The following is a 576,716-nucleotide window of genomic DNA, read 5'->3' on the forward strand; positions in this document are numbered from 1 at the left end:
AAGAGATGATAGTCACATGGAGCCAGGTCAGGACTGTAAGGCGGGTGTTTCAGTGTTGTCCATCCGAGTTTTGTGATCATTTCCATGGTTTTTTGACTGACATGTGGCCATGCATTGTCATGCAACAGTAAAACATCCTGCTTTTGCCGATGCGGTCAAACACGACTCAAGTCAAGCTTGAAGTTTCTTCAGTGTCATCACATATGCATCAGAATTTATGGTGGATCCACTTGGCATGATGTCCACAAGCAAGAGTCTTTCAGAATCGAAAAACACCGTAGCCATAACTTTTCCAGGAGGAGGTGTGGTTTTGAATTTTTTTTTTTTTTTCTTGGGTGAATCTGCTTGATGCCACTCCATTCATTGCCTCTTCATCTCTGGTGAAAAATGATGGAGCCATGTTTCATCGCCTGTCACAATTCTTCCAAGAAAATCATCTCCACCATTCTCGTACTGTTCCAAAAGTTCGCTGCATACTGTTTTTCTTGTTTCATTGTGAGCCACTTTCAACATCCTGGGAACCCACCTGGCACAAACCTTTTTTAACGCCAACACTTTCAGTATTCTGCAAACACTTCCTTCCCCTATCCCAGCATAGTGTGACATTCCATTCAATGTAATGCATCTGTCAGCAGTCACCAATTCATTAACTCTCTGCACATTGTCTGGAGTGTGTGCAGTACGAGGCCTGCTGCTGCAAGCACAATCTTCAATATTGCCATGCCCACTTTCATCATTTAACCTGCTTGCCCACCAACTAACTGTACTGCAAATGACAGCATCATCTCCATACACCTTTTTCAACCTCTTGTGGATGTTTCCCACTGTCTCGTTTTCACAGCACAGGAATTCTATGACAACACTTTGCCTCTGACAAACGTCAAGTGTAGCAGCCATCTTGAAGACATGCTGTGATGGCGCCACTCACGGGAACAGGTTGAACTAAGTTTGAAAACAAGCAGGAAGGATGTATCTACGCACTGTAAAACTTTCACACATGCAGAATGAAAACTGTATTTTTACAAAAATAGTGTGCATTTCTTTTGGAGTGACCCTTGTACAAGAAAGGTCTGTGCCCAAAATTACTGCACAATGTACACAGACAACTTTGCACAAAGTACAATTCATAAGAGGTGCCAATTTTTATCTAAATTCCATGTCCAAGACTATTTTTCATTGATTGACTGTGCACTCTCAATGAATATCATGAAATGTGTTAATAACGTACTCTGCATACTGCAACAGTAATATTGTGAACAATGTTATTTCAAAATGACATTTACTGTGCACATAGTTTCCGTATTGATATTATTTATCTTCTTGGAAGAACAGTGTAATCAAGGAATGTGTCAATCACTTACTTGTCACATCTAAACCTTTGGGTCATATCACTGTTAAATTGCTGTACTCAAACAGTTTTCTCACAAAATGGAAAAAACTTTCATGGGAACTAGTTTTTTGAACTGGAAGAAAGGGGTAGAAAAGTTGAAAGTGCGTGAAGCATCGGGCTGCCACAGAGAAGCTGTACTGAAATTCAAATCCTTAAAATCGAATGTCAATGTATTTAGCCAGATTTCCAAAGAAAAACTGACACAAATTAAAGAAAACTAAGCTTGTTTACTAAAAATTATATCTTTCCTTCGTTATTTAGCAGTGCAGGGGCTTGCAATACGTGGGCATACTGATGAAACAAGTAACTTTGACAATTTATTACACCTTCAATGTGAAGATAACCAGCTACTTTTAATATGGCTACAGCGCAAAACTTACAAATGGACATCCCATGATGTGCAAAACGAAATTTTGGCCATTTTAAGTCATATACTTCTTAGAAAATTATTGGAGGATATCAAGAGAGCAGAGTATTTTGCAATAATAGCAGACAAAACAACATATTCGTTGCTGCTTCGCTAAAGATAGAAGAATATTTTTTAGGGCTATACTCAATACAAAGTACTACAGCTAAGGCTCTGTTTGATATTATTTTTGACATTTTAAGACAATTTGATTTGCCTACATGTAATTGTAGGGGCCAGTGCTTTGACGGTTCAGCTAACATGGCCAGATTATATAATGGTGTGCAGGCAAAGTTTATGGAAATGGAGAAGAGAGCTATATTTATGCACTGCCTTGCACACTGTTTAAATCTAACACTACAAGACACTGTGAAAGCAGTTCCAGAATGTCGAAATGCATTGAATGTTATGAAGGACTTAATACATTTTGTGGCAGATTCACCTAAAAGATTAGATCTTTTTACTCACCTGTAGGCAGATGCCTCTACAAATTTGAAACCACACTGTCCTACAAGGTGGGCCATAAGATACTTGGCAATGTCTTCAGTTTTGTCCAACTACACAAAACCTCAGGAGATTTTTCTAAATGTTTCAAGAAATGACAATTCAGACACTGTGGCCAAAGCAAACAGATTTTTGATTAATATGCAGACATATGATTTCTTTTTCATGTTATCACTTTTGGTAAAACTGTTTGGTCACATTGATACAGTAAACATAGCACTACAGAGGAAATACTTACACTTAGAGGAGGCCAATAAGATGATTTCCACTCTTGTAACCTCTATTAAATTTATGAGAAACAATTTTGAATCATTCTGGGGTGAAGTAACTTCAAAATGTCAAGATATGGAAGTTAATTCCCCAAAATTCCCCCGTAGAAGAAAATTCCCTAAGAAATACGATGACTCCATCAATTCATCTGTAGAAACATTCACTGAAGTATGTGACAAATATAGAAGATTGTATTATGAAACAATGGATACATCCATTAGCTTCTAGGAATCATGGTTCAGAACTCAATCATTCATGTTTGTAAATCAAATTGAACAATTTCTTCTTGGTGATAACAAACATGCATTCGATATTTTATCTTTCTACAAATCAGATATAGACAAAGAATGCTTGCTTCTCCACCAAAGCATGTTTCATGAGATTATACAAAGTAGGGATTCTGTGAATATTAGTTCGTTGGATGACATAGTGAAATACCTAAAACAGGAAAATCATCTGTTTGACCTACTGCCTGAACTAGTGAAATTCATACGTGTAGTGCTGATGATTCCGGTAACGTCCTGCACCACTGAGCGATCATTTTCTTGTCTGCGGAGGGTGAAAAAGTATCTTTGTTCTATAATGAGGTAGGATCGTCTTAATGCCATCGCCCTTCTCAGTGCCCATAGAGATGAATTGGTGAAACTCGACCTTGATGCCATATGTGATGAGTTCATATGCAGGAATGATCTGAGGAGAAGTACATTTGCCATCAAAAATTAAGGTATGTTTCTTCAACTTTATTTATGCATTTGTTTTGTACCACTACTGACCTATACTCCGACTGAAATGACATTGTGATTGACGTGAGTCAAGGGGTAGGGCTAGTTGCCAGCCAATCATAGTTTGTGTGATTTTCAGCTGTTTGCATTTTTCATTATCCTCACAATTTTTTTTTTGTTTCTTGAAAGTTGTTATGCTGTGAAGGGAATTTCCCAAGAATATGATGTCATAACTCAAAAGGGAAAGTATGTGTGCATAATACATCTCTCTCCTTCAGCACTTGTGTTGTTCCATATAATTCTCATTGCACAGGCCATTTTAGATAGCTTAGAATTTCAGAATGAGATACAGGAATTCCATTTCAGATTGTCTTGTAAGTAAACAAATCAATTTTGTTTCAGTGACACTTAATTTTTTGGTTTTCCAAAGAAATATTTGGTTTTAATGGATTTTTAATTTTGCTGTGTGTGGAATTGTATAGTGGTGTTTTTTTTAAAGGGTTAATCAGTAGCTTATTCCTCACAAACCACTCTGAAATCTTTTCATTTGTGACTTCAGCATACAGCCTAAGAGCCTTCCTATTTCCACATTAAATTAATAAACTGGTGTTATATGCAAATAGGACTGGTTTGGAGTGTCGAACATGTATATGGAAACGCAAAGTTATCTGTCAAATGTAGTACCTAATAAAATGATACTTGCCCCCCCCCCCCCAAAAAAAAAATAAATATATATATATATATAGTAGAGGGAAACATTCCATGTAGGAAAAATATATCTAAAAACAAAGATGATGTGACTTACCAAATGAAAGTCCTGGCAGGTCGACAGACACACAAACAAACACAAACATACACACAAAATTCAAGCTTTTGCAACAAACTGTTGCCTCATCAGGAAAGAGGGAAGGAGAGGGAAAGACGAAAGGATGTGGGTTTTAAGGGAGAGGGTAAGGAGTCATTCCAATCCCGGGAGCGGAAAGACTTACCTTAGGGGGAAAAAAGGACGGGTATACACTCGCACACACACACATATCCATCCACATATATATATGTCACTTTTCTTGGTTTTTGGGTCTCCGCCGACGGCATTTCACCGCCCCCTGAGAAAGTACAAACAATACTAAACCTACCCAGACCTTCGTCATTCAAAGAGCTCCGGTGCTTTCCGGGGATGGTTAATTATTATCGTCGACATCTACCTCAGTTTGCAGAGATTCAGACAGATGCCTTGGCAGGCACCAACACTTCTGGATCTCGGCCCGTTCCATGGACCCCTGCTATGACTGACTCTTTCATTACCCTCAAAAATCTTCTTGCTGAGGCCTGCACCATCGCGCATCCTCATCCCAATGCGCAGCTTTTCATCACCACAGACGCGAGCGATACTGCCATCAGCGCTGTCCTTAGCCGGACAATTAACGGCCAAACTTTGCCTCTGCAGTTCTTATCGCGCAAGCTCACCCATGCACAACGGAAATATTCCGCGTTTGACAGGGAGTTGCTCGCGGTCTACGAAGCGATCAAGCATTTTAAGACTGACGTTGAGGGACACCCTTTCTATGTTTTAACGGACCACAAACTCCTGGCTGTGGCCATTACAAACCCGTCAGCTGACCCACCTCCTCACCGCTTCAGATACATGGACTTCATATCTCAGTTCACCACCGAAGTCAGACACATAAAGGGTGCTGACAATATAGTTGCTGATTTCCTTTCACGAGTTGACGCCGTCCATTCGCTGTGAGACCTCTCTGAACTGCCTAACCTCCAACCCGCCGCCGAGGAAACGCAAAACCTGATTTCAGACTCTACCTCTTCACTACACTTCGTCCGCACCACCTTCCCTGGCATTTCTGGTGAGATCTTGTGCAACAACAGTACGAGCACGTTACACCCCATCATCCCAACCACGCTCCATCAGGCTGTCTTCAATGCATTGCATAGTTTAGCCCACCCCGGTGTTCGTGCATCTGCCCGCCTCGTAGTGGAGCACTTTGTGTGGAGAAATGTCAACAAGGACTGCCAGCAATGGGCACGCTCCTGCGTCGCGTGCCAACGCTGCAAAGTACACAAGCACACTTCACCCCCCCTCAACACCTTTTCAATCCCTCCTGGGCGTTTCCAGCATATTCATATTGACATTGTCGGCCCTCTCTCTCCCTCTAACGGCTTTCGTTATGTTCTCTCGTCTATCGACCGAAGAACTCGCTGGGTCAAGGCTGTCCCCCTCCCCAATATTACGGCAGAAACTGTTGCTCGAGCTTTCGTCAAGTCATGGGTATTGCTTTCCGGATGACCAGCTATTATCACGATCGACCAGGGCAGACAATTTGAGTCGGCTCTGTTCAATAAGATTTGTAACATTTGCGGCATCCGGCGCATCCATACCATAGCATATCACCCGCAAAGTAACGGGCTAGTCGAGTGCTGGCACCACACTTTCAAGGCTGCTCTTTGATGCCACAACTCTCTATGGACAGAGGCCCATCCCCTTGTGCTACTCGGCATTCGTGCGATCTATAAGGAAGACCTCAAAGGCACAATAGCCGAGTTCGTATACGGCCAGAACATTGTTGTACCTGGCGAAATTGTGAGCCCTTCCACTTCTCTCCCTCAGTCTGACTTACCTTCCTTCGTGTACCGTGTCAGACGCCACTTCATCAACCTTCATATCCCTCCACCCGCCAGCCATTCCGCCCCTAAGGCTCATGTCCCGAAATCTCTGGACAATTGTATGTCATGCTCTGAGATGACACTGTCCATGCTCGCCTCCAACCTCCATATACTGGCCCGTACTGAGTTCTCCAGCGCTCAGCCAACACCTATGACATCCAGATGAAAGATTCAGCTGTTACAGTCTCTCTCAACAGACTTAAGCCTGCTCATGTCAAGCCTTCTTCTACCCCCCTTCAGGCCACGACCACGCCACTCACTGTCGTGGCTCACAACGCTCTGACCACTTCCTCCAAGTGTTGGACTTACACACTCGATCGAGTGACTTCCAGCTCCAATCACCAAGCTCTCCTCCAACCTTGCCCTCTACTCAAGTCTCACGCACTCCGTCGAGTGACCAAATGCTCCCCACGTCAAGCTTACCTACGATCATGCCCTCACCGCCAGGTCTTCGCTAGTCCCTTCGACCTCTCCACTGTCGCCTGCCTCGCCCTGTCGAGGTTTCTCACGCCCCCCCCCCCCATCTTGAACGTGCCCTCGATGGAGGTGTTTGTGCCTGTCCCCCCGGACATAATCCATGACATCTCAATAATACTGTGCGATTATACCCTGTTCGTTGTGTGTTTCTCTTCATCCAGTGCTCATGAAACAACCTACACCATTCCCTGCCACCTGGTGGATTGTGTTTTCCTTCCGCTCGACGTCGACCTGGACATGCTTCGTGTGTTTGCCACGCCTACCGGAGACATTGTCATCATCGCTCCGTTCCACCCATAATCTGCCAGCCTACCTGTCATCGCACAACCAGCAAGCCCAGTACGACGCACGTCTCGCTTCAACGACTTCCAGGTTCGGTGGCCAAACCTTCCTTCATGACATCTACCCACACAGCTCCCCGACGACGCAATTGACCTGAGTGTGGTCCGGCTCCCGCGGGGACCACTCCTGCTGACGCCATGGTCAGCCCCCCCCCTCCCCGACCTCTCAAGAGTACTCCGATGAAATCGACACCAACATCGATATGCATCCATCTTTGAACTAAGCTAAGCATTATCTTTGACCTTTCGCCATGTTCAGTTCTTTGTGAGCCTTGCATGTGTTTAGGTGAATAAATGAACTACTGCTAAATGGGTGTTGTTTGGTGTAACCAACCAAAACTTCCCCCTCAACAGTATATGTGACACTATTTCTCAGATAAATTTAACAGACACTGTCATTGTTTTAACACAGGGCTTATTTCTATTACAATGACTCCACTGTTCAGTTGACGCATTATTCTAACTGATACAGACTTCCTGTCTGAATATCAGTCATGGATTGACTGTCTCTGGACCAAAAATTGGGCCTTTATATGTCTGCACAATAACAGATACTGAAACTATACATTGTTTGATGTTTAATTTACAGAAATTACAATTAAAACATAAATCATTCAATTAATTGAATACATCAAAAAATTTCTCATTTTTAATAGTTTCTCCTACCACCAAGGCTAGGCTGAATTATTTGTTTAAATAATGAAATTAACAGATATAGTTATACAAACAATACTTTTGACAAACCTGGTAATTATTTTGGAATTAATTAAGGGCTGGTTTTGCTAATATGTTTTTGAATAGAGTCAAATAAGTACTTTAAGAATCCTGGTAGTTCTTCTTTCAGATGTTTATAATTACTACAGAATATATATTTGTTTGTAAGTCAACAATAGAATTTATGTCATGAAACAATTATTGATTTCAACCTATAACAAAACATATTAACGAGGAATAGTCAAAATAGATTAGGTAATTTATTACATACACAAAACTAAGCACAAAATTAGATCTGGTGCTACATTTCTTAAGACTGAGGGCCAACCTTTCTGTTTTATGGAAATGCAGTTTATACTCAGGCATGTTAATGGTGATTAGGCAAAAATGAAAATAAAATTAATTTTAAGGAGGCAGATAGCAAAACAAGAGAGGAAGTAAAGAGATCCCAGCTTGATTCATCACACTATAATGGACATGAAATGAAAAAAAATGATGAATTATCATTAGTACATAACAGTTTCCTGCTAGCGTTTAAGGAAACAGTCTGAGTATATTTATGCAAATCATCTGAAAAGGTTTATCTGCCTATGGAAACTTCTGCAATGTAATTTTTTGATGACTGAGTTCTGCCCTTTGACCATATGGAACACAGTTTTTTCATAATGGTTGACATCCTGTGTTCTCTGTTCTGTTGATCTGTAGTCACTGGTTAGAACTGAATTATGAGCCTATCTCAACACCTTGTTTTATAATTTCTCTGGTATCACTGTGTATAACCAACACCATATTTTCCTGGTCAGTAGTCTATCTTCCATGCTGAATTGTGGTTGTTTAGTGAACCCCTAACAGTCTGGGTCAGTGCTTTGTACCTCTTTCCATTCTTCTGTTTCTATACTGGTGTATTCTATGGAGCAGATTTTGTGACTGGACCATTACCATTTCTGTGTAATTCACTTGGTTGATGTATTGCTTTAGAATAAAATTCACTCAATCATAATGTCTGTAAAGTGAAGCAACTAGTTTGATCTTTAAATTCTAATAATCATTACAATGGTGCACGATCAGTTACTACTTTGAAGTGTCATCCCTACAAACAGCAGCAGAAATAAGTTATTCCATGTATTCGCACTAGCATTTCTTTCCCAGTGCTCAAACAATTTTCCTCTGCCTTACTAAGCAGTCTTGATGCATATGCTATTGGATGTTCTTATCCGTTCACCTTCTAGCATAAAAAAGTACCCAAGGCAAAACTGCTAGCATCGCACAACAGATAAACTGTTTTTGGTAAACTGGAAAACCAAGAACTGAAATCTTTTTGTTTTATAAATGCTGTTTCACAATCTGGAGACCAGTGAGTTACTCCCTTTTTCAATAACTGGGTGAGAGGTCTTGCAATTTCAGTGAATTATGGAATGCATTTTCTATCAAACCTGGATATGACTGGAATTGCTTTACTGCAGTGGATGTCAACAAATTTTTTATGGCATCAACAGGTTGTGGATCAGCCATGACATTATTCTGACAAGTAATATAGCCCAAGTAATGGACTTCTTGTATAACAAAATACATTTTCCCAGGCTAAATGTTAGTGGTCCTGCATGTAAATGTCAAAGACTTTGTGTAAATGTTTTATATGCTCCTGGATATCCTTGGAGAAAACAGTGATATGATCAATGCAGACTATGCATTGCTTTGATTTTAATCCTCACGATATACTATCTAAGATAACCAGACAAAGTTGATTTTATTTATTTATTTATTTTTTTCCAATCTTCAGGCACTACCTCTAATTCATGATACCCACTTCACACTTCATGTGTCCCTACATGTAAAATAAAGACACTGGCTAGAATAGCTAAGATTTTGACTATATTAGGCATAGGGTAGCCATCTGTATTTGTTTTCTGATTTAGATAATGGCAGTCACAACAAAACCCATGTGCTTTACTGCCATTTGATGATTTCTTTGGGATGATAACATGTTGAAGTTGTTGATCTACAAACTCTTTCATGACAGTTTGCAAATGCTGTGGAATTCTGTACAATTTCTTACAGAAAGGTGACTCATTTGTAGAGGGAATGCATTGTTAGGTTAGTGGCATGGCAGGAAATGGTCCAGGAGGATCGAATGACTCAGCATATTCTTCTAATAGTGTCTCCATGTCCTCCTTATCCATGAAATCCCTATTTAACTCATCTTCAAGCAGTATTTGTAACTGCTGATAAACTTGAAACTGAGAACTCATAGGCTCCTTCTGGGACTTCTAAGATGGCTATCAGAGTACCTCTTTAAAACTAAAGTTATCAATTCTGGGAGGCTCAACTCTGCTTCCACCAATTTCCCATTTGTAGAACAAACTACATCATGTAAAACATTTTGTTTTATCTAAGTCTTCATTACCAGGCAAAGGCTCAACTATATACAAAGAGTTAACCAGCAGACCAGCTCTTACATCAATGCAGACTAATTTTCCAGTGCTTTTCAATATAACATCCCATGAAGTGATTTTAAGGAACTTTGTATGCAGTTCATGTAGCTGCCCCTGATCTAGGGTTATCCTTGTGACAGTAATTATTGTTTTCCAGCCATAAAACCAAGATGAAGTGGTGTTCCATCCAGTTCTACAATAAGTTGTTCGAAGAGGTGACCTGTGCTAACCATTACTAAGACAACTGTACAGTGAACATCCACATCCTCTCTGCCCCACTTAATGGTGGCGTACAAGGTTCACTTTATGATAACATTTCCTGTATCTGCGAAGTTTTGTTCCTACAACTCCATTCTGAATATCCTACACATTTACATGCTTGACACTGTTGTCCCTGCAATTACACTTTGTATGACCTGTATAGGCTGCATCTAAAATGTTTGATATTTGTATTAAATATTAGCCTATTTTCCTGTGGTACTGCCATGGCTTCTACTGCTTCATTCAGAGTCTTTGGGAACTACAAAAAAACTCTGTGTGATATTTCTGGCTGAAAATCCAGTAAAAATTCACCTAGCGTTCTCTGCTCAGCTTCTTTTACTGTGGATTTATTCTCATTTTCACCCTCCATGTGCTCATATGTATTAATATTAATTTTGTTAATATAGTCTACAAAATTCTGCAATGATTCTCTGTGTTTCTGGAATATTCCATTAAGCTACTCACAGTAGTATTGCAATTTATTTTTCCTCCTAAATCTTTCTACCACCTCTTCCCTGATGTCATCAAAAACTGTAATTTTCTTGATGTTTCATGGGACATGACACATGCCCTAAGAGGTCCTATGAACTTTAGTTTAGCAATGCTCAATAATTGTTCATTCCTGTAGTTTCTTAATCTAGCAGCCATATCCAAATTATCAAAAACACAAGAACATCTTTCTCTGATTTCCCAGAAAATGGAGTGCCCAACAAAATGATGTCTGTATCAAGGAAACATGCACTAGGATGTGAGCATTCCAAGCTTTCAACCCTTAGTTTCACTAATTCTGTCTGCTAATGAACTACTTGGTCTATCAGATGCTGAATCTGATTGAGCCAAAACTTATTACCCATACTGCCTACATAGTACCAACAAAAGTATACCGTACAATCAAAATAAAATGAAAAGGAAGCAAAAAGGATGGGGAAACCAACACACAGGCTCAGAAACCTCTAAACTTGGCGCTTAAACAAATTGCTACATAGGATGTGTAATCTTACCTTCCCACACATTACCAGTAAATTTCCAGTCGCTTCATTCATTTCAAACACTCTGAGGGGCATAAGATGTACAAAATATTTTTTTACTTATCTTCATTTTCTCGTTGTTCGCTGCAGTACATCTAAGGCTTGTTTCTTGAGGCTGAAATTTTGACTTTGTGGGTTCTAGACAACTAGATAAATATTGAGAATGCCTGACATTTCCAGGGGCAGATGTAGATTCTGACCACAATCTATTGGTTATGACCTGTAGATTAAAACTGAAAAAACTGGAAAAAGGTGGGAATTTAAGGAGATGGGACCTGGATAAACTGACTAAACCAGAGGTTGTACAGAGTTTCAGGGAGAGCATAAGGGAACAATTGACAGGAATGGGGGAAAGAAATACAGTAGAAGAAGAATGGGTAGCTTTTAGGGATGAAGTAGTGAAGGCAGCAGACGATCAAGTAGGTAAAAAGACAAGGGCTAGTAGAAATCCTTGGGTAACAGAGGTGATACTGAATTTACTTGATGAAAGGAGAAAATACAAAAATGCAGTAAGTGAAGCAGGCAAAAACGAATACAAACGTCTCAAAAATGAGATCGACAGGAAGTGCAAAATGGCTAAGCAGGCATGGCTAGAGGACAAATGTAAGGATGTAGAGGCTTATCTCACTAGGGGTAAGATAGATACAGCCTACAGGAAAAGTAAAGAGACCTTCAGAGAAAAGAGAACCACTTGCATGAATATCAAAAGCTCAGATGGAAATGGAAGAGGAGGTAGATGAAGATAAAATGGGAGGTATAATACTGTGTGAAGAGTTTGACAGAGCACTGAAAGACCTGAGTCGAAACAAGGCCCCAGGAGTAGACAACATTCCATTAGAACTACTGACAGCTTTGGGAGAGCCAGTCCTGACGAAACTCTAGCATCTGGTGAGCAAGATGTATGAAACAGGCGAAATACCCTCAGACTTCAAGAAGAATATAATAATTCCAATCCCAAAGAAAGCAGGTTTTGACATGTGAAAATTACCGAACAATCTGTTTAATAAGTCACGGCTGCAAAATACTAACACGGATTCTTTACAGGCGAATGGAAAAACTAGTAGAAGCTGACCTCGGGGAAGATCAGTTTTGATTCCATAGAAATGTTGGGACACGTGAGGCAATACTAACCCTACGACTTATCTTAGAAGCTAGATTAAGGAAAGCTAAACCTACGTTTATAGCATTTGCAGACTTAGAGAAAGCTTTTGACAATGTTGACTGGTATACGCTCTTTCAAATTCTGAAGGTGGCAGGGGTAAATTACATGGAGCGAAAGGCTATTTACATTTTGTACAGAAACCAGATGGCAGTTATAAGAGTGGAGGGGCATGAAAGGGAAGCAGTGGTTGGGAAGGGAGTGAGACAGGGTTGTAATCTCTCCCCGATGTTATTCAATCTGTATATTGAGCAAGCAGTGAAGGAAACAAAAGAAAAATTCGAAGTAGGTAATAAAATCCATGGAGAAGAAATAAAAACTTTGAGGTTCGCCGATGACTTTGTAATTCTGTCAGAGACAGCAAAGGACTTGGAAGAGCAGTTGAATGGAATGGATAGTGTCTTGAAAGGAGGGTATAAGATGAACATCAACAAAAGCAAAATGAGGATAATGAATGTAGTTGAATTAAGTCGGGTGATACTGAGGGAATTAGATTAGGAAATGAGACACTTAAAGTAGTAAAGGAATTTTGCTATTTGGGGAGCAAAATAACTGATGATGGTGAAAATAGAGAGGATATAAAATGTAGTCTGGCAATGGCAAGGAAAGCGTTTCTGAAGAAGAGAAATTTGTTAGCATCGAGTATAGATTTAAGTGTCAGAAAGTCATTTCTGAAAGTATTTGTATGGAGTGAAACTTGGACAATAAATGGTTTAGACAAGAAGAGAATAGAAGCTTTCAAAATGTGGTGCTACAGAAGAATGCTGAAAATTGGATGGGTAGATCACATAACTAATGAGGAGGTATTGAATAAAATTAGAGAGAAGAGAAATTTGTGGCTCAAGTTGACTAGAAGAAGGGATCAGTTGGTAGGACATGTTCTGAGGCATAAAAGGGATCACCAATTTAATATTGGAGGGCAGCATGGAGGGTAAAAATCATAGAGGGAGACCAAGAGATGAATACACTAAACAGATTCAGAAGGATGTAGGTTGCAGTAGGTAGTGGGAGATGAAGAAGCTTGCACAGGATAGAGTAGCTTGGAGAACTGCATCAAACCAGTCTCAGGACTGAAGACCACAACAACACCATCGTCTATTTATATAAAGAAAGGTAAAGTTAGAGGAGGGTGTCCCATTACAACATCATCCTCACAAAAGTCTATATGCATTAGGATGTGGATTTTCAAGAATTTTGAATGGTCCTACATAAATATTGAAAAATTTATTTATCTCAGATGTCAACGCATTAGATTTCTCCCTGGCTTTCACAAACACAAGATCTACTACCTCAAACTTGGAAAATCTACCTTTACTGTCATGTCTCTGCTTTGTCCTATCCCCTTGTTTTTCCATCATCTCCCTAACACAGTTTACATGGTGGAAATTTAACATTTTCAGAAACAAGGTTACCTGGTATGTGAATAAACATGATTTCAAATGGTGAAAAACCTGTTGAAGAACGTTGCAAGCTGTTCATAAGCTCCTAAAAATCACTGACATAATCTATCCAACTGGTATGAGTCTTACTACAGTTAGCTCTAAACAGTCTTCCAATCTCTCTCATATATCTTCCTGCAGGGTTACTCGATGGATGGTACACTGAAGTTAGAATATTCCTTATTTTTGTGTGATCAACAAAATATTTCCAAGCTTGTGATGTAAACTGAGAACCATTCTTTTAGGAATAGCCACATGATGAAAATATGTGTTTTCAGACTTAGATATGATTTGCTTACTGGTACTCATCTGAAGAGGAAACAGCTTTATGATCTTCAAAAATACATCTGTCACCACAAAAACGTAACAAAATCCATTCTTAGACATAAGCAAGCATCCATAAACATCCACAGACATGAGCTCTAGGTTAGTATTAGGCAGTATTTTTTTGCATTTGGTCTCTACTTGTTTAGTTACTTACCTTCACTCTTTGACATATGTCAAAGCTGTCAATCTTCTTCTTGACTCTCTTACCTATGTTATAAAAATAGATGTTTTCCTGAATCTTTTGTGTGAATTTGGTTGATCCACAGTGACCAAAACTCTCATGTGTGCAAGTAATTAAAGTATCAATACATTGTTCTGGCAAACATAGTTGCCAATCCTCTGAGTCAGTCTTATGTCTCCTGTATAAAATACCATTGTGTACCTTATACACTGTCTTTCTTTCCTCCTCCTTTCTTACCCAACATGCTCTCAACCAATTTCCAACTTTGATCATGATTTTGATAGCTACCAATATCTTTGCAAACTTCCAACATCTCTTTTTCCTCTTTCACACACCTCAATTACATAATTTTAAACTCTTTCTCCCCTTCTCCAAAATTGTTAGATGATTCATTCCCTAATGGTAGCCTAGACAAAGCATCAGCAACAACAATGTCTGTGCCCTTAATGTATCTGATTTCATAATCAAACTGCTGTAAAAACAAGGTCTAATGAGTAATTCTGTTATGGTACATCTTACACATGTGAAGATAACATAATGCTTTGTGATCAGTATAGATGATGACTTTGTGACCTGGTAAATAATTTTTAAATTTGTTGAACATCCAACGTAGAGTCAAGAGTTCTTTCTCAGTTAAGTGTATGTCTTTTCATGTTTCTGGAATACTCTACTAGCAAATGCAAGAGATCTATGTTCAACAACACCATCAACTTTAACCTGTTGGCAACTCTTCGAGTATTTGCTGCACTAAATAATTATAAAAAGCGTTGTTATTAAGCTATTTTTAAACGTGTACAGGTGTTATAAATATAAGTGTTGTTACATTAGTGGAAGTGTTAGTGAAGTGTTAAAGAAGATTAAACGGGGTAAGAAGTTTATTTTCCTTCTCGTGCCTATAGCACGTATTTTAGGCTTAATTTCACGCGCGCGTATCGTAAGTAAACAGTGAGTTATATGTAATCACCAGTTTTTTATTCAGTACTCTTTCAATTTATATCTGCCTGAATAGTTTCTAGGGTCCTTTGTTTACGTTTTAGTCACTGCTTAAGTCAGCTTATACGATTTCTGTTTTTACCATGAGTGAGAAGTGTGTGACGTGCCCTAGGATCGTTAGTTCCGGGGTGTGGTGTGATGGGTCTGTAGTTTCTTTCATTGGGGCGAATGTAGTGGCGTGGGAAATGGGGACATAAATGAGTCTCACCAGTGGTATTGTAGGATCTGTAGTAGAGATAGGAAAATACTGGAACAGGAAGGGAAAATTGCAGCTCTTCAAGCTGACCTGGACAAGGCAAGGGAGGATCTGGACAGGTTAAAGAGGGAGAAGGGTGAACATAGGTGGGAAGTGGCAACAGGTAATAGGGGGAACAGGCAAAGGAGAGCATCAGACAGCTTTGTCATATATCTTGAAAATAGATTTGACTTGTTGCCTCAGTCAGAATCGGATGAGCCTCATGTAGCTGAAGCTGTAGAAAGGGCACAACAAGCTTTCAAGGACTTGAAAAAGGTAGGGAAATTCGTAAAGAGAAAGAAAGTTCTGTTGTTAGGTAGTTCCCATGGTAGAGGTGTTGGCCAACTACTGCAGGAAAATCTAGGTCCAGAGTACCAGGTCACAAACTTTTTCAAGCCTAGTGCAGATCTGGGTCAGGTAACAGAGGATGTAGGTGCTTTATGCAAGGATTTCACAAAGTAGGATGCCGTGGTTATAGTGGGTGGTCCGGGAAATAGCATTGACAGAGACTCTGAATATTCCATAGAGAGTGACCTGGTGAAGATAGCGTCAGCAACGAAGCATACGAGTGTGGGATTTGTGTCTGTGTTGAGACGCCATGATCGGCCTCATTTGAACTCTTCCGTAGGCAGGGTGAACTTGGAGTTGGAGTGGCTGCTTAGGACGGATATAGGGTCCCATATTGGTTTGATTCCTGTGGATGCTATCGATACGTGGGACTACACTAGGCATGGCCTTCACCTCAATAGGAAAGGGAAGGGAAAACTGTCTGGGTTGATTGCAGAAAACTTAAGGGGGGACACTGGCACAAGTGGTAAAATACCAGTGGTCACAGGTGTCAGAAGGATGCCTTTTTTAGGATAGGGAAGGGGGAAAGAAAACGAGTTTTAAGAGAGATTGGCAGACACACTCAGTTTGAGAAAACAGATGAACAGGAGTCAGATTGTATCGTACAGCCTCCATTTAAACAGTGTTTAACAGAAAGTAATCAGAAACTGCCAGTTCATCTTCGTCAAAGCAGTTACAATCCCATTAGTATGCAGTATCAGTTATCTTTATTACACCAGAACATTCCGGGACTTAGAAATAAAGTTGATGAACTACTCATTTGTATAGATGAAATGAATTCATCTAACCAAATTGACATAATCTGCCTCTCTGAACATCAAGTGACCACTGATATACACTCCTGGAAATTGAAATAAGAACACCGTGAATTCATTGTCCCAGGAAGGGGAAACTTTATTGACACATTCCTGGGGTCAGATACATCACATGATCACACTGACAGAACCACAGGCACATAGACACAGGCAACAGAGCATGCACAATGTCGGCACTAGTACAGTGTATATCCACCTTTCGCAGCAATGCAGGCTGCTATTCTCCCATGGAGACGATCGTAGAGATACTGGATGTAGTCCTGTGGAACGGCTTGCCATGCCATTTTCACCTGGCGCCCCAGTTGGACCAGCGTTCGTGCTGGACGTGCAGACCGCGTGAGACGACGCTTCATCCAGTCCCAAACATGCTCAATGGGGGACAGATCCGGAGATCTTGCTGGCCAGGGTAGTTGACTTACACCTTCTAGAGCACGTTGGGTGGCACGGGATACATGCGGACGTGCATTGTCCTGTTGGAACAGCAAGTTCCCTTGCCGGTCTAGGAATGGTAGAATGATGGGTTCGATGACGGTTTGGATGTACCGTGCACTATTCAGTGTCCCCTCGACGATCACCAGTGGTGTACGGCCAGTGTAGGAGATCGCTCCCCACACCATGATGCCGGGTGTTGGCCCTGTGTGCCTTGGTCGTATGCAGTCCTGTTTGTGGCACTCACCTGCACGGCGCCAAACACGCATACGACCATCATTGGCACCAAGGCAGAAGCGACTCTCATCGCTGAAGACGACACGTCTCCATTCGTCCCTCCATTCACGCCTGTCGCGACACCACTGGAGGCGGGCTGCACGATGTTGGGGCGTGGGCGGAAGACGGCCTAACGGTGTGCGGGACCGTAGCCCAGCTTCATGGAGACGGTTGCGAATGGTCCTCGCCGATACCCCAGGAGCAACAGTGTCCCTAATTTGCTGGGAAGTGGCGGTGCGGTCCCCTACGGCACTGCGTAGGATCCTACGGTCTTGGCGTGCATCCGTGCATCGCTGCGGTCCGGTCCCAGGTCGACGGGCACGTGCACCTTCCGCCGACCACTGGCGACAACATCGATGTACTGTGGAGACCTCACGCCCCACGTGTTGAGCAATTCGGCGGTACGTCCACCCGGCCTCCCGCATGCCCACTATACGCCCTCGCTCAAAGTCCGTCAACTGCACTTACGGTTCACGTCCACGCTGTCGCGGCATGCTACCAGTGTTAAAGACTGCGATGGAGCTCCGTATGCCACGGCAAACTGGCTGACACTGACGGTGGCGGTGCACAAATGCTGCGCAGCTAGCGCCATTCGACGGCCAACACCGCGGTTCCTGGTGTGTCCGCTGTGCCGTGCTTGTGATCATTGCTTGTACAGCCCTCTCGCAGTATCCGGAGCAAGTATGGTGGGTCTGACACACCGGTGTCAATGTGTTCTTTTTTCCATTTCCAGGAGTGTAGATATGTTAGACATTTCAGGATTTAAGCTAGCTTCCTACTTCTGCAGAGTAGATATGGATGGAGGAGGAGTTGCCACATTTATCAAAAACTGCCATAAATTCAAGAACATTGACATTAATAAATTCTGCTTAGAGCAGCATCTAGAAGCATGTGCAACAGAAGTAGAGTTCCATAATAGATCCTATATAATAATAACTATTTACCGAGCACGTGCAGGAAATTATAATCTATTCTTAGATCATCTAGAAGCTCTTTTGGGTTATTTAACAGGAAGAAACAAAGAAATTTTGATTGCTGGTGACTTTCATACAGATTTTCTAATGCAATCTTCCAGTAAACATTCACTGCAGTTGGTAATGTTGTCTTTCAATCTAACTCACACTGTAAACTTTCCAACTAGGATCACTAAATCCTCAAGGAAAGCCATTGATAACATTTTTATAGACAAATCAAAGGAATAAAATCATATCATAAAACCTGTTATAAATGAACTATCAGATCATGACATGCAGCTCCTTGTTTTAGATGTAAATTCTAAGCAGATTATCAAGACTGCTAAATCTGAGTACAGGAGAGTAGTCAATCAACCAAAAATTGAGTGTATTAGAAAACTGCTCAAAGATATGAACTGGAAAGATGTTTATAGTGCTCATGACATGAATGAAAAATATAACACATTCATGAACAATGTCAGTACCATGTTTGAAAACTGTTTTCCTCTAAAAGTTACTCACATTAAACAGAAGTCTATAATAAAACCATGGATTACACAAGGAATAAAGATTTCCTGTAAGACAAAAAGGAAAATGTATCTGTCAACCAAGAATAGCTCCAATGCTGATGATTTAGCTAAATACAAGGAATACTGTAAAACATTAAAAAAAGTAATTCAGACGTCTAAACAAATGCACTACGAGAAGAAGATAGCAATGTCAGGGAACAAAATAAAAACAATATGGGATATAGTGAAAGAGCAGACTGGTAGAACCAGAAAGGAACAGGAGCAAATAGCACTAAGTGTAGATGACACATCAGTAACTAATGGGCATAGTGTGGCAAATCTATTTAACAAGTACTTTATATCCGTTACTGATAGAATGGGACTTTCAGGATCAGTAAATAATGCCCTTGAATATCTGAAACTAGCATTCACAAATAGCTTCAAGTACATGAATATATCACTCACTTCACCAAAAGAAATAACGTCCATAATAAAATCTTTAAAAACAAAGCATTCAAGTGGGTACAATGAAATATCAACAAAGTTAATTAAGGCATGTTCTTGTGAGTTTAGTACAATTCTAAGTTACTTGTGTAACCAGTCAATTATAACTGGGACATTTCCTGACTGGCTAAAATGTGCAGATGTTAAGCCTCTATTCAAGAAAGGGGATAAAGAGATACCATCAAACTACAGACCGATTTCACTTTTGCCAGCATTCTCAAAAATTTTAGAAAAAGTAATGTACAGGCAGCTGCTCAACCATCTGACCACAAATAACATATTATCGAGAACACAGTTTGGATTTCTGAAGGGTTCTGATATCGAGAAGGCTATTTACACCTACAATGAAAATGTACTTAATTCCTTAAATAACAAATGACAAGCAGCAGGTATTTTCTGTTATTTGTCAAAGGCATTTGATTGTGTGAACCACAACGTCCTTTTAAGTAAATTAGAATTCTATGGTGTCACGGGCAGTGCTGCAAAATGGTTCAAGCCATACCTCTCTAACAGGAAACAAAGGGTGTCAGTGCAAGGGACTTGTGAATTAAGTCATCAGTCATCATCAGAATGGGAAGAAATTACATGTGGTGTCCCACAAGGATCCATCTTAGGGCCATTGCTTTTTCTTGTGTACATTAATGATCTCTCATCAGTTACACTGCCAGAAGCAGAGTTCGTTTTGGTTGCAGATGACACAAGTACTGCAATAAATAGTATGTCAAGTGTAGTTCTAGAAAGATCTGCTAATGATATTTTCATGGATATTAATAAATGGTTTAAAGCCAACTCACTGACATTAAACTTCGAAAAGACTCACTATATGCAATTCAGAACCTGTAAGAGGTTTCCACCCAGCATATGCATAAAATACGAAGAAGAGCAGATAGAAGAGGTTGACAGTCTTAAATTCCTGGGATTACAACTTGATAATAAATTCAGTTGGGAAGAGCACACTACAGAACTGCAGAAACGCCTTAACAAATCTGTATTTGCAATTCAAGTGTTAGCAGACATAGGCGACATAAAAATGAAAAAGCTTGCACACTTTGCCTACTTTCATTCCATAATGTCATATGGTATAATATTTTGGGGTAACTCTTCAAGTCAAACACAAGTTTTCAGAGTCCAAAAGCGTGTAATACGTATTATTTGTGGAGTAAATTCACGGACGTCCTGTAGAAACCTCTTCAAAGAACTTGGTATCCTAACTACAGCCTCAAAGTATATTTACTCATTAATGAAATTTGTCCTAAATAATATATCTCTTTTTCCAACAAACAGCTCAGATCTGCACAAGGACTTCAAAGCACTTACTTTAGTTCAAAAAGGGGTCCAGTACTCAGGAACACTCATCTTCAATAATTTGCCAGTAAACATAAAAATTTAGTTACAAATAAAGATCAGTTTAAAAGGAGCCTGAAAGACTTACTAGTGGCCAACTCCTTCTACTCCATTGACGAATTTTTTAATAGAAACAAATGATGTATTGTATATATTCATACTATTAGTATTGTTATTTCAGCTCAAAAAAAAAAAATAAAAATAAAAAAGTGAGTAAAAAAAAATTGACATGTTCCACATCCACGAGGATCTCCTCAGCACGGATCTATGGAACGAAAACTAAACTAATCTAATCTAATCTAATCTCCTTAAATAAATGAGCACCCAAACCAACTTCACTATTGACTGTCATCATACAAGAAAAAAAGAGACAAATCTGCTCTGAAAAATATCTGACTTTGACACAACTGTCCTTTGATCTCACTGAAAGCATCCTGACACTCCTGATTCCAATCTCAAAAGGTATTCTTCTACAAAAGTTCACATAAGCATGGAGCATTCAAAGCTTGGCTGCTACAAAGTTTTCTATAACATCCATTTATCCCAAAAAATAATTTAAGCTTTTTTTGTGAGGAGTAGGAAAATTAGCAATAGCATCAAGTTTCTCTTTATCATGTGCAATTCCTTTTTCAGATATAACGTGTCCTAAAAATTTATTTATTTATTTAGTCCTTCAAATCCTACATGTATGGAATATATACAAGGATATTGGACATGGATAGGTCTTTACAAGATAAAATACAGTTTGTATTGCGTTCCTAAGGACTAGATATTGAAGTAATTTAGCAAAGAATCATTTATACAACAAACATTAGAGGCAACATACAAAGTAGAATATTCATAATGCATCTTTATTTATGTTGTTTGGGTTGTAGGTACTCTGTCAGACTGTAAAATCAATGATCAGTTAAATATGCCTTTAGTTCAACCTTAAAACTACTGAGGCTATCCGTGACCTGAAGGCTGACCGATCCATCGTCATTCTTCCGGCGGACAAGGGTCCCACGACCGTGGTACTTGATCGTCGGGAGTATGTGGCTGAGGGACTGCGTCAGCTTTCAGACAACACCACATACAAAGTTTGCCAAGGTAACCCCATTCCCGATGTCCAGGCGGAGCTTCAAGGAATCCTCAGAACCTTAGGCCCCCTGCAAAACCTTTCACCTGACTCCATCAACCTCCTGACCCCACCGACACCCCACACCCCTACTTTCTACCTTCTTCCTAAAATCCACAAACCCAATCATCCCGGCTGCCCCACTGTAGCTGGTTACCAAGCCCCCACAGAACGTATCTCTGCCTACGTAGATCAACACCTTCAACCCATTACATGCAGTCTCCCATCCTTCATCAAAGACACCAACCACTTTCTCGAACGCCTGGAATCCTTACCCAATCTGTTACCCCCGGAAACCATCCTTGTAACCATTGATGCCACTTCCTTATACACAAATATTCCGCACGTCCAGGGCCTTGCTGCGATGGAGCAGTTCCTTTCATGCCGATCACCTGCCACCCTACCTAAAACCTCTTTCCTCATCACCTTAGCCAGCTTCATCCTGACCCACAACTTCTTCACTTTTGAAGGCCAGACATACCAACAATTAAAGGGAACAGCCATGGGTACCAGGATGGCCCCCTCATACGCCAACCTATTCATGGGTCGCTTAGAGGAAGCCTTCTTGGTTACCCAGGCCTGCCAACCCAAAGTTTGGTACAGATTTATTGATGACATCTTCATGATCTGGACTCACAGTGAAGAAGAACTTCAGAATTTCCTCTCCAACCTCAACTCCTTTGGTTCCATCAGATTCACCTGGTCCTACTCCAAATCCCATTCCACATTCCTTGACGTTGACCTCCACCTGTCCAATGGCCAGCTTCACACGTCCATCCACATCAAACCCACCAACAAGCAACAGTACCTCCATTATGACAGCTGCCACCCATTCCACATCAAACGGTCCCTTCCCTACAGCCTAGGTCTTCGTGGCAAACGAATCTGCTCCAGTCCGGAATCCCTGAACCATTACACCCACAGCCTGACAACAGCTTTCGCATCTCGCAACTACCCTCCCGACCTGGTACAGAAGCAAATAACCAGAGCCACCTCTTCATCCCCTCGAACCCAGAATCCCCCACAGAAGAACCACAAAAGCGCCCCACTTGTGACAGGATACTTTCCGGGACTGGACCAGACTCTGAATGTGGCTCTCCAGCAGGGATACGACTTCCTCAAATCCTGCCCTGAAATGAGATCCATCCTTCATGAAATCCTCCCCACTCCACCAAGAGTGTCTTTCCGCCGTCCACCTAACCTTCGTAACCTGTTAGTTCATCCCTATGAAATCCCCAAACCACCTTCCCTACCCTCTGGCTCCTATCCTTGTAACTGCCCCCGGTGTAAAACCTGTCCCATGCACCCTCCCACCACCACCTACTCCAGTCCTGTAACCCGGAAGGTGTACACGATCAAAGGCAGAGCCACAGGTGAAAGCACCCACATGATTTACCAACTGACCTGCCTACACTGTGATGCATTCTATGTGGGAATGACCAGCAACAAACTGTCCATTCGCATGAATGGACACAGGCAGACAGTGTTTGTTGGTAATGAGGATCACCCTATGGCTAAACATGCCTTGGTGCACGGCCAGCACATCTTGGCACAGTGTTACACCGTCCGGGTTATCTGGATACTTCCCACCAACACCAACCTATCCGAACTCCGGAGATGGGAACTTGCTCTTCAATATATGCTCTCTTCCCGTTACCCACCGGGCCTCAATCTCCACTAATTTCAAGTTGCCGCCACTCATACCTCACCTGTCGTTCAACATCATCTTTGCCTCTTCACTTCTGCCTCGACTGACATCTCTGCCCAAACTCTTTGTCTTTAAATATGTCTGCTTATGAGATGTCTGCTTGTGTCTGTATATGTGTGGATGGATATGTGTGTGTGTGCGGGTGTATACCCGTCCTTTTTTCCCCCTAAGGTAAGTCTTTCCGCTCCCGGGATTGGAATGACTCCTTACCCTCTCCCTTAAAACCCACATCCTTTCGTCTTTCCCTCTCCTTCCCTCTTTCCTGATGAGGCAACAGTTTGTTGCGAAAGCTTGAATTTTGTGTGTGTGTTTGTGTTTGTTTGTGTGTCTATCGACCTGCCAGCGCTTTCGTTCGGTAAGTCACATCATCTTTGTGTTTAGATATATTTTTCCCACGTGGAATGTTTCCCTCTATTATATTAAAACTACCAAGTTTACTTACTGATTTAAAATGGATAGGCAGCTTATTGTAAATCTTTATCCCAGTATGTAGAGTGCCTTTTTGGCACAGTGATGTTCTCACCTGTTTCATATGAAGGTCAGATTTTTGCCTTGTATTGTATGCATGTCTATTTTCATTTTTTAATAAGATATCTGGGTGTCTATCAATATATTGTTTGATGAAAACTGATGTTTTGTAGATAAAAATGCAAGGAAGAGGAAGAACTGACAGTTTTTTGAATATGAGTCTGCATGATTTTGTATTGTTTACTCCTTCAATAATTCTCAATATTCTCTTTTCCATCCTGAAAAGTTTAATATTTGTTGTTGCATTGCCCCAGAAGGTGATGCCATATTTAATTAGAGAATGCACATAGGAGTAGTATACATCAAACAGGCTGGCTTTGCTGCAACAAGTTTTTAAGATCCTTATCATGTAGCATGTTTTGTTTAGTTTTCTTTGCAAATATTCAATGTATACCTCCAATTTTGTGTTGTTTTGGAGCCAGAGCCCCAACTTCCACCCCAAATTTACACTTACCTTTTTTCAAAGTCATACCTCCTAATTCTAATTTTGAAAACACATCTCTCAACAGATTCAAATGTTGTTCCCAAGTCTTTTCAGTGACCAGAAGTCATCAACATACACTATTAATTTTGAACTCACTTCACTTCCTGAGACAGAATCCAGAGCTCTTATGAATTCAGCTACAGATACATTTAGTCCAAATGGCACCACACAGTATTGAAAACACTTACCTCTGTACAAAAATGCTGTATACTTTCTAGAATTAATTTCAAGTGGAATCTGGTGAATTCCAAAGGTCAAGTCCAAACTACTCATGTATTTTACATAATTAAATTTGTGTAACAGTTCGTCCATGGTCTCAGGATGGTCATTCTCTCTGATAAGAAATTTATTAAGATGTCTAGAGTCCAAAACGATTCTCGCTACACCATTTCTCTTACTTACCACAATTAAGGAATTATTGTGAGCACTCCTATTCACAATTACAGCCCATGTTTCCATTTTCTGCATTTCTTTATCTGCATCTTTCCTTTTTGAAAATGGTATGTTATATGGCTTGAGAAAGGAAGGTTGACAATATTTAAGGTAAACTACGCACTGATAGCCTTTCACTTTCCCTGGTTTTTCACTAAACACATTTCTACATTCCAATAACAAATTCCTAAGTTGTTCCTCTTGTACGTCATTAAGGGTCATAGCTTCCCTTACTTTAGAATCTACTGTTGTTGTTGTTGTTGTTGTGGTCTTCAGTCCTGAGACTGGTTTGGTGCAGCTCTCCGTGCTACTCTATCCTGTGCAAGCTTCTTCATCTCCCAGTACCTACTGCAGCCTACATCCTTCTGAATCTGCTTGGTGTATTCATCTCTTGTTCTCCCTCTACGATTTTTACCCTCCACGCTGCCCTCCAATACTAAATTGGTGATCCCTCGATGTCTCAGAACATGTCCTATCAACTGATCCCTTCTTCTAGTCAAGTTTTGCCACAAGCTCCTCTTCTCCCCAATTCTATTCAATACCTCCTCATTAGTTATGCGATCTACCCATCTAATCTTCAGCATTCTTCTGTAGCACCACATTTCGAAAGCTTCTATTCTCTTCTTGTCTAAACTATTTATCATCCACGTTTCACTTCCATACATGGCTACACTCCATACAAATACTTTCAGAAATGACTTCCTGACACTTAAATCTATACTCGATGTTAACAAATTTCTCTTCTTCAGAAACGCTTTCCTTGCCATTGCCAGTCTATATTTTATATCCTCTCTACTTCGACCATCATCAGTTATTTTGCTCCCCAAATAGCAAAATTCCTTTACTACTTTAAGTGCCCCATTTCCTAATCTAATTCCCTCAGGATCACCCGACTTAATTCGACTACATTCCATTATCCTTAGAGTCTACTACACTTTCAAAATCCTGATCCTCAGTCCCATCAAAATCTAAATCATCATCAAAGAAAATGTTTTGCAAATGGTTACAAATTTCCCCACAGTTTAATATACGGAAATTAGTTTTCACATAAGTATTACTCTTAGTTTCCAAAATAAACAATTCCTTAGCATTCCATCCAAAACAAGCCTCGGCTTTCACTATCCAATTCATACTGAGAATTATATTTTTTTCCAAACTAGGGATCACTAATCATCCATGTTAAAAGGTTTTGCCTTCTATACCAAACGTTTAGATACCTGAGATTTTACTAGTTTGCTTTGCTTACTTATAGCTCCTCTTATCTTTACACCTACAACAGGCATTTTCACAAAATTCTCACTATACTTGATCTTGTCCCTAAATTGTTCAGATATACCACAAATTGGGCTACCTGTAACCTCAAACAGTTCCCTCTCCTGCAGATCAATCTTAATCTTAATGTAAGGACACCCAAAATATGAATTATCATCTTTAGGTAAAAGATCACTTTCAATTTCATCACACTACATCCACACTGTCTTCACAGGGTTTTATCAACTTTACTAGTATTATAGCATTACTTTGGTTACTTTTGTTGTCAAGTAAAGATTGAACACAATGAATAGATTCCATAGCACAATGAACATCACTTATTACAGAAGGCACACAAAATATATTACTCTCAAAATTACATTTCCTACTTAGGTCTTCTTTCACTTCATTCCACAATTTGGATACAAATTTTGACTAACTTATCCCATAATGCACATTTAACTATGTTATCATCAATCTGGTCCCAGCAAACTTCAAAACGTTTTCACCTTTTTATCTAGGCTTGCGGATTACTCACCTTTACTGTTTGGATCATTACTCTGCATGATTCTCACTTACATTATCACGTACACCACTTTCCTTATCTGTATTCACAAATAGCTCTGAAACTTCATTATTCTTAAAATCCACAAATACCTGATACTCATCATCATCAACATCATCATTAAAATCATCATCATCATACTCTTCCTAAATTACTTCATCAACAACATAATTAACAACACAAGTCTCATCTCATCTCCATTAAAGTCACACCTCACCTACATTCATTTGCAATAAGCTACCAATGTCAGACTTAACAGCCTCAGTCATTTCACAGCACTTATTCACATCTACATAAAAAATACCACTTAATTCAAATCCAATACAGTCATCATCTGTTTTACACACATCAATAACATTGTTTTCTGACAAAGAGATGAAATCATTTGCACACACTACATCAAAATTCTCATTACTCTCACATTCTGGTTTTTGATTAGTATCGACACCACTGTAATTAAACATTGCATCCCAAAACTTTTGATCAAAACATAAAAGTGAAATCTGATGTTCCTTCTGTTCAACTCCAGATACCTGTGCCACATTATGAACACTGTTATTATTGTCTAATTGCAAGTGCAAATTGGGGGTCCTGTGCTTGTTCTGTTTCCTCAATCCAAAACTGTGGACCTCCATTGAAGCTGACTGCCATTTCCTGAGTAGTTACCTCTATGATTGTTTCTCCTATTAAACTGCCCACGGTTAACCCCATTATTCCTATTCTGCTGATGTTCAGAATTTCTGTCTCTATTAATATTTTGACCCTGATAGAAGTTACTATTATCTCTGTTTCTATAGTTATTACCATTGTGATCTCTAACATTTTGATTGTTGTGGTACATGTGTCTTTCTACTGCCCTATCCAGCCTGTCAACATATCATAAAAATTGTTCAAGACAGTTGCCAGGTAAATTCCACTGCAACCTTTCTGGTAATCTCTTTTGAGTGCATCAATCAAAATCATTTCATCAAATGGTTTGTCAAGGTGTGTTAATGTCTTAACTTTGTTCTCACAAAACTCTTTCAGAATATTTTCCCTATTCCTATAATTAGCACCATTCAAAAATTCACTTTTAATTCTCCCCTGTTCAGCTTCCATCCAAAATCTATTTAAAAACTTTTTTCAAAACTTTGATATGTTTCCCAATGACTTAAATTTAGGATTACCCAAGACAGCTTCACCTTCAAGACATCTTTTAACAAATTTAATTTTTTGACTGTCACTCATACCCGACACAAAACTATCTCTACAGTGGTGTAGAAAATCCACTGATGTAAATTTTCTGATTAAAAACTTTTGCTAGGGATGTTGGACCATGCAGTACCATTGTTTGAATACAAATTTTTGTGAGTACAATTTTCCTGAACTGCTGAAATTTTTCAATCTAAAACATTTACATTAGTTTGCATTCTGTTACCAACATTTAAAATTTTTTCTCTAAACTACTAAAGTGCTGTTCCATTTTTTCCACTACAGCCTTCTGTTCAACTCTGACATCATTAACATTCTTCATCTGTGATGCAGATTCAATTACTAGCACATTTTCCAAAACAATAAATTTACTTTCAAAGACATCAACTTTTTCATTCACACTTTTTTCTCTCTGACAACCCATTTTTTAGCTCCAAAACCTGATTACTAAGTTGGTCTATTTGGTACTGTACCCTGTCCATTTTGCTATTGTTTTCAGACTGTCCTGTTTTCATTTCCTCTAATTTTGCCAAAATCAACTACAAAATATCAGTTTTTACTGTCTCTTTGTTGACTAAAAAAAAAAAAAAAAAAAAAAAAAAAAAAAAAAAAAAAAAAAAAAAAATTCACAAATTGTTTGTACTTATCCTTTCTTTTTTTGATGTTCCTCATTGTAGTTTTAAAGTCCTCTTCCAATTGATCCCATCCATCATTGGTGGTAGTATCTCATCACAGTTGATATGACTTTGTTGGGCAGCCCTCGTGTCCTCTTTCTTTGCTTGATTGGAACTTCATTTATATATAAACTGCAAAAGACACAAATCACTGTCCCTTCTTCTTCAGCAACAGACAAAACTTCACTATCAGTCAGCTTATCCTGGGTGATGCCCACAATTGTAATCTTACCTTCCCACACATCACCAATGATTTTATGGGGAACTCGAGTTCTGTGCACCACATCCTAATACTACAAAAGAAAACCATTAGGGTATTTACTGGTTCTCCATATAAAGCACACTCCAAACCATTGTTCTATGAACAAAAAATCATGACTGTAATAAACCTATATATTTACTGTGTTTTACTCCACACAAAAAAGAAGTTACTGGAAGCAAAACATAGAGAAAATATACATTTCTACAACACAAGAAGGAGCAGATGCATATATACTCCTTACCACAGACTGTCAAAGTCACTTAACAGCTATGAACTGAAGGGGCACAAATTATTTAATAAGCTTCCATAATATGTACAAGAACTACCTGAACAAGCATTCAAACAAAAACTGTATGAATGGTTAGTTGCTCACCCATTCTATGACCTAAATGATTATTTCAAATGTAATATAATTTTATAGTGTTAATAACATGCCTCTTGTTTTCTTTGAACTAACAGTTGTATTGTATTATATACCTGACATTGTCTATTGCTGTAATGGCCGAATGACAATAAAATTACTATTATTATCATCTGCTGAAAGAAAAATTAATGCTTTCAGGCACATCAATGTAAGTACTAGTTTTATTTAGACAGAACAGTGGTGGAGTAAGAAACGATCCTGGCTGTTGCTCTGCTTATTTTGCTGCTTAATGAGCATGCTTAAATCAATTAGTAAAATGGGCTGATGCAAAATGATAATGCACAAACAACTGAAATTTAAGAATACTGTTCACCTGATAAACCTCAAATGAAATGTAGCTACCAGAAATTACATTGCCTGAAAATTTCTTTAAAAGTACTTTCTACAGTTGAAAAACTTCTTTATCGAGAGTCACATTGATTGTTCCAGGTGGAATCTAAATTATACCAATAGTCTTTTCATTGTCTTTCCAAAAGACAAAGGCATCATTACATCCAGGGCAAGAGTTCAATAAAAGCAATTAATTAATTTCTGCAGCTGGCTATAAACTGTTTCAAATTAAATGTTAAATATTATTCCATTCTATTTCTCCAGATTTTGATAGGTCAATTATCAGTTGTTTGGCCACTGAATACTGCTTTTCTTAATTTTTGGTACTTACATGCCTTGAGGTCCCTGAAGACAAAATGTCAGCTATGTATTAATGGCATCTGCCCTACACTTCTCCTTGAATTAAACTTCATTGCTGGCAGCTTCCTATACTGTATGATTTCTTGAATCTGCTTAACTAGGTCAAAAGAGACTTGAAATTAGCAATGCCCATCTCAATTGCAATTTGGGGGGCTCAGTCTCATAGATCTCCATCAGTAACATCTCAAGAAAAGTCTTCTAAAGAACTGTTGTTCATGTTATTTATTCAAGTTTAGAGGTTTATGTTGGTTATTAGTGGAGGGTAATGGGACTTTGTAGATGCCCTGTACAGTACTGGTAAAGCTTCTGCATAGTTTTTGTTTGTTTTTCAAGTTTCATTATGGTATATATTTATTACTTCATATAAGTCTTTCTTCAATTTTTACTGTTTACATAGCAAAACTGTGTTTTTACACTGCTTAACATAAAGTGTTAAAGATAGCGGATATTAACTCAGTTTTATCTACACTGTTAACACTCATGATACTGCAAAAGTAACTGGTAATTATTACGACTTTTGAATGAGTTGTAAAAATTGAGTTAACAATAATTGCAGATAGTGTTTCAGAAAGACTGTCAGTGGAAACTGAAATTTGCTTAACAAATCATGATCACGCTGAGTAGTGTTATCTGCTTACTGATGCATAACCAATCAAGGATATGCTCCTGCCATGTCGTGCATGTGCAGTCTGCTACAGCTCCAATAGGGGTGTATGTTTCACCAGAAACATGGAAAGCTACAAATTTGGCATGTTTCAACATTTCTAAAAAAATACTTGCAGTGTATCTTAGCAGCTAAAATTTTGACAGGGTCTTCCCTTTGGTGCATTCTTCCTGCGTAAAAAAATTATAAGGCATGTTTTGACATGTTGGACTGAACAATTCCCTTGTGAACTCTTGATGTTTATACAGCTGGTTGCATTTTCTTCAACTTATATTCATGCATGTTTCTAAAGCTATGCAATTTTAAAGTTTCTATTACTCTAATTTTTTCTCATCTGTATTTCCTTTCACCTCCTTCATTTGCTTCATTTTTATATCTTCTCCTTTCATCAGTTAAGTTATTTATCTTGTATCAATAAAAATAATCAATTATTAAAAGTATAATGTAATTAGATAGATAAAAAAATTTCTCACCAATCAATGACAGGAGCACATGTATATAAAAGGTATCACATACACAAGCTTTTGGAGCCAGTGGCTCCTTATTCTGGCGGAAGGGTTGAAGGGGAAGGAAGAGGGTTGAAAGAAATGTACTGATGAGGTTTTTTAGGAAAAGTTACTCAGAACCCAGTCCAGGATAGACTAACTGGATGGGAGAGACTAATTGTTGGGGTATACACCAGACAAGATTTAAGAGCTTAAAGGTGAAAGATAGGGCAATATACAAGACAGAGATTACTGTTAAAACATTTTGCATGGGGTAATTAGAGATAAAAGCACTTTTATCCATGTCACTAAATTGAATCTGATTTTGGTCCAAACACTGAATCACAATATGGATGTTACAATTTGTTTGCAACCTTTAGTGAGACTCTTACTTCCCCCTGGTACCTTTTGGTTCCTCCTTGTAAACTGTTGTGGTCAAAGATATTGAACTGTAAAGTCCATCTTGTTTCACAAGCCAGAAGCAGAAGTCAAGAACTGTGCCAGAGATGCACAAGATTAACAGTCATTTGAAGAATGCCTTGAGAATACTGAACTCTCATTTTGACAGATTGCTACAGTTACACAAGGAAGTGGCTTCTACCTGAAGTCTGAGCATACAGATTTTAGGTATCTGTATTTCATCATACCATGCCACATGTTGCTACATGTCAAGCAGAAGAATGAGCAGTTGTTGACCCCTTGACTCTCCAAAAATACTTGCTACAAAAGAAGTATGTGACGCAATGTGTGCGTCTCCAATTTCTGCACACATAGCTGCAGTTATCTTGTGAAATGTAGTACTTTATACATCAGCAGCCATATGTCTACTTTTTGAAAAAAATCATCAACCACTTGTACCGAAGAAATTTTATTTCTTTACCAGTTTCAGGCTGTAAAGGACACCATCCTCTAGCATTACCTTTCTTTAACAGAAGTAGTCGATGCCAGGAATATTTTCGAATCCTGTATAGGTGAACATTATCTCAGCTGTTTAACTAAGTGAATTTCACATGATTTTGTATTCATTGTATTATATTTCAAGCTAAAATGTATAAAAAGAAATTACTTTATTACAATCAATATGTATGAACTCTGGTATGTACAGTTAAAATTACTCTTCTTTTAGAAATATTTGCAGTTACAAAATATCAGGCATACTTAAAGTTCCTGTTATTAATTGCACAATCTGACAATATTTATGAAATTTATTTCTGGATTCATTTACAAAATAATGATATAACTTGGTGAAGATTCTTCTTTTGTCAAGAAAGTTTGTAAACTCTTTCTGTTTTGTAAACTCTTTGGAATATTGTCAGTACTACAGAAGAAGTAATAGTGGTCATGCCTCTGATGGAATTGGACATGTTTTTCTGTTTGGAAATAACAATGTAATTTTTGGTTTTATGGAAGTGTAAATTGTAAAGACAGTGTGATATATAGAAAAATGTGACATAATAAAAAAGGAAACAAAACAAAAATTATGCAGCAGACTTACTTAACAGTTATCAAGTCATCTGGAACCCACAAAGTCAAAATTTTCAGACTCAAGAATCTACCACTAGATGTGACAAACTGTAGCCAGCAATGAGGAAATGAATATAAGTAAAAAAGTCTATTTGTAAGTCTTACTCCTCTCAAAGCTTATTAAAAGAAGTTAATTATTATGAAGAGTCTGAAAATCTACTGGTGGTGTGTGGGAGTGTAAGATTACATGGCACCTAGCAAAATTTTCACATTATTAGCGAGCATTAAAAATAAGCAGATGTATGCAGCCTCTATCTTGTGATGTAGCATATATTTTGTGAAATATATCCCCTCCTGCAATGCAATAGGCTGAAAATGAAGCTTCAGATAGTCTATATAATGGAAAAAAGTTTAGAACTTCCACTTCTGCTATTCTCACTCAAAAATAAAATAATTTACATCTGCCTAAAAGTGGCTGTTACAATAACTATTGTCAATGACTCAAGATGTGATAGCAACACTAGAAGAGTTTTTCATAGTGAAACAGTTTATACAGAGCATTGCAATGAATACACTATAGACATGGACATACACCATATAAATAGGATACACATAGCACTTAACAAATGATCTAAACTCTTATCAAAATTACTTAACAACAACTAGAATCAATAAACACTAAGAAATTACAAAACATGATGGCAAAGGTAAAAAACAGTCCACCAAAGAAACACCTCTCATACTCAGACAACATGTTTTGCAAGTGCATGCAGAAATATCATTGCTACACAGTGCTCAGCCCCCCCCCCCCCCCCCCCCAACCCCTAAAAGTGTGAAAATTTGGAGTGCCTGAGAACTCTTGGTATTTGAATTTAATCTGACAGCCAGTTCTTGTGTGTGTCGAGTGTCTTGGGATTGGTGACACTGTTGTTTGTAGTGGTGATGGATATGTCAGTTGTGGTGCTGTCTCAAACAACATGCTAGGTGTCCTTTCAGTTCGTTCTGCATTTGCAGTGTCTTGATGCACAGGTAGCATGGGTAAGGCCCCTGCTGACTTGACACATTCAATTGATACCTTCATCAAAATTCCATTGTACAACACTTCCACAGTGTTCTTGTCTCTATCCAGCCCCTGAAAAGGGTCAGTTTACAGTGGCTGTAAGGACTTGGCCAATTCTGTTCATAACATTAAATGAGAGCAATTGTGTAAGTCTCTAGGTACAAACACATTATGGGTGCCAGGGCAAAAAGGCAGTGGGCAACATATATTTGTACAGTTACGTTTTAGTTTCTGCACACATTGTGTGAGGTCTTCTGAGTTTGGAAGTGAGGTTGATACTAAATAGTCTGCTGGAATCCACAGCAGTTTGTTGTAAACCATCTTAGCCACTGACACACCAGTCTTGGGTTTGTGAGCTGTTTGCAGGCCTAACATCACTAATGGTAATGCTTCCGTCTCTCTCTTATGATGATACATCAATGCTGCTTTGAGATTTCTGTCGCCATTGTTAAACCATATCAGTATTGGTGGAGTGATAGCTAGTTGTGTGGTGGCATTGGAAACCATACATGTTGGCCAGCTCTAAGAACAGTGTGGACTCAAACTGATAACCTTGATCGGTCATAATGTGGTGGGGGCGTCGAAAAAGGGGCAACCCGCGTACACAGAAATATCTTTTCTGTAGTTTTGGCTGATATGTAGGTTGTTCCACCATGAGTTTATCATAGCCTATAATCTCTGAAATCGCACAAATATCTGAAAAATAGTCACCCACTAAATTCTCCATGCCTCTTACATGGTGTACATCTGTCATAAATTGGTTTATGAACTTAGTATAATGGAACCGTCTTGGTGAGCATTTATCACTAGTATTTTTAAAGACAGATATTATGGGTTTGTGGTCTGTAAACATGGTCACTGATCTAGCTTCCATTTGCAGGTGGAAATATCTAATTTCTTTGTAGGCCGCCAACAATGCCCTATCATACACGCTCCACATCTGTTATGTGTAGCTTCTTGGAGAAAAACTGCAGTGGCTGCCATTGCCCTTCTACACACTGGTGAAGTGCTGCCATGAATGCTAACTGACTCACATTTACAACAATAGCTAACTGTGCGTGGTGAAATGAGTGAACAATGCTGCCTGGCTGAGGCTTACATGTAGGTCACTAGATGCTTTGTCCATTTCTGATGTCCACCTATTCAGTTGCAGACCCTTAGCATCATGTCTCTTGAGTGTATTGGTGAGTGGTGCTTGCACCATAGCTGTTACTAGCTGATGATGTTGATAAAAATTTGTTACTCTTATATATCATCTTAGCTCTTTGTAGTTTTCCAGCTTTGCCGGAGACTAAATTGCCATGGTGTTCTCTGTGAGAGGCAATATACCTTCTCGCAACACAGTATGTCCAAGAAAAGTGAATTGGTTATTGTGTATGATGCATTTATTTTCATTTTACACCACTTTATGGTCAAAAAGTCACCTGTGAACTTGACGAAGATGCTGTTCATGCATTTGAATATCCAGTGAGAACACCAAAATATCATCAAGAAAGCAAAACAAAATGTCAATCCCTTTATCTCTTGATCGATAAAATGCTGCCAAGTCTGTGCTGCATTCTTCAGGTAAAAAGCCGTAAACAAAAATTTGAATAACCTGAATGGCAAAATCACTGTTGTCTTCAGAATGTCTCTTGGAGTTACTGGTACCAGCCTGTACACTTTCTTGCAGTTGAGAACACTAAAAGATTTTGCTCTGGCCAGAACATGTATGAAGTCCTGTATGTTAGATACTGGGTCCTCAAGTTTTAATGCCTGATAATCTCTATACTGCCTCTGTGAGCCATCCTTCTTATGTACTAAGGCTAGGGGTGAGGACCATGGGCTATCTAACCAGTAAGTTGCTTCCAACTGTAACATTTCTTTGAATATCACCTTTGTTTCTGTCAATCCCTCTGGTGCAATTATCTGTGCTCATCATGAAACTGGTTGTCCCAGTTTGGTACGGATATAGTGTACTGTACTATGCTTAATTTCTTTGCAGTGGGTCTGTTTAGTCAACTCGTCCATTGTTCTTATTGCCTGGTTGTCCCGAAGTTTGTGGTTCTCTTCTTCATTATGTATATCCTCAGATACAGAGTTACCAATTGCGTGATGCTGCTCTCACAAGTGGTTGATATTGTTCTGTTATCTGTCAGATTTAACAGTTGTTCTCCGTGTAAGTCAATGGCCAAAGTGAAATGTGCTGGAAAATCAGCATCCAGTATAGGTTCTGATATATCAGCCATCACAAAAGTCCATGTAGATTGTTTGAGGAAACTCAGATCAGTCTTGCACACTTATACCCAAACATGTTAGTCACAGAGTTATTCACTGCTTTCAAACATGCTATACATCTAGTTTGTTCTGTGATGTGTGGCTGACAGGAAGCATGCTGATATATGACCCAGTATCCACCAAAAACCCTGTTCCTGTATGTCTGTCTAATAAGTACAACCTCTTCAAAGCAGAAAAAGATGTATGTAGTAATGGTTGCTGTTGCTGACTCATAAACACTGCGCTGTTACTGTACGTAATTTGGCTCTTTGAGCGGAAGCACAGCTATGTGCACCTTACAGTATTTCTGCCCAGTAAGCAAGAAGACCTGGCTTCAAGTCCTGGCTGCAGCACAACTTTTAATTCATATCTTCAGCTTCCAACATTATCATAGATAAAGATCAGACTTAAATGTCTCAGGGAAAACTCAATTTTAAGATCTATACGATCACATGTACTACTGGTGCTCCCCATTATGTCCATCACTGCGGTGCTATTATAATGCCAGAGAGCTCTGGTAATAGTGACAATGTAAGGGGAAAATAAGCTGAAGATAGAAACTGAAGTTTGTGTTGGGCATGCAATTACACTTGGATAGTTCGTGCAGCAATGTTAACTATAGTGCCATGCTGATGTAATGATCAGCATTTCTGCCTAGTAAGCAAAAAGACTGGGGTTTGAGACCCAGCTGTTGCACAAATTTTAATTCAGATCTTATGCTTCCAACATTATTGTCGATACTAACACACTTCATGTACATCCTCTTCCTGGCTTCAGGTTTCACATCTGGCCCAATTTCTTGTCTGATTAATATTGACTTGTCATTGCTGTTGCATGCACAGTTCCATTCCCAGGAACTCTACTGTAGCGTTTAAAACTCTAATCTCATTTGAAGTGTTTGTTGCATGTCATGGTGTGACTGCAGTGCAATTTATAGTTGTGGCTCTGGTGTCGTTTTGCTGACCATTGTGGTTATTGTATACAGAATCTGTAAATGTCATTGTGACTGTTGCATTGTTTCATGCATCTTGCAGATTCTTTCCCCAATAGGTAGTAGTTTGTCAGCTAATCTCTCCTTGTAAGTGACCGGTACAGTCCTTACTTATGCTGGAAGCTGTTGTTGCCATACATACAACAGAAACCTGTCAGAGAGTGTTGAACTATCTACCTTGCTGCATAAATATCACCAGTATTTCAACAGGGCCCTAACCCCCCCACTTTTCTTGATATAGTACCTGCCTGACTCTGATGTTGACTGACTTCATGCACTGAGAAATTAGTACTTCTTTCAGTCTGTCATACACTCCTTCTGTAGGTGAGTTCACTACAATGTCTGATATTAAAGTTGAGGTCTGCTGGTCCATGTTACTTGTCACCAAAGTGAACTACTCTTGACTGTTGGCCAGTCTCTGTTCTCGAAGTATATTGTCCATATATGTATATTTTTCATATATGTATGTGATTGAAGACATGAATAAAGGTGCTACTAATTGCAGCCATTGAGTGGGTGAATTGTTGAACTCACTGTGGTCATGCTGTAGCATTCATCACCATTTCTGATGATATTGCCTTACTGGGCTGTGTCAGCATTGTTGAACCAAAGAAATTACATTACACAATGGAGAACATAAAGACAGCTTCCACCAAAGAAATACCTTGCACACTCTGACGTCAAATCATACAAGTGCACAAAACAATATCACTGCCACATTATGAATACAATGAGGTGACTAAAGTAATTGGATAATGATATGCACATATACATATGGTGGTAGTGTTGTGCACACAAGGTATAAAAGAGCAGTCCATTAGTGCAACTGACTTTTGTACTCAGGTGATTCATGTGAGAAGGTTTCAGAAGTGATTATGGCTGCCCGATGGCAATTAACTGACTTTTAATGCAGAAAGATAGTTGGAGAATTTCATTTCAGAAATCATTAGGGAATTCAATATTCTGAGATTCACAGTGTCAAGAATGTACGAGGGTCATTCCATATCAAATCACCCAATAAAAAATAAATTTTACACCCACCTCCTTAGATTTTCATGAAATTTGGCTCAAATGGTTCTAATACCATCCTGACAACACCTGCAATTTTTTTTTGCTGTATCTCTTACAGTTTTTTTTTATAAATTTTTAAAGTTTTTATGTTTTGCGTTTTCTGAACCTTCGGATATGGTCAATTTAATTTGTATTCAAAACTTTAAATTTGCTTATCTTAAAAACTCTTTTAGATAACATCATGAATTTTTGCAGCAAGTTTATTTATTATACGTATTTAAAGATAAAAATGATGCTATTAAAATATATTCATATTTTCTATGAAAAAAAATATATATGTATTTTTTTTTCTTTTTTTTTTAACGGATGTTTTGTTTTATAAGAATTGCAATATCTAGAGTCTCAGACCTGATAGAATGCTCAAATTTGTTTTAATTTACTCTTAAACATATAGGCTACTTGATAAAATAAAAATAATGATGGCTTTTTAACATGTTTATTAATTATAGTAGATTACATTAGAATTATGTACGAAGATAGTTTACTTACGACACTTATGTATAACCCAACTGATTGCTTGAAACATTGAATTTTTTGAGTAATTTTGTCTTTTTAATAAACATTAATGCTGATTCAAACTGTTTTTCCACTTCATCCAAGAGCTTTCAGTTCTTTTGATACAGTCTTTTTTGAAGTAATACATTCTCCCAGTGCCGCTTGATTGAGGTGCGTCTACTACACAGGCTATGTGCTCCAAAGGCACTATGCAGGAATCTTCTCTTTCAGGCCAATAAAATGATGCAGCGGGTCCTGAAGGATGTAGAAATAGAATTTCTGCATCTTCTTCATCATTGAATATTGTTTTTACCAGTCCAAAGTACCAGTTACCATCATAATTTGCAGCCACATAGCAATTTATGGATGGTTCAACACGAACCCAATCAGAAGAAGAATGGAAAGAAAAGACTAAGGATGGTTTTACACTATCTGTAGTCCTTCTAATTTCAAGGTTGTTTGTTGGAAGTGGTTTGAAGTTATGAAAACTTCTAGTTCCAGGAATGGTTCGGGTTGCTGAAAAACGTTTTTCTAGTTTTAACTGTAGCAAATCAGCTTCTTTTTTGTCAATAAAGTGAAAATGAATGTTCTCAATATTTTTTTCACAAAACTTGTACACATCAATTGCTGTCATTATTTGTTCTATGTCTGAAAGCTGTAGACTGGCTTTCCATAAAATTCTTTTAATAGTTCCTCCTAGGCCCATCACAAATTGACTTCCAATGACTTGTTGCAAAAAAAGAGTGTTGGGCCTTCAAATTAAAGTCTCTCAAGTGTTCAGTCAAATTTTTAAAACTGTTTCTATTTTTGTACTGCCCAGCACAACCATCTGTAAAGTAGTGAGCTGAGTCAATGTCAGTATGATGTAATGACAGCCACTTTGTAATTTCTTTTTGTACAAAGTTAACAAAACCAGTGTCATCTTCTTGGTCATCACTAATAAAACAGTGGTTGGAAACAAAAACATTGTTTTCCTCATTTCTTAGAAAAACTCCAACTGGGTGTAGAGTACAACCACCTCTATTCCAGTGGTAACTTTTGATCTCATTTTTTATAACAAAGGAATAATTTTCACTGAAATCCATCACAATAATTGCTGTTTTGGGTGGTGGGTCTTCTTTCAATCTTTTAAAGGCTGCTGATTGGGATTTTGCTATAAAAGAGTGCGGGGTGAGCTTTTCCAATGACCTAACCAATAAAGAAATGTAGTCTTCAACACTGATAGACTGTTTGATCATTTCTGCCCTGTCTGTGTTAACCCACTGACTGATTACAATTTCTTCTTCTAAATCATAATCATCACTTAGTTTTTCAGTTAAGTACTCAGTTAGTGCAGTATTTGCAGGACAGCTGTCGCAATGATGTAGCATGCAGTTTTGGTTTTCCGTGTTGCGCACAAGCATCTTAATTAGGTATTTATAAGATTTTTCAATTTTCACAGCATCCAGTAATAGTTTAACATTCTGGTGGATACTGCATACACATACAGTGTGTGTGCCTGCAGCACCAGCAAGGCTACACCATTTAGGTCTCAAGAAACAAAATTTTGAAAATCCTACTTCTACCTCGGAATTCTCCCATTTGAAAGAATAATAGAGTTCTCTCAAGTTACACAAAATGAGTCTTTTTTGCATGTACACATTTTTTTGAACACTTACTTTGTCTTTTGTTCCAGGTTGCACTCTGGAACTTTCATCCTTTTCATAAAAATCTGTTACAACTCTTACTCTATTTTCAGAAAGAGTTTTACCTTTTTTTGGACCAGGAGTTTCCAAAATACCCTTTTCAAATTTTAGCTTTCTAGCTTGTCGCACCATGTACTCACTTACATTAAATTCTTTCATCACTTTATTTCGAGTCCAAGAATCTGGAGCCAAGGTCAGAATCTGGATTTTTCTAGACCTCCCAACAGATGAAATCTTCTCTTTCATAAGAGAAATCATTACATCAAAATCCTTTGCTTTCTCAACCACACTTTTATCTTCTTCGTCATCATCAGAACTTGGTGCATCATATTTTAATGCTTTTGAAACCGCCTTTTTTGCAGTCTTTTCAATACTGCTAACCTTCCTTTTAAAATAAGACCCTTTACTTTGTTCTGACAAGCCATGAAGCTTTATCGGTGTTAAACCTAAATAATCAAGAGCAATGTTTGTTTGTACGAGGGATTCATTTCTGGATTCCAATGATTCTAATTCAACCATGACTTCATCATCTGTTTCACTTTCATTGACTTCAACTCTTAATTTTTCCTCACAAAAGTTACGGCATGTTGAGCAAAGCTTTTGTCCAGGTTTTATGCTAATATTTTTTGTCAGTAATTGCTTAGAAAGATCCAAGCCTACACTTCTCAACGATTTTTTGATGGGCTTTTTGTGTTTTTTTTAGTGGGTCTACACATGTTGTTTGATACTTTTCAAAAACATTTAAAAAGTAGTAGCTGTGGTGTGAACATATATTCTTAAATTCACACAGGTTAAATCCAGATCGCAAGTGGATCAAATCTTTTTCTTCCTCACTCAATTCTGATACCGGTTGTAACTTTTTTGAAGGTGTGTAGGTTGTTTGGAAACAGTCAGATTTTTTAAATAACCCTACACTACAGGTTTGAATATCTGACATACTGATTTCACTTTTGGTCTGATTACTGTTCTGGTTACTTTTATAGGATACTGGAAAAAAATCTCTGTAAACTAAGTAACAGTACTTAATGAGAGTTCGAATAAACTTAATAAAATACTATCCAAGCACTATTTAACACTGTAATAATTTTTTACTTCAAAACACAGGAGTAACAATACAAAATCCAAGTGTACATTGTTACTCCAAGAAGACAAAAACTTATTTTCGGTGTCTAAGTCACTTGGTATTTTTTATTTTTAAAATATAATTAATATTATTTTAAAATTTAGATAACTATTAAAGAGGTTAAAAAGCCAACATAATTTTTCTTTTATCTAATAGCCTATACAATTAAGAGTATTTTAAAACAAATTTGAGCTTCCTATCAGGTCTGAGACACTAGATATTGCAGTTTTTGTAAAACTAAACATCCGTTAGCTAAAATAAAAATAAAAAACTTGAAAATTTTTTTTTTCATTTGGAAGAATTTAATATATCTTTATGGTAATTTTTTTTAACATTTAGATATAATACACAAACTTATTCCAAAATTTCGTACTGATATCTTGAGTATTCTTTAATATACAAATTTTTTTAGTTGTGAGGACACGTTTAAGTTACAGTTTCCGACTGCTGAAACAACGCCAAATCTAAAAACTTTAAAAATTTATAAAAAAAACCTATAAGAGATAGAGCAAAAAAATTTTACAAGGGCTTTCAGGATGATAAAAGAAGTAATTGTACCAAGTTTCATCAAAATCTGACATGGTTGGTGTCAAGGCCTGGGTGACTTGACATGGAATGACCCACCAAGAATTTCAAATTTCAGGTGTTACCTCTAACCAAGGACAAAGCAATGGGTGATGGCATTGACTTAACTACTGAGAGAATCAGCATTTGTGTAGAGTTGTCAATGCTAACAGACAAGTAACACTGCATGAAATAACTACAGAAATCAATGTGAGATGCATTACAAATGTATCCATTAAGAAAGTGCAATTAAATGTGGCATTAATGGGCTGTGGGAGAAGATGACCAACATGAGTGCCTTTACTAACAGCATGACATCACTTGCTGCAATTCTGGACTCATGACCATAACAGTTGGACCCTGGATGACTGGTGACTGGAAAACCATGGCCTGGTCAGATGTCTCCCAATTTGAGTTGGTAATAGATGATGGTAGGGTATGAGTGTGGCACAGACACCATGAAGCCATAGAATCAAGTTGTCAACAAGGCACTGTGCAAGCTGGTGATGGCTCCATAATGGTGTGGGCTGTGGTAGCACAGAATGGACTGGGTCCTCTGGTCCAACTAAACTGATCATTGACTAGTAGTGGTTATGTTTGGCTACTTGGAGACAATTCACAGCCATCCACAGACTCCCTGTTCCCAAACATGTCACCACAATTGGTTCGAAGAACATCTCGGACAATTCGAGTGAGTGGTCTGGCCATCCAGATCACTCAACATGAATCCCAAATAATCTTTATTGGACATAATTCAGAGGTCAGTTCATGCACAAAATCCTGAATTGGCAACACTTCCACAATTATGAATAGCTGTTTATCCACATGGATCATTATTTCTGCAGGGGACTTACAACATCAAGTTGCTGCACTATGCCAGGCAAATGGAGGTCTGACAAAATATTGGGAGGGATCCCATGACTTTTGTCACCTCAGTGTAATTCTGTGTTTTACCAATGAAAGATTGTTTTTGTAAAAGCTTTCAGTGTGGGGTAAATGTATTTTCATACAAACATTTGTATGTTCATGATTTTTAGTTGGTTTACATTCATTATTTCTAATTTAAAAATTGCTCTATCTCTAAATTCACCAAAACAAATTCTAATAACCAACACTACTACAACAAATGATTACAAGGACAAGTAAATATCCATGAAGCTCTAGGGACTGGAAATTTATCTTGATTTTTGTATGTATAGCAACTTTTCCTTTGTGTTACTATGATTTTAGAAATCGTGAATTAAAACAGAATATGTGGAATAGATGTGGAGGTACCAGAAGGATTTATGTAGGTTATATAATGCTAAGACTGATTTTGAGACTATATTTTAAATAACAAAAATTTACAGCATTAGATGTGAACAATGACCATAAATTATTAGCTATGAAATGCAGACTGAAGCAGAAGAAATTGCAGGTAGGTAGGGAACTAAGGAGATGGGATTTACATGGCTTGAAACGAAGGTGGCTGAGAGTTTTGAAGTGAGATTTAAGGAATGACTGCCAGAAATCAGTAACATAAATGTAACACAATATAAATGGGTAGTTTTGAGATATAAATTAGTAATAGTAGCAAACACACATCTAAATAAAAACACAACACCCAGTAGAAATCATTCCATAAGACATACTATGTCGAAATTAATTGACGAAAGGAGAAAAGATAAAAATGCATAAGCGGTAAATTCTATCACTTTGTTGTATGAAGAAATTACTAACATGAGATACACTGTAGGACAGCTTTAATTACAAACAGCAGAACACTCACATGGGGTATAAACATAAAAAAAACTGTGTAAAGGCAAAGATGTCAAAGAACATAGATCGAAGAGTCTGCAAGAAAAAATTCAGAGGTTCTGTTTTTGTGGTCAATAGTTGCCACACAGACAATGAACCAGGGAAAAGAAAATATGGATGTAAAATAAAATTAGATTAACAGGAGCTAAAATGGCCAGAAGAGAAATACAACATTTTAGAAACATGCATGAATATAGGATGTATAGATACTTAAGCCCATTTTTCATGCGGAATTTTTCGTTTAATGGCTTTCCTGTTTATTTCCCGACTTTTCTTGTGTATATAGGATAACTATGAACACTTGTAAGAACATCAAGAGTTTAGATGGAAAGCCAGTATTATGCAGAGAAGGGAAAGCTGAAAGGTGTAAGGCATATCTAGAAGGGCTATGCAAGGGAAACAAATTTGAAGGCAATGTTATAGAAACTCAAGAGGAAGTAAATGAAGATGACATGGGAGATACAATACTGCAAGAAGAACTTCACAGAGCATTGAAAGATTAAGTTATAACAAGGTCCTGGAGTAGACAAAATTCCCTCAGAATTATTGAGATCCTAGGGAGAGCCAATTATGAAAAAACTATTCAGCCAGGTCAGACTTCAAGAATAATGTGATAATCAGAATATCAAAGAACTTCAGATGTTTTGCACTAGGCTATATCAGGTGTATGAATACAAAATTGTTTCAGCCAAATGAACAATCAGCTCTTCTGAAGTGTCTATTGATGTCTCATATACCAAAGGCTTCACCTCCCCTTTCAAAAAGAAATCCACAGGAGCAACGTTGGGAGAATGTGGTAGCCACAAAAGTTGGGGAAAACTTGGCTAAATATTATCCACCATCAACAGCAAAGTGTGGCAGGACCTCATCTTGCTGGAACCATAATTTTTCCCCAACTGCTAGAGGGACATTCTCCAACATTTCTAATAGTACTTAATGGAGAAAGAAACAGTAATTTCCTCCAGCAGTCATAGCAGGCAGAAGATGCAGCCTAGTCAGATAGTCATGAATGATACTAGCCCACACATTTATGGTATACCTCTGTTGATGGAATAACACATGAGATGCTTAGAAATAGCTATTGTGGCTGTTGACTATTCCTTCCACTTTGAAGGCAGCCTTGTCAGTACACAAAACCCATATTTGAAAATCATCAATGTTTGCAGTCTGGTTTAGATATCATTGCCAGACTACCACATGCTGGGGAAAGTCATCACCTAATAAATTTTGTATCTGGTAATATTTGAATTGATGCATGTCCATCTCTTCAGAATGTTCTGCACATTGATGTTGAAAATATTTAGCTCCTTGGCTATTGAATTGAATTTTATTTGATCCTGTAGGATTACATGGTGTACAGTGAACATACATGTAATATAGGACATGTCAAAAATACAAAAACCTTCATTATCACCTACTTCCTAACTATTCTAACATCACTTGTTATAACTAACAATATTTACAAATTTAATGTGATCAGTACTCATAAACACTGTAAAATTCCTTTTCCACCAGATGGTCTTTTAGGTTCTTTGAAAACATAGTGTCATGTACATTGTTACACAGTGTTTTAGGCAGACTTCTTAGTAATTTGATACCTGAGTACAGGGGTCCTTTTTCAAGCACTGTCAGTTGGTGGGGTATGCCTCATATGTCATTCTTCCCCTTTGTGTTGTAGGTGTGTACATTAGCATTTGTAGTCCACTCTGTACTATCTTTTGTGACATATAGTATAGTTTTATGTATGTACAAGGAGGAAAAAGTTAAGATGGTTAGTCTTTTGAAGCAGTTGCTGCATGTTTCAGAAGCCTTTCTTCATAATATGATTCTGACTGCTTTTATTTTTGTAATGTAGGCATCCTTTTTATTTCTTCAATGTTTGAGTTTTCCCACATTACCACTCCACACTGCAGTTATGGTTCAAAGAGTCCATGGTATGCTGTGCACAGAAGTTGTTTGTCTGCTTACTATGCTAGCAGCCTCATTATAAATATGATGGAGCTGAGTTTCTTACAGACAGAATTAATATGTTGTTTCCATTTCAATTTTTTATTCACAGTAATATCTAAGAATCTAGTGGATTCTGCTTCTTATAGTCTCATTTCATCCACCTCTAAACCCATGTGCACAGCCTTCTCTTTATTTCTGACACAGCATACTTAGTCTTTTTTAGGTTTATAACAAGTCCATTTTCCAGGAGCCATTGAGCTGTCATGTTTGCTGATAGGTATGCTCCTCTCTCAAGTTGTGCCACAGTTTGTTCATTTTTCAGTATTGTCATGTCACCAGCATACAATATTTTCTTCTCTTTCTCTTCAATTCCTATGTCGTTAACAAACAGATCAAACAGCAATGGTCCCATTACCAATCCATGTGGCACTCCATATTTGATGGTTTGTGTGCTAATCTGGAGGTTGTTCTCAATTCTTTGTTACACAGCTTCCTGAATATGGACAGTTTGCACACTGTCAGCTCCACCAGATGCCTATCAGTCTCGTGTATGTGTTTGTGCACTTTTTTTCCAATTGTTAGGGACACTTTGCTACTCTGAATACCTTTGGTATGTGGCTGCTAGAAGCTGAGCAAAGACTTTCACATGCCCTATGTAGAATAGTGTAGATGTGCCATCACATCCAGTAGCCTTTCCTCTGTTGAGTAATTTCACATTATTTTCTGCCTCATGGTCAGTGATTTCAGTATCTATCATTTTACATTGGTACAAAAATTTAAAGCAAGAGTCATATTATATTTTGCTTACTGATAGAATTTTGGAAAAAAATGAGTTTAGTATTCCAGCCTTTTTTATTGTTATCCTCCATTTTGGTGCCATTATGATTACAAAGTCCCTGGAGACATGTTTTCGATCTAGTTACTGATTTAACATAAGACCAAAACTTCTGAGGACTTTATGTCAGATTGGAGATAAAACTTCACTTTCAAATTAATTGAAAACTTCATAATAGTTCTCAGTATGCTAATTTTAGTTTCATGAGGTTTTATTCATCTATGAGGTTTTTGCTACATTTAACTGTGCAGTGAAACTCTTTTCGGAGCAGCTTTCTAACATGGCTCTCAAACCATGGCATGTCTTTCCCATCCCTTACAGCTTTGCTGTTTAAGGCATACACTGAGGTGAAAAAGTCATGGGATACCTCCTAATATCCTCTCAGACCTCCTTTTGCTGGTGTAATGCAGCAACTCTGTGGTATAGACTCAAGTTATGGAACCACTGCATAAATATTGAGCCATGCAGCCTCTATAGCCAATCATAATTGCAGAGGTGTTTCCAGTGCTGCATTTTGTGCATGAACTGAGCTCTTGATTATGTTTCATAAATATTTGATGGGATTCACATCTGATGATCTTGGTGGCCAAATCATTTGCTCAAACTGACCAGGATGTTCTTCAAACCAAGCTGTGGCCCAGTGACATGATATCATTGTTTGGGAACATGAAGTTGATAACTGAACACAAATGGTCTCCAGGTAGGTGAAAATACACATTTCCAATCAGTGACTGGTTCAATTGGACCAGAGGACCCTGTAAATTCTGTGTAAAAATAGCCCACATCATTACTGAGCCACAACCAGCTTTCACAACCTGAGTCCATGGCCTTGTGGAGTCTGTGCCACAATCAAACCACACCATCAGCTCTTACCGATTTAAACTGGGATAGGTCTGATGAGGCCATGCTTTTCCAGTCATCTAGGATCCTACAGATGTGGTCACAAGCCCAGGAGAGGTGCTGCAGGGGATGTTGTGCTGTTAGCAAAGGCACTCGCATCAGTCATCCACTGCCATAGCTCTTTAATGCCAGACATTCCTGCACTGTTCTGCTGCCATAGCTTATTAATGCCAGATATTGCTGCACTGTTCTAATAGGTACAGTCATCATACATCCTACACTGATTTCTGTAGTTATGTTACACAGTGTTGCTTGTTGTTAGCACTGACAATGCCATGCAAACGTCACTGTCATTTTTAAGTTAAGGCCATTGGCCGACATGTTGCCTGAGGTGAGAGGTAATGCCTGAAATTTGGTATTCTTGGCACACTCTTGATACTGTGGATTTTGGAATGTTGAATTCCCTAACAATTTCCAAACTGGAATGTCCCTTGTGTCTAGCTCCAATCACCATTATGTCTTCAGAGTCTGTTAATTCCTGTCACATGGTCATAATCACATCAGAAATCAATCTACGTGAATTACCCGAGAACAAATGACAGATCTGCCAATGCACTGCCCTTTTTATACCTTGTGCACATGATACTATAACCACGAGTATTTGCATATTGGTATGCTATGATTTTTGTCTCCCTTGGTGTATTGTGCAATATTTTTGAAATTTGGCCAATTATACACAATATTTTCAGCCTCCAGAATAAATGTTTAATGCTGACTGCTGAGGTAATTTGAAATCTGTTCCTTGTTGCACTTGATAAGCAGAAATATCTCCCCACCTTTCTTTATGTTCATGGTATAGACGTGTTAAATGTTACAGACTTAAAATTAGCTTCCAACTTCTGTAGAGAAAATATGGAGAAAGGAAGAGTTGCCACAATTGTCAGAAACTGTTTTGATTTCAAGAACATTGACATTAATAAATTTTGCTCAGAGCAGTACTTGGAAGCATGTACAACAGAATTTTCATGATAAGTTGTTTATAATAGTTGGTAAATACAGAGCATCTTCAGAAAACTTTAACCTCTTCATAAAAAACAACCAAGGAAACAATGGTTGCTGGTGATTTTAATGTGGATTTATTGAAAAGCTCTGTCAATGAACAATTATTGCAACCAGTAACACTGTCATTCAATTTAATTCCTACTGTGAACCTTGCAACATGGGTATGTAAATGCTCTGAAACTGCTATTGATAATATCTGTGTAGACAAATCTAGGGAAAAAACTCGTATCACAAAACCAATGGGCTATGTGATCATGACATGCAGTATCTTCTGTTAAATGTTGAAACTTGTCAAGATAAAAAATCTATTAAATCTGAGTACAGATTGAGAATTTTAGGAGACTGTTCAAAGACATGGACCAAATAGATGTTTACAATACTTCTAGCTTGAATGGAAAACAAAGCATCCAGTAATAAGGCTACTTCCTTTTTTGAAAATTGTTTTCCCCTAAAGGCAAGTCAAATAAAACAGAATTCTAAAAATAAACCATGGATCACACAAGCAATAATGATTTCATGTGAGACAAAAAGGAGAATGTATCTAGGAACAGCTCTCATGTTAGCATTGTAATGCATTACAAAGACTACTGCAAAATATTGAAGCAAGTAATCTAGACATCAAAACAGCTTTACTGTGAGAAAAAGATAGTTACATCCGGCAACAAAATAAAAACTGTATGGGATATAGTGAAGACATAGACAGGTGGGGCCAAAAAGGAAGAGGAACAGATAGCTCTAAAAATATGTGAGATATTGGTAACAATTGCATGTAGTGTTGCAAACCTCTTAAACAAGTACTTTGTTAGAGAACCACTTGTATGAATATCAAGAACTCAGATGGAAACCCAATTCTAAGCAAATAAGGGAAAGCATAAAGGTGGAAGGAGTATATAGAGGGTCTATACAAGGGCAATATACTTGAGGACAATATTATGGAAATGGAAGAGGATGTAGATGAAGATGAAATGGGAGATATGATACTACGTGAAGAGTTTGACAGAGCACTGAAAGACCTAAGTCAAAACAAGGCCCTGGGAGTAGACAACATTCCACTAGAGCTACTGACAGTCTTGGGAGAGCCAGTCCTGACAAAACTCTACCATCTGGTGAGCAAAATGTATGAGACAGGCGAAATACCCTCAGACTTCAAGAAGAATATAATAATTCCAATCCCAAAGAAAGCAGGTGTTGAAAAATGTGAAAATTACCGAACTATCAGTTTAATAAGTCACGGCTGCAAAATATTAACATGAATTCTTTACAGGTGAATGGAAAGACTGGTAGAAGCCGACCTTGGGGAAGATCAGTTTGGATTCCATAGAAATGTTGGAACACATGAGGCAATACTGACCCTACGGCTTATCTTAGAAGCTAGATTAAGAAAAGGCAAACCTACGTTTCTAGCATTTGTAGACTTAGAGAAAGATTTTGACAATGATGACTGGAATACACTCTTTCAAATTCTGAAGGTGGCAGGGGTAAAATACAGGGAGCGAAAGGCTATTTACAATTTGTACAGAAACCAGATAGCAGCTATAAGAGTCAAGGGATATGAAAGGGAAGCAGTGATCGGGAAGGGAGTGAGACAGGGTTGTAGCCTCTCCCCGATGTTATTCAAACTGTATATTGAGCAAGCAGTAAAGGACACAAAAGAAATATTTGGAGTAGGTATTAAAATCAATGGAGAAGAAATAAAAACTTTAAGGTTCACCGATGTCATTGTAATTCTGTCAGAGACAGCAAAGGACTTGGAAGAGCAGTTGAACGGAATGGACAGTGTCTTGAAAGGAGGGCATAAGGTGAACATCAACAAAAGCAAAAAGAGGATAATGGAATGTAGTTTAATTAAGTCGGGTGATGCTGAGGGAATTAGATTTGGAAATGAGATACTTAAAGTAGTAAAGGAGTTTTGCTATTTGGGGAGCAAAATAACTGATGTTGGTCAAAGTAGAGAGGATATAAAATGTAGACTGGCAATGGGAAGGAAAGCATTTCTGAAGAAGAGAAATTTGTTAACCTCGAGTATAGATTTAATTGTCAGTAAGTCGTTTCTGAAAGTATTTGTATGGAGTGTAGCCATGTATGGAAGTGAAACATGGACGATAAATAGTTTAGACAAGAAGAGAATAGAAGCTTTCGAAATGTGGTGTTTCAGAAGAATGCTGAAGATTAGATGGGCATATCACATAACTAATGAGGAGGTATTGAATAGAATTGGGGAGAAGATTAGTTTGTGGCACAACTTGACTAGAAGAAGGGATCAGTTGGTAGGACATATTCTGAGGCATCAAGGGATCACCAGTTTAGTATTGGAGGGCTGTGTGGAGGGTAAAAATCATAGAGGGAGACTAAGAGATGAATACACTAAGCAGATTCAGAAGGATATAGGCTGCAGTACGTACTGGGAGATGAAGCAGCTTGCACTGGATAGAGTAGCATGGAGAGCTGCATCAAACCACTCTCAGGACTGAAGACCACAACAACAACAACTGACAGCTTGGGGTTACCAGGTTTGGTAAACAGTGAAATGGAGTATCTGAGAACAGTCTTTACAAATAACTTCAATAAAATGGAAATTACACTCATGTTTCCAAAAGAAGTAACATCCACACTAAAATCTTTAAAATCTACGTATTCTAGAGGTTATGATAACATGTTAATGAAAGAGTGCTCGTGCAAGTTGAGTTCTATCATAAATTATTTGAGTAATCAGTCTTTTATCAGTGGAAGGTTTCTAGACTGGCTAAAATATAATGAAGTTAAGCCTCTTTACAAGAAGGGGGAGAATTTCTATTTTTCCTGCCTTTTCCAAAACATTTGGAAAGTTTGTGTTCAAGCATCTCCTTAAGCATCTAACTGCAAATAATAAATTGTCCAAGTCATAGTTTGGGTTTCTTAAGGGTTCTGGTATAGAGAAAGCTATTTATTCATGTAGTGAGAATGTACTTAATTCATTATATAACAAATTTCAGGCTTCTGGAATTTTCTTTGACCAGTGAAAACTCTCTGTGTGAAACAGAGATTCTCTTAAGTAAATTACATTATTATCTTGTTACCCGCAGTGCTGCAAAATTGTTTTAATCTTAACTAACTAACAGGAAACAAAGGGTGTCATTATGAAATACCTGTGCAGTAAGCAGTCAGTCTTCATCTGATTGGGAATTAATTAAATACGGTGTTCCTCAATGCTCCATCTTGAGCCTGTAGCTTTTCTTTTGTACATTATTTATGTCTTGTCTGTTACACTGCCAGATACCAAGTTGTTTTTTTTTTTGTTTTTGTTTTTTTGTTTTTTTTTTTTTTTTCCAGATGATACAGACATTGCAATAAGTAGCAAGTTGAGTACAGATTTAGAAATGGCTGCTAATCAAATTTTCACTGACATTAATAAATTGTTTAAAGCTAATTCGCTGTCATTAAACTTTCAAAAGACCCACTACACACAGTTTAGAACCTGCAAGAGATTTCCTTCTAGCATGTGTATAATATATGAAGACATGCAGATTGAAGAGGCTGATAGTGTTAAATTTCTGGGATTACAACTTGATAATAAAATCAGTTGGAAGGGCATATCATAGAACTGCTGAACTGCCTAAAAAAGACTGTTTTTGCACTTAGAACAATGTCAGATGTAGGAGATATAAGTACAAAAAACTTGCATACTTTGCTTACTTTCATTCTATTAGTCATATAGGATTATATTCTGGGGTAACTCGTCAAACTGAGAAAACGTTCTTAGTGAGCAAGAGCATGTTATAAGAATTGTTTGTGGTGTAAATTCAAGAACATCATGTAGAAACCTGTTCAAAGAACATTGATACTAACCAGTGCTTCTTGGTACATTTATTTCTCAGTGAAATTCACTGCAAGTAATATATCTCTATTTCCAACCAATAGCTCAATACATAATATCAATACTAGGAATGAGAACAATCTACATAAAGACCTAAAGTCACTTACCTTGATCCAAAAAGGGGTCCAAAATTCAGGAACACACATTTCAATAAACTGCCAGAAACCATTAATAACTTGGTTTCAGATCAATCATGGTTTAAGCAGAGTTTGAAGACTTCTTGATGGGCAACTCTTTCTACTTTATAGATGAGTATCTTAACAGGGACTGTTAGAGCAACTTAAGTAAAAATGCCTGTTATACTTCAGTTTTGACAGCACATGGTCACAAAAGTCAAGATTAAGTATTCTGTGTATGAAAATTTGTTAAAATGCATAATTATGTTTCATTCTGACAGTGTATTAATTCTGTAAATATTAGCAGTTCCAGTTTGCTGTAATGTATTCACCTATTTTGATAATCTCCTGACAAATGATCAGGGTAGTGAGTATTGAATGTTTTGTGTTATACTTTCTGACATGTTCCACACCCACGAGAATCATCTCATTTTTGGGTTTAAGGAACAAACTGAAGCTAATCTAATCTAGTCCTGTTTACAGCAGTATTCATTGATGCTGTGACAGCCTTATGATCAATGATTCTCTGTTGTACATTAACTGAGTTAAAAAGTTGGTGAGAAGACTGGTACAAGGCCACTCAGCCTCTTGTTACCAATTGAGGAGCTACTTAAATGAGAAGTATTGGCTGCAAGGTCTGTAAGTTGCATGGGAGAGCAGTGTGCTGACCACATTACTCTCCATACTGCAATTGTATGATGCTGAATAGCAGAGGATGACACAGTGGCCATTGATATCCTTAGGGCTTTCAGGGACTGACCAGAAGGCTCAGGTGTTTTTTTTTTTTTTTGTTTTTTTTTTGTTTTTGTTTTTTTTTTACTGCTCACCCTAACCACTTGAGTCCATGCCTGCCAAATTGAAATCTTCCCCTAATACTATAGCAAGACCAGGAAATTTATGCTCTAGCTTCTCCCAGTTTTCCTCGAAATTTTCTATCAGTACCACTCCTGAGGCAGATGGGTTATAAAAGCATCTGATTACCATATTTGATCTCCTTGTAACATCTTCAACCAAATTATTTTGCATTCGGGGTATGTACTAACTTCACTAGATACTGTTTTATTATTTATGTCTAGAAACAAACCTGCCACTGGTATTCAACCTATCTTCCCAACATACATACCAATCAGAACTCAAAATTTCAGTGTTGCTAATATCTCATTCCAGCAGGCTTTGTGTCCCTAGTACTTTGTGGGTATTATTTCTGCATGTAAGCAAGACTAGTTCTGGGACCTTTCAGTGGACTCTCCTGCAGTTAATTAATACTATTTTCTTAATACTGTATTATTCTCTGATTTACTTTGAAGACAGCTGCTCTCTTTAATTCATGGAGCTGATATTCTTCCCTGTCTGAAATCACAATGTATATTATTGGACATGTGGAGGAATTTCTCTGTCCTAAAAAGCCCACATGTTCATACACACATATTCTGGTGAACTAACATTACAGAGGATTTAGCTACCTTCTGTAATAAAAAACTGAGTGAACAGATCAACAAGCAACCTGAACGGGTGTCATCGGACATCTGCCACAAACAAATTCAATGAACAGTAAAAAAAGAAAAAGAAAGTTGCAATTTCTGTTTGTAGTGCAGTCCTGATCTATTAATGGGAGTCTTAAAATTCTCCATCTGATAGTGGGGTCACAAAATCTATATCCATGATTGTCACAAAATTGTCTGAGACATTGTTTTAAGCCTTCCAGTTGGTTCCTAACCAGAGGACAGTGATTGGCTCTGGAAACTCAGCTGCAAAATGTTAATGCTCTATTTCCACCCTGATCATGAAGCTGGCTATTTTCACTGAAGAAGCCAGTCCCCTGTAGGAATTGAGGAATGTCTGTAAATGCAGGTGCTAGGCACCATTCATGCCAACATGAGCCATAAGTTGTACCCAGTATGCTCAACTGCCACCAGCAGACAAGCAAACAGAGTGGACATTGGTCTTCCTTCCCAATATGTCTGCTATTTTCCAGAGGGGTTCCTTCATTTGCCTAATGTTGGAGCTCTCAATAAACATCAAACCAACCCTCTGAATTTGTCTGGATAAATTCCAGGAAGATTGGCCATGGTCCCAAAAGACGTGGCACACCATGCCACTAAGATGAACTGTCAGCAGTGGACAATACCTCAGACCTATTTGTAAGGTGTAAGGGGACAGCCATGTGGCAAATATTCACATTCACCATAAATTCTCAACCTTGCTACTGTTTATCATTCACCAAAAGTGAGTGTCAGCCCCAGCCATCCAGGATGAACAAATAGGAAGGCACTGTGACATTACAGACCCGAGGTAATGTTAAAACTTTTGTCTCAACTAACCCAGTGTCACTACTGTGTCACAGCAGCATAAAGACTCTCTGCTGTGGTCAACATAGATTCCAGCTTTTTATGGACAGTAGCCAATTCTCCTTGTATCTGTAAACAACAGATGATCCATACTTATTTTAATCTTTGTTCATCTGTATAACATGGAATATAATACTAACTCAAGCAGTCACTACATGCAATGTAAGCATTGCTGCTATGATGCTTCTGGATATCACTTCATTATGTCATCAGCTCATATGACATGAATGTTTGAAAAATCCACAATCCCTTTTGTAAGTTGACCAGCACTGCTCATATTGTTAGATACACGTATAATATTCACTTCTTCACAGCAGCACATGAGAATGAAGAATAAAATAAATGCTATGCAGAAACAGAAACTGCTGCTACTGCTTGAACATACGCTTGACTTCACAGCTGCCAGTACAAGAAAGTGGATGGAGAAACATGCAGAAATCAGGGATATTTAATTAATGCACTTTGGCACTTACAAGCTAATATTGCAATATTTTGTGAGTTCTTTATGAACAAATTAATTAGTAATGTTCCTTGCTTCATTTGATTAACATTGCCCCTCAAATTATGATACTTATATGTGTGAAAAAATGTGATGTTTAAGATAGAAAAATAGTAGCCAGTCAGTGTGCTTCTTCTGTACAAGTGAATTGTCCACAATTTTGTGTTTTATTTGCTGTATAATGCAATCTTTGTCACCTTTATAAAGGAGGTGACTGTTTTAAGGTTGGATTATGTGAGTTTTCCACCTACTGAAATAAAGTGGTGGGTTGCATTGCACTTGCACTATTACTGCTTTGGTGACTATGATTGATTTCATTGCAAATGCAGCTATACAGATGCATTTGCAAATACATATAGTGATGCCAGATCCATCACTTTTTATCCTTTAGAGACTTTGTCTTGAGTAGCAAGTATTTTAACAGTAGTAGCAAATAAGTTGCTGGAAATGAATGGCTGTAGGCCTAAGTATTATTGGATTTCTTTCAATTATTGTGTGGTTTCTGTCATTTTTTCTGTTTCTTTTGTATGTTCTTTTCTTTGAGGACAATGGGCAGTCTTAGCATACAAGGAGTGGCTACCAAAAAGGTACAAGAGAATGGGGGTGAAGAACATTGTATCTCAAGTTTATTAAAAAATCTGTTAGCACATTCCAACACATAGAAATGCAAGTCATCTTGAGGCTGACATTTTCATGTTATGAAAGTTTTTAAAATCTTACAAGATGGGTTGCTAAGAATGAATTTGCACAAGTGTGACACTATATTCCACAATTGTGCTGTACAGTATTCACTGAAATACACCCAGAATAGTGAGCTTGCTACTCTCACCATCACATCAGATTGGATGTATTGGGTTTTCCAAACCCACAACCAGATGTCATGTATAGCTTGTTGAATATTGCAGATGTATTGAGTATTATCCTTCTGTCCCCTTCCTTTCAGCAAGAAACTGCTGGAAAGATCCATATCTCAGCAATACATACAATAGTAATAATGGAAATCAGTTGCCAAGGAAATGTATTATAATAATAAAATGGGATTTTTGACCTGGGATTGTTACAATTATTAAAAAAATTTCTGAAGTGTCAACGAATGACTGGATTGTCCATGTAAAACCAACATTCCTTGCCATCTAGAGGAGACATATTCCCAGTGAAGTTGATCATGGCTTTGAGTCGAGGCACAAATATGCTGACTGAGCTTAAATTTCATACATACCCACTAGGGCATGATGTCACATAATTTTGTAATTTGAGTTCAGTTGGCCAATAGCTGACATACGTTATCATCACCATACTACAGTGGGAAACTAGAAAATTTCCTCTTCAGTACTGTAAACCAGATATCATTAAACTTGTTGTTTTTTCTGTTCCCAGCTGAAATTACTGTTGTTCTTGGAGATCTCTATTTACTCTTTGTATAACCTATTACACTGTCCACTCATGGCTGTCAGAACCTGATTCTTATTAAACTGAATGCTGTGGTTTTATTGCTGATATTACAAAGTCCTCTTAATATCACATACTTCAGCAGCTTAGGACACAGAGTGCATCAAAAACCTACTCACAGGAACCATTGCTTAGACTGAGTTTCATATCATTCACAGAACCAGAATTGTGCATTATAAAAAATGTCGTGGGCAAAGTAAGAAAAATATCTGAATTGAAATTGCATGGAGAACAAATGGAATATCTTGAGAGCACGGTCTTTGGGCACATCAAGGACATTACAGCCATCATGGGGAGGTCAGAGTAGGATGCAGCTGTCTGTAAAATTAAAGGTTTACTGCTGTTTGCTAAAGATGTTGCAGATCTTATAGAAAATATCTTGGCATATCACAGAAATTTTTATGATCAGCCAAAGATGCACGCCAATTGCTGAAAATCAGGAATAGGTGAAGGTGAACCACGACAGAAGAGTTATTTTCTTACATTTCAGGAGTGGTATTTGAGAAGACATTGGTCTTTTATGTATTTTTCTTAAAGGATCCATTAACAATCATTCAAAGCTCACAGACCCAGTATGGCTTTGGAAATGGTGTATAGAATACTAAGTATGAATATAAACTGTTACAGTCTGCCCCAGTGCAGGGCAGAATGGAACAATACTGATGTGCAGTGTAAAGAGCAGGAAAAACTGCATTTAAGTTGACGCAACTTGTATGATTCAGCTGCTTCAGAATATTAATTATAGTTCAATGCTAGACAAAATCAACATTTAGAATAATAGCATTTCTTTACAATATTCATTGAACATGAAAACTATTTAGATTAATATCAAACTTAATGCAACTATACTGCCTTTTAGTTTTCCCAAGCAAACAGATACTGATAAAACCATTACCACCCTTTTGTATGACACATGTGTAGTATCATGTAACTGGATAGATAAGGAAGTGTGCTCACCAAGGAGTGGCAATGTAAAGGTTAAGGAACTTTTCAACCTTTCAGAGCCAGTGGCTCTTTCTTCTGGCAGAAGGATCAGGGGGGAAAGTCACCCAGAACCCCTGGTCAGACGAGTCATACTGGATGGGTGAGAAGGAAAGACTGATTGTTGGGGACTGCACCCAACAACATTTGAAAACTTGAGAGTTTAGAGGTGGAAGATAGACAGAGGTTACTGACAAAACCCTTCATGCAAGAATTAATCAGAGTGGAAAGCTAAGTGCATTGTATGTGGTAGATGTGAGGGCAGAGAAAAATAGACAGGTCAGGAAATGAAAGATATAGAAAACTAAAAGAGAGCTAAGACAATAATACTTTATGAGAGCAAATGCTGAAACCAAAGGCATTAACAAAAATTAAGACCAGGCGGATGGCGAGAACCAAGGACATATTGTAACACCACTTCCCACCTGCAGAGTTCTGAGAATCTATTGTCTGAGGGAAGAGCCCAGATGGCATGTGTGGTGAAACAGGCACTGAGTACACAACCGTCGTGTTGTAAACCATGTTCTGCAACAGGATACATGTAGTCCGTTTAAACCTTCTGTCTATTTCCTTTCATTCTGATCAATAACTTGGTGGTAATCATACCAATGTAAAAGGCCGAACAATATTTACATGACAGATGGTACATGAATTGTTGTTTCACAGGTGCCCCTCCCTTTGGCAGTGTATGTTTTGCCAGTCTAATATAGTTTGTGATAGCAAGGTGCACAGGGTAGGTCTCACAGCAGGGACAGTCATTGAGATAGGAGCCATAGTGCAGGGAAATGGGTACAGAAGAAGCACAGGGTCTGAGCAGGATATTACAGTGCTCAATGAGAATAGGATGGACACGGGTTTCAGATAATAATTAAAATTCACATAGTCCTTTTCTGAAACCCATGCCGCTTTCCTTGATATTGACCTCATTCTCACCAACAGTTAGCAACACACTTCTGTTCACATTAAACCTACTAACAGGCAACAGTATTCACATGTTTGCAGCTGCCTTCCTTCCCATGTCAAACATTCCCTCCTATACAGCTTTGGCATTTGAGACAAACATTGGAAAACCGATGCAGGCTCTTTACAGCAATACAGCACCAGCCTCACCCCAGACTTCACTGAATGTAATTACCCCACCAGCATAGTTCAAAAGCAGATTTCCCAGGCCAGCACATCCAGTCCTGGTAATGATGATCTCTTCAAAAAATAACTTAGGAGTACACCTCCTGTCACTCAGTATTACTTTAGTCTTGGATTCATTAATCAGCTAGTTTGACAAGACTATGATTTCCTAAAATCATGTCTTGAAATGAGGTCCATTCCACCTGAAATTTTGCCCAAAACACCCCTTCCCCCCATATTCACAATATCCTGGCCAGACCCTATGCTCCTTCTGCACCCTTTTGTCCACCCTACACCTCCTACCACTGTGATGGTCCCCGCTGTAAGACTTGCCCTCTGCACCCTCCTACCACCACCTATAACAGCTCTGTAACTGGCAAAACATATGCTATCAAAAAGAGTGCCACCTGTGGAACAATACATGCCATGTACCAGCTGTTATGTAAATACTGTTTGGTTGTTTACATTGGTGTGATTACCATGAAGTTATCAATCAGGATTAGTTGACACAGACAGAGGGTGTACAATGCCAGCACAAAATATCCTGTTCAGAGCATGGTTTACAACAAACAGTTTTGACCACAGTGCATCTTTTATTGCAGTTGCCATCTGGGTTCCTCCCCTAGACACTAGCTTCTCAAAACTCTGCAGGTGGAAACTGGCATTACAACATGTCCTTCGTTCTTGGCACCCACCTGGCCTTAATTTATATTCATGTCTTTGGTGTCAGCATTTCTTCTCAAAAATTATTCCTTTCTTCACTCTCTTTTAGTTTTCTGTATCTTTTATTTTCTGACCTGACTGTTTTCCCCTGCCTCCCCATCTCTAACAGATACAGTGCACTCACCTTTCTGCTCTTATTAAGTCTTGCATGTTGTTTTGTCAGTAATCTCTCTCTTACTTATTACCCTATCTTCCAACTCTAACTCCTAGGCTTTCGAATCTCCTGTGGTGCAGTTCCCAACAATCACTCTTTCCTTTTCATCATGCCCAGCAAGTATCCCCTGACCCGGGGTCCTGAAGTTCTGGGTGGCTACCAATTTCTCCCCATTTCTGAAACCTTGACAGTTCTTGTTCTTCATCCTTCTTCCTTCCCTTTTGGACCCTTTTGCTAGAAGAAGGTTGCACTGGCTCTGAAAGCTTGCAAAGTTTCTTAACCTTTGTATGTGTGTGTTCTCCTGCCATCACTTCATGAGCATATTTTTTTATTTTTTATTTGTCTAGTTGCAGTAAATTTTCAAAAACTGATTATTTTCATTGACATGAGCTGTATCTGATATATGAGGATGTACAAATGCTTTTGGAGTTTTCTCTCCTCTACATAGTAATGACACTTCATACCCATCATCATTACCGAGCGAGGTGGCGCAGTGGTTAGACACTGGACTCGTATTCAGGAGGACGACGGTTCAATCCCGCGTCCGGCCATCCTGATTTAGGTTTTCCGTGATTTCCCTAACTCGCTCCAGGCAAATGCCGGGATGGTTCCTTTCAAAAAGGGCACGGCCGACTTCCTTCCCCGTCCTTCCCTAATCCGATGAGACCGATGACCTCACTGTCTGGTCTCCTTCCCCAAACCAACCAACCAACCAACCCCATCATCATTTAGAATTACTCTTGATCACTTTACCAATATAGTGAACTAGGTTATTGCCAGGGAACTGTACTAAAACATATCTGTCTTGAACAGAGCACCAAATGTTCTCTTCCTTGCCCTCATTTTGATCTTTAGTTGTTTCATTGTCTGAGTAATCTAAAGGATCATACACTTTGTCTTAGACTGTTCCAGCCAAACCAGTAACAAGATTTCCTTGTTGGTTTTAGTTGTTTCCTGTTGCAGCTTCTACTATTTTGAATTATCTTAATTTTTTTTAACTGACTTATCCATTCCAATGTAACCCATTAGTCTCTATCTGTTTTTACAGTTTCTCATTCTTTCCTCAGTTTTAGGAAAACCTTGAAAAATATCAGAAACAACTAAATTCTGGCATGGAGCACTGAAGTGTTTTGGGTTGACTTGGGCTGCATGGTGGTTTGTTATACTTCACCTCATGCACCAAGCACTTAAGTAAGTTGCCATCTGAATACTCCTTTTATATACACTGAATGTTGCTTACTGAATGTTTGGTCAGTATTAAGTATTATTGATCAGGGCCCCAGTAGTCTGTGCTCTGAATTTTTGTACCTTCTTCCTCCATCTTGGCTCAGACTTCACCTCCTTCAAGACTGCAGATAAAACTGCTGAAAATTAATTTCTCACTCTCATTCACTCTACCACATAAATAAGAAGTGAGATTCAATAATCTACAAAATTACAACTCAATAGATGTTAAATGAGAATAGCTACCAATTTGTATATTGGCTCTCTGTACTACATGCATAACAGATCTGATATTCAACTTGATAATTAACAATTACAATACATTTATTATGTTTATCATATCACATTCTTAGATATCATGGAGCTCTTTCTTCTGCACCACCTGTTCCATGGAAATCCACCTCAGCAGACAGGATTGTTTGACTGCTACCCACATTCTTACAGTCACTGGAGTGTTAGCTCTGGTATCAACACCTACAATTCAAAACACCTCCTAACAGCAGGGTGCTCACCACTTATCAACTACTTTCAGTCACAAACATCTTTCCTCTGACGTATGTATCTAAGGACATGATAGAATAGAATAGAATCTTTATTTGCCTTTCAGTATGTTTTCCATACAATTGGCATCGTCAGTGTGTTCAATACATTTTCTTTTTTTTAAATGACAATAATTATTATTGTACATAATTGTGCCTGTGCAGGGCAAGCAGATATGCATGCTAAAGTAATATTTATAATACAACAATTATTCATTCATAATAGTAATAATAACAATAATAATAATAATAAATCATAACAGTTAATTATACAATAGTATCAAAATATATTTGTGGTACATCTTACATATCCATGTAAAAAGTCTTTGTTGGTACATTACTGTCACAAACATATAGGTATAATTCATATGGCAGTTTTTTGTTTCATGTAGCATATCTCTTTTGTGTCACTGTTTTGAAACTCATCAAGTGAGTAATATGGCATACATTTGAGCCACACTTCTATTATTTGCTTAAACTTATTCATCAGTAGTTTGCTCACAGCCTTTGGGAGTTTGTTATAAAATTTCAAGCTAAGGTGTTTACGGCTCTTTTGTGTTAATGTCAGCCTTGTGTATGGTAGGTCTATGTTACTATTATTTTGAGTATTGTGAACAGGCACTTCAGATTTTAAATTAAAGTTATTTATGTTCTCTTTAGCATATATTAAACAATTATAAATGTATATACCAGGTAGTGTCATTATCTTTAGTTCTTTAAAATGATTTTTGCAACTTTGTCTTGGTGCTAGTCCTAAAATGCACCTGACTGCTTTCTTCTGCCACTTGAAGATGGTACTTGAACCCACTGAGTTGCCCCAAAGAAGTACCCCGTATTGCAGTTGTGAATGGAAAAAAGCAAAGTACATGGAGATTAGCAGACTTTTACTGATAACATATCTCAGCTTGTGTAATAGAAAGAGAGTTTTTTTTTTATTTATTGAGTCCTTTGATCATATGTAGTACAGTGTACAGGATGATATTGGACTTATTGCTAAGTTCAAAATGATACATATTTAAATAATCATTTTTCAACATACTACCAATTTCAATAGTTGTAGTTCTTACAATGGTACAATGTTACAAATTACAGGAGCTTTAGTTCTTAACAGTTATTCTGGTCCAAGTATTCCTTTACTGAGTAGAAACAGTGGTACTGTAGATAGTCTTTGACATATCTTTCAAAAGCACTAATATTTTGTAAGCATTTTATACTATTTGATAGTCTATTATAGAGTTTAATACCCAGATAACATGTACCTTTCTGATAGAAACTGGTACTGGCTGGGGGTACATGCAAGTTATATTTTATTTGAGTATTATAATCATGTATATCTTTGTTTTTTAAAGTATTATCATCATTTCCAATCATATGCTTTTTTACATACATTAGTGTGTCAAAAATAAACATACATGATAGAGGTAGTAAATTCAGTGCTTTAAATATTGGTTTGCAGGACTGTCGAGAACCACTCCCTGTCATAATCCTAATGGCTCTTTTTTGTATTCTGAAAAGTCCCTTGAGCTGCTGGGGAATTTCCCTAGAATATGAGTCCATACTTGAGATGGGCACTGAAGTAAGCATAATAGGCACACAATAGTGCCGGTTCATTTATGCATCATTTGAGAACCCTAAGAAGATAACAGCCCGTGCTCAGCTTGGCATTAATTTGTTCTATGTGTTTGTCCCATTTTAAGTCTCTTTGTATCCAGATGCCGAGAAATTTTGTAGCCTCATCATTTGCAATAGGGTGTTGATTGATGTTTATTTCTGGATAAATCAATGTGGCATTTTGGTGGTTATGGAAATTTAAGGCTACTGTTTTGTTGTAGTTTATTATCAACTGGTTTTCTGCTGTCCAATTACTTAGATGTTTTGTAACTGTGTTTACTTCTTCTTGTATATCTTCATCTTTTGCTGCTTTTACCAGTATTGTTGTTTCATCAGCAAACAGTATTACTTTGTGGGAATCAATATGTGTATCCAAATCATTGATATATAACAAGAAAAGTAGGGGTCCCATTACTGACCCTTGCGGTACCCCGTAAGTGATTGGGCTTTCTGATGATACATATTCTGTGATTATTCGTGCTTTATCATCTATATGTCTGATGGATACTTTTTGTTTATGGTCGCTAAGAAATGAATGAATCCAATCATTTGCCAACCCCCTAATTCCTTAGTGCTCTAGCTTCTTCAATAGGGTTTTGTGGTTTACCATACCAAAGGCTTTGGTTAGGTCCAGAAATATACCTGTTGTTTGTTGTTTTTCATCTATTGTTTTTAATACAGTAGATATGCATTCATACATTGCTGTCTCCGTTGATTTCTTGCTTCTAAAGCCATGTTGAGTATTAGATAGCACACTATTTTTGTTTATAAACTTTATCAAATTACTACACATATTTTTTTCTATTACTTTTGAGAAACAGGATGTTAATGTAATGGGACGATAGTTTATTACTTCATCTTTGTCACCAGCTTTGAAAATAGGGATGACTTTTGATGTTTTTAGTTGATCTGGAAAGATGCTTGACTCTAGGGAACAGTTGCATAAGTGAGTAAGGGGGTCAATTAAATTTTGGATACAGAGTTTTAGGATTCTGTTCAGTATACCATCAATTCCTGCTGAGTATGTTGTCTTTAGTTCTCTGACAGCCTTCAATGTCTCCTCCCTGCTTACTTGGTCCACAAACATTGAAAATTTATTACTGTTGCACTTGTTTACCACTTGATGCTGAGTTGAACTAAAATTAGTTTTTATTAAATTTTCAGCTATCCCAGTGAAGTATTTGTTGAATATGTTTGCTGTTACTCTAGGCTGTAAAATCTTTTTATTGTTGTGTATCAAAATAATGTTCTGCTCATTTCTCTTATTGTTGCCAGTTTCTTTTTTAATGATGTCCCACATAGCTTTCACTTTATTTGTAGAATTATTTATGTAGTAATCATTGTACATTCTTTTTGCCTGTTTAATAACCTTTTTGTAAGATTTTAGTGTATGTTTTGTAGTGAGTATGCATTTCCTCAGTGGCATTATTTTCTTTTCAGATTCTGTGGAGCTCCCTTTTTTTCTGGCAAGAAGTTCTGATTCCCTTAGTAATCCAACCCTTTCCTCTTGTATTCTCTCTTATATTTACCATTTTTTGAGGGAAGGCTGTATCAAACTGCTTTACCATTTTTTCTAGAAAAATATTGAATTTCGAATTCAGATTTTGCTTTTCATAGACATCAGACCAGTCTTCAGTATGCAATAGTGAGTTAAAGTGGTCAATGCTTTTCTGCCTGTAGATCCTACTCTTGACCTTTAGTAAGTTATTCTTAACCGGTCTTCCTTCCTTTGTGGTGGTAAGTATTTGAGCTTTGTGGTCACCATATCCTGTGTTAAACACTTTTACTGACCACTCCAATTTCTCTTTATCAATCAGGATTTGATCTAAACCTGTATGACTGGTTGGTGTTATTCTTGTTGCAACTTTAACTGTGGCTGTCAGGTTATGTGTTCTAGTGAGATTGCCACGGGCGGTTTTCTGTTTACATTTACTAAGAAAATCTATGTTAAAGTCACCACATACTACAACATCACACCTTGTTTTATGCAGCTTATTTAAGAAAATTTTCATTTTTTCTAAAAATACCTCAAACTTTCCCGTTGGAGAGTGGTACACTGTAGCTATTATCAAACCTAATTTTGGAATTTTTATCACTGTCATCTCAAAGTCTTTTTCACAACTTAGGGAGGTGATATTATCTATTTTAGTAACCTCTATATTATCTTTTACATATATGGCTACACCTCCATAGTGACCACTAGGTCTACAGTAGTACTCAGCCAGAGTGAAATTGTGTAGGCAGACAGATTTAATTAAGTTCTCGTCAAGCCAGTATTCTGAAAGGCACATTACGGAAATATCCTCTAGTTCACGCATTAATAAAATATTTAGTTCTTCTACTTTATTGCTTAGGAACTGAACATTTTGGTGAAAGATCTTTATTACAGAATTTGTGGGAAAATCTACAGTACCACCTACCTTCAGTTTAAATGTTTCTTGTTTGTGCAATTTGTAGCTACTGTTTTTGGCAGTAAAAAATCATTCAGATGAGGAGGCTGCCTGATGTTTCTTCTAATTGGGCGAGATGAGTCTTCCCTAGTGATCCATTTCTCCAAGGTACTCTGATCTGCAATCTTTTTGTGCTTCTTGTCACTCTTGTTTACAAGATGGCAGATTTATTCAGCCAAGAACTGTTTACCATAGTAATTCAAATGTAGGCCGTGACTGCTATGCGTGTCTCTGTTTAATGTACTGACCTCTATTAGATTCACATAAGGATATTTTTTGCACAGTTCATTTATCTCAATGTTCGCTCTTTCTATCAGTTTGTTTACACATGACCAGGGCAGTATGTCATACCTATGGGGTTGATTTACCACAGTTAAATTTGTTTTGTTTAATTTGGACAGCACACTGTCGAGAACTGTGATGAGTATTTTACCTTTATCTCTGCCAACGTCATTTGCACGTGCACAAATTATGACACAGTCATTAAAGTCAAGGTTTTCACATGATTTTGCAAGAGACTTCATAACTTCTTCCATTCCTACCCCTGGCTTTATAAAGGCTTGTACACTTAGATTTGACTGTGTGTCTGTCACTTTTTCCGCAAGTTTGGCACATAGATAATTTGTGTATCTGTCCCATGTAAGTTTTTGATCTATATGTAAACCTAGTAACTTGACATTTTTTGTATTCTGTTCAATTGGTTTCAGGGTGAAGTAAATTTCTTCAGTTTTCAATTTGTTTATTGATAAAAGGTTAGCTCTGCACCAGTCACTGCTCATTTCAGTTACTACTTTGTTGTATTCTATGACATCTTGCATATATTGTCCATCTGTTATTAGTGTCATATCATCAGCACACAGTACATTGTTGCATGGCATATAATTTGAGAAGTCATTGAGGTAAACAATGAACAGGAAAGGGCCAAGCACTGAGCCTTGTGGAATTCCTCTCTTTACTTTCATGGGTGTTGACTTTTGATAGTTTGTTTTTACTAATTGTGCCCTATTGCTTAAGTATGATTAAAAAAAATGTAATGGTTTATCTACAATACCATAATGTTCTAGCTTTTTTAATCATTATTTCATGTGTGACTGAGTCGAAGGCCTTTGTTAAATCTAACAGTGTAGCACAAGTGAGTTTCTTGTTTTCATATCCTTCATATATATTACGAAGGAGGCATTCAACTGCTTTGGTTGTCGATAGTTCAGATCGAAAGCCAAACTGGTTCGTACTCAAGAATTTATTACTTTCAAAATAAGTGTAAACTTGGATATGTTTGCAGTTTTCTATTACTTTTGATATAATGGGAACTATTGATATAGATCTATAATTTGCCATTTTTCTGTCACCTTTATTATAGATTGGGAGTGTAACTGTCATTTTCAGACATTCAGGGAATATTCCTTCTTCAAATATGCGATTTGTCACATATGTTAGTGGCATTAAGATTGCAGTGGCTATGTGTTTAACAATACTGTTACTAAGCCCATAATAGTCCTCTGTTTTTGAGTTTTTAAGTTTCTTTATAGATCTGGTAATGTGGCCGGAGGTGATTTTTTACCAAGAGAATTTCTTGGTTGCTGGTGCTTGTTGTTTAGGAAGGGTCACAGTAGTTGAAATATTATCAGAATTATTTTTACCAAAAGAACAAGAAGAAGAAGAATGAGAGCTCGCACAATTTATAAAATATTCGTTAAGGATGTTGCAATCTATAGGCATTGTGGCTTCCTGTTTGCTTATATTAATTTCACTTTTTATTATATACCAAGCTGCTTGACAGGCAGTTTTTGAGCCTACAATATATTCATCATTTACTTTACATTTAGCTGATTTTATTTCATATTTGTACAACTTCTTAAGGGTCACATAGTGTTTCCTGTCTTCCTCATTTTTATCACTATTATTTTTTTTGTATAAGTGGCAGTGTCCTCATTTGCTTGAGCTCTAGAGTGTACCACTTGTTAGAGTGCTGAAGTTTTTTTTCTGTTGTTAGGGGTGCATCTTCTCTCATTCAAGGAATGGGATACATCACTACACATCCCTCCACTAAAAGAGAAGATGTTATGGCCACACATTCAACTTTAATTATTATATAAGTGTTACATAAATAGACATGATAACTTCACTGTCACTTTCATTGCAGTAAGTATTTCTTTGTGTTTGCTTTCACTATTAACACATATTTCTTATATCTTATCATGAAAATCTCTTTTTTTCTTGGTGAAGGTAAATATTATCTATAATGTCTGCCTACTTAGCTGAGTCATAACATGTTTGCCTATCATACCGTGGGTCTGGGTTCTTTTTCCAGCCAGGTTGGAGCTTTCCTCTGTCGATGGACTGGGTGTTGTGTCGTCCTCCTCATCAACTTTAATAATTTTATTTAATTAGTTTGGAGAAAATGCTCCCTTATCCAGGGCCTCTACCCTTGTGAAAATAATAACACTTGTAAATATTTTTCAACACTTCCGTTCAAAGGATTAAGTACTCTTTACTCTAATTTCATAGCCTAACTCTCTTGTCATAAAGTGGTTGGTATCCTTCCTTCCTTGGGTCCACCAGAACCTAGTAAAAGTTCCCTTCTCTAGGGCAACTTATTCATAAATCCCTACAAGGTGGTTGGGGTTCTGCCTTTCTTGGGTCCACCAGAACCTGGTATAAGTTCACTTCTCTGGGGTAACTTACCCATAAACTTCCATAAAATGCATCACATAGCTTCTTTACTATCATTTTGAGTACTCCAGTACTCTTTTCTATTTTTCCTTTTTCCATCTGTACATCCCCCATCAGACTCCTGATTTTCTCTGGCCACTTCTCCTGCCTGACTGTTATTCCTATCACTACTTTCTACCAAAACCCTTTTCCTTCTATATGTTACCTTGTCATTCTCATCTTTGGGTTATTCTGATACTTGGCCCTTTATTCCTCCCCTCAAAAAAGTGACAAGACTAACTCCTTAAAAATATATTTGTTGCTATAATGTTCCCCACATCTTCTTGATATCATGTTCATCATTGCACCACTGTATGTGTGTGTGTGTGTGTGTGTGTGTGTGTGTGTGTGTGTGTGTGTGTGTGTGTGTGTGTGTGTGTGTGTCTACATCTACATCTACATCTATGTGATTACTCTGCTATTCACAATATAGTGCCTGGCAGATGGTTCAATGAACCACCTTCAAGCTGTCTCTCTATCGTTCCACTCTCTAAAGGCGCGTGGGAAAAACGAGCACTTAAATTTTTCTGTGATAGCCCTAGTTTCTCTTATTTTATTATGATGATCATTTCTCCCTATGTAGGTGGGTGCCAACAGAATGTTTTCACAATAAGAGGAGAAAACTGGTGATTGAAATTTCATGAGAAGATCCCATCACAATGAAAAATTTGTCTTATATGATTGCCAATCCAATTCACGTATCATATCTGTGGCACTATCTCCCCTACTTTGTGATAATACAAAACAAGCTTCACTTCTTTGTACTTTTTTGATGTCATCGGTCTGTCCCATCTGATGCGAATCCCACACCACATACCAATACTTCAGAATAAGTTGGACAAGCATGTGTAAGCAGTCTCTTTGGTAGACCTGTTGCACCTTCCACGTATTCTGCCAATGAATCACAGTCTTTGGTTGGCTCTATCCACAACATTATCTATGTGATCATTCCAATTTAGGGTATTTGTAATTGTAATCCCTATGTATTTAGTTGAATTTACAGCCTTCAGATTTGTGTGACGTATTGCATAATCTAAATTTAGCGGATTTCTTTTAGTACTCATGTGAATAACTTCACACTTTTCTTTATTCAGGGTCAATTGCCACTTTTGCACCATAGAGATATCTTATCTAAACCATGTTGCAATTCGTTTTAGTCATCTGATGACTTTACAAGACGGTACATGACAGCATCATCTGCAAACAATCTAAATGGCTACTGAGATTGTCTCCTATGTCATTAATACAGATCAGGAACAGTAGAGGGCCTATAACACTTCCTTGGGGAATGCCGGATATTATTTGTTTGTGAGTGTGAGTTGTAATGTCTGTAAATCCCACACCTCCCCTATAAAACGAACACAAACCCACCCACAATACACTCATGAACTATAAAAGCTTAAGAAAAAAATTACCTAAATCACATTGTTCATAGTAAAATAAAACAATGGTTGATTGGGTTTCCATTCAGATACTCTGTTGCTTAAATCTCTTTACCGTCTCTACATAGTATAGCCCTTTCTCTTTTCCTGTTGCTGGCTCTATTAGAAGTAATGCTTTTGGATGGGGAACTCCTTTAACTCTGTAGGGTCCAATATACTTATGAAAAAATTTACTGGTCTCTTTCTTAATATTTGAGCCTAATGGTTTGACTGGTAAACTGTGGTCCATTGTCTGTCAATATCCTATGATACTTTCCTATATCATTGAAATATTCCTTTAAACACCTAATTACTGCTTCAGTGTTAATATGTTTCATTCAAAAGAGCTTAATGTACTTTGACCAGCACTCTACTCATACAAATATGGAAGTCACTCCTTCCCTGCTGTTGGGTAGTTGACCAAAAAAATCTGCTGCTGTGAGGTTGTGCAGTCCCTTGGGTATTATTGGGTACAGCTCATACAGCACTGATTGATTATTGTCTTTCATCCTTTGACATACTTCACAAGAACTTATTATTGATAATACTTTTTGACCTATGTTCATAAAATAGTAAAATTTAATCATGTGTTTTATACATCTGCATAATCCAAATAGTCCATATCCCCTATAAACAAAATTAATTAAACCAAACTCTACTTTTATGAGATACACAATCTCCATTTTAGTGTAACTTTCTTGACTCTCCACAATAACACGTTCTTTTGGGTAGTCCAGTCTGATTTGATTTGATTTGATTTATTATTGGTCCTGTAGATCATACAATTTGTACAGCAAAGAACATCATGATATAGGACAAGTCAATTTGAAAAATTATGTTAAGATGGTATATGATGAGAGATGACAGTAGTGGTACATAACTCACACAGCAGAATACATACAGGATATATAGACAAAATATAAAAAGGTGGTGTGTGATGAGAGATGACAGTGGGGCATACTGCACATAGCAGAATACATATAAGAGATACAGACAGAGTAGGAGTAACAAACAATAATTAAATTATCTTACTAAGTAGAAATATCTACCAGTGAATATACAGCTTATTACAAGTAATTAAAATATTGTGGCACATAGTTCACATAGCAGAATACATATATGAGATACAGACAGAACATGAGTAACAAACAATAGTTAAATTGTCTTACTAAGTAGAAATATCTACAACTGAATAAACAGCTTATTGCAAGTAATTAAAATTTTGTTTCAAGAAATTCATGGACGGAATAGACACAGCGATTTAGTAGCAATTCCTTTAATTTAGTTCTCATTATTTTTGGGTTTTTGCTTGTTTTTATGTCTGTTGGGAGGTGGTTGTATATTTTAATGCTGATACATTTAACCCCATTCGCATATAATTTTGTGTTGTGGGCTATAATTTGTAACTGTGTTTTGTTTCTGGTGTCATTTGTGTGGTGGTCTGCATTTCTGTTGAGGGCGTCCAAGTGCTGTACTGTAAAACAAGCTAGTTCCAATATATAGAGGCATGGCAGTGGCTGTTGAAATAGTAGTTTACAGTGTTCAGTTCTTTTTTTTTTTTTACATTTCATTATTCTTACTGCTTGTTTTTGCAGCTTGGAAAACTGTGAGAGAATCAGAGCTCTTTCCCCAGAAGATTAGGCCATAGCTCAAGACAGACTCAAACAGGGCATGGTACACCAGCTTCAAGGTATCTACACTGGCTGTGTCTTTTAATTATCGTAATAGATAGCAGGTTTTACTAAGCTTTTGTGACAATGCCTCAATATCTGGTTTCCAATTTAGTGTGTTACTGATGGTAAGTCCAAGAAATTTGGTGTCCTGCTTGTACGAAATGTCATCTTTGCCAATAACTATAACCTCATTGTAGGTGGTTAGATTTTGTCTAGTACAGAAGTTCATACTTACAGTTTTTTGAGTATTTATGAGTAATCTATTTGCTTCAAACCACGATTGTAAATGACAAGTAGTTTCATTAACTGCATCTTGCAATGTGTCACCTCTACTGGTTATCAGGATATTTGTGTCGTCCGCATACAGAAAGGAGCTGGCATTTGTTATGTGTTCTGGGAGATCATTTATGAACAATATGAAAAGAACAAGGCCAAGGACAGATCCCTGAGGGACACCATTTGTTGTATGTAGTACATCTGACCTGCAGTGCCTGAATGTCTCTGATTTTCTTATTTCTACGTATTGCTTTCTTTGACTAAGGTAGCTATGGAACCAATTGTGGGCTACACCTCTATCTAATCCCATACTTATGGAGTTTCGTAAGCAGCAGCTTGTGGTCAACCATGTCAAAGGCTTTGGACTGATCAAGAAATATACCGACAGCAGGTTGTTTATGGTCAACAAAACTTGAGCATTTTTCTAGAAATGCATACAGAGCATGTGTGGTGGACCTATTTTTCCGAAATCCATATTGGGAAGATGTGATTATGTTGTTAGAATTTAGACACATTTCTAATCTAGTTAACATACAGTATTCAAATATTTTTGAGAAGGCAGATAGTATAGCAATGGGCCTATAGTTTGTCATGTCCGTTTTCTCTCCCTTCTTGTAGAGAGGTATAAGTTAACAAGTTTTAGCTGGTTTGGAAATGTTCCCCCTAGAAATGAGGTATTTATGATATTTGACAGGGGTCCACTGATGTAATTTGAACACTTATGAAGTAAGAAGCAATGTATCAGATCATGCCCTGCAGAATAAATCTTTTTGACTCTTTTTTTAATAATATCTTCAATTTCATACGGTGGTGTAGGAGATAGGAAAAAAGAGTTCAGTGGAGTATTATTTTTGAGACAAGAGTGTGCCGTGTTTGGAGAGTTAGTCAGGAGGTTTGTGGGAGGAGAGTGAACAGTATTTGAAGAGTTGGCTAGGAGATTTGTGGAAATTTCTGAAAAATAGCTGTTGAATTTATTGGCAATTTTATGTGCATTTTCAGTCTTTTGTTCTTCTATATTTAGTGTGATTTTATCCTCTATCCTTAACTTTCTACCAGTCTGTTCATTTACTATACCCCAGATGGTCTTCCATTTGTTGGAAGAGCACCTAATTGTTTTATCATTATGAGCTTTTTTAGCCCATTTGATAACTCTCCTGTATGTGTTTTTGTAATTTTTATAGTATTCTTTGAACTCTCTGGATTTGCCACTGTCCATTTTGCTAAGTCTGTGCAGCAGCCTCATCTTTTCTGAAGTGATACATCATCTGTTGTTCTTTCCTAGTTCAGTATTATCCATGTATCACCAAATTTGGATCATTAATTATGTTTTGTTTAATGTTGAAGTTCCATACTGCATTATTCATGTTGCTTAATGCTAGAAAGCTTATGTTAAAGGTAGCACCAGGACCTTCTGTCCTTACCAGGACATTTTTTCTCCTAACGTGATCGTCTTTCTTTTGATGATAGGAATATACAAATATTTTATTTTTCTTTCTTGGGATGAGAGGAATATACAAATATTTTATTTTTCTTCGCAACATGCTTATCATCTATATTGATATTTTTAATTTTAAAATTAGTTGTGTTCTACATTTGCCTTATTATGTCACTCACAACCCATACAACTTTTTAAATTGGTCGAGGCATAGCTCACCATTAACTTAATATTGCGTGCTGCCAACAGTATGTACAGAGATGCCAGTTGCTCATGGCTGTGTGCTGCCGATGTGCTGTATGTGGTCTGCAATCTGCAGACGACTGTGTGCTGTTGATGAACTGCATCTAGGCCTCAATGTGCAGACAACTGCGTGTGAACTGAAATCTTTTGACACCTTCTTGTAGATTGCGTACTGTTGTTGGATGAATACTGGTTCGTTTCTCCCCAACAGATTTCTTCCTTTTTCACTCGATTTTATAAGTCGTTTCTGATTTTGTTTGATGTCTGTACTGCATAGAACATCTTGTTGTTTTATTCCCGTTGTCCTTGGCAACACATTTTCTCCTTGGTGCTTTCTTACAAAATTTTCTTGATATTTGGCTTTTTTATTACACTTTATCTGTCTTTTAGCTGCAAAGGTCGCCATGTAAAGCATTTAAGGTTGGCTTGTGCTGCGAGGTGGTTATACTTCACCTCATGCACTAAACACTTAAATAAGTTGCCACCTCAACACTCCTTTTATATACAATGAATGTTGCTTTCTGAATATTCAGTCATCATTAAGTATTATTAATCAGGTTACAGCTAGTCTGTGCTCTGAATCTGTGTGCCATCTTCCTCCAACTTTGCTCAGACTTCACTTCCTTAAGACTGAATATAAAGCTGATGAAAATTAACTTCTTTTTCTCATTCACTCCACTACATAAATAAGAAGTGAGATTCAATTCACCTTTTTATGTTGTCTTCAGAATTACAACTCAATATATGATGAATGAGGACAGCTACCAACTCATATACTGCCTCTTCGTACTATGTACATAACAGATCTGATATTCTAGTTGATAATTAACCATTAGGATCATTTATTATCTCTGACATTTCGCATTCTTAGATTTCATGGAACTGTTTTGTCCATACTATCCACTCCATGGAACTCCTATCTCCACCTCAGCAGGTAGGGTATCTGACTGCTACCCACTTCTGTAGTCACTGGCTCGTTAGCTCTGGTACCAGCACCTACGATTTAAAACAGCTCCCAACAGTGGGGTGTTCGCCACTTATTGACTACTCTCAGTCATGAACATCTTTTTTCTGACATGTATTTAAGGATGTGATTCCTCTAATTCAAGGAATGGGACGTATCACTACAGCACCTTCCACAGTTTATATTAGAATGGTCTTCCCATGACTCACTTTGACCCTCATCATAGTCAATGGCTCCTAGAACTTGGATTGCACATTCACATCACTTGAACAATGTTACACTGTGCCCTGTAGATCAGGTTTACACAATGTTGTAAGTTTTGAAAAAAGGTGAAAAATATTAGAAATTTTTCACAATGTAATATGGAATACTAGTATATAACCATGGCCATAATACTCATAATTATAGCAATTGTTCATAACTACAAACAACAGAGAGAATACTATATATTACGATAAAAATTTACTTTACACACCTCAAAACATACTTTTTCTCTATATATCAAAGATGAATTTTAATTGCTTTCAAAGTACACTGACCAAAAACGGCAACAAATGACAGTCTTAAAAAGGTTAAACACTGGAGTACCAATATAACATCTTTCACATGAAGATTCAAAGGCATACCCCTCCCTCCCCCACAGGCAACAGTACTAAAATCCTAGTGGTTAACTGACAAAACATTTGTAACAAAATGCCAGAGTTTAAAGCCCCACTGAGAAGCAGAGAAGCTCACATAATACTAGGTACAGAAAGCTGGTTAAAACCTGAAGTTTACAGTAGCGATGTTTTTGGATAAAATTAAAGTGTGTAGCGTTAGTGTAGTTTAATGAGAAATAGTGATGGTGTATTTGTTGCAGAAGACAAACTCAAGTCCACCAAGATGGAAACTGATGCTTTATGTAAAACTGTTTGGGGAAGTCTCATTATCAGTCATGGGCATAAAACTGCACCATACTCATCACCTGATGTAGGCCTAAACAAAAACTTTAGAGAAAACCTCAGTTCAGTTGTACATAAGTCCCCCAACCACACTGTAATCATCAGTGGAGACTTTAAATCGTCCAACAATCAATTGTGAAAATTACAGTTTGGTTGGTGGTGGGCATGATAAGACATCCAGTGAAACACTACTAAATGTCTTCTATGAAGACTGCTGAGACAGATAGTTTGGGACCCCACTCATGATGGAAATATACTAGATCTAATGACAAAAAATAGACATGACCATTTTAAGGATATCTACATCGAAAACGGTAGCCATGAAATCAAGACAGTTGTGGCAGCAATAAATATCAAAATACAAAAGGGCAACAAAATCAAGTAGAAGGAGACATGTCTTCAATAAACTAGATAAAATAAAACAGTAGTGTCATTTCTCAAGGAACTTGAAAGTTTCAGTACAGGATAGGAGCATATACAGGGTGTTTCAAAAATGACCAGTATATTTGAAACGGCAATAAAAACTAAACGAGCAGCGATAGAAATACACCGTTTGTTGCAATATGCTTGGGACAACAGTACATTTTCAGGCAGACAAACTTTCGAAATTACAGTAGTTACAATTTTCAACAACAGATGGCGCTGCGGTCTGGGAAACTCTATAGTACGATATTTTCCACATATCCGCCATGCGTAGCAATAATATGGCGTAGTCTCTGAATGAAATTACCTGAAACCTTTGACAACGTGTCTGGCGGAATGGCTTCACATGCAGATGAGATGTACTGCTTCAGCTGTTCAATTGTTTCTGGATTCTGGCGGTACACCTGGTCTTCCAAGTGTCCCCACAGAAAGAAGTCACAGGGGTTCATGTCTGGCGAATAGGGAGGCCAATCCACGCCGCCTCCTGTATGTTTCGGATAGCCCAAAGCAATCACACGATCATCGAAATATTCATTCAGGAAATTAAAGACGTCGGCCGTGCGATGTGGCCAGGCACCATCTTGCATAAACCACGAGGTGTTCACAGTGTCGTCTAAGGCAGTTTGTGCCGCCACAAATTCACGAAGAATGTCCAGATAGCGTGATGCAGTAATCGTTTCGGATCTGAAAAATGGGCCAATGATTCCTTTGGAAGAAATGGCGGCCCAGACCAGTACTTTTTGAGGATGCAGGGACGATGGGACTGCAACATGGGGCTTTTCGGTTCCCCATATGCGCCAGTTCTGTTTATTGACAAAGCCGTCCAGGTAAAAATAAGCTTCGTCAGTAAACCAAATGCTGCCCACATGCATATCGCCGTCATCAATCCTGTGCACTATATCGTTAGCGAATGTCTCTCATGCAGCAATGGTAGCGGTGCTGAGGGGTTGCCGCGTTTGAATTTTGTATGGATAGAGGTGTAAACTCTGGCGCATGAGACGATACGTGGACGTTGGCGTCATTTGGACCGCAGCTGCAACACGGCGAACGGAAACCCGAGGTCGCTGTTGGATCACCTGCTGCACTAGCTGCGCGTTGCCCTCTGTGGTTGCCGTACGCGGTCGCCCTACCTTTCCAGCACGTTCATCCGTCACGTTCCCAGTCCGTTGAAATTTTTCAAACAGATCCTTTATTGTATCGCTTTGGTTACATTAAACCTCCGTTGAAAACTTCGTCTTGTTGCAACAACACTGTGTTCGAGGCGGTGGAATTCCAACACCAGAAAAATCCTCTGTTCTAAGGAATAAACCATGTTGTCTACAGCACACTTGCACGTTGTGAACAGCACACGCTTACAGCAGAAAGACGACGTACAGAATGGCGCACCCACAGACTGCTTTGTCTTCTACATCGTTCACATCACTTGCAGCGCCATCTGTTGTGGAAAATTGTAACTACTGTAATTTCGAAAGTTTGTCCGCCTGAAAATGTACTGTTGTCCCAAGCATATTGCAACAAACGGTGTATTTCTATCGCTGCTCGTTTAGTTTTTATTGCCGTTTCAAATATACCGGTCATTTTTGAAACCCCCTGTAGATGAACTATGACTCAAATTTAAAAGAATTGTTGACCATGTACTGGCCAAATATGTACCCAGTAGAACAGTTCATAATGGAGGGGATGGGGGCTACATGGTATACAGTCACTGTAAAGCAACTTATCAAGAAACAGAGACTGTTGTATAATAATTGTAAAACACAGTTTAGGGCCACAGATAGAGAGATGATAAATGAAGCACATTTGGCTGTTAAGAGAGCAATGCATGAACCCTTCAAGGACTACTGTAGCATAATATTGTCGAATAATCTGTCACAGAACCCAAAGAAATTCAGGTTGTGTGTAAAGGCTGTTAGTTGCAATAAAAGTAGTGTCCAGTCTGTCGTGGATGAGACAGGAATTGAAACTGAGGGTAGCAAAACAAAAGCAGAAATGCTCAACTCCATCTTCAAATGTCCCTTTTCAAAGGTAAGCCCAGGAGAATCGTCCCATTTTAATCCTCATACCACTGAAAAGTTGAGTGAAATAAGTTTTAGTGTCAGTGGTGTTGAGTAACAGCTGAAAACGTTAAAACTGAACAAAGCTCCAGGGCCCCTGGTTTGAGGAATGTTTGGTAGGAAGGATGCAACACGTTATCATGGATGTAGAGTCGTTAACAGGTACAGCAGTAATTTTGAGTGTGCCCCAGGGAAGCCTGTTGGGACGCATGCTGTTCAAGTTGTATATTAAAGACTACAGACCGGATTATATGCATCATAAAAACTTTAAAATATACTTGCAAATATGCATGAAAAATGCTTAAAAATGCATGAAAAGGGTCGAAATATGCTAGATCAAATAATGAAAAAACACGGTAGTTACTGTGTGCATAATATCTTAAGAGTCGAACCTGTTCATATCAATAACGAGGAAGAACGCCGGCCACGCGAAAAATCGGTACATTTAGAACGCTGGTATCATTTTCTGAATACTTTCTGGTAGAGGTTAGGAAGGGGAGCTTTCTGGGATTATTTTCTAAAAATTTGCAAAATGGGGACACATACCTTGTATCAAGTATTGTTCCTTCTTTGCTATTGTTGTCACTTGTCAGTAACATGCCGATGCGATGCGAGTGAGTCGCAGCAAAACAATCGATATGTACAGGACCAACTTCGAGATATATCGCACGCGGAAAGGCACGCTCAAAAACTCTTAATATTTTATTTAAAAAACAACATACAATCATGAATTTTTTGAACAGCAGTAACTTTTAATTAATACTATTGATCCTAAGAATCATTTACAATTTATTTTATATTTTTCTACTATTGTAAACATGAACGACCAAGTACTGTTTCAAATGTTCGGAAGTGTCTTCGATCACTGAAAACATTTTTATAAGCAGAAAAGGGCCGTTCTACATCAACTGAGGTAACTGGGTAGTATTTGAATTTGGGTGCTATGTTGGCACTTATTGTTTCAGGTAAAAATTCACCCGTCCCATTAATAAAACTATGAATTGGCACAAGGATTCAAAGTCTGGGTTATTGTTCATATGTTTTCAAACGTTTCTTTAAGTTTTCTTGGGAATACCTCTGGCAATCAGGAGTTTACTACAATAATTTTATTCATTAACTGAATAGATTCAGACAATGCCAAATCTCGAGTTTCCAGCTTTTTAATACTTGCAAGTATATGGGAAAAATGAGTGCTAATCACAGCAATATCTTTTTTAATACTGGAATCATTAAAAGTTTACTAGCACTGGCAAACTGCCAAAGCTTCTGCGCTATCGAAGTCGTTTATTACCCCTCTAACGTTCGCGAAATGTTCATTGTAAAACAACACAGCTTCGACCCGCGTACCCCAACGAATTACCACTGGTTCGGAAGCTAAAGACACATTTGCAGTTTTTCTTTGTATGTCTTGATGCGAGCAGGAGCGTTTAGAAACACTTTCTTTGTGGCTGAAATCAGTTTATTCACATTCACAAACTTGGAACGTACTTCTTCTGCGAGGCGATGTACTCGATGAGTAAAGCACGTCACATGAATCAAATTGCCGGCCGTGGTGACCGAGCGGTTCTAGGCGCTTCAGTCCAGAACCGCGCTGCTGCTACGGTCGCAGGTTTGAATCCTGCCTCGGGCATGGATGTGTGTGATGTCCTTAGGTTAGTCAGGTGTAAGTAGTTTAAAGTCTAGGGAATTGATGACCTCAGATGTTAAGTCCCATTGTGCTTAGAGCCATTTGAAGCATTTTTTGAATCAAACTGGGATAAAATACTCAGAGGGCTATTCCTGCTTTGAACATATAGGGAGCAGCATCTAAAATAATCACAAACATCCTTTCTTCTGAAGAAGATTCTGGAAATTATTTTCTAATACACTCATTTACAAATCTGGCGATCGTATAATGATTTACTTTTTCAAGTTTTTTGCAGGCCACTAAATAGAAATAAGAAGGCTCTTCTTTTAAAGCACGAACAATAAAATTTGCCATGTAACGGCCGAAAGTGTCTGTAGTTTCGTCAACTGAAATCCAGATAATGCTGTCCTTGAGTTCACTGAGTATTTCTTCCAGAACATTTACGTAAATTGTCGGTATGTAATTTTTACGCAATGTTGGTTCATCTGGTATATTTTGATTTAAGCAATATTTGCGCAGGAAGCCTTTGAGTATAGGGTTTGTAAGTTTGCTTCATCATAGACCCATGTTAAACCGATTTCTTTGGTTACCTTTGGACAAATCCCTGCTACTGCAACTTACTGTTGTCAGAATTTGTTGTCATGGTCTTTTCTTCTGCATTACTGTGATATGAAGACTTGTCTTGGCAAGCTGGTCTATTTGAAACTTTTTTTTTTTTTTTTGCATGAAACTTTTTCTCACACACATTCTTCCCCTCCAGCTACGATTTTATTTCTAGAGTCAGTTGATGTATTTCATGTCAACAATACTAACACGCCGGCTGCCACGAGGCCGACAGTGAGCGCAGCAGAGCCTCCCAGGTGACTCCATGGCCTGGCCTGGCGGAAACATCCATCACTATGCGTGCGGCAGTCACGAATTATGCATTCCTGTTTATGTAACGTTTACATCCTTAAGTATCGCATCATTATGCATACAGGGTGTCCCAGAAATGTTGCGAGAAACTTCGAGGAGTTTTTGAACATGTCTTGAGGAACTCCTCGAGGATAGGAATCCGAGTCTGGAAACGTCATCCTACGACGCTACAGAGCGTCTAAGTTAAGTGCGGCTGCGCCTGCCACTAGTCCACTTGTACGCTACGGACAGTAGGCACAATGTCACGCAAAGTTCTTTGCTATGCCGTGATCGCGACTGGTTGCCGCTATCGCCAGTGGAGAAGATGGAACTAGCTGCTGTGTAGGAAAGCCTGGTCTCCTATGAATGCAGTGCTCTGTTGCCTCTGTGAAATATGGTTTCGGACACAGGTTTCCATCCGCAGTTTATTTTTCTCCTGGAATTCTCTAAAATCTCTGTTGTTTTTCGGTATACAGGATCAAAACGAAGTGCAGATGGAAAATCATGTCCGAAACCATTCATAGGAGACAAGGTCTTTCTACGCTAGCTAGTTCCATCTTCTCCACTGGTGATCGTGACAACATTGCGAGACGTTCCACCTAAGGTCTGTCAGCGTACAAGGTCACGTTTGCTGCCGAAGGGGTGGCCTAGTGGCTCTGTAACGTCTTTGGAGACGGATTCCTATCCTCGATTAGTTTCTCAAGCCACCTTCTACAACCTCACGAAGTTTGTCGCAACATTTCTGCGACACTGTATATGGAACGAAAGGTAAGCCCACTGGACAAAGAGTTAGTCAACGTCAAGACCCATTATCTTAATACTATGTAACACTTTGATACTCGTAATATTTGGAGAGGAAGAGACCCCATGGCTCTTTAGGTACGCCATATCTAGCTGAAGCTTGCAATGGATGCTGATTGCTACGTTCCACAAGCTCTTCCAAACAGTCTCAGATGTGTGTATGGGATTAAGGTCGGTTGATTTATTCGGTCAGTCGAGATGCAATAGACAGCTTGAGTGTTCGTCAGACCAGGAAATTATCCATGTAACCCAGTTATCAAGGAAGATGGGAGTTTCCAATGCATACTCATCACGAAAATGAAGAAGAAAGGCCAACACTTAGTCATCGAGAATGTCAAAATTAACATTCTGCTTCATATTCAAGGTAACACGAATAGTCTGGCTGAATTCATTGTACGAGGAACATATGTAAAAACTCTTCACAATTGCATTATTCACCCGACTATGGCGCTACCGTGGCCAAACTTTGAAATATCACTCAGTATACTGAGGCAAACTGCGAACTGTGGCTTGTGAAGAGTTCCATAACGAGATTTTAATACCATTCCTCCTCCCTCCTTCAAAAACTGTTGCAGGTAGGATACATTTTGTAAAAAAATAGCTTAATTTGGCGTAATGAAAGAATTGGCGCACTTTGATGCGTCCTTCTCGGATCATTCTAAATAAATCGTAGTTCTTTCCCAATTTTAACTTTTCTCGATTTCAGTGCCATCTGCCAATGGTTTAAAAAAATGTTTCAGACAAAACTTGATTACTTTTTTCTTTTTATGGAAAATCCGAATCTGCAATAAAAAATGGGGGCTTCCATTTAAGATTTAAAAGTTATCTCCCCGCCCCACCCAAGGGGGCGGGGGCTGGGAGTCACGTGTAGTATCATTTAATGTTCCCCTTTGAGGTTACGAAATTGTCTTACCCACTATTTTTATCCGACATATAATTTTAGAGATAATCTCACCCGAAATTTCAGGTGGACCAAACTGTATATACAGGGTGTTGCAAAAAGGTACGGCCAAGCTTTCAGGAAACATTCCTCACACACAAATAAAGAAAAGATGTTATGTGGACATGTGTCCGGAAACGCTTAATTTCCATGTTAGAGTTCATTTTAGTTTCGTCAGTATGTACTGTACTTCCTCGATTCACCGCCAGTTGGCCCAATTAAAGAAAGGTAATGTTGACTTCGGCGCTTGTGTTGACATGCGACTCATTGCTCCACAGTACTAGCATCAGGCACAGCAGTACGTAGCATCAACAGGTTAGTGTTCATCACGAACGTGGTTTTGCAGTCAGTGCAATGTTTAGAAATTCGGAGTTGGCAGATGCCCATTTGATGTATGGATTAGCACGGGGCAATAGCCGTGGCGCGGTACGTTTGTATCGAGACAGGTTTCCAGAACGAAGGTGTCCCTACAGGAAGACGTTCGAAGCAATTGATCGGCGTCTTAGGGAGCACGGAACATTCCAGCCTATGACTCGCGACTGGGGAAGACCTAGAACGACGAGGACACCTGCAATGGACGAGGTAATTCTTCGTGCAGTTGACGATAACCCTAATGTCAGCGTCAGAGAAGTTGCTGCTGTACAAGGTAACGTTGACCACGTCACTGTATGGAGAGTGCTACGGGAGAATCAGTTGTTTCCGTACCATGCACAGCGTGTGCAGGCACTATCAGCAGCTGATTGGCCTCCACGGGTACACTTCTGCGAATGGTTCATCCAAAAATGTGTCAATCCTCATTTCAGTGCAAATGTTCTATTTACGGATGAGACTTCATTCCAACGTGATCAAATTGTAAATTTTCAAAATCAGCATGAGTGGGCTGACGAGAATCCGCACGCAATTGTGCAATCACGTCATCAACACAGATTTTCTGTGAACGTTGTTGGTGACGTCTTGATTGGGCCCCATGTTCTTCCACCTACGCTCATTGGAGCACGTTATCATGATTTCATACGGGATACTCTACCTGTGCTGCTAGAATATGTGCCTTTACAAGTACGACACAACATTTGCTTTATGCACGATGGAGCTCCTGCACATTTCAGTCGAAGTATTCGTACGCTTCAGAACAACAGATTCGGTGACCGATGGATTGGTAGAGGCGGACCAATTGCACGGCCTCCACGCTCTCCTGACCTCAACCCTCTTGACTTTCATTTATGGGGGCATTTGAAAGCTCTTGTCTACGCAAACCCGGTACTCTTCGTGCTCGTATTGTGGACGGCTGTGATACAATACGCCATTCTCCAGGGCTGCATCAGCGCATCAGGGATTCCATGCGACGGAGGGCGGATGCATGTATCCTCGCTAACGGAGGCCATTTTGAAGATTTCCTGTAACAAAGTGTTTGAAGTCACGCTGATACGTTCTGTTGCTGTGTGTTTCCATTCCATGATTAATGTGATTTGAAGAGAAGTAATAAAATGAGCTCTAACATGGAAAGTAAGCGTTTCCGGACACATGTCCACATAACATATTTTCTTTCTTTGTGTGTGAGGAATGTTTCCTGAAAGTTTGGCCGTACCTTTTTGTAACACCCTGTATATGCATTATGAAAACGTTACGACCTCGGGCAGCTGACTCTTGCGGGGAACGCAGTGCAGTACAGCAGACGGGGATAAAACGGGCCCGGCCGCTGGTAACAGCGGGGTCGCGCTCCCAGTTAGTAACAATGAGGCGGCCGCCCCGTCATCGCCAGCTGATCGAGGCGCGTCACCATCCGCTGCTCAGCCGCTGCAGCTGCAGCTGCCGAGACAGCGCTGCAGCCGAGGCAAGCGGTACGGATAGCAGTTAAAGGGCTACAACTCTTCGCATTGACACTTAACGACTGACACTTTAGTTCCACTGGCGTTTGAGCACTTTTGTGGGATAAACCTGGCATTTGAACGAATGCAATAGGTGTTTCAATAAGAAAGTATTCCATATTCCTACTTGCGACAGGACTGGTTAAAACTAGAAAGAATTCCTGTACACAAACTCCAGGAACAAATACTTGTTGAGGTACTTGCCACTTTGCTTATAACGTGAAGGTCGGAAGATTGTTTTCATGCTGACATTTGTTCAAATGGTTCAAATAGCTCTGAGCACTATGGGACATAACTTCTAAGGTCATCAGTCCCCGAGAACTTAGAACTAGTTAAACCTAACTAACCTAAGGACATCACACACATCTATGCCCGTGGCAGGATTCGAACCTGCGACAGTAGCAGTCGCGCGGTTCCGGACTGAAGCGCCTAGAACCGCTCGGCCACCGCGGCCGACCTTGACATTTGTTACTTATCTTTCACCCGCCTCCGAAGCTGAGATCGCTAATGCTTGTCTGTGCGGTCACACACGGCTCGGGGGTAAGCCAGTCAGAATCCTGGGGGTGGATGAAATTTTTACAGCCAGTATTTGGCCGGAAAGGGAAGGAGAACTGGTGGTGTAAGGTTCCCGATTATCAGATTATGCGCTGATGCCCTGGATTAAATTCCAAACACTCCAGGAGTGTCTCATCAGGTAAGGGCATGTGGCGCTGTTGTTGGTGGTCTGTCCGTCAGAGGGGCAAGTTAAACTCGGCGGCCGCCTTCGTGTCATTCGACAGGAGTAGGTCAGAATATCGGCACCAGGTTTCGCTTTCTCCATTAGCTCATCACTTTTTTTCTTTTTTTGTTTCTTTTCGTAGTTTTCCTGTACGGCCTGCTGCTCTAGTGGCAAAGCGCATGCCTGGAATCGGAGCATCTCAAGATCGAATCCCGCTTGGACCGCCGATTTTTCAGTCTGCGGTTTGTCCTAGCCATACATATCAACGATGTGAGCAATCGCCAGAAACGATCCGTAGTTCGGACTCCACGTAAAACTGTAGGTCCCCTCCCCCCAGTTCATTTTGTTATTATTATCATATATAACACAAAGTGCGTGCAAGCTTTCAAGCCACAAGTCCACCACAAGTTTGCCAGTGGATTCTAAGATGGACTTCTGAAGATTTGTTGTTCACAGCTTGCATTTTATTTGCAAATGAGGCAATATACATACATAATGGGATAAGTTACCACGACAACATCGTGTGGTCATATGAAAATACTGTAGCGAATATGGAAGCGAGGTATCGAGGTTGCTTTAGTATCAAATTCTGATAACGAGTGGTAAATACATTAAGCACCTCCTGTAGACATGTGGATATCATAGGACAGAATGGCACATATCTCAAAAAGTACTTGATTCTGACTTCACACCAAGGGGAACACCGCTGCACTACCGTGGTCATGACACACACTGTTGGACCGAGTGCGCTGATGCAGTGGTAGCCTAAGTCACTGGACGCGTATTCGGGAGAACGGCGGTTCCAATCCTCGTACGATGATTATCCTGGCTTGGGTATTCCGTGGTTTCCTTGGATCGCTTCAGGCAAATTCTGAGATGATTCCTCTAGTAATAGCGTCGTCGACGGAACATTAATAATGCAAATATTAAAAATCCTAGCTCAAGATTGCAAAAATAATTTTATTGGGTCATATTTCTAAGGTTTGAAGCTCCTCTTGACGTTTTCTGTCTGTGTGGTTTGAAATTTGGGTTGTTTTAAAATCTATCTTATGCAGACACTATTTATTTCTTTTTATTCATCCAGACATGCTTCGACACCTAGGTATCATCTTCTGCGGGTCAAATTTTATTTCTGAAAATAACACTGCTAATGAAACTGCGTTATTGTAGATGGGTTTTGTGCCCTTTTTTATTTTTAACTGCATGTAATATGCAAAGTAGTCATGAAGAAAATTATTTACGCATTTCTGAAGTACTTTCTTGTAGGTAGTGTTTATGTATGTTGCTGAACTTACATTTGCCGTCCTGTTGCGTAACTCTGGTGGATATCACTTTCTACTGTTATTGAGTACACAGTTATTTTTTTAAAGAGTGTTTTCATAAAGAGGAGTTTCAAAACAGCCCAAATCTCTTTACTGATAACTAGTTTCAGCTCACTGACGAGCCACCTTCATATCAACATAAAATTATTATTTTGTTCATTGCGTTTCAGCCACAAAGCTTAACACATCGTCATAATCTGTTGAACCGAAACGTTATTGTTAAATTGAAGGACTGTACGGGCAAGTAGATACCAAAGTAAAAGTTTGTCATTTATACGACATTGGCCATTTATCATACGTAGATATAGCCGCGCAGTCCGAGGCGCCTTGCCACGGTTCTCGCGGCTCCCCCCGTTGGAGGTTCGAGTCCTCTTTCGGGCATGGGTGTGTTTGTTGTCCTTAGTTTAAGTTAGATTAAGTAATGTGTAAGCCTAGGGACCAATGACCTCAGCAGTTTGGTCCCATAGGAATTTACCACGCCGGCCGAAGTGGCCGTGCGGTTAAAGGCGCTGCAGTCTGGAACCGCAAGACCGCTACGGTCGCAGGTTCGAATCCTGCTCCGGGCATGGATGTTTGTGATGTCCTTAGGTTAGTTAGGTTTAATTAGTTCTAAGTTCTAGGGGACTAATGACCTCAGCAGTTGAGTCCCATAGTGCTCAGAGCCATTTGAACCATTTTTTTTTAATTTACCACAAATTTCCAAAATTTTTCCATACGTAGATATAATGCTCGTACTGCCACACTTTTGTGTTAATACAAAGTGAGTGACAGCGGTAACTGTTATAGTCCATATGTAGATGTAAATAAGACGTACCACTGGCAACGCTAGCTATTGGAACAAGGAAGCACCTGTTCTACGGTTTGTCACAGAAGGACCGCTGTCTTCTATCCCGACGCCGGGACTTCCAGAAATAAGGTGGTGATATGCAGACAAGTCACGATGAGCAGATTGAATCGTTTCATCATATGGACAGCCACGTTAACTAGTAACTCGGCAGATCACTTTTGTTGCAGAACCCTTCTGTGTACACTAAGGTCTCGTTTATCCACAAAATTCACGCGTTCTGTGTATTGTTTAATTTTGTTTACTTAATAAATCTGGCATTGCATTAATCAATTATTTAGTGAAAGTATCCAGATAGCCTATTCATGCTGAAAAATTTCAGATTCGAAACTGGTTATTGCATTTGTGCATATGACATCTCACGACACTAAATAAAAATGGAAATGCAGGGCCGGCCGAAGTGGCCGAGCGGTTCTAGGCGCTACAGTCTGGAACCGCGCGACCACTATGGTCGCAGGTTCGAATCCTGCCTCGGCCATGGATGTGAGTGATGTCCTTAGGTTAGTTAGGTTTAAGTAGTTCTAAGTTCTAGGGGACTGATGACCTCAGAAGTTAAGTCCTATAGTGCTCAGAGCCATTTGAACCAATTTTTGGAAATGCAGGTTATCCACATGAATTCCCAATGTTTTCCAAATGCAGTTAAAAAATTATGAGACGTAGATACTTGCTATTTGCGGCATCATGTATAGCAACTTATAAAGTGTTGTTTAGATTTTTTCCTCAACGATTCCTTTATATATATACACTCATAATTACCAGAAATGATTACACCTTGAGAGAGAGCCCAATGCGTGGTGTGGTGTGATCCAAAGAGATTTTCCGACGCGAATTTCAAAGGGAGCTACCGACAGTTAAAATGATTAGTCACATTCTGGCAGAAAACGCACATCAGAGGAAATAGCAGAGGAGATCAGAGGGACCTTTGAAAGAAGCCCATCAATGTCAGTTCGTCGAACAATACAACAGTTACACATCCCACACTCAACAGTTCAGAAGGTTGTGGATGAACGATTTCGCCTGCACTCTTAGAGTTCGAATTGTGCAAGCACCGAAGCGCAATAACTTGCAGCTTCGCCACGAAATTACTACTGAGATGTTGAACTGGATTGAGCAAAACCTCAACTATATATAAAAAAAATGTCGCTTTCTCTGATGAAACAGCCCTCCACGCGTGTGAGAAGGTTAATCGGCACGACATTCGACTCTGGGGTTCGGAAAACGTCCCATTTCTGGAGAATATATCATGGACAGCGAAAAGGTGAATGTGCGTTCTGCAGTGATGTAAGACAGCATAGTTGGACCACTTTTCTTCATAGAGAAAATGGTAACAGGAATCGCGTGCTCTTCAACTTCTTCCCCTTCCGTCCCATGTGATCTTCCAGCGGGATGTTGCGCCACCGCATTGGAGTTTATATTTTCATGATTTATTGTGCAGAACATTTCCACAGCGATGGATAGGACGTAATAGACCAACCAAGTGATCACCATGATCTCCGGACATAGGCTCTCTGGATTTCTTCCGTGGCGTCACGTGAAAGACAATGTATGCCCCGCATGTATAGTACGTGATCTTGGCGATGTGCACCGAAGAATAGTGGATGCAAATGGCTTCATCATCTCACAAGTGCCTGCGCAAACATGGGTTGAGATAGAGTATAGTCTAGACAATTTACAGATTATGAAATGAGTCCGTGTAAAAGTGTATTAATTTTTTTGTAAAAAAGTCTTTGAGTTATTTTACATTATGCGCAAACTGCAAGTATCCACCACTCACAGTATTTTTAATTGCATTTGGAAATCAAGGAGGTTTCATGTGGACACCGCACACCTTTTACGGTATTACATTTGGCGCCCAATGTGGCTCAATAGAAACATATACTTTTTACTGCATTAGAACAGTGATAGTTTTAAGCAGTTAGGTAAGCTATGCTGCTGAGGTTTCTTTTCTGACAATGTCTTGAAGATTCCTCTACAGAATGAATTCGTAGTCGGTGGTCTAGAGAGAAACACGCTGAACAGATATGACATATTCGTGGTTAAGCTACTCATCCGCTCTGAATGCCTGTGAGAACTCAAAGCCACCCAGTGCAGGCGGCCATCAGAGAAAGCAGTTCGCACCAACCAACACTCCCTCTCCTTCCTAGTAAAGCAGAAGGCAGAGGAACTATTCTGTGCATGCAAGACTTAAGGGCAGCTAAACTGCGGATGCACCAGTCCAGTAAGTAAACATCCGCAGGCAGTGATGCTGCTGTTGGAGCTCTGTCTACGAAATGAGGTGAGAGACTCTCTTGGCAACTCGCCTCGGAGTCGAACACTGCTCTCAGCCGCATGGAACCCGCCGTGCTTCTAGAGTAGCGACATCAGTACGCTAAATATCAGAAGATTGTTGAGGCGGTCCAGCGATCCAGTTGGCGCAGTAATAAGTCGCTGCATTCATATTCGGGAAGACGACAGTTAAAATCCTAGTCCAGTCATCCTGATGTAGTTTTACCGTCATGATACCCTAAATCCTTTGAAAGGGCACTGCCGTATTCCTTCCCCATCGTACCCTAACTTGAGTTTGTGCTCTCACTCTAATGATACCGTCGTTGGCTGGACGCTACACCACCAGTCTCTCTTCTTCTACTTTGGCCGAGGGGGTAAATGAGTCAGACCACTTAGAAATGGTTACACTAACTCCTAATTAATACGAACACTACTTACGACACACTAGCGCTGAGTCGCATGACGTCGCTGCAAAATTTTGCAGTATTTCATAGAAGGAGACCCAGAAGCTTCAGAAACACTTATTAGGTCGGAAACGCCTTAATTAGCTCATCTAAACTAAAACTCTTTGAAATGATTAGCATTTGCTTCAACACGATGCTTTTAAGCGATCAGAATGAAATATTCCCAGTTTTGTCCTCCCCGATAGCTGAGTGGTCAGCGTGACGGATTGCCGTCCTACGGGTCCGGGTTTGGTTCCCGCCTGGGTCGGGGATTTTCTGCGCTCAGGGATTGGGTATTATGCTGTCTTCATCATCATTTCATCCCCATCTGGCACGCAGGTCGCCCAATGTGACGTCGAATGTAATAAAACCGGCACCAAGGCGGCCGGACCTTCCCCGCAAGGGGCCTCCTGGCCAATGACGCCAAGCTTCCATTTCCATTCCCAGTTTTATAGTTTTATTTTTTATATTCTCCTTTAATATATAATTTGCTTTCAAGTTTCAATTTACCGTTTTCTGTGAAATTATTATTTAATTAGTGTAATTGTTTGTTCTTATTTTATTTCATACAGATTACTAAAACCAACTGCCCTTAGCCCAACGAAAAGAACGAATACGAAGGAACTTCGTATGACAGGCCACTTCGAAGGATGGTACGATTCTTCTGGGAAAAACATCTAAATTGCACAAAGATCCACAGCGAATTTCTGGCAGTAAATGGGCCAAAGGCAGTGTCGCACCCAGCCGTAGCGAAGTGCCATACTCATCAGCCATAACTTTATGATCACAGACCTACTATGGACATAAACCCATCCAGGCGAAAGTAGCATCACCTGGCGAGAAATGACTCTAGCCAGACACACGCACGGTGCGTGTAGTATCAGTGAGCGTGCTATCCGTGTGTAGAATGGGGAAGGCACGTAGTATCACTTATTAGGTAGATGGTCATAACGTTCTGGTTGATCAGTGTAGATAAACGACACTGTTTTTAACAGAATCACGAAGTCTCTGTAAATAACGACTGGAATGTTCTACCAATCGTTCAGTTCCTCGACGATAGAAATCCGCTCCTTGGTTCAATGGTTCAAATGACTCTGAGTACTATGGGACTTAATATCTGGGGTCATCAGTCCCCTAGAACTTAGAACTACTTAAACCTAACTAACCTAAGGATATCACACACATCCATGCCCGAGGCAGGATTCGAACCTGCGACCGTAGCAGTCACGCGGTTCCGGACTGAACCGCTCGGCCACCGCATCCGGCCGCTCCTTGGTCACGAAGCCATTCGAGAACTACTATGTGAATGTCCTCACCGTTGGAAAATCTCTTTCTTCCCAGAAGTTCTTCTTCGGATTGCCTGGACGTTGTCCTCTGTGGTTGGTGCAGATGGCCTCCCGTCCCGACCAGCATCACCCAAGTCTGTGCGGCCTTGGTCAAATTGCCCGCATCTCGTGGTCGTGCGGTAGCGTTCTCGCTTCCCACGCCCGGGTTCGATTCCCGGCGGGGTCAGGGATTTTCTCTGCCTCGTGATGGCTGGGTGTTGTGTGATGTCCTTAGGTTAGTTAGGTTTAAGTAGTTCTAAGTTCTAGGGGACTGATGACCATAGATGTTAAGTCCCATAGTGCTCAGAGCCATTTGAACCATTTGGTCAAATTGATAGCACCATTTCACTACGGCTGGGTGCGACACTGCCTTTGGCCCATTTACTGCCAGAAATTCGCGGTGGATCTTTGTGCAATTTAGATGTTTTTCCCAGAAGAATCGTACCATGCTTCGTACTTCAACTTCGGAGTACGTTTCCAGTTGCAGCGCCATTTCACTCGCACACAGTGATGCACCTGTTATCTATATCACAGTAGAAAAGCTTCTTCTGACATTGAGCCAGTCTTGTTGCGCAACGGTCTTAGCGTGGGAAGACAGGCGCAATTTACTTTCTGAAATCGCTACGTAATTTAATAAGAGAATTGTTGACTTCGCTGCGTAGCACCCTAGCCACACAGCTAGCGGCAATACCTTTTTAAAAAATCACTTGGTGCAATGGATGGCAGCTCACTTCACTTAGACTACAATGCGCTGACTCACGGCCCATATCCGAAGTCACTAACGCAGGATTGTACGCGAATACTCGTTTTGGAAATAACCGATTGCAATCCTGGCGCCGGACCAAAATTTAACCATCTACACTTGGCCTACAAGAAGAGGGAAGTGGTGGCTCTCAAGTTTTGGCCGCCCGACTGTAAGTTATTACTGTGGGTTAAATCCAAAATCTGCGCAGTTTCCCGTAGGATGAAGGCGTGTTATTCCGTGCAAAGTGATCTACCCACCGGATAGTGACGTTATGTTTAGCAGGTGGTTCAAAATGGTTCAAATGGCTCTGAGCACTATGGGACTCAACTGCTGTGGTCATAAGTCCCCTAGAACTTAGAACTACTTAAACCTAACTAACCTAAGGACATCACACACATCCATGCCCGAGGCAGGATTCGAACCTGCGACCGTAGCAGTCACACGGTTCCGGACTGCGCGCCTAGAACCGCGAGACCACCGCGGCCGGCAAGTTTAGCAGGTGCCTTAGGATTATTTCAGATGTATCAACACTAGGTTTCTCCCCTTATCCTTCCCTCAGTTCGTATTCACCAAAACTGACAAAAACACTACTTTACACTGTGAAAGCGCTTGTCACATTGACACGCATGATACAAATACTTGTCTATCAGTTTAGACACTTTAAATCTTACCAACAGTGACACATCTTGGACGGACTTTTTTTTTTTTTACTGAATGAACGTAAGCATGAGAAGAAGCGAATAGTTCAAATGGCTCTGAACACTGTGGGACTTAACAGCTGAGGTCATCAGTCCCCTAGAACTTAGAACTACTTAAACCCAACTAACCTAAGGACATCACACACATCCATGCCCGAGGCAGGATTCGAACCTGCGACGGTAGCGGTCGCGCGGTTCCAGACAGAAGCTCCTAGAACCGCTCGGCCACACCGGCCGGCCTGACGAAGTGAATCTCATTACATTATTGCAATAGTAATATGAATCCACAGTGATCAAATATCCAGGAGCAACCCTGCGAAATTATGTCAAGATACCCGAAAAATTAGACTGAAGAAACGCTTTGACTTATTGAACGGTTTTTCTCGGTAATCCGGCCACAAGACGTTTCCCGCGAGACTCCTAATCAGTCACGTATCACTCACGTGGCGGAACAACAGAAACACTATGAGTATTAAAATTGTTCAACTCCTTTATCTAGTGGTGTTCAAAATGGTTCAAATGGCTCTGAGCACTATGCTACTTAACTTCTGAGGTCATCAGTCGCCTAGAACTTAAAACTAATTAAACCTAACTAACCTAAGGACATCACACACATCCATGCCCGAGGCAGGATTCGAACCTGCGACCGTAGCGGTCGCCGGCTCCAGACTGAAGCGCCTAGAACCGCACGGCCACTCCGGCCGGCTATCTAGTGATGTGTTTTGTTTTAATCGTCTAGTCGCGGAATCTTCCGTGTGTATACAATTCTTATTAATTATACACAGGACTTAAAATTACGAATAATAAATAACAGTTCAAATAAAATCAGTCATAGAGAGTCCAGCTTGGTATATGTTTATTGAAAATTGAAGTCTAATTTACCAGAGATAACAATGTAACTGAGAAATGTGAAAGTGTGTTCAATTGCAGTTGATATGAATTAGTAACTGAAAACTCCAGTCAACTGAGTACTGCCCGGTCTCAACTGCATTTGTTATAAAATCAAAGTCTGAGTTACCAGAGTAATTATAAGTTTTAACAGCACGGGCTACTATCAAGGTGTTATATCAATTCAATAAATCAAAGCTGACCTCGACTGACACAGTTCTTGTCTTTAGAACTTTCAGAAGCGCTCTGGAACGCGTGAGAATTTTATTAATTCATTTTTCATCCATCATTCTCTCCCTGTGGAGGAAGGGCAGACCAAACGAGAACATTCTGGCTCTTTACGGACAGTGGACTATTTGACTATGCTGACTCAATTCATCAGTAACTTGGATACAGGGAAATGTAGGGGAAGGGAATTACTTCACTCAGTTCTAAATGTGTTGGAGGGATCGTCTTGGGGAACAGCTCCAACATTCGTGTTACAGGCAAGAAGAATCTACAAAAACCATCACTTCGAGCTAACTTCACTTTCCCTTACATAGCAACTTGACTGTCCTTGTTGCCGATATTACGTACGTTACACAACGGCAGAGAAGACAAAGGTTTGAACATTCATGTATCTCAGTATTGTGTTGTAATCTTATTCGTGTAGTGTCGATGAAGTGTTGAGTGCTACTGACAAGGGATTTCAGGTTGATTCCGTATTTCTGGATTTCCGGAAGGCTTTGACACTGTACCAAACAAGAGGCTTGTTGTGAAATTGCGTGCTTGTGGAATATCGTTTCAGTTATGTGACTGGATTAGTGATTTCCTGTCATAGAGGTCACAGTTCGTAGTAACTGAAGGAAAGTCTTCGAGTGAAACAGAAGTGATTTCTGGTGTCGCTCAAGGTATAGGCCCTTTGCTGCTCCTTATTTATGTAAACGATTTGGGAGACAATCTGAACAGCCGTCTTAGGTTCTTTGCAAATGATGCTGTCGTTTATCGTCTAATAAAGTCATCAGAAGATCGAAACAAACTGCAAAACTATCTGTATGGTGTGAAAATTGACAATTGACCCTAAATAACGAAAAGTGTGAGGTTATCCGCATGAGTGCTAAAGGGAATCCGTTAAACTTCGGCTACACGAAAAATCAGTCAAACCTTAAGGCCGTCAATTCAACTTGATACCCAAGAATTACAATTACGAGCAACTTAAATTGGAAGGAACACATAGTAAATGTGATGGGGAAAGCTAACCAGAGACTGCGTTTTATTGGCAGGACACTCAGAAAATGTAACATCTACTAAGGAGGCTGCCTACACTACGCTTGTCCGTCCTCTTTTATAGCATACTGCTGCGCGGTGTGGGATCCTTACCAGATAGGACTGACGGAGTACACCGAAAAAGTTCAAAGAAGGGCAACACGTTATGTATTATCGCGAAACATGGGAGAGAGTGTCACTGAAATGATACAGGATCTGGGGTGGACATCATTAAAACAAAGGCGTTTTTCGTTGCGACGCAATCTTCTCACGAATTACCAATCACCAAGTTTCTCCTCCGAATAGTGTCTGCCTCATTAGCATTCCATAATCCGCCTCGCAGCTGGATTATCGATGACATGAGAAGATAACCATCGCACCTCTTTCCAATTTCTTTTTTTATGAGATTGAACAAACGACGGAAACAACACAGCAACGAGACGACAGTCATCGAAAAATTCGCAGCGGGCTATAGTATGGAGCATCCTTATGTCGTAACGGGACGACTTTCTATTATTCTAGTTATGCAGCCGAGAAGGAACGGCTTTCCTTTATCAATTTGTATAAAAAAGAAAATAAAAAAAGAAAAAACAAACCTTCCAAAATCTTTTTTTTCCTTTTTTCATTTTTGTTTTCTAGAAGTTTCTGTGTCTTCTTTATTCTAAAAAAGAAGGGCCTGGATTCGATTCCCGGCTGGGGTGGGAGATTTTGTCTCCTCGGGGACTGGATGTTGTGCTGTCGTCATCATCATTTCATCCCCACTGTCGACGCGCAAGTCGCTCTATGTGGCGTCGCACTCAATAAGACTTCCAGTTGCCAGCCGAACTTCCCGGCTGGGAACTCCCGGCCACTGTCGCCATACTATCATTTCCATTTCCTCCGAATACGAAAATATTTTGTTGACACCGACCTACATAAGGAGAAACGATCACAATGATAAAATAAGGGAAATCAGAGATCGTACGGAAAGATATAGGTGTCCGTTCTTTCAGCTCGCTATACGAGATTGGTATAATAGTGAGTTGTGAAGGTGCTTCGATGAGCCCTCTGCCAGGCACTTAAATGTGATTTGCAGAGTATCCATGAGGATGTCGATGTGGTGTGAGAATTATTTTGCCTCTAGTTACAAGAAAAACATTAAATGAATAATTCAAAATCTTTTTTAACTATATTAATGTCAATCTGAATATTGAGGACAAGATCTACAATTTTTTTCTAAATTTTAATTCCAATTGGAGTGAATGATGTGTTTCACTAGTGAACTATCGCTTAACGACATACTGTCAGAAACCGCTAAACTGCATTTGAATCATGATAAAATATTATGGTATTCTAAAAAGTGACTATCTTCAGCAAATTTCCGAATTTTGGAGTATGGCAAAGACAGCATTATTCACTCATGTTCAGAGATAATAGAACACCTTGAACGACTGGAGATAGGACGCTCGTATTCACAGGACAAGTAAAATTAGTATGTTCGGCAGGAATGATTGGCATATGAACCATGTCGGTCCGCGTGTTCAAAATCAAAACCGATATCACGGCACAACGCCATTTAGCGGTGAAATGTGCTTGCGGCTCTCGTTGTCACTGCAAACCGGAGTGACGTGAGCAGACGTGCAGGATGCCTTGCAGACGTGTGCACGAGCCGTACCCTCAAATCAGTGAATTTGAAAGAGGCCGCATTATCGGCGCGCGAGAATTTAGTGCATCCATGCGGGAAACTGTGCAATGGATGTGTGCAGAATGATTGACGAAAGGCCGTAGAACACGACGAGATGGGTCATGTCGCACCACCCTGTCCATCCCCCGATAACATCGACATCTTATTCGAATGGTATTGCACCACAGATCTGCGTCCTCCTCGGCCCTGGCGCAACAGTGGAACAGCGTAACACATCGTACACCAAGGTACACTATCACGTCGCCCTTTGTTACGGCATGTGTTACGTGCACGTCATCCACTTCTCCGCCTACCTTTGACGAATGTGCAGAAACATTCTAGATGGCAATGGTGTATGGAACGACGTCACTGGGGACAGGAACGGCATCAGATAGTGTTTTCGGACGAATCCAGATTCTGTTTGTTTGAAAATGATGGCCACACTTTGGTTCGCCGCAGCCAGCGGGAGCGGCATCGCAGTGTCTGCATTCGCACAAGGCATACAGCGCCAACTCAAGGCCCTATGGCGTGGAGTCATATTAGGTGCAACCACAGGACACAGATGGCACTGTGATCAGTGTGACGTAGGTGAATGATATTGTGCGACCCGTAACCATACCCTTTCTGCACAACACCCAAGACGCCATTTTCCAGCAAGACAATGGACGACCACATGTTGCCTTCTTGGTGTTACTGGATGCCAGGCTTTTGCCCTGCCCCGCCAGATCACCAGACTTGTCTCCAATCGAAAATATGTAGCATATGATGAAACGACGCGTGCAGCGCTGTGACCCAATGCCAGGCACCATAGATGAAATTTGGAACCATGTGAAAGCAACATGGATGGCTATCCCGCGGGACGCCATTCGCGGCGTATTGTGCGCATCAGTACCATCTCGCATAGAACAAGTTATTAGGGCCCATGGCGGACCGAATGCCGACGAGGCAACAGGACACATACTGAACCGAGGTGACTGAAATGCTAATCGTTTTTGCAGTACATACTAATGTACATGTCCTATGAATATGAAAGTCCTATTCCTAACCGTTCAACGTGTTCTGATTTTTTTGAACACGAGTGTAATAAAACTAGAAATATTATAATTCTTCAGGCTTTCCCGGCAGAGCGTTGTCTTTTGATTAATCGTGTTTCTGCGGGTTACTTGCGTCTTTCCTGCACGAGTGCCTAGCACAACATAGGCATAAATACCGGACTCGTTCCACACTGGAATCAGTATCAGAGAGCACCTGAACAAGACTGCAAGCCACGCAGTTGAAATATCGTGCAGGAAAGACGCAAATAACTGGCAGAAACCCGATTAACCAACATGAAATATTATACAAAATTGTTCAGGCTTTCGTGGCCACTTGTTGACAAACTGCCTATTGGCTTCTGTCTCGGGTTCTTCGGCCGACGTTCATCTAATGATTTTTCTGACGTTTCGCCAGCACGAGTGGCTGGCATTGTCAAAGCAATGGAGGGTGAAGCTTTGACAATGCCAGCCACTCGTGCTGGCGAAACGTCAGAAAAATCATTAGATGAACGTCGGCCGAAGAACCCGAGACAGAAGCCAATAGGCAGTTTGTCATGAAATATTATGTTTACAAAAACTGGTAGTTCATCTAAGGGTGACAACAATGTCTATTTTGTTTACGGAAATCAAAACTTCTACTAAGGTAGCAATTGGCCGAACCGCACAATAACCCTGGGTTCGGTGTGGGGCGGCGGTGGGGTGGGTGGACGGCTGTGGCCTGTTGTGAGGTTGTGGACCACTGAGGACTACGGCTACCCCAGTTTAATACACAAGACTGGCTTGGGAAATGTTCTTGTAAAGGTAGCCCCCTTAGCAGTTTTAGAAATTCTGGCAGAAATGTTTAATACAAGTTTAAATGACGAGGAACCACGAAATGAATGAAAAAAAGCAATTATTTCATCTATATTTAAAAAAATATATATTGTGCAAAATTTTGAGGAATTAGCATTACCTGTACAACAGTACGACTGCTCTGTAAAGTAATTAAACAAATTAAGCATAAAATAGAAGCACAACGGAGTCGGAGTCGGAGAAGCAAAATGGGTTTAAAGCGGGATGCTCATGTAATAATGGCTTATTCGCTATTACTTTATTGAATACAGGCCAGAATGGGAAATGGTGGTTCACTTAACGTTCATTAATCTGCAGAAGTCATACGCACAGTCCCACTAAGTAAGTTGTGAATAGCAATTCAAAATTTGGGTTCAGACAATCGGAAGGTTGCAGCAATATGCTTAAAGTAGGTAACAAAATTTCCCGAGAATTCTCCGTAAATAAGAATCGAAGACAAGGGTGATCATTATCACCCCCTTTATTTAAAGTATACTTAGAAGAAGTTTTGTTAAACTGGAAGAAGAAATGTGGTGCAATGAGAATCCTTGTAGGACAATAAATTCTCGATGCAACAGTTTATTGTATGGGCATCCACAGGCAAACTTTTGCGTACTGAATAAAAATCGCTGCAGCTGTTGTAAATCCTTTATTCAAGGAACGACAAGTTTCGTAATTTAAATTACACAATCACGCGCAGATCTGAATACGTAGAAGAAACAGACTAAACAGTATTATGCAAAGATCATATCACGGTGACAAAAAGTGTCCCCAAGCCTGAATACTTACATTATAGTGTCCAACACACTTTTACAGTCCGATCCCAACACTTTCTTTAAAATTTGGGGAATTTTGCAAAAAGCGATATGCATGGATTAAAACACTGTAATGAAATTCGAACCTATGAGCAAATAAGATGAGAAAAAAGATTTTAAAGAGAACCAAAAAGAGAGGGGGAGTTAAGAAACAATGGAAGAATGCTTAAGATTTAGCCGCGCGGGTAGCCGCCTGGTCTCAGGCGCCTTGTCACGGTTCGCGCGGCTCCCCCTGTCGGAGGTTCGAGTCCTCCCTCCTGCATGGGTGTTCAAATGGTTCAAATGGCTCTGAGCACTATGGGACTTAACATCTATGGTCATCAGTACCCTAGAACTTAGAACTACTTAAACCTAACTAACCTAAGGACAGCACACAACACCCAGTCATCACGAGGCAGAGAAAACTGCATGGGTGTGTGTGGGTGTGTTGTCCCTAGCGTAAGTTAGTTTAAGTTACACTAAGTAGTGTGTAAGCCTAGGGACCGATTAGCTCAGCAGTTTGGTCCCGTAGGAACTTACCACTACCACCTTTTTTTAAGATTTTTTATTTCTTAATATTATTTTTATGAATGGCGCGCAGCACGTTTTAGGCTGTTATTCCCATGTCTATGCGTGATTTAATCAACATTTTCTATCTTAATTAGTATGTTTATTTTTGTACTGGTGTCCTACTGTTTCCTTAAAGATTATCTGATGTCACGAACGCTTCCGCGCATGCGCCGCTCCCCTCGGGACCTATGTTTTGATATCCTGTCAGTTCGGGTATGGCAGTCGCAGCATTCCGTCCCAGTGCGGCTTCAAATAAGGTTCAAAAATGGCTCTGAGCAGTATGGGACTTAACTTCTGAGGTCATCAGTCCCCTAGAACTTAGAACTACTTAAACCTAATTAACCTAAGGACATCACACACATCCATGCCCGAGGCAGGATTCCAACCTGCGACCGTAGCGGTCGCGCGGTTCCAGACTTTAGCGCCTAGAACCGCGCGGCCACCCCGGCCGGCTTCAGATGTATTGTCTTATCTCTCCACCTTCCCCCCCCCCCCATTTTCGGTGCTTTTTATAATCTTTTTTCTCGCCCTCTTTGTTCATAGGTTCCAGATTCAATGTCGCGTTTTAATCTACGACTACTGGTTTTTTTTTTTTTTTACATAGATTGTAAATAAAGGGTTGGGATCGGACTTTAAAAGTGGGTTGACAACTATAATGTAAGTATTTAGTCTTGGAGACACTTTCTATCACAGTGATACGGTCTTGGTGTAATATTGTTTATTTTCCCTCTTTTTATTCAGATTTGCATCTGATGATGTAATTTAAAGTATAAAACCGGTGGCGCTGTTAGTAAAAGATTTACAACAGGTGCAGCGGTTTTTATACAACACGAAAATACTCTATAGTTTACTCTTCATTGATGACCAGATCCTGACAGTGGAAGGACGAGTCCAGCCAGTTACATGTACAGAAAAACCACGAAGTATTCTGCAAGTGGGGCCTGACGATTACTACAAAAAAGGCGGAGTACATGGTAGTGGGAGAAGATGGGTGAGTAGGGTTCTGCAAAATTAAAAATGTGAGTATATTTAAACAGATGAGTGTCACTTCTACAAGACATGGGAGTAGCACATCAGACGTTAGAAATGAAAATGGGCAAGAAAAAAAAATTGGCAACTTAACTCGTTGCTACGAAGAGACAAAATTACGAAGGAAACAAAGTTCTTGCTGTACAAGTCCTTCCTAGGAAGCATAGCCACTTATGACGCTGAAATACGGGACCCAATAAAAAAGGAGAAAAACGAACTGTCACTTGAGATGGGTTTTTGATAAGCAAGCTGTCGCAACATCAGAATAGAAAAAGTCAGAATCGAAAGATTACGGGAAATTATAGCTAAAGAGACACTATTCTCGACACCATGGATAGCAAAATATTATCTTGGTATGTCCACATTCAACGAGAGGATGGTAATAGACGGCCAAAAAGAATTTATGAATGGTCACGGGGGAGCGAAGAAAACGTGAAAGACCACCTAGAAGATAAATGCTTGATGTTTCACTATGAAAGCAGAAAAAGACGACGTTTTGTCTTCCTCGACGTCCTCGCCCTCCGCAAACTAAGTGAATGCCTTGGCCACAGCTTCTACAGAAACCCTACTTGTATACCGAGCGAGGTGGCGCAGTGGTTAGCACACTGGACTCGCATTCGGGAGGACGACGGTTCAATCCCGTCTCCGGCCATCCTGATTTAGGTTTTCCGTGATTTCCCTAAATCGTTTCAGGCAAATGCCGGGATGGTTCCTTTGAAAGGGCACGGCCGCTTTCCTTTCCAATCCTTCCCCAACCCGAGCTTGCGCTCCGTCTCTAATGGCCTCGTTGTCGACGGGACGTTAAACACTAACCACCACCACCACCCTACTTGTACGTCATGAGCCAGTCACGTGACCAGAAGCGCACTGTGACACAACTATGGTACGTCGTGCAATAGCCATATCAGACTCTATAACCTGTCTCAGGAATTGAGCCATGTACGATAGGTCTTCAGGAACAACGGCTACAACGATCAATACATAAATTAAGTGATCTGAAGTAAGAACCACAATAAAACCGTCAGGAAAAACACTTTGCTCTTTTGCCGTTCTGTGGGTCCGCGTCGGGCAAGATAAACCGTCTGTTGAAGAGACACAAAACCAAATAGATCTTTGGGTCACCATCTAAAATGCGGCAATTACTGAGACAAGCGAAGGAGGGGTACGTCGCAGAACACTTGAGATGCTCTGAAATGTCTGCTTTAGCTGAGCATACTCTAAAAAACGGTCGCCGGATCAAATTTTACGACACCTCCGTCGTGGCTAGCACTAATGGCTTCTGGGACTGTGTATTAAAGAAGTCATTGAAACTAAAATCGCTAGCAGCACCACGTAACAGAGACGGCGGCCTACAACTCGGCGTGGTGCGGTGTCCAGCGATCGCCCGGTTGAAGAGTGTGCATCGAGAATGGAGTGAACGATACCCGCATATGCCGAGACCGTGCGTACTAGTGATGTTACAGCCAGCAGTTAGTGTGTATGTACCAGCAGCACATCAACAGTAATTCCACTTGACAATGACCAAGGAATACCTTGCCGAAAGCTCATGGCATTTTAACCACTTGACGCTGCTGGAAACTTGAGAAAATTTTACTCTCAGTTTTAAGCACATTCCATTAAAAAGTTTTATGGATAAAAGAGTGTTAGGGAGGAATACGATGAAAGAAAGGAAGGAAGGGGAGAGGGAAGGAATGTACCATCGACGACAAGCTCATCAGAGACTGAACATAAACTCTGATTGGAGATCGAAATCGGACGTGTCCTTTCAAATGAAGGGATTTAGAGAAATCGTGGAAGACCTACATGTAGATCGCTGGGACGGGAATTGAACCGCCGTCCTCCAGCAAACGAGTCAGGTACCTTACCATCATGCGATATCGTTCAGTGGAATACCATAAGTGGGCCGATTTTTAACTATGAATGACCTTTACAAGAAAAGGAACTTGGCGTTTACATACCTTCAAAAATTTTGTTAAAAGACTTGTTCATTGTGTGTTGCAACCTTATGCCAAATTGTCATATTAATGGATAAAATGTAGCACATTATGCAAAAGTTTCTCATAAATCAATCGTTCATAATTTTAAAGCACGTTGTACACATGGCGACGTCTGTATCTGTATCGCTCACAGATGACAGTTGAGTCTTGGTCAGAAATAAAAAATTTACAATCAAATAGTACCTTATGCACATGCCCATATCCATACATGCAGTGCTTACAGATGACTGTTGACGCTGCTGGAAACTTGAGAAAATTTTACTCTCAGTTTTAAGCACATTCCATTAAAAAGTTTTATCGATAAAAGGGTGTTAGGGAGGAATACGATGAAAGAAAGGAAGGAAGGGGAGAGGGAAGCAATGTACCATCGACGACAAGGTCATCAGAGACTGAACATAAACTCTGATTGGAGATCGAAATCGGACGTGTCCTTTCAAATGAAGGGATTTAGAGAAATCGTGGAAGACCTACATGTAGATCGCTGGGACGGGAATTGAACCGCCGTCCTCCAGGAAACGAGTCCGGTACCTTACCATCATGCGATATCGTTCAGTGGAATACCATAGCCGGCCGAAGTGGCCGTGCGGTTAAAGGCGCTGCAGTCTGGAACCGCAAGACCGCTACGGTCGCAGGTTCGAATCCTGCCTCGGGCATGGATGTTTGTGATGTCCTTAGGTTAGTTAGGTTTAACTAGTTCTAAGTTCTAGGGGACTAATGACCTCAGCAGTTGAGTCCCATAGTGCTCAGAGCCATCTGAACCATTTTTGGAATACCATAAATGGGCCGATTTTTAACTATGAATGACCACGTAATGTCACGATGAAATGTTAGTTTGCACGTGTAAATGATGTGCATGTTTTCCGACTAAAAGAAAAATTAATCAAAAAGAAGGTTGCTTCTATCCTGAATGAGGCTTCTATCTGTTAGTGACACGGCCGGCCGGGGTGGCCGAGCGGTTCTAGGCGCTACAGTCTGGAACCGCGCGACCGCTACGGTCGCAGGTTGGAATCCTGCCTCGGGCATGGATGTGTGTGATGTCCTTAGGTTAATTAGGTTTAAGTAGTTGTAAGGTCTAGGGGACTGATGACCTCAGAAGTTAAGTCCCATAGTGGTCAGAGCCATTTGAACCATTTGTTAGTGACACGGTCCTGATCATCGTCTGGTAATCAATATTGCTGGACGTTCGAATCGCACAAAAGTTACGTGGAATGCAGTTACTTGGGAATGTACGAGGGCAGTTCAATAAGTAATGCAACACATTTTTTTTCTCGGCCGATTTTGGTTGAAAAAACCGGAAATTTCTTGTGGAATATTTTCAAACATTCCCGCTTCGTCTCGTATAGTTTCATTGACTTCCGACAGGTGGCAGCGCTGTACGGAGCTGTTAAAATGACGTCTGTAACGGATGTGCGTTGCAAACAACGGGCAGTGATCGAGTTTCTTTTGGCGGAAAACCAGGGCATCTCAGATATTCATAGGCGCTTGCAGAATGTCTACGGTGATCTGGCAGTGGACAAAAGCACGGTGAGTCGTTGGGCAAAGCGTGTGTCATCATCGCCGCAAGGTCAAGCAAGACTGTCTGATCTCCCGCGTGCGGGCCGGCCGTGCACAGCTGTGACTCCTGCAATGGCGGAGCGTGCGAACACACTCGTTCGAGATGATCGACGGATCACCATCAAACAACTCAGTGCTCAACTTGACATCTCTGTTGGTAGTGCTGTCACAATTGTTCACCAGTTGGGATATTCAAAGGTTTGTTCCCACTGGGTCCCTCGTTGTCTAACCGAACACCATAAAGAGCAAAGGAGAACCATCTGTGCGGAATTGCTTGCTCGTCATGTGACTGAGGGTGACAATTTCTTGTCAAAGATTGTTACAGGCGATGAAACATGGGTTCATCACTTCGAACCTGAAACAAAACGGCAATCAATGGAGTGGCGCCACACCCACTCCCCTACCAAGAAAAAGCTTAAAGCCATACCCTCAGCCGGTAAAGTCATGGTTACAGTCTTCTGGGACGCTGAAGGGGTTATTCTGTTCGATGTCCTTCCCCATGGTCAAACGATCAACTCTGAAGTGTATTGTGCTACTCTTCAGAAATTGAAGAAACGACTTCAGCGTGTTCGTAGGCACAAAAATCTGAACGAACTTCTCCTTCTTCATGACAACGCAAGACCTCACACAAGTCTTCGCACCCGAGAGGAGCTCACAAAACTTCAGTGGACTGTTCTTCCTCATGCACCCTACAGCCCCGATCTCGCACCGTCGGATTTCCATATGTTTGGCCCAATGAAGGACGCAATCCGTGGGAGGCACTACGCGGATGATGAAGAAGTTATTGATGCAGTACGACGTTGGCTCCGACATCGACCAGTGGAATGGTACCGTGCAGGCATACAGGCCCTCATTTCAAGGTGGCGTAAGGCCGTAGCATTGAATGGAGATTACGTTGAAAAATAGTGTTGTGTAGCTAAAAGATTGGGGAATAACCTGGTGTATTTCAATGCTGAATAAAACAACCCCTGTTTCAGAAAAAAAATGTGTTGCATTACTTATTGAACTGTCCTCGTATTCTATGACTGATTCGCCCCCACACGTTATACATGGTAGTCAGAAACAGCCAGGAAAGCTTGTAAGGGTGTTGCAAGGTAGGTTGAGCTGAGGAACAACTGTTGAGAAAAATGTCGATATGTTGTGGCGTTTCCGAGATAATTAGCATTGAAGTTAGCCAGCCAGGCAGATGGACGCCCAAATACAAGCGGCCCGCCAGATACGATTAGTGTCAGTTGTTCTCATAGCGTAAATGATAGTGGAGGCACTGCTCAGCCCATGGTTCGGGTTCGAACCTTACTACCGTCCCATGTCTAATTTCTGTATCACATTCTTGTTCGGTTAGAGGAATCCAAACGAAGAAAACGTTTGGCGACACAGTCTCTGGCAGACCTCATGAGTCTAAGTGCACAACGGCCTGATTGGTTAACTTCAATGCTAATTATATAGGAAACGACGTAAAAGTATCGAATTCTGTTCTTAACCATTATTGCTCAGCAAAACCTACCCTGCAACGTTCTTAAAAAATTTTCAGACTTTCTGACCACTTGTACAGAATGTTTCACAGTGGTTGGTTGGTTGCTTGGGGAAGGAGACCAGACAGCGTGGTCATCGGTCTCATCGGATTAGGGAAGGATGGGGAAGGAAGTCGGCCGTGCCCTTTCAGAGGAACCATCCCGGCATTTGACTGGAGTGATTTAGGGAAATCACGGAAAACCTAAATCAGGATGGCCGGACGCGGGATTGAACCGCCGTCCTCCCGAATGCGAGTCCAGTGTCTAACCACTGCGCCACCTCGCTCGGTGTGTTTCACAGTGCGTAGCGGCTACATCAAGTATTAGTTCTTCTTATGTGATACTGGTTTGTTGGTCTGAGCATTTAGGCGTTATCTGTACTACTATAGGTTTCACAGTATGTTAGGAATGAAGCACGTGAAAAGCAATATAAACGTCTAAAAAATGTGATCGACAGGAAGTGCAAAATGGCTAAGCAGCGTGGCTAGAGAACAGATGTAGGGATGTAGAAACATATATCACGAGGGGTAAGATAGATACTGCCTACAGTAAAATTAAAGAGACCTTTGGAGAAAAGGGAACCACCTGTATGAATATCAAGAGACCAGATGAAAAACCAATCCTAAGCAAAGAATGGAAAGTAGAAATGTGGAAGGAGTATATAGGAAGTCCATACAAGGGCGATGTACTTGAGAGCATTATTATGGAATGGAAGAGGACATAGATGAACATGAAATTGCAGATATGATACTGCGTCAAGAATTTGACAGAGCACTCAAAGATCTAAGTCGAAATAAGGCTCCGGGAGTAGACAACATTCCATTAGAACTACTGATAGCCTTGGGAGAGCCACCATGACAAAACTCTTTCATCTGGTGAGCAAGATGTATGAGACAGACGAAATACCTTCAGACTTCTTGAAGAATATATATTCTTCTTGAAGAATATAATAATTCCAATCCCAAAGAAAGCAGGTGTTGACAGGTGTGAAAATTACCGAACTATCAGTTTAATAAGTCATGGTTGCAAAATACTAACACGAATTCTTTTAAAGACTGGTAGGAGCCGACCTTAGGGAAGATCGGTTTGGATTCCGTAGAAATGTTGGAACACGCGGGGAAAAACTGACCCTACGACTTATCTTAGAAGATAGGTTGTGGAAAGGGAAATTACGATTATACACTCCTGGAAATGGAAAAAAGAACACATTGATACCGGTGCGTCAAACCCACCATACTTGCTCCGGACACTGCGAGAGGGCTGTACAAGCAATGATCACACGCACGGCACAGCGGACACACCAGGAACCGCGGTGTTGGCCGTCGAATGGCGCTAGCTGCGCAGCATTTGTGCACCGCCGCCGTCAGTGTCAGCCAGTTTGCCGTGGCATACGGAGCTCCATCGCAGTCTTTAACACTGGTAGCATGCCGCGACAGCGTGGACGTGAACCGTATGTGCAGTTGACGGACTTTGAGCGAGGGCGTATAGTGGGCATGCGGGAGGGCGGGTGGACGTACCGCCGAATTGCTCAACACGTGGGGCGTGAGGTCTCCACAGTACATCGATGTTGTCGCCAGTGGTCGGCGGAAGGTGCACGTGCCCGTCGACCTGGGACCGGACCGCAGCGACGCACGGATGCACGCCAAGACCGTAGGATCCTACGCAGTGCCGTAGGGGACCGCACCGCCACTTCCCAGCAAATTAGGGACACTGTTGCTCCTGGGGTATCGGCGAGGACCATTCGCAACCGTCTCCATGAAGCTGGGCTACGGTCCCGCACACCGTTAGGCCGTCTTCCGCTCACGCCCCAACATCGTGCAGCCCGCCTCCAGTGGTGTCGCGACAGGCGTGAATGGAGGGACGAATGGAGACGTGTCGTCTTCAGCGATGAGAGTCGCTTCTGCCTTGGTGCCAATGATGGTCGTATGCGTGTTTGGCGCCGTGCAGGTGAGCGCCACAATCAGGACTGCATACGACCGAGGCACACAGGGCCAACACCCGGCATCATGGTGTGGGGAGCGATCTCCTACACTGGCCGTACACCACTGGTGATCGTCGAGGGGACACTGAATAGTGCACGGTACATCCAAACCGTCATCGAACCCATCGTTCTACCATTCCTAGACCGGCAAGGGAACTTGCTGTCCCAACAGGACAATGCACGTCCGCATGTATCCCGTGCCACCCAACGTGCTCTAGAAGGTGTAAGTCAACTACCCTGGCCAGCAAGATCTCCGGATCTGTCCCCCATTGAGCATGTTTGGGACTGGATGAAGCGTCGTCTCACGCGGTCTGCACGTCCAGCACGAACGCTGGTCCAACTGAGGCGCCAGGTGGAAATGGCATGGTAAGCCGTTCCACAGGACTACATCCAGCATCTCTACGATCGTCTCCATGGGAGAATAGCAGCCTGCATTGCTGCGAAAGGTGGATATACACTGTACTAGTGCCGACATTGTGCATGCTCTGTTGCCTGTGTCTATGTTCCTGTGGTTCTGTCAGTGTGATCATGTGATGTATCTGACCCCAGGAATGTGTCAATAAAGTTTCCCCTTCCTGGGACAATGAATTCACGGTGTTCTTATTTCAATTTCCAGGAGTGTAGAATTTGTAGACTTAGAGAAAGCTTTTGACAATGTTGACTGGAACACTCACTTTCAAATTCTGAAGGTGGCAGGGGTAAAATACAGGGAGCAAAAGGCTATTTACAATTTGTACAGAAACCAGATGGCATTTATAAGAGTCTAGGGGCATGAAAGGAAAGTAGTGGTTGAGAAGGGAGTGAGACAGGGTTGTAACCTATCCATGATGTTATTCAGTCTGTATATTGAGCAAGCAGTAAATGAAACAAAAGAAAAATTTGGAGTACGAATTAAAATCCTTGGAGGACAAATTAAAACTTTGACGTTTTCCGACGACAATGTATTTCTGTCAGAGACAGCAAAGGATCTGGAAGAGCAGCTGAACGGAATGGACAGTGTCTTGAATGAAGGATATAAGATGAACATCGACAAAAGCAAAACGAGAGTAATGGTATGTAGTCGAATTAGGCCTAAGTCAGGTGATGCTGAGAGAATTAGATCTGGAAATGAGACACTTGAAGTAGTAGATGAGTTTTGCTATTTGGGGAGCAAAACAACTGATGATGATCGAAGTAGAGAGGATATAAAATGTAGACATACTATAGCAAGGAACGTTTCTGAAGAAGAGAAATTTACCTCGAGTATGTGATTAAGGGTTAGGAAGTATTTTCTGAAAGTATTTGTATGGAGTGTAGACATGTTTGTAGGTGAAACATGGACGATAAACAGTCTAGACAAGAAGAGAATAGAAGCTTTCGAAATGTGGTGCTACAGAAAATGTTGAAGATCACATGGGTAGATCGAGTAACTAATGAGGAGGTACTAAGTAGAATTGTTGAGCAGAGGAATTTGCGGCACTACTTAACCAGAAGAAGGGATCTGTTAGTAGGACACGTTCTGACAAGAAGAGAAAGAAGCTTTCGAAATGTGGTGCTACAGAAAATATTGAAGATCACATGGGTAGATCGCGTACCTAATGACGAGGTACTGAGTAGAATCGTTGAGCAGAGGAACTTGTGGCACAACTTAATTAGAAGAAGGGATCTGTTAGTAGGACACGTTCTGAAGCATCAAGGGATCACCAATTTAGTATTGGTGGGAAGAATGGAGGGTAAAATCGCAGAGGGAGACCAAGAGATGAATATACAAAGCAGATTCAGAAGGATATAGGTTGCAGTAGTTATTCGGAGATGAAGAGGCTTGCACAGGATAGAGTATCACGGAGACCTGCATCAAACCAGTCTCTGGACTGAAGACCACAACAACAACAGCAACAGGAATGTTGCTGTGCAGTTACAACACGTATTGAAAATGACATCCGTGGGCAACTCTAGCAGTCTGAACCCGCTAAATTTTCTTGGAAAACTCTTTCTGCAGGTCTGATCGTGGTGTGCTTCTCATGTACGCTGCAGTTTCAGTTTTTAAGTCACAAACGTTCGTGGATGATTTCGACACCCTACAGATCTTCCTGCTCCCCGAACAACAAGTCTTGTGGAGTGAGGTCCGGCGAACGAACGTAACATAGATTTCTTGAGATGACACGTTCACCAAAATACTTTTCGATAACTCGCACACTGCTATTAGTTGTGTTTAAACCAAGAGGGTTCGATTTCATCTTCCTTCAGGGGACCAATGAAATTGTTAGTTATTGAACAACATTCACAGTTCTCGTTTTTTCAAAAAACGAAGGTCCAGTAACGCTTGGTGTGGATGTTGCTACCCAACTTCAGCTTTATGATCATGCAATGGCCTTTCAAGCACAACACGGGGATTCTCCTTTCCGCAAAATCGTGTGTTGTGTGTGTTAACATACCAAAAAGGTGCAACCAGCTCTTTTTTGTACAGAAGATGACATCAAGGCTATCAACGATGATTCTTTCAGTAAAAAGATGTAAAACTTTTCAGTATCGGATTCGCTTTTCATGATCTTTGAATTCATGCTCTGTTATCACTTTACCCAGGATCAATTTCAGTGTTTGCCTAACTGCTTCACGCGTGGTTCCAAGCCTGTCTTGCGGGGACTTGCGCCATGATTTTGCTGGGCCCTGCTACATAGTCGGAATTATCCTAACAGCTCTTGCCTGTCTAGTTTAGATGGTCTTTCAGTCCGCTCGGCATCTAACACTAAGCCGGTCCATTGAAATTTCACATCAGGTCGACGAACCACGTCACGATGAGGTATAGCTGTTTTCATGCATTTCTCAGAAAATACATCCTGCACTAAAGCTACCTGTACGTATTTATCGCATTGTCAAAAGACGTGTTCAACAAGAAAAATACTTTCCTCAGTTGAAATCACCACAATTTAAAAAGCAAATTGAACATCTAAACACTACACATCGCATTCAGTAGCTTTCATCATCTCAACAAAACAGTAACTTGAGTATTACGCAACAGTAGAACGAATTAAAAACAGTCACATATCTATGAAAAAAACAGTTCTGGCAGTTTTTATTCTGTCACCTTTGTCTCGAACTTGCAACGTTATTTACGTCCGTGGTCCAATGCCCAGCGACTTTCCGAACGCGCTATATTTCGACCAGTATACCTGATGATCCTTTCAATGTAACCTAATTTTTACAAAATGTTTGGAAGTTATCTTCGACACATCAATTAGGTGACAGTCTGGTAAATATGCATGTCATCGTTCTGCGTGTCAAATGGAAAAGTTGTCATTTCGTTTAGGCCCTGAACTTCAGGTCATGTGAGTCCTTTTTTTTAATGGAGACATTTCGTATTTACCATCATGTGCTACATGTGATTAAATATCGGCTAAAATCTAGAATGACTGAACTTTGTATGAAAGAAATACCAGACCAAGCTGTTTGCTGCTGTCTTATGGTGGACAGAAATTTCACAGGATTCGACGATTTGGGTCAACGGTGAAAGCAGGACTCTCATTTAAACGGAATGTGGTCTGACCAGACTTCTTTGTGTTACTGAATGACTGCAGCAATGTGTTTGAATGCCTCTCTCAGCGAGATCACGGCGGATTTGTGCCTCTGTCGTTGTCAAAACGAGATACCGTCCCGCCTCTAATGACCTCACTGACGACGCGCGTTAAGGCAAAGAAGGGAGACAAGCTACTTAAAAAAGAATCTTAAGGGCCTTCTCCAAGCGGATACAGATAAACAGAATAACATAAGTAGGTAGAACCATTACCATCGGTGGCAGTCACAAATGTTGCATTAAGGCCACTTTGCAATGTTCACACAGCCGGTAGTTCAGTACTAGTACGCTGCCAGAAATATAGCAACAGTCCTAAAACACTGCGTTGCATCAATATTTTGCATCCTTTTTTACACATGAAAGCAAGCAAACATGAATCCTAATTGCGGCAATGAAGAGTGGAGCTATGTATTAAAAGTTACCTGAAACAAACTGTTGTGTAAATGAAGAAACTTTATACGGAATTTACCGAATGAGGCAGCGCAGCTGTTAAGACACTGACCTCATACTCGGGGCGATGGAGTTGCTCCGACCAAACATCCTGATATGGGTTTTCCGTGGTTCTCCTTGATCACAAAGGCAAATGTTGGGATGATTCCTTAATCAAGGCTATGACTGATTATCTATCCTATCCTCAGAAAGCAGGTTACACTACTGGCCATTAAAATTGCTACACTACGAAGATGACGTGCTACAAACGCGAAATTTAACCGACAGGAAGAAGATGCTGTGATATGCAAATGATTAGCTTTTCAGAGCATTCACACAAGGCTGGCGCCGGTGGCGATAACTGCAACGCGCTGACATGAGGAAAGTTTCCAACCGATTTATTATACACAAACAGCAGCTGACCGGCGTTGTCTGGTGAAACATTGTTGTGACGCCTCATGTAAGGAGGAGAAATGCGTACCATCACGTTTCCGACTTTGATAAAGGTCGGATTGTAGCCTATCGCGATTGCGGTTTATCGTACCGCGACATTGCTTCTCGCGTTGGTCGAGATCCAATGACTGTTAGCGGAATATGGAATCGGTGGGTTCAGGAGGGTAATACGGAACGCCGTGCTGGATCCCAACTGCCTCGTATCACTAGCAGTCGAGGTGACAGGCATCTTATCCGCATGGCTGTAACGGATCGTGCAGCCACGTCTCGATCCCTGAGTCAACAGATGGGAACGTTTGCAAGACAACAACCATCTGCACGAACAGTTCGACGACGTTTGCAGCAGCATGGACTATCAGCTCGGAGACGATGGCTGCGGTTACCCTCGACGCTACATCACAGACAGGAGCACCTGCGATGGTGTACTCAACGACGAACCTGGGTGTACGAATGGCAACATCACGGTGAACGCATATTGGAAGTGTGTATTCGTCATCGCCATACTGGCGTATCACCTAGCGTGATGGTATGGGGTGCCATTGGTTACACGTCTCGGTCACCTCTTGTTCGCATTGACGGCACTTTGAACAGTGGACGTTACATTTCAGATATGTTACGACCCGTGGCTCTACTCTTCATTCGATCGCTGCGAAACCCTACAATTAAACAGGATAATGCACGACCGCATGTTGCAGGTCCTGTACGGGCCTTTCTGGTTACAGAAAATGTTCAACTGCTGCCCTGGCCAGCACATTCTCCAGATCTCTCACCAATTGAAAACGTCTGGTCAATGGTGGCCGAGCAACTGGGTCGTCACAATACACCAGTCCCTACTCTTGATGAACTGTGGTATAGTGTTGAAGCTGTATGGGCCGCTGTACCTGTACACGCCATCCAAGCTCTGTTTGGCTCAATGCCCAGGCGTATCAAGGCCGTTATTACGGCCAGAGGTGGTTGTTCTGGGTACTGATTTCTCAGGATCTATGCACCCAAATTGCGTGAAAATGTAATCACATGTCAGTTGTAGTATAATATATTTGTCCAATGAATATCCGTTTATCATCTGCATTTCTTCTTGGTGTAGCAATTTTAATGGCCAGTAGTGTATGTATGTTCTACGACGCATGATCAAAAAGTAATGGTAATTTTCGTTTTTCTTAAAGAATCTTTATTTAGTCAGGAACATAAATTTCTCCTCTTCAAAGTAATCCTCATCAGATATAATAGTCTTGTACCAACGCTTTTCCAAACTTGGAAGCACTTCTGGAACTCACGTTTCGTTATGGTGTTCAGCTCCTACAGCAATTCTGTTTGTATCTCATCAATGGTGGCAAAACGACGGCCTTTCATGGTTTTCTTCAGCCTCGGGAACAGGAAGAACTTGCAGGAGGCTATGTCCAGCGAATACGGTGGCTTAGGCAACATAACCGTTAGTTTTTAGTGTCAAGAAATCACGAAAGAGCATTGACGTGTGAATAGGAGAATTGTCGTTATGCACTTTGCACGAGTGGTTTTGCCACAGTTCTGGCCGCTTTCTTCGGACTGCTTCACGCAAACGGCGCAAGACTTCCAGGTAGTATTCCTCATCGACCGTGCGACCATAACGCAGGAACTCATGAGGCACTATCCCATTTTAATCGAAAAAGACAGTGAGAAGACCCTTCACATGTGATCGAACTTGTCGAATAATTTTCGGTCTTGCCTCTTTAGGTAGTTTCCATCGGGATGACTGGGTCTTGATTTTAACATCATACCCGTATATCCCTGTTTCGGCGTCTGTTATAACGTTCTTTAGAAGTTCTGGATCGTGATAGGCTTCATTTAACAATTCCTGACCGATGTCTGTGCGGCGTTGTTTTTGGTCGAAATTCAACAGTTTCTGAACAAACTTTATGCTACTACATGTTTCATGTCCAAAACATCCGAAACAATTGCTTGCCATGAGCCAAAGAATATGTCGACATCATCAGCAGCCTCTCCGATGGTGATTCGGCGATTTTACAGAACTATTTTCATTCCTTCTTCCACATTGTCGTCAGTAATTGATGTACAAGAGGTACAGGGCTATCGTCGTCTTCAATGTCTTCTCGGACCCTATTTGAAACTTTTATACCTTCCGTGAACTCTTGTTTTACTCATTGTAGATCCGCCAAAAGCCACCGTCGACATTTCGAATGCGGTGCTGCACTTTATTCCATTTGTCATGCGAAATTTGATGCACATTCTTTGATCCACCTTCTTCGAAAGTAAAAATTCGCCGAAGAATCGAAAACACACAAAACTTTTTCGACTGTCAACAGTAAACTAAATATCCAAAACAGCTGAAAATTTAAACATGTGTCAGAAACTTTTGTATCAGCGAGATAAAAATAATTGGCAATTGAAAATATAAAGCCCGTGAAATTAAAAAATTCCCATTACTTTTTGATCACGTTTCGTATATTTTGACCTACTGATTTGTGTCGTATTACTTGACAAATCCTATATCACACTGAAAAGATCTTTGGATGAATAAAAATAAATAAAAATTAGAAATAAATGAATATAACCTCACACAGTCGACCATTTCATGTCACCCATTCATCACCCTGTTAACCAAGCTCTAACAGAAGGGGATGAGAACGGTATACTGGGCGAACCGAAACTCCACAGACAAAATCTTGGAGGTTGTTCATGGATATTTTGCGAGTAGTCTGGTATAAGGAACCCATGGTCTCCTGGTACTCATTATTGGGTAATTGCATTTCGTTTGATTTCTCATCCCCTTTTATCTTTAGTTCTGTAATACACTGAAAATATGTGCATAACAGAGCAAGCGTCGACGGCATGGGCTGTTTGTCTTATTTGGAGGCAAACTTATTCAGTTCATCCACGGTACTTGGGCTGTTGACAAAATAATGCCCATTTTACTCTTCACCCTTGCATTCAGTGCTACTCCGTTCTTTCACAGGTTCATTTCTCCGGTACTGTCCGTTGTACATCAACAGTGATACACAGCAGCACCGATAGGAATAATGATGAAGAAAGCGCCGATATTGAACTCGTGTGCAGATTCGCTGAGTGCAACCACATCACGGTAATTCTGCTGGTGTACTTAGGCGCCTAGGAGGAAACTGATCCGTCTCTGATGCTGACCGTGCGAGGTATGTCAGAATGCCCGATTTGGAAGGAAATGTGTCATGCTGACTGGTGACAATCATGCCAACAGTTAGTCTGCTCGGCGAATGGGCTGTGAACACAAGCCCGACAACTGAATGGAGAATCTTACATGAACAACAACAACAGCACCTGTATAATCCACAGAATGTGCAGTCTTTGCAACAAGTGGACTTCCAAAGTCGAGTGAAATTTGTAACACGAAAGCAATGTGTAGAAAACCACAATTTTCCTGTAGGAAAAAAACAGTCTAGGTTGCAAAAATAGCATACGCTTCATTGAAGCGTTTTACCTCTTTGAAACATCTTCAGAAATAGTGTATGATCTGTGGGTAACGTATTGGTCCTAATTAGTCGACATTTGCGTGTGCATCTTTGGCGAAAGCATGCAGCTATGCTTACAGAGGGCCACACTTCCAGGCTTGACGCAAGTATTGTTACGAAAATGTGTTCACAGCCGGTACAATTTACATACTAATATTTGTATAAAGCTTGGAAGTGTCAAGCTTGCATGCCTTCGCCGAAGGTGTATACCGAAATTTCGACTGCTTATGGGTAGTCCGTTACCCGCAGTTCCTATACGATTTCTGAAGATGCATCAAAAAGGCGAAATGTGCCAGTGAAAGCTATGCTGTTTTTTAACCTAGATTGTTTTTTTCCTAATGGAAATATATCACGGTTGTTGCACCATGGCCATAGAGTAGGAAAATTTATAAACATAATTTCCCAGTTTTCGCCGGCTTGTGTGGCCGAGTGGTTCTAGGCGCTTCAGTCTGGAACCGCCCGACCGCTACGATCGCAGGTTCGAATCCTGCCTCGGGCATGAATGTGAGTGATGTCCTTGGGTTAGTTAGGTTAACGTACTTCTAAGTACTAGGGGACTGATGACCTTAGATGTTAAGTCCCATGGTGCTCAGAGCCATTTGAACCATTTTTTTCCAGTTTTATTGTTGTTTATAGACGAGGTGTTGTTTACAAGAAGGGACATGTTCAAGAGTATATTGTGACGAAAACCCACACACACTGGTGTGGCGAGCCTTTCAACGCGTTATTTTATTGGACCTTACCTTCTTCCCGATAAACTGAACGTAGTTATGTATAAAGTGGTTTTTCCAAAAAATGGTTCAAATGGCTCTGAGCACTATGGGACTTAACATCTATGGTCATCAGTCCCCTAGAACTTAGAACTACTTAAACCTAACTAACCTAAGGACATCACACAACACCGAGTCATCACGAGGCAGAGAAAATCCCTGACCCCGCCGGGAATCGAACCCTGGAACCCGGGCGTGGGAAGCGAGAACGCTACCGCACGACCACGAGCTGCGGACTGTTTTTTCCAACATATGCTCCTACAGTACCGCTAAGAATCCGTCAACTTATGTGGTTTCAAGAAGACGGAGCGCCTACACACTTTGCACTCGATGTTAGGAACCACACTGATGTCCAGTTTGGACAACAATGGCTTGGTCTTCGTAGTTCTAGCTCTGTCACCAGACAGTATACGAGCACCAGCAGACTTTCTCTTCAGGGATCATCGACAGAACGTAGATTACGAGACTACGGTCGATACTCATATGCACTTGGATGCTAGAACGTCGCAACAGCGATGGTAGTGCAACAAACTCCTGGGATGCTCTTCTCTGGGCACACTTCCGTGATCACGTTGGTCAACATTTTGAGCAGTTCTGCATTTGTTCTGTACACACTGTGGTAAAAGTGCACTCATTTCATCAGGGGATTGTTTCATTACTCTGTGCTTTGCATTATACGTTTTGGTGATCGCACGCTGCACTGTTTCACTGTCGTGAACAAACTGTAACAAAAGCAAAGGTAGTTGGGATAGAAAACCAAAGGAACCACCGGAGACGACGGTTTCCCTATATCAAAATCATCAGAAAATTTGTGGCAGGTAACTGCAAAATGTCGTGAGTTCTGTGTTCCTGCCTTCACTTGTTCCCTTCCTTACAAAAAGGACTCTGATTGTGTCTTTGGGACAAGTTTTCACTTGTTCTCAATGAGTTTGGGGCTCCAAAACGTCTAGTATCATTACTAAAAGTTCTCTTTAACAGTCATACTGCAACCATAAAGGTGGATGGTGAATACTCTGAATTTTTCGATGTGACAAAGACAGTCACACACGACTGTATACTGTCACCTCAGATCTACAACATATATGCAGAGTATGTCATCACAGGAGTACTGGTTGGCAGGATGATGGAATTACAACTAGCGGCGGGAAAATCGACACACTTCATTTGAAAAATGTCATATTTTTGCCTTTAGCTGTTGGTAAAATACTTTTAAGCAGTTTCAGTCGTCTGACCTTCACCAGGCTCATAAAAGTATTCACAGCATCATGTTAGGTGATATATAAAATCGTTATCGTCAGGTGATAAAAGCATGAATAACTCACTGTCATCGTATCGTAATATAAATCACGTCGTCAGTCTATAAAAACTGTGCTGGGGAGTGTACACATTCATGTTAAATCTCTAATCAGCGTTAAACTCTCCAGCACTGTTTTTAGAGACTGGCGACGAAATATGTTTTACGGTACGATAACAGTGTATTATTCACGGTTTTATCAGCTGACGATGAGGATTTTATATTTCATCTAACATGATGCTGTAAATACTTTTATGAACTTGATGATGCTCATAGAAATGAAACTGATTGTATAAATAAAGTATTTTACCAGCAGAACAAAGCGGTAATGCGACATTTTTCAGGTATATAAGAAGTGTGGGGCACCACTCCCGAAAACACAACGATATACGCTTTGCAAATGATGCTAACCTCATTTTAGGAAGTGAGGAAGAACTCAGTGGTCTGATCTCCAGACTGAAAATTATTAGTTTTAAGTTTCGACCTAGAAATAAACATGAAAAGAAACTAATGGTTATTAATCGGCAAGATTCAGATCAAATTCAAATTACAGGCAGCTTAAGCATCTGGAGGTAGCGAATGACTGCGAGAACTGGATCGTGAAAGCCAGTGATAAGAGCCGAACTGATGCCTTCGAGATGTCGGCGGACGATGTTACGTTTAGTATGGACAGAGAGAAGCACAAATGCTTCCATCATTCCATTATAGAAGAACTTAGCATTAAAAGAAGTTTATCTTCTAGTCTCAGCCAAAGATACTTCCAGTTCCTTCGGCACATTTTCAGAAGGAAGGTGATAATTTAGAAAAGGCAGTCTTGCAAGGCAATATCGAAGGCAGAAGACCGCGAGGAAGGACAGCGCGTAGTAGATGGCTGGATCAAGCGGAGAAGGTTACCAGCCTACCTCTTCACATTGCACAGGATGAACATTAAAGAAACCAGCAAACTGCAGGGACGGATTACTGACTGTAAATGGAGGAAAAAAGGTCCTATGAACATGTGTCCGGAAATGCATGACGAATGACAGTTCCTTCACTTCAAGCCTTTTTTGGGTGTTTGTGATTTTTTTTTTTTTCCAGACAGACAAATGTGCAAGGAGGCTGCAGTCTGTGTGTACACTAGACTTAGAGGAACAGGCTCTACAGGCTATTGAAACGAACCCCAGAACAAGCTCCAGGCAAGCGGCCCGCCAACATGGTGTAAGACAATAGTACGGTTATGCGTATCCTGCACGACTATCGCTACTATCCCTATCACCTGCAACCCCATGGAGGCCACTTTTAACATCTGATGTTACGTGGATACGATGCAGCTCGGTATTGTGTTCTGGGAATATTTGTTGTCATTGCACGCACGCTGTAGATTTCCATACACATGTTCACAGAACCTTTTCTCCTCCATATCCAGTCAGGAATCTGTCCCTGCAGTTTGTCGGTTTTATTAATGTTCATGCCGCATTAAGAAGAACTGGAGGTCATTGTGGACGGAGACGTCTAATCGAACATTCTGTTACCTAAGAAATGAATGAAGAAATGAGTTGATGACACTCAGCACTGAGTTAACTGACTAAGTATGATGGTCTGTTTGCATATCATATAGTATTAATAAAGTCTTCCATGGTAATTGTTATCTAGACTTAGGAAAAACAGAAGCAAACGAATTGTTTCTTGTGATCGTAGCCGATGGTACTGTTAGCATCCCACTTCACAATGGGACGATACTGACCACAACAATGGACGAAGATGCTGTCTAAACATTCTGTGATGAAGTGGAGGCCGAATGTTGTCTCGAGAAAGTGCCTGTGGTAAGCGCCGAAATCGCAATATGATCAAATAGTAACACAGCTGAAAGAATTATGCAGTGTGTATCATAGTTAATAGCGGTTACCGAAACCAGTGAAAGTGTACAATAACAGAAGCAAAAATCTTCCAATGATCACGGAACCACGGAAATAATTGCGAATGTGTTATCAAGGGACCGCCGTCACTGCCTTGCGTATGAAATGTTGGCCTAGTTTGTACGAAGGCGTGCTGAAAAGTAATGCCTTCGAATTTTGTGTTCTGTTCTCAACATCGGTTGAGGTATTACATGTCATGCATAGTACTCGTTTGACTTTCCCGCTTCGCTGGCGCAGGTTGCAACCATCTACGGGTAGAGAGCTCTGAGTTGTGGCGTGTAACATTTCGTTGCGCAACGTAACTATATCGGTGCGCGAGAAACCGCGTGCTGTAACAGAGTTTCGAATTCGAAGAGTTCGCCCACACGTGGAGCACGACATGCCAGACAACACACGAGCGCTGCGACATCTCCAACAGTCCAACGTCTTGGGTTCACTGACATCGATCATCATCCATGCAGTCTTGACCTGGCTCAAAATGGTTCAAATGGCTCTGAGCACTATGGGACTTAACATCTGAGGTCATCAGTCCCCTACACTTAGAACTACTTAAACCTAACTAACCTAAGGACATCACACACATCCATGCCCGAAGCAGGATTCGAACCTATGACCGTAGCAGCAGCGCGGTTCCGGACTGATGCACCTAGAACCGCTCGGCCATAGAGGCCGGCTCGACTTGGCCCTATCTTGTCGTCAACTGTTTCCAAAATGTAAAGGATACCTTCGTGGACTTTACTTTGATAGTGATGAAGCATTGCCAACAGGAGTGAGGTTGTGGCTGTGTCAACAAAGTCAAACATTCTACAGTGACAGTATCAACACACTGGTCTTTCGTTGGGAGAAATGAGCTCATCAGCCGGATGACTGTGTTGAGAAATTAATATATAGAAATGAAGAATAGAGATGTAGACTGTTAATGAAGTTTGTTTCATTTAAAAAGATTTAAGAGTTTTCACGTAAAAAATTCGGAGGCATTACTTTTCGGCACGGCCTTGTACAATCGTATTGGTCTCAACTTCTCGCAGTAGTTCCTGGTTGGAGAGTGTGGTAGATGTGCGATGGACCACTGGTAGATTTTCCTGCCGAAGTACGGCGAATTGTAACGCGCCCCTGTAGTCCCAGAGCTTGCCCGACCTGCAAGATCGCCTCAGCTTAATCCTGTGGATATTTCTGTCTCGGGTCATCTCATATGTGAAGTACAGAGCACTCCCGTTGATACGGTTTAAAGTAGGGAAGTGTGCAGAGTTGTCGAGCTTTAGGAGACGACTCGTGATTGGAAGGCACCGTAGAGAAGAGTGCAGTCTTGTATCCTATTGCGAGGTCGGCACGTGGAATACCTGCTCTAACAGGAACGAGTGTACAGTAAATTGTAGCAAGTGAACTGCTGCAACAACAGTCACACGCAAAATTTGAGCCCAGTTAGTTGGAGAATAAATCGAATCATTTATATTTTGAAATGTATTTGTACTGACAGGGACAATCTTTCTACTGAAGGTAGTGGCGATTGTTAACCGAAGATTAGCAATAAATTGTCTTGTAAACGGCTCGTTTGTAAGCCCATGTTCAGTGTAACATCTCTGCTTCTATTGCATACTTCCACCCGTGTCGATTTTTGCTATAATTGTGATGCACTCTGCATAAATCTTTCAACCATTTTACTGTTCGATCTACCGAATAATTGTTGGCGTTATTCTTCTTTCTTACTTTTTATGCCCAGTTAAAGAGCGCGTTTGCACTTGTTAGCTTGATCTGACAACTTAATTTCCTGCATCTCTTCCCAAAATTTCTTCACGAATTCGCAGTGTTGCTTCTTACTTCCCTCCCTCCATTGTTTTCCAGACTTTTTTTTTTTTCCTCTCTTTTAGCTTTCTCCGCGAATGTGTGATTTGTGACAAGGATACCAAAGACTTTGAGTCCTCTGCTAATATCTCCGGTGGCACTTATTTCTCGAAGTCCTGCTTAACTTTTTTTAACCAAATAGTTTTTCTCCTTTTTTGAATTTATAATAGTATTCATCACATGCATCAAAAATTCTCATAAAAATAGTTCTGACGACAATTGAAGAGAAGGTGTAGGATATGCTGAGTGAAGATCAGTTTGGTTTCAGAAGGAGATTGGGAACAAGAGAGGCGATTCTGGCACTGAGACTCGTAATCGAAAAGCAATTACAGAAAAATAAACCAACTTATATTGCCTTTGTAGACATGGAAAAGGTATTTGATAACGTTATCTGGCAAGAGAAGTTCAGAGTGCTGAGGAAAAGTGGAATAAAGTACAAAGACAACACTGTGATACTCAGCCTCTATAAGAATGAGGTGGCAGTGATTAGGAACTGTCACCAGGAACAAGAAGCAAATATCAGAAAAGTGGTAAGGCATGGATGTGCTCTCTCTCCTCTTATATTCAATGCTTACATCCAGGAAGCTATAGACCAAGTTCGAGAAACTACTGAGGTGAGGATCAAAATTAATGGGCAGAAGATAGTCATGCTACGTTATGCAGATGATATTGCTATGGTTACGGAGACAAAAGGTGATCTAGAGGAAGTCCTCAGCAGAATGGAAAAAATTCTATGCAATCACTATGGAATGAGAATAAACAAGAAAAAGACTAAAGTGATGGTATGCAGTACAGGAGCAGAATATGAACCTCTGAGAATGAAAAGTGGAAGAGAGGAGCTGGAAGTAATAGAGGAATTTACTTCAGTGTGCGATTTTCAGGGGGGGATGGGGGGGATTTCCCCCCCTCTGCATCAGACCATCCCCTCCTCTGGTTTTAGTTTATGCGTCCCAACCTGGAATTTTTATTTCCCAAGCACTGGAGTAAAACTTTACATAGAATTTAAATTTGTGGAGCCGAACACAGAAAGTTTTTAATAAGTCTTACTATTAACACTATTAATATGCTTCAGTTTTCTATCATCAGAATAAGTACAGCTTTTCACAAATGTGCCTCTACTTTTTGAATTCCCCTCGCATACCTGTATGTAGAGGATTTTGTAAATAAGCTTAATGTACTTTTAAAGATATAACAAGGGATGGCTTTTCTGATAGTGCATACGCGTGAATAGTGAGTTTCGGCATTAACATCTATTTATAAATAGCTGTTTAACCGTGCGTAACGCACCGGTCCAAGCTAGTAACATATATAATTCTAATAACTCCGAAGAAATCCCCCCCACTGGTAAAAGCACAAATTGCACCCTGATTTACTTACCTGGGAAGCAAAATCGCAAGGGATGGTAGAAGCCGGAAAGAAATTGCGATCAGAACACAAAAGGCCAAAAGTGCATTTAATTGGAGAAGGAACTTACTCACCAGCAACAACATCAGTCTGAAAATAAGGAAACGTATCATGAAAGGTTTCGTTTGGAGTGTGGCGCTATACGGATGTGAAACTTGGACAATTGGAAGAGAAGAGATAAGACGGCTAGGGCCCTGGAGATGTGGTGCCATAGAAGGATGATGAAGATCAGCTGGAGAGACAAAGTAACAAATGAAGAGGTGCTCAGAAGAGTACAGGAAATCAGATCTCTGTGGAGGCACATCCAAACAAGAAGAGACAAACTTGTAGGGCACATCCTACGACACAACAACATCATTGGAACAATAGCAGGAGGAGCTACTGAGGGAAGGAATCGGCGGAGGCGACCAAGGATATCATACATGCAACAGATCACGAATGACGTTGGATGTAACACATTCGTGGAAATGAAGAGGAAGGCAGACAGAAGAGAGGAATGGCGCTCTGCTGCAAACCAACCTCATGGTTGAACACTAAAAGAAGAAGAATAGCATGTAGTTTTTTTGTTGCCTACTGGTGTCCATTTTGTAGATGTGACCGTAAAATTGCAGGCGCCTTCTACGTATTGCATCGGTAAACTTGTCTAGTGCTGTGTATAGGTTCGTGATTTTTATTTTAATATCTGCCATTTATATTAGAGAGGCCAAATCTTTTTCTTACAATTTTCCGCTCTTCCTTTGCAATTTCATCAGTTTTCGAATGGTCTCCGAGAGATGTAGTTTCTGATGCATATATGATTTTAGGGAAGACAACTGTCTTGTACGGCCTAAGTTTCGTATTACAGAGTATCACTCATTAATTGTAGTCATTCCATATTTTTATGTATGTTTTCTGAGTTTGGTGGATCTTTCTAACTTGGCTTTGCTGTCTAGTCCAGAAGGCACCTTCTCATACGACACTGGAAGGCCTGTCTTTCATGCTGTCTCGTGTAACTTCTCTATCTTGTTTTCCTAACTAGTCTCAGTGAAAGTAGCTACAGGGTGATTATAATTACAGTTAAACCGCTTCGAAATAACACCACGGGTCAGAATGATGTCAAATTGCAACGGAATATTATCGAAGAAGGGGGAAAACGTATGGCAGAAGAAAAAAAATTGTGTGAAAATTGATCAATAGGTGGCGCTGTATGTTTTCAGCATACGTAAATGAAAACACCTGTCATGCGCACGACCCTTATTAGTGCTCAGTACAGTATAATTGACTTTCGCGTAGGCGCGCCATCAACGCCCAGTAAATGAGTGGATAGTATTGATTACTTTTTGACTTTTTTGCATTTTTTTAAATGTGCAGGCTATGTAAGTTTCGTGTCAATGCGTAGTCAAACATATCGAACGACACTTTCTACAGAGATGCGAAACCGACCCACCAATTTTATGCTGGGTCAATTACGTAACAGTCGCGTATATATTCACTCAAACAAATGAGTCAGTCACTGAACGTATCTTAATTGTGGCAATGAGTGGCTCGTCCTAATTACTTTCTATTATAGTTTTTGTTGGCTGCGTTTCACAGCTTTGATAAATCGTAGAATAGACATATTATAACGAGCGAAGCTGCTGCATAACTTATTTTTAACTGTATGACCAGTTTTGCTCATAGACGATTTTCCAACGTTATGGATACAGAACAAGTTTTATGCAGAAATGACGTTTGGAAATTGTAGTAAGATATACAAAATACTTTCAGTTTTTGTTAATAACAGATGTCACCTACGTATATCTGCAATTGTCAAATTATAACATTTTTAAATAATATCTTGTTATCCAAAGTAAATGCTTAGAAAGTTAAAAAATATTCAACATTTTCGTAGTATTGTATTACAAAGATATTATTGGTCTTTATAGCGATTCTTTGTCATTTTATTTTATACATTGTTTGGAGAATTGTGTAATTGACACTCCATGCATCTACCTTTGAATCACATGTTATATTTTGACAATTATTTTATGTGATATATGTGACACCTGTTCTTAACAAAAACTAGGTATTGTGTATATATTACTATAGTTTTCAAATATACTTTTTGCATAACACTTGTCCTACAGGCTATCCATAGCATTGTACAATAGGTCTCTGACCGAAACCGGTCAGTACGTCATTCCTACTTTCTGTTAGTCGGTAACGTGACTAAGAAATCAATAATTGGGAGTTTGACAAGTTTAAAAGCTTCTTATTAACCATTTTACTTATTTATTTTTGGGTCATCACTCTTCTTACTGATCTGATCCGGTCAACCATTACTTCCTCTTCTGCACCAAACTCTTCGTTTCACACTACTGTTGTTGGATGCGTTGCAGTCTCTCTCTACTCCTACAGCTTTACACTGTACAGTTCCCACCAGTTCCACGGAAGTTATTCGCTAATGTCTTAACAAATGTCCTATCATCTTGTCCCTTCTTGTCAGTGTTGTCCATATACTTCTTTCCTTTCCGATTCTGCGGAGAACCAACTCATTCTTTACCTTACCAGTCCACCTAATTTTGAACATCCTTCTACTGCCTCACACTCAAAGGTTCGATTCTCCTTTTTCCATTTTTCTACAATCTGTGATCCACTTTCATACAATAATTTGCTCCAAATGTACATTCCCAAACATTTCCTCAAATGAGGGTCTACGTTTGACATTATTAGAATTCTTTTCGATAGAAATGCCTTTTTTAATTCTGCTAGTCCTCTTGTAATATTCTCCTTATTTCATCCGTCATACGTAATTTGGCTTCCAAGGTAGAGAAATTCTGACGTTTCGTCTACTTCGTGGTTCCAAATTTTAATGTTTAATTTATCGCTAATTCCATTTCTACTACTTCTTATCACGTTGATCTCTCTTCTTTCTTTTACTCCCTAGCCTTAATCTGTCCGTATTAGACTGTTCATTCCATTTAATAGGTTCTGTGATTTTTCTTCTCTTTCATTATTCTAATTATCTAGCTTCGACGATTAAATACAATTGTAAAGGCGCTGTAAGTATCAGTACTCGTAGTAAAGGAGACATCCTTCCTCATCGCATGTAGGTATCTTACTTTATTCGTAGAAATACACTCCTGGAAATGGAAAAAAGAACACATTGACACCGGTGTGTCAGACCCACCATACTTGCTCCGGACACTGCGAGAGGGCTGCACAAGCAATGATCACACGCACGGCACAGCGGACACACCAGGAACCGCGGTGTTGGCCGTCGAATGGCGCTAGCTGCGCAGCATTTGTGCACCGCCGCCGTCAGTGTCAGCCAGTTTGCCGTGGCATACGGAGCTCCATCGCAGTCTTTAACACTGGTAGCATGCCGCGACAGCGTGGACGTGAACCGTATGTGCAGTTGACGGACTTTGAGCGAGGGCGTATAGTGGGCATGCGGGAGGCCGGGTGGACGTACCGCCGAATTGCTCAACACGTGGGGCGTGAGGTCTCCACAGTACATCGATGTTGTCGCCAGTGGTCGGCGGAAGGTGCACGTGCCCGTCGACCTGGGACCGGACCGCAGCGACGCACGGATGCATGCCAAGACCGTAGGATCCTACGCAGTGCCGTAGGGGACCGCACCGCCACTTCCCAGCAAATTAGGGACACTGTTGCTCCTGGGGTATCGGCGAGGACCATTCGCAACCGTCTCTATGAAGCTGGGCTACGGTCCCGCACACCGTTAGGCCGTCTTCCGCTCACGCCCCAACATCGTGCAGCCCGCCTCCAGTGGTGTCGCGACAGGCGTGAATGGAGGGACGAATGGAGACGTGTCGTCTTCAGCGATGAGAGTCGCTTCTGCCTTGGTGCCAATGATGGTCGTATGCGTGTTTGGCGCCGTGCAGGTGAGCGCCACAATCAGGACTGCATACGACCGAGGCACACAGGGCCAACACCCGGCATCATGGTGTGGGGAGCGATCTCCTACACTGGCCGTACACCACTGGTGATCGTCGAGGGGACACTGAATAGTGCACGGTACATCCAAACCGTCATCGAACCCATCGTTCTACCATTCCTAGACCGGCAAGGGAACTTGCTGTTCCAACAGGACAATGCACGTCCGCATGTATCCCGTGCCACCCAACGTGCTCTACAAGGTGTAAGTCAACTACCCTGGCCAGCAAGATCTCCGGATCTGTCCCCCATTGAGCATGTTTGGGACTGGATGAAGCGTCGTCTCACGCGGTCTGCACGTCCAGCACGAACGCTGGTCCAACTGAGGCGCCAGGTGGAAATGGCATGGCAAGCTGTTCCACAGGACTACATCCAGCATCTCTACGATCGTCTCCATGGGAGAATAGCAGCCTGCATTGCTGCGAAAGGTGGATATACACTGTACTAGTGCCGACATTGTGCATGCTCTGTTGCCTGTGTCTATGTGCCTGTGGTTCTGTCAGTGTGATCATGTGATGTATCTGACCCCAGGAATGTGTCAATAAAGTTTCCCCTTCCTGGGACAATGAATTCACGGTGTTCTTATTTCAATTTCCAGGAGTGTAATAAGATTATTGTTTCAAGTAGGAGTGCAGTATAGGGTAGCAGCTGCTTGGGGACCAATTCAAACAGCAGCCATTTTATTCAAAGAAAGTGGCGCTTTACGTCCTTTTACCCCCTCTTTAATCACAAACTGAAAAAGCAAGTAAGTGCAATTACAGTATAGAAAGACGACTGCCAGGTTTCTAGGTAAGTATTGGGCCTCCAATTTTTACTACGTTAAATCTTCGAGGAAGACTCTGCCCCAAGGAATTTCTATATATTCTTCCTTGTGTAGTGTCTAGTTTTTTTTTTCGCATTTGAGTGAACTAATCTGATCCACACCCGACGTTTCATTCCCACATAGATAGAAGATCCATAACCGAGGTCGTTAGCACCCACTTGTGTGACGCTTTACTCCTACGCAACCAGTTCGAATCGTGATGTTAGGACAAATATTCGCTGCCAGTGTTTGAACGACAAGGAGAAGACCTCTCTGCAATCTCTCATGACTGCCCCTTCTCTTCTTGCATAACACAGCACTAGCACTCATGGCATTCGACCACACGACACACTTGACACTTCATAACGGGTCGGACTCAGTACCGTAGGTAACCGCTGTAAATATATTAACCGAGAAGCCGTCGTTCCCCGGGCATATATTTATTCCACTCTTCTCTTAGTCCATCTCTTCCTCCCCCTCTCTCTGCCTAGCCCCCATCCCAATGGGAGGTTGCTGGTTCTTACCCCCCACAGTACTTCTTTCCAGATAGGAAGTAATATGTATAGGCTATCAAGTTTGGCTGAAATCGATCCAGTTGTTTAAGAGGAATGTGAAATATACATACATCTACATCCACACGGTTACTCTGCAATTAAGTGCCTGAATTCTCTACCATTCCACTCTCGAATGTCTCGTGGGAAAAAGGAACACCTAAATCTTTCCGTTCGAGCTCTGATTTCTCTTATTTTATTATGATGATCATTTCTCCCTACGTAGATGGGTGTCAACAAAATATTTTCGCATTCGGAAGAGAAAGTTGGTGATTGAAATTTCGTAAATAGATCTCGCTGCAAAGAAAACTTTCAGTGACTGCCACCCCAACACGCGTACCGTATCAGTGACACACTCACTCCTATTGCGCGACAACACGAAACGAGCTGCCCTTCTGTGCACTTTCTCGATGTCCACCGTCAATCCTACCTGGTAAGGATCCCACATCGTGCAGCAATATTCCAGCAGAGGACGGACAAGTGTAATGCAGGCTATCTCTTTAGTGGGTTTGTCGCATCTTCTAAGTGTTCCGCCAACAAAGCGCAGTCTTTGTTTCGCCTTCCCCACAATATTGTCTATGTGGTCTTTCCAATTTAAGTTGCTCGTGATTGTATTTCCTAGGCATTTAGTCGAATTGACAGCCCTAAGATTTGTGCGGTTTATCGTATACCCAAAATTTATCGGATTTCCTTTAGTACCCATGTGGATGACCTCTCACTTTTCTTTGTTTAGTGCCAGTTGCCACTTTTCGCACAATACAGAAATTCTCTCTAAATCATTTTGTAATTGGAATTAATCGTCTGATGATCTTACTAGACGGCAAATTACAGCGTCATCTGCAAACAATCTAAGGAGGCTGCTCAGATACAGCACACACTTTTGTAGTATGTATAGAAGTTAACCATCTTGGTGCCTTTTAGTATCTAGCAATACGCTGGGAATTAACTTTGCTTGTTTCAGCATGAAGGACGACTCTTTCCTTCCGTATGGTTTGCAGGGGAAGACTAACACAACGAAAGTCATTCCGACTCTGGACTGTCCTCCTACGAATGTTAATTTGAAGCGCGCTGAATATTCATCAAATACTTCGAAACAACAGCTTCGTGTCAGGAAACAAATACTCAATTCGACGACTGCCCTCATTACCATTGTCCGCGAAGAATAGATCACATTTCTAAAGAAACGTTTGGTCATATAATCGATAACGTTCTAATAAGAGGGGAGGCTGTCAAAGTCAAATAAGGGTGAAACAGTTGCTAGACGCCTGTATAGGAGATGCAGCCGTGACAAAATGTAGATGCAATTTCAAGTGTGTATACTGAAGTGTTTCGTCAAACAGTATTATGGAACAAATGCTCTCGTACTTACCTCGCCTACTACTGATTGATTCTGGAATCTGAATACACACGGGCTATAATTCACTCCTCTGCACCACCTAAGATGCTTGCCATACCGCAGCACTAAGGGTAATAAGCAGCCTTGTTTTTCGGTAAGTTACTTAAGTGAGAAAAACAAGATCATAGTTAATGACTTTTCAACGAAGAAATATTAGAGACGAAGCTCAAATGTTTGCAAAAACAGGCGGAAGAAACTCTTTCCAAAGAACCATCCCGGGACTCGTCATAAGTGATAAAGGAACCATTGAAAACCTAAATCAGGATGCCCAGACGGGGATATGATTCACTGTCCTCCGGAATAGGATTGCAGTGTCTTCCCATCTTAACCCCTCCCTCAGTACCTTCGAGGCACGCCAACTAATAGAACACAGTGGAGCGTAAGTAAAGCATAAAACTTCAAAGTATTTGAAGTGACGGTTTTTAAAAAAAGTCGAAACCAGGGGAATTCCTTGGTATTGCCAAAGCTCACTGTTTCGAAGTAATATCCCCTTTACTAAGCAATTGGTGGGGGAACCTGGTGAACTGTAAAAGGAAAGAAGTTTGGGATTACTCACCCCATGGACAAGATTAACAGCTGGTTTAAAACCAAGACTATTGAGTTCACATTAAAACAGTGCTTACTTCTAGTAGCACCTCCTGTGACTGACTGACCCTCTGACTGTGGCAGCTTGATTAGTTAAAACAGTCCTACCATAGTTAGCTAATCGTGTAAATCAGTGATGTTACCTACGATACCTCCGATTGTACCATGACTGTTACTGGGTTTGTTAAAACTATTTCTCAAAATTCACTGACAGACACTACACTATCTCCGACAGTGACTGACAAAGATGAGCCACTTTAATACTCTCCCATCGATGACTATACTGCTCTGTTAACAAGGGCTCCACATACTCTCACATATACTTAGGATATTAATGCACAGCGTGATCACACCACCACCTTACCGTCCAAAATCAACTCTTAAGTACCGAGCGACGTGGCGCAGTGGTTAGCACACTGGACTCGCATTCGGGAAGACGACGGTTCAATCCCGCGTCCGGCCATCCTGATTTAGGTTTTCCGTTATTTCCCTAAATAGCTCCAGGCACATGCCGGGATGGTTCCTTTGAAAGGGCACGGCCGACTTGCTACCCCGTCCTTTCCTAATCCGATGAAACCGATGACCTAGCTGTCTGATCTCCTCTCCCACAGCAACCCAATCCCAACCCCAACTCTAAGTTCAACGCCTCTTTGACATATTCAGCTTAACACAAGATGCTTCAGATCCAGCTATTGTCTAATGGATTGCTTTCCCCTTACGCCCAGATGAGATGAGCAAGGCGACAACGACACACTCACGTACTCGCTTTCACTCTTACAAAAAACAATGAATACGAATGTATGCATACATAGATATGAGGGTCAATCAAATGAAAACCAGACACCGGCCACAAGGGGCCCATGGAGTGGTTCCATTCAAAAGTAATGACCACAGGCGTTAAGACACTTATTCCACTGGTAGACTATACTATCAATTCCTGTTTCGTAGAACGCAGTCGGCCGCTGACGGATCCACAATTGCACCCTATCTCGTACTTCGTTTTGACAAAATGGTTAATATATGCGTCATTTTTAACTATAATTTCTTGTACAGCCGACGGATGATACAAGGAAAGGAATATGTCACAATGCAAGAACAACTAGAAACATCTTACGTATTTTTGCTTTTGTGGTGTATGTAATCCTAAATAATTACATTACAGTTTGTCTTACCTGAAATACCAGCAGTAATTAAATAGTTCATGTACATTTTAGGTGGTTTCGTAAATATAGTATTAGCTTAACGATGTGTTTTCAATTAGTATTGATCACTGTATTATCATGGAATAAATACAGGCTTATTTATGATGTCGTTTACATTAGAAATTAGTTGAAATCAATGTCAGAGTCAATGTTAAGATCCCAAAACTAAAGCTCATAATATCTGTGTATTCTGTTTTGTTTTATAAATAAATTTGTTTGCCATAGCTTCCAGTTAAAAAAATTATTTAAAAAGAAGTGCTTGATCATTTAAGGAAACAAACATTTTAATGAAATGAAAGTTGATTTAACGAAATTTCGGATGGAATTGAACTTGAGATGCCTCGATATGCTGAAGGAATTCCGACTTTGTTTCAGATGCATCGTAAAATGAAATACAAGTTTGTAGTAGGAGGAAGATACTTGTTGTCAAAAAAGGTTTGAGCCTGTTTATAAGTTACTCGACACAACATTAAGGTTCTTATGCTCTGCGATAGTGAACCTTAGATTAGAAGACTGAGTTTTGTTGGCAAGTGGCAACACTTTACATTTGGCAATAAGGTGAAGTTTTCATATTGCCAAATAAAGAAATAATTAATTTTACTATTAGGTGTTTCTTACACACACACACATATATATATATATATATATATATATATATATATATAGTCGTTTTTTTTAGTGTTCACCGTATACTTTAACAAAAATCGACAAACAGCTGGGACAGTTTCCTGACTGAAAACTGAGGGGAAAAAGGTTCTACCAGGGCTTTTCCGGTAACAGACGGTGTGCGTGCAACTAAACAACAAATCTTACTGAAATACAGTAGAGAGCTACATCGCGTCCACATCGTAACAGATGTTCGAAGAGTTAATACCACGCATCATGGGTGCCGCACTCTTTTGCGCATTCCGTCCTCTCTCCGAATCGCGTCACAGGGGTCGTGAACGGGTTATTGAAAGGTCTGAACATCTTGAACTGGTCCAATACACACAATGCTTTTCACATTCCCCCAGAGGTAAAAATCCGGGGGCTGAAGTCCAGTGATCTAGCAGGCCATGCTGCAGGGCTCCGCATCCTATCCAACTTCCGGGGAAGACGATGAAGTGTCGGCGAACTCTACTGCGGAAGTTGGGTTGTGCTCCATCGTACAGAAACCACATAACTTGTACTGACAAAAGCGCATTCTCAAGCAGTTCACACAGAGTATTTCGCAGTCCAGGTACATATCTCCGTCAAGGCGTTGTGGAATAATAACCATCCAAGTATGTGGTCGCCAAGAATCCCTGCCGACACATTGGTGCTGAAATGATGATGATAAGCCTCAACCTTTCCCGAAGACTGTCTGTAGACCACAGATGACAATTATACAGCTTGATGATGGCAATTATGGTAAAGGCTGCTTTGTCAGAGAAGAGGACCGAAGACAAATCCCATAATTGTGATGATCTGATACAAAAACCATCGACAAAATCCTTCCTGTATAGTGAAATCCACGGCTGATAATATTTTCTCTCGTTGCGGGTTATAGGGATAGTAGCAGTTGTCATGCAGGATACACAAAATCCAACTTTGGCTTACACCATGTAGGCGAGCCACTCGCCTGGAGCTTGTGCAAGGGTTCGTCTCTGTATCCTGTAGAACCTGGTCCTCCAGATCTCGTGTACGCACAGTCCGCTGCCTACCTGTACGTTCGTCTGTCTGAAAGTACCCATGATGAAACAAATGCCCATAAAGGGCTTGGAATGTTGTGTGATTTGGTTGGTGTCTGTGAGGGTACTTGCTTTGGTGTAGCCGTGGTGCCTGTCGACCGCGTCCATCTGCTTGGCCGTCTACAAACACCATACCAGACCATTCTACAGCTTACAGTGCGCTGGGTCAATCACACAGCCAACAACACACAAGGAACACACAGACATGGTCAGTGGAAATTCATTCGTCAAGGCCACCTAACATGGAGCCCATTTTCGGACACATGTTCATGGGATCCTTCATCCTCCATTTGCACTCAGGAATCGGTCCCTGCAGTTTGTCTGTTTCATCAACGTTCACCGCATGTATAAAATACCTTTTTAGTAAAAGCCGTTCGTGATTAACTTTATGGACCACATACTTGTATGAAGACCACCCGAAAGCAAATTGTGTGCATAAAATTTTAAAAGTGAGCCTTTTTAAAGTCCTCTTTAACAAATCTGACCCCCTTCCCCTTTTGATAAAATCCTGGCCATGTCCTTATATGATGAGTCATTAAAAGTAGTTCTGCCAAAGTGCATGCAGTTATGTTCACCTTACGTCGCTTATTTTCAGTACAGGTGAAGAGGAACGTTCAGCGATTACAAAAGTGCCCTGTTCTCATTGCACAGCAAAGGGAAATAACAATTAATACAACACACTTCTTGATCAGTAATGTTTTAGGCTCCAGCTTTCGGGAAATGCTTCGATATGTTTGGTTTGCTGTGCAGTTATCACCAGATGGCGAAGTATTTAGCGAAATTAATGCGTTTACTTTTCGTAATTATATTCGCTCTGAAAGATGTTATTGTGGAAATATTCTCTCACGTGCCCCGACTTCTTGTGCTTTACATGTTTAATGACATATCATCGTGGGGAATGCATTGGTTCTCTTGAAGTACAAAAGTAAAAATAAACGAAAGCAAAAATTGAAATGCAACAATTTGTATGTTTTTCATTTTCAACTGTTGTTAATTATGTAAGATTAGTGATGATAAAATCTATTTTAACAAGGTTTGAAATGCTTACTTTTGTCAATAATTCCACGGTCTATTTCGCTGTCGTAAAAAAGTGTTCACATACTTCCGTGGCAACGAACCAAAAAGGAATGTAGGATTGGATATGAGCACGGAGCGTAAAAACTCTGTTTCGTCCTGCAATTTTCGATTGTGTCGGGGAGCGATCTATGGACGTTTCCCTTGTTGGCAGCGTAGGGCTTTTTCTTTCTACGTACAACAATGAAATTTGCAATACAGCTTTAGCGTACTTCTGACATTTTGCTTCAATTTTAAACGCCAAAAATGTTATATCCCGGTACTTGTTTTTGTTTCAAGAGCTTTCGAATGTCGTTAATAAAGTACGTCGTTATACTGAAAAAAATTATTGCTTCAGAATCCTGGTTGATACTAAATGTAAGAGTTAACCACGCAAAAAAAGAAAAAAAATACGTTTATCTTCGCTCACCATCATCCTTCGGGTCTTGAACCGTTCACGAAACAAAAAGAGGTACAAGTTTCGCGTGATTTATCCCGTATATTAAACAGATTAGTTGACAAACAGGAATATTTTGAATGTTCTGCTCCATAAGATTCCCTTTCTGTGCAGCGACTGTGGAATACAAAATTATAAAGAATGTAGCAGCCAGTCGCGGAAACATAATTCATTTACCTTGTTGCAAATCAATTTCGACTGCTATGTCATCATCAGTGCATTTTTCTAACCGATACACGCCACAAGTACTGTCCTTGGCAGATTTGACTTATGAAGTCAAAGAGTTACCCACGCAATGCACTGATGACATATCAGTCGAAATTGATTTGCAACAAGGTAAATAAATTATGTTTCCGCGACTGGTTGCTACATTCTTTATTATTTTAAGCAGGAATATTTCATTACCGCAACTACAGTTCGTAGTGTAAGTTAAAAAGCAGATACTCCAGCCAGTGTTCCGACATACTTTCACCCTAAGTGCCAGACACAAATTTATTTTTTCTGAAATACTGTTTTTCTGGTTATGGTAACTTACAGAATTGGTGTTTTTTGAAGAAAAGAGATTTGTGGAAAATATATTTCGAGTTGATGTAACATCACTTTTAACACCACACATTTGAATCAGGAAACAGCCCTTTACTCCCTCACGAGATTTTAATTATTCAGCATTTTAGGTATTTTGTTAATTGAATGAAAAATGTTTTTGGTCAATTTTAATTGTTTGATTTGGAACAATATAATTTTCTCTTGCAACAATAAAAACTTGTTGAATGTGGGGCCAATTTTAACAGGGGTAATTTTATTCTTTCGCTCGGCCAAATAATGAAATCTGACTAGAGAAAAAATTGAAATTTATTAAATGAAAACTGACATGAAAGAAATATTTGTGTTAATATTTAAAAAAGTACATTTGTCATTTTCTTCACAGTATTTTTTTCTTATAAAATCATGAGCACTTACAGGAACTACTACAAAAGCTTGTATCATATATACATTTGTTGGTTCCACTCAACACACTATAAATATCATCACAGCAGGAACTCTTCTTCGACAGGTTTTTCACTGCGCACTGTTGTACATATGCAGCAGCGAAACAGTTCATAGTTTTCATTTTTTTTTAACACAGTATCTGACGTCTGCTTGAAAGTGCAGCACACGTGGCACAAAGCAGGACCAATACCTTCGCGTCAACATATTCAGTTTCTTTGGTTTCACAAACGCACGGATTCTATTTCCGGCTGAGATTTCAGGTACGTCTGTAACAAAAGAGAATTATCAACATCTGGTGTAAGAAAACCACACGAGTAAGCCAGTATCAGAATGGTGGCTCACCACTGCTACGGCTAAGGAGAGGAAGATTTATTCCAAACACAAAAACTGTCGGCAAATTAATAGGAGACACTAAGCTCAAACGGCCAGAGCTATCGAATAAAACACAAAAATATTGATTTAGCGGGCAACGTTCTAAGAAGCACAAACTTGGGTGTTTGAAACGGGTTAAATAGCTTGTTAATTAAATGAGAGTCACTGAATAACACACAGCATTGGCCTCGAATCATATGAAGCGGTTTTAAGCATATTGTTATTAGAACGTGGACTATTTGGTAGCCACCTGCTTTTCTTTGGTTTGAGCGCAGACGAAGAAATTTGCGAGAAACGAAATGTTTCTTGTAACAATTCTAATGACTAGTACTAAAACACGTCCACACAACTAAGACAACTAACAACGGACACAGCAGAGCACTTCGAAAACGAAGTAAAATTCTGCACCGGAGACAACACGCAAAGTCGGGCGTGAAGAAATTTAACTATTTGGAAAGAACGTACAGCAAGCTGTTGACAAGGTAAGGAAGAAAAGTGGTTCTCCAGAACAGGAAATATTGATGGAATTAACTGGAACTTAACTACTCTACTGGCCATTAAAACTGCTACACCACGAAGATGACGTGCTACAGACGCGAAATTTAACCGACAGGAAGAAGATGCTGTGATATGCAAATCATTAGCTTTTCACAGCATTCACACAAGGTTGGCGCCGGTGGCGACACCTACAACGTGCTGACATGAGGAAAGTTTCCAACCCATTTCTCATACACAAACAGCAGTTGACCGGCGTTGCCTGGTGAAACGTCGTTGTGATGCCTCCCTCGTGTGAGGAGGAGAAATGCGTCTTTCATAAAGGTCGGATTGTAGCCTATCGCGATTGCGGTTTATCGATCTCGACATTGCTGCTCGCGTTGGTCGAGTTCCAATGACTGTTAGCAGAATATGGAATCGGTGGGTTCAGGAGGGTAATACGAAACGCCGTGCTGGATCCCAACGGCCTCGTATCACTAGCAGTCGAGATGACAGGCATCTTATCCGCATGGCTGTAACGGATCGTCCAGCCACGTCTCTACCCATGAGTCAACAGATGGGGACGTTTACAAGACAACAACCATCTGCACGAACAGTTCGACGACGTTTGCAGCAGCATGGACTATCAGCTCGGAGACCATGGCTGCGGTTACCCTTGACGCTGCATCACATACAGGAGCACCTGCGATAGTGTACTCAACGTCGAACCTGGGTGCACGAATGGCAAAACGTCATTTTTTCGGATGAATCGAGGTTCTGTTTACAGCTTCATGATGGTCGCATCCGTGTTTGGCGACATCGCGGTGAACGCACATTGGAAGCGTGTATTCGTCATCGCCATACTGGCGTATCACCCGCCGTGATGGTATGGGGTGCCACTGGTTACGTCTCGGTCGCCTCTTGTGCGCATTGACGGCACTTTGAACAGTGGACGTTATATTTCAGATGTGTTACGACCTGTGGTTCTACCCTTCATTCGATCCCTGCGAAAACCTACATTTCAGCAGGATAACGCACGACCGCATGTTGCAGGCCCTGTACGGACCTTTCTGGATACAGACAATGTTCGACTGCTGCCCTGGCCAGCACATTCTCCAGATCTCTCACTAATTGAAAACGTCTGGTCAATAGTCGCCGAGCAACTGGCTCGCCACAATACGCCGGTCACTAATCTTGATGAACTGTGGCATCGTCTTTAAGCTGCATGGGCAGCTGTACCTGTACACGCCATCCAAGCTCTGTTTGACTCAATGCCAAGACGTATAAAGGCCGTTAACACGGCCAGAGGTGGTTGTTCTGGGTATTGATTTCTCAGAATTTATGCACCCAAATTGCGTGAAAATGTAATCACATGTCGTTTCTAGTATAATAGATCTGTCCAATGAATACCCGTTTATCATGTGCATTTCTTCTTGGTGTAGAAATTTTAATGGCAAGTAGTGCAATATGTATCCTTTTAAAGTGTATTGGTCATCGGGTCACACACAGTTCCCAAATTTGCGTAACTACATCATTCGTCTATAATGACTTTCATTTTGTAGTGGAGTGTAGACTATTATGAATATTCCTGGCAGTTTAAAGCTTTGTGCTGAATCAAATTTCAAACAAACCCCTGCCTTACGAACTGAAACATCGAGGGAGGCGAAATTCTCAGTGTTCATCTTCCTGTAGTCAGTACTTCTCCCCTACTTTCCAAATTGTGATGCTTTACTGAAACTAACTTTTCTAGAGTGGTGTACGGATACCTTGGCAGGTAAGCACATTTATTGCGATATTCGAGGGTGTAGATTTGAGGCTTGGTCTTTGACAATTTTTAACGTTTTTCTTGACCTTAATTGCTTATCTTTACGCTATGATCAAAAATTAGAAATTAATTTCATTTCAGTCGTTCAGTCGTTCTGTTGCTCTGCTCTGCGAAGGTAGTTCCCAAATTCAGCTGCTTGACAATGATTTGTCTTCAGATTTCCTTTTAATTGACGAGTTACTTGCCTGTGGAATATCCTACCATTCCTGCAATTGTGTGCAGTGTGGGGGGGGGGGAGGGGGGGGGGGAATGGAGAGAGAGAGAGAGAGAGAGAGAGAGAGAGAGAGAGAGAGAGAGAGAGAGAGAGAGGGTGCATCAGTGTTAGAACTGTTATTGGATTATCAATAACTAAATTAAGTAATGTATTTGCTGGGGAAAGTGCACACTTTGAAATTACATATAGAGAACAACTATTGCACCGGCAGACAAACTTTTCTTTATGTCCTATTGCTTTTAGCTTTTTCTGTTTGATGTCAAAAGTCTTCTGCTTGGAAATGGCACAACTGGCGGACTGCTATGGTAAAGAACAGCTAAAAAGCAAGATAACATGACTTAAAAATTTATAGGTTATGTGGACCCCAATTACAAGAAGGCAATAAAAACTTGTTTCAGACACTATTTGTGTGCTGTTTTATGGTGAAGGACGAGCTCATCTGGGTTCCGTGCCATCCATATCATTAGCTGCGAAGATCATATTAACCTACAAGAGTACAGGTTTGAGGAGACCACTTACTTTGCTCTCCTCAGTATGAAATGTGTGTAACCGATATGGTCTCTTCCCGTATCACAAAAATGTATTATATGAGCTAGTAAAATAAGTGTATGCCGTAAGTATCTGCCCAGAATGAATTCCATAGGGACCAACTCAGTTCACCAAGGCCAGTTTCAAGACATTCCTGTAGTCAGTCGAATAATATGAGGGGCACTCAAACGAAAACCGAACATTCGTCTCGGCGGGACCATGGAATGTTTCTATTCAAGAGTAATCGCGACACTTAAGAAGCTTATCCCACTAGGAGACAACACGATCAGTCCCTGTTTCGTAGAACGAGGTTGGCCGCTGATGGATCCGTAACTGCCCTCACTCTTGCACTTCCTTGTCTGACAAACAGGAGTCCACGTATGTCTGTCTTGAGATGGCCCAAGATGTGAAGTCTCACAGTGTAAGATCTGGGCTTTACGAAGAATGCTGCAGTGTCCACAACCAAATCGCTGAAGTGTATCCTTTGTCAGATTGGCAGTGGGGGCGTGGGCGTTATCCTGCAACAGGATGATTCAGTCCAACAGCATTCCAACAGGCAAAGGGCAAAGCCAAAAGTTGAAACATCCAACATCTTCCCGCCAAAGAAATCCAAAGCTGTTCACACGAGTTCCGGTAAGGTCATGATCATCATCTCCGACTGCAAGGGTCTTCTACTCGTCGAGTTCCTCGTGCACGGAACCACAATCAATGCACAGCGCTATGAAGACACTTTGCAAGATTCCCAGGAGTACTGTCAGACAGCATCAGGCTGCCCCCACACTTCCAATCGGATGAAAGCTAAGCTTCAGAGTTTTGGTTGGGAAATACTCCAACATTCGCCGTACAGAGCTCATCTTTCACCGTGAGAGTTTCAATTTTTAGCGACCTGAAGAAAAAATGCGTGGACGTTGATTTCAGCGCAACCAGGAAGTGCAAGAGGGGTTGTGGTCGTGGATCCGTCGACAGCTGATCACGTTCTACGTAATAAACTGATTGTTTCGTCTCCCAGTGGGATAAAGGTCTTCATGCGTATGGTCATTACTTCGAATGGAACCATTCCATGGCCCCGCTGTGGCGGGTGTTCGGTTTTCAGTTGACTGCGCCTTGTACTAAATCTCTGAGGACTGAACCCTATGCTGCAGTCTATTCAACACCAAAATCAAATGGATACCTCGAGACTAATGAAAATTTGTGCCAGACTGCGTCCCTAACTTGGCTTTTAGTACTCAATAAGGACGAGGGTCGTAGCAATGCCAGCCCCAGTGTATTCTACTGATGATCTTCACTACTGCACGCATACCGCGACGCATGCCACAGGCCGGCAGCTAAGACCCACCTCTTGGGCGACTGCCCGCAACTGGCGCTCCATGGCGGGCCCAGTCTGGCGCACCATCGCCGTCAGGATGCCTTCCGACCGCTGCAGCAGCTCGTGAGGCGTCCCGTACTCCTGAAACACACAGCCGTACATGTCACCCACACTATCAATCAGGACGCGTCAAATACAAGAATTATGCAACTTTCTATGCTCGAGCGTGACAATTTTTTTCCGGGTGTAAGGTGAGGGTTTAACATCCGCAAGACATCATTGGAGACCTGAAAGGTAGTCAGTAGGAATCAAAATGACTTTCGCAAGCACCGAACGCGTAAAATCAGCTGGTATTTTTGTTCGAAAGATCCAGAAGGCAGTAACTAGTGGAGACCAAGTTGATGCAGAGTTTCTTGACCTCTTGACCGCCTTTGTTACGGTCCCACGCAGCTGCCTGGTAAACAAAATAAGCTCAACAGAAAAAAGTATTTAGTCAGCCCGATAGAAGAGCATACTAACTGCTTTGGAGTGCTGTGGATGGTGTTATAGGCCCTCTATTGTTCCTCATTTATATTAACGACATAGGAGACAATCTGACAAGGGAACCTCCCCATCGCACCCCACTCAGATTTAGTTATAAGTTGGCACAGTGGATAGGCCTTGAAAAACTGAACACAGATCAATCGAGAAAACAGGAAGAAGTTGTGTGGAACTATGAAAAAAATAAGTAAAATATACAAACTGAGTAGTCCATACGCAAGATAGGCAACATCAAGGGTAGTGAGAGCTCAGGTCCTTGGTTCAAGTCTTCCCTCGAGTGAAAAGTTTAGTTTCTTTATTTTCGTAAAGTTATGATCTGTCCGTTCGTTCATTGACGTCTCTGTTGACTGTAATAAGTTTAGTGTCTGTGTTTTGCGACCGCACCGCGATTAGTAGACCAAAGGACGTGCCTCTCCAATGCGAACCGAAAATATTTGATCGCAGGGTCATAGGTCAACCGATTCCTGCACAGGAAAAAACGTCTGATATATTCTATACGACACTGGTGACTGCATGTGCGTCACATGACAGTAATATTTTGTCGACCCACCTAACTTGTACACTTGGCGAATGGGTAAAAAGATTCTTCTAAATCGCCCGATTTAGGTTTTCTTGTGGATGTGATAATCACTCCCAAAAAAGTGATGAAAACATGAGTGTTTGTCACATAACCTGAAAATAAAAAAAAAGTTCACTCGAGGAAAGACTTGAACCAAGGATCTCACGTTCAGCAGCTGCTCATGCTAACCACGAGACCACGGCGCTCCTGAGCTCTCAATAACCTTGACGTTGCATATCTTACGCATGGACTACTCAGTTTGTATATTTTGCTTATTTTTTTCATACTTCCACACAACTTCTTCCAGTTTTCTCGATTGATCTGTGTTCAGTTTTTCAAGGCCTATCCACTGTGCCAACTTATAACTAAATCTGTGAGGGGTGCGATGCGGAAGTTCCCTTGTGAGTAGCCCTCTTAGATTGTTTGCAGATGGTGCTGTCATTTACCGTCTTGTAAAGTCATCAGATGAGCAAAACGACTTGCAAAATTATTTAGATAAGATATTAGTACGGCGCGAAAAGTGGCAATTGACCCTGAATAAAGGAAAGTGTGAAGGTATTCACAGGAGTACTAGAAGAAATCCGCTAAATTTCGATTACGCGAAGAGTCACACAAATCTGAATACTGTAAATTCAACTAAATACTCAGGGATTACAATTACAAATAACCTAAATTGCAATGATCACATAGATAATATTGTGGGTAGAGCAAACCCAAGACTGTGATTCAATGGCAGAGCGCTTAGAAGGTGCAACAGGTCTACTAAAGAGACTGCTTACACCATGATTGTCCGCCCTATTCTGGAGTATTTCTGTGCGGTGTGGGATTCGCATCAGGTGGGTCTGACGAATGACATCGAAAAAGTTCGAAGAAGGGCAGCTCGTTTTGTATTGTCGCGAAATAGGGGAGATAGTGCCACAGACACGATACGTGAATTCGAGTGGCACCCATTAAAACAAAGGCATTTTTCGTTGCAATTGGATCCTCTCATGAAATTTCAATCACCAGTTTTCTCCTCCGATTGCGGAAACATTCTGTTGGCACCCACCTACATAGGAAGAAATGATCATCACTATAAAATAAGGTAACTCGGGGCTCGCACAAAAAAATGTGTGTGCTCGTTTTTCTCGCCCACCGTTCGATAGCGGAACGGTAGAGGGACAGCTTGGATATGGTTAATTGAACCCTCTGCCAGGCACTTTATTGTGAATAGCAGAGGAATCTCGTAGATATAGACGTAAAACAGTACCACGCAGTCAGTGATCGTCCTTTGCTGATGGAAGTCACACGGCAGCCAAGTGTTATGTGGGCCAGTCGGTGGTGCGGGGACAGCACGTTAAGATGGGTTGACCTGGAAACGGCAGGACGTGCCCGTGGTCACGCTGTAAATGAAGCTGCCCGATTTGTTGGTATATCAAAGTGGACTTTCCAACCTGTCTACAGCGGATTGTGTACCACACAACGCAGCGTGGAACAACTGACAGATTGTAGGTAACAAGGGCCAGAGCCGACGTCACTCCTTGTAAACGACAATCGATCACGAAAGGAATTCACTCTGTTTGTGAATCCTGGTCCATCTTAAGCTGCTCGTCTTCAACGGGCCAAATGACACAGTCTGGACAATAGCTGACTGGAGAGTGTAGTGTGGTCCGACGAGCCGCCATTCTATCCCTTTTTCAAATGAATGCAAGGCGTCGAGTGTACCGACAGCCCTATGAGGCGTTTAACCTACAGTGTGTGAAGGGTGCCTTCAGGTAGTTCTGTGATGTTTTGATGGTCTGTTTAGAACGTGAGTTGTGTCGACCAATTCGTATTACCGTGGACTTACAGCAAGATCTTTATTTCAACAATATCGATGACTAGATGTCTTTTACATCTGCTTAGAGTGCGCTGCAGATTCTCTCGCCTTCCAAGACGGTGACAATTTTGTTCACAGGGCTGCACTACATACCTACCGCATCTCGGTTGACCCACCTCGTCGCCCAGCTGATGCTGTCATTAAGTCTAGAGGCTATCTTACGCGGTTTTAACGTGGTGTCTCCTGGAAGTGACCAATTGTTTGGCCAGTTTGCTTATGGACTTTACAAACAGATATTACCAGACTAAAGAATGAACTCCGTATGTGATCGTCGGTGGCGAGAAGTCAGAATCGAAAGTAGTGTCAGTCGTACCTAAATATGTAAAGGAACTGGCATACAATATCTATGGCTTTGAGTGTTCGCAGATGACAGTTGTTTACAGGGTGGTGACGTTTAAAAACTGTTTGTCCACAGTTACTAAAGTGGAACGAGGAGAGAAATTTTGCCGTTGGAAAGACAGACGTTATGTTAATTATGTCTACTTCACATACGAAGAACATTACTTACAAAACTCTCCCTCAACCTAATAGTAACGTTTGTTGATCTGGGACCATTACTGGTTGTGATTAACGGAATAGTCAAAGCAAAGTTGCACAGTTCATCGTGGATTTGTTTGCCTAGCCAACACAAGAGCTTCTCTAAATGCTTAACTAACTCCAAAGAGGGATGCTACAAGAGAGACATTTGCTCCACAGAGAATTTTCGCCTCTTAGAACCCTGAGTGCCCATACTGCAGTACTAAAGAAACAGTTTATTTATGTCAACTGACCCCTCTCATTAAGACCACGAGCAAAGAATTGGCGAAACAGACTCAACTGTCTTTTCTGTGGTATACCGGACTCAAGAACGTGAGCTGCGTGCAATGAGCTGTCAGTGTACCCGTGTTTAGAACGAACGGACTTACAAACAAGTACCCCAGCCCTTGCTACCCAGGAACAACTCTATGATAACAAACAAAAAGGTGAGAAATTCTTCCATCCTTTTTTGTTAGGTAGCTTTCTTCTCTACTTGTCTTTTCGGCACAAACTTTGCAACCTGATTTCAAGGTAACTTCCCGATGAGCTATACACGAAATTCAAAACGTTCAACCCAACTTAGAACTGGATGACAATGAAATATTAACTCTTATTTGTCTGGAGTGTGGCGGAGGGTACTTCGCGTACCACTGCTATCCCCCCCCCCCCCCCCCATTTCTGTTTCAGTAGCGAATTTTCATGGTAAGATCGTCAGTTGGTAAACCTCCGAGTGAGCTTTAATCTCTATCACTTTTATCTTCACAGTCTTTTCGCAAGGCATACGGAGGAGGAAGCTGAACTTTAAACTTGCCACATGTCTGTTGTAATCTCACAAATGTTTGCAATCGAGTGAAAAATTTCACGCCCCGAAGACTAAAAGGCAGAAAGTAATGAAGTAGAAAATCTATAATGTAACACGTTTTTAAAGTGGACTAGAAAGTATAAAATAATTTCTTTTAGCCCCATAAGATAGTAGTAAACATTTACAGATATGAATTTTTAGTAGCTATGATAATGATTGTAAAATTAGAAACAAAAAACGTGGGGCTCAGGCAACAGATAACAGTAAATAGTCTAGAGAGTAACCACAACAGTTCGTATCATTTGCAGTACAATAAAAATGTTAGCGACTTCAATGAAATTTTCATGCGTCAGTTATCCACTATGCTTTCCTCGTTTCTTGTTTTAAATTTTGTGAAGTATTATCATAGCTATTAAAAATTCACAAGCACAAATGTTCAGAACCATCTGTTTGGGGTTACGAATCTGTATGGGCCTAGGATGATTTATTTTATACTTTTTACTCATTTTAAAACTTGTTATACTAAAAATGTTTTTATTTAAATAATTTCAGATAAGCTAGTACTCCGTATAGTAACTACACCATCAACCAGACTATCTGGTGAAAAAAAAAAAAAAAACCTGTTCATGAGGAGATGAAATGACGCATGTGATTGGCAGCCAGAAGCCAAATCGTTATACGAAAAAATTGTGATGTTTGAGGCTCCACAGCACTCCATGGCAACAGTTTGCGACATATTTGAAAACTAATTTGCTTGGAGCACGGATCTTCCCCCTTCTCTGCCTTTACCGCCGGCCGCGGTGGCCGTGCGGTTCTAGGCGCTACAGTCCTTAACCGCGGGACTGCTACGGTCGCAGGTACGAATCCTGCCTCGGGCATGGATGTGTGTGGTGTCCTTAGGTTAGTTAGGTTTAAGTAGTTCTAAGTTCTAGGGGACTGATGACCTAAGATGTTAAGTCCCATAGTGCTCAGAGCCATTTTTCTGCCTTTACCAGTTCATTAGTTTATGCTTCTCATTCTCTACAGTTAAGCGTAAAAGCTCGAGTTCTGATCCGCGTTAGTGTCAGGGTCTTTTTAGCTAAGTATCAGGCGAACTGCTTGAGGGCGAGGAGTGTAAGTTCTGCATACTTGGGAGAGGAATTCCAGTCCGCCCATTTCCTTTGTCTTAACTAAGTTATTGCAACTAATTTTGAGATGACATATCCTAAACGAAACTATGAAATCCATGTTTATTTTTAAACATATTTATTTACATGTTTATTAAAGCAAAGTGTATGATGTGCTCGAGATGTGCAACGTGCCTATAAGTTTGTGTATTAGCAATTAATAAGCTAGAAAAAAATGCCAGTCTAACTGACATTTGGGTCGCATTGATCAAGACAGAATCCAGTCAGAGAATCCCCTTTATTCTTCAATCTTCACGAGACTGAGGAAACAGCGACACAGGGCACTAGTTTACTTCATTGTCGGTACCTAGATGTTTCCTAGATGAAGTGATGGCAACCTAATCAGTTTATAAATTAAATTTCTTCCCGACTCACTTGGCGTCCCGCCTTGAACAGGTAGGTGTAATTCGGCAGACTTACCGCGACCTGCCCAGCGTCCATGACGAGCACGCGGTCGGAGTCCATGATGGTGTTGAGGCGGTGGGCGATCGTCAGCACGGTGCACTCCTTGAACTTGCGGCGGATCGTCTTCTGGATCAGCGTGTCCGTCCTGTGACATCCAGTATTTTAATGTGGAGGGTTTAAAAAAGAAAAACCCGCAACAGATTAGATTAGTACTTGTTCCATAGATCATGAATACGACACTTCGTAATGATGTGGAATGTGTCAGGTTAATAAAAGGTGTCTATACAAGATATTACATTACACAAAATATTAAATGACACTTAATATTTTTAATTTTTATTTTTTGTGGGGGTTTGGAAATTACCCACTTACTATATCCAAAAATTCATCTAATGAGTAGAAGGAGTTGCCATTAAAAAATTCTTTTAATTTCCTTTTAAAATCTGTATAGCTATCTGTCAGACTTTTGATGCTATTAGGTAAGTGACCAAAGACTTTTGTGGCAGCATAATTTACCCCCTTCTGAGCCAAAGTTAGATTTAACCTTGAGTAGTGTTGTAGCCATATACACAGGTATTACTTTTGAATTCTTTCGGACTGTTAATAACAAATTTCATAAGTGTATATATTGTGAGGCTATAGTGAAGATTTCTAGCTCTTTAAATAAGTGTCTGGAGGACGATCTTGGATGAGCTCCAGCAATTATTCTGATTACACTCTTTTGTGCAATGAACACACTTTTACTCAATGATGAGTTACCCCAGAATATGATGCCATACGAAAGCAGAGAATAAAAATAGGTGTGGTAAGCTAATTTACTCAGATGTATATCGCCAAAATTTGCAATGACCCCAATAGCGTAAGTAGTTGAACTCAAACGTTTCAGCAGATCCTCAGTGTGTTTTTTTCCAGTTCAACCCCTCTTCAACACATACACCTAGAAATTTTGAATATTCTACCTTAGCTACCGATTTCTGATTGAAGTCTATATTTATTAATGGTGTCATTCCACTTACTGTGTGGAACTGTATATACTGTGTTTTGTCAAAGTTTAATGAGAGCCCATTTGCAGAGAACCACTTAATGATTTTCTGGAAAACATCGTTTAAAATTTCACCAGTTAATTCTTGTCTGTCGGATGTGATACCTATACTTGTATCATCGGCAAAAAGTACCAGCTTTGCATCTTCGTGAATATAGAATGGCAAGTCATTAATATATATTAAGAACAGCAGAGGACCCAAGACCGAACCTTTCGGCACCCTATTCTTGATTGTTCCCCAGTTTGAGAAATCACCAGTTTCTGCTTATTATGTGAACTGTTTATTTCAACTTTCTGCACTCTTCCAGTTAGGTATGATTTAAACCGTTTGAGCACTGTCCTATTCATACCACAGTACTTGAGCTTATCTAGAAGTATTCCATGATTTACACAGTGTGTATAAACTCTTAGATAATGGCAAATCTAACGTCTCAGTAAAGCTTGACCAGTTATTTAGAGGTAGAGAATTTAGTCCATTATTGTAGTCCTGGAAGGAAGGAAAACTGGGTTCAACGTCCCGTCAACATCGAGGTCATTAGAGACAGAGCACAACTCTGTGTCAAGAATGGGGAAGGAAATCGGCCCAGACATTTCAAAGGAACAGTCCCAGAATTTATCTGGAACGGTTTAGGAAAATCACAGAAAATGCCACTCTGGACCGTCGTCTTCCCGAATGCGAGTCCAGTGTGCTAACAACTGCGCCACCTCGCTCGGTTTGTATCCCCCTTCCGTGTCTGACGTTGGTAGTTACATGATTTAACTATAGCAGCATTTCAAACAAATACTAATATACGAATTCGCCGAGTTTAGTGCAATGGGCGAACAAGAATCTCCCGTTCGAGGCGTTCCTGCAGCGTATGCGCAACTTATCGCGACTCCGTTGCAGGTATGTAAGCACAAACATGTAGGCAAGGGATTATTGTGACATTCGCGCTTTTTGTACGTGCGTGCGGTAAATGCCGAAACGTCAACTGTTGCAGCATTATTACCAGATGCGTCTAAACTGGACTAATGTATTTCATTCTTTTGTTGGCTGCCGAAGGACAAACGCCAGTAGAAATCCAACAGAGAATTTAGGATGTGTTTCGGGTAATATGTCTGTCGAAAACCGCTGTTGTGGAATGGTGTGCTGGTCACGATTCGACACAAGACGCAGGTCGACCTGGGAGGCAAGCGTCATCCATTATGAGTAACAAGTGGGCGACACACACACACCCGCCCAATAGTCCTGATGTCTCCCCCGTCCGATCATCACACCTTCGTTCCCTTCAAACAGGCGCCGAAGTGTCGACAATTGTTGTCTGACGAGGATGCAACAGGTCCTGATGTTTTATCAACCAGTTATCTTCAACCTGGTACATCAATGCTCACGACGATTTTGCCTGTTTGGCGTACCAGTTTTGGAATGTACGGCCTTCTAACGGAAACTATCGCTCCTTTTAAGTTCAAAATTACTAATTAGACTAAGATTGAAAATTAGCTCGCTGCAACCTAACTGGACAAAGTATTAGTAACTCATTGAAAAAGATCACACTGGTCGTTTCTGAGCGCTGTAGATGGTGCAGTAGTAGTACCAGGTGGTGATGTGACCCTCTACCGCTGACGTAAGACATTGCAGTTAGTGCTGTGTATGTGCCAGCCGGTTGTATGCAGTATCAATTACGAATGGAATGAAAGTTTTATCTTTTAATACCCGTTGTGAACATCTCCACAAACTTAAATATGGGATTAGTACTGCATGATGTAGCACCTCCCGATTCTGTCAGCCTACTTTGGACGATGTAACAAACGTTCACGTGAACCAGGATATCGCTATATACGCGCATGCATCGCGCTATAGTTCAGGGTTTAGAGGACACATCAATAAAACTCTGGCATGTTTGTGTGTTAGATAAAGTGGCAGATAAATTGAACGTATTCAGGAAGATTGCTAGACAGACTGCTAGATTTTTTTTTTTCCTTCGGAGAAACACGTGTAGAGCAGTTGTCGGTGGCGTATAGTGAGGAGTGGTACTCACTCGGTGTCGACGTTGGCGGTGGCCTCGTCCAGGACGAGCACCTTGTTGTTCCTGAGGATGGCCCTCGCCAGGCACACCAGCTGGCGCTGCCCCACGCTCAGGTTGCCGCCGCCCTCCGTCACCTGTGCGTCCAGACTGCCCACCGCCTGTTTCAGCTCCACCTGTTCGACAGTCAAAATATCTCTCCTTTCACACCCACCTTACTTCACACAACAGTCTTGAAGATCATCTCAGACTGAGCAGCTACGCTGGCGGTCAGCGGTGACGGCCAGACCTCGTATCAAAGATGTCACACAGCGTAAGGCGTGCGGCAAGTTGACAAGAACAAATCAGCCCTATATGCAACCATTGAAGCAATAATGCTGCTTTATTATGACGAAAACTGACCTGGAATTACAGGGTCGATTTTTTAAGAAAAATCTTAGTGAATAAGACTGTGTGGTGTTTCAAAAGTCTAATCAGGAAACATCGCGTTTCTTTACCGCTTGAGCGACGCCAGGTAAGAAATAATGTAACACTCCAGACGCGGCGGACGACGAGAGATAACCACTATTGCATCGTAGTCGACGGCCGGCGGCTGGAAGAACCGTTGGAACATCATGCTGACCATTATTAAAATATGTTTTATGTTTTTTTATAAAAAGGAAAGGAAGTTCAATGTTGGATGTGGAAGCATAAGGTTTGTAATTGGATGTCAATTGGTTATCAACTGTTAAATAAACTTCCGAGTTGGACGTTGGAATAGTCAGTCGACGCTGTTGTTACGACATGCATCGTAAATATTACTTACGTGTGAGATTTGCAAGTTTTATTAAAATTCAGACTTCTTGGAGAGGTTCTGGCAGGGTTTAGTCAAGAGTGTGGACGATTTTCAATGGTTGACTGGTTTGAAGTTTTATTGGTGAGAGGTCGACACGTATTGATATTTTGAAAATTATCAATACTGTGAAGTGTGTTAGGATTTTGTTTTGAAACTTTATCGGCGATTGTGGTCGGGAGGATCGGTTTTAAAGTGGAATATTTCGTTGAATGAGAACAGGATTGATTCTTTAGTGACAATTATTTAAGGAAAAATCAGGAGAATTTCAATTTATTCTGGCAAAGATATCAAGGAGTGTCAGACCGCGCAACGAATATATAAAAACTCTGACTTTGTTGAACTGTCAAAAATTGTTTTTACGGTAAAACTTGTCTACAACAGGGCCTGGTGAATTTTGCTGCGTCTATCCTTATCTTCTAGGTTGAATCTGCTACAGCTTAATGTTTTTCTTTATGGATTTTTCAAGTAACTGGGAAAAGAACTTATAATTTGATCTGCGGCGGACCGTCTATATTGGGTACAAGGTTAGGCTGTCGTGAAGCATGTTGGTTTGCAGATTGTCTTTCTTTCCCCTGCTGCAGACATCGTTGCTGAGTTGCTGCGACAGGATCGGCAGTTCAGCGCAACTGTAAGGGTTAGTTAAAAAAAATTAAGTTCCGGCCGCACCTCTGGGAAGACAGCGACCACACTGCCGCTAGATCCAAGGGTGATTCGGCTGTTTCTACCGAACTTTAACGCAACCCGCAATTTATATCTGGCCTCAAGAAAACATGTGGGATATTTTTATATTGTCTCGCTCGATACTCGCAAACTTAAGTTCTACAGAGAAAATGAACAGGACCTTTTGTAGGACATTTAATGTAGTTAAATTTTGTATCGGGATAAGTTTTCGCTAAAGGCTGTAGTTTTTCGAGGAAAAGGTACAAAACTGACCTTCAAACGCACCCCCACTCACACTCAGTCCCCACCGGTAAAGATTTCTACTATGTTGTTGACGTCACTCTCTCCTACCTCTGTTCAAAAATTTGAGACTGCACGAATTATTTCGATCTACTAACCTGATTACGCGATCGCTTCAGTCGAGCACATAGAAACTAAAATTTACGTCTGTGTAGATATTACCTAACAATTTTGGGAATTTTAACAGCTTAAAATAAATAATTACATCGTTGTATTTGCCAGGCCTTATAACTACGAAACTATTGTCCTTTTAAGAGTGAAGTTTGGACCGAATTGTCAACCTAATTAGTTTCAACGTAACTTTTACGGAAGTCTTTTTCCATTCAATACTCTCAAGGTCACGTCTAAATTAATAATGTTACCGAAATAGACGACTACGCTGGTGGCTACAATGAGCAACATACTAGAAACCCTGATAAATATAAATGCGGGACGAGTTCGTGAGGGAGGGAGGATCGAAATGCGTTTGAAGGTCACTTTTGTACGGTTTTCTTTAATAACTTTAAAACCGCGGCCTCCAGCGAAAACTTTAAGTACAGAATTTAACTACATTAAACTTCCTACGAGAAGGTCCTGTTCGTTTTTTTCTGCAGGACTAATGGTTTGCGTGTAGCGAGCTAGAAAATATGAAAATCTAGCGCGCGATTTTTATTTAGGCCGGACGACATCGGTAGGGGCAGCTGAATCGCGTTATATACTAGAACAAATATGTATTACAGGTCACTAAAAAGCGAAACGCGTATGGTACAATACAAACAGCTTTCAATTTAGTTGCATCAGAGGAGCCATATCCTAAGAAGAATGAGGGACACTGAAGAAATCCAAAAGAACGGAAATTATTTTAAAAAAATATGAGGTCCAAATTATACTGACGGCGGAACAACATACTGAGGAGCACATGCAAAAAATAATAAGTACACCAACATTGAACTCGGACATGAAAAATGCAGGCTAAAAATCTGCAGACTTTTGGGAGATTGGAACCGATCAAGTTAACTAGACAAGTAGTGAAATTCTATGCAATACGGAGCAAAACTAAAACTGAAACAATAAAAATTGAAACAATAAAAATGTATCGGTGCAATAAAAGAACACTTGTACGAAGAAGGAATGAGCACTTTATATACTAGACAGAAAAAAACTAGAAAATTTACGACTGGACACACAGCCAGGAAGAAAAACCCAAGAAGATCAGAACAGCTTTGTATATAGAGAGGATTAGCGCTCATGCTGACAGAATGGAAATAGTATGGGCACAAAGAAAAGCAAAAGGCCCGCTTTTCAGATACTGACGTCAGATGCAGACAGGACTTGTGATTTGCCAATGTAGGTAACATACAGAGAAAGTTACTAGAGATGTAGCATCAGAGCTATCACCCGAAAACAAGCAAAGATCGATACATGCGAATAACCTAAATGTCAAAGGTTTCTGGTTGGAAGATGTCGCGCGAACCGTCAAGCAAACTAACAGCAAATCTATCTATCTCCGTGTGATACGGCCGTTGGGCAGGGAACAGCCTGGAGGTACAAAGCGATTGGGTGATAAATGCACAACAGAACATTTAGTCAAACAACGAAGTGCGGCCGTTGGAAGAATGTGGCAATGCAGAAAGATTAAACACATTACGAGATGTAGATAGCGTGTACGCGGGATGCCGAAGGCCAGGAAGCGCTACCACAGGTAGGACATCACTGAACAGGCTTGGGGCCTGCGTCAGTCCAGGGCCGACTAGAAACAGTTGGCCCCTGCGTGCGTCCGTCTGACGTCACACAGAGTCCCTGCTTTCTCCTGGACAATGTGAAGCAAGGAGTTCAAGGCCGAAGAGAAAGACTTTCCCGTAGCCCTCGAGGCAGTTTACGTTATTTCAGAACTGTGACGTGAGAATATTGTCTTCACTATGCTTAGTGAAGATGTGACACAATACCATTTGCACTACACGTGAAAGAAGCGCATCAATGTGAAGGTGTCGTTGAGGCGACCAGTTTAAGACCTGTAGCTACGCTGCAGAATGTGCAATTAAAATGTTATTCGCGGTTAAAGACGCTGAGTAGTAAAAAGTTGTGGTTTTTGACAAATTCTTAGCTCAATGTGGGACGATTGGTAGGTGTATTCAGCCAGCCTGTAACGAAACTAAATTTCTAAATAGCTATCAAACGGCACCTGATTATTTATTACGTAATTACAAGCGAACTACATATATTTCACTAAATAAAGCCACAGCCGTATACAGCACTGGAGCAGAGAAGTTTTACATCACATATAAAAGTGTTAGGAGATCCTTTCCAAATGCCTTCGACTTGAATGTAGCCTTGTGCGGAAGTGCAATGTGGACGGTAAACAGTACAGACAAGAAGAGAATGTAAGCTTTTTGAAATGTGGTGCTGCAGAAGAATTTTGAAGATTATATCGGTAGATCCAGTAACTAAGAGGATGCACTAGCGTGGAGAGCTGCATCAAACGAGTCTTCCGAGTTATGACAACAACAATTAAAACCCAAATACTTATCTAAAATCGTAGAGCTCCTTCAGGAAGCTGATAAAAAAGCAACTAGAACACTTTCATATCACAGCTACTGTAACGCAAAGGATTAGAATAAGTTTGAATATTAAAGGACGGCATATCAGACACTAAACAAATTGGAAATATCCCTTCTCAAAAGGCAGCAGCAGCCGCCGCCAGAGGACAGTCTTCAACAGATAATGAATGAAGTAAAATCTGATTTTCTGAGAACGACTCAAGTGTATGGCAGAGGATACTTCTCGTTGTATAGCTTTTAGGGCTGCTTCCCGTTCCATTCACATATGGAGCAAGGGAGAAATGAATGTTCAGTGTCTTTGCGTGCGCGGTAGTTAAGTTAATCTTGTACTCGCGATCCCTGTAGGAGAGACGCGTAGGGTATTGTGCTGGAAAGTAATGCCTTCGAATTCTTTATCTGAAACTTCGAAACGCTTTATATACGAAACGAATGTTATTAACGCTCTGCATGTTTATTAAAAAAAATGGCTCTGAGCACTATGCGACTTAACTTCTGAGGTCATCAGTCCCCTAGAACTTAGAACTACTTAAACCTAACTAACCTAAGGACATCACACACATCCATGCCCGAGGCAGGATTCGAACCTGCGATCGTAGCTGTCGCTCGGCTCCAGACTGTAGCGCCTAGAACCGCACGCCCACTCAGGCCGACACATGTTTATTCTTCATGTCTATTGCAGCCTGTAACATGTCGGTGTGTAACGTAACTACGTCGGCGGGCGAGAAACGGCGTGCTGTAATAGACTTTCGAATTCGAGAAGGAGCACCTTCTCCTTCAAGATAACGATGCCAGACCACACAAGAGCGCTACTACATTTGCAACAATCCGATGCCTCGGGTTCACTGTCATCTATCATCCCCCATAAAGTCCCGACTTGTCCCCATCCAATTTCCATAACTTGAACATCTTCTAGGACTTTCACTTTGATAATGGTGAAGCGGGGCAATCAGAGGTGAGGTGGTGGTCCGTCAACAATGTCGATCTAGAGTGACGTTATCAGCGCACTGGTTTCTCGTTGGGAGAAATGTATTCGTCGCCAGGGTGACGATCTTGTGAAATAAATATGTAGGCATGAAGAATAAACATGTACAATCTTAGAACGTCTCGAAACCTTTAAGAGTTTCCACGTAAATTCGAAGGGAGTAGTCTTCGTAGTACATTAAAAGTCTGTAGTTAAAGCAGGTTTTTGAAGCTTTTTAAGTATGATTTCTCGGAATAATTTGCAGATTTTTGTCAGATCAGTTCCTACAGCATCTATGTGACTTTCTCATAGGTCTAACAAATTTTTTGTTACGCGTGCTGCCCATCTACATCCATACTCCGCAAGCCACCTGACGGTGTGTGGCGGTGGGTACCTTGAGTACCTCTATCTGTTCTCCCTTCTATTCCAATATCGTATTGTTCGTGGAAAGGAATATTGTCGGTAAGCCTCTCTGATTTTATCCTCATGGTCTCTTCGCGAGATATACGTGGGAGGGAGCGATATACTGCTTGACTCCTCGGTGAAGGTATGTTCTGGAAACTTCATCAAAAGCCCGTACCGAGCTACTGAGCGTCTCTCTTGCAGAGTCTTCCACTGGAGTTTATCTGTCATCTCTGTAACGCTTTCGCTATTACTAAATGATCCTGCAACAAAGCACGCTGCTCTCCGTTGGATCTTCTCTCTCTCTTCTATCAACCCTATCTGGTAAGGATCCCACACCGGTGAGCAGTATTCAAGTAGTGGGCGAACAAGTGTACTGTAACCTACTTCCTACTTCTTTGTAGACGTTCGATATCCCCTTTTAGTCTTATTTGATATGGATTCTCTCTCTCTCTCTCTCTCTCTCTCTCTCTCTCTCTCTCTCTCTCTCTCTCAGTACAGAGTAAGAACGTTTCCGAAATGTTTGCGTAGCCGCAATGCTTAATAACTCGCTGATTTCAGCACTCGTCTGTTCACGCTGCTGCTCGTGAACAGAGAGCTACGGCGAGGTGGAGAGAGAGAAATGCGCGACAACTAGGGAGAACCTCCAACTGTGAAATACCGGAGTGTCAGTTTTAACAGAAATAGCAATGCGAGTCGCCGTTGGCTAACACCGACAATGTCTTCACACTTCAGTGCTCAGTGCTAGGAGTCTCATCGTTTTACACACAATATTGTTCGCTAAACTTTTGGTGTAACTTAAGACGCTGAATACTTTCGGGACGACCAATTTGCGAAGGTACACAGCTGGTGAGACATTCTTATCGGCGTTGAAGAAAGTGAAGAAATGTAGGTTTGTCTTGGATTTTATTTGTGTGTAATAGATATGGAGCGGTTGTTATGTCGGTGGCGGGAAGGGGAGGCGGGGGGGGGGGGGGGGAGGGGGGGAAGGGGGAATTGAGATTCATAGCGCAACTGAATGGCGAAAATGAAGCTTCCAGGAAGTAATTCGCACTGATCTACAGCTTGACGCTATTGGTGTCTACTGTGACAGTCTAGATTTCTGCAAGCCTTTGCCTCTTTTGCGCAACTCTCCACAAGGATCCCCATACCTTGTTCCCTGAAACGATGGGGTGCGGGGGCGGGGGTTGTGTACAGTACTTGCCGCTCGCACAGCTGGTCCCAGCGTCTGCTCTCTGGGCTCGTTTCCTGGGCAGCCTTGCGCGTAACCTGTACTTGAGGGGCGCATGCATACCAAGCCCAGCCTTCACGTATTTCCACACGGGAAACCACCTAATAACAGCATGTAGCTGTGTGGATTGTCAACCCTCTTCGTTAATCCGCGAGGCAGATTCCATCCGGGAAGGTTCTTCTCCTCGAATTCCAAAAGGGTCGCGTTAAGACACTCTGCTATTCGGGCTGGTTTAGGACTTAAATAATATGACTACAATAAATTCCTCATCTTACAATGGACTGTGACAAAAGATGCATATTATACTAGAACTCAATTGCAGAAGTCACGGCCGCAGTGTGGACCAACTAGCGAGACATGATTTGGGTAGCATCGCAGACAAGGACAGTGACGAGTTGGCAACAACAGGTGTCCTACTGACGATGACCTTTGTGAGAGCACAGCTACTATACCGAAACAAGAAAAAAAAACTGTTGGTGCCTGTGAAGACAACACACAATTCTAACCTACAATGCCCACGTCACGTCGTATCAATATCCTACCGTCCGCAGCTCGTGGTCTTGCGGTAGCGTTCTCGCTTCCTGCGCACGGGGTCCCGGGTTCGATTCCCGGCGGGGTCAGGGATTTTCTCTACCTCGTGATGACTGGGTGTTGTGTGTTCTCCATCATCATTTCATCACCATTGACTTGCAAGTCGCCGAAGTGGCGTCAACTAAAAAGGACTTGCATACGGCGGCCGAACTTCCCCGCATGGGGTCTCCCGGCCAACAATGCCATACGATCATTTCATTTTTTTCAATATCCGACCATTATGTATTCACGTTTCAACTTAATGCGTGTCCATTTGGGAAGAATCTACAGGCAGAACAGTTTATCACGCAGCCTCTGAATTTTGGTTAAGGGTTTGCTTGCAGAAAATCCACGCGACCTAGCCATGCTGAAGAAATTGAAAACCAGAATCTGGTTTCTGACACATGAAAAAAAGAAATAACACGTTTGCGGCTTTCCAGACATTGTCTGCCATTTTACAGTGAGAAAGGAGAGCAGATAAACATCTGTTGATGTATTACACTGTTCTTTATGTTTGAGACGTTTTTCAGTGCTGTATTTGTACTCTAATAGTCAAAGTAGTAGATTGGGTTTTGAAGGCAGATTGGAAGCTGAAACTGCTAGTTTCCAATGCGCGTCAAGTGCTAGTTACAGCACTAAAAGTTAATCCAAACACATAATTTTCCCTTTGTCATGCTCGTATCTACTCTACAGCACACTTACCAAAAAATTGAGGTGACGGGGAGCTTGTTTGACCCTACAAGGAGAACAAGGTTATTTCTCAGGTTGCAGACAGGCAATGTTGGCCGGGAAACTCAGCACTCCGATAGTCTGTGGAAAATGTCAATTCTAGTTGTGAGACTACTTCTCAAATTCATCTACAGTAGTTTCATTGGTCCAACTATTTCCTTTGTATTCAACTAGGGTGTGTCGTCAGCGTCTAGTATTAAGCAGTCAGAGTTTTCAGTGCCACTAGAGGTTCCTTACAGATTACGTAACTGTGTAAGAATGGGATTTTGCTTTCAAAGAGCATTGTTCAAACTGTCACCCTGACGAGGCAATAAATCAATGTACTCTAGTAATGGGGAATTATGTCTATGTTCATACTCGCTTCTACTCTTATTTCTGGCCGGCCGCTGTTACCAAGCGGTTCTAGGCGCTTCAGTCCGGAACCGCGCTGCTGCTACGGTCACAGGTTCGAATCCTGCCTCGGGCCTAGATGTGTGTGATGTCCTTAGGTTAGTTAGGTTTAAGTAGTTCTAAGTTCTAGGGGCCTGATGACCTCAGATGTTAAGTTCCATAGTGCTTAGAACCATTTGAACCATTTCTGATTTCTGTATGGGCTGTAGCTGTCCTAACTGCCTTTTCTTCCCTGATACTTCATACCTGTTACTGTTTTCTTAGCACTGCTGTAAATTCATCAACCACTTGAGAATTCTCGCGGTTTTCGGCTGCTAAAAAGTTTTTTTTAATTTTTCGTCTCAAAGTACGTTGTAAATTTTCTATACTTACCAGACATAGTGACCTGTAGTTCTGAATGTGAACTTTCAGTTTACGAAAGAAAGAAACTCCGCTGAACTACGAAAATTACACTACGGAAGCTAGAGCTCGATTTGGTCGAGCCAAACTGCTTAGGTTGCCTCAGCCCGGTTGGGTTTACATCCTCTGCCAACTATCTGTAAGCGCTAAGCGAACTTTGCTAAGCTCTTCGCCCTTACCTCCTCGAGCGCGTCCCACAGCTTAGCGTCATCGAACTCCTGGAAGGGGTCGAGGTTGAACCTCATGGAGGCGGAGAAGAGCACCGGTTCCTGTGGGATGATGGAGATGCGGCGGCGCAGGTCGTGCAGCCCGATGGTCGACGAGTCGATGCCGTCGATCACCACGGCGCCCTCCACCGGCGTCAGCCGGAACAGCGCCGCGATCAGCGACGACTTGCCGGCACCCGTGCGGCCCACGATGCCAACCTGTGGCCAAACATTTTACACATTGTATAGTTACGGGACATTGTATGATTAAGGAATGAAATGTGTGACACATTCAGGATACATATCATTGTTTGAATACTGACGTATTAAAACAACTGATACCCATAAGCTTAACTATCGCGTTTTGGAGCACGTTGTTATTGGAACTGAAAGTTTATAAACTGGGAAAGAGCTGCGCCATTTTGTTTTCTGTACCTCCGTGATACAGTATTGTAATGCACTGATTTCTATGTGTACCAGGGCTGCAGACAAATAGCCGCAAATATAATTACATAACTACTTTTCAGGAATAATTAAAACTTCAAGGCTACCCACGTAAGCACAACACTGAAATTAAATGAATCGGTAACGTGCATGGAAATTATCAGTAAAAAGTAGTCTATAGCCAGTGATTGGAACGGTCATAATTCACAACTAAAAGACGTGCTAAATTTTTTAAAAGACTGACATCAATAGTATAGGCCTATAGCTGTATCTGTTCGATGATGCAATCTTGGAAACAAGAAGGACCTACACATTTTTCCAATCACTAGGTACCTCCAGCGATCTACTGCAGGCTACTGCTAGAAGAGGACCAATCTCTTTCGCATACTACATGTAGAATCGTACACGTGTCCCATTAGCTCCTGTCGTCTCCCTTCTGTTCAGTGATTTTAGGAGATTTTATGTCTTGCAGTCAGTTATTTCGATGTCTTTCATTATTCACCTTCGCGAGGCATATGGATGGAGGAACCGCAATACTGTCTTTCTCAGATAAATAGTATTGGAAAAAGGAATTTAGTATTATTTCTGTCATCCTCCCCGACAAAGCCATTTTATGGTCACCGAGTATCTCGATGGATGACTTTGATCAGTTTACCTATTTAACACCAGATTAAAACTTGTTAGGAAAACTTAAAAGAGAAAAATGTTTCAATGGAATTTCCAACATTTTACTTCTTCAGTATGACGAGTAACTGTTAGAGAATGAAATTACAGTGTAATGTAATCGAGACCATTAGCTGCTTACACAGGCGTTGATATATATCGACAAGGACAGTTAAAAATGTGTGCCCCGACCGGCACTCGAACCTTGGATCTCCTGCTTACATGGCACACGCTCTATACGAATGAGCCGCCGAGGACACACAGGATAGTGCGACTGCAGGTACTTATCTCTGGCACCCCCCCCCCTCACCCCCACCCCCGAGACCCACATTTCCAACTTAATGCCCACACACTACATTTGTAGTGTGTGGGCATACTATACTATACTCATCACTCGCAGCAGTCAAAATACCGATTCCCGTAAGAGTTTGAGCAATGTGAGTGCATCCGCAATGAAGAAAATCCTTGACCGATAAGTCTTACCTATATGAAGATGGTATCTTCTTCAGTGCGGATGCACTAACATTGCTCACATTCTTACGGGAACAGGTAGATTGACTGCCGCGAGTAATGGTTACAGGGGGGCAGGGGCACTACAAATGTAGTGTGTGGACAGTACGTTGGAAATGTGGGCCTCACGGGAGGGGGGAAGGTGTCAGAGGTAAGTCCCTGCAGCCGCACTATCCTCTGTGTCCTTGATGGCTCAGTCGGTTAGAACGCCTGCCATGTAAGCAGGACATCCCGGGTTAGAGTCGTGGTGGGGGCACTCATTTTCCGTTGATATTTATCAACGCCTGTAAGCAGCTAACGGTCTGGATTTCATTGTGATTTCATTCTTAGAGAGCTGCAAGATCACCAATGGTATCTATTCTTTCGGACATGAAGTTGCATTAGATCTCTGTTGAAGGAGTAATTGTTATATTCTCAAGTGGTGTTTAGTTGTTAGAGGCCTACTTGAAGTATTCTCCCAGAGCGATATCGACCTTGGGACTTAACGATTCATTAAGTATGAGGACTCTTGCAGTCATCAGAAGAGAAAGATATAGTTTCCTGTGAGTCATGTCATAGATCTTCTGAAATAATTCTTTTCGCATCTTCTACCATATTTTACAGAATATTTATATGCATGAAAGAAAACATCGCGTTTCAGACAGTAGTCGTCAGGGCTCTTTTCCTTGCGCCCTGTGTCAGCGGTACCTGTTGTTGTTTGCGGCTCTAATTGTCAGCTGCAAGCGTCTGAACGATGTGCAGAGCGCCAGTTGAACTTCGAGTCCTGCCTTCATCTGAAATGTTCCGACAGCAGTATGGCTGAAGGTGACAACTGCAACTCTTGTGTTTTTGTCGATAGGTGAGCTTTTCCCAGTTTGCATTGCGTGTTAAATCCCCGAGATCAATCTAGAGTGCAGAGTTTTTCTTCGAACATTACGTCGTTTCACAACTGTAGCTTCCACATATTTTATTGCTCCAATCAGATCTACGTCTCACCCCATACTGTTCTATTTGAGTGGTATTTTCAACTTAAGATAGGTATTTTCCTATTTAAATGAGAAAAGGTGTGAAGTGAGACAAAACTCTACACGTGTCGGGATTTCCCACTTATACACTGTCGAAATCTCCCTTAATTACAACAGTCCCCTATAAATTTTCTATAGGCGACTCAGACTTATCTGTCTCTCTAACAGTTCCTGTCGCTGTAAACTTCCAAGGAATACCCACAACACACGTGATCCAGAGTGTGAAGTTGGCACAGGAAATTAAAAAGTGGTGGGACATAGCTATACATACTCTAAGTTCATTAATGTTTTCTTTAATGTGCTAATACAACTAGGAATTAAGTTATTTTATTCTGACTGCCGATTTCATTATTTAGGGTATGACATGGTTCATTCATCAGTTCAATGTTTGTCGTAATTTTCAAAAATTCCCCACATGCTGCAGATTAAATATAATCGTCTTCAGTTTACTTATACAGGTTACAAGTTCACAGGCCTAAATAGATATAACAAGATGGTTTTCTTGTAAAACAACAACAAATGCATATAGATAAACAAATATTACCTTGTGTGTTGGCGCAATAATAAAGTTGACTGCTTTGAGCACAGGTGGAGCGATCTCGCCGTATCGCAGCGAGACGTCCTTGAACACTATCTCGCCTTTGGAAGGCCATTCCTTTGGTGGCTTCTTCCCTGGAGAGAAACAGAGAGGCATTAGCATTTATTTCACAATTACACTTGTAGAATATACAGAGAACATTCTCTACGACGTAGAGCATCAAGTCGTCTTGTGACTTTGCCACTGTACAGCGTGTTTAAATACTTCACATGTTGGTCTTCACTGATCGTTTGCTTCCTGTACCAGGAGAGCCGGTGCAATTTTTAGGGTAAGTAGCTCACTTTTTTTGGGGAGGGGAGGGGGGGGTTCCGTTTCCTAATTCCCAGAATTCTTCTTAAATGGACCAACGCTGACTACTACTTCCATTATTCGGCTCCTGAGCAAGTCTTCCTGCTCCGTAATCTCAGTTTCGTCGGAGAAAAAAGCTTCCTTTTTTGCCCGTTGGCAGTATGTAAATTGCAGCTCAAATGAATCAGCTGTCTGACATACAGTCTTACTCTACTTCAGCATGAGTTGCACGACTGAGGGTTGGATGATTCGCCCCTCTGTTTACTTTCCTCATTTCCGAAGTACCGCCCATAGTCACAGACTCCTTCCAAGATGTGCTCCTTGGTAAAATGCAGTTTCGCACCAATGTTTTTGTACCTTAAACTTCTTTGGCCAATAATTATGTGCATATTACAAGGAAATATGACTTGCAAAAAAAATTTAAAAAAATAAAAAATAAAAATTACCCAAGATGGTATTGGACTTTTTCCACTATCACAGGACCATTACTGGAAACTGAACAGGTAGTTGTAGCAATGGAATATATCTGAGTAACAGGGATGACTATACACCATCTCGTAGCGATACAGCTTCCTAGCTAACGGGACTATTTAGTCACATGAGACTATTTTAAAATGATGATAAATCCGTCCAATAAAGATACAGAATATAGACTTTCACACTTCTGGTAGTTTAAAAATATCACCTCATGAAACTTACAAAATATTGTAGCCATCCATTCTTCACGTTAAGTATACTTTCACACCACCTTCGGACCATGTCCTTTCACCAACGTAAATTCGCAGCGTTTCTTCATACACAGAGTTTCGAACTGCTGAAGCCACATTACACGAATGAAGCCACGTTTCATGAACTACATCATAGTCTCTGCCATACTTCTTTGTATAGTAATAAAAACCGTCCAAGTTCTCAGTTTGGAAATGGTCACATGATTCTGTTGCAGTCATTTGTGCGTCTGGATGTTCAACTCTCACAAACCCTCACTCCTTAAATACGCACTTCCCAGAGGAGTGGACAATGATTGCTGTCTAAGGATATCCACTCAGCGGCAGAGCTAAACAATAATGCGAATTTTACTGTTGAGTCCAAGCGCCCACACACACTTTGATATAAGATTAAGTCAATAATTAACAGGGAAATGTGGTTGTGTTATAGTAACATTTACAGAGAGAAAGCCACTATCTTTGTTTGCAGTTGAGCCACCTGCTTGGGGTGTGGGTGGACACACACACACACACACACACACACACACACACACACACACACACACACACACACGACTCGCTGCTCCTCCGGCTTGTTTAGAATCCACCTCTATTCATTAAGTTAAATGAAATGAAGCGTCCTTTGAGTGGCTGGTACAAAGCAGCGTGTACTGCAATGCTAGTTTGTTTGTGCAAGTCAGATAATGGTTGGAGTGGACAAATGTTTCGAAATTGTTAGGAGGAATAATACAAATAAACTCCTCACCGAGTGTACGTTTTCAATATCGCCACTCCATTAATTCCAAATGCGAACCATGCTACAAAATTTCAATCCCGGAATAAGTAATGTTCCAATCTAAGAATAACTCAGTGGACACTGTAATACAGGGTATAGTCTCACCATAAGCCTAGAGTAGGCATTTATTAGTATCTTCAGTTATAATTTGAATAATTAAGATGGCAGTCTTCTTGGCAGAGTTTACGCAGATCTAACTTCCATCATGAACCGATTCAGCGTTCCGGTAATTCATTCATAAGATAGGGGCTAATGGAAAAAAAGGACTACCAGCACAGAGATCACTACTGCACAAAAATAGGAATTCTTGATAACAGAAAACTTGGAACACGTGACTTCTGCTGTTGTGGCCTTGTCAGTGCCGAGCGGTGTTGTCCGGTCTTTCCGCCGACTGTACGCCAAGGCGCGGACGTCGGACGTTGCAGTCAGCAGTCGGTCTTTTCTCTCAGAGGTAAGCCACGTAGGCGAGATTCCGCAGCCTGGGTAGTTTAGCAGCCACGGTAGCTTGCGAAGTTGTTGCCGTTTCTGCACGAGCAACTAAAGTTAGGAAGTGCCACAGCGTGTGGCTGAAAACGGAAATCTGTTGCGCGACGACCCTCATTCGTTACTTTTGAAACGCCGTATTGGATTCATCGTATTTTGTTGTTTCCTTACTATAACTTGGTGTTATGACAGTATGCCGTTTCACGGGAATGGTGAATTGTATATTTATCATAAAGAAGTCAATCTCGATAAGATTTGTTATAATTTTTATGTTAGTGAATAACACACTGGCTGTGAATGGCCTTAGGAGATAAGATGAACAGTAATGACTTTCCAGGCAGCATGTCTTTAGCGTGGCCAAGAGGTCAGATATGTGCAGTTAGAGTGTTGAAGGAAGTAGGTTCAGGTTCTGATACATGCTACTGTTTTCTATCGGATTTGTAACACATGTAACAGAATTATGTTGGGCAATATTCGCTGTTATTTACATATAAGATGGAGTTCTCAGTAATCAGTTTCTTAGATTTCGGGACTTCAGCGCGATTTAAAAACGAAAAATGAAATTTCTGCTAGTGAAACAAGCAGCAGTTACATTTATGTTCTTTATCAATTATTTGTCCGCTTTGAGAGTATGTTGTGATTTCCGAGGCACGTGCATAAGAGCACAGTTTAAATTGCTGCGAATGAAACGAGCAGCGATCTTATTTACAGTCCCGTTTATCACAAATATTTAGCTGCGGTCCAGTCCTTAAGAACACTAACATAAATTTTGGTGGTGAACTCAAAATGGCAATACCCAGCTGGCGAGGGACGTCGTCAACGTGACACATTTCCGATTTCAGCCAAATCCTGAACACACAGTGTGACCCTTTCAGAGTTTAATTACTCATGTTTTTGTACCGCTGCAGTTGAAACTTAAGGTGCGGATATTTAGAGCTCACGTGATCGACAACGCACTTCACACATGCCTTGGGGAAAGAGCATTGAGGTGACACACACACACACACACACACACACACACACACACACACACACACACACACACACACACACACACACACGAGCGACTCATCGGTTCCAGTGACTGCCACTGAACGTGCACAGGACCTAAGCTCCTATATCATCAGTAAACACTTCCGGGCTAAATTGCTGTGGTCGATCTGTAGAACTACTTCTCCCTGACGTTTCGTTCTCAACTACGGAGAACATCTTCCGAGGTGAGTGGACGACTGGCTGCTAGGAGCTGGGGCCGCCGCTTATATGGAGATCGTAAGGGCGCCGCCGCACGTCACGTGGCGTCGATGTGTAGCTACCTCTGGCTATAGTCTGTTCTCTCGATTGCAGGCAATCGATTGTCACGTGATTGATGCAACGTCGACCGCCATATCTTGTCCAATTTTAATCCTTCTTCTTTACGATTAAAATTGTATTGATGTTTGTGGATTTCAATTGCCTCTCTATACATACGTGTATGATAATGCGCCGTCCTCGCTAGCACGCTTGTCTCATCAAATTTTATTTCGTGATCTCCATCCTTAAAAGCCTACATGGGATGATTCTAAGCTCCTATAGTTCTTCTTTGATGTGATCAGGGTCAGCGCAGTGCCGGAAGCCCTTTAACACAGCCTTCAATGGTTTTTCTAGGACAGTGGCGTGTGTGCACAATGGCAGAGTGCTTCCCCCTCACTAGTCGCCTTCCTGTCATCGCAGTTGGCGAAATGGACGCTTGCAAGGCATTTTTCCGCAGGCCTCACAGTACATACTACTGTCGTCCACCGTCTGGGAAGCTGCAAGAAGCCTTAGTAGCCACCTTTCACTTCTAGGATGACTGGAAATGGTCTTACGTGCGCCCCGTCATATATCCCTGTTGACGACAAGTGATGGGTGGCTGCGCCTAGCTGATTCTCGTTTAGCTGGAGTTGTGGGCATTGGTGTGGCTGGTCTCTTCTTCCGCCAGCGGCTGGAACCTGTTGGCGGTAGATGGCGGCGGCGGATGTTTCAGCTGATGTGCCCCGTCTGCGTACGGCGGGCCGCGCGTTTGGCCTCTACGGTCGTCCAGGCAAGGCCCACAAAACTGCGACTTTGCACTTCTTGGTAATAGTGATGTGCCCCTCTCCTTTTGTGAGCTTTCACAGATCGCTGGCTTCGTCTGTGTCCATGAATAGTTCCACTTTTCAGTGTCAAACTTTAACATCACCTTCGCCAACGGTGGCACTTCCATTCCTCTCCGGAGATGGTTTGTTTCACTGAGTCGGAAGAACCCTTCCTGTCAGTCTCGTCTGTGCCCATGTCCAAGTATGCAGGCCAAGTCCTAAGAGGGGGCCAAAAGGGGTCAGTGATGGAACAGGCTCTGCCCGACGGCGATCCAGTGCTCCTCGGAATTCCAGCCGGGCCAACGACATCTCTCTGGCACTGGCAGCAGTTCAGTGACGACGGGCGACATGATACTCAGACTCCTGCTATACTGGCGGGTCCGCCTCTCTTGACATCTAGTCGTCAGATCTATATTATATAGACATGGCCAGATACTTCTGATCAGATGGTGTACTGTCCCACAGCGAATTAGTAATCCCATGAAGTATTTTTAAGCACACGAAAGAAACTCCATTTAGGAAGAACGAAGTAGAGCCAATAAGCAATGTTCACGTCGCTCGAAATACAGTTCATTAGATATTTCGACAATATGATTCACTATAGATGTACGGTGGTTTTCTGTCAACACCCTATCGATGGATAGGCGTATTACATACTGCAAATCTATTTGGTCGAGGGGTCTTTCTCCAGTCGGCACTTAGCTTTTTCTGACTTTTTTTCTACTGGGAATGATATTTATACGAGTAGCGTTCAATAAGTGATGCGACAGACTTGTCTTGGTCCATATCGATTGAAGAACTGCGGAATATTCTGCCGGACATAAATATTCCCGCTTCAACCTCTGTAGTTCATGAAGTTCCGATAGATGGCAGCGCTACACGTAGCCTCCAAATGGCGTCTGTAGTGGAGACGTGTTCAGAACAGAGCTGTCACAGTTCTTTTGACGTAGAACCAAAGCATCGCATATATTCGTAGGCACTTGCCGAATGTCTACGGAGACCTGGCAGTGAACGAAAGGACTGTTAATCGCTCGACGAGGCATTTCTCATCATCACGACAAGGTCGCACAAACCTTTCCGATCTCCCACGTCTTGAGCGGCCGCACACAGCTGTGACTCTTGTAATGCTGGAACGTCCGGACAGTCATTCGAGGTGGTCGACGGATCAAAATGAAACACAAAATTGCTAAGGCTTTAGTGGCTTCTTGTTGACAAACTGCCTATTGGCTTCTGTCTCGGGGTCTTCGGCCGATGTTCATGTAATGATTTTACTGACCGACAGGGAAGACCAAAGAGTGTCTTAGATCGGCAAAGGAGAAAAGGAACCCACTTGCAATGTCGGGAATATACCGTATACCATGCACATGCGGGAAAGTTTATGTCGGAATGACAGGACGATCAATCAACACTAGGATCAAAGAACATAAGCGACATTGCAGGTTGGGGCAAGTGGAGAAATCGGTCGTGGCAGAGCACGCACTGAGTGAGACGGACCACGTAATAAAATTCGCCGACACGGAAGTTCTGGCTGTAGAGAAGCACTGTCACACGCGCTTGTTCAGAGAAGCTGTAGAAATAAAAAAACGCGCGAACAGTTTCAACAAGAAAGCGGAAAGCCTTAAGGTAAACGGATCCTGTTTACCATACTGCAGCGAACGACTGTCACAGGTAGCAAGAGGAGAACCGCACCGGAAATGACCGCGGAGAAGCCCTCGGACGTTGGCTTTTTTTTTTGTGGTTTTAGGGCGCACAACGTCAACGGTCATTAGCGCCCAGACTACTTTAGGAATGCACCGCGAGTCACAAGTTTAAAACAGCAACGAAACGGAAAACACGATGAAAGACATACTGACAGGCATAGGATTAAAAAAGAAAACAACATAATCAAATGTCCTTTGAGAGGGTTGTCAAATTGATAAAATGAAGAACGCGAGCAGCTGCTCGTGGGTCATCCGCTAAAATGGCTTCTACAGTACATGGCAGGCCAAGATCGAGACGCAGGGTGTTAAAATCCGGACACGACGTTAAAATGTGGCGGACCGTCAGCAATTGCCCACATGGGCAGAACGGCGCCGGCGCAGCCGTCAGCAGATGGCGATGGCTGAACCGGCAGTGGCCAATTCGCAACCGGGCCAAAACTACCTCCTCCCGCCGAGAAGGGCGTGAGGAGGACGTCCAAGCCACGGGAAGAGCTTTCAAGGCCCGAAGCTTGTTGTCTGGAAGTGCAGCCCAATCGGCATGCCACAGCGAGACAATGCGCCGACAAATTACCCTGCTACAATCTGACGAAGGGACACAACAAGAAGCTGTCCGAGGCTGGAGGACCGCAGCCTTGGCCGCGGCATCTGCAGCTTCGTTCCCAGGGATACCGACATGGCCAGGAACCCACATAAAGCTAACCGGAGAACCGACGTCCACCAGCTGCTGAAGAGAGCGTTGGATCCGGTGCACGAAAGGGTGAACCGGGTACGGATCACCGAGGCTCTGGATAGCGCTCAGGGAATCGGAGCAGATGACATATGCAGAATGTCGGTGGCGGCAGATGTAAAGGACAGCCTAGTAGAGGGCAAAGAGCTCAGCTGTGAAGACCGAACAATGGCCATGGAGCCGATATTGGAAACTTTGTGCCCCGACAATAAAAGAACACCCGACCCCGTCATTGGTCTTAGAGCCATCTGTATAAATGAAGGTCATATTAATGAACTTCGAACGAAGTTCGACAAAACGGGAGTGGTAGACTGAACCGGGGGTAACCTTCGGGAGCGAGCAGAGGTCAAGGTGGACGCGAACCTGAGCCTGGAGCCAAGGTGGCATGTGGCTCTCGCCCACTCGAAAGGTGGCAGGAAGTGAAAAATTAAGGTGTTGGAGGCGACGAAAGCGAACTCCAGGGGGTAGCAGGGCGGAGACATACAACCCGTATTGACTGTCGAGAGTCATCAAAAAAGGAACGATAAGACGGGTGGTCGGGCATTGCCAGTAGCCGACAGGCATACCGACAAAGCAGTATATCGCGCCGGTAGGTGAGTGGCAACTCACCAGCGTCAGCATGAAGAGACTCGACGGGACTAGTATAAAACGCTCCGATCGCAAGTCGTAAACCCCGATGTTGTATGGAGTTGAGGCGGCGTAAGATGGATGGCCGTGCAGAGGAGTATACGAAGCTCCCGTAATCCAGCTTGGAGCGGACGATCGACCGATATAGGCGAAGTAGGACGGTTCGATCCGCTCCCCACGACACACCACTGAGAACACGGAGGACATTGAGAGAACGGGTACAACGGGCAGCCAAATAAGACACATGTGGAGACCAACTAAGTTTCCTGTCAAATGTAAGACCTAAAAATTTTGCTGTCTCCACGAATGGGAGAGCAACGGGACCGAGTCGTAAGGACGGTGGGAGAAACTCTTTGTAGCGCCAGAAGTTAATACAGACCGTCTTCTCGGCAGGAAAACGGAAGCCATTGGCGACACTCCAGGAGTAAAGACGGTCAAGAGAACGCTGAAGACAGCGCTCCAGGAAACACGTACGCTGCGCGCTGCAATAGATGGTAAAATCGTCCACGAAAAGGGAGCCTGATACATCAGCTGGGAGGCAATCCATTATTGGATTGATCGCTATGGCGAAGAGAGCGACGCTCAAAACTGAGCCCTGTGGTACCCCATTCTCCTGGCGAAAGGTGTCTGACAGGACAGAACCCACACGTACCCTGAACTGTCGATCCATTAAAAAGGAACGAATAAAAAGAGGGAGGCGACCGCGAAGGCCCCATGTATGGATGGTGCGGAGAATGCCCGCCCTCCAACAGGTGTCGTAAGCCTTCTCCAAATCAAAGAACACAGCCGCGGTCGGGCGCTTCCGCAAGAAGTTATTCATAATGAAGGTCGACAAGGTAACCAGATGGTCAACAGCAGACCGGCGCCTACGAAATCCACATTGTACATTGGTAAGGAGGCGTCGAGACTCGAGCAGCCAAACCAATCGAGAGTTAACCATTCGCTCCATCACTTTACAGACACAGCTGGTAAGCGAGATGGGTCGATAACTGGAAGGCAAGTGCTTGTCCTTCCCCGGCTTAGGAATCGGGACAACAATAGACTCGCGCCAGCATGCGGGAACATGTCCCTCAATCCAGATGCGATTGTAAGTACGAAGAAGAAAACCTTTACCCGCAGGAGAAAGGTTCTTCAGCATCTGAATATGAATAGAATCAGGCCCTGGAGCGGAGGACCGTGATCGGCCAAGTGCGTTTTCGAGTTCCCGCATGGTGAATGGGGCATTATAACTTTCACGATTCGAGGAGCGGAAGTTGGTGGCCTAGCCTCCTCTGCCTGTTTGCGGGGGAGGAAGGCAGGGTGGTAATGAGCGGAGCTCGAAACCTCTGCGAAAAAGCGGCCGAAGGCATTGGAGACAGCCTCAGGGGCCACAAGGACGTCATTCGCGACCGTCAAGCCAGAAACTGGTGAGTGGACCTTAGTGCCAGATAGCCGGCGCAGGCTACCCCAGACAACAGAAGAAGGAGTAAAACTGTTGAAGGTGCTTGTGAAAGCAGCCCAGCTGGCTTTCTTGCTTTCTTTAATAATACGACGACACTTTGCACGTAATCATTTATAATTGATACAATTCGCCACTGTAGGGTGGCGTTTAAAGGCGCGTAAAGCACGTCGACGAGCACGTAAAGCGTCTCTACATGCTGCGGTCCACCAGCGGACCGGTACGCGACGTGGAGAAGAAGTAGGGTGAGGGATGGAATATTCAGCAGCAGTGAGAATGACTTCCGTGAGGTGTGCGACCTGACTATCGCAGCTTGGGAATGTTTGATCCTGAAAGGTCGCCCTGGAAGAGAAGAGCCCCCAGTCTGCTTTGGAGATGTTCCAACTAGATGAGCATGGAGAGGGGGTATGCTGCAGGAGATGGATAACACACGGGAAGTGGTCGCTCGAATATGTATCAGAAAGTGCATACCACTCGAACCGGCGTGCAAGTTGGGGAGTACATATAGAGAGATCTAAATGGGAATAGGTGTGAGATGCGTCCGAAAGAAAAGTAGGGGCGCCAGTATTGAGGCAGACAAGATTGAGCTGGTTGAAAAGGTCTGCTAACAGGGAGCCCCTCGGGCAGGATGGTGGAGAGCCCCAAAGGGGATGGTGGGCATTGAAGTCTCCAGTTAACAAAAATGGTGCAGGTAGCTGAGCAATAAGTTGCATCATGTCTGCCCTGGTAACGGCAGACGACGATGGAGTGTAAACGGTACAAATGGAAAATGTAAAAGTGGGGAGAGTAATGCGGATGGCAACTGCCTGCAGGCCGGTGTGCAACGTGATGGGATCGTAGTAAATATCATCCCGGACCAGCAACATAACCCCTCCATGAGCTGGGATACCTACCACATGGGGTAGGTCAAAACGCACAGAGGTGTAGTGTGCCAAGGCAATTTGATCGCATGGGCGTAGCTTCGTTTCCTGGAGGGCTACGACGAGCGGACGGTGCAAGCGGAGCAGCAACTTCAAGTCCTCTCGGTTGGAGCGAATGCTGCGAATATTCCAGTGAATAAGTGCCATCGTAAGAAAAAAAAAAGGGGGGGAAGATGAAAGAAGGGGTCACCTCGAAGGCCGCTGAGGGCCTGGCTTCGAGCGAGCACTGCCGCCGCTATCAGTAGGCGGACAGTCAGCGTCCATTGGGTCTATAGGTTCATCGGCCATCTTGGGAAGATGGCCGGGAGGGGGAGCTTCCTCCGCCGGTGAACGGCCAGATGTTCGGCTACCAGCGGTGCGGCCAGGCGAAACGGATGACGGCCTGGGGCGGCAACCGCTGGGTGGCGCAGGAGAAGAAATGCGCCGTGGCGGAGAAGGAGAACTGTGCTTCCTATTAGCCTTCTTGGAAGGTCGTTTGGTGGAAGTACCGGTCGAAGGCTGGGAGGTCGAGGTACGTAGGAAGTCTGCACGGGACGGTTCCTTCTTGAAGGCCCGTGCATCTGACTTCTGGGTCTTCGTCTTAGCAGAAGCTGATGAAGGGGCTGGTGTCTGTGGGGTGATGGGAGGAAGAGGAGACGTCGACCGCGCGATCTTAGCACTGGCCGAACGGACGACCGTGGTGCTGAAGGTCAGATCGCATGTCTGGGTTGCCACCTCCCTGGTAGTCCGAGGAGAGGCGAGGACAGTACTGTATTTCCCCGCTGGGAGCAGCGTGGGCTTCCTACTAGCCAATAGCTTGCGAGCAGCCGAGGTGGACACTTTCTCTTTGACCCGAATTTCTTGGATACAGCGTTCTTCCTTATAGACAGGACAGTCGCGGGAGGATGCGGCATGGTCACCCTGACAGTTCACACAACGAGGAGACGGAGGTGGACAGTCACCCTCATGGGCATCCCTGCCACAAGTGACACATTTAGCCGCATTGGAACAAGACTGGCGAGTGCGACTGAAACGCTGACACTGGTAGCAGCGCGTAGGTGTCGGGACATAGGGGCGAACAGAAATAACCTCGTAGCCCGCTTTGATGCGCGATGGCAGCTGAACACTATCGAAGGTCAAGAAAAGTGTCCGGGTCAGTACAAGGTCATTGTTGACCTTTTTCATGACCCTATGGACAGCCGTCACGCCCTGCTCAGCGAGGAAAGATTGAATCTCCTCGTCAGTCAAGCCGTTGAGGTATGTAGTATAGACCACACCACGAGACGAATTGAAAGTTTGGTGAGCCTCCACCCGGACAGGGAACGTGTACAGGAGTGTGGCCCGAAGCAGTTTTTGTGCCTGAAAGGCGCTCTCAGTTTCGAGTAATAAGGTACCGTTACGCAACCTGGTACAAGATTTGACAGATCCGGCTATGGCATCGACGCCCTTCTGGATAACGAAAGGGTTGACAGAGGAAAAATCCTTTCCGTCCTCAGAACGAGAAACGATGAGGAACTGTGGGGCAGGCGGTAGTACTTTTGTCACTGGTAGCTGGTCACGTTTCCGTTTTTGGGCAGAAGTCGAGAGAGATGGAGTGAAATCCATTGCGGAGGAATCCCCCATGATTGCCAGCGTCTCCGATGGCGCGCTCCTTCCTTGTGGGGACCCTCTCAGAGGGCACTCCCGCCTTAGGTGAATGTTTACACCTCAGGTCACACCTCCCGAGAAACAGACGGAGGGACCAATCGGCATGGTCAGAAGGTATCAGCTCAGGCAATCACCCCTCCCCGGGCCTGGCCTTTACCAGGGGGTACGCGCGTGCCTTACATGTCTACCCAGGGCGGGAAATTACGCGTTACCCCGTCACCGGCTACGCGTGCGAACGCGTGGGTTGGCCTTCAGGCGCGCACAGGGAGGAAGGAAGAAGAGAAGAAAGGAGAGAGAGAGAAGGGGAGAGAGAGAGAGAGAGAGAGGGGGAGAGAGAGAGAGAGGGAGGGAGAGAGAGAGAGGGGGGGAAGAGAGAGAGAGGGGGGGGGAGAGAGAGAGAGAGAGAGAGAGAGAGAGAGAGAGAGAGAGAGAGAGAGAGGGGGGGGGGGGGAGAGAGAGGGGGGGGGAGAGAGAGAGAGGGGGGGAGAGAGAGAGAGAGAGAGAGAGAGAGAGAGAGAGAGAGAGGACAGTGTCTCAAACGCCGAGGCGGAGACCAGAGAAGGCAAGGAGAAGAAGGCAATGAGAAGGCAAGGAGATTATGCAGGGGAAAGAGTAAGGAAGACAGTGAGGTGGAGAAGAGCAAAGAAAGGAACCAACCAAAGGAAGGAAGAAACGAGAAGTGAAAAAGCAAAATGACCGCAAATAGTGGTTGTGGAACCGTCCGTCTCCGGACGCAGGCGCTAACTACCCCCTTGAGGGGGAGGGACTCCTTTTAGTCGCCTCTTACGACAGGCAGGAATACCTCGAGCCTATTCTTACCCCGGACCCGCAGGGGGGTCGGACGTTGGCGTTACAGGTACATGAAGTCTGCAGCCGCGAGCTCGACTCCAGTTCACCAACGGCAATGGAGTGTGAAGCTTTGACAATGCCAGCCACTCGTCCTGGTGAAACGTCAGTAAAATCATTAGATGAACGTCGGCCGAGTAACCCGAGACAAGCCAATAGGCAAAATGAAACACCTAGCTTCACAGCTGGACGTTCCTGTTCGTAGTGCTGACACACTCGTCTACCAGTTTGGGTGTTCAAAGATGTGTGCCCGCTGAGTTCCTCGCTGTCTCACAAAAGACCATTGTGCGGAATTGCTTGTGCGTTACGAAGCTAATCATGACTTTTTTGTAGCCCATCGTCACAGGCGCAACAAGGGTGCATCACTTCGAACCGGAAACAAACGGTAATCCATGGAGTGGCGTCACATATCTCCTCGAATGTAAACGTCCAAAGCCTCACCCTCAGCCGGTGACGTCATGCGAAATAATTCTGGGACTCTCAAATGGTTATACTGTTTGATGTCCTCCCTCATGGTGCAACGATCAATTCATTGTGCCACCTTCAGCAAATTGAAGAAACGACTTCTACGTGTCGTCGCAACAAAAATGCAAAACCACTTCTCCATAACAGCGGAAGACCTCACAGAAGTCAGCGCACACGAGAGGAGCTCATGAAACTTCATTGGACTGTTTTCCCCTCATTTACCCTTCAGCTCTGATATCGCACCTTCCGAGTCCCATCTATTCGGCTCAATGAAGGATCCACTCGGTGTACTGGAATCCTGAATAAAACCAACCTGCTTTCAGAAAAAATGTGTTGCATTACTTATTGAACGCTACTCGTAAGCGAGTAAATGCCTAGTTACACCGTGGTTTAAAGTCAAGGACGTACCAACGTTGGTGAGACCATACCGTAGTGGTAAATGTTACTATAAAGCATAGTGTAACGCCGGAAATGCATATCCTCCTATTTGCATCTATTGTACAATAAATTTTTTTCCTAATTTTGTTACCTGAAGATATGACGTTTCTGTGTCTTTCTACATTGTAATTGTTTTACTATTTGTATATACATGCATTTATGTCGATGTATAATTGGTTTTGTAAATACTATTTGTATTTTTACGCTGGGTCTTGCCTAGGGAAAACTATGCTATCGAACGAATACATCGATAGGTCGTGTGGAGAACCAAGTGTTTAGGATCTTTGGTAGTGTGAACTCGGCCGCGTGGAGCGCGGGCAGAGCAGAGTCTGGCTGGAGGAGGGCAGTGGAGCAGTTTCTGACATGGTGTCGCGGACGGGAGCGTTAGCTGGCACACATTAAGAGCCCGTTTCGGCTGGAGACCGTATCGAGAAGGAGGCGCGCCAACATCCAGCTTCTGCAACAGCGACGGCCGACAATGAGTGACTGTCGCCACCTCCTCGATCGACGACTTCAAACCTTCAATCAGCCAACAAGGAAGACTGATAGCACGTAAAGTTTTTGAACTGTATGGCAGACCTCAGCTTTTCAAACTGTTAAATTTTTCTCATTAAATTACAGCAACGTAGCATGAACCTTTGTTGCTCATTGTCCCAATTGCATTACCAAGCAGGGTCCCTTCCTTTTCCGGAATGAATCAGAGTGTCGTTGAAATTCAAACGCCATCATTAAAGTAATATCATTCGATTTCACTGCTTTAATTTCAAAGTTCAGTTAAGGTATTCATAGCTGGCTACAATATTTAGATTACACAAGCACAAATTAAGAGTGCGAGTTTTGTTACCGTATTTTAGCTTACCTGTGACTGCAGCTCAGCTTGGTACGTACTAAATTTTACTATTGTTAATTGTTCAGAATCATTTAATTCAAGTTCAAAGTTAAATCTCTTATCTCTAAATTGCGTAGATTCAAGTAGCTTTTGAAATGATTGTTGAGGCAGCCCAAGACTAACCGCATTTTACTGAATTTCTGTGTGCTTCAGGAACAAAGCTCACTATTAATTTCAGTCACTAAATTAACTTTCAATTTTCCGGGTTTATTAATTCTTTTGCTAAATTAAGTCAGAGTGTAGCGAAATTTATTACTTCTGACAAACTTTCAGTTTTCACACTACACGTGTCAACCTTCAGTTGCCACGTTTCTAGTGCTAATTATATGTGTAATAACCTTTCTTTTTCTGTTACTATAGTAATTGTCCATAGGACTGGCGACCGTAATTTCCCCCAAATCTCAAATATCTAATTACCGCTAGTTAATTGTTAACGTAATGGCCGCACATTTACTTTCTTTATTAACTTTACCCCTTTTCAAAAGTAATTTCCACCAGTTTCGTTTGCATTTTTCCTTTCATTTAGATGTAACCCTTTCCTCCCTCTTTACCGACAGATTAACTTCGGTGACGATTGCTTTTCCCAAATTTCCATTAGGTACACGTGGTTTAATTTTTCGCTGTCATTAAGGTCGATAAGTGAGGAGGAGGTTTTCAATAGCAACACGTCTCACTTTCTTTTTGCTTGACCGATGGAACACTTCAGAGTGAAAAAACGTGACTTCAATTAGTAGTAACGTAAAGACCATCTGTGCCTGGGTTTGTTAGAATGTGTGTGCAGATATCAAAAAGAAAAAATGCGGGCACAGCGCAGAAAGCGAAGACGGATGTGTAATTTGGACTGGCCAGGCAGAGGTCACTTGCACTTTGCAGTCGTGCTTTGGGGGTGCTGTGGACTCCCAAGACGAAAGGGACTGATGACAACGGTCGAGCACTAAAAAATATTGTTATATAGACTCTAGGGTGCGGTATCTGCAGTTAAGTACGAACTTATGGGTTTGGTCAAGCATTGAAGCATCTTATATGAACATGTCTGAAAAGCTTTGTTAATTATCATTTGTTGTGAGTTGAGAACTTGTTTAAATACAGACGAATTACGGAAACCGTATTCTGTGATTTCGTAGCGAGCTGTTTAAATCTGGAAGCTCTCTCATAACCCTTCTGCGGTCGGAAACAAAATCAGCGATCATATACGTGGCACTGCGTAGCAGGACCGCAACATCAAGAGAAAACAAGACGGTGACCGGGAAAGACGGTAACTGTTGTTGCGGAGAACGACTAAAGACTTGGCATCTCGCAATGTATCAGTTGCTCTGAAATCAACCCACAACAATAAAAACACTTCAATTCCTGATAAAGCCTCGTGTTGTTCAAACCAGTATTTGACTTGCGGCCAATTTTAGTTGGTGTTCTTTGAACTGCTGCTTGATTTTACTGACGTTCCGATTTTACTCTTTGGGGTATGCACCTGGATTGTAATGGTGGCTCCAGATTCAAGCCGTAGTCGCTTTTCTTTTTTAATTAGTTCATCTCCCTAGAACTTCAGTCTGGTGCACTTTGGGAGAAGGCCATGCATTTACGTCTTTCATCACCTGTCAGCTGAATTAGGACCCATCTTTCACATTCTTCGTGACAATATGAAGGTCTTTGATAGAAGAAACGAAGGACTAATTTGCACATCAGTAAATATGCGATCCATAGGTTGTACTGAAGTCGACACATTTTGCGTCCGAAGTTCCTCAACGCTGGCATCGTAACTAATACTGTCCTTCACAGATATACGCCTGTTTTTAAATGCAGTCAATGGCTATGTGTCTAATGGTAAATCATAATCGGCGAAAGAGGATACTGGAAAGAGGAAACGTAATGTCAAGATAAACAGATTTCGCCCCACGTCAGAATTACATTAGTTGTTTAAGAAAAGAGCACTCGCTTCTTTAAATTTTCCCATAACTGAAAGACAACAAGAAAGCTATTTCTCAGTCGTGTTACCATTTTAGTTGTGGGCATAGAGTGTCTGTTGAGAAAAACTTAGTAGAAATAAATCGCTATTCGGACCAGTTTTCCAGGATAAAATCTTCTGATGCCTTTAAACACACACAGACCGCAGTCTCATAGCAGTGGAGATGGCACAAAGTGTCATTTTAAAGCTTTAGAGCAGCCCTTTCTGACATACCCACAGATCTTAGACATACACAGTTCTTTGTTAAAAATAGCATCTGTTAGCCGTTGGGTCCTTGAGGAACCCCATCCAGAATACACAATGTCAATATTCTAACAGCCTCAGGTAATCATACGACCTTTTTTAATCTGTACATAGACTTCGTAACAATTTCTTGTTTTAGACTCTAGGGCTTACGAAATTTTGTGTGGTAAACTTTTCCTTACCTTGAAACTGTTGTAGTATTCTTTTTAGGAAACTATAGTATCACATCCTGTTTATGCTTAATTTCAAACAACAGAATTGCAATATTTAACGTCACGTGCGTGGAGAGGTTACCTGAGATGAAATGCGACTTCGAATCGGAAAAGGATGGCTTTGGATATCGGAGTTGTATTTTCGATTTAACTACCATTGCTTTTGCCTTAAGAGATCTAAGAAATCCTCGGCAAATCTATATATAGATTTGAATCATAGTCCTCCCGAATGGAATATCGATGTTATGTTTAACTGTTGTTCAATGTAGCGTAATAGTGCGGGCTCTTGCTGTTCTAACTCCTGACAATAAACATGCAGTTCGGGTGTCAGCCAATGAGTATACCCAATTCTCGAACGGCCCTTGTGCATGTACAGGTGACAATTATTGAAACATATGAAAAAAAGAACGTAAATTAGTTACAAACTACCGCGTACACACAATTTATTCAACATGTAAACGCCACTACAGATATTCAGATGTAGGTTATGGCATGTTCAATATGCCTGCCATCAATGACGATGATGTGGCTCCGACGAATAGCGAAATTCTGGAGTATCCGCTGAAGCGTCGGAACATCGATGTTGTCGATGACCATCTGAATGGCTGTTTCCAGCTCAGCAATGGTTTTCGGGTTATCTTTAAAATAGCTCCACAAAAAAAGTCTAATGTTTTCAGATCCGGAGAATACGGCTGCCAATCGAGGCTCATGCCAGTGGCCTGTGGCTACCCCAGAGCCAGAATGCAGTCCTCAAAGTGCTCCTCCAGGACATCACACCCACTCCTGTTCGATGTGGTCGAGCTCTGTCTTGCATGAACCACATCTTGTCGAAATCAAGGTCACTTTGGATAATGGGGATGAAATCATCTTCCAAAACCTTCACGTACCGTTCGGTAGTCATCGTGCCCTCAAGGAATATAGCACTGATTATTGGACATTGCGTACCACACAGTCGATCGTTTAGGGTGAAGAGACTTCTCGATCGCGAAATGCGGATTCTCAGTCCCCCATATGCGCCGATTTTGCTTACGGATGAATCAACCCAAATGAAAGTGGGCTTCGTTGCTAAACCAAACCACGCATGCGACACTAATTCCCATCATGCCCTGCGGCTAACCGTGCAGCATAAACGTCCTAACGCAAACCGTCCAGAAGTTATGACGATTTTATTTCATATAGTTTAATAATTGTCACCCTATAACTGTCAGAGGGCGAAATTACACGCTATACAGTGTGTGACTCCTAAGAGAGAGTTGTCAGGCGCATTTTCTCCAGTGTTTTAGTAGACCTCTACAGTTTCATTTTTGCATTGTGTACACTGGAATCAGCCCAAACAAACACTGCTCATGACGTGTTTCATGTGAAGCCCAGTGTCGACGGAAAGCGTCTGTTTGTTCCTGCGTTACGAAGAAAACGTTTTTTAAAGCGGAAATGAATAGAGCTGTCCTAGATTAGTATTGTGTGATATTTGTTCTATTGTTATGTTTTAACAGGGGCCGTAAAACACGAAGAATAAACATCAATGCAGCAGCGACTTAGCAGCACTGCATGCTTAGCAGTAGCAGTCACCTGGGCCAGGGCAGTGCTGTCGCTGCTGGTGTACTGGTTATTCTTCGAGTTTTACGGCCCCCGTTAAAACATAACGATCAAACAAATATCACAAAAGGCTAAACTGCAACCGTTCTATCGAATGGCCACGTAATATTCCGCTTTAAAAGTAATTTTGTTTGTAACGTGGGAAAAAACGACGCTTTCCGTCGACACGGGGTGCTGCATGAAAGACGTGATGAGCACTATTTGTTTGGGCTGATTCCAGCTGGACAATGCGAAAACGAAATTGCAAATATCTGCTGAAACACCAGCGAAAATGCTCATACTGCTATACTACTATTAGTATATACACCCAGTATTCTTTCTTCCTTTCTCTTACGCCATAGTCCCACAGCGATCGTAGGGTCGGCGTGGTTACAACGGATTTGGCAATGTTAGTTGTAGGGATGGCCGGATGCCCTTCTTGCCGCCACCATGTACCCCCCAGGACGGAATCAGTGCACCCCAACTGTCTGCGTCTAGTGTAAATCGTGAAATAGCGCGCACGTGTTTCAAATGTCTGCGCCGCGTGTAACTGAGGTGCAACGTGGGGAACCAGCCCGGTATTCACCTAGCGGGATGTGGAAAACCGCCTAAAAACCACATCCAGGCTGGCCGGCACACCGGCCCTCGTCGTTAATCCGCCGGGCGGATTCCATCCGGGGCCGGCACGCCTACCCGAGTCCAGGAAGCAGCGCGTTAGCGCTCTCGGCTACCCCGGCAGGTCGATATACACCCAGTATATGTGAACATAAAGATCGTATCTACATGTAAGTTTTGTAACGAATCTTAGATCGGAGAAAAACTCGAGGTTTCCTGTAGATGTGGTTTTGTGCATGAGTTGCGCATTGCGGGTTTACAGCTTGCATCGTGGAAGCTGGCAGCGAACTCACCTTCCTCCGACTCGAGGGCGGGCTCTGGCGGCAGGCGCGTGTACTCCAGCACTCGCTCTATGGAGGTGGCCTGGCTGACCATCTCGTTGAGCTGCAGCACGCCGTACTGCAGCATGCCCGTCAGCAGCAGGGACTGCGACACCGCCAGACCCACGTTAGACCCGGCCACGGAATCTACAAACGGAACGCAAGTTCACATCTACCTCCTTTCTGTTATAATACAGTGTGATAAAATCTACTGCTTCCGTGACACTGACCATCTGTAACTAACTAGCTCACCGTTCAAGATATTAGTAACTTCGTTCAAAGAGAATACTGTGATTTTTGAGTAGTTGTGGTGGAGAACTGCGGACATGATTTTCTACTGCTGACTTAATTCAAGACAGTGAAGTAGTATGTACGTGCTAGTTGGCTGTGTGGACCATGGTATTTCAGCATTCACAGCAATCAAATATTCCACTTTCTACAGTATCTTTATTAAGAATATGTTGTCGACACTTCCGTCTTATAAGCTGACAACAGCCCTGTTCACAGGTGTGCGCGCATTTGTTCTTGGTTCGGGGAACTATCAGGCGCCTCGATTGGCTCACGAAATCATCGTATAGAAAACGGTAGGAATTTTTTGAAACAACGCGTGAATCGTGACAATCAACGTCTCTGCAATTTGGCAGCTGTACGGGCTACCATCTATGAGGGGCTTCAGCTGTGTGAGGCGAACCTAAAAAGCTCGTGATGAAAGATAGAGACGTTGTTACACCGTGTTAGCGTGATAACTGATTATTTGTCCAGTGTACCTAAATTATAATATCTACCTAGTAACGTCCAGAATCAATTTTCCCCTCTGCAGAGGCATGTGCGTTGATAGGCACTTCGTGGCAGATTAAAACTGTGCCGGATCGTGACTCAAACTCTTCGTCTTTGCCTTTCGCTGGTAAGCGCTCTTTCAGCTGAGCTACCCAAGGACAACTCACGACTCGTCCTCACAGTCTTACAACCGCCAGTGCCTCATCTCCTACCTTCCAATCTTTACACAAGTTATTCTGCAAAACTTGCGGGACTAGCAAATCTAGACGAAAGAACATTGCGGAGACATGGCTTAGCTAGAGCCTGGGAGATTTGCTGTGAGGACGGGTAGTGTTCTCGTTTAGCTCAATTGGTACAGCACTTGCCAGCGAAAGGCAAAGGTCCCCAGTTCGATTCTCGGTCCGGAAGTTTCGTACCTAGTAACATGTTTGGTCATTCATCCGTCTTCCCTACGAAAGCAAACCTGCTCTGCATCCCAACTGGGAAAAATAGTTTATCTCGGACCAAACTGCTACGTTCTTAATGAATGCCGATTTCAGTTTTCACTCACTCTTCGAAAACGGAGCACATTAGTTTCATTAATGAAGTGACTGCGTTACGCACCGCAAAATAGGTTAACATTCCATGTGAGACCACTGGAAAAATTGTGGCTAGCAGGAGAGCTGTTTAAGGAGGCCATTAAGTACTTCCCTCCTGTAAACAGCCCCTGCTCTAATGGCTCCTGCCATTTCTTCTTGACTTTCTACTTCCGACAATGCTTCTCCGTAACAGAATGCAGAATGTGTGACATACATGAGTTTCCTCCGACGACAACAGTTAACACACCACCCACAGTGATCGCATTTGTTGCCAATTTATCTCGGAAACATGCAAAAATCTTGTACAGCGGTACTGCTGATTTTGCGATTAAAAAAATAGACTGGAAAAACTAAATTTCCAAATTCCTGATTAGATAATTGTGAGTAATATGAACGATAATTTCAGACATACGAGACTTTCGAATAGCTTATCGATACAAAACATCGTACGATTTCTAACTTCGCGCGATTTCTAACTCAGTCACTATTCCCAACTACAGTTTGATATGGTGCGTTTCAGTAGCATGTTCCCATCTCGAGGACCCCTTATGTTATTACTTTTTACTGTGAAGTACGTTTCTTTTAAATAAAATATTTCTGCTGGCTGTACCAGGCGGGTCGGATAGTGAAATGTCGCCTCTAAGCAGAATAATTCTGTACAATTCTTTGCTGCCTGTGGTTTGTACGCTTTACACACAATGCGACAAACTTAACACTTGCTGACAAAGCTACAATAAAATCGCGTACAGATTTTCGGAGGTTTGCTGCTAGCCGTTACTTACCAGAATTAATGACAAGAAAACTGAACGTGACGAGAGTGACGTAAACGACGCTGAGTAAATCCAGCCACAGCCCCAGTGCAGTTCCAGAGCACACGTACAGGAACCAGGCTGACGTGTGTCTGTCCTGGAAGAAATACCAGAAAATTATGTGAAATCTCTGAAAACTAATCAAAAAACATGTACAGTTTTCTGGTGGAAATTAATAAGAAACGGGTTAGTAGTCTTTTCAGAAAAAGCTCTAGACTCGTGGGCACAAAACACGATGCTGGACTATTACATTTCAAGTATTTTGTGTTTGCCACCAGCTGTACAAATTCACGAACAATTTTAACTAATTTGTACAGCTGATGGTAAACACTGAACTCTCTCAATTCCTGACACGTGTATCGAGTCAACTGCAACTGTTACTATAACTTTTGTTGCACCGTAAGGGCAGTTAATCTTCCACACAATTCAAGGAAAAAGAAAGGGTATACATTATTACTACTTTGTTATGAAACATTTATTAACAAAGTTACATATTTTTCGAATTAGCCTTTTTCTGCAGATAGTAAAACTCCTGTACGGGAATGAATGTTTTCTGCAGTGTGAAATCCTGTTTTCTCTGTTCGTTCTTGAGATCCAGAACGAAGTAGATAGCACATCTCCAGGTGTTGCCCTGTTTCTCGACTACCATAAGACCGATAATAGATCTATAGAAATGAGCTGGCTGACAGGGTCTGCTACGAGTCTGTTCGCTGACGACGTACTTGCGCACAGGAGGGCAACAACATTAAGACCGACCTGCATGTGATTGACGCCTGCTTCAGTTATTGACATCTGACTAAACACAGTAGCACAAGACGCAAGGGAACGACACACTTCGAAGAAATTATCCAAATGGGACGGAAATCTGTGATTTACATGTACAGGTAAACAAAGGACTACAATTTTAGGAAAAAATATTGATTCAAGAGGAAGAGCTTCACAGATTGAGAAAGCCAATAACGCGTTTGTCGACCTCTGACCCTCAAGCAAGCAGTTATTCAGCTTGGTATTGGTTGATAAGAGTTGTTAGCTGCCTCTCCTGAGGGTATAGTGCCAAATTTAGTCCAATTGGCGCGTTACATCGTCAAAATCCTGAGCTGGTTAAAGGGCCCTGCCCATAATCTGAACGTTCTCAACTGGGGAGAGATCCAGCGACCTTGCTGGTCAAGGTAGGATGAGGCAAGCACAGAGACAAGCAATACAAACTCTACGTGGGCGGGCTTTATCTTGCTGAAATTTATGCCCGGATGGCTTGTCATGAAGGGCAACAAAACGAGGCGTAGAACACCGTCGACGTACCACAGTGCTAGAGAAGGGTGCCGCGGCTGACAAAGAGGTCCCGCTATGAACAGAAAAGGCATCCCAGAGCATCACTCCTGTTTGTCGGGCTGTATGGGGGACGACACTCGTGTTGGTATTCCACCGCTGTCCGAGGCGCCTCCAGACTCGTCTTCGCTGGTCGTCGGGGCTCAATCCGAAGGGGCAATCGTCACTGAAGTCAATTCTGCTCGAGTCAATGAGATTACAGTCTGGCACTGGATCTGACTGTCCCTAACCCTGTGGCCTGCAAATCAGGAGCCATGCTCTGAGGTGTGATTTCGTACGAGGACCCCTTTGGCTGTCATTCGTGGCACACTTAGAGCAAAGCGGTACGTCGACGATATTCTCTGTCCAGTTTCGTTGCCCTTCATAGCGAACCATCCTAGGCTTACATATTAGCAAGATAATTCCCGCAAGCACACGGCGAGTGTTTCTACTGCTTGTATTCGTGCTTGCCAAACCCTGCCTTTGACAGCGAGGCTGCTGGCTCTCTCCTCAGCTGAGAACATTTGGACCATTATGGGCAGGGTCCTCCAACCATCTCTGGATTTTCGCGACAAGTAAACAACACCTACAGCCGTCCTCATGATTTTATTTTATTTTGTCGCTACCAGTTTCAACGCTTCAGTGCGTCATCTTCAAGCTTTTTTTTTTTTTTTGCGATACAGGTTGATATGATCCCCATGCATACCACATGCATTACTGGACGCGCAAATCATGTGTCAGAACTCCAACCATCAACTGCCAACTCAGTTGATGGTTGGAGAGTCCAAATTATCCGCGCGTCCAGTAATGCTGGCAACAGATGTGGTATGCATGGGGGATCATATCAACCTGTGTCGATTCAAAAACAGCCTGAAGATGACGCACTGAAGCGTTGAAACTGGTAGCGACAAAATAAAATACAATCAGGACGGCTGTAGGTATTTTTGTTTACTTGTCACGAAATTAAACCTCCGTCTGCCCAGAGACGACCTGCTAAAAGGATGGACAAAAAAAAAATCATCTCTGGATTTTGACGATCTAAAGCGCCAGCTGGACAGAATTTGAACAATATCCCTCAGTAAGTCATCCAACAACTATCAAAGCCAGTTTAACTGCTTGCATAAGGGCCAGAGGTGGACCGATGTGTTACTGACTTGCTGAATTTGTGGATCTCTTTCTCTTAAATTATGCAATTTTTCTGAAATTATAGTCATTTGTTCGTCTGTACATGTTCATCACATTACCTGTTTCCGTCGTGTTCTGCTAATTGCTTCCCGTGTCTCTCTCTTCATTTTCTTGGAGTGTGCATAAAACATGATGCAATGCGCGTAAATAGACGGAAAGATTGGATGATGTTTGACTGCGCGAATAGCGATCAGTTATTGCCATGAGCTACATACTCAAAGAACCTGTTTCTGTTCCGACCGATGAATAAATGTAGCCGCAGCCAAAGCACGTGATAATTTACTTTTATTGGAAGCACCGCAAGGAATTTTACTTCACAGACTAAAGAATTCTGTAACAATCTTCCTTCGACTAGTTCTTTAGCATTCTCATCAAGGTGGAGTGATGGAATACAGAAAATAGGAGGACTAGAACAATTATTTGCAGGTTTAGTCACCGCGAAAGTAGCCCAGAAATACGCAACGAAGCACAGTGGCAGATGTAACAACCAGGACGTTGTCCATTGCAGAGGATCTTCGTCAGAAAATATCGGTAGCCCACATTTGAAAACTAATGGAAGGACAATATTACAGCCTCCGTCCTACATCTCGTGTAGTAATGATAAAACTAATAATAATTGAACAATTGGAAATTCTGGCTCATACGATAGGATACGGATGTGTGTGTGTGTGTGTGTGTGTGTGTGTGTGTGTGTGACGGTGGTTGGAAATGGGGGGCGCGCGCACGTGTGCGCGTGTGCGGACCGTCTACCTGCAGACTCTGAGACGGTCCCGAAATGCCCATTCTTTTCTCCTTTGTCCTGCAGGTAGCCATGACAAAAGTGCCAGACCATCAACGCTAAGAAATGCCGGCAGATCTGTGTTCAGGAAAGTGGTTATTCCACACGGCCGCATTCTCCTGGTGTAAGCACAGGGAACTGCGACAGACGAAGTGACCAGAGGAGGAATGATAAACTAGTATGAAAACGTTTTTATCGATGGATGGGGCAGGTGTACCTGCAGCCTTAATTGCTTTGTATGTGGAAGTCTACACAGATGAAAATATCCGTGGGTATATTAGCAAATATCTGCAGCAACCATTACTTTGTGGTTGAGAGTTAAAGGACAGTGTCGGTATTTCTCTAAATTACATGACGTGGTAGTCGATATTTATTACTGCATTAAAGGAGCGTGCTGGATTCTTAGAATCTCACAAAGTACAATTTCAGCGAAATTCTGCTTCCATCGTTAACTTCGTGCTACAATCGCCTAGAAGGATCCTCCTACTGTCCTGTTGCCGAAACCCTAACTTTCGTGCCGTCTGCGAAGTACATTCACGAAGACATCTATGGCCACTAATTACCTATCATGTACAGTTTCTGATATGGCTGCTGTGCTCACACAATTAACGCTATGTGGTGGCTGGGTGAACACTTTGATGTTCTTGGGGGTTAAAATATTGACACTGGATCAGTAAAATTAAAGATGCGCTCGAAATTAACAGTGAGAGAAAGTAAATGAAAATTTATCATCTATAAAGCTTAGGTTGCTTTTTTATGGTGCAGAAAAATCTTTGTGGTGAGCCCGTGTGTAAAAAAAAAATGTATTCCCACACTAGAAATTTATTTTTGATTTTATAAGAGCAGGAATTTCAACTAAATAATGTAACTGCTTTTTTTTAATGTCAAGCCATAAAAGCGGGGTGTACTGAATTCAGAAGACTAAAATACTTCAGGCCTAGTTTAACAATTACGCAAGATATTCGGATTGCCGAACTGGCTAAAGTTGGTCAGCAGTATCAATAACCATCGATGCGGTTAGCATTTTGTTTATCCACGCAGACTTAGACATCGATAATACAGATTATCAATAAACGTTAATTTTTATGTTTTCATTTTTATCGATCATGCACGTAAATATTTCAGCAATTGGTTTCCGATGCATTACGTCTTCGGAGGCATTATATGGGAGCGAAACTGAAGTTTAAGCAGGGTAGGTAAATGAAAATTGAACTAATGACCTCGATTATTCTTTTAAAATTTTTCACTCCCTACCCATGATGGATGGGGCGATCATAGACCACAGCCCTTTCGGCCAAAACTCACGTAGCTGTAAAGTAACTTTATTTCCACTGTGGAAAATTTTGGAGGCCATTTCCAGTTTCGGCATTTGCCTGACAACGAGGAGAAGCCTCCCAGAAACGTTAACTGGAACTAAAGGGTGCGAGTAGTTTAATTTGTTGGGGCAATACTGTCACTGATGTGGCAAAACACTATGATCACTGCCCCAGCGGACTGTATGCCCCTTGATGGCGTTGCAGGTACATGGCGCGGTAATTGAAATGCTCATGTACTACCGTAGCAAAGACGAATGGGAAGTCTGTCTAGAGATGCCGATGAAACGATGAAAGTGCTATCAGCGTGTTGTTGTTGTTGTTGTTGTTGTTGTTGTTGTCCTCAGTCCTGAGACTGGTTTGATGCAGCTCTCCATGCTACTCTATCCTGTGCAAGCTTCTTCATCTCCCAGTACCTACTGCAACCTACATCCTTCTGAATCTGCTTAGTGTATTCATCTCTTGGTCTCCCTCTACGATTTTTACCCTCCACGCTGCCCTCCAATGCTAAATTTGTGATCCCTTGATGCCTCAAAACATGTCCTACCAACCGATCCCTTCTTCTAGTCAAGTTGTGCCACAAACTTCTCTTCTCCCCAATCCTATTCAATACCTCCTCATTAGTTACGTGATCTACCCACCTTATCTTCAGCATTCTTCTGTAGCACCACATTTCGAAATCTATTCTCTTCTTGTCCAAACTGGTCCATGTTTCACTTCCATACATGGCTACACTCCATACAAATACTTTCAGAAACGACTTCCTGACACTTAAATCTATACCCGACGTTAACAAATTTCTCTTCTTCAGAAACGCTTTCCTTGCCATTGCCAGTCTACATTTTATATCCTCTCTACCATCATCAGTTATTTTGCTCCCCAAATACCAAAACTCCTTTACTACTTTAAGTGTCTCATTTCCTAATCTAATTCCCCCAGCATCTCCCGATTTAATTCGACTACATTCCATTATCCTCGTTTTGCTTTTGTTGATGTTCATCTTATATCCTCCTTTCAAGACACTGTCCATTCCGTTCAACTGCTCTTCCAAGTCCTTTGCTGTCTCTGACAGAATTACAATGTCATCGGCGAACCTCAAAGTTTTTACTACTTCTCCATGAATTTTAATACCTACTCCGAATTTTTCTTTTGTTTCCTTTACTGCTTCCTCAATATACAGGTTGAATAACATCGGGGAGAGGCTACAACCCTGTCTTACTCCTTTCCCAACCACTGCTTCCCTTTCATGCCCCTCGACTCTTATAACTGCCATCTGGTTTCTGTACAAATTGTAAATAGCCTTTCGCTCCTTGTATTTTACCCCTGCCACCTTCAGAATTTGAAAGAGTATTCCAGTTAACGTTGTCAAAAGCTTTCTCAAAGTCTACAAATGCTAGAAACGTAGGTTTGCCTTTTCTTAATCTTTCTTCTAAGATAAGTCGTAAGGTTAATATTGCCTCACGTGTTCCAACATTTCTACGGAATCCAAATTGATCTTCCCCGAGGTCCGCTTCTACCAGTTTTTCCATTCGTCTGTAAAGAATTCGCGTTAGTATTTTGCAGCTGTGACTTATTAAACTGATAGTTCGGTAATTTTCGCATCTGTCAACACCTGCTTTCTTTGGGATTGGAATTATTATATTCTTCTTGAAGTCTGCGGGTATTTCGCCTGTCTCATACATCTTGCTCACCAGATGGTAGAGTTTTGTCATGACTGGCTCTCCCAAGGCCATCAGTAGTATCAGCGTGCCAATACAATAAAATCTTCTCTTTTTTGCTGCATAAGATCGCAGAGTAAGCGCGATGTTTCTGAAAACTATTGTCTCTTTCCATCTTCGTCAGAAAAAATATCCGGTAAGAAACCATCGAAGGTTTCATTGCAAAGTGCAGATTGTTATGGCCTGGCCCTGGGAACGATCATGTCGGAAACATGGGGGGGGGGGGGGGGGTCGTTGTTCGCTTGTAACTGGGGGAGAACAACTGTTGGGAGAATCCGAGGGCAGTTGCTGAAGGATGGTGAAACCACGAGTAACTGACAGGGGATTGGACATCAACTCATCACACAACGTGGGAGGTTGGAGGATTACCCTCTCTGTGAAGCAGGATCGGTGGCGAAATGTGGCATACGACGGCAGAGTGTACTGCTGGGGCAGGCGTAAGTTGTACGGAGGACACTGATGTAACTGGGGCTCTGCAGTAGACAACCCCTGTGTGTTCCCATGTTAACCCAACGATATCGTTAGTTATGACTGCAATGGGCATCGAGACTTGACTGTGGACCAATGCAAATATATCGTCTGATTAGATGAATCACGTTCCTTCCTCCCTCAATAACCAAGCGAAAGGTTGTTCGAAACTTATTGCCCCACTGGTGCAGTCAGAATTACACTATGGATATCATTCAGCTGTATTTTCGTGGGACCTGCAGTAGCAACACAAGGCCAGATAATATCTGTGTATTACTTTAACACTGTTGCGGATTACATGCATTCTCCAACGGCGACGGCATCTTCCAGCAGGATAACTGTTGGTGTAATAAAGTCAGACTCTTGCTACAGTGGTTTGAGGAGTATCTTTGAGAATTCAGATTGATGTTCGTCACCAAATTCGACTGATTCCTGTCCGATGGAACACATCGGAGATGCTACCGGCAGCAGCTCCTAGTCGAGAAGCAGCTGGCCCGTAACTTACGGAAACCTACGGAGGACTCGTCGAATCCGTGTCACAAAGAATCGCTGCTATACTGCTTTGCTAAGGTGGAACAGCACGCCGTTAAGCAGGTGGTGGTAATGTTTTATCTGAGTGTACAGGGTGTGTGACTATTACAGATATAAACAAAAGGAGTCAGTAGAGAACAATGACTCGTACAAAAGTAGTAATTAACCCAGGTCCTGAAATCAATGGTTTCTCCGTTTTGACGTATTACGACTGAGTAGAACAACACACAGTCCTCGAGGATCGAGACTACAAACTAGCACAAATACATTACAACAAGTGTCCCACAAGGCCACTGCTCATGTGAAGGCAGCCTTCGGCATACATGCTCATTGACAACCATCCACGTTCAAAAATCCCAGGCGTGTTCTGAAAGCATTACCAATCATCTATAAATTCGTTCTCTGAGTTCATCGACACTAAAAATATGACTGCAATACACCAAAGCTTTTAAATATCACCACACCAAAAAATTAAACAAGCTCAAGTCAGAGGACCTGGGAGACGACGGTATTAGCGAAACACGACAGATAACCTTATCGAAGATTGTTGCTTGTATTCCCGAACAGCAACATGAACATCTCTTGGTGCACCATGATGCAGGAATGACTTTCATTTCCTTTCACCACTAGCATCATCCAAATAGGCTATTACCTGTTGCAGGAGATGAAGGAACAATCGTACGAGGTGCATTCAAGTTCTAAGACCTCCGACTTTTTTCTCCAGACTGGAAAGAGATAGAAACATGCGCATTGTTTTAAAATGAGGCCGTGTTCATTGTCAATACGTCACAGAGATGGCAGCACCGTACGGCGGATGGAATTTTACCGCCAGTGGCGAGAATGAGAACTGTTTTAAATACTTAAAATGGCGACGTTTTCCTTACTTGAACAGCGTGCAATCATTCGTTTTCTGAATTTGCATGGTGTGAAAAATTGAAATTCATCGACAGTTGAAGGAGACATGTGGTGATGGTGTTATGGATGTGTCAAAAGGGCGTTCGTGGGTGCGACAGTTTAATGAAGGCAGAACATCGTGTGACAAACCGAAACAACCTCGGGCTCGCACAAGCCGGTCTGACGACATGACCGAGAAAGTGGAGAGAATTGTTCTGGGGGATCGCCGAATGACTGTTGAACAGATCGCCTCCAGAGTTGGCATTTCTGTGGGTTCTGTGCACACAATCCTGCACGACGACCTGAAAATGCGAAAAGTGTCATCCAGGTGGGTGCCACGAATGCTAACGGACGACCACATGGCTGCCCGTGTGGCATGTTGCCAAGCAATGTTGACGCGCAACGACAGCATGAATGGGACTTTCTTTTCGTCGGTTGTGACAATGGATGAGACGTGGATGCCATTTTTCAATCCAGAAACAAAGCGCCAGTCAGCTCAATGGAAGCACACAGATTCGCAGCCACCAAAAAAATTTCGGGTAACCGCCAGTGCTGAAAAAATGATGGTGTCCATGTTCTGGGACAGCGAGGGCGTAATCCTTACCCATTGCGTTCCAAAGGGCGCTACGGTAACAGGTGCATCCTACGAAAATGTTTTGAAGAACAAATTCCTTCCTGCACTGCAACAAAAACGTGTGGGAAGGGCTGCGCGTGTGCTGTTTCACCGAGACAACTCACCCGCACATCGGGCTAACGTTACGCAACAGTTTCTTCGTGATAACTTTGAAGTGATTCCTCATGCTCCCTACTCACCTGACCTGGCTCCTACTGACTTTTGGCTTTTTCCAACAATGAAAGATACTCTCCGTGGCCGCACATTCACCAGCCGTGCTGCTATTGCCTCAGCGATTTTCCAGTGGTCAAAGCAGACTCCTAAAGAAGCCTTCGCCGCTGCCAAGGAATCATGGCGTCAGCGTTGTGAAAAATGTGTAAGTCTGCAGGGCGATTACGTCGAGAAGTAACGCCAGTTTCATCGATTTCGGGTGAGTAGTTAATTAGAAAAGAAATCGGAGGCCTTAGAACTTGAATGCACCTCGTACGTCCCTGAGGTAGGGAATGTGTGTATATTAACTGCTCAGTGACACCTGCTCGTGTGTTAATGGAAATTCTCCGCTCAGTGGTAGAATGTGGGTTCTCTTAAGCCAAAACGAGTGGGTTGTGTGCGTTCACAATACCGTCTCCGGTAAAGCATGCTCGTCTTTAAGTAACAAGCGCATGAGGAACTGAATCATTGCGTAAGGATGGATTGGAATGGCTGTCATGTGGTGAAGGGCTAAACGCATTCTGCTGCAAGAATCCTCGTGGTATTCGTGCCCGGCATTGCATCCACTTGTTAATACACGCCCATTCATTCGTGTTGTGGACACTATTCTTGGCTCACCTGCGTGTTCCATTTTAGTTTTTAATGAACCAGTGTCGTGCAGGAGCTAATGGAACCTAGTTAACACATTGCTGTCTGGCTGTCCTCTCTGTCGATACGTTTCATCATTAAATCGTGCTGCCTCGCGTGAAATGCCATTAGCACGCCTGTAGGTAAATTGGATATCACCCATTTCTGCATATGAAAATCGGTGTAGAGCAGTGGCAACCGCTTCAAATGCTACACAGGTACACTGCTATTTCTGTTTCCTAGGGGAACTAGTACGTTAGACATTAACAATGGCATGACTGCAGTAACGTATACGTTCGTATCGGCGAAACGATTGGTTTCCGGACCTGTTATTTGTTTCATTACCTTCTACTCGCTCCTTTTGTTTGTATCTACAATTGTGAAACATTTTGTATAACCTACTTAGTAGTACGTTAAACTAAGTCAGTGCTGTTTTTTATTGTATCTGACACTCCAATTATGCTGCATCTTCTGAGTTTCGAAATAGGTTTGTGCACATTTCTTGCGCTCGCGTGTAACAGCTGTAAATTTGTGTCTCGAAATCAAATGTCCTTCCAACAGTAGACACCGATCTTCTGATACTGATTAAAAGCAAAGCAATTACATTTGTTATTACCGTCAAGCTGTGGAGAAATAATCTGAATTTTTTTAATACAGAATACAGGATTCCCTCGACAATGAGCTCAGAGGACTTTTGTACAATACATTCTGCGTAATGCTTGAAGAAAGAAACCATTTGGCTCCATGTCTTTGATTAATGGATGCATTACTAGAATGTTGGGCAGCCAACACTTGACCATGCTAAGCGCTTCGTTTTCAATATCCGTCGCTCTTTTACTGACTAAAGTTTTTTGGCTTTTGAGTTTTCTGCCTCTCTCTCTCTCAATTTACAGTAGGAACATCTACGTAGAGCGTAATCTAAAGAAGAACCTATTTCTGTCTAAGGTTTTACTGCCTTCCAGAGGAATTCTTGTACGATATTCGCTTTTCTAACGGTTTCCACTGTTTCTGTTGTATATACGATAGTTCGTTCTTGTCCCGCGAAACGTATTCCCAACTTAATTTGTACATTTATATCGATGTTTCAGTTGCCGATCACTAATTCCATTCAATCCCCCCGAAGGCTCATATTCTTAAAAATTTTATATTTGGAACCGCTGAAAGGCAGGTCCAAGTTGTCAATGTTCTCGCTTTTCCGAGCAATTTTTTGACGAACAAAATCAGAATCTGGTTTTATTTTATGTAATGTCATTACGGTAATTTGTTTCTTTGGGTAATTAGTACTCGCTCCCAGGATGCTGTATGTTTATGGATACCACCGAAATATTGACAGAACCGCTAATATGATAAATTTACAGTAGCCTGATCCAGTGTTAAACAACGTATAAACGAGTGAGCGAGTAACTATATGGCGTCTGTGTTCCATGTTACGCGTGACGACTGCTGAACACTCAGAGCCGTAGAGGGGTTTGCGTGTCCCCTGGTCGGGTGACTCACTTTATACGCTATATGGATGCGACACAGATGATAGAACCCCTATTCGCGTAATGCAAACTGTGTCGTCAAAATAAATATTTTGAAGTTCATGCTGTTTTCTGAACTTTGCTGAATATCGTTGTAGGACAGTGCCAACTGCATGTATAAAGTGTGACGAGAGGTACTGTTTCTCACCTGGTGAGCGTCGAACTCGTGCTTAACCATCTCCTGGACTCTTGCAGAGCGCACTGTCGCTAGGCCGTTCAGCGTGTCGGACAGATGCGAGAACACCGGGCTTCGTCCTGCAGAAACCACCACAATTAACTTTCTGTTATTTGCAGCCGTCGTCATTAATCGAAGCACATCATTAAATGGCAAGATACCGCAGAACACTCACGTATTCCTTCCAACTGCTTCACGTTCCGTCCTGTAGATATGAACATCACAGACAGCCATATGAAGAAAACGGACACGACTGCCAAAGGAACTATCACAATGTACTGAGAGATGAGCACCAGGATGATGATTCCAAACATACAGAGGAATATCTGCAACACAAAGAAATGAAGTGTTCCGTTATACAAAACGGAGTGAGAATTATTGGTTAGAATATGACAAATGTGAGAACGCGCCAATACCAGATTCGACATATTTGGCTGGCACCGACATCAATACCCAAAATTATGTAAATACCTAAATACCTACATCTGCGCAATTACTCTACAAATCACACTGAACTGCTTTGCAGAGGGCCCATAGAAACACTTTCCGACTATTTCTCGACCGTTCCATTCTCGAATAGCACGTGCGATGAACGAAGACCTAAATCTTTCCGTGCGAGCTCTGATTTATTTTATTACGGCCGTGATTTCTCCCTATGTAGGTGGTAGTCCAAGTACTTTACAGTCAGAGGAGAAAGGTGGCGATTGAAACTTCGTGAAACACACTAAACACAAATAAAAACTATTTTAATGATCACCACTTGATCTCGCTTATCATATTCGTGACTCACTATTCACTAATCCGGAATTGTAAAAAACGAGCCTCACTTCTCTGAACCCATCGATGTACTCCGTCAATCCCTTCTGTGGAGCAGTCAGCATCGTACAGCAATACCCCAGAAGAGGACGGAGAAGCACAGTGTATGGAGCCTCTCCAGTAAAATTATTGTAGCCTCTAAGTGTGCGGCTAACAGAATGCCGTCTTTGGTCCACCTTCCCTCGCAACATATTCTACGTGGTTGTTCCGACCGAAGTTCGTAACCGTAATCCCAAGATACTTAGTTGGATGTCGAGCCTTTAAATGTGTGATTTATCGTGTAACCCAAAAGTAACGGATTTTTTTAGTACTCGTGTGGAGGACCTCACACAGCCACTTTTCGCGCCAATCAGATATATTGCCTAAACCATTTTGTAACTCGTTTTGATCCTTCGTTGATTGTAATAGATCGTAAAGAATGAAATAGGTACTGATATCGACAGTAACGCAATCTATTTGATTGCTTTTCCGTGTATTTTTAAGTTTGTCTAAAGAAGTTAAGGGATTAAAGGAAAGAGTGATATTTCAAGAGTCTGATATGTTTAGATGAACTAACTTGAATATAAAATGAAATACAGATGTTAAGCAGAAAAAGACAAATACAATCATACTAACCACAAACAAGATACAACTTTAGATGAATTTTCTGCTACAGATGCCTGTCATTGTTGCAAGCTTTTTCTTTAAGAGAAAAGCATTATTTAGAATAGAAGAAAAAATGAGACTTTTCTTTGTTTTGAACTAAAATGTGAGCACAAAATAAAAATCATAAGCATTTGTAATTTTCACTGTTGCTCCTGTTTCCTGTACAGTAGTATATATAAGAGTAATCCCAAAAGTAAGGCCTATTTCTTTATAAGTACATAGACCTGTTTATTTCTACAATGGTTTACATCAGTTTTAGGCTTGAACATTTAGCTATTTTTCGACATAATCATCATTTCTGTCGATGCATTTTTGTAGACGCTGTGGCAGTTTTTGTATGCCCTGGTTATACCAACTCGCCGCCATGCTGTTCAGAAAGTTATGACTCTCTTCCTTCGACTCCTCGTCGGAGCTGAATCGCTTTCTGGCCAAATGTTCTTTTAACCTATGGAACAGGTGAGTCACTGGGCGCCAAGTCAGGACTAGAGGGAGGGAGGGAGGGAGGGAGGGAGGGAGGGAGGGAGGGAGGGAGGGAGGGAGGGAGGGAGGGAGGGAGGGAGGGAGGGTGGAAGGGAGGGTGGAAGGGAGATTATGTTCCACTGAAACTGTTGCAGGAGAGCAACGGTTTGCCGAGCGATGTGTGGGCGAGCGTTGTCGTGGAGAATGTGTACGCCCTTGCTCAACATTCCTCTTCTCCGGTTCTGAATTACCCGTTTGAGTTTTTTCAGAGTCTCACAGTACCTGTCAGCCTTAATTGTGGTCCCAGCAGTTCAGCTCCGACGACGAGGTGAAAGAAGAGGTTCATAACTTTCTGAACAGCATGGCGGCGAGCTGGTATGACATGGGCATACAAAAACTGCCACAGGGTCTACAAAAATGCATCGACAGAAGTGGTGATTATGTCGAAAAATAGCTAAATGTTCAAGCTGTAAACTGATGTAAACCATTGTAGAAATAAACAGGTCTATGTACTTACAAAAAAAAATAGGAGACCTTACTTTTGGGATTACCCTCGTAGATTACTTTCTCGCAACACCATTCGGTATTTCAGATATCTATTCTTTGACGTATCAGCGATGTCGTTATGCCCCTATCCAGAGGCGGTGGGACTGACCTGTATCATGTCAAGCGTTGGAAAAGGCAGCAGCTCGTCGATGGCGCCGATGTCTTTGGAGAAACGGTTGAGGATGCGGCCGGCGGGGTTGGTGTCGAAGAAGCGGATGGGCGAGCGCAGCACGCGCTCGAACATCCAGTTGTGCAGGCGTCGCGAGGCGCGCATGCACATGGCGGCGAAGCCCAGCGCTCGCGCCGTGCTCAGCAGGATGACGAACGCCACGATGGCGCCGTACGCAGACACGAACCACGTGCTCGACGGCACCTCCTCACCGTGGCCCAGGCTCCGCTGCTCCTCCGCTGCCGTCCTGAGGCACACCAGACGCTCTCCGTTCACTGCCCCACATCCTATGTCAACTCCAGTGGCGGCTCGTGCAAGAATTTACCATTGTGCTACACTATGGTGGCCTATTTGCTTTTAACTTACGAGGGTAGTAATCTTAACTAAATTGCCAACATTTTATGTATACAGACTGAAGTGACGAGAAAAAATTTGGAACAAGGCCGGGAATCGAACCAACCCGGGTCTCCTGCTTATTACGCAGGTGCTTTAGCCACTAAGTTACCTTGGCACAGAGATTGACACAACTGCACGGATTACCTGGCACGTCTCACTCCTCGATCCAAATTCGCACTGCCGCCGCGGTCTACTGGAGAATTGATCTTGCACAAGTGTGTTCTTTCAACACAAACCAAGAGCTCAGAAAATTAGGCGTATGTCTGACCGTCTGGACAGCGCGTCGGACTTCGTCGTGCCGAACAAATCAGGTCACCTGTAACGCGCTTTTACAGAACGGGCGGACGCGTGGAAGAGTTATTTCTTTTGTAAGAGTAGAACGAGCTGCTCGGGATAGAACCTTTACAGAGCCCACTTCTTGTCAGTCACATACCAGGCCACCTAGTAATGGGGGACACAGGTGGTACAATGCGGTGCGTTAAGGGAGGGATATGAGGTAAAGGTATTTGTCTTGCCCCATTAGTATACCTCTCAGAAACCTTGTTGAGAACGTGGAGACTGGAGCTATTTTGAAGTTATTTCTGGAACAATGCGTCCGAAATGAAAATGTTATGTCTAGAGCATGTTTAACGATTTTTTTATGTGAGAGTAGAGGAAGATTGGGCTGCATCGGACACGCAAGCTTTTCCGAAACTACAGTTTTTCTGAAGTCTGCACTGGAACATTCTCCACCCCACAACTGCTACGATACATACTTAATACGATTACGAAATTCAAAAATTCGTAACATACTGTTCAAGTTAAAGGTTATGACATAACAAGCCTACATCAAAGTATTTCTTTGCCTTTTCTCTTTTATTTATCAGATGTGTAATAAAGACACTTCATACGGGCAAATATCTCATAGACACAACACATTTGTGACATTAAATCCGGTTTCCTTCGAAGGTTTCACTGATCGTATAATGTTGTTTCGTGTTCATCACTGAAAGTTCTCTGAAATAAACATTTTTTAAGAAATGTTTCACGGCCACTTTTCTATTTTCACGCAAAGCTTCACGTCTATCACTTAACACACTCATTGGAACTGAATATTTCTCATTCGCTTCCCCAGTAATTTCAAGAGGTCAGACTTTTCCTACGGCCTGCTTCGCGGTATTTTCATCCCATTCACATAGTAATTTCTCCATATTTGCCCGTTAGAAAAGGAATTTAAATTTTTAAATACTTATAGTGTCTTTTGTACGGTACAAACAAAATTGATTTGTACGAAACAAAATTGATTTGTACGATACAACCCGAAGGTAGTTCAACACTTCTGCTAGACAGTCACAGCCTGCAATATAAAGAATAATATCAATAGTATCTAAAGATACATTTAAAATGTAATATTGATTGTTTGCAAACAAGACATGAACCCCAAAGTAAATTTGTGGACCGAAAACCTCAATAAAAACGGATAAGTTGTTGCCACTCCGAAAAACACCGTCGTTTTGATTTAAAATTCCATGAGCGGTCTTTATCCCCCATAGCTCAAAATAGAGCTCTTGTCCAATGCAATCTGAAATCACTTCTAGGTAATTTTCAGTGAAGGCATTTAATATTGCTTCGCAGGATGGCTTATCGCGCCCACACTGACAAAACTGTCATTTCATCACCCAACTGTTGGATGCCTAAGCTGTCGTTCAATGATCACAATATGATAGTGGAACATATGTGCTAGCGTACTGAGATTGTCTGAGAAGTTTCGGTTATATCTGGCATATAACGGTCGACAGGAAGATTCAATTATAAATGTATGCCCACACATGAGACTGCGTCTTGCATGCAGCTTCAATTTCGATAGGTGGTGAAATCGCTTATTGGCAACTATATCAAGGGGGAGCGATCGTTAACTGATATAGAATGGGAGTATAAATAGACTTCTTACAGTCCTGATGAGCCTTAACTTCGCCATTTAGTTTAACTCATCTACGGCAACAACCCTGTATAAAACGGAATAGCCTTCATGAATTGCTAGGTATGCTTTTTCTACAGAGGCTTTTTAGCACCGGATGGAAACTGGTACCAGGGGAACATAATAGGTGGTGGCTGAGGGTGTCAGCTGCCCGTCAACGCCTGGTCTGAAGAGAGTACAAAGGGACGTCCTTGCTCAGGATGCGCCCGCGTCCCCGTGTGTGACGATACGAAAATAACTGAACGAGAATGTTACCGCCATAAGGAACATCAACGGCAGATGACAAACAAATTAAGGAAAAAACACTTTAAAGCTGAGAATATTTAAGTCTGCTAAAGCCACAGAACAAATACGATAGTTACACAAACTAACCGATCTCTTCTCCTGGAATCGAGGTGCTACATTTAAGGATACCCTTCCGCCTATTTGAGTACAATCCTGCTCTTTCTCGGGGAAAATCATGAATTTCAAAACTAAAGTGCTTGGTATTTTTAACTCTTGATTGCCTACAAATTTTAACTGGGTAGTCAAGTAAGAGGCAGTTTTCTTTAAGCCTCCACTTAAACTAAATTGTGAGAAGGCAGAGTGACGTATTTGTATGAATACGGCCGATTAATGGTGAATATGACGTATTTGTAAATATTATAGGACGAATGTAGTATTTGAGTTATCATGAGCTCTCACTATGTACGGAAGAATTCGCATGGGGCTAAAGTATTGGGAAGCAAAATGGTCAACATTACGTGTTTCTGGCTAGATAATCGTACAAGGCGAGGTTGCTGGTTGAAAACACGGACAGGAACCGGACACACTGATATGAACATACATTAACGTATTTCATCTCTCATGAATATAATAGGGCTGTTGCTGCTGTTCTTATGCAGTAATGATTTAGCTGATAGTATTAGTTTCAATCTCTGGCTATTCGGAGATGATACAGTACCCACAAGGCAACTGTATCCGTTAAAGATTCGTTAATATTCACTTAGATCCCGACAAAACATCGGCTGGCAACTAGTTCTCAACAAAGATAAATGCGAAGTTATGCACACCATGAAGTGTAGAAGCATGGTATCATTTGACGACGCGGTTAATGATTCGCACCTACTACCAGTAAGGTTTGGGAGCAACAATGTGTAGGAAGTTTTATTGAAATGGAGCCATACACAATGGTCCAATATCTTTGATATCCATTTGTTGAATTCTAGAACATGTTCTGAGCTCAAATGTAATGAGGTTCCTAGTACACAATGAACTCTTCTTTGGTGACCAGCATGGAATTCAGAAACAGTAATCATGTGACTCCCTCTTTTTTCACAAGACGCTCTGAAAACCATGGATCAGATCAAAGTAGTCGGGAAGATGCTGTATTTCTCGATATCCGAAAAGCATTTGATTCAATACCACATCTACGCTCATTATCAGAAGTATGATCGTATGGGGTATCAAGCGAAATTTGTGCCTGGAACGAGGATTTTTTTGGTAGAAGAGGTGCAGAGTGTGTCTTGCACTGAGTTTCATCGACGGATGAAGTAACTTAGTGCGCACCTCAGGGAAGTGTGTTGGTATCCTTGATGTGTATGTTGTATTTTAACGACATTGCAGACAGTACTGATAGTGGTCTCAGACTTTCTGCAGAGGATACAGTTATCTGTAATGAAGTAATATCAGAAAAAAGCTGCATGTATAATCAGTCGAATCTGGCAGAGATTGGCAAGCTGCTTTAAGTGTTAAGAAATGTAAAATTGTGCACTCGACAAAACGGAAAAACCTAGTAATCCAGTCACAACTGGAATCGGTGAACCGATGCAAGTATGTGGGTGGAACAATTTGTAGGGATACGAAATGGAACAATTTCATAGGCTGAGTAGTAAGTGAAGCAGGTGGCAGACTTTGGTTCAGTGGTAGAATAGAAGGGAAATTAAATCAGTGTAGGAAGAAGAGCGTTTTTGCGACACATCCTAGAACACTATTCAGGATTGCAGGACCCTTACCAGATAGGGATATCAAAGGATACTTAACGTGTGCAGAGAAGGGTGGGTCGAATGGCCACATATTTATTTGGCACGTTGGAAAGTGTCACGAAGACGTTGAAGAAACTGAACTGGCACACACTTTAAGACAAACACGAACTATCTCGAGAAAGCTTACTTAGGTAGTTTCAAGAATCGGCTTTAAATTATGACTAGAAATATACTACCACCTCCTACTTATCACAGCCATAGGGACTGTAAGGACAAGAGTCAATTAATTACAGCGCAGACAGAGACACTTATAAACAGTAATTCTTCTCGCGCTCGGTACTCGTATAGAACGGGGAGAAGAGCTAATAAGTAGTACAATGGGAAGTACCGTCCGCCATGCATCTCAGTAATTTTCAGAGTATAGTTGTGGACGTAGATTTAGGTCGCGCACCAAGATATCCGCTGTCACATGCTAAAGACAGCTGAAAGAAATTGCCTTGTGGGCATGCACAATACGAAAAGCTAAGCCCTAGTGGCAAACAGCATCTGTCTTACTATTAGCTTGATGAGCGAGCCAACGTTGGTAGTGCAGGTTGTGGCTTCGGCGCCAACCGACTGCTTCTTGTACGGGCATAGTAGGCTCCGTTGTAGGTAAAGCAAATTGCAGTCTAAGATACTTAACTTTCCATACGAAAATAGCTGTGTCTGCTACTTCGTCGTATTTAGTTATCAAATTTTCCGAAGTAGGAACCGCACAACAGGACCAGCCTAGAGATCTATCGGTACTCACTGGACGCCATGCGCTACTTAATGTGTTCCAAATCGCCGAGCATAAAAATGGGATTTTTCCAGGACTTATTACCCCGAGTTCTGTTGGTGATAGAAAGCTAGGGTTGGCTGTTTTGGATATCCCTTGGGCTAGAGACCATTCGTATAACCAGCTGAAGTATCGTCTAACTGTAACCATGTTACAGTACAGGGTCAAAGTTTGGATATTATACATTTCCTCCAGCTTGGGTAAATGAAGGAAATCGGCTGGTTCTTTTTGCATTAGAAGTGTCTACGGCGAGCCTTAAGGTGCTTATGGAGGCACCGTTTAGTTAGTGGGCAAATTTTGAGAAAATCGGCGAAACATAGTTTTGGGGTACCAAAACAGATCCTCTGATTCCACGACAGCTATGCACAGCATAGATAGTGTTATTAGTCTCCAAAATACAGAGGCTCGAACTTACCCTACCTGTACACGTAAAATGCACACAAAAAATCCGGTGGGAGGCGAAAACTTAGTTTGTAACTTGACTTGCATGAAGAAATATGTTGTAAAGTGTGTTCGTTATCATCAGAATGGTTCTGGGAAAGCCAATATAGTACTGGGAACCCCAGTGTACTACTGAAGCACATGCAAAGTTTTTGTGCAGTTAAAATCTGGTCAGACGTGTAAAACATATTCTGCGTTATTTCAATTTCACATAAGTAAACTATCAAAATTTTCTGACCCACAAAGTTCTTTTCGTATGAGTGACATGCCCTGCTGTAGCTGGGAAAAGAAGGTAACCAGTGGGAAAATGCCCCTATCGAGCTCAAGAAGGCTAATATGATCCCCGGTTTAAATCACCGACTAAAAAGTGGTATACAAACTGCTTCATTCCACCTTCCTCAGCACCTTTAAAATTTTCACAACGATTTTGTACTGCGAACATATTCGTGCTTTATGATAAGATAGGAGGGGTCAGTGTCAGTGGTAAAGAGACGAAGTAATAAATACCGGAAGATAGTGGACAGGGGTTACGGAACAGAAAGAACGAAGGAGACAACTGCAGTAAGAGAGAAAGAGAGGGACAGAAGGGCAGTGGAACACCGCTGATAGTAACAGAACAGTGCTAGGAAATGAGTGAAGGAGACAACAGTAGTGGCAGAGGAATAAATAGGAGGAAAAGTAGAACTGGTTCAAATGGCTCTGAGCACTATGGGACTTAACATCTGAGGTCATCAGCCCCCTAGAACTTAGAACTATTTAAACCTAACTAACCTAAGGACATCACACACTTCCATGTCCGAGGCAGAATTCGAACCTGCGACCGTAGCAGCAGCGCGGTTCCGGACTGAAGGGACTAGAACCGCTCGGCCCCGCGACCGGCAAAAGTAGAACTGGGTGACAGCCAGTGATAATATGAGAGCAAGTCTACGACAATGACAACGAGAAAGAGAGAAACAGTGATACTGAGAAGAGACATCAGCATTTGGAATGAATGAATGAATGAATGCATGCATGAGGTGGTAGCAATAAGAGCAAGAGGAAGACAGTGACGGGAGACAGCGGTGGTGGTAGTAGGACAGAACGAAGGAGACTATGGCTGTGAGACAGAAGACAATGAGTTGGGCTGAATGAGTGAGTGACAATGGACAAGATGCTTATGAGCGACTTTCCGCGATGGGTTAGTCGATGTGAACGGATTACAATTAGGGGGGGCTTGTGGGAGTGAGACGAGAGCTGCATGTTAAATATAGCTAGAGTACGTTCGAATGCCAAGATGTTTGAGGAAATAAAAGAGGAGGAAGGTAGAATGAGACAGCTGGTACCCTACTTTTAGTCATAGTTTTTTAAAAGATTACATTAGCCTTTTTGTGCTCCGACAGCATTTTTTCGCCAGTACATATTACTGAAAGTCGCCCGCCGCGTTTTTATTTCCATTTCAACTTAATCTCAGCAACTACTACAGGGATTTGATGAAGTTTTCACTAGTAGATGAACTGATTCACGAGAAAGGCTTGTGTAAGTATTTCAGGAGTATTACAGGCAGGAGACGACGTCTGACTGCTGTTACTTAGTGCGATCCGTGCGAAGCCGGGGCAGGTCACTAGGCGATCCTAGAAACAATAAAACACCTGACGAAACTCGTATGTTAGTATGGATACGGCGCTAGTTGGCACTTGGAGGACGTCGACAAGGAAGTTTGAGAGCAGCTGTGGCCACATGAACGCTGTCATCCCTATGCTGATGTATGGACAGACAGTAGGGCTATCAGTCTGGGATCGGCGAGAGGTGGGCACAAGTCACTGGAGGACGCGGCTGGCGTGGAATGTCGTGACGTGGGGGAGCAATCAACGCATCAAGCTGCCAACCCTTGGTGGCTGCCTTCCTTCTCTCAGTCTGTCCGCATAAATGGTGAGCTCCTGTTTCCAAATGTTTTTAAAGGAACTGTGTGTAAGTGGGCTGCTTCTGTTTTCGCATCGCTGTGTAGCGCTTTGCATTGGATCTCTGACTGCGCTTTGTTTGTAAGTGACTGCGGCTGGTTGGACTCGTTGTTGGCAGTTAATCGCCAGTAGTGTTGGGCCGTTGGAAGTTAGTCGCCAGCAGTGATGGATTTTATTGTACTGGATGTCACTGACGATTTATATTCGTGTTTTAACTGGATGTCACATTATTAAGGTAAAAAATACATTTGGTTTACAACAAAATCCTTCCTTTACTAACCACATGCCTATTAGTAGTTAGTGGCTTTAGTAGTTAGAATCTTTTATTTAGCTGGCAGTATTGACGCTCGCTGTATTGCAATACTTCGCGTAATGAAGATTTTTGTGAGGTAAGTGTTTAATGAAATGTATAGGTTATTGTCAGGATTGCTTCTTATTCAGGGCCATTCTTTTGTATTAATTATTTGAAGTCAGTTGTAATTTTTCTTGAGCAGTCAGATTGCATCGCTCTAGAATATTGTGGGTCAGTGTTGACATGATAAGAAAAAGTAAAGAAAAAGTAGGCTCAGTACGTTTTACTCAGCTGTTTCAGAATCAAATAATGTAGAAGTTTCATCTTCTCAGCCATTCAGCAATTTAAGTACAGATTCACACATTTAGATAAAGAAGTTTCATGTCATGTTGAGCTCAAAGGGGACTTACTCGTAGTGCACCAGCTCAACAGCTACTATTCACAGAATCTTATTGTTTAACTGATACACTGAATTTTACTGTTTGAGCCGTGGAGTTGCGTTGCAGAATTACTTTTTAATGTCTCTCCTGATAATGTACCACTCTGTGGACTTAAACGTATGCACTGTGAATACTGAAGTATAGGTTTCTGTCCTATCAAATACGAGCTTTAGTGCCAATAGGGCAAGGCGGCTCCTTTTTCTGTTAACGGTTCATGATTTTAAACTAGAACTTTTATGGTCGTGTCATGTTTTGATTGTAATGTTCCAATAAGAGACTGCTGTAAGAATTTCTTCTAATACCTCGGTTCTATTTAAATTGTAAAATGTTGTACGGTTCGTAAAACTAAGCCTCTGGTTGTTCAAAACCATCTGTTTTGTAACACAGTGAATGTGTAAAAGCTGACAATCATTCTTTAGATTGTACCCAAAATAGCTGGTTTTTGTGGTAAAATCTTAGAGGCTAGAAGGCGTTGCTGTCTTGGATGCTCTAACTATAAGATATTTGTATACATTGATTGGTTCTGTGGTCAAATGATCAACATGAGTAATTCGTGCACGTGTTGATTGTAAATAGAATTGCTTAATATTATTTGTCGCGTTCGGTCCGATGGCTATCCGAACCAGGATCATTGTATCCTACGTGTATTGTATTATTGAAAACGGTCAGCCATTTCAAATACATTCGTTCTAAATACAATTTTGAGAGCCACAACGTGTCGAGAGAAGGACCCGCTCCAGAGCAGTTGTCTCACCAGTAGGAGAGCCAGTAGTCGCAGAGGCTGGTGACGGCCTGCGTGGCGACGATGACGGCTGCGACGGTGAGCAGCAGGCAGCAGCCGCCCGCAGAGCGCGCGTAGCCCCACAGGGAGCGCCACAGCACGCGGGAGTCCACCGCCTCCTCCAGCACCTCGTCGTCCGTGTCCGGCGGCGACGGCGACCCCGGCATGCCCTGCCGACACACACCCGTCCTCACCTCATTTTTCCTCAACAGCCTGCTCACAGGCCGTACTAGCACGTAGATCTGTCAGTAGCTCACTGTGCGCGTGAGCGAAGATGAACCTACGCCCAGGTAATCATGAACTGCCAAGCCGTTTTCGCCAGTGGTACGATTGAGACACACCCCCGGCGACAAACACACCCCCGGCGACAAACACACCCCCGGCGACAAACACACCCCCGGCGACAAACACACCCCCGGCGACAAACACACCCCCGGCGACAAACACACCCCCGGCGACAAACACACCCCCGGCGACAAACACACCCCCGGCGACAAACACACCCCCGGCGACAAACACACCCCCGGCGACAAACACACCCCCGGCGACAAACACACCCCCGGCGACAAACACACCCCCGGCGACAAACACACCCCCGGCGACAAACACACCCCCGGCGACAAACACACCCCCGGCGACAAACACACCCCCGGCGACAAACACACCCCCGGCGACAAACACACCCCCGGCGACAAACACACCCCCGGCGACAAACACACCCCCGGCGACAAACACACCCCCGGCGACAAACACACCCCCGGCGACAAACACACCCCCGGCGACAAACACACCCCCGGCGACAAACACACCCCCGGCGACAAACACACCCCCGGCGACAAACACACCTGCGTGCACAGAGAGAGTCGCTCGCCAGAACAAATCTGCTGACAATCGATAGACAAAATATCCTAAGCGCTACACAATAGCTTAGTACATAGGAAGTGAGAGACAACAAAGTAGCCTGCATATTTGTAAAACGAATGGGGTGTTAAAAAATAGAATAGAGCAGTAGTAAGAGTAAAAATACGTAATAATAATTGTTAGTAAATAACGGGATGGAGAGAGAACGTACAGCGACGTTAACACGGTTCCAGCAGTAGCAGTAGGAAATTGCCACGATTGTAGTAGTTACAGAAAATTAGATATTAGTAATATTAACCGAAATTTGGCGACACCAGCTCACTAGGTTCTACAATAGGCGCAGATAATGCAGTCTGTGGGCCAACAGCTCAAAACTCCGCCTTCGGGCGGAGGGTAAATAGAATTACGGAGTGCAGTAGCAGCCTGTGAACGAGCAGCTCAGTCTCTCACTTAGGTCCTCGCCTTGACGGCGATGTTCTGAAGTTCACTCTTTCATTCCATTCATGATTCTTCTCTTCCTATATACAAACCTAGCTCATTTTAGGAATGTGCGCTTCCTTGTTACATATCCGGAAGTGCAACATATTACAATGAGATCAAACAAGCAGCAGAGGATAACCGCTGCTGGCTCGCTTCACCCCCGCGACTATTGTCAACATCGCAGCTATAACAGACAAGGCAATAGTTTTAATTTATCCACGTAGCTGGCTTTGAATTGCGCAGCAGTGGAACAATTGTACAAAAGGTAATGCAACCTTTGGGAAGAAATGTTTCATTTCTTGTTGGGGGTGTGGCCTTTGTATAATTGAGTAAGAAATTAGTTGCGCATTACTACAAACCGTATTTACTGTCTTACTACAGTAGATCTCTACAGAGGAATACTGAAGATTGTATGATTATTTCGTTGTCTAATCAGAACTTACTGACCCGGATTGTGGAGGAAATACATTTATGTTACAACTTTATAAAACAAGGTGTCGGTTGATAGCACACATCTTGAGACATCAGGGAATCGTCAAATGCGCGTGAGTGTGTAGTAAGAGCATAGGGAGACCAACTCATGAAAGCACTAAGCAGGATATAAAGGATGTACATCGCAGTAGTTATTGAGAGATGAAGAGGCTTTCACAGGATGGACTTGCGTTCAGAGGTGCAACAAACCACGCGTACGACTGAATATAGCAAGAACGACGGCACATTAGATGTACCAATTAGAACGAGATTCAGCATGGCTTCCAAAAAAAATGTCGTGTGGACCCATTAAACAAATCGGTCACCAAGCGACTGTGCTATAAGTGTCACAGTACAGAAAATGGGGCACGTAAGGACCAAACCTGCTTATCAAAAGTCGAGACTGCCTTTTATTCCATCAGGAACCGTTGTGCACAGCGACCGTAAATTGTATGAAAGGAGAGGCACACAGCAGTCAGTCGCAGTCCCATTACTTTTTATTATTCTTGCAAATCTGGATTTCTGCTGTAAATAGCCATCCTCAGTGCATTTTCGTTAAAATTCAACAGACCCACGCCAGTTCATGTCCCCATGTTCTTACAGGTGTATAGGCAGAAGAATACAAAGTCTTCAACTGAGGAGAGTTGATCGACGTGCAAACTGCATATTGTTTTTGCCCACGAAGTTTGTCGAACGTCTCTCTGACGGCCTTGTTTTTCTGTTGGTAGCGTAGAAACGGTGTTGTACGTAAATGGGTAATTGTTTGATTACAGAGTTAATGGACAAAGACAAAACCGAGGAAATATGCAAGAGCGTGCGACCGAAGTGAGTGTTCAACCACCGCACAAAACTTTTAGTACGAAATTCAGCTTCTAGATGGAGTGTAAACAAAATTTAATTAACCTCCGAAGGAGGCAGGTGACAACGTTAGTGTTCGAAAGACACGCGGGTAAGCCCGTCAATATGAGAATCGTACGAGGCATCATTAATTTCGGAGATCCAAATAATAGCAGTGTTGTTCATCACGGATTCGTTCAGCCAGCGTGAGAGAGACACAGAGATGCTTATCGGACTCAAATGCCAGATGCAAAGAGACACGCTTTGGGTCACAGAAAGGTTTACTCATAAAATTCCAATTGCGTGTGTTGCTGGAAGAGTCAAGCAAGATGTTAATCCTTCCCAAAACGTCTCGCAATTAAGATGTGAAAACAGGAGAAAATCAGAAATATATCACAACACTCTTCTCCCGAACCATTCGCAAATAATTTTTGCGACGCTCACGGACGAGTACGATTTAAATGAGGACCAGAAGGCAGCGATGTGTGCTCATGTGACGATAGGCTAGTCTTTTATGCCACGTAAATCGGTATATGCAAAGGAAGTCTCGTGAAATGTGTTTTGTCAATACGAACTTTTAACATTGCTTGAATTATCTTCTGAGACGCCAGAGCGTTGCGCGAAACTTCACGACGATCGGAGCTAGAAACCAAACGCTCTTGGCGCCTCGGACGAATTACAAAACTGATCTGAAAATTAAGTAGACGTTTGTCAACGGATCTGGCAAAACTCAGCGTTAAGACAGCTCTTCCAAAATCAGTCAAATTAACGATCACCATGAGACGTCTCATTTAGTGAGACTATGGTCTGGTCATGCTTTAATCGAAGGGAAAAGGTGGAAAGCTGCTGCTACGGCCGTGAGAAGCATGCTGGATAACTGTTTCCGGCGGTGGAGAGGGCCCTAGGAACCCTGGAAACAGACTTCAACACGTTCTCAGATATGTCTGGCAAGATGCCTTGCGAGCCCTAGAGCTACGGAAAACCAGCGGCTCTGGGAGCCCCGAGGTTATTTTGCAGGTGAGTCGGCAACTACCAAATGCTAGTTTCCAGAAGACTGTGACAGTTGTGGTTCCCAGGCAATAGTTATCCAATGACAACTCAGCGCTGTGATTGTTTATGAGATAGCGAATCTAATGAGCGCAGACGCCAAGATTTGCGTATCGGAGTATAAGAGTGAAGGCAGTGGGTGTTTGTGTGCAGTTGGGACCGGTTGTGTAACTACGAGGTGGTAGTTGCGGCGAGAGGGTTTGGAAGCAGTCCCGAGGAAGAGAATATCAACTTGGTCTGGACTGGTGGAGCACGCAGAGGCGCAGCACTCAATGTCAAAGTGATAGCGCTTTAGTAAGCTGTCTACAGTTTCATTTTTGAGTGGGAGAAGGCAATTCTGATCCGTGTAAGACTGAAGGACATGTAGTTTGTGGGTTTTACTCGCGGTCAGGAAGGACTAAGTGTTTATGTTTGTAACAGAATGCACTAAATTAGCTGTCAATGTAAGGAAGCAGTATTTACCAGACAACATAAATATACAGACCATATGTAATCTAAGTGCCAAAATGTAAGAGGATGAAAACGTTTGTTAAAGGAGATGAATGAAACACACACTGCTTTAAATTCATATTGCCATGTCCCTTTAAAAGTTAGTTAGCTCCACCTGTAAATGTTATATGCCCTATGCCCCGTAATTTCTGTTACAGAGTCCGCCGTAATCTTTGCGTCATGATAGGGTATATACAGTGCCTGTCTTTCTGCATTGGTTTCCCTAGAATTTGATGATGATTGTTATGAACGGACGCTAGGTCTTCCCGACTGTCAGATGGGCCAATGATTTCCATTTATAATAATTCCCTTGTCTCACTGGGCAAACCTATAGTACGGCTGGAGACCCAGAATAGACAATTCACCGCTTCCTAGCAATTTCCGCCGTCAATCTCAAAGGCAGAACTGTATAACAATTTGAAGTCAGCAGGTCAGCAGTCACTTAACAGCACTCCACTAAGTTTCAGCGCAAAAATTTTATTCACAGGGTGCCCAGCTTGAGAGCCCCTTATAATCTGCTAACAGATGACGCTGTAATCGCAATACATACTGTCTATAAGTTATGCAACGCAGCTCAGAGCGATCAGTTACACCGGTGAAACGTGCAAGGTGGTTAGCATACCGAAGGAAGAGGTTGAAATCATGTATCCAATTGATCAATGTGTTTTTTGTGCTGGAATACTACAGGTTGCAACACAGTCCTAAAGCAACAAGATGCAGTTGAATTCTATTTATTGTTCCAAAAGGACCCGATGCGAAAACAATTCGTGTGCTCTTCTTCAAATTCCAATGGACAGGCAGCGTGGCTGATGTTCAGGAGGGAAATATTGGCCCAGGTAAACTGCAGTTACTCCCGAAAATTTCACCCCGGTTTCTGGAATTCTTCAGCAAAATCCAAAGAAGTCTGTCCGAAGAATTTCACCAGAGACTGGTTTGAAGTGCTCCAGCAAGCAGAAAATACTGAGACAGAGCCTATGCATGTTTAAATAAAAAAATTCGAAGCTATCAGGACATACCTGTACGAGCTGTGCGGTAGAGGGCTGACTTTGAGAACTAGATTCTCACAGTTATTAATAATGAAGGATTTGATGTTGGCTGCATCTGATTGACAGATGAAGCACACTTCCCCTGAATAGAGGAGTGAACAAACAAAACTGGCGATTTTGCAGTTCCGAATATCCCAATTTGTGTGAAGGGAAGCCACTGTATTCTCCCAAAGTTACTGTTTGTGCTGCGGTAGGCAGCAATGGCGTTATTGGCGCTTCTTTTCATGCGACAAACCATGACTAATGAAAGTTACGTTGCAGATTCGGAACCAATTATTGCCATACAGCTGGCCTTGGAAGACTGACCAGGCAACGAGTGGTTCACGCAAGACGGAAACTACCACATCGCAGCGAACATGTGTTTCGCTTCCTTGGTGAAACCTATGGCAACAGAGTCACTGCGTTGGATTATTGCAAATTTACTGGCACAAAGATGGACTGGCCTCCATACTCGCCCTATCTGACACCTCATTTTTGCGGGGTGCATTGAAAGGCATTCTACCTGAACCATCCCAACATGGTGACAATACAGGATGTGATGACAAATTTCATTCGCACCACCTCCATACTGCGAGTGGTGTACATTTCGAAAAGACTGATGTGATTGCAGGGACAGCCTGCAGATGAATTTAATTATGCACACGTATTGTACGATCTGCACAGTCTAAAACGTCCTCTGTCAGCAGGTTTTAGAACTATTTCGTAACTGCTGTATAAAATCCTTACGGCTTTCATAACAAACAGCTTTAGTTGCACTCTTCTAGCGATCTTAGTTTTTCAGATATTTAATTCTGAAATCAGGAACTCATTCGCTTGACATCCTATGTTGGGCTCAATTAGACCTTTCATTAACCACTGCCACCACCTAGCCAATGGCTCGACGCTCTGACCTGAGGCCTCTGGCTATCCAGTATGTGAACACTAAAACTTAATACGCATGTAAAATACCGGAGAAAGGCTAATCAGAATCACAAACATACGCACAGGAAAACGCGAACTCTTATGAGGTTTTCTTATTGAAATAGTATCTTTACTGGCAAATATTTCTGAAAACTATATTGTTAAACACATTTGAACTTCACATTCACTTCTGGGTTGCCTCCCACACTTCTGGAAAGCTATCAGCCGATTAATCGCTTTCGTGAGCTCCTGACAACTCCTGAAAATGTTAAACATTCAGACATTTTAACATATTAGCCTGAAGTGAGGAGTCAAGGGCACTCATTGGTGATTCCCTTCTTCCACCAATGGCACTCCTCTGAAGAGTGCTGCTTCCTGTGAGAAATTCTCCGAAGTGAGCCTTGAGCAGCCGCTGGTGAAGTATCAGTGCAGCAGCGGTGCAGTAGCGAGTCGCATATTTAGCTTTCATATTTGTTTTGTAGTTGATTCTTAATTCTTTCCGAGTGTTTGTGCGCTTGCATATTTAATTAAAATCCTTGCGTATTCTCATATTTGAGAAGAGTAATATTGCTTATTGATAGCCGTCGAGTATAAATTCGCGGAGTCGTTAGATATTAGCAGTAGGATGGATAGGGCGTGTGCGTGCGGGCGCAGGAGGAACTGGCCGCGGTTCGCAAGCAGCTGAGCGTGCTGTTGGCCACGGTCAGCTGCCTTCAGGCTGCTGCCTCGACGTGCGGCGACGGCGGAGGGTCTGGCGCGTCGCTTGAGACACCCCAGGAGTCACTTGCTGCGTCCGCTGACTCAGTCGCCGGGACACCTTCTAGTGTGGGGCCGCCCTCACCTCAGGGTGAGTGGCGGACTGCAACGCGTTCGCGTCGCTCGAGGCGGAGGGCCAATGTGGAGGCTGGCCGGCTGGCCTCGCCCGTTCATCCTGTCAATGGGCAGGTGGACGCTCCTTCAGCAGGGCCCGGGCAGGCACACGGGGGCAAAGGCTTGCTGGTTATTGGGAGCTCCAACGTTAGGCGGGTGATGGAGCCCCTTAGGGAAATAGCGTACAGGGCTGGAAAGAAATCCAACGTGCACTCGGTTTGTCTGCCCGGGGGCCTCATCCAAGGTGTGGAGGCGGCCTTGCCTGCGGCTATCGAGCGTACCGGGTGCAGTCGTCTGCAAGTAGTTGCTCACGTCGGCACCAATGATGCCTGTCGCTTGGGTTCTGAGGCGATCCTCAGTTCGTACAGGCGGCTGGCGGATTTGGTGAAGACCGCTGGCCTCGCACGCGGGGTGCAAGCAGAGCTCTCTATTTGCAGCATCGTTCCCAGAGTGGATCGGGGTCCTTTGGTTTGGAGCCGAGTGGAGGGTCTCAAGCAGAGTCTTCGTCGACTCTGTAATTGTCTTGGGTGCAGATTTTTAGACTTGCGATATTGGGTGGGGAATTGTAGGACGCCCCTAGATAGGTCAAGGGTGCACTACACAAAGGAAGCGGCTACACGGGTAGCAGAGTACTTGTGGCGTGCACATGGGAGTTTTTTGGCTAGGCAGTAGTGCGAGGTGTCCTGACGAACACTTACAAGTCGACGTGCAGGCAGGGAAATCAGGACGCGCTCAGTATAAAGACACTTCAGCTATCAAGATACTAGCAGTAAATTTTCAGAGTGTTAGGAATAAAGTTCCTGGATTTACTGCCCTTCAGGAAGCATGTGGCGCGCAAATTATTCTAGGGACTGAGACCTGGCTGAACCCTGAGATAGGAAGTTCTGAAATATTTAGTGAGGGTTGGAACGTGTATCGGAAAGACAGATTAGACACCATAGGAGGTAGTGTCTTCATTGCAGTTGACGAAAATATTGTGTCTACTGAGGTCGAAGTAGAGTGTGATTGTGACATTATCTGGACACGTTTAACAGGGCTAGGGGAAATAAAGTTAATTGTGGGGTGTTATTACCGGCCACCAGGTTCCACCGTGACAGTTCTAGAATCATTCAAAGGGAGTCCACATTCTGTATCGCAGAAGTACCCGGATCATGCTATACTAGTCCTATTATATACTGGGATGTCTATGGATTCATTACAGGTGGTACAGACAAGCTGTCGTGTGAATTACTTTTGAACACATTACCCGAAAACTGTCTTGAGCAGCTAAATCGAGAGCCAACGCGTAATAGAAATATTTTAGATCTGGTAGCCACGAACAGACTAGAACTTATCGTCGATGTCAGTGTTGAGACAGGGATTAGTTGGTTCAAATGGCTCTGAGCACTATGGGACTTAACATCTGTGGTCATCAGTCCCCTAGAACTTAGAACTACTTAAACCTAACTAACCTAAGGACATCACACACATCCATGCCCGAGGCAGGATTAGAACCTGCGACCGTAGCAGTCGCGCGGTTCCGGACTGAGCGCCTAGAACCGCTAGACCACCGCGGCCGGCACAGGGATTAGTGATCATGATAATGTCATTACGACTATGGTTACGAAAGTTAGAAAGTCGGTCAAGAAGGCTAAGAGTATTCTTACTAGAAAGAGCAGATAAGCAGTTGTTAGCATCCCACTTAGTAAATGAATCGACTTCATTTACTTCCGGTACAATGGACGTGGAAGAATTATGGGCAAATTTTAAACACATTGTAAATCATGCATTGGACAAGTATGTGCCGAAAAAGTGGGTTACGGACGGAAAAGACCCACCGTGGTTTAACAGAGCAATTCGGAGAATGCTCAGGAAGCAAAGGCAGTTGCACTCGCGGTACAAGAAAGATCGGGAGAATGAGGACAGGCAAAAGTTAGAGATTCGTGCTGCTGTAAAAAGAGCGATGCGCGAAGCATACAACCATTACCACCGTCGTAGGTTAGCAAAATATCTTGCTGAAAACCCAAGGAAATTCTGGTCTTACGTAAAATCGGTAAGCGGGTCGAAGGCTTCCATCCAGTCACTCACTGATCAGTCTGGCCTGGCAACGGAAGACAGCAAAACGAAAGCTGAAATTTTAAATTTAGCCATTGAGAAATCTTTCACGCAGGAGGATCGTACTAACATACCGCCGTTTGAGTCTCGTAAAGATTACCGTATGGAGGACATACGGTGATAGACATCCCTAGGGTTGTGAAGCAACTGAATGGGTTGAAAATAAATAAATCGCCAGGTCCTGATGGGATTCCAATTCGGTTTTACAGAGTGTACTCTACTGCATTGGCTCCTTACCTATCTTGCATTTATCGCGAATCTCTTTCTCAACGTAAAGTCCCGAGCGACTGGAAAAAAGCGCAGGTGACGCCTGTATATAAGAAGGGTAGAAGGGCGGATCCTCAAAATTACAGACCAATATCCTTAACATCGGTTTGTTGCAGGATTCTCGAACATATTCTCAGTTCGAATATAATGAATTTCCTTGAGACAGAGAAGTTGCTGTCCATGCATCAGCACGGCTTTAGAAAGTATCGCTCCTGCGAACGCAACTCGCCCTTTTTTCACATGATATCTTGCGAACCATGGATGAAGGGTATCAGACGGATGCCATATTCTTTGACTTCCGGAAAGCGTTTGACTCGGTGCCCCAATGCAGACTCCTAACTAAGGTACGAGCATATGGGATTGGTTCCCAAATATGTGAGTGACTCGAAGACATCTTAAGTAATAGAACCCAGTATGTTGTCCTCGATGGTGAGTGCTCATCAGAAGTAAGGGTATCATCTGGAGTGCCCCAGGGAAGTGTGGTAGGTCCACTGTTTTCTATCTACATAAATGATCTTTTGGATACGGTGGGTAGCAATGTGCGGCTGTTTGCTGATGATGCTGTGGTGTACGGAAAGGTGTCTTCGTCGAGTGACTGTAGGAGGATACAAGATGAGTTGGACAGGATTTGTGATTGGTGTAAAGAATGGCAGCTAACTCTAAATATAGATAAATGTAAATTAATGCAGATGAATAGGAAAAAGAATCCTGTAATGTTTGAATACTCCATTAGTAGTGTAGCGCTTGACACAGTCACGTCGATTAAATATTTGGGCGTAACACTGCAGAGCGGTATGAAGTGGGACAAGCATGTAATGGCAGTCGTGGGGAAGGCGGATTGTCGTCTTCGGTTCATTGGTAGAATTTTGGGAAGATGTGGTTCATCTGTAAAGGAGACCGCTTATAAAACACTAATACAACCTATTCTTGAGTACTGCTCGAGCGTTTGGGATCCCCATCAAGTCGGATTGAGGGAGGACATAGAAGCAATTCAGAGGCGGGCTGCTAGATTTGTTACTGGTAGGTTTGATCATCACGCGAGTGTTACTTGGCCGGCTCGACTGCTGCCTAACTGGTAATTGGGACAACTAGACCTAAGTAGAAGCAGACACACGGTGTAGGTTCAAATGGCTCTAAGCACTATGGGACGTAACATCTGAGGTCATCAGTCCCCTAGAACGTAGAACTACTTAAACCTAACTAACCTAAGGACATCACACACATCCATGCCCGAGGCAGGATTCGCACCTGCGACCGTAGCAGCTGCGCGGTTCCGGACTGAAACGCCTAGAACCGCTCGGTCACAGCGGCCGGCTCATGGTGTAGGTCTGTCGCTAAGTAGTATCGTGATAAAATGTGCGCTTCAAGTACAGATGTTAGAATAACACGTAGTTTCCCCAGCTCACAAGAACGATTCTTCTTTGTATGTATCAATCGGAATACTAATGCTGTCTGTTGTCGACAATGGTGACATATGCGACAGTAAGTTATGGTGCAGATGAGTCTTCCTGCCGTAGATACGCTAATGGTGTGGGAGAAGCTATTCACATTCTTGGCTTAGTCGGAAGTGACGTCTAAATGATGTGTACGCGTCCAGCGGCACATTTCGAGCTGGCCGAATGTGACAATGACACCAGCTTCTCCCGGCGATGGGTGGACCCTCGGAAATCTCAGAAACAGCTAAATTTTTCACTCAGCAATTTGAACAGTCCTTTTAGGTTCCTGCCTAACAAAATCGTCGGAAAACGAGACATATTAGGAAATAAACCGCCAAATATTTGAGACAGTTTAGAACAGGGACGGTCACGGCGAGCCAAACTGTACGCGTGTACAGATGTGCTGCACGCGTGCCGTCCAGAGCTCGGTCCGCCTCGCCACTACTCGGCTTTCCTCGGTCTTTCGCGGCACAGCTCGGCACGGCGCGACGCGACATTAGACTAGCTGTGCGATGCGACATCTTTTCATCCGGCATAGGGTGCGTTAGATGATTCGTAGTGGCAGCCATGTTTATTCCTCGCTATTTGTTAGCGATTCGTAGGAAGTTTATAAGTACTGTTCAGTGGTTGTTGCAATGGAACACCCACACTCAAAGAGGCGGGGTAGTGACACAACGCCACGAGCCTTCAGAGCTGAATGGGAATCGCAATATTTTTTCGAAGAGAAGATGAAAATTCTCAATGTCTATTATGCAGCCGCATACTCGCCGGGCGCCGCAAATTTGCAATAGAACGGCATTGTAACACCACACACAAAGAACTTAATGATTTAGTTGGGGCTGATAGATCAAACAATTTGGCGGAATTAAGAAGACGTAGTGTTATGCAGCGATACGGACCGAACGTGAGTACCCCTTACAAATCTGTGTTTCTGATGTTTGTATTCGTACACATTTGTCCTTAGAATCCGAATTTAGAGTTCACTCAATTTTTGTTTCCTTTTTTTTAGCCTGCAACCGAACCTGTCTTTAAGAGCAAGCTACAAAATAGCGCTCAAAATTGCAAGAGCGAATAAGCTTTTCAGTGATGGTGATTTCATCAAGGAGTGTATTGTTGAGGTGGCGGAACTCTTGACGCCACTGGAAGTAAAGAAGTTTAGTCAAATTAAGTCTTTCCAGACAGACAATAGCGGATGTCTACAGGCAGTTAATTGATAATGCCTGCAAGTTTATTGCATTCTCGATTGCTTTGGACGAGTCGACCGACATTTCGGACACAGCACAACTAGCGATTTATGTTCGTGGAGTCGACACAAATTTGCATGTGACGGAAGAACTGTTAGACTTAGTACCAATGAAAGACAACGAGTGGTACAGACTTACTAAAAGCAGTTGAAGAGGCAGTTGAAGCCGTTGACCTGAACTGGAAAATGTTAGTTTCAGTCACCACGGATGGAGCGCCAGCAATTCGAGGGCTCAAAATAGGCTTGTAGCATTGTTGCGTAAAAAACTAGGACGATCGACGTAAGATTTGTACGGAATCATTGTTTTGTACACCAAGAAGCTCTTTGTGCTAAATATGCAAATTTGGAGCACGTAATGAAGTTGGTAGTCACAACAGTAAATATTTTGAAGTCGCATGGCTTAGTACACCCTCAGTTTCAACAGTTTCTCATGAAACTGAACGAAGAGTACGGAGATGTTATTTACCACTGGGAAATACGTTGGTTAAGTCGAGGGTCATGCTTAGAGAGATTTTTCAATTTAAGACTCGCTATTGTTGAGCTCCTGAAGGAAAAAGGAAAGACAGAGTCAAAATTAGAAGATCCAACATGGATTGCAGACCTCGCCTTTTCAGTTGATCTGACTGCACACTTGAACGCTCTCAATAAGACTTTGCAAGGTGAGAAGTAGCTTATTCCTGATCTGATGAAAAAAGTGGATGCATTTAATAAGAAACTCGTATTGTGGAAGGAACAACTCATGACAAAGAATACCGCCCATTTCCCTACGCTCTCTAAAGTCAGAGAAAACGCAACTTCTGACGAATTCGTTTGTGTGTTGGAGGTACTACAGGCACAATTTTGTAAACGTTTTCAGGACACTGTCAGTCTGACATCCGTTCTTGAACCATTTTCTAGACCCTTTGCCGTTTCAGTTGAAAGTGCCCCAGTGCGTTTGCAAACGGAATTTATCGATGTGCAGTGTAATTCCCGTTTAAAGGACAAATTTTTTTTACGAAAGTTTTCCCCGGAAAGAGTTTCCCCGTCTCCACAATGAGGCTGCGAAAGTTATATCAATGTCTGGATCGACATACGTATGCGAAAAGTTTTTTTCGATTATGAAACTAAATAAGTCACGATTACGTGGCAATCTTAGTGACGAAAATACGAGAAACTGTCTACCTTTATCCGTGTGCCGTCAGTTTGTGCCGGATATGAACTTTATTATGTCTACAGCGAACCAAAAATAAATTAATGGTGATAATTTTGTTGTATTTGTCATGTTTTGTTGAGAATTGTAGTTATTGCAAATTCTGTACAGTAGTTCCAGATAATAAAATTTGCTTGTTTCATATGTAGTTGGAATCACTTATTCCACATCATACTGCATGCTGTAAACTACTTTTACGTCCGTTTCTATATGTCAGCTTAAATGTTGTAAGAATTTTACGAGTGACGATGTGAGAAGCACGATATTGTTGGTGTAATGCAGTTTCAAACCCAGCGTTGTTATTTTTCTGTAGGTGTACCAATAGCCAACAAAGATTCAGTATTGCTCAACATGATGTGTTGTACAGAGCTTAATATTATCAAATGTAATATGAAACTAAGCCACATTCTAGCAGGGCGGATTCTTTACGGTAATGCTCTGTCGCATGCGGCGTGTTCGTAGTTCCGCGCATGCTAGCGCAGTCAGCTGGTGTGGTAGTGGGAGACGTGTGACGTCAGAAGGGAGCGATCCGCACGCGTGTGAAAGCTCGGCACGCGTGCATGCACACGTGCCGCGTTCTTGGCCGTCCCTGGTTTAGAATGTAAGTGTAATTTCTGGTCATATCACTCGCAGCAATTTTAGTTTTCATTTTCTAATCAGACATAAATCGCAAAATCTAAGAAACTCGTTCCTGGGAGAGCACATTCTTATATGTAAATGATATAGTGTGTTGGACAGCAAACTTTTAAAAATTAGTAAAGAGAGTTCCACGATCTGTTAAAAACGCTGAGATGATTATACTTGCGCATGGTATGATACGAAAATACTTCCTTCAACTGTAATCCACGTCCTTAACCATTACGCTATGCTGAAGATATCCAACTATCAACAACCATGTTTTTGATTTTGGTATCTCTTAGAGGTATTTCCCACTGATGCCTCAATGACAGTTATAAAACAGCGTACCAAACATGTGACAATTTTTCAACGCACCATTGCTATGAAATGAAATACTGTCAGCTAGAACAAAAGCAGCAAAATACGACGAAGTCAATATGGCGTTTGTCGTTTTGAGTGCTTCTACCTATGGACGTCACTTCCTAGTAAACGGTGAGGACTTTCATTCCAAGCTATGACTTCAGACACCCAAAGTTCTGACTGGCCAGTGCAGGTACCACGCAGACAGCTCTACACAGGGGAAGTCGATCTGGAGCTATGAAGCAAGGGGGTGGGGGGGGGGGCTGGGGGGTGCAGCAGCTCAGCAGCCGACGAAGATTGCTTGAGATGCATCGTGCCAGCCAGGAAGAAAACTTACAATGAATCTTATTCCGTGTGAGGTGGGCCTTAAGCGAGCCTAATAGTCCCGGACTGTAAATTGCTTGACACAGATTACGAAAATACCAACCCATAGTCTCCAGGTTGGACAAATCCCCCTACCATCAGATGTCAGCAATCGGCTCTGGCATTCCTAAGAGCCAATAGGCAGCCACACCAGTGATGAATTATGTTACAAAACACGTAGGCCGGTGGCACGAAATGAGGTTCGGGTTACATTAGTTTGCCGGTACACAGAGTACGTAAGTTGGCTAAATTAGTTTATCAACCGCGTCTGTCTAATCTGTAATACCAAAGCAATCGACGTAAATTGGACTTCAGAGGAGACAGGTCCTAGCGGATAGGGATCGTGGGAGCATCACACTTAAGAACTACCATTCGCTTCGCAACTCGATAAATTGGGCACTGGAATGATGACTATTCAATATTATTACGAGAGGCGTTCAGTACGTAATGCGACACACTTCTGAAAGCAGGTTGCTTTCATACAAGATTCCCGTACACCATATACCTCCCACTCTTGGCAACAAAAGATTTTTCGACACCATCTCCGTTCAGTGCGACGACCTTTCGTCACCTTACTGCGAGAGCCTGTGTGCCCAAGTGGTATCACTCTGTCAACGTCAGAGCCAGTGTGCTGTTGCATCAGTGATTATCTCTCCATTATTCACATACTGATTCCTGCAGAGTTCATCCTTCATTGGGCCAATCGCGGGGGAAGTCGGAAGGTTTGAGATCCGGATTGTAGGCTGTATGACGAAGAACAGTCCAACGAAGTTCTGTGATTTCAGGACGCATATAACGAAGAAACTTGGTGTCCGTGAATATCTTAAGTAAACTTCAGTGAAAGAGACCGCTGCTGACACTAGCACATACATGGAAACACGTAAGGAATCGAGATGTATCTTGTGCTCTGTGAAGATTCTCTACCACGGCGATACCAGACAATACAATGCTACGTACGACATGAAACTTACGCCGATGACTGAAATTGTACAAGTCAGAGTCAGGTACGTCATTCGAGGCTGCTTCACCTTCACAGAATGTAGCCTATTTATCGCTGCCGGTAATCGCAGTCCTCAACCCCACGTGTAATACGTGACATTGCCTCGCTCAATAGACTGAGTGGAAACAAGGGAATCTAGGTGTAGCTAAGCAAGTGAATTCGAATTAGTTTCAGCTATACAAACATTTAATAACGTCACTATTCAGGAATTATACTAGAATTAGCCACAGTGGCACACCAACTATAAACTAGAACATTTTTTAAATCCAGGCCACAAACAGTTAAAAGCGCGAACAATGTAAGGAAATCTAATCACCCCAATCTTCTTAATCGATACCATTTCAAAGGACAGAACAGAGTGTATTTAACATTACTGTTATCATAATTTAATGCCACATTCGTTTATAGTTATTTAGGAGAACAAGGCAGTTCTCGAGATGAATGGATGCGGACAATTGTGCTTTACTGAGCACCACTCCCCTCCCAAATATACGAAATGAACATTCCACCATCACATTTCACAGTTCCCGAGACAAAAATGTGGTGCTAGATGTAAAAGATGTAAATCAAGGTGGTGATGAAAACCGACGATGTTTATGGAGTATGAACTAAATGCAATGATTCTCGTCGCAAAAATGAAAAACACTGCGGCTACACGACAGAACACAGCACGTTTCAAAGTGCTGAAATTGTATTAATTAATCGTGAAGCATAGGCAAAAGCACTAGCATATACATATAAGGGAGATTTGTTCTTTCAGTCTTAAAAAAAAGACCATGATTCGGAAATCGCGCGCATTAACTTAGAAACTCATTTCCGTTCACCTACCACTCAGAAAACTTTTTGCTTGATTTTTTGAAATAATTCGTTTTGCGGTAATATCTTATGAATATCTGCAAAGAATGTACATAGGGTAAAAAATATGACCCGCAACAGCTTAAAAGGAAAGGAGAGTGATGTCAGTGCTCTGGAAAATATTTTCTCGCCTATCACCAACTTAAGATGCAGGATGCAAGCCTTCAGGTACCACACGAGGAAATAGCTACATATAAAATCTACACCCAAATAGCTGGAAATTGATACTGAAGAAGTATAGTACCACCATATAGGTACTTTGCTCCTTCAAATACCCTTGAGATATTATACTGCTGAACTGTTAGAGACGCAAATACAGACAAAATCATCAAACTTCTGCAAGTTTACCCAGTCACGTGGAACAAACAAAAAGTAATATCTCACAATGTGAAGCTGCAACATAATATGAAACTACGCAATTTTACTGGAAGCACGGTCCCAGAGAAGAAAATGTAACACGGATAACTGGGAAAACATCTGGCATTTACATCATATTATAAAGGTTCACTGAAGCTGTGTGCCAGGGACATTTGAAAAATCGAAGAAATTCGAGTATTTATAAAATGGGCACTGGAATGATGACTATTCAATATTATTACGAGAGGCGTTCAGTACGTAATGCGACACACTTCTGAAAGCAGGTTGCTTTCATACAAGATTCCCGTACACCATATACCTCCCACTCTTTTGGCAACAAAAGATTTTTCGACACCATCTCCGTTCAGTGCGACGACCTTTCGTCACCTTACTGCGAGAGCCTGTATGCCCAAGTGGTATCACTCTGTCAACGTCAGAGCCAGTGTGCTGTTGCATCAGTGATTATCTCTCCATTATTCACATACTGATTCCTGCAGAGTTCCTCCTTCATTGGGCCAATCGCGGGGGAAGTCGAAAGGTTTGAGATCCGGATTGTAGGCTGTATGACGAAGAACAGTCCAACGAAGTTCTGTGAGCGCCTCTCAGGTGCGCAGACTTGTGGGAGAGCTTGCGTTGTCTTGTAGGTAGGGAAATTTGTTTGTATTTTGTGGTGAAAAACACACAAGTCGTTTCTTCGGTTTCCTGAAGGTAGCACAATTCACTTCAGAGTTGATCGTTGCATCATTAGAACAGATAAACTTCTTCATTACGCCAAAGACCGTCACCGAGGGAGTGGCTTTGAACTTTTTATTCGGTGAAGATTACTATTTTATTCCGGTCCGATGTGATGAACCCATGTTTCATCGACTGTGACGATGTTCGTCAAAATATTGTCACGATCAGCCTCGTAATGCGCAAGCATTTCGGCACAGACGGTCCTTCATTGCTGTTTATGGTGGTCTGTTAGGCTGCGAAGAGATCAGCAGGCACTCTCACACCTTTGAGCTACCCAACTGGTGGACGAATGCGTCCGCACTGCCAACAGGTACTTACAGCTGGGCACCGAGGTATTTGATGATCCGTCGATAATCTCGAATGAGAGTGTCTGCACGTTCAAACACTGCAGGGGTCACAGTTGTTTGCGGCCGGGAAGCAGGTTGGAGATCGGACGCGTTTTGCGTGAACTTATTGCTCCCAACAATTCACCGTGCTTTTGTTCACTGCCAGTTCTCCTTAGACATTATGCAAGCGCCTATGAGCATCTGCGATGCTCTGGTTTTCTACCGCAAGCAACTCCATGACAGCCCTCTGCTTGGAACGCACCTACGTTACAAACGACATTTTGAAGGCTACACACAGTGCCGTCACCTATCACAGCTACATGATACTATAGGGGCTGAAACGGGAATATTGCATAATGTCCTACAACAAATTCCGCGACAAATAAAACGTTTTGCATTACTTATTGAACACCTCTCGTAATTGAAGGAAAGTTAAACGAGCTGTTTATGTGAGGTACGAACATTGTAGTAGAAATCGTCTTACTATTTCAACTCTAATAACTGAGCACAGATTCATCCATAAGTTTTACAAAAGAAGTATCAAGAAAGAGTCGAAGTAGAAGTACGGTAATAAATGCATAGAGTTTTGGAATAGTAAAGAGACCAAAGCCGGGATGCCAACTACAACGTGTAAATTCATTCTTCAAGTGAAGAAGAAGAAGAAGAAGAAGCCGTCTTATCAGAAATGTTGAGTCTTAACGACTGTCTCTTACCAATTTAAAGAGCTCTGTATTTTTCTGTGATATTGAAAGCCGCGAACTTCTGCGGATGTCTTCTTCCTGTAAAATGAAACATTCAGTGACGAATCAGCACAAATGATTCTACAACGAGGACAAAGTGATGTCTCATAATTGTTTATTTGCTTCTACCTATTTGTAACCTGACATGTAGCAGCTAAGGTAAGTCGCAAATTTACGTTACGTTACTTAATAGATGGCAGTATTTGACATTTACTACAAAAGATACAACTTCTGCTTATAAGGAAGTGAGTTTCTTAGTGATAATAGACTTTGTTGTTAAGAATGAGAGAATATTGTTGCACTATTGACTTTATTGCTAGAAGTCTTATTTTTAGGCTTTAATGCCGTGATGTTTGGAGCATTTTAAGACTAAAGCAACAATCTTCCTAATTTTAAAATCTTACCTCAGGCTTTTGTTACCTATAGGAATGCTGTCTCACTACACATTTACGAGGATATAGAATTTACGTAACTGTTTCAAATTTTCCTGTTTTCAAGACACTAAATGTTTAATTTTTTGAAACCTCTCAATTTTATTTACTTTATTGCCCGTTTTGGAGTATAATTTGGAAACCTTAACAGTGCAGATGAATGATATTTCTGAATAACCTAGCTACCAAAGCATCAGACTTATTTCCAATAAAATTGTAAAACGGAAAAGTAGCCAGCTTGTTCTTAAGTAGCAGATGGACCTACGAGCAGTAGTGCAATTTTTAAACCCTGTCGTCTTTATACCGGACAAATATTTTCAAGTAGTGCAGAGGCGTAATGCCTCATGTCGTCACAAGGAAATGTTACAGCTAGAACAGCTGTCAGACAGTAGTTGCCTGGTATATTAGGTAACTGTTGGCACCGAGTACGCAACTCAAGAGAAAACAGTACTTACTTAAATCGAATGTTTGTCTTTTGCAACAGAACATCTTATTTTTTAGCAGTATCCAGTTTTGGAACGGTAAAAATTCTTTGTTGCTAGTATCACCAGAGAAAGGAAGCTCTGTTTACCATTCTTATAAATGGCAATAACGTATTTTCAGTGCCAAAAAGCTACTTCAGTGCATGTTCAATGCTCGTGTTTCATTGAGACAAGGTACAGAGGAGGTCGTTCACGTAAAATACAGCAGTAGAGATCTCACTAGACGCTTCAGGTCTTATGAATTTCGTACAAAGTGAAGCAGCAGTTCATTGTATCAGCTTCAAATTTTGTATGGTACAGTCTGAATTTAAAATGTAGCGTCCTCTTGGCAGAGTTTCTACTGAATGGTAATGCTTCGCACTTACCATTGTCGAGACTGATGAGGCTCGCTTGGACAGGGACAGGGAGAGCCTCGACAGCCTCCGGAATTCATTCTCCTGCTATAAAATGACAGAGTTATTAGGATGTTACGAAATACTTGAGTACTAGGTAAGAGGTTTCGCATTTGTGTACTTACGAGTTCAGGCGTGCCCGACTCTCCCGGTGATTCGTCCTCGTCTGTACTTGACAGCAGCACCGAAAAGCTCTTGCTTCTTTCAGTCAGTTCCTTAAAAGTTCCTTGGTCTTCAACCTTGCCCTATTAAAAGCAAATAACATTTTCTCTATATACCGTTTAAAAAACTGCGCGCACAAGCCCGCCCACACACACACACACACACACACACACACACACACACACACACACACACACACACACACACACACACACACACAATGTCTATCATTAAACTGTAATTTAGGTTACCTGAAAGTGCTAAGAGGAAACAGCACTAAAATGCCTGTATTCAATGTATTTTTACTCCATGATATGTTAGATTTACTACAGAGTTACGTAACTGAATTTGTCTCATCAGGATCTAGTATTTGACGGCAAAAATAGCACAGTTCCATTTAAAAAATAACGCCAATGCATATATATATATATGTTCATGAAGTTATGAACGCATTGCTGTTTGTGTCAGCATCATTGTTCGATTAGGTGGAAACAGATTACAGTAATGTCTTTAACGGGTCAAAAGCAATTTGATGTGAAGTTGTTAGGCGCATATATACAGGGTGTCCCGCCTAAGAGTCATCAGACGGATTTCCTCTGATTTTTCGGCAGATATTTGCAATTTAGATTTCAGAATGTGTAATTCGAACCAGCACAAACAAATAGTGCTCTTCACATGTCTTATGGAACACATAATGTCGAGTTAAAACTTCGGTTTGTTTCCTTTTATAAGCAAAATGATTTTTAAAGCAGAATTTTACGTGCCCATTCGATTCAGCTGCCCCAAATCATTCTCTAGCGATGTTCGTCTTATCGTTATGTATTGAAAGCTGCAGTATAATATGAAGAATAACCATATTATTATTAATTTTTATTAATATCTTTGTGAATGTTTTCATTCATGTGATACGTGCGAACAGTTAAAGATTTACGTGCTATTCTATTTACTACAAAAACGGCTCTACTATGAATTAGGAACAACGCATGATGTGGACTGTTGTCTTACTATCTCAGGTAGATCCCTGAACTCTAAGGATGGTTGGAAGATGTAAAGGGCAGCAGTACAGCCCGATACCCTACGAAAGTAAAGAATGACGGAACATAAATGTTAACGATTATGCTTTTCTGACAGCAGTTTGATTGGATTCTATAAAACTGAGACGTATAGTGATTGGAGACATATACGAAGAAACAGCGAGAACTTTTTGTTTGAACGCTTATGCAGATGGTAGCCGGGCCTGCAGGTAGTAGTGTTTGTATTTTACCACGAGCGCCACCTTCGCAATGTGCTTAATACGTCGCGTCAGTCGTCAGATCTGTGTTGTGTATTATTTTGCGTGCGTTAGGCTAAAGCCAAGTGAATTAGGGACGTGGGAAAATTGGTGTTCGTATGGTGGATGCTCGCATTACCAAGGCAGCTGAAGTGTTTTGTGTTTCAACAGGCACCGTATGGAAGATTTATACCGCATACAGGGGAAACAGACATCAACCGCTAAATCACAAAAGAGACGAAAGTGTGTGTTGAGTATCGTGACAGAAGGTCATTGAAGAGTATTGTGACACAAAATAAGATGACAGCTGCAAAAGTCACTGCAGTCGCATTTATCCTGATCAACAGTCAGCACATCTCAATGTTACCGATAATCTATGTTCTACTTTGTGGAGAAGACTGCGTGATCGCTATCTACCTTCATTGTTGTTATTCGAATTTTAACTATTTTGCGGGAAGAATGGTATAAAATTCCCTTGAAAACCATACAGGACCTGTGCTTATCGACTGTCAGACGACTGGAAACTGTTTTGAATACCAAGGAGTTTCCTATGCGGCACAGGGCATGGTGATGTGTTCGTCGCGTTTCCATATTTTTGTCTATCCCCTGCATCTTCATACGAACACTTGATCTCGCAGCGATAGAGCCTAAAGCTGAAATGATTATTATTTAGTTTCCGTCCAATTACGCATCGCCCGTTGTCAATACACAGTTAATGCTTTGGAATCCATGTCCTCATTCTTATAAAACAGTACAATGCCTGGAGCGACAGTGGTGCTGTTTTCATAACCAAATATACCTATTTCCGTATCCCTAGCTGTGCTGAGGCCAGGTAGCGTCTTTATTGACCGCTCATTATTTTAATTTCAATCGCTTCTTTTGTTGCGTTATCTTAGAAACCATTCTCCCGTGTAAGAAAGGTGTGGTAAACATTGAGTCGATTGCTTAGGGACTCAACAACCCTGACGATACAGCGGTATAATAGTTCTGTGACCATGCAGCCATCGTCCACATGGCTGTTATTTACCGCTTGTCGGTAGTTCAGGAGGATTTTGACGTACGCTTACTGAAATGTAACCTATTGACGTTGCTGGAAGCTCAAGGCGTTTTAATGACAGCACTTAATGCTACAGGGTGTTTCAAAAATGACCGGTATATTTGAAACGGCAATAAAAACTAAACGAGCAGCGATAGAAATACACCGTTTGTTGCAATATGCTTGGGACAACAGTACATTTTCAGGCAGACAAACTTTCGAAATTACAGTAGTTACAATTTTCAACAATAGATGGCGCTGCGGTCTGGGAAACTATAGTACGATATTTTCCACATATCCACCATGCGTAGCAATAATATGGCGTAGTCTCTGAATGAAATTACCCGAAACCTTTGACAACGTGTCTGGCGGAATGGCTTCACATGCAGATGAGATGTACTGCTTCAGCTGTTCAATTGTTTCTGGATTCTGGCGGTACACCTGGTCTTTCAAGTGTCCCCACAGAAAGCAGTCACAGGGGTTCATGTCTGGCGAATAGGGAGGCCAATCCACGCCGCCTCCTGTATGTTTCGGATAGCCCAAAGCAATCACACGATCATCGAAATATTCATTCAGGAAATTAAAGACGTCGGCCGTGCGATGTGGCCGGGCACCATCTTGCATAAACCACGAGGTGTTCGCAGTGTCGTCTAAGGCAGTTTGTACCGCCACAAATTCACGAAGAATGTCCAGATAGCGTGATGCAGTAATCGTTTCGGATCTGAAAAATGGGCCAATGATTCCTTTGGAAGAAATGGCGGCCCAGACCAGTACTTTTTGAGGATGCAGGGACGATGGGACTGCAACATGGGGCTTTTCGGTTCCCCATATGCGCCAGTTCTGTTTATTGACGAAGCCGTCCAGGTAAAAATAAGCGTCAGTAAACCAAATGCTGACCACATGCATATCGCAGTCATCAATCCTGTGCACTATATCCTTAGCGAATGTCTCTCGTACAGCAATGGTAGCGGCGCTGAGGGGTTGCCGCGTTTGAATTTTGTATGGATATAGGTGTAAACTCTGGCGCATGAGACGATACGTGGACGTTGGCGTCATTTGGACCGCAGCTGCAACACGGCGAACGGAAACCCGAGGCCGCTGTTGGATCACCTGCTGCACTAGCTGCGCGTTGCCCTCTGTGGTTGCCGTACGCAGTCGCCCTACCTTTCCAGCACGTTCATCCGTCACGTTCCCAGTCCGTTGAAATTTTTCAAACAGATCCTTTATTGTATCGCTTTTCGGTCCTTTGGTTACATTAAACCTCCGTTGAAAACTTCGTCTTGTTGCAACAACACTGTGTTCTAGGCGGTGGAATTCCAACACCAGAAAAATCCTCTGTTCTAAGGAATAAACCATGTTGTCTACAGCACACTTGCACGTTGTGAACAGCACACGCTTACAGCAGAAAGACGACGTACAGAATGGCGCACCCACAGACTGCGTTGTCTTCTATATCTTTCACATCACTTGCAGCGCCATCTGTTGTTGAAAATTGTAACTACTGTAATTTCGAAAGTTTGTCCGCCTGAAAATGTACTGTTGTCCCAAGCATATTGCAACAAACGGTGTATTTCTGTCGCTGCTCGTTTAGTTTTTATTGCCGTTTCAAATATACCGGTCATTTTTGAAACACCCTGTATTTTGTCAAAGGGATTGTAAGATGTATTTGAAAAAAAAAAAATACCAGCTATTAAATTTATGTAAGTAACTTTACTTTTGTTTGCCATATAAGGCAATTGGCTGCAGTTCACATTTGTATGCATGAGACGTAGCCACTGAAAATTTATTGTTCTGTTATATCAGGCAGCTGTACAGTGGAACATATTTTAAATAATAAAAACTGAGGTTGTGTATTATAGAAACACACACGTTAATAGCGGTCTCCCCACGTATATGAACTTTCTGCAGCCACCTGAACAGAAAGTATCTCAGTTATCAACCAGAAATGAAATAAATGATAAAATGATTTAAATCAGTTTATCGCCTTACTATCTGCTAGCTGTTCCACAAATACCTCCTATACTGAGTACTTCGGTGAGATACTTCCAACGAGAGAAGGGGAAACAGTTTCGTAGTCGTGATGCAAGTAGCTAAATGTTTCACCCATTACCTAATAGAAACCTCTACTATTCTTATGAGTTTTTGTTGTTCCATCAGAGACAAAATGCTGACATCTTCGTTTGTGATTTATACAAGTTTTAATAGCCGAACTCTGTGACAGCGTGGTGACCAACAGCAGGCGGATTATGGAAGACAAGTCAAAAAGGTTGGAATTTGCAGCCCTTAGTTCCTTGGCAGTTGCAATCCTCCTCCATTATTTGCGTTATGGGCAGAAATAGGGAACATTTACTCATCTATCATAGCAATAAGCGTTTGGAGCGTCATTCTGAAGAGCGAGCTACTTCGTGCTAGCCATTATGGTCTGGGCCCCAAGACCACCAAGGAGTACTCACGTTCGCTGCTCACTTATTTCAACCATGCCCACGTTTTTTTTCTTCAGGACAGCGGAGATTCACAGGCACGCTAGCTGGCTAATCCTACGAGACGCCATTTGGGTGCCCGCTTGCCTCTTTCCATATGTTCCATGTTTAGTCACTACCTGCAAAAATGTTGACTAGATTTCTTGCAGAGTGAAAGCGAAGTATGGAATGAATTCATGTCCGATCCATTTGATGCGTTTCGCATAGTACAAAGTTTTATCTCAACATGCGCTTCAGAAGGAAGACAACGTTCTCGTCAAGAACCGAGATCTCAGAGCACGTGGTGAGGTGTGGTCGGTTGGTTTGGAGGGAGGGGGGCGGCGGGGGCTGGGGGCATGTTTGTGATTGAGAATAATGGATTAAGTTCATTGCTGTAAGTGCTTCCAGGAAACCTAATGACGTTTGTCTTTTTCTTCTGTCGCCAAATTTCTGTAGTACTTTATGTGATATAAGTAGTAAACTTTTGGAAACTCAGTTGGTTAATAATGAGTAATGCATAGATTAATAAGTCAAACGCTGCGCTAGAGAAAAAAACCCATTTCTCTAAGTCACATTTAGTGGATGCCATACTGTAAGTCAACATATTTTCTTGTGAATTTCCAATGGGAGGATTAGCTAATTCGGTTCGGGAGCTGCGTGTTTTGTCCCCTAAAAATACATATAGTTTCCTCAGCACTCAGCTCGTAGCTCAAGTGAAATGTTTTATACTGAGTGGAAAAATGAGAAAAATTTTGCTTTTTATGGCGCAAAAAATGCTATAAGCTCTGGAGAAAGAAACGCTCAGCGAAAGGCCAGGCTTTTGCTATAGAACTCTTCTATTGATCGTCAACGCGATTTATGTTTGTTAGTTAAACATTCAAGTGACTTTCAGCCGAATAGCGTGTGTATAATTGTAATTTAGCCGCATAAAAATAATTGAACATAATTTTCCGTGGTCCTTTGGAGGAGGAGGAGGTGTTGCAGGATGTTCGGGAATAATGATAGATGTTAGCGTATGTACACTGAAATGATTTCGTGAAAACAAGATGTTAAGAAAGGTATGATGCAGAAAATGTTTTCTGATATGAAGACAAAGATATTTTAGTAATTTTTTGGCTACTGGAATACAGTGAAAGTTGTTAGAAACATTTTTCATTTCTATAGTCCGCTACCCTTAATATCATATGGTTGGTTAGAGCTTTGAAGGAGAAAATTTCTGGAATTTGCTGTTGCTGTAAGTAATTCTTTCAACGGATCGCTATATTTCACTTACGCGAAGGCGACGTTAACTTGTTTTATCTTCAAGTAAGTAAAATAAAAAAATCCACTTCACGAGATTTGACCGCAAATATGACACAGCGTGGTAGTGGTGGTGCATCTGTCGTATACTTGGGCTCTCATCTACTAACACGGGAGATGCAACAACAGTTTTCTGAAACATTGGATCCGTATTTTTTTTCTGCAATTTTCAGACCGTAGCTGGTTACCAAAGGAATTTTTCTCACGAAACATGGATCTTAATTTCACTTGCTCATTACATTATTAACAGCAAACTCACCTTATTGGCTTTCTGATACAGTGTTTTGACCCGATATTCTGACGACCGACTTCTCAAATATTTATTACTTACGATACTTTGTTTCACTTAACTAAGTCCGATTAACACTTATACTTTGTACTTCTACTGTATCAACTCGCATTTTGTGACTTCGTATTTATGCCGCAGAGCAAATGCTGTCTTCAGTGTCTAACACGCCCACGTGTTTGTTTTCAGATACTGACATCCTGTTTAGTTGCGAAATATGATTCAAGTCCTCTGGCGTTACATAAGGTATAAGATGTGCATTTAATCATTGCTGATTAACAGCTAATGCGTCACACCTGTTAGCTCAGACAATTTAAAAAAAATTGATTTAGAGTCTGATCACTGAGCGTAACACACCTTAGACACTATAATTTTAGCGAAACTTCCGTGTGAATCTTAAGTTTTAGGACCACTGATGGAAGGCTCTGCCAGCTGGCAGTGTTCAGATACAAACACATTTCGTTGAGTGTCATATTAATAATTGTCCGGCGAAGCCGCTGTTAGTGTTTTGTCTACTGACACACACCTCATTGAGGACAATGATGTTGCTGGCGGCGTGCAGGTGCTGGATCTGGTGAGTGACGAGGATGCGCGTCTTGTTAGACAGCAGAGAACACACGCACTGCTCGAAGAGATGCTTGCCCACGTGTGTGTCCACCGCCGACAGCGGGTCATCCAGCAAGTAGATGTCCGCGTCTCCGTATACCGCCCTGGAACGAGATAAACGTAATATAACCAGTCATGCCAAAACCACGGCACGTCTCACACACTTGGGTTTCAAAGCTGTTAGGAGATTGCGCTGATTTCTTAGTACAAGTGGAGAGGCATCAAAGTTGGAATGCGCAACTGGTGAAACTGTTGTCTAAAGTTTTAAAGATACACTCCTGGAAATTGAAATAAGAACACCGTGAATTCATTGTCCCAGGAAGGGGAAACTTTATTGACACATTCCTGGGGTCAGATACATCACATGATCACACTGACAGAAACACAGGCACATAGACACAGGCAACAGAGCATGCACAATGTCGGCACTAGTACAGTGTATATCCACCTTTCGCAGCAATGCAGGCTGCTATTCTCCCATGGAGACGATCGTAGAGATGCTGGATGTAGTCCTGTGGAACGGCTTGCCATGCCATTTCCACCTGGCGCCTCAGTTGGACCAGCGTTCGTGCTGGACGTGCAGACCGCGTGAGACGACGCTTCATCCAGTCCCAAACATGCTCAATGGGGGACAGATCCGGAGATCTTGCTGGCCAGGGTAGTTGACTTACACCTTCTAGAGCACGTTGGGTGGCACGGGATACATGCGCACGTGCATTGTCCTGTTGGAACAGCAAGTTCCTTTGCCGGTCTAGGAATGGTAGAACGATGGGTTCGATGACGGTTTGGATGTACCGTGCACTATTCAGTGTCCCCTCGACGATCACCAGTGGTGTACGGCCAGTGTAGGAGATCGCTCCCCACACCATGATGCCGGGTGTTGGCCCTGTGTGCCTCGGTCGTATGCAGTCCTGATTGTGGCGCTCACCTGCACGGCGCCAAACACGCATACGACCATCATTGGCACCAAGGCAGAAGCGACTCTCATCGCTGAAGACGACACGTCTCCATTCGTCCCTCCATTCACGCCTGTCGCGACACCACTGGAGGCGGGCTGCACGATGTTGGGGCGTGAGCGGAAGACGGCCTAACGGTGTGCGGGACCGTAGCCCAGCTTCATGGAGACGGTTGCGAATGGTCCTCGCCGATACCCCAGGAGCAACAGTGTCCCTAATTTGCTGGGAAGTGGCGGTGCGGTCCCCTACGGCACTGCGTAGGATCCTACGGTCTTGGCGTGCATCCGTGCGTCGCTGCGGTCCGGTCCCAGGTCGACGGGCACGTGCACCTTCCGCCGACCACTGGCGACAACATCGATGTACTGTGGAGACCTCACGCCCCACGTGTTGAGCAATTCGGCGGTACGTCCACCCGGCCTCCCGCATGCCCACTATACGCCCTCGCTCAAAGTCCGTCAACTGCACATACGGTTCACGTCCACGCTGTCGCGGCATGCTACCAGTGTTAAAGACTGCGATGGAGCTCCGTATGCCACGGCAAACTGGCTGACACTGACGGCGGCGGTGCACAAATGCTGCGCAGCTAGCGCCATTCGACGGCAAACACCGCGGTTCCTGGTGTGTCCGCTGTGCCGTGCGTGTGATCATTGCTTGTACAGCCCTCTCGTAGTGTCCGGAGCAAGTATGGTGGGTCTGACACACCGGTGTCAATGTGTTCTTTTTTCCATTTCCAGGAGTGTATATTATCATAGTCCAATTCCGGTGCCATCTGAAGCTCACGTAAACATTACTCTCTTCATATTGCCTAATTAATCAAATGGCAGGTAGACCAGTAAAGTACTCGTATTTTGTTATTTGCGCATCTTACTTCAGTGCTGTGGTCTTTTCTTGTGGGAAAGAGGGATGGGGGGGGGGGAGGCGGGTTGAGAGTGGAGTATCCGTAACAGATTTCCGATTTCCACTAAATATTTTGGTATGCGTGTATTTTCAAAAGAAATGTAGTGCATCTCGCAGATTGGCAGTTTACTAAGAGCACATTCATTTTGATTTACATGTAGCAAGGGACCCATAAGACGCTACTGAGATAGCTACAGTATAAATGTGAATATTTTGAAGAAGAGATGATCGGAAAATAGGTTCATAAATTCTCTAATGGCACTACGGACTTCAAATGTGGTTTTCATTAAAGTAGTCGTTAAATAAAGACAGGCTGGAGATTTGTCGTCTGAGTGGTGCTATGATGGTGCAATTTTATAAGCTCTCAAAAGCTGAGTGAAGAGGTTAGAAACATTGCCTGCAGCAGAATTTTAAAATGGGAAATGCATGTACCGCGCTCTTATGTTGTGGATGCTATTAAGTAATTTAAACATTTAATTTCCACTGACAACACTGTTCAATTAGATGGGTGCCTCAATTGCATAGGTTAAGTTCTTCCAGTCTTTTGGAAAAATACTGTATTCGTCGCACCATTAGTATAAGCTCACCGCACGATAAATTAGCCACTTGGAGTGTAGAAGACAATTTCAGAAGTCTGTAGGTAAGTATGGGACAAGGTGGCTGGCGGCAAACTGCTGTAGTAGCGCAACGTGAGATACCCGAAGATGTCTCGTTCGCTGTGAACCATAGTGTAAGCAAAACCGAGGTAACGGAATGACAAAACTGGATAATAGCTTTCAGATATACCAAAGGCCCTCGTTTGAAATGAAATGTTGGTTTCACTGGTGCATTGCTTGGTACTGTCTTAATGATTTACCAACAGCGAAACGATGTCTATGAGAAATTTCAGTCGACTTGTTAGAAAACAACGGTAATTATAGACAGAAGTATCCAATGAGTTTCACTACTTGTGACTAACAGTTGCTTTGGTAGGGGGTAGGAATTGTCATGGTACGTCAATGCTTGGCTTTCGCTGGTAATTTTCACGGAGATTCACTACACGGACTATTGGAGCAAAGATGGTTACAATAGCTGATTGGTCACTCTTAGTGAAGGTTCCCCAGTTATATAGGAGAAAAGGAACAGTGAACTGAGGAATGCTAGAAGCTTGTGAGACAAAGTACGTGTGAATAGTGCAGTCTTGCTCTCTATAAACACGTCTTTATGTAGGCATGAAAGTGGCGTTGGTAACTGGAGGAGAGCCGATGATGACGTGATGATGATGATGTATATCCATTGCTTGGTAGCAGGCTGCTGATGTGACGGGTACCTTAGATATGCCACACCGAATTGCTTGGTAAGGTTTTTCTGGTATCGTACGGAGATTGTGTTCCTGTACCGTAGTTGGCAACGCGAGGACATTAACGAGGACTCGCTGCAATCTGCAACGACGTATGGAAGGCGCTCCTGAAGAACACGCTTCCTTTCGCCACGGTAGCGCCCTTATGCTGAGGTCATTATAGCGACGAGCCAGCAAGAGATCTGCCCAGTTCGAGACCTCATGTACTGCAGAATCATAATTGTCTATGACCAATGAGTAGTGAAATCTCAGATGAACTTTTAGGATTGTTAATGTCGAACATTGTACTTCAAGAGAGCAGTTCGTTAATTAGTGCATCAAGTGATGCTTTGCTAGTCCGTGAAAGTTATGAATTATCCAGTACTCCTGTTGCAAAAAACTGTCGAAGTTAAGTAAATCTTTTATTCGTTTATGTAATAAAGTGAACTATATTTCATGTGTTCTAGTGCAATGGTCCTAGAGCAATCAAAGAACCCACAATTTTGACCAGATGGAAGTAGTATTGCCTGGTCACAAGAGTTTTGTAATTAAAATTTCATCTTGATGGCTATAAAATTACCAGGCATATCCTCACAGGTCAATTATAGCACCAACTGGAGTGCACCTGCCAATGCTTCGCTTGAAGGACGTGCAGGAGCTATCTCACATCTTGACTGGCCCTCGAAGTTCCTAGCCATGAATGCCAATGAAAATAAACACAACATTCGTCAGAGGCAATATCAGAAACCTCCAGGATTAGTAATGTCAAGGCTGGGCGGATAATGACACCCCACACTGACTGCCTTGCCTAATCTATGTTACAGTAAATATCGGCTGTTATGGCATATAGAGGTGTAACATGCAATTAGGTATATGTAGAGTTTTTTTCTGCTTCTGTGCTATTTATATTTCACAGTAACTTTCATAATGGCCATCCCAATTCAGTACTGTGCAGAAGATACCAGTATTTACTGGCATCAAGGTTTGCCACTTTCAGATCCACCTGAGAGACATTTTACATGGAGATACTTCTAAGGGCGACAGTACCTGGCGAGGTTGATGCGCGCACGCTGCCCCCCGCTGAGGGTGGCGCCCTTCTGCCCAACGACGGTGCCGTCCCCGCGTGGCAGCAGCTGGAAGTCCCTCTCGAGCGCGCATGCGCGCACCACCTTGCGGTACCACTCGTGCTGGTAGGGCCGTCCCAACAGGATGTTGTTGCGCACGGTGCCCGCGAACACCCACGGCTCCTGGCTGGCGTACGCCACGCGGCCGTTCAACGACACGCGGCCCTCCGATGGCTGCAGCTCACCCAGCAGTGCCTGCAGCACTGAACTCTGTAACAACAGGAAGCAAAAGAAGAGTCAGTAATCCGCACCGGTGCTTTGAGCCTTTGAAAAGAGAGAGAATGGAAATATCACTTCCGATCATTATTTTGCAGTCTGTAAGAGTGGGCATATTTTGCATTTTCGTAAGAGTATTCGGCAATGACTAGTTTTCTATGTCAGCAGCCATAAGCTGTTCAGCTGCTTTTCCTTATGAATTTTTGGCCATTGGAGCAGTTAATGATAGTGCCACATGGCAGCATCCTATACCGCCCTACTATTATGAAATAGGGACAAGAGGACTACACCAATACTCCGAAAGTCACAGTAAGGCGTGCGGCCGAGGTTACTTCTGGCAAGTTTCACCACTTCCCTGTTTCATTCGCGAATGAGAGCAGGACGAATGAGCGCAGGACGAGTGAGCGCTCTGTCATGTGACAGACTTAGGTCCTTTTACATTGTTTCAGTAATACGTCTTCTTAGCACTTTCCTAATGTGCTCTGTGACACTTTACGAATGGGAGAAAATTTTTCCATTAGCTCGTTCTTTTTCATTGGAAGACTCAGATCTTTCAGGGTGTAGTACCGTTTATATCGCCATTACACAGTAGCTATTTCTTCGGAAAATGAATCGTCGATGGAGCTCTTCTTCCAAGTAGACCTACTTTAGTTCACAGATCTCTTAGCACGTCCACTGATGTTTTGGGCGCTATTCTTCTGTACCTGGGATGGAGATTGGAATTTTTGTGAATATATCTGTGTGAGTGGGCTTCCTCTTGACTTTGCGCCCTAAAGTTCCGTCAGTTTTTCTAACTACTGTTATATCCAGCAATGGAATCACTAGGACATGATGTTACACTGATTTAACCATTATGTCCTCAAGCCTCGTTTAGCAATGACTACAGAAATGTGTGTCTTATGAGGAGCTCCTCAACGATTGTACCTCATTATTTTCAACTCACTGGATACAGACTTTGTGCTAGCTGAATTGCTGGTACTACTTTGGATTTCACGAGTTATTTCTTCTGCTGATTTGATGCAATTTTCTACGACCACCATCCCCAATGCTGAACTGCCCGTGTCCGTTAAGACACGTCTGCCTGGTTTTGGTTTAGCTGTGGTTGTGCTTTCGCGTTGTCGTTCAGTCACATCACCATTAATCGAACTGAGCAGCTTTAGAAGGGGTAATGTGTCCTGATGGATTTGTTACTCAGGTGATATCGAACGTCTGGTCGACGATAGAGGTCAGTGAGCCCGCCTGAGCGACCCACTCTGTTACTGTTTCTCGAGTTTCAACACAATTCTCTCGCCATTTTAAATGGCAAGTCCGTGACATCTAGTGATCAGTTCCACGTTATATATGGATAGTTTGATCAGCTAGCGTATTTACAGGCGTCGTCTGTGATAGATGCGCCGGAGTCGAGATACGGTTGGTGGGGAAGGGGGGTAGTTCCTACAGTCTAGTTGTGGTGGGCCAGTGTTTCCCTAGTCATCCTAAATGGGTTGCAGGGGAGACCTAAGAGGTTGCTATTATTTTTCCAGGACGATAGTCGTTTCGAAGCACCTGATGGGAAACAAACGCTACAAACCAGTAGCTGCAGGCAGTATTTTCCTGTGAAGTGATTAGCTCGAGTGGGTAAGGGCCAATAAAATTGCCTGCATGCGGTTACTCTTGTTGGCTGAAAGGCCTATATGTTAAATAACTTTGTGGAGCTCTTCCGGATCTCGTGAAATCGAGGGCAGTCTGTCAGTAGCCCTCTTGAGCATCAGAGTCAAGGGAACTTTGCAGTGGAGGTACTGACATATTATTAGATTTCTGTGTTCGGAGACTTACTGTTCCAAGTATTTCGTGCAGTACGGAAAGTCGAGAGAACTGGCAAGAACATTTATCGTGCGAAGATGTGGATGGCCGGAGGTATTATGCTTGTGGACGGTTAGTATTTTAGTTAACGAGGCCGGCTTGATGCGGTTTTTGTTGAAGCTAAGACGAGTCGCGTTTTGCGTCACTCTTTTCCTATTGACTTTGAAATTTGTTTTGTTATGCAGACTAACGACGAGAATTATTAGAAGATGGAGGCGGTGTACAAATTGTTGGCAGCGTACGTATACTAGTTTAGTGGTCGTATCTCGCAATAGCTGTTGGCTTCCTACAGAGCGTTAATTATTAGCGGTCTTCATGTGAAATGGTTTTACAAGTGCAGTGTCCGGAGAATTGGTACATGGTCCTTCAAACGATTCCAATTAAATCCACGTAGCAGTACGCCGCCTATTTGTCTCGTGCGTGGATTCATGCCGCGATCGCGAAAGGGACATAGTACCACGCTACATACGCTCCGAGGCACGGACAAAAGGACTGTTTCGAAGTGGTATCTGTCCTACGACCTAACTGAACAATATGAAGTTGCGAGCCGGAAAGTAAATACCAGCACATTAGCGGCTGAAACGTACCATTGTGGTGAAACAAATTACTTATTTTCCAAAACCCTCTGGTCTGTAATTGTGCGCACTGATGCTTATCCCTATTACCTGCACATTTATAGCAACCAGCACGTTTTGTACAGGTCTATTTATGACATGGCAGGTTTCGGGCTTTCGTTCATCTTAAGTTGCAATTATACATTAATAAGGTCGATCAAATTGTTTCCTTTCGACGCCGTACAGCCCTGAGTCGGTAGGCCAATTAGATAAACTCACCGTGAGCATTGAGGCAATCGCACCATCGACGCACTAGGTTGAAGATACGCATTTGGTAAAAGGCCGAGTCCTGCTGCGTGAAAAGTACTTAACTGCCTGCTGCATATCGTCATCCGGCAAGAAACTTGGACCCTTTAGGGCCGTTTTTTTTAATGGACCATAGGCGTTATAATCGCGTGGGGGTCTCCCATGTGCCAGTAACGGATGGGACTGATCTCGCAGATCGACCGCAGTCTTTTGACGAACCACGACTAGCACGGAACTTTGAGCACCATCCCGTAACGACGGTTTCCGATAGGGGCATGCTGCCCCATACACATCCTTCGGAAAGACACGAATGCCACACTAATCCCTTGCTCATGTCGGTGCTTACATACCGGAATCGGAGTTGAGCTACGTTGCATATACGCTGCAGCAGCGCCCTCAGACGAAAACATTTTGATCGTCCCTTGTATATCTTTTTATGTAAAAAATTTGTATGGACTGCGTTTTGAAGGCTGCGACTGCACTATGTCCTGTAATTTGTAACTCTTTCTTATGTCCACAGCACCAACAAATTTTTATGTTCATTGATTCAATGCAACATTCGCCAACTGGTCGATCCCACGTCAACATGTGTGTGCCAAACGCGAACTGATGAAGCTCTGTCACAGTTGCATTACCGTCGTTGTCACAGTTGCTTACCTAGCGACCGAACAACAAATTGTGAGAAATGTGGAGATATGACCTCCAGTTTACTGTTGAATTAGAAAGCACTGTCACCAGTTACTCTAGTAACGTGCTACATACTGTACTGGAACTAAATAGCACCTGCGCGGTTCAAGAGTTTTGGCGGCGTATTTCCGATTTGTTATTTACACTTTATGTGAGTACACTTTAACTGACTGCATGGCTAAATTGCGGCTGTTCGTAAAGCACGCAAGACACACCTCGCAGCCGACTGTACACACAATGTAGCAGTCTATTGATGCAGCGGTGGTTTTACTTGCTTGTCAGAAGTTCCATGTACTGTAATCCAGCGATGACGGTACTATGGCGGAAATAATTCACTTTTTATACATGTTCGACCAACATTTCACTAAATTAATAAAAACTGGATAAAAATTAAAGAATCCAGTAGACGCTCACCTTCATTTTTGCTCATTCATGGCCTCTGATACTCATCCCGACCATTGATTTCTTATCTTAAAACACACTGTTCAGAATTATTTAACATTTGTACCACGGGCGCATTGAACAGCACATCTTGACTCAAATATCCTAATGTGCGTGATATTATGTAATTCTAAACGAGTACGACAGTTTCACAATAAAGCTTGAGTGTAATTTATGTACAGACTACTGGTGTCAAATGGCGATCGATTCAATACACTTCACAAATGTATACAATTTCTATTACATTCAGGGCCTGTTAAGGTCCAAATGATGCAAGCGGCCGCTCGGGTGCCCAGTTGAGAGATACCGTGTAAAACTTTTCTATATAGCTTGACTTTTTTTGTTTTGGTTTTAGGGCGCAAAACTGCTATGGTCATTAGCGCCCGGTCCGTGATTTAGGAAACAGTAAAAAACCGAAAATGGAAACCAGCAGCAATGGGAACGAAACTCAAAAAATTGGAGACACTAAAAGCAGAAGGAAGGCTTAAAAATCCACTACAGAAAGGGGTTGGTTGTCCCCAACAAAAACTTCAAATGACTGACGTCATTTCACTGGTACTAATAAACTCGAGAACGCGATCGGCCGAGCGCGTGTCAACTGATAAAATTGACGATATATCAGGCGACAGCTGTAGACGGGCGCGTAACGGAGTAAAATAGGGGCACTCAATTAAAAGGGGTCTTACCGTCCACAGCTGAGAGCAGTGGGGACAGAGTGGGGGAGGATCGCCGCTTAAAAGATGTCGATGGCTAAAAAGACAGTGCCCTATCCGGAGTCTAGTTAAAATTACCTCCTCCCGACGACGCGTTCGGGAGGAAGAGGTCCAAGCACAAGGAAGAGCTTTCACGACCCGCAATTTATTATGGGGAAGTGTCGACCAATGTGCGTGCCATAAAAGAAAAACACGACGACATAAAACGCTCCGTAGATCGGCAAAGGGAATCGATTGAATAGCTGGCCGAAGAAGAGAGACTGCAGCCTTGGCCGTTATATCGGCCGCCTCATTTCCACAGATACCAACGTGTCTCGGGAGCCAGAGGAACGTCACCGAGACGCCCCCAGGTGGAGCAAGCGCAGACAGTCCTGAATCCGGTGGACCAGAGGGTGGACAGGGTAAAGAGCTTGGAGACTGAGGAGAGAGCTGAGAGAATCTGAACAGATAACATACTATATCCGCGGATGGCAGCGGATGTAGTGGATACCCTGGAGAACAGCGTAAAGCTCCGCAGTATAAACCGAACACTGGTCGGGAAGCCGAAATTGATTTGGGGTGTCGCCAACAATATAGGCACTCCCTACACCAAACGATGTTTTTGAACCATCAGTGTAAATAAACGTGCCTTCCTTCATTTGTGCACATAGAGCAGAAAATGCCCGACGATAGACAAGTGAAGGGGTACCATCCTTGGGAAACTGACAAAGGTCACGGAGCAGGCAGATCCGGGGACGGAGCCAAGGCGGTGTTTTACCCCAAGTTGTCAAGAAGGTTTTAGGAAAGCGGAAGGAAAGAGAATGGAGCAGTTGACGGAAGCGGACTCCCGGTGGTAGTAGGGAGGAGGGGCAGCCTGCATACCCTACATCAAAGGAGGCGTAGAAAAAAAATGTCATGGGCTGGATTAGCAGGCATGGAAGACAGATGGCTAGCATAACGACTCAGAAGGACTGCTCGCCGATTGGACAGCGGAGGTTCAGCAGTCTCAGCATAAAGGCTTTCCACAGGGCTGGTGTAAAAAGCTCCGGACACTAAACGTAATCCACGGTGGTGGATAGAGTCGAGACGCCGAAGAATAGACGGCCGAGCAGAGGAGTAGACTATGCTTCCATAGTCCAATTTCGAGCGCACTAAGGCGCGATGGAGGCGGCGAAGGACCACTCGGTCCGCTCCCCAGGAGGTACCAGTCAGGACACGGAGGGTGTTGAGGGATCGCAGACAGCGAGCCGAAAGATAGGAAACGTGGGAGGACCAGCACAGTTTTCTGTCAAACTTAGCGACGTCCAAAAACGGAAGGTTGACAGGTCCTAGATGTAAGGAGGGTGGAAGAAACTCCTTACGTCGCCAAAAATTAACACAAACGGTCTTACTGGGAGAAAAACGGAAGCCGGTTTCGATGCTCCAAGAGTGGAGGCGATCGAGACAACCTTGAAGACGTCGTTCAAGAAGGCTGGTCCGTTGAGAGCTGTAGTAGATCGCAAAATCGTCCACAAAGAGGGAGCCCGAGACATCAGGAAGGGGACGATCCATAATTGGATTTATGGCAATGGCAAACAGTACAACACTCAGCACGGAGCCCTGGGGTACCCAGTTTTCTTGGGAGAAAGTGCGGGAGAGAGTAGTGTTCACCCGCACTCTAAATGTGCGCTCTGCCATAAATTCGCGAAGAAAAAGGGGCAGCCGACCTCGAAAGCCCCAAGAGAAGAGTGTGCAGAGGATGCCTGTCCTCCAACAGGTATCGTATGCTCTCTCCAGATCAAAAAATATTGCTACTGTTTGGCGTTTCCGGAGAAAATTGTTCATGATATAAGTGGAGAGAGCAACAAGATGGCCAACTGCAGAACGATGCTTTCGGAATCCGCATTGGGCAGGTGTTAAAAGACTGCGGGACTCAAGCCACCAAGCTAAACGGAAATTCACCATACGCTCCAAAACCTTACATACACTACTCGTGAGAGAAATGGGGCGATAGCTAGAGGGGAGATGTTTGTCCTTTCCAGGTTTCGGAACAGGGACGACGATAGCTTCCCGCCATCGTCTGGGAAAAGTACTGTCGGTCCAAATTCGATTATAAAGGTGAAGAAGGTAACGCAGACTATGGGTTGCTAAATGCAGCAACATTTGGATGTGGATACCATCCGGTCCTGGGGCGGAGGAGCGAGAAGAAGAGAGTGCATGTTGGAGTTCCCGCATGGAGAAAACAGTATTGTAGCTTTCGCGATTTTGAGAGGAGAAAGCAAGAGGTCGCACTTCCGCTGCACGTTTCTTCGGGAGAAACGCTGGCGGGTAATTTGAAGAGCTCGAAATCTCAGCAAAGTGCTGACCCAATGAGTTAGAAATTGCGACGGGGTCCACTAATGTATCATGCGCGACAGTGAGCCCAGAGACAGGGGAGAAACTAGGCGCGCCTGATAACCGTCGAAGCAGACTCCAAACTTCCGAGAAGGGAGTGAAGGTGTTAAATGAGCTAATAAAGAATTTCCAGCTTGCCTTCTTGCTATCGCGGATGACGCGACGGCATCGCGCACGGAACTGCTTATAGCGGATACAGTTGGCCAAAGTAGGATGGTGGCGAAAAACGCGAAGAGCACGTCGCCGCTCACGTATTGCGTCACGGCACGCCTCGTTCAACCAAGTAACTGGGGGGGGGGGGGGGGGGGGCGCCGGGGCAATTCGGAGGTGCGTGGTATTGAACATTCCGCAGCTGTAAGAATAACGTCGGTAATATGTGTGACCTCATCGTCGACGCTAGGAAAGTGACGGTCATTGAATGTCGCTAGAGACGAAAAAAGTGTCCAATCGGCTTGGGCAAACTTCCAGCGTCGCGGGCGCATATATGGCAGTTGAGGTTGCAGTCTAAGGACACATGGAAAGTGGTCACTCGAGTGTGTATCATCAAGGGCGAACCATTCGAAGCGCCGAGCTAGCGGAACAGTACCGACCGAAAGGTCCAAACGAGAGAAATTTGTCGTGGAGGCAGACAAAAATGTAGGGACCCCAGTGTTGAGGTAAACTAGATCCACTTGGTGGAAGACGTCTAGCAATAGTGAGCCACGTGGACAAGGATGTGGAGATCCCCAAACCGGGTGGTGGGCATTGAAGTCCCCAACCAGCAAATAGGGGGGTGGAAGCTGACCAAGATGATGAAGGAGATCAGCTCGTGCCATTGGTGTGGACGATGGAATATATACAGTACAAAGAGAAAAGATATATCCAGAAAGGGAAAGACAGACAGCGACAGCTTGGAAGGAAGTGGTTAAGGGGATTGGGTGATAACGGAGAGTATCATGGAGAAGAATCATGAGTCCTCCATGGGCTGGAGTGCCTTCAACAGAGGGGAGATCAAATCGGATGGACTGAAAATGGGGGAAAACAAAGCAGTCATGGGGACACAGCTTTGTTTCCTGAAGACGGAAGATGACAGGCGAGTAGGATCGTAAGAGGATCGACAATTCATCCCGATTGGCTCGAATGCCGCGGATATTCCAGTGGATAATGGACATAGGGTGAACAGAAAATGGAGGAATGTGACCAAGGTTGCCGTCAACTCAACGACTGCTCAGAGCTTGCGACCGACAGCATGGAATGGCATTCAGCCGAAGGCAGAAGATCCTGATCCATAGGTTGTTCAGGAGCAGCTCCTGCCACCAGCGATCGGCCGGTTGATCGGCCGCCAGCAGTGCGCCTCGGCGACACAAAAGAGGGCCGAGGGCGATTTCCGCCAGGTGGTGCTGTGGATGGGACACGCCTTGGCGGAGAAGGAGATGAACTCGGTTTCTTAGTAGCCTTCTTGGAAATATGTTTAGATGAAGGAGGAACCGATGGTTGTGAAGTTGGGGTACGTAAAAAATCTTCACGAGTATGCTCTTTTTTCGAAGTCTTGGTGTCTGACTTCTGGGCTCGAGATTTAGCAGAACCCGATGAAGGGTGAGCCATAGAGTGGGCAGGCGAAAGTGGTGAGGTTGAATGGGCGATCTTTGCGCTGGCCGATCTGACGACCGTGGCACTAAAGGTGAGGTCGCAAGTCTGCGTGGCCGCCTCCTGGAGAAGCAAGGACAGTGCTGTATTTTCCTGTGTGAGGCACGGTGGGCTGTCGACTGGCGAATAATTTTCGAGCAGCAAAGGTCGACACCTTTTCCTTCACTCTGATTTCCTGGATGAGCTTTTTGTCTTTAAAAATGGGGCAATCTCGAGAGGAAGCAGCGTGGTCACCCACACAGTTGATGCAGCGAGGGGATGGAGGTGCACAAGCACCCTCATGGGCATCCTTGCCACACGTAACACATTTGGCCGGATTGGAACAGGACTGGCTGGTGTGAATGAACCGCTGACACCGATAGCAACGCGTAGGGTTTGGGACGTAAGGGCGAACGGAAAGTATCTCATAGCCTGCTTTGATTTTCGATGGGAGTTGAACTTTGTCAAATGTCAAGAAGACAGTGCGGGTTGGAATGATGTTCGTGTCAACCCTTTTCATAACTCTATGAACAGCCGTTACGCCCTGGTCAGACAGGTAGTGCTGAATTTCTTCGTCAGACAATCCATCGAGGGAGCGTGTATAAACGACTCCACGCGAGGAATTAAAAGTGCGGTGCACTTCAACCCGGACAGGGAAGGTGTGGAGCAGTGAAGTACGCAGCAATTTTTGTGCCTGGAGGGCACTGACTGTTTCTAACAACAAGGTGCCATTCCGTAATCTGGAACAAGACTTACAGGACCTGCAATTGCGTCGAGACCTTTCTGAATAATGAAAGGGTTGACCGTGGAGAAGTCGTGACCTTCGTCAGACCGAGAAACAACAAGGAACTGTGGCAACAATGAAAGAACTGTCTGTGGCCGAGACTCAGTGAACTTACGCTTGTGAGCAGACATAGTGGAAGATGAGGAAACCATTGCGAAAGTATCCCCCATGATTACCGGCGTCTCCGATGGCGCGCTCCTCCCTTGTGGGGGCCCTCTCTGAGGGCACTCCTGCCTTAGGTGACTGTTCACACCTCCCGACAAACGGACGGAGGGACCAATCGGCACTTTCGGAAGGTATCAGCTCGGGTAATCACCCCTCCCTGGGCCTGGCCGTTACCAGGGGGTACGTACGTGTCCTACCTGTCTACCCGGGGTGGGGAATTACGCGTTACCCCGTCACCGGCTACGCATGGAAATGCGTGGGTCGGCCTTCAGACACGCACAGGGAGGAAAAAAGAGAAAGGGAAAGGAAAGAAGAGGGGTCTCAAACGCCGCAGCGGAGAAAAGGGCAAAGAGAAAAGGTAAGGAAAAGAGAAGGACAGAGGAAGGACGAAGACTTGCAAGCGGAGAAAGCAAAGAAGTTGTTACAGTTTCGAACGTCCGTCTCCGGACGTAGGCACAAACCATACTCCCAGAGGGGGAGAAAGGGAAGGAAAGAGCCAGAGTTGAGGGGGGGGGGGCGAAGATGGGGGATGGGGAAGGATGTGGAAAGGGAAGGTATGCAGCCCGGAAAGGAATGAAGGCCACATTAGCTCGGGGTCCTGTGCTCGCTACGCACGTATCCACGAAAGAGTTGTGGACCCCCTGGGGGGATATTGCTTGTCATAACGGTACTCAGTTGCATTCCGGTGAATATGGTTTAGCCCGCGAGCCATTTGCGAAGTAACTGCGAATATGTGGTTACGATTAGTACTGACTTCAGTATAAAATATTGTCCTCTTATTACTATTCCCAAAGACTCCTCCCCACATGAATGATGGCCCTTCCCATTGTTCTGGTAGATTGCGTGCTCCAAGGATACACACAGCCGTAACGTGGGTGCAACCATAACGGAGGGGTAGTTGTGGTGGGGCGAGACAAATATGTGGTTCCTGAAGAGGGGCAGCAGGAGTTGCATGGCCAAAACTCTGGACAACTGACATTATTTGTAAAATAAGCCAACATCGCCTATCTGTGCTGATACTGCGAACGGCTGGAAGCAAGGGGAAACTACAGCCGTTTATTTTTTCTAGGATGCTGCAGCTATGCTATATGGTTAAATGGCATTCTCGTGGGCCATATAGACTAGATTCCGGAGGTAAAATAACCTCCAATTCGGATCTCCGGGTGGGGACTACTCAGGACACTGTCGTCATCAGGAGAAATAAAACGGACGTTCTATGAAATGGAGCGTGGAATGCTAGATCCCTTGATCGGGCAGATAGGTTAGAAAATTTACAAAAGGAAATCGATGGGTTGAGGCTAGATATAGTGGGAATTAGGGAACAAGACTTCCGGCCAGTTGAATCCAGTGTTATAATATCAAATAGGGGCAATGCAGGAGTGGATTTAGTAATGAATAAGGAAATGGAACGTAGGTAAGCTACTATGAATGGTATGATCAACGCATTACCATGACCAAGATATACACGATGTCTACACCCACCACAGCAGTATGAGTTTATATGCCAACTAGCTCTACAGATAATGAAGAGATTGGAGATATGTGTGATGAGATACAAGAAGTTATTCAGCTACTTAATGGAGAAGAAAATTTAATTGATATGGAGGACTGTAATTCGATAGTTGGAAAAGGGAAAGGGAAAGAAGAAATGTAGTAGATGAATATGGAGTGAGGAATGGCACTTGGTTTAAGTATCAAAGGAAATTTGTATACTAGTAAGAGACCTGCAGACATCAGAAGTTTTCTGATTCGTTATATCATGGCGAGAGAGATTTTGGAACCAGATTTTAAAATTTAAGACATTTACAGGGGCAGCTTTGGACTCTGACCACAATTTACTGGCTATGAACTGTACATTAAAACTGAAGAAATCAGAGAAAGGTATGAAATTAAGGAGATGGAACATGGGTAGCTTAAAAGAACCAGAGGTTGTTGACAGTATCAGAGAGCATTAGGGGACAACTGAAGAACAGGGGAAAGTAATACAGTAGAAGAGACGTGTATAATTCATGTTATAGTGAAGGCTGCAGAGGATGAAATAGGTACGAAGACAAGGCCTGGTAAAAATCCTTTAGTATCATAGTAGATACTGGATTTAACTGATGAAATGAGAAAATATAAAATTGCAGGAAATGAGGCAGGTGAAAGCGAATACAAACGTCTAAAAAATGAGATGGATGGGAAGTGCAAAACGGCCAAGAAGGAATGGTTAGAGAACAAATGTAAGGATACAGAGGCATGTATCGCTAGAGAGACAAATACCGCTTACAGGAAAATTAAAGAGGCATTTGGAGAAACAGAAGCAGCTGTATGAACATCAAGAGCTCAGATGGAAAACCAATCCCAAGTAAAAAAGGTAAATCTGGAAGGTGCAAGTATATAGAGGATCTACACAAGAGAGACGAACGTAGATGAAGAGAACTTACTTGAAAATGAGACTGGAGATACATACTGCGTGAAGAATGACAGAACTAAAACAACTAATTCGAAACAAGGTACTAAGGACAGACGACATTCTGTCACAGCTGGTGATAGCCTTGAGAGAGCCCGTCATGAGAAAAGTCATCCCTCTGGTGTACAAGATGTATGAGACGGGGAAATGACCTCACACTTCAAGAGTAATGTAATAAATCCAGTACCAAAGAAAGCAAATAGTGACAGGAGTATTACCGAACTATCAATTTCGTAAGTCATGGTTGCAAAATACTAACACGAATTATTACAGAAGAATGAAGAAACTCATAGAAACCGACCTCGAGGAAGATCAGTTTCGATTTCAGAGAAATGTAGGAACATGCGAAGCAATACTGACCCTGCGACTTATTTTCCAAAATAAATTAAGAAAACACAAACTTTTGTTTACAGCATTTGTAGATTTAGAGAAAGCTTTTAACAACGTTGATTGGAATACTTTCTCTGAAATTTTGAAAGTAGCAGGGGTGAAATACAGGGAGCTAAAAGCAGTACAGAAACCAGACGGCAGTTATAAGAGCTGAAGGGTATGAAAGGGAAGCAGTGGTTACGAATCTAGTGAGGCAGGGATGTAGCCTACCCCCGATATTATTCAGTCTCTGTAGTGAGCAGGCAGTAAAGAAAATCAAAGTAAAAATTGGAGGACTTAATGTTAAGGAGAAGAAACAAAAGCTTTGAGGTTTTCCAATGACGTTTTAATTCTGTCATACAGCGAAGGACTTAGAAGAGCAATTTAACAGAATGGACAATGTCATCAAAGGAGAATATGAGATGAACATCAACAAAAGCAAAACAGAGATGTTGGGATGTAGTCAAAATCAGGTGATGCTTGGGAAATATTAGGAAGCGAGACACTAAAAGGAGGTGAGTTCTGCAATGGGGGCAGTAAAATAAATTATGGTCGAAGTAGTGAGGATATAAAATGTAAACTAGCAATGTTAAGGAAAGCTTGCCTGAAGATGAAAAATTTGTTAACATCTAATATTGAGTCAGTTATTAAGAAGTCTTTTTTGAAACTATTTGTAAGAAGTGTAGCTATGTATGCAAATGAAACGGATTAAACAGTTTAGAATAGGAGCTTTTGAAAAGTGATGCTACAGAAGAATGCTGAAGATTAGATGGGTAAATAATGTAACCAATGAGGAGGCACTAAATAGAAATGGTGAGGAAAGACGTTTGTGGTGTTACCTGACTAAAAAAAAGGGAAAGATATTCTGAGACATCAAGGGATCGCAGATTTAGTATTGGAGGGAAGTGTGGGGGAGGGGGATATCTTAGATGAAGACCAAGAGATGAATACAGTAAGCAGATTCAAAAGAATGTAAGCTGTAGTAGTTATTCGGTAATGAAGAAACTTTCACAGGGTAGAGTAACACGGAGAGCTGTATCAGAGCAATCTCCAGACTGAAGAAGAAGACGACGACGACGACGACGACGACGACGACGACTCTTGGTGGACTTAGAAATACATAACCCACTGACCAGTTTTATACTGAACTCCTACAAAGGAATGCATGCTGACACGTGCTTCATCGTTATGCTGGATGGAACAGCGAGTATTCCGTGCTCATTTGACCCACCTTGCCAGAGCCGACGGCACCGACCAGAGCGCACAGCTGTCCCGGCAGGATGCGCAGCGACACGGCGGACAGCGAGCTATGGCTGCCGTCCCAGGAGGCGGTCGCACGCGACAGAGAAACCTCGCCACGCTGCAGGCCGTCGTCTTGCACCACGTCGCGCACCTCCGGCTTCAGCAGGAACTCCTACCCAACACAAAACAGACATCTGCCGTAAACAACACACGAACTATGCAGCTGTTTTACTTTGGTATCTGTCAGTAAAGGATATTCATGAAACAGCAACGATTGCAATGTTAACTTCATTCAAAAGGTGTTTCGCAAACAAAGTCTTCAAGAAGATGTAATAATTATAGTTCTAAAACCCAAGGTACTAGCACTTAGCACATCTGCTCAGAATAGATATGTGTAACACCACCAACGTTCTGCATTTAAGGAGAAACGTCCATCAGCCCATGTTGGAACTAGTTATCAGTAGGATCGTGGCCTGCGGACACTATATTTTATCATTATGTGAAACTTTGTGCCCGCATTTGTCTGGATCGTACTTACGTGAACACCCCCCCCCCCCCCTCACCCCTCAAACTGCATAGTCGGGGGATTCACGATGGTCATACTCCACAGCATGCAAGAATATAGCGATCCCAAGCAACTAGCGCCCGGTAGCGCTGGACCATACGGCCTCGTCACGTGCCTGGGGTCAAGGAACTGGGTTGTTTGCAGCAAGGCAACTGTAAACACAAACAGTGCGAAGAAGTACGAAGCATTGCAGTCTGTTAAGCAAGGTGACTGTATTAGTTCGGTCGATGCGTCAGCAGAGATATATCCCGACAGTGGTGCATCCAGTGGTAACAATGAACACTTGATTGGCACTGCGTAATCTTTTCAGCCAAGTCCCGATTCTGTGTACACCTGTGTGGAGGTTCAGAGGAGAAGTAATGTTGCAATCCTCATTGTCGAAGGGCCCAGCATTTGATGGTACGGGTGGCCATCAGACACATTTCTGACACGTCAATGCCAGTATCTGTGCAAAATTTTGAGGTCTGTCGAAAAGATAAGGCAAGACGGTACGTTTTCTGTCTTCCCCTGCCCTACCTCGATGCAGATGATGTAGTTTGTTGCCCTGACCTACACGTTCTCTGGATTCTCATACACTGAAAACGTCTGGTCATGTGGTGTCGAGAAACTGACTAGCTGCCACCTGTCAGCCACTACCAGTGATGAACTCGAGCATAGACTTCAACCAGCATGGAATGACATACCCGTATTTGTTCTCCAGTTTCAATTGGATTTGATGTCGAGTTAGGTTAGAGCCATTACTGCTTCCATGTGGTATCTGGGTATTGATATTTGCAAATTGTACACATCCAAATTCAGTCATTTGTTCTTCCTGCTGTAGTATACATGAACATTTTACTTAATGCTGGTAGTACTGTTCTTCCTATGGCCGTAATTTTATTGGCCATGCAGAAGCCACTAGCGCTCACGAATATTTGGTAGCTACAACAAGTGCTGTCTATGAGACAGTTCTCCGTATTTAGGAACATTATGTTCTATTCAATTAAAAGGCTTTTGTTGAAGTTTGCAGAGACCAACGTGTAGGCCGACTTGATGCTATTGGTAATTCGAAATAATTCTCATTCTTGAACAGAGTACAGTAATTTCACTAGTGCAGCATGGCTGACAGAGACACGATATCTAACAGTGCAGACATACTTTCACACCAGCGCGTGACTTTCGAGTGGAGTAATTTGTACCTGCAAAGCAGCATTTGCTTCCATCTTAAGAAACCTCTGCACGAAGTAGTCGTTCGCTAGTGCGAACGTGTGGAAAAGCTGCTCTATAGGACATAACGTACAGAGATTGGTTTCGACGCTTCACTGAGAACGATTTTGAGGTGGTTGGCAAAATGCGTCCTGGTCGGTGTGATGTGGTGAGCAAAACGGTGAATGCTGAACGCTACGTAGCACAATTACTTAATTTGAACTGCTCACTAAAAGACAAATGGCTGCAATATGCTCAGCCATGACAATGTCATTCTGCTTCACATTTCCAAGCCACATGTTGCAAACCGAGTGAAGGAAAACTTGAAGGGACTACGATGAGATGTCACACACAACCCACCACGTTAACAGATATCGCCGCCTCCTGATTACAATTTGTTTCGGTCTATGCCCCATGGCCATTCTGAACACACAACGTTATCGAAAACTGGCTCCATGAGTTTATGACCTAAAGAAAGAAAAACAATTTCATCACGAAATCTGTTGCCCGTAAAGTGGGAGAAATACGTAGACGTCGAGGGACACTTCAGTAAATACACGACTGGCCATTATAATTGCTACACCAAGAAAAAATGCAGATGATAAACGGGTATTCACTGGACAAATATATTATACTAGAACTGACATGTGATTACATTTTCAAGCAATTTGGGTGCATAGATCCTGAGAAATCAGTACCCTGAACAACCACCTCTGGCCGTAATAACGGCCTTGATAAGCCTGGGCACTGAGTCAAACAGAGCTTGGATGGCGTGTACAGGTACAACTGCCCATGCAGCTTCAACACGATACCACACTTCATCAAGAGTGACTAGCGTATTGTGACGAGCCAGTTGCTCGGCCACCATTGACCAGACGTTTTCAATTAGCGAGAGATCTGGAGAATGTGCTGGCCAGGGCAGCAGTCGAACATTTTCTGTATCCAGAAAGGCCCGTACAGGACCTGCAACATGCGGTCCTGCATTATCCTGCTGAAATGTAGGGTTTCGCATGGATCGAATGAAGGGTAGAGCTACGGGTCGTAACATCTGAAATATAACGTCCACTGTTCCAAGTGCCGTCAATGCGAAAAAGAGGTGACCGAGATGTGTAACCAATGGCACCCCATACCGTCACGCTGGGTGATACGCCAGTAAGGCGATGACGAATGCACGCTTCCAATGTGCGTTCACCGCGGTGACGCCAAACACGGATGCGACAATCATTATGCTGTAAACAGAACCTGGATTCATCCGAAAAAATGACGTTTCGCCATTCGTGCACCCAGGTTCGTCGAGTACACCATCGCAGGCGCTCCTGTCTGTGATACACCGTCAAGGGTAACTGCAGCCATGGTCTCCGAGATGATAGTCCATGCTGCTGCAAACGTCGTCGAACTGTTCGTGCAGATGGTTGACTTGCAAACGTCCCCATCTGTTGACTCGGGGATCGAGACGTGGCTGCACGATCCGTTACAGCCATGCGGATAAGATACCTGTCATCTCGACTGATAGTGATACGAGGCCTTTGGGATCCAGCACGGCGTTCCGTATTACCCTCCTGGACCCACCGATTCCGTATTCTGCTAACAGTCATTGGATCGCGACCAACGCGAGCAGCAATGTCGCGATACGATAAACCGCAATCGCGATAGGCTACAATCCGACCTTTATCAAAGTCGGAACCGTGATGGTACGCATTTCTCCTCCATACACGAGGCATCAGAACAACGTTTCACCAGGCAACGCCGGTCATCTGCTGTTTATGTATGAGAAATCGGTTGGAAACTTTCCTTATGACAGCACGTTGTAGGTGTCGCCACCGGCGCCACCCTTGTGTGAATGCTTTTAGAAACTAATAACTTGCATGTCGCAGCATCTTCTTCCTGTCGGTTAAATTTCGCGTCTGTAGCAAGTCATCTTGGTGGTGTAACAATTTAATGGCCAGTAGCGTATTATAACAACATTACATTAAAATAAACGTGCTTCACATCCAACGAACAGTGAGAGTTACAGCGAAGTACCCAATATTCTTGAACCCAGTGCATTTCAGACACAATCCTGGATGCTTTACTGGCTTGATCATGCAGTGAACAGTGGCACCTGCGTGTAGATCGATGACTTGCGTTACTGTTGACAAAGATTAAGTATAACCAACGTCACCTCTGAAATGTTATATCCCTGAAATTCTGGGTGTTAAACGCATTCCTCTGCCACGAACGAAGATGTGAAGCGTCATACCTCGATCCAAAATGGTGCCTCGACATTTCGAGACCCTTCATTCACACAACCTCTCTCTTCCCATTACTTCCCTGTGATGACACCGGTATGCCTCTCTCCAAGCGACTGCACAAAGAGCATCCTGCGAACTCAAGTACCAGTATTGTGTCGAGAGCGTTTCAATTTATTCATGATTCTTCATCCTTGTTGACTGCACAGTGCAGTTCTTCTCAGTAACTGCTGAAGTAGTTGTAGGTTCTGTAGCCCATTGTTCTGTAGATGTCGCTGGTTTTTGTAGTGACACTGACTATTGTGATCTCTTCATTATGGGAAATGGTGTGTCCAGTATCACTATACAAGTCTCTTTCCCCTAGGGAGGCAGTCATTAAGTTGATAACCAAATGTCCAAAAAGCGACGTTTGTTAACTAGCAGGACATCAACAAGGATCCACTGCTGATCGACTTGCTCAAAGAAGCGGCATTTTCCTGAGGCAGTTGCTTACAAGGAGTACACTAACTGAAGAACACAAATTACGTAGGTGGCCACAACGGTGATACAGGCCTAGCTCTGGTGCGAAAGAACGAAACAAACTAGCACCAAAAAATCCAACTATTTCTTTTTGGAAGACATATGCAGCGTAATATTCGTCTGTGTATGTGCCTTCGCTGTAACACCTCTATTGTCTATTTGTTACTATGGGGATATGATCATTCGACCTGTTAATGAAGAGAACTGCTATTTGCTGGTTCAAGAAAAACTTATTCGAATATTTCATGGACAAAAGTTCTCTTCTACGACATTAGAGAAGTAACTTATTAACTGATTTAAAATTTTTGTCTGTTACTTATCCTTTCGTCGATCACTTACCAAGTTTGTTAATGTAAAAAACCCGCTGTGATTTGAAGTCCACGGTAAACTGTAAGCTCCGTGTAACTTACGTAGCGTAGTCCAAAACACATGTGGATCCCCCCGTATGTGGCCAAAGTTGTTTCGACTAAGCTACAGAACTTTCGCTGGGAAGCCCTCACACATCCCCACGTAGTTCCGATCTCTCTTCCTATGCGATTTTCATATTTTTGGAGCCCTGAAGACAGACATTCGTGGCCATAGATTTTCTTTGGACGAAGAGGTGCACGCCTGGATACAACCATAGCTCTGCAGGGAAGTGTGAACATTATTCCACGAAACCATTGACCACCTTGTCTCACAGTGGGACATATGTATTAATAGTTAAGGCGATTACTTTTAGTAAAACATCTTATTTACCTTATTCCATCTGTATCACTTTCAACTGTGTACCCCTTATAGAAGTAGCTACTGTTTAAGTAGTGTGGCTTTTTTTAGCCTCTAGGTGGAAGTCTTTTCGTTTACTTATGCGGAAGAAATGGAATGTAGCTTAGGCCACATATCTTTTTGCTATGGAATAGTTACGCTTTGTTAACCATGTAGATGTTGAAATGTTCGTGTAGATGGCGTTTGACAACTTTCATGAATGGTCGGAACTGCATCGAAAGCTGTATTTTTTTATTTAGTCTTCTGATTTCGCCCAAATTGAGACTATCTTCCCGTCATAAAAGGTGCTTTCTATTGTGCATTCCAGAACTTTAATAACTAATCGTTCTTGAAATGTGCTGTTTGGGTGTAACACTTGTCTTTCTGCAGTTATAGCGTATTAATGTTTACACTGCAAGACAGGGCACGTGTTTGTTGTAAGACATGTTATATCTAAAAAGAACATTTCAAGACTGATTTGTTATTGCAGGTCTGGAATGCACAGTTGAATGCGTCTATAATGCACAGTTGAATACATATACAGTCAATACAAAAAAAGTACAGTTGTGTATTAATGATGCAGTAGACGGAGTTTTTTTTACGTATCTGAAAGGTCATCCAAGCCTTGAGACCCTGTGACAATTTATACTGAAGACGCTGTAGCCTTAAACCAATCTTCTTCGAACTTTCCGATGTAAACGAAATTCATTCAGATGTCTCCGTGGTACTGTGTAGAAGTCATCTTATGACTACTCTCAGACCACACCAAAAGCGCAATTTGATTAACACGCTAAGGATCGTCTTTTCTCCATATCTGAATGGCCTGCCTTTAGTAGTAATTCGATGCGGTTTGTGAGAAAATCTTTTACGACGAATGCCTTGCTCTCTCCCGCCATGTTTACCTTTCCATGATTGCGCTTACTTTTTGGAGATAATGCATCTGGCTGCATGCCAATACACAGAACTGATAGGGCCTATCACGACCCTTGTGGGAAACAGAACTCTCCGTTATGAAATATTTAAAGTTTTCTGATAATCACTGAAACGTTGAAGAAGAAAAAGCATTGTTTCTGGAGACTTTGGAGTCAGATATAATCATAACAATGTCACTTAACTCTTTACATTTGGATATCACTAGCAAACTATCGTAATTTTCATACTTCGATCGACAACTTTCCTTTAAAAAACTATGAAAGAATAAAATGTATTCAGTTTCCAAAACTCACGCGCGTTCCTGTGCACAATTGCAGCTATCTCTCAGTATTGTATTTCCAGAATGAATCCTATAGAAGTAGCGGAATGAGTACTGTGAGAAAACTTCGGAGAGATTTAACTATTTCCGGCCCGGGCCTCGAACCCGTAACGATCCAGGCCAAGGCTTCATAAAATAGGAAAGTTTTCCAACAGCAGTCACTTACCTGTACTCTCGAAGGCACTGTGTTATTTTCCATCATGTCATCTCTCAGGAATGCTAATTCAGAAATAAATGTATAGGATGTGAAAAGTCTTGGAAAGTAGAAGAGATAGAATAGCAGATTAAAGCTGTATCGGATTGCGAGAATGTTCATCTACATCTACATCTACATTTACACTCCGCAAGCCACACAACGGTGTGTGGCGGAGAGCACTTTACGTGTCACTGTCATTACCTCCATTTCCTGTTCCAGTCGCGTATAGTTCGCGGGAAGAATGACTGCCGGAAAGCCTCCGTGCGCGCTCGAATCTCTCTAATTTTACATTCGTGATCTCCCCGGGAGGTATAAGTAGGGGGAAGCAATATATTCGATACCTCATCCAGAAACGCATCGTCTCGAAACCTGGCGAGCAAGCTACACCGCGATGCAGAGCGCCTCTCTTGCAGAGTCTGCCACTTGACTTTGCTACACATCTCCGTAACGCTATCACGATTACCAAATAACCCTGTGACGAAACGCGCCGCTCTTCTTTGGATCTTCTCTATCTCCCCCGTCAACCCGACCTCGTACGGATCCCACACTGATGAGCAATACTCAAGTATAGGTCGAACGAGTGTTTTGTAAGCCACCTCCTTTGTTGATGGACTACATTTTCTAAGGACTCTCCTAATGAATCTCAACCTGGTACCCGCCTTACCAACAATTAATTTTATATGATCATTCCACTTCAAATCGTTCCGCACGCATACTCCCAGATATTTTACAGAAGTAACTCCTACCAGTGTGTTCCGCTATCATATGATCATACAATAAAGGATCCTTCTTTCTATGTATTCGCAATACATTACATTTGTCTATGTTAAGGGACAGTTGCCACTCCCTGCACCAAGTGCCTATCCGCTGCAGATCTTCCTGCATTTCGCTACAATTTTCTAATGCTGCAACTTCTCTGTATACTACAGCATCATCCGCGAAAAGCCGCATGGAACTTCCTACACTATCTACTAGGTCATTTATACACTCCTGGAAATTGAAATAAGAACACCGTGAATTCATTGTCCCAGGAAGGGGAAACTTTATTGACACATTCCTGGGGTCAGATACATCACATGATCACACTGACAGAACCACAGGCACATAGACACAGGCAACAGAGCATGCACAATGTCGGCACTAGTACAGTGTATATCCACCTTTCGCAGCAATGCAGGCTGCTATTCTCCCATGGAGACGATCGTAGAGATGCTGGATGTAGTCCTGTGGAACGGCTTGCCATGCCATTTCCACCTGGCGCCTCAGTTGGACCAGCGTTCGTGCTGGACGTGCAGACCGCGTGAGACGACGCTTCATCCAGTCCCAAACATGCTCAATGGGGGACAGATCCGGAGATATTGCTGGCCAGGGTAGTTGACTTACACCTTCTAGAGCACGTTGAGTGGCACGGGATACATGCGGACGTGCATTGTCCTGTTGGAACAGCAAGTTCCCTTGCCGGTCTAGGAATGGTAGAACGATGGGTTCGATGACGGTTTGGATGTACCGTGCACTATTCAGTGTCCCCTCGACGATCACCAGTGGTGTACGGCCAGTGTAGGAGATCGCTCCCCACACCATGATGCCGGGTGTTGGCCCTGTGTGCCTCGGTCGTATGCAGTCCTGATTGTGGCGCTCACCTGCACGGCGCCAAACACGCATACGACCATCATTGGCACCAAGGCAGAAGCGACTCTCATCGCTGAAGACGACACGTCTCCATTCGTCCCTCCATTCACGCCTGTCGCGACACCACTGGAGGCGGGCTGCACGATGTTGGGGCGTGAGCGGAAGACGGCCTAACGGTGTGCGGGACCGTAGCCCAGCTTCATGGAGACGGTTGCGAATGGTCCTCGCCGATACCCCAGGAGCAACAGTGTCCCTAATTTGCTGGGAAGTGGCGGTGCGGTCCCCTACGGCACTGCGTAGGATCCTACGGTCTTGGCGTGCATCCGTGCGTCGCTGCGGTCCGGTCCCAGGTCGACGGGCACGTGCACCTTCCGCCGACCACTGGCGACAACATCGATGTACTGTGGAGACCTCACGCCCCACGTGTTGAGCAATTCGGCGGTACGTCCACCCGGCCTCCCGCATGCCCACTATACGCCCTCGCTCAAAGTCCGTCAACTGCACATACGGTTCACGTCCACACTGTCGCGGCATGCTACCAGTGTTAAAGACTGCGATGGAGCTCCGTATGCCACGCAAACTGGCTGACACTGACGGCGGCGGTGCACAAATGCTGCGCAGCTAGCGCCATTCGACGGCCAACACCGCGGTTCCTGGTGTGTCCGCTGTGCCGTGCGTGTGATCATTGCTTGTACAGCCCTCTCGCAGTGTCCGGAGCAAGTATGGTGGGTCTGACACACCGGTGTCAATGTGTTCTTTTTTCCATTTCCAGGAATGTATATATTGTGAAAAGCAATGGTCCCATAACACTCCCCTGTGGAATGCCAGAGGTTACTTTAACGTCTGTAGACGTCTCTCCATTGAGAACAACATGCTGTGTTCTGTTTGCTAAAAACTCTTCAATCCAGCCACACAACTGGTCTGATATTCCGTAGGCTCTTACTTTGTTTATCAGGCGACAGTGCGGAACTGTATCGAACGCCTTCCGGAAGTCAAGGAAAATAGCATCTACCTGGGAGCCTGCATCTAATATTTTCTGGGTCTCATGAGCAAATAAAGTGAGTTGGGTCTCTCACGATCGCTGTTTCCGGAATCCATGTTGATTTCTACAGAGTAGATTCTGGGTTTCCAAAAACATGATACTCGAGTAAAAACATGTTCTAAAATTCTACAACAGATCGACGTCAGAGATATAGGTCTATAGTTTTGCGCATCTGCTCGACGACCCTTCTTGAAGACTGGGACTACCTGTGCTCTTTTCCAATCATTTGGAACCTTCCGTTCCTCTAGAAACTTGCGGTACACGGCTGTTAGAAGGGGGGCAAGTTCTTTCGCGTACTCTGTGTAGAATCGATTTGGTATCCCGTCAGGTCCAGTGGACTTTCCTCTGTTGAGTGATTTCAGTTGCTTTTCTATTCCTTGGACACTTATTTCGATGTCCGCCATTTTTTCGTTTGTGCGAGGATTTAGAGAAGGAACTGCAGTGCGGTCTTCCTCTGTGAAACAGCTCTGGAAAAAGGTGTTTAGTATTTCAGCTTTACGCGTGTCATCTTCTGTTTCAATGCCATCATCATCTCGGAGTGTCTGGATATGCTGTTTCGAGCCACTTACTGATTTAACGTATGACCAGAATTTCCTAGGATTTTCTGTCAAGTCGGTACATAGAATTTTACTTTCGAATTCATTGAACGCTTCATGCGTAGCCCCCTCACGCTAACTTTGACATCGTTTAGCTTCTGTTTGTCTGAGAGGTTTTGGCTGCGTTTAAACTGGGAGTGAAGCTCTTTGCTTTCGCAGTAGTTTCCTAACTTTGTTGTTGAACCACAGTGGGTTTTTCCCGTCCCTCACAGTTTTACTCGGCACGTGCCTGTCTAAAACATATTTTACGATTGCCTTGAACTTTTTCCATAAACACTCAACATTGTCAGTGTCGGAACAGAAATTTTCGTTTTGATCTGTTAGGTAGTCTGAAATCTGCCTTCTATTACTATTGCTAAACAGATAAACCTTCCTCCCTGTTTTTATATTCCTATTAACTTCCATCTTCAGGGATGCTGCAACGGCCTTATGATCACTGATTCCCTGTTCTGCGCGTTCAGAGTCGAAAATTTCGGGTCTCTTTGTTATCAGTAGGTCCAAGATGTTATCTCCACGAGTCGGTTCTCTGTTTAATTGCTCGAGGTAATTTTCGGATAGTGCACTAAGTATAATGTCACTCGATGCTCTGTATCTACCACCCGTCCTAAACATCTGAGTGTCCCAGTCTATATCTGGTAAATTGAAATCTCCACCTAAGACTATAACATGCTGAGAAAATTTATGTGAAATGTATTCCAAATTTTCTCTCAGTTGTTCTGCCACTAATGCTGCTGAGTCGGGAGGTCGGTAAAAGGAGCCAATTATGAACCTAGCTCGGTTGTTGAGTGTAACCTCCACCCATAATAATTCACAGGAACTATCGACTTCTACTTCACTACAGGATAAACTACTACTAACAGGAACGAACACCCCACCACCGGTTGCATGCAATCTATCCTTTCTAAACACCGTCTGTGCCTTTGTAAAAATTTCGGCAGAATTTATCTCTGGCTTCAGCCAGCTTTCTGTACCTATAACGATTTCAGCTTCGGTGCTTTCTATCAGCGCTTGAAGTTCCGGTACTTGACCAATGCAGCTTCGAGAGTTTACAATTACAATACCGATTGCTGCTTGGTCCCCGATGTCCTGACTTTGCCCCGCACCCTTTGAGGCTGTTGCCCTTTCTGTACTTGCCCGAGGCCATCTAACCTAAAAAACCGCCCAGTCCACGCCACACAACCCCTGCGACCCGTGTAGCCGCTTGCTGCGTTTAGTGGACTCCTGACCTATCCAGCGGAACCCGAAACCCCACCACCCTATGGCGCAAGTCGAGGAATCTGCAGCCCACACGGTTAAGTTGCTCAGCTAAGTAGACAGAACATTCCTCACGGAGTTTGGATCCATTTTGATGTTCCATACCTTTCGTCTCCTGAATTCCTAATACCAATATTATTTCCTCCAAGTTCATCATCTTATTCTACCAGTTTCATTCCGTTAACTTGCTAGTGGCAGCGCCTCGGTGACGCTGAAGTAATTCACGGAGTCATTCCCATGGCGCACGGCTATGTGTCAGAATTCCGCGTAACAAGTCCGCTAATTAGGTTCACGACCCGGCGGCATTCTTTGACAGCAATGGTCGCTATCTGTTTTGGCGATCTGCGTGTGTGAAGTTAGTTACAGTACTACTAATACAGAGGCATTTTTCGTTTTATAGTAAATGATTTCTCACGACTATTACACTGGTCGTTGCAACACTTGTCGCGTTTTCGTAAGTAAATATATACATAACATAAACGGGCGCATTCAGTAAGAATTATTCTGCAATAAGACTGGCTGATGATCTGTAAATGTTCTTTCATTACAATTTACTGGGCAAATTCTTAGAACAGCTTCCGTCGTCAGTGACTCACGCTCATCGACATCCACTTTAGAAAGATGTTATGGTCTTCAGTCCGAAATTTGATTAGATGCAGCTCTCCATGCTACTCTACCCCGTGCAAGTCTCTATCTTCGAATAACTGATACTTTCATGATTCTTAATCTGATTACTATAATGAGCTGCACCTCCCTTTATAATGTTTACTCCACACTTTCCTCCAACACTGAATGGTTATCCCTTAATGTTTTGGAATGTATCTTATCAACCGATCTCCTCTTCTAGCGCCCGTTTTGCCACAAATTCCTTTTCTCCTTAATTCTATTCGGTATCGCCTCACTAGTTACATTATCTAACCCACTTCATCTTCAGCATTCCTCTTTAGCACCACATTTCGAAAGCTTCTATTCTCATCTTGTCTAAACTGTTTATTGTCCAATGTTTCACTTTCATGCATGGCTACACTCTATACAATTTCTTTCAGAAGAGACATCGTAGCGCTCAAATCAATATTCGATGTGAACAAATTTCTTTTCTTCATAAATACTTTTCTTGCTACTGCCAGTCTACATTTTATATCATCTCTGTTTCGGCCGTTATCTTATTTTGCTGCCCAAATAGCAAAACTAATCAACTTCTTGAAGTGTCTCAGTTGCTAATCTAATTCCTCAGCTTCGCCTGACAGTTAGGCTACGTTCCAATATCCTCGTTTTGATTTTGTCGATATTCAGATAATGTCCATTCCGTTCAACTGCTCTTCTCAGTCTTTTCTGTCTCTCAGGCTTGCCAGTGACACTGAAATTCTGTCAAAGTTTTTATTTCTTCTCCCTTAATTTTAATTCCTCGTCAAAGGTTTTCTCTGGTTTCCCTTACTGCTTGCTCGAAGTACAGATTGAATAACATCGGAGACAGGCTACAGCCCTGTCTCACTCCCTTCTCAATCATTACTTCCCATTCATGCGCAACGCCTCTTGTACCTGCCGTCTGACCATCGTACAAGTTGTAAATAGCCTTTCGCTCCTTGTATTTTACCCATGCTACCCTCAAAATTTCAGAGAGAGAGAGAGAGAGAGAGAGAGAGAGAGAGAGAGAGAGTATTCCAGCCAACACTGTCAACGGCTTTCTGCAAGTCTACAAATACTATAGGTTTCCCTTTGCTTAACCTATCTTGTAGGAGAAGTCGTATGGTCAGTATTGCCTCGCTTGTTCCGTTTTTCTGGAATCCGAACTGCTCTTCCTCGAGGTCGGCTTCCACCCGTTTCTCCATTACAGTTAACTATTCATTGTTTAAGGGTGTGGCTTGGCGGCTTAGTGATTAAGTGTCAGACTAAGGATCCAAAGACCTAGGGATCGATCCTCTATCAGTCGTACCACTGCGTTCACTTCTAGCAATAGCCACAAAAGTGAAACATGTCAAACTGCATTGAGAGTCGCATTCCATATTGAACGGTATATTCCCACACAACTGGCTGAGGAAATCAGTTCAACCGCCGCACGGAAGTAAGATTACCGCCTCTAATGGAACCGGCCTAGTAAAGCACAGTGGTGCCCTAACAAACTTTCGGATTGATGACATTTACTTTGAGTCATTTACTACGATATCGCATCATGAAAGCTTATACAGATGTTTTAAACAGATTTGTAGTTTTTGTCATGTTATAGAATTTTCTGCTAACTTTTTTTTATGTGAAGATACTAAGGCGTCAATCCTAATTGGAGTGAACTCATTTCTATTCGTCTTCTGTCTATTTACCATATTCCAAATTTTAAGCTAGCGTTTCTTGTAAGAGTGGCAGTGAAACGATGGTTAAAAAGGAATATTTTGTTTGGGACACGTCTAAATACAGGAAAAACTTTCGCCGTTCTGTGCTTCTACGATTCCTTGAAAGATATTTTCGGGAAACATTCATCATCAAGAAATACAGTACTTAATTTTGAAAATAAAAAGAGGTAGACGTGTGAAATGTCCCAGAACATGTTAAAAATGCTAACATTGAGAGTGTATTTTCATGTGACAGGATGCAAACCCACAAATTTTGATCCCAGTAAACATGACGTTATCACTTATGGTGGCACTTAATCATGTGATTGTTTCCTGTCTTGGTTATCATATTCTCTTTTGAAGGCTAATATCGTTGATGCATTGTTAAATTTAGTGATAATGGTAACGTGTTTGTGATAAATTTTCAATTCTCCGTTACCTTTAAATGGAATACTGAAAATTATAAAACAAGCGTGTTTCGTGCTTAATTTGTAAATTATTGACGATAACAACTCACTCCTGAGGTAGCACTCTTTTACGTAGGCATTAACCGTCGATAAATTATATTATACCGGGTGATTCAAAAAGAGTACCACAACTTTAGGAATTTAAAACTCTGCAACGACAAAAGGCAGAGCTAAGCACTATCTGTCGGCAAATTAAGGGAGCTATAAAGTTTCATTTAGTTGTACATTTGTTCGCTTGAGGCGCTGTTGACTAGGCGTCAGCGTCAGTTGATGCTAAGATGGCGACCGCTCAACAGAAAGCTTTTTGTGTTATTGAGTACGGCAGAAGTCAATCGACGACAGTTGTTCAACGTGCATTTCGAACGATGTATGGTGTTAAACCTCCTGATAGGTGGTGTATTAAACGTTGGTATAAACAGTTTACAGAGAATGGGTGTTTGTGCAAAGGGAAAAGTTCTGGACGGCCGAGAACGAGTGATGAAAATGTAGCACGCATCCAGCAAGCATTTGTTCGCAGCCCAGGAAAATCGACTCGCAGAGCTAGCAGAGAGCTGCAAATTCCACAATCAACTGTATGGAGAGTCCTACGAAAAAGGTTAGTTATGAAACCTTATCGTCTGAAATTGCTTCAAGCACTGTCTGCAGCTGATAAGATTAAAAGAATCGATTTCTGTGATTTTATCCTTGCTCAAATGGAAACAGATGAATCTTTCGTTTCCAAGATTGTGTTTAGTGATGAAGCAACTTTCCACACTAACGGGAAAGTCAACCGTCACAATGTCTGTATATGGGGCACTGAGAATCCGCGGGAAACAACTCAGTATGAACGTGACTCGCCTAAGGTGGACTTTTCTGTGCCATTTCAGCCAATAAAGTTTTTGGTCCCTTTTTCTTCAAAGGTGCTACTGTAACTGGACTACAGTATCTGGAGATGTTAGAGAATTGGCTGTTCCCACAGCTCGAACAAGAAGCACAACAATTCATATTTCAGCAGGATGGAGAGCCACCACATTGGCACTTATCTGCCCGTAACTACCTGAACGTCAACTACCCGAGGCGATGGATCGGCCGCCAGGCAGCCCGTGACAGAGCACTTCATCACTGGCCTCCAAGAAGCCCTGATCTTACCCCCTGCGATTTTTTCTTATGGGGGTATGTTAAGGATATGGTGTTTCGGCCACCTCTCCCAGCCACCATTGATGATTTGAAACGAGAAATAACAGCAGCTATCCAAACTGTTACGCCTGATATGCTACAGAGAGTGTGGAACGAGTTGGAGTATCGGGTTGATATTGCTCGAGTGTCTGGAAGGGGCCATATTGAACATCTCTGAACTTGTTTTTGAGTGAAAAAAACGTTTTTAAATACTCTTTGTAATGATGTATAACAGAAGGTTATATTATGTTTCTTTCATTAAATACACATTTTTAAAGTTGTGGTATTCTTTTTGAATCACCCTGTATTACATTTTATTATGGCAATAATTATAACAAGTCACTCCAAGAATGTCGTGTTATTGTAAATCTCCAGTACCCGCGCGTGAGGTGTTGTGGGAGGCCTGTATCGAATGCTTGTGAAAGTCGATAGCCGATCATGTGGTCATCGGTGTTGCAAGACTTGAAAATGACGTCACGTTTGCGGAAAGCATGTAAAACGAGCGTTAACCGAAAGGAATAAAGTTCACAGACTCAATTACTAGTAAGTCCGTCCTGACATTTGGTTAGAATTTGTTGAATTAATATTGAATTAAAAAGAAAAAAATACTATCGCCAAAGGCTCTTGAGTGCACGGAAATATTTCATAATAAATCTTTTCGAAAGAGATTTTGTTTTTTGAAAGAAGAAGATAACACGGAGTCGACTAATATTACATCGCTGACTAAGTTGAATTAGCTCTTTGTATTAGTGAACAATATTAATTTACGAACTACGGTGAAACCACCAAAGTTTCGAATTCTGAAATGTTCCAAGTAAATAAATTCCTTAAGCAGCAGGTATGCACCTGAATTAACTACTGTTGTTTGGATGAAGATGGTAGTTGTGGTCGAATGGCGCAATATGACATGCTGTATCTTTACTACACTGGAAGTCAACATACAGGGTTACACAGATATAATAATCACTTGAGGACTATGCTAGTAAAACACACACACACACACACACACACACACACACACACACACACACACACACACAGTTTTCAATTAGTAAACTCAAGTTTGTAAGTTTCACACGTTACTAGTGAACGTATGGAATATACGTATTCAGACAATTTGGCTCACAAGACAAATTTGACCCTGGCGGCATCTAGCGACCTGAGAACTATCTTGCCACCAACTTTTTGAGGTTCACACCTCTGCTAAGAGATAAGTACCGTGTGTTTCCATTTGCAGTTTGCGTGTCGCAGCCTGTGGTGCAGCATTTCAAGCACGGTTTCAAATTTGAAACTCTGGCGCCAGAGTTAAGCTGGTACGCAACAAGAGAAGTGAGTCGTTCAGAATAATCTCTCATTCCAGGAACTGCACACTTTCATGAAGTTCCTCCACCATTTATTCCAAGTCCACGGTCCACAACTTTGACGGTATACGGAACGTTTGGACTATCCCATTATGATTGACGTTTAAAACCTACTGCGTCAACTATTACGATATTACGATCTCCCAAGTTGTGATATTCTTCGGGCTGCATTGGGGGCACTTTCTGGTGCAATCTTAACATGGAACTGACAAGACATCACTACCGTTGAGTATTTGTCAGTACCCTCGTCGACATGAATTTCCAATAAATTGCGTCCCTTCCTGTTGAAGATACTGTGACCATATTTAGTAATGTAAGTACTTGCTCTAGACTATCGTCCAGCTTCGGCTGTAGTCATATCGTGTCACTCTTCAATTGATCGTCTCTGAGATGGTCTGAGTTATTACTCAGTGAAGTAGGGAACTGCACTTGGATTCGCCTCATGGAGCTTCCGTTCTAATATGAGACGCTCCTGAACTTCATGATCGTTAGACGATAGCAACGGATCTATGTAACACTTGGCATGGTACTATACAGTCTCCTGTGAAGCATACACAGAAACGTTTGTGGTAGTATATTCGATGAAATAATATTGTAATGTGTATCAAAGGAATGTAAGGTCAAATGTCGGTTCTGAAATTATCCCAAAACTTAAGGTCTATCATCAGTTTCAGCCACTAACTCTGTTCCGAACCGTCTGCACAACAGCAACATGACGTTGGAAACCGGAGTGCTTTACCAAGGACCAATTATAGCTGGCGTAGCTACACACTGAGGGTACGCTGCTGCAATAGCAGATGATGGATCCTTAGCTTCGGGCAATTCTCTACACAGCACAGACAAAAAGAGATATATCATCAACGCGCAGGGAAGAATTATCATATCGTGGTGTCCCATTCGTCTACGTAAAATCACATCCATTGAAATGCCCGAGGCTCCGCTTGAGAAATACTTATCTATGCTGCTACCAAGAACTGATGAAGTTTCCCCGCTAATGATTCGCTGAAAGTTGTTAAGTTTTGCTCGTCTGAGGTACAAATCCATATGCATCGCTCCCTTGGGGATTGTGAGGACAGTATTAGGTTAATTACAGCACGCACGGAGGCGTTTGAACTGTCTTTCTTCCCGAGCTTCATAAATGAACGGAATTGGGGCAAAATTCTAGTAACTGGTACAATAGGACATACCTTATGCCATGGGATTTACTTGGGGTTTGGAGAGTGGAGATTTAGATTCATCAGTTCCTGACGTCCAAGAGCCTACAGCCACTCAATAGCGCCTGTACAGAAATGGGCTCGACGGACTGGTCAGTGTACCACACCGGACGAATTCAATGCGGCACCGGTTCATCTGCTCACTTTAAAGGTATCACGTCTCGCGTAAGTTGTACAAGCTAAGTCAATCGTAAAAGGTCAGTTGAGACAGTTCACAGTGTCTGGCTTCAGTTTGCACGTTGCTTCCAGCAACTGCTTGCCATGTCTGATGACTCTTCTGGATCTACAACGTGTAATACACTCTGCCACTTCAGTATTTCTATTGAGTGAGTGCTGTGAGTAGTTTCCTAGTCAGTATAGTGGGGGTAGTTTTTTTTTCTGGAGGTAATTAACTGGAAAAGGAATCTAGGCATGCGAGTCAAATAATCCGATGGACGGTTGGAGAAAACAACTATTAACGGTAGGTTAAGTACTTAAAGTATTTCATACCTTCGAATGACATGGCCACGTTTATTTATGGAAGTGGACCTAAGATCACCCACTACAATTGGTTTGTTTAAAATAGGGGGTAGGGACCAAACTGCTAGGTCATCGGTCGCTCGTTCCGATCAATATAATTCCACAAGGGTGGGAGTAAAATAATCGAGACATACAAAACACAGCTGGAAGAAAGGAGAAAAGTCACAAGAATGCAGAAAGGCAACAAACACTAAAATGGACAAAATCGGACAAGAAAACCACAGAGATGCATGAAACATATAGAAGAGACCCAAAGAAGAGAGCAGATTACCATGGCGGGCTCGCTGGCCATGAGAATAAAAAGGTGAAGCCAGCCACTCTGCAACACATTAAAACCTCCACCCTGAAAGCACTAGGGTGGAGGACATAGAGGGACAAAGGACGTGCGCTAAAACTCAGATCAAATGATAAAACCCACCATCACGAATAAAACGTAAAACTAAAGCTGCTGTTGAGGCATTGTCGCCACACCAAATATAGGGTGCTGTGAAAGTTAAAAGTCCGCCGCAGAGCGGCTAAAAGTGGACATTCCAGCAAGAGGTGGACGACTGTCATTTCTGAGCGACAGCGACACCGAGGTGGGTCCGCGCGACGGAGGAGGTAACCATGCGTTCGCCACGTATGGACAATGCAGAGCTGGCAGAGGACAACTGATTCCCTGTGGGAGGCCGCATGGAAGACTTCCACAGATTCGTTGTCTCCTTAATGACACGCAGTTTGTTGTGCGTACTGTTATGCCATAACATCTCCCAAACCCGAAAAACTGCATGTCAGTTTCGGAGATGCCCATCTCCAGAAGCGGTTTCCGCGTAGCCTGTTTGGCCTGCCTGTCGGCAAGTTCGTAACCTGGGATTCCGACGTGTTCTGGGGTCCACACAAACACCACTGATCGACGGGCCCGTTCCAGGGCATAGCTGAACTCCTGAATGGACGCTACCAAAGGATGCCGTGGGTAGCACTGGTCGATAGCTTGTAGGGTGCTTAAGGAGTCAGTAAACAGGCGAAATGACTCGCCAGGGCATGAGCGGATGTGCTCAAGAACACGAGATATGGCCACCAGCTCTGCAGTGAAAACACTACAGCAATCTGGCAAGGAGTGCTGTTCAATACGCAAAGCCGACGTGACCATCAGCCATCGAGCAGTCGGCCCCAGTACACGTCGAGAATCGAGAGGAAGTGATAGCGGAGAGCCGCAGGGTTAACTGAGTCCTTAGGGCCATGCGAAAGGTCCAGAAGAATCTGCGACCTAGGTGTACACCATGTAGGTGTATGTGAATGTACCTCGTTGAGAGGTGGTAACGGGAAGTAGTCCAGTTCAGACAGAAGGGACCGGACGCGAACCGCGATCGTAAGCCTTGCCAAAAGGAGACTGTAACTCGGATGCGCAGGAGAACTACGAAAGTGAGCAACGTAACTGGCGAGCAGTTGTGCATGCCTAACCTTCAATGCAGGGACTCCGACCTCCACCAGAACACTGATTACCGGACTCGTCCTAAAAGCTCTCGTCGCGGGCGAACGCCACAATGGTGCACTGGGTCGAGTAAACGCAACGCAGAGGGCGCCGCTGAACCGTAAAGCAGACTCCCATAGTCAAGGCGCGATTGAACAAGGGCTCCGTAGAGCTGCAGCAGCGTAGAGCTATCTGCACCCCAGTTGGTGTTGCTCAGGCAGCGGAGGGCATTGAGGTGCTGCCACCGCTTCCGCTTAAGCTGACGAAGGTGAGGTAACCAAGTCAATCTGGCGTCGAAAACCAGTCCTATGAATCGATATGTCTCCACTACAGTTAGCGGATCGTCATTAAGGTAAAGTTCTGGTGCTGGATGAACGGTGCTACGCTGACAGAAATGCATGACACACGACTTCGCGGCTGAAAACTGGAAGCCGTGGGCTGGAGAGCCCATGACTGCGCCTTGTGGATGGCTCCCTGTAGGCGCCGTTCAGCAACACCAGTACTGGAGCAGCAGTACGAAATGCAGAAGTCATCCGCATACAAAGAAGGTGAGGCGGACGGCCCTATATCTGCTGCTAGACCGTTAATTGCCACTAAAATGAGACACGCACTCAATACGGAGCCGTGCGGAACTCCATTCTCCCGGATACGGGAGGAACTATGGGAGGCACCGACTTTGACACTGAAAGTACGGAGCGACAGGAACTTTTGGATAAAAATCGGGAGCGGGCCCCGGAGACCCCACTCATACAATGTGGCAATGATATGTCGCCAGGTCGCATCGTAATCCTCACGTAAGTAAAAAAAGACGGCAACCAGATGTTGGTGTCTGGAAAACCCACGTATAGCACATCAAAGCAGTGACTACGAAAAGCGGACCTACTACTCATGTTCCAGTCTCTCCCGACAATAAATAAATCACATTTTACACTGTGCAAGACACCATTCAACTGGAGTATCATTCTAGACATGTAATGATCAATTCGAGTTAGTGCTGAAATGGCGCTTAGTCTGTCGCTAACTGCAGGCGTCCAAATAAAACTTTATTGGAAGGAGAAACTGCTTTAGCACTCTGTCGCTGTCAGCTCTTTCCAGTCTGCAAATCAACTGAAGTAGTAAGCAAAACGGTAGTGAAACGTTACCTTCCGAAGCACTGTGAACGTCTGTCGGACGAATTGTAATGTTGCGTCACAGAGATCTTGGATACAAACACCAGAAATAATTATGTTCTTCCTCAACCGGCAGAGCACGACATCAACTTAGAAAGCACAATAATACTATACTATTTAACTTATGTAGCTCTGCAAAACTTTTTAGTGTGATGTTTCCTAGTTGTCACTGGCTGACAAGTCTTCCTCTTATCTTTACGATTCCGTTTTGCACAAAATACATCAGCGAATGACAGGACGTCAAACGATGCCAGGAGTGTCCTAATATGAGCCGCTGAGGGAACTGGCGCAGCATTAAGACACTGCACTCAATTCAGGATTCTGTCTGTTCAAATCCCAGTTCAGTCGCTCAAATTTAGGCATTCCGTGATTTTCCTTTGTTGCTACAGAAAACGTCGGGATGATTTCTTCTACACCCGTTTCCAGTCTTAAAGACCGCTCCCTATCTAATGATACTGCCATCGACAGACCGAAGGCACCTTTTTTTGCTGTGCTCACCACGTAATCTACAACCAAGCTTTCTGACTGAGTACACATAAAACAAGTGTTCTGAGTATCTGAAGAAATCTACCAGACAGCATTCCGAAATATGGTGCTGAATGTGTAGTCGTCATCGCGGTCCTCAACCTAAAAACATCAAGGCTTCAACATAATTCATTCTCTGTTGTTGTTGTCGTCTTCAGTCCAGAGACTGGTTTGATTCAGCTCTCCATGCTACTCTATCCTGTGCAAGCTTTTTCATCTCCCAGTACCTACTGCAACCTACATCCTTCTGAATCTGCTTAGTGTATTCATATCTTGGTCTCCCTCTAAGATTTTTACCCTCCATGCTGCCCTCCAGTACTAAATTGGTGATCGCTTGATCCCTCAGAACATGTCCTACCAACCGATCCCTTCTTCTAGTCAAGGTGTGCCACAAATTTCTTTTCTCCCTAATTCTATTCAATACCTCCTAATTAGCTATGTGATCTACCCATGTAATCTTCAGCATTCTTCCGTAGCACCAGATTTCGAAAGCTTCTATTCTCTTCTTGTCCAAACTATTTATCATCTATGTTTCACTTCCATATTATCATCTATGTTTCACTTCCATACGTGGATTCACTCCAAATACTTTCAGAATCGACTTCCTGACACTTAAATCTATACTCGATGTTAACAAATTTCTGTTCTTCATAAACGCTTTCCTTGCCATTGCCAGTCTACATTTTGTATCCTCCCTACTTCGACCATCATCAGTTATTTTGCTCCCCAAATAGCGAAACTCATTTACTACTTTAAGCGTCTCATTTCCTAATCTAATTCCCGCAGCATCAGCCGATTAAATTCGACTACATTCCATTATCCTCGTTTTGCTTTTGTTGATGCTCATCTTATACCCTCCTTTCAAGACACTGTCCATTCTGTTCAGCTGCTCTTCCAGGTCCTTTGCCGTCTCTGACGGAACTACAATGTCATCGGCGAACCTCGGAGTTTTTATTTCTTTTCCATGGATTTTAATTCCTACTCCGAATTTTTCTTTTGTTTACTTACTGCTTGCTCAATATACAGATTGAATAACTTTGGGGGTAGGCTACAGCCCTGTCTCACTCCTTCTAGACTACTGCTTCCCCTTCATGTCCCTCGACTCTTAACTGCCATCTGGTTCCTGTACAAATTGTAAATAGCCTTTCGCTCCCTGTATTTTACCCCTGCCACCTTCATTCACTAACAAGCCAAATATTTCAATAAATCTGTGTCCACGACCGTTCCACTTTCTCAAATGGGAAGCAAACGCCCGTAAACGCTTATCTCAAAAACCACGTCAAAACTAAATATTTAGAACCAACCTGTATTCTATTGACAGAGACCCGGGTTTCTCCTACAAAGTTCACCGCGATGGGGACGACTATTCCGAGAATCAGATTCAGTCCGTAGAAGAACTGCGACATCGCAAACACCTGCAATAAAGAATACAGGATGTTATGTTGACGAATCACACTATTAGTTAGCTGATAGTGACACTGTGGCCAGCTATGGCGGTTACCTCTGCAGCAGTGGACACGCCGCCGGCAAGCCAGTAGGCTAGCAGCGTGGTAAAGAGCGCCGTGCGGTCAACCAGGAACTCCAGGGCCAGAACCAGGTTGCGCAGGTATGACGTCCGGGACACTCGCGAGATCTCTGACCTGGCAACACACAGTTGCTGTTTACCATCTTCACTAAAGCAAGCTTGATATTTAGAAATCTACAACTTACGTTTAACGAAAACATACTGAAACAACTAGCATCACCTCACTTTTTGTGCAGATTTACTGCCCAACGCACGATCCGATGGTAACAGGCATTTAATTTTTACTCAGCCCTTTCTGTCAGACGCGTAAACGTACACGTCTACTATCACCATGGCCGCCACCCAAGTACACTGTACAAAGTCACACTCAAAGCCGCGTCCACAGCGCCCCCACAGTACTGCGCCGTGCAAAACCAAAGGGACGTACAGTAATTATGTTGGTTCAGAAAGGTGAAAAAGGGATCCGGAAAAATATCACCAAATCTTATTGGGGGAGGGGGGGGGGGGGGAGCAATGAAATTGTCACGTCAATTTTTTCCATTCACAGTACATACATTATTATAACGGATAACATTTTGTTCTATAAAATTAATCGCGAACATAGCCTCTATGCACTGAACTGTGTGCTTTACACGTGTGCCTGCCCGGATTTCCCGGTTTGAAACCGGTGTCAGATTTGATTCGGGGAGTTCACTGCCGCGCCGGTGAAATCAGTTATTCAGGCATACCGCCGCAAAAGATTCAAAGGATAGCGCGTATCAGTCAGTGAATCAGTCGTGATATTCTGCAACGTATCTAAACCGGACATTGTGTTCAACATGAACTTGTATAAAAACTTTTGCAATGCATATGTTAAGTTGCATGCCGACAAGTCTAAACAACGAGCAAGGAGTTACTCGTTTCCGGAAGCAAGCTAAGCTGAAGATCACCGATAACAATTCTCTTAGTAATTACATCAAGACACTGAAAAGCTACATAATGAAATGATCGTATGGCATTGATGGCGGGGAGAACCCGCTAGGGGATGTTCGGTCGCCGAGTTGCAGGCCTTTCCGGTTGATGCAACACTGGGCGATTTTCGTGTCGATGATGAAATGAGGACAACACCACCCAGTCCCCGAGCGGAGAGAATCTCCGACCTGGCCAGGAATCGAACCTGGGTTCGTTGCATGACAAACGCGCTAACCCTTCAGCTGAGCTACATAACCAAGCTGTGTAATCATACGGCTCAAAGGAAGGTACATAAGTGTACCGTTCAGACGAAGGTACGAACAAGGTTGTTTTTCGTCTGCCAAGTAAGTAAAGGTACGATGATTTAATTAATATATTAAACCAATAACAGGTCAATTTTTAGGGATCTGTCAAAAAGGTTAATACTATTTTCGTGGAGCCTCTCTCTCCGTCTGCCTATCCGACCGTCCATATACTACTCTGAGCTGGTATGTTCAAAACAGCGTTTTTAATTACGAATTAAGAACATTTCAATACGCTTTCAAATCAAACACGTTTTATTAAAGTATTTCAATCAGTGTTTAAAGGGGAGGTGGGGTGGGGGGGGGGGGTTGGAGTGGGGGTCTGAATTTTTAAAAAAATAAACTTCACGTAATTACCATACGTCCCTCAAGGAAAGAGGTTCGGAGCAGTGATGGGCGGCCGATATATGAATAAACCGGGCCGCTATGTGCGGATCTGTGTGACGAACATGTTGAACGCTGTGTCGGTACATCAGATAATCGTTTCGTTTGTGCGCGGCTCTGTTTGCACATGTTTTCACGTTTTACTTTTTCACTGGCGCGCGCGAATATACGAACACTGCTGTGCACCTACGAGCACACTTGCATTCTGAGCACTTCTTTGCTGTTCTGCTCCGTTCTGCGGCGCGCGTTTGTATGTGCGGCGCGGCGAGTCCGCGCTGGATGTGGCTCAGGAATCATCATGCTAATACCGTTTAGCACTGTCTCTAGCCTTGATATATGCCTCAGTTCGGCGAGAAAAGAAGTCTTCAAGTTTTTTTATGTAAGACAACTGCAGGTGAAGCCATTCATGAATGATCAGCTCCCGCAGGAGTAAAAAAACTGCGGCGATGTAAGTTGCTGTATTTCACATACTACACCGAATAGTCCCAGACATTTTCTTTAGGTTTAAGAAAGGCTGATTTAGCGGGCCAGTACATATGCGATAGAATGCCTGCATGTTCATGTTCATCAGACCAGGAGCGCGTAGGTACTGCGTCGCGAAAACGAGTTACCTTGGAAAAAGTGAGTATCCACATCGTACTGATCATGAAGACGTAGGAGGAAGGGCAACATTTGGCCTCCGAGAATGTTGAAATAAACATTACGGTAACCTGAATGAGTGGGCCCAATACATGATACTAAAAACATATGCAAAACCTCGCCTCTAGCCTGGACTACACCCTCTGCGGGTTAAACGACCCATTGGGTGGTCGGTGCATTCGCAGCCTTGCAAAAATAGGTAAAATCACGACACGTCGCACTAATCAACACGCCTCCAGTCAGGTATTATCCAGTGTTGGGCGTTGTTTGGTCCACTGATCACGCGCTGCTTTGTGGCAATGTGAGCAATGGCCTTTGGTGAGCTACATGACACTATGCAATTTTCTTCGCAAAGTTCGCTCAAAAACATAAAAATACGTCTTACACCATTCCTTGACACGTTGGACAGTCCGCGTCGGTAAACCAGCAAATCGAGCACATTCGTTCACGACGTGGTTTTGGGCACGTCAGAACACGATAGTACCAATCTAACATTGTCGCATCTCTACATCGACCCATCTTATTGCGCTGATTCCATACACCTCACTGGAACATACCACTTCACTGCCATTACTTGCTTGGTGGTGGGTCAATGGCCAACTGGTGCCAGTTCTATACTATCTACAACATGATTAATATTTCGTCCTGTGAGAGTATGTAAGATATTTACAGTATGCAGCTTACGGCATATATCTTGCGACTTGCAGGGGACGAACTAAGTGTAGAAGCACACTATCTGATCAAAAATATCCAGAGCCCCCATTACTAGACATTAATTGGGAGTGTATCCACACTTCGCCTTTATAACCACTTAACTCTGCTGGGGATACTTTCAGTGAGGTGTCGGAATGTCCGTTGGGGAATGGCAGCCCATTCGTTTCAGTAGCTTGAGCCACAGAAGATAGTTACTTTTGACACTGGAGTCTCGAGCTAAGGAACATTATAACTCTTCTCAAAGGTGTTCAGCTGGGTTTAGGTCGGGACTGAGCTCTGGCCAGTTCGTTTCAGGGACGTTATTGTCCACAATCCATTGGCTCAATGATGTTGCCTTATGAAAGGGTGCACTGTCATGTTGATGCGATCAGTCATCGCCTCCGAACTGTTTCTTTAATGTACGCAGTACTAAATGCTTTACAGTCTGTTCATATCCTTCTACAATTAGCGTTTTATGAAGCATAATAACGAGGCCTCACCGTAACCACCTCTGTACTTCTCTGTCGGCACTCTACATACCGCCAAGTAACATTCTCAGCAATTCGCCAAACGTTTCCATCGGATTGCCACAGGATGTAGCATGATTCATCACCCCAAAACACTTTTTTCCAGTCATCCACTGTCGCTCCTCTTTACATCACCTCGAGTGTCATTAGGCACTGACTACAGATATAGTAGTGTGGCTTGTATACTATTGCAACCAATCCGTTCTAACTCCTTAGCTAGCTGGACTGCTGGTAGCAATTTGAAACTCAAGAGTGACTCCATCTGATTTCAAGCGATTTTTTTTTTTTTTTGCAACCACCTCCTGTAATGCTCGAAGGTCCCTCTCCATCATTACATGGGGTCTAACCGGTCTTGGTTTAGCTGTGCTTGTTGCTTTGCGTTTTCACTCTACCATCACACCAACAGCTGACTTGGGCACCATTAGAGGAGTTGAAATATCGGCGATACATGTGTTACTAAATGACATCCAATGACTAGTCCATGTTCGAAGTCAAAGAGCGTTGGTTACCGACTCATTTTGCTGTCACTGTTTCTCTACTGGCAACACTCCGAGCTTCCTTTTATACTGGTGGGGGTCCTCCTCTCGTGGCACCTAGAGAACATTCCGCATTACATAGGAGTGTTCATATACTTTTGGACAGAGTGTGTACTGGTTTGATTCAGCTTTATGGATGGGACCTTAGGTGCGTTCAGCTGTATCATGAATGGATTTCAAAATAACAGCTTATTAAGTGAACAAGTGTTTCAGGAGAAAAGCAACAGACGTTACGATGTCGTACTATGGACTATTATGCTGTAACACATACTATGCCGTGGACAATTTTCAAGATTTGGAACTTATGCCATTTGCCAGCTTCGGCTTTGGTTGGAAGCGTCTGATGTCTTGACAAAGTATGTTGTCGTTCTTCAGAGGAATGGGAACTACTTGCAGCAGGACGGAACCCCTGCCGTGGCATGCCATGCCGCACTAGGATACATCAACAGTGTCGTCACAATCGATTCTGTATTTATGCGCGGCTACTATGTCACTTATGTCTTCTCTACTCGACTACTTTGTTGCTTCTGATAATGACCGAAATTTACAGGTAAAGAAAAAGTAATGGCATTTCTTGTGCGCTCATTTTGCGAACCGCGTTTGCCGACGTCGTCATACACTTTCACAAGGCTTACGCACAATATCTGTCTGTGGTGTAGATGGCAGTATGTGATTATGTAGCTGATAGTACAGATTGTCGAATTAAATCGGGTGATGCTAAGGGAATTGGATTAGGAACTGAGACACAAAGTAGTAAATGAGTTTTGCTATTTGGGAGGCAAAATAACTGATTGTGGTCGAAGTAGAGAGGATATAAAATGTAGACTGGCAATGGCAAGGAAAGCGAAGAATGTTAATGAGATTTGTAAACCAATACTCCCTTTGATGCTGAAGTCACTTGTTACTGTCTGCCTTGCAAAGGATAAAATAGTAAACGTTAATTAAAGTGCAAATCTTCTGAACAAACTGTGTGGAAAAAAATGTGAGATGAGTCCTAGAATCCAAAAGTAAAACGCATTTTTCGTAAGGAAAATGGACCTTCGCACAGGGGTGCATTGACAGCAGTACTGTGTGCCACTCCCATTTTGAGGCCCAGCAAGACTCACCCTGCGGTCGTAAAGTGTCTATAGGACTGAAAAGCTATTGGCAGCGACTTCGTAATGTACACCCCTAAAAGGTTCACGTAAACAGGTTACCATAACATAATCGCTCAGATATCACACTGCACGCAGCGTAACTACGTCGCAACAGCATCCTACACACTAAGTGCCAGTTTCCTGCCCTTGTGATTGTGCTGGTTTCTGTATAGTTTACACCCGCAATACTACGCCTTATGGAGCCTATATACACTCCTGGAAATGGAAAAAAGAACACATTGACACCGGTCTGTCAGACCCACCATACTTGCTCCGGACACTGCGAGAGGGCTGTACAAGCAATGATCACACGCACGGCACAGCGGACACACCAGGAACCGCGGTGTTGGCCGTCGAATGGCGCTAGCTGCGCAGCATTTGTGCACCGCCGCCGTCAGTGTCAGCCAGTTTGCCGTGGCATACGGAGCTCCATCGCAGTCTTTAACACTGGTAGCATGCCACGACAGCGTGGACGTGAACCGTATGTGCAGTTGACGGACTTTGAGCGAGGGCGTATAGTGGGCATGCGGGAGGCCGGGTGGACGTACCGCCGAATTGCTCAACACGTGGGGCGTGAGGTCTCCACAGTACATCGATGTTGTCGCCAGTGGTCGGCGGAAGGTGCACGTGCCCGTCGACCTGGGACCGGACCGCAGCGACGCACGGATGCACGCTAAGACCGCAGGATCCTACGCAGTGCCGTAGGGGACCGCACCGCCACTTCTCAGCAAATTAGGGACACTGTTGCTCCTGGGGTATCGGCGAGGACCATTCGCAACCGTCTCCATGAAGCTGGGCTACGGTCCCGCACACCGTTAGGCCGTCTTCCGCTCACGCCCCAACATCGTGCAGCCCGCCTCCAGTGGTGTCGCGACAGGCGTAAATGGAGGGACGAATGGAGACGTGTCGTCTTCAGCGATGAGAGTCGCTTCTGCCTTGGTGCCAATGATGGTCGTATGCGTATTTGGCGCCGTGCAGGTGAGCGCCACAATCAGGACTGCATACGACCGAGGCACACAGGGCCAACACCCGGCATCATGGTGTGGGGAGCGATCTCCTACACTGGCCGTACACCACTGGTGATCGTCGAGGGGACACTGAATAGTGCACGGTACATCCAAACCGTCATCGAACCCATCGTTCTACCATTCCTAGACCGGCAAGGGAACTTGCTGTTCCAACAGGACAATGCACGTCCGCATGTATCCCGTGCCACCCAACGTGCTCTAGAAGGTGTAAGTCAACTACCCTGGCCAGCAAGATCTCCGGATCTGTCCCCCATTGAGCATGTTTGGGACTGGATGAAGCGTCGTCTCACGCGGTCTGCACGTCCAGCACGAACGCTGGTCCAACTGAGACGCCAGGTGGAAATGGCATGGCAAGCCGTTCCACAGGACTACATCCAGCATCTCTACGATCGTCTCCTTGGGAGAATAGCAGCCTGCATTGCTGCGAAAGGTGGATATACACTGTACTAGTGCCGACATTGTGCATGCTCTGTTGCCTGTGTCTATGTGCCTGTGGTTCTGTCAGTGTGATCATGTGATGTATCTGACCCCAGGAATGTGTCAATAAAGTTTCCCCTTCCTGGGACAATGAATTCACGGTGTTCTTATTTCAATTTCCATGAGTGTAGTTGCAGTCTATGGCCATAAGACGTTTTGGGAACGTCGTCAAAAGTCCAATGTAGGTGTTGACGGGCACAGGCGAGGAGTAAAGCTTTGTATCGAGCAGTCATCAAGGGTGCAAGAGTAGGTCTTGTGTTCCGGAAGTCTATATCGATGATATTTCGTTGAATGGTTCGCACGCTGACACTTGTTGATGACTCTGCATTGAAACCTGCAGCAATTTGCGGAAGGTTTGCACTTCTGTCACGTTGAAAGATTCTTTCAGTCGTCGTTGGACCCGTTCTTGCAGCATCTTTTTCAGATGTCTGAGATTTGATGTTTTACAGAATTCCTGATGTTCATGGTACACTCGTGAAATGGTCGTACGGTAAAATCCCCACTTCATCGCTACCTCAGAGATGCTGTTTCCCATCGCTCGTGCGCCGACTATAACACCACGTACAAACTCAAATCTTGATAACGTGCCATTGTATCAGCAGTAACCCATCTAACAACTGCGCCAGACACTTGTCTTGTATAGTCTGTGCCGCCTGTAGCGCCGTATTCTGCCTGTTTACACCTATCTGCATTTGAATGCGCATGCTTGTACCAGTTTCTTTGGCGCTTCAGAGTATATGTATTATCTACGTACGGCTAACAACACAGGCTGTAGAACCGGCAGTAGGTAGATGTAGTTGAGATACCAGTTTTCCATCATACTGGATATCGAGACACTCCATCCAGTTAATTACTGCAGTTGTTACGTCTAAGAAATCTCTACAGGATCCCATGAATTTTCTTTTTGGCCAGTCGTTCAAAATTTACGCAAGTCTCTGTTCCAATTTTCTACAGTCGCATTGATCATAATCGGTAATTCCCCACTTGTGTAGCATTGCTTTGGTCGCGGCGTGACCAGTTCTGATACAGTTTGCGCGCTGTGTGTGTGTGTGTGTGTGTGTGTGTGTGTGTGTGTGTGTGTGTGTGTGTGTGTGTGTGTGTGTGCTCTCTCTCTTTAGCCCACCTCTGTATACCTGCAGAGTTGCCACACAGCTGAACGATTGGAGGGCTGTGGAGATGTTTGTTCCACGCAACCTATCGCACCGGTCCGCCTATGAATGGGTAACGCAGGCGCTTTGTCAAGAGGCACAAACTCTTCGTACTTCTATGTACAGCCCGAGTAGATCTCACGAATAGCTACCACGAAATGCAAGACAAATATAAGATACTAACAAATGGGTACGTGACCACATATATGATGATGGAAATTGCTCTAATTTCTCCTCACATTTGGTAGTAGTAGTCTTCGCTCGCTCTCTATGTCTCAACTATCTGTAATTTCGTTTTGAACCTGTAACTCAATTTTACTGCATGTTGAAGCAAACTGCTAGTCATTCTGCGGTTCGGCCTGCCGCACTTGCTGAAGTTCGAAAATTAACCAACTATGTCACCGAGATTGGCTCCAGCATTACGAGACAGAACCTTACACATTGAAACATGTTTTAGATCACGGCTAGTAACATCGAAATCACCATGGGCCTACATTAACAATGTTTAGTTACTTTTTTGATGCCGGACTATTTCGAAGTTAAAACTCAATTCCCTCGCGCTCGATGTTCAATATCTTAACGGTAGGCTTATTCACCTTCTTTCAACCATTGAGTATTTTCCTACAAGAACAATGTAATTAACCAATTCGTAAGTTTTGCAGAAAAATTACCTGTTCAGAATAGCCACTCACTAAAATGTCCCTTAATTATATTATAACCAGAAGTTTGATACGTTTATGTCAGTATATGTCCACTTCAAATGGTAATAAAAAGGAATTGTTACGGTGTACCATTGTTAAGCAAGATCAAGACAAATGTTCACCTACCACTGCAAACAGATTAGTTTAAGCGTGCCTACTGTGTATACGTACTTCCTGGACTGGGCGACCAGCTTAGCGAACGGCATCTCCCAGCCGTACATCTTGATAACACGCATGCCCGACACGATCTCGTTCATCAGTTTCATCCTCTCATCCGTCCGGATCGCCACTTCCTTGCGGTATTTGGCCGACAGCCTTCCGGTTATGTCTGCAAACAGAAAACAGGATCATCATCATCATCATCATCACACGAACAGAGGCAAATAAAGATTTTCCAACGAGTTGTAAGAAGTAGCGGTAGCCATTTCAGCACCAAAACGTATTCATGCGCAAACTGGAGAAGAAGAAATAAGATGAAAATCTGAGGGCGTGAAATTTGACCTGTTCCCACCGTGGTACTTTGACACATTAAAACACTGTGCCATCAGATGAGCCGCTCGTCTACTTGAGACCGGCCATAGTGAAATAAGAATAAAACCATCACAACAAGCGACTGGTCGCAGTTATTTCTGAAAACCTTTATTCGTCAAAATCACAATGTTCCGCATCAGTAGTGGAGAAAAGTTTTACCGTTTAAATGTTGCATAATCCGAGTCGTGAATTAGTAACCCTTTTGAAATCCAAACGAGGACTAAGTATCTTACTTTGAGAAGGATCTGCCATCGAAGATGTCTTAAATAATGAGACAGGCCGGTAATTATTAACACCTGGAGCCTGACAGAAGTATATTATACTCTGGAACTGTACCATATGATATTTATTGCACCTTAAATGATTACACTGCACATATGTGAGGAACAGGATTTCGCTAATTCGAGAGATAAACTGCGAGTTTTTAATTCTTAAAGAGTTAGTAACATTATTCATTTGTTTGACAGCATGGAATGATTGCGATTTGGCTGTATATATGTGACATTGCTTCATGCATATAACTCACATTCTTCGTTTTGAAAATATTCGCGGCAATTAATACAGTATTCTCTTATTCTTTGTCACCTATCTGCAGAAGCGATTGTTATACTAATTAAGTAATATGCGAACACTGAATACGAAGTGACAGCCATTAACTGTCCGCTGTCCGGATGCTCTGATTCGGATGACTGTTTTGAGACCAAATACAGCTGAATCACTAGTGAGGTGTTTCGTTTGCGATGAAACATTACGCCACATACTTGTGCACGCGGATCTATCTTAATTTTACTGAAACTCGTGTTTTCTGAGCGCGTGATTGTCTCGTGATGTTTCCACACTGGTTAAATATTGGTTCACCACGTTGTTGGTCGAACCGCAGGGCTTACATCGCGTCATTGTCCCAGATGTCTGAGGTCAGGTGGCCACGTGCGGCATTGCGCTAATTCACCGCTTAATACCTTTACGGCCTCGCTTATCGTGAGTAGGCCGACGAACCTCGTGTAGTACGGTGGAATACGAGGCGAGGGAACAGATGCTGTGTCATACATTTTTTAGGAGGCACAGAATACTAATGCTGTAGGTGTGTCTAGCAATTATTCCTTCCCCATATTCTCTCGAGAATGGTACGTTGAGGACGAAAACAATTTTTTTCTCTTCAAACATACTATTTAATGAGTGTTTAATGTTAAAAGTCTTGGCAATAATAGCGCACGATAGACGTAGAATTGACATTGATAGCAATGAAATTTTGTTTGCTTTTTTTTACAATCACAAATGCAAACTTGTCTGTCAAATACTTTTTTATACAGATTTTTGAACTAGTTGTGCTGTATGCCTCTTCAAATGTACAATATACAGGGTGGTCCATTGACAGTGACCGGGCCAAATATCTCACGAAATAAGCGTCAAACGAAAAAAACTACAAAGAACAAAACTCGTCTAGCTTGAAGGGGGAAAACAGATAGCGCTATGGTTGGCCCGCTAAATGGCGCTGCCATAGGTCAAACGGATATCAACTGCGTTTTTTTCAATAGGAACCCCCATTTTTTATCACATATTCGTGTAGTACGTAAAGAAATATGAATGTTTCAGTTGGGCCACTTTTTTTGCTTTGTGATAGATGGCGCTGTAATAGTCACAAACGTATAAATACATGGTATCACGTAACATTCCGCCAGTGCGGACAGTATTTGCTTCGTGATACATTACCCGTGTTAAAATGGACCGTTTACCAATTGCAGAAAAGGTCGGTATCGTATTGATGTATGGCTATTGTGATCAAAATGCCCAACGGGCGTGTGCTATGTATGATGCTCGGTATCCTGGACGAGATCATCCAAGTGCCCGGACTGTTCGCCGGATAGTTATGTTACTAAAGGAAACAGGAAGTGTTCAGCCACATGTGAAACGTCAACCACGACCTGCAACTAATGATGATGCCTAAGTAGGTTTTTTAGCTGCTGTCGCGGCTAATCTGCACATCAGTAACAGACAAATTGCGCAAGAATCGGGAATCTCAAAAACGTCGGTGTTGAGAATGCTACATCAACATCGATTGCACCCGTACCATATTGCTATGCACCAGGTATTGCATGGCGATGACTTTGCCCGTCGTGTACAGTTCTGCCACTGGGCACAAGAGAAATTACGGAACGATGACAGATTATTTGCACGCGTTCTATTTAGCGACGAAGCGTCATTCACCAACAGCGGTAACGTAAACCGGCATAATATGCACTGTTGGGCAACGGAAAATCCACGATGGCTGCGACAAGTGGAACATCAGCGACCTTGGCGGGTTAATGAATGGTGCGGCATTATGGGAGGAAGGATAATTGGCCCCCATTTTAACGATGGCACTCTAAATGGTGCAATGTATGCTGATTTCCTATATAATGTTCTACCGATGTTACTACAAGATGTTTCACTGCATGACAGAATGACGATGTACTTCCAACATCATGGATGTCCGGCACATAGCTCGCGCGCGGTTGAAGTGGTATTGAATAGCATATTTCATGACAGGTAGATTGGTCGTGTAAGCACCATACCGTGGCCCGCATGTTCACCGGATCTGACGTCCCCGGATTTCTTTCTGTGGGGAAAGTTGAAGGATATTTGCTATCGTGATCCACCGACAACGCCTGACAACATGCGTCAGCGCATTGTCAATGCATGTGCGAACATTACGGAAGGCGAACTACTCGCTGTTGAGAGGAATGTCGTTACAGGTATTGCCAAATGCATTGAGATTGACGGACATCTTTTTGAGCATTTATTGTATTAATGTGGTATTTACAGGTAATCACGCTGTAACAGCATGTGTTCTCAGACAAGTTCATTAAGGTACATATATCATATTGGAAGAACCGAAATAAAATGTTCAAACGTACCTACGTTCTGTATTTTAATTTAAGAACCTACCTTTAACCAACTGTTCGTCTAAAACTGTGAACCACATGTTTGTGACTATTACAGCACCATCTATCACAAAGCGAAAAAAGTGGTCCAACTGAAACATTCATATTTCTATACGTACTACACGAATGTGTAATAAAACATGGGTGTTTATTTAAAAAAACGCAGTTGATATCCGTTTGGCCTATAGCAGCGCCATCTAGCGGGCCAACCATAGCGCCATCTGGTTTCCCCTTCAAGCTAGACAAGTTTCGTTGTTTACAGTTTTTTCGTTTGATGCTTATTTCATGAGATATTTGGCCCGGTCACGATCAATGGACCACCCTGTATAGTACCGTGACAGCATGACATACTTTGACTATGTAAAGCTAATAATTCGTTCAAAACTGGTGAAGCTTCAGACGGCTTCTGGTGATGTTAGCTGTTGTAAGTAGGCTGTTTAGGTTTTTATATTGGTAACGCCACGTAGCGCTTTGTATGAAAATCACTGGCTGTGCTGTGTGCAGTCTGTGGCTGGTTGGCATTGTTGTAATACTGGCTATTGTAGTGTTGGGCAGCTGGATGTTAACAGCGCGCAGTGTTGCCAATTTAGCGACTTTGTCGCTAGAAATGGCGACTTTTGCATTCGTCTTAGCGACAAAAAAAACTTTAGCGACAAAAATTATTTAGCGACTTATTTGGCGACTTTTGGAGTACTGACGACTTTTGAAGTACAAATCAAAACTATTTTGGTCCAGTATTTTCATTAACAAAACTAAGATTTTAACAATATAATGTATACTACACTGACTTTGTTCTAGATTTACTGAGTTAAATTAAGGTCTTAGCAGATCATGTAGCATTGTTCAGCATTTAGTAAACCTGAATGTGGGAATTGCCTACAGAGTAAGAAAACCTTGACTATAGAACAATTCATTATTCATTACCCACTAGTCTGTTATCGTTGATAGCGTATTGACCTATAATTCTTCAACTTTTGAACTCCCTTTATTTTTCGAATTGACAAAAAACATACGTAATATTAAGTATAATAAAATACATTTCTGTCCAGCAACCACTAATTTTTCGAAATGTTAACTCGCAGTCAAATTATTACCACATGCACAGTGGTAACGCAAGAACAATTCGGTGGGGGTATCTCAGACATTATTACGTTTTAAACAATGAACAATAGGACTTATACCGAGTTACCGAGTGAGTAGATTGTTTCACGACCTCTAGTTCGCCTGAGTTTTAATGTATTTTCAGTGATTATAAATTGGTGAAATGTTGTGGTGGCTTACATAATGGATTTACCGCAGAGGAAGAAGCAGTGCACTCAAAAATATCGGGATGCGTGGGAAGCAGAACCTGAATTCAATGGGTGGCTGAAACGAGTCGTTGGAGACTTATCCAACGCAAGATGGCAAGCATGTGCAACAGAGTTTTGTGCTAAATTGTGTGATATTAGGAAGCATTCCAAAACTATTAAGCATAAACAAAAAATTGATTAAAAAAAACCACCTTACCTGTGAAAATTGTTCCGAAAACTACAGTTAGAATAGCAAGCAGAGCGGAAGGCGCCCTTTCTTTATTTATTGCTGAACATTGTTCTATTTTAGCTGTAGATCATTTAGGAATACTGCACAAGAAGGTATTTTCCTGTGATGAGGGCGCTAAGAACATGCAATTACATCGTACAAAGTGCACTAAGATTATAACTGAAGTTTTGGCTCCATATTTTACACAATCGTTGATTGAAGATATAGGTAACCAAAAATACAGTGTACTAATAGATGAATCCACAGATGTATCAATATCTAAAATGCTAGGCATCGTTATACGGTACTATAGTGTAAACAACCAAACCATTAGATCAGCATTTCTCAAACTCGCTGTAGTAGAAACTGCAGATGCACGAAATCTGGCTGCTGTTCTTGAGAATTCTTTGAAAGATGTCAAACTTCCAATCGCTAATACGTTAGGAATTGGCACAGATAATGCTTCTGCAATGGTCGGTATAAACAATGGGCTTTTCGAACAACTCAAGAGAGAATATGGTTTGAAGCATTTGGTATTGATCCGTTGCATTTGTCACTCTCTTCAGCTTGCAGTTTCGCACGCCTCAATGAATACCATACCTAGAAACAGAGTTTCTTGTATGGGAAACCTACAATTGGTTCTCCATTTCACCCAAAAGACAAGAGGAATATAAAAAGGTTGATGAGACAGCAAATTGTGGAAAACAGCCACTAAAAATTTTGAAGGTCTGTGCAACACGTTGGCTTTTAATTGAACCAGCAATACGAAGACTTCCGTAGCAGTGGGAAGAACTAAAGCTACATTTTTCACTTGCCATGGTTCAAGACAATTGTTACACTGCTGATCTTTTGTACAAGATGTATTGTGACGAATCAAATCATCTTTACATGTTTTACCTTAAACATGCAGACGTACAAATAGCAATAAAAGCTTTTGAAGGAGAAGACAATGACCCCACTAAATTACTAGATACACTTGTATTTCTCATGCAGTCACTCGGACAAAACATAGTTTTTCCAACTGTTGATTTGTTGGCAACACCAGTTCCAAGCGAATATATGTACGCAAATCCGAACCTTGGCTTTATGTTTGAACATAAATTGTCTGAGTCAAGTTTGAAGTTTTTAGAAAAGATGCATTCAGTTTAGTCTGAAACTCATAAAAGAAATTCAACAAAGACTGCCAAGTAACGTTACGATCCTGAAAAAAATATCAATGCTGAATGTTGAAAAAACTCAAAGTGAATAAAAATGCTGTAGCGGATGTAGCCAAAGAATTGGGTTTTAGTGGCGATTTCATAGACGGTATGCTGCAAGAATGGCACAATATCAACTTCATTAGGTGGAATAACACTGCTAAAACTGTTCGATTTTGGAGTGAGGTTTTGCAGTATAAAAATGCCGCAGGGGAGAATCCTTTTTCTTTGATTTCACTGCTAGCAATGACAGTTCTATGCCTACCGCATTCAAATGCAGAAGTGGAAAGAATATTCAGTTCTATGAACATTATAAAAACTAAACAACGTTACAGATTATCGTTAAAGACAATTAATGCTTTGATCATATTGAGAGACCAGCTGAAGAAACAAAAAGATTGTGCATCTTTTGACATACCGTCAGACGTATTGGAGCTTATTGGAAGGAATAAAAGTTACTCTTATGCGACAAACCCAGTCGAACTGCAACATCTTTTGAGCGACGTTCAACCCTCTACATCAACTATAGTTCTGTCAGAGCATGAAACAGAAGAGTTATTCGATCTTCTGAGTGACGACGATGAATAGCACAGTATGTATATATTTTGTAACCTAATTTGAGTTCTTGCTTTCTTTTGTTACAAATATAGTTGTATATTTCTAGTATATTTGAATACTGTGATTGAAACAACAATTTATGTGTTGGGTCAACTATGATAACACGTTTAATTACACGTTAGCGTATTTTATATGTATGTTGTTGCAAGCGATGCGTCATTTAATTAAGACAATATAGCAATTACGTATGAGAATTTTTATTAATATTTTATTACCCCCCCTCCCACTGGCTTATTGCACCATTCACAGGACAAAATTTTCAGTACACCCTAGTAAAATCAGTTTTAGCGCCTTTCTAGCGACTTGGGTTTTTTAGAGTTGGCAACACTGACAGCGCGTAGCGTTGCGCAGTTGGAGGTGAGCCGCCAGCAGTGGAGGATGTGGGGGGAGAGATGGCGGAATTTTGAGAGCGGACGATCTGGACGTGTGTCCATCAGAAAGAGTAAATTTGTAATATTGGATATCATGGACTGATATATATATATATTATCACTTTTGAACACTATTAAGGTAAATACATTGATTGTTCTCTATCAAAATCTTTCTTTTCCTAACTATGCCTATCAGTAGTTAGTGCCTTCAGTAGTTTGAATCTTTTATTTAGCTGGCAGTATTGGCGCTCGTTGTATTGAGTAGTTCGAGTAACTAAGATTTTTTGTGGGGTAAGTGATTTTTGAAACGCATAGGTTAATTTAGTCAGGGCCATTCTCTTGCAGGGATTATTGAAAGTCAGATTGCGTTGCGCTAAAAAATTTTGTGAGTCAGTTTAAGCACAGTCATGTATAATTTTTCTAAGGGGTCGTTTCACTGTTAAGCGAGGGTTCGAAAATATACGAACGTGACAGCTCGTCTCTTGAACATGATATACGTAAACGACTTCTAGCAACTCTTGAACAAATGAAAATACAGTATGATACTGGACGATGAGAGATTACAGTTTTATGAGATACCTGATGCTTAAGATATTTTATTCGATGAATTACACGAACTGGAATTTTCTAATTGATTATCTTTTAATGAGTGGAACAATAACTCGTGAACACTGCGCAAGCCTTATGGACTAACCAGATGAAAAATTTTACATGAGCAGATGGCTTCTTTATACAAAACTTAGTAAGAATCTCTCATTATGGGAATACACCTGCACAAATATTCTTCGGCAATTGGGAAACCGGTAGATTTGAATTACGAAGTGTTGGAATGCTTAACATATTTCCAGATTTGATACATTCTTATTTACATTTATTTATAAGAAAAAGAAACACATGGTTGAGGTGGTTCCGAGTCTAATGAAAATGTTCTGCTGCCCTTAGCTGTATGTGCTAGAGCTTCGAATATAGCAATTTAGGGATGGAATCTACGCAATGGATGGATCTTTGACAAAATGTTTTGCTGTGAAAGTCTAAAACTTCCGAAAGCGCACTGTGTATTGAAACAAGCTGGAAACCTAACCTTTCTCTCGTGGTGTAGAAAAATTGCAGGATGTTCTACTTCGGAGCTGCCGAAATATTCTGAACGAGGTATGAATTTTCTTTCATTTTTTACACCTCAATACATCTCGACAGTAACTATGATTCATTGATTTCTGGCTCACCACATTCATAATTAACGGCTTTTGTCTTCGGACGATCGCGCCGTACCATAAAGAAATAAGGTGAGCAGTAACAATGCATTTCATGAGGTTTGTAAGTTGGGGCTGGATGACACCTTGCAATGATATTTCGTCTGACAACCATTTCAGCCATCAGCATGTGAGATTGTTGGTGCATGCCGCTGGCTTTGTGCCGAAAATTTGTACGCTGCTGTGTGCACTTAGATCATCTCTGCATGACCGCACTCTGTCTTGTCTTGCTGCATCGGAAGCGCGCAGTCCCACGTGCAACGGTGATATTACATGTGTGTCCTCTGTCGAAATGGGAGCCTGCGAAGTTAAAATTCATTTTTCAAAATAATGAAGCTGTCGTCGGACGTGCCCTTAGAGGCAAAATTTTTAATTTATGAAGATATAAGAAAACTCACTGTTCCTCGTGTCTTATGAAGTTGAAAGCCGCCATCACGATTAACCAATCTTCTGCCGAACGTATTTTCACAGATTCCTTAGTAATCTAATCCTAGAAGGGACTCATCATTGCCAAGAGTTTCGTTCCAGAATAAGCCATAGTAGGTCCTCTGGAGATACAAAGCTTGGCTGTGATTAACTTATTGGGCTACGAAAGGCCAGTGTCGCAAACTTTTATTACGCACATTTCACTTTGCGTGTGGTCCGGCCAATGTAGGTTTTGCAATACTGACATAGTATCCTGTAGATTACAGCAACAAGCAAAACTAGATCATCCTTTGCCGAGCAGAGAAGAGCACATGTTTTTGTAGATGAACGTAAGATTAACTGCTCAGCCTAATTCAGATGAAATGTTGCTCACATGTGGGAAGAACTCCAAGGACTTTAACAGCAGCTCCTTTCCTTCATATTCTGAATGATCCCTGTAACTCCTCGTTTAAGCTGTTCTGAATTGATGTGAGGAATATACATAGCCTTTAAACACAGACTGTAGGTGTTCTAGCTCCTTTGCAAAGTTGTCTCTATCATACACATGTCCCCGGTGCACTATCTTAAGAAGGACACCCATTGTCTGTGAAAGGTGGTGACAGCTAGAGCTCTTTAAATGTAAGTTCGTATTTGTGGGCTTACGGTAAACAGAATGGCTTAGTGTTCCATCCACTTCCCAATTGACAGACATCTAGAAAAGGAAGACAACCATCTTTCTCCACTTCCATCGTAAACTGCATATTCTCGTGAATAGAACTGGTAGAACACCTACACTCTGGAGACAATGGACAAATTTCACATCAAATCAGAACAGCTTTAACAGGGAGTAAACGTGTTCATTCATAAGATAAAGGAGCTGTACGTCTACGGCGTTCCTCCCAGGTATGGAGAACGTTTCATCTAAATCAGAATACTTCCGCCCACCACAGTTTCCTCCAAGTCTCTGAAGTTTCTGCCATTCTTCTCCTTGAAGATCCCTAATGGTGTGTGTCATATGCTCGTAGCGCCTGTTGTCAAATACTTGCGACCACTATTCTCGTTATCTACATATCACAAACTTAACATGTGCTGCATAATTATAGATTTAACGAACTAGATTAGAACTTTTGTGTATAGTCCCCAATCGTGCCTGGCCATTAACAGGCAATCTAAGGTATTGTAGAAATAAACAGGTACAGAGGAATGTAAGTAGGTGCAGATAGTAGGAAAAACAAACCGTGATGTTCAGATACGGCATTGGCAGTGTCCTGCTTGATACAATCAGGTCGTTTAAATATCTACGCGTGACTATGCGCAGCGACATAAAATGGAACGAGCGTGTGAGGACTGGTAGGGAAGGCGAATGGTCGACTTCCATTTATTTGGAGAATTTAGGGAAACTGTGGTTCATCTGTATAGAAGACAGCTTGTAGGACGATAGTGCGACTTATTAGTGAGTACAGTCCGAGTCTGTGGGATCCGTACCAAGTCGGATGATTTACATATCGATGCAGTTCAGAGGCGGGTTGCTGGATTTGTTAGTGGTAGGTTCCAACAACATGTGATACGGAGATTCTTCGGAACTCCGACGAGAATCCCTTGGACAAATGCGACGATCTTTTCGAGGAACACTATTGAAAAACGCTGACTGTGGAACGGTTCTATTATTGAAAAACGCTGACTGTGGAACGGTTCTATTGCCGCCAGCAAATTTCGCGCAAGGACCGCGAACATAAGATACAAGAAATTAGGACTCATACGGATACAAATGGGCAGTCGTTTTTCCCTCGCTCTGTTTGTGAGTGGAACAGTAATGGAAATGACTAGTGGTGCAGAGTATCCTCTGCCACGCACCATACGGTTGCTTGCAGAGTATGGATATAGATATCTATATAACTACTACAGCAACAATAATAAAAGTAAGTCATACGTGAAGCATACTAGCGGCAAGACACAATCAGTGCCTTCTCTGGGCGACAGCGATGGATATACTATCGAAGACAGTGCTGCCAAAGCAGAGTTACTAAACACGGCCTTCCGAATGCCTTCACAAAAGACGACGAAGTAAATATTCCTCAATTCGAATAAAGAACAGCTGCCAACATAAGTAACGTAGGCGTAAATATCCTCTGAGTATTGAAGCAACTTAAATCACTTAATAAAACCAAGTCTTCTGGTCCAGATTATATACCAATTAGGTTCCTTTCGGAGTATGCTGATGCGTTAGCCCATACTTAACCATATACAACCGTTCGCTCGACGAAAGATCCGTACCCAAAGACTGGAAAGTTACACAGGTGACACCAATATCCAAGTTAGGTAGTAGGGGTAATCCATCATATTACAGGCACATATCATTAACGTTGATATGCAGCAGGATTTTGGAACATATGTGTTCGAACATTATGAATTACCTCTAAGAAAACTGCCTAATGACACACCGTCAACATCGATTTAGAAAACATCGTTCTTATGAAACAACTAGCTCTTTACTCGCATGAAGTTTTGAGTGCTATTGACAAGGGATTTCAAACTGATTACGTGTTGCTGGATTTCCGGAAAGCTTTCGACACCACCACACAAGCGGCTTGTAGTGAAATTGCGTGATTATGTAATATCTTCTCGTTGTTTCCTGTAAGAATGGTCACAGTTCGTAGTAATTGAACGAAAAGTCATCGAGTAAAACGGAAGTGATCTCTGGCGTTCCCCTAGGTAGTGTTATGGGCCCTTTGCTCATACTTATCTATATAAACTATCTGAGAGAGAATCTGAGCAGCTGTCTTACGATGTTTGCAGATGATGCTGTCGTTTATCGACTAGTAAAGTCATCAGAAAATCAAAACAAACTGCAAAACGATTTAGAAGAAATATCGAAATGGTGCGTTAAGTGGCAGTTGACCTTAAATAACGGAAAGAGTTAGGTCATCCACATGAGTGCTAAAAAAAAAGCGTTGAACTTCGGTTACACGATAAATCAGTCTAATCTAAAAGCCGGAAATTCAACTAAATACATAGGAATTACAATTACGAACCATTTAAATTGGAAGGAACACACAGAAAATGTTGTGGGGAAGGCTAACCAAAGACTGCGTTTCATTGGCAGGACACTTAGGAAATGTAACAGATCTACTAAGGAGACTGCCTACACTACGCTTGTCCGTCCTCTTTAAAGGCAGCATGTTTTGTATTATCGCGAAATGTGGGAGAGTGTGTCACAGACATGATACAGGATTTGGGCTGGAAATCATTAAAAGAAATGCGTTTTTCGTTGCGACAGAATCTTCTCACGAAATTCCAATCACCAACTTTCTCCTCCGAATGCGAAAATATTTTGTTGACACCGACCTAGATAGGGAGAAACGATCACCACCCTAAAATAAGGGAAATAAGAGCTTGTACGGAAAGATATAGGTGTTCATACTTTCCACTCGCTAAACTAGATTGAAGCAATAGTGAAATGTGAAGGTGGTTCGATGAACCCTCTGCCGGGCACTTAAATGTGATTTGCCAAGTATCGATGATGATGATGATGATGATGATAATAATAATAATAATAATAATAATAATAATAATAATAAAGGAGCGTGAATGAAGAAAATGAATTCAGCGTACAAACTATGAACATCTACAATTAGAAGAAAATTTCTATCAATGCAAAATTGAGACTTCACCAGACAGTGATCTGCTCTTGTAACGAATGAGTTCACGGAGGGTATAGGGACATCGAAGAGCTGAAGATGCTTAATTTAGAAGCTGTTCTTCGGACACATTCTTTGAATGGGCCAGGGGAGGTTAACACAGCAAATTACAGTTTCGGGTAGACAAGAGAACCAAAGTTCGCTGGGTCCAAGAGGTATAAATGGATCCGGAAGAAATGAGACGACAGGAATCGGAGATACACAACAGAGTTATTTTTTAAATGAAAAATTCAGGCGTTCACGGGTTTCCAGGACAACTAGACTCAGAACGGAAATACGGCCACAAGAGCGAAGGAGGTTGCAAAGTACGAGAATGAAAGAATACTGGACAGGGAGAAAGAGCAGAAGAAACCAAGCTGCCGCGAATTAACTTGGTTATCAGATGGCCAAAACGAAAATAATAATAAGAAATTAACACAACTAACTGAAATATCCATACCCAATACAACAAATATACAGGAGAAAACAGGAGAAAAATTGAAAAATACATTCAACTGGCTGAGGAAGTCAAGGACATGTGGCATCAGCATGAAGTTGACATACCAATTATGCTATCAACTACAGGAGTCATACCACACAATATCCACTAGTACATTACGCAATACAGCTACATCCAAACGTATATATACAACTACAGAAATCTGTAATTATTGATACATGTTCCATTACCCGAAAGTTCCTAAATGCAATTTACCGTATAGTATACAGTTAAAAGGAAGTCACGCTTGATCAGGACCGCGTCACTTTCCATTTTTAACCAGACATAACGTCTGAGAAAGGAAAGAAATAATGAAATAATAATAATAATAATAATAATAATAATAATAATAATAATAATAATAATAAAACAACGCCACATAACAAACCTGACATCATACTCACCAATAAAAAGAAGAAATTAACACAATTAATCGAAATATCCATACCCAATACAACAAATATACAAAAGAAAACAGGAGAAAAAATTGAAAAATACATCCAACTGGCTGAGGAAGTCAAAGACATGTGGCATCAGGATAAAGTTGACATCATACCAATTATACTATCAACTACAGGAGTCATACCACACAATATCCACCAATACATCAATGCAATACAGCTACATCCAAACATATATATACAATTACAGAAATCCGTAATTATTGATACATGTTCAATTACCCGAAAGTTCCTAAATGCAATATAACATGTACCGTACAGCAAAAAGGAAGTGACGCTTGATAAAGGTCCGCATCACTCCATTCTTAACCAGACTTCTAAAAAGTCTGAGAAAGTAAAGAAATAATAATAATTCCTTTTCTAATGACTGAACATATTTGATTACACCCTGAGACAAGCTGAAGACACTACTTAGCTCAGTGAACATTTTCTTTCATTAGTTTTCTTGTTTGACGTTGATGAATTTTCAGTTTCGCATCTACAGCCTCTATTTCTTATTATCCTCAGAAGGTGTAAAATTTATTCTCACGAACTAGTAAAACGCATACAATGTGCATTTTGTAAATCAAAGATAGTTCTTGTGGGAACAGTCCGTTAAAGGTAATGAATATAACAGTATTAGTAGAGACGCAACAGTTTCTGACTTACGCTGCGACGGTAAGGTGATGAGGAACACTGAGGCCACACCTACGAAGGAGGACCAGCCGACGAAGCTGTGCAGCCAGTACATGACGATGGGTATCTGCAGGAAAGGCACCCACAGAAAGTGCGCCCACATGATGACACGGTCGAACCTACTCAGGTCATTCGTCATGAGGTTGACGATGTAGCCAGTTGCCGTGTTGTCCATAGTCTGCCTGCTAAGACGCAGCACCTGTCACGGAAAAGAAAAAATCTCAATAACCGACAGTATTTCTCCCTGAAAAATCAAAAACGTAGAGCACATCAACTTTTGTATGCCACAGCAGCGCAAGAGGTTGGAATGTCAAACGTTTGGTTCTGAAACTGTTGCGTGAGAAAATTCACAAAATTGATTTGGCAAATTGTCGCGAAGCTACTCATGGTTCTTGCACCATGACGACCCCCCCCCCTCCCCCACCCACACAGTTATGTCAAGTTGTGCCACAAATTCCTCTTCTCCCCAATTCTGTTCAGTACCTCGTCATTAGTTAGTTCGCCAAAATATGGTAGTTCCTTCTGCAGGCATTCTACTCTCCAAGTCCTCATTCCACAAAACTTTCTAGTTGCCAAAATTATAGTCAGTGCTACGAGGACCTCGTTTCGACACCACTGTTGCCGTTAAGGACAATTCTTCAAGAGCAGTAAAGAAAATTCCTGAAGAAGCTTTGCAGAAATGTATGACGAAGTGGGAGAACCGCCGGGAGAAGTATATGAACAGAAGGCAACAAGAACTACTGATCTTTAAGTTGGATGGAAATGTTACTAACAGCGCCGCAAATGCCTGAACGTTACTAAATTTGTTTTGTTGCTGCACATTCAGCTGGATTGAAGAGACTCCGCATTCATAGACGGCTAAGCTGTGGATGGGTATGTTGTGGGGCCGACTTTGGGTATATACAAATGCTAGAGGCAATAGCGAGGATCTTTCCACAGTGGATTACCTCTCTACGTCTACAGTACTCAACAAATGCTCTTGTATCAGATGTGACTAAGTTGTCGAAAGAGCAGAAACGAAATACACACCGGAGGAGTTCTAATAGGAGACTGATCTGTCAGTAACATCTACAAACTTACGAAATATTGTACTTTGTGATATAGTGGAATTTCATTACTCGTGAAAATGAGGTACATATAATTCTAAAAAAACTGAACTCCGAAAACCATGACACTTCCATCTCTAGAGCAAAAATAATTCAAATACCCAATGATCTTAATTTTTTAAAATAATAAAGCATCATGAAATATTTAAAGAATCTCTTAATACTTCAGACGTTAGACAATGGTTACTAAAACTGCCAATCATTTGTGATTGACGCCGTTTATAAAATCCGAGAACTGATTTGGGAGGCAGTTCGTAAATACCTTGTAATTAGTGACGGCTCTTTCGCAGCACTTTGTACCAATTTAAAATTACCATGGAAATAATCGTACCGAACTTCTAATTAATAACTACTGAACAACTTACAGCTACTGTAATAATATCTTTCCTTTCAATTTTGCGTCACAAGAATCGGTAAATTAAGATAAGCATTTGGAGCATGAGCAGGAATAGTGGGAACATCAATAAGAATACTTATTCGTGCTGAACTGGGATCAGTTGCGTGTCGAACCACTGTCGTGACTGCGAGATACCACGGTAGGGAAGATGACATTTCAGAACTACTGCCAAGTAATTTTCAGGCAAAAATTACTAGAACACTGTACACGCCATCCGTATCAGCGTTCTTGGCAAGACTCTGCCGCTGGTAATTTTCAAACCATTGTTTGATTACCGCAGGGTGTGCAACTAAACGTTAATCCACGAAGAAGACAGGTTGAACACCGATCCGTTTACGGCTGTAGTTAGAATTAATGTCGCCATAAGCTTCTCTAGCTGGACGATAGCAGACCAAACATTTCGACAAAGCGAGTAAGACCACAAGCGTCAAAAATATTTTAAGCGAATTGCATTGGGAAAAAATTAATAGCACATAGCTACATTGGAGATCCCTTTCTGTATACACGTAGAACAAAATTGCCTTCTCCACAAAGTGCAGATCTGACCCCCCCAGAAAGAAGACTTCGCACAAAACTCAACTCATCGCTCTTCATATATGATTACCCGAGATGTACGGACAGTGGTAACAAGATGGTTTTAAAGTTGCTGGAATGATTTATTAATGTGAAGAATTGTGAAGTTTCACCACGGTTTGGAAGCCATGTTGAACTGTGGGTTCCGTCACTAGGTAAACTAGTTCGAAGGTCTGAAGAAGGTAACATGATACAACCACATATAGGATCATGCATAATGGGACACTGTGGTAATACGAATCTTCCGGTAGATCGTGATTTATTTAGACTTTCTCAAAGCTATGGATTCGGTGCCATGCCGAGACATGCTAAATAAAATACATCCGTGTGGGATATCCAGCAAGTGTCTCACTGGACGGAAACTATTTGTCTGGCAGAACGTATCACTTTATCCTGTATGGAAAGGCATCCTTAGAGAGATTCCCCACATGACCCCGAGCCGAGCCCGTGAAGTGTTACAAGTTCATAACTATTCGCGTCGTACACTCACCTACAGCACGAAATCTGATACTTCATCAGTTCAACGACACAGCAAAATAATCACCTCCGCGCATACTACCAATCGACAGGGATGTAGATTCGATATTTTTAACTTATTACGAAATAATACGCGGTTGCCAAATTACAGATAGGTGGTTATTGTTATTGTTGTTGTTGTTGTCGTCTTCAGTCCTGAGACTGGTTTGATGCAGCTCTCCATGCGACTATCCTGTGCAAGCCCCTTCATCTCCCAGTACCTACTGCAACCTACATCCTTCTGAATCTGCTTAGTGTATTCATCTCTTTGTCTCCCTCTACGATTTTTACCCTCCACACTGCCCTCCAATAAAGCTGCATGCCCTCGGGAAAAATTATGGCTTTAGCTTATTAGTATATTAATGACTTAGAGAACTGAATTAATTGCAAACTCACCATTTGTGCAGCCAAGGGCTTATTTACGAGGAGCGTGAACAGAAGTTTAATAACACCTAGTGAGATACGCACAAAATATAAACCCAGGTAAAAATTTTCTGCTTGCTATCAATGCACAGAAACGCAACGTCTGGGCAATGACAAAATGTAGTAATCTTTAAGTACATAATCAGTCGCAACTACAGCAAGTCTTGGCATACTACCACCTGGCAGTAACAATACGTGAGCATGTTAATTGGAATGCTCTCATGGTGTAATTTTTTAATGTTTGATACACACGGATTAGCAGCTTGCTGGAAAACGGTGGTTTGACTGTAAGAGGAACTTCTCACTTCTTACGACCTATTCTGCAGTTCTGTAAATGCCGGACACCGTCAGCTCAAATTACTAGGGCCATCGAATCTTTAGAAATAGCGTCAGAAAAATTGATCACGTGCTGGCTTATCTAATGGAATAGTGCCAGATATACTCTAGTTTCTGGCGTAGGAAGCACAGGTGATATTTCTCGGGAATATCTACTTCTTTAGTTCCAAAATGCATTTTCTCTTTTGGCGCAATCTACACGCATGCAATGGTTCCGTAAAGAATACTACGAAAAAATTATACTAGCAAGCGCTCGCATAAATTCACACAATAATTTGCTGAGCTCCATTGGTGAATGAAGCCCTAGTTAAATTATCCCTCAGTCAAGAACTGATTCGTACAGGTTTTCATGTAGACATAGGCATCATGAAGATGCGTTACATGAGCGACAAAAACACGTCCGTGTGTTAAGCGCGTAAGCACTACTCTGGCATGAACATACGTGATAATGCCGGCGCTTAGCTTGAGCCTGATACAATGCCCCTACTGACGGGACTTTGAAGTCGTTTAGGCAGCGGGTATTGTGAGGATTGGCCCTGATCCTATGCATAGTACTTGTGCAATAACAGTGAACTATTTGAAATGGTGTACTTAAAGCATTTTAGATAATTATTCATTCATTCAGTTCATCCTTTTAACAGACGTTTTGTTCCGATGCGCACACAGATATGAAGCAAAGCACAATATGATGTATGAAATATACTGTCTTAAAACTAAGAACGTATTTCTCTAATAACTTTCTCTTTTTTATAACAGATTTACTCGCACTGACCCGAAAGAACTACATTATTTGCCTGTTTCATGAGACATATATTTAACGATTCTGAAGAAATCTGTCGACCGTTATCCTTGCGGCGGATTCTGGTAAGTACACACCTGTCTACAAAAAAATTCAAGATGATTGGTGGTCAAAGAACTCTCCCCTGACCGTGCAGATACACAAGACGGGGATGATGCCGAAATACATTCTTTAGTGGCACGACTTCGCCGGCAAGAACAAAATTTCTACCCAGGTCCGCGAAAAGCATCCAAAAGTAGAGAGAGCATTTCAGGACTATGGTTTCTGATAAACAGAGGGCATAACTTTCATGAAAGCCAGAATAACAGCCGAATAGACTATATTGCTATTTAGACCGTCAACTGGTGGGGTTTATTTCCCTCTTAGTGGTACGAAAAACATAATTCTCACCGCTAGTCAGACGTCAGTCTACTTTGAGGTATTTTCAGTACATCTTTTCTCATAATATAAAATTGTATGTGATGGAAAAACCGTTAACAGGACCTTTTCAACTGGATTACTTTGTAAGAATCACGCATGGCGTAAATTACTTCTCCCCTACCGTAGGAAATAATTCCCTGATCAACAGTCTGCAGCATTCTCTAGCATGACCTACACCACCGAACGTTCCAGCTATTAGACAAATGTAAAAAGTAAAAACAAAAAGTGATCAGCCGAAATATCCCATCTTATGTAAAGATAAGCTTGTAATCCATGTGGGTAAAAATACAGCCCGTGGAAAACAAGGCTTTGCTTCAGGTTATATATAGGAGATTTCGTTCACAATGAGCGGAGGTGGCGTGGAGTCGTGGAGGCTAGTAAGTGATCGATATTAATAGCAATAGTCTACGAAACTTCCTGGCACATTAAAAGTGTATGCCGGACCGAGACTCGAACTCGGGACCTTCGTCTTCCGCGAGCAAGTGCTCTACCAACAGAGGCGTGCTTGGGTAACTCAGCTAGTCTCGGTCCGACACACAGTTTTAATCGGTGTACACTCAGCTGAAGACTGAAAATTTCATTCTGGAGAAATGTCTAGCTAACTGTACCTGACTATTCTTACCACGATAGTAGGCCTATATACATACGTATGATCAAGATCCTGGGTGTGTATCGACCTAAAATCGGCCGGACGTTACTGGTGGCGATGACAGCACAACCGAAATCCTTGACTTTGCATGGAAAGCTTTTATTCGCTTTTGGACATATTGGTGGTCTGAAGATCTGAAGAGCCAAAGAAACTGGTATAGGCATGCGTATTCAAATACAGAGATATGTAAACAGGTAGAAGACGGCGCTGCGGTCGGCAACGCCTATGTAATAAGTGCCTGGCGCAGTTATTAGAGCCGTTACTGCTACTACAATGGCAGGTTATCAAGATGTAAGTGAGTTTGAACGTGCTGTTATAGTCGACGAACGAGCGATGGGACACAGCATCTCCGACGTAGCGATGAAGTGGGGAGTGTACCGTGAATGTCAGGAAGTGCAACCCATCAGCAAATTGCTGTTGCCTGGTCGGACGAGTCTCGTTTCAAATTGTATCGAGCGGTTGGACGTGTACGGATATGGTGACAACCTCATGAATCCATGGACCCCGCATGTCAGCAGGGGACTGTTCAAGCTGGTGGAGGCTCTGTAATGGTGTGGGGCGTGTGCAGTTGGAGTGATATGGAGATACGACTGACAGGTGGCACGTACGTAAGCACCCTGTCTGTTCACCTGCATCCATTGACGTCCATTGTGCATTCCGACAAACTTTGAAAATTCCAGCAGGACAATGGGCCCACACGTCCAAAATTGCTACAGAGTGGCTCCAGGAACACTCTTCCCAGTTTAAACAATTCCGCTGGTCACCAGACTTAGTCGAGTCCACGCCACGTCGTGTTGCGGCACTTTTGTGTGCTCTCGGGAACTCTACACGATATTGGGCAGGTGTACCAGTTTCTTTGGCTCGTCAGTGTATATATCAGTTCTACAATTCCGTCAGACTCCATCATGAAAGTGAGAAATTAACAGACAAGCAGACATATTTCAAGAAATAGAAGTTGCTGTGTTGTACATTCTGCTCTTATCTGTTAATCTTCATCTCCAATTCTGTAAGGAATCGAACTTCCACATGTAAACGTCGCATCTCGCGATCTGTGTGTCCTACAATAATATAATTTTGCACGTACATTCAGTGGTATACGTGGATACTATATGAAAAATGTGTTGGAAACAGAGTTAATCGGCTGGTCCCGGCGGAGGTTACAGTCCTCGTGTGTGTGTGTGTGTGTGTGTGTGTGTGTGTGTGTGTGTGTGTGTGTGTGTGTCAGTCATTAGGATAATTTAGGTTAAGTGGTGTGTAAGCTTAGGGACTGATGAGCTTAGCAGTTAAGTCCCATAAGATTTCACACACATTTGAACAGAGTTAGTAGTAAAGAAGAATAAACAAATTCATGCCTGATGCTGCAGTTTTCCTACATGAACAGCGAAAATTTAAGCAATAAACTGTTTTTCCTTTCATAGTTTTATGGACGGGATCAGCGAGAAAAAGTGAAACCACGCGTAAAATTTGTTGGAAGTCGCAAAGTGGTCTCTTTTTGAAATACTGAATGAATATAGTCCGGCCAATTTGCACATCGTGAATTACACTGCCTCAAGACATAATCCACAAAGTTTGCAACTATTTCTTATTGTATTTAACATTAAAAATAAGATTATAGTTCTTAATGAATGGTTTAGGACAACATTTCAAATTTTTGCCACCCTTGGAAGCTATTACATAGGCAACCTGCAACTGGGATCGTGCACCAGATTACCCTTTGGCACTCATAATACAGATCCTTCATCAAACTGCAAATGAGGACTTCCAATGAAGTAAAAAGTTATCCATTTCATAGCGTGGTGATCCAGCCACCAGAATGTAGACTGAGGATACGAAAAGTCTTTGTTGTAACGTTGAAATTACGGTTTATTTATTCATTAATGAAGAATGTTTCGACTAATTTAAGGCATCTTCAAACTGGCAGACACTGTTGATAAGTTATGGATATCGATGCTAGAACATCCCAAAAATATCTAAAATGGCCTCGTTATGTGCAAGAAAAATAGAGGCAAATACGTGATCCCGTCATGTATTAAAAGTATAACATCCGATAACGTTGCCGGGACGTGTAAAGTGGACCACAGAATGCAAGGCGAGATCAGGCCTCTACAATCTGTCAAATAGTGAAGATGCCGGAGGCGTCGTTCTACATCCTGCAACCACAAACACAGTACTGGGTCACAGAAATGCATTCTTTAGGCCTCAACACGTAGAACGACGTTCCACATGTTTACCACTTGGCAGATTCTGCCCTGCATTCAGGTGACTACATGATTCAGGCAAGGTTATCGAATGTTATGCTTTTAATACGTGACAGGAGCACATACTTTCCTCTAATATTTTCTTGCACATGACGAGGGTAATTTATTTTTGAGGATGTTTTATCATCGATATCCATAACTAACTTATCGACATTGTAAATCAACCTGAAGATGCAATGAATTACGCCGAACGCGTGTTAATGAGGAAATGGATTTCAACATCGTAACCAGGGTTGTTTTCTTCTCCTCTCGAACAAGTGATTTAAACACAACGCTATGGAACAATTAATGGCAAAGATCTGAATGATGTGATCATGTCTTATAACACGGTATCACTGCATTCTGTCCAACCTCCGCAGGTAGAATGCATTTGATGATCACTCGCACTGGTGGTAATGCTGAGACCGATGGGACAAACAGGCGGTTTCTGAGGTATGTGGCGGCGGAATTCACTAAGTGAACAGCTGGCCAAATAAGAAATCCAGAGCGTAGTAAAGTCGGCGTAAGCTTACGCGAACAGTCCAGGGAGCAATCTGAATCAAAAACAATGTCGGCAAGGCCAAACGTATTACTAACCGATGGCGCATATATGCACTGAGATGACGAAAGTTCTGGGCTAGCGACATGCACATATACGAATGGCGGTAGTATTGCGTACACAAGGTATAAAAGGGCAGTGAATTGGCGGAGCTGTCATTTGTACTCAGGCGGTTCGTATGAGGTTTCCGACGTAGTTATGGTCGCCCGACGGGAATTAACAGACTTTGAACGAGGAATGACAATTGGAGCTAGACGCGTGAGAAATTCCCATTTCGAAAATCGTTAGGGAATTCAATATTCCGAGATGCACAGTGTAAAGAGCGTGCCGGGAATACCAAATTTCGGGCATTACCTGTCACGAAGGACAACGCAGTGGTCGATGGCTTTCTCTTAACGACCGAGAGCAGCGGCGTTTGGGTAGAGTTGTCAGTGCTAACAGAGAAGCAACACTGCGTGATATAACCGCAAAAATCAATGTGGGACGTACGACGAACGTATCCGTTAGGACAGTGTGGTGTAATTAGGCGTTAAAGTTCTATGGCAGCATACGACCATCACGAGAGCTTTCTCTAACAAGAGATCACCTGCAGCGCCACTCCTGCGCTCGTGACCATATCGGTTGGACCTCAGATGACTGGAAAACCGTGGCCTGGACAGATGAGTCCCGATTTCAGCTGGTAAGAGCTGATGGTAAGGACCGATGGACCCAGGTTGTCAACAAGGCACTGTGCATGCTGCTGGTGTTTCCATAATGGTGTGGACTGTGTTTACATGGAATGGACTGGGCCTTGTGGTCCAACTGAACAGATCATTGATTGGAAATGGTTGTGGTGGGGTTCGGCTACTTTGAGACCCTTTGCACCCATTCATTGACTTCATTTTTATGGATAACAATGCGCCATGTCACTGGGCCACAATTATTCGCGTGGTTTGAAGAACATTCTGGACAATTCGTGCGAATGATTTAGTCACCCAGATCGCCCAAAATGAATCCCATCAAACATTCATGGGACATAATCGAGAGTTCAGCTCGTGCACAAAATGCTGCGCTGACAATATTTTCGCAATTATGGGTGGCTATAGAGGTAGTGTGGCTCAATATTTCTACAGAGGACTTCTAACGACGTTGGGTTCCTGCGCTACGCCCGGCGAATGTAAGTCCGACACGATTTTAGGCGGTATACCATGACTTGTCACCTCAGTGCAAGCAGTCAGCAAGACTGACTGCAAGGGCATGGCCTCGGTGAATACCGACACAGTCGCGCCACTGAACGGCACCAGGTGACACGCTTGCCGCTGTGGCGGCGGCCAACCCACGATCAAGCCGCGGCCGGAGTGTGTGGCCTGAGTATGTTGAACTGTCTTCAGTATCGACACTTGAGGTGAACGGGGTATCTGAATCACTGCTGGACACTCATACCGAATTGGTGATGCACCCAAACTTATGTAGCCTGCCACTTGTTATTCTTGTCAAGCGGGGATCACGTTCCATTCCGCTGTGTTATTTGCACCTCGATGTCTAATAAGGAACGAACGCGTAGTTAGCGGACGAAAATGTGGGAACACCACGAACACATCACTATGTCTAATGCGGCGTAGGAAAACCGTTGGCATTCAGAACAGCAGTCAGTCATCTCAGTATGGATTAATAAAGGTCCTATGTGATTTTCGAGTGTTCTATCATTCTTCCCGCAAAATCGTGTCAAGTTTAGGTAATGATGATGGAGATGGACAACGATCACGCACCCTCCTCTCCCAGGTAGGCCACAAACGATCAAAATGAGGTCTTGTGACCGGGAAGCCGGGGGAGATGCGGCAATTCATCCTCGTGTTCAACAAACCAGCCCTGGACGGTGCAAGCTTTGTGAACAGGGATCCCGTGGTCCTTAAACACAGCGTTAAGACTGGGGGACAAACATAGTACCATGGGATGGATCTCATCAGCCAAAATCGTCACGTGACACTTGGTAGTAATGCAATCTTGCAGGGTAACCACGGGGCCCATAGAATACGACGATATTGTTGGCCAAATCAACACCGAACCCAAGCCATTTTTCACTCATGGGACGTTAACTCTGCCAGAAATTGTAAACGGTGTGAGACAAGAACTATCCTCCCAAATTGCTTTTTTCCATTGCTCTATAGTCCAGGTTTTATGACTTCGGCACCTCTTTTTTCTGTCACTCATCACTGACGAGTCTCTTGGAATTCCAGCTCCCCTTGCAATTCCCTGCTTATCGAACTCTCTTCATGTTTCGCGAGATTGACAGTTCTGTAGTGACTTTTGAAGCTGTTGACCTCTTATTTTTCGTCACAACTGTCTTCAATGACCGTCCGTCGCAATCGCTCAACACACACACTTCGATCCGCGTTGTGACTTAGCGGATAATGCTTTTCTGCTTCTCTGTATACGGTATAAATCTTCGATACGGTGAATCGAGGAACACCAAACACTTCGGCTACCTTGGTTACGGAAGCAGCCACCATACGAGTACCGCCTATTAGCCCGCTACGACATAATGCACTCACACCTACACAGAATACTGTTCTGACCACGACTGGAACGCGCAATGTATGGAGGACATTACACAGGTGCCGTGGGTGGCTAAGGCTGCAGGCTTGGCTGACGTAAGTGTGTATGTTGAAGCACTTATTTTACGCGGTGTTCCATATTTTTTTCAAACCCCTATACGACAACACGGCAACTACTATTTTCGGAAATGTGACAATAAGCACTGCTTTTGTTAACGTGTTATTGCTTCAAGGAAATATTTGACATTTTGCTAAAAAATACTTCGTTCGTAACGCTCCTGAATCTGCTTATAGTAACTATTACACGGTGGTGTTTTTTGATTGACTTTAGCTTCTGTAGTATTTAGATTGGTTAAGCATGAAACATCCATTACAGCTACATCTACACTCCGTAAGCCACACAACGGTGTGTGGCGGAGGGCACTTTACGTGCCACTGTCATTACCTCCCTTTCCTGTTCCAGTCGCGTATGGTTCGCGGGAAGAACGACTGCCGGAAAGCCTCCGTGCGCGCTCAAATCTCTTTAATTTTACATTCGTGATCTCCTCGGGAGGTATAAGTAGGGGGAAGCAATATATTCGATACCTCATCCAGAAACGCACCCTCTCGAAACCTGGACAGCAAGCTACCCCGCCATGCAGAACGCCTCTCTTGCAGAGTCTGCCCCCTTGAGTTTGCTGAACGTCTCCGTAACGCTATCGCGCTTACCAGATAACCCTGTGACGAAACGCGCCGCTCTTCTTTGGATCTTCTCTATCTCCTCCGTCAACCCGACCTGGTACGGATCCCACACTGATGAGCAATACTCAAGTATAGGTCGAACGAGTGTTTTGTAAGCCACCTCCTTTGTTGATGGACTACATTTTCTAAGGACTCTCCTAATGAACCTCAACCTTGTACCCGCCTTACCAACAATTGATTTTATATGATCATTCCACTTCAAATCGTTCCGCACGCATACTCCCAGATTTTTCACAGAAGTAACTGCTACCAGTGTTTGTTCCGCAATCATATAATCATACAATAAAAGATCCTTCTTTCTATGTATTCGCAATACATTACATTTGTCTATGTTAAGGGTCAGTAGCCACTCCCTGCACCAAGTGCCTGTCCGCTGCATATTTTCCTGCTTTCCGCTGCAATTTTCTAATGCTGCAACTTCTCTATATATTACAGCATCATTCGCGAAAAGCCGCTTGGAACTTCAGACACTATCTACTAGGTCATATATATATATATATATATATATATATATATATATATATATATATATATATATATATATATATATATATATAGTGAAAAGCAATGGTTCCAGAACGCCCCCCTGTGGCACGCCAGAGGTTACTTTAACGTCTGTAGACGTCTCTCAATTGAGAACATGATGCTGCGTTCTTTTTGCTAAAAACTCTTCAATCCAGCCACACAGCTGGTCTGATATTCCGTAGGCTCTTACTGTATCAGGCGACAGTGCGGAACTGTATCAGTGGGTGGTAGATGGACTCTCCGTATTTTAACTTTATTTTTAATCCATTCGAGTTTGGACACTTCCCTTGCCAGTACAAAGGTGTGTATGAAAATAGGAACCTCTCCAGACGTGCTCAACCAATGATTGGTTCTCTACTGATTGGAATTCAGACACTTCTGGAGCGTAATTGTGTGATTGTGCAGCAGATGCAGCAGACAACTGCCGCTCAAGAGCGCTGTGGTCATGGATCTCATTTGTGACCGTGTACCGTATGATCGTTTGAGAGTGCTCGCCAACCACTCAGGAAACCGTATCCTCGTATTCGTACAAGCTCACGTTCTTGTTCAAGTCCCGTATGAAGAAGTCTTTACGATCAGTTGATTTCCTGTCAGACTGACGAGAGACTAAGCTGCTTTCGCGTGTTATCACCTGCCGAAACATTAACGTGTCTAGCAACATGGAATTGCAAACCAGGGTTTTACAGCGACATCAAGTGGCATTTCCTACTAAAATATCGGCCGTTACTGTCGGCAGAGTTCTATTATTCTAGTTTTTGCCGTTCCTTTAACTGGTAAACTTTATCAGTCGTCTTTAACAGACACACGAACTGTTCTGTTTGACTTCGTGGATAAGCAAACGCGACAGTGCATGTGACACTAGCACGAAGAAGCCTTTTGGTAGCTCGCCAGCATTGTGCCGCCGTCTTTTGTAAGCATTACAATTCCAGAGGTGGACCATTAGGGAGGCCAGCACACTACCTAAACATTAGGCCATCAGTTCTTTTCACTCTGTGGGACCAAAGCAAAACTGCCTCTGTAATTCTGATGTGACCATTATCGGAAATTCGAATGTAACAGTGAAATAGCCCATCTATGTACATGAAATCCTCAGACAGGATTTTCTCTTTCAACTTTTGTAGTCCTCAGTTGCGTAGAATATTACGCTATGTTGATAACTTTACTTTTGGACAGTCTAATTACAACTGAATGAAATAATTGTCGTGCCATATGCGTTTCGTCTTTATTCTTTGCAAGGCATCTTCAATGACATGGAATATATACATATTCTTGTATATACTATTTGGTTTACATTTTGAGACGATGTATATATAGGTTATAAACAGTTTTGGCAATTTGCTTTTCTGTGATTTAGCAGTAATTTAAAGTTCTACTTACAAGTTTCGTCAATGTTGTTTTACACATTCTTTTGTTCCATTTTTGACGCTGTTTTTTTTATAAAGTGCCATTTGAAATTTTGTTTTTGAGATTTCACATCATTAGGAACTTAACACTTGTTTTGATGTTATGTTTTGGTTGGTGTTGCCAAATGTCAAATGTGATTGGCAATGATCGAAAGTTATTGCGAACTATTGAATGTATTTTTGTGATCTGTGTGCGTATTTTATATATTTTGTGTGTGTGTGTGTGTGTGTGTGTGTGTGTGTGTGTGTGTGTGTGTGTATGTGTGTGTGTGTGTAACGGTCGCGATGCAAGGTGCTATTTGCGTTGGTCATGGCTGAACTGCAGTTTAGGGCCTGTACCCTCATTCACATATTTCTGTCGCAACATATTTCTGTCGCACAGAAAGTCTTTAAAGATGATTACTCAATAGCTAATACGATTACTGTTTTGTTGTGGAGCAAACAATTCGTACACGAAATTGGAGCAGGAACAGTGTCAATACTTCTAATGGTCCTTACACACTAACCTCGAGCAACATCACAGCAGGCAATGACTGTCCCCGTTTCGAATTTTAACTGCCCTATAGAGGAGTTATCGCATATTTTACTCCCACTCCCCTTAGCTGACCTTCAGTTCTTTTTAATCCACAGCCCAGCAAGTTAAGAGAGAAACAAGGAAAGGGGGTTTCTATTTTGGGAGATTATGTACCCTCGAAATTCGATAGGTCAGCTACGCTGGAGGGAGGGGTACTTACGTGAAGAGCTAAACAAGAAGCTGTCGCTTTCAGCAAGCTGTGTACTCTGTGACACTTTTTCGAAAAATAAAAAACCCTTATTTATGAAGGTATCATCTTTATCTCTAACAAAATTGTGCGCGCGTTTCCCCTCAGGCGTTGACCTTAGGCATTACCTTTTATATATGATTCCGTTCTTCAAATTGCCCTGTCCTGCAGTTCATCAAGCATATTTTGCCTTCTAATTCGAAGGTTTTAAAATACCTGCAACATTTCCCACCACAGGTTGATCTAAATCTGCATCTATGTACATATTTCTCGAGCCATCGTAAGTGCGTGACTGAGGGTACCCTGTACCACTAAGCGTCATTTCCTTTCTCTACTCACCAATAAAACGAAGGAAAAACGACTGTCTATATGCCTCGATATGATCTCTAATTTCTCGTATCTTCGTGGTCCTTATGTGAAATGTATGAAGACGGAAGCAGAATCGTTCTGCAGTCAGCCCCAAATTCCGGTTCTCTTCAGGAATTCCCATTTGAGTTCCCGAAGCACCTCCGCAATAGTTGAGTTGTTTCAACACACCGGTAACAAATCTAGCAATTTGCCTCCGAATTGCTTCGATGTCTTCTTTTCATCCGAATTGGTACTGATTCCCAACACTCGAGCAATACTGGAGAATAGGTCGCACTTGCTTCCTACATACGGTCTCTTTTACAGATGGACCACACTTTCCCAAAATTCTCCCAATAAACCGAAGTCTACCATTCGCCTTCCCTATCACAATACTTTCATGCTCGTTCCATTTCATATCGCGGTGCGACGATACGCCAAGATATTTAAAAGCCGTAACTGCGTCAGGCAGAACACTACAAATGCTCTATCCGATCGTTATGGGTTTGTTTTTCCTAGTCATCCGCATCATCTTACAGTTTTTCTATATTTAGAGCCAGCTGCCACTAACCAAGCCAACTAGAAATTTGTGTAAGGAAATGAAACATCTAAAGCCGTACGCGTGATGTCATTTACTGTATGGCTAGCGGTTTCGGTGCTTCACTGCACTATATTCAGGCCTTAACTGACGCTGGGGAGTTAACACCATCCGTATACACTATCTCTCAGTGGCCAACACCTGTAACTAGTTTCCGTAGAGTACCTGTAACCGCGATGTTGTCTCCCGAACCAACAACTAAGAAAACATCGTGGTTACACGTAGTACCACTCCTGTAATATGCTTGACAGGTTTTAAAATTGCTTTGTAGGTGAAAGCTTGCCAGTTGGCTTTCCATAGGGACCAGCGTGGTGCATGTTACATTGGTCGGTAGTCTGAGAAAGACTACGACCAATGGCTGAGAATATTCTGTGCGCCATACTGAAATGTGCTGCACCCCATGCTGGAAGGATCCAAGCCACCTGGCTTTCCTCCTTCCATTATCATGGTACACCAACACTACATGCTCTTTGTCTTAACTGGAGATATGCGGGACACATGATTCTCATCACTTTAACTGTGATTACCGTACTTTATTCTGAGTATTTTATTTCATAATAAATACAGGGTTAATGTCTGAACTTATGTCGCTTCGGCCAAGGGTATTTGTGGGGTCATGGTAGTTAGTTTCCCCAGGAGTTGGGAACGGCCTAGGCACACAACACTGGGAATAACGGTCCAGTCCTCTCGCCACTCAGACAATTAAGTCCCTGGCTTACTCCCGTGGAGCAGAGACTGGAGTGGGCTTACGGGACTCCCGTGTCACTCAAAAGGCGGGATTTTAAGTGGTGGTGGTGGTGGTGGTGGTGGTGGTGGTGGGGGTGGCGGCGGCGGCGGCGTGTACGGTATTGTCCGGTGCCCGGCTAACGGATTTTAGATCTTAAGGGCTGGCCCGCTGCCTGATAACATCTGGAGAGAACACACTATTCTTGAAGAGGGCAGGCCAGCTGCTGTGGGAACTGGATCTGGTGGAGTTCCCGTCTCGTTTGCTTGGGGTGTCGGAAATTCTCACTTTTATAAATAACGCTCTGGTTCACCTACTACCTCTTTACGTCAGACGAATTTCTGCAACCAACTTTTACAGGACAGAAACAAATAACGTGTTACCTGACTCGTTTGAAGCCGTACCGTTGCAAACGGGAAAGTCGGCTACACGGACACGTGACCGCAGGACCCTTGACTCGGTCGTCTCAGAGGCGGTCTAACGTGCTCGATCGCTGAGAGGGTGATCATTCTCGAGTTCTGCGCGGGCACGTCGACCTGGCGATCCGTAGATTCCAGGCTCGTGCAGATCTCCTGCTTACGCACGTCTCCACGTCCAGTGAGACAAAAGATTGGTAAGCGTATTTTGCAGCAGCGCTTAGTTAGGTGCGGGATTTACCATTTTATAAGGTTACAACGACACCACACTGCCGTTAGATTCCACTCACGAAGATATATTCTTGTCATTTCAGTTCGGACAACCAACCACTGCATAGTAAAACTCAGAGGCGTGGCTTTTGTTCACATTATTTAGGGGCCGTGCAGTTTGTATCCATTATTCTTCCCTGGACATCATAGTTGTGCTGAATAATTTTCTATCATGTTAGGTTCCTACTGTCGATCTGTTGGTTTCATTGTGTACAAAGGTCTTTTCCAGTGAATCACCATTTTATTTTGATTTGAATCTCATTTAAAGTAGGCAGTGTTCTCTGCATGTCATTTTCATTATCAATTATTTTTAATATATAGTTATTAACTGATGTTATAGCAATTCACTACCTTAGGTTCTCATGTTAGGACCAAATTTCAGATAGCATATTTCCACTGTGCTACGTGTATCAACAGTGGGTCTTAAGGGATGTGTCTGAGTCTATATTGAAATCGTTACGCGAGTCAGAGACTACGCGGATTATTGCGGGAATACCCCAAGTGATGGACGAGTGTGTCAGTACTGCCAACAGAGACGTCTAGTTGAACAAAGATGATGATGACTGGTTTTTAGGGCGCTCAACTGCGCGGTTATCAGCGTCCATGGAAAAAAAAAGAGGTATTCGTGATCCATTGATCACCGTGAATGAGTGTCCGCCAGTTACAACATCGCAGCAGTCACAGCTGGGCGCGGCCGGCTGGTACGAAGGAGATCGAACAGTTTTCAGCGACCTTGGTGGGCTGATGACAGTCGCCTCGCCGAAATGCTAACAGTGGTTTTGTTCACTGCCAGTCTCCGTAGACATTCAAGCTCCAACGAGGATCTGCGAAGCGCTTGTTTTCCTCCAAAAGAAAATGAGTGAGAGCTCTCTGCTTGGAACTCACCTCAGTCACAGACGCCACTTTGAAGGCTACTTATAGCGCCGCCACTGTCGAAACTTTATGAAACTCTTGGGGCTGAAGCAGAAATACTCCACGTTGACAGCAAATTCCACGTTTTTTGAACCGAAAGTGGCCGAGAAAAAATATGTTACGTTATTTACTGGACGCTCATCGTACTTTGCTGATTATGCTCTGACTGAGCCTTCATCGATATTCATGGGGACGGGGCAAGGTCGTCGGAGGGAGGGGGCCGAATACTCTGAAGCAGCAGAACCCAGTTTAACTTTCGTTTTTTCTTCTTGTGTCTTAGAGGTTTCCGTTCTGTGAGGATTTTGCTGGCTTTATTTCAGGGACAGGAGGATCATTCTTTTCTACAACACGCAACCTGTGGCTCTTTCAGCCACTGATTGCTGGCAGACTGCTCGTCCGTTTCGTATTGGGAAGGTGCAGGGCGCAAGAGATCACTGCGCAGACTGTCCTTCCCCAAACGACCTCCACTTCTGGGAAATTTAGTGAAGTGGACGTCAAACCCTGGAAGAGGGCCGTAACTAATTAAACAATAAAGCTGGAGGGGGAGGTTTTCAATGAACTAAAACTGACAGGTGTCCTTATAACAGCTGAGTCGTCGACGTAAAAAATTGACTGCATCTAAAACTGCTGTCAGTCACTTCTTACTATAAGCAAGGATTTACTGCGAGTAAATTCAAACTCCGACACTGCAAGGAGTATTGAAATTCGTTTGCTGGATGGTTTAATTAATCGCGATGGTTTTAACTTTGAGAAATTGTAGTAGTTAACTCTCTCAACAACGGTATTATCTCTCTGTCTACCGGACACTATTAAACAACATTATTCATAAAGGGATCACGGTAGCGTATATCTAATGCTCGTGTGGTTTTTGCCACAAGGATTTGCCGTGCTGTCTTGCCCACCAGACCTGCCTTAGTGGTGTATAATAAAGACAGGACCACACAAGCTGGTTTCAGGAAACATTGACAGAGTGACAGCAGCTAGATATCAAATTAACGAAAAAGGCAATGTAAACCAAGCCGGAACATATACATGTTCTGCAAAGCAAGTAAAGAATTTTCCATCCATTTCTGTCAGTGCCTATTTCTTATGCTAATGTGTAGAAGTACCTCAATCCTCAACATTTGCATTCATTGTGCATCGTCGTTGTTACTTTTCCTATTGTTAATTTCATAATTTCAAAGTATATTAACTTCTTCCTATTATATTTTGATACTACGATCTTATGTTAAAATTAATATCAGACTAAATCAGTCTTAAATATGAATGTATACACTGCTACCACAATGTTTATGTTTCTCGATTTTATCCTTGTGCAATGTTTAGTTTTGTGTCGCCATATTCTTGATAGATGTTACCACTATTTATATCTTTTCGTAACTGGAACTAACAGTGTCTAATCACTACTCTGGTACAAGAAACATAGTACTTCATCATGTATAATTTAAAAGAGGAACTATTTTAATTATAAATAATTAAGTTAAACCTAAACTACATTAAAATGAAAAAAATGTTTTGTGAAATGTCAGAATAACGTATAAAATAGATCAACGAGATGTTTAACGTGCCTTTGAATGAACTCGATCATATTCAGCAAATAAGGCGCACAAAGTATTTGTTAACTTGTTTTTAACTTTCGGACAAATTATTTCTCAAATCAGAATCATAGTATTTCAGTTCTCTTATTTTCAGCTTTTTTCAGAAAATATTAAATACATTTAATATCGACCAGTATTATTATTATTATTTCTTTCTTTCTTTTCTCAGACGTTATGTCTGGTCAAAAATGGAAAGTGATGCGGACCTTGATCAAGCGTGACTTCCTTTTAACTGTACGGTAGATGTTACATTGCATGTAGGAACTTTCGGGTGGTTGAAGATGTATCAATAATTATGGATTTCTGTAGTTGTACATATAAGTTTGTATGTAGCTGTATTGCATTGATGTACTGGTGGATATTGTGTGGTATGACTCCTGTAGTTTATAGTATGATTGGTATAATGTCAACTTTATCCTGATGCCACATGTCCTTGACTTCCTCAGCCAGTTGGGTGTATTTTTCATTTTTTTCTCCGGTTTTCTTTTGTATATTTGTTGTATTGGGTATGGATATTTCGATTAGTTGTGTTAATTTCTTTTTATTGGTGAGTATGATGTCAGGTTTGTTATGTGGTGTTGTTTTATCTGTTATAATGGTTCTGTTCCAGTATAATTTGTATTCATCATTCTCCAGTATATTTTGCGGTGCATACTTGTATGTGGGAACGTGTTGTTTTATAAGTTTATGTTGTAAGGCACGCTGTTGATGTATTATTTTTGCTACATTGTCATGTCTTCTGGGGTATTCTGTATTTGCTAGTATTGTACATCCGCTTGTGATGTGATCTACTGTTCCTATTTGTTATTTGCAAAGTCTGCATTTATCTGTTGTGGTATTGGGATCTAATAATATGCTTGCTGTAATATCTGGTGTTTATTGTTTGATCCTGTATTGCAATCATGAATCCTTCCGTCTCACTGTATATATTGCCTTTTCTTAGCCATGTGTTGGATACGTCTTGATCGATGTGTGGCTGTGTTAGATGATATGGGTGCTCGCCATGTAGTGTTTTCTTTTTCCAATTTACTTTCTTCGTATCTGTTGATGTTATGTGATCTAAAGGGTTGTAGAGGTGGTTATGAAATTGTAGTGGTGTAGCCGATGTATTTATATGAGTGATTGCTTTGTGTATTTTGCTAGTTTCTGCTCGTTCTATAAAGAATTTTCTTAAATTCTCTACCTGTCCATAATGTAGGTTTTTTATGTCGATAAATCCCCTTCCTTTCTGCTTAATGTGAATCTTTCTGTTGCTGAATGTATGTGATGTATTCTATATTTGTGGCATTGTGATCGTGTAAGTGTATTGAGCGCTTCTAGGTCTGTGTTACTCCATTTCACTACTCCAAATGAGTAGGTCAATATTGGTATAGCATAAGTATTTATAGCTTTTGTCTTGTTTCTTGCTGTCAATTCTGTTTTCAGTATTTTTGTTAGTCTTTGTCTATATTTTTCTTTTAGTTCTTCTTTAATATTTGTATTATCTATTCCTATTTTTTGTCTGTATCCTAGATATTTATAGGCATCTGTTTTTTCCATCGCTTCTATGCAGTCGCTGTGGTTATCCAGTATGTAATCTTCTTGTTTAGTGTGTTTTCCCTTGACTATGCTATTTTTCTTACATTTGTCTGTTCCAAAAGCCATATTTATATCATTGCTGAATACTTCTGTTATCTTTAGTAATTGGTTGAGTTGTTGATTTGTTGCTGCCAGTAGTTTTAGATCATCCATGTATAGCAAATGTGTGATTTTGTGTGGGTATGTTCCAGTAATATTGTATCCATAATTTGTATTATTTAGCATGTTGGATAGTGGGTTCAGGGCAAGGCAGAACCAGAAAGGACTTAATAATAATAATAATAATAATAATAATAATAATAATAATAATAATAATAATATTATTATTATTATTAATGTAGATCAAGATAAATCAGATTTCGATCTCATTTTATTTTTTCAGCATGAAGAAATTCCACAGTTTCTAGACCAGTTTAACTTTTTATGCCAAAAATAGCTAGACCATGAAAAGAGAAACGTTTTGACACTATTTACATAGCTAGCAGCAGAGTTAAATATTTCAATTTCCCGTCAAACCACACAGTTTTTCTTAATTACCCTGATTACTTTCAAGTAATTTAATCTCTGTTCTGCAAAACTAGACTTCACTATGGTCAATTTGTCAATTTCCCTCACTTCGTTTGACTATGAAAATTCGGACAAATTCCATTACGTAATTTCTAGAGCCTTCTTTTCTTTCCATTAACACACTAGACCAAAAAGGAAGAAAGCGGAAATAATTAAGAAACAGACTGCAAAGAGCCACAAGCTCTTAATTGACGTACCATCCCCTTCCAGTAATGGAATAAAAGAACTTTTACCGTTGTTCTTTCGGACTCACTTCGAAGACGGCTGAACGTTTTACAGCCAAAATATCAGCAGCGGACAAAGTTTAGTTACGGACAAATTGGTTTAATTTTATGGATCAAGTAAAATGCCGTGGATTACCTTGCGGTAGATGAGACTGCAGCAGGCGACCCTCATGCGCATGCCGACGAATTGCGTCTCCTTGGAGTAGTGATGCCAGCAGAATATGCGCACCAAGACGGCGCCGATCAGCCCCGCAGAGTACCCGTACGCCTCCTCGATGGTCGTGTCGGAGCCCGGGCTGAAGAATTCTATGATCTTCGCCAGCAGCACGGATTGCATCGTCCTAGAAACACGCACCACACACGATTATTCCTTGCTTATCCTAAAAACGCAGACATTAGCAAGGCCGAAAGCAGTACAAAATATTTTAGGCTGCTGGACTTCACTCTGTCGTACTGTAGACCACGCTATTATAAGAACTGTGTTCATTTTACTGCCTCAACCTGGAGAGCATCTCTGAAGTTTTACATTAATAATTCAAGGAAAATGGAATTAATTTAACCTACTTTTAAGTTGCTGGATTAAATACTGCTGTTGTGGTCTTCAGTCTGAAGACTGGTTTGATGGAACTCTCCATGCTACTGTATCCTGTGCAAGCCGCCTCTTCGAGTACGTAGGGCAACTTACATCCTTTTGAATCCGCTTACTGTATTCACCTCTGTGTGTCTACGATTTTTACCCCTCCCACACTTCCCTACAGTATTACACTGGTGATCCCTTGAAATCTCAGTGTTTCCTATCAACCGATCCATTCTTCAAATTTCTTTTCTCCTTAACTCTATTCAGTACCTCCTCGTTAGCTAGGTGATCTACCCACTGATCTTCAGCATCATTCTGTAGCACATTTTAAAAGTTTCTAATCCCTTATTGTCTGAACGAGTCATCGTCAACGTTTCACTTCCATACACAGCTACACTACATACAAATACATTGAGAAAATACTTCACGTAAATCAATATTCAGTGTTAAATTTCTGTTCGTCAGAAACGCTTTTCTTGCCATTGGTAGTCTACACTTAACATCCCCTCTACTTCGGCCATCATCAGTTATTTTGCTGTCCAAATAAAAAAAACTCGTCTCCTATTTTAAGTGTCCCGTTTCCTAATATAATTTCCTGAGCATGACTTGATTTAATTCGACTACATTCCGTAATCCTTGGGTTGCTTTTTTGATGTTCATCTTACACATCCTGCTTTCAAGATACTACTCTTACAAGTTCTTTGCTCTTACGGACTAATACAATGTCACCGGAAAACTTCAATGTTTTTATTTCTTTTCCTCAACATCAACTCCTGTCCCAAATTTCTCTTTGGTTATCTCTACTGCTTGGTCAGTATATAAATTGAACAACATCGGGAATAGGCTACAATCCTGTGTTACCCTTCTCAACCACTGCTTCTCTTTCATGCTTCTATTCTTTTGACTGCCGTCTGATTTCTGTACAAGCTGTGTATAACCTTTCGCTGTTTTATCGCCGCTACCTTCAAAATTTCGAAGAGTGTATTCCAGTCGACACTTAAAACCTTTCTCTAAGTCTATGAATGCCACAGTAAGACGTAGGGTCAGTTTTGCTTCCGTGTTCCTACATTTGTCCAGTATCCAAATTTATCTTCCCCGAGATCTTTTCCAATCACTTCTTCCATTCTTCTATAAATAATTGTGGACCCATTTTTTGCAGCTATTACTTACTGAAGTGATATATTCACATCTCTTAGCACCTGTTTTATTTGGAATTGGACTTATTAAATGCTTCTTGAATTCTGGGGGTATTTCGCCTGTGTCACATCTTGCACACCACGTTGAAGAGTTGTCATGGCTGGCTCTCCCAAGGCTGTCAGTAGTTCTGACGGAATTTGATTTTTTAGATGTTTATATTTTCTTTCGCCTGCTTCATTTGCAGCATCCGAAATCTCTATCTTACCATTATGCAATCAGTCTGAAAACTTCCCCGTTTCCAGGTCGCTTTAACGTTTATAAACTTCTGTCACGATTCTTAAAGCCAAGTACTACGACGATTATGCTCTGTGCAAAATTCTACCAGGTGTCTACCTCTCATTCCTTACCCCCCACCCCAATTCCATATTCACCTACTATAGTTCAGTTCTTTTATCTTGGCGGCTCGCGCATGCCCGCCTAGACGCGGGAGATTGCTGCGTTGCCAGTTGCACACGACGCACGCGCCAAGAGAAGCAGCGCCATAGTATAGCATAGTTCGCAAGCTTACGTTTACGGGGGAGCGCGCAGTTCATGAAGTAAAGCCACCACGGCCACATTAACCCTTTCGCTGCTACAAAGACGTGCTCCCTGCATTCCGCGCTTGGGCGATTTTGTCACTGCACTGCTCGCCTGTGCAGACACATTGTGTTCCGACTGCTTTGACACTCTGTCATTCGATTCCACAAAAACTATTTGGCTCAAAAATTAGATTTTTACCTATCTTCTTGACTGATACCTTCTCCCCATAAATGACTTAATTTTGTTTCGATGTTCAACGCAGTTATTATGCAGCATTCAATATAGTAAACCATTGCACGAAATTTTGAAGAGTTTGCAGAGGTAAAGTCCATAGAGTATACTTTCCATATGGTCGATTTTAGTTGCCACAATGTTGAGAATGAAATGTGGACAAGATACCTATATATTTCATTTAATTTAAGTACCACATAAGTGTCGTATGTAATATTCAGAAATATTCCACCTTTCGCGACTGTAACAAAAGTTTTACTTACACTGGGCACGTTTGGCTTAATTTTAAAGTACTTCAATCAATCAAAAGGAAGTAGACAAAATACATTAAACAAAACTGTGGACTTACAAAAACATTAGGACTTGAATATACCGTCTGTCAGTGAAGTGCTCAGAGCTATGTCAAATATAATTTTGTGTGTCTCACACACAAACAGCATTTATTTGCTAAAACACTGATGAGCCAACACAAACGTTGAATATTGTGCTACCGCAGCACAAAACTACGAAAGGTGACTTGGCAATGGAGGACACAAAATACAGTCCTCTTATGATGCTTCAAAAGAGAGAAACGCATCTGGTCTAAATAAGTCGCTTATTACAGTTGCAGAAGAGGGATATATTTCAGTACCATTGGTAAAACTGCGACTGTGGAACAAAAACAAGAAATAGAACATGAATACCATTGTGTATGTGCCATACCTTTTCACCTTTCACTTTAAAATGAAGCCAAACGCGCCCTGTGTAAATAAAACTTTTATTACAGTCGCGAAAGACGGAATATTTCTTAATATTACATACGACACCTATGTGGTACTTAAATTAAATGAGATATTGTTATACAGTAAATATTATATGAAATTTAGGTATCTTGTCCACATTTCATTCTCAACATTGTGGCAACTGAAATCGACCATACGGAAAGTATACGCTATGGACTTTTACCTCTGCAAACTCTTCAAAATTTCGTGCAATGGTTTACTACATTTAATGCTGCACATCAAAACAAAATTAAGTCATTTATGGGGGGGAAGGTATCAGTCAAGAAGACGTGTAAAAATCAAATTTTTTGGCCAAATAGTTTTTGTGAAGTCGAATGATAAGTGTGTCAAAGCAGTGGGAACACCATGTGTCTGCACAGGCGAGAAGTGCAGTGATGACAAAATCGCGCACAGCGCGGAATGCGGGGAGCACGTGTCTGCAGCAGCGAAAAAGTTAATGAGGAGGCAAAGCACTAGAAATTTCATTCAAACGAATAAAATTCGTGAAGTAAGGCACTCCAATATTGTTTTTAAATAGAGAAAAATATTAAGCACCGCACAATGTACGAACTCGTAACCTTTCACTTGGCAGCCCAACACCTTAACCATTCCGCTACATCGGCTCGTCGAATATTGTAACTCCATAAGTATTCTAACACGTCACGCAACTACTTATAAACACTGTTGGCATGACTATGAATTACTCACGCTTCGTCGAAGTACAATAGGAAATAAACAATTACCGCTGTTCTTTATTGCGAAAAAGCAGTTCGTGAGATTCAAACAAACACCATTCTTTGCTATCGCCTGAATTAGGAGTCTTATTGCTTGTTTGGTTTAATTAATTAATAGAATATGAAGCAATTGGTATAAAGAATGCTTTTTCCAAACTTTATATAAAAGAAAGTCTGCTATCAAGACATTGCTTTTGTTCTATTACTGTATTTATGACTGAACGTTTCTAAAACTGAAGAGACTCGTCCGTGCTCTGCACTGCAGTCGAGATCTGGCAACGTCGTTCTCAGTTCATTGGCTGACTGTGTTTTCTGACGTCAGATGCGCAGAACGAACCTAAACTCGGCCGCCAAGATATATGACGCGCACTTTAGTTTTCTTTCTCTCCCTTTTCCTACTATTGAATTCCAGTGCCCCATCATAATTAAATTTTCGTCTCCCGTAACTCACTAATTTCTTTTATTTCATCATACATTTAATCAATATATTCATCCGCGAAGCTGATTGGCGTATTAACTTTTAGTACTGTAGTAGGTGTTGGTTACGTGTCTCTCTTGGCTATGATAATGCGTTCAGTGTGCTGTTCATAGTAGCTTACCCACATTCATTTTCTTAATCACTTACTAACTTAGAGCCAACTGCTTCGCTCGCGTAGACTGTATGGCCTGCAGAGATTTTGTGTTTTTGTTTTATCGAATTTTTATGTTGTACACTAATTGCAACACCTTTTAAGCTTTCCATGCTAATTAAGGCCATATAAGCATGGTCTTTTTATGCTAATTCAAGCCATATAAGCATGGACTCTTCGAATGTACTTCTGACTAAAAAGCTATTGTAGTTAGAGTCCAAAATACTTGTTAATCATGCCTTTCGCGTTCTTGTGATTTTTCCATAGCAACTTTCATCCTGTAACAAATAATTCTTTATACCTAACCGAGAAGCTAAATGCCTATTCTCATAAATTTTTTTAATTTTACGAAATAGTTACTTAAATTTTCATCCCATGTTGCACTCCCTCGGGCATCGAATTTGCAGAAACACTGAAACACGTATTTTCATTTTCTGTCTGAGAAACCAAATACCAGTTTTAGTTCCAGCTTCAAAATTCCTTTAACAGCGACATACTTTCAAAAAACCTTCATCCCCTGTTTCACCTCCTTAGGAGTGGAATTTTGGACTATTCCTTCCTAAGCGATGCTTACAGTATAAGGTCCACATACTCTCTGAACTTCCATTTTCTGTCGTTAGCAGTTTGGGCTGGGCGACGATGAGTCAGTGAATCAGTCTGACCCTATTTTACCCCCTTGGGGGGTTGAATTTCTAAAAACAGTGAAACAAGAATTTTTCATCTCAAACCGAGAAGCCAAACAGTTTTGGAAGATTTAGCTTTAAAAATTCTTTCACAATGAAATATTCTCGTAAAAGCTTTCACCCCCATAGGGCTTAAATTTTTAAATAACAGCGAAACACGCACTTATTTTTACATACATCTGAAAAGCCGAAATTAAGTATTTCGTAGATTTAGCTTTAAAAATGCTTTCATAATATATTTTCGTAATAAAATATTTTCATAAAAATCTCATCCCTATTTCACACCCTTAAGGGTTCAATTTTCAAAAACACTGAAACGTGTACTTTGTTTATAACCGAAAAGTCAAGTACCAGTGTTCATATATGTCACTTTAAAAATACTTTAGTAGTTCTTTAATAATGATATATTTTCAAAAAACTTTCACCCACTATTTCACCCCACAGGGTTAAATTTCCAATCATGCTGAAACACGTATTTATTTCTGATCGATAAACCAAATAAATTCCGTAGATCTAGCTTTAAAATTGCCTTAATAGCCACTTTTTTTATAAAAAAAACCGTCCTTGTTTCATCCTCTTAGGGTTAGAATTCTGAAAGATCCCTCTGTAAACGACGCCTACCTTGTAAGATCCACGCCTTCAGATCTCAAGTTTCTATCCTTAGAGGTTTGGGCTGGGCTATGATAAGCCCGCCAGTGAGTACATTGTCTTTTACACATAGAGATTAAACCTACTCCTGCATTATCCCTATTTGATTGCGTTTATACCCCTACACTCGCCTGATCGTAAGTCCCGTTGAACCTTCCCCTGGACATTATTAATACGCCAATCGCCGGTTTGGGGGAGGGGGCAGTACACTTTTGTCAATTTTACTCCATCGCCCAGTATCCACATGTTAAAGGCTAGCCCACTTTTTCAGTGACTCTATACCCACGTGTTTGTCCCACTGTAGAGGTCAAATCTACTAGCACACACTTCCTAAGGACGTGTGAGGAGAGGAGACAATGGTGGTTAAAGAGAGAACAAAAAACAGGCTAAACAAGAATGAGACAGGGGTAATAGGTGAGGAAAAAAAAATGAGACGAGGACTATGGCAGCGGGACAAACAGTGAAAGTCGCTAAGGAGGAGACTGGTGAGGAAAAGCGAGAAAAAGGGATGAAGACCGTGATAATGGGAGAGACTGACCGGGGAAAGTGCCAATGGTGGAAAAAGAAGACTGCAGGGGAAAGAGAAATGGACAGTAGCAGTGGGAGGGAGACACTGAATACGAAGACTTAACTATAAAGAGAGGCTGGGTGATAGGATTTAGAATGTTCTGTGTCAAAAAAAAAAATGGCGAATATATTAGCATACCATCGTTTTTGGTGAAGAAGAAGAAGAAGAAGAAGAAGAAGAAGAATAAGAAGAAGAAACAAGGACTGAGGCAGCTGATTCCCGACTATTCTATCAGAGTCTTTTACAGAGAACATATTCGCCTTTGTTGCAACCTGCACGAGCATTTACCGCCGGTTTTATACTCCATTGCGTATGAGACTGGAGCACTATCCTAGACCACTATATCCTGTTCACGGATCCTGGCACGTGACCCAGTCTGGCAAATAGTTATAAATTTTGCTCAGATCTCCATGTGAAACTAGGACAGGGATTCCAAAGTGCATAAAAATTTAAATACGTTGATCACTAGCATCAAGAGAGAAGCTAATCAATGACTGTTCCCAAAGAACTATTCGTGTTTACAGATCTGAAGCAGCTGGTCCTAAAACTCATTTCTCCTGGACGAGGTGAAGAGCCACAGCTCACTTTATTTGGTCAGTCACACGTGCTGTGTTTCATCTCGTCCTTGGCAGCACTTAGCGATGAACAAGTGAACATAGTCGGCAGCAGGGTACGTCAGTGCTGGAACAAGTGGACGACTGCACACCACACACGCCATGGGTCACACCGGCGTGAAGGGTCACTGCTAGCGATATCGACGCAACAGGGGCTAAGTGGAAGCTGATCACGGCCAACGCAGACCTGGACTGCAATGTTCTTTTCTGTTTCCGCATATTGAACGTTTCTGTACCGTGTACATAGGGGAAAGAAAATTGTTTATATCGGTAAATACAAATATCCTTTCATGTTTACAAGTCTTTTTAAACAATTACTAGCTGTACCCAGTCACCCAGTCACCCAGTCAAACGTTGCCGTGATTCAGTCAGGTGAAATGGAAAACTAAGTAAAAAGGACACGTTTCTAATGTGTGGGGTGATTGGATGTATGTGGTTATCTACTTCTCCCCCTATGCCCTGCCCATCTCGTCCACTCCCTCTCTCCATCCTCTCCTGTCCCCCCCCCTTTCTCTCCAACAACAACCACCACCACCACCACCACCACCACCACCACCACCACCACCACCACCACGTCCATTTCCTCTCACTGCTCTGACCACCACTTCTCCTCTCCTCCCCCCTTTCCCTCTGAATTTAAGCCAAGTTTGTTATTGCAATTTCAGATTCTGTAGTGGTATTCCTATCATAACCCGACAAGCCAGAAATACAACTTCCTTATTGTCTGTGAAAACCATCTGCGAGGAAGAAAACAAACCAGAACATTATTGTGAATACAATTGTTTGAAAATATATTTCATGCGTAAGAAATGTAAGTGGCCGAAACAATTTATCTAACTGTTTAATTTCCGCGATTTTCCTAAATCGTTTCAAGCAAACGACGGGAAGGTTCCTCTGGAAGGACACGGCCTCTTTTCCTTCTCCATCCTTCCCTACTCTGAGCTTGTGCTCCGTCTCTAATGACTTCGTTGACGACGGGACGTTAAGCACTAATCTCCCCCCTCTAAAGGTTTAAATGCCCCACTATAGTAGTTGAAACTAACTGTGAAAAAGGAAACAATACTGCACATTTTTTACAGCAGCGCATTTTATTTCTCACGATCAGTTTTAACAGAAAACCGGTACTAAGTTGCTTAAAGAAATATACAGTCTATGCCTGTCTGAATATTTGAGTATCGTTTAAAATTTGAAGTGAATTTGTATAGAAATTTTCGAGATTTTTGCTAACGGTGTTTCACTATTACTCACCCAAACATTTATTAGAGTAGTGTGGAAGACATTGACGTAAGTAGGATGGCTGTAATTAAAAAGCAGCTGCTCAGGGAAGTCTAGGGTAGGCTATAATTATCTCGTGGCAATGAAACTTGGTACATATGCTAATACGTTAATGCAGACCCAATTTATGGTGGAAAACGTAGTTCCAATTTTGACGACCAGGAACAAATGTGGCAGGGTACTCAATTTCGACGTCTCCTTTGTTCAGTATGAACAAATTGTGTAAGCGACGTTTAATAGTAAAATCAACATCATGCACTTATTTGTTTTTCCTTTTCTGCTCACGCGCTGTTCCTAATCCATCACATATAGCAACATTTCTAAACGTTTCTCTTGCAATCACAGCGCTAGATTTACGCTTGGTGGCCAAAATGGGGAGTATGATTTAAATAATAAAAATTTACTTTTAGTCATGATTCAAAGGCTGATACGTTAATTACTCTAGATTAAATTTAAGTTTGTGGTCGAGTTTTACATGTTTAATCTCGCTGGTTTGAGCAAGGAAAACTCTTAATAAAATCCCCCGTTGTAGGAGTCACTGTACTTAAGGACTGGATTCGCTGGCGTTAGTCATTTCAGTACTTAAAAACCCGTAACATGGTGGCTCGTGAGAAACAGCTGTTGCTCTATGGAACGTGGCTATATCGTTGAGGATTCCCTGCCCTATTCACAGTGAGTACTTCCCCCATCCAATGGGTGACTGGAGGCGCTGCTGTCATCGGCACACTAGGTTAGCCTTTTGATTTCTGGAGATCTAAGGTATTAAACTGCGAGCGCAATTTGCCTCCCTCACATTCTGTGCCTGTGTTTCATTCGAGATTGATCCTGGTGAAGATCAGTCGTCCAGACTAGGACACTGTCCGTGGTGAGAAGTAATACCTGAAATTTCTTATTCTAGGCATACTTCTGACACTATGGATCTCGGAATATTGAATACCCTAATGATTTCCGAATGACAACTAGCATTCCGCGTTCGAAGTCTTAATTCTCGTCGTGCGGCCATAATTACATCGAAAATCTTTACACATGAGTCGAGTAAGTACAAATGACAGCTCCGCCAATTCACTACCCTTTTATACCTTGGGTACGTGATACTACCGGCCCCTGCAGAAATGCATACTGCTAGGCCATGACTTCTGACTTTCAGTTTATTTACGGCGGTGTAACAAATGGGGAATTGGAAGTAAGTTTCTGGAGACAAAATCTTTGTATAAAATGTGCCTAGTCGTCCGGCCACAGCAAATTAAAGTAAAAAGCTTTTGATGGTAACCTCTCATCTTCCTTCAAGAAAAATAATCATATCTGCTTGAATGATGGCGTTACGAAGGCATTAACCGATCTGTGATTGGCCGATATACGTCATGGTAACGTCATGCAGCCAGAGATCGTGTCGACATATGCAATGCCAGCAGTGCAACTTCTCGCGTTGGAACATAAAAAACACTGCGAATTTCCTTGAAGTCTCGTAACATCGAGAGCACACTTCCAGACAGCTCTAAGTACACTCCTGGAAATGGAAAAAAGAACACATTGACACCGGTGTGTCAGACCCACCATACTTGCTCCGGACACTGCGAGAGGGCTGTACAAGCAATGATCAGACGCACGGCACAGCGGACACACCAGGAACCGCGGTGTTGGCCGTCGAATGGCGCTAGCTGCGCAGCATTTGTGCACCGCCGCCGTCAGTGTCAGCCAGTTTGCCGTGGCATACGGAGCTCCATCGCAGTCTTTAACACTGGTAGCATGCCGCGACAGCGTGGACGTGAACCGTATGTGCAGTTGACGGACTTTGAGCGAGGGCGTATAGTGGGCATGCGGGAGGCCGGGTGGACGTACCGCCGAACTGCTCAACACGTGGGGCGTGAGGTCTCCACAGTACATCGATGTTGTCGCCAGTGGTCGGCGGAAGGTGCACGTGCCCGTCGACCTGGGACCGGACCGCAGCGACGCACGGATGCACGCCAAGACCGTAGGATCCTACGCAGTGCCGTAGGGGACCGCACCGCCACTTCCCAGCAAATTAGGGACACTGTTGCTCCAGTGGTGTCGCGACAGGCGTGAATGGAGGGACGAATGGAGACGTGTCGTCTTCAGCGATGAGAGTCGCTTCTGCCTTGGTGCCAATGATGGTCGTATGCGTGTTTGGCGCCGTGCAGGTGAGCGCCACAATCAGGACTGCATACGACCGAGGCACACAGGGCCAACACCCGGCATCATGGTGTGGGGAGCGATCTCCTACACTGGCCGTACACCACTGGTGATCGTCGAGGGGACACTGAATAGTGCACGGTACATCCAAACCGTCATCGAACCCATCGTTCTACCATTCCTAGACCGGCAAGGGAACTTGCTGTTCCAACAGGACAATGCACGTCCGCATGTATCCCGTGCCACCCAACGTGCTCTAGAAGGTGTAAGTCAACTACCCTGGCCAGCAAGATCTCCGGATCTGTCCCCCATTGAGCATGTTTGGGACTGGATGAAGCGTCGTCTCACGCGGTCTGCACGTCCAGCACGAACGCTGGTCCAACTGAGGCGCCAGGTGGAAATGGCATGGCAAGCCGTTCCACAGGACTACATCCAGCATCTCTACGATCGTCTCCATGGGAGAATAGCAGCCTGCATTGCTGCGAAAGGTGGATATACACTGTACTAGTGCCGACATTGTGCATGCTCTGTTGCCTGTGTCTATGTGCCTGTGTTCTGTCAGTGTGATCATGTGATGTATCTGACCCCAGGAATGTGTCAATAAAGTTTCCCCTTCCTGGGACAATGAATTCACGGTGTTCTTATTTCAATTTCCAGGAGTGTATATGGCCACTGCCCTGGTTGAATTTATTGTTTGATGGAGTCCTAGCAGGTTTATGCATAGGACTAGTTACATGTTTCATCAATGCTCCACTCGGCGCTCCTATCATCATCATCGGTCACGTGCCGACAATTTGCCGAGCCTCACCCAGAATGCAATGTTCCGAAGTTAAAAATGGTGTCTTAGGTGAACAAAGCAGCAACAGACATGTTTGCTGTAGTATTATCAAGGAGCTGAAAAGCAGATCGATTACGAAGAATCCTGAAAGGTCCTGAAGATCTCCCGAAATCGCGAAGCTTGACTATTTTAGAGACTAACTACGATTGAGATTTTGTGTTAAAGAGTCCGAAAGACAAAAATGATAGAAGTTGCGGCTCCAAGCACGTTTCTGACGAGATTCAAAGCCAACATGCTCTAATAGCGTCTGAAAATGCCTCATACATACAGTTGCTTGTTAACTCAGGAGGATAGTATATGATACGAGGTTCTTGCTCGAAATATCTATCAACTACCCGAACCAAAACATTTTCGTTTTTATCTGTGATGAAAACTGCTGGTCTATGTTTTCGCGCTCACCGAAGAGAAAATAAAATGCAATTATTGCTCTTTTCCTATTTCCTTAACCTTTTTGCAACTTCGACTTAACAGAATTATACTTAAATCCGTGCCCCCCTATCGTAATACATAACAGGTAAGTCATTTAAAGAGTAATCTTTAGTCTGTCGTCCGTGTAAGCTGATGGCTTTGGCTACTTTTCAGCTGCAATTGGGTAACAATTATTTTACGTTATTTCACTGTTTCTTTTTCTTTCAACTTAACTGCTTTGGAAGATCGAGACCATGCGTCTTCCAGTTCAAGTTTCCCTCGATATGTACACCCAAATGTTTGGAGCATTCTGCCCTACTTACTGACTTCTGCTCATCTCTCTCATCAGTTATTGGTATGAGTATTTGTTGTACGGAACTGAGTGAGGTTTTTTAAAATTCAGGCAGAGTCCATTTTCGCCCAACCACTTAATTCTCTGTTGCTTTCTCTCTTACGGAATTTATTAGAACAGCAGTACCGTCTGAAGAAGTACCATTTTTGCTTGTTGTCTGCTAAGTAGGTCATTCACATATAAAAGGAATGGGAGTGAACTGAAGGATGAACTCTAGAACTCCTTTTTGAATTATTCAGCACAACGTAGAAAGAACTAATAGTCTGAAATGATTTTTTCGGCTACTACAAGGTCTCGAATAAGCACTGAAGATGAGACACATATCCGTAAACTTCTTATGTTTCATGACAAAGAATTGCCTGTGGCATCGAGTAGGTCATGACTCGTTATTGAAGATAAAGCAATGTGCCTAAGCAATGAGACCAAATAATTTTCAAGCCCAGTTGAGTTCTGTCAATAGATTATCCAGCGCTGTACTGCAGAACTGAATTCCTATACTTTTCACCGAGCGAGGTGGCGCAGTGGTTAGCACACTGGACTCGCATTCGGGAGGACGACGGTTCAATCCCGTCTCCAGCCATCCTGATTTAGGTTTTCCGTGATTTCCCTAAATCGTTTCAGGCAAATGCCGGGATGGTTCCTGTGAAAGGCACGGCCGATTTCCTTCCCAATCCTTCACTAACCCGAGCTTGCGCTCCGTCTCTAATGACCTCGTTGTCGACGGGACGTTAAACACTAACAACCACCACCACCTATACTTTTCAATAATGAAAAATTAAGCAACCTTCAAGAAAGTTTTGCTTTTAATTGTCTCCATAGCTATGCCTGAAGCGATGAAAATCTATGCTCCAGCCTTGTTTGAGATCACCAGCAATATAAACACTATGTGATCAAAAGTATCCGGACACCTGGCTGAAAATGACAAATTCGTGGCGCCATCCATCGGTAATGCTGGAATTCAGTATGGTGTTGGCCCACCCTTAGCCTTGATGACAGCTTCCACTCTCGCAGGCATACGTTCAATCAGGTGCTGGAAGATCTCTTGGGGAATGGCAGCCTATTCTTCACGAAGTGCTGCACTGAGGAGAGATATCGATGTCGGTCGGTGAGGCCTGGCACGAAGTCGGCGTTCCAAAACATCCTAAAGGTGTTCTGCAAGATTCATCTCAGGACTCTGTGCAGGCCAGCCCATTACAGTGATGTGACTGTCGTGTAACCACTCCGCGAGAGACCGTGCATTATGAACAGGTGCTCGAATGTGTTGAAATATGCAGCTGCCATCTCCGAATTGCTGTTCAACAGTGGGAAGCAAGAAGATGCTTAAAATATCGATGTAGGCCTGTGCTGTGATATCGTAACAGCACCGCCTCCGAATTTTACTGCTGGCACTACAAACATTGACTGGCATATGACGTTCACCGGGCATTCGCCACAGCCACACCCTGCCATCTGCCATCGGATCGCCATATTGTGTGCCGTGATTCGTCACTCCACACGACGTTTTTCCACTGTTCAATCGTCCAGTATTTACGCTCCTTACACTAAGCGGCGCGTCGTTTGGCGTGAGCAGCCGCTCGACCCTGAAATCGAAGTTTTCTTACCTCCTGCGTAACTGTCTTAGTACTTGCAGTGAATCCTTATGTAGTTTGGAATTCCTGTCTGATGGTCTGGATAGATGTCTGCCTATTACACATTAGACTGTCTTCAACTGTGGCGGTCTGTCAGTCAACAGACGAGGTCGACCTGTACGCTTTTGCGCTATACGAGTCCCTTCACGTTTCTATCGGAAACAGTGGACCTAGGGATGTTTAGGAGTGAAAATCCCGCGTACAGACGTATGACAAGTGACACCCAATCACGTGGCCACGTTCGAAGTCCTTGAGTTCTGCAGAGTGCCGCATTCTGCTCTCTCGCGAGTCTAATGAATACTGAGGTCGCTGATATGGAATATCTGGCAGTAGGTGGCAGCACAATGCACCTAATATGAAAAACATGTTTTTTCGGGTGTCCAGATGCTTTTGATCACATACTGTAGGTTGTAGGGGTGGCACTGTAGAAGACGAGCTAACGGGGCCTTATTTCCGGTAATCATGTTTGGATGATATGTATTATCCGATGTTCACTCGCTATATATTGCCGCTCTGGTCGGACACAATCTCTTGTACGCTTAAGTATGTTATTTCAAAACAACAGTGCAGCATCCTATTTCGATAGTTATGCCCATGAGCACCTTCACAAGATACCCTCATCTTTGAATTGCGAGGGTATGTCGTGTAACATGGACAGCGTGATCGTCCTAAGTCTTATGGATTGTTTCCGAACGCATCTTATGAAGTCGGTGCATCAAATCTCAGTAGAACCTGAAGATTAGCTTGTTCGTTGACATGTACTTGTCTGTCTCGTTGTACAAAGGGTATTTGAGAAGATGCGTAAAAGACTGTGCATACATTGCATCTGGAGGTCGTGTCTCAGACGTTGCTATGGAAGCTGTCGTCAGAACTGACATTTTGCGTAACGCACGTTTTTGCTTGTTGACTAGAGTTAGTGAAACGGATGGCCGTTTAGAGAATATCGGCGCTATAAAAAACAATTCGTTCTGAGCCACAACGCCGCGGCACCAGAGTCCTCCATTAATGAGATACCAACATTCAGGGATGAGGGGAACTGTCATTCGAAGTGTGGTCTAAAACTCATGACTTTAGGGCTATGAGCACTACAACTTCGCCACTGTGAAACATCTTTTGTACTGTAGCTAGAACTATGGCTCTTAAAACATACAATCTAGAGCCCAAGTTAACTAGATTTTCGTTTCTTTCATGTCCTTGAATATTGGGCATTCTTCCAGGGAAACCTTTTCTAAACTCTAAAATTCGTTATAAGACGGACTTCAGCGATGTCGACCAATAATTCTGTACATTTCTGCAGTTTTCTGGTTGCTCTGACTCATTCACAGCTCAAAAGATTATCTGGCTTGCGGTGTATGTTTTCGAAATTTAATCACAGGTTTTCAGACAGCTTGGTAGACGACAGGGAGGTAAAACTGGGAAGTACAAATTATGGTAATTTCCAATGTTACGCAGGCAATGTTTATCAGACTTACGGAAGGCAACAGGAGAAACATCCAACACTGATAGTTAAGTAATTACAGGTTGCGCTGAAATGTTAACTGGTGGACAGTATCGTGCGTAGTGAACAACTACTTTGCGGTATCAGACACGTGGAAGCAATTGCAGAGGGCACGGTTAAGGACGACGGACGATTAATCACGTACTCCTACAGAAGATGGCACGCCTAGTGTAATAGAAGCTACAGGTCCTACTTAGTATTTTAATCGGATTAAGGTAAACTTGTACAACGAGTTCCTAGCATTTATCGTCAATGCTGTAAGATTGTACAGGATTCTGAGGTGAGTAATTCGAGATAAACTAATGTTTGGAAAGTATTATTTGTGTTTTTATTGACTTACAATTTACTCTTATAGCTACTATTCTAAGTGACGACCGCCAGTTTCACTACATGATCTACAACGTAACCCACTGACAGAACTGAACTCTGACTTCAAATCATTTCGCCTCATTGCTTATCCACGTATATGATGGGAGTGTAATTGCTTCTCCATCAAACTCCACACTGTCGTCTTCAAAGAGTTCATCGCAAGGAGAAGTTGAGTGGAGTTTATGAATAAATTTCCTTCCACGTGGAGCAACACCTTTTCAAAATCTGCTGAGCGAACTTTGGCCAGATTTCTGTAGTTTGAACGACCTAGCTTCCAGTATGTTTCTATCGATGGTGATAATTTCTGCCAATTGTAATGACATCTGTCCCAAACGTTTTTTGTTTACTTTCGGAGAGCTTTTGGACCATCAGTCATTTAAATGTCTTCATGCTGTTCGCCGTGAATTCTTCCCCTGTAACAATCTATCTCAGAGTAGCACTTTCACCAACGTCTTTCAATTATTTGTTGTATATATTCCATCTCTACCTTCCCATTTAGTTTTTACCCTTTACAGTTCCGCAAAGGGTCACCAAAGTTATTCCTGACTGTCTTAGGACATGTCCTATCACCTTGTACCTTCTTTGAACGTGCTCCACTCTCTTCGCCGATTCTGCTGAGAACTTCATTCTTTTTCTTACCAGTCCACCTAGTTTTCAGCATTTTCCTATAGACCACATCTCGATACTTTGATTCTCTTCATTTCCAGTTTCCCCACTGCCAGTAATTCACTTCCGTCCAATGCTATGTTGCAAACTTACGTTCTCAGAAATTTCTTCCTCAGATTAAGGCCGATGTTTGAATCTAGGAGCCTTCAATTGGCTAGTAATGCCTTATTTTCCTGTGCTAGTCTGCTGTACCATACACTGAATGCATGTTTCTAAGTTCCTGTAGAACGTTTTGCACCATTTTCAACAACTAGTCATACGTGAAAAGATGTAAACGCCGCTGTGCACACATCACAAACGAGTATGTATTCTCTTCCTCAATTTGTGCCACAAATGTAGAAGCGGCACATTATTTGTGCGACCCATTCTTGAGTACTGCTTGAAGGCCTAGAAAACCACGATGTGGGCTTCAAAGAAGACGAAGCAACTCAGAAGCGTACTGCTAGATTTCTTACCACTGGGTCGAAATTGTCCGTGAGTTAATAGAGTGGAGACCTTGGAGGAAAAAAAGTTGATTTTTTGTGAAACCAACATGTGAGAGAAACTGCTAAACGCTTCTGCTGCTCCAGTATTCATACTGCATGAGGAATAAGGACAAAATTAGCGGGATTATGGTCAGTAGAGGCGTACAGCCAATCATTTTTCCGTTTCTCCATTTCCGAGTGGATGAAGGGGGAGGGGGGAATCAGCAGTGGGGCAAAATACATTCTGCCGTGCATTGCACGGGGCAGTGTACGTCTGTTGATACAGAAGCGAGGGCCTACGAAGAGAGAGTATGACGTCGCTTAGTAGGATACAAACAACGCTGTCACAGGTTGGTTTATTGCAGTGGGAGTTACGGCACATTATGTGCCACAAATAGTCGCATGTAGACTTAACTACATTATCTATTTGTTTCGTGTAATAGCGTTGAAATTCACAGAAATGATGTGAAGATTTGTGGCTCTTGCGTGTTTGGTCTCAGACCAAGTCGTTCGATACAAATTGTGTGGAAACGTGCCAATAGTTTGGAGTATGTCATCTCAGTATTGGCGAGATAATGCTTTTCTTAAACGAATCAGGATCATTGCTCTGTGGTTCAAAGGAAGTAAGAGATTCGCTGGACTTGCCAGCTAAAGCACCAATCTGAGTCAATTTTATCTAGGACGGACCAGATGACGAATTTTATGCTAGTTCCAGATACATGAAAACTGCTCATTTTGTTTATTGCTTATTTAGCCTCACTGGATATTTTAGTATTACGGAAATGTGTGACTTTTGCTATTGCGAGATAACTTTGTGGAAAGCGTTCCTCAATGATTAAAAGCGGCAACAGTCGCAAAATGATATACTAAGCGCTAATTATTTGCAGTGTTTTTATGTGAACGTCTGTGTAATATCTGAAGTTGCTTTGGCAATAAACAGTAAAAATCATACTCAAAAATCAGTATACTTCTATGAACTGTGAGAAGAGAATTATTTCCTTGTAATTATCACAATTAAACCAACTGGATCACATACCTTACAATAACATGTTCTATGAACATGAAGACACCAACCCAGGAACCCATAAACCAGAACACTCTGAACAGCGCTCTTGCAAAGTTTGGCTTCTTCCCTTTCTCCTTCGCCCTCGTTAGTTCCTTATCCCAAGATCTGAAACAAGTCACACAAAATGCATTATCGTAAACACAACATTGTTAATTACACAATAATTCTCTTTTGGTGGTTCTCTGTTTAGATAATGTCACTCAGAATTTTTCGCTAACCTTTGAAACACTTAAAAGAAGAAAAAGTCGATGATACCTTTATTAGTTCTGTCTTCTACAGCTCATATTCATGATGATAGTGTGCAACTTGTCGTTTGCACTGAAGTTACACACACATACGAATAAACATTTACATGGATGGACACTTCACTTCATACACAGTTTTCTAGCTGACTACTTACCATAATTCAAAAATCCTTTACAGTATACAATGAGCTATTGATCTGTGAAAACTTTTCCTGTTCGCAGCCGGACAATTTATTCCTCTGAGTAGAATGTTGAGTTTTGTGTCTGTGTAATAATTCAATAGTTACTTTTTCTCAGGTTCGAAAGTGGCTTTCACCGAGGTTTTGGTAGATCGTTTTATTATATTTGAAAATACTGCAGTCACTATTCCAATTCAAATGTATTACTGATAATTTCATAAATGAAAAAGTGCGACACAGAGAGTGCCTCTAAAGTAATACAAATGCATGGTCAGTATAGAATTCATCAATCTCCACGCATACTATCAACAGGTCAAGTACAACAGCCGTTGGTCATTGGTTCCGTTTCTTCAGTACTACATCTGAGACGTTAGGGACGAAGTACATAGTTACATCAAGAGTAGAATGGGATTAACAAATCTTAGGGCGATATAACATGTACGAGATGATACTTAGAAATATGAAATCACTTTGCACTGCCATTGTATGATTAAAAAGATTCAACTTCACTAAATAACAATAGTATATGGAAAATACACAACACGGAGCATAGTAACAGGGTATGTACTTTGGGATCTAAGTTAAGTTAATTATACGCTAGAAGAACGAAGTGGAAACTTGTACGTGCTAAAGGAATAAGAATATGTAAGTCAGGGCGCATTTTTAGTATCTGCGAAAGAGATTAAAATGTTAAAATATGAAGAGAGGGTCAACAGCATAAAACTAGTACACTGAAATTCAAAATACTCAATCTAAGACACGGAATGATCTCTGTAATACCCTGTAATTCTTGACACGGAATTCCCAAGTTTTCTTTTGGAATGTTGAACAGTAAGGTGTGAAAGCGGCTCATGGAACTCTCTTGTTTGATGAAATTGTCAAAAGGGCAACTCCAACCTGACTCATAGGTGACAGGTACGATGTACAAGGGCGCATCGTGTCTTACAGATAATTTAATAACATTGTGATGTCAGCCATGACAATGATATATAACAGGTTTACGTAGAAGTATAAACCTCTACAATTCTTTTAACTTGGCCCACGTGGGTATAGTGTGAATACAGGCCATTTTGTTCATGCATTTTCTAACATTCTTAACACTTACTGGAACTAGGAAGATAGCAATTAGGGTGGGACTTAACACACGTGGAGCTATGCCTTCTAAAGCTGCATGTTTCGGGTTTCCCTGTAAAACGTATAAATCGTGCAAGAAGCAGCTGGAGATGTGCGTTTCATTGTTTGAAACTAAAGCACTTGGTGACGACAAGTACTTGGTATTATTAGGCGCACGGTTGTAGCCTACGCGATTCAAAACCCAACCCGGTGCTCCGGTGTTTGAATCCGTCACATTCCAGCATAGCGAGTCAACGTCACAAGTGATGCATGTTTGTAGTTTACGTAACTTACGTAACGGTAGCCACTGCTAACGGAATGCTTATCGCTTCCCGCTTCAACTGGACCTGCAACATTGTTTGCTGAAATTACACAATCCTCAAAAGGGAAATCAAGCTGTTTCTCTCTGTAACCAGCATGTACGAGTACAACATAGGTGCAAGGTATCGAATCTACGTGGAAAAAACCGGACAAGTGAGAGTAAAAGTACAAATTTACTTGGGTATACACATAGTTTATCCATAGATTTTGCTGAATGAGTTAGCGAGTATCAAAATATAGGGAAAATGTCCACGTCTTTTGATCGAAGTTTAATTTCTTTACCCCGCCAAAGGAAGGTACCGTCGACTTTAATATTTGGCACAAATTTCAACTTGACACCTCAATCCGTTCCTGAGAAAAAGAGGTCTTAGCAAGCAGACGGACAGACGGACAACAAAATTGAACCCTTATGGTTGTGGTTCCATTTTTCCGGTTAAGATACGGAACCCTAAACATTGAACAAATGAATTATATAAGCAATAAGTAATAACACGCGCTATTGGATCAATGCGTGACTACAACTATTATCTGGAAATGGAACTATCAACCACAATGACGATTCGAACATTTTTTAATTAACTGAATATTTAGTGAATTGCACGATAAATGTAAGTCCCCCTGTTCATGTCAAGTGTCCACATCTATGATACATTATGCTATGGTTCCACTCTTACGACATTCGTAAGATACTATGTACATCTCTCTCTCAATTCCACAACAGGTACTTATTACAGAGATGATATGGTTCAGAGACCAGTGTCTACGTTTATAACCTTCAACGTTGAACATTATGAAGCGATGCTCTAACCAAGAAATCGTAGCCCGTAGTCAGTTAAAAGGAAATTTAGGGATTCACATCTTAACGACTACTTAGTCATTAACAGAGCATATGGTCGTATAGAGCAAGGCTAAGAAAGGAAATTGGTCGCAACTTTTTCGAAGAAAAGAACAATGCATTCGACCTATCTAAGTTACATAAACGTAAATTTGAGTGACTAGTCGTAGATGTGCAACATGCTCTTTCCGAACACGAGAAGTACGAGGATGTGCTTGAAAGTAATGCTCGGATTTGTATGTGAAAACTCAAAGGTTCAGATAAAACAAACGTTAACATGTACATCTTTACGTCTACATATGTGCATGCCTCTGCCGCCAGAAGTCTGAATTGTTTGTAGCACGGCTGTGTGTAAATTACATTGGAGCGTGAGAAATAGCCTGATGTAATCGAGTTTCGTATTCGAAGAGTCCGTTCACACAGAGCACACTATACTTCAGCGTGACAATGCCAGGCCATAAACGAGTTCTACAATTCGACCCCTTGGACTCGCCATTTCCCATCCTCAGTACGTACAGTCCCTACCTGGCCACCATCTCCGAAACTTCAAGAATACGTTCGAGGATTTCACTTTCATAGTGGTGAAACGATGCAAGGGTAGCTGAGATTGTGGCTTCGTCAACAAAGTTGAACATTGTACAGTGATGGTATCAACAAACTGGTGTCTCTGTGAGACATGTGCTGATCACCAGGGCGACTTTTCAGAAATACGTATGTAGCGAAGAATAATACAGATGTACAAAGCTGATAACATTTGTTTTAGTTAAAAAGCGTTAAGAGTTTTCGTATAAAAATCGGAGGCATTAATATTCAGCACGCCCTCGCACCATAACTGTTCTGTCACCTCAGTCGGTGTAAAAAATTACGCCACCGGAAGAATGTTGAAGTAACTGCAGGTACAAGCAAAATAAAATCTGTAGAAAGCATAGCAAACATTTCGCAAGTTTGAGCGAAAGGAAAATTAAAATAGGAAGTGATGTCTACAAATTTTTAAGAAGGGGAAAACACACGAACCAGGAAGGAATCATCCGAATGAGGCTGAAATCGGTAAACTGATGTACATGTACCGACAAACAAATGATTACAATTTCAGAAAACCTGGGTGATTATTTGAAGAGAAAGATTTACTCAAACCGAACAAGTCAATAACGCGTTTGTCCACCTCTGGTCCTTACGCAACCAGTTACTCGAGATTGACAGACTTGTTGAAGATTGTTCTCAGGGATATCGAGCCAAATTCTGTCCAGTTGCCGCTTTAGATCGTCAAAATTTCGAGCTGGTTGGAAGACCCTACACACAATGCTATACGTGTTCTCAATTGGGGAGAGATCCGGCGACATTGCTAGCCAAGGTAGGGTTTCGCAATCACGAAGATAAGCAGTAGGAAGTCTCGCCGCGTGCGGACGGGCATTATCTTTGTTAACTGTAGACTCAGGATGGCTTGCCATGAAGGGCAACAAAATGGGGTGAAGAGTATCTTCGATTTGCCGAGCCCCGATAACCGGCGAAGACGTGTCTTGGAGACGCCCGCAATAAGGACCGACATCCGGGGGGGGGGGGGGGGGGGGTGATGGTCTAGGGTTCCATTTCTTTTCATAGCAGGACCTCTTTGGTTGTCATCCGCGGCGCCCTTACAGCTCAGATACGTCAACTATGTTCTACGCCTAGTTTTGTTTCCCTTCATGGAAAGATAAAGGCCGCCCGCACACGGCGAGATTTTTACTGCTTATCTTCACGCTTGCGAAATCCTACCTTGGCCATCAAGGTCACCTGATCTCTCCCCGATTGAGAACATTTGGAGCATTATGGGATAGCTCAGGATTTTGATGATCTAATGTGCCAATTGGACAGAATTTGACATGATATCCCTCAGGAGGGCATCCAACAGCTCTATCAAGCCGAGTAACTGCTTGCATGAGGGCCGGACGTAAACCAACACATTACCGTCTTGCTCACTTTGAAGCTCGCTCTCTTGAATAAATCATCCAATTTTTTTTTTAAATGTGAATTATGTACATCTACCGATTTGAGTCCTGTTTGGATATAATCCCTTCGTGGTGCAGGTGTTTTTAATCTTACATAGTTTTATAGTTTTTATATGAAGATTTGTCTGTGTTGATACTTATTTTCACATCTCTTGGACCACTGAACTGATTTCAGTGAAATTTGGTTCGTATACTACTAACTGTCTGGGAATAAGCACAGTGGAGATGAGAACCACCTAGCTCCCATTGGGGTGACATAGTGGACAGACCGGACGGGGGAAGAGAGAGACGTGCAATATATGTGACATATACAGGCGTGGGTGAAGCCACAGCTCAAAGGCTAGTAAAATAGCTAGTAATATATAAACGAGGCTTAAGGTGGCCTCCTTATTTCAAATATTTATCAATAGTCACAGCTTATCATGATTAATGCTGTAGTAATTATACATGTTTAATTTTTCACATCTTTAAATAAACACAAATCTATATTCAGTTCATACTTTACATAGCGTACAGGCGTGCGAAGGAATTGCGGTATCTCTTTAATAAGAATTAAACAGGGCAAAAAAAAAAAAGAAATGTGAAAACAATGAAAATATAAGAAAGATTTTCTCTGCATTGGAATACTGACCAGTTCGTACAGCTTTACACGCAACACTGTAGCTTGAGACACGGAGATGAGCCAGACTCTGATCAAACACGAGAGGCAACTAAATGACAGTTGATCTGCCACACAGTGCAATCAAGTAGTTTGTACGTGGTTTCCCAGGCTCGGCTGGGCAAATTCTAGGCTATTCTCAGCTGCGGCTTCAGAAAATATGACTAACAAAGAGGTAAAATATGACAACACAGAACTAAGATGACACGATTCACTAACACATGGTGCACACGATTGTCCTCCCTTGTCCAGTCAAAAGAAATGCATTCGTGTACTCACAAATTTTTCTACAGTGGTATGTGGGTGTGCCACGAACATACTAAATATCCTGGCCGATGCAATGAAAACGTGGCGGTGGAGTAGAAGCTTGAAGGTCACTTTTTTATGTCTTTCTGAAATAGCTTTAAAACTACGGCTTCTAGCGAATATCTATACCAGTACAAAATTAAACTACATTCAATTTCCTACAAGAAACGCCTGATTCATTTTTCTGTAGGACTACGTTTCCACATTCGAGGGGAAGATAAACAGCAGGTTATTAAAAATAACATTTTATTGGTAAAAAATTAATTTTTACTGTTGAATGAAGTGTTTTAAGAGCAAATAATAAATTCGTGTACCACATGCAAGTGCAGTAGTATCGTTCTACAGGATAAATTGCGTTCTGGGGATGTAACAATAAGTATGAGGCAAGGTAGATCCCCCGTATTGTGACTGTGCACTTCCTTCGTAGGTCTGCAGACTGAACAGGCGATTCTCAACTCTCACTACCCACTACGTCACAAGACGCAGCTACAGCACGTTTCACAAAGTTACACCGACCCTTTCGCACTACGACTGGAATCACTGACGTTCCAGCGTGTACACATGCCTGAAGGTGTTTATTTTTCCAGAAAGTGTGTGAACAAGGAATGGAATAAAGATATGAGTAGTTGGTAGTACTAATGCAAGAAACATGTGGGGAGAATCTAAATCTCTTACAGCTGTTTTACACTGCTAGAGTGGCAACTGACTCAGTCTAGCAGGAAGGTTAACTTCCTGCATTTCGAGCACTCTTTCGTTTTAAGTTTACAGACAGGTTATGCCTCCCCAGCGTTTCTTGTCCAGTTCTCTGTGAGTAGACAAAATAATTTCACTGAGCTGAATGAGTTTTTGGCTATGGTCAGCCGTCTCCAGGCTGTTGTGTCGGGGTGTAACGGCGCATCGCATGGGACACCTGAGGCGCCGCTTGTTTCGCCCACGGGCTCTGCTGCCGAGGCACCTCCTAGCGCGCCGGTCGCTGTGTGTCCGCGCCCTCACACCAGGGTGAGTGGCGGGTGGTAATGGGATCGCGTCGCTCGAGGAGGGGGGCCAATGTGAAGGCTGGACATCTGACCTGGCCTATTCGCCCTGTGAGAACTTGGGGCCTTTCCTTCAGCAGGGTCCGAGTAGGCACACGTGGCTGGGCGCTTGCTCGTTGTCGGGTCTCTCACGTTAGGCGCGCTGTGGAGCCCATTGAGGAAACAACGACTAGGGCTGAAATGAAAGCCAATGTGCACTCTATACTGTATGTCTGAAGGGGCCTCATCTCAGATGTGGAGGCGGCTTAACCTGCACCTATCGAGGGTGCAGGGTGCAGTTATCTTCAAATTGTGGTTCACGTCGAGACCAATGATGCCTGTCGTTTGGGTTCTGATAACATCCGCAGTTCATGTGAGTGGCTTTCTGAAGTGGTGAAGGCTGCTAGTCTCGCTCGTCGGGTGCGAGCAGGGCTCACAATTTACAGCAGTACATCCCTTGATTTGAAGCTGAGTGGAGGGCCTCAACCACAGATTTAGTTATGGGTTGGAGAATGCTAGGACTCCCCTTGATAGGTCATGGGTGCTCTACACTAGTGAAGCAGAGTACCTGTGGAGTGCACATTTTTCTACCTGGGAGGTACCTTGTGGTACTCTGATGAATATTCGTCAGTCGACACGCAGAGAGCGAATCAGACCAAGATCAGAGTGAAGACACTTCGACTGTCAACATTTTTTATCAGTAAATTGTCGAAGTATTCGTAACAAAATCACCCAATTTAGTGTCCTCCAGGAGATTGGTCGCGCTCAAATTATTCCCGGGACACGAGAGAGCGCTGAAACCCGAAGTAGAAAGATCTGAAATATTTAGCGAGTCACGGAACATGTCGGAAAGACAGATTAGACATCGAAGGAGGGGAAGTGCTTATTGCTGTCGACAAAAATATTATCTCTAAGGTAGTCGAGTTTAAGTCTCACTGTGAAGTTATTTGAACGTGTATAAAAGATCTAGGTGAAATCAAGTTAATTGTTCCATGTTTTTACCGACCATACGTAGCACGTATACATGCTGGTAATGCCGTAGTAGTGGGTGGGAACTAACCTACCGAGTGTAGACTGGGACGTTATGGATTCACAGCACATGGTATGGACTGGATTCACAGCATATGGTATGAACCGACAGTCTTGTGAAGTACTTTTGAACTCCTTTTCCGAAAACTGCCTTGAGCAACTAGTGAGACAACACACACGCCATGTAAATATTTTAGACTTTGCAGCTACAAACAGCCCTGACATTGTCGGTATCAGAGACAGGGGCTAGTGATTATCGTGATATAGCGACCATGGTTACTAAAGTTAACAAATCAGCCAAGAAGGCTAGGAGGATATTTTGGCTAGAAAGAGCAGATAAGTATCTGGGCTTCTTCAGACGTTGGGAGAGCTGGGGCTGGAGTCATCATTTCTGATACATTTCATGCTGCGAAAAGTGTTTCAGCCAGTGGTAGTGGAGACAACGAAATCTACGCTGTCTATTACATGTTGAAAGTATATTATACTTGTGGGCAGGCTTTTCAATGTGGTACATACGCTGATAGCCCCATCGACTGACCTTTTCTACATAATACATCCACATCCCCTAAGCCACTGTCTGGTGCTTACAGGAGAGTACTTTGTCCCACTACTAGTCACATCCTTTTCTCTTCCATTCGCCAAAAGAGCAAGGGAAAATGTAATGTGTGTATGCCTCAGTACGAGCCCAAATTTCTCTTATCTTTGTAGTCCTTATGAGAAATGTGTTGGCGGCAGGATAATCTTTCTGCGTCAGTTTCAGATTCGGTTCTCTAAATTTTCTCAGTAGTGTTGCTTCCAGAGATTCTCATTTGGGTTCCTAAAGCATATCCTTTATACTTGGGTGTTGATCGAATCTACCAGTAACAAATGTAGTAGCCCGGCTCTGAGTTGCTTTGATGTCTTCCTTCAATCCGAACTGGTGGGAATCCAGAACACACTGCAGTATTTTACATTTTTCTACATTTAGAGCTAGCTACCGCCATCAGAGCAACCACAAATTTTGTGAAAGCCATCTTGTATTCTAATACACTCAACGACACGCTCCCGTACTTCACAGCGTCATCAGCAAACAGCCGCAGATTGCTGCTCATCCTGTCAAATCATTTCTGTGCACAAAGAATAATAGCGGTCCTCTCTCAATTCCCTGGGGCGTTCATGACACCCTTTTCTCTGACGAACATTGAGCGTCGAGGACAACCTATTAGGTTCTATTACAAAGTAAGGCTTCTAGCCACAAACATATCTGAAAACCTGATCCGTATGATCGTACATTCTTTCGTCTGTTGTGGGGCACTGTGTCAAATGCTTTTCGGAAATCTAGGAATATGGAATTTGCCTGTTGCCCTTCATCCATGATCCGTAGGACACTATGTGGGGAAAAGGGCAAATAGTTTCGCACGAACGATGCTTTCTAGATCTGTGCTGATTTGTGGGCCAGATCAGGCCCAGATCAGCAACAGAAATAGGTCACCTAGGTTTTATGGAACTCGACACATTTTAACGCAAGTCAAGCAACGCATCGAAGCACAGTAATATTCTTGACAAGCACACGACTAATCCCATCCGTCACATATGTTCACACTCACCTTGCAGGGTATGTCTGATGGTGTATAGCAAATCGCTCCACCCCACAGACCACTTTACGACTGCTAGCAATTTCTGAATAGAAGAGATTTACGCAGGCTACCAGTAACACAGTTAATGGTGAGAGAAGCGCTGTAACTTTCCGGTCATTTATCAATTCACTGCCAACTGACTGCAATATGGCTACACCGGCGTACAAAACAGTCAGTTATAGACAGCAGGAAGGAACTACATTTACGAATCCAACTGCAAGTACTTAAACTGAAAATAACCTCTTCATAAACATGGAATCAGTGAATTTATTGTGTGCAAACGCAAGCACTGGACAGAAAATGCTGGGGAGATTTAGTGTGTCTAAACTGAAAAACTACCGGCACTCGTATGAGAAGTCGCTTTTTCCGGAAGGACGCTACAACTGCCGTACAGGATCACTAAGAGTTTCCCCTGTAACAGTGTAGAACAGTGTGCAGAGGTTTACATCGTATCTGTCCATGTGTGTTTCTCGTCTAAGTATTATTAGTAACTTTTGTCTGTATTTCGTATAATACTAATGCACTATGTAGAAAAGAAATACCCCCGACCCTGAGCGTGTTTGCGCACTGCTTGTCCAATGATTCATAAGGCGAGCTGTGGGAGGCCTTTGTGAAACACCATGTAGTCGCTTATTGAAATGTAATGGGGTAGAGAGCAGGAAATGGCCTGCTCGCTCTTCTGTTTGCAGACATGTGAAGGAGGAAAATGCATGACTACAACCCGACGATCTATCTTCCTCTCTTGCATCTACTCCCTACCTCTAACCTGTCACAGCCCCAGAACACAATTTACCCCTTAGTAGGTTCTACTGTACTTCGGTGAAGAATGCACACTGAGAATTTTTTAACCCAATAACGTTTTTGTAGAAAATTTTATACGGTTTAATTTTTGTATTGGTAAACATTTTCGCTAGACGCTTCGATTTTCGAGGTATTCAAGAAAAATATAAGAAGTGACCTTTAAAGGACTCCTCGCAACACTCCAGCGGTCAGAATTTTTAATGTGTTATTCATGAACTACTTATCGCTGTACAAAAATTTGCGTGTACATGAATTTTCCCCGTATTTGTCCTCTTTTGGTCTTCATTGACTGGGCTGTTAGCATAACTGAACAACTGTGGGACATGAACAGCATTCGGACACAATAAGTTTTTCAAATTATCCAATAACGACAAATGAATGCTGAGGAAGTGACGTTATCCTGAAGGGCAAAATTATCTTAGGCCTTTCTTGGTGAGTACTGTTTACTCACGATCAAAATGTTATGCTGCATATGAATCTAACCCTACATTACAATCCTTTCGACTGCGATCCGTGTGGCACACACTGCCAACTTTATATTTTTGACATTACCTGATGTGTGCTAAAGTTTGTCAGACGTCTATGACGTGGGCACAACTGACGCTTTGCAACAATTTTTTCAGTTGAGAAGAGAAATTATCACAAAGTGCGAAGGAATTTCTCTGCAAATGCAGGCTGTAGAGTTTTCCAGGACATACATCTGCACGAGACATACCAATTCCTTAACAAAATATTTGAAATACTTCTGTGGCAAATGAACAGACCTGACACAAAAATATGGCTTCACAGTGGCTATAATACTTGTTTTAAACTACCATTGCTGTCTGCAATGTTTGGGGTGTGAAATAATTTTTGATAACTCGTATCAAATTTACTCCAAGTCTTCAGTTCTACCAAAGTACTCCATTTGAGGAAAACACTTTTTACAAAAAAGGAAGAAACTAGTATTGTTAATAATAATCGATGGACTAACACAACATAGGGCAACAAGATATCTACTCACTTTTCCAGCCGATCGCCTAGATCCTGTGTACAGTCTTCTTCGAGCCTTTCATATAAGTCGTCTTCCGTGATTCCTTTCTTGTAGCTCTTCCATATCAACTTACGAAGCCACCTGCAACAAGATAAGCGCATTTAAGAATAAATCATGTTTGGAGTCCATAATCGTATATATATTATGATTTGCGGCTGGTGCACTGATTTAAAATCTGAAACCAAGTCAGTTTGGTTCGTGTTGTGTAGTTATTCTTTGGTTAGGACCTTAAATCAACTATTTCTTGGCACCAGACAAATGTACTTCACAGGCTGGCACGAACGAGAATGCAACACGCGATATCTCTCGCGCGGTTACCTTTTGTACGATTGAAACAAGCGTGTTTCAAAATTGTTTTCTGTTGTCAATTCAATTACTCGTGTCGGACTTATGCATAATGATTACAGTTGTATACTCGAGGCATAAAACTCCTCTCAGACAAGTATTTGAAGACATGGAAACATTGGTCGATAGGGAGATACGTATCTCTATCATTAACCATCCTTTCTTTAGCGTCCCGCATGTCTGAACTCATTAAGACTAATACGGACGTGTGATATATTGATGCCCTGAGGTATTTCTAAATTTTTTTAAACTGTCAATTTCGTGAGTGTGGGAGATGGAAGAGGAGCTGCATGGTGCACATTCTGTGATACATTACTTTTGGTTGCCTGTCTACGAATTTGCGCAATTATGGTATTACCAGAAAACTGAAAGGAAACAATTTCACCTGCTGCTCGTGGGAAAAGATCGTTACTACAGAACCAAGTGGGTTGCCAACATAGGAGCAGCCAGTGTGGCAGATTCACTGAAGCCAGCCGCGGAAGAGGTGTTTTCGGGGTTGTACGACAATCCACTGGTACTCTGACAGTGTTAGGAAGAAGACATGTCGTGCTGCCGTCTCCTTGAAGAATGAGCGTTTGCGTTTGAACCCGAGTTCATGCCCACTTTTGTTATTGTCGAAACAGCAACCCGTTGCAGTATGAAGGTGAACCTCTATACTGCGCAGTAGAACCACGGCGCAATTCCATTTTATTTCCTCCCACGCTCATCGGATCTCCGTGCGTTTCTATCATTTTAATATATGCAATGAAATGCCTGAAGAATAGGGTCTATATCATTTAGTTTTCACCACAATTCCTGTGTTTATAATTTCTTTCACTCCACCAGCCGAAACAATGGATAGTGTATTGCTACTTCCTCTCATTTTATAGCTCTGGAGTCTGTCTACGGTCATAATATCGCTGTCCAACACTGCAAGTAGGATCGAACCGACGCAGTTGATCTAAAGTATTCTTTATCGTGTAATATGTGCTGGTATTCTTTCGTGGAAATCATTTGACAACGGGGTGATAATCAACATCAGTGGAAAGCTTGATAGGAAGTTGAACTTAAACTGAAAAATAAAGTACTCTTGATGTTGTATTACGAGCAAAAATATCCCTAACCTACAAATTGCAAACATAATGAAATGCCGTGTGGCTAGGGCCTCCCGTCGGGTAGACCGTTCGCTTAGCGCAAGTCTTTCGAGTTGACGCCACTTCGGCGGCTTGCGTATCGATGGGGATGAAATGACGATAAGGACAACACCCAGTCCCTGAGCGGAGAAAATCTCCGACCCAGCCGGGAATCGAAACCGGGCCGTTAGCCATGGCATATCGTCGCGTTGACCACTCAGCTCCCAGGGGCTGGCGTTGCAGACAGACAGCCCGTGGTAACAACGTACGCTTAATGATGCTCTCATTCTGGAGGAGTGAGTTTCAAATGCACTTTGACCATACTGAGGTAAGTTTTCCTCGCTTTACCTAAATCGCAATGTGTGAACTGTGAGGTCGAATCGTGGCTTACTCTGTGCCAAATAAGCCTGTCCTCAGTCTTCGGTCTTAACTGTATGCAACTAGTGACCCGCCCCGCTTCGCACGGTTAGCACTACGTGTTCATGGCCGGACGACTTTGCTGTCTTAACGGTAATGAATTATAAACAAATCATCGTGAATCTGTGTTAGCGAAAACCTTATGAAAATTCCTACAGTAGTTCCTGAGATAAGCGTTCCAATACATACAGAAGAACATCGGGGTATTTTATTATACGCACGTAAGATAAATTCAGCATGAGAATGTACGTCTGGACAGATGTGTCCACTCAGACTTCACTCTGTACAACATAATCGACAACTTAACAAGACACCCATCTGTCAGAGTACTTCGGAGTTATTTGTTCGGTGAATATTTGCCTAACGGAACACAATAAGTTACGGTACAGTGAATTTTCACCAAAATCTGAAGAAAGAATATCCAGACACTCCGGGATGATGATGGCATTGAAACAGAGGATGACACGCGTAAAGCTGAAATACTAAACACCTTTTTCCAAAGCTGTTTCACAGAAGAAGGCCGCACTGCAGTTCCTTCTCTAAATCCTCGCACAAACGAAAAAATGGCTGACATCGAGATAAGTGTCCAAGGAATAGAAAAGCAGCTGGAATCACTCAACAGAGGAAAGTCCACTGGACCTGACGGGATACCAATTCGATTCTACACAGAGTACGCGAAAGAACTTGCCCCCCTTCTAACAGCCGTGTACCGCAAGTCTCTAGAGGAACGGAGGGTTCCAAATGATTGGAAAAGAGCACAGGTAGTCCCAGTCTTCAAGAAGGGTCGTCAAGCAGATGCGCAAAACTATAGACCTGTATCTCTGACGTCGATCTGTTGTAGAATTTTAGAACATGTTTTTTGCTCGAGTATCATGTCGTTTTTGGAAACCCAGAATCTACTATGTAGGAATCAACGTGGATTCCGGAAACAGCGATCGTGTGAGACCCAACTCGCTTTATTTGTTCATGAGACCCAGAAAATATTAGATACAGGCTCCCAGGTAGATGCTATTTTTCTTGACCTCCGGAAGGCGTTCGATACAGTTCCGCACTGTCGCCTGATAAAGTAAGAGCCTACGGAATATCAGACCAGCTGTGTGGCTGGATTGAAGAGTTTTTAGCAAACAGAACACAGCATGTTGTTATCAACGGAGAGACGTCTACAGACGTTAAAGTAACCTCTGGCGTGCCACATGGGAGTGTTATGGGACCATTGCTTTTCACAATATATATAAATGACCTAGTAGATAGTGTCGGAAGTTCCATGCGGCTTTTCGCGGATGATGCTGTAGTATACAGAGAAGTTGCAGCATTAGAAAATTGTAGCGAAATGCAGGAAGATCTGCAGCGGATAGGCACTTGGTGCAGGGAGTGGCAACTGTCCCTTAACATAGACAAATGTAATGTATTGCGAATACATAGAAAGAAGGGTCCTTTCTTGTATGATTAGATGATAGCGGAACAAACACTGGTAGCAGTTACTTCTGTAAAATATCTGGGAGTATGCGTGCGGAACGATTTGAAGTGGAATGATCATATAAAATCAATTGTTGGTAAGGCGGGTACCAGGTTGAGATTCATTAGGAGAGTCCTTAGAAAATGTAGTCCATCAACAAAGGAGGTGGCTTACAAAACACTCGTTCGACCTATACTTGAGTATTGCTCATCAGTGTGGGATCCGTACCAGATCGGGTTGACGGAGGAGATAGAGAAGATCCAAAGAAGAGCGGCGCGTTTCGTCACAGGGTTATTTGGTAACCGTGATAGCATTACGGAGATGTTTAATTAACTCAAGTGGCAGACTCTGCAAGAGTGGCGCTCTGCATCGCGGTGTAGCTTGCTCGTCAGGTTTCGAGAGGGTGCGTTTCTGGATGAGGTATCGAATATATTGCTTCCCCCTACTTATACCTCCCGAGGAGATCACGAATGTAAAATTAGAGAGATTAGAGCGCGCACGGAGGCTTTCAGACAGTCGTTCTTCCCGCGAACCATACGCGACTTGAACAGGAAAGGGAGGTAATGACAGTGGCACGTAAAGTGCTCTCCGCCACACACCGTTGGGTGGCTTGCGGAGTATAAATGTAGATGTAGAAAGAATCGGATGTGCCCCGAATGTAATGCAGCCTCTAATTTTCTCAATATACATAAAAAAAATTATCAGACAATGATCACCACTATCAGATTGGTCGCTGACGGTACCGTTTACTGCAGGGTAGTACCGTAATTACACTATCTTAAGGAAATGCGAAAGGACTTACAAAATTTGGAGTTCATGTAATGAGTGACGGCTCTCTGAATGTGAATAAATGAAAGATTACGCCTATAACGTGAAGTATCCGATCACAAGAATAGTGACTAACATCTTGATCACGTCACATTTAGGAGTAGCATTAAACGCGACTAACACGTAAAACATTATCAGGGAAGGCTGATAGAACATTTAGATTTGTTGGAAGTGATCTGGGCAAGTCTAGTGGACCTGCAAAGGTGATCACAAACAAGACGCTAGTTCGACCAGTTCTAGCATATTGTTCGATTGCTTGGAGTTGCTGTCAAGTTACCTTGACAACAAACATCGAATAAAGTGAGGCGCACACACTACTGCGTTAAAATTAAGTTGATGTAGTCCATAAGAACGCGTGATGGATATGTTGGGGGATACTTAAAAGGGTATCTTTGGAAAAAAAGCTCCGTAGTTATCGCAGAATTCCGTCTAGTTATTTTAGATACCTCGAATTCGAGAAAAACAGCTTATGCCACCACCATCGTAAGCTTGAGTAGACATGCGAATAATTTAAGAGAAATTGGGACACGTACACAGGCATAGATACAATTCCCTCACTTCGTAAGTGGATAAAGTAAGACAGAAAAGCGCTGATATTTATTCAACGTATCCTTTCTTACGCTCTGTACAATGTGTTGAGGTGTGTATACGTACACTTAACCTCCCTGGAGCTGGTTTGACGGACTGAACATTTCCAGAGAACACCTTCGAGAACGTATGTTTCACAGGTGAACAGTGTAATCAGCAAGAGATGTTTATTTCAGTATAAAGTGGAATTTTGCGTTAACTTGCAGAGTATGTGCTTGTTTCTGATGCATCCACTCTTCAGGTTATACAGCATACGATTAATCAGGACACAGGTTAATCCTCGTTATTTAGGTAATCAACTCTGTAGAGTAGTACGCTAACGTCTTAACACATGTTAGGGAAACATTACCAAGCACTCATACTAATGCACCACTGTTTTAGGATCTACGTTAGTTTAGCATTTTCGAAGTTTAAAAAGCGTGTACTTTTTTCCGGTTCTTTATTAAATTTTATTGGATGATGAAGATTTCATCATCATCATCATCATCATCATCATCATCATCATCATCATCATCATCAATAATTGTTGGGAAGCTGCTGTGGAACCAAAATTTGAAATGTGTTCCATTTATTTTAATGAACACAACTTTATGTATTCTGAAACATTTGAACATTAAAATTGAGCCAAAGTGTTTTAATTAATTTTTGTGTTAACATGAAAATGAGACATCTGATTGTGCTAATCACTACGATGTGTATGCAAAGAGAAACCAGGTAACCGAGCTCAGGTTCAATTTCTCGGATGATACAATTTGGCTACATACCATTTGGAAGTCAGGAATAGTAAGGATGAGAACATGTGGGACAAAGTTACTCGGGATAAAATTTTGTAAAAACAGATGCTGAATTTGTTAAAACTGAGCTCAACTGTATTTTTTCATACTTTAAGAATTCCCTTGTTGGACAGCATTTGCCGTGATCTGTTTGATCAGAAGGCAATTGTCCATCTTTGATGGAAGTCATTGGAAAATATAGGCCATATTCATGAGCCATTTTGTTCAGTAGCTGCTCAATTGCTTCAAGCTTTATGGTGATAGGCATTCTGCACACTTCATGGTATTATGATGAATAATAAATGATCCGCTAGCAGGTACCTCGCGATAACTAATGTTGTACTAACACTTCTAAGATTGTGCCTGTATTCATATACAATTTTTTTAAAAAAAAAGCACTCCGCCTTCAGACCACGAGTGGCCTACCGGGACCATCCGATCGCCGTGTCATTTTAGCACAGGAAATTTTGTCGTGTGGAGAATACACTTAAGGGCAGCAACAAACGTCGAATTTTACGTATTGTGTTTTTTCAATGGTGCGCACGTATACTATAGTTGCCTTATTTTCATAAAGTAGCCACAGATAATATACATTAAGAAGAACATTGTTGTACTTAAAATTTCCATGTTTGTAGCTAGCTTTGGGTATTTTACCTTTATGTTATGCAGATCCATTTGTATTAACAGAATTCTTGTCGTTAGCACTGAATCTCAAGCCATTTTCAAAGTTCGCAATTACCAGGTACACAACACTTGCTTACCGAGCGAGGTGGCGCTGTGACTAACACACTGAACTCGCATTCGGGATGACGACTGTTCAACCCCACGTCCGGCCATCCTGATTTAGGTTTTCCATGATTTCCCTAAATCACTCCAAGCAAATGCCGGGATGGTTCCTTTGAAAGGGTACAGCCGACTTCCTTCCCCGTTCTTCCCTATTCCGATGACCTCGCTGTCTCGTCTCCTTCCCCAAACAACCCAACAACACTTGCTTCAGTGTGGCATTTACACCTTCCGAGCTATATTACAGAATAAGGAAACGAGTAGAAATAAAAGAGAATTATGGCGGAGGAACCAATCAGAATGTCCTTGATTAATATTACTGTGTGGGCTGGCATGTCCTACAGGCGGAGCAGCTAAGTATGTACATCTTAATCGCTTTATCATTCCACGTCTCGTATTATAGAGCAGATTCCATTACGAAGTCCAGTTATGGTTCTGCCATTGTTAAAGTAATATAATTTTACACAAAAGCGCTTCCTCCGCCCCACTCCTCTCTCCCCGCCCACTTCCCCAAAGAAACCACTCTTTCCAGCTGAAAATAGTCTCCATCTTCCCCGATACGGTCTAACTAGTTCATTGATCTGATTATTGTTTGGATAAGGATCTGTAAGATTGTAGTGCAGTTTCGCGTACTGCTCCGAATCTGTGTATAAACTACGTGGATTGATCTAAGCATGGTTATAAATCTAAATTTATCGAATTAATGCCCCTTTCATACAGAATCCGGTGGGCGATAAGAGCGGACTGATCCATAGACAGTAACTTTTTGAGTAATTTAGATTTAAATATATGCTAAGACTGAAAAGCAATATAGCCGGCCGGAGTGGCCGTGCGGTTCTAGGCGCTGCAGTCTGGAACCGAGCGACCGCTACGGTCGCAGGTTCGAATCCTGCCTCGGGCATGGATGTGTGTGATGGCCTTAGGTTAGTTAGGTTTAAGTAGTTCTAAGTTCTAGGCAACTGATGACCTCAGAAGTTAAGTTCCATAGTGCTCAGAGCCATTTTGAAAAGCAATATTTTAACTATATTTACCCCATTATAAATGTGTATTATCAGCGCTATTCTCCAGTGACGTCTGAGTGTTTGCTGGGCGACGGTCTTGCGAAAAGAAAAAAGTAAGATCGGTTTCCTCGCCCTCTTTAAACGCCAACAGAAATTCCGCCACTTTGCTTAAGTTTAACAGTTAGGCCTTTTCCAGTACAAGGGGATGATAACCGTCCGTCTGGAAGCTCTGCGTCACGAATTTACGGTTTAATTTTACTATCTTTCTGCTTACATGTACTTTTAAACGCAGCGTTTCCTTATCAGCTGCGTAGCGAGCTTGCGGGCGTATTACCTGAGCCAGCTGAATCGCCGACATCCGCCCTACAAGTCGGATGAAGCCGTGGCATTACAGCGACGTGACTCAGCAGTCAGTCTACATACGCTCAACTCCACACGAAATCTTAAGTGTTTGCTGGCGCGTCCGGGCGACGGAAAGATTCTACTACCGACCAACACTAATCAACTAAGAAAGAATATCGACGAACTCCGCTATTCTGAACTAATCTACAACTCATATTCTAGTAGCCATGGAATTATTAATTTTATTCATATATTTACTTATAACCTACAGGCAATCTATACCAGCCAATCTAACAACTATTGATGAAGTACGTTCCAGATATAGCAATGGCTTAATACTGCAAGAATAAAGTAATGTGCGGAAACTTAACATTAGCAATTATTACCAGTGGACTTCTTTTACACTCATTTTACGAGGTTTAATATTGAAGGGCATCTAATCACGAAGCCTTAAGATATGTATTTTTGTCCCTTTGCTGTCTACATAAAACGTCTGTCATTTCAGAAAAGTGAGTACGAAGGCAATTGTAATGTAGCGACACATGAGTAATGTTAACGTAACAGTTGTCATACCGAAAGCATATTTCTCCGAAGAACTTTCAAACCAGTTAACCGGAAACGAGTGTTTTTCAAGAAACCATTCTGTAGAACATGTAAATTTTATTCCTCAGGACACAGCGAGGATTATTTTATACTGGAATTAATCATTTTCTTCGACTAAGTTTAGTCAAATGTTTTCACATTGACATCATTCAAATGCCCAGAAATATATCTTATAAAGTATTCTGGTTTCGAGACGAAGTATATATTATTGTGAAGGAGCAGGTTTCATTTACCAGTCAAATCGTCTTAAATTCTCAATTCAGTGGTTTCCTTAAGTAGCTTTGGAGGTTGGTTGTGCCTTACTTCAAACATAGGATGGCAGATTCGTCCTTTTCGATTAGTGCCAAATAAAAACAAACTGCTGATTCGCCACTAGAAACGAATAAGTGTGGTGAGACTGCAGAGACGTACGCATAATACATAACCTGTTAACTGAGTAAATGTTTACAGTAACTTCGAAATGCTTCCAAAGGTGCTTAAAATGTTGAAATTCATCACAATGGTAGTTTTGACTTTTAGATGAAGGTAAGAAACAGTCACGCAGATTCCCCATCTATTTGCGTTTCCACTGCTATATTTAATACGATTAAGAACAGGCAGTTTACTATCAGTGACAAAATCTGGCACTAGAACCACTGAGGGCTAATAACTAAACTTTAAGGAAACGTCGCTGACTGACAATGCAGTGACACCGATATTTTTGGTGTGAAGGTTGCAACCAAGCTTTACTTCTCTTTCTAAGGTAACGATTTAAGTAAATTTCTTAGAATGAATTTTTCCCCGTACTTACATTTTTAAGCTACTCTGCAGAACAACTGATGAAAGAGATAACTTTATCTTAGTAATGGTGTAACATTTTACAAATTTTTGTGGTGGTACGTGCGGACATTGCTTGTTCTACTGAATAACCATACGTTAACATGTAAATAACCACTATACTAACGCTAGACTAACGCTATATGTATTTAGTGATAACCATGCTCTCTAAGGAGCACAAAAAATGGCTTCCTCTCATGTTAAATCAGTGTCCGGAGGTAAAATAGTCCCCCATTCGGATCTCCGGGGGGGGGGGGACAACAACAACTTGAAAGGAGGCAAAAATCTTATGATGCATATGTAGTTCTTAATTATACCGAATTTCCCGACATCAAAGATTATAAAATTTATTTTTTGCTTTACTGACACCCACTGTAGGCGTGAGGAGGAAATTAGTGTTTTAACGTCCCTTCGACAACAATGTCATCAGAGACGCAACACAAGCCCTGATTAGGGAACGATGAAGGAGGAAAGCAGCCTTACCCTTTCGGAGGAACCATCCTGGCCTGAAGCGATTTAGGGAAATCACGGGAAACCTAACTCAGGATGGTCGAACGCGGGTTTGAACCATCGTCCTCGCGCATGCGGGTGCTGTGTACTAACAACCGCGCTATCCCTCTCGGTTTATACGTGCGAGGGACGAATAATAGTATTACTGGAGAATTTTGTATTATTGGGATTATGACATGGTTTAAGGCACGCGTCTTTGTGTACCGTTACGTCTGCTAATGGCTGAGACATCGAAGGCTATAAAGGCTCAGAACTTTCGGACTTAACACTAGTCCAACTAACTGAACTGTTTATGCGCACCCACGCAACAGTTGAGCCGTACCATCACACCGGTGTCTCTGACCACCATTAGAGCCGACATGTGTTACGTAGGTTGCAGTGAGTTGATACCGTTTGTTTTATTCAGCAGTAAGGGTCTCTCTTTGTGTAATTTCAACCCTTCTTTTTGTTAAAGTCGATCTCGTGCTTTTTGAAGTTCTATAGTCTCTGTAGATTCTACCATAGTAACGATTGGACCTCCATTAAAATAGTATCAGAGAAAAGAATTTTGTGTTTCGGTGAGCCCAGTACACGAACTTCAGCTTGTGATTTCTCCCTGTCCGTCGAATATTGCTCTTGTGTTCTTTAAGCTAGGTGTTAGTATTTCCTTTCTCAGTTCCTCTGTACACTTGGCCGGATGTAGCAGCGATTTTGTGTACTGTTGTGGTAAGCAGCGGGTATTGGTTTTCTGCAGTGTTAAATTATTCGCGCACATTTCTTTTTGATTTGAGCGCTATGGCAATACTATGTCGTCTTAGTACTCTGCTGATGCGATTTGTGACAGCTTTACGAATGGGAAAAAATTCCCTCGTTAGTCCATTTCAGTAGAAGGTCCAGATCTTAACATATTTATCTCTGAGTAACCGTTTCTTCCGAAAGCAATTTTTAAATCGAGCTCTTCCTCGAAGTATTGTGATTCACAAGGTCCGTAACACACGTCGGCGCCAAACCGCGATCTTAGACAGCGGTCTGATGACGCCATGACACGGCGCGACCGTTACTTGGCATGCGTGTTAACAGTTCGGCTTTCTGAGCTTGTCAGAATCAAACTGCTATACGAGTCTTTATGGCTCCTGATGACTACATCGTTAGGAGAATTAACATTAGGCTTAGGAATATGGTTTGGACCAGTGTTATACGCTCATAAAACGAAATTTACGAAGGACACAGATACATACCGTGAAAGCCTGCATTGTACATACGGCAGGCTGTCAGTAGTGTCAGATACCTTACATTAAATAGAAAATGAGCTAAGTATTCACTTGGAAAGTTGATCAGACTCACCAGACAATGCTGAGGATTATGTAAAGAGTTATCAGTCAGCGGAGGGAGGTGTTTTCAGCGAAGCTGAATGAACCTTTCCAACTGGGAGACACTCGTTTGCAGCAACTGGTTGTCACGTGATGTGCTTCCTTTCTACAAAACTAGGTTTCTTGTCGATGGTGGCGTCATATTACAAGCAAGCGAAAATAACAGCAATCAAAACCTAAATTCCAAGTCTACAAATAATTGGTGAAAGACTTTCTTCGCAAAACTGTCAGTCGAAAATGTATGTATTCGTTACAGACAAGGAAAGTATTGCGTTCGAACGAACATACCTGTATGAACTTTCGGTTAAATTATCATTACGTACTGCTCAATGTGCTGGTGTCTTTCCTGCTCTCTGCAAGCGTGCTCTAGATATCAGTACCGATGCCACTGTAGAAACAAAACGTAATGAAGGTATCAACTATAAGTGAAAGTGAGGACTTTCAATAAAAGCCTCGAAGCAATATAAATGACTACGAAATGCACGGCAAAGAAAAGCAATTTGGTAAGATGTCGTAACTGCACATTCTATAATATCAATGTTGAATGCCACGTCAATGACACTTTTGAAGTTGTCCACAAGTTCAATATCGTAGCCATGCGCAACTAAGTCTTGGCCTATGTATTTCCGCACATGATAGACTGTAAATGACAGAATGCATTTTCGTGATAAATAATCTGGCATTCAGTTTTAGCTGCATGTTAATGATAAGTAATTTAATAGTCTGTTATTCTCTTGGCATATGTTTTATGTTTTCCCTTTAAAAAAAAAACAATATATGCCAAGAGAATAACAGACTATTAAATTAAAGGAAAGAGGAAATTATGCAGATCTGAAGAGGATGGCAGAAGACCGGACTACCTGGAGAACTACCATGTGAAAACCTGCCTTTTGGCAGAACACTGATATTTTATGTTGCCTGAAGGTTGTGCGTATTTTGTCCACATAGATGAAATGACTTTTGAAACAGCTTTTCCTCCAGAGCCTTCCAGCGGTACTTTTTCTTCCTTATGTCTAGACCAGGAGTCACGAAGTACTATTAACTTCGCTGGCAAATGTGGATTGATAGCTAAAAAACGTCTTCAAATGTTCTTTCGTCATATTTCCGCTCACACGTGCATGTATGAAAAAATCTGGAGAGCACCGTTTTTTATTTCCTTCTATTTTCCTTGACTTGCCATTTGGTACTTATAAAAAAGGCAATCGTCCGTCCATTGATATAGTGACATCCCTCGAGTAACTGTGTGTCGCACTTAACTGGTTTGCCATGTCGAGACAGTGATTCTCTCCCCTTTCATGGATAGCGTGCTTTCGGAAGAAATCACGCAGTTGAACCGACGCTAGTCACAGTTCCATAAAGAACCCATTTGGATCTTATCTGTCGTGATATGCGCATTGACTTCAACATATGTTTGATCTGTTTGAATACTCTTCTTCGTCGTCCTTTTCTTTTCGTGCTTGGAGCATGGTTATGCGGCATGATGTTATCCTTGACCTTTTTCAAATTAGTAATAAATTCCAGTGACGCTGGAAAGTTTGCACACCCTTTATGTCTAAGATTTCCTTTAAAAACTGTATTACCTTTACTTTCCCCGCCCGGTTAGCCGTGCGGTCTAACGCACGGATTTCCGTATTGGGAAGGAGCGCCTGGTCCCCGGTACGAATCCATCCGGCGGACACGAGTCTAGGTCTGGTGAGCCGGCCAGTCTGTGGATGGTTTTTAGGCGGTTTTCCATCTCCCTTGGCGAATGCGGGTTGGTTCCCCTTATTCTGCCTCAGCTACACTATGTCGGCGATTGCTGCACAAACAAGTTTTCCACGTATGCGTACACCACAATTACTCTACCACCCAAACATAGGGGGTTACACTCGTCTAGTGTGAGGGGGGGGGGCGGGAGGGGAGGGTTTTTTTTTATTTATTTATTTTATTTTGGTTTTAGGGCGCAAAACTGCTAAGGTCATTAGCGCCCGGTCCGTGACTGAGGAAAGAATAAAAACTGAAAATTGAAAACAGCAAAAATGGGAACGAAACTCAAAAAATTGGACACTAAAAGCAGAAACAAGGCTTAAAATTCCACTACAGAGAGGGGTTGATGGTCCCCGATAAAACTTCAAATGACTGGCGTCATTTCACTGTCACTAATAAACTCGAGAACGCGGTCGGCTGAGCGCGTGTCATCTGCTAAAATCGACGATAGATCAGGCGATAGCTGTAGACGGGAGCGTAACGGATTAAAATAGGGGCATTCAATTAAAAGGTGTCGTACCGTCCACAGCTGAGAGCAGTGGGGACAGAGTGGGGGAGGATCGCCGCTTAAAAGATGTCGATGGCTAAAAAGACAGTGCCCTATCCGGAGTCTAGCTAAAATTACCTCCTCCCGACGACGCGTTCGGGAGGAAGAGGTCCAAGCGCAAGGAAGGGCTTTCACTTCCCGCAATTTATTGCGGGGAAGTGTTGACCAATGCGCATGCCATAAATGAGCAACTTTGCGACATAAACCGCTCCGTAGATCGGTGAAGGGAAGCGACTGAATAGCTGGCCGAGGAAGAGAAACTGCAGCCTTGGCTGCTATATCAGCCGCCTCATTCCCACAGATACCAGCGTGTCCCGGGAGCCAGAGGAACGCCACCGAGACGCCCCCCAGGTGGAGCAAGCGCAGACAGTCCTGAATCCGGTGGACCAGAGGGTGCACAGGGTAAAGAGCTTGGAGACTGAGGAGAGAGCTGAGAGAATCTGAGCAGATTACGTACTGTATCCGCTGATGGCGGCGGATGTAGTGGACAGCCTGGAGAACAGCGAAAAGCTCCGCAGTATAAACCGAACACTGGTCGGGAAGCCGAAAGTGATTTGGGGCGTCGCCAACAATATAGGCACTCCCTACACCCAACGATGTTTTCGAGCCGTCGGTGTAAATGTGGCGTCCGTCATTTGTGCACATAGAGCAGCAAATGCCCGACGATAAACAAGTGAAGGTGTACCGTCCTTGGGAAATTGACAAAGATCACGGAGCAGACAGATCCGGGGACGCAGCCAAGGCGGTGCTGTACCCCAAGTTGTCAAGAAGGTTTTAGGAAAGCGGAAGGAAAGAGAATGGAGCAGTTGACGGAAGCGGACTCCCGGGGGTAGTAGGGAGGAGGAGCGGCCTGCATACCCTACATCAAAGGAGGCGTCGAAAAAAGGGTCATGGGCTGGATTAGCAGGCATGGAAGACAGATGGCTAGCATAACGGCTCAGAAGGACCGCTCGCCGATTGGACAGCGGAGGTTCAGCAGTCTCGGCATAAAGGCTTTCCACAGGGCTAGTGTAAAAAGCTCCAGACGCTAAACGCAATCCACGGTGGTGGATAGAGTCGAGACGCCGAAGAATAGACGGCCGAGCAGAGGAGTAGACTATGCTTCCATAGTCCAATTTCGAGCGCACTAAGGCGCGATAGAGGCGGAGAAGGACCACTCGGTCCGCTCCCCAGGAGGTACCATTCAGGACACTGAGGGTGTTGAGCGTTCGCAGACAGCGAGCCGAAAGATAGGAAACGTGGGAGGACCAGCACAGTTTTCTGTCAAACATAAGACCCAAGAATTTAGTGACGTCTGAAAACGGAAGGTTGACAGGACCTAGATGTAAGGAGGGCGGAAGAAACTCCTTACGTCGCCAAAAATTAATACAAACGGTCTTACTGGGAGAAAAACGGAAGCCGGTTTCGAGGCTCCAAGAGTGGAGGCGATCGAGACATCCTTGAAGACGTCGTTCAACAAGGCTGGTCCGTTGAGAGCTGTAGTAGATCGCAAAATCGTCCACAAAGAGGGAGCCCGAGACGTCAGGAAGGAGACAATCCATAATTGGATTTATAGCGATGGCAAACAGTACAACACTCAGCACGGAGCCCTGGGGTACCCCGTTTTCTTGAGAGAAAGTACGGGAGAGAGTAGTGTTCACCCGCACCCGAAATGTTCGCTCTGCCATAAATTCGCGAAGAAAAAGGGGCAGCCGGCCTCGAAAGCCCCAAGAGAACAGTGTGCGGAGGATGCCTGTCCTCCAACAGGTATCGTATGCTCTCTCCAGATCAAAAAATATTGCTACCGTTTGGCGTTTCCGGAGAAAATTGTTCATGATATAAGTGGAGAGAGCAACAAGATGGTCAACTGCAGAGCGATGCTTTCGGAATCCGCATTGGGCAGGTGTTAAAAGACTGCGTGATTCCAGCCACCAAGCTAAACGGTAATTCACCATACGCTCCAAAATCTTACAGACACTACTCGTGAGAGAAATGGGGCGATAGCTAGAGGGGAGATGTTTGTCCTTTCCAGGTTTCGGAATGGGAACGACGATAGCTTCCCGCCATCGTCTGGGAAAGGTACTGTCGGTCCAAATTCGATTATAAAGGCGAAGGAGGTAACGCAGACTATGGGTTGATAAATGCAGCAACATTTGGACATGGATACCATCCGATCCAGGGGCGGAGGAGCGAGAAGAAGAGAGGGCATGTTGGAGTTCCCGCATGGAGAAAACAGTATTGTAGCTTTCGCGATTTTGAGAGGAGAAAGCAAGAGGTCGCACTTCCGCTGCACGTTTCTTCGGGAGAAACGCTGGCGGGTAATTTGAAGAGCTCGAAATCTCAGCAAAGTGCTGACCCAATGAGTTAGAAATTGCGACAGGGTCCACTAAGGTATCATGCGCGACAGTGAGCCCAGAGACCGGGGAGAAACTAGGCGCGCCTGAGAACCGTCGAAGCCGACTCCAAACTTCCGAGGAGGGAGTGAAGGTGTTAAATGAGCTAATAAAGAATTGCCAGCTTGCCTTCTTGCTATCGCGGATGACGCGACGGCATCGCGCACGGAGTTGCTTATAGCGGATACAGTTTGCCAAAGTAGGATGGTGACGGAAAATGCGAAGAGCACGTCGCCGCTCACGGATTGCGTCACGGCATGCCTCGTTCCACCAAGGAACTGGGGGGCGCCGGGGCAATTCGGAGGTGCGTGGTATTGAACGTTCCGCAGCGGTAAGAATAACGTCGGTAATATGTGTGACCTCATCGTCGACGCTGGGAAAGCGACGGTCATCGAATGTCGCTAGAGACGAAAAAAGTGTCCAATCGGCTTGGGCAAACTTCCAGCGTCGCGGGCGCATATATGGCAGTTGAGGCTGCAGCCTAAGGACACATGGAAAGTGGTCACTCGAGTGTGTATCATCAAGGGCGAACCATTCGAAGCGCCGAGCTAGCGGAACAGTACCGATCGCAAGGTCCAAATGAGAGAAATTTGTCGTGGAGGCAGACAAAAACGTGGGGACACCAGTGTTGAGGCAAACTAGATCCGCTTGGTGGAAGACGTCTAGCAATAGGGAGCCACGTGGACAAGGATGTGGAGATCCCCAAAGCGGGTGGTGGGCATTGAAGTCCCCAACCAGCAAATAGGGGGGTGGAAGCTGACCAAGAAGATGGATGAGATCAGCTCGTGCCATTGGTGTGGACGATGGAATGTATACAGTACAAAGAGAGAACGTGTATCCAGAAAGGGAAAGACGGACGGCGACAGCTTGGAAGGAACTGTCTAAGGGGATTGGATGATAATGGAGAGTATCATGGAGAAGAATCATGAGTCCTCCATGTGCTGGAGTGCCTTCCACAGAGGGGAGGTCATATCGGACGGACTGAAAATGAGGGAGAACAAAGCGGTCATTAGGACGCAGCTTTGTTTCCTGAAGACAGAAGATGACCGGCGAGTAGGATCGTAAGAGGATCGACAATTCATCCCGATTGGCTCGAATGCCGCGGATATTCCAGTGGATAATGGACATAGGGTGAACAGAAAATGGAGGAATGTGACCAAGGGTGCTGTCAACTCAACGACTGCTCAGAGCTTGCGACCGACAGCATGGAATGGCATTCAGCCGAAGGCAGAAGATCCTGATCCATAGGCTGGTCAGGAGCAGCTCCTGCCACCAGCGATCGGCCGGTTGACCGGCCACCAGCAGTGCGCCTCGGCGACACAGAAGACGGCCGAGGGCGATTTCCGCCAGGTGGCGCTGTGGATGGGACACGCCTTGGCGGAGAAGGAGAGGAACTGGGTTTCTTTGTAGCCTTCTTGGAAGTATGAGGTTTAGAGGAAGGAGGAACCGATGGTGGTGAAGTTGCCGTACGTAAAAACTCTTCACGAGTATGCTCTTTCTTCGAAGACTTGGTGTCGGAATTTTGGGCTCGAGATTTAGTAGAACCCGACGAAGAGTGAGCCATAGAGTGGGCAGGCGAAAGTGGTGAAGTTGAACGGGCGATCTTTGCGCTGGCCGATCTGACGACCGTGGCACTAAAGGTGAGGTCGCAAGTTTGCATGGCCGCCTCCTTTGTTGGCCGAGGAGTAGCAAGGACAGTGCTGTATTTGCCTGTCTGAGGCACGGTGGGCTGTCGACTGGCGAATAATTTTCGAGCAGCAAAGGTCGACACCTTTTCCTTCACTCTTTTTTCCTGGATGAGCTTTTCGTCCTTAAAAACTTGGCAATCTCTAGAGGATGCAGCGTGGTCACCCATACAGTTGATACAGCGAGGGGATGGAGGTGGACAAGCACCCTCATGGGCATCCCTGCCACACGTAACACATTTGGCCGGATTAGAACAGGACTGGCTGGTGTGATTGAAGCGCTGGCACCGATAGCAACGCGTAGGGTTTGGGACGTAAGGACGAACGGAAATTATCTCATAGCCGACTTTGATTTTCGATGGGAGTTGCACTTTGTCAAATGTCAAAAACACAGTGCGGGTTGGAATGATGTTCGTGTCAACCCTTTTCATAACCCTATGAACAGCCGTTACGCCCTGGTCTGACAGGTAGTGCTGAATTTCTTCGTCAGACAGTCCATCGAGCGAGCGTGTATAAACGACTCCACGCGAGGAATTTAAGGTACGGTGCGGTTCCACCCGGACAGGGAAAGTGTGTAGTAGTGAGGTACGCAGCAATTTTTGTGCCTGGAGGGCACTGTGTGTTTCTAGCAACAGGGTGCCATTCCGTAATCTGGAACAAGACTTTACAGGACCTGCAATTGCGTCGACACCTTTCTGAATAATGAAAGGGTTGACCGTGGAGAAGTCGTGACCTTCATCAGACCGAGAAACAACAAGGAACTGAGGCAACGATGGAAGAACTGACTGTGGTTGAGACTCAGTGAACTTACGTTTGTGAGCAGACATAGTGGAAGGTGAGGAAACCATTGCGGAAGAATCCCCCATGATTACCGGCGTCTCCGATGGCGCGCTCCTCCCTTGTGGGGGCCCTCTCTGAGGGCACTCCCGCCTTAGGTGATTGTTCACACCTCAGGTCACACCTCCCGACAAACGGACGGAGGGACCAATCGGCACTTTCGGAAGGTATCAGCTCGGGTAATCACCCCTCCCTGGGCCCGGCCGTTACCAGGGGGTACGTACGTGTCCTACCTGTCTACCCGGGGCGGGGAATTACGCGTTACCCCGTCACCGGCTACGCATGGAAGTGCGTGGGTCGGCCTTCAGACACGCACAGGGAGGAAGAAAGAGAAAGGGAAAGGGAAAGGAAAGAAGAGGTCTCAAACGCCGCAGCGGAGAAAAGGGTAGAGAGAAGAGGTAAGGAAAAGAGAAGGACAAAGGAAGGATGAAGACTTACAAGTAAGGAAGGCGAAGAATGTGGTACATTTACAAGCGTCCGTCTCCGGACGTAGGCACAAACCATTCCCCCAGAGGGGGAGAAAAGGAAGGAAAGAGCGAGAGGTGAGGGGGGGGGGCGAAGATGGGGGATGGGGAAGGATGCGGAAAGGGAAGGTATGCAGCCCGGAAAGGAAGGAGGGCCACATTAGCTCGGGGTCCCGTGCTCGCTACGCACGTGTCCACAAAAGAGTTGTGGACCCCCTGGGGGGGGGAGGGGTGTGTGTGTGTGTGTGTGTGTGTGTGTGTGTGTGTGTGTGTGTGTGTGTGTGTGTCCACCCTGAGTGGTTCGGTGATGGGCGGCAGAGGGCTGAAGTGGACTGCGGTAGTAGTCATGGGGTTGTGGACCACTGCGGCTGCGGCGGGGACGGAGCCCCTCCGTCGTTTCTAGGCCCTCGGTTAACATACGAGGGCTATCCACAAAGTACATTACGTTTTCGTTTGTGTCCGTTAGGGGCGGGGCTAGCGCGGCCATCTTTGTGTCATGGCATTCCGCCGCTCAGTCTGCATCCTGCCGTGCTAGTGAGAGGTTCGTGCTGTACTCCGTTGAGTTACTGTGACAGTTTGAAATGTCAGCGTTAATTGAAAATGCCGCGAAGTGTGAAGTGCGTGCTGTAATAAGGTTTCTGACTGCAAAAAACTGTACACCGATAGAAATCTATCGGCTGCTTTGTGAAGTGTATGGGGACAACATAATCACTGAAGGTGGAGTGCGTCAATGGGTCATAAAATTTAGAAATGGCCGAACTAACGTTCACGCCGAAGAGCGAAGTGGAAGACCCAGCATAGTGACTGCCGAACTTGTCGAAAAAGTCGATGCCGCGGTCCGTGAAAACCTTAATTTCACAATAACGGAACTCTATGAGTTTTCCACAAATTTCACGAAGTTTGTTGCACGAAATCATTACCGAAAAGTTTGGTTACCACAAGTTTTGTGCAAGATAGATACCAAAAATCTTGACAGAGGTTCACAAAAATCAGCGAATGGCTGCAGCGTTAACGTTTTTGGACGCTTACGAGAAAGATGGCGACTCATTACTCGATCGCATTGTTACTGGTGACGAAACATGGGTTAAGCATGTGAACTGCGAGACAAAATTGCAGTCAATGCAGTGGGGGCATACAAATTCCCCCCAAAAACCTAAGAAATGCATGCAGACAATGTCGTTAAGGAAGGTCATGGCCACTGTCTTTTGGGACAGAAAAGGTGTGATTTTTGTGGATTTCCTGGAAAGAGGCACTACAATAAACTCTCAAAGGTATTGCCAAACTCTGCACAACCTCAGAAGAGCAATACAAAACAAGCGCAGGGGAAAGTTGTGCTCAAAGATCTTGCTGATTCACGACAACGCCCGGGCCCACACGGCAAATGCCACTCGTGAAGTTCTCGAATCTTTTAAGTGGGAGTTGTTTCCTCATCCGCAGTACAGTCCCGACCTGGCACCGAGCGACTTCCACTTATTCCCAGCAATGAAGAAGTGGTTGGCTATGCAGCGTTTTGATGAAGACGCACAGCTTCAAGAAGAGGTAACCACGTGGTTGAAGGCGCAGGCGGCCGAATTTTACGGCGAAGGAATTTCCAAGCTCGTCCATCGCTACGATAAGTGCCTTAATTTAAATGGCAACTATGTAGAAAAGTAGTATTTAAGTGTGGCTTTCATCTGTATATAATAAAAAAATTCCAATACTTTATTTTTAATTCCATAACGTAATGTACTTTGTGGATAGCCCTCGTACAATACCTTTACTTTTCTTTGCCACATAGAAAAGTATGCTTTTAATATTGCTTTTAGTCTTCAGTTTGGGATATCTTTTCAGGGGCGTATCCATGTATGTTCAAATCTCTGACGTGATAATCAACGTATATGTTCCGTAGTGTGTTGTCATCAAACACCGTGGTGACTCTTTCGACTTTAAACTTCTTATCAGAACACAATGTTGAAATCCACTTTCACTGCTTCCATCTAACTTTCCGTAGAGCTACCGACTGCAGTTAGGTGTCGGTCAATGTAGTAATAGCATCATAGGTATGTGTTACATCAATTCCTAACCGGCGTTAATATTTTTATAGTATAATAAATACCAGAAAACACGAATTATTCGTCTTCTACACCAATACCATCTTCACGAAGAAGTGTTCGTCCTAACTTCATCTCAATCAATCGAAATTTATTAGCGGCTGTTTACCGATCGCCGATCCATCTGACGCTTCACTAAACAAACAAGTTCACAAAACGCAGCTTCACATAAACACTTCACCATTTCTACTGATCTCTACTGGCGCAGCGGCCGGCTAAGGCCTGTATTCCACTCTACCTGTACGTCCCGTACTGCACAGGCTTCTAATGGACGACAGCAGAGGTTTACAGATAAACTAATATCTCCGGCGCAGTGAGTTTATATTGTCGCTATGAGGCAATTTATGCCCAGTCTTTTTGTCAGAGGTACAAGATGTGTTTGTACCTTTGCGTTTAAAGACATTGGGTATCATCTAATATTGAATATTACCCACGGATGAATGTATGGAAGATCTTATTGTACGCTTTTTGTGCTGTGATTATTTCGCCATTACTGTTTCAGTGTGTCAACTGTAGAGCCGCTATAGCCATTTGTAATACCTGTTTGTTTTATTACTTCTATTTCTTGCTTGTATTTAACTTAAGAGAGTGGTAGCTGGACAGGGCTCTTGACGATATACGTGAATGCTGCTGTTTTTTGTACTATCCTGTGGTAAGAGGTGCGTTGTGGTAGGATCACAATGAATTTCGAATTTTATGTATTATTCATCATTCTAGTAGTCAGGTCTAGGAAGTTTATTCCGTCATCTACTTGGTGCTTAATTGTGAACATGATATGGTCTTGGAATCTAACGATGTTTAACTCACGGATATCATATTTTGTGCCACTGATTAAAATGTTGGTATCATCTACACATCTGTAGTCGCAAATAATGATGCAGTAGTTGGCATTCAGGATCTGCTCGTAGAGTTAATTGTTGAATTTGAATTAACTGTGGGTGCGAATTCTGGTAGGTCCATTCGTTCATTTACGTGTGTGGAAGGTATTTGTATTTTTATAGGTTGGTATTTATATGCAGCGCAGGACGTACAGGTACAATGCAGATGACCAAGTGTGGCTGTATCTGGAAATTTTACGTTTAGGAGAGCCTCAGGGCTAAATAAAACAGCGCCAACTCTTCGCTTTCCGTCTACAAGTTCCATAATTCGTTGGCGCAACTCCGCGATCTTTGACAGCTGTCTGACGACGTAAGGAACCTACCGTTGCGACGACACATATAAACACTTCGGTGTGCTGATGTGGTTTAACACTGCAATTGCTTCTACAGGCGCTGAGGCCTGACTGTCTCCAGCAATGGAAGACGAAAAGTTAGGCCTTCGATCACGTACTAATACCCGTAATCGCCAATAAAGCTTTGTTTGGAGTGTGAATGTTGGATTGTTCTCACTCCATTACATATCTGATGGGGATTTCATTTTGTGGACTTTTGGTTCTCACCTGAGTGAAAATGCTTGAGGTCTCATTGATTCAAAGTTTATTGCTTCTTGAGTGGTTATTAGGACATTCCTGTTATTCGAAATGTATTTAATTACCCGTTGGGTTCTGGCTGTTGGGTCCTTAGGTATTTCTGTATTATTGTTGACATGTAAGAAGTCTAAAGTTTTTTCCTCTATATATTGTTCAGTTCATACGGTCGTATTGCTCTTGTCAACTTTTACAATTGTTGCATTATATGTATTTAATTCAGTCTTATAGCGTCTTGTGTGCGCGGAGTGGTTTCAGCATCTCAATCTAAAATTGATTTTGCGGCAGTTTGCTTTTCAGTCAATTTGCTTGTGATGGGTGACGGTTGAAATCTGCGTGACGCTGGTGATGAAATTACCTCGGTTCTTTTCGTCCAGCGGAGTATAATGTGTTTAATCCTTTTGCTGAGTAGTGACATTTTTCTGCAATGAATATTACGTCAGTATTGTTGACGAAATGTGTGAATCCAACTTTGGAGGTAACATGCTTGAAAAGATTTTTTTTTCCTGTATGTGGTTTTCATTTTCTGCATAATGGATTCAGTTAACTTACTAACCTTCAGTATTTTAGTCATATTCCAATCGGTGAAGCAAAAATCCTTACACTAACTACGCGTTACAAAGTCGTGTATTGATCGTTTTTTCACGTAAAGTTCTTGAGTTAGTTTTCCTCCTATAGTTTCCGCACGTTTTCCAATTTTTTATTTGCGGTGGCTCTGTTCGTTTTGATGTTTTGTTATCGTTAGTAACATTTTATGCAAGTTATCATAAAGGATATTGCCAGCTACTTGTAGATTAGAATGTCAACGATCATGGGCGCCCTAACGAGTATCAACGTCATATTTCGTCAGAAACTTAATGACGTTAGTCAATGTTTCAACTGATTCCAAAATAAACATTCTCCGACAGTTTTCAGTAGGTTTATAAACGTTTCCAGGAAAATATTGTGACGATTTGAGCTAAATGTACTTTCTACATTGTTTTTTATATCATTTGCCTAATTTTACAGGCGCAACTCGCTCAACGAAGAGCAGAATGAGAAAATGAAGTATTTAGAAAATTAAATTACGCGCCTGGAACGTACAGAGTTCATATGGAACAGTACAGAGGAATCCGAAGTGCAGTATAAGTAAAACTGAAATTAACTGAGCGTTTGGTGGTAGTAAGGTCGTTCTATTCACCTGATGCGCTCTTATGACAAATGACTGAGCAGTGATAAACGATGGCCAGCAAAGAACCAAGCTAGTTGCATACAGTCCACGTGAGAAAGGTACACGGCTATATGAAGCGCTTTACTACGTTTTATAATGAGCAACGCATAGAAAATTATGCAACTTTGTGACACAGAAAACGAAAGATGTCATGTGGGAAGAAGAATTACTTTTATTTGCTGTAATCGTAAGCGAAGGCAGCACGCTAAGACAAACTATCTGAAAGAGATGAGCCAGGCGAGAACACTAAACAAAAATAAAAAATATGAGTAAGTCAGATACAAATTTGAGAAACGTTGTAACAGGATCATATGTATTTTAAAATAGTGTCTTATACCATAAAAAAAATCAAGACTACCCTTTCTCCAGAGATGACTAAAAATTTAAGGAATCAAGGAACGCAATGTGGAACGAATGAAAAATGACAGTTGAGACACAGCATTAGGTCAGATTGGAGTATGAAAGGAGACTAACTGCTCGTTCATTCGTAACGGAAATAAATGTGTGTGTTTTGAATTAAGATAGTCTCGGAAACTTTATTGGCTTGTGTATTTACCAACACCAAGACTGTAACAGTATGGTCAATGAAACAGCGGTGATCGTGGTCTTTGGAATGGTGGTAGGTTCATTGCAGGTACTAAATGTGGCGAGTAGGAGTGTATGTTGTAACGCACAAAACTTCAGCGCTGAGGCAATACGACAATGAATGTTGCCCAAGTCTTCCGCTTCTGAACCCACAAGCCTCGGGGGGAAAATGTGAGATGCAACTGGTGCCCTGTTACACACTAGTCCGAAGCCAAAGTACCGATAAGAGAAGCAATCGTAACAACCGCAACATCGATCCGTGTGGTGCAGTAATTTGGCACGAATCCCCGCTGCGGACGTTCCTTGTTGCCGCCCAGTAGGGACTAGGAGAACATCTTGTCCCGTCCCCCTCTGAGCCAGATCAGGTCTCGCATACCGCTTACTGGACACCGTAACATTCTTCTCCACTTCCCTTCCCCTCCCCCAACCGCCACACCGGTCATTAGCTGGGATGCACCGTTCAGCATTTTCCTCGCGCGTGGCATCAGAGCTGACAAAATTGGCCCCGTTACCGAAAGTTTTCACAGTGGTCTCGAATCCACAGCTATGCATACGAATGCATTACTAAAACTACAGCGCTTATCGAAAACGTACGCCAAAAAGTAGTAACCTAAGTCATATTTTGTAGAAGATAAATTTAAGATAAACAGAAATAATGCGTAAAATTTGGTTAAATAAATAAAAAAATCTCCTTGAAAGGTTTTATGAGAGGACGGTGCATTATTTCCTCAAATACAGCATTGCAAGATTGTTTTCTAATCCGTGAGCATAATCTCCATTAATCGTATTGCACAGAATGTCACAGTATCAGTCCTTGCACGATACGGTTGTTTCAAGATTTTGTTTTGCGAGAAGTTGCGCTAACAGAAAAGCTAATTGAAAATCACAGGTGGGCCATGGAGAACTTTGTTCGCAAGCTGCTTGTGAAACTAAGTGAAATATAGTAAAATTAGAGTGTTTTATAGTCGTGTGTTTTCCTCTAATCTCAGCCAAAGTATTCATTTTTCTTAATTGAGAATTGTACAGAGTTTCAGGGAGAGCATAAGGGAACAATTGACAGGACTGGGGGAAAGAAATACAGTAGAAGAAGAATGGGTAGCTTTGAGGGATGAAATAGTGAAGGCAGCAGAGGATCAAATAGGTAAAAAGACGAGGGCTAGTAGAAACCCTTGGGTAACAGAAGGAATATTGAATTTAATTGATGAAAGGAGAAAATATAAAAACGCAGTAAATGAAGCAGGCAAAAAGGAATACAAACGTCTCAAAAATGAGATCGACAGGAAGTGTAAAATGGCTAAGCAGCGATGGCTAGAGGACAAATGTAAGGATGTAGAGGCTTATCTCACTAGGGGTAAGATAGACAGTGCCTACAGGAAAATTAAAGAGACCTTTGGAGAAAGGAGAACCACTTGCATGAATATCAAGAGCTTTGATGGAAACCCAGTTCTAAGCAAAGAAGGGAAAGCAGAAAGGTGGAAGGAGTATATAGAGGGTCTATACAAGGGCGTTGTGCTTGAGGACAATATTATGGAAATGGAAGAGGAGGTAGATGAAGATGAAATGGGAGATATGATACTGCGTAAAGAGTTTGACAGAGCACTGAAAGACCTGAATAGAACTACTGACAGCCTTGGGAGAGCCAGTCCTGACAAAACTCTACCATCTGGTGAGCAAGATGTATGAGACAGACGAAATACCCTCCGACTTCAAGAAGAATATAATAATTCCAATCCCAAAGAAAGCAGGTGTTGACAGGTGTGAAAATTACCGAACAATCAGTTTAATAAGTCACAGCTGCAAAATACTAACGCGAATTCTTTACAGACGAATGAAAAAACTGATAGAAGCCGACCTCGGGGAAGATCAGTTTGGATTCCGTAGAAATGTTGGAACACGTGAGGCAATACTAACCTTACGACTTATCTTAGAAGAAAGACTAAGGAAAGGCAAACCTACGTTTCTAGCATTTGTAGACTTAGAGAAAGCTTTTGACAATGTTGATTGAATACTCTCTTTCAAATTCTAAAGGTGGCAGGGGTAAAATACAGGGAGCGAAAGGCTATTTACAATTTGTACAGAAAGCAGATGGCAGTTATAAGAGTCGAGAGACATGAAAGGGAAGCAGTGGTTGGGAATGGAGTGAGACAGGGTTGAAGCCTATCCCCGATGTTATTCAATCTGTATATTGAGCAAGCAATAAAGGAGACAAAAGAAAAGTTCGGAGTAGGTATTAAAATCCATGGAGAAGAAATAAAATTGTAATTCTGTCAGAGACAGCAAAGGACTTGGTAGAGCAGTTGAACGGAATGGACAGTGTCTTGAAAGGAGGATATAAGATGAACATCAACAAAAGCAAATCGAGCATAATGGAATGTAGTCAAATTAAATCGGGTGATGCTCAGGGCATTAGATTAGGAAATGAGACACTTAAAGTAGTAAAGGAGTTTTGCTATTTGGGGAGCAAAATAACTGATGATCGTCGAACAAGAGGATATAAAATGTAGACTGGCAATGGCAATGAAAGCGTTTCTGAAGAGAAACTTGTTAACATCAAGTATAGATTTAAGTGTCAGGAAGTCGTTTCTGAAAGTATTTGTATGGAGTGTAGCCATGTATGGAAGTGAAACATGGACAATAAATAGTTTGGACAAGAAGAGAATAGAAGCTTTTGAAATGTGGTGCTACAGAAGAATGCTGAAGATTAGATGGGTAGATCACATAACTAATAAGGAGGTATTGAATAGAATTGGGGAGAAGAGGAGTTTGTGGCACAACTGGACTAGAAGAAGGGATCAGTTGGTAGGACATGTTCTTAGACATCGAGGGATCACCAATTTAGTATTGGAGGGCAGCGCGGAGGGTAAAAATCTTAGAGGGAGACCAAGAGATGAATACACTAAGCAGATTCAGAAGGATGTAGGCTGCAGTAGGTACTGGGAGATGAAGCTTGCACAGGATAGAGTAGCATGGAGAGCTGCATCAAACCATTATCAGGACTGAAGACCACAACAACATCAACAACTGAGAATGAAGCAGCTGCCAGCAATGTTTGTGCTGAATCTGTCACTTCACTCCTCGAGTCAGCTTACGGCATGTGAAGCGCGATACGTCTGATATTTCTCAGTTATCCCGTTCCTTTCGCGAAACTTGGGAAGAACGACTGTCATTAAGCCTCCGTACGTAAGCGCTCTAATTTCAAATTTTTCCTGTTGTTGGAATTTCGTTGTAATTATGTGGAGGAAGTACTCGATTTCCTATTTCTAACATTCGATATCAGGATTTTAATAGTTAACCTATCCATGATACATTGCTTTTCTTGTAATGTCTGCTACTGCAGTGATGAGCATCTCCGTAACTAACTCGCCCTGATTTAACGAACCCGAAACGAAACGCGTTGCTCCTCTTCGGATCATCTCTTTCCCACTATTAGGCCCCCCTGTCAGGAGTTCCGAACTGAAAAGCGATACTGCAGGACTGATCTAACTAGTTTTTGTTGAGCCTCGTTTTACGAATCAATTATATCTACTTACAATTAATCTAATGAATCTCAACTTGACATTGACTAATTCCTGTATCTTATTTTACGTGGTCGTCCCTATTTAAGTCATCTGGTTGGATACTCATGTTTCTCAGTTATTCCTGTTTCCAGTGATTTATCGTCAAAAGTATTAGGTTGGTGTATAAGTTAGTAGCTTTTTCCGTAAGTTTAATAAACAGGTACAGATAACAGAGACTTCAATCATCAATAATATATTCTCCTTCACTATTTACAACAATTTTCCAACGCTGGGGTAACTTTTCGATTCCACGAGTGTAAAAATCACGTTATTTTGAGGAGAAGAATTCATCGATCCGTGCTTGGAGCGCATTTTTATGCGGAAAGCAAGTTCTTTCAAGAAAGATCAATAGGGAGCGGAAGAGGTGAAAATCTGAGGGCGCGAGGTGAATAATGTGGGTGTGGATTGACTTCCCAACACAACTCCTGTAGTGTTTTTTGTCAGTCTAGGAGAAAGCGGGCGGGCTTTATCGTGGAGTAGCATCACTTGATGTAGTCTTCCTGATTGTTGTTCTTGGACTGCGTCTACAAGACATTTCACTGGTTGACAAATGTCACCAGTGATGCAATTCATAGTACGCCACACCGTCTGTTCCACCAGATGCATATCATCATCTTTTATAGATGCGCGCAAGTCATTATACTTGCTGATTTGTTTGGGCTCAACCGTTCCTTTCTTTTCCTTCTGTTAACATGGAGACACCATTTCTCGTTGGCAGTAACGATACAGGATATGAACGATCGGTGTTGTTCACGAGCCAACTGTTGACGAGCAAGCAGAGATGCGCAGATGGCCACCCGCTGATTTTTGTGATTTTGGTTTAGAGGGTGCGGTACCCATACACCCGATTTTTGAACCTTATTGCATGCAAATGTCGCACGATAGTGAAATAATCACAGTGTCTCACACTTGCCGGTTCTCGAGCACACTGATGTAGATCGTTGTGGATTTATGCGTTTAAGCAATTTCTTCAAACCCCGAAGGTCTTACTGAACGTGGAGAGACAACATCAAAACGAACCTCCTTAAAACAATTTGCTTGTTTTGCTCTCTCCTATGGCATTCCCCCCCCCCCCCCCCCCCACACACACACACACATGGTGCAAATGTTTCTGGCTGCCTCCGCTGCTGCCACCCCTTTATTGAACGGAAACAGAAGAATAACTTCACTTGGCACTCCGTTTTATAGGGGCCATAGCTCCTGTATCTCAGAATGGCAATATGTAAACTCATATGGTAACAGTCAACTATAAATAAAAAATGACAAGCCCTTAGCAATCGGAATGCCAACATTCACAACAAAAACGCTTTGAACTTACGCACCAACCTAATATAACCTTCCAGTAATGAGTCTTTCCGCTTATTTATGGGCAAAGCAATAAATTTACTTCCGTAGAGTGTTCCCCTCAAGCATGCATTACTGCATATCCTTGTTCAATGTTTCTACGTCACACGTGAGTATATTTTTCTAAGACCGAGGATTAATTTGTATTACCCTGATCACAGAGATTTACTTCCTAATACCGCTCCCACTACGTACGGCAAGAAGCTTGTAGCTAGGTGGTGTGGTGACCGAAACGCATTAGGACTTCCCGGTATCTGTAGTTTCGTCATCGACAATTAGTAAGCGGACTCGCGGTTTGCCCGATGTCCGAGCTTTGGCCGTAAAACCGCTAGCGTCGACAGCACTGCAAAACAACAGTGGTAGTTGTTGACCCTGATGTGTGTGGGAAATTTCCTGGTGCATTCACTGTTACTGAACCGAATCGGGAAGTTAGTACGATAGCATGTAGAGGAATAGAGATAGGAGGGGACGGAGCAAGGAAATAAAATTTATGGTGGACATGTTTTGGGGTCAACAGAGGCCGACGTTGCACACGTCTCCATACTCGTACCTTCCGTTGAGTTCGTACCTCGTTCTCCTACAGATACTACATGACAGACCTTAGAAAGCAAATGTAAAATATGTACTAAGTATTGTTTATTAATATCAGCAACTAAAGCCTAACCAGTTGCTAGGTAGCACCTGAATATGTAACTCCAAAGAGATCAGAATTTTGCAAAATGCTGTGTGCTAAACATTCCTCTCCGGACCGTTAGCGCAAGAATCTAATGTTAGGTACGCTTCCACAGGAAAAGTACGTCCGCGGTACATGATAAACATTTGTCAAACAGGGAGCGCTAAATTCAGATCGTTTGCTGACGACAATGTTGCCTTCATAAAATTATCATTGCTAAAAATGTGAACGAAGAATTCATATGACATAACTCGCTCTGTTTATCCATGAGACCCAGAGAACAGACCCGCCTGGCTTGATGTGTTCCTTGACTTTCGGACCGAGAGAGCACAATGGTTAGCACACTGTAGTCTAATTAGGGGGGACGTCGGTTCAAAATTGCGTCCAGCCATCCTGATTTAGATTTTCCATGATTTCCCTAAATCGCTCCAGGAAAATGCCGGGATGGTTCCTTTGAAAGGGCACGGCCGACTTCCTTCCCCATCCTTCCCTAATCCGACGGGATCGAAGACCTCGCTGTTTGGTCCCCTCTCCCAAATCAACCAACCAACCAACCAACCTTGACTCTCCGAAGCATTTCCGTGCAGTTGCGCACTCTTGTCTACAGAACGAATTACAAGTGCACGAATTATCAGTCCCGCTTTGTAACTCGTTTCAGGTCTTCCTAGCAGATACAACAACGCGCCATACTTTACCGGGCGGGATCATCAAATGTAAAATTAATATCGGATGGACTCAAGAACTTTGAGAGCTTTCACTGTTCACGATATGCATAAATGACCTGACAGATATAGTCAGAAGCTCCGGAGAGACGTGGAACGACTAAGTGAAGCTAGCTGTTAGGAAAGCAGATGCTAGAACAATTCGTTGCAAGAATTTTCAGAAAATGTAATTCATCCACGAAAGGAGTTTCCAAAATCCTCGTTCGATCAAATCCTGCTCGTCCGTCTGGAACCCTTACAGGGTCAGTTTGTGAAGATAGGAGACAAAAACAAAAAGAGGCTCGTTTTGCAATGGGTTTGTTTAGTGACAGCTTCACTGAAAAGTTTGCCAAATTCCATGGTAACCACCACCAGACGGGCGCTGTGCAACTACGAGAGATTTACTATTAAAATTGCGAGACCGTGCTTTCCAAGATGTATTTCACTAAATGATTATGAAGCATCACAGAAATCAGAGTGCCTTACTGGTATTTTTTTTTCTTTCCGCGCACCATTCAAGAATGTGTCAATGTGCAAGTAATGATAGTTGTTAACGGAAGTACCCATCGTCACAGCCTTAAAGTAGATAATGAAACTTCATGGCAGATTAAAACTGTGTGCCGGACCGAGATTCGAACTCGGGAACTTTGCCTTTCGCGGGCAAGAGCTCTACCATCTGAGCTACCCAAGCACGACTCACGCCCCATCCTCACAGCTTTACTTCTGCCAGTCTCGGTCCGGCACACAGTTTTATTCTGCCAGGATGTTTCATATCAGCGCACACTCCGCTGCAGAGTGAAGTTCTCATTCAAGTAGATAATGGATTATAAATGTAGATAGAACGCATTTGATGTGGGTAAACACGAAATAGTGAGCATAAACAAAACAGGATATCCACTAGCGAACAACATGTGTTCAGCATTTGACGTGTTACGTTGATTAAGCATCTAAGGAGCAAAGCTCTAATGCAGTATAAATATAATATTTAAAAAGGAGATTTAGGAGACACACACTGCTTGCTTTCAAATTATGACCAAATACTAGGAAGCTTTATCATCAAGTAACGAAGGAATTTTAAATCATAAAATTAGAGGCTAACAACAGAGTGGGGATGCCAAGCAAATTTCAAGACTCTTGAAGAAACACTAGGCATTAGTCAAGAAATCTCTTCAGGAGCACGTACATACTACAGAGATTCTGCTGACACCATCGAGTATTTTATGTAACGACTATGTGGGCAGCACAAAGGATAAACACAAAATCGCAAAATGAACATGAAAGTGACTAACAGTAGTATTAAATACTATTTCATGTGCTTTAGAGTGATTTAGACGTAGTGATAGGACGATAGATGGCTCTGAACGTGGTAAGACTTCGAACAATTATTTCAGCAACTTTTTCAGGATAGAGTTTACGGAATTCACCCATGGAGCTTTAGAATTCTTAGAAAGACAGTGATCGATCAAAAATTAACTAGACTCCAACGCTAGACATTGTGATAGGCAGTATAACAGACGAGAAGTTATGAAGTTTGACACGGACGATGACGCAACAAAAGCATGCAACCAAGGGGATTATACTTTACTAACGACCAAGAACGCACTGGAAGCTTCTGTCGAAAGATTTTCTTATTGCTGTTGGAAGATTAATATTTTCTTCTCATTCGCCAAAATTGGTGTGGTCAGTTAAACTGTGAACAATTTCGTCATTCATTTATGTTGCAACGTGATGTAATTATTTCCAGTGAACATATCTAAATACACTATGAAAATTATTTGCAGTTCTAACTAGACATGTTTTTAATTTCATTACGAGAATTTCTACTGTTCGCGGGATATTTATAGACTGCCAATTTATTTTATTATGAGAGCAAATCAGAAAAACGGGATCTTCTTGCAGCAGATGTCTGTCAAACGGGGTTAGCGTTGAAGCACTGTTGTCCCGAGATTTTTTCTCTTACAGAAAAACTTTTCTCATCTCGACTGTTGATATTTTGAACAACACTTGAGCAAAAGACAGTGAGGTAGTGCACCGTTTTCTTTTGCATGGGCAGACGAGTCGCTTCTGCTGCGATGTAACTTCCTCTTCACTAAATGCGTTGTACAGGGTGAACGCCAGTAGTACTGTTATTGTGATAAAGTCATGACAGGAAAGTAATAAAATTACCGCTTGCTCAAATCCGACTCTTACTCTGAATATAATTTTGACATGTCCGTATCGTTAGAACATTTACCTTTCACGGACGGCATGTACATCAACACACAACAAGCCATCCGAAGGCGTGTAGCAGAGGGTACTTTTGGAACCAGGAATTGATTCTCCCCCCCCCCCCTTTCCCTCTTCCACTCGCTAACAGCGCTTGGGAAGAATGAGTATCGGTAAGCTTCTGTATTAGCTCCAATTTCAAGAATTTTCTCATCGCCGTCATTTCGAGAGATGTATGTGGGAGGAAGTAATACGTTGTCCGATGTTCTTTGAAACCACTCTCTCGAAATTTCAATAGTAAACCTCTCCGTGATGCACACAGTGCATGTAGCGTCTGCCAGAGGAGTTTTCATTGCAAATCTCTGTAACGCTATCGAGCCGACTAAACGATACCGTGACGAAATGAGCCGCCCTTCATTAGATTTTGTGTATAATCCTATGGTAAGGATCCCACAATGATTAACAGTGCTCAAGAATTGGTCAAAAAAGCTCCTTGGCCGCTTCTTTCGTGGATGAATTACATTTCCTTAAGATGCTTCCTATGAATCTCAGTCTGGGATATGCTTTCCCTACCATTATTTATACGGTCTTTCTACTTGAAGTCGCTCTGGATGGTTACTCGTAGATTTTTGTGGTAGATACTGTTTCCAGCAATTTTTCATCAATAGTGTAGTTTTACAGTAGTGGATTTCTTTTCCTGTGTGAGCGCAGTATGTCAGTTTTCTTTACGTCGGCTGCCAGAACTTATACCATTCATCAATCCTCTGCAGGTTATTCTGCAAATCGATACGGTCTTCTGGCGTTGCTACTTCCCTATGGACAACCGCATCATCTTCGAACAGTCTTAAAGAGTTTCCGATGCTTTCTAGTAGATCATTTAGATACTCCTATGTCTCACTCAGGAATTGTAAACAAAGAAACGGAAGGCGTATCAGTTCTGTGAATGAATAATTTATGTGGACATCCCATCTGTTAAAATCTGGAATCTATTATTCAATTTCTTCGTTTACTTCAGTTCCAAGGAAATTAGGGTGCTTTTGCTGTGCTCTGTGACGAGATTTAAGAACTTTCGTTTCCGCTAAACACAAGGTAAGAGCTGAAGCTAATCTCAAGCCTCGAACAGCACGTGATTGCTCTGATGGGCAAATGCGGTTTTTATCAGAAATTTTAGCATTGCAGAGATGTCATATGTAACTTCATGCACGAAACTTCCATTGCTGTGAGATTTTTTAACGAATAAAGTCTCATTCACTTTCGTGAACGAAATTATTGCTAATTTCTTCGAACCACATCACGAATATACGTACAAATGCAATATTCGCTTTTTCTGCTGATATTGTTTGTATTGTGGATTTTGTGATGTTGCGGCAGAGAAATCGTTACACTTTATGAGTGTTGCATTACAATAACCGTAGAAAGTTTCCAGACACTTCGCAAAATATTTACGAGCTAGAATTGTAGCAAGTGGCATATATATTTTGGCGCTTTATATTAACAAATTTTAAGTATCAACGCTTTGTATTTCACACAACAAAAAATACATCTTAAATCAAATATTGGATATATTTCACACCTGAAGATCAGACAGTACGCCGTCAAACATTCTAGCGCAGAAACGGTCTCGACAGAAACGGAAACGCTAAGCGTCGTTCGATACAAGGTCTCAAGCACGGATCGATATAGGAATCCCTCACAGCCTTTCTGGAGCAAGGTCGCAGCGGAGGTGGTTCGCGTCCGTCTTCCGGTTACCTCGCATGCTTTATCAAGACGAAATCTGCAGCAACGGTGATTGTGATGTGTAAATGGCAGCGAAAGGTAATTCTTTCAGATCTCATTTTTTCCTGGAGGAAGGAAAGTTTTTGTTGGTGTGGTAATGCTCTTAGATGATTTTTAATGATTTTAGATGCAACATTTATACAAAAGTATGTATCCGTTTTCAAAATGTACTTTGTACATTTTGCTTCATTTTATGAACTAAATTAACTAATTACAAAATATTCTCTATTGCAATAAATAGTAAAATGATCAATAATTACCATGCAAAATAGCAACAACAATATTCAATGATACAGTGGAATATAGCGATCAAACCACTTCCGTGTATTCTGATGGTCACGAGCTACTGTGCACTGCCGCACTGACTTGCTAACATTTTCATAATGATGCCTAATAGCTGGCAGCACTTGCGCATCATGAAAAGATTAAACATTCACAAATGTGTACCTCAGGCTTCCGTCGGGAAAATGCTTCTTTTGCAACTAAGACACAGTAAAAGTTAATAGGCACAACTGTGTCCATACAGTCTGAAAGAATTAAGCTAGCACACACTTTCCTGACCAAAAACGTGCAAACGCCTACCTAATCCTCAGCCAGATTTAGGACGCTACGAAGTGAGTTACAGTCTTAAAGCTGGCAAATGTCTGGTGATTTATTGTTCTAAAATACCACTGATATGCTATACACCACCAACAGAGTTAATTATGCGCCAAGTGACGCTCACTTGTTCTGATATAAGGAATGGAAAGACGATTTAACCTTAACGTCTCGTCGATGACGTGGTGATCAGAGATGGAACAAGCTCGAATTGGGCAATGATGGGGAAGGAAATTGGACGTGCCTTTTCAAAGGAACCACTCCGCAGTTTACCTTAAGCGAATTAGGGAAATCGCAGATGACCTTACATGTGGATGGTTGAGCTGGGATTTAGACCGGTCTCCTCATTAATACGAGTCTAGTGGGCCGTCTTTATTTAGATATTCGCGGGAGTGCACCGGTGGACAAGAACTGAGTTTGGCGCTAAGAGAATTTGCAGATTGTCAGCCACAGAGAATCTGTTGTCGGATGTAATTAACAGTAAATTCTCCCACAACGTCTTACGTTGCGTTCACCTGTGCACTTTGGACGATCCTATGATCTACATTGATACTCCGCAAACCGAGTGCATGGCAGAGAATAGGTGCCATTGTACCAGTTATTAGGGTATTTTCCGGTTCCAGTCGCGTATGGAGCGCGGGAAGAATGAATGCCTTGTGCGTGTTGCAATTATTGTGATCTTGACTTCAGGATCTCTATGTGAGCCATATGTACAGGGTTGTAGCACATTTCTACAGCCATTTAAAGCCGATTCTTGGAAATTTGTTAGTAAGCTTCCACGGAATAGTTTACGTCAACCTTCATGGGGCTGCCAGCTCAGTTTCTTGAGTATCTGTTAAACTCCCCAAGGATCAAACAAACCTGTGACCAGTCCTGCTGGCCTCCTCTCTGTACGTTCAGTATCCTCTGTTAGTCCTATCTGTTGCTGGTCCCATACACTCGAGCAACATTCTGGAATGGGTCGCACAAGTGATTTGTAAACAATCTCTAATGGCACTTCCCCTCTAGTCTACCAAGAATCCAGCTTTACACGACAGCCTATGCGATCATTCCAGCAAAAAAAAAAAAAAAAAAAAAAAAAAAATTCATCCCAACAAAGTATTGCACCCAGGTATTTGTATGTGTTGGCGGATTCCAATAGTGACTCATTGATATTATGGAAACAGGATACTACGTTTGTTTTTTGAGAGGCACAGTTTTACGTTTCTGAACAATTAAAGCAAGTTGCCACCACTTTGAAATCTTATCAAGATCTGACAATATTTAAGCAACTTCTTTCAGACAGTAGTTCATTATAGGTAACTGCATCTTCTGCAAAGAGTCTGAGGTGATTGTTAATATTTTCAGCGAGATCATTAGTATACAACGTGAACAGCAAGGGTCCCAACACACTTCCGTGGGGCACACCCGAAGTCACTTCCACACTGACGATGACTCTCCGCCCAAGATAACATGCTGCATCCTCACTGACAATAATTCCTCAGTCCAGTCACAAATTTCACTCTATATCCCTTATGATGGTACTTTTCACAATAAGCGTAGGTGTGGTATTAAGTTGAATGCTTTTCGAAAATCAGATACTGCGTCTATCTGACTTCCTTGATACAATACTTTCAGTAGGTCATGTAAGTAAAGAGCGAGTTGGGTTTCATATAATAGATGTTTTCTGAATCCATACTGGTTGGCGTGGAGGAGGTCATTCTGTTCGAGATACATCAATATGTTTGCACTCTGAATATGTTCTGGAGTCTACAACAAATTGATGTCGAGGATATTAGACGGCAATTTTTTGAATCACTTCTACCTTTCTTGTGGACGGGTGTGATCTGTTCTTTTTCCAAGAACTGGGGAATGTTTTTGTTCGAGGCATCTACGATACATTGTAGTTAGAAAAGGGACTAAATCAGCAGCAGGTTCACTACAGAATCAGAGGTATTCATCACATCCTGGAACTTAGTTCAAATTTAACGATATCAGCTGTTTCGCAACACCACTGATAGTAATGCTTATTTTACTCATTTTTTAGCAGTAAGGGGATTAAATTGGGGCAGCTTTCCTGGATTTTCCGTAGTAAAGGTACGTTTGAGAACGTAGTTAAGCATTTCAGGTTTTGCTTTACTACCCTCAGTTTCAGATCCTGTCTCATTCGCTAGGGGCTGGGCATTAGCTCTGGGTTTTGTGAAAGATCATTTGAATATTCTGCTACGATAACCACTAAAGGCTTCACGCATTGCTATCTTGACAGCCCAACATTTTATTCAAGATATAGCTCTAAACTTTGTTTTATACCTATTATGCAGTAATCCCCGATATTGCAACGTCAGCAACAAATATTGAAATGTATTGACAATCGGTACATACTTGCTATGAAACATTTTCCCATACCGTAAGAGGTTTACAATTAGTAAACACGTTATTTATGAATAAATCTGAAATCACGTAGGGTTGAAAAAGGGGAACAAAATTTTCAATAGCCTAAAGAAGTAACTGATTTTTTTATCAAACCAACTTTAGGAGCGTGATCGTTTGGTTTGCCCTGTCACGAGAACCTGTCTCAAGAGTTCTTTGCCGATTGTGCTGGTCACGCACAGATCGCAGTTCAGCTGAAGGCTTTAGTTCGCCATTATAGCCGTTCTCAGTTTCCCATTCCGGCACACACTTCAGATGAATATACATATGTGGAAAACTAAAATTTACGAACTAGGACCAGACAAAAGATTGTGTCGCCAACTGTTCAAAGGAAATAATTGTACAATAAGTAACAAATTCCATTAGTCTCAAAGAGCGAGGGGAACTATTTGAAACAAGGCTGAGATTATCACGGGGAAGTTCATTGACCCTTCTTAGCCTTATGTCTTAACATAACTCTGCCTCTCCTTATGAGAGGCATGCGTAAATAACTGACTGTTGTGCTTGCTCCAGAGATTTAGTAAGTGCTAATGTATGCCGATAAACTCGTCCCATGAAGTAACACGATTGATCAGTGCACAAGGATGAGTGCGTCAGTTTCTAGGTGGAGTGCTTTTCGACCTGCTTAATCTGAGTATTAACAGACCTTTAAGTGACGATAATGTGTGTGACAAAAGAATACGGGCGGCCGTCAGAAGTAAATATAGCTTCACCTGTCTTTCGCAACAAGTCCTATTTTGGACGTCGAGTGGTTGAATCATCAGTGTTTCGAAGCTCACTAGACTCGTGTATGTCACCGTGTGTCAACGACTTCCTCAGCCGTTCCTTGGAACAAGGTACTCAATAGCACATATGGGATCTCTATTATCCTACTATCATAATTTAGAAGTTACTACTTGCAGTTAACTCTAAGATTTTTAACCGGCTTCTGACACTCCATAACGACTTTACTCCAAAACTTAACTATTTATGGAAAATTTTAACATAAGTGAGACACTTAACTACCAGTAGACAAAAGGTTATCATGGATGCCCAGCTTCATACCTATAATTTACGAAGCTAACTTTTTAAGCAAGAGTAAGGGACTCATCTTATTACAAATACCATTTTATTTGTGTCAAAGTACTTACTAACTGGACAATTTTTATACAGTATCGTCATTGATAATAACCGTGGCCACTGCCATAGTCCATTACCTATGCCCCTATCCCTTGAACATCAGAAACAAAAAGCTCGAGAATACTACATCTTTAAGTCACATTGTTCACGCCGACGTTTTATAACCCTCTGTAAAGAATTATCAAAATTATGTGTATGGAAATGTATATATTAGTCGACTACAATGTTATTGCACCTGCGAGTGGTGACGCTACGATGGGCTTATCAGTTAACGAGTAATCTGTGTTTATAGTATACTCACAACTGACCTGAAAGCATTGACTTTTCCCTAGTCATCTCTGTACTTGTTTAATGTAACGTCACCGCTTCTTACGTGAACGACCAAGTGCCATTATATAGTGACAGAAGTACAAGAATGTATTAAATTCACCATTATTATTTCGCGTCGTTCGGTTCATTTTTAATGTTTCGTCTTCACACTCACAGCTAACGCGATCCCAACGACTACACTTATTCCAGATATTGCAGTTTAAATCTATAAAAGTACCTAAGTTTCACAAAGGTCTTCTGACGCCTTGAAAAATACGAGAATCTTACCGAAAGACTTCAAATAATATTGTTATACTAACGCCCGCTTTACACAGCCAAAGACATTTCACCAATCTTGCAAATCCAAGATTAAGGTCCAACTTTCATAAAGGATGTTTGAGACATTTATTTTACAGTGCAATACGGGCCTAACGCACAAAGACATGCCGTTCTATTACTGTTTATTGCTTCTGCAGCCCGAAGATTTTTGATGCTACTCTCCACTCTATCATGTGCAGGTCTGTTCACCTCCGAACAGCTACCGCAATCTACATCAGTTTGAACATGCTTACTGTATTCATATTTAGTTCTACAATTTTACCCCTCACGCTTCCCTCCAATACCAAACCGACAATTACTTGACGCCTCAGATTGTGTCCTATCAACCAAGTTGTGCCATAGGCTTTGCTCCCCAGTTGGATTGGGCACCTCAGTAGTTATATGATCTGTCCATCTGCTCTTTAGCATTCTTCCAAAGTACCAAATTTTCTGTTCTCACCTTGTCTACTATTCATCGTGCACGTTTCACTTCCGTACACAGCCACACTCCAAACAAATACCTTCAGAAATGACTTCCCAATACTTCAATTTATATTAGATTCTAACAAATTCCTCTTTTTCAGAAATGCCTTCGCTGCGCTAGGTGGTCACTCTTCTTCGGCCATTAGTTTATTGCCACTAGCAGAAATCTGCTACATCTAGTGTCGTTTCCTTATCCAAATCCCTCAGCAATGTTGATCTTTAATATACAAATGCCTCTAATACAATAAATGGTTACAATAAAATAAACAATCTAGTAAGAGATCTTATTCACAGTATCAACAAGGTTTAATGTTTGTCCTACTGCTTTACCACTAATTACTTTCTGCGTGTGATATACCTTTAATATTTTTCCAGCACTGTGAGGTCTACTTTCATATTTGCCTAACATTCTTCAGAGTATTTTTGTTCTGTCGTTGCAACTACAAAATACGTGAATTTTTCACCAGACGCGTTTCGCTTGATTTATTGCTTACATCGGGAAACGCCGTCTGCTAGCGCTTCGTTTTTCTGCGTTAGACACAGGTAATTTGGTCTCATTTTTAGTTCTGCAATACCATACACTTGTGTTTTTCACAACACACTTTTATGCACACCACTGCATTCTGTTTGTTTTTGTACCTATGTATTGTTGAAGCACAAAAACAGAACACAGTTGTGTGCATAAAAGTGTTTTGTGAAAAACAGAAGTGCATAGTGCCGCAGAACTAAAAAGTAGACCAAAATTATTAGTATCTAACGCAGAAAAACAACGAAGTGCTACCAGACGGTATTTCCCGATGTAAGCGAGAAAAAGCGAAAATCACCACCACTGATTCTTGACCTGATAAGCCGAAACGCATTAGGTGAGGAAAAAAAAAAAAAAATCACGCATTTTGTAGTTGCAACATCAGAACAAAAATACCCTCAAGAATTGTAAAGCAAGTACGACAACCGTGGCCGCACAAATGAAGCGTTTAATTGCCTAACTTAATTCTGTACACGCCGTTTCACACAAAACAAACTGTGCTAACACAACGTATTGCTTGACGGCGAAATGCACTTTCACGAAAGACGCGGGTATCGTTAATAGAATAAGGTGTACTTACCAGAGAACGGCCCTGGAGAAGGGATTGGCGCCCTTCTTGGGGTTGGGCTTGCTCTTGTAGGTCTTGGCGTCCATGTCTGGCGGCTGGAGTGCACCGGCTACGCCACGGGCATCACGCGTGAGGCAGTCCCGTCCTTATCTCCGCTGCGGCCCACGATCTGGCGCCGCCGGCTGCGCCCGCCTGCTTTATTTATACGCGGCTGCGAGGTTTTACCGTCCCCTAGAAAAGAAGCAAGAGCGTAACTGCGCGCGCGCCACTCGGTTGGACTTCGCACGCGACACGGCGCCGCACCGGACTGAACACAACGCAGCGTGGCGACGCTGCTCGCTGGCCGACCAATGACGCGCCGCTCTCGCTGCGAGCGCGCCGACCGCTGCGCCCCCTACCGCCGAAACCGGAAACCACCCCCTACCGTTCCCCACGTGTGCTGCCGTGAGCCGTCACTGCTCTGGCGCTGCGGGACTGTTTCGGGGTCCGCGTTACTGACTACACATCGTTTAAGAACTCAACACGTGCACCAATTTATCGGCCGACTGATCGATCGACCAATTTCTTGACAGCATACAAAAGTCGCGACCGACCGCGCTCAGCGCCGCCCTGTTGTAGTGATTTGCTTATAAGATTCTGAACATGGCTGCGCTTCAGCAACTGTGCATGCAACAACTTCAAAGATTGGTAATAACAGCCAACCAGCTCCTAAATACAGATTTAGTAAGCATTTACCATGGTTTCTTCTTCAGAAAGTATTGACCTATTGACAGAAATTACAACATTGTGTACAGAACACTTTTGGTCTCGTTAAAATTTAAAAAATGGCAGGAAATGTTTGCAAATAATTGTATTTCTTCATATGACAAGCTTTCTCAGTAAGACCACTTCCATTAGCATGATGCTTCACAAATTATAATGTACTACAAATGTTGCTGGGTTTGAAGGGAGATCAGTCACCACACGTGGTGACCATAGAGTAAATATCTCTGGAGTGAGCATTCACATGCGCAGCACAGATTTTGTGTTGTCAACATACATTGCCGGCCTGGTCACGTGTTCTCGGGACGTCGTGTATTTGTCCGTATAGCGCCCTGTATACAACCCTAGCACAGACGGATTCTTTTCGTACGTGTAGTGGATTATTTATATATGTTGCGCAGACATTTAAGTCCCATAGTGCTCAGAGCCATTTGAGCCATTTTTTATTGCTGTTAAAGTGTTTTCATAGGAATTCTGGTAACAAATCCGTATAAATCATAATTACGTTATTACCCTGTAACGAGCCACAGGAGACCACCCCTACCTTTTACTAAAATACTCAGAAAATATCCCTGAACAACCTCCGAAATCTTGTCCGTGGAGATCTGGTTCGCCCTACACACAACCTCCGCCTCCGTAGCTCAGTGATCAGCGTGTCTGGCTTTCTGGATGCTAAGCAGAGGACCCGGATTCGGTTCCCGTGATGCCAGGAATTTTTCCTTGGAGGGAGGCCTGGAATGGGGTGTACTCTGCTTCCTAAGGGACGTAGCGCCTCCAAAGTCTAGAAAGCTTTCAACTGCCGGGACGGCTGTGTGCTGACCACATGCCGCTCCGTACCGCATCCAAATGATACCATCGTCTGAGGATGACACGGCGGTCGGTAGGTCCCTATTGGCTCACCCGGGTCAGAACGTGACGGATATAAACTAAACCGGCATAGGAGAAAAACAAAAACGACGCACCACGAAGCAAATAACCGAATGGGACGCAAACAGATAGATGTGATGTACATCTGCAGACAAACAAATGATTTCTATTTCAGAAGAACTGGATAAAGTACTCAAGAGAAACAACTCCAAAAATTCTGGCCCTCATGCAAGCAGTTATTCGGCTTGGCATTGATTGACAGAGTTGTTGCATGTCCTCATGAGGGATGGTGTGTCAAATTCTGCCCAACTGGAGCGTTAGATCGTCTAAATCCCGGACCGTTTGAAGGAACAAAACACCTTTGGTTGTCATCCGCGGCGCCTATACAGCACAGCGGCACGTCGACAATATTCTAAGCGCCGTTTCATTGCCCTTTATGGCAAACCGTCCTGAGCTTACATTTCAGCAAGATAATGCCCGCTCGCACACGGCGAGAGTTTCTAAAGCTTATCTTCGTGCTTGCCAAACCCTACCGTGGCCAGCAAGATTGCCGGATCTCTCACCAATTGAGAAAGTTTGGAGCACTATGGGCAGGGCTCTCCAACCACCTCTGGATTTTGACCATCTAACATGCCAGTTGGACAGAATTTGGCACGATATCCCTCAGGAGGGCATCCTACAACTCTATTAATCAACATCAAGCCGAATAACTGCTTGCATAACTGCCAGAAGTGAACCAACGCGTTACTGATTCGCTCAATTTCTGAAGTTCTTTCTCTTTAATAAATTATGTAATTTTCCAGAAATGTTGTCATTTGTGTGTCTGCACATATACATTACATCTATCGATTTCTGTCCCAGTCGGGTAATTCTTTCGTAGAGTGTTTTCTTATTTTTTTCATCTCGCATAGTGCAAATTAAGAACGCGTTTCAACCGATTCGTTTCGCTTTATTTGACTAGACGTCTTCATGGATAATAAAGAGTTACTGTTCCTTTTCACATATTATGACATCTGTTTCTTTGTTTTTGGTTTCAGTAGAGACTGAAGTCTAAACTTGTACTGCGTATGCACTGTTTACCTCTTCTTGGCTTCTAGAAATGATTCAAATGGCTCTGAGCACTATGGGACTTAACATCTGAGGTCATCAGTCCCCTAAAATTTAGAACTACTTAAACCTAACCAACCTAAGGACATCGCACACATCCACGACCGAGGCAGGATTCGAACCTGCGACCGTAGCGGTCGCATGATTCCAGACTGAAGCGCCTAGAACCGCTCGGCCACACCGGCCGGCGGCTTTTAGAAACGCAAGTTGTCTTTACTTACATGCGGTTTCTATTTCAACTTCTCTTTTAATTTGAAAAGCTTTGCAATACACTTAACTTACAAAATTCCACTTCTATCTGCGGAAAAGGAAGCCTATGGTTTAACATCCAGTTAACAATAAGGTTATCACAGGCGGATTACAATTTCCTTTCGGGCAAATCTGGCGAAGGAAATCGGCTGTGTCCCTTTCACAGGAATCGTCAGGACATTTTCCTTAACCTGTTTACGGGAACTACCGAAAATCTATATCAGGAGGGTAGTACATGGATTTGAAGCCAGTATCTCCCGAACGAGAATCATGTGTGTTAAACATTCGTAACCTCTCTCAGTGTTGTTGTTAGTGTTTTGCACTCAGAGCTATGCTGTTGTGACCTCCAGTTCGAAAAAATAATGGCCTCCTAACGGCTGAGAGGAAGTGATAAGTGAATTTCCATGAAATGAAAGCCTTTTTAAAGAATGTGAAAGACGCCACAACTTTTTTTGGCGCACAGCTTTCAAATGCTGTCATATAAAAGAGTTTAATGACACTATTTCATTTATTTTAAATTTCATACACTCCTTGTTTTACCATCCTTTTATGGAGTATACCGCCGTATTAACTGATAATAGATGTTTATACAAAATAATTATAGATATAGCAGTTCTGTTTAGCAAATAATACGAAAGGTGTCCAGAATAAATTTCCACTCTATAGCCGTGATTTGAACAGAAAAAAGTCCCAGGTTCGAGTCCCGGGTTTGTGCACAGATTTAATCTGGCAGAAATTTTGAAGTCAGCACAACAGTTGTGTAATGAAAATTCATTCTGCAAACAATCCCTTAGGCTGTAGCTAAGCCAAATTTCCTCAGTATCCTTTCTTCTGGGGGTACAACTTCTGCGATGTATGCAGGAGAACTTCTGTGATGTTTAGAAGGTGGAACATGAGTTACTGGCGGAAGTTAAGCAGTGAGAGCGGGAAAACATGCTAGGATAGCTCAGTCGTTACAGTACTTGCCCACGATGGGCAAAGGTTCCAGATTCGAGTTCAGTTACGGCACACTGTTTCAAGTTGGCAACTATTCAAATGGCTCAAATGGCTCTGAGCACTATGGGACTCAACTGCTGTGGTCATTAGTCCCCTAGAACTTAGAACTACTTAAACCTAACTAACCTAAGGACATCACATACAACCATGCCCTAGGCAGGATTCGAACCTGCGACCGTAGCAGTCGCACGGTTCCTGACTGCGCGCCTAGAACCGCGAGACCACCGCGGCCGGCTTGGCAACTATTATACACGCAAACGTGTTCCAACTAAAATCTTTCACGGTTTTCGTAATATAAATCTTAAATTCTCACTAGAGCACCAGTAAAATGTTTTACATATTTTAGTTAACGGATAAGGAAGTATGAATACTACAACAATAAAAGATCTAGATGTGAATATTTGCCGATTTTTCGTACGTGTAGTGGAAGTGCACCCTCTAACTGTAACCAGGTCAGAGGAAACGCAGATTTTCATAGGACAGACGAGTGACTATACGTAACATTTTATTCATGCAATAATTATGGTGTAAACTGTTTCAAATCTGTACGTATAAGTACAGACAAAGCTGTATTGTTCAAGAAAAAATCCACTAAGAAACTTTTACGTAAAAGGCGTAATTATTGTATAGGAGCAAGGAAAGGGCGTTTGAAGATGAAGATATAAAACGGATTTCTCGAGTGCCTGATGCCGGTAGCAATTAATCTCATTTCATCTTCAAGTTCTCTGGCAGCTATTTGTGAAGACATTAACAATATTTATGTAATTAGTAATGATTATCGGTCAAATTTTCGAAACAAATTTCCTTGAAGAGTGAAACGCCTTTCTTCAAGTTTCCACTGCTTCAGATTTCTCGGTATTTCTATTGCAAGCCACCATAAGGAAAACAAGACCGTTATTATTCGCACTTATCTTCGCCAACGCTCAATATCTACAATTAATTCGTAGACAAACGGCAATTTGTCATTCTCATTGTATTGATTCTCAGCGTATCTTATGAAGCACAAGGCTATTAAAGCTGCAGAAATTCGGAAGAAGAGAGCTTAAATGTTCTCGTCCGGAAACGGTAAGTAAAGTAACTTAAGAAGCGCTGGCAAGGACATAATAATACCGCTGTGCACAAATATTCTGTGTCCAAAGGTTTTCCAAGACAAGCATTCAGAACGCACTGCGTTAGCCACGTTGCCGAAATGTGAGGCTGCGCCTTTCACAACAGGCGCTGGAATGCACTGTCTTGTAACAGATCGGAACCACTGGACGCCACTGCATCGCCTTTCCCGCTCATTGAATCGCTTGAAGCGGTATTGTGACGTAGCGCCAACGTCACTCACCTGTTCTATATTTAGCTACTGCTTGCAGGTCCCGTTAACGAGAGGAGTCCACACTCAGAAAATGTAAGCCAAAGAAAAGTTAGGTGCTTGCGTTTCAATTTCTTGATCACATTTTAAGATGGCTGTAAACGAAAATTCAGAAAAATAACTTATTTTCTGTCAATACAATCTGCAAAATTCTCTCTCATGAGATGTAAATTGAAACTGACAATGAAACTGGAAAGGTTTACAGGAACCGTGGTCTTCGACAGTTCGCTACAGAGCATTAGGGCCTAATGTAACTCTAATTCATTCGGTTTGTTATCTAAATTATCTTTGTTTCTGTGAAAATACCTTCACAATAAAGAAAAAGTCTGTAATATGCACCAAAAAGTACAACACAGACCACAGAGTAACGCAACAACTCATCAGACGAAATACGTACAGAGCTGTCGCTGTGGAACAGACATCCGGCCGGAGTGGCCGAGCAGTTCTAGGCGCTACAGTCAGGAACCGCGCGATCGCTACGATCGCAGATTCGAATCCTGCTTCGGGCATGGATGTGTGTGTGCTGTCCTTAGGTTGGTTAGGTTTAAGTAGTTCTAAGCTCTAGGGGACTGATGACCTCAGAAGTTAAGTCCCATAGTGCTCAGAGCCATTTGGGAACAGACAAACATAGCGTCGTTGTGTCGCTCCTGCGTTGCATTCATTGAGTCCATACACGAGGTGCATATTGGCCAAATCTTGAGCAGTAAACCAATCGATACTACTGGGTATCACTGTTATCGTGTTACTAACACTGCTGGAAAAGCAAATCCGAGACGGAATCCGTGAAGTTCTGAACACAAGCTGGAGGGCGAAGAAGAAAGTGAGCGTTAGTGTTGTCAATAGCAACGACCTCTAGTGAATAAATAAGTTTGGTTTCAGATGAGAGACACAGCGCTTACCATCCTCATTAGCACTGTTGCGCAGATATTGTCAATGCAATATAGATACGAAGATGAAAGGGGGAAAGAAATCCAAAACTCAAGAAATATCTCGGAAAACCTGGGAAATTTTGTAGGTGGAGTTCGCGTTCACCCTGTTTGACATTTTACCTCTATAATTATCCATATCACAATCTACAAACTCGTGTTCATTTCTTAGCGAAACACCTGTATAATCAGCTTTATCTTTGTTACTACCACCAGAAAGGCCGAACCTCCCGCGTCAACACATCACTACATCATATTCACCTTAATAACTGCCTCCTATCAGCTCTCAAATCTGAAGACAGATTTCGCTACTTTATATAACACTTTCGCCCACCTGATCGCCATCATATATTCTGAAAGGTTTCTGTTCCTACACACCTCACATTTAACGTTAATATTTATGTCATTAAATGCCAAAAACCGTTCCATTTCCCTTGTGATACCTTAAAACTCCTTTTTATTTGAGCTGGCCACCTATTTTTTCAGATACTGAAACAGAATACTTCGATCTATATCAATCTCATTGTAATACTGATACCCATCCCGCATCGTTTCTTCTAGTAGCCGCACTTACAATATTTTAGTGTCATTTGTCTACATAGTACTAGCGCCAGAACACCGCCATTACCAAAATCACAAAGCTCAACGTAAAAGTAGAAAGTAGTATATTATATTCTACCAACAGAACTGGCATAGAAACAACCATTAACAGTAGTGAGCATCTGCAGTGACAATTATTATCCATGTAGAAATAAAACGAAATGTTGACAAATTATTAACATGTGACAAGGCCCCTATAGGGTACTATAGCAAAAAGTGTGTAATGTTGAGTAAGAACTTTTTGCAAATCCTGTTTAAATGCAAAACATTAACTAGCAAGCAAATAAAAGTTAATGCAAGTCATAAATTTAACCAAAATAAAAATAAATGATGACTTAAATGATTCCCACAACCAATTCTGAATTAAAATCTTCCAGTTATATTCGGGAAATTATTACGGAAAGCTTCAGTCCAATACATGCTACAGTAAAGTCTCTTTTCTTTCATTCCAGATTCGAAAGTTGATTTTCGCAAGAATATCGTCGTAACGAGGCAATGATGAAAGATATTCGTGATAATAATCGGTTGCTGACAGCACACTGACAGGTCGTGATCTACCTAGCAGCTTGAAAGAACACACGATTTAAAAAATGGCGCAAGACACAAATAAATAGAGAAGACTAGCTGTTAAAGGTAATTATCAGGAAATAATTTAACGTCATGGCTCTGTATTCGTACAGTCAATAGTACATGAGTAAATGTTCATTCGATGTTTACTAAGTTAACACAAAACATTACTAACAAGACTTTGGAATGATACAGACACAGTGATGCTATTTTAACTCGAGTTCATAGATTTCAGTTGTAGAGTAACCATACTCCAATTCTTATTTGGTTCTGTCACTAATAGTTATACCTCACTCATACAACTGAGTTAACCCTTTCAGCTGCTCCTGTAAATATCTGTAACCACAATTAACGGACATCACTCTGGATGAAAACTGTGCGACATTACCCGAGTGAATAACAGTGCGTTTTAAAGCGCCGCTTCCAGGACGGTGCGGTGCGCCGAGTCCAGATCGGATCTACCGGGCGAATCAACAGCGAGGGTCGGCGTGCCAGTCAATCTGAAGATGGTTTTTAGGCGGTTTCCTACATCCCACTAGGTGAATAGAGGGCTGGTACCCATGTCGTATTTCAGTGACACGATTCATAAACATTTAGAAAATTTTCGTTCACTTTCACATGAATTATAATACACGCAGGCCGTTAGAGTAGACATATTCCGACGGGATGGCGACCCCTAAATTAACCATGCCAAATCCGTTAACAACCATCCAACACCTCGCCGATAACGGTCAAAGGCACAAGAAAAAGAAGAAGGTGAATACTATACGATATTCAACATCGTTTTTCATCAACGCCTTAGTGGCTTGTTTTAAATAAGCTGCACTTGCTTTTCTCAGTTGTCTATCCTGAGACTTCACTTTCAACGCTCAGACTTTTTCTATATTTTGATCTCGACATATTTTGTCACTGCTATTACACTACTGAGGGGAACTTTTAAGCTGCAGTTCCTCTTAAGATTAGCCAATATAAGTCTCAGGAAAAATAGTGAGGCTCCGGGATTTCAAAACAGTGAGCTGTCTTTGACGGCTACGTAGCGCTTCAAATGGATTTAATTGACCTGTGAGGTTTTGAAAGAAACAGACGTACAGGTTCATATTTTGGAAATCATGTCTAATCTTTATCGCACATCTACATGTGTATATTTCGCAGGCGTTACTGTAGTGTCTATTACAGTGTGCTACCTGCTTTCTGAGGAGACTGTTTCGTGTGGGACATGTTAAATACAACCGATCTGTGGTGCAACTTTAAGGGGGAAGAAGCTGACTGGGTCGCCTGGACACGTCACCTAGAAATGTCACTGATACGTGAGGCATTGCTTAAGAGTTGGAGGTCCAGGAGGTAATGTGACGAAATATGTCATTAAGGTGAGCTGTGCGTGACGATGAACGGGCAGGTCGGAACATGGTTATTCACATATTGCCGTGCGTTGGTGTATCCTTTAGTGTAGTTTACGACTATGGACACGTTCACAAATTACAGTAGCTAGCAAGATACTCGTTATAAATTGTTTATATTAAATGAAAACTGAATCTAATTTCTAATTATCTAGTAATGTAATAACCATCAACCATACGGTTATTTTGAACGCCACAGTGCTTTACTGGGCATTTCTTCTTCTTACCTTTGTACTCATTTCATCTCATTTCATTCGATTTACTCAGGGAGACAAAACAACAGTAACCGCAGCCCACGTTGCTCGCACCGAAACTGAGTTTATTTTGCAGTTTCTCTCCTTGTCCTTCTAGTAAAGTCAGACAGTACCCTTTAAGAGTAGGAGGAGACAGTTTACCAGGGCTTTACCAGCCACAATTTCTTCAGGAATTAATGACTCAAATAGTCTCTGTCATTTGGCCTCCAGTGCTAAGCACTGGTAGTTTGAGTGTGACATGGTTTCATCCTCCAAAACACATAGTCTGCACTTAAAGGGGTCTTTCTCAAAATTAATCGTGTGCAAGTGTTACCTGAAGTTGCCATCGCCAGTCATTAGTCCTACCATGAGTTTAATCTGCCTCCTGTTCAAGTCAAGGATTGGAGAACTTATCTTAAGATATTGTTTCGGAATAATTAGCTTTCCGTGTTTCTGTTTCTGAAACTGTGTCCAATATTACGCATGCTATCTCCTAAGCGAGCTACGTAGTTTTAATAATGGTTAAGATAGGTTCTGGTCCAACAAATGGAGTCGTCGCTGCTGCCCTGGCCAGCCTATGAGCTTGTTCATTGCCACTAATTCCTGAGTGACCAGAGACCCACAGCAGATTTATCTTGTCGCGTTCCCCTACCCCCAAACGGGCTACACGGCATTCTGCAGCGATGTTTGATCTCGTTGCAGGGGCTGATAGAGAATTTCAGAGCTGCCTGGCTTTCCGAACGAATGTTGATTCCACGATCCTAGTAGCATCTACGAACATTCTCCTATGCGCACTTTCAGTATCTCCACCTGGAATACCGTGGCCAGCTACCCTAAAGAAATATCTGCCTCTAGTCTATGGTGTACACCATATACACTGGCCTCAGCAGCTTCGTCTGTTTCCGACTCGTCAGTAATACACACTAAGTCTCGTTAATGGCATCGTGGTTCGTTTCTCCGCTGCTCACTACTTCCAGCTGTTACACTGACAGGCCTTTTGAAGCAGCTGGAAGCTACTACTGTATACTCAGCCTTGAACAGATTTACCCAACCAGTTATAGGGGACTTACAGTCTAACGTGGACTCCGAATCACATTGCATTTCGGCATTTTCGCATTAAGGATCATTTACAGAGGTGAAAGGCGTGATAACTAACTGATAAAAATCCTATGACTGAGCGGGAGTCGAACCATAGACGTTTATCGCTGAACCACCGAGCTCTAACACGTCCTGGTATCAGCAGACTCAGATGCGTACGTCTAGGGCAATCGTATCTGAATTTCTGCATTTAGCCGCATAACATTTGACTGGTTCCCTGACGTGCGAAATTTTTAAACACCGTTATCTAATAATTTAATAATCATCACAAAATTTTCCTCAAAATCTGATATGATCTCTGCTTGTCTTTTCTCTGCTCTCTCTTTGTTTTGTCCTATTTATAAATGTAGTGCTACAACGGCTCATCACTTTTGAATCGTGAGCCTCAAATCAGGTTACATCCAAAAATTTGTCTCTGTAACGTCTTCGTCCTTATTATCACAGTCACCCCAAAATCTACGTCACCGCAGTCACTAAAGCCGAACAACGCACGTAATAGAAACAAGAGTCCTGGCAATGACCGCTTATCACTGACCCACAACAAGGAATACTGGCACCCAGCCGGCTCATTTGACCTTCACGAAACTCTGTTACACCTCTCCCTTCGTCGGAATGATTCACAGATATAATGTCTAGGCTATCGCAGTTGCTGTGGAAAATTTCTTGTAAGCAATAGGTACGTAGTTTGAGTGACGTTATTGTGGTTGAAGAATCATTCTGCAGTGCATTTCAGCACTGTTTATGCGCAATCCCGACCGGATGTTCAAGGAGTACGCAGTTTCGTCAACCTAACATTTTCGATATTTAGCTATTCAAGTACCACTGCGAAATTTCTTTTTTTTTTAATTCAGAAGTTATCACATTATTATTTCTCTACTAGTATGGACTAAAACAAATACAACAATTCCTGATGAAAAAATATAATCTGTACAAAACCTGAAAAAGCAATTAGAAGATTTTGACAGATTAAAGATTCCCCTAGCCTATGAGTGGCACTCAAGTGGCTTAGGTACCAGAGCGTTGTCAGTAAAAACGAGATAGAGACTTGTCTCGCAGTCCACCTAGAGGGCCTCTACAGCAAAACAAAAGTTTCAGATGGTAACTTTCTATTCACATTGTCGAATTTAAAATTATACCTGGTTTCTTGCAGAACACAACATGAGGCTTAAAATTTTCCGCATTGTTATCGACTGCAGATGCGGTTTACTTCACACTCGGTACAACCAAAATATTCCAGAAGTAATATCAGATTTGTATAACACGATTCTAGGTACAGAATGGAAAGCCTCCTGAATATGATGAACTTCCTGGAGAAATGGTTAAAGCTGGACGTAAAATAATACGAAAGGAACTTGCAATTTTTTTACAGAATGTGTGCAGATAAAAATATTTTTTAAAACTGGAAAAATTCTGTTATTATTCTGCTTTCCAAGAAAGGAACCATATAAAAAACTATAGAGCTCTCAGTTTACGCTCCATAATGGTTGCCGTATTTCTTCAAGTACATCAAGTTCTTAAGCTAAGCTTGCGGTATCTTGGAAAAGGGCAATTTACAGTCAGAATGTATTAGCAGTTTTGAGTTGTGACAATGAAGCATAGACGACTTGAGTGAAATAGAAATAGACGAAATATGAAGCCAGGCGTATGGATGGCAAATGTATCATGGTGGTTTTTTCTGGATTGCGAAAGATAAGTCAAGACCAAGATTACATCTACTGGACTGTGGGAAGATGACAGAAAATATGAGGGGAGCAGCTTGGATACGTATCACCGAAGACCATAAAGCAGGAAAAATTGTAGAGCGGCCTTCATGCAGCAGTGGATGTCCAATGGCTCATAACAAAGATGAACTGTTTTCGTAATGTCTCTGCGTCTTCGACACTGATCCCCTCTGTGTCACGGTTCGCCTACGATGAGCTATCACCCTACATCAGTTTGACAATTAATTTAATTTTGTTCTACGTGAACCTGTTTCTGGCATTAGTGTGTTGTATTTCTGAGGCAAAGATAGGAAACTAGCCTGACATTTGCCTAGACAACAAATAATAGATGTTCTATGATTCCGTAGCTCCTTATTACAGTAGGTGGACTTGATTTTATTTTAATTCAAGTTATTGTGACGCAGGTTACTGCACTGTGAGACAAGCAGGTCGAGGAGATCAAACATACTATAATGTCTGCTGTGTTCATTTGAGAACGGTACTATTTTTTCGTTTGTCTTTCTGTTAGCTGTATGTGCACAAAACACAATGATATTACAAAGTAATGGAGTCCAAAGATCGCTGGTTTAGTTAGTTTTCATCAAGTTATATCTTCCTTCAGCAATCAGTAAGCAATATGACTGAAATAGTGTCCCCTTTGCAGTCAAATCAAATGGTTCAAATGGCTCTGAGCACTATGGAACTCAACTGCTGAGGTCATAAGTCCCCTAGAACTTAGAACTACTTAAACCTAACTAACCTAAGGACAACACACACATCCATGCCCGAGGGAGGATTCGAACCTGCGACCGTAGCGGTCGCGCGGTTCCAGACTGTAGCGCCAGAACCGCTCGGCGCCCGCATCTCGTGGTCGTGCGGTAGCGTTCTCGCTTTCCACGCCCGGGTTCCCGGGTTCGATTCCCGGCGGGGTCAGGGATTTTCTCTGCCTCGTGATGGCTGGGTGTTGTGTGCTGTCCTTAGGTTAGTTAGGTTTAAGTAGTTCTAAGTTCTAGGGGACTGATGACCATAGATGTTAAGTCCCATAGTGCTCAGAGCCATTTTGAACCGCTCGGCCACCAGCGGCCGGCCCTTTGCAGTCGACGTGTACAGGTCAGAACTGGGCAAAATAAGTGTCAGCTCTGCCTCGATCGAAATTTGGGAAAGCAGCCGATACATAGTGCTAGAAGGATACTGAAATAGTTGAGATAACGAAGAGGTGCTAGTGAAAGACAGCAATCCGTATTATAATCTAGTACATACTCCAACATCTTTAAACTATTTACTAAATGAGAGAAATAAGAAATATACGTTGTCAGCCATCAACGCCAGAATTTTACGTATACTTGTGGCCGCTAGTCACAGAAACATACCTACACGTCTCTAGATGACCTCTTCGGATAATCGTGTAATCGTATAACTTCTGATATTTTGTATGTATATGTGTATTGATGGGACGAAAACAGGAACCAGGAAAATAAAGGATGTTTAAAATATATGCGGTAAGCGGAAAAACGTCACACATTGGACAGTAGAAATTCCCATTCGTTGTTACTGCTTTGCACATTCTTCTAAGTTATATACACGCAAAATGCTCTTCATTTTATCATTACCTATACTCTCTCTTCTTCGTACTACCTCTATCGATCCCCAGTTGCATTCTGCTATCATTCGACTCCGGATGTCTACATTCAGTGCTCTACGTTTCAAGGCCGTCGTCACTGCTAAGACTAATACTACATCGTAATTAAGACGTATTGGAGTTGCCAACCACGTGCGAGTCTGTACTTAAAGGTACATGAGCAAACTGACCAGGGAAGTTATTAGGACTTCAAGAGATTGACATGTATTGCAAATATTGGTACAGCGTGATGCCTTTTTCTAACTAGATGTAATTATCAGTTTTTTTACAGAAAAACACTGCAGGACTAACTAGCATTCTGATAGCATGTACTACATAGACTTACGTAACATTTACTGAGAATTGTACCAGTTTATGGTAAGCAACATATCTTTTTATTTTGCCATTACGTCAAGAAAATTATCGTAACTAGTTTCCTAGAATCTTTCATGGCCATAAATCAATTACGCATAATTATGTTTTAAAGAAAATAATAATACAGTTAGTTACTAGCACAACGCTTTCGTGGGAAAGGAAAGCTGTTATAGGGAATGTCATACTATTTCTCCAAAGATGGAAGAATATTCTTCTTTAATCTACGCTACGCCACCGTGTTTTAGCATATCCTATAAACGTTGTGGTAACTCGCTCGAGATCTTCGTTCACTTGTGTAAAGTCTTCCTACGCAGTGGAAAAATGTACCGTTGTACTGCTACGATGGCTGAGAGAGTGAACGCATGGTTTGCGCAACACGCGGCTTCGCAAGTTCGGGGAAGCACTTCGGCGAAAGTAACCAGATTTCTATGAAATATGCCGTTCTATGGCGAAACAGCAGGCAGTGACTTATTCTTTCCCCGTGAGTGACAAAGAGCGTCAGTGATTGTCATCGTGTTTTTCCTGAACAGTGTCTGTTCCTGACCAAGGGGAAGAACAGAGTTATAGCTTTACACTCACTTTGCACTGCAATTCGCAATCATTTATTCCTTGAGCCAGCGCAAGCCTGCACATCCTGCACTATACTCGTTATACAAGGTAATTCAAAATCAATATAGCTATTACTAGTAGCTATAACTATTCAATACGCTGCAATACATGGATAAGAATCACAAAATTGTAAAAGAAATTTCAGACTTAATTGTTGCGCAAGCACAGTGAATCCAAGCCAACACATACGCATTTTGAAAACCATAGCTTCCAAACAGTTGTGTCGCTCGTACTAGGCATGACGACGCAGTTTTCTGCTCTTGGACACGTGGGGCTCCGGGCTTGACACCAATGGATTTCTTTTGATGGGATTATGTTAAAGCCATTGTGTATATGCCTCTCTGCAGAAAACAATTTCAGAACTCATAATGTGCATCTCTGACGTTCTCTCGGTGAATTCATATACTTTTGAATACATTGAGGGAGCAAACGGTGATCAATGTTATTACTAATATTTACTATCAAAAACCGTCTCGATCACAAATTATTTATTCCGGTGACCGGTTTCGACCACAGGTGTCGTGGTAAATCACCAGAAGGAGGTTCTTGCTCATTGGTCTGAAGATGACCACAGTTGTGGTCGAAACCTGTCATCGGAATAAATAATTTGTAATCAAGACTGTTTGTGGTAGTAAATATTAGAATTCATATACGCTTCAGTATATAGGCTGGAAAATGGATTATCGCGTAGCCGTTATCCGTGTGACCAGGTGGAGTCATGTAGAACATCTCTTCTCAGTCGTCCGCAGCTCGTGGTCGTACGGTAGCGTTCTCGCTTCCCACGCCCGGGTTCCCGGGTTCGATTCCCGGCGGGGTCAGGGATTTTCTCTGCCTCGTGATGAGTGGGTATTGTGTGATGTCCTTAGGTTAGTTAGGTTTAAGTAGTTCTAAGTTCTAGGGGACTGATGACCATAGATGTTAAGTCCCATAGTGCTCAGAGCCATTTTTCTTCTCAGTCATCATTCCTTCCAGCGCGTCCTTTATTACCCAAGCTCTTCTCATCCAGCGGCCTGGCCAGTTTATTTTCCTCCTCTTAATTGTTTCAGGCATCTGTCTTCCCTCGTTCACATTTCGCAACACAACCTCATTCCTTATTTTATCAGCCCCTTCCTACCTTCCACTATTCTCCAGATTAACATTTCAAAAGCCTTTAAGCATTTCTTTTCTTTCAACCGCGGTATCCATGTTTCAGTCCTATTCAGGGTAACACACCATACAAAGCACTTCACTAATATTTTCTTTAATTTCTTTTTAATAGGCAACAATAAATAGTTGCTTCTATTAAATCTTCCCTTTTGCAGTAGCTATCCTTGTTTTTATTTCTTGGGTCTCTGCCATGTTACGGGTAATTTTGCATCCTAGTTACCTGAAATTATCAACTTACTCCACTACCTCATCACAAAGTTTCATTTTTATCTTTCTTGAATGCGTTCTAAAAATAATTGCTGTTGTATCCCTCACATTCGTCTTCATTCCAAATTCCTCACATCTGGTGTTTAGTCGTTTTATCATATTATTAATTGTCTATTCGTTTTCATTTAGTAATGTCACATCATCAACAGACCTCATATATTTATGGCATAAGTTCTTGCCATGTCCACGTTTGCTTCCTCATATGTATTTGCCGAGGCAAAAACACATTTCGTTATTACCAATACATTTAGTATCCTTTCTACAGAGTTATTGCCTGGCATTGTCAAGAAAGAGAAAAGGGATGTCAAAAGATATTTCTTATACACAAAAAATTTAAAAAATCTTATTGAAAAACTTTTAACTGATTGGATCTCAATCGGATAACAATAATAACTAGTTTCGTTTGAAAAAGACAACCATATTCAAATGTGAAAAATAACCGAACGGAAAAGTATTGTAAGTTACAAGGATTTTTTACACTTATGGTATAACAGAGAAAATTTTTTATCACAATATTTAGGTGAAGAGATAGAACATACTCATTTTTTGAGAAATTAGTGTAACTGTGGGTGAAACTTTGTATCTATAAATATTTTTATCTATTCTACTGACTTCTGGTGACACCTAAAAATTTTATTTTTGTCTTACACATTAGTTTCCTTTTACGATGGTGCGGTCTTCACCTCTATGTGGTTATTTTCATCTTATCACATGCATTGTTCTAAATTTTTCATTTTAGTAAACTACTGACTGGCTGAACTTGGGGTTTGCACCCCTCCATTGTCCTCTACATCAGCAAAACACTGTTCTGACTCATACTTTTCTATGAAAATTTTGCATGGACCTCTGCTGCCGCCACCCCCACACACCTTCTAAGTTCAATAAGTTCTTCCGGATACTTGAAAGCGATGCACTCCGCCCGCCTTTCACATCCGTTTACCTCCTCGCTTCCCCCCCCCCCCCCCCCCCAGATGTTTTTAATATGCTTTTCTTTTTTCTTCGTTTTTACTTTATATTATCACTGTTTCAGATTACGCATATCTCTTATATATCTAAACACTCCCACTATTTTCACCTTAAAAGATCTTTTAAATTACTTGGAAATATATCACCTTATATTCATATTTTTTGTCTTCTCACTTAACTTGTAGGTTGACTGAAGAGCAAGTTGACTCTACCGCGGCCAGCCCGCCCCCACTCACCCGCCCACCCCTGTGGGGCTAAGGGATATGAAATAACAATAAGCAAATAAAAATGTTTTTTGTTTTCCATGTCTTTATGTGTTATGGTTTTAATTTCTTACTGTCACTGTATCCTTGTATCTGGGAATACGCGTACGCCGTCTGCCGGTGTATTTGGCAGCTGTCCCGTTTGACCTATGCGAGTGCAGCCAGCTGGAGGCTAAATCTGCCGTTTCCTTCGAATAAGTCACTATCAACATTGACCTTCTTGCATGTATCTGTATTTTACCTATGTGAACTGGCAAGTTAGTTCACGTAACGATGTAGTGCATAGACTTTTATCTTATACTTGTGTGCATTTTCATCCGACATCGTATGCTTGCTCTTAATCTGCCTATCTATTTCGGATAAAGCAGACTATTCTTATATTTGTATTATGTTCCTGGATGTCTGTTTGTTCTGAATCACGTCCTTTTTGTTTCCGTACTTTTGAAGTACGTTGTTACTCTCCTAGTGATGTGGTCTATTTTTAATAAACGCATCTCGTTCGTAAGCTTCCACATATTGTACAGATATTCATTTTATATATTTTTGATGTGAATGCTTCCTGCTATTCACATGCAGTGTTCACATGAGGTTACACTAATTTCTCACCAAATTGGGCATGTTCCATCTCTTTACTTACATACCGGGATAAATGCTTTTCTCTTTGATACGATTTACGTAAAGACGTATAACAGTTTTCTGTTTGCTTATTCTTTTCCGATCCGAAGATAGTTTGATTTTTTAAACCGAGACTAGTTACATTATTATTGTTATCTAATTACGCTTTGGACAATCCCGACACATATATATATATATATATATATATATATATATATATATATATATATATATATATATATATATATAGGGAGTATGTGTACCAAGTTTGAGAGGTTTTGGAGGACATGTGGAACACAAACACTAACCCACACACACACCCACACACACACACACACACACACACACAAATATATATATATATATATATATATATATATATATATATATTTATTTATTTATTTATTTATTTATTTGTGTGTGTCTGTTTGTGTGTGTATGTGGGTGTGTGTGGGTTAGTGTTTGTGTTCCACATGTCCTCCAAAACCTCTCAAACGTGGTACACATACTCCCTACTGTCAGGTAACAAAAACTGTTGCGGTAAGCACCACCTAACTATCATGGTTCAGCAGATATGACGTCATAAACACCGAGATGCGTGAAAAACTGCTGTATCACGTATGAAGTTTTAATACGTTTATTTTTTATTGCTAAAATACTCATACAGGCAAGTCAAAGAAATCCTTGACACCTAGTAGTACTTTTGGCAGCTTTCAACTGCGAAGCGCAGTCGACAGTAGGTGAAAACAATAGCCGCCTACAGAGCTATGAAGAGAGTTGCCATAGAGACGTTTTCAAAATCGCCTTGTACACAGGCGAAGCAGCTGCACTTACACATTGGTGCATTACGAAAAATTCTATGTACGCCTGTTTCATGAATTCGAAGATGTTTTCACGAATAGATGAGAAAGAAATTTTTTCGATAATACATTATAAACACAGTTCATTTTTTGTGCCCAATCCTAATTGCAAATTGGCAAAATGAATACCCGGGCAATGCCGGGTTTGTCATCTACGCTTGTAGATAAAAATCTTTCTATAAAGTGTATAAAAAGTGGCAAATCCCCTGAAATTCTTATCGATATATCGCTATATGTTAAACGTCTATAGGCGTTTTTAATCGCTAAATTCACTTCGAACTGCACTGCATATTTAGAATAATGGAAACTGGAAACACGGAGTTTAGGTTGCAGTTCCATCACAACTGGTCAATTAACATAGCTCTGACAGATATGTTTTCCCGAAACAGGGAATCTATATAATAAGCCTCGCTCATTTCTTCCATTTCTTTCATTTCCAGAAGGTTGCGTCTAAACAGCACTGAAATTATTATGGTCCTATGACTTGAGTAGTGCATAGGCTTACATACAATCTCGCACTCTTCCTTAGAAAATGGAACACTTACTTGTGAAGTAACGTATTAGGCACGGTTCGAAGATCAGTTAGCAAAAGAGTTATCAGGAGAGGTGCATAAAAGAAACGAACATAGTGCTGATGGTGGAAAGTGGGGAATGAAAGCTATTAGTCAAATACTGCATGATGAAGTAATGCACGGATAGATATCTGAGACTGTTCACAAACACTGCGGTAGCATGCAGGGAGACAATAGTATAAGAAAATTTATGAAAGAAGTATGTAGATACATTCGTAAAATGAAAGCCTGATGTAAAGATACCGCGTTGGCTTTCAGAGTAATATAATGCATATTATGCAATGCTTTTCCTAATATTGGAGGCACTTGAACGAATACATTGAACGTAACCCAGACTCTCTTGCAGTTGTAATTTGTTGCGGAAAGAATGGATTTAACTTGTGAATGTTTTGACAGGAATTCTGTAGCATTCGTGATATAGAGAAATACACAACAACCTGTACGGTTAACAGCCAGAGTTGTAGCTCGTAGCTTGATCCATACAACGCTGTCTACCTTTGAAAGTCAAACATGGAAGGAAATCTTTCAAGAAAAAAAAAACTGCTTTCAGATACGGTGGGCAGTCGCTTGAAAGATAACTTAGATGATTTGAAGGATCTGAAAATACCCAAGACTCACAGAAGGTCAAAATTTAGATCAAGACAGGACAGACAAACTACATAGCAACACATAACGTAAATTCCGACATACAACCAGCGAAACTCGAAATTTTGACAGACTAAATAGATCGCCAAGGATTCTAATACTGGACTTCAAGAAACGTAAAACTTTGGTCAGGAGCCGATAGTATCACACGGATATACAATTTACAAAGGAATATCATGAAAAAGAGTAATGAAGTGATGTTTACAATTCGGACTGGATTTGTGTTCAGTATCAAATAACTGAATTCGCATTAGAATTTAAATCACAATCTCCCAGATTACCAACACAAAAGCTACATATAAAATATACACAAGAACAAACGCCCACACCTCAACTAATGATAAAATAATAAGAAACAACACAGAGAAGATGTAGATGCATTTTGGGAGCTTTTAGATCGGGCGACAATAAAGATACATAAAAATCACACCAGAATTTTAATTGAACGCCCAGTAAAGAAGGGAAAAGAGAGATACAGCTATAATAGGGAAAACGCCAGTACAATAACAACAACCAGGAATGGCATGAAACTGGTGATGATGATGATGATGATGATTAGTGTTTTAGGGCGCACAACAGCGAGGTTATCAGCGCCCGTTCCCAAAAGTTCAATTCAGAGCCGAATGGTGAGAGAATTGGTATTGTTCAAATTGCAAGATGGGACACAGCACATCAAAACAGGGAGATAAAACTAAAAATAAAATAGCAGTACAAACAGGGAAAAATAATTAACGGTGGCTGAGTGACCACTTACAAATAATGGGTGACCAAACCACTGGACAGCACATTAAGACTTCAATCCCAATATTTTGGGAAGAAGGCCAGACATCACACAAAAACGTAAAACTCTAGCAACACTCGCCTCATTATTAGTTAAAAGAGAGGGTAGGTCTGGTGGGAAACTGAAATCGTCCCTCAAACCCACATATAAAACACACTCAGTTAAAATATGTCGTATCGACAGCTGTGTCCCACATGTCTGACACGTTGGTGGCTCCTCACGACGTAACAGAAAACCATGTGTCAAAGGACAATGTCCTATTCGAAGCCGTGTAAGGGCTACTTCCTCAGCGCGTCGGTGGCGGAAGGAGGTGAGCCACGGTCGGACAGAATCCTTCACCGCTCGCAACTTATTATCCCTCACGTCCAGCCACTGAGCCTCCCACCAACGCATGACCTTCCGAGTCACGAAAGACGTAATGGCCTGCAGGGGGACGGAACAGCGAGCAGGAGGTGGGATGGAGCAAGCCTCCTTGGCAGCCGCATCTGCAAGTTCATTTCCAGGAATCCCTATGTGCCCTGGAACCCAGCAGAAAATTACATCCTTACCCTGCTGTTGCAAGAGCAGGAGTGCGTCCTGCACCTCTTGCACCATCCGATCTGGTGGAAGTCTGCATAAACAATGACTCGATCTCAAAGTAAACATACTTCAAGAGACGTCCAAATAAGCTGAAAACTTGGATACATCCAGACAGAAAACAGGAGAATGGCATCTGGATCATGTCAGTAAAGAAATTACCGCAGGCAAATCTACAATGTGAAAGTTCTGAGAGGGACAGGTATTGGAGCAAATCATTACACGATAAAAATAAGCTGATAAATAACGAATACGAAGAACAGACAAGGAACATAAAAAAAACAGATTACGAGTATCGAGAGGAAATAGTTCCCCGATTTAAGCAAATAACTATACATCCAGCCTCAATAAATCCAAAGAAGAAATACCAATGGCGGAACAATGAATTTGGTAAAACAGATATCAACCCTGGTAAAGTATCAGAGTCATGAAAAAGGAGAATCGCTTTGGGAACTCACAAAACAAAGAAAGATAACACAAAAAATAATGAGAAGAGTTGAACTCCAACACAATAAGGATATGCTTCTAACGACAGAAACAAATAGCGAGAAAACAACTCAAGGGGTTCCTATAAAAATATTTAACGGACAACTACAAACATATGACCCTACAACATCAATTCTAAAGGGAAAAAGAATAATACGATGGCCCACAGCGATAGAAAAAAAAGTACAGAAATTTCAGTAGTAACATTTAAAAAATTACTAAATAGCGAAAATTCCCCAGAACTAATTCAGATAAACACAAATAACCCTATTAAAACACATGCAGAAAATATAAACCCACCCACAACCCAAAAAGTCCATAAAGCCTTGAAAGAACTCAAAAACTACAAAGTAAGTGAAGATCAGATATCTGAAAATATGCAGCAGAACTAGTGAAGGTATCATTACAAAAATGTATAGTGAAAGTCTGCAACAAAGAACAGCTACCAGAACATTGGACCACAGCTATAATCCACCAGTTACACGAACCAGGAGAAAAATCAAATACAGACAACTATAGAGGAATTTCATTTTGGATGTCACATATAAAATCATTTCAAGAATTCTATACAATCGTTGTAAAGATCAACCTGAACTGGAACCAGGAGAATACCAAGGAGAGTTAAGGCCCTAGAGAAACTGCCAAAAACATAATGACTGTGCAATTGTTAATGTACTAGTACAAAAGAAGACAAAAACAAGTCATAATCTCTGTAGTCTTCAAAAAAGCTCATGACTGTATTCACCTATCTTCAATGATGAAAATAATAATGAATTGTGGACCCCATCCCAAATTAACAAAAATGATAAAGCTATGACCAACACCAACTCTAAAGTAAAGTTCAGGGGACAAACCATGTACAGACGATAACTCTGAAATCGGGTGATCCAACGGGACAGAAATTTTGTGAATTTCATCTTCATATCCACTATACTGAGCAAAGGGAGCGGAGTGAATTGGGGTATTCTTTTTTGAGAACAATGTATTCTTATACGAAAATAAGGAGTGCGCCTTAGAGATCCCGTTGTCGTCTAAAATTTCCGCGTAATGCTTGGCGGCAGTTCGTGTTCGGAGAGTACCAAGAGCACGTCGCATCACCATAAAGTTACTCTACTGCTTGGCGGTAAGAAGTAAACAGCCCGAAGCCAACGTAAAACTTCGTTACGCCTTCACCATAATTATCAGAACTCCTGCTGAACTTAAGATGACAACTGTTTCATCACGGTTTATAACTAATTCGCTATCGTTACCGGTGCATGTTGCAACGACACAGCAACGGTGTCGTATGCTGACGTGATCTGGCTGGAGGTTACAGGTTTGGTGGTTGAGCGTGGGTCGGGAATTTCCAGACTGAACACAATGCGTAGAATATGACTGCAGAAACTGATTGCCCAAGAACCTGACTGAGCCCTGGCAGAAGTTGAATCACACTGACTCGACGATATTTACTTACAGATTTTCTGTATATCTACATCTATTTATCAAGTCAGAAAAATTCGTACAGTCATTTATTCGCTTTTGAGAAAGCAAAGAAATAACTAAATAAAGGGCTCTTCGAGATACAGTGCAAGACTGTAGATGTTATATTTACAAATAACTTGCAGTAGGCTCCTTTAGAGAGCTGGTCTGGACATAAATGGTGTTCCAAAGCTTTGGGTCCAGAATTAATCAGACGGTGGAGGATCCCGAACTGAGCATTATGAGATGACGAACAAATGGTTTGGAAAGGATATATCGGGGGTCACTAACTGTAGAGTGAGATATGCGACTGACGCACGGGTCTGCAAACTGCTGAAGTTTCTGCATCTACATTGGTGGTGCTTCCCTGTTAAAACAGCACCACCTTGGGTCGTTTTTGTATTAAATATTAGTAAAAACTGGGCACTTGTTGGTAGGGTCCTAGTTAACTGTCTTATTCTACAACGGACAACAGGTGTATTTCAAAGAATGTGTCAAAACTTATGCATATATTGAAAGTGATGGATGTTACTTTGAACAGTTGAGGTGAACTCAAGTGGTTACTATAAAGTGTAAGCCGTTAATGTCATTCAAAAACTACATACTAATATCTTACGTTGATTCCTTGCCGCCCCAAAGTTCACGGACGAATACGTAAGGCACAACTAACGCTGCAACCCGACTTCCATCACTGCAATAACAAGTGACGAACCATTTTCATTATTACTTTTCGGAGATGTAGTGTTCTATTAAGCTACACCATTCTTATATATCATCTGTACTGTCCGAAAAGAGGAGTAGTGATTCAAAGAGTCACTAACAACAATAAAATACGCTAATGGACAATGAAAAAAAATGATCTCACTCAAGCAACAATTCCCTTATAACTGAACTTTTATTCATGTATGACACTGGTTGTGTCACTATATACGATGCACCGAAGTCCCATTAATCGGGTCCGCAGCTTGTGGTCGTGCGGTAGCGTTCTCGCTTCCCGCGCCCGGGTTCCCGGGTTCGATTCCCGGCGGGGTCAGGGATTTTCTCTGCCTCGTGATGACTGGGTGTTGTGTGATGTCCTTAGGTTAGTTAGGTTAAAGTAGTTCTAAGTTCTAGGGGACTAATGACCATAGCTGTTAAGTCCCATAGTGCTCAGAGCCATTTGAACCATTTGAACCCATTAATCGGGCCCTCAGTAATCGGGTCCGCAGCTCGTGGTCTCGTGGCTAGCGTTGCTGTCTCTGGATCACGGGATCCTGGGTTCGATTCCCGGCCGGGTTGGGGGTTTTCTCTGCCCGGGGACTGTGTATTTCTGTTGTCCTCATAATTTCGTCATCATCATTTGTGACTGTGGTTAGATTGGACTGTGTAAAAATTGGGAATTTGTACGGGCGCTGATGACTGCGCAATTGAGCGCCCCACAAACCATATATCACCATCATCATCAGTAGTCGGGCCCATGGTGTTGCTGGACAGTGCGAAGAGGCATTTGGGAAAAAGGACGGTTACGCGAAGGGATGAGATTGAGGAACTGAACGTAACTGTTTATAGATGGTTCATACAATAACGCAGTAAAGGATTTACCGCAGTAAAGGATTTACAGTTAGTGCACCGATAATAAAGCAGTTGCATTTAGCAAACATCCTGGCGACAGTAACTTGTTTACAGTAAACAAGGGTTGGCTATGAAACTGGAGCGAACGACATAGTATGTGGTAGCTGACAGTCACCGGATAAAGTCGCTAAGTTAACAAAAAAAGAAAAGAAAATTTAAAAAACGTGCAAAAGAGTTTGTAAGGAAAATACGAGAGATAATAGAGGAAGAAGATTTGATTGATAATGTCTTGTGCAATGCTGATTATATCTCTCTCTCTTGCAAGATGCTTTCTTCTACAGTATTAGCTGCCAAGAAGAGAAGGAAAAAAACGTAACAGTGTAACATTATTGGCAAGTTGTAACGCATATGAGAGTCATAAAGCACCCTCATGGTATTGGGAAATACTGAAATCTATAATGTTTTCAATACAGCTATAGAAATACACTACTAATGCAATTTTTTGCTCAAGAAAGGGTGGATGGACAGAGAAATAGTTTCTCGGGGATTCCGCGAGACATTTGCACTAGCTGTGAGAAAAGAGCAAAATTGCACAAAATTGGATCGATTCATGGACCTCCTTAAAATACGTCCAATTCTTCCGCCGCGGGGTTCGTATGCTGCCAGAAAGACGGGAGAAAGTAATGGCTAGCGATGACCAGCACTTTGAATCGTTAAATCTGTGTAAGTTTTTCACAATACAGCCTCGAACTTTGAGAAAAAAGTGGCGGAAGCAAAGTTCTAGACCTAATAAAACTTCATTCCTACGGTTCGGAAGTGTGGTCCATGACTGCAAAATACCGTTTCCTGCTCATCCACCGGCTTCAAAACTGTGTATTGGGCGTTATCGCCTATACATACCGATTCTTACAAGACAGACATTAGGTGATAAATAGTACAATCATCCGTTTACTGTAGCGTCACTGAGCAATCACGGAGACTCTATGGCTGATCTGAATCTTCGTCCTACCTGCTCATCGATTAAATGAGCCAACACACGTAGACAAGTATCATTCAGATTCATATGCCTTCAGTTCTAGTATTCCTTATAACAGTCGTATAGCCTCAAGCATGGTGGAGCTTCTCTTCCTGAAATGGGCTACACAGAGTTGATGAACAGCTTCTAAAGCGTGGTAAGTGACACAAGAAGTGTGTGCAAGGGCATTGTTTTGCTGGAAGAACTTGCCTTACTGACATAGGAATGGCAGCATAATGGTTGGGATAATGTTCACTGTTCCCTCACCGGACACCACACACCACGATACCTCGAGTTGGCCAACCCGGGTCCCTCGGATGCGAGATGAGCATGTTGGCCATTGAATCATCTCGCCAAGTTTCAATGGAGATTATGCTGAATTGCAATTGACTGAGTTTTCTCCATATTTGGCTGCTAACATAATTCATATTTGTGTTGGTTTGTAGAACTGAGATATTGGCATTTCGGCACATATAGTAATTTTTATATTTAAGTCTTTGCACAATAAAGAAAAAGAGAGAGAAAGGAGAAAACTGTTACTTAATATAGCCTGTAATTTATACGGGTAAATTCAGTTCGTGTAGTATTTACGCACTGTTGTAGCAGACACCTCTGTTTATCGTTCGTTGCCTACGACAGTTTTATACAAAACTGCAACAGAGGAAACATTAAAGCCGGCATATTCTGTTTGCAGGCGCAGATTTAATGACATCTGAAAACTGCAGAGAATAATGGAAACCGTATGGATGACTGCATGACTGAGGTTGTATTGATTCGCAATTACTCTTTTCTCTGTTAATTTCCTTAAAAATTCCTAGCTCTGGCGGATAAACGCTAACATAGAAAAAATTTCTAACAACTGAAGAATTGTACAATTATGAAGGTGGTCTGATAAGTAATGCCTACGAATTTTTTATCCGAAAACTCTTAAAGCTTTTTAAATAAAACAATTGTTATTAAAATTATACATCTTTATTCTTCATGCTTACATATTTACAGTCCTCTGCCGCTATAGGGATCCTAATTGTAGCGTGACTATGTCGATGTGTGTTGTAAGCGAGTTTCGAATTCAAATAGTTCGTCTACACATGGAGCACCCTCCCCTTCAGCTTGGCAACGTCATTCCACACACGACTGCTGCGACATCTGCAACTATGCGATGCCCTGGGGTCACCGTCATCGATCATCCTCCATGCAGTCCCGTCATGATGACGACATGAAGAATAGAGAAGTCGAATTTTTAATAACGTTTGTTTTATTTAAAAAGCTTTTAAAGAGTTTTCTCGTAAAAACTTCGGGGGTATTACTTCTCACCACCCGCTCGTAGATTGACCAAAGTGTATAGGTATAACAATTGATGGGGTGGAGGGGGAGGGGGGCACGTGCTATGTCTTTGTTAATACTAGCTTGGTCCCCAAAGCTAGGTCAGTGGCTTCCTTGGTTCACTGGATACATTTCAGCAAACATAGAGAGGCTCTTGTATTTAAGGATTTGGATGAGTGTCCCAAAAAGGTCTTGACGATACATCTGAAATCCTCAACTTTATTAAAGCAAGGCCTAAAAACGCAACGCTGTTTGATGTTTTGCGTGATGAAATGCGCAGTGAATACATACAGATTCTACTTCTCTGCGACATTCGATGGCTGTCGAGGCGTAAAATACTGTCAAGATTTTACTGACGGATGGAGACTGTGGCGGAAAGTTCGCAAATTCCTATGTACAGTATATGATTGAGGAAAGCTGGTTCACGCGGTTGGCACATTTGGTGTATATTTTCGGAAGTATGCTCGTGTGTCCACATCCATTCCTAATGTAAATATATGATGTGCTCATCATACGATGAATCCTATTAATCCAATTGATAGCCCGAAACTTTCTTAACTCTGCAGGACGTTCATAAGTATTTTGTGCAAGACAAAATAAAATAAATGATACCGAAACTTCATCTACAGGCTCAAAAATTGGGACAAGATTCCTTCGACATTTTTTCACTCTTACATGATATTCTGTAAACCAACGAAGTCAAATTTGGTAAAACAAGAGCCATAACAAATCACCTCTAATCCTGTCCTCTGCGTTAGCGGAGTGGGCAGCGTGACGGATTGCCGTCTTACGGGCCGGGGTTCGGTTCCCGGCTGGGTCGGGGATTTTCACTGCTCAGGGGCTGAGTGTTGTGTTGTCTTCATCATCATTTCATCCCCATCCGGCGCGCAGGTCGCCCAATGTGGCATCGAATGTAATAAGACCATCAAGGCGGCCGGACCTGCCCCGCAAGGGGCGTCCTGGCCAATGACGCCAAACGCTTATTTCCATTTACCTCAAATACTTGGTCTCCAGTCTCAGGTAATTTAAAATTATACATTTTCCTAAATTATATGCAAATATTTTTAATCGCCCTAATTGTAAATACTAATTTCCTTTTAGCGGCAACTTTATCTAAAACAGTTAATTTTGCAACCACTACGTTTTTTAAAACTAGTGATAATTTATTTCAGTTACTTGTCATAAACTGTGATTATATGTTTTATTCACCATTCTTATTAATGATAAGTCAACTAATCAGACTTACTAGAACAGTAAATAAACATTTACACGTTCCTTTTAGGAACTAATTCCCCGAGAATGATGGTTAAGTGCAGTGAATCAAAAATCCCTTTGAAGAAGGTTACTCAAGAAAATTAAAAATGTCGGCAAGTGAAGAAGACTTATTAATTGCAATATCGCGTGAGCAGACTCTAAAATTGAAACAACACCATTGGTCCCGTTGTGGATCAGTGTTCGGCAAGAACATCCAGCAATTGCCAAAATTGGACTGACACACTTGATGAGCTTTTCGACAATCTATCTGTCTGAACGAGAGTTTTCAACTTTACTTTTAAAAAAAAAAAAAAATAAGTACAGGAATGGACTGAGTGCAGATACTGAGTTGAGACTAAAATTAACCGTCATAATCCAGATGTTAATCCTCTCGTGGGGGACATTAAATAATCTCATTGAGTTATTTTTAAAATTGGTCTATCGATTTTGAGCTTTTACGTACAGTTGTGACAGATAAGTGAATACAATAAAAGGAGGTGGTCCACGCAGCTAAGAAGGTTGGGAAACATTGACATATACTCCAGACATATACTTTCAGAATAGACTCTGTTCTATTCATTATTCCCCAATTCAGTAATAAACGCCTCTTAGCAACGTCATTGTTTTCAGGAAGACTCCAAGGTCTGTTTTGGGGAAGTAGACCAGACATCGAGGTCATCGGTCCCATCGGAATAGGGAAGGACGGGGAAGGAAGTCGGCCGTGCCCCTGAAAGGAACCATCCCGGCATTTGCCTGGAGCGATTTAGGGAAATCACGGAAAACCTAAATCAGGATGGCCGGAAGCGGGATTGAACCGTCGTCCTCCCGAATGCGAGTCCAGTGTCTAACCACTGCGCCACCTCGCTCGGTGTCTGGCCTGTAGACGGGACGGGAAAACCTACATTGTTAATCGTCAGTACAGCGCCTACCTTAATTCCTTGCTACTTCTGCAGATAATCTATAAAGACAAAACGGGGTAGTGCTTCAAAATTATTTAAATCGAAAAACCGAAAAATAAACATGTGTAATTAATTATCCCCAGTTAGACCCAATGCGACTCCGTAATTCAATAGAAGCTTCTTTCTACCAGGCACGTGTTCACACTAACCTTCACACTTGCCTACGAAAATTGGAGAAAACTACTCAGTACTTTGCAGCCTAACACAGAGACGGACTTACAAATCCTTGTACATGTTCCATACCGGAAGAAATATTTCATCGATTACTGCGGTTTATTTACGGCTGTTTCATCTACATCTACGTGATTACTCTGATATTCACAATAAAGTGCCTAGGAGAGGGTATATTGGACCACCTTCAAGCTGTCTCTCTACGGTTCCACTCTCGAACGGCGCGCGGGAAAAATAAGCACTCAAATTTTTCTGTGCGAACCCTCATTTCTCTTATTTTACAGTGATGATCACTTCTACCTATATAGGTGGGTGCCAACAGGATGTTTTCGCAATCGGAGGAGAAAATTTGTGATTGAAATTTCATGAGAAGATCCCGTAGCAACGAGAAACGCATTTGTTTTAATGATTGCCACTCCAATTCACGTATCATGTCTGTGACACTACCTCTCCTATTTCGCAATAATACAAAACGAGCTGCGCTTCTTTGTACTTTTTTGATGTCATCCATCAGTCCCATCTGATGCGGATCCCACACCGCACAGTAGTACTTCATAATAGGGCGGACAATCGTGGTGTAAGCAGCCTCTTTAGTAGATCATTGCACTTTATAAATGTTCTGCCAATGAATCGCAGTCTTTGGTTTGCTCTGCCCACAACATTATCTATGTGATCGTCCCAGTTTAGGTTATTTGTAATTGTAATCTCTAAGTATTTAGTTGAATTTACAGCCTTCACATTTGTATGACTTATTGTCTAATCGAAATTTAGCGGATTTCTTTTAGTACGCATGTGAATAACTTCACAGGGTCAATTGCCACTTTTCGCACCTTACAGATATCTTATCTAAATCATTTTGCAATTCGTTTTGGTCATCTGATAACTTTACAAGACGGTAAATGACAGCATCATCTGCAAACAATCTAAGACGGCTACTGAGATTGCCTCCTATGTCGTTAATATAGACCAGGAACAATAGAGGGCCTATAATACTTCCTTGGGGAACGCCAAATATAACTTCCGTTTTACTCGATGATTTTACGTCTATTGCTACGAACTGTTCTCTTTCTGACAGGAAATCACTAATCCAGTAGCACAACTGAGACGATATTCCATAGGCACGCAGTTTGGTTAGATGACGCTTGTGAGGATCGGTGTCGAAAGCATTCTTTAAATGTAAAAATATGGAATCAATTTCACATCCCATGTCGATAGCATTCATTACTTGATGGATATATAAAGAGCTAATTAGTTGTGTTTCACTGGAAAACGACGTTAGTGATATGGGCCTATAATACAGAGGATTACTGCTACTGCCCTTTGCTGATGACTCTGTGGTGTACGGGAAGGTGTTGCCCTTGAGTGAACGTAGGGGGATACAAAATGACCTAAATAAACTAGCAGCTTTCCCTAAATGTAGAAAAATGTCGGTTAAGGCGGATGAATGGGAAAGCAGTCTCGCAATGTTCGAATACAGCATTAGTAACCTGCTGCTTGACACAGTCACATCTGTTAAATAGCGATATGAAATGGAACGAACACATCAAGTAGATAGTCGGGAGATCAGGATTGACTGGCCGTTTGATGTGGTGGTGTGGGCTCTTCTGAAAATAATTTTGGATTTGTTGAAGTTTCCAATAGCATTTGGCAACAAGTGATAATAATCACAGAAATGAAAAACTTTTATTTTGATATTTCGCGACTGCACAGACAGAAATTGAGGAAGTTCCGCCAACGTTCGGGTTTAACAGACCTGCGTAACTCCATGTATTTGACTCTATCATTAACCATAGCTCCAGAATTATTACATAAATTTATGTAAATTTATAAAATAATATTAAATGCCTGTATGTAATGCTATTTGTAGTTCTGCTCGCCGTATTAGCACTATACAATGTTATTTAATTATTCTAGCATTAAAAGTACACTACTGGCCATTAAAATTGCTACACCACGAAGATGAGGTGCTACAGACGCGAAATTTAACCGACAGAAAGAAGATGCTATGATATGCAAATGATTAGCTTTTCAGAGCATTCACACAAGGTTGGCGCTGGTGGCGACACCTTCAACGTGCTGACATGAGGAAAGTTTCCAACCGATTGCTCATACACAAACAGCAGTTGACCGGCGTTGCCTGGTGTAATGTTGTTGTGATGCCTCGTATAAGGAGGAGAAACGCGTACCATCACGTTTCCGACTTTGATAAAGGTCGGATTGTAGCCTATCGCGATTGCGGTTTATCATATCGTGACATTGTTCCTTGCGTTGGTCGAGATCCAATGACTGTTAGCAGAATATGGAATCGGTGGGTTCAGGAGGGTAATACGGAACACCGTGCTGGATCCCAACGGCCTCGTATCACTAGCAGTCACCGAGCGAGGTGGCGCAGTGGTTAGGCACTGGACTCGCATTCGGGAGGACGACGGTTCAATCCCGCGTCCGGCCATCCTGATTTAGGTTTTCCGTGATTTCCCTAAATCACTCCAGGCAAATGCCGGGATGGTTCCTCTGAAAGGGCACGGCCGACTTCCTTCCCCATCCTTCCCTAATCCGATGAGACCGATGACCACGCTGTCTGGTCTCCTTCCCCAAACCAACCACCCAACCCCCAACCACTAGCAGTCGAGATGCAAGCATCTTATCCGCGTGGCTGTAACGGCTCGTGCAGCCACGTCTCGATCACTGAGTCAACAGATGGGGACGTTTGCAAGACAACAACCATCTGCACGAACAGTTCGACGACGTTTGCAGCAGCATCGACTATCATATCGGAGACCATGGCTGCGGTTACCCTTGACGCTGCATCACAAAATGGCTCAGAGCACTATGGGACTTAACATCTATGGTCATCAGTCCCCTAGAACTTAGAACTACCTAAATCTAACTAACCTAAGGACATCACACACAACACCCAGCCATCACGAGGCAGAGAAAATCCCTGACCCCGCCGGGAATCGAACCCGGGAACCCGGGCGTGGGAAGCGAGAACGCTACCGCACGACCACGAGATGCGGGCCGCTGCATCACAGACAGGAGCGCCTGCGATGGTGTACTCAACGACGAACCTGGGTGCACGAATGGCAAAACGTTGTTTTTTCGGATGAATCCAGGTTCTGTTTACAGCAACATGATGGTCGCATCCGTGTTTGGCGACATCGCGGTGAACGCACATTGGAAGCGTGTATTCGTCATCACCATACTGGCGTATCACCCGACGTGATGGTATGGGTTGCCATAGGTTACACGTCTTGGTCACCTCTTGTTCGCATTGACGGCACTTTGAACAGTGGACGTTACATTTCAGGTGTGTCACGACCCGTGGCTCTACCCTTCATTCGATCCCTGCGAAACCCTACATACCAGCAGGATAATGCACGACCGCGTGTTGCAGGTCCTGTACGGGCCTTTCTGGATGCAGAAAATTTTCGACTGCTGCCCTGGCCACCACATTCTCCAGATGTCTCACCAATTGAAAACGTCTGGTCAATGGTGGCCGAGCAACTGGCTCGTCACAATACGCCAGTTACTACTCTTGATGGACTGTGGTATCGTTCTGAAGCTGCATGGGCAGCTGTACCTGTACACGCCATCCAAGCTCTGTTTGGCTCAATGCTCAGGCGTATCAAGGCCGTTATTACGGCCCGAGGTGGTTCTTCTGGATACTGATTTCTCAGGATCTATGCACCCAAATTGCGTGAAAATGTAATCACATGTCAGTTCTAGTATAATATATTTGTCCAATGAATACCAATTTATCATCTGCATTTCTTCTTGGTGTAGCAATAATAATGTCCAGCAGTGTAGATACTTGGAAATTGTTGGCAAAGCACTACTGGTGACGCAAGGCCAAAACAAAATGTAGTGGACCTGAACGTGACCAGAGTTAACAGTTGTTACTAATCGATGTGGCCATTGGGGGAGGGTATACAGAAACCAGGTTTGGAATCTAGTTGATGCAGTGGTGTGAAACAATTCAAATCCACGACGTGGAAAAAGACTTGTTTAAAAGATTGTTAGTGAAAACGATTGTAGTTCCATTTCTGCTTTCGCAGTCTGTAAGTGCATATGTTTTGTAGAGTCCGCAGCTCGTGGTCGTGCGGTAGCGTTCTCGCTTCCCACGCCCGCGTTCCCGGGTTCGATTCCCGGCGGGGTCAGGGATTTTCTCTGCCTCGTGATGACTGGGTGTTGTGTGATGTCCTTAGGTTAGTTAGGTTTAAGTAGTTCTAAGTTCTAGGGGACTGATGTCCATAGATGTTAAGTCCCATAGTGCTCAGAGCCATTTGAACCATTTTTTGTTTTGTAGAAAACCTACTGTAATCGCTGTGTGACGATTAATGTAAGAGATACCGTATCATGCAGAATACATTTAGCAAATATAAACAAATACGCCTCGACCCAGAACCGAACTCTTGATCTCATGCATTGTAACCAATAGCGCTAGCCATTGCACCAATTGCACAACAATACGCATGTATTCTGACAAAGGTACTTACCTTACATGTGATTACACTGTTGCCAGATTCCCAATCTTAACGTCGCTTTGGTGCCGGAAATATGCGCAGAATGAAGTTTTTCTGAGAGATATTTTTGTGTTGCTGCGAAGGCCAAGTGCGCGATTTTTTCTTCGCCGTTTTGTGTTTTCAGTGATTTCCGTAAATCGCTTCAGGCAAATGCCGGGATGGTTCCTTTGAAATTGCACGGCCGACTTCCTTACCCTTCCTTCTCTTATCCGATGGGACCGATGACGTCGCTGGTTGGTCCCCTCCCCCCCCCCCCCCAAAAAAAAAAACAAAAAAAACCAACCGACCAACGTGCATATCAGTGGCTGATGACATTTCAATCAGTGTGTTTGTTGTTTTTTTCTCTGTGTCGAACAGTCTTCCCACAAACATGTCAGGGGTACACCTGTCGGAATAGACTAACTGTTTTGTGTCCACTCGTCCACATTTCAGCATATAGTCTGCTGCTCATGGAAAATACGCATTAATGACATGCTCTTGCCACACATACGTGCAGGTACCGACTAACCTAAAAGTATACGACTTGTAATAACTATAATTATTAGTCTGCAAACGAATTAAATACCGCTGTAATGTTGTTCACTACGCCGTCATTCTGCCAACGGCCTTGTCAAAGAGGGCGGAGGAGCGGATAGAGGTTCAGGGCACTCTTGTCCTAGGGGTGGGAAATTGCCCCTAAAGGCGGAAGAATCAGCAATGATCAACGACATGAGGATGCAGAAGGCAATGGAAACCACTGCATTAAAGAGACGTAACGTGTATCCACAGGACATGTGGCCTGTAATTAAAGAAGTGTCATGATGATCTCCATTGGCAAAAGATTCCGGAATAGTCCCCCATTCGGATCTCCGGGAGGGGACTGCCAAGGGGGAGATTACCATGAGAAAAAGATTGAATAATCAACGAAAGCATAACGTTCTACGAGTCGGGGCGTGGAATGTCAGAAGCTTGAACGTGGTAGGGAACCTAGAAAATCTGAAAAGGGAAATGCAAAGGCTCAATCTAGATATAGTAGGGGTCAGTGAAGTGAAGTGGAAGGAAGAAAAGGATTTCTGGTCAGACGAGTATCGGGTAATATCAACAGCAGCAGAAAATGGTATTACAGGTGTAGGATTGGTTATGAATAGGAAGGTAGGTCAGAGGGTGTGTTACTGTGAACAGTTCAGTGACCGGGTTGTTCTAATCAGAATCGACAGCAGACCAACACCGACAACGATAGTTCAGGTATACATGCCGACGTCGCAAGCTGAAGACGAACAGATAGAGAAAGTGTATGAGGATATTGAAAGGGTAATGCAGTATGTAAAGGGGGACGAAAATCTAATAGTCATAGGCGACTGGAATGCAGTTGTAGGGGAAGGAGTAGAAGAAAAGGTTACAGGAAAATATGGGCTTGGGACGAGGAATGAAAGAGGAGAAAGACTAATTGAGTTCTGCAACAAGTTTCAGCTAGTAATAGCGAATACTCTGTTCAAGAATCACAAGAGGAGGAGGTATACTTGTAAAACGCCGGGAGATACGGGAAGATTTCAATTAGATTACATCATGGTCAGACAGAGATTCCGAAATCAGATACTGGATTGTAAGGCGTACCCAGGAGCAGATATAGACTCAGATCACAATATAGTAGTGATGAAGAGTAGGCTGAAGTTCAAGACATTAGTCAGGAAGAATCAATACGCAAAGAAGTGGGATACGGAAGTACTAAGGAATGACGAGATACATTTGAAGTTCTCTAATGCTATAGATACAGCAATAAGGAATAGCGCAGTAGGCAGTACAGTTGAAGAGGAATGGACATCTCTAAAAAGAGCCATCACAGTACTTGGGAAGGAAACATAGCTACAAAGAAGGCAGCTGCGAAGAAACCATGGGTAACAGAAGAAATACTTCAGTTGATTGATGAAAGGAGGAAGTACAAACATGTTCCGGGAAAATCAGGAATACAGAAATACAAGTCGCTGAGGAATGAAATAAATAGGAAGTGCAGGGAAGCTAAGACGAAATGGCTGCAGGAAAAATGTGAAGACATCGAAAAAGATATGGTAACATGAAGAGTGCAACGGGAATTCCACTGTTAAATGCAGAGGAGAGAGCAGATAGGTGGAAAGAATACATTGAAAGCCTCTATGAGGGTGAAGATTTGTCTGATGTGATAGAAGAAGAAACAGGAGTCGATTTAGAAGAGATAGGGGATCCAGTATTAGAATCGGAATTTAAAAGAGCTTTGGAGGACTTAACGATCAAATAAGGCAGAAGGGATAGATAACATTCCATCAGAATTTCTAAAATCATTGGGGGAAGTGGCAACAAAACGACTATTCACGTTGGTGTGTAGAATATATGAGTCTGGCGACATACCATCTGACTTTCGGAAAAGCATCATCCACACAATTCCGAAGACGGCAAGAGCTGACAAGTGCGAGAATTATCGCACAATCAGCTTAACAGCTCATGCATCGAAGCTGCTTACAAGAATAATATACAGAAGAATGGAAAAGAAAATTGAGAATGCGCTAGGTGACGATCAGTTTGGCTTTAGGAAAAGTAAAGGGACGAGAGAGGCAATTCTGACGTTACGGCTAATAATGGAAGCAAGGCTAAAGAAAAATCAAGACACTTTCATAGGGTTTGTCGACCTGGAAAAAGCGTTCGACAATATAAAATGGTGCAAGCTGTTCGAGATTCTGAAAAAAGTAGGGGTAAGCTGTAGGGAGAGACGGGTCACATACAATATGTACAACAACCAAGAGGGAATAATAAGAGTGGACGATCAAGAACGAAGTGCTCGTATTAAGAAGGGTGTAAGACAAGGCTGTAGCCTTTCGCCCCTACTCTTCAATCTGTACATCGAGGAAGCAATGATGGAAATAAAAGAAACGTTCAGGAGTGGAATTAAAATTCAAGGTGAAAGGATATCAATGATACGATTCGCTGATGACATTGCTATCCTGAGTGAAAGTGAAGAAGAATTAAATGATCTGCTGAACGGAATGAACAGTCTAATGAGTACACAGTATGGTTTGAGAGTAAATCGGAGAAAGACGAAGGTAATGAGAAGTAGTAGAAATGAGAACAGAGAGAAACTTAACATCAGGATTGATGGTCACGAAGTCAATGAAGTTAAGGAATTCTGCTACCTAGGCAGTAAAATAACCAATGACGGAAGGAGCAAGGAGGACATCAAAAGCAGACTCGCTACGGCAAAAAAGGCATTTATGGCCAAGAGAAGTCTACTAATATCAAATACCGGCCTTAATTTGAGGAAGAAATTTCTGAGGATGTACGTCTGGAGTACAGCATTGTATGGTAGTGAAATATGGACTGTGGGAAAACCGGAACAGAAGAGAATCGAAGCATTTGAGATGTGGTGCTATAGACGAATGTTGAAAATTAGGTGGACTGATAAGGTAAGGAATGAGGAGGTTCTATGCAGAATCGGAGAGGAAAGGAGTATGTGGAAAACACTGATAAGGAGAAGGGACAGGATGATAGGACATCTGCTAAGACATGAGGGAATGACGTCCATGGTACTAGAGGGAGCTGTAGATGGCAAAAACTGTAGAGGAAGACAGAGATTGGAATACGTCAAGCAAATAATTGAGGATGTAGGTTGCAAGTGCTACTCTGAGATGAAGAGGTTAGCACAGGAACGGAATTCGTGGCGGGCCGCATCAAACCAATCAGTAGACTGATGACCAAAAAAAAACGCCGTCATCAGTCACCAATAGAAAAATCATGACACACTAATAGAAATATCTAAACTTATGCCCGTTGGTTGGTTGGGACCAAACAGCGAGGTCATCATTCACATCGGATAAGTGAAGGATGGGTAAGGAAGTTCAATGGAACCATCCCGGCATTTGTCTGAAACGATTTAGGGAAATCACAGGAAACCTAAACCAGGACCGCCGGGCGCGGTTTGGAATAGTCGTCCTCCCGTATGTGAGCTCAGTGTGCTAACCACTGTGCCACTTCTCTCGGTAGACTTATAGTTGTTACACCCTGTAGGCCTATATAGATTACACACGCATTACGAAGTGTAACTATAAATTTTGTACACAAACCCTCCTCGTGTATCAGTTCATCCATTAGTGACAACCGTATAAAGTCTATACAGTTATTCCTGAGATTAGTCTTCATGTACAGATAGAAAAACACGGAGGAGGAGTTACAACCGAGTCTTTTGACATTTAAACGTGCTGCCATACTAGACTATTATTCAGTCTGCAGTTTTCGCTTAAGATTATTCTTTGCCAAAACTACAATTTGTAATGAATAATTAAAATCAGTAATCCAACACATTGCAATTAAATATGTCCATTTTTTCATTGCAGATGTCAACAATTAAAGCTCATGAAAACGTGGTATATTGAAAGATAACAGCAGAAAATATCATGCAGCATCTGTTTTTCAGTGCAATATCTTATTTTAGACAACTGGAGACCCATGAAGGGATCCAAAAATGTTTCAAATGTCTCTGAGCACTTTGGGACTTAACGTCTGAGGTCATCAGTCCCCTAGAACTTAGAACTACTTTAACCTAACTAACCTAAGGACATCACACACATCCATGCCCGAGGCAGGATTCGAACCTGCGACCGTAGCGGTCGCGCGGTTTCAGACTGTAGAGCCTAGAACCGTTCGTCCACTCCGGCCGGCGTGAAGGGATCACCAAAAGGGCTTGTGCACTAGTGTAAACATAATTGAAGTTTACCCCAGCAGAGACTTGCACCAAGGAAGGAGATGTTGTTATGGGTAGCCAGTATCCTCTTTCTGCAACACAAATTCACATGTGGATTAATATGGTTCTTTATTCACAAGAAGCTGCAAATTAACTTGAATAGAGTCCATGTTCGTGGTAAAAGCTCATCAATAATAGTGCTCTTGTAGACAATATCGGTAATCCATGTTCTCCTACCAGCCTCTATACTAACACGCTACGACATCGCATCTCTCCATCCGACTCGTCTTTTCTTTTTGCTACACAGTCTCAACGAACATTTATATATGAGAAAATAGTATGAGGGGATATGATTCAACATTTACCTAAATATTGATTACGTGAAAAGAGCGATGTATTTCGAAACATGTTTCTTTGTGGTTCGCTTGAGAGATACGAACTGTTAGGTTACAGAACAATGCACATTTGTTTCCACACAATCATTGCCGCCACGCTATTGTGATACGTATGTGACACGAGTTCAAAAAACGACAGTTAATACAAGCAATTTCCGAGTAGTCAGAATGCTGAAAAGTGCGTCTTGTAAACAATACATATGCAAATTTTGAGCATTACAGCGATATAAATCAATTTACTTCTTTTTCAGTGGCTTGGCAATTAACGTGTTATCCCAATCTGTAGTGTGCGAATAGGGAGAATTAGTGGAAAAAAATGAAATATGCTGAATTAGTAAGAAGGCTCCATAATACTATTTTTGAGAGTCGCAAACGCGAGGTATGAAGCAGTTACGTTTTCTTCCTTCGCGCACTATGACGATTTTCTACGCTGCGTGTAAGACTTTTGTCTTAGGTGATTGAGCTTAGATGACTCTAATGGGTGTCGGTATAGTGCTGTATCACGTCTGTGTGAGAAGGGAGATGATGAAATACGGTGCCGGCACATAGCCTACTTCTCCCTAATATTACCAAGGACGTCACCGAGCTTAATGTCTGCATTCGTCGGATGGATCGCCGTGAGCAGTGTCCCATGTCCTTAGTCGACGAGACACTACAGAAAAGTTTGAAATTTAATACTGGAAGTTTGTCTAAGACCAGACGATCAGGACCTTTACACCACCTTTGCTAGACAAATATTGGCAGTGAAAATTTTGCCACCACAAAGAATCGAATTGGCTACTTTGGAGCCGACCACCACTGCAGACGCTCTCGTCAGCAAACTCGGCTACGGAGGTGGATATACTGGAAAAATTTAAACACCACAAAAATAGTGAATGTAGCTAAAATTGTGAATAAATGCTGATGCTCAGACTCAAGCATGCGACCTCATCGGTGGAACCCGACGCGTGGAGAGATCGGCACCTCACATTGAATAGGACGGTGACGAAGTTAAGCTGTAGACTTCTGCGCATGATTGTTTCAAACATGCGAAGTATGTGGCGGGCATGAAATATGCTGAGACGTGTTAGCACATTATTTTACAAATACTGTTACAGCCTCGTAGTAGATTGTGTTTGGAAGGACGGAGAGTACCTGGACCTCCTTGACTGTGCCGACATTTTATTTCAGTAAAAGTGGACTAATTTGCATTTTCATCTTTTTTGGGGGTAGGGCCGACAATTAGGGAGGGCAAGTGGGACAGTTCTACTATTCATAAATTTTCCTAATGTTTTTACATTGAACATTTGGCTTATTCACATTTCCCATCGTTTTGACTTTAGGCTATTTAATAACTTTGCATAAAACCTTCCTGCCGTTTTAACATAGGATACCGGGTGGATTCCACCCAGTAAAGAGTAAAATTTTAGCTCCTATTTTCAGAAATAAGTAAACTGTTTATGAATATTTCACGCCTGAAATCTGGTAACATTGCACTGACATCGCGCGTTTTCGTCATCTCTACTCCAGAAACCTGACAAGTGACATCTACAAGCACTTGAGATGCAATACGACTCTTGGGAATTTTGAGAGAGATGTTTAGTGTGAGAAGAGACCTTTGTATTTGTTTTAGAGTGATGAAAAAGGTTTGGAATAAGTTTGCAAGTATAAAGAGAGAAAATAGACTGGACTGGAGAACCAGTCGTTACTTACAAACTCATTTTTTTAATGTAAAAAGCGTCAGTAAAGTGAGTCGAGAAAGTACCAACTAGGAAAAGGAGTAGGGCAGGGCTGCTGCCTTTCTCCTACCATTTTCAGTCTGTACTGAGAAAATATGACCTCCCGTGGCCCACTATATTTCAAGGGGATAAAGATTAGAAGATGAAGAGTATGGTGTTTGAGGTTTTCAGACGACATGGTCCTTCTAGTAACGGATGAAAGAGAATCACAAGATATAGTGGACATCGTTAAACCTAAAGAAAGAGTTGTGGAATGAAACTTAATACGAAGAAAAGAAAAATAGTAGTACTAGGAGGAAATAAAAGGGTAGATATTATGCTGCATGGGGAAATGTTAGAACATAAGCAAAGGTTTAAAACCTAGCAAGCAGGATTGAAAATGATTGGAAGAGAAGCACAGAAATTAAAACTGGGATAGAAATGGCGAAAGGGGCATTTTGTAAGAAAGGGAGAGTTTTCTGTAGCAAATATTGAGACAGATTTGAGGAAAAGACGAACAGAATTTTTCGTATGGAGTGTCCTCCTACATGGCGCTGAAACGTGGACAGTGAGGTAGAAGGATAGAGCAAGGCGGAGGCTTTCGAGAAGTGAACATGGCAGAGAGTAGAAAGAATAAATTGGGAGAATTGAGGAGGTACTGAAAAGAGTTGGAGAGCAAAGGTAATTATAAGATATAATAAAAATAAGAAAAAGAAACTGGATTGGGCGTACATTAAGGAAGTTCGAGAGGCTTATAAAAACTCTTAGAGAAATAAGTTGAAGGAAAAAGGAGGCGAGGAAGGACGAGATATCAGATCCTGGATGATTTGCAGGACGACCTCACGTGCAGCAACATTAAAAAGGAAGCAATAGAGCACAGAAAGTGGAAACGCAAAGGACCTGCTAATACAGCAGAAAAGTGATGATGATTACTCTAAAATTATCCGCAGAAGTTAGCCTATGTTTTTTGATAATATTTTATTACAGAATAATTCTATGCTAAATTTCGACTTTTGAACGTCATTTTGATGCTTAACGGTTTGTTTCGAAAACTTGTTGCATTACTTGAACTCGGAGCAGTGAGAGTACATAGTAATTTTTCGAAAGAGGTCATTAGGGTCCTTGAACATTGCGTGCTGGATGCTTTGAGTCCAGGAATATGCATCGACCTCGGCTGTCTTCGATTATTATCGAAGGACGGCACGCGACCTACTAGTTCGTTGTCAAAGACTATTTCGAGGGAACCGGTGAATACGTGCAGGGTGTAACAAAACGATGCTGCCGAAAATTCATGTCACTTTCTTTACATACATAAGAGGAAAGTTTGTTATATGGACTTGGATGCGGAAACACTTTATTATCATGTTGTAACTTATTTCCTGTAATTAATCCTTGTACATTAATCATGAGAAACACTCTACCTGATCTGCTAGAGGATGCACCTTTATCAGTGAGATGAAATTTATTTCATGCGTGATGGAGCAACTGCATCTCATTTTCGACGCCCGTCGGCCACTAAACGCCAGACTCCGGAACTAAGCCCTCTAGACTTCTATTTGTGGGACATTTGGAAGCTGCAAGATGCAAGGATTCTTGGTGCTCGTTTTGTGGAAGGCAGTGTCACATGTGCATGGTACTACTGGGATACATCAGTGCATCTGAGTTTCGAATAGTGGGCGATATGCTGGATAGGGTGGACAGGAGACGATGATTATTTGCTGATGACGCTGTACTGTACAAGAAAGGGTCGTCATTGACTGACGAAGCTGGATACATGATTCTTTTATTCCGTGAGTGTTCATCTATGTTATATGTGTAATCTTGCGTTTATGAAACAGTAAAGTGTAAATTCAGTCAGTCTGTAACGCAACTGTCGATCATTTGTTTGTTTTTAAGAGTCAACAACCGCACATTTCAGCCTAGTCAGTCAATCAGTACCAGCTGTCGTCTGTTAAGTAGCTTTATTCTTAAATTCTGTGTACGGTTCTCAGTTCTAATCTCGCGTTTTTGTAACTGTAAACTGCATATCCAGGCAGTACGCAGGACAACTGTCATTTCTTTTAACGACCAGCAGCACAGTCTAGTAAGGCGTCGACCTCCATTGGTGACACGTCTGGAGGTAGCGAGTTGCATATTTAGCTTCCTCTGTGTACCTCTATATTTATTTCTTAAGTTAGTGGTGCTGAGATGTACGGAATGGGTACGTGCTGTGTGTGGACGTAGGAGGAACTGGCCGCAGTCTTCTAACAGCTGAAGGTGCTTTGGCCACGGTATTGATGCAGCTGCTTCTAGATGTAGCAGCGGCAGAGATTCTGGCGAATCGCATGGGGCACTTCAGTTGCCGCGGTTCTCTCACTCTCTCTCTCTCTCTCTTTTTTTTGGGGGGGGGGGGCACCTTCAGTGTTCCAGACGGATCCGCCCTCACTGCAGGATTAGTAGCAGCGGTAACGCCTTCGCATCACTCGAGGCGGAGGGTCAATCTGGAGGCTGGCAATGGGGCCTTGCTCATTCACCCTTTGCGTGGACAGGTGGCTGCACCTTCAGCAAGATCCGAGCAGGCACATGGGGGGAGGGATTTGTCGGTTATCGGGAGCTCCACTGTTAAACGCATCATGGAGGCGCTTAGGGAAATATCAATCGGATTCAGAAAGAAATCCAATAAGCACGCAGTTATGGCTGCCGGGGGATGTCATCCGAGGGGAAGTAGCCCCGTCTGCGGCTACTGCATATGCAGGGTGCAGCTGTCTGCAAGTTGTGGCCCACGTCGGCACCAATGATACCGGTCGCTTTAATTCTGAGGCCATGCAGTTCATACGGGCGGCTGGCCAAATTGGTGAAGACTGATGACTATGTGGTTTAAAAAGAAAGAAACAAAAAAAAGTGGTAGTCTGAGGTACTCTGATGAACGCACGTCCGTCATCAAGGCATGCATATAGCGAAATCAGACCGCGTTCAGAGTAAAGACACTTAGACTGTCAAAATTTTATCGCCGAAGTATTCGCAACTGAGTTCCCGAATTTGCTGCACTCCAGAAATTTTTCGAGCTCAAATAATTCTCGAGACCTAGAGCTGGCTGAAACCAGAAGTGAAAAATCTAAATATTTAGCGAGTCATGAAACGTATACCGGAAAGACAGATTAGACGCCATAGGAAGAGGAGTGTTCATTGCAGCCGACAAAAATATTGTCTCTATTGAAGTAGAATTTGAATCTGACGGTGAAGCGCGTATAACTGGTCTAGGTGAAATCAAATTAACTGTTGGACGTTTTTTCCGGACACCTGATCTCCATACTGCAGAAACCTTCACTGAACAACCTTCATCATTCATATAAAACTCCTGTCGTAACCGAGATCGCATCATCACAGAATGGATGGAACCAGATAAGAAATCTAACCGACATGGAGAACGCTCAACAGGCTACGATCTGGAGTCGGCAGGTACAATGCAAACCTGAGGAAGTAGGGATTTTCTTGGGACTGCATCCTGTGCGAATGCGGAGAAGAACAAACCACGGATCATCCCCACATTTGCAAGCTGTGTCTAATACGTGCTCCCTAGTAGAAATTATGGCAGTAACCCATGAAGCCTGTGAAATGGTTGAATGTTGGTCATATAGCATTTAAAATGCGACTGTGTAACATCTGTCTGTAGAAAGCTTATAATGCTTGTAGTACCAGACTGAAATTATCTATGTTATTTTATCCAATTTGGTTAGGATACATGGATGGTCTGACGCTCAACAAGCTATATAAGTCAACTTTCACTGCTCATTTGGCCCTAAACGGAATCACAGAGATAAGCATCGAAGAAAACAGATATTAAATGTTGCAGAAAAAGGAGTGCAGATGATTTTGTTGGAAGAATTAGAAATATATAACCACAAACACAATAAATCTGATAGTATCTTGAATGGCCAACTAGAATTAAAAAACTAAATGCGCTTCCAAAATTTCATACAGCTCCTTTAATTTGAAATGACAGAAATAATGATTAACTAACAAAGAAAAATTCTTCACTGGCCATTACCAGTATCTTTCAAACCTAATTAATTAAATGTATAACCGTACAAAATTATCTGTACGACAACGAAGTGTCTCTGCAGTAGCTCCAGATATGTATACACATATTACATTCTTCAGCACCTCAAATCACCAGCTGGTGAAAACAAATGTATCCGCCGCCTTGTATTCAGTTCAGTTAATTGATCAGCATGGATCATAAAAGAAAATCAAACCTCTGTCTTACAATATGCAAGGACAGCTTTTCTTTTCATGAAGTAAGTACAATGTATAGACGATATATAGTATAAGTTTATAGGTATATAATCACAAAAACTTTTTTGTATTTTAGGATGCAAATGTAAAACCTTTTGTAAACTATGCAACCACAAAAACTTTGTCATATTTTAGGACACAAATGTAAAATTTGCAAAGAAATTAACGCTGCCATCTGTCTATGGGCTCAGGCCCGAAACTAGTAACGGTACAATAAAACCATTTCAAAAACAACTTGCGATGGTTGCAGTATCTCCTACAGTGTAGTTAGCTGTGTGCTGTTTTGATTATGTGATGTATGTTTTCCGACACGATTGAATTAAAATTCAAAGAAAATCTACTCGCAGTAATGCAGAAGTAACGAGATCACGTAATATTACTTGGAGCTGACATACAACTACCGGCTATAGACTGGGACGTCTGTGGGGTCACTGCAGCAGATACGGACAGACAGTCTTGTGAAATAATTTTGAACACGTGTTCTGATATCTGTCTTGAGCAGCTAGTTCGGCAACCCATACGCAATGGAAATATATTATACCTTATAGCTACAAACAGGCCTGATCTTATCGACGGTGCCAGTATAGAGAAAAGGATTAGTGATCATGATGTCATCATAGCGACAATGGTTACTAAAGGTAATAAACCAATCGAGAAGGCTAGGAGGATATTTTTCCTCGAAAGGACAGATAAGCTGTTGTGAGGATCCCAATTAGACAATGAATGGACATCTTGTGGCTCTAATAAGATGGACATAGAGCAATTATGAGTAGAGTTTAAACGAATTGTAACTCGCGCTTTGGACACGTATGTGCCGAGTAAATGGATTAAGGACTGGAAAGACCCACTGTGATTTAATAACAAAATTCGAAAAATGCTGAGAAAGCAAAGACTGTTTCTCTCTCGGTTCAAAAGGCAACGCGCAAATGACGACAGGCAGAAGTTAGTAGAGATTTGTGCATCTATAAAAAGTTCGATTTGTGCATCTATAAAAAGTTCGATGTGCAAAGCAAACTACTGCCACCGTCATACCTTAGCAAAAGAACTGGTCGAGAACCCGAGAAAATTCTGGTCCTACGTAAAATCGCTAGCGGATCGATGGCTTCTATCCAGTCAGTCGTGACCAGTCTAGTGTGACAATAGATGATAGCAGGAAGACAGCTGAAGTTTTAAATTCCACGTTTAAGAAATTGCTGAAGCACGAGGATTGTTACAAATAAACCGTAGTTTGATTACCGCACAGACTCGCGTGTGGAGGACATAGTTATAGGCATCCTTGGGCATAGAGAAGTAACTGAAGGATTTGAAAATAAAGAAGTCGCTGCATCGGGATGGAAACTCACTTCGGTCTTGTAATTGGTACGCTACGGCGTTGGCTCCTTTCATAGCCTGCATTCGTCGCGAGTCTCTTTCCCACTACAGTCCCAAGCGACTTGAAAAAAGCGCTGGCGACCCTTTTATATAAGAACGGTAAAAGAGCAGATCCGGAAAATTACAGACAAATATCCGTAACATTGGTTTGCTGCAGAATTCTCGAACATATTCTCAGCTCGAATAAAATAAACCTCCTTAAGACAAAAAAGCTTGTATCCACAAATCTGCAAGGTTTCAGAAAGCATCGCTCGTGCGAACTAAGCTTTCCCTTTTCCCATATGATTTCCTGTGGACCATGGCTGAAGTGCTACAGGCTGATTCCATATTCCGAGATTTCCAAAAAGCGTTCGGCACAGTGCCCCACAGCAGACTGTTAACGAAGGTACGTGCGTACGGAACAGGTCTCCAGACATGTAAGTGGCTCGGAGACTTCTTAAGTAGTTAAACTGTCCAGTCACATTAATTGACTTTCTTTCAAAGGCCCGAATAGCCATCTTTTACAGTGCGGACCACTGCAACTCTTCCAAGAGGAGAGTCCTTGAAGTTCTCGACAGGGCTGTGGAGCCATGCCTACTCCAGTCACGTGCGCAGCTGGCCTAGGTTTCTCGGTTGAGGATTCATGGCACGGACAGCCCGATCGAGGTGCTCCCATAGATTCTCTATTGCGTTTAAATCCTGGGAGTTTGGTAGCCAGGAGAGCACGGCAGACTCAGCCTGGTGCCATTCGAAACACGCACGTACACTGCGAGCTTGAGACACGTTGCATTGTCCTACTGGTAGATGCCATCGCGCCGAGGAAAAACAAACTGCATGTAAGAATGGACGTGATCCTCAAGGATACATACATACTTGTGTTGATCCATTGTACCTTTGTAAGACGTGTATATTTCTATTGTCTATTGTCAAACCACAATTTATGAAAGATGTTTATATTTTATTAATAGGATTAAGTAGGAATAATTAATATTTGTCATGTTGGAAATAATTGTGGTAGCAGGGAACGTCTGCACGAAAGTATTGTTGGCAAGAGAGACCGCAAATTGATATAATTTTGAAAAGGGCGGGAGAGACCACGTATGGATACATTTTAAGAAAAGAGCGGGAAAGAGCGCGCATTGATACATTTTGTAATGGTAGCAGGGATTGTCTGCACCAGAAAGCATTTTTGGCAGGAGAGATCGCACTTCAGCGTTCTTAGGAAGTCAGTAGTAAGCGAGATGTGAAGCGAGTTGGTAGTAGGTCTGAAGCGAGAGGTTGAGAGGAGCAGTGTGCCTGCCAGCCACCAGCCATGATTTACAAGAGATTATGAACGGATGTACAGAGACATCAACTAACTATTATCATAAGAGGAACTAATATTATTGAATTATTTTCTTTGCGAAACTCAAGACTACTGAAGGTATGTTTGCGCAATGCTAGTTGTAAGATTATTGTAAAAAGTGAGTCCCATTTGAACGTTTGTAAAATAATTTCATTACCAACAATAAATATTTGAAGCGTTTTCAGAGTATAATTAATTTTTGCCAGCAATGTTGCATTACTGATTATAATCCATCGCAAAAACCATCAACATAAAACTTTGCAAAAATTTCGTTGTTGTCAAGAAAAAGTGTAACTGTGAATTACGTAACTTCAGTCAAATTAATTAAAGAATAACGTCAGCTTTGCTGTTAAAGAATAATGTCAGCTTTGGTAATAAATACAGCCACTTATTATGAAAGCCCACCAGCGGTTAATAGATTATAGTAAACCAGAGTAAGTATATTCATGTCGCAGTTCGATGTAGCAGTCAGATGGCGACCCAGTAACAGTAAAAAAGGTAAGGAACAGTTTTGGGTTATTGCAGATAACGACTGAGGGCCACGACGACGACACATTCTATGTTTCGTCGAAATAATCAGAAAATCACTTTTAATAAGCAGCAATTAAATTTGTATGCGAAGATTGAGAAAGAGAATAAATTTCAAAGAGAAGATTTTATTTGTTATTATTAAACAAGAGATAGAAATCCTAAGGAAAGGTTTCATAGGTTATTGTAGAAGGGAAGGTTACGTAAAAGAAAGAGATACAGAGGAGACGGGAAGGTTACACCTTCCAGAATAGCGAGATTACCCAGGGATTGGCACGAAACATTCCCCAGACCGTAATGCTCCCTATTCCGGCATGAAGCCTTCCGACAATTGCTACAGAGCCGTACACGCCAACGGCCATCTATCCAGTGCAGCATAAAACATGATTCATGTGAAAAGGCCACTTGTCGCCACTCATTGGAGTCCAGTTGCGGAACATCCGCACAAAATTCCAGCCTTCGTCGCCGAGGAACAGCGGTCAGCATGGGTGCATGAATCAGGCGCCTGCTGCGGAGACCCCTACGCAGCAATGTTTGCTTAACTGTCGTTGAGGAGACACCGCTGGTAGCCTCTTGGTTCGTCTGGGCCGTCAGTTGCTCAACAACCGCACGTCTATTAGCCAGTATACATTTCAGCAGCCATTGTTCACACTTGTCATCTACGACCCGTTGTGCACCACACTGCCTCGGCAACGGTTTTGGATGGCGCCATTTTGCCATGCGCAATATACCTTAACGACAGCGGCACACAAATAGCTTACAAACATACCCGTTTCAGAAATGCTTCTATGGTTGGTTCAAAAGCCAATGATGATGCCCTCTTTGATGTCAGATAAGTCGCTCTGTTTCTGCATTACGACAACGACTACACTGTTTGCCTGCCGTCCGTCGTCTCCTCGACGCGCTCTGTACGGCGTGTAACAAGAATGTACCGTACCAATCCCAGGACACATTCCTCACACGTAGGCGAAGAAATTATGTTGTATGAAAATGGGCCTGGAAACGCTTTATTTCCATGTTGCAACTCATTTTCTCCAGCTCATTATTCATGGGAAACACATACGAACAGAACTCACCAACATTCCATATGCAACTCTTTCTCAAAGAGGATGTTCAATATGCCACCCGTGGGCTCTGACACATGCATCAACCCCAGTCGTAGTGAATTTCGCTGATGTATCCCTGGAGTATTGCGTATGGTTTCGCTGCCTTCCATAATACAGGCACGGAGACTCCGAACATCCTGTACTGGGATTCCATACACAATACCTTTCAAATGCCCCCACAAATAAAAAGCCCAGTGGATTTAGGTCACAGAGCGAGGAGGCCAGTAAATTAGTCCATCCCTACCTATCCATCTGTAACCGAATAAAATGAGGTGGTGCTCCATCGTGCATGAAGTACACGTTTTGTCGCACAGCTAAAGACACATCTGCTAACAGACTATTTAGAACATTATCTGCGAAATTGTGATAACTTTGTCTATTGAGCCTGGACGGAAGAAAGTGAGGCCCTACCAAACACTCACCAACAATTCCAGCCAAACATTGACAGAAAATCTTCGATCAAAGATTTGCTTCAACAGTTGTGTGAGGACTGATGTCTGTCCATACGTGTCGATTGTGAAAATTTGCCATCTGATCTCGGTGAAACGACACAGCAGTGAACAGCGTCGTTGCACCAGAATTAGGACTGACTGTTGAATAAACCAATCAAGAAGAGTACTCGTGTAGCAAAATCAGCTGCCGATAGTGCCTGCACAAGCTGTAAATGCTATGGATACGGCAAGTCCTCGTGTAACATTCACCAGACAGTCATGTGGCCAACATCCAGAGTTGCAGCTCCATGTCTTGTACTGACACTAGGGTCGTCGTCAGCTGCATGAAGAATTTTCACCTCCCGTTGCAGTGTCCTTGTCCTTCTAGGCCACCCGCGGTCGCTAGTATCAGTTTTTAATGCTCCGTGTTCCCTAAGACGACGAGCAATGGCTTAAAACGTTTTCCTATTGGGGCAGCTTCGTCCCGGAAATCTCCCCCGGTACAAACGTTGAGCGCGAGCGCCATTGCCACCAGCTAATCTGTACATCAAATGGACATCTCCCACCTCGGCATTTGTGTAAACTGCCACTGCAGGAGCCAAGTCTATGATTCACTTCAAGTAATAATCCGTGTGCTTGAAACAGTCGTACTGATCGCTGGAGCAGTTGATGTTACCTTTAAACAAGCAATGACGTACGTCGGATGGCAATGAGGACATGTAAAACAAAACACTGGCGTTGCACAACGTAACCAGACGTCACCAAGAGTGCATGATCCCCCCTGGACTTTAACGTTCTGTTCTTGTGTATTTCTCATGATTAATCAGTTGGAGAAAATAAGTTGTAACATGGAAACAACATGTCTCTAACCCGTGTTTACGTAACTTAATTTCTTCGTCTACGTACGACGAATGTCTCTTGCAATTTGTGCCGCGCGTTTTTGTTACCTCCTTATACCTTTCACTGCCAGTGCTGCCACCTGCCATCTGTGAGTGGTTATTAAACGTTTACTTCGAACATAGGCGGTGGTCACATTAACGTGACTACACCATGTGAAGGGCTTATTTCAATAGTGGTACAAGTCCATTTCCTCCACTTTTCTGTTTATAATGCTTCGGAAACTAATGAGCCAAACAAACAGAAAGAAATGTTCATCTCTAGCAAGAAGCCATATGCTTGAATATTTCTGGTATCTCAACTGCAGATTTTTCAGCGTTCATTTAACTTTAAGACTCTGTATCTCAATATGAACAAAAATGGACTTGTACCACTATTGAAATAAGCCTTTCATGTAATAGAACCCAGTACGTTGTCCACGACGGCAAGTGTTCATCAGACACAAGGGTATCGGCAGGAGCGCACCAGGAAAATGTGACAGAACCAGTATTATTCTCTACATCCAGTACATAAAAAATGGTTTGACAGGCAGAGTGAACCAGCAGACTGCGGCTGCCGATTATGCTTGTGGTGTACGGGAAGCTGTCGCCGTTGAGAGATTGTAGGAGGATACAAGATGACATAAAACATTTCAAGTTGGTGTGATAATGGCAGCTAGCTCTAAATGTAGAAAAAATGTACGTTAATTCGGATGAGCAGGAAAAACAATTCCGTAATGTTCGAATACAGCATAATTAGTGTGCTGCTTGACACAGTCCAACGATTACATATCTAATCGTTGCGTTGCAAAGCGATATGAAATCGAACGAGCATGTGAGGTTTGCGGCAGAATTCTAGGAAAGTGTGAAGGAGACAGCATACAGGATGCTAGTGTGACGTACTCTTGAGTACAGCTCGACTGTTTGGGATCAGCACCAGCTCCGATTAAAGGAAGACAGCGAACAATTCAGAGGCGGGCTGCTAGGTTTGTCACCGGTAGGTTCTAACAATACGCAGATAGTAGGGAGATGCTTCGGGAACTCAATTGGGAGTCACCGAAGGGAAAGTGACATTTCTTTTTTTTTTTGAGGAACACTGTTGGGAAAATTAAGAGAACCAGCATTTGAAGCTGAATGCAGAACGTTTCTACTGACACCTGCGTACGTCTCGCTTAGGGCTCACGAAGACAAGAGAAATTAGGGGTGGTGCGGAGGCATATACAGGGCGTTACAAAAAGGTACGGCCAAACTTTCAGGAAACATTCCTCACACGCAAATAAAGAAAAGATGTTATGTGGACATGTGTCCGGAAACTCTTAATTTCCATGTTACAGCTCATTTTAGTTTCGTCGGTATGTACTGTACTTCTGCGATTCACCGCCATGATTTCATACGGGACACTTTACCTGTGCTGCTAGAACATGTGCCTTTACAAGTACGGCACAACATGTGGTTCATGCACGATGGAGCTCCTGCACATTTCAGTCGAAGTGTTCGTACGCTTCCGAACAATAGATTCGGTGACCGATAGATTGGTAGAGGCGGACCAATTCCATGGCCTCCACGCTCTCCTGACCTCAACCCTCTTGACTTTCATTTATGGGGGCATTTGAAAGCTCTTGTCTACGCAACCCCGGTACCAAATGTAGAGACTCTTCGTGCTCGTATTGTAGACGCCTGTGATACAATACGCCATTCTCCAGGGCTGCATCAGCGCATCAAGGATTCCATGCGACGGAGGGTGGATGCATGTATCCTCGCTAACGGAGGACATTTTCAACATTTCCTGTAAAAAAGTGTTTGAAGTCACGCTGGTAAGTTCTGTTGCTGTGTGTTTCCATTCCATGATTAATGTGATTTGAAGAGAAGTAATAAAATGAGCTCTAACATGGAAAGTAAGCGTTTCCGGACACCTGTCCACATAACATATTTTCTTTCTTTGTGTGTGAGGAATGTTTCCTGAAAGTTTGGCCGTACCTTTTTGTAACACCCTGTATATAGTCGTTTTCCCCTCACTCTATTTGTGAGTATAGTAGGAAAGGAAATGACTAGCAGTGGTGCAAACTACCCCCCGCCACTCACCATGTGGTGGCTTATGGCGTATGTATGCAGATGAAGATGTAGAGTCATCGGTGTGTCATTAATCTCTATCGTCACATTTTGGTTTTTAATGTGTTTAATTTTTTCTGCCTTTCCAATCCATGTGTATACTGTATATTTCAAGATAATGAAGAGTGGATTCCAGTTGACCGTATCAAATGATGTAAATCAGTAAAGGCGTTGTCAGTATCAGTATTAAATTTCAACTTTAGGAAGATCTACTTCAGCTTTTAGCTATTTTTGCGTTTTTTACTTTTTTCCTTTGACGTATTTTTGCTGCGTGGGGAATTAGGTCTATCGGTACGTAATTGGAGAAGTCTAATGTGTTCCATTGTTCATGAAAGAGTATTGCTTAATTTTCTACATAATCATGTGGAATAGATACCTAATTGTAATAACAGATCATAATTTTGAAAAGTTAATCTTTCATTTTCACTCTACTGTTCTGCCAGAGCTGAGCACAGCTGGTACCTCATTATGACCTGGACCTGTGAATTGTTTCTAACGACCATTAAGAAAAATTAGAAGACCACGGTAATTGACTCTACCAACAGATCATTAGCAGCACTTGGCCCATGTGCTAAAGATCTACACGGTTCACTGGTGCAAATAGAATCGTCGTGAAATGGCTTACTCGATTTTTTTGCGGTATGGAAGGTTTCAAAGAACTTATTCCAGCCTGAGACGCGAACGCAAGAGCCTGAAGAGAGGTGCAGAGAAGGGAACAGAAGGGAAGGGAAGACGACCCCGCACGCGCTATCACAGCCGCACGTGTTGGTGACACTGCAGGATGCCGTGCAGATAAGATGGGCCAGGCGCGCCGCGTGCAACCGTGCACACTACTGTCCACTGAGATGCCCGGAAGTTGTGAGTGCGGGCAAAGTGCTACTTCGAGCGGATTCCAGTCTCGTCGGTTCTCTGTCCTCGGAAATTTCCTTACCAGACTGGATCTCAGTTGCAGATAATGATATCGACAACACAGCCAGCTTAGTCACTTCGCTTTGCCTTCCCTCAACAATCAAGAATTTGCACAGCCAGAAGCTCTTTGCACGTCGAGATAAACCAATCTGTACGCTGTCTCCACATTTTTCCGAACTGATAAAATTTCTAAGCGTCCTAACTCCGTAGCTGAACTGTTAGCATGTCTATCACACGTAGGCCTCAGATTCGATCCCTGGCATTGCCAAGAGCTCATTTCTTGATGAAACTGCGCAGACTTGGTGCACTCTGCCTCGTGATGACGAGTGATGAAATATTTTCAAGAAGTGGCATCTGAGGCGGTCCTTACATCCTACGTTATTAAAACGGCTACTCGGAAAGTGAGGTCCGGTCGGTCGCGAAATGAAAACCACTGTACAAATCAGACATGTTTTACCTGCAACAGTTTGGTATACCTGCCATCTACTTCTCTACACTTGTCCTAGCGTTGTATCAACTTTCCAGGAACTTCGTCATAGAAGGCAGACGCCTCAGCTTTCCGCCACTTCTCTACGCCGGTCTGTTGTTCGTTGTCCGTGCCAAAATGTTGTCTTTATCGACAGCGGTTCACGTGATCACAGATGAACGTCAAGGCAGCCAGTCCTGGCTGCATAGTAGGTGATCAAAACTTCCCATCGAAAACGCTGCAGTGGCGTCCTCATTAACCCTGCAGTATGCGGGCGAGAATTGTCATGAAGAAGGAAATGCGTGAGTTATATGGGGTTGCATGAAATCACGTGAAACCTCTCAGTGGGCACGCATACTTGGCAGGAGACATTATTGTTCTAGGCATCTTCACTTGCTCACTATGTGCTCAGGACTGAAAATAGCGACGCGATGCGATCGGCTGTCCAACACATCTGTGCAAAGCTTGATCGGGTTTTCACAGTCGTTTCCATTTCGCAAGCTATCGGACATTACTTTCCCAATAGCCCTCGTGCATTCATGTTAGGTTACACAATAGAATCAAATAAACAACTTCACTACTTTCACAATACATTTTATACGCTTTAATACAAGCTTCATATCAAAGGTGGATTTCCAAGTTGACTAAAAACTTCACCGTTAATTACGTTGCTATAGAATTTGGCGGGAGACGTTTCAGTTTTAACTGATCTCGCAAATCAGAGTTTGCGGTTACACGCCGATTAATGTAACTGAGTCAGATATGGTTGGTCTTCTCCTCTTCACCACCACCATATAGGTGGAATGGTATAAGCCCGTTATGGAACAGATTTCTCTGGGAGCAGCGACGGCTGTTTCGGTGCTCCTTGAACATCGGAGAGTCCCTTACTAATGACGCTCTGATGACGAAGAATACTTCCTGGTGTTAGTTCTTACCCTACTTCTCGAGGACACTTTTCTGGCTGAAACTCCAATTGTTCGCTGGACATTGTAATTCGGATTCAACAATGACTGATTTCTTCATTGTGATTGGCGTCTTTAGCCAAAACACCTACTTGTTAGTTTCCCTTATTACCGCTACGTGGCATTATTCAGCAGTGACTGAAGCCCTACACACGATTGTGAAATACTGTTAGCAGAATACCCAGACGAGTGTAACCCCTATGTTTGCGTGGTAGGGTAATGGTGGTGTACGTGTACCTGGAGAACTTGGTTGCGCAGCAATCGTCGACATAGTGTAGCTGAGGCGGAATAAGGGGAACCAGCCCGCATTCGCCGAGGTAGATGGAAAACCGCCTAAAAACCATCCACAGACTGGCCAGCTCACCGGACCTCGACACAAGTCCCCGGGCGGATTCGTGCCGGGGAACAGGCGCTCCTTCCCAATCCGGAAAGCCGTGTGTTAGACCACACGGCTATCCTGGCGGGCTCTCCAATAGTCTTTATCCGTTATCGAGATAAGAAGCTTTGAAGTCTAGCTAAGTGTAACGTGTACAGTTTATTCGTATGTGAACTGAATGCGCGGAAACGGTTTAAAGTGACTCATATAAACAAAAATGTATTCGTACGATGAAATTGAAACATCGCTTTCAAATAGATAAATCCTGATTTTATGAGTAAAAAAGTCTTTTGCGAATTTTTTTTTTATGAGCGCTGCATATGTGTGTCACAGTTGTCCGAATCGGTTCACATTTTTTAAGAAGGCAGACAAATACATATAATTAATGGTCGTCCTGTCGTTTTGTGAAAGCGTTATCCCTAGCCACGATATAACAAATATGGTGCGAAAGAAAATAAAGAAACCTGTATCGGATTAGCCGTCACCTGTAAACAAAAATCTAAATCGGTTGCCAAGCTATGGCGGTCTAACGTCAAAATTGTGGTAGAGTAAAAGTTGGGAATCAGAATGAAAAATGCTCCTATCATAACACAAAAAAGGCGAATATTTCCTGGGCAGAGTTCGGGATGTAAAAGAAGGGAACTAGCTCTTCGACTTATCTGGCAGCTGCGAAGACATTTAAATGAAAACATTTTGACATACTCGTGCTTTTTTATATTTATTTATTTGTTTATTTATTTTTTTACGAGTTAACCATACTTCTGCAGGGCAGTGAGCTCTCTTATCTGCAAGGTATTGGATCACCTGCACTTGCAATTTATAGGCTTAAGTCCCTGATCCTGTACCCAAAATGCGGAAGATTCTCCAGTCAGAGGAAACAATATATAATACCATATTGCTGAAGAGCACACACGTAATAGCTAAAATAGTTTTTTTGGGGGGATAAAATTTCTTGGGGTGGTTTTTTTCCTGGGGGGGGGGGGTGACATTATGTCTCATTTTACTTTACTTGACATTGTGTCTTATATCACATGACATGGGTACTAATAGAGACAAGTAAAAAAGCGCGAATATGTCAAGATATTGTGATTTAAGGGTTTCTGAAGCTGCCAGAAAAGTCGAAAAGTTAGTTCCCTTCTTTTGTATCCCAAACTTGCCCAGGACATATTCGCCTTTTTGTGCTATGATAGAAGTATTTTTTATTCTGGTAAAGTGTAAAACTTGAAAATATCTTCAGTTGGGTAAGGAAGATGGAGCGCTTCAAATATGTTATATTCAGCTGCTGCCACTCCATAACCATTAGAATGGTCAGAAGTACCTAGTTGCGAGAAAGTCGATTGGTACGTTTTACCTGTTGTTCTAAATAGTCGTGGACATTTTCTATGTGATTAACGTAGGATGATTTAGCTGACCACTCGAGGAACTGTAGGACGCCTGCTTGTGGAAAACGCGAATGTCCACAATAAAGTCGTAATGGAGATGCAGAAAAAACGCTAACACTTGGTCACTGAGGATGCTGAAATAAACATTTTGGTTCATGTTCACGGTCACCTACATGACTAGACTCAAGTCATGGAACGAGATCACCCCCGAAAGATCACAGAACCACCTCCGTCCTGAACTACACTCTCTTGTCTAATTCGGTTAGTTAAACACTCCATTTGCCCATCGGTGCACTCGACGCCTAGTACCGTTTGAAAAGAGGCAAAATCGTTACTCGTCGGACCACACGACACATCTCCTGTCAGCTAATGCACAGTATCTACAGTATGTGGACAAAAGTATCCAGGCACCCCCAAAGACATACGTTTTTTATATTAGATGCTTTGTGCTGCCACCTACTGCCAGGTACTCCATATCAGCGACCTCAGTAGTCGTTAGGCACCGCGAGAGAGCAGAATAGGGAGCTCCGCGAAACTCACAGACTTGGAACATGGTCAGGTGACTGGGTGTCACTTGTGTCATACGGCCGCGCGGGATTAGCCGAGCAGTCTAGGGCGGTGCAGTCACGGGCTGTGCGGCTGATCCCGGCGGAGGTTCGAGTCCTCCCTTGGGCATGGGTGTGTGTGTTTGTCCTTAGGATAATTTAGGTTAAGTAGTGTGTAAGCTTAGGGACTGATGACCTTAGCAGTTAAGCCCCATAAGATTTCACACACATTTGAACATTTTTTGTCATACGTCTGTTCGAGAGATTTCCACACTTATAAACATACCTAGGTCCACTGTTTCCGATATGATTGTGAAGTGGAAACGTGAAGGGACACGTACAACACAAATGCGTACAGGCCAACTTCCTCTGTTGACTGACAGAGACCGACGACAGTTCAAGAGGATCGTAATGTGTAATAGGAAGACATCTATCCAGACCATCACACAGGAATTCCAAACTGCGTCAGGATCCATTAAAAGTACTATGACAGTTAGGTGGGAGGTGAGAAAACTTGGATTTCATGGTCGAGCGTCTGCTCATAAGCCACACGTCACGCCGGTAAATGTCAAACTATGCCTCGCTTGGTGTAAGGAGCGTAAACATTGGACGATTGAACAGTGGAACAGTGGAAAAACGTTGTGTGGAATGACGAATCACGTTACATAACGTGGCGATCCGATGGCAGGGTGTGGGTATGGCGAATGCCCGGTGAACGTCATCTGCCAGCGTGTGTAGTGCCAACAGTAAATTTCTGAGGCAAGGATGTAATGGTGTGGTAGTGTTTTTCATGGAGGGGTTTGCACCCCTTGTTGTTTTGCTTGGCGCTATCACCGAACAGACCTACATTGATGTTTTAAGCACCTTCTTGCTTCCCACTGTTGAAGAGCAATTCGGGGATGACGAATGCATCTTTCAACATTATAGAGCACCTGTTCATAATGCACGGCCTGTGGCGGAGTGGCTACACGACAATAACACCCCTGTAATATACTGGCATGTACAGAGTCCTGATCTAGAACACCTTTGGGATGTTTTGGATCGACGACTTCGCGCCAGCCCTCACCGGCCGACATCGACACCTTTCCTCAGTGCAGCACTCCGTGAAGAATGGGCTGCCATTCCCCAAGGAACCTTCCAGCACCTAACTGAACGTACGCCTGCGAGAGTGGAAGCTGTCATCAAGGCTAAGGGTGGGCCAACACAATATTGAATTCCAGCATTATCGATGGAGGGCGCCATGAACTTGTAAATCATGTTCAGCCAGGTGTCCTGATACTTTTGATCCCGTAGTGTATCTTGTTTGGCTCATTGAAGATGTGCAGCTTTATTTGCTGCTATGAGCAATGGTTCGATAAGTCCATTGCATGCAATTCGTTTCACAATGTACGCTCGGAAACTGGTTAATATGGACCTGCATGCGCTGAGAGTAGCAATTTACTTTGGATTTAAAACCGAGTGTCATTGACAAAGGGTGACACTCATCTCTGGTCCCTGATCTTTTTACGCCCACTTCTCTTACGCCGTGTTACACAGGTATGAGCGGTACACCATTTGTTGGAGACAGGCAGATCATTCCTCGTTGACATATTAACAAACTGATGTGGCTATGAGCACGTCCAAACACGATAGCCACCCTCTGCCATTCTGTCAAGTCTCTAGGTCCACCCGTCTTACTGCGCTGATTTCATACAACCTACTGACGTACACAGGTGTAACAAAAATGTACAGCAAAAATTGCAGGACGCATCCTTCACACGTAGACGAAGAAATTGTGTTTTATCAACATGTGTCTGGAAACACTTTCTTTCCATGTTACAATTCATTCTCTCCAACTCATTAATCATAGGAAACACACAAGAGTAGTACGTTAGAATCATGGGCAGACGTCCATCCTCACGCAGCTGTTGAAACAAGTCATCAACAAAGATCATCTGTCAATGTTTAGGCCGGCGTTGTTGCTGGCTGTTTGGTAGGGCCTCACTTTCTTCCACCCAGGGTCAACGGACAATGTTATCATAATTTCGTAGAGAATGTTCTAACCTATATGTTAGCAGATGTGCCTTTAGCTGTGCGACAAAACATGTACTTCATGCACGAAGGAGCACCTCCTCATGTTAGTGTCAATGTCCGTCGACTTCTAAATAACAGATTCGGTGAGAGATAGATAGGCAGAGATGGACCAATTGCCTGGCCTCCACGTTATGCGGAACTGAACTCGCTGGACTTTAATTTGTAGGAACATTTGAAAGCTCTTGTGTACGGAACACCAGTAAAAGATGTTCACAGTCTCCGTTTCCGTATTTGGATGGAAGGCTGCGAAACCATACGCAATACTCCAGAGATACACCAGCGCATCCGAGATTTACTACGGCGGTGGGTTGATGCATGTATCATTGACCACGGAGGGAATATTGAACATCTTCTGTGAGGAAGAGTTGCGTGTGGTATGCTGGTGTGATCTGTTCGTATGTTTTCGATGATTAATGAGTTGGAGAAAATGAGTTATAACATGTAAACAATGCGTTTCCAGACCCCATGTCCATACAACGTAATTTCTACGTGTGAGTAATGTGTCCTGCAATTTGTGCCGTACATTTTTGTTACACCCTGTATACACTACTTCACTGGCATAAAATTCTTATTCTGAAATATGTAAAAAGTTATGAATAAACTGGGTTACTGCCAACGATATTACATTAATTTACATGATTTACATTAATGAAGCATTTTTTTTAGTTGAAGTCGTCTTGCTTTCAGCTGTTAAGAGTCTTGTTTTACGATTGCCATTTCGGCATTATGCCATTTTAAAGCATCTACAAAACATAATACAATGTAATAAAACATCTGAATGTGGGAACGACAGTACGTACAACCAATTTTGTAGTTTGTTGACATTCGTACACGTACAATATTTTGACGTACAGATTTACGTTGGACAAAGATAACAACGTAATATGCACATCGAAGAACAACTAATCAGCGATACTAGTTAATATTTCATTTCACGTACTGCAGTGTGGTACCACTTGGTACTTTTGCATGAGACGCACCTCCCGTTAGACGAAAACCGAATTTCGGAAATAGTTTTTCTCCTTCCTGTCTGGTCTGAAGCGGATTTGCTAGCTAAGTTAAATATGTCATCTGGAAAACAGCAGTTCCAGTTTCTGATTTAGTCAGCACAATAGCTATTTGTCTCCACTTAAATATTGGAGGTAGACAGCTTTATGCTCAGTCTAATATGTGAGCTTCTCCTTCACTGCATAATAAGCCACTCCATTCGTATTAGCAGAATATTTTGAAAACAAGATGTAACCTGACAACCCAAGCACGTTTCAAAATCTCTTGTACGTTTACGTGGGAGCGAAAATAGACTGTAGAAGTGGAAAATCGGCAGCTTGGCAGGGGTTTCCAGAATCGATTTTGGAGTGTTTACATGACCAACCAGAAGTGTTATTGGTAAATCAGTTTACGAAATCTGGATTTGGAAGTGCATTTAAATATAGTAAATGTCACTGATTCTCGTTTCACTCGCAGCAATTAAAGCTGTCCTCGTAGTTTCGTGCATAACCATACACTCGGAAATCGCCACATATTTGGAAATAAAAATAAAAATATTTGTGACAAGGAAGAACATGAAAATTATTGCTGCGCGTTTCACTCGCAAGAATTAAAGCTGTCCTCTTAGGTTTCTGCCTAACCATGCACTCGAGTTTGTCCAGGTATTGGGAAACAAAGTGCCGAATATTTGTGAAGAGGAAGGGTATGAATTTTATTCCTGCTCGTCTTAGTTGCAGTAATAAAAGTTCTCCTCTTAAGTTCTTGCCTAACCACTCACTCGGAAATCACTAAGTACTTATTTCATTCCTCGTTCTGTAATCAGTCAGAAATGTTAATAACATCGCGTGTATTACATTCACAAGAAATTCCCATAATGTGTTAAGAAGACTAAGATGAAAAAAATATTAACATATAGCGGGTTGCGAACATACACCTTTCGACATTATCCTTTACGCTAGCACTTGGTCATGTGATTCGAGTCTTCTGTCTTGGTTATTATAGTTTTTTCTTCAAGGCTTATATCGTTGATGTGTTATTAACTAAATATAGTGTTAATGGTGACGTGTTTGTAATACATTTTCAATGCACCGTTGCTTAGAAACGACATACTGCAAGTTATAAATGAATACGGCGCCCGCTGTACAGATAGTCGATATTTCGTGTGGCGTCAAAATGACGTCACGTTTGCAGAACGTCTTATGAGTGTTACCCTATGTAACACGACAGGTTGACGCTGAAAGTCTGCACTCGTAATATATGACAATAAATGTCTAAAATAATCGAGAAAATTTCCATTTCTGAGTTCTGTTTCTTCATTCCTTATTTGTTACGGTTGTTCTTTGAATGCGCTATAAATTTCAAATGGACTACAGGGGAAGGCAGATTAATGGATACTCTAGAAGAAACTGAAATTTATTGCTCCTTCAAAGAATAACCACAAAACACACTCTGTATGAACAAACAGACCTGAGAAATAAAAATGTTATCGGCTGTTATAGACATTTACTCTAGTATATTATTAGTACACACTTTTAGCGTCAACCTGTCATCATACATACAATCCATCGCAGTACATTAAATGAAATATTGACTAGTATCACTCTTTGATAGGTGTATGTTACGTTGTTATATCTGCCTAACGTATACCTCTTTTGTCAAAATCTTTAACTTTACGAATGTCAGACAACTACAAAATTGGTTGTACGTACTGTCATTCCCACTTTTCTTTGTTCTCATTACATTGTTTTGTATTTTGTAGAAGCATGAAAACGGCGTAATCCCGAAATTGTAATCTTAAAATAAAACACTAACAGCTGAGAGCATTATGACTTCATTTAAAAAAAGACTGTGGAATATGGGGATCCATATTGTAAGAAATTAAAAAGGAATTATTGAAGGCCAGAATGAGATTTCCATGACAAGGGAAGTTAAGCGCATATTGACACGTTAAAATGCGGTAAACAATATTTCATGCATGCAAAACGTTCAGAGGACATGATTGGGTAATATGTTGATCATTTCGTTTCTGTTAGAAATCCCTAAATAATATTCTCCGGTAGCAACCACAAATTTTTGTAATATATTGCCCTTTAGTAACTCTGATTTTAAATGCACAGCATTGCCTCATAGAAGTTAGAAAACCGGATAGTTTCCAAACTATTTCGGTTGCCCTGAATATTTTAAGTGAACAAATAAATAAATCGGAAACGGTGCAAGCGAGCAAATGAAATCAAAATGACGGATGAACAAATTATTTGTGGTACCACCTACTAGCAGCAAAAGGAATTTCTTTGATGGTGATAGGGGAAGCGACATGATGCCACTGAGTTACCGTAGAGAGCTTTTAACTTTTCTATTTGGCAGCCAGCCTTGCTTAGTTTTAGTACAGTGTTAGCATATTGTCACGATCGAGAAAGCGAGTGGAGCGATATGCGTAGGCAAATTTGCCGTGCATGTGAAAATCGACCTTACACAGTATCTGATTCAAGTCCATCGCCGATGCAGTACACTGCAATTATGTGTGATGTCATTGCTCTCCAGTGACTAAGCAATGTGGTCCGTTCTTTGGGGATGTCAACTACCAAAATGAAGTCTGAGACGAATAGGTCATGGGAAAGTCTTCCACATTTCCATCAGCTATCTAATTACGTCGCCGCTCTCCTATTACCGACTTTGCTGTGTGATATATTCTGATTTTCTCCCTCTGATTACAGTTCACATCCTGATTCTAGTTTCATATTCACGATACGTAGGAAATTATTTTCCCTTCGCTCCTTTTGCACGTAAATCAGGAAAAGGAATGACTATCCATGGTACGAAGTGGGCGCCGTCATGCAATGAACAGTGATATGGGAAGTCCATATGTAGATGTAAATTGCTATATTGTACACACACAAATAATAACAAATACTAAAAGTACATACTGATGACTTTGACATTATTATTCCAATTCCCTGGTTATGTGCAAGATATGGAAAAGAGCCACCGTGATACAACAACCGAGTTAGAAAACTGCTGCAGAAGCAAAGGGAACTTCACAGCAAACATAAACATAGCCTAAGCCTTGCAGACAAACAAAAATTACGCGAAGCGAAATGTAGTGTGAGGAGGGCTATGCGAGAGGCGTTCAATGACTTCGAAAGTAAAGTTCTATGTACTGACTTGGCAGAAAATCCTAAGAAATTTTGGTCTTATGTCAAAGCGGTAGGTGGATCAAAACAAAATGTCCAGACACTCTGTGACCAAAATGGTACTGAAACAGAGGATGACAGACTAAAGGCCGAAATACTAAATGTCTTTTTCCAAAGCTGTTTCACAGAGGAAGAGTGCACTGTAGTTCCTTCTCTAGATTGTCGCACAGATGACAAAATGGTAGATATCGAAATAGACGACAGAGGGATAGAGAAACAATTAAAATCGCTCAAAAGAGGAAAGGCCGCTGGACCTGATGGGATACCAATTCGATTTTACACAGAGTACGCGAAGGAACTTGCCCCCCTTCTTGCAGCGGTGTACCGTAGGTCTCTAGAAGAGCGTAGCGTTCCAAAGGATTGGAAAAGGGCACAGGTCATCCCCGTTTTCAAGAAGGGACGTCGAACAGATGTGCAAAACTATAGACCTATATCTCTAACGTCGATCAGTTGCAGAATTTTGGAACACGTATTATGTTCGAGTATAATGACTTTTCTGGAGACTAGAAATCTACTCTGTAGGAATCAGCATCGGTTTCGAAAAAGACGGTCGTGCGAAACCCAGCTCGCGCTATTCGTCCACGAGACTCAGAGGGCCATTGACACGGGTTCACAGGTAGATGCTGTGTTTCTTGACTTCCGCAAGGCGTTCGATACAGTTCCCCACAGTCGTTTAATGAACAAAGTAAGAGCATATGGACTATCAGACCAATTGTGTGATTGGATTGAAGAGTTCCTAGATAACAGAACGCAGCATGTCATTCTCAATGGGGAGAAGTCTTCCGAAGTGATTTCAGGTGTGCCGCAGGGTAGTGTCATAGGACCGTTGCTATTCACAATATACATAAATGACCTTGTGGATGACATCGGAAGTTCACTGAGGCTTTTTGCAGATGGTGCTGTGGTGTATCGAGAGGTTGTAACAATGGAAAATTGTACTGAAATGCAGGAGGATCTACAGCGAATTGACGCATGGTGCAGGGAATGGCAATTGAATCTCAATGTAGACAAGTGTAATGTGCTGCGAATACATAGAAAGATAGATCCCCTATCATTTAGCTACAAAATAGCAGTTCAGCAACTGGAAACAGTTAAGTCCATAAATTATCTGGGAGTACGCATTAGGAGTGATTTAAAATGGAATGATCATATAAAGTTGATCGTTGGTAAAGCAGATGCCAGACTGAGATTCATTGGAAGAATCCTAAGGAAATGCAATCCGAAAACAAAGGAAGTAGGTTACAGTACGCTTGTTCGCCCACTGCTTGAATACTGCTCAGCAGTGTGGGATCCGTACCAGATAGGGTTGATAGAAGAGATAGAGAAGATCCAACGGAGAGCAGCGCGCTTCGTTACAGGATCATTTAGTAATCGCGAAAGCGTTACGGAGATGATAGATAAACTACAGTGCAAGACTCTGCGGGAGAGACGCTCAGTAGCTCGGTACGGGCTTTTGTTAAAGTTTCGAGAACATACCTTCACCGAAGAGTCAAGCAGTATATTGCTCCCTCCTACGTATATCTCGCGAAGAGACCATGAGGATAAAATCAGAGAGATTAGAGCCCACACAGAAGCATACCGACAATCCTTCTTTCCACGAACGATACGAGACTGGAATAGAAGGGAGAACCGATAGAGGTACTCATGGTACCCTCCGCCACACACCGTCGGGTGGCTTGCGGAGTATGGATGTAGATGTAGATGTAGAAGATCTTACAGTAGTTTCTCTTAGTTGTTGACTGAGAGCTGGGTCAAGAAATCCACTCCCAATTATTCCTAAGGGTCATCCTTCTTATCTTACTGTCATCTCGCTAAGGTACGGCTGAAAAAAAAAAATGAAAAAGAGTCCGAACGTTCGGTAAGGCTTCACAGTTCACGCTTGAGTATGGAATGAAATGTGCCAAAAAATGAAGAAAACTTATCAATACTATGTGTTTGAAGTGCATAGTGCTATAAAGTCAATAGCAAAACACTCATGCCTCTAATGAAAAACATCAAAATCTGAAGAGTTTTTAAGAAATTTTACGTGGCTACATCAGAACAGCTTTGTAAAACACTAGTGTAAAGCACTGATGAATCAGAAGCAACTGAATTTATAAATGGCTTCTAGATATGAAAACACATTAGAGTGCATTAGCTTGGACTGACTGGTTGCGCCAGGACGTAATTTTTTCATTTTTTTCTGTAACGAAATTTCAGGTTAAAGCAAAATTCTGTGTAACCATAATATTTCTTAGTGTATATTAAGTAATGCAATTACTGAGACTAAACATTAAATCTGAGTCCGCAAACGCTCATTGGTAGATAAAATGATCGAGTGGTCCTACGCGTTTACTATTACGACTCACAGTTTATTTCCACTAAGCATTTCAGAGATTTAAACCTCCATCATCAGGTGGATTTATGTGGCGCCATCTTTGCTTACTTCAGCGTTTACAAAGTGCGTGTGATGTAATCACAACGGGAAAAAGAGACAGTGCTACAGCTTACCCCAAAGTCTTACTCAAAACACATATCTGTGTCATTAATTCACATAAGTCCACCTGATGATGAAGGTTTAAATCTGTGAAACGCGTAGTGGAAATAAAAAACTTGTAGCTGCTAAACGGTACACTTGTAGTTTCAGTTGATACCATCAACCTAAAAGTTTCGCATTTAAAAATAAAATAATGGGATTGACAACATTTTCTGTAACACGCTTAACAAAAACTGTAAGCTTTCGACGTTGACAGTCGTGGTTAAAAAGTTGGTACCATAGGTAGAAATCAGTATAAATTTAAATAAGAAATTAAAAAAGGGAAGATTTTCCCACGCATAGCTTCAAGTGCAAGCACATAACGTGTGCGCCATCAGCGTCGTCATCGCCTGAAGGTGCTTAAGATGTTGCTGAGATACATGACAGTTAAATAAGTGACTGCGCTTAAGTTGTCTGTACCTGAAACGCAAAATAACACAACAAACAATGTGATTGAGATCGTTCTTCTCAAGAATGTCTTTTTCCTAAAATCCAGGTAAATTAAATGAAAAATTCTAATACCATATATGAAATACATCTTAGAAATAGATAGTGGACTAAGACGAAGTAAAATAAGCTAACGAGAAACCGTATTGACTGTATTGCTTCTCCAGTATTCTAAACTTTACAGACGTTTCTACACAACGATTACTGCTGTGAGAAACGTGTTATCGATTTATAGGTTCATTACGCAGCTCGAAACATCATGTTCCCGAAAAATCTCTTACTTGATCGACCATCAAAAAGAAATCTTTTCGAAGTGCCGTGCCCTTCGAAATACAAGCACCACTGACATTGGTTGTGTATTTTCTATAAAGGTAGAAAATGAGATCTACTTCCGATTTTGTTATGACCTGTCGAATTTCAAATAGACGAAAAATATTTGGAGTAGCTTCACCCAGAAATCAAATGCCAAACTGGACATCCTCCAAACGTTTTTACCGTAATTTCCTGTGCCAGTGACCGAGCGAGGTGGCGCAGTGGTTAGCATACTGGACTCGCATTCGCGAGGACGACGGTTCAATCCCGTCTCCGGCCATCCTGATTTAGGTTTTCCGTGATTTCCCTAAATCGTTTCAGGCAAATGCCGGGCTGGGTCCTTTGAAAGGGCACGGCCGCATTCCTTCCCAATCCTTCCCTAACCCGAGCTTGCGCTCCGTCTCTAATGACCTCGTTGTCGACGGGACGTTAAACACTAACCACCACCACCACCTCCTGTGCCAGTGAAGAGAATTGCTAGATGACTCCTTCATCTCAACCATCTATTTCTGATTTGTGAGTTTTTGTCACTGCTCCAACGTTTTCAGTACAGATTTGAGTTAAATCGCAAACAAATAAAATAAATGCACACTCTGAATTTCGATATTGCAAGTCACATAATCTACGTTTCTCTTTCTAATGAGAAAAAAATAGTGTACAATACTAACTTCGGCAGCTATATTGTTACTCTTAATACTTTTCCATTTGCAAGAGATATAGAAATATGTACAAAATTATATTTTTCTCATACCTAAAGAAATATAAACTACAGAAAATGGACATAATTGAACATTAATTTTTTGTGATATTACTGAAATGTATTGTTTGCGATTCAAACACTCATTCGGCGTCTTTGTTTTGTTATTTAAGTCTGAAATACAATCTGCAACTTATGCGCAAATTTGTTTAGTCCGGCAGTAACTTTTGGATGGAATATTTCACTTAACGCCAGGTAGACTCTAATAAGTTTTTTAGGTTCATGTAGATTACAAAATACCTATATTTTTAGTTTCCCTATTAAGCTCTGCCAAAGATAAACCGATTCTGGTTTTTATTATAAAATGTATTATATTTTAAAACACATTTTATACTATTGCTTGATGTAAAAATTCTTTGAAACCGATAAGAATTCGCAAAATGTATTACATATCGGGTTTGTTGATGAAATGTGAATCTCAGAATCCAGCAATGAAGTTAATAATAATACGGAGTGAACGTCAAAAATGACACATAGCAATAAGCAATTACAAGGATAGCGTTCGAACTGTTAAACAATTCTGGTATGCATCACTTGTAATTTCGGCAGGGAAAGCAGGGCAGTTTCAGTTAGAAAATTGTCTTACCTTTTTGATGGAACATGTGTTGTTGATAATAACATAACATATGTTCAGATGTCTTTCTGTTTCAGTACAAAAGAGTCTTTCCTTCGGATGGCAGGCATTGCGTTACGATCTTCAGTAAACATTCACTTGTGTCCTTTTCTCAGACTGCACTCGACATCACTGGAAATTTGACTGTACTTATATAAATCTTTGACTCTATCTGTGTGTCTTCGATCTTTAATGTGATAATCTTTGTCAAAAATCACAGAGCAGGAAAATCTATGGAGTGAGCGTTGAGACGTGTAGAACAGGATTTTTCCATAGAGTAAATATCTCTGGAGTGAGCACTCACATGCGCAGAACAGATTTTGTGTTGTCAACATACATTGCCGGCCTGGTCACGTGATCTCGGGACGTCGTGTGTTTGTTCGTATGGCGCCCTGTATATTTAGAATGTCACTACATCCCTAGTACAGACGGATTCTTTTCGTACGTGTCGTGGATTATTTATATATGTTGCGAAGACATTTTAACAGTATCCATTTGATACCGGGAATAAACTAGCTACGTAACTTTTAAGGGCAAGTGATATTACATTCAGCTTCTTTGCGATAGGTGTCATAGTTCAGATGCACTCGATTTTTGGTAGTTTTTGGTATGATACCGCACTTTATAGTATTACAGAGCCTGAAGTACATTTTTGCAGTGATAGTCCTGCAAAACGACTTGACAGTACGTTAGTACTTTCGCAAGTGTCCGAAAAACACCGAATTTTCCACACATTAGCGATTATATCCCTGCTAATTCGTCCTTTTTTCTTGTATTTCTGCGAATTTATTTTCTCGTTTTTGCGACCTACAGCACAATTTTTCTTACTGGTGGCACTTTGAGGTATTTATTTAACGCATTTTAAGTACTTGCTTCCAGTTCATTAAATAAATAGTAGACGGAGTAATCTATATACATAATTGACAAGTCACTGATAAATGCATGGAGGATAGTATTTACTGAAACAACTAACCTTTCCCTTTCCTGTTCCACTAGCAAATTTACGAGAGGAAACGATTGTTTGTAAGCTTTTGTACGAGCCGTAATATCTATTATATAGTCATAAAATCGTAGAAAAATAGGTCTACGGAATCAAGTCTTAATTATAATGCGTCTCGAAATTTTTAAACGTATACAGTGTCTCTTACTAAAATGAAAACTATAATTAGAGCTATATGGAATGTACCCGTGGAAAGTTACTATCCCTCCTTTCACATATTTTTCTTTCCATTCGTAGCAACAACGTAATTCACCATCGCTATTACACTATCAACAAACGGTGAAACACAACAAAAACTCTTGGTATTATAAACTTCAAACGCTGCGGAAAGCACACAGGCACAGCGAAGTCCCGGGATCACCTGACAATCCTGGTTTAATGTTGACAACATGCGCAGAACGCAATGCTCACTCCAGAGATATTTACTCTATGGATTTTTCCCGTCAACATACTTCGGCAATAAATTCGCGTAACTTTGTGTTACTTACACGGAAGTACTTACCTAACTTTTCCTCTTTTCATGTATTTCAGTTTGCATCTGTAGCACCAACAATTATTCACAATCGCTGTTACTAACAAAGGTATGTGTAAAAAACGGACAAATACGAGTAACATTAAAATTTCAGTCTTAGCCGATAACATAAACAAACAGCGTTATATTTAAGTGGCATAAAATTGCTGTTTAATGTTGACGACATGCACGTTACATCAAGTTCACTCTATAGATACTCTTAATCTTTGTCAGCAGTATACGAGAAAGATATTACAGACGTCGTACCAAACAGAAGAAATTGCAAAAGAATAGCATTTTCAGTCGTAGTGTGTACAACAGGCTCGTGTAACACCCAATGTGGGCGGCAGCTGTAATCCTATAATACTTACTGTAAAAGGCATGTATCTTCCCCAAAATATCTACACTACGATAAATGAAATGAAACCGACGGTAAATCAGCATGCTTAAAAATATTTTTTTGTTCATATAATTTAATATGTCTAACAATTAATATTTCGAAAACACACTCTGCGTCCCCCCGTGTAATCCAGTGCATATGAAAAGTCTATGGCTAACAAAGATAATACACTGACAGCCCATTCATGTGGTAAACGTTTGAACAAATGGTCCACAATAAGAAGTGCAGTTCGACTGTACTACGACACTTAAGCGCTTTAAAGAACGTAATAAGTCGCTTTAGGAAGAAATAAATAATCTGTATTGGAGAGCAACGAGTTTGACTTATTAAGTGATGATCTTTATTGTCTAACAATTCTGCAAGAACATCTGACTGACTTTAATATTTTAGAATGAACTCTGAGCTTCACTTTTATGTAGTACTGAAGAAAGTAATTTTACAAGCGATATTCAATGACTATTTTTGTAGGTAAACGCAGAGGCAGAGATCATTTACAATATAGCGTAATCTGTATATATTTTTTTGAAATAATCAACACTTTTGGAAGATTGCCTTTGTGCATGTACACTCTCGATCATCACAAAACGGATAGGTCAGTCGGTAGCGCACTTGCACGCGAAAGGAAAAAAGTTTCCAAGTTCGATTTCGAGTCCGGGACACAGTTTGAATTTGGCAGGAAATTTTAAATCAGCGCTCACTTCACTGCAGAGGTAAAATTCATTCTGTAAGACTTAAAGTTTCCCAGCATCAAACTAGCCGTGGGAGATGCCTCTGCCATCCCTACTACTTACAAATAATGCGTTAATGCTTCCATATTTCATTGTCGTTCCCAGAGATAAAGATTATAGTAAGTATACTGTATAATACATAGAGAACAGCGTATTACTTCAATGAAAAGAAGTAATTCTAATATTTTATCGTTTTTCTGCGCAAAAATGAGATCCTGAGGAAACTCTAGGACTTAACGCAGTGTTTTAGCGAAAGATGTAACTTATAATTGTTCAATGCAGTTGTCAATCCGCGGTAGAACACGTTTGAGCGAAGCATTATATATATTGGACAAAAAATTAAAGAGATAGCCGTAAATAATTATCAGCCAAGCACTCCTCATCTTATGATGATTATTATGAGCTACTAACAACGTGAAGAAGCGCTTTCGTGATACGCTGATAAGATGTTCTGGAGGTGCTCATGAGAATGTACCACTGACAGATGAAAAATGTGGTTCTGATATACCTGTCAGAAATTACCTTGCAACGAGCCTACGATTCGTACCGATAGATACACGCAGGACACACTTGAAGCGAGCAAACGTCACTTGTGAACTCACGGAGAATACGTTTCCAGTTTGCCTTTCTTCGACTATGAGGCAAATGTTAAATACCTTTTCTGACTTTTGACAGACTAGAGGCTTAAACCGCCATGTCAAAAGGGTCCCGACTCAATCTTCGAGAGACATATAAGTTTGCAATGTAGAGCCTGTAAAAACAAAATTATTATGTTCAGCCACACCTTTGGAATATGTTAACAAAGTTTATTGTTCATTTTATTTTGTTCTACGGTGCTGTAATTGTACACTCCTGGAAATGGAAAAAAGAACACATTGACACCGGTGTGTCAGACCCACCATACTTGCTCCGGACACTGCGAGAGGGCTGTACAAGCAATGATCACACGCACGGCACAGCGGACACACCAGGAACCGCGGTGTTGGCCGTCGAATGGCGCTAGCTGCGCAGCATTTGTGCACCGCCGCCGTCAGTGTCAGCCAGTTTGCCGTGGCATACGGAGCTCCATCGCAGTCTTTAACACTGGTAGCACGCCGCGACAGCGTGGACGTGAACCGTATGTGCAGTTGACGGACTTTGAGCGAGGGCGTATAGTGGGCATGCGGGAGGCCGGGTGGACGTACCGCCGAATTGCTCAACACGTGGGGCGTGAGGTCTCCACAGTACATCGATGTTGTCGCCAGTAGTCGGCGGAAGGTGCACGTGCCCGTCGACCTGGGACCGGACCGCAGCGACGCACGGATGCACGCCAAGACCGTAGGATCCTACGCAGTGCCGTAGGGGACCGCACCGCCACTTCCCAGCAAATTAGGGACACTGTTGCTCCTGGGGTATCGGCGAGGACCATTCGCAACCGTCTCCATGAAGCTGGGCTACGGTCCCGCACACCGTTAGGCCGTCTTCCGCTCACGCCCCAACATCGTGCAGCCCGCCTCCAGTGGTGTCGCGACAGGCGTGAATGGAGGGACGAATGGAGACGTGTCGTCTTCAGCGATGAGAGTCGCTTCTGCCTTGGTGCCAATGATGGTCGTATGCGTGTTTGGCGCCGTGCAGGTGAGCGCCACAATCAGGACTGCATACGACCGAGGCACACAGGGCCAACACCCGGCATCATGGTGTGGGGAGTGATCTCCTACACTGGCCGTACACCACTGGTGATCGTCGAGGGGACACTGAATAGTGCACGGTACATCCAAACCGTCATCGAACCCATCGTTCTACCATTCCTAGACCGGCAAGGGAACTTGCTGTTCCAACAGGACAATGCACGTCCGCATGTATCCCGTGCCACCCAACGTGCTCTAGAAGGTGTAAGTCAACTACCCTGGCCAGCAAGATCTCCGGATCTGTCCCCCATTGAGCATGTTTGGGACTGGATGAAGCGTCGTCTCACGCGGTCTGCACGTCCAGCACGAACGCTGGTCCAACTGAGGCGCCAGGTGGAAATGGCATGGCAAGCCGTTCCACAGGACTACATCCAGCATCTCTACGATCGTCTCCATGGGAGAATAGCAGCCTGCATTGCTGCGAAAGGTGGATATACACTGTGCTAGTGCCGACATTGTGCATGCTCTGTTGCCTGTGTCTATGTGCCTGTGGTTCTGTCAGTGTGATCATGTGATGTATCTGACCCCAGGAATGTGTCAATAAAGTTTCCCCTTCCTGGGACAATGAATTCACGGTGTTCTTATTTCAATTTCCAGGAGTGTATATAGTTCATTAGTTAATTCGTTTATAGTTCATTATTTAATGTGTCACATATTTTATCTTAGTTAAATAATCTTACATCATATTTACACTGAAATAATACCACTTGTTTTATTGTTAAATCTAACATTAAGATTTTTCATCTCTGTAAATGGAGATACTATGTAGATACACTACTTTAAAACTGTTTATTCAACAAAATTTCACTGCACCACATACTTATCTTTGTACCTAGTGACGGCGGAACAGCTGGAGAACGGTTTGTGAAATAACTAGTAAATTTTGTAGAATATTACATCAGTGTTGTGTGTGTTTTCATTCATAATGTATAAAATATTCTATCAAGAACAGATGGAGCAATTAATCAATGCAAGAAAAACCTGAGTAGGTTGCAAAATTTTTAGATCTGGAGACAACACTGACTGTCTATATTAAATCAAATCTTATACCGAACTTCCTGACTAATGTCACATTTCGGCATGGTAATATACAAGTTGTACGGAAGCGTCAGGGGATGGTCTGAAAGTTCGACAGCAGTAAGGCATGTGGGCGGCGGATAGTCTCGGTGCGTTAATTACAAACATGGCGCTAAGTAAATACTTTATGCATGGACGAAAAAATCCAGAACATTGATGAATGCACATAGGAACGCCTACATCCTGTGAAATGTCGAAACGAATCTGCGATAGAATAAATGAATTACGTAGTTACAGATCTGAATTGTAGACAACAAAATATTTGTAAAGCCATTTTTCTCTATCCTGTGAAGAGTAAATCACTGCACCTGAGAGAACAATTGTCTCATATCCTGCGACTGTGATAAAAATCTACACCAATCCTTGGAAGAAGACAAAGATATGTTACCGTGCAAAATAACTGTCACTGGGTAAATAAAACTTTTCTTTTCTCTATAATGAAACCTACAATTTAGTTCAGTTTGCTAGGCAAAGGAAACCTTTAAAATACTGAGCGGCAAAGTGATGCTAAGCAATGGGTTAGTTTCATAGCTTGATTTCCATTTAAATGTTTTTAATTGCCCTATAGAGGAGGAGAGTAGTGTTTAATGTGTCGTAGACAACGAGGTCATTAAAGACGGAACACAAGGTCGGATAAGGGAAGGATGGAGTAGGAAAGCGGCCGTGCCCTTCCGAAGGAAGGGTGATCAGATTGGCCGAACGTGAGTTTGAACCGTCCTCCTCCCAAATGGGAGTCCAGTATACTAACCACTGCGCTACATCTATCGCTAATTGCCCTATAGATTTCAGTTTTAGGAAGTGTGTTATCATACGGATATTAAACGTGGACTATTACCTAACAGTAGAGACAAGAAGAGAATCGAAGATTTTGAAATGTGATGCTGCAGAAGAGTACTCAAGATTAGATGCGGAACCGGATAACTAAGGAGAGGTGCTAAATCTAATCGGAAAGAAAATAAATTCATGGCTCACCATGGCTAATAGAAGGGATCGGCTGATAGGACACATTCGGGCCATCAAGCAATAGTTAATTCGGTAATCGAGGGATGTGTTGGGGGTAAAAACTCAGAGGGATTATTTAGTTTTTATCCATTTATTTCACTTCGCAAGATCAAGCCATTTTTCATTTGTAACTAGACATCCGTGTCATTTAATATTACAATTTGTGTAGTAAATAAGGACTTTGTAATAATAAAAATAATAATAATATAAATTATACAGTGCAGCAATCAGTCGTTCCTTTTTAGATTTTATTACGCAATTCCAGACGTCGGCTAGCCATTCTCAATGCACTATTTTCTATTCTCAATGCATAATACGAATGAGTATTCAAAGGACTGTGACTGACGCCCGAACAACAGGAACTTACGTGCATTGAGAATAGAAAATAGTGCATTGAGAATGGATAGCTACTAGTCGAAATCTGGATTTACGTAATAAAATCTAAAAAAAGGAAGACTGATTGCTGCACTCTATAATTTATAAGTCACATAACAGTCGCTGGGTGCACCCACTTTCCGAATGGAAGGTAACCTGAATAATAATATAAATGTGGTAATGAATGTACGGAATTTAAGAAATTACAATCTCATTTATATTGTGGTAAGCAGTTTTCTCATTAAAGTGCTTCTCGAATGGGCGCAGTAGTTACACTGATACAAAAAGTAGACAGATAGAAAGACGATGAGAGTTGCATGAAACCAGTCGCGGAGTGAATATCGCAACGACACTTACATTCCTTCCAAAAGAATGGGGGGCTGACAGCGGCCACGTTGCTGATCTTCAACATTTGACTAAAATCGTTATAAATAAACTGAGAAAAACAGAAACGTTTATTTTTAGCTTGATAAGATATCCATGAGCTTGATCTTGAAGCTGTAAGAATCATGGTGCTGTGGACTCCAGTAACATTTGCTAGGCAAGAGGTTTTGATATACATGAGACTGGAGAGTAAGCGACATGCGAATGGATGTGGGTTGAGTGTTTGGAAGGATCAGGAGACGGAATGTATGTGTTAGCAGCTGGATAGTACTGCAGCTATGCAAGGAAATGAGATTTTATTGGGACAAGGAAGTTGATAGGCTCGGTAGATCACAGGAAAGAGTTCGTGGGAAAGGAGGAGGAGTAAAGTAAAATTAACCCGGGTAAGGACATGAAGTGTGTGTAGCTAAGGATGGTTGGCTGTGAAAGCAGGTATGCTAGCAAGAGAGCGTTTTCAAGGATGAGGGTTAGAGAGAGTGCTGGGTTTCGATTCATACGCCGACGAAGTGAGTATCTGATGTATACTTCCATAGAACTGACCATACGTGTGATTAGATGCTTTCTTTAGTTCCTTTACGTTATGTAATTACATTCAGGAATATTGTGCGCCATATAACGTGATTTTCCCCACACGTAATGCTTAAAAGTAGTGGATGTGAAAAACAGAAAATACTGCCGTGGTTCAGATTCCACTTATTACGTGTATTTCTTTTAGTGCCCACCCGTTAAGTTTCTTTAGCATACCAAACATGTCTGTGATTTTTTCCCTCCCTTTTTTGTCCCACGTTCGATGTGGAGGACAAGCCCAGCCTGATACAGCCTCTACAGACTTTTTCAGTACTCCCACATAGACCATAAAAGTGTTCGATGAGCAATCTCTTTCGTGGACAAATTGAACTTTTTCAGTTCTTAGCTTACTAGTTTCTTTTGCCTTCGGAAGGATCGAAATGAAAGAAATGAACGAGTTCTGCCTGTCACCGTCTTCCCTACCATCAGATTAGATGAGCGTCACCTGATGATTTGCTACTCTCCGAGCCGTGATGGCGTCAGAGTCTTCTTCACACACTGCATGAATTTCTACTGCTGACTGAAATCGAGTGGTTAATGAAGCGAACAAGGGGAAGCTGCACATTAGTAACCAACAGCTAAAAGAAAAACAGGTATATTCTCGTAAACACACTGAAATGTAAGGCAGTCTCGATTCAAGTAGGTGGTAACTACATCGTACACGATGTCGTACTACACAGGCGATCTGCAGATTTGCTGTGGGCCAAGCCACAAGTACCTGGAAAGGCACAAAATACGGAGCAAGAGCCGGCCGGAGTGGCCGAGCGGTTCTAGGCGCTACAGTCTGGAACCGCGCTACCGCTACGGTCGCAGGTTCGAATCCTGCCTCGAGCATGGATGTGTGTGATGTCCTTAGGTTAGTTAGGTTTAAGTAGTTCTAAGTCTAGGGGACTGATGACCTCAGATGTTAGGTCCCATAGTGCTCAGAGCCATTTGAACCATTTGAACGAAGCAAGATAACGATAGCTATTCCGATCCCTAGAGAGAGTTTTGATGCACCTTAACCAAGATGAACTGCAGGATTCGCATCACAAGTTGTGATAAAGAGCCATGAATTGAAACATGTTGCGAGCACACGAACAGGAGAAGCACGTCACAGATTACCGAATTAACATTGATAAAACCCTGAGACTTATCTCTCGCGGCCCAAACCGAATATCTGCGTCTTAAACGCGGTCGGCTTCACTAAGAGCGTTCTCCCGCGAATTACTTCATAAACACTGAGCTTAGTGGTGCCTGGTTGCTTCCATGGCGATGGAAAAGAACACATGAAGCTCAGTGTGGCGGATGGTACAGCGCGACTGCTGGTCACGAAATGAAGCCTACAACCTACTGCCACGAACTGAAACTATCAAGCACTGCAACGAACTGAGGCCGAGAGGGCGACTCTCAGTACTTCAGTAAACTCAGGTCCTCGCGCACTGTATGCTTCCACCGAGAGCAAAAGTCCCTGCTGCCAACATGAGTGGGGTCAGGAATGCCCACGGTCGCTTCAGCTTTCAGCCGAAGGGCAGTTCGGCCCGCCCACGCAGTGGTTGGCTTCACTGGGGTGCCGCCAGGCGCCCGGCCTTCAGAGAGGCCGGTGTCTCTCCGCGCAGCCGTCGCATTGGCGTGGATTTTTGAAGCCTACGGCCACTGGATCTTCTGCAGTTCTAGGCCACTTTGAGGAATTCGTGAATTAACTGACAGGTAACCCAGAAATTTCTCCATCCCCGTCATTTGATAACGTTACACTCAGGCAATCTATCCCAGGTTACACATGGCTGGACAAAATTGCTTTTAATGAATAATTAAACAAATTTAATTCATCTTCTTTTTAATGAAGGGGCCTGCAGCTCAGTGGCTACAACCACTGAACTCTTAATTGTATTAGCAACCCGAATCTGTGACTGGAGCAGCAATTTTAATTTTATTTTAGCCCTGTCTTGGTATAGGGACTGGTCTGGACCGCTATAGACTTCGACACGTACTCTAAAGGTCTCTGGACAGTCTCTGTGTTACAAGTATACTACTATTAAATCAAAGTCTGCCATTTGCTGTACCTACAACTATTTGATTGTCCCATTTCAGACGCCCATGTATTGCTACTCTGCAAGATTTGAGAATCATTGATTGTTTAGTCGAAGCCTACTAGATTCATACTTTTCGTTGAGTATGCCACTTACTAATCCTCTACAGAGTGATTATAATTAAAGTTAAACTTTCAATACGCTGTAGAAATGACGTCAAAGTGCAACGGAGTATTATCGGAGAAGAGGGAAAACGTATGCAAGAAGAAAAAAATAGTGTGAAAATTGATCAATAGATCACACGTCGCTCTGCAGAAGTTCCGGACACTGAAGGGTTTGAAAAAAGGCGGGGGTCCGATGACTGCCGTGGGTCTGGAGAAAATGATTCGGAAATTCGAAAAGACGGGTTCTTTTGGTGTGCAACCTGGTAGAGGGAGGAAACGAATTGATTAGACGTCAGCGGAAGCAGTGGCCACAGGAGAAGACGACTGGTGGTGTGCAAGCGTGTAGCGCACGGAGAATTGCCCGAACATTGGACATACTCGTGAGCACGGTGCGTAAAATCCTACGTAACATCTTTCTTTGTTGTCCATTCAAAATTACCCGTGTGCGCGACTTGCTTCCCGTTGACCTGTCAGCAAGAGAGACCTTTGCTTTACAATTTCTTGCTCACATGGAAGTGCACAACGATTGGCCATTAAAGATTTTGTACACAGACGAAGCCCATTTCCATCTGACAGGATATGTCAGTACACAGAATTGTCGAATATGGGCAACGGAAAATCCACACGCAAATAAACCAGTATCACTTCATCCTGAACAGGTCACTGTGTGGTGCGAGTTTACAGCATCATTTATTATATGGACATATTTTTTCGAAGAGGCAGGTGCTTACCGTCACTGGTAAGCGTTTTGAGTGTCTTTTGCGCAACCACGTCGTTCCAGCTCTCCAACAGCGTGGATGTGATCATTTTTATGCAAGATGGCGCACCTCCTCACATTGCAAATCCAGTTAAGCAGCTGCTGAAGCGCCATTTCGGAAATGCTAGAATTATCAGCCGCCATTTCCCTACAGCCTGGCCTTCCCGATCACCTGATCTTAATCCGTGTGGGATATCTGAAAGATGTTGTGTTCCGTGTTCCGATTGCAAACTTAGCTGTACTGAAGGCACGCACTGCGCAACGCATTCAGAACGTGATCCCAGAAACACTTCGATCAGTTGTGGAACATACGGTTTCTTGATTTCAACTTGTTGCTGGAAACGGTGGACAGAATATTGAATATGTTTTGCCGCCAGTCACACGGAAATTAATAATCCGATTAGATTTTGATTGATGCTATTTATGCGGTTTTCGGTCTCAGGACAATTAAAAGCCACTGTGATTGATGCTTTTTATGCGCCTCAAGACAATTAACAAACGATTTTTCCCATTCGATGTGATATAAGCTTGCCGTGGTGGAAGGGCTTACGTAACTAACAGTATCACACCTGTACACCCTTGCACACTGCGTAGTATATTTTGTTTAATGTCAGACGTACACCTTAGGCATGGTTGTATAATTCATTTGTCATTTGCAGTCGACCACTATAAAATTATAATGCCTAGAGCACCGTCTACTGCTACATTTTGTAACTATTTATTTTTCTTATGCCATACGTTTCCCCCCTTCTCCGATAATATTCCGTTGCAATTTGATGTCATTCTGACCCGTGGTGTTACTTCTACAGCGGTTTGAAAGTTTAACTTTAATTATAATCACCCTGTATACCTAGTTATTTATCGATCTGAACACCATACTGATTGTGACTTTATCACGTTTTCGGTGGTTGTGTTGATAACCAAAACAACAGTTCAAAAAAAAAAAAATGTTCAAATGTGTGTGAAATCTTATGGGACGTAACTGCTAAGGTCATCAGTCCCTAAGCTTACGCACTACTTAACCGAAACTATCCTAAGGACAAACACACACACCCATGCCCGAGGGAGGACTCGAACCTCCGCCGGGACCAGCCGCACAGTCCATGACTGCAGCGCCTTAGACCGCACGGCAACAACAGTTCATCAGAGACGAAAAATATTAATAAAGCTGCGAATTTTAGCGAGTAGATACTCTGATACAGCGTAAAAAAGTAAGGCAACAACATCTCATTGTAATCCTGAATGCCTCGTGATGACTGGGTGTTGTGTGATGTCCTTAGGTTAGTTAGGTTTAAGTAGTTCTAAGTTCTAGGGGACTGATGACCATAGATGTTAAGTCCCATAGTGCTCAGAGCCATTTGAACCATTTTTTTAATCCTGAATCTAGATGTGCAAATGTACATCCCTTGAGACGATGAAGTTCAGTAGGAAAGTCAAGTCACCAGAGAAGGAACTACGTCTGAGGTTGTAAATAAGCCATGCACTTTGCTTGACGTGTAAATTTCAAGAACTGTTTTGCTTTCATTTCAAAGATAGTCGAACCTGGTGGTCTATTAGCAAAGCTCTTTCCTTGAAACCGATAGGTTGCAGGATAGATCTCCCGGCAAACCACGGAAATTTTCAGTCTGCTTCTAATCCAGCATTCATCTCTCAACGATATGAGGAGTCTCCAGAAACAACAAGTACTAAACTGTAGTTTTTCTTTCTCTGGTTGGATAACTTGAGTAGATTAGAGACGAAGTGTCGACCAAGGGATAGATTAGCACTCGGTCATTAAACCACACCAAAAAATTAGTTAGAGGATATATTTATAAGTATATATTATGGCATTTCTTTTTGCTGTAAGATTTTCCTTCTTGATATGCCTTGCCTTAACATGCTGTATAATTAAAATTATTATTTTGAGCAACAACTTCAATACACAGAGAATGGGCAAAATGACTGTCCATTGCAACATTTGCGATTTCTATTGACATACTTGATTATAAAATGCTACTCAACACGAGTCGCTACATTCTGAGGAAGTGAGGGAACGGTGGGATGTTGAAACGAAACAATTTCGTATGTGATGCAAACATGCTAAGTATAAGTTCCATCTTTCACTTGGAATTGAAAAGTAAGAAACTTTCTTTGTCTCTCAGCTCTAATATTTAATGCTTTTTTAAGGTTGAACCAATCTGTAACCTTCAGCTGCTTATTTTTTTAATGAATATTTCTTTATTTTCACATTTATTTGTGCCTGTATAATGAAGGTGATCTAGTTTCTGTGTGATAATGTATGTTCCCAAACTCAGCGCAGCGCAGATATATCTTCAGTACTGTTACACCGTCGTCTCTCAGTTTTCGATGCCTGATTGCGCATGCGATACGCTGTTTGTGGTTTCTGCGTGCTGAACCTTTCCTCTAGGCTGCACTTTCACTGGGCTGTTGTTTCGGTGATATAATACTGTCGTCACAGGTTGCCGCAGCTTGGTGACTCTGGTTCGCAGATATTTGTAAACAAGAGAGTCGGAGAAAGTTCACGCCAGACAAAGAGTTACCGCCAACCAAAAGTTTCGTTGTGAAGTTGCACTGGAATCCATTTGTTCCCCTCAAATGACGGAGGAATCGATTTTTCGCAGATTTTATCGACAGCTAATCATTAGAGCTACATCATGTTAGTATAATGCTATAATGTTTCAAAGACGTGATCATAATGTTATCGAAACGGAGGATAATACAGAATCATTGTTACATGTTTGTAATACGCAAGCGTTTCTGACGCGCGTGAAATCATCGATTCCGACTCTGTTTCTGTGTCTGTTCGAAGGGGCGACAGAGACGTGTTTTCGTGGAACACTAATGAACTGAAGTAAATTTATTTCTGCTTTCGATTTCAAACTTTAATGACAGGTTGCAATGAAATGTGCGACTTTCGATAAATGTTTAGAGTTTTCTGTCTAATTTTACTGCCGCTATCTGACCGGCTACATTCATCCCTGTGTGACGTGTAGCTTTGGGGGGATCCGTTATGAATTACATTCATACGCACTATCATTTTCACATGCTGGTGCACTGACCGTAGTTCAGTGCTTGCTCGTTGTACGCAAGGTGATTCACCTATGCCGTTCATCTCAGGTACAAGATCTTGCTGAAAGGTGATGCCTCCGAGTTTCTACGCGGAAACTCTTAAAGCTTTTTAGGTAAAGCAAATGTTACTAACATCATGCATCTGTAGTCTTCATGTCTACATATTTGCAGCCCTCTCCCGCTAGGTGGCTTCGAATTGTAGGTGTCGAAGTTGAGTGGCTGTTGGAGGATACTAGGTGACTTAAACAAAATTTCTAGTTGGTATGATGAATGGCAGCTGGCTCTAAATGTAGAAAAATGTAAGTTAATGCTGATGAGTAGAAAACAAACTCGTAATGTTACGATACAGCTTAGAATTATCCAGCTGACCACATTCAAAGTGGCGAAGTGATATGAAATGAAACGAGCGTGTCAGGATTGTGGTAGGGAAGCCGAATGATCAACTTCAGTTTAATGGCAGAATAATGGGAATGTATAGAGCAGTCATAATATAGGGCACTAGTTTGACTCATTCTTCAGTGCCGCTCGAGTATCTGGGACTGTACCAGGTCGAATTAAAAGCAGACGTTGAAGTAATTCAGAGAGGGCCTGCTAGATTTTTTACCGGTAGCTTGAAACAACACACCAATGCTACGAAGATGCTTCAGCAACTCAAATTAGAATCCCTGGACGGAAGGCAACGTGCTTTTCGAGGAACACTCTTGAGAAACTCTAGATAACCGGCATCTGAAGATGACTGCAGAACGATTCTACTGCCGCCAACACGCATTTCGCATAAGGACCAGGAAGATAAGACACGAGGAATTAGGATCCTGAGGCATATGGACAATCGTTTTTCCTTGGCTCTATTTGCGAGTGGGACAGCAGCGCTACATGGTACGCCCACCACGCACCGTAGATATAGATGTAGATATAGAAGGCCGAAATACTAAACGTCTTTTTCCAAAACTGTTTCATTGAGGAATGTAGCACTGTGGCACCTCTTTTAAATCACCCCACAAAGTCAAAACGACAGATATCGAAATATATGGCTATTGGATAGAAAAGCAGCTGAAATTGGTCAACTGAGAAAGACATCTGGATCTGACTGGACGCAAATATTAGCAGGAGGAACGAAATATTTGCAATGATCGAAAAAAAGCACAAGTATTCCAGTTTCATTGAAGGTCGTAGAACAGACGCACAGACTCGCATTCGGGAGGACGACGGTTCAATCCCGCGTTCGGCCATCCTGATTTAGGTTTTCCGTGATTTCCCTAAATCGCTCAAGGCAAATGCCGGGATGGTTCCTTTGAAAGGACATGGCCGACTTCCTTCCCCGTCCTTCCCTAATCCGATGAGACCTCGCTGTCTGGTCTTCTCCCCGAAAAAACCCAACAACCCAACAGACGCACAACTCTGCAGGCCTATACCTCTGACTTTTGACTGTTGTAGAATTTTTGAACACGTTTTATCTTCAAGTAATATGACATTTCTGGAGGCCGAAAATCTCCTCTGTAGGACTCAACATGGTTTCCGAAAACAACGATCGTGTAAAATACAGTTCGCTCTGTTCGTCTACGAAATCCAAAAAGGAGTAGATACCGGCTCTCAGGTAGATGCCTTGTTCCTCGGCTGCTGGAAGGCACAGTTGTCAAACTGAGATTCATTGGAAGAGTCTTCAGTAAGGGCAGTTCTGAAGATTAGCCTAATTGCGATGAACAATTTTTTGTCCTTTCTTTTCTTTTGCTTCGTTTACTCTGTATATATGTCTTTGATGGTCTAGAATATTATTTTGTTTTGTTTTTTTTTTCTTTAGCATGAAATGTGCCTACATTTTGCTCTATTTATGTTGCTACATGAATTTTTTTTCTCGACTATGCAAAATTTCAGCATGTCTTTGATCTTTTTTGTAATACCTTTGTGAAATGCATCATATAAAACTAAACGTAATATGCAGCACTGTTGTATGGAATGTGATACAACAACCATTTCAATAGTTGCAGTCGAACAGTGACAATTGTTGTGTTAAGTGGTGGCGTGTTTTGTGTAATCGTTCTAGACAGAAACACACGAAAATTCATGGTCGCGTTCTTATGTTTCGGTCACGGTTCAAACTGAATTTCTGTGTGAAAGATGTGAGAAAAATGTTAGACTTTGTGAATACTGTGAGCTTCGTGGAGTACTATAGGCAGTAGTTGGTTGGTTGGTTGATGGAACCAAACGCGACATCATTGGATTAGGGAAGGATGGAGAAGGAAGTCGTCCGTGCCCTTTCAAAGAAACCTTGCATGGGGGCTTAATTAATAATATGAATGCAAATACTTTTTAATTTTTGGTAGCTGTCTGTCCGATTACGAAGTCTCGTAAACGGTTGGCCCTGACTAGTATTACTCCGCGATCTGACTGCATAGAACAACAACAACGAATGAAAGAAAATTTCCGTTGACACAATTAATTAATTAAGTCCCCAGCAACTATAAAACCTACGAAACAACAAAAGACAAGTGTAGCTGTTCTGTGTTTGGAAGTGTGATTCAACGTACACATCTGGCACGGTTCTTCCTCAATAAGACCAGATATTTTAAACACCATTTATACTGAAGTAATAAAAAAAACCATAAATACTATAATTGCACATAGAAACAAGAAATACAGTCTAATACAAGAACACGAGCCAGATGCTTTGTTGACTGAACCTGTGACCAAGAGGCATTATTGTTTAAGATACTGAAATTAAAAAAAAGGAATTTTTTTACCTTCATATATATACTGACGAAAAGCACATTACAGCATCCCTAGTCCAACAACATCTGGTGTCTAGCCCATCAAAACAATACTACAAGTTCTGAACAAGCACTCTCCATGGGAACTTCTCAACAACGACTCCACTGCTACATCTCAACAGGCACTCTCCACTACCACATCTCAACAAGCACTGCCTACCACGACTACTCGACAAGAACTGCCAGTGGAGGCGGCTGAATTAAACTCTTTGGCGCAACCTCTGGCGCTGTGGCTCAGTGTAGCCACCTTTCATATGCCCCTCCTCCACGGGCCAGAATTTGATGGTATTTTTGCCAGCATTGGTGGTGAAAATACCACCAAATTCGTCCAAATAAAAATACAGACAAAAATAAAAGATAATATTAATAAGCAAATATCACATAACTAAATAAAATTTTTGGCTTTGCACTGACCCTTCAATAACCTAATATATAAAATACAATAAGGAATACAAATGCTTGCATGCATGTGATTTTACATAATAGTTTACACAAGTATCATTCAATCAATGGCACCAGCAATGACAAATACGTGTAGGTAAGATTCTCATAACATTTCATAAACAGTAAATCCACAAAAAAATCAGTTTACACAAATATTCACATAAAATCTTGTCAATATATCAATAAACAAGTAGTTGACAGTTCCAGCAGTAGCACCCAGCAATGGTCAACAGGTGCAAATAGCAGTCTCATAACATTTCATCAGCATTAATTAAACAGCTCCAACAGTGGCACCCAGCAATGTTGAACAGGTGCAGACACCAACAAGTGACATTATGTCAGTAGAAGCAGTCCATCAGTGGCACCCAGCAATGTTGAACAGGTGCAGACACCAACAAGTGACATCATTTCAGTAGAAGCAGTCCATCAGTGGCACCCAGTAATGTTGAGCAGGTGCAGACACCAACAAGTGACATCATTTCAGCAGAAGCAGTCCATCAGTGGCACCCAGTAATGTTGAGCAGGTGCAGACACCAACAAGTGACATCATTTCAGCAGAAGCAGTCCATCAGTGGCACCCAGTAATGTTGAGCAGGTGCAGACACCAACAAGTGACATCATTTCAGTAGAAGCAGTTCCATTAGTGACACCCAGTAATGTTGACAGGTGCAGACAGCAACAAGTGACATCTCATCACTGGTTAAGCAGTTCCAACAGTGGCACCCAGCAATGTTGAGCAGGTGCAGACACCAACAGTAACATCATTTCAGTATAAGCAGTTCCATAAATGGCACCCAGTAATGTTGAGCAGGTGCAGACACCAACAAGTGACATTATTTCAATAGAAGCAGTTCCATCAGTGGCACCCAGTAATGTTGCCAGGTGCAGGTAACAGTCCATAATATTCACTATCACTAATTAGCCAGTTCATCAGAGTTTATCAGCAGAAATTAAACATTTCCAAGTGGCACCCAGCAATGTTGAATAGGTGCAAGCACGAACAACAGTTTGAAGGCACACACAATTGCTTTTACAAAATTATATCAACGCTCTTACACTAAACATACAAATAATAACAAACACACAAATGATATCAGATAATTGAAACATTAACTATTACAATACACAAATAACGGTAAACCTACAATATTTATAGGTGTCAGTGCAAGCCACAACAAACAAGAAAAATAATATTTAGGAGATAGGTCGGTACCAATTATTTGGGATTAGGAAAGGAAAACACACTCACTCATCTTTCGTCCACATTAAGTACTACTGTGTAATTGAATAGTGTTAACTGTGTAAATGCAATTCTGTCAAAGATTTGATGATCGACATGTGTATCAAGTAGTAGTGGCAGCAATGTATAACAGTCAATAATAGTTTAGTCAACGTCATAGTCATCATGTCAAGACCAATGTTTGCCAAGCCAAATCAAATGTACGGTTTCTGAACAACTGTCAGTGTGCCAAGATATGCAATTACTTCCTCTCTCCAAAAAAAAAGTATATACTGCTTATTGATTTAACAAAGTGTGTGTGTAGACAATCTTCTTTCCACTTGAGTGTTCTAGTCTGCTATCTTCATCCTCCTTGTTCTATATAAACCAACAAAAAAAAAAAAAAATGCTCCTCACTTACTTTACCTCTTATCCACCAAAAGTCTAATAATCATCAGCATCACATAATCTTAATACTTCAATAATATCTCTTACGTCGATACATATAAACCTTATCATCAATATCATTTACCTTACCTCTTGTCCACCAAAACTCCAATAATCATCAACTCACACAATCTCAATACCTCAATAATACCTCTTCAATACGTCGACACATATAAACCTTATCGCCAATATCATTTCACTTCCATAACAACTCTTTCCTCTAGTCAGTCTCCTCGAACAGGTACAGATAAAATCCTAGTGCAAACTTCAATTCATCATCCCATACAATCCGAAGACAATGTCCACACACAACCTCTGTGTAATCCATCTGACCCAAATCTTCTACTCATTATGAATTATAAAATACATTTTGGTTTCCTTGTCCATCATTAAATAAAAGAAATGCATACATGACCTCTAACAGCCTTTAGTTCGGATAACTTTCAGTAAGTAAGTACGAGTACGGAGTGTGTACGATCATAATATTTCACAGTGTGTACACCACTACAAGAATCATGGCAAAACAGAAGCAAACATGTGGAGTATTTCTTGTGTCAAGTGTCATTTGCTATTTCAATTGCTCACGAAGAATGCAGTGTAATAACTGTCAATGGTCTAAACCTAGTGTTGGTATGTCATGTCGTTAGCTTTCTTCCTATTAGCATAAATTTATACAGCTTCCATAAAACCTCCAGCTCGTGTGACTTCCATGAAGTTTCTTGTACTAATGTCGTTCGTCGAATTATTGTAGTTCATTTTCTTATCTTAAAATATAAGGCACTAAGCGTAGGCAAAACATGCAATAGCGAGTAAATATACCAGTAGAGAACAGAATGTCAACAAGTGGATGCAGCACAATCCCTATAACGAGGCTCTGCCAAGCGAACAATCTATAATTAATACCATAGTGTGACCCAAACTCCATGTTCGTACACTGTACATCAGCATTTCTATATACCAAATTAAAGAGTAGTTATGACAACAAAACAGAAATGTGTAAATATGCAATCCATACGCAAAGCAGCAAATATATATCTTACGCAATAAACAGGTCATTAGCATCATATCAGCATAAGCAAATAAATGTTCATATGTAATCTTAATAAGTAAACATGAAGGCGCAAGCAGATAAATCACAAAGTATAGCCAACTTACATAACCATATCAGCAAAACTAATCAGGTGACAATTATAATTTAAATAAATAAGCACAGCAGGCACATAGTAAAAAAAAATGTGACATCAGTGAAAAAGCATAGCAGTCAAGCGATGCATAATATACATAAGTAACAACCCTGTTCATTAATAAAACATTGTCAAAATCAGCAAATGTACGCAAGCACGTCGCTTCCCAAGTAAATTCATAGAACATAAAATTTAGCACAAAGTATAAATCACGTAATCGCGAGCAGCAAATTATGTCTAAAGTACGTACCTAAGGGGAAATATGTTACCTGAAAAATAAACTCAATTAATAGTTACCTTTTTAGTTTATTAGTTTCTTCTTCGAAATTACATTCTTCCCGAAATTTTCTCGATAGCAAGTCCTCTTAACGTCGGACACACACAGAATTTACCTGAAGTTCTTAAATATTTTATACAACCGTATCCTGAAAAATACTGAACGTTAATAACATAATTTATCAAGTCACTATAGCTTTATACTGAATTTAATCGGAGAAATTAGACTGTGTATTTGTTTACGGCTGTCAGTGCATTCGCACTGAGCGCTCGATCAGCTGTAGGTACGCGTGACGTAGGAAGTAATTGTTTGCGGGCAACGACTGCCTTGTGCGGCGCGCAGACTTGACTGTTGCTTTGAGTATGTGCCGCCGCCGGAACACGGCGCGGTATCCTTGCATTCTCCGTGTGTTTACGTATAACTGTTAGTTTCTCAAAAGTATGTCATTCCACAAAAAAATTTAACGTTCGATATATGATGTATTCCCTTGGAGCGTCGGGATTTAAGAGTTTCTACTTCAACAGTGTTATCATGAATAATTTTGCGAATCGTATATGGAACATTATAAAGCAGAAAAAAATTGCGACACAAGCCTTTTCCTTTGTGAGACAAACGATGAGACTTAATTAACACCTTTTGACCAACTGACAAGGTTTTTAAACGACCAGGACGTTTAGCTGATTTCTCTCTTCTAGCAGCTGCAGATGCAATATTTCGTAGAGCCAGGTTGACAACTTCAGAATGCCGCAGTTTCCATGTAGGCGGAAAAGGAACAATTTCAGAAATGCGATTTGTCGGTGCTTTATTTTTTAATATCAATATCGGCGGTAAAGAAGTTGAATCATTAGGGAGTTCATTCAGAATGTTTTGAAAAGTATGAAGATACTGATCCCACGTTCTGTGATTCTGATGACAATAAAGTCGACACAATTTATTGATTTCCTTCATCCATCTCTCTGAAGCGTTGGATTGAGGGTGAAAAAGTGAAATGAAAATTGGTTTAAACTTACGACGCCGTAGAGTACGAAGCCAAATTTTAGAGCGAAATTGTGATCCATTATCTGATATAACCTTATCAACATGACCCACTTCTTTAAGAAAATGTTTGATGAAAGCGTTAGATACTGAACGAGCTGTTGCTTTGCGTAAAGGTGTAAAACACACATATTTTGATGTCAATTCCACTGCTACCAAAATGTACGCAAAACCATTAGTAGAACGAACCACTGGACCAAACAAATCGACTGCAGCTATGTCCTTTAATTTCGCTGGAATGATAGGAAACAACGGTGCTCTGTGAGAAATAGTTGGCGGCTTAGTCTTTTGACATAATTTGCATTTGGTAAGAACAGATCGAATAAGTTTTTCCATGTTACTGAAGTAGCAATTTTCTCGTAATTTATGAAAGCATTTTCTGGGACCAAAGTGTGCATAACTGAAATGTGTGTACCAAACCAATTTATTAACCCACTCATCAGGAATAAAAACTAACCAAATAGAGTTGTCGACCGATTTTCGTTTAAAAAGAATATCATTGCGAACTAAATAATGCTGTCTAATCGCTACGCTTTCCTTTCTCCTCCATTTCTCCTTAATGTCCTTCCAGATTGGATCCTTATTTTGCTCCTTAGCGATGTCCTGGAGCGAAGACGAAATAAAATTCTCAAACGCAACACCTTGAATATACATCAAACAATAATTGTTTTCTTTGCAGTCCTCCTCAGCACTTTGTTTCAAACCCACAGGTGCACGTGATAAAGCATCAGCAATAATATTTGAAGAACCCTGTATGTAAACAATACTAAAATCAAATTCCTGTAGATACAACGCCCATCGTGACAATCTTCCATGTGTTAATTTTGTTGACATAAGAAATTCCAGAGCTCGATGATCGGTGTAAACCTTAGTATGTCTGCCAAACAAAAATGTCCGAAATTTTGTGAAAGCCCATACAACAGCCAAAGCTTCAAGTTCTGTAATCGAATAATTCTTTTCTGATTTAGAGAGAACACGACTTCCAAATGCAATAGTCTTCTGTACTACAACGCCGTTTTCTTCTATCTCTTGAAATAAGTGTGCACCTAGGCCTTTGTATGATGAATCCGTCGCCAAACAAAAAACTTTAGATAAATCCGGATGTGAAAGAAGTGGAGCAGCAACTAAAGCATCACGAAGTTGTTCAAATTCTGACTGAGCTTCCTCATCCCAACACCAATTAGAATTCTTTCCAGATAGTCCACATAAACGAGGTGTGGCCAAATCGTCCAATCTAACAAAGCGTCTAAGAAAATTACAGACACCAAGGAAACTACGAACATCACGTTTTGTAGTAGGAACAGCATAATTACGAATAGCGTCTAGTTTTTCAGGATCAGGAAGAATACCTTCTGTAGAAATAATATGACCAAGAAATTTCACCTGAGAACGACCAAATTCAGATTTTTCCAAGTTCACTGTAATGCCAACTCTTGCAAAAATACGTAATAATGAATCCAAAATTTTGTTATGCTCACTCCAACAACGTTTAGCAATAAGAATATCGTCAACATATGAAGTAATATTGTCACGAAGATAAACAGGTAACATTTCGTTTAAACTACGAATGAATGCTGCAGAAAATATAGTAAGTCCAAACGGTAATTTCCGATATCTCTTTTGGGTAAATTAGTCGTATCCGGTTAATCTTTACCGACTCTCTAGACAGATTGATAGTAGAAGAGTTGTTTTTATAGATACAAAGAATAGTAGAAGAGTAGGCAGCGGTGCAGAAAACTAAAAGGGAAATAGCACCACTACAGCTCGAGGCCCTGTGCACGCTACGGCACATATTCACTTAGTGTAGTGAATCCCCTGAGGACTCTGATTATTCGCGTCATTTCGCGGATCAATTTCTACGATTTGCACTTGTCTCTCGGAATTTCTGTCACGCGGAGGATGCCAATTAGGTCCCTCCTGTCTGTTAGATGTAAATTCTTGATTGTGTCTGTTATTAAAATTTCTATTTTCCTGGCTATCTGCATGACTACTTCTTGTGTAATTTCGACTGTCACTTCTGAAATTATTGTTATATCTACTACCCTGGTTATTTCTGTAGTAAGAATTCCTATTATTGTATGAATAATTTCTGTCTTGATGATGCCGATTACTGTTTCCGTATGATTGATCATTCCGGTAGGAATTTCCGTTATTATAACTGTCTGTGTAATTTCTGTTAGACCGTCTGTTATTGTCATAAGGCTGGTATCTATTGTCCTGTCTGTTACGTCTGACATTTTCAAAATTACCACTATAACGTCCGTTCCGATCACTATCCCTTTTCTCTGAAAATCTATTGTAATTACTGTTACTGAAAAAATTACAAGAAGTCCCGTCGTCGTTGTCATACTCAAGTTCTTGTAGCAACGTCTTAAAAGTCTCAATGTCGTCTTTACATCTTCCGGCTAAAGCAATTTGTCTTATCGATTGTGGCAACTTAGTTAAGCAAATGCGAATTAATTCAGTCGGGCTATAAGGGCTGGAAAGGAACTGATTCTTTCGAATCATGTCTTCAAAGCATTCTGCTGGCGTGCGGAACTCAGACTGTTTAAAATTACGCTGCATATTAAGACTGTGTTTGACTCTGTCTTGCGTGTTTTCGGACCAATATGCCGATAGAAATGCATGATAAAAATCATTTAGATTATTACAATCTCTAATAAGTGCGCGCATCCGCGTCGCCAGTTCGTTTTCTAAATATCCACACATAAATGCCAGTTTGTGACTTAGTGGCCAATTTGGTGGAAGTGCGTACATAAATTGATCTAACCATGAACATGGATGTATGTCGTTCTTAGAATTGCGAAAGATCTTAAATTTCCGAGCAGTTAAGAAGTGTTTATAGTCAAGTTTTCTCCTCGTGGCGACAAAGACCTACCGCGTCTGTCCCAGTCCGAATGTCGATTATTGTCAAGTTCGCGCGCCTGGCGCTCTCTTGTTGCTTCTCGTAAATGAAATAAATTACTTTCTTCAAACCCCTCTGCTATCTGTGATTCTAAATTTCTTCTGCTGTCTTTTCCTACGATTTCGCCTTCAATTTGTTTGACTTGCTTTCGTAATGCCTCAAATTCCCTTTTGACGCGTTCATTAAATTTTCCCTGATTTTCAACATGCTTATTCATGTTCTGGTACTCTTCGGTTTCTGCAAATGGCAATGGAGCTGTATCATCTGAATCTCTGTCCCCATTTAAACTAAGACATGTCAATTTATCTGCACTCCTCAACTCTTTCCGATAAGTCACCTATTTGTTCTTTCTGTTTATTTACGTCTTCCGTAAGTGTCGCGACTCCGGTTTCAGTATTGACACATTTAGTAGTTAACTGTTCATATTATTGTGTTAGGTTATTTATTCTGTCATTTGGTACGGATTCCTCGATTCTCTCAAATATTTCTTCCTTATCGTGTGCACGTTGTAAATTTAACTCTGAAAATTTTAGTACTATCACGCGATCTCTTTCTTCCTGTTCTCTATCCTGTTCCTTTTGTCTAATCTCTACTGCAAATAATCTATTATTGTGAGAATTCAAAATCGGTTGTACTTCTTCTCTAATTTCTTTCTTTAATTCATCTTTCATGTTTTTGAAACATGTCCCTATTCGTGAGTCTAACCGTGTTTCCATTGTTCCTATCTCAGTTCTAATTGTTCCTATTTGTGATCCCACTGAGTCTAACCGTGTTTCCATTGTTCCCATACCAGTTGTAATTGTTCCTATCTCTGTTTTAATTGTTCCTATTTGTGATCCCAGTGAGTCTAACCGTGATCCCATTGTTCCCATATGTGATCCCAAATTTAATATAGCACCCATCAACTGCTCCATGTTAATTGGTTCGAAATTCTTTTCACCCCTAACATTTCCCGCAAAACCAACTTCTTTCGTCATAGCTGTAAAGCTATCTGTGTTCGATACTATTTCAGAATCTTCTATCGTTAATCTCGTATTCTGTGAATTTTCTGATTGAGAAAAATTTTGAAATGGTTCCGGACTATTTTCCCGACTTATTAAATTGTTTTCCACTTCATTATTCATCATACTGTTCTCCTGTGTCGGCGAGTTCGCCATGTTAACAACTTCGTCATTCTCACTATTCATCATTTTTGCCTTTTTCATCGATCGTGTAATCATTTACAAAACATACAAAACTCGTCACTATACGAAAATTACACACAATGACACTTAATCACCAACAATACCATTCACACGAAATGCTTCCCTCAAACACGATTAACGAACAATTGAATTCTTCATAATTGCACAAAATTGTCAAACCCGTACACAAGACAACAAAAATTAAATTCTGCAAAAAAAATACCATTAGAAGAATGACAATTACCAAATCTACACATGCAATATAGACTACAATTACTAAACTACAAATTACTACAACAATACTAGTGTCTGCTATTTTTACAATCAGAAGAATTCCAAGGGACGATCCGAAGCAGCGGTCGCCACGTGCATGGGGGCTTAATTATATATAATGCAAATAATTTTTATTTTTTTAGTAGCTGTATGTACGATTACGAGGTCTCGTAAACGGTTGGCCCTGACTAGTATTATTACGCAATCTGACTGCATAGATCAACAACAAGGAATGAAAGGAAATTTCCGTTAACACAATTAATTAATTAAGTCCCCAGCATCTATAAAACCTACGAAACCAAAGCATAAGTGTAACTGTTCTGTGTGTGGAAGTGTGATTCAACGTACACATCTCTCACGGTTCTTCCTCAATGAGACGAGATAATTTAAATACCATTTATACTGAAGTAATTAAAAAATAAATAAACAGAAATACTGTAATTGCACATCGAAACCAGAAATACAGTCTAATACAAGAACACGAGTCAAACGCTTTGTTGACTGAACCTGTGACCAAGGGGCATTATTGTTTAACACATTTGAAATAAAAAAAATAAGAAAATTTTCTTTTACCTTTATATTTCTTGACGAAAATACTCTGATCATTACAATATCTCCATTCGAACAGCATCTGGTGTCTAGCCCATCAAAACATCTGCACACAACATGGCCTCAAATATTACAGGTATCAACATCCTCTCTCCAAAGCACTAACTACCACATCTCAACAACGACTGACTACTGCTACTTCTCAACTACGACTCACCACTGCTACATCTCAATAAGCACTGTCCACCACGACTTCTCGACAAGAACTGCCAGTGGAGGCGGCTGAATAAAACTCTTTGGCGCAATCTCTGGCGCTGTGGCTCAGTGTAGCCACCTTTCAACCTCCCATCTTTTACCTGAAGCGATTTAGGGAAATCAGGTAAAACTTAAATCAGTTTCCCGAGCGCGTGTTTGAACCGTCGTCCTCTCGATTGTGGGTCCAGTGTGCTAACCACCGCGCCAGCTCGGTCGGTAAACAGCAGTGAAGAGACAGTGAATGGTGTTGTTAGAACTGAACTGTTTACGCATGACTGAATTGCATGAATTAATATACTTTGAAATAACTATATTGTTTGCAACTTAATGACTGCCACGCACGTTAAAACACTATATGTCGCCGTTGAAGTTTGGTACTGTTTTTGAGAAATATGCGAATTTGCGATTGTGATAGCTAATAGTTGTAGTTTAGCGATCAGGCGAGTCAGTGTGTATTTTATACAGTATTGAAACTATGTACGGTACGCTGATAACGGAATCACAAATGTAAGAGGTATTACTGCCGTGCACGTGGAAAACTGGATGCATACAGTAACGATTACGTCCGACCAGCTTGCGACAAGGGGAATTATATGCAGCGTAGTACTATCGCCAGGAGAAACATATTATCCTGAGCAAGAGGATGTACTCATGGCAGTTTCACAACTGATGGAGTTATACCACGATTCGCTGACGTCACAACGCATAGACCACGCAAAGACATGGTGCAATGCATAGCAGTCTCATCTTATAAAGACTCAAAGCATTTCGTGTAGTTTAAGTTGTAACTTCATTTTCTTTTGTAACGAACTTTTCTCAGTATTTACTTTACTTAAAATAAATGCAGTTTCTTCAAGGAGTGTTTCTTTGTTGACATTGTTGAACCACCATTAATAGTAGGCATTGCTGTTTACTACCATCCCTTTCTCTTTTATTTTATTGTAGATGTTATTGCATATATTTTAAGGTATGTTTTGTAGGGATGTGTTTTTATGAATGTGCTTAGTGTTTTATAAGGTACATTTACGGATGTTGTTGCGGTTTTTCGTATTAAACTGTGGCGTTCGCCATTAGATTCCGTCCACTGACCAGTCATAGCCGAGCTGCTCGTTCGTTATAGATGCAAAATACGCAATCTGCGCAAACTTCGGATTTGACAGTTGTCAGTTACGTAAACTGTGTTTATATTCGATAGGATGTCATATTACCGCATACTCATCACCAAGTGAAGTTTATTTGGCTTTCACAGTTACAAATGAGCAAAATTAAAGTCATTTCCTTAATTATTTACGGGATTTTTAGTCTGTTACGTATTTATGGAGTTAGTTACCAAACACTGATGTGATTATTTTAGCTAGCTTTGGAAGTCAAACGTGTTATTTTTTAGTTTAAATAATTAAAATTCACGGTCGAAACTAAATAGAGTAAATCTGTCCAAACCGTTTTCATCACATATACACTCCTGGAAATTGAAATAAGAACACCGTGAATTCATTGTCCCAGGAAGGGGAAACTTTATTGACACATTCCTGGGGTCAGATACATCACATGATCACACTGACAGAACCACAGGCACATAGACACAGGCAACAGAGCATGCACAATGTCGGCACTAGTAAAGTGTATATCCACCTTTCGCAGCAATGCAGGCTGCTATTCTCCCATGGAGACGATCGTAGAGATGCTGGATGTAGTCCTGTGGAACGGCTTGCCATGCCATTTCCACCTGGCGCCTCAGTTGGACCAGCGTTCGTGCTGGACGTGCAGACCGCGTGAGACGACGCTTCATCCAGTCCCAAACATGCTCAATGGGGGACAGATCCGGAGATCTTGCTGGCCAGGGTAGTTGACTTACACCTTCTAGAGCACGTTGGGTGGCACGGGATACATGCGGACGTGCATTGTCCTGTTGGAACAGCAAGTTCCCTTGCCGGTCTAGGAATGGTAGAACGATGGGTTCGATGACGGTTTGGATGTACCGTGCACTATTCAGTGTCCCCTCGACGATCACCAGTGGTGTACGGCCAGTGTAGGAGATCGCTCCCCACACCATGATGCCGGGTGTTGGCCCTGTGTGCCTCGGTCGTATGCAGTCCTGATTGTGGCGCTCACCTGCACGGCGCCAAACAAGCATACGACCATCATTGGCACCAAGGCAGAAGCGACTCTCATCGCTGAAGACGACACGTCTCCATTCGTCCCTCCATTTACGCCTGTCGCGACACCACTGGAGGCGGGCTGCACGATGTTGGGGCGTGAGCGGAAGACGGCCTAACGGTGTGCGGGACCGTAGCCCAGCTTCATGGAGACGGTTGCGAATGGTCCTCGCCGATACCCCAGGAGCAACAGTGTCCCTAATTTGCTGGGAAGTGGCGGTGCGGTCCCCTACGGCACTGCGTAGGATCCTACGGTCTTGGCGTGCATCCGTGCGTCGCTGCGGTCCGGTCCCAGGTCGACGGGCACGTGCACCTTCCGCCGACCACTGGCGACAACATCGATGTACTGTGGAGACCTCACGCCCCACGTGTTGAGCAATTCGGCGGTACGTCCACCCGGCCTCCCGCATGCCCACTATACGCCCTCGCTCAAAGTCCGTCAACTGCACATACGGTTCACGTCCACGCTGTCGCGGCATGCTACCAGTGTTAAAGACTGCGATGGAGCTCCGTATGCCACGGCAAACTGGCTGACACTGACGGCGGCGGTGCACAAATGCTGCGCAGCTAGCGCCATTCGACGGCCAACACCGCGGTTCCTGGTGTGTCCGCTGTGCCGTGCGTGTGATCATTGCTTGTACAGCCCTCTCGCAGTGTCCGGAGCAAGTATGGTGGGTCTGACACACCGGTGTCAATGTGTTCTTTTTTCCATTTCCAGGAGTGTAGATTAACTTAGTGACAAGACTTAGTCACATTCTTCACGTATTACGCAAAGTAGTTCTCTGAGAACCGTTTTCTTCTGCATTTCACCCACAAAGAAAGTATTTTACAATTACCTCGTTCGACCAATACCTGAATTCCGCTTGTCAGTCTGGGATCCGTTCCAGATGAGATTGATAGCGGAAATAAAGAAGATCCAAAAGAAGGTAGCAGGTATAACTAGAGGCTCATTTAGTAAGCGGTAATGCGTCACGATTTCCGAGAATGTATGTTCCTAGCATAGTCAAACAATATATTGCTTCCACCTACGTATATCTCGCAAAAGGACCACAACGGTAAAATCATAGACATTAGACCCCGTAGGCTATCCGGTAGTCGTTCATCCATTCGCGACTGGAGCAGAAGTGACAGTGGTAAACAAATTACATTCCACCACACAAAGTTAGGTGGCTTGCGAAGTATCGATGTAGATGTTTATGGATAATAACTGCAATCCATGAAGAAATGCAGAATTTCTGGAAGTACACGCTCTTGTTTCATCTGCATGGATACTCTGCAAATCACATTTAAGGGCCTGGCAGAGGGTTCATCGAACCACGTCTCAGTGACGAATCAAGTACTGAACATACCTTTGAACAGACTATCTATAATGGCTCTGAGCACTATGGGACTTAACTTCTGAGGTCATCAGTCCCCTAGAACTTAGAACTGCTTAAACCTAACCAACCTAAGGACATCACACACATCCATGCCCGACGCAGGATTCGAACCCGTGATCGTAGCGGTCGCGCTGTTCTCGACTGTATCACTTAGAACCGCTCGGCCACCACGGCCGGCAATAGAGTTTCTCATTAGTAGTATCCGGACACCGCTATGTTATGCAGAATTGACCTGTAGCTGTCACGATAGGCGGGTCCCGTGACTTTGGGTGGCAGTCATTAAAACAAAGGTGTTTTACGCTGTGGCAGGATCTTTTCACGCGATTTCAATGGCCAATTTTCTCCTCCGAATACAAAATGTTTTGTTGGCGCGCACCTGCAGACGAAGAAAAGATCGTCGTAAGAGAAATCAGAGCTCGCACGGAATGATTTTAGTGCTCGTTTCTCCCGTACGCTGTTCGGGAGTGGAATGGTAAAGAAATAGTTTGAAAGTGGTTTGATAAATCCTCTGACAGGCCCTAAGTATAGTGCAGGCACTGAAGTACGAGGGCGTGCTGAAAAGTAAGGCCTCCGAATTTTTTTATACGAAAACTCTTTAAAGTTTCTTGACTAATACAAACGTTATCAACATTCTGCAACACATTTCTCCCAACGAGAGACAACTTTGTTGTTACCGAAACTGTAGAATGTTTGACTTTGTTGACGGAGCCACAACCTCATCTCTGCTCGTACCCTTTACCACTATCAAAATGAAGTCCTCGAATGTGTTGCTTAAGTTTTGAAACAGATGAAAATCGGATGGGGCCAAGTTGGGACTGTACGGAGGATGACCGACGACAGTGAACCCCAGGCGTTGGATTGTTGCAGATGACGTAGCGCTCGTGTGTGGTCCGGCATTATTATGCTAAAGGAGAGGGTGCTCTAGGTGTGGATGAACTCTTCGATTTCGAAACTCGATTGTAGCTCGCTGTTTCTCAGGCACCGACGTAGGTACTGTGTACACCACCGTCTTACACGCTGCAATTCGGTGCCCTCTACGGGTAGAGGGCAAGAAATATGTAGATACGAAGGGTAAAGATGTGGCGTATTGATAAAGTTTGTTTTATTTAAAAGGCTTTAAGAGTTTTCACATAAAAAGTCGGAGGCATTCCTTCTCAGCACGCTCTTGTCGATGTAGCTCGAAATTTAGTGCGGACGTCCATGCGAGATGCTTTTAATAGTTTCCACAATGAAATATTGTCTCAAAATAGGGTAGAAAACCCGAAGAGATTCTGATCGTATGTAAGTACACCAGTGGCAAAAAACAGTCAATACCGTCGTTGCGCGATAGCGATGGAAATGTTACCGATGATGGTGCCACTAAAGCGGAGTTACTAAATACAGTTTTCCGTAATTCCTTCACGAAAGAAATCGAATTACTGACCCATATCACTGATCTCAATTTGCAGTAGGGTTTTGGAGCATATAATGTACTCGAACATTATGAATCACCTTGAATAAAATGACTTATTGATAGATAACCAACACGGATTCAGAAAACATCGTTCTTGTGCAACACAGTTAGCTCTTTATTCCCATGAAGTAATGAGTGCTGTCGACAAGGGAACTCAGATCGATTCTATATTCCTGGATTTCCAGAGGGCTTTTGATACCGTTCCTCACATCCGATTATTAATCGAATGTGTTGCACAAGAACGATGTTTTCTGAATCCGTGTTGGTTATCTATCAATAAGTCATTTTATTCAAGGTGATTCATAATGTTCGAGTACATTATATGCTCCAAAACCCTACTGCAAATTGAGATCAGTGATATCCACATCCACGCCCGAGACAGGATTCGAACCTACGGCCGTAGTGGTCGCGCGGTTCCAGACTGAAGCGCCTAGAACCGCTCGGCCACATCGGCCGGCGTAATTTCAATTACAAAATGATCTAGAGAGAATATCTGTATGTTGCGAAAAGTGGCAATTACCACTCAATAAAGAAAAGTGCGAGGTCATCCTCATGGGTACTAAAAGAAATTCTATAAATTTTGGGTATACGATAAATCGCACAAATCTAAGGGCTGTCAATTCGACTAAATATCTAGGAATTACAATTACGAGCAACTTAAAGTGGAAAGACGACATAGATAATATTGTGGGGAAGGCGAAACAAAGACTTCGCTTTGTTGGAAGAACACTTAGAAGATGCGACAAACCTACTAAAGAGACAGCCTACATTACACTTGTCCGTCCTCTGCTGGAAAACTGCTGCGCGGTATGGGATCCTTACCAGGTAGAATTGACGGAGGACATCGAAAAAGTACAAAGAAGGGCAGCTCGTTTCGTGGTATCGCGCAATGGATGTGAGAGTGCCACTGATATGATACGCGAGTTGGGGTGGCAGTCACTGAAACAAAGGCGGTTTTCTTTGCGGCGAGTTTTATTTACGAAATTTCAGTCACCAACTTTCTCTTCCGAATGCGTAAATATTTTGTTGAAACCCACGTACCTAGGGAGAAATGATCATCATAGTAAAAATCAGAGCTCCAACGAAAAGATTTAGGTGTTCCTTTTTCCCACACGCCATTCTAGAGTGGAATGGTAGAGAAGTAGTATGAAAATGGTTCGATGAACCCTCAGCCAGGCACTTAAGTGTGAATTGCAGAGTAACCATGTAGATGTAAATGTAGATAAGAGGAGGTAGCGAGTATTGTGTTGTCAGTACCGGCGAAGTAAAGGTAAGCCAACTCATGGATTTAGATCGGGATGTTACCTGAGTAAAAAATCCGCCAGGGACATTTCCACCCTTCTAAAGCTGCCCATGTCGACTATTGGTGATAAGTGTGGAATGTAAACGCGAAGGGCCAACGACCACTGAACCAAGACCAGGTAGGCCCCATTAGGGACCGTCGAGCATTGCGGAAGGTAGTTGTACAATATCGCGTGAAATCAGCCAAAGGAATTACTCGTGAGTCTCAAGGCGCTTCCAGCAGCACCGACAGCGCAAAATCTGTGTATAGGGAGTTAAAAAAGACTGGGGCACAATGATCGAGCAGATCCTCATAAGCCACACATTTCCGCAGTCTGTGCTAAGCGACATTGAGGCGGTTCAAAGAGTGACACCACTGGATATTAGGTGACTGGAAACGAATGATTTAGAATGGTGAATCACGCTATACCCTATGGCGATCCGATGGAAGTGTTTGGATGGCGAATGCTTGGAGAATAACCTGCCATCACATGTAGTGCTAAACGTGAAGTATGGGGGAGGTGGTAGTACGGTGTGGGGATGTTAGAGTATGGCCCTCGTATTGTGCTTAAGAGAATGCTAAATGCGAAAGGATATGAACAGATTTTACGGCATTGTGTACTGCGTATAGTGGGGGAACATTCGAAGACGATGACTGTACCATCGTGGCAATGCACCCCATCATAAAGCAATATCTATGAGGCGACGGCTTGTGGTCAGTGACATTGCTGAAAAGGACTGGCCTGCCCAGAGTACCGACCAGAACCCAATGGAACACCTTTGAAATGAGTTAGCGTTCAGCGTCACTACCTTTTTCTGGTAGTGGCTCTGGTCCCGGCGGAGGTTCGAGTCCTCCCTCGGGCATGGGTGTGTGTGTTTGTCCTTAGGATAATTTAGGTTGAGCAGTTTGTAAGCTTAGGGACTGATGACCTTAGCAGTTAAGTCCCATAAGATTTTACACACATTTCCTTTCTTTGGCTCCTGAGGAAGACTGGTCTCACATTCCTCCAGAATTTCAGACAGCTTATTGAAAGTGTTCCCAGTAGATTTCAGGTCGTCATAAGGGAGGACAGACCTCATATTAATATCCACTAGAAGGTGTATAATTAGTTTTAATAGGATAATATATGTGATCTCAAATCAGGAGTGTTTTAGACATCTAGAATTTCTTCCACCGCTTGTTATTACTGTATTCGAATACTAGATTAAGTAACATGTCCCAACGAATAGATTTGACGCTGAACACCGTCGTTGTCTGTCATGTTGCTTATGATTAATAGCAGTAGATGGCACCTAGGACTGACACCCTGATAACATTGTAGTCTAATCCCTTCAAAACTGCAGTCGCCATCATCTGTCATAATAAGGTCAACCCGTGTCAAAAATATGTGTCATATGGTACGACAACAGTTCCAGAAAAATAATTACAGTTAAAATTTCGCCGTAAGAAATAAGCCTTTGATAATGAATTTTGAATGACATGGATTTCACAATGAGAGTGGCTAGGATTTGAGTTAAGTGAGTAGGGGTGGGGTATGGGAGGCGGAGTAACACAGGTGGCAACTTCCTTGGAAGATGAAAGAGTGAAGGAGAAGAAACGCATTATCTTACAAAATAAATGCCAGGACTATTCAGGAACTATGTTCATTAATCATCAGTCTTACGCTATCATTTTATAATACATATCGATTAGCTACGACAAACTTAACAAGCGAAGTGTAGTTAATGTGATATTTATTATTAGTCCGTCGTCATGTAGGTAAAGTAAAAATATTTGTGAGTAATTTCTGTATACACACTTCAGTAGATTATGACATAGACTGGTAACACGAGAAAAAACGTTGCTAAGTAAAGGTACAACACTAGTGGAAGTTATTTGAATCCGGAGCCACCCTGCATTTACAGTTGCAAGGAGAAGACCGGTGAACGACGAATAGGTTTGCGATTTCACGGTTAGTGTCTCTGGGTACATTTGCTACCAGTGAATATCTATGTGATATGTTGGCTTTTGCTAGGACGAGGGTGGAGGGAGAAAGAGGGGTATATTCTCTACACTATCTCGCGCTGGTACGCCCTTGGTCTCGATTTAAGGAGGCAATGATACTGAATCGATGGAATCTGCCAAATATCTCATTAATTTGAAGCGTTTCTCAATCTAAACCCTAATTGTACTGGGTGCATATAATTAATCTAACGATGTTCCGAGTGTTGCAGTGTGGGACGTATATATGACATGATTCTGAAATGATGAAATAATAGTTCCACATTTTGCCATAAGGTAAAAATATGGCGCTGTAAGCAGCCAGAATGTGGTGTGAGTGCAGTAAAATCGGAGAAACTATCAAACACATAATAACGATGGTTTTGGGACGTTTGTCATGATATGGTCACAAGTTACAACATGTGTTTGGTATGGTCTCCCGACTCAGCAACATACAGCATCCGTAGCACGACACGGTCGACAGTTGCTCGCAGCATATCCGGTGTGATCAAAGATCGTGTGTGTCGTCGTGTGTTGTCCTTCAGATTAGGAAGAGTCGAGATACAGTCTAGACAGACGCGATCTTTGAGATACCCCACAGCCAGAAGTCACATGGATTAATCCGGGGGATTAGAAACGGCGCAAATATTGTAATTACTTGGAAAGATGCGGTCATTGTCGAAAGCTTCTCGAAGCAAATCGTTCACCTGGCAAGTGACATGTGTCGCGGCCCACCTTGCATGAAAATGATTTTGTGGACACCGTTGCGTTCTCTCAAACTGGGATCACGTGCTACACAAGGAGGTCCTTGTAACGTGCAGATGTCACTCGCTGGACACCCAACAGGCCAGCGCGGTGTCATCTCCTGGGAAAAAAAAACCGGACAGAGAATGAAGGAGATTTTGAAACCACACCAGACAGTCACATAAACTGAACGCAGAGGACGTTCCCGCATAACACGTGGCGGGGTAGAACCTCATATGCGACAGGTCTCTGCGTTTAGGGTGCCGTGCAGAGTAAAATGTGCCCCTTCCGTCCAAAGAATATTTCCCGGCCACAAATCATTCGTGTCCATGCGTGCCAAAATACGAATGGCAACGCCACGGCGTTGGAGCCCATTTTGGGGCTTCATTTGGTACACATTCTGAATCTTATAGGGATACCAGTATAAAATGAGTCCCAAAATCTTTTTGGCTGTTGACCAGGGGAGAGAACTCCCGTGACATGGCTTGATCACTGCCTGCAAATCTGAGGCATGTGCTGAACGGTAGGCTACAGCTACAGCAACTTCATCAACAACTGCCATGGGAATGGCCAGCGACCCTCTTCCTGCTGTACCGCCTAAGTCACCTGTTTCTCCAATTTTTTTTATCGTATTCTCTACCTTATTTATCGATATGGTGCCTCTTCGCAACTGTCTCCTTCGCCAATGTTCACGCAATGTAGCGTCTCTATTGCTGCCGTTCTGGCAAACAACTTTACCAGCAGTGCACCGTCTTTTTTCTCAATACTCATTGCGTTTCATCCAGGAAATTACAACCTTCTTAACCCTTTACACCAAAAGACACTTCACAAAAGAAATCAGCACAAAGAACATACTGACGTCAAAACAGGAACCATTTCACATTCTGACTGCTTACAATGCCCAATTTTTATCTGGTGGCAGAAACTGGAACTATTAGGTTTTTCAGCATCCTCTGCGAGCTCACCGATTAATGAACATACCTACGATGTTTCAGTAACCTGTGATGTATACAGACCTCAATGTAGCACTCGGAACACCGTCAGTATAATTATAACCACCCGGTATTTATTGGGTCTAGTGAACGACGCTAACTTTCATGAGTTCTAATATATACAAAATACTTTCTTTTTCTTGAGGGGCAGAACTGCTGAGTACATAACAGTCCAAAATTTTTTCCTCGCTGTCCGTTGCAACACGACGTTTTACTGCAGGACTGAAACCTCCGAACGTTTTATGGATCACTCATTTAAAGGCACACCTTTGGTACTTTTGTAACAGCGGACTCGTAGTTTCAGCGTAAAATAACTCTGTAGTGGAACTGTGTAATGAAGTCGTTTTGGTCTGACCGTCATAAAAAAAGTTGAAATACGGAGCGCAAAAAATGACACCTCATGCTATGGGTACAAATTTCATCTTTTTAGCTGTCAGAAGATTTAATCTAGTGTAACGAATATTAACATCATAAAAGTACAAGCGAAGCAGAATTTTTTGGACAGATAAGCACTAAATATCATACAACTATAAAGATTTCATAGGTACAGTGAAGAAATATCTGAAAAGCCACCTACCTTCCAAGGACAAGACTCACAGCAACAGAGGAAATGTCGACTAATGAGGTTAAACATATTTTTAAGTGTGTTTCTGCAAGTAAATGATCTAGGTTAATAAAAAAAAAGCAGTTTCAGTTCGGCGCTTCAAATTTGGTTCATCACTAGTGATAATCAAAATACACAATCAGGATATCGTGAACAAAATAAAATATTCGAAGTTCTTACTTTAATATGTGTGTGAATAAAACTTAAACATAAACAAAGCACTGAGACATTTTATGCATTTAATTTTAACGATTCCACCATTTCGTTTCGTTGCAAGTATTGCGACAATATGTAAAGTGTGAATAATACATTTTTATGATACAGTAACGGAACGTTTTACTTATGTAATAAGTAAATTAATATTTCTTAGTTTGATTGGATAATATAAGATTTCTCATTCTGAGGTGGTTGTTGTTGTTGTGGTCTTCAGTCCTGAGACTGGTTTGATGCAGCTCTCCATGCTGTTCTATCCTGTGCAAGATTCTTCATCTCCCAGTACCTACTGCAGCCTACATCCTTCTGAATCTGTTTAGTGTATTCATCTCTTGGTCTCCCTCTACGATTTTTACTCTCCACGCTGCCCTCCAATACTAAATTGGTGATCCCTCGATGTCTCAGAACATGTCCTACCAACCTATCCCTTCTTCTAGTCAAGTTGTGCCACAAACTCCTCTTCTCCCCAATTCTATTCAATACCTCCTCATTAGTTATGTGATCTACCCATCTAATCTTCAGCATTCTTCTGTAGCACCACATTTCGAAAGCTTCTATTCTCTTCTTGTCTAAACTATTTATCGTCCACGTTTCACTTCCATACATGGCTACACTCCATACAAATACTTTCAGAAACGACTTCCTGACATTTAAATCTATACTTGATGTTAACAAATTTTTCTTCTTCAGAAACGCTTTCCTTGCCATTGCCAGTCTACATTTTATATCCTCTCTACTTCGACCATCGTCAGTTATTTTGCTCCCCAAATAGCAAAACTCCTTTACTACTTTAAGTGTCTCATTTCTTAATCTAATTCCCTCAGCATCATCCGACTTAATTCGACTACATTCCATTATACTCGTTTTGCTTTTGTTGATGTTCATCTTATATCCTCCTTTCAAGACACTGTCCGTTCCGTTCAACTACTCTTCCAAGTCCTTTGCTGTCTCTGACAGAATTACAATGTAATCGGCGAACCTCAAAGTTTTTATTTCTTCTCCATGGATTTTAATACCTACTCCGAACTTTTCTTTTGTTTCCTTTACTGCTTTCTCAGTATACAGATTGAATAACATCGGGGAGAGGCTACAACCCTGTCTCACTCCCTTCCCAACCACTGCTTCCCTTTCATGTCCCTCGACTCTTATAACTGCCATCTGGTTTCTGTACAAATTGTAAATAGCCTTTCGCACCCTGTATTTTACCCCTGCCACCTTTAGAATTTGAAAGAGAGTATTCCAGTCAACATTGTCAAAAGCTTTCTCTAAGTCTACAAATGCTAGATACGTAGGTTTGCCTTTCCTTAATCTTTCTTCTAAGATAAGTCGTAGGGTCAGTATTGCCTCACGTGTTCCAACATTTCTACGGAATCCAAACTGATCTTCCCCGAGGTCGGCTTCTATCAGTTTTTCCATTCGTCTGTAAAGAATTCGTGTTAGTATTTTGCAGCTGTGACTTATTAAACTGATAGTTCGGTAATTTTCGCATCTGTCAACACCTGCTTTCTTTGGGATTGGAATTATTATATTCTTCTTGAGGTCTGACGGTATTTCGCCTGTCTCATACATCTTGCTCACCAGATGGTAGAGTTTTGTCAGGACTGGCTCTCCCAAGGCTGTCGGTAGTTCTAATGGAATGTTGTCTACTCCGGGGGCCTTGTTTCGACTTAGGTCTTTCAGTGCTCTGTCAAACTCTTCACGCAGTACCGTATCTCCCATTTCATCTTCATCTACATCCTCTTCCATTTCCACAATATTGTTCTCAAGTACATCGCCCTTGTATAGACCCTCTATATACACCTTCCACCTTTCTGCTTTCCCTTCTTTGCTTAGAACTGGGTTTCCATCAAAGCTCTTGATATTCATGCAAGTGGTTCTCCTTTCTCCAAAGGTCTCTTTAATTTTCCTGTAAGCAGTATCTATTTTACCCCTAGTGAGATAAACCTCTACATCCTTACATTTGTCCTCTATTCATCCCTGCTTAGCCATTTTGCACTTCCTGTCGATCTCATTTTTGAGACGTTTGTATTCCTTTTTGCCTGATTCAGTTACTGCATTTTTATATTTTCTCCTTTCATCAATTAGATTCAATACTTCTTCTGTTACCCAAGGGTTTCTACTAGCCCTCGTCTTTTTACCTATTTCATCCTCTGCTGCCTTCACTATTTCATCCCTCAATGCTACCCATTCTTCTTCTACTGTATTTCTTTCCCCCATTCCTGTCAACTTTTCCCTTATGCTCTCCCTGAAACTCTGTACAACCTCTGGTTTAGTCAGTTTATCCAGGTCCCATCTCCTTAAATTCCCACCTTTTTGCAGTTTCTTCAGTTTTAATCTACAGGTCATAACCAATAGATTGTGGTCAGAGTCCACATCAGCCCCTGGAAATGTCTTACAATTTTAAACCTGGTTCCTAAATCTCTGTCTTACCATTATATAATCTATCTGATACCTTTTAGTATCTCCAAGGTTCTTCCATGTATACAACCCTCTTTCATGATTCTTGAAGCAAGTGTTAGCTATGATTAAGTTATGCTCTGCGCAAAATTCTACCAGACGGTCTCCTCTTTCATTTCTTAACCCCAATCCATATTCACCTACTATGTTTCCTTCTCTCCCATTTCCTACTGACGAATTCCAGTCACCCATGACTATTAAATTTCCGTCTCCCTTCGCTACCTGAATAATTTATTTTATCTCATCATAAATTTCATCTATTTCTTCATCATCTGCAGAGCTAGTTGGCATATAAACTTGTACTACTGTAGTAGGAGTGGGCTTTGTGTCTATCTTGGCCACAATAATGCGTTCACGATGCTGTTTGTAGTAGCTTACCCGCACTCCTACTTTTTTTATTCATTATTAAACCTACGCCTGCATTACCCCTATTTGATTTTGTATTTATAACCCTGTATTCACCTGACCAAAAGTCTTGTTCCTCCTGCCACCGAACTTCACTAATTCCCACTATATCTAACTTTAACCTATCCATTTCCCTTTTTAAATTTTCTAACCTATCTGCCCGATTAAGGGATCTGACATTCCACTCTCCGATTCGTAGAACACCAGTTTTCTTTCTCCTGATTACGACGTCCTCTTGAGTAGTCCCCTCCCGGAGATCCGAATGGGGGACTATTTTACCTCCGGAATGTTTTACCCAAGAGGACGCCGTCATCATTTAACCATACAGTAAAGCTGCATGCCCTCGGGAAAAATTACGGCTGTAGTTTCCCCTTGCTTTCAGCAGTTCGCAGTACCACCAGAACAGCAAGTCCGTTTTGGTTAGTGTTACAAGGCCAGATCAGTCAATCATCCAGACTGTTGCCCCTGCAACTACTGAAAAGGCTGCTGCCCCTCTTCAGGAACCACACGTTTGCCTGGCCTCTCAACAGATACCCCTCCGCTGTGGTTGCAGCTACGGTACGGCTATCTGTATCGTTGAGGCACGCAAGCCTCCCCACCAACGGCAAGGTCCATGGTTCATGGGGGGAGGATTCTGAGGTTACACATATTAAATCAGAGAGTGTTCGTTCAACAATAGCTTACATTAAGAATAAAATATTAAGTTCGCGCAGGACCACGTTTACGAAATATTTGTAAGGAGTTAGACTCTTTAACTACGATTTCTCTCTGCATCGAAATACGTTGTAAGTAATCAGTCACGGTTCAGAACCCAATGAAAATGTCCATAGTTCCAAGCACTAACGAAAATGCATGGCCTTCTCTGCTTTTATAAGTTTGTTGTGAAGAATCAGGCACTATTTGATAATAATAGTTCCATTTTTAAATATAATACTGGAAATAAAAGCAGTCTCCACTTTCCACAATTTAACCATGCTTTTTACAGAGAGGGATAAAGTACACAGCCACAAAAATGATGGACCGCCACCCTCCTGAATTAAAGGGTGCTTTCAGATAATGGAAGCTTTCAAAACAAATTGAAACCATATGTGCTTGACATTTCCTGCTACTATATAGATGAAAACATTAAAAAAAATTACATTTATATAAATGGCCAGCACGTAGACATAGTTTTTACCAAGAAAAATATACCTTATTTGTTAACCTAGCGGCACCTTCCGCATCATAGCGAGTTTTGAACCAAACTAAAATTTAATTAAAATTAATTTCTTCTCAAAATCAAGTGAAACATATTGCCATAAAAGCTGAGAGTAAATTCAGTTTGTAGGGAGCTGAGATTATTTATCGTCCTTCTAGTCTATCGACGAATTTTTATTTAAGAATATTTAGTAAATGCCACGTGAGAAAACAACATTCCTCTGTTATTATAATATGTACTTTTTGTTTTCGTATTCACACATTTACAAAAAGACAGTAAATAATTATGTACATTCATGAATCATGGTAAACTGCTTGTAAGCTGAATCGTTTAATATCGCTATGATATAGCGAATTAATTATCTGTGGAACATGAAGCTCATTTTTTATTCTGATTGTTGTTTCTATATTATGTTTCACTAATCACAAAATGCTATTCAGATTTTCTCGGATATTTTTATGTTGTACAAAAATGATCTCACTACCCTGCCACCCACGAAAGACACTCACTTGGATTGGTTACTTGTACGTGATATTTCGCCCTCTTTCTGCGCTTTTGCAAAGGAATCTTGTGAGTGTCTGTAAATGTGTCATTTATCTTGTTTTACATTTGGACTTCAGCTATAAAGTTAAGCTAATCAACCTGTACAGGCGATAGGCACATGCAAGTTTATTGTACTTCCGACCGCTATCGCTTGCTGAATTTATGGTCTTTGTCTAAAGGACATTTACTGCTTTCAGAAATGAATATTTTTATTTATTATTTAAACACAAGAAAGTCGTGAATCTTTTGTCGTTCTACTTACGAAATTCTAACACTGTGATAGTTTAGTGTTCTACGCCTCCTGTATTTTGAGACCGCGAAAAGGAGGCAGTAACAAATTGGAGAATTAGCATTCTCTAGAAATCTCACAGCTGATTACTCAGGTGCCATTGTAGTATCAATTATTTCCGAAAAAGTTATAAACTATCTCAATTTCTGCAGGAAATGACCTCAACGAGACTTAGAAAGAAATTGACAATTAACGATAGCTGTATTCAATACTCGAAGTGTTTCTGAAGTCTCAAAGAATGGTGTAGTATACCTACGTCATACAAAACTTAAGATGAATTTTCCGTAATGATGAGGAGACAATAACGTCTGCAGCCAGTTGGTCAAAGGTAGCCAATTCGAATAAATATGAAGTAAGGAAGCAGGCTGGGATAGCGCCTCCTCGTCCATGTGATAATAATTTTAAGTGTAATTCTCTCTGGTATCACTGTGTTGCGTAATTTCCTTCATACACTCACTGACAAAAAAGATTCACCACCTGGAGAGAAAGCTTAGGTGTATAAATAATTCCGTACACATATTTACACTACTGGCCATTAAAATTGCTACCCCACGAAGATGACGTGCTACAGACGCGAAATTTAACCGACAGGAAGAAGATGCTGTGATATGCAAATGATTTGCTTCTCAGAGCATTCACACAAGGTTGTCACCGGTGGCGACACCTACAACGTGCTGACATGAGGAAAGTTTCCAACCGATTTCTCATACACAAACAGCAGTTGACCGGCGTTGCCTGGTGAAACGTTGTTGTGATGCCTCGTGTAAGGAGGAGAAATGCTTTCCATCACGTTTCCGACTTTGATAAAGGTCGGATTGTAGCCTATCGCGATTGCGGTTTATCGTATCGCGACATTGCTGCTCGCGTTGGTCGAGATACAGTGACTGTTAGCACAATATGGAATCGGTGGGTTCAGGAGGGTAATACGGAACGCCGTGCTGGATCCCAACGGTCTCGTATCACTAGCAGTCGAGATGACAGGCATCTTATCCGCATGGCTGTAACGGATCGTGCAGCCACGTTTCGATCCCTGAGTCAACAGATGGGGACGTTTGCAAAACAACAACCATCTGCACGAACAGTTCGACGACGTTTGCAGCAGCACGGACTATCAGCTCGGAGACCATGGCTGCGGTTACCCTTGACGCTGCATCACAGACAGGAGCCCCTGCGATGGTGCACTCAACGACGAACCTGGGTGCACGAATGGCAAAACGTCATTTTTTTCGGATTAATACAGGTTCTGTTTACAGCATCATGATGGTCGCATCCGTGTTTGGCGACATCGCGGTGAACGCACATTGGAAGCGTGTATTCGTCATCGCCATACTGGCGTATCACCCGGCGTGATGGTATGGGGTGCCATTGGTTACACGTCTCGATCACCTCTTGTTCGCATTCACGGCACCTTGAACAGTGGACGTTACATTTCAGATGTGTTACGACCCGTGGCTCTACCCTTCATTCGATCCCTGCGGAACCCTACATTTCAGTAGTATAATGCATGACCGCATGTTGCAGGTCCCGTACGGGCCTTTCTGGATACAGAAAATGTCCGACACCTGCCCTGGCCAGCACATTCTCCAGATCTCTCACCAATTGAAAACGTCTGGACAATGGTGTCCGAGCAACTGGCTCGTCACAATACACCAGTCACTACTCTTGATGAACTGTGGTATCGTGTTGAAGCAGCATTGGCAGCTGTACCTGTACACGCCATCCAAGCTCTGTTTGACTCAATGACCAGGCGTATCAAGGCCGTTATTACGGCCAGAGGTGGTTGTTCTGGGTACTGATTTATCAGGATCTAAGTACCCAAATTGCGTGAAAATGTAATCACATGTCAGTTCTAGTATAATATATTTGTCCAATGAATTATCATTTATCATTTGCATTTCTTCTTGGTGTAGCAATTTTAATGGCCAGTAGTGTATCACTGTGTTCTGTAATTTCCTTCATACACTCACTAGCAAAAAAGATTCACCACCTGGAGAGAATGCTTAGGTGTATAAATAATTACGTACACATACTTAAAAGCGGCCACGTAAATCATTAGATCTGTAATCTTCTTTGAACGCTCGCCAGATTTAAAGAAGCGATCAAAATGTTTCCGTACGAAGGCCATACAGTGCAAAATCTTTATGCCAATCAGTCAAAATGGCCGTGAACACTGAGGCAATCATTCCACCGACGCACCAGGTTGAAGATACCCGTTTGATAAAACACTGTGTCCTGCTGCATGAAGTATATAACTGGCTGCTGCACGTCCTCGCCCGATAGGTCGACTCAACAACTTTTTTAAAGGATCTAAGGCGTGATAATCGCATGGGAAGAGATCAGGACTATAAGACGGGTGCTCCATAGCCTCCCATTTGCCCGTAATGGATGAAGCTGGCCTGTCAAAGCGACTGACGTGTTGTGTCGAACCGCGACCAGCACGGAACTTCGCGCACCATTCCACAAAGGTGGTTTCCAACAGACACGCTGTCCCACATACATTCTTCATTACCTGTTGGATTTGTGCAGGGGTTTTAACCTCCTGCAGCCAAGAAAAGAATGACACTAATAAGTTCGCTATAGTTCACTTTTCTGCATTTACTGCACGTTGGTGTTTATATACCCCATATGCTCACATTGGAGTCACACTACGTTGCATATACACTGAAGCAATGCCCTCAAAAGGAAACTTTTTCATCTTCCTTATACGTTAATACTGACACCATATGATCCTGTTATCAGGCAAATTAATATAGTTTTCCATCTTGTCTGCTTTTTATTTTCCTAGACCATGGTATGTCTGTACATTCGGAGCTGATGGGATACTGTGTATCAATATCCCTTTAATGTAATACGTTTCACGGAGCTTGAGCTGTATCAATATCCCTTTAATGTAGTATGTTTCACGGAGTTTGAATTTCCACCTGGAAAAATTAAAGTTACGGGTACATGTCTGCAGTCGTGATAGCAAACTGCTAGAGGAAGCAAAAGTAAATGACGCAGGCCATTGACTGAGTTGGGTATTGTGCGGTAATTTGTTTTCGGTAGCAGCGGAAATTGTAGCTGCCAGGTTAATTCAGATCACTTCTTTAGCCATATCCACTGAGGTGACAAAAGTCATGGGATACCTCCTAATATCGAGTCGGACGTCCTTTTGCGCGGTGTAGTGCGGCAACTTGACGTGGCATGGACTCAACAAGTCGTTGGAATTGCCCTGCAAAAATACTGAGCCATGCTGCTATATAGCCGTCTGTAATTGCAAAAGTGTTGCCGGTGCAGAATTTTGTGCTCTAATTGATCTCTCAATGGTAATGATCTATGGGATTCATGTCGGGCAATCTGGGTGGCCAAATCATTCGCTCGAATTGTCCAGAATGTTCTACGAACCAATCGCGAACAGTGGTGGCCCGGTGACAATTCCATCGTTGTTTGGGAACATGAATAGCTACAAATGATCTCCAAGTATCCATCATAACTGTTTCCAGTCAATGATCGGTGCATTTGGACTAGGGAGCTTGGTCGATTTCACGTAAACACAGCTCACACCATTATGGAGCCACCACCAGCTTGCGCAGTGTCTTGTTGGCAACTTCGGTCCATGACTTCGTATGGTCTGCGCCACACTCGATCCCTACCATCAGTTCTTACCAAATGAAATCGGGAAACATCTGACCAGGCGATAGTTTTCCAGTCGCCTATTGCCTAACCGATATTGTCTCGTGTCCATGTGAGGCGCTGGAGGGGATGTCGTGCTGTTAGCAAAGGGACTCGTGCCGGTCGTTTGCTGCCAAAGCCCATTAACTCCAAATTTGGCTGCATTGTCCTAACTGATACATCCGTCGCATGTCCCACATTGATTTCTGCGGTTATTTCACACAGTGTTGCTTGTCTGTTAACACTAACAACACTATGCAAACACCACAATTGTCGGTCGTTAAGTGCAGGCCGTTGGCCCTGGGTTGCCAGTGGTGAGAGGTAATGCCTGAAAATCGGTAGTCTCGACACGCCCTTGACACTGTGGGTCTCGGAATATTTAATTCCCTAACGATTTCCGAAACAGAATTTCCTATGCGTCTAGCTTCTACTAACATTCCACGTTCAAAGTCAACTCCCATCGTGCATAATCACGTTGGAAACTGTTTCACGCTAATCACCTGACAGTTCCGCTAATGAACGTCCCTTTTATACCTTGTGTATGCGATATTACCACCGTCTGTGCATGTTGATATGGTTATCCCGTAACTTTTGCCACCTCAGTGTATACTCACCTGACACAGCTGCGACGTTTCCGCTGCTTCCGAAGCCGAAATGCCGCACATTACCACACTTTGGCAACAGGCTAAGCCATTGTCTTTTGCCTCCTCTAGCAGTGTGCTGCGGTATGTTCACATGGGGATTTAAGTATTTACCATGAATGCCTGCTAAAATTCGAACCATTACGTGTCTTCATTTCTTTGGTGCGATAATTAAAATCTACCTCTCGTGTATATGTTCGGTTATTGGGTATTGCCTGGTGCTTGTCTGATTCAGCGCTTCCAGCACGTGACAGAGATTGAAAAGGGAGGTGAGAGAAACTTCATTGTTCTGGTCGGACAAGTGTGACTGCATCAAGGGAGAGGTTCCCTGTTATGTACCAAACAAATCATAACCCCTTCAAAGCTATGCCTACCTTCCGGCTCACTTGGTTGGATTGTGGACTCGTGAAAAGACAAATAAAACAGTCACTTACCAAGAAATTTAAGAAAAATGTTTAGTTATAAAATGTGATAGAAATATAATCTGTAACAAGGTTTGATTCTAAAGAAACTGGAAAAAACTGGAATTACACATTTTTTTCCCATGCTTTAAGGGCTTATTTTTAATAGCGAACAACTAACCTCTCAAGCTTTCTGAAACCAGAAGGAATCCTCCGTTTCAGTTGGTCGCTGGAGGCGTTTGCTGCTGGTGGCACTGCTCCAGTCAATGAGCCGTAATTGGGTGAGCAACGCGCGACTCGCCGTGCCATTGGAAGTCACTTGACCGCCGCTACTCGCCTTGTCATTGAGGGTCACGCAACTGCAAGGGCAACGCCGTGAGCGATGAGGTGTCTCGCGGGCAATATGTTGCCACCCGCTGTCGAGACATGCCGAGTCATTCCTCTCTCATCTTTCAACCAGGAGTACTCTGAAGACACACGGCCGTATGTTACACTTTTCAAGATGAGTTGTAATACACTAGCTGATCAAAAGTATCGGGACACATGTTAGTGGACAGTAATATTGCTTGTATCCACCGTTTGACTTCACTACGGCATGAACTCTGCTGGCGTCACTTTCAATGAGGAGTCTGAATTCTGTGGGCCAATCGTAGCCCACTTTTCTTCAAGGGCCGAAACCGGAGAATCTAATTTGATCCATTATAAATGGTTCTGAAAGCCTGCGACTGTGAAAACAACAGGTTTGTTTATAAATAATTCTTCTGCTGCCAGTCACGATTTTCTTTATTTTATTTTTCGCACGACGCGTTTCAGGAAATGATTGCCATTTACAAATGGTTTTTTGTGTTTGTTATGCCATTTCTGTGTGATGTTGTCGATGTGTGAGAGTCTGCTTCATTTCGCTGACTTTACTGCAATGTATAAGAAACATGCGATTTTTAGTTGGGTTGTCTATCGATCTTTTTGTGAAGTTAGTGGCGAAATTTAGAAGACTTTGTACTCAGAGTTTCCTTATGGTCCATTTGTGCGGAATCTCACACACACTAAACATCACACACAACTTGATGTACACTTTATACGTCGAAATTATCTTACACAAACAAAACAGTAGAGATCTTCCACAGAATATGATATCCTTCTGTACAGAAGTTATTTACCTTAACAATTTGGATCATAATTTACTTATATCGCTATTAAAATTGTGCTTATTTTATGTGTTACTACTATTATTTAGGTATACTATCAAAACATCTGAAGAAATTCACTGATTCACTTTCAAGTTTTTCGTTTAATATTTTATCTTTATATTTTCTGTAATGTGAATATAACTCCAGTTCTCCTAGCAAATCCATTTTATGTCCTTTATTTATTCGGTGGGGTACTTCGGCATTTTGCTCTATTTTTCAAAATGGGTGTCCTGTATTATGTATGTGTGTTGCTATGGCTGATGTAGAGTGTCTGTTCTGCTTGTAGGCTTTTATGTGCTCTGTGTACCTGGTGCTGAAATTTCGGCCTGTTTGTTCTAGGGAGAACGTGGAACATTTCTGGCATGGTACCTTGTATATTCGAGAGTCTTAAAATGGATCATGTTAACACTTCATACTATGTATTAGTTTTTGTTGTACTTTATTAGATGTAGAAAACCCAATTTTTACTTCGTGATTTTTGAAAATCTTTGCAATCTTTAGTGATACATTGCCAAGGTATGGGGCACCACAGAAGAAAAAGAGGAAAACAAATTTATATCTAGTATTGAAACCAGAGAAGGTTGTGATGATGGGGTCTAGAGCGATGTCGACGTTTTAACTCACCCCAAAGGTGTTCCATAGGGTGCGGGTCGGGACTCTGGGCAGGCCAGCCCATTTTAGGAATGTCGTTGCCTACGAACCATTAGCATATAGATGTTGCCGTATGACAGGGTACATTGTCAGGCTAATACAAAAAAAATGGCTCTGAGCTCTGTGGGACTTAGCAGCTGAGGTCATCAGTCCCCTAGAACTTAGAACTACTGAAACCTAACTAACCTAAGGACATCACACACATCCATGCCCGAGGCAAGATTCGAACCTGCGACCGTAGCGATCGCGCGGTTCCAGACTGAAGCGCCTAGAACCGCTCGGCCACTCCGGCCGGCTCAGGCTAATACAAACAATCGAAGTCTCTGAACTGTTCCCCTACCCTACGCAGTACACAATGGTGTAAATCCTATTTATAACCTTCCGCATTTTTTTGTTTCCTTAAGCGCAATAAGGGGATCACATCCTAACCACGCAAAAAATCCGCATTCCGTAACACGACTCCCTACGTACTTCACTGCTACCACTACACATGCCTGTGTATCGAAGCAGGCAGAGAGCAGTGTGTTGTCAGCAGAGAAGAAGTGACAGCAGAAAGTGTCGGTCAGTAGAGCAAAGTGATTTCAAATACGGACTAGTCAATGGATGGCTCTAGAGTAACAAATCAATCAGAGATATTTCAGGTAACTTTCTCCTGGCATTCGCCAAACCCGAACCCTTCCCAAACCCTTACACCGGGTATACCGTGATTCATCACTCCAAGTCACTCGTTTCCAGTCACCCACTGCCCAGTGGCGTCGTCTTCAATCATCTCAAGCGTAGTTTAGCACTCACTACAGAAATGTACGGCTTTGTGGGGCTTCTCGGCCATTATACGCCGTTCTTTTCAAATCTCTATGCACAATCTTTGTGCTAGCTGGACAGCTGCTGGTGGAACGCACGAATGATCCCTTCTGCTGATTTCACGAGACATTTTACAATCGTCCCCCGCAGTGCTCCACGATCCTTGTCCGTGAGTGCATGAGATCTGCCTGGTGTTGGTTTAGCTTGGTTTTACCTTCGCGTTTCCATTCCACCATCACATTACGAACGGTCTACTCAGACAGATTTAGAAGCGATGAAATGTACCTGACTGATGTGTTACTCAGGTAGTATCCGACGACTTGTCCAGGTTCGAAGTCACTGATTTCTCCCTACCGCGCCATTCTGCTGTTACTGCTTCACTACTGACAACAAAATACTTTTCTTGATTGCCGACTCCATGGCGTGTTGTGTGCAACACCACCAAATAGTGGATAGAATTGGAAGGAAAATCAGCATTGGCCGTATTTTGTTGTTTTATTGTCAGCGAAATCGATTTTCGGTCACTTAGTGACCATCCTCAGTGCTGTAATATACAATTAAAATTGGTAGGCACTGGTATCAAGCTATAACCACAAGCTTAGAGTGATCACATAAACTGTTTTTGTGATCGCTCTAAGCTTGTGGTTATAGCTTGATACCAGTGCCTACCAATTTTAATTGTATATTACAGCACTGAGGATGGTCACTAAGTGACCGAAAATCGATTTTGCTGACAATAAAACAACAAAATACGGCCAATGCTGATTTTCCTTCCAATTCTATAAAATACTTTTCGTCTCCTTTTATAGCGGCGCGTCCGCGTCTCTTGACACCTGGTGGTCAATTGCGCATTATATAATGATGCCCGGATACTTTCGATCAGCTAGTGTATTTACAGAAGCGAAATTACTGTTCACGGAAGATTTTTCTACATTATCTCACTATTACCTAAAATTTTTGGAGTTTTTTCGGGACTTAAGTTATGACATACGTCTCACAAAATAACCCAGATGATAAAATTAGAGAAATTCGAGCCCATTTGGCAGGTTACCCAAAGAGGTGCTTCCAGCGTTCAAATAGTAGGAAGAGCAGATACCAGGCTAAGATTTATTGGAAGAACCTTAAGAAAATGTTACAATTGAAAAAAAATCAGCCCTCGGTCACTATTTTTAACAAATTAACCTGGTTTCGACACTGCTAGGAGTGTCTTCTCAGAATTTAAATCAAAGAATGGTCTATATTCTATAACATGGTCACAGAATTATCGTACGTTTTTAGTCATAATTCTGTGACCATGTTATAGAATATAGACCATTCTTTGATTTAAATTCTGAGGAAGACACTCCTAGCAGTGTCGAAACCAGGTTAATTTGTTAAAAATAGTAACCGAGGGCTGATTTTTTTTCAATTGTAACTATTCACGGTCTCTGAACATGCAGCCATGTACAAGATTTTAACAAAATGTAATTAATCCACAAAAGAAGTGGCTTGTAAAATATTTGTTCAAGCGATTCTTTAGTATTGCTAATAATTCTGGAACCTTTACCGACTAGGATAAGCAGAAGAACAAGAGTAGACCCGAGGAACATCACGTTTCGTCAAGGGATCGTTAAGTAAGTTCGAGAGCGTTACTTCGTTGGTCTTTCTGCCATCCACTCACCTGTTTACCTTGTTTACTCAGTTAAATTTTCATTACGCTCAGAGTTACGTCTTCCCCGCCAGTCTTTTCCCCAATCATTTTCCTTGTTTTTTTATATGCACTAGAAGTGCCCAACACGCGTCTTGTCATTGTTAGACGAACAGCCCTCCATTTTATGGTGTCACAAGATGTCCGGCATAGGCACAAACTGAGTGGAAAGATTTCTTTACGGGAAGCTTGGTTTAGAAAATACTGTATACATTCCCAAGAGAACTTATAGACGTTTTTACCGATTCATTTATTCTTTTAGTAATCCTCCAGACGATGTCGTTCCTATTTGCTCAGTTCAGTATGTTCAAAAGTATCGGGACACCACTATATAATACGGAATGGACCACTACATGTCACGGGAGGCAGACCCTATCTATCTAAGGAGGCGCGAGGTAATCTATTGCCAGTAGAGAAGTAGTAGAATGGGTCGGTCAGGAGAACGTGGACTAAGCATTGGATGCCACCTCACTAACATGTCCATGAAGTACATTTCAGTCCTTCTAAAGGTGTCCAAGTTGTAAAAAATCGCATAAAATCAGCGGAAAGGATCGCTCGTGAGTTCTAAAGCACTGCCAGCAATCCAACAAGCAAAATGATTGTGCGTAGTGAGTTGGAAAGAATGGGGTACAATGACCGATCATCAACTCATGCACCACACTTTTCTGTAATCAATGCAAATCGACACTTGAGGTGGTCAAAAGAGCGAAGCCACCGGACAGTGGATGACGCGAAACGAGCGATTTGGAGTGATTAATCGCGGTATATCCTATGGAAGGGTTTGCGTCTGGGAAAAGCCAGGAGAATGTTACCTGAAATGTCTCTGATTGATTGATTTATTACTCAAGTGGCATCCATTGAGTAGTCCAGATTGGAAGTCCCTGAGCTCTCCCCCTACCGGCGCATTCTGCTCTTACTGCTTCTCCACCGACAACTGTCTGCTTTGGTACACAAGTATATGTAGTATCAGCAGCGAAGTGCGGAGGAGGTAGCGTTTCGGTATGAGGGTGCTTTTTATGGTTAGGGTGTGATTCCCCTATTGCACTTAAGAAAACGCTAAATGCGGAAGATAATGCACACAATATGCAGCATTGTGTACTGTGTAGAGAAGAGAAACAGTTCGGATGCTACGATTGCTTGTAACAGGATGACAGTGCACCCTGATATGAAGCAATGTATCTGAGATGACGATTTATGGACAATAACATTCCTGAAATGGACTGGCCTGTTCAGAGTCCCGACCTGAAACCAATGGAACATCTTTGGGAAGAGTTAGAGCGTCGATTTGCCTCCAGGCCCCTTCGTCCAGTATCACTACCTTCTGTGATTTCGGCTACTGGAGAAAAGTGGGCTGTCATTCCCACACCTCATTGAGACACCTCACGTAAGAGTGTCGCCAGCAGATTTCATGCCGTCATAAAGGCGAAGAGTGTCCACTACCAGGTGACCGGATACTTTTCATTAGATAGTATACCCTGGAAACCGCTACTCTGGTGTTAGAATACTTGTGAAATTGACAGATCCAATCATCCAACCGTACACAGTGACTACTAAAAACTAAAAAAAAGTTAGTTAACTTTCGCCCAATAGTCGTATACGGAGTAAATATTAGGGTAAAATAAAACTCCTGCCATGAAACCCTACCCATTTCGTAGCTATATGTTGATACTTAAGTACACAATTAACTCTAATATAACATGTAGATCTCTGAAGATGTCTAATATAATTGCATGAAACATGCATGGAGAAAAATTACTGTAGATGTTCAGCTGCAAAAGAAGACGAGTAACAGTTATCTCCAACAACAACATAAAATTCAGTGAAATGGTAAATGAGGAAGAATGGCTGGCTGACAGTATTACTAATATAACTACTGCCATTTGCTCTGAAGAGCCAAAGAAACTGGTACACCAGCCTAATACCGTGCAGTGCTCCCGCGAACAGGCAGAAATGCCGCAACACGACAGTGGCATGGACTCGAATAATGTCTGGAGCAGTGCTGGACGGAATTGACACCATGAGTACTACAGGGCTGTCTATAAGTCCGTAAGAGTACAAGGGGGTGGAGATCTGTTCTGAACAGCACGTTGCAAGGCATCTCAGATATGTTCAATAATCTTCATGTATGGGGAGTTTGGTGGCCAGCGGAAGTGTTTATACTCAGAAGAGTGTTCCTGGAGTCTCTCTGTAGCAATTCTGGACATGTGAGGTGTCATATTGGCCTGCTGGAAATGCTCAAGTCCGTCGGAATGCACAATGGACATGAATGGAAGCAGGTGATCAGACAGGGCGATTACATACGAGTCACCTGTCAGAGTCGTATCTAGACACATCAGGGGTCCCATATGTAGCAGCAGTAACCGATCTAGCAACTGCGCCAGACACTTGTTGCCTTATACAGGGTGCTCCATTGATTGTGACCGGGCCAAATATCTCACGAAATAAGCGTCAAACGAAAAAACTACAAAGAACGAAACTTGTCTAGCTTGAAGGGGGAAACCAGATGGCGCTATGATTGGCCTGCTAGATGGCGCTGCCATAGGTCAAATGGATATCAACTGCATTTTTTAAAATAGGAACCCCCATTTTTATTACATATTCGTGTAGTACGTAAAGAAATATGAATGTTTTAGTTGGACCACTTTTTATGCTTTGTGATAGATTGCGCTGTAATAGTCGCAAACGTGTAAGTACGTAGTATCACGCAAAATTCCGCCAGTGCGGACGGTATTTGCTTCGTGATACATTACCCGTATTGAAATGGACCGTTTACCAACTGCGGAAAAGGTCGATATCGTGTTGATGTGTGGCTATTGTGATCAAAATGCCCAACGGGCGTGTGCTATATGTGCTGCTCGGTATCCTGGACGACATCATCCAAGTGTCGAGACCGTTCGCCGGATAGTTACGTTATTTAAGGAAACAAGAAGCGTTCAGCCACGTGTGAAACGTGTTTTAGCTGCTGTCGCGGCTAATCCGCACATCAGTAGCAGACAAAATGCGCTAGAATCGGGAATCTCAAAAACGTCGGTATTGAGAATGCTACATCCACATTGACTGCAGCCGTACCATTTTTCTATGCACCAGGAATTGCATGGTGACGACTTTGAACGTCGTGTACAGTTCCGCCACTCGACACAAGAGAAATTACGGAACGTGTAACCTCCCCCTCACTTATCGTCCTTAATGACAGTGAAAAATTAAACCGCGTGTACCTAATGGAAATTTGGGGAAAGCAATCGTCACCGAAGTTAATTTGTCGGTAAAGAGGGAGGAAAGGGTTACATCTAAATGAAAGGAAAAATGCAAATGAAACTGGTGGAAATTAATTTTGAAAAGGGGTAAAGTTAATAAAGAAAGTAAATGTGCGGCCGTTACGTTAACAATTAACTAGCGGTAATTAGATATTTGAGATTTGGGGGAAATCACGGTCGCCAGTCCTATGGACAATTACTATAGTAACTGAAAAAGAAAGGTTATTACACATATAATTAGCACTAGAAGCGTGGCAACTGAAGGTTGACACATGTAGTGTGAAAACTGAAAGTTTGCCAGAAGTAATAAATTTCGCTACACTCTGACTTAATTTAGCAAAAGAATTAATAAAACCGGAAAATCGAGAGTTAATTTAGTGACTGAAGTTAATAGTGAGCTTTGTTCCTGAAGCACATCGAAATTCAGTAAAATACGGTTAGTCTTGGACTACCACAACAATCATTTCAAAAGCTACTTGAATCTACGCAATTTAGAAATAAGAGATTTAACTTTGAACTTGAATTAAATGATTCTGAACAATTAACAATAGTAAAATTTAGTACGTACCAAGCTGAGCTGCAGTCACAGGTAAGCTAAAATACGGTAACAAAACTCGCACTCTTAATTTGTGCTTGTGTAATCTAAATATTGTAGCCAGCTATGAATACTTTAACTGAAATTTGAAATTAAAGCAGTGAAATAGAATAATATTGCTTAAATGCTGGCGTTTGAATTTCAACGACACTCGGGTTCATTCCGGAAAAGAAAGGGACCCTGTTTGGTAATGCAATTGGGACAATGAGCAACAAAGGTTCATGCTACGTTGCTGTAATTTTGTGATTTGAACAGTTTTAAAAGCTGAGGTCTGCCATACAGTTCTAAAACTTTACGTGCTACCAGTTTTCCTTGTTGGTTGATTGAAGGTTTGAAGCCGTCGATCGAGGAGGTGGCGACAGTCACTCATTGTCGGCCGTCGCTGTTGCAGAAGCTGGATGTTGGCGCGCCTCTTTCTCGACACGGTCACCAGGTGAAACGGGCTCTTGATGTGCGCCAGCTAATCCTTCCCGTCCGCGACACCATGTCAGAAACTATCATCGCAAGTCGAGCGCAATTACATGCTGCCAAACCCCGAAAGCGCGGCAACTCGCGGGAGCTTCACACAACACACCTGCTCCACTGCACTACCCCAGCCAGACTCCTCTGCTCTGCCCGCGCTCCACGCGACAGAGTTAACACTACCAAAGATCCTAAACACTTTCGTTCTCCACACGACCTATCGATGTATTCGTTCGATAGCATAGTTTTCCCTAGGCCAGACCCAGCGTATAAATACAAATAATATTCACAAAACAAACCAATTATAAATCGACATAAATGCATATATATACAAATAGTAAAACAATTACAATATATAAAGACACAGAAATGTCATATCTTGAGGTAACAAAACAAGGAAAAAGAATTATAGTACAATAGATGGAAATAGGAGGATATGCATTTCCGGCGTTACAAACGATGACAGATATTTTGCACGCGTTCTATTTAGCGACGAAGTGTCATTCACCAGCAGTGGTAAAGTAAACCGGCATAATATGCACTATTGGGCAACGGAAAATCCACGATGGCTGCGACAAGTGGAACATCAGCGATCTTGACGGGTTAATGTATGGTGCGGCGTTATGGGAGGAAGGATAATTGGCCCCCAATTTATCGATGGCAATCTAAATGGTGCAATGTATGCTAATTTCCTACGTAATGTTCTACCGATGTTGCTACAAGATGTTGCACTGCATGACAGAATGGCGATTTACTTCCAACATCATGGATGTCCGGCACATAGCTCGCGCGCGGTTGAAGCGGTATTGAATAGCATATGTCATGACAGGTGGATTGGTCGTCGAAGCACCATACCATGGCCCGCACGTTCACTGAATCTGACGTCCCCGGATTTCTTTCCGTGGGGAAAGTTGAAGGATATTTGCTATCGTGATCCACCGACAACGCCTGACAACATGCGTCAGCGCATTGTCAATGCATGTGCGAACATTACGGAAGGCGAACTACTCGCTGTTGAGAGGAATGTAGTTACACGTATTGCCAAATGCATTGAGGTTGACGGACATCATTTTGAGCATTTATTGTATTAATGTGGTACTTACAAGTAATTTCGCTGTAACAGCATGCGTTCTCAGAAATGATATGTTCACAAAGGTACATGTATCACATGGGAACAACCGAAATAAAATGTTCAAACGTACCTACGTTTTGTATTTTAATTTAAAAACCTACCTGTTACCAACTGTTCGTCTAAACTTGTGAGCCATATGTTTGTGACTATTACGGCGCCATCCATCACAAAGCGAAAAAAGTGGTCTAACTAAAACATTCGTATTTCTTTACGTACTACACGAATATGTTATAAAAAATGGGGATTCCTATTTAAAAAAACGCAGTTGATATCCATTTGACCTACGGCAGCGCTATCTAGCGGGCACCATAGCGCCATCTGGTTTCCCCCTTCAAGCCAGACAAGTTTCGTATTTTGTAGTTTTTTCGTTTGACGCTTATTTCGTGAGATATTTGGCCTGGTCACGATCAGTGGACCACGCTGTATAGTCGTTGCCGACCGCAGCGCCGTATTCTGCCTGCTTACATATGACTGTATTTAAAAATGCATGCGTACGCCAGTTTCTTTAGCGCTTCAGTGTATTAATAATGCCTTGTAAACGTGTTTTTTTTATTTACATGAATAAACTAAACAACTTTTAAGTGACATAATAATTGTATCCCCCTATGACTCCCTGACAAGTAAACATAATATTCGATAAATATATTTACGACAAATCGTGTGTACATATTTCGCTTAATCACACTGAATATCGTATGGTATCAATCATATGGTCAAGAGACGTCGGTCACAAATGTTAAAGAATAGAACCCATAAAAAGTGCTCCTTACTGATATCAGGAATAAAATAAGCCCACTGAAGCTATATCCGTTGTGTTACTGCAAGAGTAAAGTTGTGTGATAGCGAGGGGAATTTGTAACGCAGAAACTGTTGACAAACAGTACCTGTAAAATACATATACCATGTGTAATACATAAGTGTCAAGGAGTTACATTGGTGCGTATAATTGTCGTGTCCATTTACGTTTCTTTAGTTTCTATATATACATGGAAAAGAAATTAGTAAGGTACTGTTAATAAATGGTAGTTATTTATATTGTTAATATTAGATACAGTGTTCTATATTCCCACAGGTGGTAGCACTGGTCAAAACAGGAAACGAATGACGCAAGCATGTGTTGTTGTGGTCTTCAGTCCTGAGACTGGTTTGATGCAGCTCTCCATGCTACTCTATCCCGTGCAAGCTTCTTCATCTCCCAGTACTTACTGCAACCTACATCCTTCTGAATCTGCTTAGTGTATTCATCTCTTGGTCTCCCTCTACGATTTTTACCCTCCACGCTGCCCTCCAATGCTAAATTTGTGATCCCTTGATGCCTCAGAATATGTCCTACCAATCGGTCCCTTCTTCTTGTCAAGTTGTGCCACAAACTCCTCCCCAATTCTATTCAATACCTCCTCATTAGTTATGTGATCTACCCATCTAATCTTCAGCATTCTTATGTAGCACCACATTTCGAAAGCTTCTATTCTCTTCTGGTCCAAACTATTTATTGTCCATGTTTCACTTCCATACATGACTACACTCCCTACAAATACATTCAGAAACGACTTCCTTACACTTAAATCTATACTCGATGTTAACAAATTTCTCTTCTTCAGAAACGCTTTCCTTGCCATTGCCAGTCTACATTTTATATCCTCTTTACTTCAACCATCATCAGTTATTTTGCTCCCCAAATAGCAAAACTCCTTTACTACTTTAAGTGTCTCATTTCCTAATCTAATTCCCTAAGCATCAGCCGACTTAATTCGACTACATCCCATTATCCTCGATTTCCTTCTGTTGATGTTCATCTTATATCCTCCTTTCAAGACACTGTCCATTCCGTTCAGCTGCTCTTCCAGGTCCTTTGCTGTCTCTGACAGAATTACAATGTCATCAGCGAACCTCAAAGTTTTTGTTTCTTCTCCATGGACTTTAATACCTAATCCGAACTTTTCTTTTGTTTCCTTTACTGCTTTCTCAGTATACAGATTGAATAACATGGGGGAGAGGCTAAAACCCTGTCTCACTCCCTTCCCAACCACTGCTTCCCTTTCATGCCCCTCGACTCTTATAACTGCCATCTGGTTTCTGCACAAATTTAAGTAGCCTTTCGCTCCCTGTATTTTACCCCTGCCACCTTTAGAATTTGAAAAAGAGTATTCCAGTCAACATTGTCAAAAGCTTTCTCTAAGTCTACAAATGCTAGAAACGTAGGTTTCCCTTTCCTTAATCTGGCTTCTAAAATAAGTCGTAACGTCAGTATTGCCTCACGTGTTCCAATATTTCTACGGAATCCAAACTGATCATCCCCGAGGTCAGCTTCTACCATTTTTCCATTCGTCTGTTAAGAATTCGTGTTAGTATTTTGCAGCTGTGACTTATTAAACTGATAGTTCGGTAATTTTCACATCTATCAACACCTGCTTTCTTTGGGATTGGAAGTATTATATTCTTCTTGAAGTCGGAGGGAATTTCGCCTGTCTCATACATCTTGCTCACCAGATGGTAGAGTTTTGTCAGGACTGGCTATCCCAAGGCCGTCAGTAGTTCTAATGGAATGTTGTGTACTCCTGGGGCCTTGTTTCGACTCAGGTCTTTCAGTGCTCTGTCAAACTCTTCACGCAGTATCGTATCTCCCATTTTATCTTCATCCACATCTTCTTCCATTTCCATAATATTGTCCTCAAGTACATCACCCTTGTATAGACCCTCTATATACTCCTTCCACCTTTCTGCTTTCCCTTCTTTGCTTAGAACTGGGTTTCCATCTGAGCTCCTGATATTCATACAAGTGGTTCTCTTTTCTCCAAAGGTTTCTTTAATTTTACTGTAGGCAGTATCTATCTTACCCCTAGTGAGATAACCCTCTACATCCTTACATTTGTCCTCTAGCCATCCCTGATTAGCCATTTTGCACTTCCTGTCGACCTCATTTTTGAGACGTTTGTATTCCTTTTTGCCTGCTTCATTTACTGCATTTTTGTATTTTCACATTTCATCAGTCAAATTCAATATTTCTTCTGTTACCCAAGGATTTCTACTAGCTCTCGTCTTTTTACCTACTTGATCGTCTGCTGCCTTCACTACTTCAACGCTCAAAGCTACCCATTCTTCTTCTACTGTATTTCTTTCCCCCATTCCTGTCAATTATTCCCTTATGCTCTCCCTGAAACTCTCTACAACCTCTGGTTTAGTCAGTTTATCCAGGTCCCATCTCCTTAAATTCCCACCTTTTTGCAGTTTCTTCAATTTTAATCTACAGTTCCTAACCAATAGATTGTGGTGAGAGTCCACATCTGCCCCTGGAAATGTCTTACAATTTAAAACCTGGTTCCTAAATCTCTGTCTTACCATTATATAATCTATCTGATACCTTCTAGTATCTCCAGGATTCCTCCATGTATACAACCTTCTGTTATGATTCTTGAACCAAGCATATGTCCAGAAATATATGTTTATTGTCATATGGCCTGTTGTGTGTACTGACAATACTGGAGGTGATCAATGTGGTTACCACTCATTCTTAAAGTCCTTCAGCTCTCCTTATCAAAGAATCACGAACCTTTATGAGCGCACCTGTGTTCACTGGTATTTGGTCACATGCGTAGTACACACGATGCGTGTGTGGTGTCGATGGGTGAAGAATACACCAGTGCCTTTAAATATCCCCATAGCCAGAAGTCTAAGGGATTAAAGTTAGGTGAAAGGAGAGGCCATACTACTGGACCTCCTTGACCGATGAATACGTTGTTAAACGTTTTTGTTAGGTATTGCCGTACGAGGCTTAGAAGCAATAGTGCAGCTTATTTGTCGTCCAACAACTGTCGATAAACAGCACCTGTTCCTTTGGCCAGTAAAGTGCAAGGCCGTATGAGTCTGTCACTCACAGTTACTACCGTCACATTGATATTATATCAAACCTGATGCACTGCTTCCGTGATCGCTTGAGGATTTGGATGCGTCCGCACATACACTCCTGGAAATGGAAAAAAGAACACATTGACACCGGTGTGTCAGACCCACCATACTTGCTCCGGACACTGCGAGAGGGCTGTACAAGCAATGATCACACACACGGCACAGCGGACACACCAGGAACCGCGGTGTTGGCCGTCGAATGGCGCTAGCTGCGCAGCATTTGTGCACCGCCGCCTTCAGTGTCAGCCAGTTTGCCGTGGCATACGGAGCTCCATCGCAGTCGTTAACACTGGTAGCATGCCGCGACAGCGTGGACGTGAACCGTATGTGCAGCTGACGGACTTTGAGCGAGGGCGTATAGTGGGCATGCGGGAGGCCGGGTGGACGTACCGCCGAATTGCTCAACACGTGGGGCGTGAGGTCTCCACAGTACATCGATGTTGTCGCCAGTGGTCGGCGGAAGGTGCACGTGCCCGTCGACCTGCGACCGGACCGCAGCGACGCACGGATGCACGCCAAGACCGTAGGATCCTACGCAGTGCCGTAGGGGACCGCACCGCCACTTCCCAGCAAATTAGGGACACTGTTGCTCCTGGGGTAGCGGCGAGGACCATTCGCAACCGTCTCCATGAAGCTGGGCTACGGTCCCGCACACCGTTAGACCGTCTTCCGCTCACGCCCCAACATCGTGCAGCCCGCCTCCAGTGGTGTCGCGACAGGCGTGAATGGAGGGACGAATGGAGACGTGTCGTCTTCAGCGATGAGAGTCGCTTCTGCCTTGGTGCCAATGATGGTCGTATGCGTGTTTGGCGCCGTGCAGGTGAGCGCCACAATCAGGACTGCATACGACCGAGGCACACAGGGCCAACACCCGGCATCATGGTGTGGGGAGCGATCTCCTACACTGGCCATACACCACTGGTGATCGTCGAGGGGACACTGAATAGTGCACGGTACATCCAAACCGTCATCGAACCCATCGTTCTACCATTCCTAGACCGGCAAGGGAACTTGCTGTTCCAACAGGACAATGCACGTCCGCATGTATCCCGTGCCACCCAACGTGCTCTAGAAGGTGTAAGTCAACTACCCTGGCCAGCAAGATCTCCGGATCTGTCCCCCATTGAGCATGTTTGGGACTGGATGAAGCGTCGTCTCACGCGGCCTGCACGTCCAGCACGAACGCTGGTCCAACTGAGGCGCCAGGTGGAAATGGCATGGCAAGCCGTTCCACAGCATCTCTACGATCGTCTCCATGGGAGAATAGCAGCCTGCATTGCTGCGAAAGGTGGATATACACTGTACTAGTGCCGACATTGTGCATGCTCTGTTGCCTGTGTCTATGTGCCTGTGGTTCTGTCAGTGTGATCATGTGATGTATCTGACCCCAGGAATGTGTCAATAAAGTTTCCCCTTCCTGGGACAATGAATTCACGGTGTTCTTATTTCAATTTCCAGGAGTGTAGTTATTACGGTAATGTATTATCTCACACTGTGTGAGTCACGTACTGTGTTCTGATACCAACACACTCAGAACAATACATATGGAACGGCTGACGTGGGATACAGTTATGCTAAGTGTGACAGTATTAAAGTCGGAGAGTGAAGTGGAGAGACAGACACAACTTGTAAGAAACGAGCGAAGAACGTCAACAGGAACACAGGCTATGCAACTGAGTGCTGACCGTTCTCGCCACAAGTACGTCGTTTGTTAACGTAATTTGTTCCACTCATACGACGGTCAGTCAGAAATAGTGCCTCCTATTTATTTACTTTTACTTTACAAAAAAAAGTAAATGTGATGTACGTAGGATAACAGCTACAGCATTCACGATTAATTTGTCGCTTTTGAAAATAATCACCATCTTTGTCCACATTTTCTTTTTTCACGTTGAAACAAGAGCATGTATACCTTTGTGATAAAAGTCGTCATCCGCCTTTGAGATAGACGTCTGATGGTGTAAGGTCAGGGCTGCATGAAGGATGGGGCAAGACTTCCAGCCAATTTTTGCAGTTTCGCCAATGGTGTGGTCTTGCATTGTCGTGCGAAAGAAGAATATCCGCCGTATCCTTTGATGGTCGAACTCGCTGAAGACGTGCTTTCAACTTCTCGAGGGTTTACATGTACTGGACAGAGTTTATTGTGCACCCTGTCTCCAAAAAGTCAACTAGAATCCACCGTCTACATCCCCAGAGACCAGAGACCGTCGCCATAACCTTCCAGCAGAACACATTGATTTAATTTTTACCCTTGTCGGAGATATTTTGCGGTGCCGTTCCATCGACTGCCTCTTGGACTCAGGAAAAAAAAAGCTATTGAATGCAGTTGTTTCACTTGTCTATTCATTCTGGTCGGTCAAATTTTTGTTACCCAGCGTGCACAAATCCTGAAATAGCATAGTTTTTCAATAATGGCCATCTCACGGCCTTTACCGATGGATAAGTGGCGACAAAATTCATTTGTTGTTACCCTGTGGTTGTCGCAGATGTTGTGTGAAGTCCTTACAGCTTCTGGCCGGCTGCTCCATTCCACTTTGCATCAGCCACACGTGCTTACCCTCCAGCTCTTCTACAGTGACGAACTCTTCTTCTAAAAGGTGAGTACTACTAAAATAAACTTCGCCCGAAAAGGCCATGAATGTCCAATGGTTCGGACCGGCCACCGTGTCACCCTCAGCTCACAGGCGGCGTCACTGGATGCGGATACGGAGGGACAAGTGATGTCAGTTTACGAGACCAGAGCCGCTACTTTTCAATCAAGTAGCCCCTCAGTTTGTCTCACAAGGGCTGAGTGCACCCCGCTTGCCAACAGCGCTCGGCAGATTGGATAGTTACCCACCCCAGCCCGACAGCGCTTAACTTCGGTGATTTGACGGGAACCGTGTTGCTACTGCGGGTAGGCCGTTGGCGAAAGGTGAGTACACACTAGGCAAACGAAGGCCAACGAACGGCAGCTAATCGCTTCGCTGGCCGAGATTTGCTTAGTGCGTACGGGCGGCCAATTGGAGGCAACGAAACGACTCTGTTTGCTTGCTGTTCAGTTTGCTAGCAGTAAAATCAAAGCGATGGCGATTGGTTGGCCTTGGGACGCCTTTCTCAGTGCGAACGCGGGGTCGAATATTCGTTTATGACGAAGGTAGTTGCTGTGTCTGTTGAACGGGCGTGTATTTATTGTATTTAAAAATACAGTAGTGTGGAGTAAAAAAGGGAGACAGCATTAAAGCTGATAGAGTTTTCTCATAAACCATAATTTTTATGGGACTCTACGACCAGCGATTATAAAAACAAAATTGTAAAGATAAGACGCTTGGAGGGAAATAAGAGAGCCGTTAGACAGTAATATGCACGTTGTAAAAAATTATATGAGTCTTTATTGACATCTTTTCTTCACAAACAACAAAGAGAAACAAACAAATCTGGGCTTGTTGCTGAGTGGTGTCTGAAAGATGTGTCATCGTTGGAAATTGTAGTGCCTATACGATCCAAAAACGATTCGAAATTTGCAGCTTTCATGCGGAAAAATTATGAAAAAAAACATATTCCAATTTAGTTTCAAGGCCGGATAGAATTTTTGTCCCACGGCGCTACTCCCCACTTTTTAAAAGAAAGATCGTCCACCAGCGTTTTCTGAAGATCAGTTCCAACAGTAGAATAAATGGTTACTTTGACGACTACTAAATCTTCTTCTTCCCTCATAATATCGTCGGGTGGAATTGTAATTAAAACGCTACTTCATAACAGTAACAAATCGGGAGCTACCTCGAGAAGGGATCAGAGCGAACTACGATTCCACGTGGCCGAACCACTTGGTCCCAACCGCTTAGTTTGGTGAGGATGAGAGGCTGAGCACCAATGCGTTGACGACTAACGTTCGGCGGAACCCATTGGCTGTTGTTCATTGGCTTTCGTTGTCCTAGTATATTGCTCGTCAAACTGCGACCATGGGCCGCACGTAGCCCGAATCACGTGTTCTTACAGCACACGATTCTCAGCTGTGTTTTATAATTTGCATCTATAAACTAACAGCCGAAACGAAATACATCAGCTAACCTTACGAGCTTCTTAAAGAGTGTAGTTTTCCTGCTAAGTAACAAACAAAACTGCTTACAGAAACAGTAATAGCTGTACTTTAAGATGTGGCTGTTGGTGAATTCGGGTATGAGCAAAGTAAATTTGGCCCCTTACCTCAGGGGAAGAGGATAAAGTACACGGTGAGTCAAAAAGGACCTCACAACTACTGAATGACATAGAAATTTATTGATTAGCTTACAGAATAGGTAGATGTGTCATTTTGTAGCAAACAACCTCAATTTGACTCACGTAGTGCGTCAGTACCCCATACTGCCACCAGGAGCGCCATCGTCGTGCACAGTCAAAATTACTACTTTCATATGTGCAAAGAGTACTCCCTTTGTGTTTCTGTTTCATGAAACTATAACTCTGCTGGATATCCTTGAGAAGTTCTTAATTCCAAAGATCGCTGAAGATGACCGAGATTGGATGTTTTTCTACCGGCAAGATGGTGCACCTCCTCATTTGCTCACGGAAGTTCTACGTTTCCTCTATTATCGCTTCCCCGGTCGTTGGATTGGCCCTGAAGGGCCAATCGGATGATGACCTCGCTTCCAAGACTTCACGTCATTGGATTTCATTCTCTTGGGTTTCATTAAAGACTGCGTGTATATTAGCTCTATACCAAACAATTTAGTAGACCTGAAAAATCGAATCTATGCGGCCGTTACACAAATTACGCCTGAATTTTTGCAACGAATGTCGGAAGAAATTACCGGTGAGATGAAACTTCCTGGCAGATTAAAACTGTGTGCCGGACCGAGACTCGAACTCGGGACCTTTGCCTTTCGCGGGCAAGTGCTCTACCGACTGAGCTACCCAAGCACGACTCACGCTCCGTCCTCACAGCTTTAATTCGCCAGTAGCTCGTCTCCTACCTTCCAAACTTTCATACCGGTGAGATATTTGCCGCGTAATAAATGGTAGTCACTGTGAACCAAAATGACACTTGACACTTCAGTGTGAAACTTGAGGTTGTGAAACGTCCCCTTTTGAACAATTTTACAAGACTGTGCTTAAACTGACGCACAATATTTTTAGCGCAACGCAATCTGACTTTCAATAATCTCTACAAGAGAATGGCCCTGACTAACATTAACCTGTACTTTTCACAAATCACTTACCTCACAAAAATCTTGGTTACTCCCACTACTGCAATACAGCTAGCGCCACTACTGCCAGCTAAATAAAAGATTCAAACTATGGAAGGCACTAACTACTGATAGGGATAGTTAGCAAATGAAAGATATTAATAGAGAACAAACAATGTATCTATTTGTCATGAACTGCTATATATATATATATATATATATATATATATATATATATATATATATATATATATATATATATATAGCAGTTCATGACAAATTTCAAAACTCCGCCATCTCTCTCCCCACATCCACCACTGCTGGCGGCTCACCTCCAACTGAGCAACGCTACGCGCTGTTCCCAGCCAGCTGCCTAACACTACAATGGCGAGTATTACAACAATGCAAAGCAGCCACAGACTGCACACAGCACAGCCAGTGATTTTCATACAGAGGTGGCGTTAACAAAAAAAACCTAAACAGCCTACTTACAGTTGTTTCTTACAGAATGACCCATTTCCCGATTCTGTAAGTTGTTTCGATAAATTTTTATATAATTCCGAAGTTGTTAAGTCCTTTTTGACTCATCCCGTATTGCCGCCACTACGGGGTTAGAGGATATATTTAGTTTTTGTCTTCCAGTACTGACAACTCAGGGGCGTGCGTGACTCGTACTGATCAGCTGCTGTGGTGTAAATTTTTAAAGTAACATGGCTAGCTGAATGCGCATAACGGAGCTAGTCATCTTCAAATGCAGTACTTTCCTTTTTTTTTTTTTCCGGCAAGGAACATGAATTAAAATTAAGGCTGTTGTAATATAACGCAGAGAGTAAAAGAAAAATGACTTTCAAACCCACCGTTGAATTAATCAAAATTAATTTTTAATAGGTCACTTATTGCATAATGTATTGAAATAAGTACTGTTACTGTTATTAATTAATTACCTCCTCACACAGGCAACACACCACTTCGCCAGGAAAATGCAGTGTCGTAATTCTGGGATCGCTGAGGGTGACAGCAGTCTCAAACAGTAAAAAGTCCTTAAACAGAGAACAGTCGATACGAAGTTTTCGGGTTGCTGCCGACTTTTAACGATCAGTACTTGGCGGTAGGCGGCCTACTTATTACGCCCTTACTAAGTATACTGGGACCCATAACATACTAATTTATGTATGTTGCCATTTAATGATAAGATCGGTACAAATGCGGACTAACGGCCGCCCCACAATGTCAGTACTGGCTGTTGAGCAAAAAGCTTTGATGACCACTGGCCTAGTGTGTACGCCAACTAACGGTGCTAACGTCGATCGTAGCATCTCCATATCCCTCCCTCAACCCCTCGTGAACGTACTTGGGCGTTTCAGCTTCTGCTTTAAGGAATTCTATCACAAAAAACTGCCGTATAAGTGAGTCAATGCCGACCATTTTCTAAACTTACACAGTGCTACTGTCTTGTTGATATAAGAAGCTTTTACTGGAGTGAGCTTGCCAGCTACCACTCTCAGATGCGATTAAATTTTTATTTTGGAGGCGAACGTAAACTGACTATCGGATGTACTTTACTTTTGGCTCGTCGGATATCGTCTAGCGACCGATCAGACACCGTCGCTAAAGAGTTCCTGTTTAAGATGATCATATGTTTATAATTTCCTGCAAACTTGCTAACTTCGCTTCACAGTTCGCTTCCGTCTGTCGCGGCGTTCGGACGTTCTCACTAGTGCGCTCCGCGTGGCCGTGCTTTGTTTGCGTTTCACGAACGAGTGTGGTACTTCGTACTCTTCCTAATATTTCCCTATTTACATCGTCGCTTACGTGCAGTGTAGTGTATACCGGATTATGTGTGTTTTCTTCGTCACCAGCAGTTTCATCTGTTGCAGCTACAACAACAGCAACTCCAGCAACATCACCACCAACAGCGACAGTTGCATCAGGTTAGTCAGCAACTTAGTCATCCCAGCGACCCTTCCAGCTTCGTTCTTGAAGCCAATGCACCTGCAAGTCAGAAGCGGAAAGGTGGTTTCCTTAGTAAACGGCTGTGTATCGACTCATCTCCTGTCCAAGACTGTGATATGCGTGAGTTACCACGTTCGGATCCCCCTTGTAGTAATGGTACACTGCAGATAAACGCTCTCAGAGCCAACCGCTGACTTCCACTGCTGCCGTCGTACGGCCAAATGTCGATAATAGGTACAATCGATCAGGTGCAGACCCCTACATTGTCTTTGTGGAGGGCTTAGATAAGAACGTTGGAAAAACTTCACCCTATGTCAGTAGGCAAGTTAGTATTTCCTGTAACTTTCATCTGAAGCATGACATTGTTGACATTAGTCAGGCAGAACTGAAAACTGCTATGGCTGTCAACGCTTTGATAGAAGTCCCTGTTTTCAAAGATCGTATGTTTGATGTCTATATTCCTAACTTCCTGCTCCATATACGAGTATATGGCATTATTCGTGATGTTGATATCAGCTTGACCCACAAGTAGATCATAGACTCAATGGAGAACATGTATCCTGTGGCAAGTATCACACGATACATTAAGAAATGCCATTCACATCCGAAACAAACTGTACTGATTCCAGTCTGTCTGTCGGTGTTTCGCTCCGAGCTCTGCCCTCGCATGTTGCTATTCTGGGGACGCGTTGTCCAGTGGAACCGTAAGTCGCTCCAGTCATCCAGTGTCGAAAGTGCTGGCGATTTCATCATCGGGCAAGCCAATGTAGAAGGAATACTCGTTGCAGCAAGTAAGATAGTCCATACCAAGCGGATTCATGTCCGGCGTCGGTTCTGACGTGTTTTTATTGCTCTGGTCCGCACCCAGTGACAGACCGTTCATGCGCGGCGTTTCTCCATCGAAAAGAGCTCCAGCGTGTAAAAGCCTACGCCACGTCGGGGAGGGTAATTGCTTGTCCGCAGCACTCACACTCCGCTGCTCTCCGCCAGCCTCCTAGTCCCCTAAATCTCCTGGATTTCCCGCCTCTAATTCCAAGGCATTCCCTGCAACCAATAGTCGCTTTACGAGGTTCATGTACGCGACCAACGCAGCCGCCGGTGTCGCCCCAGTTAGGCTCTCTCCCTCAGGGTGCCGCGCACCGTCAAAACGACTTCCAGTCAGTAGTCAAATCGGGTGTCATCTATGACACGGGAGGTGCATCGAAATGGTGTGCTCCTAGGCCAATCTGGCGACAGGGATTCTCAGATATTCGTCACGAATATTCTGTCTCTCATCATCTCCCCCAAGCCCTGCTAACACTCAACCCATATCCTCCTCAGTACAGTCAACAACCGCCGCCAGTTTGTAATAACAACGAATATGTCATCGAAAAGATTATTACGTTTATCGCGAACCTCTTGAAAGACACGAAAACGCAGCTAGCTGTAGCTTTAAAGATACAGACTCTATGACAACTATTAACGACCCTATTTACGCCTAGCAGCTGTGGAGGGCTTTAAGATCCTTCAGTGGAATGCACGATCTGCGATTGCCAATAAATGTGTCCTCCTACATGAAATTTGAACGAAGAAGATAGCAATAGCTGCCATCTCAGAGATATTTTTTCAGCCGGATTCTGTTGTCTACTGTCGAGGATACCAGTTTTATCGCCAGGACAGAGAAGATGCTCGAGTTGGCGTCGCCCTATTCATTAATAATGGTCTGTATCACACTCCAGTAAAGACATCCCACAAGGTTATCGACAGTTTTCACGGGATAGCAGCCAGGCTCTCTAAAATGTTCAAATGTGTGTGAAATCTTATGAGGCTTAACTGCTAAGGTCATCAGTCCCTAAGCTTACACACACTACTTAACCTAAATTATCCTAAGGACAAACAAACACACCCATGCCCGAGAGAGGAGACGAACCTCCGCCGGGACCAGCCGCACAGTCCATGACTGCAGCGCCCTAGACCGCTCGGCTAATCCCGCGCGGCCAGGCTCTCTACTCCAATGTGTCGCCTACCCATCATGGCTCTTTACAGCCGACCAAGTTAGTATATTCCCCTTGAAGAGTGGTATGACCTGGTTCGGCAGTTGGAACCTCCATTCTTATTTTGTGGGGTTTTAACGCGCACGACAGACTGCAGGGCTGTGCCTATAATGATAGGTTGGGTGACAGGATCGTTGAGGTTCTCGACGAGTTCAGTCTTATTCTCCTCAATGATGCATCCCCCACGTTACTTCCGTTACCTGGACAGAGACCCTCAGTCGTCGAGTTGACTCTGTGTTCGGCCTCATTTTCTTCCATTTCTACGTGCACTGCTCTTCCATATCCTTTGGGGCCTAACCACTACGCTCTTCCTATATCGGCTTTCACTGCAACGTCTATCACAACCTGTAGGCCATCTCGTAATTGGTCACGGTATGGCGCACTAATGGACGCCCAGCTACCGTCATTTCTCGCCGTGGCGTCTCCGGAAGCAAGGTACATTATGTTTCGGAATTGTATCAATGTAGCGGCATCGCATTCTGTTCCACGGAAGAGTATGATGACTGGCACCAGCTGATCCCCGGTTCCCATGTGGGACCCAGAAAGCTCAAGTCGGGTGGCGCAACAGAGATTGGCTTGCAGTCGTCCTAAACGGCGTGCCACGTGAGAGAACTAAGTTGCCTACAAACGGTTGGATGCGTCCTAAACGCTTTCTCAAGGCCCGCAAGAAAGAACACTGGAGGAAGTTCTGCGAACAAATATCTGTGTACACTCCTGTTGGACGCATTTTGTCGATGGTGTACTCGCTCAAACGGAAGTCGGTACATCCCAAGCGGTTGCAGATCCAAGCAGACGAGTTTGCCGCCATTGTCGCACCCGCAACTGCCATGCAGGAACCCAGAGATCTCGCTGCGACAGGTGCCACTGCCGATCTACAACACCATTCTCTCTCACCGAAGTCCACAGAGCCCTGACGTCTTCGTCATACACATCCCCTGGCTGTGGCCATATTCATTACTCCATGATTCTTAATTTGTCTGACAGTGCAAAATGTGTTTTTGTGAAGACTGGAAGCCTCAGATATTGGTGTCCATGTTGAAGCCTGGGAAAGACGCTAGTCAAGCGACATCGTATCGTCCGATTGCACTGTCGTCCTGCGTGTGTAAGACGTTCCAACGTCTCCTCAAGGTTAACCTAAAATGGTGGTTGGAACATGAGAACTTGCTTCTGCGGAAACAAAACGGCTTCCGTAAGGGCAGAAGTACTTATTATAATATTACCTCCATTGCGAAGGACACTGAAAACACGTTCTTCACTAACGGGTATTTAACGGCCTTATTTTTTGACTTTTCGAGGGGGTACGACAGTCTCCCGATACCTGAATTTATCAACAGATTACAACTGCTGAATATCCCGGTGGTGATTTTACAGATTACATACAGTTTGCTTGGTTGCCATATCGTATATACCCGCGATCAGCACAATGTCTTGCATTGACCCCTTCTAGTGTTCCTTGGTCTCCCGTAGGGCGCGATACTGAGTCCCTTACTATATGCCCTGTGTGTTGCTGACCTAGAGACTTTGTTCAGCCCCACTGTCAAAGTTCTCTAGAATGCGGACAGTGTCTGTATATACTCTCACTCGTCGTGCTTTTGGGTAAGAAGCCTATGGCTTACCGACGCATGTGAAGTGTTGGCCGCAAGGGAGTTCAAAAATGGGCTCACTTTGTCACCTGACAAATCAGTTGTGATATTCACGAGGTTCAAATGGTTCAAATGGCTCTGAGCACTATGGGACTCAACTGCTGAGGTCATAAGTCCCCTAGAACTTAGAACTACTTAAACCTAACTAACCTAAGGACAACACACACATCCATGCCCGAGGCAGGATTCGAACCTGCGACCGTAGCGGTCGCGCGGTTCCAGACTGTAGCGCCAGAACCTCTCGGCCACCAGCGGCCGGCGATATTCACGAGGAAATGGCGTAGTAACTTCTCTTTCGAACTTCATCTTGACTCATACACATTTCCAGTTCGAAAACATGCTTAGTTCCTTGGCGTCTACTTCGACAGAAAACTCATGTGGACGCAACACGTTGCGTATCTCATCGACAAGGTGGATAACAATGTAAATGTTTTGCGTATGCTTGCCAGAGTGTTGTGGAGAGCGGAACCGATTGTGCTCTTGACTCTGTATAAGGTTTTGATCCGTTCTGTCTTAGATTGTGATAGCATTGTCTGCGGCATTGCAATGCAATCACCTTTGCACAAGTTCGATGTCATCCATTATAGAGTGATTCATCTTGTTCTCGGAGCTTCCCTACAAGTGGAAGCATCCGTTCAAATGGTTCAAATGGCTCTGAGTACTATGGGACTTAACTTCTAAGGTCATCAGTCCCCTAGAACTTAGAACTACTTAAACCTAACTAACCTAAGGACATCACACACATCCATGCCCGAGGCAGGATTCTAACCTGCGACCGTAGCGGTCGTGCGGTTCCAGACTGTAGCGCCTAGAACCGCTCGGCCACTCCGGCCGGCTGAAGCATCCGTCATGCCGTTATCTACAAGATGGCAGATGCTGTCTGATATTTTTCTCCTCAGTCGATCTTCAGTATCTGAATGTGTCTCTGTTAAGGGGGTGGTTCGATTCTGGAGACTCACACAGTCACCTCATGGACGGCTACTAACCAGAACTAGCTCGCGGCGACGAGAAATGGTGCCATCTCTTTCCATTCATTCTACAGGACACAAAATTGCTCTACCTTCGTTTTTCGTTTAGTCTATTCTTCAGTCCCAGTTGCATACCTACCGTCCAATTTCCTAACGGAGACCAAAATCACTCGTGACCTGGAGCATTTTCTCAGCATACAATGGCCGGACCTTTCTAAATCTGAGGCGGGTGTGGGATACCCCTTCTTTTGCCCTTCTAGTGGCGCTTACCAAATGTTTGCGCTTCCACTTGAATCTTCTATTTACACGGCGGAGCTGCTACTGGCCGTCAGGGAAGCTATTCATTGGACCCGGACGTTCAAGTTCGTCCTGATACTTACGGACTCTCAAAATATGCTGCAGAAATTGCAACACCACGCGTTTGATAAACAAACCAACAGGTATGTTCTGGACGTCTTGGCGGCTATAAGAGACGCACAGACCTTGGGCACTGCCGTTCAGTTACTCTGGATTAAGGACGTCCTGGCATTATTCATAATGAAACGGTTGACATCCTTGCTAAGAGGCGTATTACACAAGGCCCGTTACTCCCAACGCCGATCCCTTATACGGATCTCACATGGACGATACGAAAGGCTGCTTATCAGGTTTGGAACCGTGAATGACATGTCTCTCAGTACTCTAAGGGAGGCCACCTGGCTGCCATACAACCAAACATCTCCAGAATGAGATTTTCACTCTGCAGCGGAGTGTGCGCTGATATGAAACTTTCTGGAAACATCCCCCAGGCTGTGGCTAAGCCATATCTCCGCAGTATCCTTTCTTTCAGGAGTACTAGTTCTGCAAGGTTCGCAGGAGAGCTTCTGTAAAGTTTGGAAGGTAGGAGACGAGATACTGGCAGAAGTAAAGCTGTGAGTACCGGGCGTGAGTCGTGCTGCGGTAGCTCAGATGGTAGAGCACTTGCCCGCGAAAGGCAAAGGTCCCGAGTTCGAGTCTCGGTCGGGCACACAGTTGTAATCTGCCAGAAAGTTTCAACCAAACATCTATTTTCGACCATGGTTCGCCTCGGTTCAGCTTCGTAGACGTCATGTGACTTCTATCATTCGCATGAGGCTGGGACACGGCTGTTATCCCTAGCACCTATATCGGTTAAAGATTATCACGTCTGGACACTGCGACACAACGGCAGTAGCGGATCTTAACCACATCATATTGGCATGTTCCAAGTAAACGACTGCACAATCAGACTTGTATAAAAAATTGGTTACGAGAGGTTACCCCCTCCGTACCAGTGTTCCTGTTTTACTCCACCATTTTGATAGATATAACTTGCTCACAGAGTATCTGAAAGCCACCGGCATCCAAAATTAATTTATAAGTTGCCGAAGTCTTCATTTTCAAATGGTATCAGCCTGGTTCATAATCAGGTGCGTAATTTTGTGTTTTAACTTGCGTACAGACCTCTACTTGTACATTACATTTTCATTATTGCTCTCTTGTGCACTTTGTCACTGTTCTACTGGCACTATTGTAGACACCGTTGGTTGTATTGTGTTTGTCATTTTGGGTTTTTATTTTATTTTAAGTAGGTCTCTCTATATGCTGTAATTCTCACATTGTTACATGCTGTTATTTGCAATTCTGTTCTCCAGCTATTGTTGTACTTACTGTATGATGTTCGGTGTCTGCTATTTGAAATTTTGTCTTTCCTATAAGAGCATATGTATGTTTGTCATAATGTTGCTTTATAGTGCTGTTTATAATTGTGTTCCAATGTCATTGTCATCTCTGCCGTCGGCTGTCTGATGCTTGTCTAACTGCGCTTTTATTTTACTTCAAGAGTTTGTTTACATGCTCACTTCATATTTCTGTGCTATTCTGCTTTTTTGCGGTTATGTTTCTTTGACACTTTATAACCGTTGATCGCTGTATGGTCCTTGTATCCCAAAGCAAAAATAAAGAAATAAAAAAACTTCGTTTCAATTAAAACGCATAGCTGGAGTCCCCGTGGTTCTACAGTACGGAAACCTTCAAAAACACGACGGATGCGTGAGACAATCGAAGTCCGGAAACTTTTCCATTTGGCTGTTGGCCGCTCAGAGCAGTCCGTAACACCCTTGCTGACAATCTGGAGATAGGGCGTTCTGTCTCACGACTAAATAAGGACTCTTTCGAATATCAGACACAAGCTCTTCTTCACGATATCAAATCCCAGCTAACTATGCCATGTACCACGTATACCCTTTAGCGTGCTTGCTTCTGTCGTAGTGCTGTGTATTACAGAGTGTTTCATAGTGTTTGGCGATATCAAATGTGAATAACGCGCGCTAAAAAGCAAGATGGTGGCACCGTCTATTAGTAATGCGGTGTGACAAGTTTCATCCCGTACACAGGTCAGCAATCGCAACGTAATGGTCGAAGCAACATTGTGACTCTGCGGTGGAGTGCTAGTTCCGCTACGACGAATGTCACGCGTTTGGAATGTGTCTTTAAAGCGTTTCAAGATGCATCCACTACATCCAATACTGAATTGGGTAAGAAACTTTCAACTACCGGCCTTCGAAGTTCAAATGGCTCTGAGCACTATGGGACTTAACATCTTAGGTCATCAGTCCCCTAGAACTTAGAACTACTTAAACCTGAGAACATCACACACATCCATGCCCGAGGCAGGATTCGAACCTGCGACCGTAGCAGTCCCGCGGTTCCGGACTGAAGCGCCTAGAACCGCACGACCACCGCGGCCGGCTACCGGCCTTCGGAAAAGCTATCGACCTCCCAAGAACATCGAAGGTGTTCGTAGCAGTTTACAGGCAAGCCCCTCGTACTTCATACGGAAACGTCCCCAAGCGCTGGACATCTCGCCGGCGACGACTCATGGCATATTCCGGTGTGATCTGTATTACCATCAAAATGGGCTTGAGTCAAATGGCCAGATTTCTACCTCTGAGATTATAAGGGCAAGAGTGTACCCCGACCGGTCGAGAAACTTGCAACAGTTAAAATACCGAATTCACGATGAAATTGCAGAGTTCGTCCAGCAGTTACGAAAGATATGTTCAAAAACTGGATGAAACACCTCGAATATTGCGTAGCCGCGAATGATCTTCTTTTGTCTGTTTGTTCATAAGCAAACTTGAAGAAATGTTGTACCTTGTCTAAAACGTTCAACTTTGTTTCGCTATTAGTTTGTGTGTCATCCAGATTTGAAATCGTCAATACATTGTGAAACACCCTGTGTATTAGAAATGTGTGCAACTTTGAGCCAGTTGGCCAAAATAAATAAATATGACTAAACAAAAGTTATACCACAAAGCGCACTTAAACGCTGATTAAAATGATACTAAACATTCAATATTTAATGATAGTAACATCTCGTAGAAAACTCACGCAGCCACGAATTATTACGCAGGCCTGTATCAATTTTGTTACGAAAGTACAGACGTAAGTGTTCTGCATATCTTAATAATAAATACCATCATTTATGTAGCAATGTAACAAGGAAACTCTGTAAATAAAGCAACCAGGCTAACCCCGTGTACGTTGACATTATTTGAACGTGCCCGGGTGACGATAAGGGAAAACAGCTCTTTGTGGAGCGTCGTAAGACCCCCGACTTGTTAGCACTTGTGCCCCCTGTGGCGTTTAAGAAATACTGACAGTTTGGTTGCAGCGCAGTTAAACACTTGGCAAACTGAGGCCCTCAGTTTTATGCCGGTGCAGTCCCAGCAACTAGACTGCTTGGCTAGAGTCGTTTTTCAAAGCACGCGTCCCACTTGGCTCGGCAACTTTACTTTGTTCATCATAATAATAAACCTGATGCAAACAAAAACAATCGCGATGGTTAATCAGCACGCGTACACTGATGATGTTACGTTCTTGGCATCAGGTCCTACTTACGTCTTAGATATCCTATTACTATGACACTGCATATTCTATGTATTAACCGCCATCAACGTTTTTCTTACTCATATTTTAGCTATGTGGTTTTTATTGCAAAAATCGTGTAGTCTCCGTTTGTGTACTGTTGCACTCTGATTGTCACGCTGTTAATATGTAGAGTGAAAATGGCCTACGCTGCTTCCTGCTCCGTAGTGAAACATGCACGTACAATACCGTTAAAAACTGGCGGAAAACGGATTGTTCCATCTACATCTACATTCACATTCATACTCCACAAGCCTCTGTAGGGCGTGTGGTGGAGAGTACCCTGTACGACTACTACTCATTTCCTTTCCTCTTCCACTTGCAAGTAGAGCGAGGGAAAACTACTGTCTATTTTCTCCGTACGAGCTCTTGTCTCTCAAATCTTACTACCTTCATGGTCCTTATGCGAAAGGTACGTTGGCGGCAGCAGACTCGTTCTGCAGTCATTCTCAAATGCTGGTTCTCTAAATTTTCTCAATAGTGCTCCTCGAAAAGAACATCGCCTTCTCTACTGTGATCCCCATTTGAGTTCCTAATGCATCTGCGAAATACTTGGTTGGAGCTCGAACCTACCGCTACCAAATTTAGCAGCCCGCCTCTGAATGCCTTCAATGTCTTCCTTTTATACGACCTGGCGCGGATCCCAAACACTCGACCAGTACTCAAGAATAGGTCCCAGTAGTGTCCTGTATGCGGTACCCTTTACAGATGAACCACACTTTCCTAAAATTCTCGCAGTCAACCGAAGTCGACCATTCGCCTTCGCTACTACAATCCTAACATGCTCATTCTATTTCATATTGCTTTACAGCGTTATGCCCTGATATTGAAACGACGTGGTTGTGTCAAGCATCACACTACTAATGCTGTACTCGAACATTACGGGTTTGTTTTTCCTACTCATTTGCATTCACAATGACGACATCTTCCTGTACACCACAACATCTTCAGCAAACAACCGCACATTGCTGCATATGCGTCCGCTAGATCATTTATATATGTAGAAAATAACACCTGCCCTACCACACACTCTTCGCTGGGACACTCTCGACCATACCCTTGTGTCTGATAAATACTCGCCGTCGAGGACAACATCCCGGGTTCTAATACTGAAGTAGAGCTATTCATTTACGTAGGACACTATTCCATAGCCGGCCGAAGTGGCCGAGCGGTTCTGAGCGCTACAGTCTGGAACCGCGCGACCGCTACGGTCGCATGTTCGAATCCTGCCTCGGGCATGGATGTGTGTGATGTCCTTAGGTTAGTTAGGTTTAAGTAGTTCTAAGTTCTAGGGGATTGATGACCTCAGAAGTTAAGTCTCATAGTGCTCAGAGCCATTTGAACCTATTCCATAAGCTTACACCTTCGTTGACTGCCGGCAGTGTGGCACTGTGTCAAATGCTTTACGGAAATCCAGGAATATGAAGTCCGAGTGTTGCCCTACATCTATGGTTCGTAGATTCTCCTGTGAGAAAAGGGCAAGCTGAGTTTCGCGCACGGGATGCTTTCTAAAAGCATGCTGACTTGTGGACTGAAGCCTTTGCCTCTCAATGAAATTTATTATATTCTAACTGAGAATATGGTTAAGGATTCTGCACAGACTGGATGTTAAATATATTGGTCTGTAATTCTGTGAATCCGTTCTTTTACCCTTCTTATATATAGTATTCACCTGAGCTTTTCCCATTCGCTTGGGACTTTGCACTGGGCGAGAAGTAAGACGCAAGTGCTGTAGAGTCCTCTCTGTATAACCAAATTGGGATTCCATCCGGACCTGGCGACTCACTTGCTTTCAACACTTTCAGTCGTGTCTTTACACCAGGGATGCTTATTACTATGTCGTCCATACGAGAATCTGTGCGTTCGTCAAACGACGATATGTTTGTACGATTCTCCTGCGTGAACGATTTCTTAAATGTGAAATTTAAAACTTCGGCTTTACTTTTGCTATCTTCTACTTCCACAATAGACTGCTCAACGAGTGCCTGGATAGAAGCCTACTTAGCGATTTTATGTAGGACCAGAATTTTGTCGGGTTCTCGACAGGATCTGTTGCTACTGCGTGACAGCGGTAGGTGTTGTTCTTAATGTTTTTCACAAGTTTACAACAAAAAAATTCAGCTTTGAACTTTTCAGAGGAACGCTATTTACTAAATTTAAGGAATTTTTGGACATGGGATGCGTAGCTGAAATGGTAGCGTTGTAGAATGATACTCCAGCACAATCAATTGGTCGAGGGTTCGGCTCTCGATTTGATCGTTTTTCGTTAAATTTGGAATACCAAAATCTTTTAAATGTAAAAGTCATTAAATATATGCTAATTGAAACATATCTAGTATAATTTAAATTAAAAATGCAGGTCTTCTTATTTATAAGTACGTGTTGCACGCCAAAGTCCTGTTTCCATTAGAAATATATATCGATATTTTTATAAAAGATCGTTAAAAAGGTTATTTAAATTAAGAAAACATGACAAATTAAATTTTTGGTACAAAAATGAAAAATCAAAATCTGTTTATTTGGACTATGTCCATTGTTTTACACTGCAGATGTGCTCTCACAGCAGCCAGAGTGATAAGCGTCTTGGCAACATGGACAACAACCTTTTTCAACGCATTGAGCACACGATTCAAATGGTACATTTCTTACATTTGCCACATTACCACTGCAATATGAAGCCAGCAGAATTAATCTGGAGGCAAGTTAAGAGATTTGTCGCGATAAATAGCAAGACATTGCATGGGGGCTTAATTAAAATAGAATGCAAATAATTTTAATTTTTTTGCTTCAGTAGCTGTCTGTCCGATTACGAAGTCTCGTAACGGTTGGCCCTGACTAGTATTATTACGCTATCTGACTGCATAGAACAACAACAAAGAATGAAATGAAAATTTTCATTAACACAATTAATTAATTAAGTCCCCAGCAACTATAAAACCTACGAAACCAAAGCACAAGTGTAACTGTTCTGCGTGTGGAAGTATGACTCAACGTACGCATCTGGCACGGTTCTTCTTCAATAACACAAGAAATTTTAAATATAATTTATACTGAATTAATTAAAGAAAATAAAAATACCATAATTACTCAAGAAAACCAGAATTACGCTCTAATACAAGAACACAAGCCAGATGCTTTGTTGACTGAACCTGTAATGACGCATTATTTAAAACATGGAAATAATGAAAAATAAATCAAGTTTCGTTACCTTCATATATTGACCAAAATCACTCTAATCATTACAATATATCTCCACACCGACTCGCTATTACCACATCTCAACAAGAATTTTTCAGTATCACATCTCAGCAAGCACATCTCAACACGAACTGACTACTACGAGCTCTCCCCAAGCACTGACTTCTAGCACATCTCAATAATGACAGCCCGTGGAGGTGGCGGAACAATGCTCTCCAGCGATCTCTGGCGCTGTGGCTCAGTGTAGCCACCTTTCATATGCCCTTCCTCCACGGCTAGAATTTGATGGTATTGTTGCCAGCATTGGTGGTGAAAATACCACCAAATTCGTCAAAAAAATACAGACAAAAATAAAAGATAATATTAATACGTAAATATCATATAACTAGATAAAATTTTGGCTTTGCACTGACCTTTCAATAACCTAATATATAAAATACAGTAAGCAATACAAATTCTTTCATACATGTGACTTTACATAATAGTTTACACAAGTATTATGTGGTTAAACAGTTCAATCAATAGCGTCAGCAATGACGAATATGTGCAAGTAAGAGTCTCATAATTTTTCACTAACAGTAATACACAAAAAATCAGTTTATACAAATATTCACATAAACGCTTTCCATAGCTCAAGAATAAGCAGTTGACAGTTCCAGCAGTAGCACCCAGCAATGGTCAACAGGTGCAAATACCAACAAGTAACATTTTTTCAATAGAAACAGTCCATCAGTGGCACCCAGTACTGTTGAATAGGTGCAGACACCAACAAGTAACACCATTTCAGTAGAAGCAGTCCATTAGTGGCACCAGCAATGTTGATCAGGTGCACACAGCGACAGGTGACTTCATTTCAGTAGAAGCAGTCCATCAGTGGCACCCAGAAATGTTGAGTAGGTACAGACACCAACAAGTAACACCATTTCAGTAGAAGCAGTCCATTAGTGGCACCAGCAATGTTGATCAGGTGCACACAGCAACAGGTGACTCCATTTCAGTAGAAGCAATCCATCAGTGGCACCCAGCAATGTTGAGTAGGTACACACAGCAACAAGTCACAGTTCTCAGCAGAAGCAGTTCCATAAAATCTAGTATCACTGATCACACTGTTCATCAGAGTTTATAAGCAGAAATTAAACATGTCCTAGTGGCACCAATATTGTAGAAAAGGTACAAGTAACAGTCCATAATTTTTTTACAATCACTGATCACACAGTTCATCAGCAGAAATTAAACATATCCTTGTAGCACCAATCATGTAGAAAAGGTGCAAGTAACAGTCCATACTATTCACCATAACTACTGAGACAGTTCAGTCATGAACAATAGTTTGAATGCACATACAATTTCTTTAACAAAATATAATCAATGCTCTTACACTAAACATACAAATCATAATAAACACACAAATGATATCAGTTAATTGTCACATTAACTATTACAATACACAAATACCAGTAAACCTATAACATTTATGGGTGTCAGTGCAAGCCACTACCAACAAATAAAATAATATTTAGGAGATAGGTGGGTAGGATTAGAAAAGGAAAACACACAAAACACATCCACTCATCTTTCATCCACATTAAGTACTACTGTGTAATTGAATAGTGTTAACTGTGTAAATGTAACTCTGTCCAAGATTTGGTGTTCATCATGTGTACCAAGTACTAGTGGCAGCAATGTATAACAGTCAATAATAGTTAAGTCAACGTCATAGTCATCATGTCAAGACCAATGTTTGCCAAGCCAGATCAAAATGTACGGTTGCTGAACAACTGTCAGTGTACCAAGATATGCAAATGCTTCCTCTCTCAAAAAAGTATATACTGCTTAGTGATTTGACAAAGTGTGTGTGTAGACAATATTCCTTCCACTTTAGAGTTCTAGTCTGCCATCTTCATCCTCCTTGTTCCATATAAACCCACAAAAACAATATGCTTCTCATTTACTTTACCTCTTATTCACCAAAACTCCAATAATCATCATCATCACTTAATCTTAATACTTCAATAATACCTCATTTACCTTACCTCTTGTCCACGAAACTCGAATAATCATCAACTTCACATAATCTCAATACCTCAATAATACGTCGATACATATAAACCTCAGCACCAATATCATTTTACTTCCATAACAACTCTTTCCTCTAGTCAGTCTCCTCGAACAAGTACAGACAAAATTCTAGTGCAAACTTCAATTCATCATCTCATACAATCCGAAGACACAATGTCAACACACAACCTCTCGTGTAATCCATCTGACCCAAATTTTCTACTCATTATAAATTATAAGATACATTTTGGTTCCTTGTCCATCATTAAATAAAAGAAATGCATACATGACCTCTAACAGACTTAGTTCGAATAACTCTCAGTAATTAAGTACGATTACGGAGTGTGAATGATCATAATATTTCACAGTGTGTACACCACTTCAAGAATCATAGCAGAAGCAAACATATGGAGTATTTTTTGTGTCAAGTGTCACTTCCTATTTCAATTGCTCACGAAAATGCAGTGTAATACTGTCAATGGTCTAAACCTAGTTTTGGTCTGTCATGTCGTTAGCTTCCTTCCTATTAGCATAAATTTATACAGATTCCATAAAACCTCAGCTAATGTGACTTCTATGACTTTCTTGTACTAATGTCGTTCGTCGAATTATAGCAGTTCATTTTCTTATCTTAAAAATATAAGGCACTGAGCGTAAGCAAAACATGCAATAGCGAGTAAATATACCAGTAGAGAACAGAATGTCAACAAGTGGATGCAGCACAATCCCTATAACGAGGCTCTGCCAAGCGAAAAATCTATAATTAATACCACAGTGTAACCTAGTCTCTATGTTTGTACACAGTATATCAGCATTTCTATATACTAAATTGAAGAGTAGTTATGACAACAAAACAGAAATGTGTAAATATGCAATCCATAAGCAAGGCAGCAAATATGTTATCTATCATAATAAACAGGTCATTAGCATCATATCAGCATAAGCAAATAAATGTTTATATGTAATCTTAATAAGTAAACATGAAGGCGCAAGCAGATAAATCACAAAGTATAACTTACATATCTAACCACATCAGCACAATTAATCAGGTGACAATTATAATTTAAATAAATAAGCACAGCAGGCACATAATAGAAAAATATGACATCAGTGAAAAAGCATAGCAGCCAAGCGATGCATAATATATACAAATAACAACCCTGTTCATTAATTAATCATTGTCAAAATCAGTTAATATGCGTAAGCACGTCACTTCACTAGTAAATTCATAGAACATGAAATTAGCACAAAGTATGAATCACGTAATCGCAAGCAGCAAATTACGTCTGAAGTACGTACCTAAGTGGAATTATGTTACCTGAAAAATAAACTCAATTAACCGTTACCTTTTTTTGTTTATTACTTTCTTCTTCGAAATGACCTTCTTCCTGAAATTTTCTCCAAAGCAAGTCGTCTTAACGTCGGACACGCACAGAATTTACCTGAAGGTCTTAAATATTTTACACAACCGTATCCTGAAAAATACTGAACTTTAATAACATAATTTATGAAGTCATCATAGCTTTATACAGAATTTATTCGGAGAAATTAGACTGTGTATTTGTTTACGTCTGTCAGTGCATTCGCACTGAGCGCTCGATCAGTTGTAGGCGCGTGACGTAGGAAGCGATTGTTTGCGGTTAACGACTGCCTTGTGCGGCGCGCCGACTTGACTGTTGCTTTGAGTATGTGCCGCCGCCAAAACACAGCGCGGTATCCTTGTACTCTCTTCGTGTTTACATGTAGCTGTTGGTTTCTCAAAAGTATGTCATTCCACAAAAATTTTTACGTTCGATATATGATGTATTCCCTTAGAGCGCCGAGATTTAAGAGTTTCTACTTCAACAGTGTTATCATGAATAATTTTGCGAACTCTAAATGGACCGTTATAAAGCAGAAAAAATTTGCGACACAATCCTTTTCCTTTATGAGACAAACGGTGGGACTTAATTAACACCTTCTGGCCAACTGACAAGATTTTTTAAACGACCAGGACGTTTCGCTGATTTCTCTCTTCTAGCAGCCGCCGATGCAATATTTTGTAGAGCCAGGTTGACAACTTCAGAATGCCGCAGTTTTCGTGAAGGCGGAAAAGGAACGATTTCAGAAATGCGATTTGTCGGTGCTTTATTTTTTAATATCAGTGTAGGCGGTAAAGAAGTTGAGTCATTAGGAAGTTCATTCAGAATGTTTTGAAAAATATGAAGATACCGATCCCAAGTTCTGTGATTCTGATGACAATAAAGACGGCACAATTTATTGATTTCCTTCATCCATCTCTCTGAAGCGTTAGATTGAGGGTGAAAAAGTGAAATGAAAATTGGTTTAATTTTACGACGCCGTAGAGTACGAAGCCAAATTTTAGAGCGAAACTGTGATCCATTATCTGATATAACCTTATCAACGTGACCCACTTCTTTAAGAAAATGTTTGATGAAAGCATTAGATACTGAACGAGCTGTTGCTTTGCGTAAAGGTGTAAAACACACATATTTTGATGTCAACTCCACTGCTACAAAAATGTACGCAAAACCATTAGTAGAACGAACCACTGGACCGAACAAATCGACTGCAGCCATCTCCTTTAATTTCGCTGGAATGATAGGAAACAACGGTGCTCTGTGAGAAACCGTTGGCGGCTTCGCCTTTTGACATAATTTGCATTTGGCAAGAACAGATCGAATACGTTTTTCCATATTACTGAAGTAACAATTTTCTCGTAATTTATGAAAGCATTTTCTGGGACCAAAATGCGCATAACTGAAATGTGTGTACCAAATCAATTTATTGACCCACTCATCAGGAATACAAACTAACCAAACAGAGTTGTCGACCGATTTTCGTTTGAAAAGAATGTCATTGCGAACTAAATAATGCTGTCTAATCGCTACGCTTTCCTTTCTCCTCCACTTCTCCTTAATGTCCTTCCAGATTGGATCCTTATTTTGCTCCTTAGCGATGTCCTGGAGCGAAGACGAAATAAAGTTCTCAAACGCAACACCTTGAATGTACATCAAACAATAATGGTTTTCTTTGCAGTCCTCTTCAGCACATTGTTTCAAACCCATAGGTGCACGTGATAAAGCATCAGCAACAATATTTGAAGATCCCTGTATGTAAACAATACGAAAATCAAATTCCTGTAGGTACAACGCCCATCGTGACAATCTGCCATGAGTTAATTTTGTCGACATAAGAAATTCCAGAGCTCGATGATCGGTGTAAACCTTAGTATGTCTGCCAAACAAAAATGTGCGAAATTTTGTGAAAGCCCAAACAACAGCCAAAGCTTCAAGTTCCGTGATCGAATAATTCTTCTCTGATTTAGAGAGAATACGACTTCCAAATGCAATTGTCTTCTGTACTACAACGCCGTTTTCTTCTATCTCTTGAAATAAATGTGCCCCTAGGCCTTTGTATGATGAGTCCGTCGCCAAACAAAAATCTTTAGATAAATCCGGATGTAAAAGAAGTGGAGCAGCAACTAAAGCATCACGAAGTTGTTCAAATTCTGATTGAGCTTCCTCATCCCAACACCAATTAGAATTTTTTCCAGATAGTTCACATAAACGAGGTGTGGCCAAATTGTCCAATCTAACAAAGCGTCTAACAAAATTACAGACACCAAGGAAACTACGAACATCACGTTTTGTGGTAGGAACAGCATAATTACGAATTGCGTCTTGCTTCTCTGGATCGGGAAGAATACCTTCTGTAGAAATAATGTGACCGAGAAATTTCACCTGAGAACGACCAAATTCAGATTTTTCCAAGTTCACTGTCATGCCAACTCGTGCAAAAATACGTAATAATGAATCCAAAATTTTGTTGTGCTCACTCCAAGAACGTTTAGCAATAAGAATATCGTCAACATATGAAGTAATATTGTCACGAAGATAAACAGGTAAAATTTCATTTAAGCTACGAATGAATGCTGGTGAAGATACAGTAAGTCCAAACGGTAATTTCCGAAACTGGTAACAGTTACCAAAGGCTAAAAAGGCAGTATATTTTCTACAATCAGGGTGGAGTTCTATTTGCCAAAAACTTGCGCGCATATCAATCGTGGATAAAACTTTAATTCCATGGAAATGTTGAAGAAGTTCATCTAAATTTTGTGGACGGTCAGTTTCAGGAATAATAATATTATTTATTTGTCTGGAATCCAGAACCAAACGAATTGATCCATCCTTTTTAAGAACAACGTGTAATGGGCTGGTATAAGGGCTGACTGCTGGCTCAATAATGCCCTGATCTAACATGTATTGAAGTTCATTCTTAACCTTGTCTCTGTAAGCCAAAGGAATAGCGTACGTTTTCCCGCGAAATTGTGTGTGTTCTTTTACTTTAAATAAATATTGTAAGCCTTGTATAGTTCCTGTGTGATGACTAAACACTGTAGCATGTGAAGTCAAAATATGGTGCAGCTCTTCTCTTGCAACGTCATCTGGCACTTCAGCTTTTTTAACCTTTTCATTAATTAATTCTTCGCTACTAATTATATCCTCCATCGCGTCTCTGTATCTATTGTCATTGTCATGAATAAACACACTGTCGTCATAATGCTCAACGAAAGCATCAGAAGTAAGAAACCTTAAACATTTTGTATCTGATTCAGATCTTGCTAAACACTCGAAAAATTTCAAACATTTCGGCATTCCGGCAACAGTCAAATTCACACTTCCTTCTTTAAAGTTCAAAATTGCCTTATGTGTGTTAAGAAACTCCATACCTAATATAATCTGTGTACTGAGTAATGGAACAATAATAAAATTAGCCGAAAATTCGTATCCTTGACAAATGAAATTTAGGTTGGTCTGTTGTTTAACTTCCACACCTTTTCCAGAAATCGCTCCTCGAATTGTAGTTTTAGAAATAGGTAACACAGGACAGGCAATAGTTCTTTCACATATACGAAAAACTGATTCACTAATAACGTTCAATGGGCTCCCAGAATCTAAAACTGCAGTGAACTTATTCTTACCCACACATACTTCAATAACAGGATGTAAAAATGCGTCTACATTATTTTCCTTTTCATCTAGCAAAATGTCTCTCATGTCTTCCAGGCGTACGTAGTGTAAAGTCGTAGTGTCATTACTTTCTGAACCGTCTATATTGCTGCCAGAAGCCGAAGCTGCTAGTCATTGTCGATTGTTTGCGTCACGTCTTTGATTATTCCCGACATTTCGCGGATCAATTTCTACTATTTCCACTTGTCTCTCTGAATTTCTGTCACGCGGAGGATGCCAATTAGGTCCTTCCTGTCTGTTAGATGCAAATTCTTGGTTGTGTCTGTTATTAAAATTTCTGTTTTCCTGTCTGTCTGCATAACTACTTCTTGTATAATTTCGACTGTCACTTCTGAAATTATTGTTAGACCCACTACCCTGGTTATTTCTGTAGTAAGAGTTTCTATTATTGTATGAATAATTTCTGTCTTGATGATACCGATTACTGTTTCCGTATGATTGATCATTCCGGTAAGAATTACCGCTATTATAATTGTCTGTGTAATCTCTGTTAGAACGTCTGTTATTGTCATAAGGCTGGTATCTATTGTCCTGTCTGTTACGTCTGTCATTCTCAAAGTTACCCAAATAACGTCCGTTCCGATCACTATCCCTTTTCTCTGAAAATGTATTGTAATTACTGCTACTGAAAAAATTACAAGAAGTCCCGTCGTCGTTGTCATACTCAAGTTCTTGTAGCAAAGTCTTAAAAGTCTCAATGTCGTCTTTACATCTTCCGGCTAAAGCAATTTGTCTTATGGATTGTGGCATCTTAGTTAAACAAATGCGAATTAATTCAGTCGGGCTATAAGGGTTGGACAAGAACTGATTCTTTCGAATCATGTCTTCAAAGTATTCTGCCGGCGTGCGGAACTCAGACTGTTTAAAATTACGCTGCATAATCAGACTATGTTTGACTCTGTCTTGTGTGTTTTCGGACCAATATGCCGATAGAAATGCATGATAAAAATCATTCAGATTATTACAATCTCTAATGAGTGCGCGCATCCGCGTCGCCGGTTCGTTTTCTAAATATCCACACATAAATTCCAGTTTGTGACTTAGTGGCCAATTTGGTGGGAGTGCATACATAAATTGATCTAACCATGCACATGGATGTATGTCATTCTTAGAATTGCGGCAGATCTTAAATTTCCGAACAGTCAAAAAGTGTTTATAGTCAAAGTTTTCGCCTCGTGGCGACAAAGACCTACCGCGTCTGTCCCAGTTTGAATGTCGATTATTGTCAAGTTCGCGCGCCTGGCGCTCTCTTGTTGCATCCCGTAAATGAAACAAATTATTTTCTTCAAACCCCTCTGCTATCTGTGATTCCAAATTTCTTTTGCTGTCTTTTCCTACAATTTCCCCTTCAATTTGTTTGACTTGCTTTCGTAATGCCTCAACTTCCCTTTTAACACGTTCATTAAATTTTCCCTGATTTTCAACATGCTTACTGATGTTCTGGTACTCTTCGGTTTCTGCAAATGGTAATGGAGCTGTATCATCCGAATCTCTGCCCCCATGTAAACTAAGACTTGTCAATTTATCTGAAATCTCCTCAACTCTTTCCGATAAGTCACCTATTTGTTCTTTCTGTTTACCTACGTCTTCCGTAAGTGTCGCGACTCGGATTTCAGTGTTGACACATTTGGTAGTTAACTGTTCATATTGTTGTGTTAGGTTATTTAATCTGTCATTTGGTACGGATTCCTCGATTCTCTCAAATATTTCTTCCTTATCGTGTGCACGTTGTAAATTTAACTCTGAAAATTTTAGTACTATCACGCGATCTCTTTCTTCCTGTTCTCTATCTTGTTCCCTTTGTCTAATCTCTACTGCAATTAATCTATTATTGTGAGAATTCAAAATCGGTTGTACTTCTTCTCTAATTTCTTTCTTTAAATCATCTTTCGTGTTTTTGAAACATGTCCCTATTCGTGAATCTAACCGTGTTTCCAGTGTTCCCATATCAGTTTTTAATTCAGATCCCAAAGTTCCCATCTCGGTTTTTAATTCAGATCCAAACCGTGTTTCCATTGTTCCCATATCAGTTTTTAATTCAGATCGTAAAATTCCCATCTGTGATCCCAGTGAGTCAAACCGTGCTTCCATTGTTCCCATTTGTGAGTCTAACCGAGATCCCAAATTTAATATTGCACCCATCAACTGCTCCATATTAAATGGATCAAAATTCTTTTCGCCCTTAACATTTCCCGCAAAACTAACTTCCTTCTGCATAGCCATAAAGCTATCTGTGTTCGATACAATTCCAGAATCTTCTGCCGTTAATCTCGGATTCTGTGAATTTTCTGATTGAGAAAAATTTTGAAGTTGTTCCGGACTATTTTCCCGACTTATTACATTGTTTTCAACTCCATTATTCATCATACTGTTGTCCTGTGTTGGCGAGTTCGCCATGTCAACAATTTCGTCTTTCTCACTTTTCATCATTTTTGTCTTTTTCATTGATCGCGTAATCATTTACAAAATATACAAAACTCGTCACTGTACGAAAATTATACACAATAAGACTTTATCTCCAACAATACCATTCACATGAAATGTTTCCCTCAATCACGATTAACGAACAATTGAAATAATTGCATTAAGTCGTCAAATGCGTATACAAGACAACAAATCAAATTCAGAGAAAAAATACCATTATAAGAATGACAATTACCAAATCTACACATGCAAAATAGACTACAATTACTAAACTAGAAATTACTACAACAATCCTACTGTCTACTATTTCTACTATCAGAAGAATTCCAAGGGACGATCCGAAGCAGTGGTCGCCACGTGCATGGGGGCTTAATAAAATTTGAATGCAAATAATTTTAATTTTTTTTTTGCTTCAGTAGCTGTCTGTCCGATTACGAAGTCTCGTAACGGTTGGCCCTGACTAGTATTATTACGCTATCTGACTGCATAGAAGAACAACAAAGAATGAAATGAAAATTTTCGTTAACACAATTAATTAATTAAGTCCCCAGCAACTATAAAACCTACGAAACCAAAGCACAAGTGTAACTGTTCTGCGTGTGGAAGTATGACTCAACGTACGCATCTGGCACGGTTCTTCTTCAATAACACAAGAAATTTTAAATATAATTTATACTGAATTAATTAAAGAAAATAAAAATACCATAATTACTCAAGAAAACCAGAATTACGCTCTAATACAAGAACACAAGCCAGATGCTTTGTTGACTGAACCTGTAATGACGCATTATTTAAAACATGGAAATAATGAAAAATAAATCAAGTTTCGTTACCTTCATATATTGACCAAAATCACTCTAATCATTACAATATATCTCCACACCGACTCGCTATTACCACATCTCAACAAGAATTTTTCAGTATCACATCTCAGCAAGCACATCTCAACACGAACTGACTACTACGAGCTCTCCCCAAGCACTGACTTCTAGCACATCTCAATAATGACAGCCCGTGGAGGCGGCGGAACAATGCTCTCTAGCGATCTCTGGCGCTGTGGCTCAGTGTAGCCACCTTTCAACATTTACGTTGCCAGACCTCTGGAACTAATGCACGAAGCTTTGTCAAACCTCACCCTCAAAAGCTGGCGGTATACAGAAAGGCACGTCAGAAACCAAAAAAATGTGTCGCTTGGTTGGCTTCGTGGATTCTGTTGTTGATCGACTCGTTATCAACGCTGGAGATGACAGTTCCAGTGCTGAAACCTATTGCTGAGATTCGGATATGGTAGGAATCGAGAGATTACTAAACTGCTGACTGTAAGTAATACCTTCCGTGGCTTCAATAGTTAACTATACGGTAGTGGAAATGAGCGTTTGGCGTCATTTGCCGGGAGGCCCCTTACGGGGCAGGTCCCGCCGCCTTGGTGCAGGTCTTATTACACTCGACGCTACATTGGGCGACGTGAGCGCCGGATGGAGAGGAAATTATGATGAAGACAACACAACACCCAGTCCGTGAGCGGAGAAAATCCCCGACCCAGCCGGATATCGAACCCGGGCCGTAAGACGGCAATCCGTCACGCTGACCACTCAGCTATCGGGGCTGACAACTATACGGTGAAATTCGCGTAATACGCTTTTGCATCACACAAATGTCTTACAGAAAAATAACTCTGTGTTTAAGTTAAAGGAATATTCATCGTTCTTGTTTCTAATTACAGTACTATATTAGCTTCGAACGAGAACATGTTGTGATTTCCGTCTGCTCTCCCAAGAAACGTATGGCATTGCTGGAGTTTTGCTGAATATTATTTCATTCTCTTTAAAAATTAAATGACATTGGAAGATATATTGTTTCCCTGCGCCAGCCGGAGTGGCCGTGCGGTTTTGGCGCTACAGTCTGGAGCCGAGCGACCGCTACGGTCGCAGGTTCGAATCCTGCCTCGGGCATGGATGTGTGTGATGTCCTTAGGTTAGTTAAGTTTAATTAGTTCTAAGTTCTGGGCGACTGATGACCTCAGAAGTTAAGTCGCATACTGCTCAGAGCCATTTGAACCATTTGAACCATGTACCAACTGAAATGCAGCTATGCGATAAGACGTAAATGGGGTAATCCTGTATGTGCTATAAACATTTCATCAGTATGAATGTTATAGTTGTCTGTCTATAACGCTATAAAAATGCGCGAGTAGTGACGTACGGTAGTCGGAGCGCATACCCTGTGCGCAGTTTCCGTGGGGGTGGAGTTTTCTGACGGGTCAAAAGCTTGAGGAAGTAAATCTGAAAAGAGTAATTAGGAGGAGAAGAAGAAAACGTGAAATGATTGGGGAGTACTGAAATCGGAGGCGGGCGGAGATGTACGACGAAAGAAAATCACTAGCAGGTTCAGACCGGACTGTGTTCAGTAACACTTCTAGAAACACAAATATCCCTCGTAAAATCTCCCTCGTACGCAGACTCTTCTTTCTTGTTATCAGTTACCAAACAGAGCAACTCTGTTATGACAAGCGAATCAATTCAACGAAATTAAAAGTGTTCTTTGTGTCTCTTATTTTTTTCTTATTGCTTTGCATTGCTCATTAAAAAAAAATAAAAAAAACATGAAATAGGAATCGCATTATTGTAGCGAGGAATGCGACTTTGGTCTGAGTGTTGTTTCTTGTTTTGAATGGTTGGAAAGCTTATCTTTCTTCATATAAATCTGTGTCGATCTCAATAACAAATAAACAAATAACAAATCAACGTGGAAAGCAACGTTGAGGATTAAACAAGTAATGGGATGATATCAGCAGTAACGGGGTGGTGGTCAGCATACCGTAGTTACGCCACTATTTGTAAGACTCCTGTATTAACTGAGTGTGAAGTAAAGTTATGATTGCATTCAGCTAGCACATTCTTTTGACGCTGAACTGCCGGCCAGTGTGGCCGAGTGGTTCTAGGCGCTTCAGTCTGGAGCCGCGCGACCACTACGGTCGCAGGTTCGAATCCTGCCTCGGGCATGAAAGTGTGTGATGTACACTGCTGGCCACCGTAAATGCAACACCCTGAAGGAAGCATCCGAATCAAGTGAAATTTACACCATAGGTTTGCAGCAATGAGATATGCAACTGATTAGAATTTCAGCGCAGACGCACATCACGCGCGCCTGTGGCGCCACCTCATAGCGCCATTTAAGGCTTCGCGATTTCGACGAGTGTACGTTAGGTACGTGTGTTTACCTTGTGGTTGTTTCACAAGACGATCAGTTATGCCTCGTAGACAACAGCGAACATCGTTTGATCAAGTATCCGAGTTCGACAGAGGAAGGATAGTGGCTTACCGAGATTGTGGATTATCATACAGAGAAATCGCTAGTCGTGTTGGACGAAACCAAACAACTGTAATGCGGATATGTGACCGTTGGATGCAGGAGGGTACGACGGACCGACGTGGTCGATCGCATTCACCTCGGTGCACCACTGCACGTGCTGATAGGCAAATTGTGCGCATGGCAGTGACGGATCACTCAGTGACATCCCGAACCATAGCACAGCACATTGCGTCTGTAACGCATCATCCAGTGTCTGCGCGTACCATTCGACGCCGTTTACAGCAGAGTGGTCTGTCCGCAAGACGTCCATTGCTTCGTCTACCATTGACGCAGAACCACAGACGTCTCCGTCGCCAATGGTGTGATGACAGACGGCTGTGGACGGCAGAATGGAATGACGTTGTCTTTACTGACGAGGCACGCTTCTGTCTGCAGCACCACGATGGTCGGATTCGAGTGTGGAGACACCGTGGAGAGAGGATGCTGGACAGCTGCATTATGCACCCCCACACTGGTCTTGCACCGGGTATTATGGTATGGGGCGGTATTGGATATTACTCTCGCACGCCTCTAGTACGCATTGCCGGTACTTTAAATAGCCGGCGCTACATATCCGAGGTGCTGGAGCCAGTTGTCCTTTCTTACCTTCAGGGCTCGGCCACAGCCATATTTCAACAGGATAATGCGCGACCACACGTGGCACGCATTGTCCAAAGGTTCTTCGTCAATAACCAGATTGAATTGCTTCCCTGGCCGGCTCGCTCTCCGGATCTTTCGCCGATAGAAAACATGTGGTCCATGGTTGCTCAACGAGTGACCCAGATTACATCCCCAGCTGCCACACCAGATGATCTTTGGCAACGTGTGGAAGCTGTTTGGGCTGCTGTACCCCAGGAACACATCCAACGTCTCTTTGACTCAATGCCGAGACGTGTGGCAGCGGTGATCTCCAACAATGGCGGCTACTCTGGCTACTGATTCTGGCAGGAACCACATGTCACAGACGTCTGTAAACGTCATCATTTGATACTTGGTCAACATGTTATCTACAAAATAAATTTTGTTGTGCTACCTCTTGTCTTTCTTGGTGTTGCATTTACGGTGGCCAGCAGTGTACTTAGGTTAGTTAGGTTTAAGTAGTTTTAAGTTCTAGGGGACTGATAACCTCAGATGTTAAGTCCCATAGTGCTCAGAGCCATTTGAACCATTTTCGACATTGAACTTTTCAGACATTAAACTACATATTAAAACATTTCATAAACGACTTAAAAGAAGAAATAAATAATATATCTCACAGTACTGAATCTCACAATAATATTTCTAAAATAATATAGAAACTGCACATATTTACATCACATTAATTTATTTAATAGATTAATAGGTGCACTCATTGTGGGAAGGATCTTCCAGGCTTTCTCCTGCAAGACGTAATATCAGTAGCAATAAAGTATCGGCTGCTAAATTCAGACACATCGATTTAAGAGTTATCCACATACAGCCTGCTTTTGATAACACCAAAATAGCATACGATGGTAGTAGGTGGTGACTAAGAGTTACCCAATATCGACTGGGGCAAAACACGTTCAGCACATACCCATATTTACAAATTAATTCGCAGTGTGAACTTAAAATTATTAGTCCCATATTATTATGGTTTACCGTGCAAATGATCCCTAGAACATGAAACTAACTAACTATCTATGCATATGTAGTGGCAGTAAGGATAAACAACCCGTTGCGAAGCAACGTTGAATATATTGTTTTACAACTGCCTCGAAAACCAAGTCTGATAATGCACTGGTGGGATAAGTATTACCGTACTTCAGGCAAGAAAGAGACCCGATCTTTTCGATAGTGACAGATGTGAGAGAGATTAGCGGCCATGATGCTGTTACACAAACGATTATCACCAAAGGCAAGAAAGCAGGAAAAGTGCTAGTAGCTGGTCGAACAGAAAGACATTCACTAACAAGTTACTTAACAGACGGAAAGGGAATATATCATGTAACTCCGACAAACACGGAACAATTGTGGTTCAAAGAAAACATAAAACGCAATCTACATAAACACGTGTCAAGTAAAGTAATAAAAGATGGCAAAGACAGACCTCAAAGACACACCTTCGTTTGGTGGTGCCATTCGGGGCTGTTGCGAAAACAGACACCTAGTCTCTCGCTACCAGAGGGACTACATCTACATCTACATCCACATGATTACTCAGCAATTCACATTTAAGTGCTTGGCAGAGGGTTCATCGAACCAGCCACTATCTCTCTACCATTCCACTCCAGAACAGCGCGCGGGAAAAACGAACACCTAAACCTTTCTGTTCGAGCTCTGATTTCTCTTATTTTATTTTTATGATCATTCCTACCTATGTAGGTTGGGCTCAACAAAATATTTTCGCATTCGGAAGAGAAACTTGGTGACTGAAATTTCGTAAATAGATCTCGCCGCGACGAAAAACGTCTTTGCTTTAATGACTTCCATCCCAACTCGCGTATCATATCTGCCACACTCTCTCCCCTATTACGTGATAATACAAAACGAGCTGCCCTTTTTTGCACCCTTTCGATGTCCTCCGTCAGTCCCACCTGGTAAAGATCCCACACCGTGCAGCAATATTCTAACAGAGGACGAACGAGTGTAGTGTAAGCTGTCTCTTTAGTGGACTTGTTGCATCTTCTAAGTGTCCTGCCAATGAAACGCAACCTTTGGCTCGCCTTCCCCACAATATTATCTATGTGGTCTTTCCAACTGAAGTTGTTCGTAATTTTAACACCCAGGTACTTAGTTGAATTGACAGCCTTGAGAATTGTACTATTTATCGAGTAATCGAATTCCAACGGATTTCTTTTGGAACTCATGTGGATCACCTCACACTTTTCGTTATTTAGCGCCAACTGCCACCTGCCACATCATACAGCAATCTTTTCTAAATCGCTTTGCAACTGATACTGGCCTTCGGATGACCTTGCTAGACGGTAAATTACAGCATCATCTGCGAACAACCTAAGAGAACTCCTCAGATTGTCACCCAGGTCATTTATACAGATTAGGAACAGCAGAGGTCCCAGGACGCTTCCCTGGGGAACACCTGATATCAGTTCAGTTTTACTCGATGACTTGCCGTCTATTACTACGGACTGCGACCTTCCTGACAGGAAATCACGAATCCAGTAGCACAACTGAGACGATACCCCGTAGGCCCGCAGCTTGATTAGAAGTCGCTTGTGAGGAACGGTGTCAAAAGCTTTCCGGAAATCTAGAAATACGGAATCAACTTGAGATCCCCTGTCGATAGCGGCCATTACTTCGTGCGAATAAAGAGCTAGCTGCGTTGCACAAGAACGATGTTTTCTGAAACCATGCTGATTACGTATCAATAGATCGTTCCCTTCGAGGTGAATCATAATGTCTGAGTACAGTATATGCTCCAAAACTCTACTGCAAACCGACGTCAATGATATAGGTCTGTAGTTCGATGGATTACTCCTACTACCCTTCTTAAACACTGGTGCGACCAGCGCAATTTTCCAGTCTGTAGGTACAGATCTATCGTTGTGCGAGCGGTTGTATATGATTGCTAAGTAGGGAGCTATTGTATCAGCGTAATCTGAAAGGAACTTAATCGGTATACTATCTGGACCTGGAGACTTGCCCGTATCAAGCGATTTGAGTTGCTTCGCAACCCCTAAAGTATCTACTTCTAAGAAACTCATGCTAGCAGCTGTTCGTGTTTCAAATTCTGGAATATTCCATTCGTCTTCCCTGGTGAAGGAATTTCGGAAAATGCGTTCAATAACTCCGCTTTAGCGGCACAGTCGTCGGTAACAGTACCATCGGCACTGCGCAGCGAAGGTATTGACTGCGTTTTGCCACTTGTGTACTTTACATACCACCAGAATTTCTTCGGATTTTCTACCAAATTTCGAGACAATGTTTCGTTGTGGAACCTATTAAAGGCATCTCGCATTGAAGTCCGTGCCAAATTTCGCGCGTCTGTAAATTTTAGCCAATCTTCGGGATTTCGCGTTCTTCTGAACTTTGCATGCTTTTTCCGTTGCCTCTGCAACAACGTTCGGACCTGTTTTGTGTACCATGGGGGATCAGTTCCATCTCTTACCAGTTCATGAGGTATGAATCTCTCAATTGCTGTTGCTACTATATCTTTGAATTTGAGCCACATCTCGTCTACATTAGCATAGTCTGTTCGGAAGGAATGGAGATTGTCTCTTAGGAAGGCTTCTAGCGACATTTTATCCGCTTTTTTTAAATAAAATAATTTTGCGTTTGTTTCTGGTGGATTTGGAAGAAACGGTATTGAGCCTAGCTACAACGACCTTGTGATCACTGATCCCTGTATCAGTCATGATGCTCTCTATTAGCTCTGGATTGTTTGTGGCTAAGAGGTCAAGTGTGTTTTCGCAACCATTTACAATTCGCGTGGGTTGGTGGACTAACTGCTCGAAATAATATTCGGAGAAAGCATTTAGGACAATCTCGGAAGATGTTTTCTGCCTACCATCGGTTTTGAACAAGTATTTTTGCCAACATACCGAGGGAAGGTTGAAGTCCCCACCAACTATAAACGTATGAGTGGGGTATTTATTTGTTACGAGACTCAAATTTTCTCTGACTAAAGGGAAAGTGATCGAGAAAGAGTGATACCAACTCATACAGTACCGTGGACTATGCGTGCAGATTATAACTATGTTCGAATCGTTGTTCACAATATCTTTAGAAGTTCTGATCAAACGTAAAGTCAGTGAACCAACTTGTCGTGGATCAGCCTTGTGCTGAAACTGCAAACAGCAGACAAAACGCGGAAATACTAAGTAACGTATCTGAAAATGCATTCAAGCATGGGGGTTGTGCCATACTTATGTTTGACCGCTGCACAGACCCACAAAAGAGCAATATTGATAGAACCTCCACATTATTGCAAAGCAATGAAGACTACTCCAACTGAAACAGGCGTCATGCCCTGATGGACTTTCTATTAGTTTTTACAAATAAAAGCACTGCAAAACCAGCCCGTTACCCAGTTCATATTTGTATAAAGTCTCTTTAATAGTGGATAATCCAGTATAACTGGAGATGAGCACAGCGCATTCTTTTTAACAGAAAGGGTAAAAAAGAATGCTCACGATTACGTACCAATATCGCTTACAATAGCGCAAATTGTAAAATAAAAAAAAACACTGACGGAAAAAATCGCTACACCAGGAAGTAATTAATTTAGATAATGAAATTTTGGGAATACATTTGTCTGGGTAACATATTTAAGTTATTAACCATGCAAGTTCATAAGTTAATGTACCAGCGAGAAAAGCCAATGAAAATGTGAAGTGTTGATGCATTAATAACTGATTTAACCGCCAGAATATGCTAACGAGCTTGCATTGTTTCGTACAGTTGCCGGATGTCAGTCTGCGGGATGGAGTTCCATGCCTGTTGCAATTCGTCAGTCAATACGGATACTGTTAATGCTGGCTGTAGATGGCGATGGGGCTGTCGTCCGGTGATGTCCCAAACGTGCTCGATTGGAGACAGATGTGGTGATCGAGCAGGCCAAGGCAACATGTCGACACTCTGTAGAGCATGTTGCGGTACAACAGCGGTATGTGAGCGAGCGTTATCTTGCTGGAAAACACCCAGTGGAATACTGTTTATTAATGGCAGCACAACAAGTCTAATCTCCAGGCTAACTACAAACTAGTAGTCAGGGTGCACGGAATAACCACGAGAGTGGTCTTGCTGTCTTACGAAATCGCATCCCAGACCAAAACTCCTGGTGTACGTGAGACTAGGCAGCTAATAAGGTTGTTGCAGGCTCTCACTTGGCCTCCTTCTACCAACACACGGTCCTCACTGGCATCGAGGCAGAACCTGCTTCCATTAGAAAACACAACAGACCTCCGCTCTGCCCTTCAGTGAGTTCTCGCTCGGCACCACTGAACTCGCAGACGGCGATAGTCTGGGGCCATTGGAACGTACGGTACAGGGCATCTGAATCGGAGCTGTCTTTGATGTAACCGATTTGTAACAGTTGGTTGTGTCACCGTGGTGTGAACTGCTGCTGCAGACGGAGTACGATGAGCCACAGGCATAAGCCTAACACGACAGTCTTCGCTGTCGGTGGTGCCACGTGTCCGCCCAGAACTTGGTCTTCTTCCGACCGTGCATTATTGTGCACTACTGTCACAAATCATAATCATGTACAGTGGCTACATTCCTATGAAGTCTTTCTGCAATATCGCGTGCCGGCCGGAGTGGCCGAGCGGTTCTGGGCGCTACAGTCTGGAACCGCGAAATCTCTACGGTCGCAGGTTCGAATCTGCCTCGGGCATGGATGTGTGTGATGTCCTTAGGTTAGTTAGGTTTACGTAGTTCTAAGTTCTAGGGGACTGATGACCTCAGAAGTTAAGTCCCGGCCGGCCGAAGTGGCCGTGCGGTTAAAGGCGCTGCAGTCTGGAACCGCAAGACCGCTACGGTCGCAGGTTCGAATCCTGCCTCGGGCATGGGTGTTTGTGATGTCCTTAGGTTAGTTAGGTTTAACTAGTTCTAAGTTCTAGGGGACTAATGACCTCAGCAGTTGAGTCCCATAGTGCTCAGAGCCATTTGAACCATTTTGAGTTAAGTCCCGTAGTGCTCAGAGCCATTTGAACCATTTGCAATATCGCGGAAGGAAAATCCAGCTTCTCATGCACGACGTCCTTCAAACTCAGTGGGCTGTTAATAATGGCACCTTCGTCGTCTTGAAGGCATTATTGACTAACATCAACTCACCAGTCTAATCTCCAAGGTTACTAAGCCTCACGACCATTACAGCTCGTACTTAAAACAAACCTGAATTACATCCTCGTGGTGGTGCTACTAGGGACCTTAGGGACCTTGGGTGACTGGCTCGAAATCCGAATAGACGTCATCTTTCAGCTGTAGAAACAGGCCTACCAACTTTCGTTTATCTTGCACAACTTCTCGGTGTTGCGATTTTTTTTCCGTGAGTGTATGAAAGTCTCTTGTAGTAACAGCGTCAACTAAGGAGAAACTACTCCTGTGAAACACAGTTTGCTTTATACATAACTCAATGAGGTTTCTCCGCAGCTAATCCCCGATAGTCCCTGAGTGCCTGCGCACTGATTCTTCTGCACATGCGCGGTGGAAAACCATTTGACATGATCTGAAATATTTTCGCTGTTCGAATGCTGTGTCTTCGTCTCGAACAACAAGGAGCGCCGGAAATCAATGTGGTAAGAGGACCATCAGATCGTTAATCGCGGATATTGATGATCCTTAGGTATGTTGTAGAAGGTCCTGTCCTTGGTATCTGGCTAGCGGGGTTTCATGTGGCGGCCCCTAGTTTCTGACAAAATCGATAATGAAGTTTTATGCTTTCCTCCTATACTCGTAACGTTACCCGCGTTACGGGCAAGCGAGCGTATCGCAATGGCTGAGGTTGGCGTCACATTTCGCTGTTTAGATACGCAGACGGCCTGGTACACGTGCTACGCAGCTGTGACGATATAACCAGCGCACTAGAATGATAGGTTCATACGGTGTGACTTCCAGCAGCTGCCTCAATGTCACCAAATCGGTAGCCAAGAACATAGGAGTCGGGTTAGCCCCAGCGTGTGTCGACCTGCTATGGCCTAGTGGTGGTATCAAATACCTCGGAGTAGAGTTTCAGGTCGTCATACGGCGCTCTATGGTGCTTAACTACCGCTTGTCACACAAAATACGGGTCAAGATTACCAGCCTTCGTCTACGGACGCTCGACATTCATCGAAGGACGCACTTCGTCAATATTTACAAAACATCATGCATTCCACGCATAGCGCATGCACTTTCAATGCCGTTACTGATGTCTCGACGTATCTTAGCGGCATTTGCAGCCTACGTCAGTAGCGGCATACTCTTCAGAATCAGTTACGAATCGCTGACCCTTCCCCCAGACAGAGGAGGTCTTGGCCTTATCCATATCCACGACAGAGCGGCGGCCTTGTTTGTCAGCTCGCACATCAAGCTGTGGCGCCACCACCCAAAACGTTTGACGGGTTTGCTGCTCTGTCTTCGCTCTACGGTAGTTCCTCGCTGTCATCGGCGGACATCCTTTGCGTTACAAAATGCCAAGAACCGTAGTCTGGAAATAATAGAAATAAATTCAAAACTTAACAACAATTCATACACAGCATACACTAAAAATACAACGTAGTTGATCTGCTGCCTGTGTCTACATAATATGCATTTATCTGCATGTAGCCTTGAAAACGGACAAATTAAGATGAAAACAGAGTTCTTCAAACTCGTTTTCACCCTTTAGCACTGACTATTCGTAATTAGTGGTATGATCCGTGAATACAACATGATTTTCAAAAAAATTAGAATCAATAGGAGAATGCTAGAGATTTTTTGTAATATTAAATCACTTATCACTTTCCCTTTAAAAGCAGTGAACCGCAGACGGACAAAGTTTTCCTTTATTTCCCAACAAATTTAATAATTTTATTCTATTTAGTTTGAATATGAGAGAGTAAAAAAATTTTCAATCTGTGTTCTATTTATACGTTTAATGTAGGAAGTAACCGGTAAAAAAATTGAAAATCGATTCTCTCAGAAACTGGTTATTTTGAGTGGTTTTAACACTCAGTTTAAAGGGGCATTGAAAAAGAAAGATATAACCGAAAACCGGTTGTTTCAGCGGTAACTGCCACCCCTATAATGCGTGCTATAGCAGACGGAACACACATTTCAAGCAAGTTTGCTTGACTGTATGGTTGATTCATTAATGAAATTACTACGGTGAAAATGAACATTTTGAATAATTTTGCATGACACAGTATGTAATGAAAATCTTTACGATGAAACTGAAAAAAAAAAACGGTTGGATTGATACCTCTACCGCCAACGTGATAGCCATCAAATTAAGCCACAGCGCTATGCCCGGTAGGTGAATTATTTTAAAAAGTTTACTGTTTCTTCAATACGACTGAATAAAGATATACACTGGCTGTCAAAGAAAGTGAAGTGCCCAAATGACATTCTCGGATGTAAATGTAGCTTCGTAGACGCACGAACCATCGGGGGATATATGAATGTTTGGAGTTCCACTTCTCTGTGACATGTAACGCCCACCAGAGTACATTTGTGGTGTTCGTATTTAGGATTGTCACCAAGTCTGGTAAAGTATGTAAGAGGCGTGGACAGTGTCATGTGTTGAGCGATCGCTGTGAAGGTCACGGAGAATCCACATACTCATATGAGATAGTGTTATCAGCATATGAGTTTGAAATAGACCTCATTTTGTGTCTCCATTTGGCCACCTGGTCAAATCGATATCCAGAATTTAGCATTTTATCCATCTTCAGCAACTGTATTCGTATTTATTGAAAAATCAGCAACCAGTTGCAGAAAAGAATTTTTTCTCTTTGACGGGCATCAGGCACTTAGTGCCCTTCTCTAGAAGGCTGTACAGAAAAATATACCACAAATAAGATGACGTTAGATAAGGGTATTAAAATTTAAGAACGTAAGGTTTAAAAAATTTTAAAATACAAGGATAAAAACTGTCACATTATTTGCAAGTGTCAAAAAAAAAGATGTATTCAGTATATTTCTGTGGTTCTAAAAATATACAAGAACAATATCTAATACAATAATGAATCCATTAATACAAAAAGAGGTCGTAAATGCCTACATGTGGTTCGTAGTGTCTGTACAAAAATGGTGTAAGGATGCCAGACATCAAGTCAGCTAATAAGCTAATGACATGCGTATCTTTAGGTTGGTCTCAGGGTAGGGGTAAAAGTACAGTGTGACTAGGGCCTCCCGTCGTGTAGACCATTCGCCTGGTGTAAGTCTTTCGATTTGACGCCACTTCGGCGACTTGCTCGTCGATGGGGATGAAATGATGATGATTAGGACAACGCAACACCCAGTCCCTGAGCGGAGAGAACCTCCGACCCAGCCGGGAATCGAACCCGGGCCCTGAGGATTGACATTCTGTCGCGCTGTCCACTCAGCTACCGGGGGCGGACGAAAGTACGCTAAAATAATAAAACATAACGTTACACAGCTATAGTGTTTTATCATTATATTTTTAATTTCGTTCTTAAATTTTAATATCTTTATCTAACTTCTACTTAATTGTGGTATATTTTTTCATACAGCCTTCTGAAGAAGGGCACTGAGTGCCTGAAACCGGCTAGGGAAATAAAGTTTCTTTTCTGCAACTAGTTCATGATTATTTCATTAAATATCCAGACTTGAGGGGCATTCGGTTGTGAAAATGGCCCGATGTTAGACAGCATTGAAACGTGACTGTTGGTATACTCGACCTCAAGGCTCTGATGGACCACGTCAGGCCACCACAAGCGAGCATTGCTGTTTCGTGCACCAAACATAGTACAACATCTGCGCCCGCCATCCGAGAAGTGCGCACCCTGCAACATTTTGCATTATCTCACACTATTGGTCAGAGACCAGTCTAAAGAATTACTATCCCATGCGCAGGCTGCCGCTAACACTACTACAATTGCGGCTGCGTCTGGAGTGGTGCCGGACCAGGAAGCTTGAGATACTGGCGGATGGATAGCGATGGATAGCGGTTCTGCACTACCACAGATGACTATCATCGGCTTGTATGGCGGCCACATGGCGAAACGTCCCATTCTTTCAATGTTTTAGTGAGACACAGTGATGTGATTCCTGGCGTCATGGTGCGGAGAGTTATCGAGTATGACTTAAGGTCACGACTGGTAGTGATTCATGGAACTCCGACGGCACGACTGTACGTCACGGGTATCCTGCCCCGTATTGTGTTACCACCCAGAAAACAGTATAGCGGTACAATGTTTCAACAAGACAACGCCCGTCCATACATGGCACATGTCTGCGTGTCGTTGACGTACTCCTGTAGCCAGCAAAATCCTCTTATCTGTCTCCAACAGAACGTGTATGGGACCAATCCGGGCATCAACTCAGTCTCAGTGCCAGTGTCCACGATATGAAGGACCACTTACAACCGTTATGATCCAGTTTGCCTGATCAGAGGATGCAACGGCTTTATGAATCGGTGCATACTACAGAGGGTGCAATGTCGTACTGGTAAGGGGCCTCACACAGTTTAGTTGTTTGTAAGTTTTCCTCTGTTTTGTAATTTCTGAAATAACACAACACATCCTTTCAACCCATGAAGTTTCATTTTGTTTCCTCCACCCGTTCTGCATGCTTCACATTTTTCTGCCAGGCAGTGTAGCTAGAGACATTTTTATAATACACTTTTGGAAATAATAACTGACCTGATAATATAGATTTTGGTTATCACCAGCATAACATTTACAAGTGAAACGCAGAGGTCACAGGCATAAGGAAAATCCATTGCAACAATTTCTATTGTTATTAGGCGTAAGTGAAAGAAATGACATCTGTCTACAATTGTTCTGAGACGAACCTGGTTATTTGTGTCACGTAAGGAGATACGAGTTACCATAAATGATGTCTCACGTTTCCAGGAATTTTAATTCAACCACATAATTTGAGTCACTAATACAAGAAACTAAAGGCTTGTGTTGTATTTATCTGACAACTAAAGTGAGAGAAATTACTATAGTCTATATTCGTTCTAGCTACCCACTATACTAATCAACTTTAATGTCTGAGTCAAAACACTTGTTACATAGATGATTCAAGTAAAAACAAATGAAAAAGACAAGCATCATAAGTAAACATTTTGGTTTTTTCATTAAATACTAGTAGTACTTCGTAAATAATAACTATGCTCCAGTTGCAAATTGTAGCTACAGTATTGTCAAGCACGCTGCAAATACACTCCTCTGCACGGAGGAACTCATTACAGGACCTGCTCAAAAAAGTGTTTTAGTTAAGAGTCTCTCATTTTATAACAGCCCGCCAGAAACCACTAAAAGCAGGCAGAATAATGATGTTAGATTGTTTGTCAACAGTTTTCCGTCTGGTTTGATGCGGTCTTCCACGATATCTTCTCTTGCACCAGTCTTAATTTCAGAGCATCACTCGCAAGGTGGAGTGTCACAATGTAAAACATACTCCATCAAGACTAAAATAATTTCTTGTAATCTAAGAATGTAAATGAATGTAAGTAGGCACGGATCCGATCAGTTCTGAAGAGGGAACAATTTGTTAGTGTCCTCCCCACCTCAAAATAACTTGTCAGCCTGATTTTCAACGAACCACAAATGTCTAAGATTTAAATAATAATGATAATAATAACAATAATAATAACAATGGTAATAATAATAAAATATAAAAAGAACTGATATAATATTTTGTACATCAATAGTCAGTCAGTACGTAGCTGTAGAGCAACTTTCAACAAATTACATTTCAGAGAAATGCAACATTTGAAGAGCGCTCGTCCCAAAATTTGACAAATCGTGTGGCTCTCCTCTGGCTCTAGTTGCATGGGAAGTGTTCCAGACAGTACACATACGTGTCAGAATTTTGAAACCAAGACTTACTAGATTCATAAGTTATTTACAGAAGAGCAGGATGGCAATGTACTGTCTAGTACAGTTCTCGTGCAACTAGAGCCAGAGAGGAGCCACAACGATTGGCTACATACAGGGGGAATGACATCACAAGCACCACTCTCCTTATCAGTGACACTACGATTATTATCAGTGACATCGTCATCCTTATCAGTGATTTTATCAAGTCAAGCCCCTTTCCTCCTCCCCTTTCCTCTCCAACCAATTACATACTAGTATTAAAAATGAAACAGCCAATCAAAATCCAGAATTGTGGTACTAGCTCAACTGTTCTTTAAATTCGCCCCTGCCCCTACAGCCAGTCACAGCAAAGTAATAAATGAGGCAAACAGCAGAAAATAGTTTCAATGTAAAAATAAAAACATTTTAGCCCAGTTGTCCTTTGTACCACACACCGCCTCCCATACCCTCTCTCCAGTCAGTCACAGCCTAGTTTTAAATGAAACATCAGTCAAAATCTATGATCGTGGAACTATTCCGATTGTGCTGTGTTACCCCTCATCTCTCCTCCAATCAGAGCCTAATGTATTGTACGCCATTAAAATGAAATGCTCAAAAATACCCGAATGAGCTGAATTATTTGTCTAAAAGTTACATTTTAAATATTGTGACATCTAAAACTCATAATCAAAAGACACATTTGAAAATACAGTACCTCCACTTGAATTGCGTAAATTCGTGATAGGTTGAAAAAAACGTTGTTAACTAAGTTGTCATCTGTGACTAGAAAAAAAATTGTTAATCGACCGTCTCATCAGTTGTCTGTAAATTTCAGTGTAAATTATATATAATTCATTATGGAACATGAGAATGATTACAAAACTCACTCCCTATAAAGAGTTAGAAAGCAATGTTTCCTTATGCATTGTAATTCATAAATCAGTGATATGAAGTTGATGTACATAGGTTTTACTTTTATACACTATTCAAGAAAACATCAAAAGGGAGAAATAAAATCAGCTGCTGGCTTGTGTTCCTGTTGCTTCTTATCACTAAAAGATGGTGCACTTGCAAACACCCAAAGATTGATTTATCACACTTTGCGAGCACAATGGACTTTCAGAATAATTGATCTCTACATCTATGATTATTTTCAAGTGTCATAATGTTTATTCTAAGTTCGAAATGTCTGGTAAAATATGTCAGTGATGCAAGAAAGTGCACTACTTACACCAAGTATCACAACCAAGTTTTGTGTCCAAAACATGCCCTCCCTCTTCGGACACCTTGCTGACTTTGAATCGCTGCCTGTGGTTCCACAGGGCCCATTGTAATACTTATCTTTGCACCTTTCTTAAACGATGATCATTTTCATACGTCACAATTACACCTTAGCACCATTCACACTATCATCAGTAATTATATTTTAACTGTAGCATAAGCCACCTATAAACATTTTTAAAAAAGATCACTATTGTCCACCATTGTGTTACTTAACCAAATTATTTGTTGTCAACTGTAACTATGCAAGACTTGTTATTATTGTCTACCAATGTGTTTTTAAAAATCATCATTTATTGTCATCTGTTTTTATGCATTACAAACCATCTTTTCCATTGCTTTGTCTGGAGAGCAGATTTTATTCATTGCTGGCCTATCCCTTTGTGGAGAACTGAAATAATAGCGACAACAGTATAAAATATGACTGTGAACTACCTCAATCCTATTTCTCTATGTAAACACTTGTCGTCACAAAAATAATACATAATTGACATTCCAAGTTATTCCTAAAAGATCCATACTGATCAACATGCTGGGTAAATTACTAGACAAACATACAGACAAATAGGCATTCCGAATGTAACTATTTATGGTTAAATAGTTACATCGACTTAATCCTAAACTTGGTGTAAGTCACCCTCATATTAAAATATGTAAAGGATGTTAATTCTGATGCTGTGTACTGTCATAACCTAAAGATTTTCAGTAATTTTTCACGACCAGGTTGGGAGGCGTGAAGATAATGCATCACAAAAAATGTAATCGATGGTAATAACTGAGTTTTATTACAAATGATTGGACCTAGTCATGTTTAAGAACGAAATGAACAGCTGCAAACGCAACTACGGTACCCTAAAACATTTATCAATTGCATCTTTAGTTACACACAACGTTTCTCAGTAATATTTCATCACCAGTTTAGGGGGAAGGGGGAGACAATGCATAACTACGAAAGTATATTCGACGGAAATTATTGATTTTTATTTTAAAAGCCTAGGCTTTGCTGAGGTTAAGGAAAAATCGAACTGCTTCAGAATTTACCAATAGGAACTATAGCTCTCTAAAATGTTTACCAGTCGGATCTAAAGCTCCAGAAATCATTTACGCTGTGTATTTCATATAATCAGCTACCAAACAACACCATCATTTAATTAAAAAAATGTGGGGTAAAACACTACACACACAACATAGCTAAATATCTTAGTAACTTATTGTAGTATGTGAGTATAATTACAGTTGTCTATGGCCACAATAAACAGTCAAATTAGAGATTTCTATGTCTAAATGCAAGGTAATGGTGGTCAGATATATCGATGTCTGCTTAATATACTTCACTCCCTTGTAACTAATTTTTATCAGGCGCATCAAAAAGTTACAAACAATGTTTCCATACCTTCCTTATCATCATCTCTCTGTCTTACACACCATAATAATTCTTTTCTTTCTCTCTGTAGTGCTTACTTTAATGAGGCAGTAACGTTAAAGTATATGTTATAGTGGGTATGGAAGCCTGTGGTGGTTACTTTAATGAGAAAGCAACATTGTAAACTATTACAGACGGAATACAGTTTTCCCCTCAAGCTTCCACTGTGTACCAGGAGAAAATGACAACGTTTTGTACCATGCTGATGGTTGTCATTCTGATCCATTTGCTCTGCTAAATGCGCTCTAGGATGCACTGTGAACTGCTTTATGTCATGTCATTGCTTACGTTGTTTACTTTGTTAATTCAAATGGCTCAAATGGCTCTGAGCACCATGGGACTTAACATCTATGGTCATCAGTCCCCTAGAACTTAGAACTACTTAAACCTAACTAACCTCAGGACATGACACAACACCCAGTCATCACGAGCCGGCCGAAGTGGCCGTGCGGTTAAAGGCGCTGCAGTCTGGAACCGCAAGACCGCTACGGTCGCAGGTTCGAATCCTGCCTCGGGCATGGATGTTTGTGCTGTCCTTAGGTTAGTTAGGTTTAACTAGTTCTAAGTTCTAGGGGACTAATGACCTCAGCAGTTGAGTCCCATAGTGCTCAGAGCCATTTGAACCATTTGAACCAGTCATCACGAGGTAGAGAAAATCTCTGACCCCGCCGGGAATCGAACCCGGGAACCCGGGCTTTGTTAATTCTCAGAGTACTTTAAGCTGTAAGTTAGATCTGCAGCAGTGCTCATGTGTACCAACCAATTTGTATGTATATAGATGAATTTAATGTTGTTGTCAATATGCAAGTTGCTTGCATTTTAGTAAGTATAAACACAATTTAGGCCTATAAATATTTAATTTGAAGGTCCATAGTGCTTGCAAAGTATGGTAAGAATATCGAACTTTCTCTTTTAGATAGCTGTTTTACACATGTGTATGACATAGTTTACTTTGCTAATTCTCATCAACAAGTGCATTTTAAGCTGTAAGTGAGTTGTACAGTAGTGCTCATGTGAGTGATAAGCAACGATTTTTTGTGCATGTAGATGAAATGAAATGATCGTGTGGCGTTGTTAGCCAGGAGGCCCCGTCCGAGGAAGTACGGCCGCCGGGTTGCAAGTCTTATTTCAGGTGACGCTATAGCGAGCGACTTGTACGTCGGTGATGATGAGAGGATGATGAGGACAAAACAACACTCAGTCCATGAGCGGAGAAAATCTCCAGCCCGGACGGGAATCGAACCCAGGCCCGCTGCATGGTAGGCAAACACGTTACAACATTTTTGTCCCTCCAGTTTGTTCGGTACTGTTCGCTGCGTTTGGTCTTGGCGGACGTCAGATGACATCCTTTCAAGTTGATCGTTGATTCCTTTACTCAATTTTTTTTTTTCAGCGTGCCGGTTATACGTTACCACTCAGCTAAACAGGCGGACTATGTAGATTAATTTACTGCATGGTACAAAGAGCGAACTATAGTGGACTCCTAACCTATGATTTATTCAAATAGTGTCAATAAATGAGCTGTGTGTAATTTAATATGTTAATATGTTGTACCATTAATTCTGATGTGAAAATACTTATTTTGAAAGTTCATCGAGCTTGCAAAGTCTGCTATAACAACGGAACTTTTGTCGTTAACAAGTGCTGCTTAACCTAAAAGTTTTTATCAGTAGTGCCAATGTGCAAGCTTTGTGTATTTTAATAAGTAATACGACGATATACACTCCTGGAAATGGAAAAAAGAACACATTGACACCGGTGTGTCAGACCCACCATACTTGCTCCGGACACTGCGAGAGGGCTGTACAAGCAATGATCACACGCACGGCACAGCGGACACACCAGGAACCGCGGTGTTGGCCGTCGAATGGCGCTAGCTGCGCAGCATTTGTGCACCGCCGCCGTCAATGTCAGCCAGTTTGCCGTGGCAGACGGAGCTCCATCGCAGTCTTTAACACTGGTAGCATGCCGCGACAGCGTGGACGTGAACCGTATGTGCAGTTGACGGACTTTGAGCGAGGGCGTATAGTGGGCATGCGGGAGGCTGGGTGGACGTACCGCCGAATTGCTCAACACGTGGGGCGTGAGGTCTCCACAGTACATCGATGTTGTCGCCAGTGGTCGGCGGAAGGTGCACGTGCCCGTCGACCTGGGACCGGACCGCAGCGACGCACGGATGCACGCCAAGACCGTAGGATCCTACGCAGTGCCGTAGGGGACCGCACCGCCACTTCCCAGCAAATTAGGGACACTGTTGCTCCTGGGGTATCGGCGAGGACCATTCGCAACCGTCTCCATGAAGCTGGGCTACGGTCCCGCACACCGTTAGGCCGTCTTCCGCTCACGCCCCAACATCGTGCAGCCCGCCTCCAGTGGTGTCGCGACAGGCGTGAATGGAGGGACGAATGGAGACGTGTCGTCTTCAGCGATGAGAGTCGCTTCTGCCTTGGTGCCAATGATGGTCGTATGCGTGTTTGGCGCCGTGCAGGTGAGCGCCACAATCAGGACTGCATACGACCGAGGCACACAGGGCCAACACCCGGCATCATGGTGTGGGGAGCGATCTCCTACACTGGCCGTACACCACTGGTGATCGTCGAGGGGACACTGAATAGTGCACGGTACATCCAAACCGTCATCGAACCCATCGTTCTACCATTCCTAGACCGGCAAGGGAACTTGCTGTTCCAACAGGACAATGCACGTCCGCATGTATCCCGTGCCACCCAACGTGCTCTAGAAGGTGTACGTCAACTACCCTGGCCAGCAAGATCTCCGGATCTGTCCCCCACTGAGCATGTTTGGGACTGGATGAAGCGTCGTCTCACGCGGTCTGCACGTCCAGCACGAACGCTGGTCCAACTGAGGCGCCAGGTGGAAATGGCATGGCAAGCCGTTCCACAGGACTACATCCAGCATCTCTACGATCGTCTCCATGGGAGAATAGCAGCCTGCATTGCTGCGAAAGGTGGATATACACTGTACTAGTGCCGACATTGTGCATGCTCTGTTGCCTGTGTCTATGTGCCTGTGGTTCTGTCAGTGTGATCATGTGATGTATCTGACCCCAGGAATGTGTCAATAAAGTTTCCCCTTCCTGGGACAATGAATTCACGGTGTTCTTATTTCAATTTCCAGGAGTGTAGATATGAAAATATTTAAGTTGAAAGTCCATAGTGCTTACAAAATGTGTTTTGTACTAGAAATCTTACTTATCTTGTGAACTAGCACAATCTTATATTACTACAGAATTCGAATTTTCACAGAGACCTGTAATTACACTTGCATACACCAATAAGCAACCTAGGTCTGTGCGTGCGTGCATGTATGTGTGTGTGTGTGTGTGTGTGTGTGTGTGTCTGTGTGTGTGTATCTGCATCTGTGTCTGTGTTCTTCTACTCAATAAATGATATATAATTTTATCGAATGTTTTTATTTTCAAGGTACTGACAGTGTCATTGTCTTTTGAGCTGTTATATCTGTCACTGTCTTTGTTTGTGTTCTGTGTGTGTCTAAACACAGCAGGCTTTCTCCAGATTTAGTGATACATCGTAATAAACACTTTCTTCCTTCCTAAAATTGTGCTACAGTTTAAGTGAGAAAAACACTTCTTCATTCCATTTTAATATGGTGTTTGGCTATTTTGTGAGTACGATGTTTTACATTACGTATTTTTATTACTTGCTGGCGTTATTTAGTAATTATTTATAGGAAAGGTTTTAGAGATACAAAGTTCCAATTGCTAAACGTTTTAGAGAACCACAGATCCAACTGCTAAATGCTGAATCAGATCGTTTTGTACCCACCTTGAGTAGGTCCACTCATTAGTACCACGTATCAGTAACTGTCCTCGATTATATTTCCATAGTGATGAATTATCTCCACCCTTCTTCAATTAGTGGTGAGACATTACCGAAATACATTAGGTGATGACAGTACACTGCACAAGCTTTACATATTGAGATACCTTGTAAACTTAAATATTTAATGTGAGGTTGACTTGCAACATGCTTCACAGGAAATAATTACCTTCAGAATCCCTATTTGTTTTGTGTTTGCAGCCAATGTGTTGGTTAATATCGATCTTTTAGGACTAACTTGGATTGTCAACCTCCGTTATATTTTTAGCTATACGTGTTTATACATGCAAATACAATTGGGGTAGATTGCAGTCACATTTTAGATAACAATTTGACGGATATGGTTGTGTTTGTAGTTGCGATACTTGAAGTAAACATTGCACTTTCTTGCATCACGGACACATTTTTCCAGTCTTTTCGAACACTGAATTAACATTGTCTGACTTGACAAGCATCACAGATCTGAACAGTAATTACTCGGAAGGTTCATTGTGCTAGCAAAGTGTGTACATCAATCAAACGTTTGATGTTTATCAGTGCAGCCAGCTGGTGGTGATGACAAGCAACAGGCGCATAAACCAACAACTGATTTTATTTTGCTCTTTTGATGCTTTGTAGAATATTAGTGAAAATAAAACTCATCTTCAGCGACTACATATTACTAATTCATTAATTACATGGCATAAGCAAATATTGGTTTCCAACTGTTTGTACGTAGTTGCTTTGCACTCATTTTCGTGTTGCATAATGAAATGAAATTTATAAATACAGTTTGTGAGACAGCGTATAAACAATTGTTTTGCCAGGAATGAAAACATACTTGACAATATTTATTTAACCTAGTATTATTTTACACAAGTAAGGTGGTGTTAATGCATTTTTAAGCGTGTTTTATGATGACGTGTTTTAGATGTGAAAATACTTCAAATGCAATTTTCGGATAAATGGTTCAGCTCATTCAGATGTTTTTGAGCAGAGCCAAGATGGAGCTATACTATATTTTGCTCTTACATTTTAAAGGCGTCTAAATACTAGGCTCTGATTGGAGGAAAGGTGATGGTTTACAGAGAATAACTGGGCCAGTCTTGCCATCTCAGATTGGGATTGGCTGTTTCATTTTAATACTAGGCAGTGGTTAACTGGAGGGAGGGAAGGTTTTAAATTTCCCACTACCATAACTGGGCTAGTTCTGGCGTCTTGGATTTTGATAGGCTCTTTTGTTTTGATACTAGGCTGTGAGTGGTTTGATAAGTGAAAGGAGGGGAGAAAGATATCATAGTTTGATCACAACACTTATAGTGGTGATAATGCCACTGATAAGGGTGATGATGCCACTGATAAAGCTGGTGGGGCTTGTGAAGTCGTTGTTGATGCGTGTAGGCTGCTGGGGATTGTGAAGTCATTGTTTGTGCACGTAGTTCCTCTCGGGCGCTAGTTGCATGGGAAGCGTTTAAAAAAGTACGCTGTCACGATACTCAGAAGAATAAAAAAACTGGTAGAAGTCAAACTCGAGGAAAATCATTTTGGGTTCGGAGCAATGTAGAACATGCGAAAGCAGTACTGACCCTATGTCTTATCTTTGAATGTATGCTGAAGGAAGGCGATTCTACATTTATAGCTTTTGCACATTTAGAGAGAGCTTTTGACAATGTAGAGTGGATTACACTTTCAAATTCTGGTGGCAGCAGAGATAAAATACAGGGAGTGAAAGTTACGACAACAAGAATCAAGGCTCGAAGTTTCGAAGGACATTAAAGGGCATCAGTAGTTGAGAAGGGAGTGAAGCAGAGATGTAGCGTATCCCCAGTGTTATTCACTCTGTACATTAAGTAACCAGTAAAGAAGCCAATGGGGAAATTACAACGAAAATAAAAATTCAGGGAGATTTGCTGATAACTTGTAATTATGTCAGAGACGGCAAAGGCCTTAGAAGAGCAGTTGTACGCAATTGATATTGTCTTCAAAGCATTAACAAAAGTAAGACAGGGGTAACTGAATGTAGTCGAATTAAATCAGGCCTTGCTGAGACAGTTAGATTAGGAAATGTGACAATAAAAATGATAGACGAGGTCTGTTATTTGGGCAGCAAAATAACTGAAGATGGCCGAATCAGAGAGGATATAAAATACAGACTGTCATTTATTAGAAAAGCATTTCTAAAAGAGGAATCTTTTAATATCTAACATGAATTTTAGTGTTAGAAAGACATTTCTGGCGGTATTTGTCTGGAGTCTAGCCTTGTATGGAAGAGAAACGTGAACAATAAGTAGTTCAGACAATAGGAGATTAGGAGGTTTTGAAATGTCGTGTTATAAAATAATGCTCAAGTGTGGTGGGCAGATCGAATAACTAAGGAGTAGGCATTGAACAGAACTGGGGAGAAACTAAATTTATAGACTAGTTTGACTAAAAGGAGGGATCGGTAGACAGGACATAACCTGAAGCACCAAGTAATGGTCAAATTCGTAATGGAAGCATGTGTAGAGAGTAAAAACTGTAGAGGATTGCACGCAATGCAGACATGAATACAGCAAGCAGATTCAATTGGAACTAGCTTGCAATAGTTACTCAGGAATGAAGAGTCTTGCAGTGTGTAAAACGGCATCAAACCAGTCGTGGGACTAAAGCCACAAAAACAACAATACAGCAAACTCTCGTAACTCTTACAAACGACCTATATTCTAAGTGTGCTCTCATCACTGTCAGTATTTCCCTTAGCACTACAGTTGTTAACAAAGGTCTGCAAACTACGTCTACACGAACATTGTCTCTTTCTGCCTTCTTTTCGAGAAAATCAGACTTCCTGTTATTTGTTTTGTTAGTGGATGATGTTTCTCTTTTTGGCTTGTCCTATTCAACTTCCCATGACTTTTCTATTCTACTTGTGTACTCACAATCCGAGCAAGATTTCCTGTTGGTAGAAGATATGTTCAGACTGTGAAGCTGAGCTTTTCCTGGCTTGTATGTTTCCGCCTGCTGGTCTTGCCGGGGCCTATCCACATGGGCAAACACTCAGAAAAGAAACTGAAAGGTGTCCTGTGTTGAATAAAGGCTTGTAATTTTCTAGATTTCCTTGCCGTTTTCGTGATACTCTGTTTTTATATTACTTCATTCTGCGAATGTTAACTGAGAATTTTAAAATGCGTATATGTAAAAGAATATATGTTTTTTGTATAACGTTATTTCGACGAAGAATGGTCATGACCCTATGACACCTTCCCCCCCCCCCCCCCCTTCCCCTTCACCTTCCCTTGGATCCGCGCCTGTGCAGGGCACTGGCTGAAGATTGAAAATGCTATAGCATAACATGAGACGACTGCTGGGAGAGAAACTGTCATGCCTACAGACAGCACGCGAGTTTCACATGGCATCACTTGGAAGCTTAACAGACACCGCGTCTAGGACTTTTGGGTCACGGTCCCACTTAAGCACAATAAGCCAGAGGCGTTGCGGTTCGTTGATCGCTGACAGTGCGAACAGATCTCTCCTGTCGGACGTCTGCGCACGTGTGAGAATGTCATGTATTTCTATATTTATACATGCGCTTCCCTAGCCATCATACCTTTTATGGCGGAGCGTACACGGCGAACTAGAATAGTTCCCCCCTGTTCAATTACCAAAATTGCTCCGATTCCTCTAAGTTTTCTTGTGTGACATTAGTTGATGGAAGTAATATATTTCTTGATTTATATCGGAACTTGGGCCGCAAGTATGTTGATAGTTAATAAGGAAGAAAGATGGAAAGAGGATTAGGTTTTAGCATCCCATCGATGATGAGATCATTAGGGGCGTGAAGGATGAGGTAGGAAATAGATCGCGTCAAATTTTCGAAGGAACCGGCCTAGCACTGGGCTTAAGCGACTTTGTAAAACGAGGGGAAATCTAAATCCAGGTTGTCGGATGAGAATTTAGACAGTTTCGTTTGAATCTGTTAAAAAGAGCCCTCTTGGCTTCAGTAATAACTTCCCCATAGGGCAATTTAACTAGGCTGGGTCTTTCCGAGGCGCCGCGCGGGGTAGCCGAGCGCTCTTAGGCGCATTGTCACGGTCCGCACTGTGTGCGGACATTTGCCACGCCGGACATTTGCCACGATTTTACCTGCTCCGAAGGGTTGGATCCCTTGTTTCCCCCTCCTTCTCCTCATCGCTGTCGCACAGTAAAGGTACTTACGGAGCCTTTCCGCTGGTTTCCTTCACATAGGACAAGAATCTCTTTGGGTTTTCCGCCACATTTCTAGAGAGACTTTTATTGTGGAAACTATTAAATGCATCTCGCATTGAAATCCGCACCAAATTTCATGCCTCAGTAAAACTTCGCCAATATTGGAGATTCTGCGTTCGTCTAAATTATACGTGCCTTTTTCGGTGCTCTTGCAGCAGCTTTCTGTCGTGCTTTGTGTACCATGGGGGATCAGTTCCGTCTCTTATTAATTTATTTGGTATGAATCTCTCGAGTGCTGTTGATACTATTTCTTTGAACTTAAGCCACATATGGTCGTCACTTACATAGTTTGGAAGGATTGTAGACTATCACTTACAAAGACGTCAACCGAATTATTAGCTGCTTTTATAAATAAATATATTTCGCGTTTAGTTTTGGTGAATTTCTTTGTTACGGAATTGAGCCTCGCTACGGCTGTGTGTTCACTAATCCCTGTATCCGTCGTGATGCTCAGGATTATTAGTGGTTAAGAGGTCAAGTGTGTTTTCGTAACCATTTACAATTTGAATGGCCTCGTGAACTAATTGTTCAAAATAATTTTAAAAAAAGCATTTAGAACAATTACGGAAGTTGTTTTCTGTCTACAACAGGGACTGAAAATGTATTTTTGTCAACACACGGAAGATAGATTGAAGTCACTGTCAACTATAATTGTATGAGTAGCGTAGCTATTTGTGATGAGACTCAAGTTTTCTTTGAACTGTTCAGCAACTGTTTCATCTGAGACCGGGGGTCGGTAAAAGGAGCCAGTTATTAATTTATTCCGGTTGTCGAATATAACCTCTGCCCATACTAAGTCACAGAAACTATCTGTTTCAATGTCGCTTGTGAGCTGAAACACACATTACATTATTTTGCCTTAAGTTGTGCTTCTTGTTTCTGTTGTAGTGCAGATCATTACAATTACGGCTTTTCCCTTCAAAACCTAGGATGCTTTCTCTGTGACCCTGTAAATACCAGAGCTAAACAATGTAGAACAACAACGTGCTTTACAAGCATAGCATTCTGTATTACTTCGTTTCCTTGTTTCTAACATTCTAAAATTGTACGCCGACTTTAGATGACATGTCAATCACTGATGTTCTTATCTCTATTTAGTGAACGTATTTTCAGTCATATTTTGAACATTGTCCCGCTACACTTTATGAACTAATGTTTCGCCCCAAGGGATATCGGATTTTAGAGAGTTAATTAATATGGAGTATGTCGTTCTTCTTTTCAAACATTCACATTCCCATTTCTTCTTTCCTTATTGTCTTTTGGGCTTTCAGTTGTAGTAACTAAAGTAGGCAGAAATGCAGTGATCAAAAAGAAATGATTAGCGTACATTCATATTCTCTTTACATCGTTCCTTTCTTGTTGCTCCCATGCCGATGGACTGTTTCTATCGCAATCAGTAAGCGCGAAAGGAAGCTACCGTACAGACAGAGGGATCTATATTTATACTTGGCAGAACTAACTATATACTGACATAATCGTCGGTATTGCTTTCGTTTCCCAAAAATTATAAATATTTCGATTTCAAAAAAGAAGTTCTGTATTTCGTCAAGATGTCGAAGAAGAAGGTCCCTTACGTACTGGTTGTATCGACTAAGTTGTGGAGACGGCGGTTTGAAAGCGGACAGAAGAAGTACGAGGAAGGGCGTACCTTACCTGAGGGATCTCTACTCAAGCTACCTGGCGAAGGGTCAAGTGTGGCAAATATCCGATGTGGTAAATGTCCGGCATTCGTCCGCACGGCTACCCTCGCCGGAGGTTCGAGTCCTTCCTCGGGCATGGGTGTGTGTGTTGTCCTTAGCGTAAGTTACTTTAAGTTAGATTAAGTAGTGTGTAAGCTTAGGGACCGATGACCGCAGCAGTTTGGTCCCATAAGACCTTACCACGAATTTCAAATTTCTTTCCGAGGTTCAGTGGTTAAGACAGTGCATTGTGCTGACGTCGTCGACGGAATTTTAAATCCTCATTTTCCTTCCTCCTTTCCCAACTACAGTACAAACTTATCTACTTCTGAATCTGAACAATAGATCGTGCACAAACAGCCACCGAGAACTGATGTTTGTAGAGAGGGCACAGTGTATTATCTTGGGTGGGTAGTCAACGACAGATGTTGAGTAATGTCAGGAGTTGCACAAATATCCATTCCCATCTTAATTATATTTGAAAGTGATGCGAATTTTGTCAGCTTATTTTAAATGTTCAGAAATGTCAAATTGTGGACTTCATCGAAACGCAAGAAAGTAGATTGCTATGGCCGGCCGGAGTGGCCGTGCGGTTCTAGGCGCTATAGTCTGGAACCGCGTGACCGCTGCGATCGCAGGTTCGAATCCTGCCTCGGGCATGGATGTGTGTGCTGTCCTTGGGTTAGTTAGGTTTAAGTAGTTCTAAGTTCTAGGGGACTGTTGACCATAGCAGTTAAGTCCCATAGTGCTCAGAGCCATTTTTAGATTGCTATGAACATAGTATCAATGAGCTACAGTGCGAATCAGTCACATCATACAGATACCTAGGATATCAAATGGAATCATCACTTTACCTCAATTAAAAGTGAAGCAGCTAGCAGACCTTAGTCTACAAAACAGATTGGCTACAAAACATTCATGTGATCCATCCCAGAATATTGCTCAGCTGTTTGGAACGTGTACAAGACAGGATTAACACTGTGTACTGAACGCAAACACAGAAGAAGCACGGAGGGTCACATGTTTGTTTCACTCATTACACACGCTTAGCAATAGACGTCAGTAATCCACTGAAAGTCTACTTACGAAGTTTAAAGAAGGCAGGATTGAGGAATTTAAGGATAGCCTTTGCTATCAGACGCTTACGTATCGCTCTCGTACTGACCGCGAGCAGAATTTCAGACCAGCTACAACGTGCATAGAAGCATTTAAGAGTTCCACACGCAAATGAAATGGTTTGATACTCTAATATATGACACTGCGGGGAATACACTGGTATACATGGTATGCATGTTTTTAGTTGTGTGTTGAGACACAGGGTGGTTGTAATTAAAATACAACTACTCGAGGAAGTCCAGTGTGGGACGTAATCATCGAGTGGCAGTGAAATTTGGTAGATATGCCCCTAGGTTAATGCGAAACAGATTTAAGCTGGAAAAAATTAGTTCCAGTTTTGGCTACTAGGTGCAATCTGACGCTGTACATCTTGTATGGCGGTATGACATCTATGTTGTCATTTGGCGAGCCATAAAGCGAGGAAATAATGTGCTATCGAGATGAGAGACAGTGTGCTGTTAGTGAAACAGCTTTAAGTGGACAACGGCAACTACAGTGCTGCATTGGGAGAATATCACCAACTGAAAGGTGCATAGAGAGGCCCTATGTCATTAAAAGGTTTAAAAAAAATGATAATGATATTCGAAAATGCCTGGAAGTGCCTGGAAGAAGGCGTCCTATCTCGGTGAAAGTTACTGATGAGGTTGCTGTTGCTGTAACTGACCATGCAGCACGTACCCGTGCAGTGCCAATGCTCGTGCAGTGTCACGAGAACTGTCCATCCCGTGGTCAACAGCACGGAAAGTTTTGAAGTCTGTTTTACATTGGTACCCGTACAAGATCCAGACGGCGCAGCAGCTGAAACCTCATACTCCGCAGTAACGTTCTGAATTTGCTCTTTGTTTCAGGCACGGGCCAAAGTTGATGACAAGTGGTCGGGTAACATTCTGTGAAGTGAAAAGGCACACTTTACTCTACAGAGTGCAGTGAATAAACAGAACTGCCGTATTTGAGGCAGTGTTAAACCACGTGTTGTGCACCAAGAGCCCTTGCACTCGCCTTATGTGACGGTGTAGTGCCGGCCGCGGTGGCCGTGCGGTTCTAGGCGCTGCAGTCTGGAACCGCGGGACGGCTACGGTCGCAGGTTCGAATCCTGCCTCGGGCATGGAAGTGTGTGATGTCCTTAGGCTAGTTAGGTTTAAGTAGGTCTATGTTCTAGGGGACTGATGACCTAAGATGTTAAGTCCCATAGTGCTCAGAGCCATTTGAACCATTTTGAACTGTGTAGTGTTCATTCACATGCACCTTTATTCTCCGTCCGTTCTTATTTGAAGAGAGTACACCCAAAGGGCCTGTCATGTATACCATGATGTGTACACGTTATAGAGATCTTCCTGTACAACATGTGATTCCTGCTTCCGAAGAGCACTACTGTGTGGAAACTACTGACTTAATGCAAGATAGGGCAACACCTCATACCGATCGCACATTGAAATATCTACTTAATGCAAGCTTCCACGAACGTGTTATCTCCAGACGTTTTCTTGATGTGTGGCCTGCCAGATCATCAGACTTGAATCCATGTGACTTTTGACTCTGGGGATATCTAAAAGAATGCGTCTACCAGGGACACATTTTGTCTCTACCTGATATGAAAGCCAGTACACAGAAACACGTTGCTCAGATTCCATGGAACTGCTGCGAGCAACTCTTTTTATGAATGCAACACCTCGTCGACGTCACCGGTGCTCATACTGAACAAATTGTGCAAACCGCGGTGAATAATAAAATCAATATTATGACTTTCTCATTTGTTTGACCTTTCTTTGTCCACTTACCGTTCCTAATTCGTTACACATGGAAACATTTCTGTACGTCTTTGTTGAATTACCGACAGATTTGCACTTGGTAGCAAAATTTGAACTAATTTTACTCCAGCTAAAATCGATTCCGCATTAACGCATTAGGATGTCTACCAAATTTCGATGGCATGAGGTAATCACAGTCCACATTGGACCTCCGTGAGTAGCTGCAGTATAATTATTACCACCGCGTAGATGAAACGACTGTGTAGTATTTGTTTACAAGATTAGTGATGAATATCTTGAACACGTAACATTATATAAGGAATTTGGAGTAATATGAGGTTCGTTCAACAACACCCAAGACTGATGCTGCGTAAACCTCATTACCAAATAACCAATCAAAACCAGTCTTTTCCCCTTCAGCATAGTCCTCATTAAAAGCGATGTAATTGTCCCATCTTCATAACCAGTTTTGGAAGACTTCGTCAAATCCATTTCTTGATAAGCGTTTCAAACCTGCTTCTGAAACCTTCACTGCGTCAATTTCGGAGTCGAATCTACGTACTTTGAGATGCTGTTTTGCAATAGGGTGCTCAAAACAGTCGCACGGGACAAGATCTGGGCTATTCGTTGGGAAATGAGGGTGGGGGGTGGGGGGTGGGAGGAGTGTATTTACAAATGCCCTTCTCTGCTAAAAACGTCGTAACATCTGCTGCAACGTGAGGGAACGAGTTGTCATGGTGCAGTTCCTTCTTTGGGATATCATCTTTCATAAATTGATGAAAGACATTCTTGATGAAATCTGAATTTATCGTCCGACCTCTAGCAACTTTCCGTGTGCACACCATGCCACTAAGGCCTTATTGGCAAATTTCTATATCTCGCCTTTTTCGGGTGACTATCCTTTTAAATGCGCTCTTTTTTCATTTCAGAGTCAGGTTTCCATAAGTTGCAAATGTCAGTTCTGTTCTGTTTTAGAGCAGGAATCCAGAGAGCACACACACACTCGTGTCATATTAAACGGGCCTTCAGAATGGTGGGAGAACTTCACACTGATATCTCCAGCATTTTTGCGAGCTGTCTAACAGTTATACGAGAGTCCCCGCGCATGATTCCTGCCGCACTTTGTTTGCTTGTGATGTCATGATGTCAAGGACAGCGGGGGAGGGGAGGGTCTCCTTCCCTCCTTGAAGCAGACATGCCCCTATTCCATCTTCGAAAGCTTTAAGCGAACAGAAGCATGCAACACGAGACATTGCAGCCTCACCAGAGTTCTACGAATATCTTGAAGCGTTTTTGAAGCAGTATTCTTCAGTAGAACGCGCAAAACTTGTTTGTATAAGGTTGCTTACTGCCATTGTAAACTTTGAAGGTGACTGAAGCTACAACAACATTCAAGACCCTCCCACAGAACGGTTGAGATCACAGAGGGGTGGCGCCTGGTGGCATTCGAGAAGACTTAGCACTACACGAAGCAGGTCCTAGGTGGTAGTGCAATGGTGTGTTCAATAAATTCCTATACAAAGAGGGCTTCGCACTTCAACACGTTTGAAAATTAGTCTCAGTCTTTGTTGAACAACCCTCGTAATAAGAGGTGATATGAAACGGGATGGTCACGTACAATCAGTATTAGGGAAGGCAAATGGTAGATTTGTTGGAAGGATTCATGGTAAGTGCGATGCATCTGTAAAGGAAATGAAATACACTCAAGTTCAGAAAGAAACAGAACGTATTGAACGACTTGAGACAGGACAGTCATATTCACAGGACATGTACATTAGTATGTTCTGCAGAAATGATTAGCATTTCAGTCACCTCGATTCAACACGTGCCTGTTGCCTAGCAGGCACAGGGTCCGCCATGGGCCCTGACAACTTGTTCCATGCGTGATGGAACCGATGCGTATAAAGCAAGAATGGCGTCCTGTGAAATAGTCATCGTGCATTCACTTGGTTCCAGAGTTCATCTGTGGCAGTTGGCATTGTCGTTCCCAAACATTTTCGATTGGCGACAAAAGATGGCGAGCCAGGGCAAAAGGCTGACACCCTGAGACACCAAGAAGGCACGTGTTTGTGCACTAACGTGTGGTCGTGCATTGTCTTGCTGAAAAATATCGTCTGGCGCGTTGTGCAGAAAGGGTACAGCTACGGGTCGCAGGGTGTCATTCACGTAGTGAAAGGTGGCTGCACTGAGCCACAG

General features: G+C 42.2%; 1 protein-coding gene across 1 annotated transcript; it reads right to left on the reverse strand.

Annotated features, from left to right (window-relative positions):
* Nucleotides 1-134,865: 134,865 nt before the first annotated feature.
* Nucleotides 134,866-386,773, reverse strand: LOC126236083 (ATP-binding cassette sub-family C member 4-like). Its single transcript, XM_049945146.1, has 26 exons — nt 386,492-386,773; nt 345,941-346,051; nt 334,807-334,941; nt 317,097-317,301; nt 295,723-295,948; nt 281,799-281,955; nt 273,082-273,220; nt 272,885-272,995; nt 250,176-250,358; nt 236,382-236,668; nt 232,084-232,267; nt 225,171-225,290; nt 225,019-225,093; nt 223,714-223,779; nt 205,130-205,326; nt 196,072-196,378; nt 193,672-193,822; nt 193,470-193,576; nt 182,130-182,253; nt 179,966-180,139; nt 160,971-161,098; nt 157,779-158,024; nt 148,601-148,761; nt 145,556-145,685; nt 139,725-139,835; nt 134,866-135,241 (listed from the first exon to the last, which is right to left on the reverse strand). The coding sequence occupies exons 1-26, from the start codon at nt 386,563-386,565 to the stop codon at nt 135,197-135,199; spliced, it is 3,954 nt and encodes a 1,317-aa protein (XP_049801103.1). The 5' UTR covers nt 386,566-386,773; the 3' UTR covers nt 134,866-135,196.
* Between the last annotated feature and the right edge of the window lie 189,943 nt (nt 386,774-576,716).

Source organism: Schistocerca nitens, chromosome 2 (genome assembly GCF_023898315.1).
Source record: "Schistocerca nitens isolate TAMUIC-IGC-003100 chromosome 2, iqSchNite1.1, whole genome shotgun sequence".
NCBI lineage: Eukaryota > Metazoa > Arthropoda > Insecta > Orthoptera > Acrididae > Schistocerca > Schistocerca nitens.

What these genes read in the sequence shown, in the direction of transcription:
- LOC126236083 (XM_049945146.1), bottom strand. Translation starts at nt 386,565, where the DNA reads ATGGACGCCAAGACCTACAAGAGCAAGCCCAACCCCAAGAAGGGCGCC. An exon ending in ACATCATTGTCCTCAATGAG is followed by an intron (nt 225,291 to 232,083) that starts GTGTGTGTCAGT and finishes TGCTTTTAATAG; the next exon opens with GGCAAGGTTGAAGACCAAGG. An exon ending in TTATTGCGCCAACACACAAG is followed by an intron (nt 158,025 to 160,970) that starts GTAATATTTGTT and finishes GTTTGGCCACAG; the next exon opens with GTTGGCATCGTGGGCCGCAC.